Here is a 576,716-nt window from a genome sequence, read left to right as displayed (position 1 = left end):
TATCAATCTATGGGTAATTTTTGGCTATATTACATGAAAGAGAATGATCGTGAATCTTGTCTTTTTGTTTTGTTCAGTTTGCAATGCTGGGAATAGAACTAAGGCCATCCCTGACTCTATATTAATATGCAGATTAAGGGAATTATGAAATTATGCTTTTGTGAAACATTCTAAACTTTATATATTTTTTCTGTATATTTTTACCCAGTTTCGGATTTAAGTAATTATAAACATTCCTTCCCTTAATAAAAGCCTACGTTAACGCGTGACCTCATTTTGATAGGTGAACGCTCTCATGACAAAGATGGATATGAATCTCCTGCCTTAGATCAAAAACTAAAACTGGAACTGAAAACTAAGAAAAGCTCTCATATGATCAGATGGTCTAGAATCCATTCAAGATCACGTCCATCAGTTTCTTTAGAGACAAGAATTCCATCCTTCACTCTTGCCACCATCTATTATATATGATCATACAATTTATAGTCTTGTGGCTCAGACTGGCTTCAGTTGAAAGAGCATTAAGAGATTATAAAGTCTTAGAATAATAGAATATTCAAAGCTCTAGGTTCTTCAACATCAAATAAACATGTATGATCCATATGACTAACAGATCACTTTTCCTTATCACGAGTGTAATATGCTTAGAAAAACACATCGTCACCCTCTCTTCCCGTCTCAGTCTGTGGGTCGCTGTTCCATTTGTCCTCCCGGCTGGTTCCTGGACACGTGCTGAGCAGCCTTCCCCTGGCCTCTGATGAGGCCTTCTTGGGGAACTTTTCAGCACCCTTTGTTGATCATATTATGTTCACCTACGAGTACAAGCACCCCACTGCCTGGCTCATGCTCATGGGTTTACTCCCTGAGTATCCAGAGTTGGTCAACGGGGTCAGGTCCCCCTACCATTTTGTCCCCAAAATGTGGCTTCCTCAAAGCCACCCCATCCCCACCACGACTCTAGAGTCAGCCCTCACCGCCACATTCCAAGGAAGAGGAGGGAAAAGGAGCAAGAGCGCTTGTTCTTTTGGAAAGTCCCATACAGCCCTTTGCCTGCTAGTAACTGGCTGTGATTTGGTGGTGTGGACAGCAGCTGCAGTGGCTGGGGAGTGTGGTCCACTTCAGCAGGTGGTGTGCTTGGCTGAACACTGGCCTTCTGTAAAAGGGAGATGGGGAAGGGGATCCCTGTGTAGGTGGCTCGCAGGCCCTGAAAACTTCTGTCTCCCTACACTCTGCCCTGGTGATGGCAGCCACCCTGCAGGGTAATGAACGGCCTCTCAGATCTCATCCAGCGCCAATTTTTCTTCAACCCTCCATCCCCATTTGCAAATTCCTGGTAGACTTTTCTATCCAAATCTTTCTCTAGAAGAGAATATCAAATTCACCATATCTTGACTAAATTTCTGAACATCTTACTGAACCCCTGAACCAGTGGCCACATACAGAGTCCTCTGCAGCCTGAGGCCTAGACGTGTGCAGCCCCCAAGACCACACAGCAGTTTCTGATCCCTGTCAGTGACCCCAGTCTTAACCCTGAACAGCCTGCGCTACTCAAGTGCCCTGCTTCACATCTTGACTGGCTTCTGATCTTAGTGATCCTCACAACTATTTTAAAAACATTTCTTCAGTTACTTTTCTTGTAATTTTTCTGGATTTTGTAAAGTCTTCCCAAGATGCAGGATAAGTCTGTTTATGTGACTTGTCATTATAAAACTAAAATAAGCATTACTTTCTGGAAGGATATAAAACAGTGATTAGAAATACTGTTTTGTATTGGTTTTTACCAATTTGCAATCTGCCCGCCTGTCCACCTACTGCCTGCCCACCTGCTGCCTGCCTTCCTCCTCCTTTTCTGAGGCTGGAATCCAGGACCTTATAAATGCCAGGCAAATGCTCTACCCCTGAGCCACACACCCTGCCCCCAATTTGTCTTTTTACCACTTTAAAGTGAGATCACCTGGCATGTGCCCTGTGGCCTTGTGGACAGCAGTCCAGTGGGGTGCTCTCTGCAGAGTTCCTTAATACAAAGTAGAGGCTGTCCTCCATGCAGAGAGCTTAAGTCCATGTAGGAACAGCTTTCTTTTTACCAGAACTCTCTGCAAAGATGCCAAGAAGTAACAGCATGTTCTGTCCGGCAAACAGAAATATGGAGGAGAGAACAGTCCTACTCCACATAGCAGGAAGGTAAGCTCGAGAAATTTGGGGAAGAAAAGGGAAAAATGGCAAAATCTGTCTGGTTGTCAAAGGAGCTGGTAGGATAAATGGAGATTCTAGAAGCTGATGTGGGTGCCCTTTGACCGCTGCTAAGGAGATGGGGTAGAAGTGTGTCATGATGTAACCCTGTCCCTTGTCTACCCCTCTACCCAAATTGAGATGCCCGAAGCCGGTAATGCCCAGGTCTTTGTCTTTCTCCACCCCACTGACCTCCCGCGGCATCAGGACTTCTACGAGTTGACGGACTCTGCCTTGGGGTTCTTCTCCTCCCTCTCTGGGGTTCTCCTCAGTCTGGTGGCTGGCCCTGTTTCCTGACCCTCAGTCCTGCTGTTCCTTGGATTAACCTCCCTCACTTCTCTTCTGCTCTCTTGGCCTGCCGATCTGGTTTACCCCACAGCTTTAACTTCACGCACGGTGACTTCCAAATCTATGTCCCGGCCCTCGCTTCTCTCCTGATCTCTAGACCTGTGGTTCTGCCTCCTCAGTAGAAATCTCCATGGTAACGGGCTTTTTACATTCCACGTGTCTCCTTTCCCAGTTCACCATCGCCTGCCATTTTCCCTCTGGGCTAATGACATCCGTCTACCTTGTCACCCAGACAGGAAAGTGTGACTCTTGATTGTCCCCTCCTCCTGGCGTCCATCGCCAGGATCTGTGGATTCATACAGAACATACCTCATGGATCATCACGGATCTGACCCTCCCATGTCCCACCTGCCGGCAGAGCCACCGAAAGGAAAGCAGAGTGGACTGCCAGACGGGTCCTTGGAGCACGCAGCACCCCGTGCTTGGCCTGCCACTCTCTGCATAGGTTCCTGTGTTGTTGCCGACGCCCAGATGCACATTTACCACTGTCAGTGGACACAGGGCCGAAGGAGGGATTCTGGTGAAGGACAGTCTCTGCTACGCCTCTTCTTCTCCCAGGAAGACATGACACACTGCATTTGTGCAGGGAGTTACGGTCCCCACAGCTGGACTTGTCCACAGAGAAATCAAGCCCGATTTCCCTTCCAAAGCAAGTTCGTGAGGAGAATGACCCCTGGAAGAGTCCTCCTTCCAGGGAGGGTGGCCCGCCTTCTCCTGGGCTCCCCCCAAGCAATGCCTCAGATAAGAGTCTGGGTGCAGGTCCGTGTATTTGTGTGGTGAGCCTGGAAGTGGGAGTAGGAGAGAGAACTGAGCAGGAAGGTGGACGTGTCAGGCTGGCTTCCACCACGGGTAACTGGGGCCATCGCTGATGGGGCCCTCTAAGGAAGTGTGCAGAATGTCCCCCAGAGTGTTCCATCAGGAAGGGAAGATCGGGGCACAGTCTCCTGAGCCCTGCCCGCCTGCAGAAGGGTCCTTGCCAGGAGAACAGGCACGATGGCGCAGTCCTGCCTGCAACGCTTGCACTTCACCCCACACTGGCCTTGAGCCCTCCTCACGCCCTCTCCACCCATCCACGCGTCTCACTGCTCCCCAGACCTGCCTGGCTCGGGGCCTTCAGCTTTCCCGTGGTGGTCTCCCCGCCAGCCCTCAGCCCCTTACCGCGCCACCTGCTCTCGGCCCTGCTCTCTGGGCTCCTGCGGGACTTCCTGGGCCCCACTTGGATAGGACAGAGATGATGAGTGGGGAAGAGAAAGGACTCGGGCAGGAGAGCAGCCCTGCTCAACTTCTGGGGCTCCCTGAAGCCACCGCAGCACACAGGCAGGACCTGGGACCAAGGTTCTCTTCAGGTACAGGCTGCAGGGAAAGCAGATGTCCGTGCAGAGCCGGCAAACGTGTACGAGCACTTTCTCCTAAAACCGTCCCACCTCTCAATGCTCTGTCCCTACAAATAAAATCAACAATTAAATAAGGCTAATAGTAAAGGATTTTAGAAAAAAAATGCTTTTTTTTGTCTTCTGGGACAAACCCCAGAAGTCACAAGTCATGAGCCCCAAACTGGCTTGCCCACCTGCCCTTGAGCCACGTTTGAAGTAATCCTCCCTTCCCGAGTGTGGCGTGTCATCATGGAGCACCTCCAAAGTGACCTCACTGCCCGTTGAGAGGCAGTCTTCTTAGGTGGGTGGAAAATTCCTGCTCTCTTGTGCTCATGGACCAACCTGGACACGGGTGTTTCTGTTCGGGGACAGCAGGTGGACGACACTGCCTTTTCCAGTAATCAGCGCTCCGGGTGTTCTTGTTTGGGAGGCTGAGTGAGTCACGGAGGTCACAGGTCGCAGGTGGGGCAATTTTAAAACCACACGGGGAAAACGTTGTGCCCAAGAAAATGGAATCTGTAACTCTCCGTCACGGGGTCGTTCTCCATCTGTTCTTCATCCATTCGACACGTGACAGAGAACCTACTGGACGCCGGGTGGAGAGGTGAAGGAGTGGGTAGATGAGCTGCCCACTGGCCTACAGCTAGTAGCAACAAGATGAGCAAACAAGAAGCACACGGCCCGAACAGGTGATCATGCAGCTGGTCACCGAACAGCCTGGGAGTCCCTGTATTGTAGAAAAGGAGAGTGATGACATGCACGGAGGCCCTGCAGAGCAGTCAGAAGAGGCTCGGTAAGAAGCCCTGGGTCACCACAACAGCAGCAATGATTTTTCAAGCTCGACAAATCACACGACACACTCTAAACTGTGGAAACAAATATTCAACCGACACAGCCTTTCTGAAGGCCATTTTATTATGACCCTCCATGGAGGAGAGGACGCTAGCGAGGGAAGCTGGGGCCCTCGCAGGCTGCAGACCCAAGGACTCAGTGCCAGGCCTCCGACCTGTGTGAGCCGGCTCTGCCCCGAACGTGACTTGAGAGTCATTATCAATATGCTACATGAAGCCCCGTCTCCATCGATACTGTACACGAGGTTTCTCCTTCTACACGCAGGAACACCGTTTACCAAAGATAAAGCACCTTATGAGAAATGACTGTGGACTGTGACTAAAGAGTCCCAGAGCTACTTAGAAATTTCAAGTCTCACTTTCTTTTATCTGGGAATTCTTTTTAAGTTTCTCAACTTAAAAATGTTCCACTCGCTCTCACATGGGAAAAAAAGCAAAACCTGTCTTTCTATTTTAAGTTTGTGAAACAGGGTAGCTGATCTCCTATGTGTGGTCGGTTCTCAAGCCCCCAGCCGGCCAACCTGGCCCTGCCAGCCAGCATGCCACGCCCAGAGGGGACTGAGAAGACTGACCTGAGACCTGCCGTCCTCAGAGCGCCGCGTTTGGTCATCAGAGAGATCTCCAGTAACGCCTCCTCACGTGCGCTTCCCGTCCAAGCCCAGGACGTGGAAGGGTGAATTCTAACGAGGCCCACAGCCAACATCCATGCCTGCTGGTTAGGGTCTGAGTGCTTCATTGCTTCCCAAGACTCGAAACATTCAAAAATGAATTTGAAGTTGTTTTTCAAAACATTTAGCATGATCTATCCAGGACTGCCTTCGAATCTTTCCCCTTTTCCATCACTGCAGTGCAAACAACATTTTATAACAAGACTATCTTTTAAAATATGAAATTCTGTTACAAAACCAACTGTCACTGTGTCTGAGAAGCCGCATTTGACACAAGAAGGAGAGGGGCAGCTTATCTTAGGTGTCTCAGGATCCTGGGGGACTTACGTGGCTGTGCCCTGTTCCTTCAGGTCTGCAGCCAGCACAGCTTCTGAGGATGAGGGACAAGGATGACGTTGTGACATTGGCTGGTTTTCTGAAGGGGCAGCAGGTTGATTCTCTTACTTTTCATGCCACTGAAGACAAGTCGTGTCTCAGAGGAGGATTTACCATGAGGAAAAAGGAGGCTTGGGGCTGCTCACCTGGACAGGAGGTGTGCACACGGCCATGCGCGTGAGAAGGGATTCGGTCGAAGCCTCTTTCTCGGCGGGGGTGGGGTGATATTGCTCCCCACAGAAGCAAAAAGAAAAAAAGAAAGAAGAGACCTTGCTCTTCTTCCGCAGAAGCACAGCTATGCACGTTATGTAGACAAACAGCTGTGCTCCTAACACTTCCGGGAGGGCTGACTGGGGAAAGAGGCCTCAGGACCTCAGAGAAGGGCGATGATGAGAGGCCGGCTGAGAGGCCTGGGCCAAGGGGAAGGTGAGCTGGGGACCCACTTTGGTTGGGGCACATGTCTCTGTGGTCGCCATCCTTTCCGATGGCGAAGTATGGCAGGAAGGGCCTCCAGGAGTGCCCCGCCCTCTGACCCGAGCGTCTGCTCTAGTTTCCCATCTCTAACAAACAGCAGAGAAAACCAACCTGGGAGGAGAGAAGGTCTCCTCCTGGTGGGAGGCCCGTGACCTCAGGCCTCCGCCTGGCCCTCCCTCTTGAGGGCTCCGAGCTGGAGACGAAGCCTGTAACACAGGGACTCCGGGGGACTTGAAGTTCACCCTGTGGCTTCAGTGTCACCGCATGGAGAGACCAGGCTGGCATTTGTGGGGCCACGTGACGGTGTCCCGCCACCCCAGCCAGGAAGCCGCTCTCGTTCCATCTTCTACACTGACGGGCAAGTGGAGGCTCCGTTGTCACGGGCACCAAGCCCAAGGTGGAAGTGGGCTTTGGGCCGCAGCGCACCTGCAGTCACCCGCGGCCACATGTCTTCACTGGACCGCGCAGCAGAGGTCACCGAGGCCCGCTGGGGGCCGCAGCCTGTGTGCACACGGCGCCCGTCCAGTCAGCACAGGAAGTCGGGGGCTCTTCCTTTCTCAGGCAGTGCGGGCGGCGCAGGGCCTGCTTACTCGGAGCCTCTCCCAGCTGGCGGAGGCCGGTTGGGGTCTGCGAGCACCTCCGTCCATGCGGCCTGTGAAGAGCAGGAGGGCCTGTCCCCGCCCGCTCCACAGGCCAGCTGGGGGGTGGCGGCTCCTCCTTTCACAGGGGTCCCTTTCGCTCATGGTGAGCCACGGCCGTGGGTAGGAGCATGGACTCTGGACACGTCCTGGCTCTGCCGCTTCGTCTTCTCAGTCTCAGGCCTCAGTTTTCTCATCTGCACATGGGGATAGTAGAAGTACCTACCCCACGGCTGCGTCTTTATTGGGCTGTAGATGTCAACGTCCCTGAAACGGGGATTCTCCTCTCTGACTGGGTGTTCCTTTGAGTCCTCCGAAGAGGAGAGAAGCTACTTTTCACCATTGCCTCTCTGGACGCCACAGGTCAGGTCACAACCAGAACCTGTCTTCTCCCATCGAGACAAGACTCCTGCCACCTTTTCTTCTAGAGACAACTCGGGTCCCTGTCCCAGGGACCTCCTTCAGTGGCTGCCTCCATTACCACCCCTGTCCATGTCACTGGTGAGTTCTAGCATGAAGCCATGGCTGCAAAGCCAGACCTGCCAGAGTGGGACTTGTAAGGTGGACTAGGTGATGACCAGGTGACATCTAAGAGAAATAAGGTTTTGTAAAGCCCATTTAAATGGTCAGTAAAGGGGATCACAACAAAAGCAGTGACCTTCCCTTGGGAAGTGGCAGGCAGCCCCAGCTTGGGTCTGGGTGTCCTCGGGGGCCAGGCTCTTGGGGAGTTCCAGCTCTGTTGGTGGCAGTGATGCCATTTCTCCCCAGTGCCACCTCTGGTGGGAAGACAGTGAGACACTGAGGATCGGCTTCTTGGGGTGGGATGAACTCGAGGGGAGGGAGCAAAGGTGCCATGTGCCCCCACCCAGTTCCTGCTGTTGGTCTGAGTAGGGTCCCCTGAGGGCGCCTCCGCAGGGGGACAGGATCGTTGAGAGTACTCTGTATGGTGCACAGCCTCGTCGTTACACCCGGTCTCTACTCACTCTTCATCACCCAAGATCCGGGAGCGTTGGGGAAAGGGCAGGTAGGACGGGGAAGACCGAGAGTGACTTCCCGTAGAGGATGTGACTGCGTCGTCATTAGACACGAGGTCCTGGCCCCCCAGCCCTCCTGTGCACCTGGTCACCGGGGGCCTGCCCGTTTCCCCGCATCCGCCTGTCGGCCGTCCTCGGGAATCAGACTTAGACGTCGCTGTTCCTGTCGTAGAACCCCGGCTCCCCCAAAGCCTCCCACAGCTGTGTGAGGGCCAGGACGGGCTCCCAGAGGCGTGGGGGCGGGAGGGCTGCCGGGCTCTCCCGAGGAGGCCGAGGCCCACGCAGGCTGCTTCTCCAGCCCTCCCAAAGCTGGCAGTCCTCTCTAGAGTCCCTCGGCCTGCCCAAAGACAGCCTTGACCCCTGGCCGGTACTAGTCCACCCCATTACTAGGCTCAACCAGTTCAAGGAGCCGGACAGGGGACAGGTGCTGCACCCTCGCCCCAGGGCCCTGGACGTCCTTCTGCCATGACCCAGACCCTAGCATGCTCCTCCCTCCTCTCTCTGTTCTTGCTTTCAACTGACGCTGGAGCCCTGGCTGGGGCGGGGAAGGGGAAAGGATGCCTCCACATTTCAGCACCCAAGACCTAAATCGATCAATCAATCAATCTGAAGAAAGGAATTCGCCCCTCGGTCAGTAAACCGCGTCACAGGTCCTCTCAGGGTCTGTTCTGAGCCGGGAGTTTTGGGCCGCTCTCCCTGCGTCAGAAAGCCCGGGTCCTCACCAGTGCAGGCAGCACGAGCCCCTGCCTCCCCGCCCCTCGCACTCGCCTGTCGCACCCCTCCCCATGCAGACCTGGCTGGGGGCACCCCTCCCAGGGCCCGAGCCCTTTCCCAAGCAGATCTCCAAGGAGGAGCAGCTCTCGCAGGGGTCGTGGGGGCCCTGCTGAGCCGAGCAGCAGGCCTACCTAGGGACCTCCCAGCCAGCTCAGCGCCCGTGGCTGTAGAGGACAGCGGACAGGAATCCCTGACTCGCTCCGGCTCCTCGCCATCTGGCTACTTCAGCCAGAGGCGCCTTTCTCCTACTACCGCCTGCAACACCGTGGCGGGCGTTCTGGAAGGGTGAGGGAGAGGGGCGAGGGGACATGAGCAGGAAGTAGCTGAGGAAAGGCAGTGAGATCTGCAGCGTGAGCGTGAAAAGAAAGAGAAAGTGAGAAGAGGCCCGCTGCATCTTCACTTCCTGGGGGAACCTGCCAGAAGTGCTGATTCAAGCTGCAGCTCCTCTCAGGTGAGTGCCTCCGCCCAGGGCTGGGCCAGCGGGCGTCCCTCCTCTGTGGCTCAGGCAGCCGCTGGGGGACAGCTGGCAGCTGTCGGTCTCCTCCGAGTTCCTCTGCCACTGGACCTGACCTTGCGCCACACGGGCCTCTTTACACAGCCCTGACCTAGGGTGTGGCTGCCAACGCTCACCAGCGTCGACAGTTCACGTCTGGGAGGAAGGGCCCTGCTTGGTCCTCGCCTTCTTGGAAAGCAGTCAAGCGAGTGATGCTAAACAGAGCTGAGGCTGCCTGGCCGTGGCCCAGGCGGAGGTTGGCCGGCATTTCTCTGTGAGAGAAAGTCAGTAAGTCGTAGTGAACACCCACAGACCTCCGAGGCCAGAATGAATCAGAACTTAGAAACCTGATCGCTTCCTTTCCCATGTCATCTACTCAGGGGTGAAGAGGTTAATGCATTGCAGAGTTAAAAAAGGACAGAGCAAAGGGCTGGGGAGGTAGCTCAGTTGGTAGAGTGCTTGCCTGTCAAGCACAAGGCCCTGGGTTCAATCCCCAGCACCGCAAAAAAAAAAAAAAAAAAAAAAGGACAGAGCATAGAGCCCTCAGAAGCCAGACCACCTCGGACCTCACATTACCACCCCGACGAGGTCCTCGTAGGTCGGCAGGTGACCATCAGTGTTTCCGAGCTGCAGACCGTGTCAGGCTAAGGCCAGACTCTCCGCCCTCCTCTAACTGCTCAGCTTTGCTGGTCAGGTCCTGAAGATGATGCTACACAGGGCCTTGCTCTCTCCAGAGCGTGCTCACAGCCTGCTGTGGGGAATCTAGGATCGCATAAACCCATAGGAATTTTTAAAACTACACATGCAGTTGGAAGCCTACGACATGGTTCCACTACTCGCCAGGGCTTGAAAGCTGCAGGGCGCCTGACATTCCCAGGGTTAGTGCACAGCGCCACCTTCATGGCCCGGGCACAGCAGCCGGCTACCCTGAGCTCTGTGAGCCAGGCGTGGCATGCCAAGGCCGAGGACCGGCTCCTATCTGGTGGAAGCCACCCTTCTCCGGGCTTCCCTCCCAGAGCCAGGAGACGTCACTGAAAATCCAGTGCTTTCTGGAATCCAACAGCTATGATAAACATGAGTTTCTTTCTGGAAGGCAGAACTGGTGCAGGAAATAGCAGAGTGTGCTTAGTCCTGAAGAGAGGGACTTGTCTTGGAGTCACACTCTGCGCGTCAGTCTGGCAGGCTGCAGAATTGGCCAGAGGTTCCTTCTTTGGAACCAATTAGTGTGTGAAGTGTGATTTGACCACAGGTTCCTTGACCAGACGCCCAGAGAGCAGTCATGCCCCTGACCTGTCCTCCCAGGCCTCCCTCTTTTTCTCCCTTGATTTCCGTGGGAGACTGCAGTTCCATGGGCAGCACAGCCGCGGTGGCCAGCCTGAGGACCTGCTTCCCGCCAGAGCGCCCTGTGGCACAGGACAGCTCCGGGATGCTCAAGTCTGTTCTGCTTTGCTTGCCGTTGGGCAGGAAGCGAGGCCTCTGAAGTTGGAGGTGAACCAGGAGTTTTTTCACGTTTCTCTGCTGGAGACAATGCCCATTATGTGATTCTTCCCTCCGCTCTCAAGACAGGAAACCACAAATTGCATCATTTTGCACAATAATTTTGTGCTGTGACTCACTTAGGAGGTGTGACTAGAATCACAGACTCCAAGTCTTGAAGGGAACAGAGAGGTCATCTCACTGACTTATCATGGGAATCACCGAGGTTGTTTTTGGTTGTTTTCTCTCAATACAAGATTCCTTCTCTTCTCCCCACCCCCGGAGATGCTTTCTCTAGGTCTGACTGGGAGCTCCAGAACCTGTCCTTTCAGAAGGTTCCCTGGTGATTCAGAGAGTGAGCTCAGTCTGCGGTACGGTTCCCTTTCGCTTCAGATGGAGGGACACCTACTTCTCCACTTTCTTTTGGTGAATGCGGGACTGCAGATTGAGGCCGGGCCCTCCACCCTGAGCTCCATCCCGATCCCCTTCTGAAGATGCTCTATTTTGAGACAGGGCCTAGGTCGTTGAAGCTAGCCTTTAACTTGGGATCCTGCCTCAGCCTCCCTAGTTGCTGGGCTTGTGGGCATGCACCACTGGCCACTTCAACATTCTTGACTAGTGATCATCCAGCTTTTGTAGCAATGAGTAAGAAAGGAGCCTTCCCTGTGGAACATGCTCACGGCTTTGCAGGCCGAGCGTGTGCGCATGGGCTGTGTACTGCAGCAGGCACAGGCACGTGAGGGCCTGCCGTCGCTCGGTGGCTGTGCACCCAGTCACGGTGCTGGCCAGCGCCAGGCATCAGGGTGAGAACACACAAAGCCACACAAAGCCTCTCACTAACAAGGCCTTGAGCCTTCCCAGCAAGCAGACATGGCAGGTCTGGGTAACTGCCGTTTTAGGGAGGTGGGATGTCCACCCACACCTCCCCGGGCTCTATGGCCTGTGTCGTCAGTGGCACAGTAATTACATAGATTGGTAGTTAACAGTATGCTTTCCTTCTAATAAAAGAAGCTGATTTCTCAGTCTAAGGAAAGATGTATTTTCTTTCTGGCCATCCTAACTGCAGCAATAATTAACACAAATAATAACTGACTGTGCACACATAGGAATATGTAAGAGCAAAGTCCACTCTTATGAATAGTCATCATGCACCAATAGCAAACACCAAACGATTCATAAAAATGACCAGCTGCTGGCAAACATCCCAGACTCCACTTTGTGCTCTTTGCGAAGCCTCAGCACGGTGGTCCCTGCCATCGCCCTGCAGGCCCTCTCAGCCATTCGCCAGAATGCAAGGCATCATCCTTGTTATGAGGGTCCATATTCCCTCAGACCCCGTCCCCAGGAGGAGACGGACCATGTTTGTTTGCTTCAATTCTCAACCTTTTAGTTATATCAAAATAAATAAATTCAGAATCTATTGTAATTTTACTTGAAGAAACGGACTCATGTATTATGTAAAATACACTTAGCGCATCTCACTTTCAAATGAGAGTACTTAGAAATACGATGTTCTTCTATAACCAGATGATGATTTTTAGTCATTCGAAACACATTTCACCTTGCTGGGCCCAGGCTACTTCCCCCACTTTTCTTTTCTTTTTTTTTCTTTTTTAGGTGGACCATGTTATCTAAGCACTTGGACTTTGGGACAAATCCAGGCCAGAGGAAAGGAAATAGCGCTTTAAATTAGATTATTCTCAAAAAGGCGAAGTCCAGAATGGTGATCTGGTGTTGAGGAAGAGCTCACAAAGGTGGACAGAGATGGCCATGGGCAGGGGCTGGTGTGACCAGCACCAGAGCCCAGCTCCAGGTCAGAAGAGGGCTTTGGGAGCGAGCTCACAGCAAGACCGAGCGCGTCAAATCAGGCTCACCTGAATCTGAGCTCTTGCCCAATATCAAGCTTTTCCAGTTACTTCAAGGCTGTGGGCTTTCCAGAGACGAGTGAAGCAAGGAGAGATCCGAGGCCCTCTCTTCCACGCTCTGGCCCAGAGCAATGAAGGAGACCTCTCAGCGAGACGCGAAGGGCGTCTCTCGTAGGAGCAGCTGGGTGCCCGCGATCTCCACGTGACCCTCAGAGCAGGGTTCTCCAGGGACCCTGCCCCAGCCACAGATGCCCCAGGTGTTCACCAGCAGCCCCTCAGGCAGGGGTGTCCTGCTGAAGCTGTGCCGCAGACCAGCCTCCTCCTTGTCCAGCCTCCTCAGCCTGGCTCCTCGAGTCCAGTGAGAGGAGGCAGACCGGGCCACTTGCCCCCTCTCCTTCCTCCCTGGGTTGTCGCCTGGTACCAGAAGGGACTGGATGGCAGGCCAGCTGCAGTGCTGGCTTCCCCCAGGGGAGACGGGCTGAGCTGGCCCAGCGCGAGCCCTCAGCAGTGCGCACTCTGCCCTTCGCGGGGCCATGCTGTGCTTCAGCGGAGACCCGAGTCTGAGAGGTTCACCTGGGCCTGCTGACTCTTTGAGCAAAAGCAAGTCGTGACCTTGCTCGTGTCCTACACTAAGAAATGATTCCTACCTCAGAGGCCCGCACGATGAATCAATGGTGCCCACACCCGAATCTGCTGTTTGTCCAGTTCCTGGGCCAGCACGGCCATTCTCAAGCTGGGGTGAGGCCCCTGTCAGGAGTACCTGGAGCTGGTCGAGGGCATCATGGCGGTTGTCATAACACCCGGGGCTGGGGGTGGCATTTGTGAGCTGGAGTCAGGGATGCTGCGCAGTGAAGGGCACCCAACACGCCAGAGGCCTTCTGTTGAGAAACTCCGCTCACAAGAAAGCCACAGACAGGCCATTGCCGGATCCTACCTGGGGCACGTGTACCAAGTTCCACCCAAGACTCGTGGTCACTGGCCACACTCCTGTGGGAGGGGGATGGAGGATGTTGACGGACACACACACCTCTGACTTCCCGATTTCCCCATCTCCGAGTGTCAGATGAATTCCAGTGCGATGGTCCCTGTGGAGGCGCACTGTTGGCTTCTGGGTACTGCAGGCTTTGTGATTTAAAATCCCTACTGCTTTAAAACAGGGTCCTTTCCCACATGTTGATGATGGTTTAAACACTGTCACTACAAGACAGAGAGCTGATGGGTCCATCTCCCAATCCGTACTGGCCCTTCCACTCTCTGTCATTAGCTCTGAAAAATCCTCCACTACACAACTTTCTATTTCCTGTCAAATTCAAAAATGTTTCCAGTGCATTCATGGATTGAGCAGGCTTATCTGATCGTACTGGCTCACTTTCCCCATGTGTTCAATAGGTTATATTTTTAGCATTTTTCTGAAGCCAGAAAAAGAGTCACCCAAAAATCCCAACACCAGAGTGCTGATTTTCAAAAGGTGTTTTCTGGCCACAGGCACTGGACTACTTCTCAAGTGATTATTTAGAGTAAACTCAGGTCAAGTTAAATTTATTGTCTGTTGTTGTCCTCCATTCAGATTAAGAACATTTTAAAGTGTCAAGATAAACTAGAACTACTTCTCAACTCTAGGAGTATTGCCTTTTTAACTTGACTCTTTATAAGTAATTCTAAGAAAATGATAAAGTCAGTTGCTGCAGTGGCACATGCCTATAATCTCAGGGACTCAGGAGGCTGAGGCAGGAGGATGGCAAGTTTGAGGCCAATCTTAGCAACTTAGCAAGGCTCTAAGCAACTTAGCAAGACCCTCTCTCCAAATAAAAAATGAAAAGGGTTGGCGATGTGGCTCAGTGGTTAAGCAACCCTGGGTTCAATCCCCGGTGCCCAAATAATAAATAAATAAATTTTAAGATCACAAAATTATGTGCGTAACGTCAGAATGAAACATAAGATGGGGCACACGTCCAAGTTCTACCCAAGACTCGTGGTCACTGGCCACACTCCTGTGGCAGGGGGACGGAGGATGGTGACGGACACACACACCTCTGATCTTCCTGATTTCCCCATCTCCATGTGTCAATTCATGAAAATTCATGAAATCTCATAGGAAATCTTTAAAATCACAAGATGGCTGCGACGGCCAAGTCTATGTGTCAACTCGACCAGGCCACAGGCCGCGATGCTTTACCTAGTGAGAATCTCAGTGTGTCTGTGAGGGTATTTCTGGATGCGATTGACATTTTCATTGATAGGCTGAGCAGGCTGATTGGCCTCGTGTCTATTTTTCTGTAAATACGAACGTGTCCACGTGTGTATGTGTGTGCTTTCATCTTTTTTGGTTCTATTTCTCTAAAGACTCTGAAGAATCCTGACTAATAAATGACATTTGCCATTCAACTGGTGAAATCAATGAGCAATTAATTATATGCATTATATAATTTAAAAACAAGAAAGTCTGCAGTTTGGCGAAATGTATAGTTTACACAGCCTCTAGGAAAAAAAATGAACTACAGAAATGAACAATTGTGTGCATTTTAAAATAAAATGCAGTAAAATGGTTCCACAACAATACAAACTTTCACTGCCTTCAACTAAAAGACAGGGCGTTGTTCATCTTTTCCTTCGCCCTTGGAGGAGAGCTCAGAGGGTCCCCACCTCCACTCTGCTTCCAGTCAAAACGATAGTAGCAGAACCGCAGGAGAGCTTTTTGAAGGAAGGGTCTCCGGCTGAGTCTCACAGCCTTGCTGAGTTCTCCTGAAAGCCAACTGACCTGACTGAGAGTTTCAGGCCACCGTCTAGGTGGTTTACGGGAAGCTAGAAGGTTTCATGCCCCCAACGTGTTGGTTTATCCAGTGATCACCTTAGAGCAACCCCTGCCTCGGAACAGCAGTCCCCACCTGCTCTCACTGGGAAGGCACACAGGAGGGGACGTCAGTGACCACACAGGAAAGTATGATTGCTGGAATAGCTTTGAAGAAACGTACATGATACATACGATTTAAAAAGAGGAACGTTTTTCAACCTGATAAGGTCATGCATTTGATCTCAACCTTGATCTAGTACTGTACATTTTAAGACAAAGACCCTTCCTTCAAAACACTCTCCTGCGGTTCTGCTACTACCGTTTTGACTCTGGAAGCAGAGTGGAGGTGGGACCCTCTGAGCTCTCCTCCAAGGCGGAGGAAAAGATGAACAATGCCCTGCCCTGTCTTTTAGTTGAAGGCAGAGAAAGGTTTTAGTATTATTAAAGAACCATTTTATTTTATTTATTTTTGCCCAGACCTGTCAGTGGGGCTCAGAAGAAGGTAGCACTATTTATAGAGCAAAATCTTCTACTCCCACCTCCACCCAAGCTACGTATCCTTGAGCAAGTCATTAGCTGTCAGACCTCGGTTTCCTACAGACGGAATCAGAAGGTAGAGCTGTTGCTTGTGCTTCAGAGACTTACCACCTTCATCTTTTGCTTTTAGTCAGAGAATTCGGTGTCCAACCAAACCTTTATGTGGAAGCAAAAACATTCCATTATCATTTCCATTGATAAACTTGAAAATCTTCCTGTTACTGAACAACAAGAAATGATGGTAGAAATAAAACGGTATCTTTTCCATTGTGCAGCAGAGCTCATGCAAGGGTAAAGAAAATGCCCTGGGAATTAAGGATAAAAAGAACTTTGCTATTTTGGGTCAGCATGAGCGAATCCTCAGACCTCTCGCCACTGTTTCTTCAGGACTAGCAAGAGTTCTGTACTCATAGTCCAAGAGCTTCAATTTCAAGGAGGTTCACTCCCTTTTAAGGGCTAGGACGATTAGCTCAGGACCGCTGCCTCGACTCTCTTAGGAGTAACTTCAAATCTGACACCATGACGTCTTTCGGGATTGCCACGTTCTGCCTACTTGGGGAGCCCGCACAGGGTGCGCCTTACACACTGGGATCTTGGGGACATCTTATACATACTGTTTCCTGCTGCAGCCACTGGGTGGGGACTAAGGACTGTAACCTAGGGAGAACTAGAAGGGATCAGCTCATGCCCCAGAGCTAGGCATGAAGGCAGGAGGCCAGGAGGGAGGCCACTCTCTCGAGGAGCGCACGGCCTGCAGGCTGCCTGTGTGCTGGTTTTGTGTAAGAGCCCCAACTGAGAAAGCCTTCCAGGTCTAATCCCGTAATATGCCTGGGACCTGGCAGCCAGGAAAGCACCACCTGGCCACACAGGTGTCCTGAGGCCTTCGGATGCAGTCACCATGCAGGCTTTAACAACTTGTCACAAGGAGGCCGCCCTGTGAAGTCCCAGCAGACGTGACCGAGAGCAGTGTTGTAGCAGACCTTCCTTCTCAAGACTTCTAGCATCAAAATTGTCAGGCCAGTATTTGTAATAAACACACGCACACGATGTTTAAAATGATTAGAGGTGCCAAAGAAGGAGTCAGAAACGCAGCAATAAGACACTGATTTTAAAAAGAAGATGGGGGCAGTGAGGGAAGAAGGGGTCGGAAGAGAGAGGAGGGGAGGAGAAGCAGCGTACAGAACAGGTAGGTTTGAAAAAGAAACAAGTAAGGCTTTCAGAAAAAAATCTAAAAGCTAGAGACCTTCTTATAGACAGAACCAGTGGACAGGAAGCTAATTATAAAAGGGAGATGAAGGCAGGGAGGAGGGGAAAGCAGCGCCGAGAGGTAGGGGCAGATCTGGAAAAGAACCAAGCTGCACTTTTAGCAACACCTAGAAGCCAGAATACCTGTCGAAAGGCAGAACTAGTGGACAGGATAATAAATCTTGGGGAAATCACCCAAAAAGGAGCACAGAGGGCTAAAGGTGGAAAACAGAAGAAAGGAAGTTGTGGGGATAAGGCCAAGTCACTATCGCTATTGCGTTTCTCCTGATTTCCTCCCGCCTCCTCACGGGGTCCCCAGGAACCCCCACACGCATCTAGGTGGGAGGACTTCCTCAGCATATTCCAGATCCTGAGCTTTAGGATCTGAGCCCCTTCTTAGAGGTCAGAGCAAAGGTGAGCCTGGGGCTACTTCTGCCAGCTGCGGCAGGCGCCCGTGTGTTGGCGACCACGGGACATCACTGCTAGTTCTCACAAGGGAAGCCGCTCTCGAGGATGGTGTGACCAGCACTGCTTGCTGTCCTCCTCCAATCGTTTTATCTTGTAAGTAAAACACTCAAAGTAGCAATCGAAGGAGCAAACCCACAGGAAGAAGCAGTTCTTGGTCTTGTGCATTTGGCTCTCGGCAGGAAGGACGCTTCAGATGCATGACACAGGCGGGAGGGTCCCAAGGACACGGGTGTGAGCAGGGTACAGGAGCCACAGCAGACACAGCGCCCGCGTCTAGGAGGAGAGTCCACGACCACCCTCCGCCTGAACGGCTGAGGGAGGGGACAGTAACCAAGGCCTGGAGCCAGCGTCATGTGGAGAGGCCCAGGAGTGTGGTCTTCCAGCGAGGGGTCCTACCCACCTCCCCGTGCGGAGGAACCTGGGGAGGAAACACGCCCAGCCCCCAGCCGGTCTCCTGTTGATGCTCCATCGACAGAGCCCAGGACCCGGGGAGTCAGACACAGGAAGACAACAGGTGTAGCCCACAGAGGTCAGTCACCAGCACGCTGGCCAGAGTGCAGAGTGGATCTGGAAAGGTAAACTGAAAGTATTCTGACGTGGACAAACTACAGGATGGATAGGAAAGCCTTGAAAATCCAAAAGCAACTGCTGTAGTCCGTTCAGCTGCGTAAGGAAACACTTCAGACTGGGCGATTCACAGAAGACGGGAGTTCATTGCTCCCTTCCCAAGGCTGGGAAGTCTGAGGCGAAGCTGTCTGCAGATGTGGTGTGAGCGAGGGTCTCTGCCTGGGGATGTCACCTTGTCGCTGTGTCCCTAGGTGACAGAGGGGGAAGGAAGCTCCATCAGGCCTGCGTTATGGAACCCTGGTCCTCTTCCTGAAGGTGGAGCTCCCTCCACCTCCCACCTCCCAGACGCCCTACTTCTTAACCCCTCACCGTGGGGGTGAGGCTTTGAGTACAGATTCGGGGGCCACATTCAGACCACAGTACCTATCATTCAAATCGTTACTTGATTCAGCTTCAGGGAGGAGCTTAGTGTCACAAGTTGACACTGTGGTTAAAAACCAGAAGAGCATGCCAAAGGGACTGGAGTTCCCTGGGACACCAAAGGACCAGCTGGAGCTGAACACAGGAACCGTTTCTGTCTTCTGGACGATTCGCCCCGGAGAGGAGAACTCTCAGCTTCACGTCTTCAGAATGGACAGAGTTTGGAAATTAGGGTAGAAATTTGTTGCTATTGCTCCCAGTTTGCTGGCTTACTGGCTCCCTCCTAGTCATCAGGAGAAGCAGGAACAGCAGTAAAGCAACAGTGGCTGGATCTGGAGCACGGTGCTTCGTGAAGCCCTTCACGTACCTGAACCTGAGCTCGCCCGACAGGAGCTGCAGCTACGGCAGAGGCTGAAGCTCAGGCCAAACCGGCCCGTACCACTGGCTCCCCACTCCCGTGCCAGCCGTGTTTGCTGAATTCCACACAACAGACACTTGCCACCCCTCTTTGGCCTGATTGTCAGACATTTCTATTTCTCCTTTCTGGAAGGAATGAGTGTCCAGGAAGGGTGGAAGTGGAAGCAGCCATACGTTCCAAAGATGCTTCAGTTGAATGGGACCTAGCCAAGTTCCACCATTCTAAAACTGGGAACAGAGAGAGACCTAGGGCATGTCTTCGATGGCCACAGGGCTTTAGGGGAGGATGGTCTATGTCAAAGCTGAATCTTTCCTTAGGGACTTGAGAGTTCGTTTTGAGACTCAGCTCGTTGCCCAAGTCCCCTCCTGCCCACGGAGTTCTCATTTCCCCAAAGTGACCTTTCAACAGTCATCAGGAAGCAGCATTTATACAGCCCTTAAGTTTTACGGACTAGTTCCTCAAATAACCAGAAAGTAATCTCTCAGTTATTTTCAAAGAACAAGAGACGCCCTTGGAGGACGGGCCAGCATGGTGAGCCTCCTCCTGCGCACGGGCTCCCAGCGGCCCGTGCCGCTCACTGACCAGTCAGCAGAGGGAAGGGAGAGCTGAAAAAGAGCAAAAGCCAATCAAGTACAGAATGGGTAAACGACAGATGAGATCCACAAGACAGCACGGGGTCTCTGAAAAACAATAAAATTCATGAACCTTAAGCTACAACAATTGAGACCAAAAAAAGTTAGAAAATTCCAATTAACCAAGAGTGGGAATGAAAAAGGAGAGAAGACCACAGACCCTGTGGATGTTAAATGGCAGTCAGGAAGTGGCATGAACGATTTCATACCAAAAAAGTAAGATCGACAAGCAGATGAAATAGATGAATTACTTAAAAAACATAAACTGCTCAGACGCTTGCCAGAAGAAACCAAGCTGAATAGTCCTATACCTACTAAAAATTAAATTCATAGTTACAAGTTTTCTAACAAAAAATCCCATGCCTAATTTATTCACTGGGGAATTCTACTAAACATTTAATAAAATATCTCTCAGAATGCTGAGGCAAGGGGAATACTTCCAAACGCACTTTATAAGACCAAATATGACTCATATTTGAGAAAACACATTCCATGCTGCTTATTGATAATGCACAAAAAGTTTCTGGCCGAGCTTTCTCACATGCTATGTGAAGTAGAATTCATCTGAGCATCAATTCGTTCTCTGAGGTGGGGTCTGAGACCCCCCACTGAGATACACAGGGCAGAGGGTGGCCCCGGGCAGCATGGGCTCCCTCCTTAGGGGAGCAGGACCTCCCATGCTCCCAGGAGAACCTGCTCTTTCTCTCCCTCTCTCCCACTTCAGAGAAGGTTTGCTAAGAGTACTGCATAGAAAGAGCCGTCTTTAAAAAGTATCAGTACTCTATGTGCACGTACGATTCATGAGCGGTGGGAATCTACATCGCATACAGGCACAGAAATGAAAATTTGTACCCCATTTGTGTACAGTGAATCAAAATGCAGTCTTTAAAAACAATTTTTTTTTTTTAAGTATGTAAGTCACTCATAATGATGATTAGCATTGTTTGGGTGAAGAGTTTGGGCTCTGGAGTTTTTACACTATCAGCTATTGCCACTTTCTAATTATGTAACCTGGGACAAATACCTTCATGAATCATGTTTTATCTTTCTTGTCCCCTGCTGGGGATGTGGCTCAGTGGTAAGTGTTTGCCTACCTTGCTGAGACGCTGGGCTCTATCCCCAGCACCCAGCTCCCCCATACACACGGGAAATAATGATAACCACCAAATTTGGCTGTATGAAAATTAAATGAATTCATCTCTTACACCCTCAGTGGAGATCACCGATCCAAAATAGTGCCTTCTATGTGCTAAGCACTAGTAAATGTTAGCTAGGGTTGTGGCTCAGTGGCAGAGCGCTTGCCTGGAATGTGTGAGGCACTGGGTTGGATCCTTAGCACCACATGTAAATAAATAAAATAAAGGTCCATTGACAACTAAAAATATATATAAAAAATTACCTAGCATCTGTAGCAATTACTTGAGACTACTATTTGAAAACTAGTATTACTAACTAATGACTCCATTTACTAGTGTGTCACTAGCACTCAATTTAATTCATTAAATACTATAAATAAAAACTGTTTTTCTATTAGAAAAATAGAATCCATGTATTTTGAATTTGCTACAACTCTATTTTCCTTTTAAAAGCAGAAAATCTAAGTCATGAGTATGGTTCAAGCACCACCCTCGGCAAGGTGTATTCCAAGGAGACCTTATTTGTGAACAAACAAGGTAGCTACAGGTTAGGTGTTAATGCTAGTTCTTATCAGGAGCTGTGTGACTCTGGGTTCTGCCCTGGAGAGGTTCTCTGGATGCTTCAGCTGGTCTTGTTCTCATAGGCAGGTATGCTGAGCGTTGGCGGACGTCAGAGCTCGGGGCTTAACCCTCGGTGCCAGAGCCCAGCGTACAGGCTGGTGTGGAGCCCGAGTGAGCAGACGGCGGGTGCCACTCCAGCTCTCTGCGTGGGGTTTCGCCCTTGCACCCGCTTTCTTCCCTAGCACAAGTTCTTGGCTGTGCAGAAGCGGTGTGTTGACAGCCGCCCTGGACACCTGATCACACGCCTACCTCGTTTGACAGCCAGGACTTCCCTCTTTGGGTCTCCCAGGACGGATCTTCCAGCCTGGCCTCAGCTCCTTCTCCTCCCTTGGTATTCAATCTCTGGCTGCTTCTCTAGTTGCTTCGTCTAGCTCACCCACTATGCGCAAGATCGGATTTTTTTGGTTTGCAAAGCACTGTGGCGAGACCTGTCCCTGCGCCTCTCTCCCTGGAGACGGGCAGCCTCCCCAGGGCAGCACCATGCTCACCTCCTACCCAGCCCCGAGCACCATCCGCAGTCACTCTGTGAGGACAGAGGCCTCCCCACCCGCACCTGCAAATCAGCAGGACTGCCGGCAGCCCTCTGGAACAGGGGCTCTGGCCCTTCTGGGAGGGCACGGAGAGATGAGGGTGGTGGGAACACCAGATTAGAAGTGAATGTCTAAAAGGGGCCTCTGTGCTGGCCCCCACACGCTTGCTTTGCCAAAAAGCAATTTGCCCACAGCCCTGCCTGGTCGGAGTGGACAGGATACGTCACATTCCTCAGCAAACGACCTGTTATCTGCAAGGAAATGAAGACAGGAAGTAATCTCGCTAAGAACCCAAGTTACTTTGAAGGGAGAGACTTTTGGGACTCTTTTCACAGACCAGGTCCTGGAAGTTAAGGAGAATTCCTCTTAGCTACAAAATCTGTAAAAATGTATGGTTAAAAATCCAATTAGAACCAGTCAGCATAGGCCAAGGTGACCTAGAGTTATCATGGTAGCGGGGGCTTGAAAGTCTGATGTCACCCTGCTGTCAATCAAAAGTCAGGAGGCGGACCTGGGCAGGACTCTCTGGAAACCTCTCTGGGATCCCCAATAAAACTGGAGGGCAGGAGAGGCACATTATCCCTCTCCTCTCTGAGAGGACCCACTCTCTCCCTTGAGGGTGACCCTTTCCCTTTTCCTATCCCTTCAATAAACTCATGCCTGTTACTCTGAGTGACATGTCTGATCTTTCTGACTTAGTCACAAGAATCTGGGTTTGAAGAGGGGATCTTCATGCTGCCTCAGTTTCTTGGAAGACCCCACCTCTGTAACACTTCTGCACAAGTGTTACTTTTCTTGTTTTATCCAAGTTGTTTGATAAAAATTCATGTTTTCAATTACTTACACGCTAAATTAACTTCTCCAAAATCTTCAAGTAAGATTCACGCACGGTGGACATTTTGGTGTTGGAACGTGGGGAGGTGTTTTGTCCCCGGGCTGAGAGGCACAGCTCTTTGGGCTTCTGAGCCTCGGGTGGGAGAACGTTCTCGCCCACATTCTCATCGTGCCCTGTCTTTGCTCAATGATCTGCAGAACTGCCAGGCCTGGTGGTGCAGGCCTGTAATCCCAGCCGCTCGGGAGGCTGGGGCAGGAGGATTGAAAGTTCAAAGGCAGACTCAGCAACTTAGCAAGGCCCTAAGCCTCTCAGTGAGACCCTGGGATGTGGCTCAGGGGTTGAATAATCCTGGGTTCAACCCCGGTACCACCACTACCATCGTTGTCATCGTCATCGTCTGCAGAACTCTATGAGTCCCCTGCACAGAGCTAAGCGCCCAGCCTGCCCCTCTGGGCTTGTGGTCCCAGCTCTCTGGCCCCCGCAGGAGCAGCCAGCCAGCCAATGGTGCACACACTGTCTCTTGTGCCATACTCCATGTTATCTTTGGGACTTTGCATTAGTTCTTCAAATGCTACATCTTTATTCTGTTTCTCTTCATATTTTAAAGACCAACTCATACAACTCCTCCTTAATAAGAAAAGGTCTTGAAAGTTCCAGCTCCAAGTTTTTACCTTCTCAAAAAGGGTTGTGTTCCCTCCATATCTCCCACATAGGTACAGGAAAGACACTAGACAAAACAAAGGGTAGCAGAGCTCTTGTGGACTTTGTGGGCACTTGGTCTAGCCGTGTACAGGAATACACTAGGTCACTTGCCAAGCATAAGTTGTGGGTATAGGATGTACACGTAACTATGCACAAAATTCCTCACACTGATATTTTTGAAGCTATTATTGGTCTTGTCTGAACATGTGCCATGACAAAAACTTAGTTCCTTAAAAGGAGGCTTATTTTATTTGGGGACAACTGTGAAAGCTCTCTATGATGATATGAAGTATGTTTTTCTGAACTTAGTTCCACAGGAATAATTCATAACAAATTTAAATCTCTTCAATACAATAGTACTTTGATATTCACCTAATTTGATGTTTTGACAATTCTACCCCCAGCCAACATTTTAATGCTCTTGTTCTCCTCCTCCCCTGAACAGCCCCACGGAACACTGAGGTTTCCAGACCCTTCCCCATCTTTGCTGTCTTCGGAACACTCTTGAGTTGCTATCGTCACTTTGTAACTGAACACAGCAGTTATCGCTGAATCTGCCAGTGCAAGTGTCTTTGATTAATCAGGTCTCTTTGACATTTCAGCCTAGAGACGAGTGTCTTCAAAAGACTTATGGGCCTGGTTTAGTTTCCAACCCAGTCTCTGGTAACATCTCAAAGTTGAGCTTGCTGAGAACAAAATGATGTCGAACTGTTCCTTTATGACCAAAAAATGACTAGTAAAAAATGTAATGTGGCTCCTCTTCAGAACACCAGGACATCAGTATGGAATAGAGTTGCTGCTCCTATTGGTAGGGGGTGGCCATTCACAGTCCAGGTGTGGACATACAGCACTGTCTAATCTAAAGCAGAAATGAAAACAAGGGTGATCCAGAATGACCGCAGGGCCGGGCCCTGCTCCTCCTGGACTGGAACCCTGGGCCCCAGGCTCATTTTGGGCTCACGTAATGAAGCGCTAGATCTGATCGAGCACTAACTGGAGCACTAAAGGCAGAACTTTCCTGTAACTGCCATCTGATGAAGCAAGCTTCCCAGCGGGATGAAGGAGCTCACTCACCTCCTTTCCCACTTCCTAGCTGACACGCTCAACTGGCTCAAGGTGTCTGTGTGACTGATCTGCTTTCAGACCTTGAAAAGCTGAGTTTCTACCAGTTCTCAGGAAGAGAAGTAGTAGAATATTCTAGGAACTGATGCATAAAAATATGCTTGGATAATAAGTATCCAAAAAGGAATGTTCAGATGTTTTAATCCTCTTGCTACAAAGATTAACTTTGCCATCCTGCAACATTTTGGGTTACTCTGTGACTTGGTTTATCTAAATGTTAAATAGTTATAAAAATGAACGATTCTTTCTCCTGCTGTAGCTTGGTAGCAAATTAAAATCTCTTTAAAAAAAATCCCAAAATTGAGAAGGAAAAGTGAGAGAAAGTACCTAGTAGTCAAAAAAGGAAAGAGGGACTTACTGAGGCACCTGACGGTGTTAAGCGCTCATGACTCAACAAGCATAGAAAATTGATGAGTCAGAAACAGCACTTCCTCGCTCAGCGGACCTCTCTGCTCTGTGAGCCTGGCTGCTTCTCTAGGCCCTGCTCCTCCCAAGGTAACTGGACGTACCGCACAGCGAGGGGAAGAACCATGACTGTCTTAGTCAGCTTTCTTGCTGCTGTGACTAAGTGATCTGACCAGCACAATTACAGAGGAGGAAGGGTTTACTTGAGGGCTCATGGTTTCAGAGGTCTTAGTCCATAGAAGGCCGGCTCCATCCCTCAGGGCTGGAGGCAGAACCTCATGGCGGAAAAGGTGGCAGAGGGAAGCAGCTCATCATCAGGGAGCAGAGAGAAAGAGAGAGTCTCTGCTCTTCAGATACAAAACATATGCCCAAAGCCACGCCCCACATTCAGTCTCCTCCAGCCAACCCCACACTTCAATTAACCCCTTCAGGGACTGGTTCACTGACTGGATTCAGACCCTCATGACCCAATCGTTCCTCCTCTGAACCTTCCTGCATCGTCTCACATGTGAGCTTTTGGGAGACACCTCACATCCAGACCGTAAGAGTGGCCCTGCCCTCCTCTTGCCTCCTCAGGTCCATCCAGAAGAGGATGCGGGTTGGGCACCCATCCCTCGAAATACCATTAAGGGGTTGACTTTGTGAGAGTGGTTTTCTTCTAACCAGGGAAGACCCCAAAGTGGCAGTCTTCAGTGTGGCAGGGGACACCTCCCTCTCCCTGAGCAGATCTCCTCATGCCCTTAGTGTTTTCGTGATAGAGTGAGAATAATGACAGCTTAACTTGCTATAGTCATAATGCTTAAATAAGACAAAAAGCTCTGGAAGCCGTGGCTCCTGCTGGTGACATATCACTGGTGATGTTAGTGACAACAAATGCTGCCTGTTATCATCCCGATCCTCCTCCGGTCAGCACCTCGACCTCCCTGTGAATGCCCATCATGTCCCTTTTCTGGCCAGCCTTCTCCCCCACGTGGCACAGGCGTGGACACTTGAGCCTCCACCTCCAAGGTGCCAGGCCCAGGGCTGTCCCCTTTGTGTTGCTGCGTTCGGGGCATCGGCCTCAGCACAGGGCCCTGGTCCCGCCCAGCCCAGCCTACGGCCCTCTCAGCCCCTGGCTTTCCCTCGCCCTCTGCAGCGGAGCCCGGGACACAGGTGTCCCTACCCCCTTCTTGCTGTGTCCCAGCCTAGAAAACCCTTTCCTCGGCATGGATGCCGCTGGTCCTCCAAGGCCCCCGGTCCATCCCCATCCTTCTGCTTCTTGTGCTCAGATTCACCTTGTCTCCGTCAAGGTGGCACTTCCCGGCGCCATCCTTATTTGAGTTTTCTTTTGTTCTTTGAACGAAAATCTAGTTATTCCAACCAAATTGGAGATCTCCTGAGCGTAGGGACTGTCGTTAATGCTTCTTCCACGTCTCCCAGAGTCCACAGTGACCACCCAGTGCACCGTCTCCAAGTCAGTTCTGACCGCCGGCCCTCCCTGAAGACACCGGTGGGGTGGCCGGGCTCCTGTGTGGCTCCTACAACGCCCCACGCTGGTCCCCGCTCACCCACTCGTGCCCCGGGCCAGATCCACACAGGCCAAGCACAGCCAGGGGTTCCCAGGCTCCTGGTTCCCGCCCTGCGGATGGGGAAGCCGAGAGCAGCCGTGTGTTTCCGGGAGGCAGACCGGCACTTCCAGCAGGGGTTCGGTTTTCCTGCGCTCAGTGCAGCTCAGTGGCAGAGCACTTGCCCGGCATTGTAAGGCACTGGATTTGATCCTCAGCACCACATTAAAAAAATAACCAAAATAAAGGTGTGCTATCCATCTACAACTACAAATTTTTAAAAAATGGATTTTAACTTACTAACAAAGAAACAAATTTAATTCAAAATGACAAGTTTCCGTCCATCACCTTGCAGAGGTTTAGGGTCCACCTGCGCGGTGCTGGCACAGGTGTGGGGTGGGCCCGCTCCAAAGCAAGATGGCGCTCTGCCGAGGGCCTGACAGTGGCCGTCACAATGGCACATGTCTGTTTCCTCTGACCTGATGATTACACTTGTGGGGATTTATTTTACACACATTATGAATTATGTGCATCAAAATATTTGTCATAGAATATTTGTAATAATTAGCAATTGAAAAATGAGTAGAAATATCCAAATCAATGGAAACACTAAGTAAATTATGGTCTAGCCAGAGGATGAAATACTAAGTAGTCACAGGAAAGAATGGGGTGTAGACACGAAAAGATGATAGATAAAATATATGCGCATGTCTCATCCCATTTTAAACTGCATATTCTTAAACGAGAACAGTCTGGAATATATGTGAGCCATTCACAGCTCTCTTCTCTGGTGAGACTATTTTTTACGCCTATATGGTTCGAATTTTTAAGCAGGAAGTATTTCTATCCTTCCTCCAGGGGAATAATCCACCCAGCTCTCGAGAGACTATGAGGTTCCTTCCGCACTGCGCCCTCCTTTCTCTGCAGGTATCCATTTGCTCCACAGACAGGCGTTCTGGGCCCTTTGGGGACAGGTTCTGCTGTTCCTCCCTCTGTTCCCAAATCTAAGGAGCCCGAGCACTTATGTAACTAAAAGGTAGCAGACAGGCGGGGAGGAGGTGCCTCCAGCCACACACTCAGTCTACACTTGGTCTCCTCGGGGCAGGTCGCTTGTGCTTCTTGACCTTGGCTTCCTTCTCTGTAAAATGGCCCCAATAAGATCTAATTTTGAGAGTGGCTGTGGGAGTTGAACTTGCTAAGTAGGAGCTGTGATCAGCTCGTCCCTCTTAGAGTTCGGACAGGCCTGGGTATTTTGCTCAGATGGGCACCTGCCAAGCATTCCTTGACGGTCAAGGCCATGGAGCCCCCACAGAGCCCCGCTCCTATTAGTTCACATGCCTGAGAGTGGGACCGCTGAACCTTGCAGTTTGCAGGTTTGGCTGTCAAAGGTCTCCCCTGACAGCCCTGTCGCCCTGTCGAGGACTGCATTTAATGAAAAGCTGGAATTGCCAGGGCCGGGAAGGAAGAATGGAATGCAGATCAAAAAGGTGAATCTCTCTGCAGGAAGGACAGGGTGCAGGGGTAGAAAGGAAGAAGCTGTGTTTGCACAAACCCCCGCCCGATCTTCCTTTCAGTTTAGTCACTGTGATCTCACTAGAGATAAGAAGAACACCGTCTTTACAGACTAACAAAAAAAAAAAAAAAAAAATTAATCTTTTCAGGTTTGAAATCTTAGAAAGCTTTTCTAATGTGATATTTCTCATCAAAAGAACCTCTAGGCAAGATACAAACAGCCCTAACTTAAGCCTCTTCAAAAACTTTATTCAAAAAAATCTCTTCATCACTGTGTGTGTGAGACAACCCTTTGCATGACTAAAAATAATTGTTACAGGGAAAAGAGACTGTTTTTGAGTATGGGCAGGGGATTCCTGATATGATCACTCATGAGACTTTTCTCCGGTTTATGGTTTAAGAAGGAATTTCATTTCCTCGCCTTTGTTGAAGCTTTCGATCTTAATGCCATTAACACTGAGCTTTTCTTGTGATTTCTAAGTGTGGAAAAACAAATTGCTCGGCCACTCTCATTTTCAGTGTGGAAGGTGTGACTGCGTGGCCTGCGGCGCGCACCTGCCTGGCTTCAGATTTTCCCTTGTGAAGACGTGGGAAGTGATGAAGACGCTGATGTGAATGAAGGTGGGAGCCCGGGCCGGCCAGGCTCTCCAGGCTTCCTTGCCTTCTCTCACAGTGCCCGCTCGGTGTGAATGAGAACTCCAGGCTTTTAAGGGAAGCGAACTCCAGGACTTCAGCGTGCCTTTCATCTCCGGGCCTCTCCTGTCCACCCTCACCTGTCCCCCTTGGGAAGGGGACGTACATACTGACGTTTGGCACAATGCTGTGCAGCTCATTAAGATTTCCCATTCTTTTCAAGTGTTAAACTATTTAAAAAGGAAAGAAAAGAAAAGACAAGACTCCACATCTCCGAGACGTGGTCCTCTCCAAGACAGGCCTGTGAACGCGCTGTGAAGGCTCCAGGCCAGAAATTCACTCCTGGTTTGAAAGAAAGATTTTTTTGGTATGTGTGTTTCTAATTATTGCAAACACCACCAGCACCAAAAGTAATGTTTGTTTCTTAATCCATAACATAAGATGGACCGAATCGTTCCATCTCCACATTTCACAGGTGAAGAAGCGGTTTGAAATAACTCAAAAAAGCCTGGCCGGCAGGCACAGGGCCGCCAGGCTCTGCAGCGGAGGTGGTGGCCCGTCCGAGCTGGGGTGATGTCCACTGCTCACCAGCAGCTGCTCGGGAGCAGGAGCCCAGCAGGAGAAAAGTGGACGCTGGCCAGGGGCCTGGCTGGAAAGAGTGTGTTTGTGTGGTTAGAATTCCTGGCCCAGGGCGGGCGGTCAGGCAGTGGGGAGGGCGGTGGCCCAAAGCTGGACTCAGGCGAGGGCTGGAGAGCAGGACTGAGGGGCAGAGGCCGCCTTGGTTCTGAAGCCCGCTACGGGCACAGCTTGCTCGAGAGACCAGAGTCGGGAAAACAATCATTTGCACTCCTACCTTTAAAACTCAGAACCATGTCATATTTTATGAATTAAATGTGTAAATATGAATCTGCATCCTCATCTAAACCTTAAATCACGGTGGACAATGATCTGAAATCCAGCAGAAGGCAGGCGAGCCTTTCTCTCTGTTCATGTGGCCCGCATAATTGGCTTTGTCCTTTTGGGGCGCAGAGCAGCGGGGTGCCAGTTGCAGCGAGTCTGGTAGCTCAGTCTCCAGCCTCTACCTCACGAACTGCCAACAAAGCCAAGTCCGATTCAGTCTGCCAAGCAGCAGGTGGCAGAGCCTCTTGCTTTGGTCCTTGCCGTGAGTCCCTCATGGGCCAGGGTCTCCTGAGAGACCAACGAACGCTCTTGCCTCCCAGACCCACCCAGGCCAAGGTGCTGCCCCACTGGGCTTTACAGAGCACATGGTCTTAGTGTGACCCTCAGGAACAACGTGTGGGGCTCACACTGTGATACAAGTGTATCAACATACAACTGGATGGAGTGTGTCGGGTCCTTCCGGCTCTTCCACCTCTGCCCTTGAAGCCACAGTGTTCCTCCCAACTGGAGGACTTCTCGTTCACAGTTCCATCTTAGACCCAGAAACCGGGTGTTCCCCAGACCCTGAGCCTGCCAGCACCTTGACCTTGACTTAGGACTCCAGGGCAGTGAGAAGTAAATTCCGTTCCTTATATATCACCCCGTCTGTGGTGATCTGTTACAGCAGCACAGTCACACCTCAGCTGCCGGGCCAGCACACCCTGAGAGGCCTTGTGCTGGGCTCCCGTGTGGAGCGCCATCTTCCGTGGCCCTGTTGGAGCAGCTTCCTCCTGCATTGTGTGCTCTCATCAGGCCTCATCCCGTCCCACGGCAAGAAGGTCTGTCAGGACCACCACAACCCACCAGAAGGGCCCTCAGGTCACTGAACTTTACAAGTTTACCTCTCCTTTCTCTCAGAAGGTTGCTCGGTATCAGGGCAAACTTCCCACCTCTTCCCCAACGGCCAGCTAGACACAGAGGCAAAGGTTGTTGGGAGAGCTTTCACCATGGGGCCACATTAAGATGTGGCTCATGGTAGAGAACTGACGGGCATGTGAGGCCCTGGGTTCCACCCCAGCACTGGAGGAAAAGATTTCGCTCCAGCCTCTGCAGGGGCAGTGGGTGCCTGTGCACCTTCCGTCTGCATAGCTGGTTGGAGTTCACTCAAATCGTGTTTTGTAAAAGATGCTCTGTTGTGCACACCCACACCAAAGCCTGCTGGCCAGATCTGAAGACAACCCACAGCTCAAAACGGAAGGCTAAACCTGGTTTCCTCTCCACTCCCAAAATAGTCTTTGTTGTTTTTATAAAAGTAGTAATACTGCTTAAGTTAAAAAAAAGATTTTTGGGGAGTACTGGGGATTGAGCCCACAGGCACTTTACCACTGAGCCACAGTCCCAGCCTTTTCATTTTTTTTATTTTGAGATAGGGTCTTTCTAAATTGCTTAGGGTCTCACTGAGTTGCTGAGGCTGGCTTTGAACTTGTTATCCTCTTGCCTTAGCCTCCTGAGTCCCTGGGATTATAGGCATGTGGCATGTGCCACCATACCTGGCAAATTTTTTTTTTAAATCCAGAAAGATGTAAAAAAAAAAAAAAAAATCCCAAATCACACCAGTTAGAGGATAATAACTTTTAATGTTCTAGTAAGCGGTTTACTTGGGTCTCTCTATGTGGGATGTGTGTGTGTTTGTGTGAGTGTGTGAGACAGAGCAAGGCCATGCCTCTCTAGGTCTCTCAACACAGCTGGTACTGACCTTGATCCAAAGTCTAAACACTGTCACTTATGGCAGACAGAGAGTGAACCCCGGTTTCAGAATTACCCGTAACGTTGCAGCTCCACAGATCAAGCTGACCACACAGGGCAGCCCTCAAGATCACTCAGGAAAATTGCTAGAACCACATTGTTATCTTGTTTCCAGAACAATTGAGAGCATCTGTGAGGAAACTCGTAAGCTACAAAGCACTGTCTGACGTACACAGTCATCTGATAGGGCCGCATCTCCTGAGTGGCCCCAAATACCACACAAGTGGGTGGGGAGAATTTCTACCCAGGGAGAGTCCTCTAACTCATTTTCCTGCGTCTGATGCTGGAGAAAGCCAAAAAACTTGCAGTTGATGTTTCACATGGAGGTCGGCAGCTTGGAAAACTCAAAGGAAACCTCTGGAATCCATCGGCTGCTGACTCGAGGTTCTAACAGCTGCTCTCTGCCCCAGGCTTCCCACACGTGGGAAGGTCAAGCTTTGGGAATATTTACTTCTAAGTCAGGATGAATGACTTATTTTCCATCAAAGCAGGAATTTTAAAACAAAAGAATATAAAACCAAATAGTCAAATAAAACCTTTATTAAGAGGAGGGTTAGGGCTGGTATTATCCCCAGACTGTCAGGGTAGGGAAGGGGTCCTGCCCAGGGACAACAGAGAAGAGTTGAGCGGCGGGTCACACAATTCTGCACCAAATGCCACTCACTTAGGGCCACATAGTGTACCCAAAACAACGTTTAGGACTTGTTTATACCAAATCACATTTCAAGTGCACCTCCTGCACTGAGTCTGGCACCCTGGCTCACTCCTTTGTGACCCCACACTGCGTGCTTACTCCCCGGAAGCAAGCCCTAGGTGCATCCGTGTAGGGTGGTGAAGCTGGACACGGGTGGGGACGCTGGCCTAGGCCAGGGAAGCAGCACTGGTCCTCCTGAAGTCAAGCCACACAGCTGACCGCACCATTGGCCACTCTCCTCAAATTGTGACTGACACCACAGAATAGTTGACAGTACCACAGGGTGGGGACCTGCACCCATGGGCGGACAGGGTGGCTTTCTTGATGGACACTTTGACGATCCGGACGCCGGTGATCCTTTATTTCACAACGTGTAATTTATTAAGTCATTGCATTGTGCACCACAGATACATATGATTTTTGTTTGCCAATTATATTTCAATAAACCTGGAAATGAAAAGAAGCTTCCTGTGAGGAAATGACACGTGAACTTCAATGCACCTATCCAAATCTGTGTACTGGGGTATTAAACTCAGAATGCCCAAAGCTGGACACGGCGCCTTTCCTCCAGGCTGTCCTGGTCTACGCTCCAAAACCTCAGCTGGGGCACTGCCCATTGACTGCCCAAGCGGGACTCATTCCTGACGGTTGCTCTGCGTCAACTCTCCTGCCAAGAGCTGCAGTGCGCCTTCCAGACGTTCCCTGGATCCGCACCCTGTGTTCGGCCTCTGCGACGCGGCCCGCTCCGTCTTGGCAGTTTTGGTAGTTCCCTAACACCAGTGTGCTGTTTTTTACAACTGTACCTACAAGTGCTCTTCTCTCCTGGCTTAAAGCGTTGAGTGACTTCCTTCCAGCAAGGGCCCAGGCTCCCGCCACTGTTCCCAGCACCGCCCGCTCTGTCCCCCTGGCGGCTGCACTCCAGAGCACTCGGCGACTGGCAGCCTCCTGCACCTGTGGTGTTTCCTGGGGCTGTACCCTTGTTCCAGCTGTCACCTCTGCCTGCATGTTTCTTTCCTCCTCATCCACTCTCATCCTGTGTCAGCTCCTCCAGGAAGTCTCCTTGCATGCGGGGGAGGACGGTGCCAGACACCTGCTCTGTGCTCCCTCCCTGGGGAACACCTCTAAGCCCCTGCCCCTGTGCTGAGAGAGGCCTGAGTTGCTGTATTTACTCACATGTGTCCAGCACCATGGTCACAGTGGACTGCAGCCAGGCACAGCCACCAAATTCAAAAGCCACACTGATAGACTGATTCTTGCCACAGGCCTGTTGTATGAGCCCCACTTTACTTAGTACCATGCTCAACAGGGTGAGGGTGGCCCAATTCAAGCTGAGCCTCTCTCTTGGCGAGTTTGGATTCAGAACACCTGACATCAGTACCAGCATCCAACAGCAAGGACAGACACCAAGAGACACAGCGAAGAGGCAGAAAGCAGAAGCCGTGGCAGGCTAGAAGCCATAGAAAATGCAAGCAATATGAAATTAGGGTCAGCTGATTGAAAGCGATAGGAGAGACGACCCCACAAACAAGAAGCAGCTGAGTCCCCGCCATCAGAGGCAGCAGCTGATGACTGCTACTGAAGAGAAGTAAAATCCCCAGCCACAGAGGCTGCCCTGGTCCCTGAATGGGCTTACTGTCGCCTGACCGACCACAGCAGACTGCAGTGCCTTGGGCCCAGGTTCCCAGGTCTTTACAAGAATTTCTTATTTCCTTAAGCATCTGACACAGGTTCTGGGCAACTCATCAGGGCCAGCTTGATGCGACCTTTCTGCCAGCTCTTGCCACACCCTGGAGAGCCCTGCAAACTGTGTGCTTCCCCTCTGCTAGAATACTGCCAGCAGCCTTACTTGGGAGAAAGGGCGTCACCACGGGATTTCACTGGTAAGATATGACGGCTGTCAGCATATAGAGCCCAAAACAAGACTCCGCTCACACTCTGACAACCTTAGAAAGTAAAACTGACGGTGTCGTTCAGACCAGACCTTCCCGTGTTAGCTTCCCACTGCTCTTGAGGACCCCTAAGACAAACGCACGAGGAAAGGATCACCGGGCTCAGTTTCAGAGGCTTCTGTCCACGGCCCTCGTCTCTGGGGCTGTGGAGCCGGCGGCAGGGCAGCAAGTGGGGTGGGGATCGTTGGTGGAGCACGCCTGCTCGCTCCAAGGCAACTGCACCGCACTGTGACTGAGACTCCTCGCGCACGCTCAGGCGCGGAACCTCCATGTGGCATCGCATCACCACTCAAAGTCTCCGACTTGGGAACATTTTGGACTTTGGATCTTCAGAGTAGGAATGCTCAGCTGGTACCTCACCCCGTGAGCAGGTTTGTTTAGTGATGTCAGCCTCAGCCACAGCGCCGCTGGGTCGACAGAGGTGGGCACAGGCGGTTCTACTACAGTCCTCCCCGCAGGCTGCTGCCGTGCTCTGGGCCTCCGTGGCCTCACTGGTAAAACAGGGACACTCACAGTAGCCACCTCAGAAGGTGTTAAATTAGTGCAGAGTACATAGTACAGGTTTCTGGAGCTGGTGAAGGATCAGAGGTATACATACCCACTTTATTTTTACTGGAAAATATTTATCATTGTCACTAGAATAGTGGAATTCTCTTGGGATGGCGTTCGCCAGTGACCAATGACTTCCTATCTGGTCATTAGCCCAAGGTGGGGAATGCCCTGGGGGGCTGCAGAGCTGGACAGAACGCCAGCAAGTCCTACTGCACAGATCCGACTAGTGCACCCGCAGGAGCGTCCCTGAGGCAGATGATGGTGCGGTGCTGGATGGCTCTCATAGAAAGAGCTCACTGCAAATCCATCTGTTCCTGTTAGGAAGCCAGACAGTGGTGGTTCAGGCGAGCAAGGCCCGGCCAAGGCTGGCGGCAGGTCAGCAGCTGGGAGGGCTGTCTTCTTTCAAAAGACAGGGTGGCCTGCAAGAGGTGGGCCTCAGAAGGACTGCGTCTTTGTGCCCCATGTGATCCACAGTCATGAACTGAACCCCGAGCCACTGGGCCAGCACTGTCTGCTGTGATCAAACTGTGGGGAGTCCGTTCACAGCAGGAAGCACGGCATGGACCCTCCCAGACCCAGCGCTGCCGCAGGGGCAGGAAAGAGAAGGCCATCAGCCCAGCACTCTCTTACCAGAGAAGTCCGCCTTTCCAAGTGGGCAGATGCTGTTCCAAACCCCCCCTGGAGATTTCAAGACACATTTCCCAGCCTAAGGCTACCTGTACACAGGCAGCAAGCACAGAGGAGGGAACCACGGCTCCAGTGTATGGACCTTGGCCACCAAATAAAAAGAGGACGCTGGGTGAGCCCTGAAGGGACAGAGAGACTGGGATGGCACAGGGTCAAATGCCATAGGAGACACAACTCCTTACGTGGCTGCCGTGAGGTCTAACACGGGTAACTCGGGGTGAAAAATCATGGCGGGCAGGTGAGGCGGGGCAAAAGCAGGATACAAGGCTATGTATGTGTGGCCTCGGGTTTGCAGGGGGCCTGGGTGCAGGGTGGGCAGGGTTGCAAGGGGCTGCTCCCAGCGCTGGCCTGGGGGACTGGGCCTGGCTGCTGGCTCTTTACCATCTCTATGACCTTTCCATTTTCCAGACTGTCCAATGAATGTGCAGTCCTCTCCAGTCAGGAAGACACCCGCCACCTTCCACACAGCGTGACCACAGGGACCCTGAGGGCAGGCCCAGGCAGGCAGGGGTTTAGGGTGCCTGGGCAGCGAGGACCTGGTCAGGCTCAGGGACTTGAACAGCAAGCACACTGTACCTCTTCCCATGAGTACGTGGGGCAGTCGAGCTGCAGCTGTTGCTGAAAGATCTAGAACACACGGGGCTGGCCTGGGGGCAGCAAGCTGCACTCACGCCCTGCACTGGCATGAACCGGCTGGTAGGGATTCAGCCCTTCCAGGCCACCTGCCCCTCAGTGTGCCACCCAGGGCCTCCAGGGTGCTCTAAAGGACTGTCCCCACTGAGCGTCTCTGGACCTGGAAGTCCCACTGTACTGGAATCTCCGTGTGTCCTTAAGGGGAGCGTCTCTCTCGGAAGATACGCGGATGTGGGGTTGACTCTCTGCCTGCACTTCAAGAATCAGTCCAAAAGCACGGTAAGCCCATCTCCCTCAAGATCAGGTGTGACACACCATTGGCCGCCTCTCCAGACTTGCAACCCAGGGTGAGTTCCCATTTCTCTCCGCCTTACAACGCAGGCTCTGGTGTCTGAGGCGGGTCGTGGGGTGTCATAGCAACATTCTAGAAGCAAGCTCAGGAGAGCGCCTGGGGAGAGCAGCAGCACCATTCTGAGAGGAGAGAAACCGAGGGAGGGGCTAGAGACCCACCTCCAACGGCTGCCAGCCTAGCAGCTCTGGAACTCTGAGCTTGGCTCTGACACACCAGGAGGGCTTCAGTCTGCTCTCCACTGGGAGCTGGGCTGCCTGGGAGCCGGGAGGCCTGGGAAGAGTCCTCCAGGAATGGCTGTTCCGTGTCCAGATCCGGAACATTGCTGGGACAAACCAACTGCAAAAGTGGAGGGGGAGAGAGGGTGGGGGAGACCCAGAGGTCGGGAGGCGAGGCTCTGCAGGAGCACTGGACAGCCCCCAGTCCTGAGACAGCAAGGAGCACACTGTGAGCCTTACACTGGGCACTGCAAAGACATTCGAGAATAGAACAGGCAGGCATTTGTGGGCAACCATGGTGTCCTGCAGCCTCTGCTGTGACCCTTCTCCAAGCCACTGGGCCCTTTGGACAGGAGCCAAGGGGGGGGAGCTACAGGGCAGGGCAGAAGGGGGCGGTGGAGAGCACACTGCCTGAGGCCTGGCTGGGCTCAGGAGACCGCTGGAGCAGGCCTGCAGGCAGGGCAGCTGCGTGTCTGGGTGCGTTGGCATTCTTATTCCTACTGCCATTCATACGCTCATTTTCAGCTTCTGGAAGAAACCAAATAGCGCTGCACTGAACTGCCTATGCTTCATGGCTTATCCAGCTCCTGTTGTATGGCAGACGTTGTGTATAGCTTACGTTGACCCTGTCTCCTTGTCATCGACAGTGAGAGGTAGCCATGGGACAGTAATTCTGTTTGATTATATGTGAGCAGGATCATCCTTCCTTCTTCCTGCTTAAAATATAGACCTGACATTTGGAACCTCATGAGCCATTTTGCGACTAAGAAGTAAATATATATGTACATATGCCAAAGAATCATATCAATGGATAAAGAAAATACAGTACATATACAGGATGGAATATCACTCATCCTTAAACAGAAGAATGAAATTATGGCATTTGCATGTAAATGGATGGAACCAGAGAATATCATGCTAAGTGAATTAAGCCAATCCCCAAAAATCAAAAGCTGAATGTTTCGTCTGAGATGCTGATCCACAGTGGGGGGTGGGCAGGGAAGAATGAAGGATTGCACAGAGGGGAGCGAGGGGAGGGGTGGGGTGGGTGGGGATGGGAAGGACGGTACAGACAGTGAGACAGACATCACCCTATATACATGTATGAAAAAAATTCAAAAAATGTTTATCACTGTCAAAAAAAGTCAATGAAAAAAATAGAGTTAATAAAAAGTAAAGAAAGAATCATAGGCACTATAGCCTTGATGTCATCAAGCTGTTAAGCCAACATAAGCAAATACCTGTGGCCAGATTTCTCATATGACATAAATAAAACTTCTGTTTAAGCCACTATATTGAGGCCACGCTACTTCAGCCCTAGACATTTCCTAAATGATGCAGTCTATCAAGTTGCATTGCATTACTTAAGTGTTGGTTGTTTCACTTTCTGCTCTTGCAGTTACCCACAGTCAACTGTGGTCTGCAAATATTAAATGGAAAATTCTAGTAATAGGTGATTCAAAGCGAGGTTTCCATTACTTACAGATGGGGAGTATTCAATCTGACAGAATGTGGTGCTTGATCCTGACCTCAACCCTGATGTAGGATTTTGTTGAGTGGAGATGAGGCCGGTGGCAACAAGCGCTGTTCTTGGTTCAGAGATTCTAGAAACTTACCTGGGAAACAATTGGCAAAACGCTGCACCTCAGTGCATGGAGCTAGGCCCCGGAAGCTGCAGCACTCCGGGAAATAAATGGCAGGAAGATTTGGAGTGCTGGACAGGTCATCTTCTTGGAGCCCTCATGAGTCTCAAAGAAAGAGAGAAGCTGGGACTGGGCCCATCTGAAAGCAAAGCAAGGAGAAAAGAGCTCTTTCCCCAGAGAGGCACCTTCTGTCCATGCTCTAGCATCTGGTTTGTCAGCGGTCCAATGAGGCCGAGCTCTGCGGAGAGGAGGGCCACTGAGCAGGATAGAGAGCCCTGCCACCGGAACCCAGCCCTGAGCCTGTCTCTTCCCGGAAGCTCTCCTTGGCCATTCTCTTGCCCTAAGAAAAGATCCAGTCTGGCTTTAGGAAGTAGATTGTGAGTGGGGCCTCAATCCCAAGGCACCCCTTCAAAATGCTTCAGTCTTTAAAATGAAAGGTTATCTAGAACAGAGAAGCCTGCTGTTAGCACACAGGTTCAAAGCTGCCTGGGCAATATCCCTCTATTTAGCTGTCAGTTCAGGAAACTGACCAGAGGCAAGTACCCTACAAGTCTAAGGCTTAGAAAGCAGTATAGCGGGCACTCCACATCCATGGGTTCTGCACACATCAATCAAACCACCCTTGGATAGAAAACATCCAGAAAAAAATTGCATTTGTGTTGAACATGTGCAGACTTTTCTTGTCATTATTCCCTAAATACTACAGTATAACAACTGTTTACATGGCATTTACATTGTGTTGGGTAGTATAAGGAATCTAAAGATGGTGTAAAGTATTTGGGAGAACTGGGCACAGTAGCACATCTGTAATCCCAGTTACTCAGGAGGCTGGGGCAGGAGGATTGTAAGTTTGAGGCTAGCCTGAAGAACACGGTGAGATTCTGTCTATAAACCAATAAAGTACACAGGAAGATGTGATGCACATAGGTTGTATGCACATAGGTTCTATGTAAATTACACCATTTACATAGAGGACTTGAGTGGCTGCAGATTTGGGTGTCTGCAGCGGGCAGGAGAGTGGTCATGGAGTCCATTCCACATATGTACGAAGGTTGCGTATATGCCAGAAACAAAACAAAGGAACTCTCTATGCTAGCTCTGCAGCAGATCCGAGCAAGGAGGCATGTTGCCCCCTCGCAGCAAGGTTACACCTTAGCATGGCAGTAATTGTGTGGGAAACAGAGTTCAAAGAGGGAAGAATGACATTTAGCTCCTGGATTCACCAGCCCTGAGACCCGACCAACCTCCAGACAATAGATAGGAATAAGCTCCACCTTTTTGCAGCCTGGCCGCCCACCCAGCCGGGTCATGGCTGTGGAACTGGCAGGTGTGCCATAAGTCATGTCCACCACTGCAGGCTTCCACCAGGCCATCTGGACTTGCTGTGGTCTTTCTCAGGGTGCCCGCTTGTGCAAGCTGAGTTGCGTGGTGACATCCACAGCATCTCCCGCAGCAGGGCTGTTTGTTTGGGGTGTTCATTTCTCTTGGCTATTTTGATCTTTCTCACAACTCCTTTTACTTCTAGGATGGGCAGCTTGGTTTTGATACCACCTGAATCCACTGGGAAGTATACTAGCTCACTGGACAGCTTCTAGTTTTCGTCCAATGACTGAAAAGGAGTTAACACCCTGTCATAACATGGGACGGCCTGCTACGTGTGTGCAAGATTCTGGTGAAGATGGCCACCTGATGCATCTTTAAACAACCATACCATTTTACAATCGAAATTGCTTGTCAAAGGTCAGGTGAACAGAATGAAATTGCACATGTAGAATCCTCCTATTACACAATGAGGACTCTAAAAGAGAGGCCGCTAGGTGGGTGGTTCAGGGATGAGGGAATGGCTTTACTCCCCTCCTGGGCAGGCAGGGGAAGGTAGAGACCTGCCATTTTGAATGCTCTTGACCCACCCCCAGCCCCTAGGCCATGTCAACAAGGGGCCACTAGAGCCGTGCTCCTGCACCACAGAAAGTGAGGCAGGGACAGCCTCCCCCACGTAGGTGCCCCGTTGACCAGAGCATCCCACTTCAGGGCAGGACAATATCCTCAAAGACAGGTCCTCTCAGAGGTCTGAATCAGCATGGAGGACATCTGGAGGTCACTCCTCAGTGTGTGGCCCCTTCCCAGCTTCTGACTTGCTAAGCTGGAGATGTTCCGTCTGCCACGTAGACAGAGCCACAGAAAATGGGGATTGCTACTCACTGCCTTCCTCTGTGCATGACCATGCTCTTTTCGATATTCCAACTACGGATGACAAAGACTAGTGACAAACAAAGTCAGTTGGGGGGGGGGGGACCACACCTCCAAGAAACCCACAAGGGCCAGGATCCTGCGGGGCTGCTGCACTAATAGGCCCTGACTGGAACCCAAACACAGGTTTGCACAAAATGCAGAAATCAAACATGTGGCAAAGGAGGACCACTCAGGGTTTTAGAGAGAATTCACGAGGTGTGTGAGAAGTATGCAGATGCTGATCCGTAAGCCCAGAGAATAAGAGGTGGTTACCGCCATGTAGGGGGTGCCAGGGTAGCTCAGGTGCAGGTAAGAGCTGGCGGAGTCAGAACCCAGACCCCGGGAGTTGGGTAAAAGCAGGCTTGTAGTGAGCAACCTACAAACTCGTTTATTGCAGGAAAAACCATACATTTTGTCAATCACAATGTTCCACGGGGGATCAGACCACCAGGCCCCTATACAGGTTCCCTTGGTAACACTAGGTAAATTTGACGGTAGTTGTTCACTTTCCTAGGTGGTCAGAGTGGAATGCTCCTCTCTGCAAGTTTACACGCTTGAGACATTAACTGCTGCGAGCCAAGAACTAGGATTTCTCCCAACACTGCCACCTCCACAGCCCCTGGTGTCTGTAGGAAACTGCGAATGCTGGGAGGAGCGATAAGAAGGAACACACCCCAACAGGTCCAGGGCCACTGCCTTGAAAGTCCATAATCAAGAGAAACAGAAAAGATGAGGCCGGTTTCAGTTTTTATGGCTCCCATAGGACAGAACATGGGAGAGGAAGGAAAAATGGATCAGGCAAACATAAATACGAAAGTTCTTAGGAAAGCACCAATGTGCATGGGGACATGGGAAGTGTGACGGCCTGAAATTAAAGAGCAGGGATTGGAGAGACAGAAGGCAAGGCACACAGGAAGATGGAGCAGAACCGAGGTTCGGGCGGGAAATGGAGACGAGCTTCTTTCATCTTTTGGAGCCGATTATGATTTCCCTTAAAAGCCCTGGGTATGAGCTGTGTTAGGGGATCAGATGATAGACTTCCTCTTGGACATGGCTGCCACTTATTCTGTTCTCAATGCTAAGGTGACCCGAAATAGCAAAAAGATGGCGTGTGTGGCAGGAGAAATGGGGGAAGGTGCCAAGAGCCTTTCCTCCACCCCGGCCGCCTCAACCAGGAGGCTTAGGGTTGGCAGCTTCCTCTACATGCCGGAGGACCCGGTCCCTGTACTGGATGAGATTCACGATGCCAGCCCGCCATCTCATCAGACACCAGCCCAACTGCACAGCTGAGCAAGCTTCCAGTCACAAACGCTGCTCACTCAACCCGAGGAGGCGGCACGGGGCCTTGCCCCTGAGCTCCAGGAGGAAGTAAGTGTGACCATCCCCGGGTCAAGCACTAAATGCACAACTGGTAAAAACTGATTTAAAAGCGGAGCTTGTTGTGCCTTGGAAGAAACAGTATCCCCTCAAGAAAGAGGCAGTGGAAGGAATTCAGCCTGTGTCCGCAAAATTTCTTCAACGTGAGCCAAGTTGGCATTGTAAGTCAACACATTACAATGCTCCAGTTCTCTCAGTTAAAAAACCCTCAGGGGCTGGGGTTGTGGCTCCGTGGTAGAGCACTTGCCTGCCATGCGTGAGGCACGGGGTTCGATCTTCAGCACCACAGAAAAATAAATAAATAAAACAAAGGTAGTGTGTCCATCTACAACTAAAAAGAAAACAGGAAAAAAAAAGGAAACACTAACAGTTTAGATCACATAATTTGTAGCAAGACACATTAAAAAAAAAAAAAAAAAACTCATAGAAACAAGTACAGGGCTGGGTTGTGGCTCAGTGGTCCAGTGCTTGCCTAGCAGGTGTGAGGCACTGGGTTCGATTCTCAGCACCACATGTAAATAAATAAGTAAAAATCAAGGTCCATTGACAACTTAAAAAATATTTAGAAAAAAAAAAAACAGTATAAATTTGCTCTGGATTTGAGAGTTATTAATGACCTCGGGCAGGATGTCATCCTGCACCTTAGCCAAATCCTTACACTTTCTTGACTGTTATACGTGGGGTATTTGGTGGTTTTCAGTCTTGGGTCTCCAAGATGGTTTCCTTCGTATCCCACTCCACTACTCTTTGCATCTAAATGGCAAGATCCAGTACTGAAGGGCACTAATACTGCTAGACCGCTCTGCCTCAAGATTTCCAGTCTGGTGAGATTTTATCCAGACTTAAGAGCCCTGCAATTGGAAGAGGGCTGTCGTGTTGCGAGGTGTTGGGGATTGGCTGATAGCAAGACCGTATGAGGAAAAGTGTCTGTTGACACCATTGTGGTACAAAATCACAGGGCGCACTGTGGATATAGAGCATCACTCCACAGAGCTCAGGTTTGCAAGCAGAGAATAATACAACTTGGGTTTCAACTCAAACAGGGAAAGCAGAGCTTGGTGTCCAGTCCATGCCAGTACCAGAGTCCCTGTGAAAGGAGGCACTGGGGGGTCTCTGCAGGGCAGGCTCTGCTGAATGAGGCTCTTTAACTGGGCTCACAATCAGGCCTCTCTGTGAAGCCCTGGGAGGACTGGATCAGGAGCCCTGTGTCGAACTGCTGAGTGCCAATGAGCACTTGATCTGTTCGAGAAAAAGAAACAAGCACAAACCTTGGGGTTCCCCAGCTCTGGAAGCCCTTCAAGTTGCATGAACAAGAGAAGCAGGATGTAGGTCTAGGGGTTCTCGTTCAGACGCTTGGAAAGTCCCTCCACCTGCAGCTGATTCCATGAGACAGCTGGGGCAGACAGCCAAGGAAGGGCAGTACCTTTAGTGGCAACGGCCACCTGTGCCATCTCACATGGGACAGAGGAAGTTTGGACAGCCAAGGGAGGGCAAGCTGCCTTCCAGTGGTCAGAAAAAAAAGAGAATACTGCTTGACATTGTGGTAAGTGAAAAAACACGAGGCCATTGTGCTGATAGCCAGGCAGCTTACAAAATGCCGTGGCCCTCATCCAGCCAGCTCGCTCCCAGGAACAGGAACTGGCTCTGATCTGGAGCACAGCTGCTCAGAAGTTCTCCATGAAGTCTATTCCAGAAGACTGGAATTGTCTGCCCCACTGTTGGCAGCTCACGCGGGGAGCTATACCCTGGTGGGAGCAGCTTCACGGAGCAGGTGATGCTGGGATGCGCGTGCTCTGGTATGAGTGACGCCATGACAGAAACGCGTGGCCTCCTGGCTGGCACCTCTGCATCAAGACTGAATGGGTCACGCTCCCGTCAGCTGCTGGGAAACAAGTGGCCTCTACACTGATTCCAAAGATGACTTCGTGACAGAGCATGCACCTGGAGCTATCTGAAAAGGAGGAGGGTGTCACCTTCGGGATATAAGGACATCAGACACCCAGTGGAGAGCCTTGTCCTTCTCCAGGCAGTTGCCTTATAAGCCCAAGTGGCAATTAAGCCCTGCCCAGGGCACCACAGGACAGACTCCCACGTGGCTAAAGGAATTATAAAAGCTGATGGAGCCCTGGCACAGTTGCAAGGGATGAGCAGCTCCTCGGAGCTTCGGACTTGCCCAACTTCAAACCTCATTACACAGAGCAGGGAGAGAAGCCAGCCCGGGAATGGGGATCTGCTCACTCAGGTGATTTGTCACCAAGCCCTGTGTCACTCTGCCCAAACGCGCCCACACAAAGCCACCCATTATGGCTGGGCTGCACTAGCAGACTTAACGCGACTTCCTTGAGACTTGGTCCAGGCCTTCAAAAGACTGTTCATGGGATTATACAAGGATGCCATTTGTGTGCTAAAAACAATCCCCAAACAACTCATCCCAATGAGTTGCACAATGGTGCAACATAAAGGGAACCTCCCTTCGAAGGTTGGCAATGGATTTTACTCAGAGACCCAAAACAGAAAGGGACTGTGACTTTTGATAGTTCTTGTGGACACTTCTCAGGCATACTCCACTAGAACTGAGGAAACAGGGGTAGTCAAATTCTTGCTCAAGGAAGTTATTTCCAGGTTTGGGCTCCTGAGCTCACTCAAGGTGATGACGAGCTGTTGTTTGTTTCTGAAGTCACTCATAGAGTGAGTAAAATGTCACGGTGACCCAGGAATCACACTCATCGTGGAGCTCAGTCCTTGGGGAAATGGAAAGGCTGACCCGTACTCCAAGACCTGCTTAAAAATGGATGCAGTTATGCCTATCACTCTGCTCTGACCTGGGGCAGCTCTCTGAGGTGGACTGGCATCCCTTTGAAACATGTGGCAGGCCCTTTCTGGCCTCTGTGGTGGTGTTCCTCCATTTAAGGTGGAGCCCAGGCTCAGGGGAGACCGGATGCACAGCTGCTGAGTCAGAAAGCACACTTGGCACCAGTTTGCTCCCTCCAGGTCTGCCTGCCTGCCCATGGAGGAGCTCCGCCCCTTTCTCCTGAAGACAAGATGCTGCTGAAAACCTTCGAAGCCCCGGGGCCAGCAAGCAGCAGTGGAAAAGAGGAAAGGCCCGGGTACGCGTCATAGCAAGCCTCTCTGGAAGCTCAGGCGTGGAGCCTGGGATGTGTTCCTCTAGAAAAGCAGCTCCACCAGCAGAAGCTGCTTCAGGTCCTTTTTCCGATCCACCCTGCTCTTGCACACTGCAGAGGATCTAAGTGTCCCTTCAAAAGACAAGATCACTGAGACAAGTGACAACGGGGCTACAAAAGAGACTGGATTTGGGGGCGCTCTCCGAATTAAGAAAGAACTTTCTCATGCTGAGAAAGGACACTAACAGGTCACAACCCCTGCCCTGGCGGGGCCAAGGAAGCTGGGAGCGGGGGCCACCCCTGGCTGGCCTGGCCAGCCCAGGACACCTACATTTGCACACATGAATTTCTTCCTTTTGTCTCATGGCTCTGCCCTGCCTGCTCTTTAGAGTTCTGCTCACTTTTAGGGATTTTGAAGATGGAACCTTTCAAACGATTAAGTTTCTTCTCTCTTTCTTCCAAGGTGGCTCTGACTGGAAGCCAGAGTTCGATTGAGTGTCTCTGGCACAGCAAGTGGTGCAGCCAGACCCTTTGCTCCTGGGCAGCGTGGGTCTTGGGGATGGTGTGAGCGAGCCATCCTGCAAGCAGTCACGTCCAGCGGGGAGGCTCAGGGCTCCGTGCTCTTGCAGCACAGGCTGAAGGGAAGGCTGCGACTGCAGGTATTGAGATCCTGGACTGATCCCTTTCCTTCCTGCCCCACGTCCAAAACCCGATAAGGAAGAGAAGGCATTTGGATGTCCCTGGGTCACCTGGGTAGTTCCGCCAGGGTGCACACTGAGGGTTTCATCTCTGCTGAGAGAAGTTTTGAGCCTTGGGTGGGTAGTTTTTGGTACTGGCAACCTGTTGTCTGGGCTCGAGTGAGATGTTTTGGGCTTGAATTAGTCACTTAGAATCTAAGCAGTTTGGGGCTTGAATGAGCTGTTCTAGGGTATTTGTTTTTTTGGGTACTGGTAAGTAAGATAAAATTTAGAGGACATACATTTTTTCCAGTTATATTGGTTTGGTTAAGTACTTGTTTGGTTTTATTCTGTAAGATTCCATCATGGCCTATATATCTAAAATGCATGTTGATTTAGTGCAACTGTGTCATGTTTATTAACTTGGCAATTGACTTTGAAGCAAGAAAAAGCTAATAAAGTATAAAGATAGCACAAGAAAACTACTGATCAATATCCCTGACAAATATGGACATAAAAGTCCTCAAAAAATATTAGCAAACAGAATTCAGCAGTACACCAAAAGGCTCATACTCCATGAGAAAGTGGGATTTATCCCTGGTGTGAGAGGATGGTTCAACATGTGCTTTTCAATAAGTGTGGTACACCACATAACAAAAGGAAGGACAAAAGAATCACATGATCACCTAAATAGATGCAGAAAAATTCAACACCCTTTCACAATAAAAATTCTCAACAAATTAGGTATAAGAGGAACTTAACACAGTAAGGCTATATATTAAAAGCCCACAGCTAACATTGTAATCAATGGGGGAAAACTGAAAGCTCATTCTCTAAGATGTGGAGGAACAAGGGAGGAACCTCCACTCTGACCTCTTCAATTCAACCTAGAAGTCCTAGTCAGAGCAATTAGGTGAGAAAAAGAATCATAAGGCAACTAAATCAGAGGAAGAAGTGAAATCATCTCCATCATAGGTGATACGATCTAATACACAGGAAATTCTAAACACTGCACAAAACTATATTCTTAGAAGTAATAAATTCAGTAAAGTTGCACTGTCATGTACAAAGATGAGTTGTGTTTCTACACCAACAACAAACTATCCAAAAAAGCAAGTTAAGTAAACAATACCCTTTACAACAGCGGCAAAAATTGATAGGAGGGTGGTTGGGGGTTTAGCCTAACATGGGCAAGGCCCTGGGTTCAACTCCCAGCACTGAAGAAAAGAAAAGAAAAATAAATTTAACCAGTGGGTGAGTAGATTTAAACCCTAACAACTATAAAACACCGATGAAAGTAATTGAGGGCACACATAAATAGAAAGATATCCTGTGTTTATGAATTAGAAGAATTAATATTGTTAAAATGTCCATATTATGCAAGGCAATTTACAAATTCAACTCAATCCTTATCAAAATTTCAATGATACTCTTTACAGAAATAGAAAAAAGTCACCGAATTCACATAGAACCACAGAAAACCCTGAAAAATCCAAAGCAATCTAGAGCAAGAACGAAGAGGAAGGTGTCACATTTCCTGATTTCAAATGTATTTAAGCCTCAGTAATCAAAACAGTAAGGCACTGGTGTTAAAAAAAAAAAAAAAGGATGCGTAGACCAATGGAACAGAGTAGAGAGACTAGAAATAAATGCACATTTATGGGCAGTTGATCTTCAGCAAGCTTACCAAGAACTCACAATAGGAAAAGGATAGTTTCTTTAATAAATGGGGTGAGATATCCACATACAGAAGAAGGAAATTGTGCCATATACAAAAATTAAAAATTTAAATGTAGACCTAAATGTAAGACCTATGACCATACAACATTTTGGAAAAGGGGAAAAGCTTTTTATTATTGGTCTTGGCAATGATTTTTTTATATGACACCAAAAACACAGGCAACAAAGCAGAAACAGACAAGTGGGTTCCAGGCAATCCAAACGCTTCTACATAGCAAAGGAAACAAGTGGAAAGCAACCTGTGGAATGTGAGGAAGTTTCTGTAATCCACACACCTGCTAAGGAGCTACTACCCCAAATTCATAACTAACCCACATAATTCAACAGGAAAACCAAATATCCTAGTTAAAGACTAGGCAAAGGACCCAAGTAGGCATTTCTCTGAAGAAGACATACAGTCAACAGGTATATGAAAAGATGCTCAATGTCACTAATCATGATAGAAATGCAAATGAAAATCAGAACGAAGTACCACCTCACATTTGCTAGAATGGCAATTACCAAAAAGACGAAAGATAGCAAATACCGATGGAGACATAGAGCCACCGAAACCCTTGTCCACCATTTATAGGAACAACCATTGACAGGTTCTGCCATTGTGGAAAACAGTGCAGATTTTCCCCGAAAAATCAAAACTAGAATGACCATAAGATCCAGCAATCTCACTTGTGGGCATACAATCCAAAGGAAAGGACGTGAGGAGCTCAGGAGATACTTCACACGCATGACAGCATATCCACAAGAGCCAAGGTAAGGAAACAAGCTCAGCGACCCTCAGTGGATGAGGGTCAAAGGAAGCGAGATCCACGGGAGTGCACACGCACACTGAAGTAGTATTCAGCTTTAGAAAGAAATACTGCCACTGTGACAGGATGTCTGACCCTGGAGGACATTACGCTGAGTGAAATAAGCCCGAGACAGAAGACCAGCACTGCATGACCCTACCTCAGTGTGGCCCGGCACCACGTCCATTCACAGCAGCCCAGCAAGGAATGTGGGTGCCAGGAGCTGGAGGGCGCCAGAGATGTCAGTCACAGTAAGGCTTCAGTCATGTGCAGAGACCAACTGCCAGATCCAAGGCACAGCCGTGACCCTAGGCAACAGGACTTGACTGTGTCCTCAACTCTTGCTCAGGTCCTTGCCACACACACACACACACACACACACACACACACACACACACACACACACACACACACACAGAAAGCTAATGCCATGAGCTATTACGGACATGTGCCGTAACATGCTGCTGTGATCATTTCACAACGTCGGCACATACCAGATCACCAAGTTGTTTATCTTAAATATATACACACATATATAGTAATAACTATGATTATACTTCCATACAGTGGGGAGGAGGGCTCTTTGGTTAAATGGTCACATGGATGTCACTGATTTCAGAGAAGACTCGGACATTTTAGTTGTAAATGTGCTTCCAATATATCACTTTATTACATCTTCATAGCAGTACCCTGAGGGAGGGAGGCAGGGAGGCCGGGAGGGCAGGTATTCTGTGCCCATTTGACAGAAGAGACATCAGATTTGCAAACACAGAGCATCTTGCCAAGTTCCGAAAGCAGATCAGACTCCCTTCTGGGGTAGGACTGCAAACTCAAACACCTCCTGTCTTAGTCTACTTTCTGGATAATGTGTAAAGGAAAGAGGTTTGTTCATCTTACAGGGTTGGAGTCTGAAAGTCCGAGATCGGGAGTCCCCATCTGTTCAGCCTCTGGTGAGGACTCAGATGGCATTGCAATGGCAGAGTGCAGCAAGAGAGCTCACACAGGAAGACAGGAAGCAGCGCGGTTCAGGGCCAGATGTGTTCTCTCATATCTGAGAACCCACGGGCACGTTCCAAGGTGGCACCCCACCCAGTGGGCCCACCGCCTCAAGGCCCCCGCCTCCGCACTGCCACGCCAGGGAGCAAGGCCACTGCAGTAGACCATTGGGGACACTCAAGCCATCCAGACCAAGGCACCATAACCATAACATAAGGAGCAAAGTGGCCAGGCGTACGGGAGCCACTGCAGGAGGGCATTTCAGGGGCAGCGACCATTGGCTTCAAAGGCAGACCAGCTGCCACACCGTCAGAGTTTTCCAGAGAAGGTATGGTACAGCTTCCTAGGTTGAAGGCCACCATTTTAAATGTTGGTTTGATTGGCATACAGAACAAACACTATGAGGGCTGAGTGCACGCTCACCACCATCTGCTTCCGGTGGCCTGGTTTTCTTCTCCAGCTGCTGCTCAGGGCGACAGCGCAGGCACAGAGCCGAGCACTTCTGCGGAGCTTGGGCGGTGAGTCCGAAGGCATCGTGTGCCATAAAGTCCACATCCGTCTTTTCCTGAGCCGTGTCCGCGGCGCCACCATCCTGTCAGCACAGTTACTTACTGTAAGGTGTATTTTTCAAGCATTGGAACAAACTGACGTGATGAAGGACACAGCTTATATTTATTACAATTTTAGCTCTTAAATTCATAAGAGCAACGAGTAATTCATTTTGAATTACTGTTTTTATATGGTGTGGATAGGAGGTCCAACCTCCTTCATGTGTAGATATTTAATTTGCCTAGCACTTGTTGAAAAGACGACTCTCCCATTGAATTATTTGGCAACCTTGCAAAAACCAGTGACCGAAAATGGTTTATTTCTGATCTCTCGTTTCCCTTCCTTTACCTGCAGGTCCATCGCGGTGCCTGCGGGAGCTGCGCAGTCTTACCCTTGGGAGTTGACGGCATTCTTCTCCCATGTGGTCACTGTCTTACAGGGAAGCGCCCCTGCGTATGTCTATTTTCTTAATAAAATGCTACGTTCTGTGGGCCAGGGATGGCTGTTCAGTTCTGTATCCCTTAAACATGCTGCATTCACAAAGCAAACAGGATATTCTAGACTAACAAGGCCCAGTGTGCTCATGTGGTACTTTGAACTGTACCTGAGCACTCGGGTTTGCATGAGGGTCCGACCAAGGCCCGGGTGTGAGGAGCATTACTGAAATGGTAGAAGCTTTGGGAGCTGGGGTCTTGTGGGAGGTGTTGAGATAATTGGGGTCGTGTCCTCAAGGGAGACTGTGTGACCTCCATCTCTTCCTTTTTTCCATCTACTTCTAGATTCATGAGCTGAATTGTGCTGCCCTTACTAGAGGCCCAAAGGAATGGGGCCAGCAGATTTTGCACAGGACCCTAAAAGACCATGAGCCAAAATAAACCTTCTCTCTTTATAAATTAATCACCTCAAGTCTTTGGTTATAGTAACAGAAAGCTGACTAGTATTCATTGAGGAACCTCAAATAAAAGAAGCTTAAATAAGATATTCTTATTTCTTTTCTCACATTAAAAAAAAAAATCAGGAATTACGGCAGTCAGAGTTGATTTGGCAGCTCTACAAAGTTGTCTGTATCTGAGCTCTCAACTCTGCCATCCCTGGAGTGTGGTTCTCTGTCCTCAAGGACCAGAACGGTAGTTGGGGCTCCGGCCAGTAAAGCTACATGGCCATACTCCATTACAAAGGGAAAGTAGAGAATGTAGTCTTAATGGGGAGAAGCAAAATGTCCAGCTAAAAATAAGGATTTGTATTCTAAGTAAGAAAGAAGAATGAATACTAGGAGAAAGCTAGCACTCTCTACAGCAGAAATAAGGGAACAATTTTTTAAAATGCCGTTGGGTCTAAAGAAAATGAGGTTTTTAAGAAGTTCTAAGGTGATTCCGCATCTCATAGCTGCCCTAGTGTAGGTACTTAGAGTCTGTCCTCAGTGGAGGGGGGATGGATATGGAGTAGTTCTTGACTTGAGGTTCTGAAGCCCAAGCCATCCAGAACCCCCCGTTTCTTACCCTTCCCAGTAGGGTGTGGACCTTTAACTTATAGTACTGTAGAATCTCAAAATCTTCCCTAAATGCCCCATTCATCAGACTTAATTTCTGGCTGTTACATTTCCCTAAGAACTACTGCAGGATGCAGAACAGCCAACCAACCCTGCCATAAGCTGAAGGCCACTGGTTGGGTGTCTTAGAAAGAACAGGCAAGACAAGGCTTTAGACTTCAAAGCCTCTCCAGAGCCTCAAAGCTCCAAGATATCTTCTCATCAGAAACACAATTTCTTGATGCTTGACTGCTAGCCCAGGTCAGCATATGAGCAAGCAGGTGACACCCAGAGATGGATGCTGGCCCAAGACCATCTGAGTTAAGCACCCGGATGAGTAGACCGATGAGCAAAACCAGACTGGGATTCCTGGGAAGCTTGTACTGTTCATGTCGTCCTGTATTTGGACCATCTTATGTCATAAAGTCCTTTTCATTTCTTCTCTTTGTTTTATTCTAACTTTCCACTTGGCGAACAAACTTTAAGTAAATCATCGGGTTAATGATCTGTGATGTATTTACTGGCTCTCTTCACTACTGAAGTTGTCTGCACTGAGAATGAATGTAAAATCATCGACGTCCACGCTACAGAGCTGAAGATCCAACCCGTGAGGCAGAGAAGCTCCAGCAGGTTAATCTGTAAGCAGCCTGGCCGAGAGGTAAAATGGACTGTGCCGAACTCGGACATCATCTGGTGAGGAGTCCAGATGCCAGTCAAAGACAGAGAAGAGACTTGAGAATGACAGGCACATATATGAATTTAAAATCAATCATATATATGAGGAAAAATGATATATGTGACTCTAAAATTGGTCACCTGACTGCCTACTGCTGTGGCTCTGTGGTGTAAGAGGTGCAGCGCGGGAGGCTACGGGGGGCACTCCCCACCCCCTGCAGCTGGAGCTGCAGCACATCTTCCCCGCAGAACTGGCTCCATCTCTGCAGAGTTGGAGAGCGGGTCCTGAGAGATGTCGTTTGCTTGGCTTCTTCCTCTTCCAGCATTACCATAGTCTATGGTGAAACTGCCTGCCTTGACCTGTAGAGGCGTGGGGTGACCTGTTAACAAAGGATATCTCTAGCTGCTAGGATGAGCTCATTTACTTTGATTTTGAAGCTCCATATTTTTCTGATTTTCTATAATAAGCATGTTATTTTGTGCTTAGACAATAACGTTAACATTTCAAAGTAAATAATCAGGCTGGGATCTTTTTGAAATTGTGTCATGTAAGAATGATGCAACAGTAGACACTGTCAGTGGCACATCCAAAGGCACTGCAGCAGAGGAAGAGCAAACTGTTGTTCAAGGGAACTTAGAAACAAGGCTGTCGGGAGAAGCAGTGAGGTGCAAGGAGGTCGGCATGACTGTGGACAGCAGCTTCGTCCTCATGGGATTTCAGTGAGAACGTCCATGTGGCAGAGGAGAAGGCTAACCTTGATCTGCAGTCTTCCATCCATAAGAAAATGTTCTTTTGTCTGTGTTGGACACACACAATCAAAAAATTCTATACTACCTTGCACTGAAAGGAGATGACGCACGCAAAATGAGATAAATGGACGTGAAAGCACTTTACATACCTCGAGTGTTTTGCAACTCTTCCTACTACTGTTGGAAGACACTGACATCCTACAGTTAGAACTGTGGCAACTTCCAGGTGACTTGTCACAGGGGTCCTGTACTTACATAAAAAGTAGATTTCCAAAGGACTCGAAGAGCCTCCCATTCTCGTCACGTTTAAATAGTAAGAGGTCCCTTACTATTTAAGGGACCTATTTAACTCCTAGGACCATGCTTCTGCCTTGACCTTGGGCACTGCATGCCTTAAGGTCAACGCAGCTGAAGCCCACAGAGCAGAGAACATTGCCTTACGTCAGATGCAAGGGAAATGTGAGGAGCTATCCAGTGTGCTGGCATTTTCAGAAGACCCCAAAAGAGACTGAAAACCTGCATGAGCTGTTGCAGCTACAGTGTGAATGGCCCTAGGTCTCAGAAGTCCTGACGCTGGCCCCCAGGGTGCTCTCTGGGGAAGGGCAATGATGCCCCTGGTGGGCTGCCACTGGTAGAGGGCGGTGCAGCTGGAGGATTGGCAACATCCGAAGACACCGGTGTTTGCTGATTCCACCACTAATTAAGGTTTTGGCAAAGTCACTTAAACCTCTGCAGAGATCAGATTTCTTATCAGCAAAGTGTGACTTAATGAGGTAATGGATTTGAAAACACTCTGCAAAATTAAAAGCATGAAGAAAATAATAATCCTCCCATCCCCAAAAGATCGCGAACATCATTCCATTTTACCACACCAAAGAAGAGCACGTGCGAGGAAGCACCTGCCGTCCCAGGCAGGCTCGCATCATCGCACGGAGGACCAGAGGCCGCTAGAGGACTCGCACAGGACAGGACTCCAGCTGAACTCTGCGGTGGTCTGCAGGTCATCAAACGCCACGCCCTCGCTCAGAGGGAGAGAAGTAGATCTGAGCCCAACTGCCAAGAGGCCTTTAGAGAAACTGAGAAGGGAAGCAGTCACACAGGTGCTGCGCTCCAGACCCAAGTGAAGTTTTACAAAACAGAAAGGATGTCAGAAAGAAGTCCTTGGGAGAAGTGGAGTCCTTGACAGTCAGCTTTGCGGGGAGGACTGTGTGCCATAGACAACGTCTTCAGTAGGCAGCCTGGGAGATGGGGCTGGACTCAGAGGCTGTCAGAAGCAACACCAAGCCACTACAGCAGCTTCTTGTTGAGTAGTGAAACCTGCGTGGTGCAACACATGTGGCAGTGAGCAATTTACTACTGATCTTATCACTGCTGCAGCCAGAAAAGCCAGCGATGTGCCACAAGTGCTAGAAATGGAAAGCACACCCGGGTGAGAAGCTTTCTCTCCAGTATGCAAGAGAGAGCGTGTGAGGCCACTTCCACTATCAGCCACTCACATATCAGAGGGACCAGTCAAGGCCCAGGAACTCAACTTTCCACAGGGTCCCAGAGGTGCAGGCATGTGTCGCCATGCTCTAATGGAAATAGCTGGGAAATATAAGTATCGAGACTGTGTGAACATCAAGGCCTCATGGGAAAAGCCCACACAGGAAAATGTGTGGGCCTGAATTCTTCCATTCTGGAAGGCAGAGAGCTGAGCTGAGGGCGCTGGACCAGACACCAAAGGCCTTGAGGGAAGCCGAGGGGCATGGCTGTGCATATCACAATAGCCTCCTGACAAAGTCCTGTGCTGTTCTTAGGTACCGAGAGACATTTTGAATTCTTAGGTAACAACAAGGAAAGATCATGAGATTTGTCCCTAATGTGGCTTTCATTTCCTTCCACCTGAAGAACTGTGATGCTTATTTTAAAATCTATGAAAGTCTTTTATATTCTCAGAATATTGCCGAATGCATAGACGAGTGTCTGGAACCTTTTTCTGCTCGCTGTAAGAGACTGCATCTGTGTGTTCCTTAACACGCTTGACCCCTCTGCCCCCACCTGCCTCACTGCGAAGATTCAGTTTGAAGTAACTGTCATTCTTCAAAACTTGACATCCCTGTCTCCTGAGGCACCTCCCAGCTTCTGCTGGGGACAGCTTGTATGCAGGCACCCACCTCTCCTATTGTGCATCAGGTTAGAAAGAACAAGAAAGAACATGAATGGTTGGAACCAGAACATTCTGCCTTTCTTCCAGTCCTTGTTCTGCCCCTTACCGGCAGCAAGGGCTGAGCAACCTTGAAAAAAATGCTGAACTTAACTTCTTGGATCCTCAGTTTTCTAACCTACAAAATGGGAACCACCACTTCACGGGTTCGTCATAAGGTTTAAATTAGACCAGGGGCCTGCACACTTCTCCCTTCCCTTTCTGTACACTTGAGGGCATTGTCGATGCTAGGTAAAGGTCTGCCTAAACTCTAGACTAGATATGAATAAGGCAGCGAAAATGGAGGTGTTTCCAGCAAGCTCTCTGAAAAAGACAGCCCCAGTTCTCCACAGCCTGATCAGAAGCACAAGCTCTACCATCATTCAGCCAGTAAGCATGTTTCATGAGAACAAGGAACACAGGTCCTAATGTCCTACCCAGTCCATCAATCACAAAAATAATGCTCCACATGTTTCACAACTATTATTGCTATACTTCTAGTGTCTCAGATGCTTCAGAGGACAAAGACAATCTTTTAAAGAGGTGAAAACAGAACTAGAAATGTGATTCCATTTATACATGACGTTTTGGAGTCTGTTATAAAGCCAGCATCAGTGTCCTGAGATGCTAGTTTTTTTCTGAGTACGTGTTACACATCAGACTCTTAGAAAGAGCAATAGACATAAACATATTTGAACAGACACAGAAAGATGTTCAGTTTGAGGCAGCATGAGCAGTATCTCCATAATCTCAATATTACTCCAGCTCGGTAGGAAGCAATCTACCATGCACATGCAATTAGCTCGTTGTGTCGATAAGAGGCAAAGCCATCCTGAACAGGAAACCAGCATTCTTCCTGTCTAATCAACACATCTCGACTTCATCCTTCTCACTCTTTACTCCTGCCCCGTCCACCACAGCATGCTGCTTACATGTCAGCAGACTTTTATGACAAAGAGAAATTTTTCATGAGTTACTTTTGGCATCTCCACCCCCTTAAAGAAAAGAGGAAAAACTGTTTCATACAGAAGGCGGTAGTCGTATGAATGAAAACTACCACCTAATTGTGGGTTAAAGTAAGCAAGAGGGATTTCACCTACATCCATTCACTCAGCTCATGGGGGGTTTAAAGAAATTCCAGAGAGTCATCAGGAGAGGAAAAACAACGGTAATGCCATACAGGTAGAGTCTTTGAAAATATGTGTAATATGTAAAACACTTCAACACCCCCGTACTATTTTTCCAGAATTGGCAGTATAAATTGTTGTCCTGCTCAAGGGCTCCCTATCACGCTCTCCAATCGCAACCAGGTGACCTTGGCTCCCACTGCAAGGCACACCATGCAGCTCCTGCCTTGCCTCACACTGACTCTGGCACTGGTCGCACACAGTGCACCCATCTCAGGCTCTGCAAAGGAGACGATGCAACAGCTGGAGCAGTTGCTGCTGGACTTACAGATGCTTTTAAGAGGAGTTGATGTGAGTACGCTCCCTTTCTAACACAGCATTGAGCTCTTTTTTTCTTGGTGGAGTTCACTTTTTTAATTACAATGTTTTATGCTTTCTCAGAATCACAAGAATCCTAGACTTTCCAGGATGCTCACATTTAAATTTTATGTGCCCAAGAAGGTAAGTACACTTTTCTATGTTTGATTTATGTTTTAATAAAATTAAAAGTTCATAAAAATTTGGACACTGATTAGATTAACGGCACATAATCTGAGGAAAAAATTAGTAACTTCAGTATCTTTTATCAATGAAACTAAGTTTGATAGTGGGGCTTCTGTTAAGATGGTTTTGCCTATATTTCTCACATGCGTGTTGGATGCGAGGGAGTGAGAAGAAAATGTAAGAGCAATATTGTCACTTTGTTGCTGGGACAATTTAAAAAGAAGATATGTGGATTTACTCTTTTATTTAAAAATGTAAAACTCTAGAGATATTTGATCATATTATTTTTCATTATAAAATATTGAAATTGACTTTAGAGGCACTTTTAAAAGTGCTTCTTGCTGTAGGGAAGGTCCCCAGAACCTCTTTGAGAGCAACTAGCAGCACAGCGAGAGCAGCTGGTCTAAAGTGACCTCCCAGCTCTGCATGTCCTGGTGCTTGTGACCTTGGGTCAACTACCTACCATCTTTCCAAGTCAGTTTCGTTTCTACCTACATGAATGGTAACTGCGCATAGTAGAAGTTTCCTGAGGATCAGGAATGCTCTCTGTTGATGTAAACGCCAGCAAGCGTGAGATTTGATGAGTAGTGGTGAAGACGAAAGTCTTGCTGGGAGGCGAGAAGTAAAGTTTTGCAGTTACATACCTTTAGCCAGTAGAACTGGTGGTTCACGGTATGATGCCTCCCACTCGCCCCAGTAAGAGCCTCGTCAGGCTGTTTGGGGATTCAGATGGTCACGTGGTCAGCAACAGATCACCCAGGCTCCTAGGTGCCTCTAGGAGGGTGCAAGTTTCCCAGCAGCTGTGCCAGTCAAGAGAGAATGGGCACAACTTTGTGTCAGAAACCTTGTCCCAGGGTAATTCCAAGGCCAGAAAGAAACAGAACTTAAGAGGGCAAGGATGCAATCCTGTTGATCCATTTCTATGAAATCAAGGGAACTCTGCTACAAGCTGCTCTACTGAAAGACAGAAAGGAAAACACTTGCAGATGATCCTCTAATTAGGGCCACACAGCTTTTAACTTCAATAAAAAGACACTGGACTGTTTTCTGAAGGAAACTGCTCCAAATTGCTCATGCCAGTAAGTCAAGCCCTGAATATGTAGAATTGTAGTAGCAAGTTGAAAGGGCAGTCGATGGACATGTCAGGAGAGATGTGTTGCCCAGCCCTGCCTTCCCTCTGAAGATGGGCTCAGAGATAGCGCAAGATTATGTGGGCAATTTAGAGGGTGGTGGGATTCTTTGAAATCTAACTTTCTAAATGACAACTCAAACTGTTTAACACCTAAGATAATTTGATAAATTCCATTCCTTTGTTCCTTTAACCACCATTCACATATACAAAACTTTTAGAGAGTAATACAAATATTTTATTCAAAGGATGCTGTATCAATAGTATAATGAAAAATAATTAAAATTTACCCCTAATTCTACCTACTTGTGTAGCCTTGGGAAAGACAGATTCTGAGATTTGGTTTCCTTATTTATAAAATGGAGGCAATAGTACTGGCCTGCTTACCTCAGAATGTGGCCGTGAACTCAAAGAGACTTATTTAGGAGAAAACACTTCATGGAATCTTTATAGAAACTCTGTTTTACCACCGAAGTATGCAATACAATCTCTATCTACCTACCTATCTTTATCAGGAGACCTGTCCAAAAATTCTGTCCCAATATTGTGACTTTTTATTTGGTTGGGACAGAGAATTTTTAAAAATGCTTCCTAATGTAACAATTTGGGGAAATTAAAATTTAAGACATAAAATGTGTCTTGCACCACTGTATTGAGACTCATTATCACATGGTCACAATAACCTAACCTGCAAACTTTGGGGACTGTGATAGATGGCCTCCGAGAGCTCCTTCTGGCCCTTAGCATCCTGGCTTCTCATCTCTCAGGTTCTCAGGTGTTAGACTTCCAAACTCTGCCTGCTCTCGTTCCCATGGGTCCTACGCAGACTGGAAAGGTGGCCAACCCATCCATGATTTCCATTTGGATGCAGAAATACTGGCTTTTCACAAAACCTAGAGAAGCTGAAATGTGAGACTTGTTAGTTGTTAGCCAACAGTTCATCCTAATCATCGGTGTGTGAGGTCTCGTTTTCCATTGTATAACGTAAACCACAGGGTCCACCCTTATAGCAGCGGAGGGCAGGGAGAATGTTAGAAACTGTGTACACCAGGCTCAATAAAATAAATTACAGATTAACTTCTGATTCTGGCCTTCAGTGTTTGGTAAACTGAGCTAACACTTACTATTGTTATTATTTCAGGCTACTGAACTGAAACATCTTCAGTGTCTAGGAGAAGAACTCAAACCTCTGGAGGAAGTGCTAAATTTAGCTCAAAGCAAAAACTTTCACTTGAAAGATACCAGGGATTTCATCAGCAATATCAATGTGACTGTTCTGGAACTAAAGGTAAGTTTACTTACTTTATTTGCTTCCTGGAAACATAATGAACGGCAGGGGGAAAGGACTTGGTTTTAAAGTACAGTACTTGACTTCTGGCACTTGGGAGGTGTCCGCGCATGCTTTCAGCCAGTATTTGAGGACACTGGGACGATGGGTCCTCCTCAAGGTGGGGTGATGCCCTGACCCCTGGTGGAGCCAGGAGCACAGCTGGAGGCTTGCCTGCCATCCTCTCGTGCCACCAGCCCCTGCCACACCACCTCTCCATCGCCTCTCAGTAGTACAACATGGGAGGCAGCAGGATGTGTGGCACTGAATCTTCCAGAAAACAGACAGAGTTCACTATGTATTTTCGTTCCTTACATCACTTACCAGAATCACTTACTGATCACTTGAAAGCCTTTTCAAGTGGGATTTCTTGATCACTGGTGGAAGGACTAATCATAAGAGAGCTGTCCCCAAAGATGACACCATTAGAGTGGACAAAAGACTAGATAATTAACTCTTTACTAAGAGGCCCACTTTCAGGGCCTGGGGTATTTTTAAATGCATGGGAAGCATGAAGTAAACAGAGGACACACATGAAGAGAAAGGGATTCACTCACAGCTCCTTCCTCATCCCATCTGACAAGTACAAAATTCATGAGTTAATAAGTATCATCAATAAGCAGCGTGATTTTAATTTCAGCAATAGAAGCAAGTTCCTAAAAGTGTGTGACTCTAGATGTTTCCAAATAGGAGTCACTTTATTAGTGACTGTTTCAGTTTCAGGTTTTAAAAAAACACATTGAGATCAAAGTCACCTAGACCTTGACAGACTCAGTCCTTATCTATGCGGAGCGGTTTGCTCTAAACTCATTGACTAACATCAGAAAACTCACTCGAAACTCATGATACAAATTTAAGATAAAATTATGTGAAAATTGTGCAACACAAGCCACATATACTTCAAAAGAAAAAAACTGAAGAGATTACAATATTTAAATAATTATGTGTATGAATGTATATAGTTTTTAAAGGGAATACACTGTCTTGCTTGACTTACAAGGAATTGCTTCAAATTTGAAAAAGCCATTCCATATGTCTCATGATATGTCAAAATATTTTCTTCTTAACTTGTCAATCAGAAGCAGTGTTAAAATAACTACTCTCAACAGCAGAGGTTAATTTCCATAAAGTCAATTCACAGGAGGGAATTTCTAGAATGGTGGGAGTTGGGAAACTCACCTGCACTGACCCTGTGTCTACTCACAAAGCTTTCTTCCCAGGAATTTCCCCACACATGTTTGTGCACATGTTTGTGCATAACAATTCATCCATTAAGTGGGATGTTATGAAATTCTAAGGTTTAGAAAAGAAGAACATATATATACATATATATATATATATATAACCTATTCTATATAGACATAGATGCATACCCAGAGGAAAAGGGATCCAATAACCATTTCACATATGATACTTAATAAAATATTTATCAAGAATTGTTTTTATTCAAATATTGTTGAGGAATTCAGGGGAAAAAATCTTGTAGTCATTGAGAGGATAATTAACAAATAAGAAAAACAAGTGAGAATTGAAAACTAATAGCCTTGTATGTTGCTCATTTGATGTCATATTAAAATGCATAATTTTGGCACATCGCATTGATCATTCAAGAAAAATACAAATGATAACTATGTTTAACAAGCTTAAAGATAAAGGCCATAAGCCTATAAGATTTCAACTTAGAATAATTACATATAAGATAAACCACTCTAAACTTACATAATAAAAATGCTCTTTTACAGGGATCTGCAACAACATTCACTTGTGAATACGCTGATGAGGCAGCAACCATTGTAGAATTTCTGAACAGATGGATTACCTTTTGCCAAAGCATCATCTCAAAGCTGACTTGAGAATTATGTGCCTCCTGTTTAAAACATTTCAATCTATTTATTTAAATATTTAAAACTTATATTTATTTTTGAATGTATGGTTTGCTACCTTTTGTAATTATTATTCTTAGTTTTCAGATTTTAAATATGGATCTTTTAAGATTCTTTTGTAAGCCCTAAGGGCTCTAAAATACATTCAATTATTTATCCCAAAGTATTTATTATTGTATTGAATCTATGTAGATTTGTTAATAAAAGTATTTAATAAAGTGGTGAACATAAACAAGTCCAGATGTTTATTATTTGGGGAACAGCATGGAGTGAGAACTGAAATATTTCTGAATTACTCACATGAACTCTTTGATGGCTACAATGATGATAAAAATCACTCTTCCCAGGGAGAAATGTGCAGGATGGAGACACAGGCTTCCCAAAGCCCAGACGTTCCCCTTTCAAAAGCTGATTAGACTCCTGATTCTGATCTGGAAAACACCTTATCGACCTGTAGTATTTTCCTTCTTAAATTTAAACAAAGTGTTAAATACAAACATTTTTAAAACTCTTTGTCTAAGTCTGATTTTTGGTACGAGGGATTGAACCCCGGGTGCTGTACCACTATGCTACATTCCCAGTCCTCTTTTTATTTTTTATTTTGAGACAAGTTCTTGCTAAGTTGCTAAGCCTGGCCTTGAGCTTGCAATCCTCCTGTTTCAGTCTCCCAAGTTGTGGGGATTACAGGCAGGCACCACCACACCCAGCCTTAGTCTATTTTGTTACTTCAACAAAATTCCTCAGGTTGGATATCTTACATAGAAAGAAGGCTTATTTGGCTGGTGTGGACTAGCATCTGATCACTTCATGGTGGGTGGCATCGCAATGGTGGGAATGTGTTCAGAAAAGGGGTACAGAGGAAGGGCCAGGTTTACTTACAGCAACCCATTCTTGCAGGGTTGTTGTAAGTAAATCCAGACCCCCGAGATCTGACCCCTTCTCTTGAGAGCATTGATTCATTCGTGAGGGTGGAGCCCCTTGATCTAATTACCTTCTGCTAGGCCCCACTTCTTAAATGACCCTCACCTCAACATCACCACACTGGGGACCAAACTTGTAGCACAATCGTCGTGGGACAAACAAAATCCAAACCACAGACCTCTCCACAGAGTGGGCCTGCCCCCCTCTCTGTTCTCCAATACGTCACACTTAACTGTGCCCTCCAGGGCCCACTGAGTGGCCTCTGCCAAGAGCCTCCACTCCCCTCCAGTTTTCTGGTGGGATCCTGCCACTGGGGGGCCTGGTAGGAGGTCTCCGGGAAGAACAGGTCCCGTGACTCCCTCCGTGTGGAGCAGCCTCTGGGCGGCTGCGCCAGCTTCTCCCACAGTGGCAGTCTGGATACTTTTTCCTTCTGGGCTGATGAGCTTTCCTCCACTTTGCATTTCTGGCTCTGGGACGCTAACCCTTCTTATTACCAGTCCTAGGCTACTCGTACTATCCTGTACAGTTCCCTGTACCTTGGCCAGAGCCTTTCCCGTTACGGAAGCCTCCTGAGAGGCTGTCTGGTTCTTGCTAGGACCCGCGCACAGTACTTGTGCCATAAAGGAAGGCATACCCTCAAAACAGGATTCTGGAACTGGGTTGTTCATGTATTCAGAGAACACAGACTAGTAGGACATGGGAATCTACGGTGTCTAGATGACCCTGGCTGGCGACTTGTCTTATGGCCAGGGGGAGGGCAAGTGTTGTGAGATGAAGCGACTGAGATGTCAAGTTGCACGTAGCAGGAACTTAAGAATCGTGGTGGTCATCTAGATTCCTCTGGGCTCCAGGCCGAGCTCGGGGAGGGAAAGGAAAGCTCCGAATGCACAGCTCAGATCATCTGGGTGTTAGTGGTTGAGTGAAGGCTTGGGTTCCATGACGGGCTCATCAATGATCCTGAAATTCAGAGCTCCCCTAGGGAAGGAAAGTCCACAGGACCGGGGAAGCGAGCGCAGTGGACTGGGTCTGTGCGGTGTGCGGTCTCCTCTTGCCACCTGGGAAACAGCCACAGGACAAATGCATGGCTCGTGGGCCACCGGCCTCCACCAGAATGCTGTGGCAGATGCTGACGCCATGGCGCTATGGGACTGGTTTCCCTGACCTCGCTGAGGATGACGCAGCCCTGAAGTGAGGAGGGCCAGGAGGCAACATGTAGTCCTCAGAGACAAAGTGGTGGCAGTCAACGTCACCAGCGACAGGAAGAGTGCCAGTCACAGTGTTCCACCCAGAGATGCGCAGGGGACATCAGGCCACTGAAGACTGAAGGTTTGAATACTGTATGACTGATGTAGTGTATATTTTCTTCTTTCTCCTTATTGAAAATTTTTGTTTTTATTTCTTTACCTTTCTTGCTCTCTTTTCCTTTTGTTTACCTGTTCCTTCAGAGACTCTCCCTTTTCACATGCTAACAACCAACTTCTTTTGATTACACTCTCACTCTTTCTGTTATCTAGAACTTTTATATACTCTTTTCTTATCCCATTAACAGTTACATCCTACACCCTTCCCCATCCTCTTTTTCCTCCATTAGAAATTGCAGACCTTATTGCAAATCTATTTGTTATACTGTAGATAATAATTGAACTCATTCTGTTTATTTTGACAATATTGTTAATGTCCTCATGGGGCTATTTGGTCTAGGGTTGCATACTGTATGAATTGGGCACTGCTAATATTGATCTCCCCTTAAAGAAAAGGTTTTGGAAACCTGTAGGGTCACTATAAGCCTATAGAGGGGAAACTGAAATACTCCAGATCTGCACTGCTAGAGGGGAAGATACATAAACAACATGAAAAAACAAGGGAAGAAATTGATCGAAACAAATCTAGATTCTATATTAATAGAACCCAGTGACAGCATGGTAGAAGAAATGTCAGAAAAGGACTTCAGATTAAGATGATTCGTGAAGCAAAGGATGAGATAAGAGAGCACATGCAGGCAATGAATGATCATACCAATAAGCAGTTGAAAGAGCAACTGCAGGAAGCAAAAGATCACTTCAACAAAGAGATAGAGATTCTCAAAACAACAACAACAACAACAACAAAAAAGAACCAAACAGAGAAGCACAGGGGGCTTACTGCAAAGTTCCTGAAAATGAGAAGAAATGTCTGCTGGGCAGAAGTGGATGCAAGTCACCATGGCTGGCAATCGTGAACTCTTTCCAGAAATGACCTGCCTCATAGACCTCGTACCCCTGCTTTTGGGGGACGTAGCTGGATTCCTTCCAGGAAAGACCCTGCAATTCTGTCACATGTGTACACTGTGAAACTTTCCCCAAGACTTTTTGAAGGGACATTTACCAGTGAGATCATGCACTGGGGAGTGGGAAATTTTCATAAATTCTGGTGGGTCATTAGATAATGGCTGTGAACTGACCGAGCGATTCTGAACTCCACTGCGAGCCATCAGGAAGAGTGGGAGCTTATCTCGCCACACAGTCATCACCACGGCACCATCGCCACACCTTCTTCAGCCTGGAAATTGGGGTAGAATCCTTACTGCGTGGTGGTCTGCGGTTCAGTGGTTCTCCAGGCCACGTGGGGAGCAGCCCCAGGTCCTTGGTGCACTGTCTGTGCATTTCCAGAGCTACCTGCAGGTGGTCCAGCGGCTGAAGACTAAGGGGACACATCTCCTTGAGCATCCTGAGGACCAAGCAGCAGACAGAAACCACGGACAGCACCAGAATCTTCAGACACAGAAGGCTGGATTTTATTAAGTGGAGACTTTGCAGAATCTCAGTAAATTCTCTGCAGTGTCATATTTTGACTATAATGCACAAATCAGCAACAACTAATGTCTTTGTTTTACAGACCAGGAAAATATTATCTAAACTGTCATGAAGAAATGATGCGTGTTGATTGGACTATTCAATTTTAATCTGTATTTATGAGTATTCCAGGCATGCTAATTTTGCACCAAAGACAACTTAAAAACAAACGACTTTTAAGTAATACAGGCACAATTTTTTTTTTAAATAAAAGCTTCACATAATGAAGTTATTTTGCAAAAAAAAAAAAAAAAAAAAGGCATTCAATCTGCAATGGGTATGCAGTTAAATACAGTATGGAGTTCAAAGGAGAGGAAGAGTAGTAGCCCAAATCCGTCTCAAGAGGGTCCATGGGGAACACAGACCCTCCCATGGCACACTCCTCGAGTGCCACTGATTGCACTACTCAGTCTCTTTCAGAGCACACACTGCAGAGAGCATGGCAGAGTGACAGGCCACTGCTGGTGGAGTTTGCATTTGTGTGACAGAAGCCAGAGAGCAGCTGAACTGTCTTGCCCATGGCTCTATCGGTTCTACGGCTCTGTTGCCATCAGCCTGGAGAGTGCTCGACCACCCCACTGGGATGTTTCAGAGCATCGTGCTGGTCCACGGCATGGAGACGCTGCACACACTGGATCTGGCAAATCGAAGTGCTCAGTAAGACTAGTGCCTGAACAGGACATCGGGGCTAGGAGGAGGAGGGTAGTCCTGCCGAAGTTTAGGGAGCATCTCAAAAGTGAACTTTCTAGGGACCCAGAAGTTTCATGCTTGCGAGGAGAGTTCTCTAAAGTGGAGAATAAGGTGCTGTACCTTAAATGGCACACTACATAGAGGCACAAAGGCTTGTGGGTCTCCAGAATTTGAGTTACTACTCTGGTCTGGTTTTTTTGATTATCCATAATCTTTCAGTTGTCAATGAGGCCCAGAGGGAAAAAAAAGGGGGGGAGGCGCTATAACAGGTCCAGGCCTTTCTATAAGTTTTTCAGCAATTTGACCTTCATCACCCAGCAGAGCCCGTGGTATCTGGAGTGTTTGTGAAAGAGGTGCAGCAAGACTGTAGAAAGTCCCTGCAGGATTACTACACAGCCTGCAGTGGTTAGAAAAAGCCAGGCCTTTCTCTATTTAAAAAGCAGCTTCTGGCAGAACCCCAGTAGAGAAAAATACCTGACCATAGGACACCAAATGATTATGTAACCTGGACTAGCAATCCTGAACTAGTTATTAACTGATGCACCGAAACCACATTGGGTGAACTGAGCAGGTCTGCATCACAAAAAGGAAGTGAGAAGACTGGATGGGCCCCAGGACACTACAGGGAACTTGGACCCTCACACTGGTTTCCCTCCTCTCCCTCAGCCAACTTATTTGGCTTCCTGGGGAGTTTTCTCTTATAGGTTAAGAGGAAGAATAAGTAAGAGCCTGTTTACAAATGGATCTGCCAAATACCGGCCCCACCCAGGATGGATGATCCCAGAACTAGAGGCCATTGGAAAGGGCACATTGCAGCAGGGAGAGCCACTGTGCAGAGGAGGCACTGCCAGCACCTCCTCCCTGTCCCTGAGCCAGCACAGCTGCTTTATTCCCTGTGTCTCTTGAAGCCTCATTCTGTGACTGCGTTTCTTCTCTGGGGATGTGAGTGCAAGCCAGTTAGAGTCCACTCTGCTCGGCTCCACCCTCCCCAGGACCTCAGCCCTAGATAGGGCTTCTTCCTACAGGAAAACGAACCTTTCTTCCACCTAAGAAGAGCTCCCTCGTGGAGCTCTTGCCTGTCCCACCTGTGCCCTGCCCTGTTCTTCAGCTCGATCACAATCCCTGGCCTTCCCCTGGGGTGAACCCAGCTCCCAGGTCCCCATCCGGTGTCATGTTGGGCATTTTGCATGGGAAGGTGACCTGGGGAAAGACAGACAAGGACTGGGCGAGCTGAGGGTTTTTGTGAAACACAACAACTCAAAACACGACAATTGGCTGACGCGGGAAGTGAGAAATGAGTTTGTTAGTTGATCGAGGATTTGAAAAGAAATAGAAATTGGATAAAGCTCTAGGGACAAGGTATGTGAAGGAACCTCTCTGGGAGATATCAAGAAGATATCAAAGTCCCACTGTAAAGACAGCTTGCATTACCCACGGGGACAACGTGTCCTTCCCAGATGCCAGCGACCCTTTCTCCCCAGCCGCTCCAGGCTTACTCCATAGCCCAGGAAACAGTGGCCTGGGAATGAGGACGGAGGCTGGATGAGCCCAGACCACCTTCTCTGCTTCCCTGGCCACTGCCACTGTGGAGGGCCCAACATCTCCAAACCAAAGGTCAGCGATGAGTTTTCTATGTGCACCGTTCCCCAGAGGAGCCAGCCGGCCACCTTCTGTTGGGCTGCCTACACTGGACTCCTCTTGTAAGACCCCCAAAAAGGAAACCCCAACTCTGTCCCATGGATCGACGGCAACCCCAATCAACCGCAGGAGGCGTCACTTGATGCAAACCGCAAGAGGTGTTTATTCCAGCGCGCTGGGACCCGACTCATGACTCACGCAGGAGTCCAGGAGTCGAGTGCCTAGCAGAAAATCTTGTAGGTTTATAAAGGCAGAGACCACACATCGGGAGGGGTCATACATGAAAGGGAAAAGGGGAACAAAGCTGCCAGGAAATTTCAAAGGGGGTCTGGGTTTGCTGATAACATACAACATGTTTCACAATGTTTTACAACAGGGTGTAGATTCTGGTGTCTTAACTGCCTGAATACTATCTTGCTCCAATTACTCTTTTGCTCTCTGTTTGGGGCTGTTTTCTGGAACAGCTTTAAGGGCTTTGTTCCCATTACTGGGAGGGAAACCTTAGGGAGTTGAGATAAAACAGACAGCTTAAAAAAATGTCCATTCTTTCACTCTCAGGGAGTGAGAGGTGTTCAGGCTCCAGGGCAGGCCCAGCTCAGCCCGCACTCTAGCTACGGACCTCGGTACAGGTCTTCTTTCTCTGCTAAAGGGCCCTGCAGCACCAGCATTTGGAGGGCCATGGATGTCTCACTGATCACAGGGCTGCTCTCCACCAGAGGTGTTTTGTGGCAAAAGAGGCTGGTATAGCGATCATGCTGAAGGATCTCAGTGTGTGCCCTGTCATTCAGAAATAAATGACAATAATTTATTGAGCAGGGGGCTCAATAAAGCCACAGAGTGGCCTGCTGGAGGTTTAACGTCACCAGCTGGAAACAATACAGTGAGGATGAAGTGTGGCAAACCAGCGGCCAGCAGGTAGCGGTCTCCCCCACAGCCAGGGCGCACAGGCCTGGGGTCAAGGAGCAGGATCAGAGGGTCCTCTCGTCTCGTGCTAAGAGGATGTCTTTTGCTGACTAACCAGGCATGAGACTTTGGCTTGGTCAGTTTTAAGGCCCTAGAACTCAAGGAGGCATGTTTCTGCTGGTAACCTTGATTTCTACCAGAAAATTGGTTAAATGAAAGCTGAGGCTTTATTTTGGCCAATTGGGGGTTCTTCACGCAGTTAAACTGACAACATATTGTTCAAACTGGAGTGACTTTTTGATAAAAAGGGGGAATTGAGTTCCTGTTATAAAATAGACGTAAAAGCTACAAAAAGATACCTGGAAAATAGCTCTATTTTGTAGCAACAGGTACATAATAGAAACCCAGAATGTTCAGTGGGGCATCTGTTAGCTCTCTCTCAACAGTACTGGCGAATGGAAAACTGGAGCAATCTTCAAAATTCAAGAACACCAAAGACAGATTCTACAGAATAGAGATGTAAAGCATACCAGCAGGCAAAGAATTCACCTAAAGTAACAGCTGAGGATAAAGGGAACAAGCAAAGGGCAGTGCCAACTTTCATAACTAGTTACTGAGGCAGGGACCAGGGACTTCTGAGGCAGGAGTACAGGGTAAGTTTAAGTCGGTGACCTGGAAAGAAGAGGTGCACACTCTGTGCTCCAGATTAGTGGCAGGGGACCATCCCCAAACACATTCCTTGACAAACAACAGGACAACATCCAACCACAGCAAAGGGATCTGGCCACAGCTAATTACCAGAAAGTAACTGAGACTCTCATTTGTATTCATTAACATGTTAAAAGATTCACCCAGGGGGAATACCTAACACAATCTTAAGCACAGTTTTTTTTTTTTTTTTTAACCATGTGAAAATTGGCACAGGTACAATGAGAGATTGCAACACGGCTTTTGAATATGTTAATCTCTAGCCCCAAAATGTGTACCTGCTGTTCACCCCTGATTCCTTGCTACTCTGCCACCTTACTGTGTGAATCAATGCAATAAATACGTTTTCCTAGCCCCATCTCTGTCAGCCATGTTTTGATTTCTATCCTGCATGAGCTAAAGTACCCACAGATTGGTGACACTTTGATTTTACTTGTTTTCCTCCCTTTTTGTCCCATCCTATTGAAGCCAGAATTAAGGACAGGTAGTTAGTGTAGAAATCGGGAATCGGGTCAAATCGAGGAAATGAAACCATGAAGCCATCTGCCTCTGGAAGTTGGAGACTGCCCCTGGGAGAATGGAATGTCAAGGATCTCCTGAGCCCATTGATTACCAAATTTACCTGCCTTTATCAAGGACTGCAAGCATGGAGCTGCTAATTAATGCTCCCTGGGCCCTTGCCTGGCTGAATCACCTTGGCCCTCCCCCTGCCCATGGCTTCTCACTTAATGCAAAACCAGGCCTAGTCACTGTAGGCAGGAAGGAGAGATAAGGGGGAGAGAACTGGAGAACAAAAGAGACTTTAACCTATAAAAGATGTAGGGTGGCTCACTTCTTGGGACTTTAGAACATCAGCCATGGCCCCCTTCTTCCTGCCGGGAGAAGTCTGTATTGTTACCTTTAAATACAACCTGCTTAACATGCTTGCCTTGGCTGCTTCTCTAGTGTTCAGTCTTCAACATTAGAAGGAGCAGAACTCGTCACCAGTGAACGGCAGTGTCACTGTGTCAACTGGAACTTCATGTCGTCTCTGTGTGAAGAAGACTGGTGATGCCTAACAGTTTTGGTTTCAGATATTGCTGAATTGACTTACCCACAATGATGCCATAGTTGGTGAAATTTCATATGCCTCCTTTGCTAAGGGCAAAGACTCCTCTCCTGAAGGAAGGGAGACAGGACCTTCTGAAGAAGAAAGGAATGAACTGCACCAGGCGTTTTCTATTTTCCCCCAGAATAACTTCACATCCTTCTCCACCTGCTGAGCTGGGTGGGCAGACACACTGATGTGTTCTCTTGCCTTCTGACTTCTAACAGACCCTGGCCAGGAGAAGACCTCAGTGTAAGGTATAAAGCCGCCCACCTCTTCCATTACAGGAATTTCTGGCCTTCCCACCACCTGTCAATCTACCCTCTGCCTGCCTCTTACCTTACGGGAATTTCCGGCTTACGCTATCGCCATCTTCCTGCCTCCCACGTTACGTCCTAACATGCTGTTGGCTTCTCCCAGCCCGCAATATTCCAATATCTGGGAGAAGCCACGCACCATCTCTCTCTTTCGCCTCTTCTTTTCTCCCTGAGCAGACTGCATAAATAAAGTCCCTTGTGTGAGATCTCGTGTCTGTGGAGCGTTTTTCTGGGAGCTGTCGTCGAGCCACAACTGCCCCTAACATCTGGTGATGCATTTTGCATTTTTTATTTTTCCTAACACTCAGGATGGCTGACTGGCTTGGCCAAAGGTGCCACTGCTCTCAGGGCAGCCTCCTGATCCTTCCCCTCATGCTCGAGTAGCCTACCTCTCTTCTCCCTTCAGGCCTAAGTATGACAGCACTGCCCCACGTAGAGAGAAGCCAGTGCAGGAGGCCAGGCAAGGTTCACTTCACAGGAGAAGGAGTGTGCATGGCAGAGGCTGGAGTTCAGAGCTGTCACAGTGGGTGGGATTGACAGCAGGAGAAACTCACGTGCCTATGCAGAGACTCGCCAATCAATGACTGCTCCATCAGCAGCATTTATTCATATGACACGAGACACATCCTAACACTGAAAAAAACCACAGAGAGCTGCTGTGGGGGATGAACAGTACACTGCTGAGGACACTCAGCTGCAGTGTAGGCCCTGCTAATATCCAACAAGCATAGTAGGGTTTAACATGAGAGAAGACAAGACAAGACAGGGATAAGGGAGGAATCAGAGTACTGCATCGCCAGCACGGCCTGCAACTAGGCTTCGGCAGGACGGAAGGGTCTGCCAGATTCCACTTGTCTTCTGGAGAGAGGCCAGTCTGCTCTAGGTAAAGACAACATCACCCGGAGCTTCTGCAACCTTCCATCCACATGTCCACCAGGTGAAATGCAAGTCATGGTACACACACACACACACACACTAGGGAAACATCTTCAACATAGAATTTAGACAACCTTTAACTAACTGATATCTTCAAGAAAATAAGAGACTGAGATCTAAATAATAGGTGGAAAATGAAGTAGCAGAAGACTGAATCAATGATCTAAGCTATATATATATCTTCAAGCTCTCCAAGCTGAAGAGCAGAGAAAAAAGGCCAAGGAAAAGCAAAACAACAGTAATAACAAAATACAGGAAAAAAGGAGCCAAGTGAAGGATATGAAGAACAACAACCCCCAGGGAGAAAGGAGGACGATGGGTCCCTGGGAGAGAAGGCTCTGAACTTTCACCATTTCCCAGTGACAATGGGCTCTGAACTTCTCTACTGAAAATGTGCCACTCTGCTGCCTCACAGACAAAGTCTTGCTGATCCCTTGAGGTCCGTCCCTGATTCGTGTTTTTTTTTTTTTGCTCTCATTATGGTACCAAGACCTAGGTATGGGAGTAAGGTGTTTTCACCCCTCCGGGTCTTGATGAGCCCCTTCCCCAGCAGTCACGTCACACCTGGGAGACCTGGGAAATGACCTGATTGTCTGCACTCCTGTGGTTCTGAGGTCGCAGAAGTCTCCAGCCACAGCCACATAGTCTCCCGAGGCTATGGCTGAACTCACAGATGTCCCACCTTCCCTCCCACCTTATAGGAGACCCTTCACACCCTTCCCAGTCCACTTTGTCTAAACAGCAGCCAGTATGCGACCCAAAACTGAGCCCATCCTTGGGCTAGGTTTTTGCTGCCTTATTGGTATGTGGACAGAGCAAGGATTTGTACTGGGCCCTTTATTAGTGTTGGAGGACTCCTCCTTCTAACCTTTTCCTCCCCAATCCCCAACTTCCCTTACACCGTTGAGACCTCTGGGTCAGAGACGGCTTTTTGTTCCTGCATGCAACAACGGCATCCTCATTCCTTGGCGAGATAAGATCCTTCTGGTCTCTCCTGCAGGCACCTGCCTGAGACCTCTGCCTTTGGCTTGTCTAGAGCCCAGGGGTTCCCCGCCACCACAGAGATTGTAGCATTCTCTGGTGGAACTCTGGTGATGATTAGACATCAAAGAATGCTTCTATCTCAAATTGCCACCCTGTGAAACCTCTCCAACGCGGGAGCTCCCATCCCACAGGACTCCCCCTTAGGTCATCTCACAGATAACTTTAAGAACCTCTGCCTCATTAGGCTTAGTACTCAGATCTTGCCCCAATATAAATTAGACAACCTAAGTCAATAGTCTGAATTCAGAATTTGGGATCTGCGATCCAAAGATTCTAGAGGATTTAGACGATTTCCTCCAGCGAAGTGGCAAGTGGCCTGAGGTCTCCCTCCTCCAGGCTCGCTCACCTTCCTTCAAAACCCTCATCATGCCAGCCCCGCTCTGCTCAATGATGAATTCCTGCTGACTCCCCACTCCACAAGCCCTCTAATCAGGTCAATCAAAAGGCGGGTTGGATTCACCCACAGGGGTGGGGAGTGTCAGTCCTGCTTGCTGCAGTTTCTTTTCTGGGGGGAAATTTGGTGTGTGGGATAGAGGAAGGCTTGAGACAGTGTCCAGGCCACTCCCTGGTGCTGCCTGAAGGTCTCATGTCCCAAGTCTGACCCTGACGGCCTGCAGGGGTACCAAATACCGACCATTAGCTGCCTCTGTTTCTGATTGCTTCTAACCCAATTCTGTGCATACTCTCTGTCTCTTAAACAGGGACCCACTATGACAGATTCTCAGGATAAAGCTCCCCTTGCTTTAAAAGTAGACTCCTCTCATCTGGCAAAAAAAAGACCAGAAAACCTGCTCACCTAATTAGACTAAAACTATCCCTCATCTGTCCTAGTTCAAAAATCCAAATTATTCATGTTCTCTAGTGGAGATGTTACCCAGAGCACTAAATGCTCTGGGTGCCTCCCACTTCAGATTGAGGAACATAATGTGAAATCATGGTCCTGTGAGTATGAGGGCCCAAAGGACCAAGAGAACATGTAAGAAATTTTAAGGGCACAACTAGCTGGCAAATGTCCTCCCTTAAATTAAAATAGTTAACCATGGTTGAGAATAATTTTTTTGCATCCACATCTGGCCTGACTACCATCTGGGAAACCAGTTTGAGACCAAAAGGAAGAAAAGTGCCACTTTTAAATTCAAGCAGTTTATGGGACCTATGGCTGGCTCTCTTATCTCCTCTCAGCAATCGACTACACTGCTTTCTTAACAAGTTGCTCCCTAAATACTACAGCACATGGAGAAAAGATGGAGTGATCTCATATAAACAAGTCTTCTTTACCCTGAGAATCTTTCTTTACTTATATTTCTTTTTAAATAATTTCTCTCTTCTTTTTATTTTTACAGACTGCATTTTGATTCACTGTACATAAATGGGGTACAACTTTTCGTTTCTGTGGTTGTACACGATGTACATTCATATCATTCGTGTAATCATACACGTACATAGGGTAATGATGTCTATCTCAGTCCACCCTCTTTCATACTCCACTCCCTCATCCCTCTCATTTCTCTCTATGTAATCTAAAGTTCCTCCATTCTTCTCTTACCTCCCATCCCCAACCCCCACTATGTATCATCATCCACTTATCAGGGAAAACATTCAGTCTTCGATTTTTTGGGTTTGGCTTATTTCACTTAGCATGATATTCTCCAATTCCATCCATTTATCTGCAAATGCCATAATATTATTCTTCTTTATGGTTGAATAATATTCCATTGTGTATACATACCACAGTTTCTTTATTCATTCATCTGTTGAAGGGCATCTAATTGGTTCCACAATCTAGTGATTGTGAATTGAGCTGCTATAAACATTGACATGGCTGTGTTTCTGTAGTATGCTGATTTTAAGTCCTTTAAACTGAGGAGTGGGATAACTGGGTCAAAAGGTGGGTCTAGTTCAAGTTTTCTGAGGAATCTACCCTGAGAATCTTTATCTAAGAATTTCAGAGCTCTTTCATTTTTCCAATATCTGAACTGGCTCTGATTTGAGCCAAAAGTGCACTCTGATCTGATAAAGATGGTCTGCATGCTCCTTTACTAGAGTCATTACAGTTCACCTAGCATTTCCAAGTGCACAGGCCTCTATATTTAAGCCGTAATATGAAAATCTGATAAGCTCTATTTTCATTTCTAATAGTTTAAATATAATAAATGCTTTAATAAACATCTGTAGTGTTCCTTCCTACCTGTGGAGATCTGCAAGCTACAAAATCTCTGTTTCCTGTCTGTTTTATGTACATGGGTACACCTGTGTATTATGTTGTCATTTCTACACGTGAGCTTGTGTTCATATATCATGCACATGGTATCAAAATTGGCACATAGATAAAAGAGCATTCATATATTAAAATTTAAAAGAGAAATGAATCCAAATACCCTTTTCGTGTGATTTAAAAGTTCAATTTAAACTAGGTAATTAGATAAAGATGTCTTTAAAATTATTAACTCACAAGTTTTTCTGGCTGGTCAATTAACAGCATATTGGGTTCTATAAAATGTCTAGAATGTAATATTCATTGCTTCCAGAATTTTTCTTCAACAGGAAAGAGATAACTAGTACTGTTAAATACACTTGTCTGATATCTTGGTCTTTACAGTTAAAAATGAATAAATTAGATTTAACATCAACAATGGAATTAATCATAAATATGTTTGTTAGAGGAAACATCTGATTAATGAAAGTGCTAAAACACATCTACTGCTAAATAAAAAATTAAGTGTTTTCGACTTCTTAAATTCTGTAAGGTAATATATTTAAACATTATGTGTGTTTTCATAAGTGGATAAATGAAAGAGTCTAAGATTGCTTTGTTTCTGGGTCTTCACTAAAGGTTATTAATAGGTGCAATTCTATATGCAAAAAGTCCAAAAACTTTCAGCTGTATTTTCAATTAAAGTAGTATAGATAGCTTAAAGTATTTTATATTAGTAAGAGGAATCGTTGGAAAAATTCAGAAATTTCATAAGGAAGAGTTTTCCTAAGGTCAAAGATTAATGTACTGATACAAAACAAAGTTTAATTCTCTAGGATTTCTCAAAACATTAATCTGCTCTATCAAGATAATTTCTTGTGTCTGTTAAATTTTATTATTTAGAGAAACTAGTCTTAAATAAATTAGAGCTTGTACAACTCTGGTTAAACAACAACTGCTATTTTAGAGTATTACCCTATATTACAGGGCCTAAATCTTTCTTTAACAGTTATAGTTGATTAACATAAAAACATCAATGTAATTGTGGTGCTGTTACTGGCCTCTTTGTATACTAAATGTATTCATATGTTTCAGGTATACAAGTCTTTAAAGTATAAGGTTAAGAGCATTTTATCAAGCTGGTGTTCTTCAAACTAAAGTTGTCTTTAAAATGATAATTTTAGACTTATAAAAATAACAAATTTAATTGGGGATTTATTTGTCATTTAATGTTCTGTAACTGGACCTGTTATCAATAAGCTATATGTAAAATTTTATGATACTTTTTACACTAAGGTAGAAACTTAAATATATTTTTAAAAGATAATGAGAGCCTGATCTATTTAAAGATTAATATTATGAAACATAAAAGCATTTTGCCACTTTCCCACAAAAGGGGGTTAAAAGCTCTCTCAGCTTTGGTTTGATTAATATTTCAGATGTAATGTCATATTGTGTTAGCTAACATTTATATGGGCTTAGGAAACAATATATATAAACTTTATAAAATGTTATTTAAGAAAGAGGCAAAAATCAGCTTCAGAAAGAAAACACTTTATCTAAGATTGGCCAAGAGCCCTGCCTCATTCTGAGTTAAGACTCTGCCTCTCACCTTCTCCATGTTAAGATAATTTCAAAGTGGGCTAGACTTAAGCTCATCTAAAGTCATATTCAAAGGATAAATTTTTGTTATAAAAATTACTGTGATCTCAAAATAAACAGGAGATAAAAATATAACTAAGTAAGGTTTAAGATAATAAAAATTATGTTCTTTAGTTTATGGCTATTATACAAACTAAATATGGTTTTACTCAATTTCATTTTGCATTTTCCTTATAAACTTTAACTATTATCTGTTAGTGCATTACAAAGTACAACTTTCATCATAACAACCTGAGTTAATTTGAGGTAATAGACCATCATTTATAGACAGAGAGAATGTAAGGCTAATTTCCAGTACTAATAATTTCCAGTACTAATACTGACCACAATTAAATAAAAGAGGTGAATGACTATAAAGTAATAGACATTAAAGTTAAAACCCAGTCCTCTTACTCTATAATTGGTAAAACTGGTTTGCTGAATGTTTAAGACCAAGGCTTAGAGAGTAAAGTTAAGAAAGTAAAAGGGCCAAGGAAGAAAATAGACAATATTTGGCTCTTGCCCTCTGAGTCAGCTTGAACCCAGGGAAGAAGAGGACTTCTCTAAAGGCTTTGCCACTCTGGACCACATGACCTCCTGATCAGGGGAATCTATGAGGCTCTGGAGAACAGAAAGCCAACCACTGCACAGGCAGCAAAGAGGAGGGTCACTGGAGGAAGAGACATCCCTGATGCTTCCAAGGGAAGCCACATAATCAAGGAGACCCTGACCCATTCTAACAGACGGCCCTGAAGGAGCTAAGAGGCTGCTCAAAAGTTCCTAAGAATGACCCCTGAGGGAACTCAGCTGACTCTTAACAACAGATAAGAACAAGGTCAATTTGACCAGTTTGAACACCTAGCAAAAACAGTTATAACCAAAGTACAGCCATACCTGGGCATTAAAAGAAGAGACAATAGTTCTTTTAATGAAACTTAAGATGTATGCTTGTACCAACCCCACAGCCCTGGTGTCCCCCAAATTCTGAAGCATTTTTCCTCTGCAAGGCTCATATTTACCCCTACCAAAAACTGGACTGGCCTACTCCTCAAATTGACATTTTACCTAAAACCCAAAGCCTACCCATTTCAATACAGCACACACCAGACATAGGAGAGCCCTCTCTAAATTATTCCCTCACTCAGCACTAGAGACAACTGCTGGGATTGGCACAGGAGTAGCAGCATTGGAAACCTCAGTTCATTACTGTGAAAAGTTATCAGAACAGGCTATTGAAAACATTCAACAGGTTGCTGACTCAGTACTGACTTTACAAAACTGGACTCCCAGTCATCTGTCATCCTGCAAAACCAGTCGGGGAAGAATGCTGTTTCTATGTAAACAAATCAGGAGTGGTAAGAGACAAGGTTAAACAGCTTCAGGATCACCTGGAACAGGGAAGATGAGAATTTGCTGATCCCTAATCATCCTCAAGTAGTTTCTTTTACAGTGATCAGTATCCCAGCTCCTATAACTATGGGTCCGGATATGCATGTGTTGACCATGAAAATACTTGTGTTTGGATTCTAGGTCATAACATCAAACTTACCATGGAAGAGGGGATGTTGGGAAAAGTGAAACAGCTCCTACTGGATTCAATGGGAATCCCACCTCTGCAGATGAAAATGTCAATGCCTGGAACCTGGAAGGTACAACCCATGCCATGAGGGAGGTCAAGAAAATAACAAAAATGGCTGAGGGGCAGTTAAGGATTTGTTAAAATTAAAAATCTCAGGTCCTGGCTATGGCTAATGCAAAAACACCTACTTTTGATAATGAAGAGACTTGGGGAAGTTGGTTGAAGGGATTTCTTCCCTTAACCCTTTTAAATACTTTTCTACACATGTAGCTGGGTTATCAGGTATAACTGTACTGTTAATTTTATTTCTTTTCTTGTTTTGTATAGTCTGTCAAGCAGGATGGAGATGATTAAGCCATCAGGAAAAAGCAGTTCCAAAATTAATTATGCTTGTTATGCTTCAAAGGACCCAATCTCATGACATCATAGAGAGTGCATCCTGAATCTGAGTGGCGCATGATGACCCTTGATTAAAGAGGAAAAATAAGATCCAAACTCTACTATCTGCTATGTACTTTAGGTGTATGTTTCCTGGCATTTTAGAAGAATATATCCTGTTTTGTCACTAGGAAGAATGTCTTCCTAGCTCTTACAAACCAATTAATCTTCATTTTTTTCATAATAACTTTCTTTCTCTGCATTCTTAATTTTATATGGAAACAGCTTCTAAGTGAGGTAAACTGTTTAGCTCAAACTTTCTCCCAGGAACATGTCAAAGCCCCAGGGAGAAAGGATGACAATGGGTCCGGGTAGAAGGAAAACATGGGCTCTGGACTTTCACCGTCTCCCAGCAACAATGGGCTCTGAATTTGCACAACTTCCCATCCTACAACTATCTCCCTGACTGCCCAAGCAACACATTTGGCTATGATTAAGTGTACAGATTAAGTCTCACTACACTTTCTGATATGATGATTAAGTCTCACCTAAACCATGTAAAAATCAGAACCCTCTTGTAACCAGTTGCCATTTTCTCTACTGAAAATATGCCACTCTGCTGCTTAATAAAGAAAATCTGGCTGATCTGTTGAGGTCTGTCCCCATTTTCAGTTGTTTTTGCTTTCAGCAAGGAAAAGCAAAACAACAATAAAAAATATAGTAAGAGTGGAACACAGTAAGAAGATCTAACATACAAGTAATTTGAGTCAAAAAAGGAGAGAAAAGAAAGCATAATGGCTAATAATCTTTGTATCCATATAAAAAGACTTTTCTCTGCAGATTAAAGAAGCTCAGTAGCACGCAAGTGGGAAGATACAAAACAAGAAGAACACCCACATGAAACCTTCCAATGCACAGGCAATCAGTTAGACTATTTAAAACACAGACAAAAGGCAGGCAATGAAGAAAGGGCCTTCCTTTAGCAGAGTAACAATAAAACCTCAGCTAACTTTTAAATAGACTCTATGGAAGTTGGAAAATAATGGAATGGCATACAGAGCAATTTTTATTTTATTAATTTTTTGATTCTTTTTAGGATACATTTCGACAAAATCACCAAAAGCATGGAATATGATTTGTTCTTATTCAATCCCCAGCACTTCCCTTCCCCCTTCCTTCTCTGTTCCTTCCCTCTACTCCACTAATCTTTCTGCAATTTATTTATGGACTACTTTCTTAAAATCGGTGTCTTGTGGATAAACTTGATGTTGGGATTCACTGTGCTATATTCATTTATGTACTTATGAAAGTTCAGTCAGATTCATTCCAGTGTTCTTCCCTTTTTGTGTCCCTACTTCCTCCCTCTCAATCCCCTTCATTGAATCTACTGAACTTTCCTCTATTTTGATAAGATTCCCACTCCCTTTTTTTTCTCTCTTTCTTTTTATCCCCCACTCACTTATTTTGAATCAACTTCCATAACCCAAAGAGAAAATATTCCACCTTGGGGGACTGACCTACTTCACTTAGCAGGATAGTTTCTAGTTCCATCCATTTACTGGCAAGTGCTATGATTTCATTCTTCTTTATGGCTGATATATTTATCCATTCATCTGTGGAAGGGCATGTAGGTTGGCTCCATAGCTCGACTGTTGTGAATTCTGCTACTATAAACATTGATGTGGCTGTGTCACTGTAGTATGCTGATTTTAAACATTTTGTATATATACCAAGGAATGGGATAACTGGTCATATGGTTGTTCCATTCCTAGTTTTTTGAGGAATCTCCATACTGCTTTCAGAATGCATAGGTCATATGTCTCTCAGAATTTATCAATCTCTTCAACATTTTCTACCTTAATGGAGCATAAATTTTCAAAATAGTTTCTGATGATACTTTGGATTTCAGTTGTGTCTGTGGTGATGTCTCCTTTTTCATCTCTACTTTTGTTAATTTGAGTGTTTTCTCTCTTACTTTTGGTTAGTTTGGCTAAGGGTTTATTGATCTTGTTTATCCTTTCAAAAAAACAACTTTTTTATGTTTATCTTTTACATCCCTTTTTTTATTTTCAAGTTAATTGATTTCAGCTCTAATTTTCATTATTTCCTATCTCCAGTAGTTAGTTGGTTTTTCTTTTTTGATGGCCTTGAGATGCAGTGTTAGATTATTTACTTGGCATATTTCTATTCTTTTGAGTTATGAACTCAATGCTATAAACTTTCCTCTTAGAACTGCCTTCATACTGTCCCAGATATTTTGACATATTTTACCACTGTTCTCATTTACTTCTAAGAATTGAAGAATTTTTTTATTTCTCCCCTGATTTCCTTTACTATATATTAATCATTCAAAAGTATATTATGTAATCTCTAGATGTTAGAGTGTTTTATGTTTTAATCTTTCATTGCTTTCTAATTTCATTCCATTATGATCTGATAGAATGTAAGATATATATCTATTTTTTTTTCATCTACCCCACTAATTCTTAAGTATGGCCTCTTGATCTTACGGAGATTTCTTGAATATACTTGTCATGTTCTCTTAACAATTTTTCTTTATGGTTGGCTTTATTTTCAAGATTATGTACTTTATCTTTGAGGCCTGAAACTTTATGTTCAAAATGGTCTAATCTATTGGTGATACTTTCCACTGTATTTTTAAATTGGTTTGTTGAGTCTTTCATTTCTGTCTGGTTCTTTTTCAGAGTCTCTCTCTCTTTATTGAAGTGATCTCTCGTTTCCTGTATTTTTTTTCTAATTTTGTCCCTCACATCTTCTTTCAGCTCATAGAACATTTTAACTATAAACTTTCTGAATTCTTTCTCTGACAATTCCTCCACTGTGATGTTGATGAAATCAGTTGTTGAAGCATTATGGGCTTTTGGGGATGGTTTGTTGTTTTGCTTTTTCATATTGTTTGTATGTCTATCCATCTATTGGGGTGGATAAAACTTTTGTTTTAAGCAAGGGACTACTTTGTGAGCTTCTTTCTCTTAGGAAATGTCCAGTTTGGGTTGGGTGAATATCAAGATATTGATACTTAAACTTAATGTGTAACCTCTGCTAATCCCAATATCAGCATGATTTTAAGAGATGCCACTGAATCCTATTTACTACAATCATTTCAGAGCCAAGTCTCATACTATTCAACCTTATGAAAAATGAAAACTTGTTATTGTTCACCACAGTTTCTCAAATCCAGGTAAAAGCTTGTAGTAAAGTTCTGGAATAGGTTGAAAATTTATTATTAAATTTAGTAAAATTGTTATATCATTAAATGAGGACTAAAAGGGGGGAAGAATTGTGCAAAAAAGGGAGAAAGGAAAGATAGAAATGAATGATACACACAAAGGTAGAAAGGAGAAATAGAGGGATGGTGGGTACTTGAAGTAGGAGCAAATAATGTAAGAGGACAAATAGGGAGTGTCAACTAGAGCTAGGGAAACAAAGAGAGATTGATCCCAATTAATGCTTTAAACCATTAGAAGAAGTACATTCAAATGAGTTGAAGATACAATGAAAAGGTAACAACTATCAACTGAGTTAAAGAGTTGTTTATATGTTCAAAGTTGACATTAGAGTTATTTATTTCCACAATCCCAGAGTGCTGGGGACTCGAACCCAGGCCTCCAGCATGAGAGGCAGGCACTCGACGAGATGGGCTATATGGCCTGCGACATTAGAATTATTTATAGTAAACCATGTCAAGGTGAAGAGAATTCTTGTTGAATCTTTGTTTGGATTCCATTGAGGTTTCCACATTGAGCAGATGTCTGTCAGTCTCTGGCTGAGGATCTGTCTCAAGTTGCAGGGGCACGGGAGCCAACTCCCCAGTTGCTATGAGCCTCCCCCAGCCGGTTTGGCTTGTCAGTTCAGGGTCCTGCAGCTGACTTCTCTGAGGGTGCAGTGTTGTATCTTCGTTGTTTTGATTGTGGTCAGAGGTTCAGGATGCAGGCTCTGGAGTGTCCCTGTGATTGCTGTGGGTGACTGTGTACCTGCTCCCCTCTGCAGTTTCCTTTTCATGGTGGTGAAGGGCCTGTTGGCTGTCTGTAAGCACAGATTCTCTGGTTGTGCGTTTTCCACACATGTTCTGTGGTGCAGAAGCTTTTCCATGGTCATGGTCAACACCACTCCCTGGGGTACTGTAGTAATGGGACTTAGGTGTTCAACTGGGTTCTAGTTTCTACTGCCCCAGATTGTGATTGGTGGGAACTGATTTCCTCTGTCGACCATGTCTTGTACAAGGTCCAGCCAGTGTCCAAACAATGCCCGTTCACTCGCTAGTTTTGGCAATGGGTCAGGCTGGGAGCAGTTCCTCCCTGCTGCCTTGGATCATGCAACATTCCGCCTAACCAACCTCCCTCTAGCTATGTTGGCAGGTGCCTTCTGCTTAAGTTTCCTGGGGTACTCAGGCAACTTCTCCTAGTGGCTTTCTGCCAGTGGCTGGCCCCATCCAGGAACAGGGTCTCTATGTTACTGGATATTCAGGCAGCTTCTGTCCTGGGACAGTCCCTAGGCTTCCTGTGATGCCTCCTGCAATGTCAGTGGACAGGGCTGGTGTGGTCCTCATGGATCCACTTTCTTCTGCTTGGGGTCAAAACTGTCTTGCTGTTTTATTTTCGCCTGGGCCCCATGGAGGCCGAGCAGAGGCTCTGGCTCTGCCTGGATTGTGTGTGGACAGGCGAGTGGTGTGCTGTTAGGTGTACTTTCCAGAACAGTCCCCTCCACCCCACTCCCTGAGTCCCAGGTGAGGGAAGGGGAAGGGTTTAGTGATTTGGGGCTAGTAGCAATCCCTCCAGAAGTTCTTTCTAGCCAGATTCTTGAGAGGTCCCACTGCAGGGGACGTGCCTCTGGTCTATGTGCAGCTGACTGGGTGTGGGAAGATGCCGTGATGATGTGAGGGGTGGCTGGTTGACTGAGGGCTCCATAAGATGGCTGCAGGCCCCATGCTCAGGCTTCTTTTCACCATTTGGTTTAAGCTATGTGCTGTTTTAATGATGCTGCAGTTCCCATCACACTTTAAATTTTGACTGCCTTTCCAAATGCTCGTAAGGGAGTGAGCTTAAGAGTTTTCCACTTTCTCTGTTGCCCACAGGCTCACCACCTGGTGCTGGTTTGAGGTTGGGGAAGTTCTGCACCTGTTTTCTGCACTGGTAGCCAGTCTCCAGGCCGCTCAGGTCTAGAGTTTGTGAACACGGAGTTTTGAGCATTTATTTTGGCACTCACCTCTCAATTCTGCTCTTCACTCATGGCTCCTTTCTGTTTTGTGAGGAGATCAGGACTGCCTAGTTTGTGTCTGCTATCTTCTAGAAACTCCTAGAATGCAACAACAACAATAATAGTAATAACACCACAAACAGTTGGCAATTAGGAGACCTACACCCAGAATTCCCAGAAATTAAGATGAAATAGACATTTCAGGGCGGGGAAGCTAAGACGAGGCTGAGGCCTGCACTTGATCCCCAGCACCACAACAAGCAAACAAAATAGACAATAAGTGGTATTGAGTGTTGCAGGACCCTTATGTGGTTAGGAAGTGCTAACTAGATAAATTTAAGGTACTCTACGATAAGTCAAAGCTGAATATTATGATCTAGAATAAGTTCTAAAAGAATAAAATGAGCAAAAAGTAACAGAAGAGTATATGTAAGTGAAAAATGTTTAATTAACATAAAATAAGGCAAAAAGGAACAAAAAAATGAGACAAAAGGAAAACACATAGCCAAGAAGGGAGACATAAATGAAACTCCATCAGTCAGCTTATTAAATATGTGTACTAAATACTCCAACTTAAAAAAAAAAAAAAAACAGCATGAAATTAAAAGCCAAACTCAACTACCTATAAAAAACATTGTTTTTAAAAACCCATCTTTTAATTCAAAGGACAAAGATTTAAAAGAAAAAGGTAAAAGAATATGCTATGCGAACACCAATCAAAACACAAAACAAAACAAGAGTCAGTTAGATAAATAAACAAAAACAAAAATATGCTCAGTCATGTTCTTTTTTCATGTATGAATTCCTTCCAAGTCAACTTCTGGCTTTTTCTGCAGTGCAGGGGATGGAACCCAGGCCAGGCACAAAGTTAGGCAAGGCCCCACTACTGAGCTGCACCAAGTCAAAAGTCCGCATTTCTTTAACAGACACTGCTTTGCCTCCTATGGCCACCATATGATCAACAGTACAATATTTTCTGAAGTCATAAAATTTTCTTTTTTAAAATTGTAATTATTAACCCATAATAATCTTGAAAAATAGTGGCTTTCATTTTAACAACTTCGTGCACGTGAGACCCACTTTGATTCCTTCTGCCCTTCCTGTTGCCCTCTCTTCCTCCCTCCCCTCTCCCCTGTGCCCCTTCCCTTCTCTGCAGTCCTCCTTCTATCTTCACGGCATTTTTTCTCCCCCTGGAGAAAAAAACACATTTGAGAAAAGACATGTGATGCTTGTCTTTCTGAACTTGGCTTACTTTGCTTCACATGATGATCTGCGGTTCAATTCATTTTCCTGCAAGCAACATGGTTTCCTTGGTCTTTATGACTGATTAATACTCACCCATTCAGACGGGCACCTGGCTTCTCCACGATGTGGCTGTTGAGAGCAGGGCAGTGATGGGCATGGGTGTGCAGGTGCCTCTGCTCTGTGCCAGGCATGAGAGGGCTGGGTCATGTGGTGGTTCTATTTTTAGTTTTTTGGAGAAGCCTCCACGCTGTTTTTCAGTCAGTAAGTTAATATACATTTTTTGTTAAGTTTAGAGCAGTACTTTCAAACCTTTGTGACACCATGACACAGGTAAGAAAATGGTATTATTGCACAGTGGGGTGAATACTGGGCTTCTGGGGTTAAAGTTGACTGTCTCATGCTCCAGCTGCACCAGATGCCTCACAGTCCCTTAAAGGTTGAACCCATGAACACTGTCAATCTCCATTCATAATCCACCACTCAGGAGAAGTTTAACTACTACTTTATTTTCAGTTACTGAGTTAAACTGGGGATGAGAGGGAGGTGAGCATGACAAAAAACAGACCACAGTTAAATCTCTAAGGACTGGCACCTTGGAAACATCTGGTCACATCTGCTCCTATTCAAGAATCGCCTTTACCTCCACTTAACTCTTCTCTCACTCTTGGTTGATTTCTCTCCTTTCAGCTTCAACCATGTCAGTGAGGCATCCACGCAGCACAGATTCCCTAAGCACAGCTGACCCAATGACAGCAGGGCCAATTCTCAGACTACCATCTACTATGCCCCTAATGGGCCACAAAAGTCATGGGAGGTGACTCCACCATAAAGTCTGTGCCTACTTATGAAACCTCCCCAGTATTTTCAACAAACAAAAAATGTTTTCCCAGTCACACCCACATTGTTCTCATCACCAAGCTGCTGGAAGGAACAGAACGCTGTGGGCGTCGCCAGGTCCTCAGCCCACCCTCATCCATCTCCATTCTGCCACTGTGAACTGCTTACTCTTCTATAGGGTGGTGTTTCCAAAGTGTGGTCACTATGGTTTGAACCTTGACTATCCCTCAAGGCCCTTGTGTGAAACCTTGGTCCTCCTGCACAGGCACTACTGGGAAGTGGAGGAGCCTTAAGAGGTGAGACCTAGTGGAAGGAATTTGGGGTTCCACTTGGACCGGCTATTGGGACCCCGGCTCCTTCCTTCCTCTTCTTTGCTTCCAGGACACCATGAGGTGAGCAGCTTCCTCCCAAAATGATGTACCACCTTATCAGAGGCCCAAAGGCAATGGGGTCAAGTAATGCTGACTGAAATCTCCAAAACTGTGGGTCAAAATAAACATTTACTCTTTTTAAATTGCTTACCTTAGGTATTTTGTTACAGTAATCGAAAGCTAATTAACAAGTGATCCAAATATCTCTTGCATCAAATCACCTTTAATTTTGTTAAAATGCAGATTTGGGACCTTTTTGTAGGTACACTGAGGGTAATTTAGAGCAAATTCTCTTCTGAGTCACCAGTAGACTCTTGGTTAATAAATCGAATGAGATTTTTGTAGTCTTCATTCTTCCCGATTCCTTGGCAGCACTTGAGAATGTTTATTATATTCTTGAATTTTCTCTTTCTGCTATCCATACTTTCCACCTGTCAAAAAACTCCATATGCTTCCTCTTATGCAAAATATGTCTTCCTTTAGGTTTTAACTGTAGAACTCTTCTTTTTATATTCCCTGAAAATAGGAAAACTTACTTTCTCACAGCTTCAATAGTTACCTCTTTGCAAATGATTCCCAAATTTTTAGCATTACTTTAAAACTTTCTCAAAGTCTATATTATTGTATTTTAAATTGATAAATATTTTAATTGACAAACTTATTGCCACCTTAAAAATATGTGTAAAATTTTTCAATCTTTTCAGTCATCTCAGATTCCACTCTTGACTTCTCTAGTGCTGTTAAGGGCACCTCCAGCCCCCAGCTCAAAGCCAGAGAGTTGTCCCTGACTCATCCATCTTCTTTGTGTCAGCTGTTCTGTTTTCAGATCCTATCTCCCTACTGTTGCTTGACTTTATTTTCACCTTTATAGTCTGTCACAACCCTGGTCTGAGACAGTCATCATCTCTTCTTACTCAGTCCATTGTCCTAGCCTCCTGGATTTTTAATCTCCTCTTCTCTAATCAACCTTAAAAAACTGCTACCACACTACAAAAGCAAAAACTGAAAACCCAAACAAGTGTCCTTTCATATGTATTTTGTGTGAATATATACATATGTATTTATATTAAAAATAATGGAATAAAAATTTAAATAATTTATATAAGTACATGCATTACATATGTATATATATGTGAGTGTGTGTATGTGTGTGTGTGTGTGTATTTTTGTTTTTTCAACAATGAACTCAGGACACTACCACTGAGTCATATCCCCACCCCCTTTTATTTTTTGAGACAGGTTCTTGCTAAGTTGCTTAGGGCCTTGATAAATTACTAAGGCTGATTTTGAACTTGCAATCCTCCTATCTCAGCCTCCTGCTGAGCCACTGGGATTACAGGTGTGGGCCACTGCTTCCAGCTGTTTGTATATATTTTTATAAAAAGAGAAAGAATTAACATATACTCACTCTTGGGATGGAAGGAATAGAGATAAAAGCTCTATTTCTCTTCACATACCAAATATTACAAATTTGTTATATATACTTTTTGGTGTTTATTGTATTTTTATTTTCAACTGATAACATAGTAATTGTCTATATTTGGGGGGTAAAAGTTGACATTTTGACACATGCACACAATGTTTAATGGTCAGATGAGAGTGACTGGCATATCTATCATTCCAGGCTTTTATCATTACTTTGTATTGGGAACTTTCCAAATTCTCTCTACTAGATATTTTGAAATATCCATTGTTATCCTATATGTTATAAAACATGTAGAAGTTTCTCCTCCTATCTAATGGCACTCTGTACCTGTTAACCATGCTCTCTGCCCTTTGCCCACATACTTCCCAGACTCTAGCAACCACGATTCCATTGTCTATTTCTTTGAGGTCACCTTTTTAGCTTGCATCTATTAGTAAGAACATGTGGTATTTGTCCTTGTGCACCTGACATACTTTTTAGAATTTTTTTTTTTTTTTTTTTTGGCAGTGCTGGGGATCGAACCCAGGGCCTCATGCTTGCAAGGCAAGCACTCTACCGACTGAGCTACCTCCCCAGCCCCTGGCTTACTTTTTAAATGTCCTCCAGTCTCATTCAGATCACTGCTAATTATAAAATTTCATTTTCCACAAATGAATGATATTGCACTGTACACATATATACCATATTTTATTTATCCATTAATATGTTGATGGAAACTTAGATTGACTCCGTATCTTGGCTATTGTGAACAGTGCAATACATATGCAAGTGCAGCTGTCTCTTCAACATTTCATATCCTTAGGTTATATATCCAGACATGGGATTTCTAGATCTTAAGGTTGCTCTATTTCTAGTTTTTGAGGAACTTTCATATTGCTTTACATAACGGCTGTATGGGTCACTATTTTCATCGATGGCTTTTGACCATTCACTGTTCTCCACATACTTACTAGCATCTATTTTCTGTGTTTTTGATAATCACCATTCCAACTGGGATGAGATGACGTCTCACTAAGGTATGGATTTGCACTTTCCCTATGCTTAGTGATGCTGTGTAGGTAATGTATACCACTGGCATACTTGGCAGCAGTCACCGAGTCAATGGTGTGAGCAAAGGCCCACCACTCAGACTGGATTGGAACACCATCCAGTGGACTTGGGATGCTTGCCTGTAGCCTTGGGAATATCCGCGGTAAGTGGAGTTAAAGACCTTTTCATTGGTTGATGCAGAAGAGCCTCCCCTCACATAGCACCTGCATAGTCTGTGTAACCAAAAGCTTGGTAAGTGGATTCTGCTTCACCACCCCCTCGAGTGAGTCCCCAGTGTCAGTGTGACGGTGACACCATCGCCCTCGCCCTCCAAGGCAGAAACCCCGTTCCATGATGCTGAGCAAGCTTTCATATGCTTGATGACCATTTGCATATCCTTTTGAGAAATATACATGTAGATCATTTACCCACTTATAACTGGATGATGATGATGATGAACAATTGCTGTTAAGTTCCTTGAACATTACAGAAATTGATCCCTTGTTAAATGAAAATTTGCAAATATCTTTGCCCATACTGTAGGTGGCCTTGTTCTGCTGACTCTTTTGCTGCGCAGATGCTTTTTAAGTTTAATTCCCCTTGTTAATTTTTGCTTTTGTTGCCTGGATTTGGGAGTTATATCCAAAAAATCTTTGCCCTGACTAATGTCCTGAAGTGTTTTCCTTGTTTTCTTCTAGTAGTTTCAGAGTTTAAGATCTTACATATAAGTATTTGGTCTATTCTGAGTTAACAATATATTGAGAGAGAGCGATCTGGATTCTCTACATACAAATATCCAATTTGCCAGCACTATTCAGTGAGAGGCTTTACTTTCTCCAGGTTCTTACTATCTCTGTCAAAAATCAGATTAATATGTTTTTGTATGTGATTTGCCAGCATTTTATTAAGATTCTTGCATCTAAGTTCATCAGGGATATTGGTCTGAAGTTTGCTTCCCTTGATTTGTCTTTTTCTGGTTTTGGTATCGGGGTAATACTAGCTTTGTAGAATGAGTTTGGAAGGGTTCTCTCCTTTTCAACTTTATAGAATAATTTCAGTAAGACTGGTGTTACTTCTTTGGAGGTCTGGTAGAACTCATCTGAGAATTCATCTGGTTCTGGGCTTTTATTTTTTGGTAGAATTTTGACAGTGTCTTCAATTTCATTGCTTGAAATTGATCTGTTTAAATTTTCTTTATCCTCATAGAAATAGAAAAGCAGACGTGAATTCATTGGGAAAAATAAGAGGCCCAGAATAGCCAAAGCAATCTTTAGCAAGAAAAGTGAAGCAGGAGGCATTACGATATCAGAACTTAAATTATACTACAGAGTTATAGTAACAAAAACAGCACAGTATTGGCACCAAAAAGACATGAAGACTGATGGAACAGAATAGAAGACAGGGAGATAAAACCACATAAACACATTTATCTCATATTAGACAAAGGTGTCATAAACATATACTGGAGGAAAGATAGCCCCTTCAACAAGTGGTTGGAAAAACTGGAAATCCATATGTAGGAGAATAAAAATTTATCCCATATCTCTCACTCTGAACAAAATTCAACTCAAAGTGGATCAAGGACCTAGGCCTTAGACCAGAGACCCTGTACCTACTAGAAGAAAATGTAGGCCCAACTCCCCATCATGTCAGCTTAGGAACTGATGTCCTCAATAAGACTCCTAAAGTGTAAGAAGTAAAATTGAGAATCAATAAATGGGATGGTATCAAACTAAAAAGCTTCACTGCAAAGGAAACAATCAAGAGTGTGAAGAGAGAGCCTACAGAATGGGAGAAAATCTTTGCCAACTGCACCTCAGATAGAGAATTAATCTCCAGGATATATAAAGAACTCGAAAAGCTTAACACCAAAAAACAAATAATCCAATCAATAAATGGGCAAAGGAACTGAACAGGCACTTCACAGAAGAAGAAATACAAATGGCCAACAAATATATGAAAAAATGTTCAACACCTCCAGAAGTTAGGGAAATGAAAAATTAAAACCACATTGAAATTCCATCTCACTCCAGTCAGAATAGCAATTATTAAGAATACAAGTAATAATAAGTGTTGTCAAGGATGTGGGGAAAAAAGATACACTCATTTGCTGTTGGGAGTGCAAATTGGTACAACCACTCTGGAAAGCAGAATGGAGATTGCTTAGAAAACTTGGAATGGAACCACTATTTTACCTCATTATCCCACTCCTTGGTATATACCCAAAGGACTTAAACTCAGCATACCACAGTGAATGGGATCCCAATTAGAATAAGTTATACTCCATGTATGTACAATATGACAAATACTTTCTATCATCATGTATATGTAAATGGATCAAAAATTAAAACATAAAACACAAATTCAAAAAAATCATCAGGCTATAAATATGTGGGTTTATTTCTGAATTGTCTATTCTATTCTATAGTTCATGTGTCTGTTTTTATACTAGTAACATGCTGTTTGGGTTACTGTAACTTTATAGAATTCTTTAAAGTCAGTTTTGTTCTTTTCTTCTCAAGAGTTTTTTGGCAGTTCTGGGTCTTCTGAGATTCCATACACATTTTAGGAGCACTTCTCTTTCTGTGAAAAATGTTATTGGTATTATGATAGGAACTACACTGAAACTGTAGATTACTTTGGGTCATCTTTCCCTTTTTAGTGTCCTCTATTTATGTCATATATTTTACAATTTTAATTATAGAGAATATTAACTTCCTTGGTCAAATTTATTGTAGGTATTTTATTTTTGTAGCTATTGTGAATGGAACTGCTTTCTTGATTTGTTTCTCAGCAATATCATTACTGGTGTAAAAAACTACTTATTTTTATATGTTGATTTTATGTCCTGCAACCTTACCAAATTCACTTACCAGTAATAAGTTTCTTTTGGTGGAGTCTTAAGGTTTTTCACTGTAATACTGTCTGCAAACAAAAATAACTGACCTCCTTCTTTCCTCCTGGATACTCTTCTTTCTTTCTCTTGCCTTATTGCTCTGGTTATGACTTCCAATTCTATATTAAATAAGAGTGATGTAAGTGGACATCCTTGCCTGTTTGAGAATTTCAGCTTTCTCCATTCAGGATGATGCTGACTGTGGTTTGTCTTAGGTAGCCTTCATTGTGTTGAGGTATATTTCTTCCAAAGCAAACTTTCTGAGGGTTTTATTTTGAAGGGATGTTCGATTTTATCACATGCTTTGTTTGCATCTAGTAAGATGATGATGTGGAATTGTCCTTCATTTTGTTGATGGGCTATATTGAAGTTATTGATTTGTGTGTGTTGAACCATTCCTGCATCCCTGAGTTCCACTGGATCATAGTGAATGATCTTCTAAAATTTTCTATTGGGTTCAGTTAGCATTGTATTGAGTTTTGCAATCGAGGGTATTGGTCAGCTTTTTTTTTTTTTTTTTTTTCTCCTTGTCATTGTTCTTGTGTTCTTAACTGGTTTTGGTATCAGGGAAATTCTGACCTTGTAGAAAGACTGAGAGAATTTCTTTCTTTTAAGCTTTTTGGAATAATTTAAGAATAATTTGCATCAGATCTTCTTTAAATATGTGATAGAACCTGCAGTGAAGCCATCTATCTGGGATTTTCTCTGATGGGAGACTTTTTAATACTGATTCAAATTAATTACTTGTTATTAGTAAAATCTTTCTTGTATCGTATCTAAAGTTCCTTTTATTTTTGAATTCTAGTTTTATTACATTGTGGTCAGAAAAAATAAAAGATTTTCATTATTGTTTTAAAATTTCTGGGCACTTGTTTTGTGTTCTAACACAGTCTGTCCTAGAGTCTGCCCCATATGCTGATGTCTTCTATAGCTATTGCACAAAATAGGCTATAAATATCTATTAGGTCACTATATATATAGTATAGTTTAAATCTGATGATTTTGTTGATATTTTTGTCTGGTTTTGTCCATTGATCACAGAGAGGTGTTGAATCCACCATTATATTAGAATTTCTCTTTTTAGATCTAATAATGTTTGCTTTATATAATTGGGAACCCTGACAATATATACACATATATATTTACAATTATTATGTCATGTTGAATTGATTCCTTGCATGGTGGTCTTATCTCTTTTTACAATTTTGTCTTAGAGTCTATGTTATCTTATAGATGTTAACATGTTATCTTATGTGTAGCTGCTACTGCTTGCTTTTAGTTTTTACTTGCATGGAACCCTTCACTTTCAGTTTTTATATATTTTTACCAGCGAAGTGAGTTTTTTGTAGGTACTGTATCACTAGCTTAGTTTTTTTCTTTTCCTCTTCCCCCTTCTCCTTCCTCTTTCCCCCATTCCTTCCTCTTCCTTTTTCTAATACATCTATCTTAATCTATTTACATTCAAAGATGTTCATTCTTAAAGAATTTTTCATTTTGCTGAATTTTTGTCTTTTCACATTTTTGTTGGTGCATAATTGTAATGGTGGGATTCATTGTTACATACATGTACGTGCACATGATGTAACAATGCAATCTGGCCATTCCACAGTGTTTCCCCTCCTCCCTCTCCCATTCCTTTTCCTCTATTCTACTGATCTTTCTTCACTTTTTATGAGTTTTCTCTACCTTTCCTTTTTCCTTGTTTTAAATATACTTTGTTCTTTCCTTCCTCTCTTTTTTTCTCTGTGGTATGGTAGTTTTCTATAGTGATGTTTAGTTACCGTTTGTTTTGTACTGATAAAGTTTGATCTTTTCCTCATTCTCTTTATTGGGCTTTATACTTTTATGTACTTTCATGATATGGCAGTTATATTTCTTTTGCTTCTAGATGTAGCACTCTCAAGCAAAATCTTTGGTACAGCTGGTCTAGTGGTGATGAACTCCTTCAGTTTTTGCTTGTTTTGGAAAGTCTATTTCTGAACAATAGTTTTTCTGGGTATGCATTCTTGGTTGACAGCTTTATCTTCAGAAATTTAAATATATTCCCCCATTCTCTCTTGGTTTGTACTTAATTCTGCTAAGAAATTTGTTAAAGAGCCCTGTGATTTGAGGCTTTCTTTTTGCTGTTTCTAGAGTTGTTCTGAACTGTTGACACTTTACTGTATGACACAGTGAGAATATTTTCTGGTGAAATCTACTAGGGGCCTTTGGACCTCCTATGCTTGGATGTCCATATCTTGCCCAAGGTTAGGGAAAGTTTCAGTCATGCCACTAAATATGTCTATGCCTTTTACCTTCTCCTCACTTTCTGGAATCTCCATAATTTATTTGTTCATGTAAAGGTGCCCCATAAGTCCTGGAGTAGTGAAAATCTTTTTGTAGCCCTCTTGACATATGGTCCTGGTTGCCTGCCACTCACGCATTCCCGCTCCTCTATATTTGTGAGTTCAGACTACAGGAACACCAGTAAATACCTTTGCCACCCAGTGGGATACAGCTACCCCTTCTTCAATAAAGTCTGATCCTCAGCCCTGGAGGCAGATCTGCCCATCCATGTTTATCCTTCATTGGATATTCTCTGCCATATCTGAATGTTTGTGTCCTCCCAAAATATATACGTTGAATTCCTAAATCCCAATGTGCTTGCCTCTGGGAGGCATTAGGAAATTAGGTGATGAGGGCACAGCCCTCAGGAATGGGATTAGTGTCTTTATAAAAGAGGCCTGAGAGAGATTCCTTGCCTTTCCACCATACGAAGAAACAGCAAGACAGCCATCTATTAAATAAGATGGACAGTGTCAGCAGACACTGAATCTGCCAGTACCTTGGATCCTAGACTTCCCAAATTCCAAATCTATGAGAAATAAATTATTGTTAATAAGCCACCCAGTCTTATATTTTTATTATAGCAGCATGAACAGACTGAGGTACTCAGTCATACGGTTGACACATGAACTAACTTTTCTTAGATCTTACTCTTACAGTAGCTTAATAATTCTTCACATTAAACTTTATTTCATTATGTGACTGTGCAACTGTAAACTGGAAATACAGAAGACAGTATAAAATATTTTTAAAATGTTTTATAAGGATAAATGGAGCAGTAATAATGAAGATATCTGTTGTCAGTAAATTAATTTTCAGTGATAGACATAAGTTTAAAGTTTGATGTAAATATTAGGGAAGGAGAAAATCATAACGAAGGCATGCAGAAGTAACTATGGAGACAAGTCCATAAAAGGTAAAAGGAGGTAAGTTGTCGGATGAAAAAATTGGCTGTGATTCTATTGAAAAAAACGGAAAATAAAATTTGTGGAAATATGCAGATTTAGAACAGCATGTGACCTGATATATCCATTTTCTGAAAGAAATAGCAGGAAGAGCCATCGATTGAGAGTGATGGGAAGAGTAGAAATTATTTATAGGTTTGAGAACAGAGGGAATGGTAGAAAATATTCATCTTAGAAAATGGAAGGCAAATGAAATAGGAAAATATGGTAAGAGTGAAAGATGGTGTTAAGTACATTCTTAGGTTTGTAGGCATTTTTAAAAATAATCAGAAGTTATAGATCTTCATCTGCTCATGCCAAAGAAAGCAAAATTCATACATTCATGGAATTTTCAGTTTTCTTTCTCTTCCCTCCTCCCTACCTCCATTCTTCTTTCTCTACAGATCTTCCTTTTACTCATCTATCCATTCATTCATTGATATTGAGGATTAAATTATAATCCCACCCTTTGTTGTTATTTTGACAGGATCTAAATTGCTTAGGGCCTAAATTGGCATGACTGACCTTGAACCTGTGATCCTCCTGCCTCAGCTTCCCAGCCTCTGGGATTACAGGTGTCCACCACATTTTTGATCAGTTCTACTTATAAAGGTGAAATTCCCTGTGGTATATTTACACATGCACATAGCATGATTTTTTAAAATTCATATTTTCCCCTCTCCCATCCCTCCTCTCCCCCTCTAAATCTCCTCCTACTTTACTGATCTTCCCTATATCATTATGATATCTGATCCTCCCTTCTTTATTTTGCTCTAGGTCCCACATATTAAACATTTGATTCTTGGCTTTCTGAGAGTGGCTTATTTCACTTAGCACAATGTTCTCCATTTCCATCCACATTTTAGCGAATACCATAATTTCACTCTTTATTGTGAGTAAAAGTCCATTGTGTATATATATCACAATTTCTTAATCCACTCATCGACTGATAACCATTTGGGTTGTGAACTGTGCTGCTGGGTTGTGAACTGAGTTAGCTGTATTACTTGCTGTCTACTGCTGATTTTAGTTCTTTTGGATAACTATCAAGGGGTGGGAGAGCTGGGTCATACGGTGGTTCCTAATTTTTTATCAAAACCTCAACTTATAAATACTGAAGGCCAAATGAAATAAAAAGTCTGAACTGTATCTTGATTGCACACCACATAGAAGTCACTACTTTGAAACACACTGATCTAATCACATAATATGTGGTAGGATATATTCTAAAGAAAAAAACAACTTTACATTTTTTTCAATATTATTGATGTTACTGATGGAATTATTCTAAAACTTCTGCATGTATGTCATTTAAAAAAGTAAATATTATGCTCACATCAATAGGGTTTAAGATTTTGGTTTGAAAGAGCAAATGTGGAAGACTGAAGAAATTAAAAATCTATTGTAGCTGAATTTTAAGTGAAAACATCAATATAAACAAAATGTTCATTTATCTTAAATATGTGTTATTTCTAAGTTCTGTTCACTGAAAAGATATTAGGAAAAATTTTATTTTTCTCCCTGTGGTTTCCAAATGCCAATTTCCACTGAAATGAAGCAGGGCTTTTTGAAGAAATGGCTGAGTGCAAGTCTGGGGCAATAACTGCACAAGAAAAGGCAGGAAAATTCTGTTATAAAGAAAAGCCTCGAAAAAAATTCACAATAGCCTCGAAAAAAATAAAATACTTGGGAATCAATCTCACAAAAGAGGTGAAAGACCTCTACAATGAGAACTATACAACACTAAAGAAAGAAATTAAAGAACACCTTAGAAGATGGAAAGATCTTCCATGTTCTTGGATAGGAAGAATTAATATTGTCAAAATGGCCATACTACCTAAAGTGCTATACAAATTCAATGCAATTCCAATTAAAATCCCAATGACGTACCTTACAGAAATAGAGCAGGCAATTATGAAATTCATCTGGAAGAATAAGAAACCCAGAATAGCTAAAGCAATCCTTAGCAGGAAGAGTGAAACAGGGGGTATTGCAATACCAGATCTTCAACTCTACTACAAAGCTATAGTAACAAAAACGGCATGGTATTGGTACCAAAATAGAAAGGTAGATCAATGGTACAGAATAGAGGACACGGACACAAACCCAAATAAATACAATTTTCTCATACTAGACAAAGGGGCCAAAAATATGCAATGGAGAAAAGATAGCCTCTTCAACAAATGGTGCTGGGAGAATTGGAAATCCATATGCAACAGAATGAAACTAAACCCATATCTCTCACCATGCACGAAACTAAACTCAAAATGGATTAAGGACCTCGGAATCAGACCAGAGACCCTGCAGATTATAGAAGAAAAAGTAGGTCCAAATCTTCATCTTGTTGGTCTAGGACCAGACTTCCTTAACAGGACTCCCATAGCACAAGAAATAAAAGCTAGAATCAACCACTGGGATAGATTCAAACTAAAAAGCTTTCTCTCAGCAAAGGAAACTATCAGCAATGCGAAGAAAGAGCCTACAGAGTGGGAGAATATCTTTGCCAATCATACTTCAGATAGAGCACTAGTCTCCAGAATCTATAAAGAACTCAAAAAACTCTACTCCAAGAATTCAAACAGTCCAGTCAACAAATGGGCTAAGGAAATGAATAGACACTTCACAGAAGAAGATCTACAAGCAATCAACAAACATATGGAAAAATGTTCAACATCTCTAGTAATAAGAGAAATGCAAATCAAAACCACCCTAAGGTTCCATCTCACCCCAATTAGAATGGCGTTTATCAAGAATACGAGCAACAACAGGTGTTGGCGAGGATGTGGGGAGAAAGGTACACTCATACACTGCTGGTGGGGCTGCAAATTAGTGCAGCCGCTATGGAAAGCAGTGTGGAGATTCCTTAGAAAACTTGGAATGGAACCACCATTTGACCCAGCTATCCCACTCCTTGGCCTATACCCAAAGGACTTAAAATCTGCATACTACAGAAATACAGCCACATCAATGTTCATAGCTGCTCAATTCACAATAGCCAGACTGTGGAACCAACCTAGATGCCCTTCAATTGATGAGTGGATAAAGAAACTGTGGTATATATATACTATGGAATATTATTCAGCCATAAAGAATGATAAAATTATGACATTTGCAGGCAAATGGATGAAATTGGAGAATATCATGCTAAGTGAGATAAGCCAATCTCAAAAAGCCAAAGGACGAATGATATCGCTAATAAGTGGAGGTTGACACATAATGGGGGGGAGGGAAGGGTTAGAGTTAGGGTTAGGGAGGGGGGCAAGTATAGAGGAAGGAACTACTGTATAGAGGGTAAAGAGGGGTGGGAGGGGTGGGGGGAAGGGAAAAAAATAACAGAATGAATCAAACAACATTGCTCTATGTAAATTTATGATTACACAAAAAAAAAAAAAAAAAAAAAAAAAAAAAAAGAAAAGATAGTGATCTAAGACTATTTGAATCATGCTCAAAAGACAGAGGCATCAATTTGATAAGGTTGCCACGTAAGGCAAGGATACCACTCACCACTTCTAATTCACATGGTACTGAGAAGTCACAGTCAATACAAAAAAGTAGGAAAAAGAAATATGGGGACAAAGAAATAAAACTGTCATTATTCACAAGACTTTGAAGAAAAATCTGAAAGGCTCTATAATAAACTACTAGTACTGATTTAGAAATGTCCATGGCTAGAAGGTAAATATAAAAAATTACATGTCAGTATATTAGCAATGTATAGAAAGTATACAAAGTGGTATTACTCAAAATAGCATCAGAGATGTCAACTCTGAGAAAAATATTTCAGTATGTATACAACCAAAGGTAAGAATTTATCAGTATACATACTAATTATAATGGACTGAAATACAAGTATGTTTAAATTCATGGATACATACTGGAAAAAAGTTTCATGTGTCAGCATCAAAGAATGACAGGAAACAAACTATTCAAAAGTGTACACAGAGGAAAACAATCCAGCTTTTTCTGCATCAACTATAACCCCAATAAACAACCTCTAAACTACGTTTAACAGAAACAATGCAGGTAATGACAGAATCTCAGTATAATCTGCAACCCCTTAATAAGACAATGGCAAAGATCATCAATGGCATTTGCTAGTCTGAGAGAGACTACCCAGACAGGACGTTTTCTCCTGAGAGTTCATAATATCTCTCAGAAGTATACTCGCTAAAAACCTAAACTTGAAAGTTTTTAAATACTAGCTTCAGGAAACAGAAGAGGGGAAGTTGTTGAATGATATAAAATGCAAGATGTAAGAAGCAAATTTGAGATTGTGGAAAACTCTACAAAGGACTGAGGAATTGTCACAAATTTATAGAATGAATTTCACTATAAAAAGGTAATATTTATCCTGACACAATCTATCTATTGTTTATAATAGACTTACCACTAATTTTAAGGTGTGCTAACTGAATGTGGTTATATGCCTGTGTGTGTGCTTGTAGAGTCCTTATCTGTTAGATATAGCAAAGTGCTTTTCAGATGAAATAATATATGACACCTGCTCTTAATATAATCCAGCCTGGGGAAATATATACCATATTTTTAATAATGGCTGAAGCTTGGTGGTGGGTACATATGGACTCATTTACTTTTCTTTTTTGTATGCCCCAAAATTTCCCTCATAAGAAAATGTTGCAGAATGCTATTTTAACATGCCATTTCCTTATATAAAATCCTTAAAGGGCTCTCTTCTACTAAAGTGAGAAAATCTGCTAGATTTAACTCAATTTTTCTACACTCTAGCCTTGAACACTAACAATTTCCTCTATAATTTCTTAAATGTCAGCCTACCAAATTTTACTCATCCTTCAATGCTTGTCTCAGAACTTCAGTGCTAAGAGAGTCGATCCAACTATATTATGGTTTTTGAACACTTTTAGAAATTTTACTCTGAATTTAGACGTTGTTCTTCAAGCAAGCTACCTTGTAGAATTCAATATATAAGAAGTACAGCTGCTTTTGATGAAAGGCAGCCAGGAGATCTTCCTATCAAACCTCCATCTCTGACCAAAGAATGAAAACTAATAAAAAGTTCATCCTTGAAAGTTAAAGACAAGGATGATTAAATAATCTCAATGTTTGGATTCATGTCCATCCTCTGACCCTACTACTAGAAGCCAGTTCCTTTATCCTTTATAATCTCTCTTGATAACCCTACCTAGATATCTTTCTCTAAGCCAACTGAGTCCAAGCAATTGAGCACATACGGTACACAGACACACTAATAAATGTTGAATAAATAACTACTACGTCTCAGATTCTGTCTGTAAACAGTTGGGTATATTTGTTTGATCGTCTCAAAACTGTAAATTTCTTGAGAAAATAGTTTTCTGATTCTCATAGCAGTGCCTAACTGAGGGCCTTTAATTAGACAGAACCTTCAGAGGCAATTATTTACTATTTGGTGCTTTCCCATGTCTTCTATGAGCAAAATGCCCATGAAAGTGAAGAGTCAAGAGGAGGTCAGAGATCGTGTATTTTCAAAGGCGAATTTACTATCAAGGACAAGGAATAGAAATAAAGGCTGGAAATATGCCATGAAAGCAAAGAGCCTAATAAAGAGATTAAAAAATTAAACAAGGAAATACACTGGAGGAGGAATATGACAAATGACTGACATTAAATTTATTAACATATTTATGTTGATTCATGTGAAACTGTTCATATTTTATCCTTTTAATTCACAAAAAATGACAACTGCACATGGTCCAACCTACGAAGCATAAAGTCCAGCTCACTGAAAGAAATACCTTTCCAGAATGACCTCACTGCTCATCAACTAAACCCTATCATACTTTTAGAATAGACAACAAAAGAACCTACATTGTACGAGACTGCAATAGTTCATATAGGTTGGGTAGGGGACCAGAAATTTAGTAAAGATGGATGCCAAGAGGGGAAAACTGAGATTCAGTAAAGTTTAATGTATCTGATAGAAAAGTAAGGAATAAAGAAGCTAAGGTATTGGAAAACTCAATTTCACTAAAGGTACATATTCTAAACTTATGAATAAATTATCTTTTCATCTAAGTGCTGTACATCATATATGGATATAAAGCTAGTCTTTTTATTTACCTTTAAATTAGAAATCCCACTAATTATAAAGGATTGAATCATATTTGGTATAAGAAGATCCTATAGGATATTTGAAAATAAAGTGTTAATGTATGTAAGAAAATTCTCTATTAATCATAACTTATCAAACTACTTCCTAACGTGGTTAACATTCTCTGTATTTCTGCAGTCTGTATTCATGAACTCCTTTGATCTGAGAGATGTTTTAGTCACTGATTTTTTTTTAAATTATTTAGCATGGTGACTGGCAAATATTAGATACTCAAATGCCTGCTGAATTTATCAACAAATGACTAAGAACTATTTTTATTCTTGGTTTCCAGTTTTAATTTAAAAAAATACAAACTTGAGTGAGATATCAGGACAAAATGTTGATTACTATAGCTGTATGGAAAGAGTTAAAGCAAAATCTTAAAAAAATTCTCTTTTAAACTACAAAAAGGATAATGGCTTTATGTTTATAAAAACAAATGCAAAATTTCTATTATGTTCAATCAGGTAATTCTTAAAAAAAAAAAAAAGTGAAAAACCCCTAATGTTTCAATGTAAGTTGACAGGAATATTTACAAATTTTTAGCAATAGCTGGATGTTGCTGTTGCAAGATTCTGATTTTGGAAGTTGAAAACCTATTAAAAAAACAGTTTTACCAGTCAAAACACACCAAAAAATAAAAGGTTTTTAATATGCCAGTGGCCATGCAATCACACACTGAACTGCTCTACACAGGGGGGTTTCACAATCCAGGAGCCATAGCCATGCTGCTGCAAGTAGGACTTCAGTAAGGCCTTAGCCTCTTGGTACGAGCAAGACAAACGCTAGAGAGAGAGAGAAAACCAAGTTATTCCAAACTGGCAGATGTGATGTGGCCTATGAAAGAGTTAAGCAGCCCTAATATTATTTCTTTAACATCACATTTTAAAAAATAAAAAAATGTTTGAATTCCTATTTTTTCAATTTATTTTTGAAGCTACAAAGTTGCCTTCCCAACATCCCACCAGGGTAATTTTCCTTCTTATTTTAACATTTTTCAATTAAAAGAGTAAATATAAGCAAAGAAAATTTGAAAAAATAAAAAAATATAAAAAATGAAAATTACCTATAATCCTCAAACTATAGATAACTACCACCATTAACAATCTGGTGTGTTTTCACTTTCTATAAATGAACATAGAAATGAACTTTTAAAAATTTAACTACTGAAGCATAACTTACATACCATAAAATTCAAAGTGTACAGTTTACTCTTACTGGCACATTTATTAAGGTATGCAAACACCACAATCCAGCTGTAAACAAATCCATCACCTCTAAAGAGCACCACTATGCCAGCCTGCAGTACATCTGTGTCCCTGCACTTGGCCTAGCTGGCCCTAGGCAATCATAAACCTACTTTGTTTCCTGAGTTTTTCCCAAAACTTTGTCAGGCTTCTTCCAATTAAAATTAACTGTTTAGTGTCAATTAATATTCCATTGTATGGACATGTCACATTTTGTTCACGCCTCTACCATCTTACAAAAGTGTGCAGTGTTTCCAGTTTTTGACCACTGGAATGATGTTGCCATAAACACTCACATGAATCTGTGAATGTTTATGAATCAATACAAGTTGTTTTTCTCATGGACACCAAGCAGCACAGCGCCAAGACACAGTGAATCTATATTTATTTTTACAAGAAAACGCTGGACTGCTGTCCATAGTGGCAGTAACCTCTGACAATGTATGTGGGCTAAAGTTTCTTCACATCCTCAATAGCACCTGGTACTGAATTTTAGCAGGCACAGGACATTCTGGTGTGATTTCATGTGAACACTCTGATAAGGCGGCTAAGCATCTTTTATATTTTTATTACTTGCCTGTATATATTCTTTGCCTCTTTTAAAACTGGGTTGTTTGTTGTATTATTGATTTAAAAAGACTTGTTTACATATTCTGGATCCAATTCCTTTGTCAGATGCATGATTTAAAAGTATATTCTCTGTGGCTTGTATTTTAATTTAACCGTTGAAAAGCAAGCTTCAAATTTTGGAGCCAAATAATCAATTTTTTTCCCTTTATGACTAATGCTCTTAGTACCATATCTAAGAAATCTTTTCCTAAGAATGTATTTTCTCATATCTGAAAACTTTACAGTATTATCTTTTATAGTTAGATCTACTTGAATTAATTTTTGAGACTGATGCAGGATCTAAGTTTTTGTTGTTTTACCTATGAATATCCCACTACAATGGTTCTGGATCTAGTTTAAGTTTGTCCCTTCAAGGTCAAGTGTTGGAAGCCTCATCCTCAGTGTGGTGATGTTAAGTAGTGGGACCTTTAAGAAGTGAAGCCTAGTGGGAGGTCACTACTTTCAGAAGGAAATGGCCTCATCCATAAGGGACCCTGGTTAGTTCTTGGAAGAGGGGTATTACAAAATAAGAAGTCTGGCCCCTTTCAGGCTACTCTGGTCTCCTGCCTTGCCATATCATCTCTTCCTCCTGAATGCCCTCTTAACATACCATTTGCCACAATGCAACACAGCCAAAAGGGCCCAAGGGCATCAGAACCAGCATTATACTGTTTGTGCTCTTGGCCTCCAAATATGTGAGCTAAATAAACTACTTTTCTTCTCTACAAAGAACCCAGCTTAAGGTATTTTGCTATAGTAATGGGGAAAGGTCACACACACACCATTCTAGAACCATTTGTGAAAAAACTATTTCTCCCTCCCTCCTTTGTACATAATTAATTGACCATATTGTGCATGGATTTATTTTTGTTCTGTTAATCAATATATCCATTATTATATCAATACACTGCCTTAACCACTGTTGCTTTACTACTTTATGCAGTCACACTTATACTGTTTCATTTAATTGTGCTTCTCAGCAATTTGTGTGTGTGCATGCTTTATTGAAGATCTGTGGCAACCCTGTGCCAAGTAAGTTTACTGACATAATTCTTCCAATATCATGTGCTCATTTCATGTCTGTGTCACATTTTGGTAATTTTCACAATATTTCAAACTTTTTCAATATGATATTTGATTGTTTTGAGGCACCATAAACTGTGCCCCTATAAGGCAGTGAACTTAACTGATACCTGTGTACTCTACTGACAGCTGTCCCCAGTCTTTTTCCCTTCCCTCAGGCCTCTCTATTCTTTGAGACAGATGATACTGAAATTAGGTCAATCACCCTAAAACAGTTTCTAAGTCTTCAAGTGAAAGGAAGGCACACAACTGTGCCTTTAAATCAACAGCTGGAAGTATTTAAGCTTAGAGAGTTGAGCATGTGAAATGCTGAGATAGGCTGAAAGCTAGGTCTTCTGCACCCAACAGAGATCTGTTGGGAATGCAAAGGAAAAGTCCATGAAGGACTATTCTAGTTAACACCTGAATGAAAATAAAGCAAAACAACTCTACTGCTGATAATGGAGAAAGGGTTAGTGGTCTGGACAGATGACCAAATCATTCATGCCATTTCCTTAAGCCAAAGCTCAAACCAGACTATGAAGGCTGAGAAGTGAGGAAGCTGCAGCAGGAAAGTCTGAAGCCAATTCCATAACAAAAAAGTGCTAGGTGAAACCCTAGTGCTGATGTAGAATCTGCAACAAATTATCCAGAAGACTTAACCATGATAACTGATGAAGGTCACTAGACACATGTTTCCATGTAGATGAAACATCTTTACAGGAAGGAGATGGAACCCAGGCTTTAAGAAGTGCCTGGCTTCAAAGGACATGCTGACTCTTTTTAGGGGCTAACACAGCTACTGACTTCAAGATGAAGGCTCATTTACTCCTCTGAAAATTTGAGAGTAGTTAAGAATTATAATGACTCTAATCTGTGTCATTTATAATTCAAACAATAAAGCCTGGATGACAGTACACCTGTTTACAACATTGTTTGCTGAAGATTATAAGCTCACTCCTTAAGACCTACTCCTCAGGAGAAAAGATTACTATTAAACTTTACTGTTAATTGTCAGCGCACCTGGTCACCCGAGAGCTCTGCAACACTGACCATGTTTTCATTTTTGCTAACGTGAGGTCCCTTCTGCAGCCCATGGGTCAAGGAGTAATTCTGACTTTCAAGTCTTAATATTTAATAAACACATTTCATTAATGCTATATAGCTGCCATAGAAGTTTGATTCCTCTGATTGATCTGGGCCAAGTAAATTAAAACTTCTGGAAATGATTCACCATTCTAGATGCCACAGAGAACATTTGTGATTCATGTGATATTGTCACATTATCCACATTATGGGGTTAGAAGCAGCTGGTTGATTTCAACCCACATGGAGGATTTTGAGGGGTTTAAGACTTCAGTAGACAAAGTAACAGCAGAATGTAGTAGAGAGAGCAAAAAAACAGGCATTAGAAGTTTGAAGATGTGACTGATTTGCTGCACTCTCATGATAAAACTAATAAATGGGGAATTGCTGGAACAGATGAGCAGAAAAAGTGGTTCTTGAGATGGAATCTACTGCAGGCGAACAGGCAGTGAACATTTTTGAAACAGCAAAGGATTTAAAATTTCAAATTGACTTATTTGACAAAGCAGTAGCAGGTTTTGAGAGGACTTACTCTAATTTTAAAAGAAGTTCTACTGTGGGTAAAAAGCTATCCATTAGCATCATATGCTATAGAGAAATCTTTCATGAGAGGAAGAGTCAATTGACGTGGCAAACGTCATTGTTGTCTTATTTTAAGCTCCAGATACCCCAACCTTCAGCAACTATCACCCTTATTAGTTGGCCACCATCAATATGGAGGCAAGACCTTCCAACAGCAAAAACATTATGACTCATCAGACTCAGATGACTGTTGACACTTTAGCAATAAAGAATTTCTAAATAAGTGCATTTTTTAAGACAATGCTATTGCACTTTTAATAGACTACAGTATAGACTTAACTTTTGTATGGACTGAGAAGCAAAAAAATTTCTGAGACTTACTTTATTGTCATGGATTTAGAACGAAACCTGTGGTTTCTTCAAGGTGTGCCTGTCATTCGGTTTTGAAACTAGATAGGATGTTTTCCAACTTTGTTGCTTTTCAAAATTGTTGTGGTTTTTCTGTGTCCTTTTGACTTCCATATCAATTTTACCATTGGCTCATCAATTTCTACACAAAAGTTTGCTGGGATTTTAATTTTTGATTTTGATTTTGGAGCTACAGACTAATTTGAATAAAAGTGACATCCTAACAATATTGAGTTTTCCAATCCATGAATGTTGGCTACATCTCACCATTTATTTAGGTCTTCTGTAATTTCTCTCAGGAATGTTTTATCATTTCCAATTTATAGGTCTTATAGTTCTTTTGAATTTATTCCTCCCTCTGTCTATAGTTGAAGCTGTGTGGATGAAACTCTTCTCGATTTGTTTTTCTGGGATACAGATACACTATTTTTATATATTCTTATATTTGCTAAATTCATATATGATCTAGTTTTTTGTTTCTGGGTGATCACATATAATTACTTTTGTTTTTTGAGTCTGTGATGATTATCCTTCTTTCATGCCAAAGGATATTTTACCCACAAAAATTACATCATTTAGGAAGAAGGCAAATTCTCTCCTTCCTCTCTGGAATGGATATCTTTAACCTTTCTCTTGCCTTGCGGCACTTGACTAAGATGAACATAACTCTCAAGTGGTGAGAACCAATACTCTTGCCTTTTTTCCCAATCTTGAGCTGGGGAGGGAGTAATTCAGTCTTCTAATATTAAGCATAACATCAATGGTAGGGTCTTCATTGATGCCCTTTATGAAGCTGAGGAAGTTCATTTCTATGGCTTATTTGTTCAGCGTATTTTTTGTAAATGCATGTGGGCTCCATCAGATACATTTTATATATACTTTAAGATAATTATGTGAGTTTTGAACTTGAATTTATTACATGATAATACGTGACAGAAAATAATTTCCTAATATCAAAACAACTTTGCATTCTTGTTATAAAACTCCTTAGACATACTCATTTTTGTATTTGTATGTTCTTGATTTTATTTGTCATTATCTTGCTAAGCATTTTTACATTTGTGTTCATGACATACTGGTCTGTAGGTCTGCAGTTTTCATTTCTTGTGTTTTTGTCCAGTTTTGGTGTCAACAATACTGGTCTTGTAAAATGAGTGGAGGGGTGTTGTTTCCCTATTTTTTGAAATAGCTTTGGTAGGATTTGTATTATATTTTACATCTGATAGAATTTGCCAGTAAAGTCATATATGTGCCTGAGATTTTCATTGGGGAGAGAATTTTAATAATGCAATTTCTCAATTAGGTTCTATTTAATTGTGTCTGATTTTTAAAAATTTGTCTTTCTAGGAAGTGCGTCCACTTCATTTAGCTTGTCCAATTTGTTGGCAAAAGATTGTAATCACAATTATTTTAGTTTTGTGAGATCTATGGTAAGAATCCTTCCGTAATTCCAGATTTTGATAATTTGTGTTAGTCATTTTTTTTCTTGGTTAGTGTAGCTAAAAGTGCTATCACACTAACTTTAAAAAATAAACCAACTTTTGATTTCATCGATTTTTCTATTTATCTTTTTTTGCATAAAGAAACAGATGTTTATTACAGAACATTTTTTAAAATTAAAAGCCTTAAACAAAAACATAACATCATAAAGTGATAGGAACCTGGCAGCATGCAAATACTTCAGGCTGGAGAGGTGTGTTTGCTCTTGATGAATGTACACATAATAAATTCCTATGACATTTGACTCTAAAATGAATGTATGAATTGGCTTGACATAATTATATGATTAATAATTTAAAGTAAAATATAAACATAAGGACAATTTAAATACTGGCATTAATCTACAGGAGTCAGTTCAAGGTCAGTGATTGGAGAGCTATATTAAAAAACTGAGGTAAAATCTTTAGGAAGCAACCCTGTGCCTATGTACATCTGAAGATCCAGGCTTGACTTCCACTCTTGCCTAGTCTGATTTGGAAAAGGATGTATATCATCCATCACACATCTGTTTCAAGCAGCCTGTTCCTAAAATTAAACATCTCTTTACAAACATCAAGTATTAACAAATAAAAGATGTCATAGAGATGGGCTCCAAAGTCTGCTGTTTCCACAGACACTCAAGACATGTTTTAAGGCATCATTTTTAATCTGGGGGTTTTAAGAACATCTTCTTTGCTTTAACTGGTTTTATGTCTCCATTTTCATCTTCTTCGTAATTGGCACAGTCTCTGTTCTTGGCAAACTTTTTTCCAACTGTCCCCAAGAAAGTCTCATATCTTCTAGCCATTTCCTCATCTGCTGCATCAAGCTCTACTATGTCGTCTTCATCGTCTTCTGCTTTGTTCTTAGCATTCATCTGAAGCATCAATTCTCAACTTCAGGATTAAATCCTGTAAATGACATTCTCCCATAGAGAAGATCTTCACATAACAAGAAACTTTGCTCCTCTATTATGACACTCTCTTTCTCTTTAAGCTCTGGCAAATCCAAGTACCAGTGCTCTTCACTGATGATCTTCTTCCTCTTCTAGTTGTTTCTTGGTTTGAGTCCAGTCCCCTTTGCATGAACTTCATGCGCAGCAGGTTCTTGGACAACTTGGTCTTGTGTTTGGCTGCCATGCTGGCTTTGGCCACCTATTTATCTGTTTTTAATTTCATTGATTTCCCGTTCTAATCTGTATTATTGTCTACCTTTTATTTCTTTCATTTTGGTTTGCTCTTTGATTTTTCTAGCTTCTTAAGGTGGGAGTTCAAATAACTGATTTTAGGATTCTTTTCTCATAAGCATTTAAAGCTATACATTTTTCTGTAAGTATTTTAGTCATATTCCACAAATTTTAACATGAAGTATTTCATTTTCACTCAGTTCAAGATACTTAATTTCTGATTCAATAAATAATTCAGATGTTAATTTCCAAATATATGGTAATTTCCCAGATTTCATTTTAATTCCATCATAGAATATTCTTTGTATGATTTTACTTTTTTTGTTACTATTTTTAAGTTTCCTTGCTTTAACTGTGAGATCTGTCTTCAACACAATGCAACTGCTGTAGTCTCTTCCTAGATTTTTATTCTTATGTTTTAACCTAACCTCCTGGTGGTTACTTTGAATCTGTGTACCTTAGTAATAAATGATTTTAGCCAAGGCTTTAGTCAAATACATTAAGCCTGTAAGGTTTCTATCTTGTTCTGATCAATTTGTATGTGGCAGGGAGTATATCAAATGTTGCAGCCAGTTCTCAAGTTATCTCTTGATTTTCATTATTTGCTAGGCTCTCTTGAATTCCACATGTACATGAAGGCAGTTTTTCAGTTCAGTCAAAGAATGTGAAGAATGTTTCTCCCCTCTTCCAAAATCTTCTTGGTAAGTTGCTAGTTGGTCTACCACTTGCCTTCAACCAGGACTGCAACCTCTGGCCAGCAAAGTTAATCAGTTTTCCCTGTTGATTTCCTTCCAAGTTTGGCACATGAAGCTGACAAAAACCACAAGTTTTCATCCTCTACCCTAAATCAAGTCCACCCCTTTGGTGGTAAATCTACTGCTTTTAGAGGCAGCCTCATTCTGGTAAAACCACAATTCTTGCCATTCAAAGTAGAGACAGGAGAGAGAGAATAACAACCTCCCCAGACAAGAGGCAAGAAGTGTGTTATTCTTTCCCAAAGTCCTAGCAGATTTTTAATACACAATTTTCAGTGTTTATTTTTCTGTCAATTTTCCAGAGTTGTGAAAGGTTGCTTTTGACAATCTCGTTCTGTTTTATACTTGTTTTTATAGAAAATACTTCCAATCTCTTTGTGCCACTGAAATCAGAAATTATCTACATAAGCTTTTATACTTAGAAGTATGTAGCTACGTCTACACATACAACTGTAGTTAAATATAGTTAATTACATACTGAAATTAAGAGTTGGATCATTAAGGTGCCGGTGAAATTAAGTTTCATAAACACTGTATTAGTAAAATTATCAAAAGCATTTATATTTAATAGTGAAAATATGAAAGTAATTTAAAAAATCTAGTACAATCTGAATTATGTAAATACATACACAAACATCAATATATGTGAAGCAATATGCTTAAAGTTTAGATATTATCTATGAAAAGCAGGAGGGATTACAAGTAATATACATATGCACGCGCAATGCGTGTTTAACTCAGGGTCTCAGGCCTGTCCTCTGTGTTTAAGAAAAAACTTCCAAATTTTCTACTTTAAATAAAATTATGTTTGCATAGAAAAAACAATTTAAAGAGAAAAAATGCTATCTACATCACCTACTAAACCAGATTCAAATTAGATACTCAAAGTTTTTTCACAACTTTAAGAAAATAAATTGACATTGTTATCTTACATTATGTATTACTTTAAGATCCTTAACATGCTAATGTTAACAATGTGATACACAGGAAAGATTTTATCATTTTGTTTTTCTGGGTATGACATAAAAGGTTTTGGGCAATATTCTCAGGGTCAATATACACCACACTAAGGGAGCTTCTTCAAGTGGCAACACTTATGTACATATCCAATTTGCAACATACTCATTTAAAAATTAATCCTACCATTACATGATATTATCTTATGTTCCAGAACTATTCAATAAGCTTTTGTTACATATAATCATCATAAAATACCACAAAAGGGTCTTTATTTCTATGATCAATTTCATTCTTTTAAGGACCTTACCTTAGCTGCATGATATGTACTAGCTTCAAGTAAATCATCTTTTTTAGCTTCCTTGGCAAGCAGATTAAATCGACTTAACATTGCAGCCTTACAAAGCCGACTTGCCATTGACACACCACTTTTAAATGGAGAACTAGAGAGGAACAAAACATTCATTAATCATTATTTAATGATTTATTTTGGCAACTGTAGGGATTAAAATCAACAGTCTACATATATTTATTAATCACAATGATGTTATGTACAGTGCATGTAATGAACTATTTTCATATAAAATTCTGAATATTTACTTTCTGAAGCTAGTTTATCTTAAATTAGCTATAAGTTTTTATAGTATTATATCAAAAATAAGGCAAAAGATTGATAGTTGGGATATTTTTGGTTTTTGAAGTAAAATTAATGCTATTGTGATATAAAACAGTGGTTCTTCCTTGGATTGACTGAAAGGGAGCACAAATTATCTTCCGGGATGATGAAAATGGGCAATATTTTGACAGGGTGATGGTTACATAGGTAATATACATACATCAAATCTCTTGAAATTGTATAGTGCCAAAAAAATTTAACTTAATAACATGTATACATCCACTTCACAACCCTTGCACACATGTATGTGTACAGATGTTTATGTAATTTTAATTCTAATAAAGAGAGTCCACAGATTATGAACCTTTTTGACTTTGCTCCTTCATTATGTCTTCGCTAGTAGTTGTTGTGATAGAATATAAAAATTGCAAAATCCTTCATTTCTCCTTTTCTTTACAATGTAACTTTTCAGATCACCCATCAATAAGTGTAGATGATCTCTCTTCCACTTGAATTTATTCTAGTCTTGTAATTTGTTTTGACAAATGAGAGCGACAACATGCAGTTCTGAGCCTAGGCCTCAAGGAACTGTGTATTCTTATTCTTTAGGGTTTCCTTCATATGCCATATCAGTCTGCTGGGATTAGCTCAATGGACAGTAAGAAAACACAGAGCCAGAGACCAGTTGTCCCTCTGAGAACAGCCAAACTAATCTTTATTTGATCCATAGCCTATCACAGATGCAAGGGAGTATCCAACCAAACAGTAAAGAACCACTTGGATGACCCAAGAACTTGTAAGTAATAACAGTTGTTGCTTAAAGTCACTTAAGTTTTGAGGTAGCTTGTAAGTAGCACAAGTTAACATATACTTGTGTGTGAATCTACTGACTCTGTAATTTTCTACCATAATATTTTTTTGTTTAGGTAGTTTTTCAGATAAATTTTTTGAGCTTCTCAGACATTAATGATATCTTCACAGGTGCTGAGTGTGTAGGTCACTGGTAGATAGCACTTGCCCAGCATGTGAGGCTCTGGGTTCAATCCTCAGCGCAACCAAAAAATGACGACAAAAGAAGTGATAGTTTCATCACCTCTCTTTGGCAACATTTTATATCTCATTTCTTTCCCTTGTCCGAATGTATTTAGGCTATAAAACATCAATAACAATCACATCTTAACTCTGGCTGTTAGTAGCAATGCCTTTGACACTTTATCAGCAATCCTGATAATATTTTGGGGCTAATAAAGATATATTTTGTCCTGTAACCAAAGCAAGTAAATATTCCTTTCTGATTGAATACCTTTATCTAGAATAGCTGTAGAACTTCAGTAATGCCCTCTTAGAACACAGAGATGAACATATGCTGTATATCCCTGGATCAATAAACATGACAAACAATATATTAAGATATTCTAGCCTGGTATTATTTCTATCATGCTGCTATTCTTGCATTCCTAGAAAACAATGTGAATTGATATTACATAAAATATATTATTATATTATTTCCTAATATTTTACTAGCAATTTTTCTTGGATATTAGAGAGCTTGGTCTGTAACTACTGCATGTGTGTGTGTTATGGGGCAGCAATTTTTCAAGTTTAAATATCGATGATACATTTGCTTTGTAAGAATACTTTGTTATTTTCTCTTTTTAAATAGCATTGGAATATATGCTATATTAATATATATGCTATATTAATATATTACAATGCTACTTAAAAAGTTCATTAAATTTGTCTTCTGACTATCTAAAAATGGTGCTTTCTTTTAGGAAGAATTAGAGTACCTTCTTAATAATTTTCCCATAAAAATGTTTAGATTTTTCTAGTTTTGGAAATACCCTTATCTTAGAAATTTTATATATTCATTTAGGTTTTATATTTGTGTAGTCCAACAAAGTAGCTTCTTACAGTTCTTTTAATTATATATTTAATTTTTCCCTTAGTATTTTATAGATTAGCTAGTGATTTTTCATAAAATCATTTTTTGTAACTGTTTTTCAGTTATTTTCTTTACATTTCTAGTTCATTCTTTCACTTTGCTTAATCTATTTCCATTATTTATTTAGTTGTTTGTTTCTTTATTTATTTATTTTTTTGGTGCTTGGGATCGAACCCAGGGCCTTGTGCTTACAAGGCAAGCACTCTACCGACTGAGCTATCTCCCCAGCCCCTCCATTATTGATAAAGCATTTAAGACTTTGACTTTTCCATTTGCTTTAAATGTATGTCCTGTAAGTTTTGATAATACTTTCAACATTGTTTTCTAAATATTGTACAATTTCAGTTTATATTTTTCCTTTGAACCAGAAGTCAGAAAACTTTTTCCCCCAATGAAAGCAGCTTCTAGCATTTTGATTTTGTTGTTTATAATGCCATTTCATCATAATCAGAGAATATTGCTTACATTGCTTCTACTTTTTCATTTTTCTCTGTACCCCAAGAAATGGTCAATATTTGTCTACATTCTTGATAAGTATATTTTACATTTATACTTTTATGATGTATTTAAAATAATAATATTTATCTAACTGCTTCTTGTTTTGTTCACTTAAACTGCCATGAACTAATTCAATGAGGTGAATAACTGTCTCTACCAGCAGTGTTTCTATTTTCCCTCACCTGCAATTTCTGCTTTGTGGATGTTGACACTATGCTACTTGCTATAGATAGTCATAACTATTTGGTCTTCCTTACGAATTATACCATTTATATTACTAAAGTGTTCTTTGACTTATTGGAATAAATTCTGTTGGGGCTGAATTGTACTTTATTCAATATTTAAAATATATCTTCCACTTAATTATTTGCAATCACTTAGCAAGTATTTGGCTACAATACACGTATTAAGCTTATTTCCTATTTGTTAATTTTATTTTTGTTATGCCATTCTTTTAGGTTTGCAGTAAACAGTTTGTCTTTCATGGAAAATCTATTTTGTTTGTTTGTTTGTGTGTAGAGCCTACACACATATGATCCAAAGAACAAATGCCATATTCATCCTAGTTGAAGTAATCAGTATAATGCTTGACTAGGTTCATACCAAGAAACATCTGTATGTGGCCTTAATAAGATCCTTCACAGAGAAAGCAATTTTAACCCTTTAATCTTTTAACATTATTTATAACCTCAATATAAATGTATGTGCATACTAAAAGAAGGGCTTCCGTTTTACCCAATAATCAGGGGCAGGAATATTACAAAGAAAGCATAGAACACTATGATTAAGAACAAGGTCTTTGGAAATAAAATGTCCAGATGAGAATCCCAACTGCCTCCCTTACTACTTGGGTGACTTTAGGCAAACTATTTAACCTAGTTTAAATCTTAGTTTCTTTATTTGGAAAATAATAGCAATACTACCCAATCCACAGATTTATTACAAAGCAATTTAATATGGTATGGTATAGTTCTCACACCTAAAGTGACATGGGCAATGTTTGGGATAGCACATTTAAAATGCAGATTCCTTAGCCCCAGATCCAGAAATTCAGTTTCAATAGGTGAAACTGAATGTTTAGAACAAACATGATTGTAATGCTCATCACAAAATACCTGAAGAAACACACACTGTGGAGCCAGGCTCCCTGAGTCTGATGCTGGTCTCACCACTTACTATGTAATTTTAATAAGCTATATGATTTCTCCAGGCCCATTTTCTCACCACAAAAAAAGTGATTATAATTAGCATAATACTTATAATATAGTCATGCTTGATTAACAATTATTGTTTAGAATTCAATAAATCATATCTGAAAAAGTCAGAAATTGCAATCAAAATGTCTTCTTTTACTTAATACGTGATTTTTTAAAAAAAGAAATCAGTGATTCTAACCTTTCAGTGATCTTCCCACTTAGGCCATCCAAAATCTCCAAAGAAATGTCCCCTTGTGCCCAATTCATGCTCAGGGATTTATATTCCAGGTTCACTTGAGGTGGATATGCAGCAGGTACTAAGCTAATATGAGGTCTGTTGACCAAGTAGAACATTGGAAGCTTTGAAGTAAGCGCATCATCAACACGTTGCTTGACTGCAATTTCTAAGCCTCTAGTATCACTGCAGTTCCCATCACCTAGAAAGCAGAACACTCAAATTCAGTACCAAAAGACTATACTAGAAATGTGAAAGAAAAATAGTAAATCAAGAATTGAAATCAACCCAAAACCCATTTCTCTTTTATCTTTCAATCGCTTTCCTTTCTACTTAGCAGTTACTTCCAAATTTCTTTAATAACACCAGAAAAACTAGTAGAATTTATATTTTAAAATTATTCTTATGAGAAATTGAGCTACTCTAGTGAATAAAATCAAAGAGCCAGCATTGATCCAGAAAGAAAATAGTACTTTTTATAAGATTCTGCCTGCAAGTGGCTCATTCTGCTTTGATTTCCTATTACAGCATAAAATAAGCATGTAATTGTTTATAAATCTGAGAAACAGTTGGTGTGAGTTATCCCACATCCAACGGCCATAAATTACAGCTATTTCAGTATCATAATGCTTCAGTTTCACAAAGTAATTTTAAAAATGACAATTTCTAGTTGAAATTGGCCAATACCCAAAGCTCTGAATTCTCAGTTATAATAACTGCTAAAGTAGAAATCTCAGAAAGATACAGTATTCGCTAATATAAAATAGTGAGCTTGTCAACTTAAAAGTTAGGGAGCCCTCATTTCTATTTTAAAAAAATAAAAGATTATCTTTCCTCCTTAGAAGGTCTGAAGCTATCACAACAGAATCCATATACCATTAGACAAATTTTACAAATAAAAGTTTTGTTTCTGCATCGTTGGAATTGTTAAGGTGGTTATTAGGACTTATACTCATTGTGACTATCTAGGCATTAGAAAATGAACAAGAGCAGATGAGTCTGCCTTTGACATCCTTTCTCTTAGCATTTCTTTGAGTGTTCTAAATCAGAAGAAAATGACAAATGCTGGCTAGAGGGCTATACAAATTAAAGATACAGTTGGTCACAGAAAAATATGAAAATAAGATCAGAGAAACAGTTATTGGATCTATAATAATAGACATATATAATATATATAATATAGATTCAAAGGAAAATGAAATATTTAATTATATATTGTAATAATGACAGTGGTTATTGCAAAAAAAAAGGGGGGGGGCAAGAAATGGATGGAAAAAGAAAAAAAAATCCATCAAGTCAAACTCTGTAAGATTCCTTAAGCATCAAATTGCTTTACTTAAACTGTGTTAATGAGAAGCATAAAAGCTCATGGAGTAGAAAAATCAGGTCTATTAACAGTTTATTGAAAATTTATTTTCCTTTATATATGAATGGTTTTAATGATTTTACTGTATCTGAAGTATAATTTTATCTTGATGTTCACTCTTATCCCTGGAAAAATTGCCTCTAGAATTATGTAATTGGGAAATTTTGATTTGATTAACTTGAAATGATCTGAAATAACATGAAACTCAAAGGTTAAACTAATCAAAGACTAGAGGAGATGTGATAGAGGAAAATAATCTACCATGGGCACAGCATTGTAAGTCAAGGACTGGGTTTGTGTTTAGGCTCTGCAAATAAGCAAACTAAGTGACTCTGGGCACATGTTTTATTAATATTCTGAACCTCTTACTATTGATCTGAAAAAACTGAATAATAATCTCTAAGGTTGTAAACTGATTCCTAATAGCTCATGAACCTGTTTAAATAGATTTTTTTCCTCTAGGAGAAAAATCAGCATTTGGTATTCTTTATATTACAATCCTATAATAAGTATATGAAAAGGACCCCTGGGTGGAAATATCTCTGAATAAACATTTGTAAATATTTAGACAGATGAACTTATTGTGGATACCAAATTTCAAAAATGTATCTTAAACAGTTTGAGGCAGATTGCTCACTGTCAGGCATCTATCATCCGCCATTGCCTGCCACTTGCCTGTCCATCGCCTGCCTTACACCTATCCATCACCCAACCCATGAAGTTCACCTCCCGATGGTCCAACAACAGTCAGCAAACTGATTGCCGACCGCCAGTGGAGCACCAGCTGCCTGCTGCTGCCTGGAAGTTCACTGTGACAGTACCTGCAGGTTTGATTACACATGGCTGCCGCCATTTTGAGACAACAGCCAGGCCCCGTAGGACCCCTGGCCTCATTGACTGAGCCCCGTCTCCAGGATCCCTCAGCCTGACTGATCACTCCCTGCCTCTGGGGACCTCACATCAACTGACTGCTCCCTGCCACCAGGACCCCCAGACCAACTGACTGCGTCCTATCACTGGGAACCCAGACCAACTGATTGCACCCGGCCTCCAGGATCCCCCAACCACACCAAACACACTGGACCTCCAGGACCTCTGCCGGACCAACTTCATCCTGACTCCAGGACCTCCAGCTGACCACGTCCACCCCTGAGCTGCAGCTCCCCATTAGCCAACACATTTGGAAGCCAGAGCGGCCATCTTGGATAATCCTGGAAGCCGTAGCTCTGATCTCAGGCGTCCATCCTGAGACGCCTGCTGTAGGCTTGAAGCTCATTGTCAGGTACCTCTCATGCATCAGGCTACTGAACAATGGGAGGTTTCATTAGTATATGACTGTTATATAGTAGATTTTCTTTTTACTCCTTTTTAAAAAATTTAAGTTTTTATTTCTTTACTTTTCTTGCTTTCTTTTCCTTTGGTTTACCTGTTCCCTCAGAGTCTCTTTCTCCCTTTTTTGCATGCTAATATCCAATTACTTTTGATTACACTCTCACACTTTCTATTTTCTAGAACTTCTGTGTATTCCTTTCTTATCCCATTAACAGCCACATTCTACATCCCTCTGCATCTTCTTCGTCCTCCATTAGAAACTGCAGACCTTATTGCAAATCTGTTTGTTTTATCGAAGATAATATTTGAACTCATTCTGTTTACTATGACAATTTTGTTATTGTCCCCATAGGGACTATTTGGTCTAGGATTGCATAGTGGCTGATTTGGGCACTGCTAAAATTGATCTCCCCTTAAAGAAAGGGTTTTGGAAACCTATAGGGCCACTATAAGCCTATAGGGGGAAATCTGCAATATCCCAGATCTGCACTGCTAGAGGGGAAGATACATGAACAACATGAAAAAACAAGGGAAGAAAATGATCCAAACAAATCTAGATTCCATATTAATAGAATCCAATGACAGTATGTTAGAAGAAATGTCAGAAAAGGACTTCAGATTATACGTGATTAAGATGATTCGCAAAGCAAAGGATGGGATAAGAGAGCAAATGCAGGCCATGAATGATAATACCAATAAGCTGAAAGAGCACCTGCAGGAAGCAAAAGATCATTTCAACAAAGAGAGAGATTCTAAAAAAAAAAAAAAACAAAAAAAAAACAAACGGAAATCCTTGAAATGAAGGAGACAATAAACCAAATAAAAAACTCAATGGAAAGCATCACCAACAGACTAGACCACTTGGAAGACAGAACCTCAGACAATGAAGACAAAATATTTAATCTTGAAAATAAAGTTGCCCAAACAGAGAAGATGGTAAGAAATCATGAACAGAATCTCCAAGAACTATGGGACATCATGAAAAGACCAAATTTAAGAATATTGGGATTGAGGAAGGCACAGAGATACAAACCAAAGGAATGAACAACCTATTCAATGAAATAATATCAGAAAATTTCCCAAACCTGAAGAATGAAATGGAAAATCAAATACAAGAGGCTTACAGAACACCAAATGCACAGAATCACAACAGATCCACACCAAGGCACATTACAATGAAAATGCCTAACATTCAAAATAAAAATAGGATTTTGAAGGCCGCGAGAGAAAAGCATCAGATTACATATAGGGGGAAACCAATACGGATAGCAGCCGACTTCTCAACCCAGACTCTAAAAGCTAGAAGGGCCTGGAACAACATGTTTCAAGCTCTGAAAGAACATGGTTGCCAACCGAGAATCCTATACCCAGCAAAACTAACCTTCAGATTTGAAGATGAAATAAAATCCTTCCATGATAAACAAAAGTTAAAAGAATTTACAAATAGAAAGCCTGTGCTACAGAATGTTCTCAACAAAATATTCCATGAGGAGGAAATGAAAAACAACAATGGAGGTCAGCAAACGGAGGAACTACCTTAGAGAAAAAGCACTCAAAGGAGAAACCAAGCCAACTTAAAAACCAAAAATAAGCAAATGACTGGGAACACAAATCATATCTCAATAATAAACCTGAACGTTAATGGCCTAAACTCATCAATCAAAAGACATAGACTGGCAGAATGGATAAAAAAGAAAGACCCAACAATATGCTGCCTGCAAGAGACTCATCTCATAGAAAAAGACATCCACAGACTAAGGGTGAAAGGATGGGAAAAAACCTACCACACACATCGCTCATTAAAAAACGGGGGTTTCGATCCTTAAATCAGATAAAGTAGACTTCAAGCCAAAATTAGAAGGGATAAAGGACGACATTTCATACTGCTTAAGGGAACCATAAATCAGGAAGACATAACGATAGTAAATATTTATGCCCCAAACAACGGTGCATCCCTGTACATCAAACAAATCCTTCTCGATTTCAGGAATCACATAGACCACAACACAATAATTCTGGGTGACTTTAATGCACCGCTGTCACCACTAGAGAGATCTTCCAAACAAAATCCAACCAAAGAAACCATAGAACTCAAAACACAATCAATAACCTAGACTTAATAGATATATATAGAATATTCCATCCATCAATGAGCGGATTCACTTTCTTCTCAGCAGCACCTGGAACCTTCTCGAAAATAGACCATATGTTATGCCACAAAGCAGCCCTTAGGAAATGAAAAAAAATAGAGATACTGCCTTGTGTTCTATCAGATCATAATGGACTGAGAGTAGAAATCAATGACAAAATAAAAAAGGAAAATTACTCCAACACATGGAGACTAAATAATATGCTATTGAATGAAACATGGATAACAAAAAACATCAGGGAGGAGATTAAAAAATTCTTAGCGGTGAATGAGAACGATGATACAACATATCAAAATCTCTGGGACACCATGAATGCGGTACTAAGATGAAAATTCATTGCATGGAGTGCATTCCAGAAAAGAATGAAAAGTCAACAATTAAATGACCTAACATTACAGCTCAAAGCCCTAGAAAAAGAAGAACAGAATAACAGCAAAAGTAGTAGAAGACAAGAAATAATTAAAATCAGAGCTGAAATCAATGAAATTGAAACAAAAGAAACAATTCAAAAAATTAACAAAACAAAAAGTTTTAGCCACACTAACAAAGAGAAGGAGAGAGAAAACTCAAATTACTAAAATACATGATGCAAAAGGAAATATCACGACAGACATCACTGAGATACAGAACATAATGAGAAGCTACTTTGAAAATCTGTATTCCAACAAAATAGAAACTATCGAACACATTGACAAATTTCTAGAGATGTATGCTCCTCCCAAATTGAACCAGGAGGACATACACGATTTAAACAGATCAATATCAAGCAATGAAATAGAAGAAGCCATTAAAAATCTACCATCCAAGAAAAGCCCAGGACCAGACGGATTCTCAGCCAAGTTCTACAAGACCTTCAAAGAAGAACTCATTCCAATACTTCTCAAAGTATTCCAGGAAATAGAAAAGGAGGGTACCCTACTGAACTCATTTTATGAACCTAATATCATCCTCATAGCCAAACCAGGAAAAGACACATCAAGGAAAGAAAATTTTAGACCAATATCCTTGATGAATATAGATGCAAAAATCCTTAACAAAATATTGGCAAACCGTATCCAAAAACATATTAAGAAAACTGTGCACCACGATCAAGTGTGGGGTTCATCCCTGTAATGTAAGGATGGTTCAACATTCGTAAATCAATAAACATAATCCATCATGTCAATAGACTTAAGGATAAGAATCACATGGTTATTTCAATTGACGCAGAAAAAGGGTTCGACAAAATACAGCATCCCTTCATGCTCAAAACACTAGAAAAAACAGGGATAGTAGGAACATACCTGAACATTGTAAAGGCTATTTATGCTAAGCCCATGGCCAACATCATTCTTAATGGAGAAAAACTGAAACCATTCCCTTTAAAAACGGGAACAAGACAAGGATGTCCTCTTTCAGTACTTCTATTCAACATTGTCCTCAAAACTCTAGCCAGAACAATTAGGCAGACCAAAGAAATTAAAGGGATATGAATAGGAAAACAGGAACTTAAGCTGTCACTATTTTCGGATCACTTGATTCTATATTTAGAGGATCCAAAAACCTCCTCCAGAAAACTTCTAAACCTCATCAATGAATTCAGCAAAATAGCAGGCTATAAAGTCAACACGCATAAATCTAAAGCATTTTTATACACAGGTGACGAAACAGCTGAAAGGGAAATGAGGAAAATAACCCCATTTGCAACAGCCTCAAAAAAAATAAAAATACTTGGGGATCAATCTAACCAAAGAGGTAAAAGATCTCTACAATGAAAACTACAAAACACTGAAGAAAGAAATTGAGGAAGACCTTAGAAGATGGAAAGATCTCCCATGTTCTTGGATAGGCAGAATTAATATTGTCAAAATGGTCATACTACCAAAAGTGCTATACAGATTCAATGCAATTCCAATTAAAATCCCAATGATGTACCTCACAGAAATAGAGCAAGCAGTCATGAAATTCATCTGGAAGAATAAGAAACCCAGAATAGCTAAAGTAATCCTTAGCAGGAAGAATTAAACAGGGGGTATCGCAATACCAGAACTTCAACTATACTACAAAGCAATAGTAACAAAAACAGCATGGTATTGGCACCAAAATAGACAGGTAGATCAATGGTACAGAATAGAGGACATGGACACAAACCCAAATAAATACAATTTTCTCATACTAGACAAAGGGGCCAAAAATAGGCAATGGAGAAAAGATAGCCTTTTCAACAAATGGTGCTGGGAAAACTGGAAATCCATATGCAACAGAATGAAACTAAACCCCTATCTCTCACCCTGCACAAAACTCAACTCACAATGGATCAAGGACCTTGAAATCAGACCAGAGACCCTGTATCTTATAGAAGAAAAAGTAGGTCCAAATCTTCACCTTGTTGGCTTAGGATCAGACTTCCTTAACAGGACTCCCATAGCACAAGAAATAAAAACAAGAATCAATAACTGGGATAGATTCAAACTAAATAGCTTTCTCTCAGCAAAGGAAACTATCAGTAATGTGAAGAGAGAGCCTACAGAGTGGGAGAATATCTTTGCCACTCATACTTCAGATAGAGCACTAATTTCCAGAATACATAAGGAACTCAAAAAACTCTACACGAAGAATACAAATATCCCAATCAACAAATGGGCTAAGGATATGAGCAGACACTTCACAGAAGATCTACAAGCAATCAACAAACATATGGAAAAATGTTCAACATCTTTAGTAATAAGAGAAATGCAAATCAAAACTACACTAAGATTCCATCTCACCCCAATTAGAATGGCGATTAGCAAGAATACAAGCAACAATAGGTGTTGGAGAGGATGTGGGGAGAAAGGTACACTCATACATTGCTGGTGGGGCTGCAAATTAGTGCAGCCACTCTGGAAAGCAGTGTGGAGATTCCTTAGAAAACTTGGAATGGACCTACCATTTGGCCCGGCTATCCCACTCCTATACCCAAAGGACTTAAAATCAGCATACTACAGAGATACAGCCACATCAATGTTCACAGGTGCTCAATTCACAATAGCCAGATTGTGGAACCAACCTAGATGCCCTTCAATTGATGAATGGAGAAAGAAACTGTGGTATATATATATATACAATGGAATATTACTCAGCTATAAAGAATAATAAAATTATGGTATTTGCAGGCAAATGGATGAAATTGGAGAATATATTGTTAAGTGAGATAAGCCAATCTCAAAAATCCAAAAGACGAATGATCTGGCCGATAAGTGGATGATGACACATAGTGGGGGGTGGGAGGGGGGCAAGAATGGAGGAAGGAAGGACTGTATAGAGGGAAAAGAGAGGTGGGAGGGGTGGGGGGAACGGAAAAAATAACGGAATGAATCAAACGTCATTACCCTATGTAAATGTATGATTATGCAAATGGTATGCTGTTACTCCATGTACAAACAGAAACAACATGTATCTCATTTGTTTACAAAAATAAATTAAAAAAAAAAGAAATACATATTGGAAACCCGGCACACATATTTTAGAAAATATAAATAAGTAATTTTTAAAAATAAAAATTGTATTTAAATAATTCTTCAGGTTTAGGAAATTTCTAAAAGACATTTGCATAACTTATTTGCTGTTGTCATTAAAATAATTTCTCTGAAATTCAAAAAAATGTTTGAAAACAAATATAAATCTAATCATTTTTCAATAACCAACGTGAATTATTTTTGCAGATTATTCTGGATCATTGTCTATTCAAATAACAGTAAATGCTTCTTTAATTCAAGCCTAGATTCCATGTTTAATTTATTAATATTATGCAGTGTTAGGGACCAAACCAGGGCCTTGTGCAGGTTAAGTAAGTGCTCTACCACTGAGCTACATCCCCATCTCCCATGTTTTAAATTTAAAACGACAACCACTGCAAAATGACAAAGTGAGCATTTATACAATATTAACAGCATTCTACAAGCTTACTAAAAGTAAAATGGTTTTAAAATGTAATACATTATTATTCTACTACATTAACATAGGTTTTGAAGAATAAAGAAATTTAAAAGTCTTGATACAAAGTAAATAAGATCATTTTCTTCAAAGAATTATATTTAATCTATACAGAAAGAAAGGAAAACACACTTTGATTCTAAATAAGGAAATGTTTTGGAAGACTGGAGTCATTTCATTAATGGAATTGGGTATCTTTAAACCTGTGCACCACAGTATTGGATACTTTAAAACTAGAATTAGCTGATCCTCTATCTGGAATGGCATAAGAGGAGTCTAGATATTAGGAATGAAATTATACCATGTGACTAATACAGTTCAATTAACTCTGAAGATTCTTTAAGCCATTCAAATCACACACTTTCAGTGGACATGTAGGCACTAAGTGAGAAGGCTCAAAGGGTGAACCATTTAGATATCTGTATCCAAATCACCTGATTTAAAAAAAAGAAAAAAAAATAATATTCCTGGGCTTTGTAACTTCTGTCCCCAAATGAATCTTAAGAGTTCCAGAAATCTGTATTTTTTGCACGTAAATACCAAGATTTATTTAGGTATAACACACATTATCCATTAGCTTCAGATGTGTCCCACAGAGAGACCAAGACAGGAAGCAGAAGCCATTTTCCAAAGTCCTATTATTTTTATTGCTGCCTGGTACTCCCCATGTCTATGTGCAAAATGGCTATCACAATGACCAGATCTGATCACACTGCAAACTAAACATGTAAAAAAATAAATGCTCTTCCTTTTAAGAAACTATAGTATGGAGTTAATCATCCAAATGACCAATTTTAAAATGTCAAAGAACGCTTTGCTTACTAAAGCCATGATTCTAGTAAAATCATAGATATGTCTTACATACTTCAGATACTTAAGATTAAAAAAGAGTGTTTCCTAAGATTCAGAAAAGTTTGAAGTGCTTTGAGAGAAAACCTGAAGTGACCAAAAGAAAATAAAATGAACACGAGCCTTAGTAACCAAATTAAATCTTAAAACAAAACAACAACAACAAAAACCAAACTGGTTCCTCATCAACTATACACATTTGGAAAAGGCAGTCTGAGAAACAACCACTTTCAAGGATTCCGGTAAACAAGAACTCACATAAGTTCTTTTTAAAACAAAACAAAACAAAACAAAACCCCATACCTTTATTTGTTTTTATGTGGTGCTGAGGATGGGACCCAGTGACTTATATGTGCTAGGCAAGTGCTGTACCACTGAGCCCCAGCCCTCACATGTTTTTCATGGTAATATTAGGGTGTTATTTTGTATTATTTTTCAAAATTACAAATGCATAATTTTGACTAATAATTCCACTTCCAGGAATTCATCTTATATTTTCATGTGTGAACAATAAACATAAAAACATTTTGGTAACTGCAAAAGACTTAAAAACAATTTTAAAATTCAATATGCAGCTATTTCAACAATGATACATTTATGCACTATACAGCCATGAGGAATAAGAAAATTCTTTATATACTTAAACATAAAACTTTTTGAGGTGCACTATTAAATGAAAAAGCAGGATGCAGCGAAGTACTAATTGTTCCTACTGGCATAAACACAAAAGAAAAAAGAAAAATTGGTATAAAATACTTGAAGAAATATGTATAAAATATTACAAAAAATAAGAAAAAATCCAGAAAAAGCACTGCCTAAGAATAAAAATATTATCCACATAAGGGTCTAAAGCTTGCACATGCATTTGTTTTTACAAAACAATAAGCAAAGAAGAATCAAGTGACAGCAGGAAATTGCTTCACTAAGACCATGTGGAAACTATAGAAAGGAGACAAAAATTCTGTTAATGATGTCTGAAATGCCATTCTAGTAAAAATCTAGCATTCCAAACTACTCCCCCCAAGAAATAGGTCGATTAGTATTTGTTACTTGGTAATCCAGTTACTTTATACTCATCTGACAAGTTAAATGGATCTGCACCTATCATACTCAAATGTATAAAAAAGAAGGGTAAGAAAAAGCCAAAATGGGCATTTAACATTTTATGTCAGAAAGGAGTAAAATGCAATATAAGCTTTTAGATTAAGAAGTTCAAGGAAGCATCTTCTTCCAAAACAAAGGGGGAAGGACTAAATTCTGTGTGAACAAAAGCTAAGACCAAGACAGAATACATCTAATTGGCTATTTTAAAAAGTTAATTCTTGATCTTCTGATAAAATAAGTTATACAATTCAAGCAACTGGGTCTGAATTTTGACCTTAAATAAAGTTTCATGTATGCAAAAGCTGATTTTATATAGGTGAGAGCTTTAGTGAAAGAGGTCAGGAGTACTGAGACCCCACTCACCAACAAGTATGCTGTTGACATAAACTGGTTGTATAAAGTGACTCAACAATGCTCCCTGCACACCCAGCACTTCCCATCGTGTCAACTTGTCACTTGAGGACATACTATTTACTCTATTAACAACATCTGCAGGACAGTAAACAGTCAGGTAAATTTTGCCTTCAACAGCCACATGGAGACTCAGTTCTTCATTGGCTTCAAATGCAGATATAGAATGTGGATTCAGACGCCTGGAGAAAGAAAAGTTTCATCTTTAAAAAAGAAACACGGTTGAGAAAGTAAAATATAGATGTTCCTAAGCACTGTCCCCTACCAGGTTTAATTTGCCAGTATATACGGAATTCTAGTAACAGAAACAGACGTAAACACCAAACAAAGCAGGAATGGATTCACTAGTCCGCAAGATTAATACAAAACAGACATTAGCCATATTTAGAATTTCAGCACAATTTTTATATCATCAACATTTTATGTCTCGTAAAATCACATTAAAACTATTTTTTTGTCCTTATCATAGTTATTTCCTTCCTCTGTGTACAATTTTTTTTTTAAAACTACAGGATGGTAAAATAGAAACAAAACTGACAATTTTTATTCAAGATTCACCTCTAATAAATTGATAAAAGAATAAAATCTAAAATCACTTTTCTTGAAGTTTCTCTCTAGGGAAAGTTACCCTTATTTTCAAATGTGTTAGTGGAAAGATTTTTAATCAAAACATTACCCATATTTATCCCCAGATGGTAAGACTTGAGGAGAATTTTACTTTCTTCATGGTGCTTGCCTATACTTTTAAAATTTTATGCTACTTGATACTATTTATTCATCAAAACAATGGAGTTATGACCATAACTTCCATATTTATATATTAACAGTGCACAAATCCACACTTCACTAATGTTTGTCTTCAAAATAGAAAGGAGAAGATTTTCAATAGCATAGAAAGTAAAGTATATGGAATTTTTAAATACTAGTCATATTGTAGTAAGTTGAAAAGAGGGTGGGGAAAAGATTTGTGGCCCCCTGCAGGTCACAAACAACAATGTGGGTACATATGAATTTACTTGTTCTACAGTTTCAGAAAATATGCAGTAGTCACCCTATTGTCTTTTAAAAACAACTTCCCTAATACTTACAACTGTGACTTAATCTGGGCTGATCCTTTCGGCAACTGGTTCATATACAGATAAATGTTGATATCCTGTTTCAGAGTGAGTAGATTAGAAGCTGGATCTGTACAAAATATTGATTTTTCCATCATAGCAGGATTTTTGCTATAGAAGAGTAGAAGCTGTCTATAAAAGTACCTAAAATAAATGTTATAACTTTGTTAATAAAATTCATAAAAGATGTTTCTTAATGAACATATAATCAGTGTGCCAACAACAAAATCCCCATTATATCAAAGTTTTCATATGGATAAGAACTTGAAAAATCAAGAACCCTTAATTCAAAGAAAAATTAATTCCCTTAAGAAGTCCTCAGATGGAAGACAGTCTGCCCTGTAACCTGCAGTAAAACACCAATCCTTGACTGCGAGTCCACCTCCATTATATATCCTATAGAAGACCCATTGCTCTACTGATTCCTTCCCCAGTCCCTCAAGTGAACAGCCCCTTCTCTAACGCAACAAATTATTTCAACAACACTATCACTATCAATAATAGAAGTTCTGCTCCTTAGTGGTTTAAAAAAAAAAAAAAGCATAGAAAAAAGTGCTATGGGATAGACTCAAACAAAAAAGTTTTTTCTCAGCATAGGAAACAATCAATAACGTGAAAAGAGCCTACAGAGTGGGAGAAAATCTTTACCACACACACTGCAGACAGAGCACTGATCTCCAAAGTTTATAAAGAATTTAAAAAACTTTATACCCAAAATACAAAGAACTCAATCAATAAATGGGCTAAGGAAATGGGCAGACACTTCACAGAAGATATACAGGTGATCAACCAATACATGAAAAAGTGCTCATCATCCCTAGTAATTAGAGAAATGCAAATTAAAACCACCCTAATATTTCATCTAATTGTAATTAGAATGGCTATTATCAAAACACAACAATAATAAGTGTTGGCGTGGATGAGGGGGAAAAGGCACACTTGTACATTGCTGGTAGAGTTGCACATTGGTGCGGCCACTCTGGAAAGGAGTATGGAGATTCCTCAGAAAACTTGGAATGGACCCTCCATTTGACTCAGCTATCCCACTCCTCGGTTTATACCCAAAGGACTTAAAATCAGCATAGTACAGTAATGCAGCCACATCAATGTTCATAGCAGCTCAATTCACAATAGCTAGATTGTGGAACCAACCTAGATGCCCTTCAATTGATGAATGGATGAAGAAACTGTGGTATATATATATACAATGGAATATTACTCAGGCATAAAGAATAATAAAATTATGGCATTTGCTGGTAAATTTGCTGGTAAAAGCTGGAAAATATGCTAGAGAAATAGGCCAACTCCAAAAAACCGAAGGCCAAATGTTTTCTCTGATAAGTGCATGAAAAAAAAGTATAACTACCACAAGTTGTATTAAAAAATGAAGCAGGTACACACCTGTAATTTCATTGGCTTAGGAGGTTGAGACAAGAGGGTTGAAGTTCAAAAGCCAGCCTCATCAACCTAACGAGACTGTCTCAAAAAAAAAAGGGGGGGGGGGCTGATGATGTTGCTCAGAGGTTAAGCATCCCTGGATTCAATCCCCAGTACCAAAACAAAACAAAAAACTCATCACCACCACCACCACCAAAACAACAACAACAAAAAACAGACCTCCTGAAAGACTACAACTAATTAAACTAGGGAAAACTACTTTGCTTATTTAAAAACCACAATTCTAAAATGTACTCCATTCAATCACACCACTGGAAATACGTAATAAAGTAAGCACAAGTGTATAACAATGTCAAACATGGGCAGAAATAAATGTTAAAAGTGAGAGCTTTACAGAGGTCAAATAATTTCATCAGTACCAAAGGGGGATGGGAGGACAAGGAGTTGTAAGACCCTCATGGACTTCTCCAATTACTTTTAAGATTAAAGGATTCTTTTCATTAGAGATCCATGCTTACATTTTTCAGATAGGATATGCCTAAATTTATTTTTAAGTACTCCAGGGAAGAAAACAACAAGAAAAAGTGAGAAGTCAGTGATTAAACAAAAACAGAATAATGGAAATGGAATTTACTATTCTATTTTCATTTGTATTGGAAATTTCCATAAGAAGTAGTTTGATGAAAGTGAACTTTGGAGAACCAAAAGCTGGTGGATACTCTAGGAGGTAACACCCATTTCTCACTGTTTATGTTTTCATAAGAAGTTTTCAGAATGTAACATTTCTGGCTTCTCTATCATATGCTCTTCATTCCTCTTGCAAGCAGAGCAACAGATGATTCTAGAAAAAGAAGCTAGGCATATCCACCTCTGTCCCTTTCCTTCTCTTTGGTATCTGTCAGTCTGAAGGACATTTTACTCTGCAAGAGGATGCATTGACCTCATAAATTGGAAACTTGTCAGTTTTTGGTGCTGCCCTTGGATAAGTATGGCTAATTCAGAGGTGAAAAAAGATGGAGTGTACTTGATGCAAATCTAAAACTATACTTTCCAATAACTTTAGTCAGTTAAATGGCATTTTTTTCCTTACACTTTAAGACTCTTAAAACTTAGTTCACAAGTACTTAATGAAGTTATTAAAATTCACATAAGGCATTATAATAAGATTTACAAAGGTTATCATGATATAATTAGATGACCGAGATAGGGAAGAGACTATCATATTCTTGAAACAATGGTCACCAAAATGCCATTTTTTTTTTTTTTTTTTTTTTTTTGTTACCAGGGATTAAACTCAGGGGCTCTTGACTACTGAGCCACATTTCCAGCCCTATTTTGTATTTTACTTAGAGACAGGGTCTGAGTGGCTTAGTGCCTCACTGTTGCTGAGGCTGGCTTTGAACTCGAGATCCTCCTGCCTCAGCCTTCTGAGCTAGCTGCTGGGATCACAGGCGCAGGCACGGCACCTGGCGAGAGCACTGATATTTCATGGCACCACATATCTGTTACCTTACCTAAGGAGAGACCTTCTTGCTGTAACAACAGCGTGAGTGTCATGCAGCACTCTTCCATTTGGCTTGATGCACTGGCTGTAATTGTATTCACCTGTGCCCACAGCCACAACTTCATGATGCCCCACTGAAAGGAAAAGGTTAACAGTAGCAAGTTACTCTTTCTTATGTCCCATCCCACCTCTAGTCTACCATTTTAACTGGGTAAAACATATTAACCAACCCACAGTTTCAAATAGAGCCTTAAGAGTCTTTCAAGAAGCAAAATTCAGTATCTCAAAAAAGCAGCATGGTGCTTTAAATTTTTGCCACAATCAACAGTATCACCAAATATCCTTGGATTTCAAAGATGACCCTATTTCTTCCTCATCTAGATTCATGTGACCTTCTATGAGGCTTCATTTGCAGTTCTACTTAAAACCGTCTAAATAAAATGCCTCTCAAATCCATTCAGAGTCTCTAAGAACCAAACTTTTTCTCTGTTCTACTAAAACCATTTTGAAAAGAAACTGGAGACATTTTCCAGTAGCTTTGCTTCATTCACATTCTGCTGTGCCCACTTGAAATTCCTGTGAAATTCTAAGCTTCCAAAATACACAATTCAAATTGGCAGTCTTCCCCCCCTACCCCATATCCTATAGGGCCTTTCAACAGACTACTGACTAGTTCATTGCTTTTTCCACATAAATATTTCCTTTTAAATATTGTCCTCATTCTATCTTTTGCTTCTGGGATGATTTCAGAAAATCTCTAGTCTTAAGATTTTTGAACAAATTTCAATTTACAACTACCTGAAGAACTTTTTCTAATTTAACAAAAACTGCTGAGGTCCTAGCAACTATCAGGTTCTGAAGCAGATGCTAGGACTAACATGTGAAGCAAGACATGTCCTCATGAAGCTTCTAGTAGGAGAGACAAAACAAAAACACCAGACAAACCCCAAACTGTGGTAAGTGCTTTGAAGGAAACACAGAATTGATGTGAAGAACAATCATATGGTACTTCATGTTGACTAATTGCATAATCCTTTCTTAGTAAGCATGAACCTAAACTTTAGTGTGAGGAGTAAGCAGCATGAGGAGGGAAAGGTATTCCAGTCAAAAGAAAAAATGCAACACACCACCCTGAGCAGAGAGAGGGGACCGTACAGCTCCTCCACAAGTGGGATGAAGGAAGTGGTGTCAGCGAGGTAAGAGGCACCGCACACCATACTGAAGAGTCTGTGGACTCCAAGAGCTTTGGGGAAAACCACTGAAGGTAAGGAAGCAAAAAGCATTTGGGGTTTCATTCTAAGATCACTCCTTTCTTCACAGTCAAGGAAATAATCAACAAAATGAAAAGGCAACCCTCAGAATGGGAGAAAATATTACAAAACAAATCCAAGGAAGCGTTAATATCCTACAATTAATTAGTTAAAAATATCAAAAAATGGATAAAGTACCTGAATAGAGACATTTTCCATGGAGGACAAACAGGTTTATTTTTGAGAAGTATTCAACATCACTATTCAGAGGCAGGTAAATCAAAATTCAAGACATCCTTACACTTATCACTAGGATGTTATTGTCAAAAAAGTCAAAAGAAGTTTTAGCAAGGATATGAATAAATGTAAATGCTTCTAAACTGCTGGGAGAAATATAAATTGGTAGATTCATTATAGAAAAAAATGTGGAGATTCCTAAATAATAAAAATAAAAATGCTCTATGGTCCAGCAATCCCACTTCTGGGTATGCATACAAAGGAAACAAAATTAAGATCCTGAAGGGGTATCTGAACTCGCATGCTCACTGCTGCACAATTCACATAGGCAAGGTATTAGAAACATCCTGAAGTGTACGCCAACACATAAACTGATATGTGTATATACATTCTATCTACCTCACATTTTATACATGTATGTATACAACTATTCAACCTTAAAAAAAGAAAGTCTTGGGCTAGGCATATAGCTCAGTGATGGAATACTTGCCTAGCATGCATGAATCCTGAAGTTCAACACCCAGTACCACAAAATAAAGTGGAGGAAATCTTATTAGCAGTCACATGAATAAAACTGGTGCATATTATATTAAGTGAATTAAGTCAGACACAAATACTGTATGATTTTACTTCTATGAGGAATCTATAAAGATGGAATGGGAGTTACAAGTGGTAAGGAGGTGAGCCAGGTGGGGAGATACTGGTCAAAGGGTATAAATTTGCAGTTATAATGTACAGCTTGGTGAGACTACAGTTAATGACGCTGAATTCTTAAGGCTTGTGGCCAATTTGGGGAGGGAGAATGGAAAGCAGGTAAACCTGGAGAGTACTGGTATGATAGAAAAACTAAGTTATGATAAAACTGTGTTCAAAGTCTCTAAAAAGTCAAGCGAACAGTTAACAATATCCTGGATTTTGTGACACGCAGGTAAGGCAGCCTTGACAAGATTATAGTTTCCAGACTTGAGAGCAGGTGTTAGTTTCTATTATCAATCTTTAGAGGAGAAAAAAGCTATATTGGAGTAAAGAGACATGAGAGCTGTAAATAATTACTTGAAGTTTGGCTACAAAATCAGGTAAAGATGACTGTGGATTTTAGTAGGAGGGTGCCAAGAATTTAAAGGCGGCCTTCTGTTTATTTTCAAGACACAGTTTGGAAAGGCAGCTTTCCAGACTACTGGAAAGATGAAAGCAGTGTATATTATTCAGGAACACTGGGCACAGATTCTGCTTTCATCCCTAAAATAGGGATGTGAAACTGTAGTGCTGATTATGACTCCATAACCAGGTCTATAAACCTTTCTGTAAGTGGAATTATGCAGTGTCAGGGAAAGTTCTGGAATGAATGGTGATGTAAAAAGTTATAAGGAGAAGGAACTCAGCTAGGAATTCAAGTTTTATTTCTCTTGTTATTCGACCTGCAGTGCTTCTGAGACATACTGAAGACTGATAATGCAAGAAAGAGAACATAACCAAAGGAAATTTCATCTCGATATGAGAGGAAATGGAATCCAAATTACATGAAAGAATTAACCAGTAAAGGTAGATTCGTCCTCCATGGTTACAGGAGAAAAGACGGATATAAATACAGGAAAGTATTCAGGCAATGCACAGAAAAATGATTGGATTTGACAGTTTCCTAGGGACAAAATTAAAAATGAAGTAAAATTTAAAGATATTTTCAATATGTCCTGAATTACTCCAAGAATGTTGGCTTGATTTCACTCAGGCTTCCCCATCCCAAATTCATACTCATTTTCTAAAACTACATTAATTATTCTCTCATGATGTTCTCCACCCCATCTCACACCAGCTTCCAGATCCCTTTGTTTATGAAAACTATTTTCCTAGGTAAACTTGAAGTGACACTAGTTTTTATTCATCTCACTTCATCTATCATCCATCATCGCCTTCATTTTATCGATTTTGAAATATTTATTCTTATTTCTGTACTTGTCCATCTCAATTCTAATATAAGCATTTATCACTATCACCTACATTGTGATTCCTTAATTCAGGTTCAACTCCAATAATTAAAAAAATGGTTTGTTAACTATTATTGCTTAAGCATTAATTTACCTTAATCACCACAAATGAAATTTAATGAACTATTACTAAACACTAACTGCTGTGCATTAAATTTACATCATATCTAACAACCCATGAAGTAGGTGTTATTTTTATAAACATGAAGAGAATAGAAACTAAGAAAATTGAAGCAAAGGTGGTAAGAACATAACTTGCCTAATGTAACCGAAGTTGTAGAGCTGACACTAATGTTACCAACAATTATAGAACACTGCTATCCTTGTTTAAAATCTTTCATAATTATCAATAATATCTAACATGTGACAAGATTTTAAGCCACTTCATAATCTGGCACCATCTTATAAACTATAATGTGTATTGTTCCTGTACATATACTACTCTATACTAGCAATAAATTTATCTGTTCATTGTTTTATAGTTTTCCATTGCTCTTTCCTCATGTTTTTCTTTTCTCCAAATTTTTTTCCTTTCTGTTATTCAACCATCATGAATGCTTAACTGAGATTATCAATTCATGGATTAATATAGAGCTACTGTTTAATGATCAACCCAGAACATAAAAGAAAGATAACTGCAATATCACAATGTTCATATTTTATTATTTTAATTGAAAATGAAAAAAAGATGCTACCCTTTTTTAGTGTTGGTTACAATGAGGATTAGATTTTGGGATGGTACTGATTAAGGTTCAAAATGTTAAGCCTTTTATCATTTCTCAGTTCTCTATTGATTCTTGGTAAGGATATTTAATCTCTACCTTTCAGAAGGTTTGTGTTTAATGACTCACACCTACTAGCAAAGGTTACTTTAAATCAATGCATATCATCATCAATAGAGGCAAAGATAGGTAACTAAAATATTACTGAAGTATAGTTCAGATTAGTAAGATTAGTTTTTATACAAACTAACACATCCCAAGTATCTGGACTTACCTCTTTCAATTATAAAAGCAGCCAATGAATTGCTACATTTCAGATACTGTGAATGACTAGAAATTAGTTGATTAAATGTTTCTTTAACAATCTGTGAAATCTTTGCATACTGGATATGTCTCCCTTCTAGAAAAAATTTAAAAGCAATATGAATTTGAAGAACACTGTAATTTCCAGAGCTTATTTTTATAACTTTACAACCAAATTAATTAATTTACAGAGACATATAAGCAAATTTCTAACTTATGTCATGATTGGGATTTTAAAATATTCAACTATAAAATACAAGTTATTGGGTTTTTGAATATTTCTTATAAAGACTTGTCAGCATTTACTAGAGGACTGATTTGTACTTTTAAAATGCACTCTGAAAAGACTATCAAAACTCTTAACACAGGACAATTCTATGGTATAGGTCTGTCTCACACACTGCAAGATGACCAACATCTTGCCAAATGGCAATAATTCTTCCCAATCACTGTGGCAATCAAAATACACTCCCTTAGAATTTGTCCCACTGAGAACCACTGCAAACCACTAGGCAGTTAGACTTAACACTTCCACGTTCCCACTTAAAAAAACCCAACTTTGAAGGAGAGTTAAAATAGTTTTAAGTAACTAGGATTATACTAGAGCAGTTTATAACCAAGAATAAACATTAATGAATTGCTTTGAGATTTCAGGGTAGGGCCCTGATGTAATGTTACTTTGTGTATATGTAATTGTATACTCCTAGTAAAGAACCTTTGTTCTAAGAGAATGAGTTGCAGAAGCACTTGATACAATGTTTTTCCAAGTTTGGTTGTAAACTAATGATGGTACTTGGTATTTCATGATGTTTCATGGTGAATGCTGGAAGTCTATCAAGTGGCTCACATCCATTTACTAAAAAACAATGAAATAATTTTGCTCTCATGTACACGTATTTTTCAAGTGTATAATTATAATTTTTGCATAAATTATTATTTCCTTAATAACAACTATCATCTAAAAGGCACCAATGCTGAAGTAAGTTAGCAAGTCTCAACTAATATTCTGTTAACTGGATACAACATTTTTCAGTTACCTATTTACATGTTCTGGTTTACAGGAAACTTGATTTTCTTTGTTAATACTCTATTTGTGGCAAAACAGGCAAATGCATACTATCAAAAAAATGTTTAAAATAGTAGGACAGTTGAAAATCAATCACAGAAATGAAGCTCTGAGAAAGCAGAATGAACTATTACTCTTTATTACAAAACTTATGGTACAGGAGATGCAGTTTCCACTTAATGTTCTTTTTTAAAAAAAATTAATTTTTTTTATTCTTTTTATGAAACAAGGTATATACATTCATTCACAAGTTTCCCTTTCCAGATACAAAACCACTACTACCAGTTTCTTAAAGGTATTTTGAGAAACTACATGTAAATATAAACATGCATCATTAAAAAAAATATCTGGGGTATGCTAAACCCCACTCTTCACATTACTTTATCTTGGACATCAAAGAGACATTAGTGTTATTTCATTCTTTTTAGTGGTTCCACAAAATGAAATGTACTGTAAGTTATTTAACCATATCCTATGCAGTTAGTAATTAGTTTATGATATAGAAAAATACACTATGATTAGTACTAACAGACCGAGAATTATGCATGTGGCAAGAAAATGTTTAGAAATATCAAAGAATATTTGGGAATCAATATACTAACAGGGGATAGGGATGAGGATACAGCTCAATGGTAGAGTGCTTGCCTAGCATGTTTAAGGCCCAGGGTTTGACTCCAGCATTGCAAATAACACTACCCCCCCACAACACACAAACAATACACCAGTATACCTCTTGATGTTAATATTAAAAGAAATAACAAATGCCCCGAATATAATTACTCGATATCTCTCTTCTTAGCATACGTGTGAAGGAAGTACAATACTGTTTTCCCTATGCATGTGTGCTGACTGTTGAGGGAGTAAAATAGTCGCACAAATCATTGGGAATGAAGGAGGAGGTAACAAGATGACACATATGTCAGTTAACACTTTTTTTCCTACAAGTTGCTAATTTCAAGGGTCACTCATCATGGGTGACTTGAACCTCTTTTCAGAACCCAAAATCCATCTATTCTTAATAAAGCTACAGTCCGGTTAGATTTACACAGCAAGGTAGATAGGTTGTGGAAGTGCCTATTTCTATAACTGGACCAAAGAGTGTTAAGAATTTTTTCATTCTCAAATCCTTTTTATTCAAAACTAACACATCTCCCGTTTTACCCCTAAGTTTGAAGGGTGATGTTTTGCTCTCCCTTTCCTGACACTTGACTCCTGACACCTGAGCCTTTTAAACCATACTGTTTATTAAAACTACATATTCCTTCTTCATAGATTATGACTTCTTTTCCCATGGTAATGCAATCTGTTATTGCCAATCCTCGAGAATTGTCCCATTAGTCATTAAAAATGTCTAGTCTCAGAGGCTGAAAGGCAAGAGCCTCTTCCCATACTAAGAAATCACTGTTGTAGAACTGATCCTTCAAGACTCTTCTGCTCATCACTTCTTATGACTGTCAAGTGACCATACCTAACTACTAGTGAATTTTGCCCTTCGAATGTGTTTATTTTCCTTGGCCTGGTTTTTGTTTTACTCCATTGCAAGCATACAAATGTGTGAAGCCTTTTTCTTTGCCTCAGAGAAAGACAATGGAAGACAAAGGTTACATCAAAAATTTCAATCCTAACTTCCAGGCTTGGAAAATGAAAGCAAGAATGATTTTCTTTTTTCACATTACAAACTTTAAAATCTGTAGCATGAAATGTTGTCAATGGAGAAATTCAAGAATAATTTTCTGCTTTCAAGGAGATTAACAGTCTAACAGGAAAAGGATATAATAACTACAATATTGAATGTGATGAGGAATTTTAATAAAATAAAGGTTACTATTTAGTGAGCACCTATTGTGTCAGGCACTAATCTGAGTATTTAACATGTATGAGTTCATTTAATCTGCACAATAACTCTAAGGTAATTACTGTAATGGCCATTTTACAAATGATGAAATTAAAGTATGCAGAGAAGTAATTGGTAGTAGAACACACAACTAGTTATGTCAACTAAGTTCTAACTTTCCTGGGCTTCAGTGATTGGTAACTGGCATTAAAAGAAAGTGAATATATTACTTGAAATGAATATGCCAAATGACCATTGAGCACCAGAAAGTCACTGGTTTACATTAATAACAAGACCACCAAAACAAAGAATTCTCCAAAAAAGGAGTTATATAAAACTGATGAACTATCTTCCTTACAAGAGGAAACTCCTTCCTTTAATCTTTCTTCTCCTTATTTCTCTCATTTTTAGCACAGAAGAAAATTTTCCTTTTATTTTACAGAGGTGGCAATAGGTTTGAATGATACAATTTTAGTGTACATTTTCATACCTCTGCATATTAATTATAATTTTAACTGGGTTAATCTTCTAAGAAAAAACATCACAAAGGACTTTCCTACCATAATGTACTTTTGAAACATAAGCTGGTTCAGGTGTAACAACAGGTTCTGCAGGGATAGGAGGAGGACCTGTAAACAAAACAAAACATCAGGAAACATGAAACTTCAATATTTCAAAGAGATGGTATTCTACTATTCTATGATGACAGCAATCTGAAAATGATTATTTTCTGTATACTTCTGCCAACTCTAGGTCATCAAATGCTCATTAGCTCAGCCTTGATAAACTGTTTTCCATTTTGATTCCAGGTATGTAAACAAATCTTAGTTTTCTTAATCTTCCACTACTATATAGTTTTCTTTGTAAAAGTTGCAATATTGTGAAAAGCAAACAAAATAAAGTCAAAGACAAAGCAAAAAGTATTCAAACTCTAGACTAAATTTTGAGTAAGATGGGAAACTGATTAAGTATATAGAAATGAGCAAAGAACTAGTGACAATGTTACCTTAGTGCTCATATTAGAGAAATGCTAACTACAGTTAAATTTACACACCCAGACTTGAGAAAAGCGGAACTTTAAACACTCAGAGAAAGATGGATCCAATTCTATTTACTGAGTATGGCTAAAAAGATATTAAATCCTGTTTATCATGCACAAATAATCTTGAAAAAGAAATAAGACTGCACAAGATGGTATGCATTTTAAAATGCCATGTAAAAAAATGCCAAAATAATTTCAAAATAAAAAGAGCAAAGCTGGAGGATTCACACATCATAAACTTAAAAACCATTTTCTTACATCCTAATTCACACACTTATGCCAAAGTTACAGTAATCAAAATAGGATATTACTAGTACAGACATACTGATCAGACGTCCCAGAAAGAAACCTGTGCATATATGGCCAAGTGATTTTTAACAAGAGTGCCAAGGGCAATAATTTCAACAAATTATTCTGGGAGAACTGGGTATCCATATGCAATAGAATGAAACTGGATACTTGCCTTTCATCATATGCAAAAATTAACTTGAAATGGATTAAGACCTAAATGTAAGAGCTAAAACTATAAAATTCTTAGAAAACAGGAAAAGCTTCAAGACATTGGATTAGGCAATTATTTCTTGGATATGACAAAGACACATGGCAACACCAAAGAAAGTGAACTTTGTCAAAATTAAAAAAACTTTTATACAGAAAAGGACACTATTAACAGAAAAGGAAATCCAGAGAAAGGGGAAAATATTTGCAAATCTGATAAAGGTTTGATATCTAGACCAGAGAGGGGAAATTATTAAACTCAACAAAAGACAGCCTCATTGAAAAATAAGGACCTTAATAGTCACTTCTCTAAAGACAAATATTCAACAAGGCATGAAAAGATACATCACAAACCATTAGGTAAATGTAAGTCAAGTCAACAGAGATACCACTTTTCACATCCATTAGGATTAGCTCATAGCAAAACACAAAAAGTGAGAGCAAGGATGTGGAGAAATTGGAACTCTTGTGCACAGTTGATGTGAATAAACTGGTGCAGTCATCATGGAAAACTGATTTCTTAAAAAAATTAAATACTTATCAAATGATCTAGCAATTTCACTCAAAGAACTGAAAGCAGGGTGTAAGATATCTGCACAACAGTCAAAACAAAAATTCACAACAGAAAAAAAAAGGAAGCAACCGAAGTGTCCATCAACAGAAGAATGGATAAATTGTGTAATATGCATGAATGTAATATTGTTGAGCATTTAAAAGGATACAAAATTCTGACACACATTACAACCTGGATGAACTTGAGGACGTTATACTAGATGAAATAGGACAGTTGCAAAAGAAAAAAACAAAAACCAAATACTGTTATGATTCTACTTATAGAGATACAAAGTAGCATGGTGATTGTCAAGGGCTTAGGGGAGAGACAAATGGGGAGTTGTTATTTAACGAGTGTAGAACTTCAGTTTTGTAAGAAATTATTCTGGATATTGGTTGCATAACAAAGTGAATGGATTTAACATTGCTGAACTATACCTGTAAAATGGTTAAGATAGCAAATTTGAAGTATATTTTACAATTAAAATTATTTTCTTTGTTTCTGGGGATTAAACCCAGGGGCACTTTACCACTGAGCTACATCCCCATCCCTTGTTGAAACAGGGTCTCGCTAAATTGCTGAGGATCTTGCCAAGTTACTGAGACTGACCTTGAACCTTCTTCAGTCTCCCAAGTTGCTGGGCTTACAGGTATGCACCACCACAACTGGCCTAAAGTTTTTAAATTAAAAAAGAAGCCAAATAAACTAAACTTAAAAACCAGATTCTTACATCATGTCAATAAAAATTAAACATTTTCAAAACCTAGAAGAATCAATCACATCATCCTTGAAAAGAATTCATACAGTTAAAAGACTGTACTTAGAGGGCTGGGGTTGTGGCTCATGGTAGAGCACTCACTTAGCATGCATGAGGCCCTGGGTTTGATCCTTAGCACCACATAAAAATAAAGGTATTGTGTCCACCTACAAATAAATACACACACAACTATACTTCAAAATACAGAATGTGTACATAATGTGAAAAAAGGAACACAAAAGAATCTTTGAACAGTGCTGAGTTTAGAAGTTTGAAAAAAATAATCAGCTTAAAATTTCATGCACAAAGACAATAACGACTAAAAAAAACAGATTAGGTCAACACAGCAAAGAGAAAAAATACTTGATTTTTTCTTCTACATCCTTTCTCAAGAAAGAAATCTTAAAACTCAGTTGTTTATGACAAAGAAACTGTAGAACATTACAGGGGAAAAGATAACCTTATCATGTATTATTTCCAGGCTGTTAAATATGCTTTAACTTGATTTTAGTCAAGTATTTAGCTCTTAGAGGATAGAGGATGGGTCTAGATATCCGGTACCTATTACAGTTCCTGGAACATAGTATATTCTCAAAACAGATATCTACTGCACGCTATGGTTGGAAGGAAAGTGGAAAAATATTACTGGAGACAAAGTATACATAGGTATGTTGATAGCTGATAAAATAATTTTATATTAGGAATTCTTACTAAGAAATGAAAGTAATGTCTTAATATTCTTTATCATAGGTTCTGCATTTCACATTTACTTTTTAAGTATTCTGGACAAAGACATAACTATAAAAAAATCTAAATAAATCACTAGTCACTAAGTTACAAGTGGGTATTATTTATTCATCCACAGCATATTCAGTGCTAACAGTGAATACAGTAAAATTATTAGATGATAAAATCAGGATTCAAAATTGTCAAAATTGACTTTGTATTAGAAAGATGAATTTCTAGTTTAGTCATTACCTTCCAACTGTTTAGAAGAAAATATTATCCATATGACAAAATAAAGAGGCAAAGAAATCACATGACATGACACTGTTAGATAAATTGTGATAAAATGTTAAACTTCTAATAAAACATTCTTTGATCATGCCAAAAGCAATTATGTACCTAATAGAAAATTATTTAAAAAAAAAAAAAAGCCAGGATAATTAGATGTGTTCCACAAACACGAAAACAAGAAACATCAGATAAAGCAAAAAAATAGCCATCCTCTAAAAAGCAAACCAAAAACAACCCCATATATATAAAACAGGACAAAAGGAGTAATTTATGATTGAATTTTAAAGGTGTCGTCTACAAGGTGAAATCAGTGATCAATGTTCTTTGTAGGTAACATGTAAAAAAACAAATCGCACCAGAGTAGTAAGAACAAAATGGCATTTATATTGTCAACACTTATAAGACATTTACCAAAATTATATCTTGCCCTAAATATTAAATCAGAAAATTAATACTCTAAATACCTTTAAATCCAAAATATGACAAACTATTTAAAAAACAGTAAGAAAGACTACATACTAAAATTTATGAGGTGTGGCCAAATTTTTTTTATTATTAAATGCTTCAATTAAATAACCATTGAAATATAAAAAGAATTTAACTTAATCTTAAGTATTAAGAAATGACAAAAAGCTGACGTGAAACTAAAATCAAAAAGCTCAGTAGAATGAACAGTTTTTGAAAAGAATGAATTCATAGTCACTGCTTAAAATCAAATTCAAATGCTTTTAAATGTTGCCTCATTTACATGTAAATCAAAACAATCTAACATGAAACCAATACTGGCAAAAACAATTACACCATTTGTTAACATATTCTTAAAATTAATCGTTAATAAGATCTACTATCATTTGATTTTTGTATTATTCACCAGGCACTGGTTAAGGGTTTTTGCATGCATTTAATCATTATAGTCACAGAATATAGTTAACCTCATTGTTTTTCCCTGTGGAATGAAACTTACGTTTAGAAGGCAAATAATGTGTTGGCCCATAGGCAACCTTAGCAATCTAATTCTGGAATATACAGTCTTAATCTATTTGCTATGGTACTTTTGATCATCATTTTCTCAAGTAACAACTATTTACTGAAATCTAATACAGGTAAAATTTGAAAACAATGCATTATATCCTTTTAAATACAAATTGTACAGGGTTAAGTGCCTTGATAAGAATCTAACAAATTATAGAAAAACACATTTCAGGATTTGAAATGATAATCTGACAAGTTATCAGACAGCTTAGCCATGTTCATAATGATTTGTAATACTGAAACAAGAGAATTTCAACTCCTATTAAATATATCAGCAAATCCTGTAAGTTCATTTCTGTAGTTGCCAAGTAACTCTTCATTAACATCAATCTTTAGGTAATTCCTCCTGGAAAATAATACATTTTCCAAATACTTTGTAATCAAGAGTATTTACCTGATGGTTCTAACATTCTTGGTTCGGGTTCATCCAATTGTAGAAGCTCATCAAGAGCTAATTTTGCAGCATTGGATCTAGACTCCTTTTTGTTTTGTCCCAGTCCAGTCTTATATTGAATACCATCCACAACAGCACAAAAAGCAAAATATGGTCCCATAACATTACCTTGAAAAAGAATACAGAATAACTGCTACAATAATCCACAGTATATTCCTGCAAACAATGTTTGTATATAGGAAAACATTTCAGTAAAAAATCCTGTAAAATTTAATCTAAAACACCAACCCGTCTTTTTGTAGGACCAACAGGGGTTTACACTAAAGCTAGTTGAGCCTCTGAACTAGTTAGAGGATTCGAGAAGCTAGGTGGCTCCAGATTCAGTGTGAACAATTGAGCAACTTTAGAATACATGTCAAACATGGAGTGACAGTGAATGCCATGCTTGGCAATGGTAATCACTCAAAGATCTATTCAACAATCAACGAGAGGTAAACTGTACAGACTTCGGTTAACTTTTTTTTTTTTTTTTTTAAAGCTTCAATACAAGGGGAATTTCTTCTACCTTTGAATTGCTCCTATATTCTAGAATACAATGGATCCTTTGAAGAAAACTTATGAACATTTCAGGGCATCATGGTAAGCAGCTCAATCTACTATAGCTCAAGGAAGGCTGGGGGTGGGGACCCACGAGAAAAAACAAAACACAACAATAAGGAAGATATCCTGAAGAATTAAACTTGATGTCTGGTCCTCCCAATTCCTAGGATTATTTTTACACTGTTACTCAACTTTCATATTTGCCTAATGAAAAACAAAGTGGAATTATCTCCTAAAATCACAGATCAATGATTTTTGTTTCAAGTTTTACTTGCTGGTAGTAGGAACTTTAGGAGCCTAAATCTTTTTGTTTATGGATGGTTAGGTACAATGACTCTGCACCTAAATCTGGTATCTTATTTCCTCACATACAATCATACTACATTAACTATTTCTTGTTTATTTTTTTGGTACTGGGAATTGAACCCAGGGGCTCTTAACCACTGAGCCACATCCCCAGCCCATTTTATATTTTGAGAAAGGGTCTTGCTAAATTACTTATGGCCTCAATAAACTGCTGAAGCTGGCTTTGAACTCATGATCTTCCTGCCTCAGCCTCCTGTGCTGCTGAGATACAGGCTTGCGCCACCACACTTGGCACATTGTTATTTTAAAGGTATGCATTAAGGCTTTACCAGGAACTCCTGAGGGCATCTGGGTTAATTGCTTTCCCTAAGACATCAATTTCCCATATTTCTTCCTTCATAATCACCTGTGCTTCAATTCAAATTTACCAAACCACACAGCATTCTGTATATCTACAAGTGGCCCAGATGATTTTTAAATAGGAGATACTACACGTATTTGTTAATATGCATTGTGTCAGAAAGCTAAGCCTATCAGTGTCAGCCTGTTTATAACCAGGTTCTCAAATTTTAATAGGGATCTAAATTACACGTAGAGCTTGCTAAAAATACTGATACTCTTGTCTCAATGCCAAACCTACTGAATCATACTTCAAACATTAAATTAACCCATTAGCTATCAATGGGTCATGGTTTTGAGCAGTTTTTCCTGAGAAGAAAACTGATCCACCTTGTCTTTCTTACAATGACCATGAGGTTATTTTTTCCAGGGACAGTCTGAGAATAAAGCAGGAAAACTAATAAATTACACAAAGATTAAGCCTACTTTATATATATATATATATATATATATATATATATATATATATATATATATATATATATATCAAGAGAACACCACATTCTATGTTAAGACCCTATTTTTGTTACCCAAGTTTACTGGTATAGCCACACTTAAGTGTCCTTTCACTGGAAAGATATTTTCCAGCACCATAATAACCAAACTCAATTTTGCACTTGCCTGTTGTTACAGTCTCCTTAAGGTCAAGCTGAACCCGCTGCATTTGTGCAAATTGGTGCAAGGCTGACACAGGATTTATCTCTCCACGTTTGTATTTCATTATGAATTCCTTAGGTATTTTCTTTGGAGGCAGGACAGGATGTGAAAGAGATGAAAGACCTTTAGAAAGCAATGGTTCTGGAAAATTACCTAAAAATAAAATGTTTACATGGTCAATTTGGTTAAAATACAAAAGGAGCAAAAGCACAAAATCCCGCTCAAAAATGGAAGATACATTTAGTCACATGCATTTTTGTTTCTACTGTATAGTTTGGCACAGGAGCACAATCTATTACTGTGTATCTTTTGAGGTATGATTTTGAAAAAAGAAATATTACCATATTAATGATACTGGAAATTCATGGAATTTTAGTGATGTCAAGGTCTTCAGAGATGGCCTTTTAAAAAGATGATGTCACTAAGGCTTAGAATGGAGACAGATCTGGCTCTGTTGGGAGTACAGCCCAGTATCCAGCGCTATTTTATACTGCCTGTCATACTCGAACAATACAGCAAATCTGAATAAAATTCCACTTAATTTTCAAGTATAACCCCCTGCTTTATAGTTAATACTTGGTGAAGAAATTTTTGGAATACAAACCATTGTAAATCCAGTCCTTTACCCAAAGCCTCACCTCAAAATGTCCATACACCTGTGAAGTGATTAACAGTCAAGGAGGTAATGAGGAGCTAAGTGGAGGCAGGGGAAAGCTCCCAGGCTCCAGGTGGCGCTCAGCGAGGGAAGTGCCTGTGCGTGAGCGCTAGGACACATTCAGGTCGGAGGCTTCGCAGAACTTACTGGCCACCCCAGAGTCCTAAAGAACCGAGGCCCTACTACAGAGAAGTCCTACCGGTCACTTGTGTAACCTTGGAAGCCATGCTGGACAAGCTGCAGCTCTCCGAGGAGAATCCTGTGGGCGCGGTCACCGTCTGGGCTGATGGCTGAACCGGCAAATTCTTCTTCAGCATCTGAGCAAAACTGGGGACCCTGGAACTCTGAAACCAGTCATTACTGCCAGACGTCTTCTCGCCTGCAGAGCACCACGAATGGGCCGGGAGGACGTCCCGTGAGACCGCGGGCCCCGGGCGCCTCCCGCCCTTCCGCGGCCTCGCCACCCTCCTGGCCCACCGAGGCTGCTCCTGCCTCGCCAGGCGCTACTGCCCGCAGAAGGGACCCCGGCCTGGGCACCCCCGCCCCCAGGGACCCCCTGACACCGCCCGCTGAGGCCGCAAACCACAGGGCCGGGGACACGACACGGGGGACGCCGCCGGCAGAGGCCGCAAACCCACCGGGCTGCGGGGACACGGGGCACGCGGTCCGCAGAGGCCGCAAACCCACCGGGCGGCGGGGACACGGGGACGCGGCCGCGCAGGCCCCGGGACGCGCAAGGCCGGGGAGCAGAGCAGGCCCCTGCGGCCCTCCCGGCCGACGCCACCCACCGAGGCCGTCCTCCCCGCCGCTCTCTCGGCCGGACCCCGCGGGCAGGCGCGCGGCCAGGGGCAGGCCCAGCCGCAGGCCCGGAGCTCTCCGGCTACCGCCCGCTGCCGCCATGGCGTCCTCCCTGGCGTCGACGCTCGCCTCAGGCCGCTCTGCGCCCGCGCACGCGGCTGCCGAAGCCGCGTCTTTCAAAGGCCGCCTCACGCCCCTGCGGGCCCGGGTTGGCGCCCCCGCGCCCGGCTCGTCCAATCACCAACGGCCCCGCGGCCCGCCCCCGCCCGCGCCTGCGCTGTGGGGCCGCGTCCGCACCTGCGCCGGCCCCCGTGGGGCCGCGTCGACGCCTGGGCGAGGGCGCCTCTGCTGCCCAGGACGCGGCGGTGCGCGTGTTGGGCGTCTGGGCTCCGCCTGGACATTTCCGCACGGCCAGGCGCGGGCGCCCTGCGTTCTCCCCAGTTGCGCTGGAGCAGGCGCCTGGGCCTGTGCGGCCTTCCAGAACTCGCGCTGCCGACCCCACCTGGGCTTTGCTGGCGGCAGCGAAGGCAGGTGCACATGGCCTTAGCATCAGGTGACACGCGGGGACAGGTGCCCCACAGCGGCCGGCCTTAATATCAGGGTGAGAAACCCAGTGTGGATTTTTAATTCTTTGCTGTCATTAAAGTTGCAAGAGAATCTAAGGGACGCAGTACCTGAAAATTGTTGCAAATATTTTTAATAAACCACCGTCTTAAGTTTCTGCATGTAACTAAGAAAGAATTCAAATTGAGTGACATTGTTAAAACAAAATTTCAGTGACCATTGTCATGAATTACGCCATCAACATAGGCCAAATATTTGTCTTTCTATAATGTTAGAATTTGTTGATAACAAAATCACAAGCTATGCCACTTCACCAGTCATTATTCACCAAGTACTCATGAGTCACCTGATAAACTGGGCAGTTACGAGCACTTTTATTCTAATCTTAATTTAAAATATCTTTAACACTTAAGTCGAACATCATAGGTCACACAATGATATGCTGAGGTCACTGAAAGACTAAGAGTTAAACTGACCTCAGGGTTACAGGGTGCAGTGCCAAGAGCACAGGCAGAGAACAGGTATGGATGCAGAGTGTTGTGGTCAGATAAAGGTTTTAAAGAACCAGTTCCATAGTTGTCAAAATGAGAGTCCAGATGGTTCACAGTTCCAGGGTGTTGGCTCGAGGTGTCAGCTTGGAATAGGCTTTGCATTGTGTCTTAGGCAAGAGTAACAGCGCTGAGCTGAAACCTGGGGACAGGAATTCAGAGGTTTCTCTGTGGTGATTTTCTTGGGCAAGGCTCATGAGTGACCAGGTGACAGGGTCAGGCTACCATTGTGTCCATTTTTGGGGGTCTCCTTTTATGCTTGTTGGATGAGGATGCTTCATCTAGTGAGGTTGATAAGCTCCTATCTGATGTTCTTGACTTGATTTGGGAGGACCGTGTGTACAGGTGCTCCTGATTTAGTTTGATAAGTTGGCACAAATGAGCTGTAAGGTTATGCTGGGCAGATGATTTTTTACTTGTACAAACAAGGCAAAAGTCATTCTGCCTTGGCACTTAGCGTGCTAAGATATGTAGGGATGGCATATTTGGAGGACTGCTTTTTGAATGTGCTTGGATTGATTTATAGCAAACTACTGCTTTACAAAATGGAACTGGGGGTTAGGCGCAGCCTGAAAACTAGTTATACATACCATGGAGCAACAACTCCGAGTAGGCACAGCTTGCTCTGTGGCCAGACGGGCTTTCAGCGTGCCGCGGCACAAACATCTACTCTTTAAAAAAGATGGAGGTTTCTCAAGAGTTAAATTCTTTCTTAAAAAAGAAGAAAAGGGCAATAAAATTGAGGGTAGTTTACCTCATTGCAGCAAGAACTAACATCCATCCACAAAGATGTGCCGAAATTGGAAACAAAAAAAATCTCATACCTCCCATCCTGGAATGCATTTTCAATAAGTGTATTTTTCTTTAGTGATTATCAAGATGTGTTGATTATGTAGCTTTGATCAAGAGCCCACTAATAACTAACAATCCAGGTTTTTTCTTAACATTTAGAGACTGGGTGTATAGGAAATTAAAAAGTTCAAGTGTTTCCAAGAAGTATAAAGATGATGAATAAAACTTCTAAGTACAGAGATGTGATTACATTGGGATCAACTGTGAGAGGAGACATGAAATGGAAATAGAAGCACAAGGAATTAAAGTACTAAGGTCAAAATTATGTATATGTAAGTTTGAAAAACTTTAGGTTTATGGAACAGTTGTGAAGATGGCCAAGTTCATTTCCAGTTCCCCGTAGGGTATCTTTCATAATCATGGCACATTTATCAAAACTAAGGCATTAACATTGGTATACTGCTACTAACTATGTAACATGTTTAATTTGAATTTCACACATTTTCCAGCTACATCTGTTAGTTGACAGCACTTAGGTGACCACATTGCATTCCTTAGTTCCCTGTGGTCTGAGATATTTCAGTTTTCCCTTGTTTTTTATGACTGACACTTTGAAAGTACTCAGGTATTTTATAGACTAGTCCTCATTCATTCCACAATATTTAATATGTATCTTTATAGAGTCAGGAGGCTAGAAGCTGGGAGTACAGGGTTGTTAAAAGAGTCCAGATTTTAAAGCTTACAATGTAATTACTTTGGTTAGAAAATAGCCAGCTTTTTGATTGGGCCACAGTGCTCACCAGCTCATGCATGCCCATCCCCAGACCCCAGTACACCACATACCTAGTGGAGGGGCCTTTTTGCTGTTTTGCTTCAGACACAAATAGCATGTTAAGATATGCTAGAGATGGCATATTTGGAGGACTGTTTTTTGTGCTTAAAAATTTCACACAGCCAATCTTAGTTGAGACTTGCCCAGTTTATGCTCTGTGACAGATGATCCACAATTTGCTTGGCAATCCTCAGTGAGTTAAAGGGTAAAGAAAAAACTTAGTTTAAGGTGTGTGATTTAAATGGTTCACGCTTCAGGACTACACTGAATGTTGCTTATGTACTGGTTTCAGTAAAACACTCAGATTTGATACCATATAAATATCACTGGATATTTATATGTGATATCCTGGATATGTGAAGTCCACCAGATTCCGAACCCTTTCTTCCCCTTATTTCTGAATACTGATGTCCGTAACCTAACACTGAATGGCCCAAACTGCATGTGGCTTGCAGGACACGTTGGCAGCTGTTGCACTGTAGTGCTACCGTCTCTCATACTCAGTGGGACTCTCTCTTGTCCCTTAGCCAGGAAAACGCAGGAAATGGCACACGATGGCTGTTGGGGTCTTAAGCCCCCTTGCTCTTCTCGACCAGCGACAAGGGAAGGGAGCACTCCCCAACAAGGCCAGACCGGGATAGGTAGGGCCGACTAACCGCCCGCACGCAGCCCTCTGGGCAGAGGACAATCAAACGCCTCAGGGAGACCAGTCACAGCAGGAACTCGTTTATTGAGGAAGTCACACAGCTTTTTATGAAGGGTGGAGGTTAGGCGGGAACCAATCAGCTTAAAGGTCAGCAAGGGTGGGGGGGACGGGCCACACAGGCGAGAGCCCCATAGGACTATATGGCAAGCACGAGCTGATCACGTTTGCGGAACTGTTGTTAACCAATCCCTGACCGTGGTCAAATTTATCGTCATTAACTATTGAAACCGCCTTTGAGGCCTTGATCTTGCTCACTCGCCAGGGAGTAAGGAGTCAGCCTGTTAGTTAACGTGTCATTAGTCCCAACAGATGGCGAGTTCATCTCAGCACATGACACCGTCATTAACCCAGATGCACAAGCCAAGACTCCAGGGGCGTGGCTGTGGTGAGGTAGCTAAGGACACCGCGCCAGAGGGAAGGTGGGGTGCCATTCTGTGGGCCAAGTCCTGTCATGGGAGAGGCCTTCTTTGTCTGAGGAATGGGTGCTCTTCCTAATTTCCTGGCCACATCCATCCATCTTCCTTTCTTTCCCCAGCTTCCGTTCCCTCAGCTAGTTCTGTTGGCCATTTCCACATGCCCTGAACGTGTCCATTTCTTCCCACTTCCATGGTGACCACCCCGTCCAAGCAACTGTCACTTTTGCTGGAACTTGTACAATAGTCTGCTCACAGGTCTCCTGCTTCCCACTCGTTTCTCTTAGCCAACCATAAACCATTTTCAATTTTTCTTTCAGAAGAGTCTAATAAAAATTACATTACTTAGAGAAAGAAGTGGATGAAGATACAAATAAAGTGGGAGGCAGTGTTAGATCATGGTTTATTTGGGTTTTTGGAGTTAGCATAGTGTTAGGCTTGGCTGTTTATTCATTTATTTCCCATTTACTAATTTATCCAACCAATATACTGACTAGTATGGCCTCTGTTTATTCTTCTTGGTGCTTTTTTAACAGCACTTTGTTCCAAAAAAATGCCTTCCCAAATCTGTTAGGTGAGAGCTTTCCTAAGGATTTGCTACAAGTCATCAGCTGAACAAGATGTTGGAACATAAGTGCAAAGCCTTTCCTGGTCTTGATGCTTAACTCTGACCTAAATAGGTACTACAGACAAAATTCCCTAAAGTCAAACTTTTGAGTACTGATCCACTGAGGATGGTCCCTCAGGTTTAGCTCTAAGCCTGAAACCCCAAAAGAAAAAAATTAGAAATTTTCTCTAATGAATTCAGTGAGCTTGATGAGTATCTAGCTCTCATTGTGCAGAGAGCACAAGCAATCTGGGCATGCTACCATCATTCTGTCATACAAAATGCCCAGTCCACCCAAGTGGCCGGGTTTCCCCTTTTGAATGTTGGAAAACACCACTCCACAGAGAAGATGGAGAGGTGACTTAAAAGCAGTTCTATGGGGAAGGAAAAATAACAATGAGTCAAACATCATTTCCCTATGTAAATGTATGATTACACAAACGGTATGCCTCTACTTCATGTATGACCAGAGAAACAAATTGTACCCCATTTGTTTACAAAAAAAAAAAGCAGTTCTATGAAACTGGGTCATGGACCGAGGGCACTCCAGGACTTGTTCAGAGTTCTGACAAGTATAGAAATCGAGAGTGTGTCTTAGAAATTTTTATAGCAATTGACAGACTACTATTGAATCAAATAATAAAAATTTGAACTTGTATTATGTATGTTTTTTTCATTTTGAATAATTCTTAACTATATTTTACAAGATTATTGCTTTATGTCAGATTCTAAGTTTTAAAAATGGTTGTTCACTACAGATTACAAATCATAGCTCTCTAGTGACCCTAAAAGTATAATCTTTCCATATAGGAGCATTACATTATGGAAATTTTACAGATGACCTGGATGTATCATGTGATTTACTAGATAGAACAAGGTACATGATACTTAAAAATAATTTTAATGCACACCTGGAAACTATAATCTAGACAGCTGGATCTATGTTGCTTTTTGTATATAAATCTTAAGAGATCATCCTTGTTCTTTTTTAGAGTCACATACTATTCCACTGAATGGATGTGCCAGTATTTAACCTGTCTTCTTGATGGACATCTGAATAGTTTCCAACCATTTATTATAAAGAATACTGCCAAAAATATTCTTGTATAATTATTTCATACATATGCAAGTGTATCCAGTGAGACTGCTTTTATTAGGAGTTGATATGCCTTTGTGGTATTAACTGCTGTCCTTCATAGGGGTTGTACCAATTTACATTCCCAAAAGGACTGCACAAATGTGCTGGTTTTCTCAAAGCTCTACCAACAGTTGCAGGAATTTTGAATAGAGATTTCATATTTTTAATTTGGTGCTGGGGATTCAAACGTGCTAAGTATGTGCTATACAACTGAGCTACACCCTCAGCCCAACAGATTTATTTAGAATTGCTTTTCTCTTTTTATAGCACTTTAACAGTAAGTGCCAGAAATAGGATAAATTTATATTGTCATATTTTAGTGTCATACCAATAATATTAAAAGCCACAGGAAATTATCATTTAGAACTACTGGTATTCTGTTTCCCTGAAGCAAAGAATTAAAACCTAAAATGATACTCAGCACACTAATTTCTTTAACTGATCTCTAGTTTGTTTGATGAACTAACTTATTGGCAGTGTTTTCTTAGACCCTAGGTATAAGAGCCACTTCTCTGGTAAGTTTGATTAATGACGTCTTCTGGGACAAGCTGGGAGGATACAGACATCAGGAACAGGACAGTAAGATGATCTAGCATAAACAACAAAATTAGGGTGCTGACACTAGGGCTTTAGTTCTAGCTGAGTTACTAAATGGCTGTGTGATTCTAACCATCAAGTCTTCTTAATTCCCCTACTGAAACTTAACTACATTTGTGCTCTGGCCAAGTGCCTTGGCTCCTCTGGAGTTTGTATGAACCTGTCAGAGATGACGCTGTCTGCAAGGGTCTGCAAGGAGGCTTTCCTGAGGTGTCCCAGCTCTGGGGTCTGCAGTTCTAACATATACCTAATCTTAAAACTGACTTCACTGACTTAGCTAGAGTTCTAACCAACCTGAGTTACTGTCATTATACCTACCTTTAAGTGACTGGATATTGCCACTCTTTTAAATTCTTGTGTACTTTACATATAATATTCCTTCCACGTGCATGGAAGAATACATACAAACATACGTCAGGAACACAGTATGATAACAGTCATGAGCAGCTGGCTCTCACCACTGCATAGCACCTGCTGTCTCTGAAGCCTCTGCCAGGCCTTGATGACATCCTCCTTGAGCTAATTACTATAAGTATTAATCAGTCACCTATAAAAATATTTGATGACAATGACACAGGATAGACCTCTATTAATGATGAACTATCAAAGGTGAGAAAGATCCAAAATGGTTGTAGGCTGAAACCATTATTGTGACTTTATTACAATAATTACAAACAATATTTTAGTGGTAAACATCATAACACAATTATTCAAACTATATACATATAGATATTTATACAAGTCTACATTAAAAAAAGAAAAAAAGCAATTAATGCCCCCCCCATCACATTATCCACAAGATTTTTTTTCTAAAAGTAATGGCCAATAACAAGAAAATTCACAGTTATTCTGCAAATATTTTAAGGATGCAGGAAACATATTGCACATAATACAATTATAACTCCTAATGAGCAAATTTATATATTTTAATCTAGTTCCTCACAAAATTTACATTATCATGCAATACTTCACTGTACACAGAATAGTGGAACTAGAATAAACAGATTAACTTGCAAACTTTTAATACAATGGCCACAAAATTAGAATTATTTAAAATTATAATTTAAATTAAAAAAAATACACACTCCAGTGTAGTAAAACTTTGACACACTCAAATCTGTTCATGGATCAAGTGACTTTCCTAGTGTTCTTCTTTGTCTTTTCCTTTCTTTTCCTTTTCATCCTGTAGTGCAGTACCAAGCTTTTTGATAAGTACAGACAGAACCTTGTCCAGTGGGTCCATGACTCCTCTCTGAAGCCATTTAGGAATGGTGGTTCTGGCATGATGAAAGCCCAATTTTTGAAGAATGTAATCAACACCTACTGGATCAATCTTTCTTCCAGTCCAAGAAATTAATCTAAAATAATTATAAATGATCACTGTTAAGGAGTAAAATGCCCTAACATAGTCTTGATGGCAGGTCCAAGAGCATCACTGGGCCTCTGTAATATACTCGGCAAAATATTTGAGTAGGGGCATTTCAATAATCAAGCTTGCAATTCTGGATTTACTTTAATATTTGCATTTGAAAATGATTCATGTGTACAATCCTTGATTGCCTACTATAGCAAGTGTTCTCAGTCATCTTTAATGTTTAAAAGAGCAGTTGGTAAAAGATTTCACAAGCATGTGGCAAATTTAAAAACAGATTTTTTCCAATAGTTTTCTGCATTAGGACTTTTACCACATTTTAATAATGTTCCTGAGTGTTAAATAGTTTGGATCTGGAATATCCCCCAAAGGCTCACTGTATTAAAAGGGTTGGTCCCCAATGCAACAACGTCTGTCTCTGCTTCCTGACTGCGATGAGGTGGGCAGCTTTGCACTGCACAGCCTTGCTGCCATGAGGTTCTGCCTCAGCATCAGCCCATAAACAGCCAGCTAACTACGAACTAAAGAATCTGAAAACGTGAGCCAAAATTAAATCTTTCCTTTAAGTTGTTTTTCTTTGTTTTAGCCTTTTTGTTGCTGTGACAAAACAACTAAGGAAAAGTCAGTGACAAAAAGGTTAAAACACAAGTCATGCCAATGTTAAAGTTTCTCCTATCAGAGTGTTCTATTATTTGGTTACAACAGATTTTACTGAAAGGAAATTACTTATTCACAATAGTTTCTGCCTACACATAAAGATTCCATTATGTAACAGAAATTTTGTTACTTTGAATTGTTTTGTGGTATGAATATGCCTGAATAATAACTATATAAAATCTAAATCATTTTTTAGAATATTGTTCTGGGGTGGTATAGATGTTTTGGGGGGGATAGTTATAATTTGATTAACAAAACAGATGAGAGGAAAGGGAAAAATTTAGGAAAGATGTGAACCCATGAAGCAAGTGCCACTAGTGATATCAACTTACTATCATTTAAATTAGAAATTGCTTTCAAAATTTTGATATGAAAACAAGTTGATATAATTGGAACCATGACAACATGAGTCACTAAGGGAACCTATATCTGATAGCATTAAATTCAACATTCTGGGTCATGGTTTTGTACTGCTTAAATATGCAATTGGGACATCATGACATTGGGTTCTACTGCACTGTTACAACATATACCCAGTAAGAAACTGCAGTGATTCCTTAATGATGACCTATGCTTCGACTGCAGCTGTTCATGATAGCTACCTGAAACACCTGAAAACAATATCCTGATCTGAGGTGAGAAACAACAGCAACCATGGGAGGAGTTGTTCCCAAATGTCACACAGCACAATTAATAGCACCGAGCTTTCCTTAGTGTTTGCTGCCTGTGCTTTGCCCAGAAGCACTCAGGAAAGCAGGAATGAGGTGCTGGAGTCACCTTCAGAAGCTGAAGGTCACCGGTGACCAACTCCTCCATGTACGTTTGGTAACCATGTTTAACCTATGCTAGGTCAGCCTTTTTCCTCACAGTGCTGCCTTATGAAGGGTAAAGCACGTGCACCCGTTACTTGCCTGAGAGTGGGTTCCAGATGCCATGTGTTGCACATAAAATCTCTCCAGTCTACAGTGGTATAGGAGATGCTGTCCTCTCGGTCTTTGTCAGAACTGTCATCATGCATAATAATTGGGCTTTTCTGTCCTGGTCGAGTAGATAAAATCCGAGGTGGAAAGATGGCTGTAATGAAATGATAGGTTAATATTACAAATGTGCATCTCACAAATCATTGTAAATCCCCTAGGAACAGAAAAATTGGCTCCATCTCTGCGTTTATCTATGACCTTGACAAAGCCTCATTTAATCAAATTTCTTAAGAAGTAACATTTCAAGTGTATTGTAAACAAGGACCAGTTATAAATACTTCTTGGAGGAAAATGTCAGCAGCAATGGTGAAGCTGTTTATTTGACAGCAGGCACAGGCCACTGAGATGGTAGCTGCAGATTTCCTCAAGAGTGGTTGGTGATGGATGACTGTGTTTTACAGCTTGAGATATTCAAATACCACACAATAATTCCATAATTTCTGTATGTTAGTGTCTACATATAGATTTGAACAGTGGTACTATCCTAGGAGCTTTTCATGTAAGTAGTCTTTTCACTTTTTATGGTGAATGCTCAAGTTTTATAAAAGATTATAGATTTTAGATTGGCTGTCATAAATAAAATATGAATATAATCAAATCTGAGATAGGTAGCTTTTATATAATAAATACAGCATTTTCCTTGAGCACAAAATTCAAAACACAAATCACATTTAAAACAAAGCTGATTAGTTAGGTCATTTGATATGCATTATGCTGTTCCAGTTACACCTCTGTGAGGAATGAGCTGCAGGACCCTCTCCATCTGCCCACCCATGCAAGAACACAGGTGTCTTTAGTTACTGCCTATCTGTGCTTTTATTCTTTTTATTATTGGTGTTGGTTATAGGAATACTCTTGATGTTCTATAAACAGAGTGCTTCTGGTTTAGTCTTGGATGCTGTTCAGAGTTTTCTCAGGAACATTTATGCTTTTTTGGCCCAAACTAATTGCTTCTAGTTTGTAATAACAAAATATCCTCACAGGTATTAAAAGATATAATTGGAATTCCCATAGATAATAATACTGTTTTTGTAAATTTCCTTGATTCCCATTGAAATCATGTTTTACAACAGTTTAAATTAAAAGAAATTTTTGTTTTAGAAATACAGATAGTTCATGACAGACAAAGACCAACACAATATTTCATAAAAGGTCAAAAGGTTTCACATACCACCTGAAAGACTAAGTTTGTCAGGCTTTCAAATCTAGGTAGACTAGAAAGTAATTCTGAACTTCACAAGTTTAAAATAATCTGTTTTTTCTCTATGTAAAATTTAAGTACTAAGTCAGAGGAAACACAAAATGATTACCAGTGACTGGTGCATGTTCTGCTGCATGTGAAGACGGGAGCTGCATATGTACTGCTGCCTGTCATGTGATTTCAGTCATGTGACTTGAAGTTTTAACTAAGGTCTGACAGACTGCTTCCAAGAATCCTTGTTGATTTTACTCTTTTACTGAATTTTTGGCACATCATGACTGAATAGTAATGAAAGAGCAATTCAATCTATGCTATGTTAACTTTGCACTTTTAATGTGGTCTTTTTATTTCTGAAAAAGCTATAGGACAAATTTCATATAATTTCTTCATGAAAAAAAGCAACATTATAGTGTAACCTGAACAAATTACATTTATTCTGAGATATTTTTTAAAGAATCTGTTGTTTAACTATTGTATATATTCATATTTGAATTGTAACAATTGTACAATGAATATTGGATGAATAAATGACTATATATTTGAGAGAATTCTATATTACATTTCAAATTACCTCATTCTTTAAACACCTACAGGGTACTCTTAACATATCCAACCAACTCCACATAGATTTTAGGGTTACTATCCATAGTTTCTTCATGAGCAAATACTTAAGTTCCCAGTGAACAAGCCCATGTTAGCAAGTTCATGAAAACAAAACATCAGCACTGGAGTCCAAATAATTTGTTTATAAAGATATAATGTTCTCTGTTTTCCAAACAGATCTAATTCAATGCAGTTTTTCCAATTATATACATAACACATGCTGTTTTACTATGTAGTTGTTTCTTTTTAGTCATTTTACTTAAATCTGCATATTTCCTACTTTGCAAAAATCTCTTACAAGGCCTCACTTAAAATGTATATAAGATAATGTATAGGAAAACACTCTGCAAAGTAAAAAATATCATACAGTGTCAGATATGGTTAGAAAAAGAGTGCCTCATACTAGCAGATACTTAAGAGTCTGCCTGACAGTCTTGGTAATGCTGTTCACTGATATTTGGCAAGGAGATATATTCCACCCATTTAGCACTGGACCATGAAAATCCATATGAGTGGCATCAACAGCGGCCTTTCCTGCAGCTTGAAAGAAAAAAACAAAGAACATGCAGCTTACCTTTTTCTTTTTCTTTGAGATAGGCTGACACTAAATCATGGAGAAACATGATGAGCTCAGCATCCATGGTCACACAGATGTGGTCTGTGAACTCTGTCACCACGCTGCATTCCACTTTTGGCTTCAGGCTGGCATCTGCAGTGGTGAAGTTTCATTACAGTGAAAGACTCAGTGACATGAGTCCTCTTGCCTTTAATAATGAGGCAGCAAGTCCATGTGAATGTGCCCACTTGAAATGCAACTACAAATCACACACAGCCAGAAGGGTGGCCATCTACCAAGCACATTCCTGCTGTATGCCACCTGTTCCCCACAAGTCTTGTAATGAGGTCCAATTACTATTCCCCATTTCACTTGGGAGAAAAAGGCACACACAGGCTAAATAATTTATCAAGAAGACAGATTGCTGGTAAGAATATCAATCGATGTGACTTAAACAATCAATTTCATTAAAATTCTACTAATAATACCAAAATAACCTGTTAGAATACAGCAGTGGTTTGATATTCCTTCAGGGTTTTCTTACAACTTTAAAAACTAAAGATTGTTTCTCCACTCACCCTGTAATGAAGGTTCTTGTGGTTCTTGAACATGGATGGACTTAAAGTCAAGCTGCATCCTTGGTAATGCAAAGATAGTCTCTGTTTCATGGTTGTAGCTAGAACCTCCTCTAAATCCACTCAACAAACTAGAATTCTTCACAGTAGTGCTATTCTCCGTGTTATTAGCATCAACATTACGGAGCAAGTTTAGCTCTGTGCAGAACAGAAAGATAAAAGAGTCAAACTAACAGGTAATGATAAGCCTCTGACTTTCAGACACTAGAATGCCTGACTTTCAGACACTAGAAAATACAGAACTTTAATTATTTCAAAATTGAAAAGAACCAGGTTTAAAAATGCAGCTCTGTGTGTATGTGTGTGTATAAGAAATATATACGTATATATACAAGCAGGAAGCAGCTTGGAGATGTTGTCACCCATTTTTCCATAGAAATGGAATACAGAAATTGACAGTGGGGAAATGTCACAGGGGTCCACTTTATATTTTGAATACAGCCCTTGCTGCTTTGCCACTGCAACTTATTTTTAAAATGGACATGTTTCTCTCTCCTCTCTCCTTACTCCTCCCTAATCTCTCCCCATCCCTAATCTCAGGGGAAAGGTTACCTTTCTTCCTCATCTTAGGCAGATCTATCAGTCTGTGAGTACACATCCATCAAAGGAATGAAGTAATCCAGACTTTGGGGATGGCACCATAAGAGCTCAGAAATGACAAGCTCCCAAACTAACAAGTGAATTACAGCTCCAGACAGAGAACATGTGGAATGTAACCTTTGAATCACTCTTTAAAAGCCTCTTTAAAAAGTTCCCGCTAATAGGCAGACTCACAGCCTCTGGGAAGAAGTCCGTGTGTTTCTCCTTTGCTAGCAAAGCAATAAAACGTCTTTTTTCTTTTTCTCAACAAATAAATAAAATAAAACAACGTGAGCCCATGAAATGTTACACTACCAGGTTGGTGATTCATGCACCGAACAGTCACCATGTCAACAGGAATAAAAAGTGAGAACTGAGTAGAGAAATGAGAGCTCCATGTCCTCTTAGATTCTACACAGTCAACAAAGCCTCAACAGGAGAACCCAAGGGAACTCCCCAAGACAGCCCACTCACCTTCATTCCTGGTGGCTGTCACATAATGGAACCATTCTTTCACACTTGCTACTCCATGGGGTGGATTTTCATGGCGACGCCGTGTGATCTTGGTTATTGTTGCCATAGGACTTTCCAAAGCTCCACATGGTTTGGTAACCATGGTGTTATGGCCCAGATGAAAATCCAATGTTTGTACAATATATGTAGAATGATCACTAGAACCTAGAGCAAAAAAAAGGTAACTTTTTAAAAGTAACAAACTATATTTAGATTCAAGAAATAGTGGCCTTGCTATCTTGTGGCCTCAGAGCAACAGACTTAGTTATTAAATCATACATAGGAAAGGCCATAAAAATGAAGAATAAATGAGAAAAAACACAAATAATCATTTTAGTTGCAACTGGATTTATTCTCAGTGAGATGAAGAGCATCAACCATTTTTTTTTTCCTCCTTTCATCCTTCAAATGGTTCATCCAGAAACCAGAGTAGAAAATCAAAGCCCAAAAGAACTGGGTTTTATCTCTGTAATTAGAGGTTAAAGCACACACTTCCCTGCAAATTTTATAATATAGTCTTGAATGCCCAAGAATTTCCTCACTCTACCACAATCTTGTTTTAATAAGGAATACTTATAATACATATTATCATGACTAAGGCTGCATATAGCAACACCAACTTTAGGAAACAGTTAAGACCCCCAAGATCAGAAATAAGTCCTTGACATGTCCCAGACTCACTGGTACATTGGCAGTGAACTCTTTAACGTTCCAGGTAAATGATAACATACAAAGATGGACTTCAGAAGTATCATAAAAATAGACAAAAGATTTGAGAATAGAAAAGTGCTTTGTTGTTTATAATCATATCAGAAGACAAAGTCAAGTCTGGAAAAGTATATAGGTAATACAGATGCACAGAAAAATACCAAAGTATGTGTCAGTTTACCATCTTCCCAGATTTTCTGCGCTTCAGTCCAAAAAGCAATATTTGGTTCTTCTAAATGAAAAAGGGCCCAGGATTTTGACCGGAAATTTGGACCATGAAAACAAGCCAGTGTCATATGATTTCCATGTAAGCTCATTGATCCTCCAAACTGCATTCCATCTTCTGGTAATGGGATCTGAAATAAGGATATGTGGCATCCTGATACCACCTTCAATACTCCAGGCCAATGTCGATGATGAGCTGCATCAAGCACTGCAAGAAAACCGAAGAACATTGATCTTGAATTGCCTCATGAGCATCCTGAATGGAAAAGGCAGGCAGCAGGTGGCCCCTTTCTACACATGAAAGTGACTCAGGTAGTGAATGAAAATACAACACATAGCCAACATTAAGCAATAGTAACAATAGTATGGGAAATGATGCAGAACGAGGACAGACAGAACTAAAGAAAGAACTTGCTAACAACAATTACAACTGATACTTCTGTAATGACTAATGATATATACACAGTGTTTGTGTGAAATTTTACATAATTCTCGCACAACTAGAATCACTCTGTAAACTCGGTATTTCATCCTGATCCTTCCAATGAAGTAACAGGAGAGTGGAGGATCAAGTGATCGTCAGTACTGCTGTTTACTCTTCTATGCCCTCCCTACTCGAAGTTATGTCAAAGGAGCAGGAGATTAGAAATGCAGATTATCCAGTCTTCTTCATGCCTACTGCTTCAGATCTGCATTGTAAAAAAGTGTTTTAGATGCAAATTAAAATCTGAGGTGCACAAAGCAGACACCAAATTCATACTTTCCACTTATTCTAGTGATGTCCTTTTTGCTTGTTCTCCACACCCTTCATATAGGATTTAGCCAGGGATCTTGTTACTGTATTTAACTGGTAGGTTTTCCTTAATCTTTTAAAACAATTACCTATACCTGATGACTGTTTTTCATAACATGAACATTTTGCAGATCATTCCCCAACTGGTATGTGCCTGGTAGCAAAACTAGTTTATAGGAAATATAGGGATTAGAGGACAATGTAAATGCAACCACAAGGAAGACACTGAAAAAAATCTAGAAATAGGGCATTCTGCAGGACAAGTAGCCATGTCCCTTCAACAAACTGGGTCACACAAAAAGCAACCATGCCAAATAAGAGAGTAAAGGAAGGTAAAAACCAGATCTAAACTGAGATCTTGGACTGGATATACTCACTTGGATAAAACACTTGTAAAAGGATTTTTTTAGGTCAGTCACAGAAATTTGAATGTGCTTTGAAAGCCAGAGGAGATACATAATTAGCAAAATGGAAAGTTGGAGATTGTTGACTAGAAAAGGGTAATACAATATTAATGTATATAGATACACAGAAAAATATCAAAGTATGTGTCTAAATTGTTCACAGTGTTGATTTTTGGGTAGAATGTGATGTTTTTATTTTTTGCTTGTAGTTTTCAGTTTTATTTTTTCAATGCTCATGTATTCTGTGATTAAAAGTTATAAAGTCACCCTACTTTGATTACTATTTATCCCTTCTACCACTGTTAGCGTAGTTAGAGTCACCGTCATCTCTTGCTTGGACTCATGCAGTGGCCTTCTTCGGGTGGAAGCAGGAGTATGCACGTAACAGTAGAAGCTACTGTAACCTCTCCTTACTGCCCCCTCCACGGCCTATGCAGTCTGTGCTCCACACAGGGCCAGAATGATGCTTTTAAAAGGCATATTTTAAGAAATGATAATAAATCTGTTCAAAACTCCAACATCTTCCCATGACTGAAAATCGTGTCTGTGGTCTACACCTCTGAATTCATGTCCAGGATTCTCCTCATTGCTCACAGGCACCTACCATGGTGCCTGACTTAATGATTCTCAGATAAGCCAAATCTGTTCCCACTACAGGAGCTTCAGGCCCTCCATGGACCCTGTGCCCAGAACTTCCCTCCTCCAGATCGCAGCTTCATTCTTTCACTCATATGCATTTGTACCAAAATTTCATCTCAGTAACGGCTTCCCTGATTGCCCATTCTAAAGTATGATATATCTTAGTATTTTCTATATCCTTCCCTTTATTCTTTTCTCAGCACTTCTCTCTACCTGAAATTATTTCATATTAATTATGGTCTGTCTCTCCCATTAGGATGTAAGCTTCATGAGGGCAAGGACTGTATGTACTATTAGATCTCCTGTGACTCAAACAGTACCTAAGCACATGGTTTTTTGTTTAATAAATATTTGCCTATTACTGAATTACTGAGTGAAAAATATTAACCTGCCTAATATGGGTTAATAAATCCAAACTCAGCTATTCCCAATTCATAGCCCATGTTCCAAACCAGAACATGACACTGTCATAAACAGTACTCAGCCCTGCAGATGAGCTGTGTCAGGAAAAGGAGACAATAATGATGAATGACTTCTCAAGTGACCTCTGACTCCTGGCAGGTAGGAAGTTAGTCTCTTTCTGAGTGAATGGGATAAAGAGATACAGGATACATCCCAAGTATGGCTTATACATTATTACTATTTTAAATTAAGGATACAATACATTTAGTGAAAGATAAAGCATACACAAAGGATTAATTCTAATTCTTACATTGTTCTTGTGAACTTTTCTCTAGGTTGTTAGTCACTGTCTTTGGTGGAAGATAAGGAACTGGTCCCCAAGTAGACAGAGCTCGTTTGCTGGTGTCAAACTGTTGTGTGAAAAATTCCTGGAGCTTCATGCCTATTTTTATCAGGTCTGGTGTTGTTGATCTTGATATCATTACTTGGAAAATATCCCACTTCAAATCTCCATGGACAAAAATCTCACTAGAGCATAAAACAGAATCTTTATCATATATCCCAGAGAAGATACTTAAAAGCACAAGAAAAATTCTCTTTCCCATCCAACTTTTTCATTTGTATTGGTTGCATAATATAAAATTATTTTGCAGGAAAAATAAAGTGCTTGTGTTTTTTCTCACTGGGTGAAAAAATAATAACATTAAGAACTGTCACAAAAAGGTCCAGAGCTGGGTATGGTAGTGCACACCTATAATCCCAGGAGTTCAGGAGGCTGAGGCAGGAGGATTGTAAGTTCAAAGCCAGCTTCAACAACTGAGTGAGGCCCTAAGCAGCTTAGCAAGACCCTGTCTCAAAAAATAAAAAGGGGTGGGGATGTGGCTCAGTGGTTAAGTGCCACTGGATTCAATCCCCAGTACAAAAAAAAAAAAAAAAAAAAGTGTCCAGAGAGCAATGTCTTAGTACCTTTTATCAGTCATGCTTGAGTCCAGTGTGTTATACAGATTTACTTTCCATTCGTCCTGAAGCTTAAGGTCAGCATTGCTGAAGATGCCCATGAGGATACTTGAGCCCATGTAATCAACACGGGCTTCAGTGGAACCCATGGTAATCTGAATTTTGTGGCTGGGTTGCTGATTTGGATGTTCAGAAATATGAGCTAAAATAAAAACAGTAATTACTTTCCACAGAAACATCTATGGAAAAACAGCAAAATTAATTTTCAAAAAGCATTTTCAATGTAATTTTTGAAGATATGCTACATGAGTTGTCAAACTTCAACATACCAACCATCTCCAAAGCATTGACGTCGATGGTCCCTCCAACTACCCCTCCTTTAGAATCTAACTGTGATCTCCCCAGCCCAACAGACATGCTGATCTCTCGATCGCGATTGCTTCCCACTGACAGACGACCCTGGCTCTTCAAACCACTAGTTGTCCAACTGGAAAAAGGGAAAAGTGTTATTAGAGAGATGGCTGCCAATTTGGTGATTTAAAATAGGAGTTAGATTACTTAAATAAAAGGTAAATTTGACAATGAAACAATAGTTCTTAAACTTTGTGGAAACAGTGATGATGAAGCTTTCTTCCTAGGTAGGAATTGACTTTGATTTCCTTAAGAACAGGTTTCATGCTGTTTTACACTCTGATATCCTTACCATAAAGTCATTTCCAGTATGAAAACATTTGTATCTCTAGTTGCTATCTTTACTATCTCAAACACTTCAGCATTAGAAAGTGTGGAATGGTCTTAGTGTGAGAAAAAACACAAATGATGACTGCATTTTTCACTGGATTGCTTACGTTGTATTTCCCATTACATTACTCATGTTCATCTGCACGTTCAGTTGTTTCAGGTTGATGGCAAACACAACAAGTGTCTCCCATGGGGTCCCTTGCTGGCTTGCTGCTTTGTTTGATTTGTTAACAGGAGTTGATGTTTTTGAAAGTGAATCTGAAGACAGAAAAATGAAACACATGTTCACTCCCATACGTGCCAGGTCTATTACAAAGCAGAACCACTCTCATCTCCATAACCCAGAGGTAAAAATGTAACATTCCTGTGCTGAAACCTAATGGGTATTAGCTGTCACACTGCCTGTACAGTAACAGGCATTTATGGAGTGCTTACCAAGCATAGCAACCTTGCTTCTTGGAAGCTCACAGGACACTCTGGCCCGCTTCACAGCAGGAATGTGGCTGTGTGCAGAACAGAGAGCACAGACCCCTCATCACCCTAGGGGTTCTTCACGAAGGAGAAAGATCCTAAGATGCTGCTGTCAAACAAAGGACTCAACAGCAGGGACCATTCTGAAATGCAGAGGCTGGCTGGGTACCTGCCTTCTGTATTCAAAGAAACTCAGTATGTGAAATGAACCCTGCACTTGATCATTGTACCTTGATCTTACCTTGTGACAACTGTATATCACCCATTTTCATACATTCACGTACAAGTACAAGGCCAAGTACGTACAGTTCAAAAAGTACTGACTGAATAAAAGAATGGATAAATACAAGGGCTAACTTTCAACATCAAAGCATCTTTTGGCAATTTTATGACACTATAGGTTTATTTCTGAAAACAACTGTACCTATGGAGCATACAAATATGGTTCTCCTCTCTTCCTATCTCTTTAAGGAACTACAAGCCATCTAGCAATCTCTTCTGCAGGTAATACTTTCAAGTATCTGGTATTTGTTGTTGTTTCTGTATTTTTTTCCTCCCCAACCTATCACAAAAAATCTCCAGAATGCATCTCCTGTCAACTGAGGAAGAAGTCTGTGAGTAACTAAGATCTTTATTTGGGACCACTGGAGGGCTACTGTAGAGAGAGAGCAGTGTCACCTCTTCGAGGAACTGAAGAATCGGACACACTCCTTGACCTTATGGAAGCTGGGGATTTCAGGCTTTGTGCTGCTGTCCCTGGTGACATGCTGCTGTTCGTCAGATGCTCATTGAACACATTAGGTGACTGAGGCATGTGGGTGAAGGAGGCTGACTGGCTTGGCTGCTCCCATGTCCTGCAGTAAGCTTTCCTTGATGATTCCGGGGACAGGTGCTGGCTTACCCCTTCGATGGAGTCAGGTGTCCCAGGGCCAGATGCTAGTGCAAGAGTAGAAAATAAAAGCAGTGGGGCAAAGTTACTATGTCACCAGGTAAGAATCCACGCGCCAGCTCTAGTCACATCACACGTTCCTTCCAGTCCTCTACGTGGCAAGTGGAGGGCAATTAGTTTGTAAAGAACATTTCAGTACTTAATTCTCACAAAACTCCGGAAGAAGTGCAAAAGGAGGTCTTCTGGGCCCATTACACAGGTGAGGGAATAGACCCAGTCCTAGGATTTCTTGTATTTTTCACTATATCAGGCTGAATCTATTCTACACTTCCACAAATCTGTCTTAATCAAAAAAATACACTTAGAACAAGAGACTATTGAAGGCATAATGGCAGCATGTTCCCAACATTTTTTGTTTTCCATGCCTTAAATAACCATAATTAACTTGGAAAGTTAAAAAATGTATTTCTGCATTTCCAGATTTTATGACAATTACAGAGTAATCATTACAGAATATAAAATGTCAGCTACAATGTGATCTGAGAGGGCAAGATGTCTATCTGTTTGATTCTGTGGTACCCCTGGTACCACAACAAACAATTTTTGAATGCCTGAACTTACCAAGGAGGACAAAGTTTCTGTCGTGAAGGATGAGTCTTGCTACTATTATAACCAAAATTAAAAGCAACCTAATACAACCACACAACAAGCTTACTTGGCAAATTTATTGTTTGATCTCCAAGGAACAGACGTCTTGCAATACTTCTTCTATACCAGGCTCTTGGAAATGCCAGAATTTCACTGAGGCGGCGCATATCATATTTAAAGGAGGCAGACCCTATATCACAAACAGCTAATACAGAAATAAAAAATTGTTAGAACTTACAGTTTTCCAAGACTTTTAACATTTTTGCATGGTGGGTATCAGACATATTATACAGCTGAATTATACTTAATGTTACAATTCATGAAATATCAAAATAAATTATATATTATGCTTAACAAGTTATTATATGTCATTCCACCAATTACAGAAATAGTGCACTATACAACTCTTAGCTTCATTTCCTCTTTTAAGGTAATGACAAGCTGGATTATATCATTACTCTGTCATGAAATTCTCAGAAAACAGCCAGTTTTCCACTGTAACACAGGACTCCTCTCGAATATGGAAGATGAGCCAACAGGACAAGCTAGGACGTCACCTTCCTCAGAGGGACCTACAGCCTAAAGAGCTACGTGGCAGGGACCACTGGTTTTCTTCTGGAGGGTTCTGCTCCAAGCACTCCACTGCTGGTGTGTGTGCTCCTCTTCCCCTGTTGCAGCTTCCGCAGGACACACGTGCCTGCAAGGCCCTGAGCCAGCCTTGGCCCCAGCGACCTCCACCATGCCTCATAGGTGTCACATAGGAATCCCTTTTTTTCTGTTTTGTTTTATTTCAATTTAAGTTAGTGGCATCGATTCTCTTTTAATCACCTGAGCTGAAAGCCTGAGGTGCCTCATCCCCTCTACTGCTCCTGAGCAACCTGTCTTCAGGCTGTGGATCCTCCCACATCTCTCCTGAAGCCAATCCCTGCTCTCCTTTTTCACTGTCACAACTCAGGCTTCCATTCACTACTGCTTGGTGCACTTTCAGTAGCCTCCTCAAGCATCTTTTCCCTCCCATCTTGCTACCACTAAACTCTCTAAACACCAAACTGAAACACCACACCATTTCATAAAAGCCTCTAATGTCTTCTCACCATCATGATTAGAACCTGATTCCTGAGCTTGTGCTGAGTCTTTCTACAATCTTATCTTGATATACGTTATTTGCTCTCTCTCTAGCCAGTCCTTTCTCTCTGGCCCTACTGCTAAGTGTAACCAATTAAATGCTGAGTTTGCCCTGTGCTTCAGCCACAGTAAACAAAGTATGCTCCAAAGGCATCCTTTTCTGGTATTCTTGTGATGCTGGATACTGTGCTGCTTCCTTTGAGAACATTTCTTAACTTTCTAGGTCTGGCCCCAGCATCATTTCCTTAATAAAACCTCCCTTGATCACACATAAAAAGAAAAATTTATTGTTTCCTCCTCTTTGTACACACCTCTACTGTAGCATAAGTGTCCTGCACTATTGTCTGTTTTTCTGCATGAGACCTTGCTCTACTTATGCCTGCTCCCCAACCACTCAGCAGAGTGCCTGGTCAATATACACTGTGAGACACAGGCTTGGTGTTTGCTGAGTGAAGTTTGGGTTGCATGGAAACACTACAGCTTCCACTCAGTGTTCTGAATTTTTCAAAATGTTCCATATGCATTTAATTTAAACTCCTCAGGTCACAATGTAAAGAAAATGAGTGGTTTCCCATAGTTCTGTAGCTAGTGACTAAGCTGGCAACACCCATGCTCCCAAGTTGAGACACAAATGCCAAGTAAATGTTCTAAGCATTTACAATTAGAAAATCAAATGAACAAATCAAAAGCCTGAAATGTCACCAGTTCATGACAAGAGAAGAATTAAAGAAGCATTTCATCACCTAATCAGCATGTTCTGGCTTTGCCTGGTGTCTATTTCCTTAAACATGGCCATGCTAATAACAATGCAGCATTAATACCCTGAGACAGTACAGAGGACTGGACTGCTCCCTCAATGTGCCTGACACCAACCTTGGTATTAAGCATGCTTGGTATTTAAACAGTGAAAGCAGAGGGCATTATTAATACCTTAATTAAAATTTATAAAATTGAATACCAGATATATTTATTAGCGTAGTATCCATTTTGCTTGAAGACTTGCTTATAGATTGGCTTTCAAAAAATGAGGCACCTCCTGAACGCCTTATTCGAGACAAACTCACTTTTACAAATTCAAGGTTTATACTGAGGGAGTCTTTTCTACCAGTGACTGAAGTGGGTTCTTCATCCACGTTCCCTAAAAAACAAAAAAATAACAAAAAACCCCACAACTATATACACACACAACTACCTAGTTAGATGAAGCCTATCCCACTGCTGCAATATGCCATCAACCCGAATCATTCAGGTGAGGTAGAGGCTGTCGCAGAGGGTCTGATGAGCATTAGCGTCTTCACAGCAGGGGTACAGGCTGAAGCTACGAGGGACTTTTATAACCCCTTCTCCAACAACAAAAGCTGGAACTGACCTGGAGTGTGTGTCTTCATTATCTGTCTAAATTTAAGTGAAGAAATGCTAGCAAGATCTTATGCATTTTTAGTGTTTCATCTATACTTTAAAATGCCATTAAAGTTTAATTTCAGTAAATAATTGACTTAAATAATAATCCTCATTTTAAATTAATATGACCCAGGCACTTAAAATTTTTACTTTTTATAGAATATAGTTTCCCACACAAATATGGATTTGGTAAAATTTAAACATAACATGTAATCTCTAATACTTGAAGAGATTACTGTGTTGCACAGAAAATATTCTCAATTTAAAATTCCCATATAGTTAATTTACTCAAATTCCTTATTTTATATTTATTTCTACTTATCATATGTAGGGACAAACAGATAAAATATAAAAAACTTCTGATCCTAGTTTATATCTATTATTATGATTTATGAAAAAGAAAGATTGAAAAGCTTGAAAAAGCTTGAAAAGATGCTACAAATTTGAAAAAGACACAAACGTGCAGTGTACCTAATCCTCCTGATCCAGGCGTGAGGCCAGAAACAGCAGTTTTCTGTTTCCCTGCTCCATATGGATGGAACACGTACAGGGAGAAGTCAGACATGCACGCGGTGAAGCTCAAACCAGAAGAACTGCTGCTGGAGCTGGTCAGATCCGACTGACTACTACTGTGCCGACTTCGGCCAAGAGGGCTGCCCAAGCCTGATGAACCTAAGGTGAATAGAAAAATCCAAAATGTTTATAGGCCACAAAAATTTTAAAAAGCTACTTATTTGTTCTCAAAACACCAAAAATGACATGAAAATAAAATGGAAACATTCAAACAATAGATCAATAGACTTAAATCCCTAAAACAAAATGAGGACTTGGATATATTTTCCCATCACTTCACACTGTAAACCAAGGCTGGTTACTCTGTTCACCTGTAAAACCACTATCAGTATGTGTCTGGCTTACTACACAGTTTCCTATTTCTTTGCTCCACTGGAAAGAGGCAATGGGAGAGCCCCAGAGCTGAATTAAAGCACAGGGGGAGAACAAACTGGAAAAAAATCCATGTCATATAACTGGAGTCCACATTTCAGTAGCTAACAGTGGACACAGAATAAGACATGCAAAGGTAGAAAATAAAAGAACTCTTTTTCTTAGACATTTATCAAGTACGGACAGGATAGTTCCAAATATGCTTTATACATGAAAATATGAAATAATACAGCATATGATTTTGTTGATGACTCCAAAATCTACCACTAGACCAGACTTCCTCCTGACTTTCCAGACTTCCTTCTAATTTCCCAAAGTTGCCAAAGCTCTTTTCCTGCATTATGGACTTGTACTCTCCACCTGGCAAGCTCATTTCTCCAACCTTCAGCTTCATACCTGCCTCACATTTCCACCTAAAATGTGCCTGTGTGCTTGGCTCCCATCTGTCCCTTCAGCAGGACCATCTCAATAAACTATTCTCTGTGCACTACACTTAATCCTGAGCATTGACCTGAACACACAGATATCCAGTAACGAGCCTTTGAAAGAATGGATTTCATCACCGTTGCAATTTACCCTTACCATCACTCCTTCCTGAATGTTTTATATGATAAAATGAGGGGTGGCATTTCATTTTTGTTATTTTCTAAAGCATCATTAAATGCGGGCATAAGCAGAGTTGTCGCCTCACATTCCTTTCACTACATACTCCGGGCATTGTGTGTCTGTATAGTATCGCTATAATCATTTCAGAGCTAACGACACTGTCATTAAGAAAGGTAAACATTCTAAGAGAAATGACCTGGCGTATTTTACAAACCTTTCTTCCACAGCCAATAAAGTAATACAATGCAGATTAACACAATAAAATCCCATTTTACTCCATCACATTAACAATAATTAAAGATAAAAGCTTTGGGAACAGTACAGTAGGCTTGAATCCACACACATCTGTTTTATTGGACAGCAAAACCTATCAACACTTAAAAAATGTTCACACTGTCCAACCCAGAAATTCCACTTTTAAGAATTTATGTTTGTAAATATTCATATGCAAAAATGTTCATTTGAATATTATTTTAAAAACTAATAAAAAAGAGAAAAGAAACAAAACCCAGGGAATCTCAAATATATCATCAAAATTACGGGATATCAATTAGTCTCTAAAGTCTTTAGAGACAAATGTTTTGCCTCTGATATCTGAAATTTTAAAGAGTGATGTAGGAGAAGAAATCATATCTCAGTTTTGCCTGAGAGAAAAGACAGCATCTCTCCAACAGTGTGGGAGAGCAGATGAGACACTGGTTGCCTATGATCAAGGCTGGTACTTTCTGCTTTCATTTCATTTGTAACAATTCTGTTTTCTGCTTTTTTAAAATAATGAACAATTACATTTCTGATCTGAAAATGGGATTTCGAAAACCAACACCACCACTGTAACATCACACAATCCCAGCAGTATTTCAATCTTGGTGATCGATTAGCAATAGCCTTGCTTCTAAGAAATCAATCTTTGGTTTCCCCAATTTGTTGTGAAAACTTTCAAAGATTCACACAGCAAGACAAATGTTTGCTTTAACCATTTCCCCAGTATTATAGGTAAATATTAGAAATAAAGCTTTTTCTCTTGGTGTCTGATGAGATTATTTGGGTAAAGTTCAGAATCTAAGATAACTAACTGCTCGAAAAACAGGACTCCAAGTATGGGTTTTTTCCTTCTGAATTAGAAAACTGTCTTCCTCTCTGTGGAGAGTAGTGATCTAAATTATGGTCTGTCTGACTCCTGTGTCTGCGTTTGTGCTGGGAGCTGCCTGAATGAAGGCGCAGGTCAAGATGCTCCAGTTGCTATGGTAATGCCAGCCAGGGGTGGCTACGTGTGAAGGCACTCAGCTCTATGAGCAGAGAACTTGAGTTCAGCACCTTCTCCCAGGGATGGAGGATTCTTAAGAAAATAAGATGACCCTAATGTCTCGCCAGTTCTGCATCCTTCAGATTGCCTGCTTTGCTGAAACTTTCCCATAATTAACCTTTTGATGATGAAACCTATGTAATAAATGTGCTGAGCTAGCTCTGGGTCAGTCGAGCCTCATCAGGGCTTGGCTACCCACCTGGACCCAGCTTTTTCTACCCACATGTGTCTGTTTGTCTTTTCTTCATCCCCCATCGCCCCTCCAGTTTCTGAATTTATGGCCATGCTGGACGTGACACCTGTCCACTGCCTTCATGCTTCTCTCAAAACTTGAGTGTAGGTTTTTATATTTGTTTATTCTAATGTATACTTTCTCAACCTTGGCACTATTGCCATTTGAGACCAAATAATTCTCTGGGAGGAAAGAGTTGTGGTGAAATTATAGGGCATTTAAGTAACACCCCACTTCCCCACTAGCTTCAAGTCAAAGCCCACGGCTATAAAAATCCACACTGCCTCCCACACTGCCAAATATCCCCTGTGACCTCTCCTCCACTGTGTTATGAAACACTGTGTTAATGATATTTCAATTTTCCTATCAACTGTCATTCAATCTGGTCTTTTGCCTTAAAAGTGTTTAGTAAAGCCTTCATAATTTATACTGGTGACCACTACATTTTAGGTTAGAAATGGCACTGAGATTTTACTGAGGTGTACCCACCTCATCAGGAAATCATCAGCCATATTTAAAAAAATAAAACTTTTGATGCAACAGACAAGAGTTAACATAATTTGCCATTTAAAAAATATAAATGCTACTTGATACAATTTTGATACAGCATAAGAAATCTTTATAAATAGCAGTATATGTCTTATTTTCCATCTGTATCACTATTCTAAAATTAAAATCTAACTTGGCATCAAAGAAAACATTCAAAAGTACTTGAATGTGTGATGATATATACTAGTTATATCATAGGGCTTATAGTGTGCACATTTAAACCAAAACCATGATGCTATCTAACTGCTGTTCAGCTAAAAATACAAACTAAAGGGTACTCAAAGTTCTATTAACACATGTAGTATGCTTAAAACTTTGGTCTACTACAGTTTCTTTCTACAAATATTCTAATTCTCAAATATTCTCCTTTTAAAAATATTTAATATATGTATTAATTACTGTTACAACATTTATTTAAATGTTATTCGTGGCTTTATACCAGAGGAATAAAACAATGTTTTTTACCTGGTATTCCAGTTTTGCTAGCAGAGGTCTTTGTTCCACTCTGAGGAGTGGTACCCCCAGGGGACAAAGTCTCTGTGGGATATGCTGTCCCCAAAGTCTCCAGTTCCCCTCGGTTGGAGGAAAACACCAGGTCCAAGGATGGCAGCTTCAGCATGCACTCTACCCGTGACACTGGCAGGCAGCTGAACTTGATCTGTGAGGGCTAACAACAGCAAAAAGCCAGAACAGGTTTCCAGGAACCATATGGTTAAAAAGTTTCCTGTTGGGCTCCAGAAGTCATATTCAAGTTCCATTCTCATCCACATACACCAAGCTTATCATGTCGACTCATTTGACACTTAAAAGGATTATGTTTAATGTCATCACTTTTACAAAACACAGACATGATACATGAGCCAAAGTGTATTCACAAAATGGTATTGTTTCTGAAAAGCGAAATATCTGAAAAGTTATCTCTGAGCAATATTTAGACATCTGGACAATTCAGAACTCTTTAAAATATTTATCTTTATATTATACTTGTTCATGATCAAGTCTTTTAAGAGAAGTAATCTCATGTATATTAAAGTTTGAAAACAATACTGTTGTATTAGTAACAAAGATTTTATAAACTCTGAACTCTACTCGTGTTTTCTTCAGACCTTCAAAAAAGTGAGTGTAAACCTCCAGCGGTACACGCTGAAGATCTTTTGGCCAGCTGCTATTGTAAGAAACAGGTGGAACAGATGACCATCAGCACTGCTTTTATTCATTAGCTTGACTATAAAATTTTAGTTGAGGTAAACTAAACCCAGAGGCTGGGAGGGTTTCTACTCCTCCTTAACAAATTTACTACCAAAGGCCTAATTGATAGGATGTGTTTTTTATTTTAAAAAATAAATAAAATTTCTTAGCAGAAATTCAAACAAAGGTACTGTTGTGACCTTATGTCTTAATTATACTTTATACCTGCACAGAAAAAAAATCACATGGTAAGAACTAAATATGTTACAATAAAAAAGGCATAAAATGCTTTAATGGGATTTTAATGTGTAATTTTTTTTTTTTTACCACAAACATATGAGATCTAAATTTGAAGACTCAATGATCTATAAAACTTTTCAGAAGCAAAGTAGATTTACACCTAAAATTGTACATATGCTTCTCAAAGTTCAGGTAACCTCTAAGCCATCATAAATTTATTAAAGCTCTAAGAAGCCTCTGGCTAAGACAACTTCAAAGGGGAATAACATTGAAATGAACCTAAGGAAAACATCTTCCTTTAAAAAGAAATAAATGAAGCTTATCACCTGAACTCTGACATACACCACAACATCCACAGGAAAGGAAGAGTATGCAGATGTTGAAGATGACACTAGTGATGTTGTCGACTCCTCCATAGGATCCGGTATTTCAAAATGCCCCATGTCTTCGTCTTGTGAGCTAACAGCTGTTAAAATATTTTAAGTTTTATTATTTGGTCAAGAGCAAACTATCTATCACAAGATCCTTATCTCTTATACCAGTGCTGAGCTTGGAGGCAGGAACACCCAGAAACGTTGGTTTCTATAGTTTGTCATTCTATACATCTTCCCCTCCTCAAACCTCTGGCTTAGTTTCTCAAACTCAAATTCCCCTGTCACTCAAAGTATACAAAGTAAAGAGTGATTATGCCCTTGCCCTCAAGGAGATTCCAGTTCAAGGGACACATTAATGCAGAAGCTGAGGTTGTGGACCTTGTTATGCACTAGCTGTGGCCATGGGGAAATCATATAACCTCACAGGACTTAGCTTCTTCATAAGGAAATGAGGATCAGATCATCTCTCAGGGACTTTTTCAGTTCTGTAATTCTTTCATCTAATTATAAATATTTAGTAATACATAATAGCATTAACAAATGCTGCTAAGCAACAGGGTCCCAAAATACATGTGATGATGAAATAAGGACATAAGGAGGGTACTCACCAGTATAATTCCTTTCAATGGGTGTAATTGGGATTGTTTCCAGAGCCTTCTCCAGGAAGTCCAACAGGCAGGGACTAATAACCATTTCTTCTGGCAATGACTGAAGTGCTACCCAGGCATAGAGCTTGGCTGTTTTCACTCCTCCACTTCCTTTTCCTTTGGCTAGAACATTTGTAAATGTTAGGTATACAAGTTCCAATAAAACATATGAACTTTGTGAGAAAGTAAAATTATATGACAGTTTAATCATTTTATTTAAAATCATTTTATGCTTTTATTTAAAAGCATAGAAGAAAACAATAAAAATAGGATGATGGAAATGACACATTAATGTTAATGATCATTAATGATGCATAACACAAAGGTTATTTTATTCTTACTTGCTGTAGGTCACAAATTCTGGTTCAACTTTTCAATTTTATACTTTGCTATGTCTCTTATTAGTATTAGTTCTTTTGTCTATGAAGATACAGAGAACCTTGACTTACAATATTTAGTGGCAAGTGAGGAAAAATGTCACTATTTTCAGGCTTTCCTATGCAATTATAGTGCTTCTTGGCATACAATGCCATCTTCCTTTCATTCTTCCTTAACTAAATATTTCTGCTTCAGTACAATGAGTATAAATATCTAATAGACTTAGCTTAGGTTTCCACTACAAACATTTACTAGCTGTGTAAACCTAGGACAGATGTCCACAACCTGAGCCTTAACTTTCCTCATTTATAAAATGGAATTCTAATATCTGCTATGTACCTAATAGACACAGATGAGACTTCTCAACTGAAAAGTGATATAAAAATTATCAGGCATTATCATCATGATTCTTTACTGACTCTTAAAAGGTTTATATATCAAGTTATCTTCCAAACGACGAATGTTTGGTAGTCCCTTTAGTGGAAATTCTACCTTGGAGCTTAGGTATCATGCATGCGCTATGTGGCAGGCAAACTCCAAGATGATACGTGATGATCCTTGCTCCTGGTATTCATGACCTTGTTCCCTAATGACTTGTCTCATCAATGAGACTGCAAAAGTGATGGTGTGTGGCTTTTGAGGCCACAACATAAAAGATACTTCAGGCTAAGCCACACTCTCTTCTGGATCATTTCTTTTGAAGGACATTAACTGTTATGTCTTATAGACACTCGGAAGCCAGTGGAGAGGCCTCAGGGGGTGGAACTGAGGAGTCTACTACCTGCCACATGACTGGAACATAATGGGAGCAGATTAGACCAACCTTAGACCACGTTGAGATGACTTGCAGGCCTAGACAAAATCTTGACTACAATGTCATGAAAGACCATGTCAGATCCCTCAAGCCAAATTGCTTGGCATTGCTCATCAACAGAAACTGTGTTTGAGATTATAGGTTACTAAATTTGGGGTAATCTGTTATAACAGATGATTGATAAATGCAATTAAATCCAATCAGTGTACTCTGTCTTAAATTTTTTTGTTTGATAACTTCTTATCAAAGTACCCAAATCTGAACTACCCAGAAATACCCTTTTCTAAATAATACTGAGCTAAAACTTTAGCTATTGAACTATCTCAAGATTAAAACTGATACTATAAAGTAACACGGATTTGAGAAACCACCACAGATAGATGGCCCACACTTCCATCTGTGAAGTTTGTATGGTCAGTATTTACAAGTCTATGTTCTTTTCCTTAACATGTAAATTTGAAAGTCTCAATAGAGCAAGCAGGATGACTTAAAATTAAGAAAACAATGATAAAAAAAATATAGTATATTCTAAATACCTGAGGGGAGAGGTGGGGGTTGGGGAGGAAGTAAGGTGTTAGTCTTGCTCTGGACAGTGCAAGGTAAAGGAGGAGAAGGAGGAGATGTCGCACTATCTTTCATACCATACAGCTTGGACTCTTTGGAGAGTGTTCTTGGCAAGGAAGATCCTCTGGAGGCATTAGGTGATTCAGTTTTTAGCGTCTTAGAATTGTAGTGCAACTATATTGAAAAAAAAAAAAAAAAAAAAAAAAACCTCTTAAAATTAAAACAGTATCAGATAAGGAAAAAACATGAAATATAGAAATGCAGTAGAAAGAATACTGGCTCAGGAGTCCAAAAATGCAGTTCTAGCTTTTACATGTGAGATATGTAATCCTGGCAAGACTATGCCTTTTTTATTTTTAAATTTGGAAAGGTCATTCGAGATAACCTTTAAAATTCTTTTCAGTTTAGTAGACTACAATTACATAAATCTAAAATCTAAAAAAAAGTTACTCAGCCAGGTGTGGTGGCACACGCCTCTAATACCAACAGCTCAGGAGGCTGAGGCAAAGGATCATGAGTTCAAAGACAGCCTCAACAGCGAGTGCTAAGCAACTCAGTGAGACCCTGTCTCAAAATAAAATACAAAATAGGGTTGGGGATGTGGCTTAGTGGTTGAGTATCCCTGAGTTCAATCCCCAGTCTACCTCCAAAAAAAAAAAAAGTTGCTCAATGAAGTTGCACTAGGCAAGGTTTAGCAAGTATGCTGTGAATATCGATATGTTAAAAAAAGATAACTACTCTGCCAAATGTTCATGGAAAAAGCTATAGAGATAAAGTAGCAGCCTATAATTTAAATGTTCTTATGTTCAGAATATGACTATATTAAGCAAAAAACCCAGAAAGTCTCATTAATATCCAGAGAAAAAGAAGAATATAAATAATAGGAAAAAAAAAAAGTCCTACTATAACCCACTATGATTTCCTGTCCGAGACAACTGAATTTTACCTTCACATCAACTCCAGGAATATAGAATACTGTTGTTTCCAAGTCACTGGACTTGGTCTGCAGAGAGGATGGCACTTTCTTGCCAGTCATTAGATGGGTGGTAGAAGCATAATTAGTTTGAAATTTCTTCTTTTTTGAAGGAGAATCTTGATCTAAGCTCCTGGAACTTCTATCATAACTCCTACATGGAGAAAAAATGTTTTATCTTTTTTAAAAAAGGACACACTTATCTCTTCCTCTTTTTTTTAAATCAACAATATAGAAAATGAAGTGCAATACTTCATTTAAGAAGCAGAAGTATGCTCCATGGGGGTATGCAACTTTTGTTCTTTCCTGGGGACACAGCTGTTTCATTTGAACACATTAAGCTGAATCAAAAGAAACTGCCCTTTATGCAGACTCAAAGTCAGCTACATATCAGCAATTTATTATGGATTACCTTGTTCCAATAAAAAATCATTCTTTATATCATTATTACGTCTCTAATAGAATTTAACTGTTTAAAGTGTTTTTCTATTTTTTCTCATTTCTATAAAAGTTTCATTAAACAAGCAAAACATTAAAAAAAACCCTTTTATTATGAAAAATTTAAAACAGTAAACAGGAGGGCTTACAAAAGTGAACAACAGGCAGTAACGAAAACCATCTGCCAGCTGTCGGCATTCTGCCATTCTTGTTCTTGTTTTCCACCCATTCACTCAATTGTAACCACCGTCTTTTTTTTTTCAATACTTCATTTTAAAGTAATCTAAAGTTAAATCTGTTTATATCATCATTCAGTTAATGACTGAAAAAAATACAGTATATTCTAAATACCAAAATACAGTATATTCTAAATACCAAATGGTGAAACTACAGTTACATCCTGAACTCAGTGCAGTCTAATGAGGCCTTTTTGTGCAACCGTTTTCCAGTCTTTCTCATTTCTTTATGAACTAACTCATCAAAACTCCCCAAAATCCAGAGTGTTGCATTGTTCTTTAAGACAGAAATGTGCACAGTTCAAGGGTAGACACTGAAAAATTCATGCTTGTTTAAAGAATTGTAAAGGTACAACTATTTTAATTAACACATTTTTCAGACTCTAAATCAGACATTTATTTCCAGTTGCCAGAAAATAGTACGCATTTATTTTTTTTTAAAATTCTATGTTATACAAATAATCACTTGGCTATTACAACTATGACCACCTACTTTTTAAATGTGCATTTAGGGATTAGGGGGAAAGGTGTCTATAATATGTGATATGTGAGTAGTATTTCTAATACGTGAAGTTATAGGTACCTCTCTTCAACCAGCTTCTTACCTTCTCAGACCTATGTCATCATGTTCTGGTAGAAGGGTGGTTGGGTGGAGTACACATTTTCCACTATCGATTTCAACCCGTATATCAAGTTCAAAATCAATATTTCTTTCAGTAGCTGTGCCACTAAGACTTCGATTGACTGGTGTTGTTGGCCAGCGTTCTGTAAATAACTGATGAACAGCAGCAAAGCCTGTTGCCTTTTTACGTGAAGTGTGTCTACAGAAAAAGAAAGCTGATCATTACAATGTAGCAAAATGGGAATTATTTATTTATTTATTTATTTATTTACTTACTTATTTATTTTTGCCCTGCTGGGGATCGAACCCAGGGCCTTGTGCTTGCAAGGCAAGCACTCTACCAACTGAGCTATCTCCCCAGCCCTGGGAATTCTTTTTAATAAACCACTTTCCAGTATGTTATGTTGGCTTATAGTCTATAAATAATTTCACTATTTTATATATTCACACAAATCACTCACCAGCACATTCTAATTGGACCCCTCCTAGTTTGAAGAAGACATATTTTGACATGCCAGGCAATGTGCTAGGTGACAAGGACACAGGCACAGTCCCTGCTGTTAATGAATTCAATTGCAATGACCAAACTATATTCAGGAGTCTTCATTTACTCAGTGATAAAATCTAAATGCTATTTTCCTGCTTTTATTAAAAGACAGAAGGTTCCACAAAAAAATACAAATAGGCTGGGCATGGTGGCAAATACTTGTAAAACCAGTGACTCAGGAGGCTGAGGCAGGAGGATTGCAAGTTCAAAGCCAGCCTCACAACTTAAGCCAGATCTGCCTCAAAATTTAAAAAATATGAAGGGTTAGGGATATAGGGATGTGGCTAAGGGTTACATGTCCCTGGGTTTAATCCCCAGTATTGAAAAAAAACTACAACTAGAACTATCTTATGATCCAGTAACCCCAGGTCTGGGTATTTATCCAAAAGAACTGAAATCAGAATCTTTAAGAGAGAGCACTTCCATATTCATCACAGCATTTTCCACAATAGACAAGGCAAGGAAAAAAAATCTAAACGTCTAACAACAGGTGAACAGACGAAAAAAGAAAAAATAGCACATACAATGAACTTCAAAATAGAAGGAAATGCTGCAATATTCGATCACATAATGAACTTGAGTTCATTTCACTAAGTAAAAAAAGTCAGCCAGCTCAAGAAGGCCTAACACTACAGAAGCCCACCTGTACAGCCCACCTGAAACAGTGCACCACACAGAGGCAAGGACAGTGCTGGCTATGTGGGAAGCTGCCAATGAGCAGGGATGAGGCTTCATTTATGCAGAGGAGCAAGCTCTCAAGATCGGCCATGCTACTCAGTGCCCGCAGATAACACTGCACAGTACACTTAAAACTGTACAAGTTGTGTTCTTACCAATAAAATAGTTTTTAAATTGTCTAACTATACACCTAGAAAGATGGCCACGTTAATGTGAAATGTATCTATTAATAAACAAGACTGAAAATTGTGCACCACCATCAAGTGGGGTTCATCCCAGGAATGCAAGGTTGGTTTAACACCCATAAATCAATAAACGTAATCCGTCGTGTCAACAGAGTTAAGGATAAGAACCATATGGTTATTTCAGTTGACGCAGAAAAAATGTTCGACAAAATACAGCACCCCTTCATGTTCAAAACACTAGAAAAAATCGGGATAGTAGGAACATACCTGAATGTTGTAGAGGCTATTTATGCTAAGTCCATGGCCAACATCATTCTTAATGGAGAAACACTGAAAGCATTCTCTTTAAAAATGGGAACAAGACAGGGATGCCCTCTTTCACCACTTCTATTCAACATCGTATTGAAATACTGGCCAGAGCAATTAGACAGACTAAAGAAATTAAAGGGAAATGAATAGAAAAAGAGGAACTTAAGCTGTCACTATTTGCTGATGATATAGAGGATCCAAAAACTCCTCCAGAAAACTTCTAGGCCTCATAAATGAATTCAGCAAAATAGCAAGTTATAAAATCAACATGCATAAATCTAAAGCATTTTTATGCATAAGCAATGAAACATCTGAAAGGGAAATGAGGAAAACAACTCCATTTGCAATAGCCTCAAAAAAAAAAATAAAATACTTGGGAATCAAACTAACCAAAGAGGCAAAAGCTCTCTACAATGAAAACTACAAAACATTGAAGAAAGAAATTGAGGAAGACCTTAGAAGATAGAAAGATCTCCCATGTTTTTGGATAGGCAAAATTAATATTATCAAAATGGCCATACTACCAAAAGTGCTATACAGATTTAACACAATTCCAATTAAAATCCCTATGACATTTCTCATAGAAACAGAAAAAGCAATCATGAAATTCATCTGGAAGAACAAAAGACCCAGAATTGACAAAAAAATTCCTGGACAGAAAAAGTGATGTAGGAGGTATTGCTATACCAGATCTTAAACTCTATTATAGGGCAATAGTAACAAAAACAGCATGGTACTGGCACCAAAACAGACAGGTAGATCAATGGTACAGGATAGAAGACATGGAGACCTACCCACATGAGTACAGTAACTTCATACTAGACAAGGGTGCCAAAAACATACAATGAAGAAAAGATAGCCTCTTCAACAAATGGTGCTGGGAAAACTGGCAATCCATATGTAGTAAACTGAAATTAAACCCCTATCTCTCACCCCTGCACAAAACTCAACTCAATCAAGATGGATCAAGGATCTAAGAATTAGACCTGAGACCCTTCACCAAACAGAAGAAAAAGTAGGCCCGAATCTCCATCATGTTGGCTTAGGAGCAGACTTCCTTAGCAAGACCCCCATAGCACAAAAAATAAAAGCAAGAATCAATAAATGGGAAACAATCAACAATGTGAAAAGAGAGCCTACAGAGTGGGAGAAAACCTGTTCCACACACACTTCAGACAGAGCACTCATCTCCAAAGTTTATAAAGAACTTAAAAAACTTTACACCCAAAATTCAAAGAACCCAATCAATAAGTGCGCTAAGGAAATGAGCAGACACTTCACAAAAGAAGATATACTGATGATCAACAAATACATGAAAAAGTACTCATCTTCCCTAGTAATCAGAGAAACAGAGAAATGCAAATTAAAACCACCCTCAGATTTCACCTAACTATAATCAGAATGGCTGTTATCAAGAACACAAGCAATAATAAGTGTTGGCGTGGATGTGGGGAAAAAGGCACACTCAAATATTGCTAGTGGAGTTGCAAATTGGTACAGCCACTCTGGAAAGCAGTATGGAGATTCCTCAGAAAGCTTGGAATGGACCCACCATTTGACCCAGCTATCCCACTCCTCGGTTTATACCCAAAGGACTTAAAATCAGCATACTACAGTGATGCAGCCACATCAATGTTCATAGCAGCTCAATTCACAATAGCTAGATTGTGGAACCAACCTAGATGCCCTTCAATTGACAAATGAATAAAGAAGCTGTGATATATATACACAATGGAATATTACTCAGGCATAAAGAAGAATAAAATTATGGCATTTGCTGGTAAATGAATGAAGTTGGAAAATATCGTGCTAAGTGAAATAGGTCAAGCCCAAAAAAATCAAAGGCCAAATGTTTTCTCTGATAAGTGCATGACGTTATATAACAATGGGGGGCAGTGTGGGGAAGAGAAGAAGGAACTTTGGATGGTGTAGAGGAAAAAGGGGTGGGAGCAGGTGGGAATGGAAAAACAGTAGAATGAAAAAAAAGACTTTTTTTAAAAAGGGAACATAAAACAGAAAAGTAAAGTAGAGAGATATAGATCATGTGTCTAGGAAGACAAATGTCTGACCTTTAGGATTACCATTTAAGATATTTGAATAATTTATCTAAAAACTATTAAACATTATTTCTTTTAGCCAATTTAAAAATTTATGTTTTCAGAAATACCAAAATACCTAGAGAAATTATTTAGAAAAGACCCAAGCCTTGACACATCCCTGTAAAACTACAGAACATAAAAATAATTTTTAAAATGTATAGGTAAACAAACATTAAAATATCAAAAAAAGAAAAAGTGCAAGTTCCATTTACAGAACTGAAAGTGGTATCAACCAGCATATGCTAAATATTGATGCTATAGGTTAATGGAAGAGTTTTCCTTAAAAAAAAAATTATTAAACTAGAATTATGTAGTGAACCCAATAAACAATCAAATATGAGAATCAGCAGTTATTTTAGATATAAAAAATGAAGTAAGTAGATCTGTATTACAACTCTTCTCAGCAATTTGAGGGTGCAATACAGAAAAATGAGGGAATAAACAAAACTATGTTGATAAAAGAGATTTAAGAGTTGGTGGTTTCAGTCAAGGAAAAGGAGGAAAGAATCCTATGGCTCAGAATTGACAAGACTGAAGAATGGGGGCAGCCCGTAAGAGACTGACCAACTTTCAACTAGTCCTCTTGTGCCTAGTCAATTTCCTGTTATTCCCGCCACTACAAACTTTTATTGTCACAACCTCATTTGAGTGGCGGTCATACACTTTCTTTATTAATATCACCTGAACTCATTTCTCATCTTCTTTCTTTCTTCCAAGAATTGGTTGAATCTTTCATCCACTGCTAAACATTTCCCCTTTCTTATGCTTCAATTCTATACTATACTATAATTATACTATGTCTCCCTGCAATTTGTTACTTTCTAAGGTCAGGAGAAATATAGCCTTCTCCTTTAACTCATAACCACATCTTTACTACCATTTTCCTGATAGGGTTTATCTTGGAAAAATTAAAGGGATCTGAATAAACCCATTTAAATAAAAAATTAGTTCTGAATTCTGGAACACCACCCTAAGGATCTTCAACAGGCTACTCACGAGGGTTTTCGGTAAATATAAAATCTTTCCCGTTCACGGTCTTCATCCTTTTCATCCTTCTCCGAGTCTTCACTGGTAGAAGATAAGCTGTCATCCCGTCGACCCTCCTCAGGTTGGAAAGGTACACTTGGTGAAAAGCCTCCTGGAGTTTTGGGAGAACTGAACACGGAGCACGACCCTTCACTGTTTGATGAGTAGTGAGATGGACCTTCAATAGTTACTGACAAGAGGTCCAGTTCTGTCTCCTCTGGAAACTAATCATTAAAAAAAAAAAAAAAAAAAAAATCAAAGCATATTCGTATTTCAAGCCCATTCTCAATCATAACAAGAAAAAGAAAAAATATATATAAATTTAAACATTATATTTCCTCACTCAACTGAAAGAAAGGTCAGACTTATAAACAGAAGAAATAGCAAGGCAAAGAAGAAAGTGGGTCAAATGACAGAAAGTCATGCCACCAGCACTTCAAAACTTAAAGTTTCGATTTATAGAAACATATGCTGTATTAATCAGTAAACACTGTAATTCTCTAAAAGTAGTAGTGTAACGTGTGGAAACAAAAGAAACATGATCAACTAAAAATCAGAATGATAAGACCAATTAGTAAGAAAAACATGCTGATCCCTCATGCTTGTGAGCTCTCTGAGGGTCTCTAAATAATGAGCCCCTCACGGATCCCTCGCAGGTCGCATACATAGTTGAGTAATTAACACATATTTATTAACTCAACTTCAGAATGCTATATTTTAAGGTAAATAGTCTGTATAAACACATTTAAGAATGACCAGCCTTTGCAAAGTGTAATGTGCTTCCTAAAAATTAGCTTCTGTAGTTTTTAGGAACAAACTACCTAACAAAGATTCATAATGAAATCTTACAAAATGTAATTTATCTGCAGAGACTAGGTGTTCTTCATTTTATAAAATAAACATGTTATCAAATAAACAAGCCAGGTTTGTGTTTGTGGGAATTATCTTTCAACTTTTAAAACTATGGTAAGTGTATGTTGAAAACAATCTCTTCTTTGTGTTTATATGTAAATATACCTTAATTATTACTTTCCAATTTATAATTAGCAAATCTAATACTTATTACATTTATTATCTGACTTATGATTTTCCATATTTTTTTACAAGCAGGGTATACACTATTATTTAAAAATAAGATGACTAGGATGAATCATTTCAAATATTAAGGCCTTTAAGAAGCACCTAATTAGGGCTGGTATGCAACTCAGTGATACAATACTTGCTTAGCAAACATGAAGTCTTAGGTTTGATCCCCAGCATGACAAAATAATAATTTGTTTTTCAAAAAACTGTTAGTTGAATTCATTTAATTTACATACATGATTTGTTTTCAAGTTTTTAGTTTTTTAGAATACAGAAAATATTCATCAAGCTTACTAGCTAGGACACTAATAGTTCTAAAATGAAATCCAATTTGACTAAATTCAGTATAACTATGGGAAATATGTTGAAATCTTGAGCTTGAGAAAGTAAGGAAATGAAAACAAACTATATTTGGAGTAAGTGCCAAATTTTTAAAGTGATTTTAAAGAAAAATTTTAGATAAGGATTTATATACACCTGGTATATCATATCTTTCAAGTTCTTTTTTACTTTTGTGACATATTTTAGGAAAATATTGCATTATAAAAATGTTGCATTTTTAAATGATTGTGTAGCACATTTTCATACTGTATTGAACATGAGAATACATTTTTAAATGTATCGTTTTATAAATACTTGTATATCAGTGATTCAAAAGATAATATTTGATGAATAATTTGTTCTGAGAGTTGATTTTATTTAGTTTGAATTACTTAACAAAGTTTATTTTTTAATTTTCTTTAAGAGATTCACTTTGTAGTTGAAAATATGGGAAAAAGGTTTTCTTCAGGATTAGCAAATAACTAATAAACTGCAGTTCTGGGTTTATGATTTGACTGAATTGATTTGATAAATTTTGAAGATCAAAACAATATTAAACTATATATGACTAAAACTAAAATATATATGCATGCAAGAGCTTATATATATATACATGATAAAAAATTAAACCAACTTTATGTAAAATAGAAAATTTCTGAGGTCTGAGTTTAGTGTGAAATGAAAGGAAGATATTTTGAGAGCAGATTTTCAGAGTGGTTAATTAATAAAAAGCAAAATTTATGTTGTTTTGAATAAGTACCTGAAAATACCCTTCCCCAGGAGAGCTGGACTGTGGTGTACTTCCCCACACTGTATTTTTCAACTTAATTAAAATAATAAGAAAATAAAGTAAAAAAACTTGTGAACAATAAACAAAGGTTTAAAAGTAAACAAGTACACAAAAACCAAAAAATATTTTAACATAAAATTTAACATGCTCTGAAATTAGAACAGCACTCTGAAGCTGACCTCCCCTCTGGTTTCTGCAACTCCCTGTATACACATTTTGAACAAGAATACATAAATAAGTACTTCACACAAATACATCACAATCATGTAAAAGACACAGTGCAGTGTGAATTCTTACTTGCAAGAAAAAATAGTCACCAAAACCTTTCAAAGAGCAAGCAGTTAGGACTCTTCATTGGGCAGGTAAAACACTAAGGCCTGCAGTATGACTGGGATGGAATCAGGAAATGTCCCCAGCTGATCAAGCCACACACTTCACCCAATACCATCTTCACTTTCATGTCAGCAGGAACCAGTATTTTGAAACTGCATTAATACTGCAATTTTATACCTTGTAGAAACTATTCAGCAATGTGTATTTCTAACAAATATAATCTCTTACTGTATCCTGGATGTTAAAAGTTACTCTGGGTCCCGGAGATGCTGCATCCACACGAATTTCTGGGAGCTCTTCAGTTTCTCCTACTCGAGAACTGTAAGTAAAATATAGTTATAAAACACTAATATTCTCATCTTGAAAAAATTCTTGGACTTTCATAAGTCTGATTAATGACATTAACATTCTATCTCTAAATATTTGCTTTATGAAAAGACTGAACTGTTGGCATTCCATTTCTTAACCTTTATCATCCTGTGAAAACAACTCAATGTACTGATTAACTCAAGATTATCTAAAACCAAACCATATAAAAATGAATGTAGTGTTTTTATAGTAATTTGGTATTGAAGCAGTACTTAATTCAAGAGGTACAATTTCCATCTCTTCACATGCTAAACAGATGTGCAACTGTCCATTTCTTGTACTGATATGTAGAGCAGCAGCTGCTGGTGTGTGCACGTCCCCAATCTCTGGACAGTCCAAGTTTGCACAGAAAACTTGTCTTAACGGTAGAGTACTTCATTACTGAAAAGCATCACTGCATTGTGGTACGTGACAAAGGAATTCCTCAAATAAATGCAATGTGACGATAATCAGGATGACTGCTATTTTACCAAAAGGTCCATTTATCTTACCTTATTTTATAATTTATTCAATTAGAATACAGGGGAGAAAAAGCAGTGAATCTTTGTAATAGAGAGAGTGGTTTTATTATTTGTTTCACTGGTTGAAATACATAATACCTTGTTCTTTCCATTCGCTTGAGAGGTGGTCTTCCAGAGGCAGAAATGCTTTTTGATCGGCTATAACTTGGTTTATAACCCAAACCCCACTTATCCTTCAAAGAAGCAGCCTAATGAAAAGGGAAAGAAAAAACAGTGACAATAGACAAGTATCTACTGTTAACATTTTACTCCAGATAAGCAAGACAGTGAGTCGAAGTAGAGCAGTGATCAGCTACCCTTAGATTCTAATGCCATGCGGAGGACTGCACAACGAAAACAGGAGCCACTGTCCTCCACTCTTCTTAGCAAGATCTGATTCCAGGGAAAACCAGTCAGCTGGAGTCCAGCCTGCCCTGGGGGTATTACCACAGCCTAACTGACCAGGGAGAAGGAAAATACCAAGCCCCAATCAGCTCTAGCCACATTGTTCCACCTAAATTGGAAGAAAAAAATTGACGAAGTTGGTGACAGTTCAGAGTCTTGGACTCACTAGAACACTGAGGCCTAATCAGAGGACGAAAAAACACTCGGCCTCCTCAGACACCCCATCACTGCATCACCAGTTTATCATCAGTTTATATATCAGTTTATATAAGTTCCTTTTACTTGGTGCAGTATGTCTGGGAAAAAAATCACAGGATTCCTCTAAAGACTAGGCATGGGACCAACATATATGATCCAGCAATACCACTCCTCAGTAATTATCCTAAAGTCACCATACTACAGTGACACCTGCACACTCATGTTTATGGCAGCATAATTCACAATACCAAACTATGGAACCAGCCTAGGTGTCCATTAACGGATGAATGGATAAAGAAAATGTGATGTATATATATACACAATGGAGTTTTATTCAGCCATAAAGAAAAAATAAAATTATGTCATTTGCAGGAAAATGGTTGGAACGTCATATTAAGTGAAATAAGCCAAACTGAGAAGGTCAAGGGTTCTGTTTTCTCTCATTTGTGAAAGCTAGAGAGGAAAAAGGAAAAGAAAGGTGGGGATTGAGAATCTCATGAAAACATCAAAAGGAGATCAGTAGAGCAGAGGAAAGGAGAGGGTGGGGGGAGGGGAGGAAGGGTGAAGTGTCAGGGAGTGATATTGGTCAAATTATGTTGTTATATTCCATGCATGAACGTGTGACAACAAATATCACCATTATGTACAACTATAATGCACCAATAAAAATGTGGGGGGTGGGGCATCACAAGGCATACTAAAACACAAAAAGAAAGAACACTGAAGAACAGAATACACACCAGAACCAGATATGACCAGTTTTTGGAACCATCAGACCAGAAACTTTTAACGGCTATAATTAAAATACCTAGGGATCTGATGGATGAAGCAGACAGCAAGAACAGATGGGTAATGTAACCAGAGAAACGTGAGTCATAAGAAAGAATCAAAAAGAAATGATAGGTTTCAAAAACACTGACTGAAATTTACACCTTTGATGAGCTTGGGTAGGCTGGACACAGCTGTGGAAGGAATCACCAACCCTGAGGATATAGCAACAGAATCCTGAAAAAAACGAAAAGCAAAAAGAATGGAAGGAAGGAAGATGAATGGATGGAAGGAAGGTAGGTGTTCAAAAACCATGGGACAACTGCAAAAGGTACAAATACGTATTATGATTTGGATCTCGCATGTATTCCAAAGGCCGTGAGCTAAAGGCCTGGCCCCCAATGCAGCCACGTTCAGAGGTGGGTTTTGGGGAATGGCTGGGTCATCAATGGAGCAATGCAAATGATGAAGTGACAGCTAAACTGACCATCTGGAGGTGGAGAAACCGAACAAGGCAGAACCGAGCTGAAGAGAGCAAACCCTTGTGAGCATGACTTTGGGGACGATGTTCTGTCCTTGGCCCTCTCTTTCCCTCCCCCTTCTCTCTCCCACTCCCACGCCTCAGGATTCCTGGCTTTGCTTACCTCTGAAAACATGAACCAAGATGTCTTTTCTCCTTTTAAGTTAATTTTCTCAGCAATGAAAAGATGACTAACACAGTATGTGTAATAGGAATACCAGAAGGAGAAGAAAATAAGAAACATTAGACCAATAATGACTGCAAATTTCCTCAAATTCGCATCAGATACCAAAGCCGACACAGGAAGCTCAGAGAACACCAAGGGCGTGGGGACAACAAATCCCCAAAGAAGCCAGAATTTAAAAATATGTTACCCATATAGGAAGAAAGCACACAATTATATCACTTTTCTTCTATCATCCATGCCAGCAAGAAGAAAGTGAGGAGAAATATTTAAAGTGTTGAGAGGAAAAATTCCAGAAACCTAGAATTCTATACCCTGTGAGATCATTATTCTTCAACAGTGAAGGAGAAACAAAGAACTCCTCAGAAAGACAGAATTTGAGGGGATCTGTAGCCTGCAGATTAGTACTACAAGAAATATTAGGTATTCTACAGAAAATAAAGTTAGAAATTTAAATACCTATAAGGAACAGAAGAATGTTGAAGAGAGGAAGTGAAGGTAAATAAAACCATTTATTTCTCTTGCTCACCACTGTTTTTTTGGTGCTTGGAATCCAAACCCAGGCACTCTATCACTAAGGCATATCCTTAGCCCAAAATTTTTATTTTTCTTATTCTTAATTGCTCTAACAATAACAGTTTGTTCAAAATACTAATACTAATAATTATTCAATTATATATGCTTACATAGTAGAGAAACAAGTGGCAGTCACAAGATGAAGGATAGAAGGCAAGAAGTATTATTATTTTATTACCATGATGTGTTCACCCTGCCTATGAAGTGCTATAGTGTCATTTGAAAGCTCATTTGGATCACTTGTATAGGTATACTGCAAACTGCATGACAACCACTAAAATAAGGTTAAAAAAAGGTACAACTGATATACTAAGAAAGGAGAAAAGAAAGTAATGTGGTTCAACTAACTACAAAAAAGAAGACAAAACAGGAGCAAAGAATAAGGACAATGAATAGAAAACAGTAACAAATATAGATGTTAATCCAATGATATCGGCAATAACTTTAAACATCAATGGTCTAAAATGGTCTTAACATAAAGACTGTTAGACTAGATCAGAAGACAAAACCCAGACACAGGTTACTATAAGAAACTCACTTATATAAACATTTTAAAACAGTCATGCACTGCATAATGACATTTCAGTCAATGTGCACACAATGTTTCCATAACATTATAATGAAGCAGAAATATTCCTATCACCTAGTGATATCATAGCCATCATAACACAAAACAATCTTTTGTGGTAATGTTTTTGTGAACAAAACTACTGAGCTGCCAGTAGTATAAAAGCAGAGCATATACAAGTATATGCAGTATGTAAGACTTGGTAAAAATAAACAACTACGTTACTGGTTTACGTATTCACTGTACTTTGTGAACATTATTTCAGAGTGCTCCTTCTACTGTTAACAGAAAGTCTGTTGTCAAACAGTATGCTGTGCCACAGTGGCAGCAGCCTCCACACATCTTGTGTTTGCTGCATTTCTTCACTGCATCAAGAGTCATATCAAGTGATCAACCCATACCACCTGATCTACAGAAGTACATTCCACCATGTTTGTACGATGACTAAACTGCTCAGCAATGCATTTCCCAAAATGCATCCCTGCCATTATGCAATGCACAAATGTATACATATATAAAGATACATACATATTTAAACCAAATGGATGGAGAAAAAAATATCATGCTAATCAAAAGGGGAGTAGCTATATTTCAGACAGAGCAGACTTCAGAGCAAGGAAAGTCATTACAGATAAAGAAGAATTCACATGCTGTTAAGAGGGCCAATGCTCCAAGCAGACATAATAATCCTTAGTGTACATGTGCCTAACAACACAGCATAAAACTATGTGAGGCAGAAGCTAATAGAAATATGAGCAGAAAACAGACTCCAGTGCTCCTTTATCAGCAGTGTTCAGATATGGAACACAAAACAATCAGAATGGACATGGTTAAATTCAACACTATCATCAATCAACTAGATATAATCAACATCTACTTCGTCCAATGGCATCAGAATACACATTATTCTCCAGTACAGATGGAATATCGCCAAGACAGACCACAACATTGTAAGGTCACAATACACACGTAAATTTAAAGAACAGAAACCACAGTGTGTCTGCTCTCAGACCACCAGGTAAAATAGAGTGATACGTGGAAAGGTACATGGAAACACACACACACACACGTGCCATGCACACATATGCTACCTGTAAAATCCCAAAAATACATTGAACTCAAACAACATACATCAAAACAACATGGGGTCAAAGAAGAAATTGCAAGAAACATTTAAATTTAAAATATTTCTAAATTAAAATGAGAACACAACTTATGAAAATCTGTGAGATGCATGGAAGGCAGTTCTTAGAAGGAAATTTATAGCACAGAATGCGTATGCTAGTAAACAAGGAAGATTTAAAATCAATTGTATGAGCTTCCTCCTCAGGAAACTACACAAATTATGAGAAATTCAATCCTAATTAAGAAAAAAAAAAAAAAAAAAAAAACTGGAAGAGGAAATCAATAGATCAGTAAAACCAAAAGCTTTCTCTTCAAAAAGACAACAGGACAGGCTAAGGAAAGAGAAGAGAGGGGAAGGGAGGGAAGGCGGGAGAGAGAGAGAGGGAAGAGAAACTACTTAGGAGGAGAGGACGTAATTAGAGACAGTATGAACATTAGGAGTGAAGACATACTGTGAACCACTCTATGCCTCAAAATCTGATAAGCAAGATGGACTGATTTTTTTTAAAGATACAATTTGCCAAAATTCACACAAGAAATAGACAATCTGAATAGGCTTATATTTTTTACAAACTAAATTAATAACTAATCACTTTCTGAAACAGAAAGTACCCAGTGCAAATGAGTTCGCTGGTGCACTCTATCAACATTTAAAGAAGAAATAGTACCAATTACCTACAATCTATTTCAGAAGTTAGAAGCAGAGGAACATTACCTCACATTACCTCACTTACCTACAAGGCCACATTGCCTAATTCCAAAACTACTCAAAGGAATTACAAGAAAGAAAACTATAAACCAGTATCTTTTCTGCATACAGTTATAAAAATCTTCCACAAAGTATTAGCAAGTCAAATCCAACAAAAAGAATGCACAAAGAGAACAATATACCACAACCAATTAGGAATTATCTGAAGTATGCAATGGTGGTTCAACATTCAAACATCAATCTGTGTAATCCATCAGATAAGGTTAAAGAAGAAAAGTCTCTCAACCATAGTAATGAATGCTGAAAAATATTTGCCAAAATCCAATACCCATTCATGATTAAAAACTCTCACCAAGCCAGGAATAAAGGGAAACTTCCTTAATTTGATATAACCAAAAGGTGCAAAAATCCCTACAATTAACATCATTCTAATGGCAAGAAATTCAAGGTTCTCCCACTAAGATCAGGAACAAGGCAGTAAATTTCCCTACTGTAGACTGGATCTGGATTTCCAGTATCCCCCAAAGGTCCTTGTGCTGGCCTAAAGGGAGGTGGTGTGACCTTTAGAAGCTGAGGTCTAGTTGAAGTTAGAAGAAGTCAGGTCACAGGGGGAGACCCCTGATGAGGATGTCAAGAACTCAGCCTCCTGCCCCCATTTCCTCTGACACGAGCTTCTGCCATGATTTACTATGACTCCACAAACCCCAAGCAATAGGGCCCAGAGACCATTTACTGAAATCTCTGAAACTTTGAGACAAAATGCATATCTCCTTCTTTTAAGGTGATTACTTTAGGTATTTGCCCCAGTAAAGGAAAGCTGACTAGTAACACTCCCTATTTTTGACACTATATTGGAAGGACTAGCTAGTACACTAAAATGTATGCAGATTAGGAAGGAAGAAATAAAACTGTCTTTGTTCACAGGTGACATGATTGTCTATGTAAAAAATCCACAAGAATTGACAAAAATGTCCTTGCAATTATAGCAAGGTTGCAGGACACAAGGTTAATATACAGAAGTCAATTGCTTTCCTACATACCAGCAATAGACAAGTGGATTCTGCAACTAGAAACATAATTTACTCTTGCATCCACAAAAAGAAAATACTTAGTTATAAATCTAACAAAATATGAACAAGATCTGTATGAAGAAAACTATAAAACTCTGATGAAAGAAATAAAAAAACTGCATAAATGGGGAGATAAATATTCTATGTTCATGTTGGAGGACTCAATATTGTTGGGAGGTCAGTTCCTTGCAACTTGATTAGATTCAGTTCCACCCCAATCAAAAGCCTAGCAAGTTGTTTTGTGGATGTACACAAAAAGATCCTAAAGCTCACAGGGAGAGACAGAAGATTCAAGAAAAGCCAACACAATACTGAAGAACAAGATTGTAATATTGATATTACCCTAATCAAGGTAGCATGGTTTTAGCAAAAGATAAACCAACAGATCAATGGAACAAACTAGCCCAGAATTAGAACCACCTAAGTGTAGTTCTTTTGATCTATTTGCAAAGAGCAAATAGTCCTTTCAACACCTGGTGCAACAAGTGAGCCTCAACATGTAAAAGCAGGACCCTGGACACAGGCAGACCCAGTGTTCTTCACAATATTAACTCAGAAGGGATTGCAGACCTGCACGTAAAATGCAAAACTACCGACTTCCTAGAGGATCATAAGACTCAAGATTTTTGGATGTTTGAGCATTTTGGATTTCAGATTTTCCAACTAGGGATGTTACAAGGAAAACCTTTAAATTTATTTTTCTGTGAACTTAAAACTGCTCAATAAAACTATCTTTAATTTAAAAGGTAAATGAACTCAAAAAGGAGAAAGTGATGGCTGAGGTAAATTCTGGTAAAAAAGGACGGGGAAAGAAGAGACATTTCAGAAGATTTCATGTTTTTCACAGAGTTCACATCAGAAACTACAAAGCAAGTGTAGTTTCATGAAAGGCAGGGAAAATGCAGTGGCAAGGGCCTGACCGTAGACGGAGTTCCACCACCTGGGTTTCACCCTTGCTCTGGTTAGTAGTTACACAGCCAGGCTATATACATTCTAACATACATTAAATAAGACTTTATAATCTTGGTCAAATTACCTGACCTGTGTCTCAGTTTCCTTCTCTTTAAAATGGGAAAATAACAACAGCTATCTCATAGGACTACAGTGGATTAGGTTGTTAAATGTAAAGTGCTTTTAAACAGTGCCTGGTGCAAACAGATCTGATTTGTGCAAACCAGGTGGCATGGTCCAAGCAATGCAAGAAAAGTGAACACAAGCTTCAGCAGAGGTAAGTTAAAAAAAAGTTGAATAAATTTCTTTCTAAACATTTACTCACTCGCATACTGGATCTCCGCAATTTTTTACGAACATCTCTTCGAATATCATTCACAGCCACAGATTCTAACTGTTGGTACCGTTGAATTTCCTGGTTTATGGTTCCTTCACTTGCACCTAATTTTCTAAATGCAAAACAAATAAGGCCATTATTGTAAAGAAGCAGTGAAGTAAAACTGACACTTACTTGCTCGTCTCTCTCACTTGTCAGAATACCAATGATTATGTACGGACAGGCTAAGACCCTAAAACAAAACAACCCATTTAACAGCTGAGGAAATGCTTCCCTGTCCCTCCGCACCAACACTGGGGATTGAACTCAGGCATACTAACCACCAAGTTACATCTACAACGCTTTCTTTTCTTTCTTTTTTTGAGATTTTGCCAGTTGGCTGAAGCAGGACTTGAACTTACAACCCTGCTGCTCAGTCTCCCAAGTCACTGAGACTACAGTCATGTGCCACATGTCCCGCTGAGGAAATGCTTCTTACCCATTGCTGTATCAAAAGTCTCTAGCAAGCTAATGAAAACCACAGACCCACTGTGTAAAGTGTCTCTGTGTCAAATTCTACATAAAATATGAGCCTTGGGTAAGATTTTGGAAGAAGAATATATTTTGCTTCAAGTCATTCTTTCCCCCTGAGAACAAACAAACTGTAATGTAAGTCAATAGGAAAATGTGAATTGGTTCATGGTAATTTCCAGACCAGTTTTGAGGCATTAACTTTTACTGTATAAAATGTATCTGTGGATAAGTCATTGAATGCAAAACAAACAAACAACTTCTCACAAGGGAGAGGTATCTGAAAATTAGAAAAGATGAGGTATGACCGACCATTAACTCTTAGGAAAATAAAGTTCCAAAGTTTAGCAAGGAGAACATTTATTCTTCTAAAGGGGGTGTTACTTAGTATCATCCAGTAAGCAACAGAGAAAAAAGATTACCACTACCTACTCATTCCTACTCCTACTTCAGTTCTAGAGAACTGGTAATTCAGGCGGGCAAGGAGTGTGTGTGTGTGAGGTGGTGCGAGAATAAACCTTCAAGTCAGATACACCCAAGGTCAAGTTTCAATTCTTCAACTCCTCTGAGTCAATTTTTCCATCAATAAACTTGGATGCCATCTAACCTCAAAGAAATGTTGTGAGAATTAAATTGAGATGACATATCAAACTCACAATAGGGAGTTAAAAATGGTAACTTTTTCTCCTCTAAAAAATTTCATTCCAATAATAGTGCTAGCAATATGTAACACATACATTTGTATATGCATATAAAGACAAAGGAGAGTTCATGTGCCTATGCGGCAACATGTACATGTGATACAAAGTCAGTCTAAACTGGTCAGAAATGAGTGTGAACAGTAGGAGACTAGGATTTCAGGCCTCACTTTATCACTAATGAACCTGTGATCTCAGGCAAATTATTAAACTTCTCTGGACCCCAGAGATACAGATCTCGTTAATGATCTAAAGGGTTTGGATTAGCCTAAATCAAGTTTCCTCCATATTTAGTAACCCGTGGTTCTATTATTTGAGAATACTGCATTAAGCTAAAAGTCAAAACACATACTTAAGGTCATCTATTACTTTGGCCTGTTCATTCAGTTCTCTGATATCCACTAGACGCTTCATAATCTTTCTTCCTCTGAGCTCTCCGAGCTGGCTAGAGGATGTTCCTTGTCTTCGATAATCTACAGCTTCCTGAAAAACCAAAAGCATATGTATCAACGTCCCCTTTCAGTTCACAGAGCAAATCTATACTATAAAATTAACAACCTAAATCAAAGAATGCATGCAAGAATCAAAGTCATCTACATTAAGATGATTGGCACTCTCCATTGATTCAAATCCCTTTATTTTCATAAGAAATCTAGTTGCTACCTACATTTCCCCATGAATGTGCTCTGCATGCTTTCAAATGAGACTGGCTAAACTGAGGGGAGCCCCACATCTCTGGGTCACATAGAAACTCTGCAGGAACAGAATAGCGCTGATTTGGGGGCATCAGGCCTAGTAGGTGATTTACAAGTCGCTGCCCAAAGGTGAGCTTGTGGCCATCTCCACTTACTGAACTTCCATCTGAACTCTAAATAATAAACAATAATATTAATTTTTAAAAAATTTTTTTCCAAGAACAGAAAGAACTACTTGTGGTACAATAATTTAAAAATGCTTAAAATAACTTCTGAAAATCAATACCAGATTGAAAAGCAGATAGCTTTATGCCAACCAAATAATTTGCTACTGTAAATTGTATAATATTTTTAAAATGTATACTTTTATTTTGTGTGTGCACTTTGCTTTTTCTGAGATTCTTATTAAAAATCTTTGTTAAGATATAATTCACATACCATAAAATTCACCCATTTAGACTGTACAGTTCAATGCATTTTAGCATATTTACAAAATTGAGCAATCATTATCACACCAGGAACATTTTTATCACCAAAATAACCCCACGATGCCTATTAGCATCACTTCACATCCCCCCACTACCACCCCCCACTGCCCCAACCTAGGCACCTGCTCGTCACCAGGCTATCTCTACACATCTGCCTTCACTCCACTTTCAGAGTCATTACATACCTGCAGGGTAAGGCACAGCCGGATGACAAGTCATTATGAAACACAGAACTCAAAGGGCACCACAACGAAATGCAGACCCAGGGCACCACCACTAAGTTCTCTTCCTCCACAAACAGCAATGATAACATAAATAACTTTGGATTAATTATATCCTGGTCTCAGGTAAAAGCCAGTCCTGAAATTCCCAACAAGGAGTTCACTTACAGTGTGGATAGTGGGAGACATGGTATCAACTTCATCCTCATCGGACAGGTCAGCTATGTTCACGGAATTCAGATCAGCAATGTCATCGATGTCCTCCTCGCCAGTCAGTGTGGTAAGGGTGTTGCCCAGAGCATTGAGCCTCTTGCCAATGTTAGGATCCATATGAACATCAATCCCACACATCTTCCACAGCACATTGAGGGTCCAGGTTCCAGCACTACTGCTTTCTGTTTAAGTAAAGAAGTGACCTTCATGGAAATCCTGAGTATAGGAATTTAAATAATCCTACACATAAGTAACAAAGTACATGATGTCCATATACAGTAACTAGTATTTTTCACCTAGATCTGTCAGAAAAATTAGGCTATTTATACTTGATTTCTGTACCCACACAGTGTTAAGTGCACACCTACTGTTTCATCTGTATAGCACCCTCCTTTATCCTGAGAGGTACAGATTTCCTCTCCTGCCCCTAAACTGCCTTTCCATGGCGATATCAGGGATTGCAAAGACCCTATTCATTAGATAGAATTAGTTAGGTAATTAGTTCAGGTGAATGTCAAAGTTGGAAAAATAAAAATCTTTTCTGAGCTTGAGCAAAGGCTGATTCCTCTCTAATAACTGAGAGCGGAGAGATGAGGCTCACGAACTCTGAGTAGTCATGTGTGGTTCTGCCTCGTAAAGAGGAGGTCACCAGTTTAAAAAAAAAAAAAAAAAACTGACAAAGAAGAAATGAGGCAGACAGAGGGGAGCAAAAGCACGAGCAGGAGCAAGCTACCTGAAAGCTGGGACCGTGTTCATTCTCTTTCCTGAGATAGTAATTCCTAAACTTAATTCTAATCTGCAAACATCCTTTTAATAAGCTCCCCCTTTTGGTTCAGCTAGCTTGAGTGGACTGTGGTCTCTTGCAGACAGAGTTCTGACAAGTACATGTGACCTCTCTACGAGTGAGTATGTGTGCTTCCGTGACCACTCTTTCCTCCTACAAGTGCTGCTGGAAAGTCCCTGACCCTCAGTTCTGTCACTGGGGACTGCAGGTCTCCATGCCTTCTCAGGATCAGCACTGAAGCTAAGGCTGGGGAGGACAACAGAAATAGTACCCAGAGAAGGCAGAGCTACTCACCAATAGGCTTCCACCTCCTCAACATTTTAAGGGCTTTAAATAAACATCTACCTTTAGCTCACCCTGCCCAACTTTACAAAAAGATAAATAAAAACGTACACACTTTATATGACATACGTAGCAAAAGTAATCCTGATTAAGAACCTACCAGCTGCTGCTTGTCCTGTGGTCCTTGAGCACACTTCATAGGTGCCATCTGGAACTACGCCTGCAAAAAGACCCCAAAATAGTTTTCAATAAAAACGGGCCTGTGATTAAATATTATACTCCAGTGACCAAACACAAACACGAGTGCGAGCCCTTGTGGGCTTCAGTCCCTAATCTGTGGGATGGAAGGGCTCCTGTAATGACCCAGTAGATCCATTCCACATCTTACAATGTTCTGTTCTAAGACTTTAATACCTGACCTGCAGTGTTAGCCCTTCTCTCTGCACATGATTTCCTCCTCAGAGTCAAAACACCCAGTGGGCTCTGAGACTCTAGATGGCTTTCCATCAACATCCAGGATGCCAAGGCAATTTGTGTCAGCATAAATCAATCGTACTTTCAGAACGCAAATGATTTAAACATGACTTCTTAACAGCAGAACTCCCACATTAGGTCAAAGACATAATCCATTAGCTTGTCTTCTTTTTATGAGAGAAAATGACTGACTGTCCTGATGCCAATCTCAAGGTCATAGCTACTCCTAGAGGATAACTGATTCACTAGGAAATGTTTAATGCCACCTAGCTTTAACCTGTTAACTTAAAGTTTCAGAACAGAGGTCAGATAGATTCAACAGCTTTAAACCATAAGGGATATACCTTGCTTGAGAAACTCTTGAACAAAATAAACTCTAAAGAAGGAATTAAGGCCTTTCTTAGTAATTCTTTAAACATCAGTCTGAACTTGACAGTACATAGTCTCAAATGAAACATCCTCTAATGACTCCCTTTGGATCCTAAATTGGTATTCAAGTGTTAAAGTAAGATATATATTTGTTTTCTAGGAACTCTGGTATTCAATTTGACTTTCCTTAAATTTTTTCAAAATAGAAAAATCCTGACTTAGATGTGCTACAATTTAGTTTGTAAGAGAAGATTTATTTGTTATCAAATGACGATTTCTATTATATGTTTTTAAAAAGATATTGCAAATAACTTTACAATCTATATTTTTAAATAATACAGTACCTGTGTCTTGCACACAAATTCTAAATTAAGAAAATCCTAGATTTGGCCTTCAGGTGAAGATCTGTTTAATTTACCTTTATACTCTACAATGTACAAATCAGAATTTGTATTAACCTTTCAAATCCAAGAACGCTAGAATGAAACGAAAATCCTTTGAAATGTGAACAACATAACTGAGGCCACAGGAAAGGAAGATCAGGAAAATAAAAAGGAAGCAGAAAACTTTTAGGATGTCCAATCCCAAGAAGTGATATATTATTTTAAAACATCAAGTTTAAAAAATCATATAAATTCACAGAACACAGAACCATGATGAATTAATATGGAGTTTTAATTAAATAGGAGTTTTAGTGAAACTATATCCTGAAGAGGAGGGCTAGAAAATGTATGAGGTTCTTCCCTTCATGCTCAGGGTCTCTGTGCCAGAGACACAAAGCCGACAAGGACCAGCAACTGTACCTGGGATGGCAAGTCCTGATGGTTCCCACAATTTGCCCACATACATGCTAATAAAATGGGTCTAATCTATCTACATGGTCCTTGGAATTCTTACAAATTGTCCTAATTTTTGTTGTGATTCGCAAAAAAAACATCACCGGGAAGGCAAATTTCACTGTGTCATCTTTTTTTGCTAAGGCGTGTTTTTACAACAACCTGTAAAAACACAATTCTAAGGCATAATGTGATCATTCCTTATTTCTCTGCCCTAAACTCATCTTTCTTCAAAAACATTAAATGAAAGTTATATCCAAGTATACTTACTACTAATAAAAGCTAAACATTGTAAACTAATTTGTTCACTATCATTTATAATTGTTATATGTCAATAAAACTCCTCTGATCCATCCCCTATAAATCCCTCCCAAGAAAACTCATCAACAGCAGACTACAAAAGCCTCTGAAACCTGAGTCGAGAATGACATCTCAATGCCCACCTAACATGTTAGTGTTCTACAGTGTTGGCAGAAATGTATATGGAAGCACTGAAATAGTATTTATTTGTTTCTTAAATACATGTTTTTGATTCTGAGGAATACTTCTTTTTTATTTATTTGTTTTTTTAGTTATAGATGGACACAATACTTTTATTTTATTTATTTTTATGTGGTGTTGAGGATCAAACCCAGCAACTCACACATGTGAGGCAAGCAGGCTACCACTGAGCTACAGCCATAGCCCCTGAGGAATACTACTTATTTCACATTTCTTTTTTTTTTTAAATTTTAATTAAAAATCATAAATTTACATAGGGCAATGTTGTTGTGATTCATTGTTATTTTTTTCCCCTTCCCCCTCACCCCTCCCACCCCTCTTTTCCCTCTATACAGTCCTTCCTTCCTCCATTCTTACCACCCTCCTTCCCTAACCCTAAACCTAACCCTAACCCTAACACTAACCCCTCCTACACCCCCTTATATGTCCTCATCCTCTTATCAGCAAGATCATTCGTCCTTTAGTTGAGATTGGCTTATCTCACTTAGCATGATATCCTCCAATTTCATCCGTTTGCCTGCAAATGCCATAATTTTATCATCCTTCATGGCTGAGTAATATTCCATTGTATATATATACCACAGTTTCTTTATCCATTCATCAACTGAAGTACATCTAGGTTGGTTCCACAATCTGGCTATAGTGAATTGAGCAGCTATGAACATTGACGTGGCCGTATCTCTGTAGTATGCTGATTTTAAGTCCTTTGGGTATAGGCCAAGGAGTGGGATAGCTGGGTCAAATGGTGGTTCCATTCCAAGCTTTCTGAGGAATCTCCATACTGCTTTCCAGAGTGGCTGCACTAATTTGCAGCCCCACCAGCAATGTATGAGTGTGCCTTTTTCCCCACATCCTCGCCAACACCTATTGTTGCTTGTGTTCTTGATAATCGCCATTCTAATTGAGGTGGGATGAAATCTTAGGGTAGTTTTGATTTGCATTTCTCTTATTACTAGAGATGTTGAACATTTTTTCATATATCTGTTGACTGCTTGTACATCTTCTTCTGTGAAGTGTCTGTTCATTTCCTTAGCCCATTTGTTGATTGGATTATTTGTATTCTTGGTGTAGAGTTTTTTGGGTTCTTTATATATTCTGGAAATTAGCGCTCTATCTGAAGTATGAGTGGCAAAGATATTCTCCCACTCTGTAGGCTCTCTCTTCACATTAATGACAGTTTCCTTTGCTGAGAGAAAGCTTTTTAGTTTGAAACTATCCCAGTTGTTGATTCTAGCTTTTATTTCTTGTGCTATGGGAGTCCTGTTAAGGAAGTCTGATCCTAAGCCAACAAGTTAAAGGTTTGGACCTACTTTTTCTTCTATAAGATGCGGGGTCTCTGGTCTGATTCCGAGGTCCTTGATCCATTTTGAGTTGAGTTTTGTGCAGGGTGAGAGATAGGGATTTAGTTTCTTATTTCACATTTCTTATGTACTTTACGATGAACTATTAAACAAATGACACCTTTCCTTTTCCCCCAAATATATTCTATTAATTTTAATTAATTCAAGAATGGAAAGATAGTACCTCAATAAAAAGTTGACAGGTTAATTTTTTGCCTTTTTGCCTTTAATAAGAAAAATCCCAAAACCAAAAGAATAAATATGCCATAATGATTTTTTAAACCCACAACTACTATATAAAATGATAATCTGTAAAGATTACTGATGAAGGCTATTTTTGGTCTTTTGAATAACAGGCATGATGAGTATTTGATATCAAGTCTAGGAAACCTGAAGTATTTCAAAGAAAACCCATAGTTAACCTATGAATTATCCGAATGCAAAGTATCTAAAATAGTTCAGGACATATGGCACTGTCACACACCAACAACTCAAAGCTGAAGGAATCTGAGCAGGAGCAAATGCAGGAAGCACTCTGCTTTTCCTCTGAAGTAGGTCAACAGTCATGGAGAGGTCCCTCCCTATCCCTGCAGAAGACCCTTATCTTGGAAGGCAAAGGAAGGGACACAGAGAGGACTCTGCACACAGGGGCCTTGCGAGTTCCCTGGTTACCAGGCCGAGCTCACGCCTTCTTCGTGTGTACTTTGCTGTAATGCAGGATTCTTCATCCAACCTATCACAAGAACACCCAGGGTTAGCCATGTCCTTGAGTCTTCATTTCCTTGTGACGGCTCCCATGTTGCATAGAACTTACATTAATACATTGGTTTGCTTTTCTGTCACTAGGCTGTCTTTTGTTACAGGGGCCTAGCAGAAAGTCTGAAAGGGCAAAAGGAAAAGATAACTTTCTTTCCCTACACATCAAAACCAAGACTTTCACCTGTATTTCATTGAAGTCTTAGTTAATATTGAATGAGGCAACTACAATTTTCAGTGTAAAAATGAGAAGTTTCCCCATTCCTCAAAGAAAATCCAGAACTGGAAAGATTTTCCTCCAGTTAAAGACAGGGAAGTAGCTGTGTAAAGGACGATGATACACCCCTTTATAAAAAGTTTAAGTACTGCCTGACTTCAAGATTGGCTGGGGATTTTAGTTCACACTCCTCTAACTCCTCAAGTGTATTTTTTCTTCACTATTAAGACTAATGATGCTTTACTAATTGCTACAATATAACTTGAAGTATTAAAATAGACACAAATAAATGCTCTACCTCAAAACTAGCATATAAACACAGAATGTTATACACAAACTGGAATATGATGGAACTGGAGAAATTCATACATCACATTGTACTCCTACAAACTTGAATGTATGGATGTATTTGTACCAATATGAATCAAGGCCTCAATTCCTAGTCCTGGAAATGCACAACCTGCTCTGTGTTTTAGGAGTTGGGTCTTACACAGTTACTCCTTTATTTCAAGATCCCTAAGGAACAAAGATGCTTCATCTGGCTGAATTTCATGGATGGATTACCAGCAAACTCAGGGAGTGAGCAAAGCTTCAAATGTCACACCACAAAAGGAATGCTGGGGTGATTTACCCAGCTACTGAAACCTGTAGCTTGTCACACATACATTTGGTCACCTTTAACTAGGAATGGCCCTTATTTCACAAAGTCAAAAACCATTTCTATACTTGAACATTCTTTATTTAAAAAAATAAAGACTCTGCTTTATTTATTCAAATTCTGAACCGCATACAGAAAATAAAAGACACTCACAGGCATTCATTACCAGATCCCCACGTATTTCTGGTTTCCAGTCATCCCACGATGTCTCAAAGCCATCAGCAAAACGAATACAGAAGTTTTTGAAATGCCCTTTGCTAACCAGAGACTCTGAAGAGCAAGCAGTGATGAGAGTGCTCTCAATGGTCAATACTAAGGCTGAACCGGTGTCAAGGTCCCCAGTGTGATTAGACTGCAAAAGACATTCAAGAAAAAGTAAGACAAGGAATTTTTAAAGCCAGAAATCTTCAGATTAGTAGGAATGAAAATCTAGAAAGGGCCAAGTCTAGAAATCCTTATTATAATGACTTTGAAAAATTAAATCACTCCTGCTGAACATGGTGGTCCAGGCCAGTAATCCCAGTGACCTAGGAAGGCTGAGGCAGGAGGATCACAAGTTTGAGCCTAGACTCTGCAAGTCAGACACTCGGCAACTTAGCAAGAACTTAACTCAAAATAAAAAATCAAAGGGTTGGGGATATAGTGAAGTGGTAAAATGCCACTGAGTTCAGTTTCCAGTATCGAAATTAAATAAATAATAACTGCTCAAGGGAAATGCATTTGCCATGTCCATTTTTTCTTTTAATTTGCAAAGGTTTAGTCATCTGTTTTTATATACAGGGTCTCTGTTTCATCTGTTGAGAGCGCTCTATCATACCCACTCCTCGTGTGTACAGCCTAAGCTTTTCTGTCCCATCATGCCATGAAAAAACTTATTTACTAAGTCAGACCCAGAAAGACAAGGGTTCAGTGTTTTCTCTCATATGTGAATGCTGTACCAAAGTTAAGAAAAAACAAGGGGTGAGGACCCAGTGACAACAGAAGATCAGAGGAGTAGAGGAGAGCACTGGGCAGGAGGAAGGAGGGGCAGGAAAAAGGAACAATGGTGGCAAGAAATAGCAAAGTATCCTATGCACATACACGAATATACCACAGCGAACTGCACCTTTATGTATGTCTGCAATGCACTAATTTTTAAAAAAAGCTATAAATAAAAAGAAGAAATATCAGTAGCAGAGGAAGGGGTAAAGGGGAGGGAGGAGGGAAGGGAAACAGGAAGCACTGGGGACTGAATTAGAGCAAATTATGTTCCATGCTTCTCATGTCAAAATGAACCCCAATATTACGTGTAACTATAAAGCACTAATAAAACAATTTTAAAAAACTATCACATTTCAATTCCTAAAACACAACATGTAACATTATCATCTTTAGTCCAAAGTTTTTCTTAACACTATTTGCCAAACAGAAATTTTAAAAGAATTCATTCAACACTGGTTGCAGGTTATTTAATGTAAATTAAATTATCATAGTAAAATATATATTTGATGGCTGTAACCGTTACTTCCTGCCTGACAGGTGCTCAGAGCCTTTTCTGATTCATACACATGGATATATTCCTAGACTTGGTCCTAAAATTATGAAAAGAATATCCCTGCTTTATCCATATGTATATATAACTTGAAAGTTTCATTACCATTAAACATCACAGCTTAAAAGCATTTTGGAATTTTCTGCTCTATTATAGATAAGATTATTAAACAATATTTTAAAATTTCCTTTGTTTCCATTTTATAAACAAATCTAAAACAAAGATTTCTTTGCTAAAAAAACAAAACAAAGATTCTGAAAACTGTTTATAAAAGAAAAAATTTAGGGTTATCAGATGGGTGTCAATTTATCACTATTCTGAAGCATATCAGAGTGCTTAAGGGAAGTACTATGCAATCAGATGACAAATGAATAATGGCTGATGGAGTTCAATCTTACTTGCTGGCCACAAAACTCAGGTTGCGAATTTTTCTCCATAAAAAGACATTGCTTTCCTCTGTGCTCTTAGAAATGGCTAGTAGAAATGCCTGGAGTTTAGTCCTGAATAAAAGGAACACGACCTGTCTCCCTGTACCTGAGCAGTGTTGGTGATAGGCAGGCAAATTCCCAGATCATTCACAGTCAGCTGGAGAAAGAGAGTGCCGAAGGCCTGGGCAGATGTCTGCTGAATTCCAGGCAGCATATCCACCACCTCCTTTGTAGCCATATGAATGTCCTTGTGCAAGGCCATTCGCTGTTCATTCCAGTTGTCATAGGCAGCCTTATAATTCAGCCAGAACAGCACAGCTTTTGAGAATTGAGAGAAGACAGAAAGAAAATTTAGATCAGTACTGGAAAAGGTTTACTGTGGTAAGTAAACCTCAATGGTTGCAAAATCCTATTGAACAATAAAAATTACTCCCAGAAAACTACAGCTTTAAAATTAGAAAGGACCTAAGAGGATATATCAACAAATTTTCATCAACCAAAGAAAAGCCAAAGTAGAAAGCAGGCAACTGCATTTTAATGACATTAGAAAGAAGAAAATTCAGGTCCATTCATTTGCTCTAGACTAGAATAGTGTCCCTTGTATCCTACCCAGGAACCGGCTGTAGGGCTTATTGTTACCACTTTTAAATACTCACTAAAAACAGAGGTACATGATGCTGAGAATACATATTAAAAGAATTTAATTCAGAGAAAAAGGTCAAAGACAATTTAAGTGTGTTAACAAGAGATCTTAAGGAAATTCTTCACTTCACGGCACAATATGGAACTAGAAGTCTAAAAAGGTGATAACGGAGGGCCAGAGGAGGAAAAGGAAAAGGAAGAACTGTGCCACAGGCACCAAGAGTAGAAAAGACTTTAAGTGGCTGGTGAAAGCTGGTGAAATGAAAAATGAAAAACACACGATTTATCAAAAGAGAATGTTATCCATAACACTATCAAAAGGGCAATTTCCCTACAAACATCTTGTCACCAGCCTAAGAAGGATACTACTGAATGAAATCTTACTTGGCTTCAAAAATAGCTCATTACCTGTAAAACACATTAAACGTATTTACCCAATCCACCCTACTGAGATTGGGTAAATTTAGCCTTCTTTCCCATTATTTGCTTTAAAGAAAATCAATACACTATTTCCTTAGATCCTGGTGCTCACATACATTTATTCATATTCTCTTTTGGCAAATGTATGCTAGTTCTTACAATATGCCAGGGATTTGCTAAGCCCTGGGATACAAAGGCACCTAAGAGCAGCTTTTCTTCCTTGGTTGCCCTGGTAGACTCCTGCCGAAGAACTTGTTTCTGCTCTAAGCACCACAGGGAAGACTCCCTCACACCCTAGGACACGCCATCTCTAGCTACACTTGTGTCCACTTTGGTCTCCTTCCATTGGACTGGTTCCTGAGGGCAGGGATCCTGTTGTCCATTTTGTATTCTCCAAGACCATACACAATAAATGTGTACAGAATAAATACAGTGCCAAAACATAAATGAGTGGATGAGTTATCTATAATAAAAATTTAGTAATAAATTTCAGAATCATTTACTTCTATTTATCCATATAGAAAACAAAAATAACTTTAAAATAACTTAAAACACTAAAGTAAATAGGCAAGAAGTTATTTGTATGTTCACCTTTCAGATTTATGAGTCGTTTAGCTGTTGAGCACTCACATTGGTAAATCACAGATCATTTTTATTGGGCATTATCAAATTATTTCTATGATAGCAATCACTGGCTCAATCTCACCTCTATCAAAGGCCACAGGTTGGGCATACACAATTGGTCTATTTAAGGTAATAAGCACAGCTTCTCTATCTGAAGAACCACTGATTTCTTCTCGAAGGGCATTCCTTAATCCAATTCTAGTTTTAAAATAGGCAACTTGATGAAAATCAGAACCAGCTTCCTCATAAACCTAAAACAAATTTTAAAGCTCAATAAAATCAAATAATTGAAAATGCTTTAATAAAACTAAACATCATTAATGATATTATGCCCCAAAAGAACTATAGTATAATTTTCCTTGATTTTATCAATGATATATTCCCTATATTTGGTACCATGAATGTTTTGAAATTAATACACAGCATGAATAGCCATAGAGGAGGTAATTAGGCTGGGAGTGTGGCTCAGTGGTAGAGCACTTGACCAGCATGCTGAGGCCTGAGTTGGCACTGGGAGGAAAAAGGAAAAGTAAAGATAAAGTCATGAAGTTCCTACAAAAACTAGGATGAGGTTCATACTCAGAATGGCATATACTAAATGTTTCAAAATAGTTAAAACACACTCTCTTCCCAAAACATGTTTCGATTTGAAAAATTAATGTTTTTCTAGAGACAAAATTTTTGATCATTTTTTCCCCCATATAATCTTTAATGTAGTCATTTGATTTTCAAACTGTGACTAGCATTTTTTAAATTGGTTCTTCGAATCAAAGAGGGGGAAAATGGTTAAAATGGACATAATTTTCAGCAAAAGGAAAACAAAAAAAAAATTCCCAATAAGCAGCAAAACTTAATTCCTATCAAATACAAAATCTGAGCAACTGACACCTTTTTAAAATAATTTACATATCCAACATTACTATATGTAAAAATATCCTCTGGGTAAATTATAAGCTTGCAAACATTGTAGGTACTGACTAATGTTAGAACATTGAAATAAAAAATAATGTTTAACAAACTTAAAAAAAAAGAAATATTTATGAAGATACTAGAATTCAGTTTCATGTGACTACACAGCAATATGCTTTCCACAATACTTGATGAAATGCAAGGGTAAAATTGTAAAAGCCTTTAAAATAAGTTTTTAAAGTTTTAAAAAATAAAAAAGTCATTAGAATTTACAATCAAAAATTGTAGGGAATTATTTAAATATCTTTGTAAATACAATCCTACACAAATTAAAGTAGTCCCAATTGATATGCAAAATTCAAAGGTCACAGTTTTTTAATACCAATAATATATTCCATACATACCTGATGTTTAACAATTTGTCCTAATGCCAGATTTAAATCCACTTGGCATTTACCAAATAATTTCAGATAGCTACTACTTCCTGGTGAAGCTTTGGTTTGAAGTCGGTTAGATAGTTCCAGTTCAATCAATCCAGTTTCAAACCTCACAGCTCTCATTGATGGAGTTGTGGCTGTTACTTGAATACCCTAGCAGATTACATGTAATGGGGGAAAAGGGGAGAAGAATCTTAAATCAACAATATAGGCTCACTCAAATGCAGTCTTTCAATATCCGATAAATAAAACAGTGACGTTCTAAAAAATGTACAGGACATGTCTAAGGAGCTGATAAACCCAGCAACATTCTTTCATTTCTAAAGTCAGTGGAATTTTTTGGGTTATTAAATTTCATTTGAGCATTTTCTATTTAAAATTGAGTGTTCACTAACAAATGAATAAATTAAAATTAAATAACTACTTGGTAAGGATAATTTTTAAAAATACAAATATTTTAACTGTTGAAAATATTAACGTTTCAACTCAAGTCATGATTTTTTGGTTTTTTTTTTTTTTCTTTTCCATGTGGGGGACTGAACCCTCGATCTCATACATGGTAGGAGTGCACTCTACCATTCTACCCTGTCCCTAAAATATTAATTGAATAGGTACACAGAACATTTCATGCAGAATAAATCATAACCTCAGTATCTAGAAAAATCAAATATTTATCAGAAGAGGGTAATTAAATTTGTTACAACTGTATAACATATAATACAGGTGTTCAAGAAGATATAAGTTGATCTAAAAATTCTGTTATGGATAGATACCCAAAGTTTTAAAAAAAATACATAAATATGTACATATATAGAAATACTAATAAATGGACTGAGGATGTAGTCCAGTGTAGAATGCTTGCTTGCCATGTGTAAGGCCCTGAATTCAATCCCTAGCACTGCAAAAAACAAAACAAAAAAAAAGTAGGAAAAAAAGAAGAAATTCTAAAGAATATTCAAACAATTATTAAACCTTCTTTCTGAGTTAATATGGTTATTATTATTAGAATATGGTTTATTTTCAGTTTGGTAATTTAAGTATTGAATAAATTTTTTGTGTAAAGCACATATTGAGTAATAAAACATTTCTACAAGTACCATTATAATTTAAATGTTACCTTAAACTGCAAGTTCAGAGAATAGAGGAGAATTTTAGGCTTATCTCCATCTGCTGTTCCATCATGTTCATTCCAGAGAGGAATAGGCTGCTCCCCACCTAAGAAATGTTAAACAACTGAAGGTCTGGAGTAATTTTATTTACAAGGAGAAAATCCACTTGTATCCTGGAAGGACACGTAGACAGGACAAGTTGTCTGCATGCCCAGTGCTGCCTATGGGTTGCCCCTGCCTCCTTTGAAATATTCCATTACATTTACAACTCCCTGGATATCTTGTCTTCTTTTTTTCTCTTCTACCTATAAGCAGGTATTCTCTCTACCTCCTACCTGGGCTTCATCCATGACCACCTCCTCCTCCAGCTGGCTACCGAATACCCCTCCCCTTCTCATCGCCGCCTTCCTCCAAAACCAAAGGAGCTCTGAAGTCCGGGGTTGGGGTCACCACGTCTCATTCCCCACCTTCATTCGCACATGGCTTCTCCTGCTGCCACATGGTTGGGAAGTTCTGCACGCCCTCCCTTCAGGGGATGGTGTTTACCTTGTACTGCTTTTTGAAACATTAAGTCACTAGGCTCAGCTTCCCAATGAATCCTAAACTATGGACCAGCTTGCTCACTGTCCCCTGAGCTCCCTTTCTACAAGGGTCTTGGCAATGCACTGCTGTCAGGTTTTATCATTGCCTGCCTTCTCGACCTCGCAGACATCTGCATCAACCTGACACCTGAGGGAGGGAGGGAGTCGGAGTGTGCCACGTGCCGGGTGCTCTTCTCAGTGCCTTGCCACATACCAGCTCATTCAAAGCCTCCCTGGTGCATTCTTTCTCACATGGCATGTATCAGAACACACTTCTGCTAGGGAGGTGTCCCTGCTCCAGCTGGACTGAGTTCCTGAGGACAGTGACTGAGTGGCCTCATCTTCCTGAATGCAGTCAGACGCCAGGGCTGTGTGGTGGCCTGCCCCCACCTTCCATCCTCTCTGCACACCCTCACACAGTGGACGTCTTCAAAATCCCTTCACACTCCCACGATTCTTTTCTCAAGTCAGCAAACAAACACACCTTTCTCTCCCAATTCCTTGCAATTTTTTCCTCACATTCTCCATTTGTTTTAAAATGCACTCAACTATCAAAAGTAAAACAGACTCAAGCCTCAGTTCAAAGCATTCCCACACCAGTAGGCCTGGATAATAAGGACCTCTTCCACGAACTGTTCTCTCCCCTGACGCCTGTTTGCACTTGACTCTCTCGTTCACTCGCACTTTATATAGTATATGTAAGAATATCTGATCTCCCCAACGAAAGCACAAGCTCCCCAAGCCTGCTAAACGTATTGTCCACATATGATCGTAATTTCCTCATCACCTTGAGTGGGCCATAAGTGTTTCAAGTTCTGAGTAGATGACTACTGAGTGATTGATTTATTTCTTTATCTCTCTTATATGTGATTTGTAAAGATAATTTATACAGGGACAATTTCTACTTGGACTTATAGAAGGGATTATGTCATAGAAAAATATTACACAGAGTGTATCTACATTTTGAGAATTTTTAAGAAGACTGCTACTAAACATTGTTTAATAAGACAGGCAGTACCAGGCAGGAAAGTCCTCAGCTTCTCCATGGCCCTGCAGGCAGCGCCTGCTCAGGTGATGTAATCATGAGGTGCAGCAAACACACCACATGTGATCAAACAACCATGGGGCTTACTTTGAAAACAGGTTGTCTTTTCTGTTGGCTCAATGAAATAAAGAATAATTGGTACTTTTCGGGAGTAGTAAGAATAAAAATCCAAAGAAAATCTGTTTTCACAATCAACTGATGGATCGAATTTTGCTCCTGTTCTGTCAATTAAGTTTTATTTCAAACCTGCACCTACACTATAGGATACTAGATCATCTTACCAGAAACTTTTTGTATTACTTCATTGACTTCCTTCATGAACACTTTCTGTACAAACACCAAGTGGTTCAGAAGATCAGTTGTGAGATTATGTTCAAAGGAACCAACCTGCCAAATAGAACCAGGGCATCAGACTAACAGTAGATCAACACCACCATCTTAGTCTACACCTTTCCTTAAAACATCATCCAAATCTCAGAAGAAAAGAGATGACTGGAATACATACTATTTGAGATCAATATACTGAAGACAGGTTTAAAATAGAAACCCTAATCTTTATTGGCCTGACAGATATGGGTCATTCCCAAATGTTTGTTTTAAAACCAGTAATTAAGTTGTGAGAAATATTTTGAAAACAAATAATAATATCTTAAATATATAACCTGTTAATTTCAAAATTAAAATTTTACCTAGAGTAAAATTTATTTTTAATGATCACCTTTGTGATTTCAGAACCAGAGACAAGCATCATTGTAAGTAAATTTACTTATTCTATACAATTATGTATTGACCACTTATTTTATGTACCACATTAAATGATAAGGATACAACAATGAAAATTCTGTGTCTCAGGATCATGCTTACTGAATTAACAAACTGGAGATACCTAATTAAGTTGTGTCCTACTTAGTACAAGGCATTATACTTCAGGCAGGAATTAACTAATTAACAGATTAAATAGAAAGTAGCCCCTAATTGAAGTTGAGTATTATAGGAAAGATAGTTTTAAACATGATGAAGAAAAATGCTTCATTTGCCATTTTGCTAGGCTTCCTATTTTGATCAAAAATTAAAAAAGAAAAATAGACTTGGCAGTTTTAAGTAAGGAATTATAGAAAGCTTAATCCTAACGTTTATTTTTCCTTTTTATTTTGTATAGAATAGGACAAACAGGGTAGAGGTGATTTTCTGGTTTATTTTAGGCCGTAACAAAATTTGGTTTTAAAAGGGATGCAACTTTAGATTCTTTGAAATATTTGAAAATGAACTGTATTTTTACTAAATTTCGGATGCTTTTCTGCCTAAATTACAAATTTTATTCCTTTCTAATATCTAATATTAATAAGGAATCATGCGACACATTGCATTAGATTTGCTTTATTTTCCTTCAAATGCAGCATTAATAATGGTATTGCTAAATAGAGTGTGGGGCACTTTTTTTCAGAGTAGAAAACGCAAATGAAATATACTTTAAAATTGTTGGGGGCCGCTGCCCTGTAGGGCCCGCAGTGGTGGCTGGCCTCGCCCTCAGATGGCGCTGAGAAGCCCAACTGCAAAGAAAAACAACTTTAAGGAAGTGCTTTCTATTGGCTGACTGATCTCCTCCACATCCGTGCTCAGCTCGTGATCAGCACATGTCCTCATTACCCACCATTAAGTCTCCACGAGCCAAACGCCTGACCCGTTAAGGTGATTGGCTGTTATATCCCATAAAGCTGCGTACTTTGCGCGGCGGCGAGAGCAAGCAAGGCAAGGAGGGCAGGCAGCAGCTGCAGGACGAGAGAAGAGGAGAGGCGGCCGCGGCGTGACGAGAGAGGAAGAAGAGAGAAGTGGCAGCTGCACGAGAGAAAAGAAGGAGAGAGAAAGCTGCGCGACAAGAGAAGGAGGAGAGAGAGAGCTGCACGACAAGAGAAGAAGAAGAAGAAGACGGCGGCGGTGGAGGAGGAGGAAGAACCGACACTCGGCTCTCCCATAAAAATAAAGACCTTAAAACTTCATTTGAGAGCCGAGTCTTCATTGTACTTGCTGGACGAGACATAAAATCTTTCAAGTAAAACTTTTAACTTGTTAGAAACTTGGGCACTTTTTTGTATACTCATTTTTCACAAACAGAAATCCCAGCTTACGAGCTAATAAGGTAAGTAGGATCTGAAGAAGGCTAAGTCGAACTTAAGTATGCCCCCTGCAACTTATTATTTCTATTAAAGAACTCAAAAGAGCGTTCATAGAGATGCTTCAGATCCCAGAGATAAGAGTTTATAAGATGTATAGTAAACTGCACTTTGTTAAGGTTGTCACTGCTTCTGCCAAAGTGACATGGTAAGGTGAGACACAGAGTGCTGGGGGACCAGCCAGGTTTGGCTCCTGCCTTCTCACTTGATAGCTGGGAGACTTAAGGAAAGGTGTTTATCCTCTTGGCTTCAATCTTCTACTCTATAAGTTAGAATATCAATGAAATCTCAACTCTCAGGGGCTAAGACAAGTAGACTCTAAAGAAGGTACATCAGACTTAACTGTGTCCCTATCACTAATATTTCTTTCAAAGAACCCAAAGAGCTTTCTTAACAGAATTTCAAATCAGATGAAAGACATGTCCAAGTGCTTCTTAAATTTTTGACTGTACAAATAAAAAGCAAAAATGATAATGATGATGATGATGATGATGATGAAGAAGAAATCAGGTACCCATCTTTCATATGAGTTTAGTAAACCTTTCATTCTCTAGGACTCTATCACTAATAATTACGTATATTTATATGAAACATGTAACCTCATTAAGGTTCAGTTTCCTCATTTCAAAATTAGAACAAATGTATCCACCTTAGAGGGTTGAGTTTAGGTCTACAGATGTCAATACATAAAACCTCTGGAATCTAGCTGCTATTTGCCTTCAGGAAGCAAATACACTGTGACTACAATGCCAAGATTGACATTAAACTCAATGTAAGAAATGTAAAATTCAAAGATGACTAGTACATTTTAAAAAGCATGTTTCAATTAAACTATAGGGGAAGAGAAAGAGACACGAGTCAGGCAGCCACACCCCTACCCTTGATTCCACAGAGAAGGCTGCTATAGGAACAAATGATTTCATGCTTAAACTTAAAAGTTTGTAACAAAGGTTTGGATAAATATATATTTTGGCACACCTCAATCTGGAAGACTTGTAAATTAAAAGGATAAGAAAATCTAAAAATAAACGTACTTCTGCCACACAACGTAGGTAATTTCCCTGCAGGTAGTACCCCTGCTTGGAAGGCAGCTCGTCGATACTCCACACCTGATCAGAGCAGCTGTCATGCTCTTCCATGATGTACTTCCCTGACATAGTAACAGGAGGAAGGTTAAGACTGGCAGAAGGAGGAATGGTTGACATATCTGTGGCCGAAACTTTTGAAGTGAAACGCAATCTGTGATTTGGCAGCTCAAATGTAAACCTTGTCTGTGCACCTGCAAGAAATAAAAGAAGTTCTTGTTTGTGTAGGTGCTCACTGGTGCACCAATTCCTCACTTCTGCAAGAGCAATGTCCAAGAAAAATAATGAACCTTTCACAATATGCCCTGAAATACATGAAAGGATATTTTAAGTTTGCTCATAAAATACTCCCTTTTCTTTAAACATACATATGGTTTCTACAAAGAGTCAGTCAGCAAGTAGTATTAAACCATGAAGATTAGACCTTCTAGTTGTCCAATATGGTATCGGTGCCAGAAAAACAGTTACAGATGTTCTTTATATCAGAGAAGGCAGAACAGAAAAAATGTGCCCTTATCATGGAGAAGTTATAATGAGAGAAACTAGTCCAAGTTAAAAACCAAAAAAAAAAAATTCCACACCAACACAGTGCTTCATTCATAGAGAACAGTTAGCAGCTGACAGTTTGTCACCTAATCCTAAGTAAGTGTGGAAAGTAGTGAAAACTGTCAAAATCAAATCAGTTAAACAGAACTCAGTGAAAACATTCATAAGTACAAACACATTTATTTTTTACCTTAAGAAATAAGGATATGTTATGAGTTTTCATTTATGATTGCCTTAAGCCTTAAATCAACTGTCTGGCACGAGGTTGGTAAGTAAACACAGAAATATTACTTCTACTATTATTCAGCCTGTATGTCCCCAACTGTCCTGGAGGCCTATAAGGGCAGCCGAAGCCTATCACAATTGAGAACTGCTACTGCCCACTCCATGTATGACATGTTTACACAGTGCATTCCTGTAGACCAGCACAACCTAAGGGTATGCTTTCCACTGTCCCAGTAGAACATCACCATGTGACCCATTTTATCCACACAGACACCTTGTTATCTATTCCTAGTGCTCTGAACACACCCACTACATCCACAGGCCAGATCCACTATATCCGCTGCCCACCCAACCATATTTTTTTTTTTTTTTTTTTTTTTTTATACCAGGGATTGAACTCAGGGGCACATCCCCAGCCCTTTTTATTTTTTTATTTAGAGACAGGGTCTCACTGAGTTGCTTAGGGCCTCACTAAATTGCTGAAGCTTGAAACTCGTGATCCTCCTGTCTCAGCCTCCTAAGCCACTGGGATTATATGCATGTGCCTCTGCACCCAGCCCACATAATAATTTTTACATGTAGAAAGAGCCATAAGTAGGAAAGTGCTCACATAACCAGGGTAGCACCTGAGAAGGCCCTGACCTCCTCCTGCTCACCCCTGCAGCCAGGTGGACTCCTGACTCTCACCTGCCAGCTGCAAGAGGGGGACTATCCACACCATCTCTATGTGAGCACCCTTAGATGAAGACCTGGAACCTGAAGTAGCCCAGGCTGCAGCCACTGCTCACCCACCACCAGTGCAAGTGCTCTGCCTCTGCTTTTGTCCTCTGGCTTCATCTCAAAAGAATCTGGTGGAGTTCTTACCCGTATGGATATTTGACAATATGTCACTATGCTTTCAAAATATTTCCATTTTCCTAGTTGCAAACTGCCTGTCTGGTTTCTGACTTGCTGCTTTTATTTCATGGGTGATTTGAATAAATGATGAAAACAGTCTGACTTCAGGTACCAACGGCCTTCACTATTTGAAACCTAAGACTTCTGACTCTGCCAAATCTGGATACTCACTTTTCAGTCTTCTGTTTCTGAAAATATGAAGTTCTTTTGGTTTCAGAAAAATCATTCTTAATAACCAGAACTTGAAATGCCAGGGGTAGGAATGCACATACTTATCTCAATATGTGTGCTCACATGTGTATGTATCAGTGCTTTAAAAAATAATCTATTATGTTAACAGAATAAAGAAAACATTTTCACTTCAATAGATAAGTATCTGATTAAATTCACCAATTATTCTTCAGAGACACTCAGTTCACTAGAAAAAGAAGCACATTTTCTTAACCTGACAGAGCATACCTAGCAAACATGACAGCAAATATTAACTCATTGGTGAAATGCTGATTCCTCAAACAACAAGAGTAAGACAAGGCAAACACAGTAAGGCAAGAAAAGGAAATAAAAGGCATAAAGACACAGGAGAGTAATGCAGTATATCACCTGCAAATAGTACCTCTGCTTAACAGAAAGCTCTTATCATTTTTTTCCTGACTAAAAAACATCATTAATAAAATCCAAATGCTGTGGCCCAATATTTTGATATTTTCACATAACATTTATAACACCAAACTTCCCTTTCTGTCAAGATATTATTACCAATTTCTCAAAACTTCATAAATTTTCAGAGGCTAAACTGAGAATTCAGCGTTACCTGTCATTCCGTGACTTCTCATTCTTCCCATCTTGTATTCTGCTTTCAGAGACGGTAACAGTGCTGCTCCAATAGCAATGCCATCTAACATGGCACTGAATTTAAGAACAATAGGCTTCTTCTCTAAGCCTTCTGGGAGCTGAGGAAATTCATTTGTCTCAACAGGAGTTTGATTAACACTTGTTGGGGTTTTTTCAGAGGGCAGCGGAGTTGCAATATCTTCTTTCATAGGTTGTGGGCTACAAACCAAGAAGAAAATAATTTTTCAAAAACCACAACAGCTATTTTATTGTATGAAATAATTGGAATTCTTAGTGAAAAACAGCTCTTGAACAACAATGATCTAGAAAAGCAGAAAAAAGGAAATAACATTAGTGACTCTTGCAATACTATACTTCTGAGGTGATTCATATCATTAACACAAAACTAGAATTTAAACACAAGATTTCTGAGTCTAAATTCTATGACTTACCCACTTGCACTCTACTATCAAATGCAATACTATTCACACGCTGCCACTACTGTTGCTACCATCTGATAACACCACCAACAATAACCAATTATTTGAGTGCCAGATGTTGCTCTTAAGAGTTTTGTGAGTTTTATCTTATAAAATCCTTTGAGCAGATACTATTATCTCTACCTTGCAAATAAGAAAGCAGAACTAGAAGTGGTGAAGCTAGGATTTGAACCCAATCAGTGTAACTCCAGACACTGACGTTTTAACTACTATGCCCTACTGACGATACATCATAATAAGGAAAAATCACTTTGAGTATTTTAAAACTAAAATACATGAACACATTCTGGATTCCATGTTCCATTCACAGAAATGTATTTAAATTCTTACTATATGGTGAACTTCAGCTGTAATTTACTACTACATTGAGAATTAAAGATCGAGAGAAAACTGGGGAAAAAAAAATCATTGCTTAAGGACACCATGAAAAGATACACTAATGTCTTCCCTCTTCACAGGATGGAGAAGCAACGTCATAAAACATGTTCTCTTTGTTTTACAAATATTTCTATTAGTTACAACTTTTGGAGACCAAGAATAAGGTTTGGCAATGCAGGTACCATGAACACAAGGTACAGGCATAGGGAATGAAGTTAATGCATAAAGGTCTGATTTGCTGTCCTTTAAAATATTCTTGTGGCATTAAATGCAGTCTTGAATAATTCATGTAAAGGACAATAATATCATGTATGATAATATAAAGGACAATTTCATGTCATGAACAGTATAAAATCATGCATGGGACATAAATGACCAGTGCAATTTGTTAAATTTTAGTGAATCCAAAGCAAACAAGGATTGGTGGTCCTAGGATCCAACAGTTTGCATTGTGTTAGTACCTTCTGGTGCTCTTTCCAGCTGCATTATGCAACATGGAACATCAGCACCTGCATTTCTGACACAGATGACATCCAATATAGATTCTCCCATGATCACATCTTACTGCTCTCCACCTGCGCCACTGTTCAGATGTCAACACTTACAAGTACCTTCTTCTTCTCAAAATTCTGTTAACAGGCAAAGAAACCCTAAGGTATCACACAGAATCACTGAATGGGAACGGTGGGATCACTCACACTGTAGAAGGCTGTCTGATGAGGTCTGAGATTTGTTTGGAGAGCTGGTGAGAACTTCGGACCATCATGCTGTGCAAGGTCGCAGGGTGCTGAGGAATGTTGATGCTGATGGCACCTACTTTGAACACAGCTGCATTGTTTGTTTTCAGCCCCCTCTGGGCACTGTAGAGGGCCTGGGACTTGGCAATACTACATTTCACTACAGTTCTACCAACAGAGGAGGAGGACCATTAAATACAGCCATACAAAGAGACATTCTGAAGATAAATTGAGAGTATTCAATGAGCTAAATAAGACTTTTCATATAGTAAATTGTATACAGATGAAATGTTTTCCAAAAATATTAAAAACATTCCACATTGCATTGAACAGCATATAACTTCTCTAATAGAAATTTCTAGAAAAAACAGTATGTGCTCACATGTACGTAAAAGCACAGACACATCATTACATACATGTGCACATAAAATTCCATTTGACTTCTGTTCCCATTCAGAACTTCCCTTTCCTCTCCAACTTAAAAGATTTGTACAACCACTAACAAGAGACATGCTAAAAATATAAAGAAAAGGAATATTATGCTTCTTAAAATCTAATCAGAGCCAAAGATATCACTCTTAACCATCACTTACTATGTTAAAAGAAACTAAAGGTAGACTAGGCACTTTAAAAGTCCTACTGCCTGAACTCATGCAGTAAAAGCAAAATGGAAAAACCTCCCTGTCCTTGTGGTTGTTGCAGGTGAGGCTCACTGTGGACCTGGTGGAGCATGGGAAGTGGACTAGTGCTGTTGAGGTATCCTTTAACCAGTCTTCCTGGACACTTGAGTGAATTCTCAAGCATGTATCAGGAACACCCATCATGCCACATGCTTTGATGGTCTCCATGTTAGATTCTAACCACTTCTTTCTTGCATAAAAGTCCCAATTACACTGTGTTATGTGGCCTTGTTAGGTAACAACTCTCTTCAAGAATCATAATTATCAAATTGATAACTCACAGTGGCAACCTATAAACTATCTAATTCCTCAGTCCAGGTCTCCCACATTCTTTCCAGGAACACTTTGACAAGAGTATACTCTCTGTGTCTGGTTCAGTTTGGTGGGTGTAGACCATCGTGTTGTTCAACCCTAAGAAATGCTGATCTATACCAATAAAGCATCCTAATTCTTAACTGGGAATAGCAGCCTTGCTCAGCACAAATTAGATTTTCCATCAGCTCTTTGCCACTCAGTGAAAATATAAATTGAAAACAAACAGAAAATGCAAGCTACATTTCTTCCTTACTTTCCACATGTATCTATCTCACTGTTTCTCTTTATAACCTGTGGAAGGTTCCCAAAATATCACTTTTAATTATACAAGAGCATATGCAATACTGCACTTTCAATTATTCACCAAAAGTCAGAATGGAAGCAAATGGGGCTGAGCTCTCCTATTGGAGACCCTATGGAAGTATTTCCAGGGGAGATTTTTATGTTAAGGATTAAGAACTTCAGGGCTCTGCCTTGCCCAATACTAGAGGAGCCCATTCATTGTGCAGTTTATATTAATGATGTCCACTACTCCAAGAGGCATTCCACGGAGCTGGACAACATGATGGTACCACATCATCATAACCACTCTCTAGCTCCGCCCCCTACCTACCTGGTGGGTACCAAACTTCAGAGACAGGGAGAGGGAGGAGACTTGTTTGTGCAACTTGACCTACATTGCCTCCCCTGGGTCAAGGTTGCCTGAAAAATCTCTGTAATGGGGATGGGGAGTGTAGTGATCACATACTATTGATTCAACTACTAAAAATCATTGGAATTTCTTTCCCATTGGGCAATTGCACCTTATATGTTTCTCTCTCTAAAAGGAAAGGGGGGTGGCTTATGAGAGATATCAAGACAAAGATCCCAACTTTATTCTCTTAACTGTGGCATCTCTGGAGCCTACACTGTTTCTAGCACACAGTATATACAGTAATAAATAATTGATGAGTAGATGTGGCCTTGATCCAGTGAAAGCATTTTCTCTAAAATCAATATTCATGTATTTTATTATATATTCAGAGAACTCAGTGAATAAAAGGAAATAAAAAATAAATCTCTAGCTACTATGACTTTGGAATTAAATGTGACAAATGTTTAAATATTTAAACACATTTAAATGCTATTTAAATATTTAAAGTAGCTCACTACCACAAAGTACCAGATATATAATGGGTCAAACTGAGTCACTCAAAATATAAAAGCACATACAATAAAGCCATAGATAAAATCTGTAAATAGGGCAATAAACTACATATCTTAAAAACAAATTAAAAATTTGAAATGTACAGATTTTTTCTTATTAGTGTTTTAATAACAATTTTTAATTACTGAAAACTCTTTTGCAAAGTGAAATTTTTTATCTTATAATATCAAACATTAAGAAATATTTGCAATAATATAAATTTTAACAGTAACATGCCTAAAAAAACCATAAGCAACACACAATTACAATGTTACAAACTACTGGCAACAATAAAACAAGGTAGGAATTACCCAACAGGTAGCCCTTACCTGTGTTTTCCTTAAACATTAGTAAGCTTTACTGTATTCAAGTGTCTACATTAAAGTTGTGGAACAAGAACTATATATATTCACAGCCATGAAGGTAATTTAGACACTTATCTTTAAAACTATGATTCTATATCAATAACAAAGCCATGAAAAAGAATATGACGTACAGAAACTCTTGTTTGGCTGTGCTTGTAGGAGATGTAGGAAAATCCTCCAGTCTATAGATGAAGATTCAAGAGAAAGCAGGAAAACAAAAGGGAAGCAAATAAACATTCATATGAATTAGTTACAACATGTCAATCACCTGGAAAATGTTTGACTTCCCATTCATAAAATTTTCCTTCAAAGTATTTTTTAAACTACTTTTTCAATTCATTTCTTTCATTACAACTGGAAATGAAATATTCACAACTCAACCACAAGAATGGCAATGACGAATGAATAATTTTATTTTTCAAATAAAACAGTTCAGTGAGCTTTACTTAGGGGCAGGGTAAGAAATATTGACTTTGTTTTAACATTTTTTTTAAAATTTGTTTTGTAAATACAAACTTTGCAAGCTGAGAGATCATTCGAAGCCCTTCCCTTAAGCGATACCACAGAGAAAAAATCCAAGAGGATAGTGCACACATGACACATGGGACATCTAAAGAAACTCAGTTTACTTTCTGAGCAAGTTAAAGCAACCAGGGTCCTTCAAATTTAGAGTCTATCAGGAGATCAGGGACTCTAACCTCTGTGACTTTCTACACAAGCATCAGGATTTGGGAGAAGAGTAGCTATAGGCATCTCTTCAGACTAAATATATGATTTTAAATATTTTGATCTTTCTGATCTTCAACTTTTTGTTCTTTAAGATAGGGATAAAACCAGTCAGTTCACAGCATTGCAGGGAAGACTAAATAACTGATGTGAGGTTTCTGGTCCACTTCTTGATATTTTAGCTGTTAGATAATAACACCTCCCCCCATGCTGAGTAAACAGAAAAAGATCTCATCTCCCACAACCCTAGAATTCCCTAGTCCTTCTTTTAGAAGACTGCTTAGGAAAGGTGATCTGGACCCTAATGTGGCTATAATGATTCTGTTTACAGGTTCAAACTAGTCCAGCAAGACTTAAACTTGAGATGGTCTCCTAAAAGAAAACGGGCTCAAATCAAAACTCAAGGCAGAAAGCCACGACCCACTTATAAACATCCACTTCAGGAAACATTCCCAAGATGGTTACCACATATGTAGATTTTTAAGTGTCATGACTAGCTCTGTAACCCATCATTCTTCTTAGTTCATCTATGACTAATTTTTATAGTACAGAACCAAAGCTTCCATTTAGTCATCAACTAGGATGATGATGAAACTACAGGACAACAGTCAGCAGATGTGACAGCAAAGAAAGAGCGAATGCTCAAAATCTGACCTCAGTTATCAAAACACTTTGTAGTCACCACATAAAATTGCTCCCCTGAAAGTAAATTATGAATGAAGGTACATACTACCAAGGATACGAAAAAGTCAAATGGCTAAATGTACTGATCACAGATCGGCAGTCTGAATATCCTGTATAAAGGTAATCATCAACAGGGCAATTCTGAACAGATCCAAGAAGAGAACTTAAAGGCAAATGGTTAAGAACAGAGTAAAAAAATAAAAGCACATGAAGCCAGGCACAATGGCTCACACCTGTGATCCCAGCTGCTCAGGAGGAGACTGAGGCAGGAGGATCTCAAGTTCAAAGCCAGCTTCAGAAACTTAGCAAGGCCCTAAGCAACTTAGTGAGAGCCTGTCTCAAACTAAAAAAGAAAAAGACCTGGGGATGTGACTCAGTTGTTAAGTACCCCTGGGTTCATGATGCAGTACCCTCCCTGCCCAAGCACATTATATAGTCTTATCTGTAAATGGCTACCTGTACTATTACAAGGATTTCATAAGCTTTTTGGTTAAATTCATTAAATGCAAAAATGACAAGAAAAGGCTTTAAAATCCAGTGTGAATGAGTAATGACTACTTAATATAAAATTAAGATAACCTATATTCTTTGCCTATAATTTTGTTTTAATTAACTATTTAAATTACATGAACCTTTATTTACATCTTGTAATGTGAACTGAAATTTGTTTTGTGATTATTTTTCCTATTAGACAAACTCACAAAGTATTGAGAGTTAGTTTTTGGGGGTGGGGGTGGGGGGAGAGGGATTAGAGTACATAGCAAAAACAGTTTTAGAAAGAACAATTAATTTCCTAAAAGCATTTTGATTGGTGATAGTCTTAATGATATTCATAATCTTAGTACCTGAGAACATTACATATAAGCCTCAAAATCTAGCAAGTATAAGCTCATCCAAATAATTTCAAGTTTTCTGCAAGACTCTAATGACAAGCAAAAGAAAATAATAACAATTAACACACTTACTGTATATTTGGGGTAATCCCTTCAAGAAGCACAATATTAACCCCACCAATATGAGCAGTGGCACATGTCTCAGTCATCTTTTGATGTAAAACATCTTAAATATGAGAAAAACAATTATTAAAATTCTGGAAATAAGATAACTATACTTCAGATTAAAATTGCATTTTACTCATACTTAGTGACAAAAGATAACTATAAAGTTATGATAAAATCTATTCAAGTATTTTGAAATACTCTTTAAAATTTCCTTATAGGTTTTTATTTCTCTTAATCATACACAGTACCTATCAAAATCAGAACAATGCAAAGTACACACCTTAGTGCGCCATTTGTGCATTAACTAGCCTTTGATACTAAAAGCCTAATAAGTGTTTTTAATCTTGGAAATACTACTTGGCCTTTTCTAAGCTTATTTCTACACTTCCTTAGCAAGAAAACTTGCAAAATTTTTTAAAAAAATTTAAAAATAAAGGAAAAAGAAACCAAATCATATACATAGTTCTCTTGGCCTATGAATCCCTATGATTTTAACAGAAAGTGTAAATATTTTTATTACTTCCAAAACCAAATGAAATCATACATATCACTTTGCTCCCTTTTTTCACTTGACATTTTTTCATATTAATAAATTCTACAATATAATAAATAAAAACAATGGACAATTCTTCAATTCCAAACATCTGGCTGATTTTTTGTACAGACATCTTTTCACACAATCCTGACTTTTTATTCATGTCTAAGGAGGACTGATGTGTTTGTATTCACCTTAGTAATTTATAATCCATAGTTTCTTTGGAGAATTTTACCATTATAATTTTAGTTTTTTAATAATAAATATTCAAAGTACAAAACAAAATAGTTAAAGAAGACTATATAAGAAAAAGCAGACTCAGAATAACTTTTATTTAAACCTTACATATCTGAAAATCATAAAGTTAATAAAAACATAGTGACTTGTAAATTCCTTTATTCACATAAAATAAGCTGTCAGATTATTTTCACAACTATAAAGAAAAAATGTTGACACTTCATAATCATTGCTGTAAAGGAATCCCTTCAAGTTTAGTTTCAAATTGCTGTATCTGTTAGCACTTATTTTTATTTTAGCATCTCTGAAACTAGGATGCATGTTATAATCAATGGCAACTGACTATCTTGAGCAACATTATTTATGGCACATAAAATCATGGTGCATCTTCAAACTGATGGTTTGTTAGATTTAATGAAAAATCATACCTGTATGATCACTCTTGAGATGAACAGTATGTTTTCTATCAACTAATGGAACTTTTGAGGGAGGAATACTGGTGATTGAACCCAAGGATGCTTTATCCTTGAGCTACATCCCTAATCCTTTTTATTTTGACACAGGGTCTAAGTTGTCTAGGCTTGCCTTAAACCTATGATCCTCCTACCTCAGCCTCATAATAGCTGGGATTACAGGCGTGCACCACCTCTGCAGGCTTTCGCAATGACTTCTTACAGAGATACCAAAATGAGTCTGGGTTATAAAATTTCTATAGTGGTAACAAAGAAAAGCAAATAATTCACAAACTTCATTATTTCTTGAAATTTTCAGTCATCAGAGAAATCTTACTAGTGGACATTAAAAGATATTCAAAGATAAAGTGCCACTGGCATTAGATACATTAGCTAGATATTTATATTCTCAAATATGATGTTCACTGACATCAAAGCTGCCTCAATTTGCTGATCTTCAATTACACTCAAAGCCCTTAGGACTCCATATCAGAATCTGGAAGTCACCTCTGGAAGGAAAATGGCTGAGTAGTGCTTTTGGAAACACACCACTGGCTTTCTACAGCAAAGCAGCACTATGGTATGAGGACACCATCATACCTTTCATTTTTTCCTTCAGGGTGAAACTGCCATGGATCCTTTTTAGTTCTGATTCCATTGTCAGCCCACCAATATCTGCCTCCAGGTGTGTGCGGTTTACCATTCCAATGCCAAACACTATTAGAGTAACATGCTGAGGCTCAGAAGTTACCAAGCTACGTTTCCTCTGTGTCTTGGTCAAACTGTTGGTGTCTTGCTCATTCTCAAACACAACTTTACATGTTGGCTCTGTAGGGCTCCGCACTCCTTTATAAGTAAATGGAAATACAGTGTTAGACATGAAAACTGAAAAATATTAGCACATCCCATACACCATCTCATCTTTCTTTCCTTCATATTTGCAACAAGTCCTCTTCCTCACCAAAATGATCTAGTCTTTTTCAACACTTTCCAAGTTCCTATTGAAAGTAAATAGCAGAGCCAGATATTTGAAGTCAGGTTTGTCTGAATCCCTAAGAGCAGCCTGTGTGAGGAAGGAAGGATAGGAAACAGGGCAGTATGACACTGGAAGGTCATTACTATTTTCTCTCCTTGGTGGTGTCCAATTTCTCTGCATTTCAACTACCCACTCAAAACATTTTTCAGGATGAACAACTTAATATGTTTTTTAGTACTGCTATTCTATAAGGAGAAATTTTTAAGTCACTAAAATTTCTGTTACCTGCAGGTCCAAATGTTTCTGAAGATTTTTCCAATATTCCTGTTGGATCAGAGATGAGTGAATAAAAGTTAAGCAGCTTATACATGTTCTGCCAGCACTCAGCTGAAGGCTCACTTTGTTCTGACACTGTAATTGAATCAGAGTCATCCATATGAATAGTCATGTGGTCTACCACATCTTTTGAACCTTTCCTAGACACTTTTGAAGTTCTTCTTTCAGATCTTCCTAGCGAATTTTTGTTCCGGGATTCTTTTTTGTTATTCTCATTGTTGGTCCGTTTGTTCTTTGCATTATTTACTCTATTGCCACCATTAAGGCTTCCTCTAGAACTGCGGCTGAAGTCAGAAGAACGAAAATCTCGATGCTTTCTGGTTTTGAAGGTGGGTGTTGGAGAAGCTGAACCTGCTGTATATCTGCTAAGTTTAATGTCAGTCTGAGTTGCTTTGATATCATCTATCATTGTACTAAACTGGTGAATGAGTCGAACCAAAGCCATATCTACATGCTGGCTTATTGACTGGCAGGAAATAGTAAAGTTGCAATGGAAAGTATTGTAATAGCGCTTGTTAAGATCATGGAAAGAAAGGGCACTGGTAGAGTTCTGAGGTGTGCATACAGACTTCTCCATTACCACAGCACTGATGCTAAACGTTTCCAACATTAATGCTGGCTTGAACTCCAGGGGAGGAAGATTCACGTGCCCTTGCCTAAGAATTCAAAAAGAAAAGGACAAGGTTTTACTTCTTTTTTCTAGAACTATACATCTTCTAAATTTGCAAGCAAACTAATCACCACGGTGCAATATGGAATAAACCATATAAATAATTTTAAGCAAGACAGTCAACAAGATTATGTTTTTTCACTAGACAGTCTTTTGGTCAGCTAGAAGTGAGGCCTTCAGTCTTCCCTATAGATTTTACTCTAAAATGACTATTAAGTCAAAGTCAGTCTTCCTGTACTAAGAAATGATTTCAATAAAGTGATAAAACAATTCCCTCCTGCCATCCTATGGTAGGAAGGATGGTTCTACAATTTAGTCAACTTCAGATCAATCAGGACACATCCCTTAACCTCTCCACCCTCTCTATACTAAGCTACATATTTAAATTCTTCATAGTTACTGGAATTTTATTTGCCATTAGAAAGGAAACCCCCTTCGTATGCTTTAACAAGTTTTAGGTGAAGAGGAAAAGCAATTGAAACAAAAACAAGAAATAAACATGCAAAATACTTAAATCTTGTGCAAAAATTATTTTGGAAAATATTAATTATCTAAAGATTTTTGTGTAAGAATATGATATTCGATTTTAAAACGCCAGAAGTGTCTCAAATCTCCAAAAAACATCTATGGAAAACAACAGTGAATCTCAAACACTGAAACTGTAAAAAAGGTTACTTTCCCCCTCTTTTTCCGTGTGTACTCTGAATGTACAGTCACATAGGTCAAATTAAACAGGACCCCCCCCCCAACAAAAAAAACAATAAAAAACAGAAGGTGCTTTGAAAATGTTCTCAAAGGACTTACAATTAGAAAAGGGTATTTCCTTAATGAATACTAACATTGCTTATTTAATAAGAAAAATGCTGCATCCTAGTATAACTCACGAAAATGCACAACCTTAGAGGAGACCCACACTAAATGCTGAGTATGTGGTAAGAGAAGGAAAAATCTGATAATGAGAATTAGAACAGACAGAGGAGAGAAAAAGACTCAAAAAATTTGAAAATAATCCATAAGTGCAAAGTAAGAATCTAAAACAAATAACAGTGGCAAGAAAATCTTAAAGACAGGAAACTCAAATAAAAGGAGAAAAAAGTCAAACAACTGAGAGTATGACTAAGCATTTAGAGATAAAAAGCTGGCACAGGCATTGCAGAACCAAAATTACAATTAAAATGCCAAAATATGTATGAATTCTCAGTATGTGTAACTATATTTTTGGAGACAACAGAGATAAGAAGGCTTTTATGAGGACCCATTACATTCCAGACTCTATGGTAAATGTTTAGTAACTGCTTTGACTGTACAACCTAGTGGGAGAGTTACATGTGCTTACACAAAAAATTATGACCCCAAAAGTAATGTGCAAAAATTAACAGAACGAACAATGTGCTACTAAAAACAAACACCAGGTAAGGCTGAAATTAATGACCAGGAAAAGGACAGTGCCCTTAAGGTCTCCAAATAAGTAAGAGTTTCAGATGGAATTAGAGGAGATCTGAGAAATAAAAGCCAATCATGAATTTGTTGTGAGAGTATGCAACACTCAGAACTCAGAAAAATTAAAAGAAATGTTAAGTTCAGCTAGATCAAATGCAATTCAGTTCAGAGACCACAGAATCTCTCTGGGAACATAAAAAGAGAAGTGTAGTTGGAGGAAGGTCTAGTCTTCATCAGTATTACATGTGTTTTATAGAAAGGATGGGGGATTTCAATGTTCCTGTGACATTAGAAAATCCTCAGATATTCTGACCTGAAAAGAAGTAGGCCATAACTATAATTGAATTATGTGTATATGTAATCTATGTCTACCTACTTATGTATAAGCACATAGCACCTACATATCACCTACATGTATGAATATATATAATGTATTGCATGTGTGCAGATATATGCACATACAAATATACTTGATTTTGTGAAAGTCATCTATTACAAATAGAAATAAATAGTTTAGCTCGAATCTTTCAACCCTAAACAGGGAGTATATGTAGGTATTAATGTTTTGCTGTCTAAGTTCAAATCTGAACAAACTTCAATCGCTATGGTGTAATTTAACATCAATCCCTATCGTCATTTAAATGGTAGCTAGTATTTACTCTGAGGACAGGCTTGCTACTAGGTCTTCACTACACAAAAACAGATGTCCATCACAATCACACCCTCAGTCTGTCAGTGACTGGCCAATACATATTTGCTCTTCGGTTTACAGAGATGGCATATAGCTCTGGTGCCCCTTGTTTCCCCGTTATAATCCTCACAGTTTTACAAAGATAAATAATTAAATGAAGAAGTTGGACAACAAAGATGAAGGTCAAACAAAGAAACAAAAAAATGATAATATTGGTAGAGAAATTCAACTCAACATAAGTGGGGTGGTACAAGAAACTGGACCATGGGACCATGGAAATGCTGATTCGTTCACCTTTCAGGAAGCTAGATGTGCAGCCAGAGGAAGTGGTGAAGGTGAACTTACTGACCTACAGGGAAAGCAGGAAGTACGAAGACATTCAGAGGAAGCCCTGCTGGCACTACTCAAGACACTTCATGACATTGAAAAGGCTGGAACCAACCAACGCTTACTTATAAAGGAGTATGACATTTCACCAAAGCACAGAGGAGATGCTCACTCAGTATTCTAAGTTATACAGTGAGAAGGAAAGAACTGTGTAAAATACCCTTTGAGAAGTTTTACAAAGAAATAAAAGTTTAATTCTCAACATTTCTAATGTTTTATATTACAAAGAACTAAGTGTTAATCTTTTCATTTTTCTATACATGCCTAGTAAACAGAACAATTTTAATGTTTTAACAAACATATTTCAAGGTCTTAAAAGCAATTTTTTTTTCTCATTGATCAAAATCAGTTTCAGCTTATAAGTTCACTGTCATGGTATCACACTACTGTGAAAGGCAAGGAGTCCTATATTTAATAGAAAAGAAGGCAATTTGGTGTTCCTGTACTTTAGAAAACCCTTAGACATTCTGACTTGAAATAAAATTTAAGAATGCCAAAATTTCCTACACCTCACTCTGTGAAATTTTATAAAAACTAATTTTGTTAAGTTATAACAAGTATTAAAAAGAATATTTCAAGTGAAAAGTACACCTGGCTATATATTGAATAAAAGTACTCTTCTATTTTACCACCTTGCAAATGCATGAATAGGATTAACTGAATGTTGCATAAACCTTTAGTCATAAACGTCGCCTGTGACCATACCCCGTCCCACTTCCTATTCACAAAAGACCCGACATCAGTCAGGTCCTATTAGTGGATGTATTTCTGACTGTGAAGCAGTTAAGAGACTGCAGATGTCCGTAAGAATACGGATGGCAGCAGAAGATGGCTTTCGTCTCCCACCAGGTTACTAAGCCTCTGGGGTCTGTTTCTGATGGTTGCACTCTCACTGTGACTTCCATGCTGTTCCTAATACACAACACTACCTGCTGCAAGTTAACTCAGAGAACAAGTGAAGAATCCTAAACAGATGTGAAACCACAATCCAAAAGGCCATAAATAGTCCATTACTGCCGGTCAAGTACGTAACACTGAGTGCCTGTACCAAGAAATGCACTTCAGACAACCCTTGTATACGTGCTAGCATGGTATAAAAATGCCTTAAAATAGACCTGTCAATAAGTTAACAAAATGAACACGTTATTCATTTAAAATGTAGCTACTACTCTATTAGATTATCTTCTCATTAAGATATTAAAATTATTTTCTCATTAGGATTAGAAGAAAGCAAATTTAAAAAACAAACAGGAGGCATGATTCTTGCACAAAATTGTACAACAAAATGCAAAAAGACACCTTCTTGCTCTTTTGCCTTTTCTCTCTTTGGCTGTGTCTGAATCCACAATATCTGCTCTGAGGCAGTCCAAAGTCCCGGAAAATGAAAGGTGTTCTCCAAAGTACATTCGGTAGCAGAGTGGCACTGTGTCCTGTGACTGGATGCCTGTATGACTCAGAAGAGGTTTAAAAACAACCTGAAAGACAATGAACATTTGCTTGGTTGTAATAGTCATCTAACACTTGTTTTCTAATGGTCCTTCCTTTATGCGGTTGACTCTGGTTAAATCTCTAGTTCACTAAGAGCTAACCCAACAGAAGCAATTGTATGTGTCCAGCAGTACGGTTCAATGTTCTCTAAGTACTGACCCTGCTGCGAGGTTCCTTTCCTCCCCCCACACCTCCAGTTGGGTGCTGTCCACTGCTGTGCTCAGCCATAGTATCTTCTCCCACAGTGGTCTTTCCCTGAGGCTTTTTAAAAAATCTCTATTTAAATTGACAAGTGTAATTATTCAACAAGACCAAAAGCTACATTTTTAATTGTCCTACATCAAACTTAATAGAAATTCTTCCCTCTTAAAAGTTGAAACCATCCTCCATACCTAATATTAATCATTAATTCATACCCCTGGCTAATCTCCTGCACTCACTAGGGGCTTAGTTCCTGACTGAATTCTTTTTCTTTGCCATCTCAAGTTATCATTCTGAGTGACTTCATCAGTTGTACAGATGAACTGACCAACAGTTAATTTCCATTGTTATGTGACTCCTTGGTCCCCACAAGCTTGCTTTAAACTTCATCCCAGCAACCTCCTTCACTATACATCTCTTCACTCATTTTTCGTGCTGCCTCTGGGGTCCATCATGTTGATCCTGACAGCTGTGCACATTGAGAGAAAAGGACACCATTCCACTCAGAGGTGCTTTACCTTAACCCAAACCTGCAATCAGGTGCTCCGCACTATTTGACAACCTGCCAGGGGTCACTGGTGAGCTCATTTCCCCATTCAGTACTGACGTCACACATGTCTGAATCATCTTACTCAATTTTTAAACTTTTAAACTGATACATAAAAACTATACAAACTTATGGGGTACTATATGATATTTCAAAACATGTATATTATGCAATGTTCAAATCAGGGTAAACATATCTATCTCTACCTCCAACCTTATTTTTTTTTAGTGAAAATATTCAAAATCCTATCTCCTGGAGACTAAAAATACACACGTGCTTTATCATGATCTATAGTCGGTCTACTGCGCAGCTGAACACCAGAACTACTTTTTCCTGTCTAAATGGAACTTAGTATCAGTTAAATGACCATTCCTCATCCACTGGTCTCCTCCTTCCTCCCCAGCCTCAGGTAGCCAACAGTCTACTCTCAATTGCTATGAGAACAATGTTTTAGATCCCACGTAGGAGTGAAATCATGTGGCATTTGTCTTTCTGTGCATGGCTTATTTCACTTAACATAATGATCTCTGGTTCCATCCATATTGCTAAAAATGACAGGATCTCATCCTTTTTTCTAGCCGAATAGCATTCCACTATGTGTACCACATTTTCTTTATCCATTCCTCTGTGGATGGACACACAGGTTGCTTTCATTTCTAGAAAAATAGCACTGCAAAGAACGTGGGAGTACAGACGTCTCTTTGACATACTAATTTCATTTCCTTTGCGTATAAGCCCAGTAATGGATACTGCTAGACCATTTGGTACTTCTAATTTTTCTGAGGAACCTCCATCTGTCTTTCACAGAGAATGAACTACTTCATTTTACACAATTTGTTATTGAACTATTTAATATTCATGTTCTTGGTGGATTTTAGAATCCTATATGTAACAGTATCTCTAAAACTGCATACTGGACTCTAATAAATAAAATGAACTTACCATACACACCAAAACAAACAAAAGAATTCTTTTTCTACTCTCTTTTCTTAAAAAAAAAAAAAAAAAAAAAAGAGGGAGTCCCTAAAAACTACTCTATTATAGAGAAGTAAACTTCACAATAAATTTAAAAATGGCTGACATAAACAAAACATAAGTGACCTCCTTTTATGAGGGAAAAACTGATGCTAATAATCTGCAAACTAAATTCAGTCAGAAACCAAAGCCCCTACTGAGTACACAGGACTCAGCTGAGGGAATAGATTGATGATAAAGATGGCTGGAAGGATGGTTTGCACTTTGAAGAGGAAATAATTTCTTCACTGGGATGGAAAGAAAAAGTGAACATGTGGACTTGGTTCTCAATGAATAAATGGCACCTGTACCTTTTACATAGGGTTTTTGAGCTTCAGAAAAAAACCACTGATGAAGAATGAGTCAGGAGGCAGCTGAGTAAAGCAGTGGGCGGCACCTCCTGGGGTGTGTACCACCCTTGCTGCCTTCCCAAAACTCTTGGCGGAGAAAGTATTTTCTGTGCTTCCATGGTTGGCTCTAGGTCCCAGTACTTCCCAGGGTCATTTGGCTTCCTCCCTAGCTCTTCCACGCTCTTCAGAGGTTTAGGAATGGGAGTGTGTTCCAGCCTCCTTCCCTCCTTCGTGCCCAAAATGACGCTTCTCCATACTCAGAGGTGCTCCTGCCCCACTCTCCCATTTGCCTTCTGGTCAAACCAAAAAACACGTTTCAAAGGATTTTCCTCTTCGTGCTCCACATTTAATCTATCAACCCATTTTGTCTCATTATCCCATTTATGGCACACCTATAAAAATGTCAACTGAGCAACAAATATACTACTTAAGGGTAACTTTAAAATAAATACTTATGTCTTTAGAGTTATATTCTTTTGAGGGAAGTAATAGCTAAATGATTAGTGATAATATTCATTAATGATGTCATTAATATTAATAATATGTAAGCTCTAGGTTATGATTTCCAACCCATTTTAATGCACCTGTGTCAATTTCACTGAAAAATTCAAGAAACTGAAAAATTGGGACTTCAATAGGTCTTGACCTCCATAATATTTCTCCTTTACCTTTCCAAAGCCAGAACCACTGAAGCTCAGGGTCTTATTACCATTAGTGTGAACTACTTCAATAACTCACCTTTCAATTCTAATACTCTAATTGATCCACTTAACACAGGGTTACTTGTGTTATTTCCACATGTATTGTTTTGGTTACTTTCTTTCTTTGTTCTAAAATCAATACCTCCCAACTGTTCACTCTATACAGTAAGTTTGTTCTTAACACTGTACTAAAGACTATGGGAATCACTGAACTTTCTAGTGATGTTACTCACTTTGTTACCAATAACAAAAATGTTACCATATGAGACTCTTTTCACTAATGATCAACTATAGAGGCTTAAATTGCATTTATAATTAATCCATGTATTTTTTTAAAGCTCCTCCTATTTGCATGAAGGCTTTTAGCAAATAGGCACAGAATACAAATCTTAACTAGAACTCCAATGTGCACAATGCTTTCTGGGTTTCAGTTGCTAAGCATTGCCAAAAGAGGCAGTATTATAATTACAGACAACAGACTGGCTCACCTGTGCATCAGCAAGCTGAACAGCAGGAAACCCCTGGTTAGCCTCTTCTACACCTGCCACGTCATCCTGACTGGTGCTATGCTGAGAGTGCGTCCCATCCAACGTATTCTGGTCACTAGACAGGACAGTGTTGAAATCTGAGGCTGAGGGTATCGTGGGAAGATTGGGCGCAACACCTAACAGAATAAAATTCAGTAATGAAATGTAAATTATTGTTAATAAAAACAACATAAAAGGGCACAACAAGGTAGATTCTTTGAAACCTATATTGTAGTGACATTACCAAACCATTTAAAATGAAAAACATTAGTACTTCCAGATTATTTTATACACATGATTTATTAATGAAAAATTAAATTTTCAGAAAACAACAGTCATCCTTATACAACAGTAGAGCCTATCAGTCCAAAATGCACAATTTTAAAGCAGCAGTAGGCTACCACAGCGGGTACAGCGGGGCAACAGCTAGGGTCCCGGAGGCAGAACACAGATGACCTACCACCCTTTCTGTACTCTATATCCTTTTATCATCTAACCCTCAGGCAAAGGACCATGACAGAGGGGAGGCACTCCTTCCTGGCTCTCTGGAACTTTAAGCTACATTCTCTCTGGGTGGGAGTGCAACTTGCACCAGACAGAAGCACAAAGTTTTCACCTTATTCAGTCAAGGGCCAGCGCTATGAACTAGAATTCAGTCAGAACTGAGCTCAGGTCCAGACTGAAGGTGGTTCATGCCAGCCGAAGAAAGGGCTGAGTAAGTCGTTCACATCAACCAGTGTTCATTCTTTCATCTGCTTTGTTTGAAAATCTTCTTGAAATTCAAATATTTGTCACATGGACTTTTAGCTGCCTTCGGTAATCAGCATCAAAGGTTACTTCACCATTCACGTGTGCAAGCACACATACAAGTACACATGTGCATTATATACAAGAAAATAATACATTAAGTAAACTTGGAAAAACAGAAAAGGAAAAGTAGGTCTATGTATTTCTGGATATAGCTACCATTAATTCCTTGGGTAATTGCCTGCCAGACTTCTTCCCACATATACATATTCCTTAAAATAAAGGGCCCTCATTTCTCTCTCCTTGAGGAAAGCAAACTTACTTTACTCTTTTAGTACTCCTTTAGATTTTGCTAAACATTTGTTAAATATAAAGATGGTAGGAATAATAGTTATTGTGTCTCAGAGGGATCTGGGTAATCTAAAAATATTTTCCATACTGTAGGTACGAAATGCTAGACTTTACATTCTTTTCATTTGCTTCCTTTTGGTGTTTTGAAAAATCAACACAATCACACTAAATGGAAATATTAAACTCTTCAAATTCTACACAACTCACATCAAATGTAGTTGCCTTTCTGCAAGCACATGGGGCAACTGTGACTGCTCACCATACTCAGCTGCAATGTTATCAGTGCATATATTTATAAAAGGGGTAATTTCAACCAAACAGTACTTAAATGTCTGACACTTTAATTATCCTTTGAAAAACAGGATCTTGTTATAACTAGATATGCCACTTAGACAGTTAGTTAGTATGACTCAGTACCTGTTGGAAGACTGTTGTGTCCTGCTTTGGTAACAGGAGATTCTTGCACTGCACCACCTCGGTTACCGACAGCATTTGACATCCAGTTATAAAAACTCACAGATGATGGCTCAGACAGCAAGGGATGCTCAGATAACATGTCGGTGGCCACTGTATTTCCTAAAATTAAGGTCTTACTGAGCACAGAATTACACACGTACAGACAGAAAGTATGATTCATGTAATTATTTTCAAAAAGGTTAAAATGTCTTTCTTAGCAGATGTTTTTAAACTCTCACTGCATGATGCTGGCATTTTGATAGTGAGGCATTAATAAACACCTTATCTTTACTGTAACAGGGTAGACACTCTACATTGGTTGGTCAGGCCAAAACCCACACCAAACACCTAGGTTGACTTCAGTTGGTACTACAATTTAAAAATATAAACCAAAGGCATAAAACTACCCAAAAGTTACAAACAATACAATTGTCTTCTAAAATATTTTCCCAAAACATAAGTGCAATAGTTACATGAAAGGTTATGTAACTAAAGTATATATTTAAATAAAGGTGTTTTCAAAATTCCCCCATAAAAGTAAAGTTATAATGGCCACATCCAGGGGACAGACCTGTTCTCGTCAGGGAACTACTTTTCACGGCTGCACTGCTTCTCTGAGGGGTGCCTTCCAGCAAGTTGTGCAAGCTTGGGAAGCTGCCAGTCAGGTAGCTGAGCAGGCTCTCCTTCCTCGGACTCTCCTTTACTGGCATCCCTGCACGTCCAACATGCACTGGGGAATCCGTGGCAGTGTCTCCGCTGGTGTAGCTCAGAGAATGATAGGGATGAATGCCCTAGAAGGAGCAACAAAGCCTTCTTTTCCATGTATATAAAAATGACTGCAGAGAACTACAGCTACCATGACTGCTGCTGTTACTAGCTATTCTTCTCACTGATGCCAGAAGTGATCTTATCTGCTAGGATGGGGTAAATGTGAAATACCTGTGAGCAGGTTCTATAATAATGATGTTTTCTAATAATAAAAATGTACATTACACAGGGCCACTTTTATTGTTATTATAGTGAAGCATCATTCCCTTATTGTAACCGCACATCATTAATTCCCTCCTAAAGGAAGTCTAGTGCAAGTCTCACAGTCCACTACACAGCCTGTGAAACAGATGGTGGAAAATCAAACACTAGTCAAGTTCTGGGGAGCAGGAGCAGGGTAACGGAGCTTCATAAAATTAGGGGTAGGGTTTTTGTGGAGAATATCCCTATGGCCAGTAAAGAAAAAGAAAAGTGGCCTAATATAATTCTTTCCATCATTGCTTATTTATTGAACCAGCAAAGTAACACCCAGGTACAGTCCGTCTTACATAAAAACTAACTGAAAAGTAAATTCACTGAGAATGATCTGTAACAAGATGGATACCATCAAAAGCGAGGTCTAGGAACTCACAGAAACTAGAGAATGGAAAGCCATCTACTTTCACCACCTTCCCGCAGCTTATTTGAGGTCAGCACAGACTTCTACCCAGAAGAAAACAGAGGACTTCTCATAGGAGCAGGGGAGGTGGAGGCAAAGGCTCACAGTGCTGTGAAGCCCCCCGAAGTCCTAGCCCTCTGGGGAAAGCAGAAAGGGCTACACCTTTCACATGGAGAAAAGGGGAGGAAGGATGTCCATGCAGAAGGCAGATGAGCACTTGCAACATATGAAACACTTTGCTAGTAAGCCTATTTCATGCATTATTTTATTCAATCCCCATGTTCTCTAAAGCTAGAAATAATTTCTGGCTCGCAAAATAAAATATAATCTACAAGGGAAAAGTCAGTTGTAATCCCTCTTCTTTCCCAAAATTCTTTACACTACACCTACAATCAGACACTCTGATACCATATGAGTCTGTTTTCTTACTTCTTCATCTACAATGTACACTATCAGAAGTTTGAGTCTTCCGATCAACAGGAAAAAATGGAAAATTCATTTTAATTTACTTATTTATAAGACAATATATTTTCACATGTGCATATATATTTTTCTGTGACCTGCCTATGTATGTGTGTCCTTCAACAATTTTTTTTTTCTTTTTGGTGTTTGGTCCTTTACTTAGTGATTAGAACAAATTCTTTATATTTTAGGAAAGAAGCACTTTGTCATGTGTCTATTTTGTTTACACTTTTTTTTCTGCATAGAAATTTTATAATTTAATGTTGACTATCAATTATTTATCTTACAGATTCTGTGTAGGGATGCAGGTAGACTTTGTTTTAAAACCTTTATTTATAATTTATTTATTTTTATGTGGTGCTGAGGATTGAAGCCAGTGCTCCCCATGTTCACCACTGAGCTACTACTCCAGCCCCCAGCATGTAGGTAGACTTTCAAGTAAAGAAAGAAAAACCACTAATCACTGTTTTCAGAGTTCAGAAAAGCAAACAAGCAGAAAAAAATGATCCACTACAACACAAACTTAGTGGCAGATTCTTTTCTCAGCACTTTGAAAATCTTAACTCACTTACTTCTCATTGAGGAGTTAGCATTGAACCCATTGTACAGAAGAGGAACTGACACAGGATGCAGCAAATAACTTTTCAGGCACAGAACAGGATTTAAGCCAAGACACCCTGGCTACCAAGGCAAGTCTAGCCACTTGGCTAAATGCTATCTCTTATTAAGCATCCTCAGAACTTCTCAGAGCAATGCCACATAACTAAAGTTAGAAACTAACACTAATCCAAACCATATATTGACCATTCACTGACTAAAGGCTTCTTATTAAAACTGACCTTACAAGACTAATGACATTTTCAACAATGATCTTTAGTGAACACTGTATTTAATTAAGCCAAAGAACAGCATTAAGAATTGACGTTAAAGCAGTCCTTACTCAATAGTAATTATTGACAATAAAGTTTCCAAAGAAACACATACACTGGCAGGCATGCTGGTACACACCTGTAATCCCAATGATTCAGGAGGCTGAGGCAGGAGGAATTGCAAGTTCAAAGTCAGCATGAGCAACTTAGAAGGGCTCTAAACAACTTAGCAAGACCCCGTTTCAAAATAAAAAGGGCTGGGGATGTACCTTAGTGATTAAGTGCTCCTGGGACCAATCCCCAGTACCAAAAAAACAAAAAAAGAAAAAGAAAGAAAGAAATGAGATGGATATCATTACCCTATGTACATGTATGATTGCATGAATGGTATGACTCTACATTGTGTACAACCAGAGAAATGAAAAGTTGTACTCCATTTGTGTACAATGAGTTGAAATGCATTCTTCTGTCATGTAAAACTAAATAGAAAAAATAAAAGTTACAAAAATAAATATATATACTAAAAACTACTAATCATTTCAATCATTCATTTCAACATAATGAACGATTTCAATATTTAGGGGGGGACAGCTAATATTAAATTTGGAATTACAAAAATTTAAGTCTAAAAAACTCTAGCCAACAGCAGAATAAGATACCTTTATTTTTAATGCAGAGTCACTGTGAGTATGAGTTTTGGAAAGTTTTCTCATTATTTCAGCTCCAGTTACAGGTCCAGAGCTACCTGGTGGTGGCCGCTGAGCTGTTCCTTCCAGTAGCATTGTGTGTTCACTGACTGTGGCTGAAATGGGTAAAGGAAGAAGCAAGCCAGGTATTACCATACACAGTGTTCTGGTTATATTACCACATTCAATTTTCATTATGTGACAAATTAATGTAGAATCTGGTAATATTTAATCCTTTCTCTTCTTTAGTCCTCAATCCCAATCCTCTCACTCAGTCTCAAAAAGAGAAATAACTTCAGTCTTTCACATGTGACATGCAATGATACAGACAGCAAATACCAGTTCTATCCAGCTCAAAAAGATACAGAATATCATAGACTAACAGACAACTGCCAGTAATGAGAAAGCATATTTACTGTACTACTCTTTCAACCTTTGGGCATACATGAAATATTGGAAAACAAATAAAATCCAGTCTATTCCTTATAACACATTCACTTACTAAACATAATTTTTTTAATGCAGTTAGATAAAATAGTGTATCAGTGTTCTGAAAGCTCTAATTTTAGGATTACTCTTCCCATGACTTCTAATATTTTTTCAAAACATTTGTGATAAATATTCATTGACATCGTGTTATAATAAAAATAAAAATTAACTTTTGGCAAAGAATTAAAGTGTGTATATTCATTTCAGAAATGCACATCCACTGTCTGACACACCACTGTGTTAACAGATCTATAGACTTGGTGTAGGCCCCCAAACTTACTTATGGGTTGAGCATGCACCAGGGAATAAGACAAAGGCTCCTTCAAAACCAGATAAACAAATACTATTTAGAAAGTAAATTTACAGGTTTCACTCAAAACATTCTTGTTATACAAAAGATGTCTCTGTACTGGATAGATCAGAAGAAGGCTATTATATTTCACAAAACTGAACTTTTAAATATCAGGTCAACAAAAAGATTCCCCAAAAAACCATCATGTATTTGGATTAATAAAAGCCATAACTCTATAATTAGGCCATGATATTTTCAAATCTGGGACACAAATCATTTAAATCATTACAAGTACTATGCTATCAAGTTTGTACCATTCAGCTAAAATATCTGCTTGTACTAATAATTCACTGATAACTAAAATAACCAAAAGGGTTTTGATACCCCTTAAAGCAGCATATTAGCTTTATCAGATAGAAGATGCACATATCTAAGCATAAAAACATACAATGATGATGTAAGAAATACCCTGTTAGGGGTAAGAAAATAGGCAGCAGAGGCTTAAGAAATTACCTGCATCAAACTCGAACTCTGCTCCATCAGCACTGGTATCACTCTGAAGACCACCCCCATTATCCAGCCCAAGTCCATCTTCATGTTCATGGTCCACAGCTGCATGAGTTTTCAGGGGCTGAGCTGGTCTGTGTAAACTGACTCCTTTAAAAGCTGGTGTCACCACAATAAACTTCATCCACTGCCTTGCCAGTGCAACCAAGCCTTTCTTTAAAGTTACCAAAGCAGGAAGTCCATCACTCTGTAATAGTGATGTGGGCATATGTCAACTAAAGTAGGAAGATGGCCTTCAAGTGCTTTGCATATATTGTTTATTTAAATATCAAAAACCTCATTTACAGAGGAAAAAAACTAAAACTTAGATGTTAAGCAACTTGTCCAAAGTTACCCAAGATTTCAAGATGACCATAGAACCTGCCATGGCTTGGATACGGTTTGAATGTGTCCCTCAAGGGTTCCTGTATTGGAAGTGTGGTTCCCAGGGTGGCAATGTGGAGGGGTGACGGGATCTTTCAGAGGAGGAGCCTGGTGGAGATCTCTGAGGCGCTGCTCTTTGAATACATTAATATATTTCTGGAGAGACTCTGATTAGTTCTCACAAAGAGGATCGTTACAAAAAAACCAAGTCTGGTCCCTTCCATCTCTGGCTTCTTGCCATGTGATCTTTCCCTCTCACTTACACTCCCACTATCTTGCAATCCACCAAGGGGTCCTCACCAGATAGAAGCTTGGGATGTCCTTGAACCTCCAGAACCATAAGCTAAATAAACCTCTTTGCTTCAGGTACCCAGCCTTAGGTACTTTATGATACAGAAAATAAGCTAATAGAACCTAGTCTTTAAATACAGTGTTGCATATTTCTGCATTAAAACAACACAGCAGTACCAGGTGAAACGGGATACTACACATGACGTGCAAAATCCACTTTACCCCACAGGGCGAGGCCGATGAATGAAATTTTTAGCTATTTTCCTACTAACTCCTTAGCCTAAAGAGAAAACATCTAACTCTTCACTCCTCCTTCCTTCTACCAATTCTTCTTGGTAGAAGAAATGGTCAATTTGAAAAGAGCCATTTACTAAAGGACAGGCTTCAGCCCACTTACTTCAAAGGAATACCGGGTCAATAAGCCCACCTCTTCATTTCTAGAATCAAGTACCGAGGGCCATCCTATGCTTCTCCCTCACACAGGAAGCATACCTGGTGAAGCCTCATCCACGGGAAATGCTGCCATCCTCTCTCTGATCCAGCTCCTCTACCTATACCTAGATGGGTAAGTGTTCTGGAACTTTAAAGTCTTTCATCCACAGTCAGGAAGTACAAGAGCTATGCCAGTCTAAATATCTTTTTAAAAATCCATCACTCTGTAGAGGTTCTTGACCTACACGGCCAGTGGCTTGCCTGGCCACTGATAATACTAAAACTCTGGTTTCTAGTTTGGCTGAATATGTTCGGGCATGCTCCATCGCCAGGAGCCTGGAGAAGAGAAGGGGTATCCACGAAGCTCTAAAACCCTACTTGTGATATGCTATCTGCTTTTCTATAGGCAGAGAGGAATGATATAAATTTTGCACAATTGTATGTTCTTAAATCTTGGTCATTAACTGGCTCTTATTTCATCACACCCTGCTGTGAAATCTGACTCTGGTGATCACTCTCTTGCTTGACTATTTCTTTAGCTTCCAAGACAAAGATTTTCTCCTTCTCCTGCCTCTCTCTCCCTCCTCAGCATTTTGTGTAGCTCTATCCAACCCTCCTATTCCTTTGAACTTCAGCATTTTTTAGGATTCTATCCTTCACCAGTTCCCACTCAGTTTATCGCATGGAGCAATCCCATCCATGTCCACAGCTTCTACTAACATTTTTACATTGTTAACTCCCCAAAACCATCCATCTGAGCACAATGTTAACCACTAATCTATTTCTCTCCAGATTTCTCCTCTGGACTTTCCACATGCATCTCAAATTCACTCATCTCACTGTTGTAGGTCAGTGGTCCTCTTTAAAGCTAACATTTGGTTTCAGTAACTCACCATGGTAGCGTCATCAATGATGGAGTAATTTGCTTGGTGCAGGTAGTGATGCAGGATATTACAGAGCAAACAGGAAGGGTTTTCTTGGAGAAAGCGGGCAACTTTTGTAAGCCTGTTATATTTGCTTCTTAGAGGAAAATGCACACTTTTATTCTGAAACCAAGAAATCACAGACTTAGAATGATATGTTTGGAAGATCCTACAATAAGGATCTCTAGTAACTAAGAACCTTCAGATCTGGTATTTTCCAACAAGGATTAACAATAAGACTATTTTCAGTAACATTTGTACTGAAAGACATACCTCTAATGCTTCTGTCATTATGCATCCCATAACTGCACAAATTCTCAAGGTTCCCTCAGTTTCTAATTTGTTTAAGGATGACTTGAGTTGATCGATGGGAACAAGCCATGCACCAACAGCTGGAGTCGCAGTGCTTAAGAGGTTCAACTGCCTTTTAAAAGCAATACAAAATTACAGGTAACTGTTAAAATTTGTATTTCAAACAACCTCCCATACCTACTAACTGGTATTTTATTCCAGCAAAATTACTTTTTTTTCCTTCTAACCGCTGATGAATTATGAAAAATGGGTAATAGAAAGGAAAAGAAAAATACTTTCACTTGTCAGAGGTGAAAAGAAGAACAAAAGTCTAAGGTAGGATGACAAGCAACAAAAAAATTAAACTGCTGGAAAAAAAAAAAACTGGGTTGCAAAAAGTGAGAACAAAGTCTACACAAAGGATGAAGAAAGGAAGAAAAAGGGTCAACCCTAATACTTTCTGAATTAGCCACACCAGGAAAGCAATTCAAAAGATGGGTGAAGTAGAGCTGTATGCTAACCGAAAAACAGAAGAAATGTCAACAGACCCACACTCTTGAAACTCATACCTAGAAAACGCATGTGTGGGAGACCGCACATTGGTAGGAGCTGCGAAACTAAACCAGATCTCTTTAATGGTCAGTTTCATGCTGCATGAGTCTGGAGGTGGGGGCATCAGGGGCAGATCTTTTTTCAAATCATCAGATTCGACGCCTTCATCCTGTATCAAACAGAATGCAAAAACTTGTTAATGTATAATTCATACCTTAAAAATAGTAATGTAGAAGTTTACTGGTGTTTTAGCGTGAAACCTTCTCGTCCACTTAGGTTTTCACAGCATTCTTACACAAAGCAGGCAATGTGAATCGTGCTCAACCTCAGCTTGAGAGGGATCTATGGAAACCTGAAAGCTCCAAAGAGCACAGCTGTGAAAAAGACTCACATGACAAACTGTCCATCAGGGAAACGAGAACGCAAGGGCTTTGACAGATCAGTCCCTTTGCTTACGGATGCTCAGTGCTACTCTTGCTAGCTAAAGAAAGGGGTCTTAAGACTTGCCAGAGAGCACTTAGCTATTAAACTGAAGAATACCTCAGAGAGTTAAGGTCTTCTGCAATCAATCCACTCCCAACCCCACTTTAACACAATATTTCAAACTGGCAAATAAAGGGTTACAAAAAAATACTACTGCAGCATGTACTTAAATACCACTTTTTACCAAAAAATTCTTAGTTATTTTATAGCTAATAATCTGAATCTATATTGAGAAGTATGGCTGCTACTTTTGAAATATATAATCATCACACTCTTTAATGGAGGGAGGTGAGAAGTATAAAATTAAAGAAGTAATGTCTCCTACCAATTATATCTACTTACAAATCTCTAATTTGCTTTTAAATACTATTAGTTGAGATAAGAAAAAAAAATTTTTTTTTGTTTTGTTTTGGTGGTATGATTAGAAAATGAAGCATATGATGGGCACAGTGGTACACATCTGTAATTCCAGAGGCTTGGGAGGCTAAAGCAGGAGGATCTCAAGTTCAAAGTCAGCCTCAGTAACTTAGCAAGGCTCTTAGTAACTTAATGAGACCCTGTCTCCAAGTAAAATATAAAATAAAAGTCTGGGGATGTAGCTCAGTGATAAGTGCCCCTGGTACCATTTTTAAAAAGAAAAAGAAAGAAAAGGAAGTATGTGTACAAAAAGAACTTAGAATCCCAAGGGTCACAAGTAATTATAACATCAGCAGTCAACAATCCTAAGTGTTCAATCTCTTATTAGCAATTCTGAAATCTATAAAGTTTTGAAAACCTGAGTTAGAAAAAAAGTGGCAATAAAATCTGAACTGATAAGACACTATACTTACCCAATTTGATATTTTTTATTAATGTTGTGCAGAAATATTTAAAGATGAAGCACTGTCTCACATCCCATTAGGAGTTCAGGTAACATGTAGTACATACACCATGTTACTTTTCTTTCAGAAACAAAATCTAAGGTGTAGTGTGGAACAGGCCTGTATTCCTAGTTGCTGGGGGCACTGGGATAGGAGAATTGCTTGAGCATAGGAGGCTGGGATCAGTTTGCACAACACAACAAGACCCCATCTCTTAAAAAATCTATGGCTAGGAGGTAGCTCAGTGATACAACTCCTGCCTCACAGATGCAAGACCCTGGATTCAATCCTCAGCACCACAAAAAAAATATGCAAATAAAGATAAAAAGTCTAATTTCTCAAATATATCTCATCCCATTGGTTTTAGACCAGAAGCAAAGAGTCAGATACTGGGTATATAAAGATACAGAACTTGAAATTTTAAAAAGAGGGAGTTTTATAGGAATAAACAATTAATTATAATAATATGCAGGTCCAGGCAAAGTAGCAACAAATTTGGTTTTAGGTTGACTGCACTTATGGTACCTATGGAACATCTAAACACAGGAGTATAAAAGGCCACTGGACACAGGTCTGTAAAGAGCTAGTGCCAAAAGCATAGCTGGTGGGAAAGAGTGTCATTAAACTGTGGAACTGGCCTATGAAAGGAGTCAGGGAATAGATCAACAGCAAGAAGAAAAGAGGAGCCAACAACAGAACCCTGGGGGACCTCTCACATGCAAGGATGAACTCCATGAGGAAAGAAACCAAGACAAGAGAGAGGACTCAATGAAGGTAAAGCTAGAGAGTCCAAGGGCTTTCAGCATGGAGAGCAGGAGCTCAGAGACAAAGCCCTGAACTGCTGTCATTTCAGTATGCGAGAAGAGAGAAAGAACAGCTAGGTTCTTCCCAACTGTCTTCTTCAGTGAGCGGCCATTATATTTTTAATGTCCTTCATTAAAATGCTAACCACTCCAAAACATAAAAATAAAAAATGACATCTGCTAAAGTTCATTAAAACATACAAGGTCTATCTTTTAAAAATTCCATTAATTCAACAAATATTTATGAAGTATGTAACATAAGCAGAATATTATATAAATACTATGATGGATATACTAAAGTTCAGGCCACACACTGTTTACTTGGTACAGAACATGTACAAGATGGACATAAATGCACCACAGTCCTGGTATACTTGCCAAAAAGCTATCACTTACACTTAGCAGATAGCATGAGTCCAAAACGGAGATGACAAGCAAATACATTCTAGCAATTCTGAATTCAGAGTATAGCTTTCTATGTTATTTTTCCAAAGCATTATTATATTAGAAATTCACCAACTTGTTCATCTGAGACAGAGTTTCCATTTAAGTCTGAGGAAGGGCTTGTCCGGTCACATGGAAGATTATCATCAGAGACATCAGTATTATAGCCACTGCCAGTTGGAGAATCAGAAGAATTATTGGATGTCAGCACTCCACCCCTTTCTGTGGCATGAGCTTTACCCATAATTCCAAAACTATTGTATAAAACAGCACCAGACTGTCTTCCTCCTGTAAAAAGGGATTTATTTGCTAAGAATAGCAGGTATCCATATTTCAATGCTGAACTTAGTCTGTGTAAAATTTCATAAAGATCATGCTTCATCACCAAGATTTTACCCTTACCTATAAATGTGATATATGATTAAAATTTCAGGTAAATAACTGTAGGCATATAACTGCTTATAGCAGTTACTACACTGGAACTAATATTAACTAAAATAATCAATGACTACACCTAAAAATCTTCTATTCAATGCACCTACTTTAAAATATTATTCAATAACATTTAAGAAGCAATATACATTTGTAACTCGGTATTTTTTGCTGAATAAAGAATTAATAATATTTATATCCCAAACGACAAAGCTCTACTAAATCAAAGTCCAACTTTTCAATGATGCCAACTTGCAAAGAACTAGGTGGCTTTATATTTCACATGGGAGGTTTTTCTGAATCACAGATTTTTTTGTTCTGTTTTGTTTTGTTTTTGTTCAAACACTGGGGTTTGGTACAACTGAACACTCTGCCTAGCTATGAATCATGCAACGGAGGGAAAACTTCACTTGAGCAATTGGTATGGGGTATCCATCCCCTGGTAAATAATCTCAGGTACCACACTACTTTCTGCTTTATTATGTGGGTTCAGGTTACTCAAAGTCACAACTCTTTAAAACATTTCAGAAATGGAGGGCCCAACTGTCCCCCACTTAAACAGCTCAATTAAAAAAAAAAAAAACAATAATAAGAAAAACTTGCCTTTTATGGTTAAATTTTCAAGTCCACATTCGAACATTATCCAACCCCATTTTTCTTGGCTGGGACCTATTCGAGTTACATCTGGAACAGCTTGCTGATCTGTTTCATCTACAAAAGTAAATTCATCCAATTCTTCAAGAGTAAATAAAACCTTGGACTTCTCAAAAGGAATAGCAGTGATGGCACAGGTCCCAATATCTATTATCAAGAGAGCAAAATGAATATTTTTAAAGACAGCTGGTTTATACTTATATTTACACATTTGCCACAGTCGCTGTCCTAAAAGGGTATCTTAATATTCTGTCAAAAAAGACAGAAAAGTAAACAAATGAGCCAACTTTTAAAAGAAGGAATCTAAAAGGAAGATTCCATAATTAACAATTGCTCAAAAGTAGTATCAGTCTGAAAGATTATAGGGTATTCTAGAAATGTAGTCAATAAGCTCCTAAAAAATTCAGCTTTATGGTGAAGTAATTTAAACCACTTTTTATCATGTTCCAAAAGAAATTAATTACCCAGCCTTAGGGAAAAACTATTTTCTAGGAAAATTACAGCTTTTCCTAAACAACTTCTATTTAATCACTGCAATTCATCAAAAATGTTGTCCTGACTCCACTGCAAACAGATACAAAATGGAAACCACTGTCCTGAGTGCATGGGAGTTTTTATTATATCTTCTCATTTCTCCAATTACAGATAATGAATACAGAAAAGCAAAATGAAGAATATAAAAATATACATATAAATTTACCACCCAAAGGTAACTTGTTTATATTTGAAGTAAACACCTTCCAGCCCTTCAAAGATCATTTTGCAAATCCAGCTTTGGTTCCTACTTTTCATGCACCAGGAAACCATGATATAATTTTAATAGCTATGTATTATTCCATCATATGGAAATACCTACTTTGCACTCATGATTTGAAAACCTTTCTAGTTTAGAAAGCAAATATTCGCTTACATTTTCCTATATTTTTCTCATTAATTACTTATGCTTGTCTTTAATCCCATGAATTTACTCTAATCCTTACCCTTTAAGGTACCCTTTAAGGTAAGGATTTAACCTTATTTTAACTTTGACTTGTTGATTAGGAAATACAATCAAATATATTGAAGCTCCAAAATTTATGAAAAAATGAATAGCCCCTAACACTGCATTCAGATACCTATTTACTTCACCTCCCTATGGCTAGCAAATGTCATGAGATTACTGAGTATCTTTTGACAGATCTCTAATACACATATAAGTAAAGACATTTACATTTTTCCTACATTTTTATACAACTGTCCACATCCCAGTTTAATTATGAGTTTTTTCTTTGATGAGAGGTACTTCTGGATGATGGATTTCAAAATGATTTAAGGTACTGCTTACAGTCTGAATACCACCAAGTGCAAACAGGTTATTACCAGTGCAAACTATAGAGCTCTTGACATTCATGACACTGTGTTTTATACCAGTTTTAGGACTATAGATTTCAAGTAGAAAATGAGAAGTTTCTTGTAAGCCTCAGGTCAAACATTTTCGCCTCATACATAAGGAGAGTGAAATGAGCCCTCAGAAAGCCCGAGCAGTCACACAGGCCAGAATGCACAGAGGCCATGAAATCTTCAGAACCTACAGAACGCAGGGTGCAAATTCCAGGAACCCATCTGTTCATTCAGGACTGGTCATCCATCCCACACAGCTATCATCTTAAAACCCATTTTCTTTTTCTGGATCAAATCTGACAAACTGAGGTCATTTAAGCTCTAAATGAGAAAATGCATTAGAGCCCAAAATATTAAAATGCTATAAATACTTCTCTCTTTTACTTCACCAGGGACTTTAAGAGGAATGTTGTATCACTCTTATTGCTACCAATCAAAAGTGTAGGCTACCTGGACTTTACTAACATTGCAATTAATTAATTTTCATAAAGTTCTACTAACAGTTTAAACAATTGGCCACTCTCTCTCTTTGGTAATGAGCAAGCAATCAATATGAAGAAAACACAGGCAATTCCTAATTTGAGGCCACATCACTTTTCTTACCAAAGTTTACTTTCCATTCTACACAGAATGTGAATAATGGGATGTTAGATACTATGCCTTCCCTATATGGAGAAATGCATTCCTTTTCCTTATATAATGCTTGAATTGTAGCAATATTCAAAGAGAAAATTCATACGTTTTCTGTTGCAAAATCTTACATTTCCATGAAAACTCTATTTGCTTGTAGAGCCTACCTGCTGTGTCAAGACCCCTGAGTTGACCATGAACTCGATGAACGTGTAACTTGGCAGCAATTTCTTTCCCTTTTTCTGCTCCAGCATTTGATCTGAGGGATCCAGATGACTGAGGTTGCATCTTAGTGGCATGAACGTATCTATCGAAATTTGATGTTTTACTAGGGTCTGCATTATTTGAAGTCTCCTCAACGACACCTCTTCAAGAAAAAAGAAAAAGCATATTTAAATGATATAGTTCTATGAAAACATTTAACTATAAATTTACTTATAAAACCACTCCACTATTTTAACTAACTCAATAACAAATTACTCAATGTTCACTGAATAATACTAAGAATAAACAGAATACTTTTAAAAACATAATTTACTAATCTGTAATATGAGTCCAAAACCACTTTTAACATTAAAAAGATAATCGAGTCTTATGTTTATATCCAGAAAAATTATCATGGCTCAAATTAATAAAATCCATCTTACCTGTTCATACGAACCTGTGTAGCAATCCTGTCAAAACACAAGGCCACTAGGGACACATGAGTCACACTTCTACCAGGAGCTGTAGCTGGAGACTCTTCCACTGAGGCTTGTAACAAACACAAGTTCACCTAACATACAAACATCACCAACTTGAGTTGGAAAGTAAAAAGTTATTACTTAAGAATAAAACACGTGAAAATGAGTAGCTACTATGATGAAGGGCAGGCACATCTCTGTATTGGAAGATAAGGAGGTCATAAATTCCCAGAGAGGAATTGTAATTAATGGTTTACAGGGAGGATGTGGAACATTTTACTAAATACTACTCAATATTCTGCTTAACTAAGCCATTTAAAATATATTAAATCTACATTAGACATCAAAGGAATAAAATGTTCTTGATTTTATCAACTCTTCCACACCACTCGTCGCTCTGGTAAATGCAAAGCATAAAAAGTACCAAAATGCGCTCTTCTTTCAGCAACATTTTTAAAAAAACATTCAACTATTACCTTTGGTATGCTAACATTAGCCTGCAGACCCTTAATTGTTACATTATCTTGCTTCATTATAAGATTTGTCTGTGCTTGTCCTGGATTAGTTGTTCCTATTGAAGAGTGTTCAGTTTTTGTTCCTCGAACATCTTGTTTGGATGATAACTGAAATGATTGAAAACAGAATTATTTCCCAGGCCTTTCACAATTTCTACATCATCCATGACAACTTCTTATTCACTGAGCACCCAGGCCTATAACATGCCAGCTACTTGTTCAACAACCCATCTTCAAATCCACACCTTTACAAGAGCTAGGAAATAGCCAGGCACAGCAGTGTGCATCTGTAATCTCAGCAGCTTGGGAGGCTGAGGCAGGAGGACTGCAAGTTCAAAACCAGTCTCAGCAAGTTGTGAGACTCTAAGTAACTTGGAGAGACCCTGTCTCAAAAATAAAACATAAAAAGGGCTGGGGTTGTGGTTCGGTGGTTAAGCAACCCTAGGTTCAATCCCTGGTGCCAAAAAAAAAAGAGGAAGAGGAGGAGGAGGAGGAAGGGTTGGAAACAGACCAGCAGCTACAAGGTCCAGAAAAGTCGTCAATATTCAAGGGAAATAAGTCTACAGAGAGACAGAAATAACTGGTAAGGGGCTGTTTTTCTTAGGATCACTACATTCTACTGGCTTGAAGACAGACCTGTTCTGATGACTGACTACTTGTTGGTTGGAAACTGTTCCAAATCTATTTTTTTCCATATTCCTCTACCCTACCTATCACATAAATGCCATTATGTAATTAATAACTGGTTCCCTAAAAATAATCAGCCACACTTTCACCTCTCCTCTGTTTCCTAATCCACATATGATACAAATAAGCTGAATGTCAAATGGAGTCACCAAAAGATCACGGGATTATGACTACTCAGCAACGGCTTCATGGTTAGAGCCATGGCGTGTACAGGCCGTCAACACCAGGGGGCAGCAACTCCACCCGGGACAACGTGAGTCAGCGGATGCAGAGGAAAGTAACACAAGCGCATCTGTGCTTCTTAAAAGAGTAAGGTACCGGTCCTCAAGGATGTCCATTTGCTGAGGACCAAGGGCCTTTAGAAAAGCCTCAGATCTAAGCTTCTTAAAAGATAAAAACTTCATTTCTTAAATAGGTTATTTTTACTACTACTTCATCATAATACAATACAATGATATCAAGGCTTTTGAACATGTCTGTGTTTCAAATTAACTTGCTAACAACCTCTTTGTACATTCACATATCCCAAGTTTGAATATTCCACACAAATGAGGAGGACCCGATTTTCTATGCCCTTTAAATTAAAAGGTTCTTACATTTTCTGAGAAGGTAGTCTTGCTATTTTGGACAGCTTCCCTAAGGACTTTGGCATGGAGATCATCCACAATTGCAGCTGGGTGTCGGGTACTAGCACAATGAACCATTGCTTCAATATATCTGAGGGAAGAAAAAAAGGTAAATTAAAAATTTAAGTATTATTTAATATTATGACCTAATTTATCTAAATGTATCGAAGAAATCAGGCATTTGTATATTTACAACAACCCTTCAATACTGAAATAAAAATGCCTAAATCACATTTTAGAAATTACACAAAATGACACATTTATGAAATCTTTACCCATTTCCCCACCAGGTAAACAAAGCGCTACAATTTTTAGTCTTCCATCTTAGCATTTCTCTTCAATCATTCCTTTCCCTTTTTTTTTTTTAACCAATATACAAAAACATCAAGATTATACCTATTACAAATGCAATACTGTGCAATGTTTCAATACACATGTACCCTGAGTAATGTCCAGGTTACACACTTATCTTCTTAAAAAAAAACTTCAGAAAATCCTTGGAGCATCTGAAACGCGCAGCACCGTACTGCACCTGCAGCCACCCTGCCGTACGACACATACCAGCATCATGGTCCTGTCCAGCTGTGACTCAGGGGCCCTGATCGGCCTCTGCCCTCTCCCCCATCTCCCTGGCCTCTGCTGACCAGCTTTCTTCTCCTCCTCCCAGATCCGCTTGCTGGATTCACATAGGAATGAGACCAGGTGGAACTTGTCTGTGTCTGGCTCACTGCCCTTGGCGTGACGTTCTCCAGTTCCATCTGCGGGGTCTCAGGTGACAGGACCTCTCTTTCTTACAGGAGACAGTGCTCCTCTGTGTACATGGACCACACTGTCTTTGTCCACTTGGGTTATTTCTGTCCTGGGCTGCTCTGTGTACTGCAGTGCACCTGGGGGTGCAGACGTCTCCTGGACATACCGAGGCGTCACCTTTGAGACCCACCCGGTGCTGGGGTTTCAGTCACACTGCTTTCTATGCCTCGGGTGCTGCTGCACATTCCCACTCATCCTTCCTGGGGCCAGGTGAGATCGCAGGGGCTTCATCCGCAGCTCCCTGGGAGTTAGTGAGGCTGACCTTTTCTTCATATACCTGTTGGCCAGGGGTATGGCCAACATTTTTCTGACAAATACCTATTTAGATACACTGCTAATTTTTAAATTGGTTTATTTGGGTTTTTTTTTTTTTTTTTTTTTTTTTTTGCTGTTTAGTTGGCATATATATTCTGGATTTCAATCTCTTGTCATATGTATAGTTTACAAATATTTTCTCCCATTCTGTAGGCTGTGTCTTCAGACATTCTGTTGAATGTTTCCCTGGCTGTGCAAAGACTCTATAATTTAATATAATCCCATATGTTTATATTTTCTGTGCTTAGTCTTGTCCAAAACCTCCTTGCCCATTCCAATGTCCTCAAAAGAGTTTCCCGCTTTTCTTCTAGCAGTTTCAAAGTTTCGGGTATTATGGGGAAGTGTCCAATCCATTTTTAGTTGATGTTTGTAACTGGTGGGTTTTTTCCTTTTATAACCTCCTAAATATTTCCTATGCTCCTCATTTGTCTGAGCTCTCCTGAGAATCTTAACAACATAATGAATCATCACAGAAAACCATGTGCCTCTGCATAGAAGGACTTTCATGAAAACTGGTCCCAGCTAAACGCTGTCTCTCCTCCATGCTTCAGCCCTCAGTGTCTCCACACGACTCTACATTCCACTGCGGCTTTGTTCACATTAGTTTATGACCCTGGAAAAAATACATGCTGCTTGCAAGAAGAGCATCTATTATTTCATCTTATTCTTTCATTAACTAGATAGGAATATGAGATAATGAGTTCCTAAGTATTTGGCCATGTTTATACTTAATAGCCCAATGAAGAAAGAAACAGAAAATATATTGCAATAAAATGATCACTGCGATAAAATTATTTGGTTGAGAAGGTAACAAATGATTACTAAAACACAGACCTTTTTAAACAACCATCCATTTTTCAACCAATTCAAAAAGCTACCAGTGTTCACAGCTGTGGCTCTCTAATACCAGTGCTGCCTCTAGCTCACTGAGCTCCAGCAGAAGAAGTGGGGTAAGTAAGGAGGTCTTTCTACCATGGCTGGTACAAAGCAGACTGCAGGCAAATCAACTGGTGATAAAGCACCCAGGATACAATTGGCTACAAAAGCCACTCCAAAGAGTGCGCCCTCTTCTGGAGGGGTGAAGAAACCTCATGGTTACAGGCCTGGTACTGTGGCACTCTGTGAAATTAGACTATCAGAGGTCCAGTGAACTTCTGATTCACAAATTCCCTTCCAGTGCCTGGTGTGAGAAACTGCTCAGGACTTCAAAACAGACCTGTGCTTCCAAAGCACAGCTATGTGCTCTGCAGGAGAGAGGTGAGGCCCATCTGGTTGGCCACTTTGAAGACAACAACCTGTGTGTTATCCATGCCAAATGTATACTGATTATGCCAAAAGACATCCAACTAGCATGCTGCATACGAGCAGAATGTGCTTAAGAATTCACTATGATAACGGGCTAGGGATATAGCTCAGTTGGTAGCATTGCTTGCCTTGTATGCACAAGGCCTCAGCACCAAAACCAAAAAAAAAAAATCACTATAATGAGAAACATTTCACTCTCAAAAAATTTTTCTTTCTTCTTCCTGTTATTGGTAGTTCTGAATGTTAGATTGTTTTCCCACCAGGTCAAAAGGAACCTAAGTATATAATTGCAAGTGGAAAAACAGGACAAATCAAGTATTGGCCATTTTTCCATTTTCACTTGTGTATGAATTTTTAATATAAGTGCAGGGACAGAAAGTATTAGTGCAAGTTAAAATGTCTCCGTGAACAAGTTTTAGCAGTTAAGCTTTATAACAATTATAAATAAAACGGTTAAATTTTTCTGCACAATGCCAGCATTTGGATTTTTTTAAATTAATTTCTTATTGACGGAAACTAAATGGTGTTTGCAGCACTTTTATGGTACAGTAGATTCCATCCATTCACTGTATTTTCTGAGTTGTCCTACATCCAAGTACGTTTTTAATGTTGGCTGTCTTCTGTGCTGTTCCTGTAAGTTTGCTACTAAAATACATCAATTAAAAAAACAAAGCTACCAGCAACAATCTCCTACGAGAACAAACCACATGGGTCATTTTATAAAGTAATAGTTGAATTTTTAGACAAAATACCTGTCCACAGCTTCAGCCACCAGTGGAGTCAAAACAACATCGATGTTTCCTTTAACTTCTACTATAGCTGTCGTTCTGGTCTGAGAGATGGGCTGATCCAATGTCCACTCCTCTGTTAACGTTTCATCATCTGTGTTATCAACGGTTTTCTTTTCCAGTGGAGTATATGGTGTACTATGCCATTTAACAAGCAAAGCATATATTTAATAAAGAACAAGAATAGAAGTACAAGCTTCCATAAGATGAGGAAACCTTTAAACTGCATTTATTTCAATAAAAAGTCAAGGACTTGATAGTTCATGTTCCAGATACTTTTCAAAGACTGACCAATGAATACTAAAAATGCAAAGTGTTTAAAGATAGCTAATACATCAAATGATAAAATAATTTTAAAATCTACTTACTTGATGAAGCCATTCTAAAATAAGAAAAATAAAGTACTGAATTCTTATTAATTCCCAGTTTTTATTTGTCACACTTTGGTTTTCATGTTTCATAGATATACTACTTATGCTTATAAATACAGCCAAAGCCATGACAGACAAGAGCTTAATTATTTGGGGTAATTTGTTTAAAAATAAGGCCTGACCTCTTCAAGAATGGTTATTACTCAGAATCAAGTCTACCTCTCTCATAATCAAGAAATACTGATTTTAAACTTACATGCAATTTTTACTTACTTTGAAGTTGATCCTGAAAGTTGCATGCCTCTGTCTAGCAAAGAATTAGCTGTGAGCCCCTGTTTGATAACCTATAATAACATAAGGTATTAGTGTATTATTTTATTTCTCTAATTTTATGGCATTGAGTACTGTGAACATCCATATTACTTTGTTAATATGATTTTGATATATTCAACCTGAATGTTTTTCCAATTGAGACAATCACAGAAACTATTCAAATTCATTTTCTGTTTACGTAACTATATAGCAGAGTATGGCTGTGAGGGTTGAGCATCAGAGAGGAGGACAATACCATTAGAACAGTATTTCAAATGCTTTTCCTCTACAGCTTTTTTACATTGAGATTTTCTGAAGCTCATTTTGGTCTTATCCCAGCATAACCAATTTTTAAAATGTTTTTATTCATGTAGTATAGTTATTCATAATATTTTAAGGTTCATTATAATGTAGTCACACATGCATGGAATATAATTTACTCCACTTCAATTAGTACACCCAATTTCAAAGCAGCAAAGAGACCCAGAGAAACATTAAAATTGTAGGAAAAGCTAGACTTGTATTTTATATTCATAAAAGATAAAATGAACAAATGAATCTAACCAAACTGAACTCTAAGAAATGCCAATTGGATATTTGGATTAAATGGAGAAAATGTTATGTTCTATTTTTGAAGTTACCTAAAGAATGAATTCCTGACTGATCTTCTTCACAGATTTGCCTGCCTAGCCAAACATGAATTATGTTTTTAAAATACTGAACTAATCCTACCCTGTCAGGTTCTTCTGCACACCAGCACAATTCAGTTTTATACAGAAAAAAAGTTATATACTGACATATTTCTACATGGAACAAAAGGAACATTTTGAAATCTCAGTAAGAGAAATTTATTTTGGGCAAGATAATTAACAGGCAGAATATAGAACCAAAACTTCACAACTATCACTTAATGCTTCTTACTTCCACATACCACTAAAATGCCTGTCTCTCTGGCAGGGCCTCTGTCATTACTAGTGTGCCTTGAGCCCAAGTCTTCATCATCTCCTGCACAAACCACTTTAACAGCCTCCTAGATCATCCCCGAGTCCTCTCTCAAGGGCAATTTAATTCTATTTCATAGCCAAAGTACATGAGATTACATTTATTTCCTCAAAAATGCAATTAAAATGACATCAGAATTCCTGGTGTCACAGTCTGTGAGGACTGGACAGCGTGGCCCTTGATAAGGTCTCTGCATTCACTGCTTCTCAGGCACACTGACTCTACTCCATCACAGGGCCTCTGCCTAGAAGGCAGTGTCCCCAGTCCTCTCATCCACAAGTGCTTCTCATCTACCCTCCATGCCATGCCACCAGGGAACTCCACTCCATTATTCTCTAATCCAGCAGTCTTCAATTATCTTCATAACAACCTTCTCAATTTGAAACTGAATTTTAACGTGTCTATCTACTAGCTGTAGGTATCCCACTCAACTAGAAGCTCCATGTCTGTTTCCCTCATCCCTGTACAAAATACCCAGCATGAAGTAAAATATAATTAATATCTGAATCAAGGAGGACTGAATAAACTAAAAGTTAGACATGAGATATGTATCTACACAAACATGTGCATGCATATGTATATACTATGTAAGAGTTCTGAACATCACTCATCAGTTCCATGTTTTATGCTTAATTTTGGTCTTTAATATCCTAAAACTTTCCCTTATAATTCATCATTCTAAAACTAGTTTTCATATTGGCTATTATAACTAAAGTTATTTTGAGATGTTCTTAGTTTTACTAAAAAGGGCATTTATAGACTACGGTACAATAGGCAATAATCACATTGATAGGAAAATAAAGGAACTGGAACATCAAGTGAGTGGAACTAGATTTGAATAAAAGCAAGGATTAGTAGAAAGAATGGCAACTATTATAAATAACTCCAAAATCTTGTTTTTAAGATGCAGAACTTATGGATTCACAGAGAAAGACAGACTTGATCCTATCTTTAGGAGTACTATATAATTGGACAGACCATATGTTAATTTATTAGATTAATACAATAAAATTGTAAATCATTCCTCAATTTGCTTAAGTTTACAATATCATCAATAATCCTGAGCTCTAATTGTTATACATGAAGCTATGATTTCAGAAAGTCTATCTGAAATACTCAGAAATGCCTGAGTAGTTCTGAAAACAACTTCTCAAAATCTACTTTTCTAAATGAACACACTGCTGGAAACTAATGATTTGGTGTATACCTTAAATGTTGGAACAGAAAGCTGTTCAAATGATGAGGAACTTTCTTCACTGGTTGGTGTATCCAGATCAAGGGGGCGATGCAATGAGGACTTAGAGGTCCTTTTGTTGGTTGGGTGTTTAACTGACCAATTAATTACCTGGAACTGAGTAAGGTAAGTCTGATAACAATTCATCACAGGTTGCTGAGAAGTGATCTGTTCACTCTCCACTGGTTTCTCTCCTTCCACAATATATAGATGTTCTACAACATCATCTTCTCCACCTAATGCAGAAACAAAAGAAGCCTGGGAAGGATGAGTTTTGAATGGCAGAGTTCGAGGGTCTGGAATGCTTTCTCCATGGCCAGTCAGTGGTCCTTCTACACTGTGATATATGGAACTCCTACTGTAGTCTATCTGCTGTGCTTGCTTTTTCTTCTTTTTTCTACCAGGGTAAGTACCAGGGCCTTCGTCACTGCTGATGGGCTCAAATTCCTCAGCTGCAGAAAAGTAGGCTTCGCTATCAGCCATTGACATGCTAGAATCCATTGATCGATACTGATGAAATGAATTAGAGTCTGCTGATGGTGTGTATGGGAATGAACCAAAACTTCTCCTCTGCTTTGGCGAGTCGAGTACGTTCTCATCACTCCGAGAGACATCACTACTAAACTGAACTCCGACTGTAACAGGCTGTTTGTCTCCATAAAAAGCAGCAGTAAGACTCTTGGTACTTCCAAGTCGGGTAGAACACACCGAGGCTTGACGCTTCAAAGGAGATCTAAGAGGAGACTGACCTACTGATTTATCCTGAGTGTTAGGAGACACGGGGCTGTTTCCTGAAATTTCTACAGGAATGCTAAAACAGAAAGCAAAACTATCAATATTCAGTACAACATACAATAAAAGCACAAACAGAGATTACCTATATAATCTTTTTAGTGATTTTGCATTTACAAATAAAAATCTGAAATTTTATAACATTCAAAGTAGCAAAATCACACAATATATGTTCAAATCTCCCATGTTTCCAAAAAACAACTGAGTAGCTTAAACACAATAAAAATGTAAAGGCTTGAAGGGACAAAGGTTTTGGCTGAAGTTTTACAGTTAAACGATGTTAGCTATAGATCATAACGAAAGCCAGATACCTATGAGATTATCTAGGGAAACAGTGTAGAATCTACAGAGAAAAAAGTATAGAGGGCTAAGGTTGTGGCTTGGTGGGTAAAGTACTTGCCTAGCTCGGTGAGGCGCTGGTTCAATCCTCAGCACCATGTAAAAATAAATGAATAAAACAAAGGTATTGTGTTCATCTACAACTAAAACAAACCAAAAAAACTGAAAGGGAGTTCAGGGGGACAACAACACTTAACAATTGGCAGGCTGTAAACATAGAAGGAGGAAGGAAAAATGCAGGACCTGGCAATGGAGCCCAAGGAGGAGGAAAATGTGAAAGACTATACGGCCAGGAGGCAAGCGTGCCTCATAGGAAGGGAATGGCCAACTCCTAAGGCGCTCAGAGGAGGACCAGAAAATATTCACTAGAGAGGACAGCATGTGAATGTTAGCAATGAGTCACTCTGGGCAGTAGGGTGCTAAGAAATTATGATTTTTTGTATTTTTGTAATATCTTCAATGTGTGTGTGTATATATGTGTGTGTGTGTGTGTTTATACATTCATAAATAAAAAATTAACTCTGAAATACAGATTAACACTTTAAAATATGAAATTATGTTCAGGTACAAAAAATGTTTCTAAAGTGAGGGAGTAGAAACGGAAGAAGTTTTTCTATCAGTATTTTAAGTAACTACAATCCTAGTATGATCAAGTTTCTAAGTCCAGTTGAATACTGACCTCCCTTGGCCATCGTCTCTCTTCGTACCATGCAAGAACTCTTTCTGAACCAAGTGGTCATCAGCCACAGAAGAAGGGCTTTCCTTTTCACCTGCCAGTAAAGGCTGAGCAGCACTGGAACTGCTATTCTCTTCTGAGGAGGAGGATGAACTGTGAGACCTCAGTGGCACCTGAAGACTCAAATGCTGAGTTTTTCTCTCTACTTCTATTCCCACTGATTTATTTTCCCAGTCTTTCCTTTTCGTACCATTCACATTACCTAAACAAATAAAAGGTGGGTTAAGTGAACATAAAAATTTCAATAGTGATAAAGGAAAAATATGACATTGTGATTCCATTTTTTAAATATAATCGTTTTTTAAAAAGCAAGTATCTAATTTCATAAATTATCTATGTAAATATGGATCTACAGTCCATATATGGTGACCTTTTCCTTTTTAAATCTTTAAAAGTTTTCAGGGCTGGGAGATAGCTCAGGGGTAGAGCTGAGCACACGCTTAGCATGTGGCTCTAGGCACAATCCCCAGCGTGGGAAAAAGAAACATTCACACTTATAGAAAACTTTCAAGAATAATACTAAGGGGCTGCGTTGCAGCTCAGTGGTAGAGCTCCTGCCTAGCATGTGTGAAGCACTGGGTTCGAGCCTCAGCAACACATAAAAATAAATAAAAATAAAATAAAGATGTTGAGTCCATGTACAACTAAAAAAAATTAAGAAGAAAAAAGAATAATACCAAGAAGAGAAAATACCTTTCACTCAGATTTACTTATTTTTAAACATTTTACCCTATTTACGATAAAAATTCAATTGAGACCAGGAGAGCAGGATTCTGCCATTTCTCACGCACCAATGTGCTCCCAGAGCCTGCAGCAATGCTCAGACACAGAGCACCTGTCACTGGCTCTGTGAAGGAAAAAGTAATACCCCACAGCAGAGTGGAGCACAGCTGCTCCAAAGCTTCACCACAGCCCCATGGGTGTCACATAAGGAGAGGCGGCAAAGGATAAAAGAGCTCTGAAGCTGCCCAGAGTCAGAAAAACTACCTCTTACTCAACTTTCTCCCTCCTCCAGTCATTCCAGCATCACCCAAGAAAAGGAACCTGCTGGTAGGAGAAAACAGACCTCCTGAATGGAATTCAGGGGGCACAAGACTTACGCACTTAGCACAGAAGCAACATTCACTTCTACTATCACAAAAGTGAAACAGAAAGAAAGTAAAAAGAAAAATGAGTGTGATCCAGTTGTACATGAGAGAAAGTAAGTGGGCCCTCAACTCTACTAGTGTGGCCTTCTTTGTTCTAGCCCAACACTAGACAGTTATACTCAGCTCCCAGGAGACTCAACAATTGAAAACCTCTCTTATCCTTTAAATGCCAAGAAGTTTTGGTTATCTGCTGATTTTATAAGACAATCTGTTCTTCCTTTAGCAAAACTGCTGAAGTAAAACTATCTTAAAATAGCATGTACATGGCTATGTATTACTATCCAGTGAACAATCATTTAAACAGGTACTGAGCATATGTGGTTCAGTTCTTTGCTCTAATACCTATACCTAGGGAAATCAATCTGATAAAACTCTTAAAATTAAAACTATAGGGGCTGGGGAGATAGCTCAGTTGGTATAGTGTTTGCCTTGTAAGCACAAGGCCCTAGGTTCGATCTCCAGTACCCCCAAAAAAAAAAAAAAAAAAACTATAGCTCCCCCCCGCCCCAATCTTTCTTTGGTACACTGTCAAAAGGCAGAACTAAATACTCTTACACTTTCGAATAGATTCAGGAAAAAGGGCTAAATGTTAGTGAAACATCTAAACTTGTCTACATTTCACTTTGCAACACAACTTGAACAATAAACATTATGCTTAACATATGATTGCACAACTAAAAAATCCAAAGGAAAATTTGTTTGCAAAGTCGTTCAAAGAAAAGACACTAGTTCAATCTAAATCTAAGACACTTAAAGCCACCATGGTTGTTAAAACCAAACTAATGGATTTGCAAAGTTATCCTAAGGACTCTAATGAAAGACCAATTTCTCCTTCTCACTTACTTAATTTTAGTGATTTAAAAAAAAAGTAAAAAGTATTGCAAAAGTAGTTGGTACACGGGGGCCAATAACCCAAATGATCTTATGGATACATTTTTCTATTAAAAAAAACAGGCTGGTAAAACAAAGTTGACAGGCAGTTACAATTCAGTATATACCTGGAAACTGGGGTATAGAAAAATAATAATATATAAGGAAATAATATTTAGCTTATGCTTTGTGAGGAAACCTACCCATGTCAACAGTGGGAGATCTGAATAGACCTACTTTGATCCAGTGTAACTCTAAAAAAAATTACTAGTCTTTTCTGGCTTTTGTTACAATATATGCAAAAGAAATGTAGATTATATTAAACCCTACCCTTAACACTCCTCGAAAAATTAATTAAACTGAACAAAGTAACATAGAAGTTCTCTCAGGATGGTGTAGGGGTAAAGATAATAAAAGCATGAGACAGATTTTATTACCATCTATAATTTTGGGAATTTCTTTAGTAACTATCCATTCTCCAGGCTGGAGCAGAGACTGTCCATAATACATATCAGACTCTGCACTTGTGCTAGAAAATGCAGAGCTACTGGATGGTGTCAACTCCTCAAGTCTGAAGAAATCCAGGCCAGTGACTGTGCCACCAAAGAACCTGCAGCCCCCGAGACAGCCACACTTGTTTCTGCACCTCCTGTTCTTCAGGGTATCATCTGGCCACAGAAACCATAACCTACACAAGCAAGCAACAACAGAAAAGCACTCATTAAGAAACAAAATATTTGGGCAGATAGTTAAATACAAGCTCCTATTCATATTTTTTAAACTAACATAAACACAAACAAAAAGGTTTATTGTTCTGTGGCATATCTTTTTAATCATTTGCCTTTCAAAAAAAAAAAAAAAGCAGTCTTACCACAGTGAGATGGAAATAAGTAGAATAATAAATATAGCATACATTAAAAAAGCAAAGCATTAAAAAAAAAGCAAAGCATTAAAAAAGAAGCAAATGCAAAAATGAGACATTTAAATCCAATTTGAAAGCAGTAAACATTCTCAAAAGGACCATGTTTTCTATTTTAAAAAAAAATTTAATTCACTTTTTTTAACCCATACCATAAAAACATAAAAACTACATACTGACAGGATAAGTCTGTAAGTAACACAAGGTTCGTGTGTTCATAATTCTTGACAAGCAGAGCACTGAAGCCAGCTAAGGAGCTGTGCGGAGCACCCAAGGACCCCAGGAGCCAGCTCCCTAGCTCTATCAGCATCCGGCTCTGCCACTCAGCCTAACTGAAAACAGGCACTGCACCATGCTGGCTTCCTGAGCAATAATCAACAAAAAAATACAAGTTCTTTAGTTTTTGACCCCAGAGCCTTGCAGACACCAAAGTTCTTTTACACAACACTACCCACACATTATCTTTCATACTTCTTAAATTAATTTGAAAACTTAATCTTCATAAAAATCTCAACAGGCTTTTTATTTTTAACTAAAGATAAAAAAAAAAAAGGCCAAGTTTTTGTGGGAAAATTAACAGATGTAAATAACAAAACCCTCTGTAAAATGCAGAAATGAATATAGGTATTGAGTATTTTTCTTTGTATTTGAATAGGAATTTGCAGAAAAACCTGTCTACTTCCATATCTAGATTAATACACACATCCCTCATAAAATCAAGATGGTCTCAAGTATAAATAACTCTTAATAAGCTGACTGTGGTGGCACATGCCTCTAACCCCAGAGGCTTGGGAGACTGAGGCAGGAGGATTTTGAGTTCAAAGCCAGCCTCAGCAACTTAGTGAGGCTCTAGGCAACTGAGCAAGACCCTGTCTCAAAATAAAATATAAAACAGGCTTGGGATGTGGTTCAGTGGTTTAAAAAAATTGGTAAGAGAAACATCAATACTCAAATAAATGTACACAGACTATAAATAAGAAACTGACAGCTAATTAGTATGTGAAAAAAACTGTCTCCCAAGCAAAGAAATGCATAACAAGGAGATACTTAACCTTCCAGTTATCATAAACCCTCAAAAGGTAGCAGAGGCAGTGAGATAAGCACTATCCTAAAATACAGGGGATACAGGCTGAAATAATTTTTCATGAAAGCAAACTGGGAATGCATATATCAAAAGTCTGGTTTTTTAACCCATACATAACTGCCTTCTAGCAAACTATTTAAAGGAAATTGCCAGAAAGCGTGGGAAAAGGTTTTATATGCAAGTGTGCCTCTCACTATCATTTTTAGCAGGAATTTTAGAAATAGTCTAAACACTTTATACAATGTCAAAGGCTAAGTAAAACATGCTGTATCTTTCTGATGGTGCTTAAAAGGGACTTTATAAAAAATGTTCAAGCACATTGGCAGGTGCTTAGTATGTAAGTTTAGTATACACAGTTTAAAGAAGAAAATACAGGGTGATATGATGTAAGAAAACTACACCTAAAATACTGGAAAGATATACCACTAAATTCTTTGAGGTAGGGTTATGATCACATTTTACTTTGTTTCTTAAGAGTCTTCCACATTTTAAAATAAGCATGTATCAACTACATAATGGGAGAGATGGGGATGGAGGAGTCATACTGTTTTAAAAGGAGGAGACTAAATAGGAGGCTCTGCCAACGTTTTGAAAAGGCAGATAAGAGTTTTCTTGAGAACTGATGGACACGAGTCTAGGTGCTCGCACTCTCCAGTGCTGTTTGGGAGGCCCACAGAGGAGTTTTGTATAGTTCATGATGACGGCATGACGGTTTCCGGGAACAATGAAGTTGGAAGTACAGCATCAGGGTGAGGGCGAGGGCAGTGCTGTACAGAATGTTATTTGAGTCTGAACTTGAGTCAGTGCTGACATAAACAGTAAGGACTGTAAAAACATCAGCAGGTAATGCTATTTCCAGGAACCACACCATCACCAGAGATGAGACATTATGACACATTTACTCAACATCAAGTCCTTATAAATTCACTAAGGCACAGCAGTGTGCTCACACTGAGTCTTTATTCCAAATGCCCTTATTCCATTCCTAACAAAATTTTCTCTATAATTTTCTAGTACTCTTTATCTGAACGCAACACTGCTACCATTCTTAAAATTTTCACTCACCTCTTAGTTCTGGCATCATGAACTTCTAGAAAATGTCTCTGTGCCTCGTGTTTAGAATGATGATCAGCGGCCAATGCAATATCAACAGTAATAAGTCCTAAATTGGCTGACCCAGCTTCAAGCCAGTAGGCCCTCCGCAGCACTGCAGGCTGAAGTCCAACTCTGCAGCTGTTTACTTGTTCAATGTACTGTCTCACTTGAACATCCTGAATTGCAGCACTTATCCCTTCCCCGACGGATGGATTGTGGAGATTACAGTTTGCAACCCGAATTGCACCCATCTAAAGTCGAATGAAGCAAATGAAACAAAACTAGAACCTCTGTATTTTTAAGTAAGTTAGCATCATCTACAGACAGGTAATCATTCAAGCGGAGTGAAAGATATTTATTTAGAAGAACAAAAGAAAGGAAAAAGAAAAGGATAAGAAAAAGGAAAAAAACTAGAAAGGAAAAAGAAAGGAGGGAAACAGAAAATGCAAATTCATGAACAGAAGAGAAGCAGAGCTGCAGTGGCAGAGAGAGGAGAAAGGCAGAGGGGCACAAGCACCAGGGAAACCAGCGTCAAGTCTCTGGGCGGTGAGGGTGGGGACCACAAGCCACTCAGCATGGCCCGGGCGCAACAGCCACCCAAAGTGCAGAGGTGCAAACATCCCTGGAGCAGGGCAGGAAACAGGAACATCCAAAACCTACATATACTCAGCAAAATCTTACGGCACTACCTGTTTACAACACTGGCATACACACTTTCTCAAGCAATGTCACAATAATTTAGTGAGAATTAAAAAGTGGTAAAAGTACTTTAAACTGTAATAGTAGAAGACAAAATGAATGAGCAAAATTAGGAAGATAATCTTCTAAAATTATGTGGTCGTCTCTGAGATGATAAGCTATAAAGTGTGTTGTATTTCAAGACATAAAGGTTTGGTCTAGTAAAAGAAAAAATAATTACACAGGCCAAGAAAAAGACAAACATTTACCTTTATATTTGTAGCACAACCATGCTCTACAATATAAATGTCAGCCCCATCTACTGCTAGACGAGTCATAGTGTATTTCAAATCATCTGAAGTTGGGCAAGGCCCAGGAATACAGCTCAACTAAAATGAAAAAGGATTGCATAATTAATCCATCACAATCAACACATGATTTTGATACTTCACTAAATCTCCTTATTTAAACAAACGAAATTCTAGTTATATGTATTTTTTTAAATCAGGTTAGCTGGGCAAGGTGTTGCATGCCTCCTCCTGCCTCAGCAGGAGGATCCCAAGTTTAAGACCAGTCTCAGTAACCTCAGCAAGACCCTAAGCAACTTAGGAAAATCCTGTCTCAAAGTTAAAAAGAATTTTAAAGGGGGGGAGGGGAAGGGGATATAATTCAGTTGTAAAGTGTCCCTGAGTTAATTCCCCAGTATCTCAAGGGGGGGAAAATCACTCAGTTAAATTTCTTTCTTTTATAATGACAAATAAAATCACAGGCAATCAAAATGTCCCCAATTAGAATGCTAGTCATATGTAACTAACATTTTCATCGCAAGTGCCAAGTAGTAAATCTACTTGACTTAATATACACAAATTGTCACCAAAACTCAAAAAGAATGGTCAAAGAAAGCTGATAAAGTCACAAGTTTATAAGAATCGTTTGAGAATTTAGAGGTATGAGATTTCCTTATGAGGACACCCCCACGCTGTACACATGTCTGTTTTCACACAGATCTACAGACATATCAACTGTAAATATTCTGATGATACTCCGGACAATCCACACAATTTAACTGTTTTTGTTCCTAAAATGCATATTTGGTAATGTCTAGGCTGGAAGAAAGTCTGCACATCACCTACTTCAATGAACCTGAGGAAATGGCAGCCTGAGGGAATCTGGCCCACCAACATGTCAACATTCTCACTAAGGGTACGGCCCAGGATGCAGTCGGGCCTTCAGGACAGCTGAGACTCTAACCTGATCTATCTGCACCAGGCAAAGGCAAAGCCAATGAACAAATCTGAAGTGACAGCACGTGAGTAGCTGTGTGGGGAAGGGGCTGGTTGCAGAAAGACACAAATGAATTTTTGAAGGCGACAGAAATGACCGTTATTCACATGTAGAGCATTTGTCCAAAAACCCAAACCATACAACCTCAAAAGGGTGATTTTACTGTAAAATTATACCTAAAAATACCTGACTTTAAAAAAAAACTTAATGCTACATAAAAGTTTTGAGTTAAAGGCACATGCACGGAGGGGAGGCGGGGGTGTACTAAAGGTAGGTGTGAGTTACACATTAAGAACTAACTGCCTGACGTGTGAGTAAGGGATCAGTTCCTGAGGGCCTGGCAATGTGTTCATACGAGGAAAAACACTTCATCAAAACTTAAAGAGCTGTTTCCTTTACTATCAGCATGTAAAAAGTACTGGTTTCAGACTTTTTTGGACACAAAAGCACAATGAATTACTTTAATTCACAGTAATATAATGGCATATATCTTCTATGTCAAAAGAAAAAAAAAAAAAAAAGACCCAAATAAGAAAGAAAAACTAAACTGTTAATAATGGTTTTCTTTTACATTTTTCAAACTTTCATAATTTCTAGAATTTTGGAAACAAGCCCCTATTCCAAATTCAGAGAGTATTTACTGCACAAAACTTTACACATTTCAGTGCCACTGTGCATGTTCTAGGGATCACTGTCTGCTTTTTACACCCCTGAGAAGGCACCGTAATGATATGTACATCAAGGCAGCTCCATGTCTTGAAAAGAGCATAAGATCTGGAGTCAGGATATGGCAAATGCCCAACATTTCAAACTGCATTATAAGAGAGTAGGCATGTTCCAGAATGGTCTGCAAATCAAGTCACATAAGGAATTCATCCTGCTGCTTCAATTTCTAAATCTTCAACGTTTACAGCCATATTTCAAAAAGAGTATAATACACTTTGATAAAAATTTTTAATAATAAAAATATGTATGTGCAAATATATGTTTTAATAATTACCTCATATTTTAGATACAATAACTAAGAACTTATAACTGAAAAAAAGCTGAACTATACCATTTACTTCACAGTTATACACATTTGAGTTAAAGCTGAATCCTAATCTTCCATTTTAAACAAGTCATACATGTTTATAATACTGCTAACATTCATTGACATACCTTGGACTCACAGAACCGACGGTCAATCCCATGCTGACACACGATTACTGATTTTGGTCTTTCCAGTTCATATTCCCGGCACACCACATGAAAAACAAACGTCTGTCCCCACTCCAAGAGACACGCCAGCTAATACAACCAGGGACACGGAGACAACACTGTTAGGCCTAAACAAGGCTCGGCACTTGGCAGGCTATGAAGAACATCAATCAGCTGGCTTCAAAGAGCCCAAAGGCTGCCTTACAGCTGCTACGCGATAACCTCCCTGTTAACCTGAGGTTTCTCTACCTCACATCACTCAGAAGCCTGTGTTCCTCTTCATTTGTGAATGGCAAAATACATCACCAAAATGAACTTCATTTCAATTGAAAAGTACCTCTTCAGTAACTTCTAAAACAAACAATTTTCTTCAAAGTCACACCTTCTACCTTATGTACCTAACTGGAATCCCTTGCATATGAAAGTACCTAAAATTCTGTTTCATAATAACTAAACTTTGATGTAAATTTTTTGAATTTACAATTTATAGGAAAGTATCTAAAATTCTGTTTCATAGTAACTAAACTTTGATGTAAATTTTTTGACAATTTAGTTATCATACTGAGCTACAATTCTGGAAAGCTCGGTATTTTCAAAGACTAAAGCACATTTGTATAAGTAAGTAAAAGCTTAAGTAAGCAAATATCAATTCTTCAAATCTAGAGTTTAAATTAAAAAGTACTTTGGTTTTATAGCCAATCCAAGCTGTTAAAATAAACATACTGAGGAAATGGTATATATTACATCATCCCCTCAAAGCAGTACATAATTTCAACTATTAGAAAATATGATTTTCAGTTTTAAAATGTACAAAGATGATAGGACATTAAAGTGTCTACGGGTTCATGAGGCGTGCAATAAACAGTGATACCAAGACAGCAGTGCAGAAAAGAAGGGCTATCTTATAATGATAATTTATAAACAGGAACTCTAGCAGTCCTCAGAATAAAACCGTCCAGTGCTGTGGGGTCAACATGGCTTTATCCTCTACTTAGGAACAAGTTCCTTTGTTATGCACAAGTCTGTACTTGAATACTTAGGGACAAGAAATGGGGAGTAGTAAGAAGACAGTTACAAAGCCAGTGAAGTTCCCTGCCATTCATTTCTGTACATTATGCATTTCTTTTCACCCATTTGTTTACATCTCATTGTGTATCCTAACATTATGCTGAAATGTTATCCAACTCCAAAATACCCCTTTTGACTGTATTCATTCTCATACTATTTCTGGAAGATCAATGTTTCTGCCCTCTTGCAGCTTCTTGGAGGCATCCAAGGTACCTGGATTCTTAAGTTTACTTCCCTGCTGCTACCACCTAACTCGACGTTTCACACCTATTCTGTAACTTTTTACCAAAGTAGAATATAAACATTTATACCACATTTCAGTCTTAAAATGCCAAGCATTCATATTATCATGAATATATGTCTCAATAGGTAAAATCAGGGCAGTACATGGCTCTTCAACTAAATTTTGATTGTCTATTTCTAGAACTAAATAATCCTTAAGGCCTCTGAACCTCCTAAGTGTCAATCAGATTGTGTTGGGGATGGACTTATCCAAAGAGATCACACTTATTACTAACATCCAAATTTATTTGTGAATCCATTTTTTAAAAAACTAATATCCATTATCACTAGTCATATGCATAGATTATACGATCTTGCTTTGGGACATGACAAGAATCCTCAGCAACACAAGGGTGAGTTTCAAATCTTACTTCAGAAATACACTAGAAAGCATAGGCCTTAGAATATTATTCAATATACTAGGGAAAACAAAAGATTATTCTAATTGTGGAGGGTCAACTAATATAATTTGAAGAATATATTAACCTGGTTTCTAGAACCATTCTCATCCTGAGTTTTTCCCAAAGAAAGTCTCAAGTTCTTGTATCTTCTGGAACTACATAATACGTATCAATTATACATAGCTCAGAAAGTAAACTTTGCCTCTGACTCATCTACTGCTAAGAAAATTCTGAATGGCAAGAAGGACATTCCACCAAACATTCCAACAGAGTGTCCTCAGTGGAAATGCAATGATCATCTAAACTGGCACAAAGCCATTCCTGGTGCGCTGGGAAGGAGGAAGAAGAAAGTGTGTTAGCACAGTGCTGTGAGGACATGCATACCTGTGGTGCCGTGACCTTAGCTGTAAGGCTTCCAGCCTGCACATCAATCAGCCACGCATATTCCAGGGAATCGCTTCCTAAAGGAAGCCCTTCTGCCGAGAACATGGCATGAGCTCTCAGCTGCAGACCTGACAAATTGAGGTGACCTTCCCGGAGCACTTCATCCACTGGGGGTCGCTGCTGAAAACAGTAAGAAAATGGTAAGAAGTACAACAAAATCACATCATAGGTTACAGCTGCTTTATCCCCCTGGAGAGTTCTTAACACGACCTTGGACTCGTAAAGATTGTCAGAGGTAAGCTTCTTCAGTGACGGTACCTCTGAAAGCCCAATTACAAAAATATGACAGCTATGTCCTAAAAAGAATACAGATGTCTGACTGGCAACCACCTGCAGGAAAACAAACTAGGGCACTAACAAGGAATGTCAGAGGCCAATGTTTTGCAGGAAGGCCAGGAATCATGGAATTAAAATACTAAGAGGGTAACAGGACAGAATAAAGACCAACTGACCATAACATGAAGAACAGAGGGGTAGAAGACCAAGGTCCACGAAGATTGTGAGGACTATGTAAATAAAAGGATAACTTTATCTTGCAGAGAATAACTGTACACTCGCTCTTTATTTGAGAGAAAATTTCTTAAGACATAGTCAGAGAAAGAATATGTGCAACAACAAGCCATTCCATGGAATATGAGTTCCACAGAACACGCTTAAGAACACTGAATCAAGTGAGTTAGGAAATGCCCTCCTCACTGATGAGCAATTTCTATTGAATCTACCTCACAGTTTGTACGTCCCAAGAAACACACTGACATTATTCCACGTGCACTGCTATGATCACGGTCCAAATATCACCACCTCTTGCCAGGGCTTCTGCAAGCCTCCCAGCATTCACTTTTGAGTCTCGATGCTCTGCCAACAACCACAGAGGCCTTTCAAAAATGCAAGTTTGACCACATTCTTGCCTCCAAACGATTACATGCTTCCAAAGCAGAGTCTGTATCTCCTTTCAGCTCTTTTACACTAGAAATTATTTATTTTAATTTCCTCCATATTTATAGTCTCTACCAGGACCATTAGGTGAGGACCATTTCTGTCTTATTCACCAAGTATCTCACCTAATGATACCAAAAAGAGATGCTCTGACTGAGGAGTCAGATTTCTTCACAACAAGCACTCTCAGGTTCTTCAGATACCACTCTACACTGAGACAGTTCACAGGTGTTTCTCAACCTAATTTAACCATGGTTCGCCTCTTCTGTGTGTGGAGGTCATCGCACAGGGTTAGGGTTAGGGTTAGGGTTAGGGTTATAGTGTTCCTTGCTTCCAACACATTTGTGGAAATGCATTCTTTGAAACCAATTTCTTAAAGGAGAAGGGCTGAATCTAATTAGTAGGAGGGTTTTAAAAGGAAATTTCAAATTGTGACCACATTAAAGTTCTAGAAGCTCTTTTGACACATTTTTTAATGTTGTATTCACCCCAAACTGTGTGACCTTATATAAAACCACCTAACTTCTCTAGGCATCAGTTCCCTAACTTTATATCTGAAATAGATGAGCAAGATGGTCAATAAGCTTCTCTACTAATTAAAGTTATTCATGGATTTTTTTTTTTGAAGGGGGATCAAAAATTGCACATGCAGACATTGGCTTGTACTAAGGTATAGCCTATCTAACCCAATATACCAATAAGGATTATATTCTAAATTTTATTAAGCTTTGCATTATTTTGTGGGTTGAACTGTGACCCTGCAAAAGGTTCACCACTGAATGTGATAATATGTGGAAACACAGTTTTATAGATACAAATCAAGTTAAAATGAAGGAGAATGTGCCCTAATATGACCACTGTCCATATCAGAAGAGAGAAACTGGGATACACCGACACATGGAGAGAATGCCATAAAAGACAGAGGCAGCAGTGAGGCATCTGCAAACCAAGGATGCTCAAGTTTGCCTATCACCACCAGAAGCAAGAGAGCCTCTTCCCTACATCTTCAGAGAGAGCATGGACTCTCACCACTTCAGGACCAGGAGCCTCCAGGACTGTGACAAACAAAAATGTCTGCTGTTTTAAGCTACCCAATGTATGGCAGCCCCAGGAAACTGACATACATTGTAAGATGACCATGAAGTAAACAGTGTGCTGTTTCCTAAGATCTAAGTTCCTTAGATCTTTCACTTTGAAGCCTTAAGTAAAGACTAACGCTACCAGGAATAAGCAGCATCAGGTGAATGGCCCAGGACTGAACCTTGGGGTGGCCACAGTGTGAAGCCTCTACCATGAAAGATTATTACAGACAAATAAAGAAAATTTTCTTAGGAGACTCATGTCAACTGCACCATAAAATGTGAGCAAGGTATGCAGACAAGCAAATTCTAAAGGGACATACATGGTACCTTGTTCTGGGGATGAATTATGACTTGCTAACCATCTAGGAGACAAAACGTCACCAGTACTTCCTATCTGCATCCCATGAACAGGACCCTCTCCTCTAGTCCCCACAGAAATGACACTTTATAGCTAGCTCCATCTCTCTGTAAGTTCAATATATCTCCACAGCCAAGTCCATGCTGCCCTTCATAATGAACTCCAAAAGTGTTTTTTAATATCCAGGAAGGCCTTTTTTGAAAGTACAGTGGTTAAAATAAAAGTGAAGCATGACTGGGTACTAACAATCAAACTGACACTCGAGGAAGATGCTCAGAACTTGCCCATAGAGATTCCGTTTCCCTTTAATAACTTCCTCAACAGACTGAGAAAAGGAGGTGTGCATGCTCTCCATACACGTGTCTCCTTGAATAAAACTCAACTCTTACGAATCACTAATTGCAGAGGAGGACAAGAGGTGCTTTTATGGCTAAAACAAAGGGTTTTGCAAGTTTGGTATTGTAAAGATAGAGCAGTTCACATCAGTGGTGGCTGCACAATTCTCCGCATGTGGTGCAACAACCCAGAACCTCGGACACAGGCTGAAAGGCTGAATCAGTGCCAACGCCCTTGTTTGGTGCTGCGCTGTGATCGCATAAGCCTCTCACTCCATGAGGAGCACAGGGCAAAGGCTCTATGTGAAGTGTCGCTGTGCTCTCTTCCCAACTTTCTCTGAATTTGTAAGTACTCAAAAATCAAAGAAGGAAATGCCCATTCCATGACACAACAAAAAACAACAATTTCCAACACATATCATGTGTTGATTTTTTTAGATTACAATCTCAGCTGTGTACCACATGTAAATATGGAAAGGTAAATTAAAATTATATAAAGAAAAACACAGCTATGGCAAAGAGTAAAAAGAAATATGCTGTTTCAAATAAAATGCTCATTACCATGTATAATCCACAATTAACAATCACCTATTGATGATTTCTGGGTGACAGATTCACCTTCCCATTTATAATTTTACTTTGGCTTGTATTAAAATCCCATCATCTATTCTGTAACATTGGTCTTCAAGTCTGTTTCGGTGCAGATACCATGTTGTTTTTGGTACTATAGCTCTGTAGTATAATTTAAGGTCTGGTACTGTGATGCCTCCTGCTTCACTTCTCTTGCTAAGGATTGCTTTGGCTATTCTGGGCCTCTTATTTTTCCAAATGAATTTTATGACTGCTTTCCTATTTCTATGAAGAAAGTCACTGGAACCTTAAGAGGAATTGCATTAAATCTGTATAATGTTTTTGATAGTATGGCCATTTTTATGATATTAATTCTGCCTATCCAAAAACATGGGAGATCTTTCTACCTTCTAAGGTCTTCCTCAATTTCTTTCTTCTGTAGTTTTTTATTGTAGACTCTTTCATCTCTTTCGTTAGACTGATTTACAAATATTTTATCTTCTTTGAGGCTGTTACAAATGGAATAGTTTTCTTAATTTCTCTTTCAGTTGATTTATCACTGATATATAAGAATGCAAATGCTTTATAGGTGTTAATTTTATATCCTGCTACTTTGCTGAATTCATTTATGAGTTCTAGAAGTTTTCTGGTGGAGTTTTTTTGGGGCTTCTGAATATAGAATCATGTTGCCAGAAAATAGGGAAAGTCTGAGTTCTTCTTTTCCTATTTGTATTCCATCTCACTCCAGTCAGAATGGCAATTATCAAAAATACAAGTAATAATAACAGTTGGTGAGGATGTGGGGGGAAAGGTTCACTCACACATTACTCGTAGAACTGCAAACTGGAAAAACCACTCTGGAAAACAGTATACAGATTCCTCAGAAAACTTGTAATGGAAACACCATTTGACCCAGTTATCCCATTCCTCAGCATATACCTAAAGGACTTAAAATCAGCATACCAGCGTAACACAGTCACATCAATCTTCATAGCAGCTCAATTCACAATAGCTAAGCTATGGAACCAAACCAAGGAGATGAAAGGATGAAGAAAATGTGGTACATATAAACAACGGAACATTATTCAGTCATAAATAATAATAAAATTATGGCATTTGCTGATAGATGGAATTTGGTTCCTTAGCAATGTTGCTAAGTGAAATCAGCCAATTCCAAAATACTGAAGGCCTAATGTTCTCTGTGATGTGCAGATACTGAATCACAACTGAGGATGGGGTGGATGTTTACTGCATAGGTCAGGGAGTAGGTGGGGGAATGGGAGAAGGGATGGGAATGGGAAACACACATAATTTTCCTATGTTCATATATGAATACATGACCAGTTGACTCCACATAATGTACAATCACAAGAATGCAAAGCTATACTTCATGTATATATGATATGTCAAAATACATCTTACTGTCATGTATAACTAAAAAGAACAAATTTTTCAAAAGAGAGACAGAAAAAAACCATTTTCTAAATCACGCAATATGAACAAAGGTAGGGAAGATCTGTAAAATCAGTAGTAGGTACCAAGAGAAGCCATTTGGCATTTAAAAAATAATAAAAAAAAGCAATAATCTATCCAGAAATATAATAAATTCTCCATTTGATTAATATCACTGGTTCTCTCCCAAAAGAGGTTCTTAAGTATGATGAAGGAATATAAAAAATGTCTTATATTAGATGAATAAGAATAAATTATTGACCACATAGCTACATATGCTGTAAATGTTTATGGTACTGGTTAGTACAGATATTTTTCCCTTCTATAATAGAGAGTTAGAAAATATTTTTTCCATTTCTAAAAACGAGATAAAATATGATTGGGGTCACATACATGGAAGCAATGAAAAAGAAGAAAAAGAAAATTGATACTCTTGAAACAACTCATATATATATATGTATATTATTTATATACGTATATGTATACACACACACATATACCCACATACATGAAAACTCCTTCTTGCAGTTATAAATCTTTAACTAAAAGAGCCACAAATTCTATGCATAGAAGCTAACACACTGTTTTAACCCCCTAAATGCTAAAAGTACATCTCTAAGTCTGCCACGTTTCACTTCCACATTACCTGATAGTTGTCACTGACAAACACATTCAGGGGTGATAAAACAAGCTGCAGCATGGTCTCCCGAAATCCTTTTTTCATTTCAAAACACAGTCTTTCCAAGAAAGCAGTAGGGCACTCAGGACCGTCAGTAGTTCCATGCTAACAAAATACCACAATCAAGGATAGAAGTTAAGAGTAAGAAATTATTAGGAAAACAAAAATCACTTTTCATGATTAAGAGAATTAGCTTTTTCAAAAGTAAAAACAGTATATGTCACCAAAAATAACTACTTTGCACTAGCAAGGACATTTGCTGTCCTGGGCACCCGAGGTGACTTCTCTGCTAAACAGTGCTGGCACGTAACACGGAGCAAATTATTCCAGGGCATTTTCCTCCCTATGCCGCCTGCTCTCAAAGCTCCTGGTTCTTGGGGCCATATCATCTCAGACCAGTTAGGTTCCAAGCCCCGTATGTGCCAAGGGCATTCTCAGGGTGAGCCTGGATGCTTTGCTGGGTCTAAACCTCTGCACAATGCATCCTCTGGGGTCAAGCCCGAACTTGATTTTGTAATAGGTTCACCAAGAGGACCCAAACCGATGTGGGGTCTAGAGACAAGAGCTAAGAAAACGTAAAGTCCTAGACCATCCCATCTGGCTAACTATAAATACAGCAACTCAATGTCATGGGAAAATGTCATAAAGTTACACAGAACAGCAAACGAGCAGTTGGAAGAAAAAGAAAACCCAAAGTAAAACTACCCACCATCAAGTAATCATATGATGAAGAAAATAAGCTTTCTAACAGTGAAAGGATAAAGTTTAAACTCCTTTAACCTAAACTTCATCCTTTTAAAAATGTGTACATGCACCCAGGCAGGCACAGAGTCGCCTATTCTAAATAGACGTCCCAACACATTTGGGCTGTTCTGATATGCCAGTACTTACAACAGGCAGGCGCCCGTGAACTTTGTGCAGATTAACCAGCACGGTGATGTCCCAGGGACGCAGGGCGAGCGGGTGGACTGGCTTAGCTGGGCCTTCGCTCTCCTTCTTGTCATTCTCCATTGCAACGGCAGTCCACCCCGAGCTGGAAGAGGCCGACAGCGACAGCACAGGACTGGAGACCGCCTCCTCGAAGTCCACGTACATGTCGTCCTCCCCAAAGTAATTTTCCTGTGACCGTCAAGGGAGACGAGCTGGCGTTAAGAGCAAGTGACGGCTTCCGCGGGGCCTGAATCTGTGAACTACAGACCACCTGCGCCTACTGTGTTCAGTTAGAAATCGAAGTGTCAGGTCTATTTTCGTAATTTGAAAAAACACATTGGAAAACAATTATTCAGAAGCACAAAAAGCAAAAGACTACAGGGTTCACGGTAAGCTGCATGAATTGCCCCCAATGATAGCAGAAAGTATGATTCAGTTCCTCAAAGAGACCCCTGAAGATCCGTGGTGGGAGGAGGTGCAGCTCAAAGGCAAAGCTCTTGCCTAGTGCATACGAGGCCCTGAGTTCGATTCCCAACCCCACAGAAAAGAAAAAAGAAAGAAGAAAGAAAAAGATTTATGCTTCAATGACTTTCAGTGTTTGCTTCACAGAGCCCAAGGCAACACTCAGGGATATCCTTTGAAGAAAGTGAATCAAGTTCACGAAAATCAATTTGGATGACTCTTCATTAATATTATAACATATATTACAGTCATAAATAATAATAAAATTATGGCATTTGCTGATAAATGGAATTCGGTTCCTTAGCAATGTTGCTAAGTGAAATCAGCCAATTCCAAAATACTGAAGGCCTAATGTTCTCTGTGATGTGCAGATACTGAATCACAACTGAGGATGGGGTGGATGTTTACTGCATAGGTCAGGGAGTAGGTGGGGGAATGGGAGGAGGGATGGGAATGGGAAACACACATAATTTTCCTATGTTCATATCTTTAACAGTCTTTAATGTCTTAACAGTTTTAATAAGAATGTCTAATTTTAGTTCCTGATTAAATAAATACATGTGTTATTAACAGGTATCAAATTTCCTCTCACAGTTTGCTTTTTTTTTAATTTTATATATTTTTATTCATTGTACACAAATGGGATACAACTTTTCGTTTCTCTGTTTGTACACGATGTAGAGTTTGTGTGATCATACATGTACACAGGGTAATGATGTCTGTCTCATTCCATTATCTTTCTTTCCCCCTATCCCCCATTTCCCTCTACACAATCCATCCTTCCTCCATTCCTCCCTCCCCGCTCCCGCCCCCAGTTTGTATCATCATTCACTTGTCAAAGAAAACATTCAGCTTTTGGTTTTTTGGGATTGGCTTATTTCACTCAGCATGATATTCTCCAACTCCATTCATTTACCTACAAATGTCATAAAAAAAATTTTATTCTTCTTTATGGTTGTGTAATATGCCATTGTGCATATATACCAGCTTTATTCTATTAAGCTACTGAAGGGCATCTAGGTTGGTGTTCCAACTATTTTGTGATTTCTTTTGCATCATAAATTAAAATTTGACTTTTGTTTTTAAGAAACAAATTTAGTCTCGATTAAAATTATCTTTTTCCCACTGACTGTGAATTTATATTTTGCCTATTTGAACCATCAGTAATAAAGTTGTTAAATATCCTTGCTAACACTGTTAATTTTATCTGTTAAACATGAGAACCTAATTAGTATTTTGGTAAATTCTGCAGTTGGGTTACTGACAAATTTGTTTTCTAACTATGGTATGGACACAAGGCCATAACATCTTTTCTTAGGAAAGGATGTTGAAGATCTTAAAAAGTTATTCAACTAATTAATGAGAATACTAATATTCAAATCCCAAATCCACTGCTTCACAAAACCAGGAGTTTCCCCTGTATTCTCTTTTGTCCACTGCTAAAAAACACAGCTACAACTTGAAACCAGCTTGAAATCTTAACCCTTCCTAAATCCGAAGCATGCAGAAATTCAAGCACAAATATAAAGGAAAATAAACACTGAGCTGTATCTTAAAACACCAACATAAAATTTTTACAACTAAACATGAATGTCTAAGCCTTTACTGTTTATTAAACTCAAAAGAATTCAGAACAGGAGTTATCATGAAAATCATTTAGATCACATTTTTAAAGAGTTACAAGTGCTAAGGGTCTTTTATGAGTTACTACATTTGCAACTACTGAATATTAAGAAAAAAATGTACTTTTAAAATTAAAGCTCCTTTTAAAAGTTAGCTTAATGTTATATGTTTAATGCTGTGTGCCCAAGTTTTTGTTTTGTTTTTTAAAATGTTAATTACAAATATAAGGGGTTAATTTCTTAAAGATACACACAAAAAATTTACCACAAAGATAGCCAAAGTATAAGGCAAGTGGTAGTACATCATGGCAAACTATTATGATATTTTAAGTTAATGTGCAAACTATTATGGTATTTTAAGATTAATATAGACAAATATTTACAAGCACAAGTAAGACTTTTATTTACATTTTATAGTAGGTGACGTGAAATTAAACTATCTTCAAAATAAACTAAAATAACACTGGAAAAAAATCAATGATCTTTAGAACTGGGAAAATGTGTTTTCTGTCAAGTTTGGCATGTTTGAATTTAAGAATGATAAACTACATTTTCTATTTACTTCGGAGTTCTCTGAAATATTATTTCCCAAGGATATTTTATTGAGTATCAAGTAGTCTACTTCAAGTAACAGAAGACAGCCATGTTTTGCCAATTTAAAAGTTCATACCCAGTCATACTCATTTCTCAAAAAAGAATTATCGACAACAGGTTAAAAGGTCACAGTTAATAAAATCAGAGAAGCAGGCGGAAAGGCCTTACAAGTACCCTCTTCTCTAAGGTCACTTTTCTTTTAAAAAAAAGGGAAACTTGGAGCCAGGCTTCTGTTCGAGACTACTGACTATTTTTAAAACAGAAAGGACGAGTGCCACATACGCCCTTAACCCCCAGTTACCAGGTGCAACTCAGGGACCTTTCCCGTCCTCCACTAACGAGAACCATCACGAGCACGAGTCCAGCCAGGACAGCAGTCTGAGTGTGCTGCTGTTCAACCCTGCCTGCGACAGGAGAAAAGACGCCAAGTCTAACAACATCTGCCACACTGTCCACGTCTGCAGAAGGCCTCCCAGCTCCATAAACTCCTCTCGGATTTTAAAGCATGTTTAGTACACATTCTTTTTCCAGAGCTCTTTGCAACGGTAACAGTGGGGTGACCTTTTGCAGCCTTCATCAGTTTCTTTCGTGGATTTTAGAAATCATTTTTTCAAATATAATCTAACAAATAAAGTGATTTTATAATTTCTTCATGTTTAATTTTGAGAACAAAGTAAATCTCAACAAATTTTCACTCTTCTAATTTCATTTTTTTATCTATATATGCATTTCATCATAGAAACATGAAACAATACACTACAAAAATGACACACATAGATACAAAATGCCTAAATTCCAAAACGTTTTGAAATCCTAACACTGATACCGACTAAAACCTAAGTTACAGATTAAAACAAATGCCCTTCAGCATGCTTCGTCTCTAGGTCTGGGAGCCACCCTTCCCGCTTTCATGAGTTCTAATGGAAAACCGCAGAATCTCAGAGCAGTGATTCTGATGAATGTCACCACCATGGAAGTCAGGATGAACCTCCTGAGACTGCTCTGGCACACAGCAGAGAAGATGCCAGAAGATGCCCAAGATGACAGCAAGGGAAGAAAAGGAAGAAATGAAGGGAGTGCCAGAAGCAGCTGGCTTGGATCAGGCTCAGAGACGACTGTACCACAGGGAAAGCAAGTACTTCTGGGAAGCAAAGTGAGAAGGTGTCAGGACCCAGGAAGAAGAGTGTGAGTGTCCGGAGCCACAGACCACAGGAAAGGAAGTGTCTCATGGCCTATGAAGAGATCAGCGACCCTGAGGAAGGAGACGGACTCTCCTCGGGGATGTGACCTGCCAGTGATGAAAAGCAAAGTGGGGTGACCTTTTGCAGTCACAGGCATGGCTGTGAACTCCTGAACTCCTGATCATCGGGTATATCAGCAAGTGAATGGAAGGACTGGCAACATTAAACATGTAAGTATCATTTGTTCTAACTATATGTTATGTATTCCATCAGCATCGTTCTTGCTAGGTGTCCAGCAGTCTGTTCGATATTAGAGTTTTATTGAGCAAAACACATAACTATAACGCATATATTTGTTTCTGTAACCATGTGCCAGTCTTCAAAAACAAGTATTGTCAGATATTCCCTGCACTGAACGGCACTACCTTTCCTTTGCTCGAGGTGGGACTACCAAAGATGCAGGTGTTTAATTTCAGACATTTTCCTCTACATTTACACACACAGAGGGTACCACTATGGGCACCTCTCATCTGCTTTTTCCCACTACTACCTTATCTGTCTGGACAAGTCCCCCTCAATCTGTTTCCAGCTCAGCACATACTCCATGTTGCAAACTCCCATCTTTGGTTCACCTGCATCAGTCTCCAACAATTAATAAATATTTGCAAATGTTTCCCTTAAAAAAATAAAAAAGTAAGAAAGGGAATTTAAGGTAGAATAACATCACTGTATCAGCATGATGCTAAACTTTAAGGTAGGCAAAGTCAGAAACAAAAAAAAATTTACACATATTCCTTATGAAAAGCACAGAGTTCTTTGGGCTAGACAAATTTTCTGCCTATTGTTTTAGATATATATTTAATATGTATGTCAAATTTTAAATTTTAAAATTTGCTTTGATAGTTTATACAAGTTCTACATTAATTGGATGAATGCAAATACTAACACATTCTTAAGCATAACCAACTTTTGATACTACTAAAAAAATATATATCCAAACGTAATGAACTATCGACAGAGGCCTCATTTGTAGAGAAGAATATATAAAGAAATCTAAATGGAGACATATATGTTGTTCTCTGTCTTTTTATTATAATCCTCTTATTTTTGGTAACTATGTATCACTATAAAATTTTTTAAATAAAAAACTGACAGTATGCACGTGGCTATGCAAAAACAAAGCTAATACCTAACGAAATTCAAATCCTGACACCATACTGCAGCTACCACTCTCAGCCTGCTGATTCAACCATTACTTACATTAATGAAAATATAAATCAGCCTCTTCAGTGAGATTCGAGCTAAATTTGCATTTTAATCCCTTAAGTTATTCATGGGCAATCCCAAGAAAGTCAGACACTGGGAGAAATACGTGAAGAATATTTTAGGTGAAACAGTGGTCATAAGAAAGAAAACACTGTAATGTATGCATTTCTCCCTTTGAGCCCACAAGATGTACTCCTTCAGGAATCTCCTTTTTAAATGCTAGGGGAAGAAAAGGTAACCACCAAAAGCTCCAGGTTTCTACAAATATTATCCACATTTTCCCTGCATCTTAGAACTTATGTTATCTGATGCTTTCTAACAGTTTTTAGGAATATAGTTACTCAAATGATGACATTCTGCACCTCAAATCCAAGTCAGCTAGTGTTTTGTCCAAAGAGCCCTTACTGACTGACACACTGTTTCTTCTCCCTATTATTGTACACTGTGGAATTCCTTATTAACTAAGTATTCAATATCCAAATCTCTGCAGCTGTGAAACTGCAACAGGATACAAATAAATAACCACTATAAAATTAGGCCCACACAGACATCCCTCCCATAAGTAACTCTACTGTTTGTGGTGTTTTTAATCTGTCCTTGATCACAGATATAAACATCCAATAGTTCAATGAAAATAAAAGCAAAGAGAATGTGCAAAATTCTGGAGAAAAGTAAAATTTTGTGAAATTGGTGTTAAATGATGTTGGAAAACCACTCTCCTCAAAGCTTCCAGTGATAAACAAGGGCCTAGAAGAGTTACCAGAAAGAAGTGCAAACCAACAAGAACTGCTGAGACCCAGGGGAGACTTCTTTAAAGTGTGGTCTGAATAATGAAAGAATTAAAGTGATCTCTAGAAAACAGGTGAAGTCCTCAAATATTTTTCTAAAAATAGCCTCTCTTAATAATCATGCTACACACATCAACCTTAAAGTGCTATCACACTGTGCAACCACACAGTTTCAGTGGAAAAATTAGGCCAAAATGAATCGACAGTGGATTTAGTCTTTGCTCTAAGAAGTGGTGTATATTTATTCAGAAACCAAATTTAGCATGCTCTTGCAATAAACTTATTTTCATGGATTTGCTTTCATTTTTAAAATAAAGATCCAAACAAATCTTGGCTTATTATTTATCATGAAATGTTATCTTCTGTTTCTAATGGATTCACTTAAAACAGACTTTTCATAGTGAAGTCAATCTTTCTCAATTATTCTCAGGTAACAAGCATTACTTCTGCTGTGTTAGTTACAAAGTGTTAAATCTGTCCATGTAGATGTCAGACATACTGTCCAGATATCTGTTACCCCTCTACCTGTTTCCTTGAAAAAATAAATGTCATCTTCATCTGTAGCAACCAGCACCACTGCTGGCACAACAAATGCTCAAACTAAAATCCACCCGACTGAGGAGAACTGATTTTAATAACGGCAACAGATTCCAGCACCCAGCCAGTCAAATACATCGTTTATCCTCGACAATTCAAATCACCCATCAGGCTACTGTGAATTCACCCTAATTTTCATTTAGAATGAAACTATTTTGCCTATTTAAAAATATAGAAGTTCTCTAAAATCATACCTTTATACATAAAAAGGAATTGAGCAGAGGCCCATAGAGAGTTATCTGAGAATCTGGGGAAAGTTCCATTTCTACATGAAGTTTATCAGGTGGAAGTTCTGAGGGGTCAACAGGGGGGCGTGAAGAAGTAGACGGAGAGGAGACAACTCTCTCTGTAGTCTTCTGGGCTGGTCTTAATACTGATAGCATTGTTTCTTCCATTTCTGACACTGGCATAAATTGAGAAAGAAAAAGAGAGTAATGTTTGAGGAAGGAGAAAAATAACCTCTTAGAAGTCCTTTAAGGCAATATTCAGTAAGACATAATACTTAGCAAATGTAAAATCAAATAACCTTGATAATATCTATAGTATATACTACAAACAGACCTGAAAGATCAAAAATTAAGAAAGAAAATAAAGAATAGACTTGGAGGATATCATGCTAAGTGAGATAAACCAATCTCAAAAAACTAAAGGACGAATGATCTCGATGATAAGCGGATTAGGACATATGGGGGTTAGGAGGGGTTAGCGTTAGGGTTAGGGTTAGGTTTAGGGTTAGGGAGAAGGAGGGTGGTAAGAATGGAGGAAGGAAGGACTGTATAGAGGGAAAAGAGGGGTGGGTGGGGTGGGGGAAGGGAAAAAATAACAGAATGAATCAAACAACATTGCCCTATGTAAATTTATGATTTTTAATAAAAAAAAATACTAAATCATCTAAAAAAAAAAAATACAGGGTGACATTATCAAGCCACCACAAATATGAACAACTATTAACACTATTCTTTGAAACTTAACATGATGGAAAAATAACAAAGAAAATATCACTTGATTCTTGTTCTTATTTGCACCTCAGGTAATAAGGCAAATTACCTTCAAGAAAAGATAAATTATGTTAAAGTTGTCAAAATGCATTGAAGAAATTAACATTTTACAAAATCAACTGAGGCATTTCAATTTAGGCTTCCTAAATACACAGATTCTCACACACTTTGCTTCCTATTCCAGCTCTGCTGCTTCTGATGTAGCAGATCTTGAGAAAACGACTTGTCTTTTCTGAGCATATTTCTTCAACTTCAAGTTCAGAATAATATCTACCTCACAGAGCTGTGATAAGGATTAAATGAGATAATTTAAGCCAGAAGACTACTTGGCCCAGTATTTGATTATACAGTAAATACTTGATAAAAGTTAGCTATATTCAAAATTATTTCACAGATTATAAATTTATATAATTATTTTAGAATAATAAATACACTTCCTGTTTTTTATTTTTTTTGTATTTTTAATGATTATCAATCACAATAACAGCTATTTCAAAGTATAAATTACATAAAAGCACTTACATGATTGTTTCAATTGTTCGTCTGCCTTTTGGGGATAAATTGGATGCCATGTATAGTCAATTGTAAGTAGGACACTTGGGACAGTCCAGCACTCAACCCAACCAGCCCTATAAAGAATAAGAAAGTTTCGGGTCAGATATTTGTTATACAGACACTAGTTACAGGTAATGAAACTTTATAATTATTATTTAAAAGAAGAAATGGCTCCACTTGTAGATACAAAAGACTTGGGTCGCTAACTGTATGTACTCACTTTTCCTGAGTAATATTGCGCCATTTTGGTTTAACTGTTTTTTGGCCACTCTGACACTCAGCAGGAATACCAGCATCATGACTCATCTTACTTGGGTGACAATTCTTTACCAGCATAAATAATGAATATTTACTAGGGTGGCAATCTGGTAGAAACAAATGAAGATCAACATCTTCTCCCTAAAAAACAATACATAACATCCCAAAGTAATAAATTCAGTACATACATATGTTAGGTCCCTATCTAAAGCCAAAACTATAACAATCTTAAAAACAAAAGGGAAACAAAATTTAAATGATAAATGCATGGAATAAGGTTTTACATGGTCTACAACCTAAATTTTTATTGAAAAATAAAGAAAAGAATAGAGAAAGAAACAGTATAGTTTCCACATAACAGTAAGTAGACTTGTCTTTCATGGTGACCCGTGGATATTTTATCTGAAACTCACTTTCAGGGAGGAGAGCTCACTAATAGAGGCTCAAGTGGAATATGTTCTGTATTCTTCATAATTTGAAAAGCAGTACTGAAGCATCATTCAAAAGCTCCTGTGTTAACATAGGAATGTACGGAGGTGAAAAGGTTGGACTTAGAGAGCTGTAACATAATCTTTTCTTTCCAGTTTGAAAGAAATGACTGGTTGATAAACTAGGGCAAGGTTGAAGGAGGTGGCATGCCCTGGAAGAGGGCATCTGCCCTGAGTGTCTGTCTGTCTGTCTGTCTCTGTCTCTCTCTCTCTATCTCTCTTTCCTCTGCCAAGCCCTTGGGCAACAATGCTCTGCCTTGCTCAGGCCCAGAGCAATGGACTCAGGTGACCATGAACTAACCCTCTGGAACATGAGTCAAAATAAACTTTTCCTCCCTTAAATTGTTCTTCTCAGGTACTTCGGCCACAACAACACAAAGCTGATTAATACAAATACCATCTCCTTTAATTTTTAATAAGTCTTATTTCCTCAACTGACTTTTAATAAGTCTTAATTGCATACTAAAAGGATCATCATTAGGTTTCACTTTTTCCCCTATATTGCCAGAGTTCGATATCCAACTTGGCAACTCACTAGCTACATGACAATTTATATAAACTCTTTTCTCTTTTTATAAACAATTTATAGATTGTTTTCCAATCTATAAATGTAGGTAATAGCAACAATTATCTCATAAGTGTTGTTCTGAGAAGTAGATGAGTTACTACAGGGAAAGAATTCAAAACAGTACCTGGCACTTGGAAAATGTGTATTAGGCATTAACTGCTCCTATTATTATTGCTGGTACTTTTTTTCACCATAACCAACATTAATACAACTTATCCCTGATTGTCCATACTCTAAAATTAGGTCCTCCACAAAACTGAGCTGAGAAGTACATTAAGGCTGCCTTTGAGATACAGGGAAGAAAGGAGCTTGTGGTTATTCTTCCTGAATTCAGGGTTAAAATTAGGAATCAAATACAGGGAAGCATCTGGAGATTTTTTTTAAAAAATTGGTCAATTTTTTGGAGCTGTTAACTACAAAAAGAAAACAGCAGGAACTCTATGACACTCAAGTTAGTGGACTCTGGAAGAACACGGAACACCTTAGGGTGGCAAGGAGACAGGCAGGGGAAGGTGAAGGCAAGCTCTGGGGAGTTACACTAATAAACCTGTGGAACAGACAACACATACAGTGATACATACTCTTAAAGAGAACTTGGTGTTACATGTTGCTGGAACAAAGTCCGTAAAAGGCAAAGAAAAATCAATGTTCAGGGTTTCCCCACAGGCTGCCAGATACACTAAAAAAAAAAAAAAAAAAAGTAAATTTACTTTTAATGTCAATAAAATTTAAATGTAAATATTGCTTTAAATGCATACCTTAACAAAACTACACATAAGACACTTAGTCCAAAGCATATTCTGAAATGGTCCTGAAAGTTTCACAAGATAATGGGGGGAGGGGGTGACAAACAACTCTAGTACCTATTAAAACTACAAAATCAATACTAATTTTCTTTGTTGTTATATGTCAAAATAAAAATATTTATCCTAATTTAAATCTCTTACCATTTTCCTGTTGTTTAGTGGAACAGTCAATCCAATTGTGCTGATTAGCAGCCCAAATCATTTCAAATTGATGAAACATGATTTTAAAATTCCATGTATATGGAACAAATGAAAAAATGTCTGGAGCACTATCACTCGACCAGTCTTGAATTAAATCTGAAAGAATTGGGGTACAAAATAGAAAGTTAAGTGAAATTTAGAAAATAAACATATACAATATAATACCAGTCAAATGAATTTCTCCTTTGTAGCTAAAAAGAACTTTTATATTAAAATATTTTCATAAAATTCACTAAATGAGTTACTAGTCAATTTCAAATTAAAAATTGTATTTATCTTTTTCTCAAAAAAATTTAGAAAATAGAAAAAAATACTGTTGCCTGATATTTCATTACCCAAACAATCCAACACTGTAAATACATTTCCTTCTAATCATTTTACTATATGGCTTTTTATACTATACTATGTTTTGTGCTGCTCTTTGACTGAAAAATACCTTCTCATGTTAATTTACTCACATTTACATAAATTTCATATTAATGGTTCATTAAAGAGATTAATCTTGTAAGATCTGTTTTCCTCACTCTTGGACACTTAGACTCTAACTTTTTGTGTTACATATACGGTCAGTGTATATTTTTGTGCAAAGTGCTATACATTAGGAATGTTCTCAGTACAGATTTCAGAAAGGGCAAGGCTGTTACAGATCACAGAGCTGCTTCCCAAAAGAAGTGAATCAATCCACTTATGCTGCTACCTGAAATGCATGCCTGCTTATTTCTTCATAGCCTGTGTTGCATCATATTTATTCCTACCTGTGTCTTCCCCACCCCCCCGCAGGGGGTAGGGGAGGTAGGTAGGAGGTCTTGCTATTTCATAACTGAAAAATAAACTTTTAATTAAATTTCCTCATTACAAGTATAGTTGAACATTTTTAATGTTTATTCACAAAACAAGTATCTACTCAGTATTGAACTGTGTGCATGGTTCTATACGCACTGTGACTAAAATGGTGAATACAACAGGCTAGGTCTTCTTAGAATTTATAATCAATCATCATTAGTTGCTGATAGTTGTGTTTTAATTTTGCTTGTAAAATTGTGTTCATACACTTTGTCTATTAATCCTCTGGTACCTTAATGTTTTTCTTTTTTTTAACTGAAGAAGCAAAAGCTCTCTCTATGAAGATACTAGCTCTGATCGACACAGTGGTTTCCACAACTTGTTCTTTTGGCCTCCGCATCATTTATATGTACTGTACACTCCCAGCAATAGTATCTCCTTCCAGAGGTGTCAGACTCATCTTTTTTTTTTTTTTTTTTTTTTTTTGTTGTAATTATAAGGGCATGGAAAAAAAATATAGTTTTGCTCTAATTCAGTCTAATCCTTACTTCTCAGTGCCACCATGCCAGGCTAGCCTGGCTCTAGCCCACTTTCTAACCTTATTCTTGAGCATGGTACTGAGGTGCTATGGCAATATAAAATCATCTCTGGAATTAACCAACTCCATGGTACAAGTTATCATTCATCTGTCTGGTTTCCTCACTTTTCTCCCTGGCAAAGATTTACAGTGTAGTACTGTTACTCAAATCACTTATCCTGTCTAAAGTAAGTATAGTAAGCCCTCCATATCCATGAGTTCTGCTTCAATGGATTCAATCAAGCACAAGTCAAAAAAAATTTTTAAACACTTCATCTGTACTGGACAGGCACTGAAGTTGTTTTGTCATTATTCCTAAATAATACAGTGTAACATTTATATGGCATTTACATGGTTGCTAGGTATTCTTAGTAGCAGCGATTTAAGAAAGATATGTGTAGTTTACATAAAATGTTTTTATGTAAGCTATTTGAGCATCCACAGATTACAGTACCCACATGGGATCCTAGAACCCACCCCCTCTGGATGCCCAGTGATGACTTGCACTGCTTTCATATCCTCTCTGAAGGAAAAGAACCACCTTTAACATGAGCATGAAACTGCACAGGGTCTGCAGTCCAAAAATGGTTCTTAAATGCCTCTTCCACTTACTAGCTTCATGAAGTTGGCTCAAGTCATTCAACGTTTCTATGTTTGAATTCCTCATTGTTCGCTTAGGGATAACAACAACATCTATTCACTTTTAGAGTCACGTGAAGAGATATAAATGAACATGCTATGTAAATGACAAGATACTATGCAAATCTTTGTTAATTATTGAGTTCATTTACAAACACCATTTTGGACCTGAATCCTCATCTTTATTTTCTTCAACCACCTGCAGATGATAGTGATTTCCTCTGTGCTTAGGTCTCACATGCATTTATTAGCTTCACCATTCACACCTGCCCATGTCATACATACTGTCTCACATTGTTTCATTTGTCTATGTCTAGTGCACATGCCAATGAACTTGAGAGTAATAATATAAAATAAGAGATGTCCTAAATAATAGACCCATAATTCTCTGTGGGCGGAGTTGTTTTGAACCAGTAGAATATATACTGATTACATTTATCTGCTTTATGCTATTAGTTAAGAGAATGAGATGTAATTGCTAGTACACAGAAATTCAAATAACCTACTATCTCAGGAAACCAATGTAATTTTGTAAAGTTACTTGCCAATTTCTATTTTAACAAATCTTACTAGTATTTTTTTCCTTTAATAACAACTGAAATTTTATAATGGTATTAGCAAATTTCTGTGTTAATAAATCTTAATTTAATAACCTGTTTAAAAAGTCAACACATCATTCCATAACATAGTTTTCATATCATACGATTTTTACAATATCCTTATTGGTAAATTTTAAAACTATGGTGACAAAATATTTTTATCAGGAACCTCAATAAGCACTTCAATATGCATTTCTCTTTCACCAAAAGCTTCTTTCATTACTAGGTGGACTTACAAGATAATCTAAGGAGAAAAAGGAAACACATTGTTGGTGACTACCCTCCTCAATTGCACAAGAAGTTCAGAAGCTATTAAGGTGGCCAGCTAAAGGTTCACCTGAAAAACCCACCAACACTGACATTGTAGTAAATTGTTAGGTCAATACCACATCCCATGAAATGTCAATCACCTGGTACAAGAGCTTTGCTCATAGTAAATCAGTCAATTTCAGTATTCCTGGAAGAGCCTTTACTGTATGCATGACAGCTATCACTTCTGATCCACACTATTATAGTTCCTATTTTTTGCTCATCCAATACTCTGAGGAGAAAAGTCTACCTCACTGATAAGTGAAGTGGCATGGGAATGCTGTCAAGAAACAGGCATTCCCTCATACTAGATGGTTTCTTAGAGATGGATCAACAGAAACAGCAATTCCAACACTATGACCAAGTATGCTCACTCTAAGACTAAAGCAATATTACTCCATAAGAGTCATCCTATCTCAGAGAATAAAATCATATCATACCTTTAAGAACAATATAATATGACCAAATATTAGAGCTATTAAGTCTGGAAGATGAGAATCTAAATGGTGATGATGTTTATTTTTGTATCTTTCAATATATTTTTAAATTTCTTCAAGTGAATTTTAGAAAAAGATAACCAAAAGAGTGAATTTCAATAAGTGAAGAATAAAAACTGGAGTCACAGAAAGAAGATAATTTATGGAAAATCTCTTATAATTTAGGAAATGCATACTTAGCTATTTAAAAGTAAGTAATACTCAGTTTACATGAAAGTGCTACTACAAAAGAAAATTTTAAAATCATGAACGATTTATACTTCTACTTTTAGCACTGCTAAAATCTGAATATGTAAAGTGTCTAAAGGAAAAATAAAGTGAAGAATTAGTATGTGAAAATAGAACCTATTTTAAAAGATCCCAAAATTAAAAACTACAAAACAAGAGGGGAAAGGCTATAGTCAAAGCTGGCTCACATAACAGACTGAATCAGACGACTGAGCTGGACGCACGCAGCTCAAACAGCCTTACCAGCTGCGTGGCCCTGAACAAACTGCTTCACCTCTCTAATTCATTTTCTCCGTCTGTAAATAAAGATAACAATAAAATTCATCTCAGAGTTTTTATGAGGACTTGCTTATGTAATAGGTTCAAATGCCTTAAGACATTTTTTCATAAATGTGAACTGAAGTATTCACTCAGTGCTCAGGGTCACTTGCAAAAGTTTAACTTGCCAGGCCCTCGCAAAATTTCTACCTGAGTAGAACACTCAACACTGCCTCAAGCCTTTGGAAACAGTAAAAAATCTAGCAAAAGCAAATTAAGAGTGTCAAGTTTTATTCCTATTTCACAAATAAGGAAACTAAAACACAAGGGTGAAGTAATGTAGCCAACATCACTCTGGTAAGTAATGTCAGGACAGGACCACCCACACACAACGCCTTAATGGCCACCACACCCCAACACCTAGTGGCCCTGGGCACAGACCAGACATTTGTAATTGACTGATGGGATAGGTGGGTGGATGAATGGAACAAACAGTTAAGCAAATATCATGTTTCCATGGGGTCACCATCAACCCTGGCAAATGAGATCAACCCTGTGGAGTTACTTCTAGAAAGATCAATAAATGCTACTTAGTTTTATGGAGTAATAACTATCACTCACAGACCAAGACTACATACTTTGTCATTTAAACTCACGAAATATGTATAGGTAGCAAGAGGCAAAGAATTTTTTCAACTACAGATAGTATCCATTTAAATGCCAATGGAAAAGGTGAACAGGGACTCTAAGAATAAAAATAACATATTTGTCTATTTGAGGTTACTATAGTACACTGCAATAATTAAAATGAAACAATGAAGTTATACCAATGTCTAACTGAGAAAGACAAAGAAACTGATTCAACAACCTCACCTTAAAACCTCACTGGCTGATACAAAGCACCAGACTAAACTGAGGTTTCATTTCTTTCAAAACTCAATTTTGGGTTTTTTGGTTTTTGTTTTTTTTTTTTTCTTATTTGTGTTAGAACACAAAATGCCTACTATACTTAAATTTTCCCTTTTATATTCTCAGCCTAAAGTTACCTGCAAAATAAAGATTATGTCATTGAAGTATGTATATTGAATTTAAAAGTAAAATGAATACAAATAAGTTGTGATATATTTACTAGAAAATACCTGTAAAGAAGTTCTTCTGTGCAAAGATGAAGTGGTAGGTGGCTTTATAAACTTCCAGTTCACACTGCCATGTCTGTGGCATGTTCCATACTCGCGGGTAGCTGGCGTTGATGTGGAACTGCAGAACCAATGTTAAGCAGCAGCGTTAAAGCTTGACATGTGGCACTGTGGCACAGTCGTGGAAATGGAGGCTCACACCTGGTGAGTAATTAAGCTTTATCTTCCTACTGAGCTGAACAGAAGGTCCCTTGGAGATTTTAATATTGCTGTGGCTGAAGGTCAGTATCTCTAGCAATATCCAACTCCTATGAAGCCATGATGTGGTCAAAAAATTTGGACAATAGCGACACTGAACTCCAGCTAAACCAATGGGGTAGCAACCCATGTCCCCAATTCCTCCTTCCTTTCCCTCCCACATGGAAGTAAAAGGCTCAGAGGGAGGGAGGATGGAGTGCAATGCACACTGTCACACCAAGCAGCATTAGTATTTCTACTAACCTAGCATTTCTGTAAAGGAAAAAGCTGCCCACCTAGGAACAGCACTGTCCTACAGCAACAGCTCAAGAATTCATGAAAATGCTGAATATGTAAGTTTAATATATATTTATGGTGTGTGAAATCATTTGGTAACTGGAAAATCTCCTTGGTTTACACATGTGATGTGTAAGATGCTTGCTTAAGACAAGTAATTAAGGACCTCTGGCATTCTCTTCTGTGGACACCAACTGTTCTGTTGCACAGCAGCTTTTGTTGTTGGGCTTGTCATCCCCTAATTTTTAAAAAACCTGCCTGACCAGCAAGTCCCCACTCTGTAATTTTCATCATGGCCATTTCCACAAGGCTTTTGTTCCTAACACGAAGCAATCCAGGGCATAAGTAAGATTTTTCCTCCTTTTACCTTATTCATCAAGTGAAAAGCACCATTAACATTATATTACATAAGCCCTGAGAAAGAATCCAAGGGGGCCCAAAACATGGTGAAAACAACCTTATTTAGAATTTGGAGAAATGAGGCCAACTACAAAGTCAAGTTTGAAAACAATATTCTAACAGCTCTTCTCTTTTTTGTTGCCTTCTTTTCACCTCCCACACGCTAGAAGCAAAGCAACAGAGAGATGCCAAAAGAAGTCCACAGCACTGGGAATCTACTTCTCTTTCAAGGATGGGGTTAAGAGCACCTGGTGGTCCTTGACATGAGGATGGATCATTCAATTTTGTATCAGAAAATTGAAACCAAGTTTGCATTTCATACAGTATGCATATAATCGTATACTTCAGACTTACCGCTAACATTTCTGCTTCTAAAAGGGTCCGGTACTGCATGCTGGTAGTGGCATCAACATGTAACAGTTGTCCTTTAATTGCAGGGGTATAACCTAATAAATAAAAGCAAAAAAATCAATAACAATAAAAAAATTATGCAATTAAGAATTCTGAACTACAACCAACTCCTACAACCACCTAAAGGAGAAATTCTTGAAAAATGGTGCTCAGTCACTACTTAAATATACCCAATGACCGGGACTTGCTAACATAATAGGGGATTCTTCTCATTTCAGACAGCTCAGAAGGAAGAACATTCAATCTCCACATAATCTCTATCCTGGCTTTCCTTTCCAGTGCAAAACCACAGTTGACTCTTGGTATCCATAGGGAACAGGTTCCAGGAATTCCTGTGGGTACCAAAGTCTGCACATGCCCAAGACCCTTATATAAAATGGTGTAGAATCTGCTTGTCACCTACACTCACCCTCCCACACATTTTATCGCTAGATTACTTTTAATATCTAATACAATGGAAGTGCTATGTAAACTGTTGTTATACTGTATTGTTTAGGGAATGATAACAAAAGGTCTGTATGTGTTCGGTACAGACAGATTTTTTTTTCTAAAATTTCAACTCAGTCGATTAAATCCATGGAAGCAGAACCCATGAACACAAAGGACTGACTATGCATGTCTATTTTCTAAACAACAGTTTCCAACTATGTAGTACAATTCCAACTCCAATCATTTTTCTTTTTCCACTGACTATAAAAGGTACACATTTTTATCATTTTCAACCATTTCATATATGATTGTTTCTAAACAATATTTAATCCTTAAGTATTAACAATTTCTCAACAATACAGCCCATTTTCAACAAGAAAGTTTAGAGTATTACATCTCCTTCTTTGATGAAGTCCTCAAGGAGGTACACACATTTATAGTCATTACTATATGGCTACTCCACAGGCATCCTGTTCTGGGCCTAGTTTTCTCCTCCAAACACACAAAACTGATAAACATTTTAAGACTTACTTTTTACATTGTTCTTCCTTTTCCCTTCAGGCCGTCATCATCTTAAAAGCCAACGAACCTTTATACTCTAAAACCTAACTGGGCTTTCCTTAGATACTAAACTTGAAGAGTGCAGAACCTGCCACAACCCTGTGCACACAACACGGAGCCCCTCCAGCCTGGGTGGTCCCCCTTCAACCTAGCCTGCCAATATTTGTACAGTTATTTATATACTGTACTAAAATGTACAAATACTACTTTCTATGCACATCATCAGTTTAAAAAAGACAGATGCATTGTCTTAACTAAACTGGTATCAATTCTATGCAACCTCAAGCTGCCTTCATCCCTATCACACAGCCTAAACAAGGATCTTCTAAAAGATGCTTCTTGCCAACTGCCTACTCTGAATCAGTCCTACGGCAATTCAAGCATCCCCTTAAAGACTTAGCATGATGGTTCTTTTGAAACTTGCACAGAATGTAAGATCTAACATGATTAGAAAATTGTCCCCTTTTCCCTAGGCACTCAAATAATTTAATTATGTATAACTTAATAACCACAGGCACATCAAAATATTTTCACATCTGCTAATGGGAATATAAATTAGTATTGCTATTATGGAAAACAATATGGAGATTCCTCAACAAATTAAAAAGAACTAACATATTGCCCAGCAATTTCACTGCTCGATACATATCAAAAGGAAATGGATCACTATGTCAAAGACGCCTGCATACTCATGTTTACTGTAGCACAAGAGCTAAGAAATGGAAGTCACCTAAATGTCCATCACCTGATGGATGAATTAAGAAAATGTGGTACAAACAAATAATGGAATACTATTCAGCCATAAAAAGAGAAGAAATTCTGTCATTTACAACAACATGGATGGAACTGGAGGCATGAGTGAAGTGAGTCAGGCACAGAAACATAATTATCACATAAACTCACTCCTATGGGGAACCCAAAAAAGTTGATGTCATCAAAGTTGAGAGTAAAGTGGTAGTTATCAGAGGTTATGGAGAGAAAGGGGAGAGAAAAAAGGGGAGAGAAGGATGGGAAAAGATTTATTGATGAGATCTTAATTATAGACAGGACTAAGAAGTTCTGATATGCTGTTACACAGTAGGGTGACTATAGGTAATGATAATGTACTTTGTATTTTGAAAAGTTAGATTAAAGGATTTTGAATGTTTTTACCATATAGAAATGATAAATGTTTGAGAAGATGGATAGTTTATCATAATGTGAATATTACACAATGTGTAAATGCATCAAAACATGACAGTATCCCTCATAAATACATACAATCTTATATTTTTAAATATTAGCTAAAAAGTAAACTTAGTTAAAAGAAACATTAAAACACTTAAAATTAAAACCTATCAATACCAATCTAAAAGGATTAAAAAAACTATTATTTACATATTAATCATTTTTCTAATCATTTAAAACTAAAAATAATCACAGCTTACCATTTTCTTCAACTGTCATTGGAATATTAATTTCTAAATATGAGCCAGCTCCTACATTCACATGTACAGCATTTGTTTCCTGCCAAAAGAAATTTTAACTCATATCAGAGATTTTAATTATATTTCCATCATCTTTACTTTTTAGTTATTATCATGGAAATATAATTGTCAATTGATATGCAATAAAAGAACAAAAGTTCAAATTTATACCAAAAATACACTAAAACAATTCAGCCAGATTTTTTATTCAGATAATGAATAAAAATTCAGATGGTTCACTCAGATAATGAACCAGAATATAACATGAAGATAGATCTATCATCATCATCACCATCATCAATGTTTCCAGATTTGGCACGTAATAAAATTATGATCAAAGTAGTACACAAATAATTATTTGGGGGAAAAAGAAGAAACTCATATAAATGAATCTAAGTATAAAAAAAGTTAATGGGAAAATATTCTGAAAAATAATTTTCAAATTCTGAACAATTTTCTCTTCATTATTATAATTATTACCCTGTTTTTAGTAAACAGCAAGTCAATTGTAGCATCTGCAATAATATTCATTCGTAGTTCAAAAGCAAGGATCTGTCTTGGTCTTCCAGGCTGTGCAATTTCAGAAACTTTCAAAATTTGATAATCAGGTGGAAAGAAAAACTTCCACAAACAATCCCTGTATGAGAATGTAGAAGGAACAATGTCATGTTACTCAAACAACACAGCCTCCGAGAAGGGACCAAAATCAACATTCTATTTTACATTATCACTGTTACTCTATTTTAAAATGACACTATTTTCTTCAGTGTTTTACACTTCCAGAGATCAATGGACTTTGAGCACTTAATAAATACTGGAAACACAGGCAAGACCAACTCTGACTATTGAAGTTTGCAATGAGCAATTAAAAACATTTTATAAGTTTTTCAATTGTTCAAATGGTTACAAAAAAAGGACTGACAAAGGACAGCTTGATTAGAATCATCACTTCACCCTGGATGCATTACTTAAGTTTTCTGAGAAGACCCAACCTGCTTCCTTGTCCTTAACATAGGAAAACACAGCAAGCCTCAGAGGGGTCTGAAGACTCAACAACATATACGAAAGACGGAGCAGGGTGTGGGCACATGAAGAATTTTTGTTATTTCCATAATCAATGTTTTTAATATATACTACAAAGAGGTTAAAGGGCAACAAATTTCTTTAAAAAAAAAAAAAAAGATGAAACCAAGGCTCTAGTTATATGCCTCCCCCTTATTATCTGACAAAAAATTAGTCTTTTGTGTCAGCCAGCACTAGCTTAATGTTGTTCATTACTCAAAGAAGGTGCCACTCAGTGGCTTTTAAATAAGAGGGTTGGGGAGGGAGTCAGCAGGGACAGGAAATGCTACCTGGAATAAAAGACTGGGGGAAAAAATAGATGAACAGGACAAATTTTAAAAATTCCATCACTAGATGAAAATAAAAACAAAATTAAGTTCTGCAAATGTTTTCACTAAGACTTACAAACAAACATACAAAACCAATACCCTTGAGGACAGAAAGTCCAATACAACCACCAGGTGAGTACACACTCCAGGCAGTAACAGACAGCAGGACAGGAGCAATGGGCAGTGGGCTGACAGCTGATCTGGACCTACTTTTCTGATGCTGCAGCTTCCTTCACTACCTTCCCCAAATCACCGAACCTCTCTGCATCTCCACTTTCTCACAAGTTTGATGAGTGCCTACACCTATCCTATGCATCTCAATAGGTGACAAGGACCTTGTGGGAAAATATTTAAAGGAAAGCGCTTTGAGCAAAAGCACTAAATGGCCAATGTCAAGAAGGTTTACATTGTTAAAATCATCATCTAAAACTCAAAGTTTCATTCTAACAGACGCTATTTCAAACTGTCATGAAAAATCGTAAGATGAAAGTATCATAAAGCTGAATAATACCTTGAAAATTCAGAAACTCATATAGGTATAGTAGAATTAACATCAAAATCTATAAGCTAAAATCATGCTCTATCAGAGATCAAAACCTCCTCACAATGCTGAGTAAATGGATTCAACCGCAAGACTGCTGAAATTTCTTCCTATATTTATCATATACTTAAATGCTAAGAAAATGACAGTACCAGTCACTGGTGACTGCTGATCATATTCAAGTGGAAACTCAATATGGGGAAGAAGAAAAGCAGAGGGCACCCTAAGAACACTGTACACGGAAATGAGGAACTAAACAATGTGAAAAACAGATCTTCTTCTTCAATAAACGTGAATGTTTTTGTTAAGTTTAGATTAACAAGTATATTGCTGTTCTCTCTTGGCAGAGAAAGAATACACTGAAGGGAGCTGTGAGAGAAAATTTGTACTCACATTAATTTTCATTTTATTTCTCCATATAATACATGTAGCCAACTTGAATATAATTATGTATTATAAGAATTTTTTAAAAAGAATTTTAGTTTGGGTTTTTATGTAAATATGCACTACTAATTTTTAAGCATGTAAAATAAATATACTTTAAGAAGAATCACACCTTATTCTATTGCCAAAAATAGAAAAATGTTTCATGTGTCTGTGTTAAGTCATTATTCTAAGTTTTTCCTTTCCAACAATATAAAACTATTAGGCCAAAGAAAATGAATTTCCCTTAAGATTTCTGAATACGGTTGAAATAGGTGTAGCTTTTATACTTAATGTAATCCAAACTCTTTCATTTTCAACTGGATACACAGTAAATACAGCATGACTTATTGTAGGAAAAATTTTGCCATTAAAGGAAAATTAAAACCCAACCATGTAAAAAGTAACTAACCTGAATTTTAAGCTCCATTTACTTTCAAGTTTAAAACATTAACCTAAGCCAGAACCTAGTAAAGTCACCATAAGCACATCCCAAGCATTTTCAAATAACAACTACTCGTTCATCATACGACTGTGGATCACTACTTGGTGAGTTACGTGCTGGAGAACAATGAGAACGAGGGAGCATGCATGGAGTATCTGCCTTGTCCGTGCCCAGCACTGAAAAAAACTGGTGAACAAAGGGCATATTCCTCAACAAGTCACATCCTTCTAAGTCCGTCTGAAACTTAAAAGTATAAAAAAGGAGAGCACATCACAAATCAACACCAGTGCTCTTTCACCTCTCTCATCAACAATCAACAGCCCAGTCAAAATTGTCCCAGTATGCCTCAGCTCTACTTCTCCAGAAAGGCAATTCATGAAGAGGAAAATGTTAAGCAATGTATATTTGAATTAATTCCTATTTAGTGATAAATGTCCCTTTGTTTAAAATTCTTCAATAAGCAGGAAAACATTAATAATATAGTAAAAATAAAATTTGTTTTAAAGTAATGGCATGATTAATAAAAATCTTTCAGACAGATTGGCACAGTGGCACAGGCCTAGAGAATCAGCTACTCAGGAAGCTGAGGAAGGAAAATCAGTTGAGCCCAGGACATCAAGGGTAGCCTCAGCATTGTAGCAAAACTTGTCTCAAAAAGTAAAAAGAAAAACAAAATGAAACACTGTGAGAGACTCTACTTTACTCCCAGCATAAAAACCCTACTTCTTCTTACTGTAGAACACAGGGCAATCTCCACTGTCCACATTTGCCTCAATTACTCAGTTCCTCTTTTACTTATCCTTCAAACTAATCTGCTACCTCTACAAAAGCCTTCCCTGAGTCTCCTTTCTCCCCAATCTTTAATACGAATTATGTACATATTATAAGCTGAACTGTGTCCTAAATCCTGTGTTTAAATTCTAACCTGGAGGCTAAGAACAGGGCTGTATTTGGAGACAGGGTCTTTAGAGAGTCAGAGCATTAAAATGAGGTCGCTGTGGTACATCCTGATGCAGCATGACTGGTGTCCCTAAAAGAGGAGGAAATCAGGACACAGACATAGCCAGGGGAGACCACATGAAGACACCAGGAGACAAGAGCCAACTAAAGGCCAAGGGGAGAGGCCTGGGGCACATCCTTCCCTCACAGTCCCCAGAAGGAACCAACCTCACCAACACACTGATGGAGAACCACAGGCCTCCAGAACTGAGGGGCAAAACTTCCTGATAAGCTGTGTGTCTGCCATGACTGTGTCGGCCTCCCTGGGAAACAGTGCAGTGCCTTCCTAGGCACACCGTCAAGACCCTTCACGTGCCTTCCTGCAGCACTTCACACAACTTGCTTTTCTCCTCCCCGCGGAAACTGAACTATGCATGTGTGTCTTGTTTTTACACCCCCATCTCCTTAGCAATCCCTGCTACACAGTAGAGTCAATAAATAAATTGTTCACTAAATACATAAGAAAAATCAAAGGAACCAATAAATATGCTGTTAATTCACCATCTTTCTAAGAAACAAGCTCCTCCTTTAGGAGCCAACTTGCTTAAGGTTTCTCCATAAACAGGTTGCTATTTAGACTGAAATTCTTAGTGACACTTTATTCTGCCATCATAAAATAGCATGTAAAAAACTGAGCTAGTTTTTAATAAAAAACAAGAGTACTATCTCAATGCATTTGAAAGATTTTAATAGAGATAATAATGTACTTAAGTACCTCTGTCTATCAGCCCAAGGTCCATAATTAAAATCTGTTCCTTTACCACAGACTATATCCAGCCCCCAACATGGAGGCAAGTCTTGTAATTTGCAATCTTCACTGCTTACTTCTCCTTCAATGCTTTCTTCTGTTTCTTCTGGAACAAGTCCTATATCCCAGAACAAACAATATAAAAGCAGTTACTTAAAAAGAACATTAGGCAGTTTGCTTAAGTCAGCAGTTCTAGAACTTGTTGGCATCAGGAACGCTTCTTTACATTCTGAAGAACCCCAAAAAGGACCCTGAAGGAGACTAAAGTCAAGCCCACTTAAGGGTCTATTCAAAAGCATGACTTCTGTTGTGAACATCACTGTGACCCCAAAATAATGCAATACTACGTAAAGGTCTGGGTGAATTATAAAAGGCCTTTAAAAATTGAAGAGTTTTAAAAGAAAGTAGGACTCTAAAAGGATTTCATGTGTGACTGGGTTGACAGATTATATGGGTTTCATGTGTGGGTTGACAGACTATGAGGCTAAACAGATTTCAAAGGCACATTAGTGCTATAAAAAATATTTCTTGGTTCAGAGCTACTATACAAGTTGAATGTGTTTAAAAAAAAAAAACAAAAAAAGGAATCCCAAAGTTTTTTGTATAATAACAAAACTTAATGTGCTCAAAATTAAAATTCATCAATTTTTAAAATAATATTATTATAAAAATCAACTCACTATATAGCAACATAATACTAAGTAAAAACAGTATAAAATGAAAAATAACTATTTTAATGAAAATTAAAAGGAGTTTTCAATTTTTAAAGTGTATATTTTTATATTTTTTAAGATGTTGATAGACTTTTAGTTTATTTATTTATTTATATGTGGTGCTGAGAATCAAACACATTGCCTCACACAGGCTAGGCAAGCGCTCTTCCAGAGCCACAACCCCAGCCCCTTCATTAAATGAAGAAAAACTATTTTTAAAAACAAAGTAAATGGGCTGGGGATATAGCTCAGTTGGTAGAGTGCTTGCCTTGCAAGCACAAGGCCCTAAGTTCAATCTCCAGCACTGAAAAAAATAATAATAATTTAGTGAGAATTGTTGGTATTGTTCTTTATTTTGGGAAATCTCTCTAGGGTCTATCTGAATAGAAACCAGGTGGATTTTCAAAGCTGCCTCTGCATTCAACCTGTTGTTGAAGGACCTGAAGAAAACCCAGCCTCAGCAGACACGTACACAGAAGAGGAGAAGCATTTCGGTAGCCTTTCCATCTGGATTTTCATTCCAGCTGGATGAAATTTGTCATTGACGCTACGGCAAAATTCAACAACTGGGGCCTTCTCAAAGGTGAGTGGCAATGCGCAGTCTGATACGAGACCACTGCACTCCTCACACACTTGTGGCTGGTGCTGCACTCTGAATGCATTTCTTACCCACACACGAACTTGCAAGCACACACCAGTCATGTGGAAAACAGCAAGTCCGCTGAGCTATGCTGATCTTTCACAAATGTTGACAAACTCACTATTAAACATTTTTATAAATCAGATTTGTTAATGTCACTGGTAGTGTTATCAGAAAGCTGTTATTGTGTTATTGCCAAATAGTCCTGAATTTTCCAAAATTCTAATTTCACATGTCAGCTCAAAAACAAAGTCTGCAATTGAAAGATGAATCAGTGTTCCCAGAAACAAGGCAATGGCGGGGTGTGCAACTTGACCACCTATGTGCTCTCACCAGAAGACCAGAATATCTGTGTGTGGCAGACATACTGGATGTTTAACCCATGCTGACATACCCAATACTAAGAACATTCCAGTCAAGGGTCAATATTTGATAAAATTAATACTTTTTACTGCTTACTCAAGGAAGTTCCAACAGATACTGTCAGTTTTCTGCCTGTGAAAGTGTGGCAACAAAAGCTACAATGTCTGCTACTATGGCTGGGAGCTGCAGCTTCCCTGCAGGTACCCACCACTGCTTCCGCATGGCCAGAGCCAACGTCAGCAAGAAGAGGCCAGAAATCCTAGAACCTCACAAATCCCCTGAAAGAGCTTTAAAAGATATGGCACTTAACTTTTATCAAAAGGAAGCTGTGGAAGTCACCTATAAAGCACAGTAACCACAAGATTTTGATCTTTAAGTCTCAAGTCTAACACACAGTCATTTTTCCCCTGAACTAAGACAAATTACCTTAATTATCACAGCCCTCCCTAAAGGTCTTCACTAGAGGTCGTCTAAATTCTAAATTGCTGAAGTCTACCTATGAAAAACACTTGAAGCAAAGTACTATATTGTTCTCTTTAGTCTAAAACACTAATACTCCACTTTTGAGAAATGACACATATTTTTTAGAAACGACATTTACCATTATATTGATCCCTATTTATATACTAAGGAAGGAGATTTGAAAGATTGTCAGATATCAGCATTACACAGAAGAGAATTGTCACTATGAAACACAGTTGCAAAAACACAGTACCTGGCTCATCCATGTAGTAGTAGATGTCAACATCGTTGGACTGCATCACCACGAAGCCTTCTCCCATCAATCTTGGTGGTCTGTAAGAAGCAAGGGTGAGCAATCTGAATACACCTCTGAAATGCAAAGTGTTCAGCACCCTACTTAAGGTGGTAGAAGGTGAAAATGGAAAGAAAAGGCTACAAAGTATATCACAGGAAGCATCTTAAAAAGGGAAAAATATCCTCTATACAATTATCCTAACCCAGGTATATTCTATATTAGAGTAAATAATAAAATGACATTGAAAATTTATCAGTAAATTACTGGTAGTTCAAGGGGGAAAAAATTTTGGTTTTACGGTTTTCATTTTAAGTTTGAGATAAAAAAATTAAAATCATTGATATTGATAACACTAAAATAAAATATATTATTTATCAGTATAATAAGCTGCAATTACTCAGATACATTAAATAAGAAAGAAGCTGTCATTTTTATCTATAATAACTTTAATATTACTTACTTCTAAGAATATTTAGTTGACCAGCTTGAAATAAATTTAAAACAAACACCTTGAACTTAACTCTGGAATGAATGCTTCTCTCTCATCAGTTTCCCACAAACTATAATCTTTACTTTAACAACTTCTGTCATATACTACTATATCTATCTTCTTCATCAAAATTAACTTCCCAATCATTAGATGATGTACATACTCAATTTTCTTCTAAACATGTCAATCAAAAGGTTAATGAAAATCAAAAAGGTTAATTAATTTCCACACTTTTAAACAATGAAAAATATAATTTTAAACCTCTTCACATAAGTTACTAGTGGCAGAAAACTTTATGGTCTCACTCTCCAGTAATTTGCAAAATCAAAAAAAAAAAAATACAGATTTGTCAGTATTTATACCTTTATCCCAAAACACAGATTTGAGTGAATCCAGAAAAGGTTTAATTAAGTCCATGATCTTAAAGAGCAAGGCCAAGCAGACCTACAGCAACCTGGGACTAAAAAAGGGAAAACCCTATCATTCTAGACAGTCCTTGGGAAATCCAACAGCAAGCAAGTCAACAGTGAGAACTAAAAGGAATAATCGTGTTTCACATAACCTTATTAGATTTCAGATGCCTGTGCAGAGGGATAAAAGCTGAGGCACTACAGTGGAATTCTACACATAAACACTTAACTACACAAGTTCATCCAGAGGCTCCTTCACAAACAAACAAGGAGAGGGCTGAGGAAAAAACAGGTCATAAAAGCCCACCATCACATCCAGGGATATGTGGCCTGGCATCAGGTAGGAGTCATGAATCTGCTGTTCCTCAGGGTCCCAGTCCACTCTAGAGTAAGCATCTCACCATTGTGTGGTGTACAACATCTATACAACATGTCTCCTAAATGCACACTGGTACTTCACTGAACAAAACACAACAAAAACACACCTCAAAAGCTAAATAGAGAACAACTTGGGACGTAAATGTCAAATGGGTCTCAAAATTGTACTACCCTAATTTCACCAATTTTTCAAGAGTAATTTTGATTCATTTTTCAACATTCACTAACTCAAAAATGGTACTCTATTGTAACGAATCTCTTTAATTTACTTTATCCATGCCTTTATTATTATTTACTTTATCCATGAAAGGGAAATGCACCTGTAATGTACATTTCTTGGCATATAAACATCAGGGCTTACCTGCCCAAAATAAATTTCCAGTATACAGAGAGGAGAAAAGGAGAAAAAAGCTACAGCTATAGTATACAGAAACATATCTGAAAGCATACTTTATCGCTAGACAGCATAACCACTAATCCTACAAGGCAGGCCTGTTAACTGTTTGGAGACTGAGAAATACAGTTATTCTCACACAAAGAGAAGCAGGGAAATTAAAAGGACATTGAAGATTCCAGGTAGTGCCCATATTAGCTCAAAAGAAATTACTATTTTTATCAGGCTTTCTTACTCATCATTTTGAAGACCAACATATCTTGGACTAGGAACAAGCATTACTCGAACATTTTCAAGCTTTCCTTTCACAATATGCATGAATTGGTCAAGATGACTTGAAGGTGGTTTTGTGGTATAAGTTAAGAAAGCATCATCAAAATTGATGCACAGAGTCTGAGGTTGGTAATGATTTCCAAAGGCCAAACGTCCCTGAAAAAGTACATAAAAAGACAAATATTATACCTTTTTTCCCCATTAAGCTGACCTAATAGCAAATGCTTTCAAGGAACAACTAAATGATTCCAGCTTAGCACTATATGCTATTTAAATCATTCCGCATGTCAATATATACCAGTATTTAAAGAAATTTAAAGTGAAGTTTAAAGTAGTTTAAACACTTAAGCTTTATGATACAATAAACTTATCTTAAGACAGTATTAGTGCCAAAATTCTTTCATAACTTAGAGAAATGAAAATTATATTTGCAAAATTAAAATGTTCTATGTTTTGAATCCACCAAACATTTAACTATAACACAATTTACTTACTGTGCTCACATTGACCTTTATGACTGGAATAAGTGATCGCCATGAAGATGTGGGGTCTTGAGATTCTGTTTTTACTTTAACTCTGAGGAGAAGGAAAAAAATTGGTAAGACCAAGAAAAGCTTAAATACCTGAAGGATACTTCCCCACAACATACATTATTAACATCAGTTGTGCATTTCCCAGTACACAATGAGTGCCCAGCAAGCAAAACAATGGTGGACTTACATATACAGATACATGAAGTTAAAGATACACTTCTCCATAACAAACACTCTTACATGGGCCACATATGATTTTCAGAAACACAAAAAACAAAGTCATATATTTGCATATGTACCTTAAACATTCATAAAAAAGAACTCAAAAGCATAAAAAACAAACTAATACCAGTAGTTTTTAATATGGAGTGAAGTTGGACCAATTTGTAGGGAAGCAGAACTTCTTTGACATTAAATAATTCTGTATTATTTTAAGTGATTATATAATTATTTTAAAAATAAAAGTTTTAAATTAGAAAGAAAGATTAGACTGTGTCTAGGTGAACAGTGTCAATGACATTCTAATAAAGGCAAAGGTTTAAACGCTAGAAATCAGTTTTGAACCTTTCAATTTTGGACTGGGTTCTTGCTCTTCCATTTTCCCGGGTTTTATCATCATCTTTCTTAGGTGGAATTATCGTTGGCTCCAAACCAAACAATTCTTGAAGGTGTCCATAAAGATCCGAACGGTTGTAGACATGAAATTCAAAGTCATTAACTGTGATGTATAATCTAGTTTCTGCCTTTGGATCTAAAGATACCAATACCAAAAAAGATTTTAAATTTTTAAGAATTTTAGTCAAAGCTTTTAGTCTAATTTTGTTCACAGTTGAAGTAACTTAACTGATCTGTTTTAAAATATAATTCTATGATACAGAGATGCATATTAAAACCCAAAACAATGGCAACAGAAAGAAAAACTGCTGATGTTACTGTTATAATTTAGTACTGTATGAACAATCTATTTCTAGATTCTGGTTATAGAGCGACAAAATATAAAGACTTTATCCTAAGAACAATAAAATGCCATTTACAGAGTAAAACTTTGCCCTTAAATAGCCATTTTATATTAAAATATACATAGTAAATTTTTCTAAATACATTTAAATATCACATTAGTATTTGAATTTTTGCATAAGAACTAGAATTTTCATAAACATTTTTTTAAAAAAACCACAACATTAGAACATTTTATGAACAATAGACTTGGAGCAATAACCTCAAATAAAAAACATAATGACATTAAGTATAAACAACAACAGACTGAGTATCCCTTAATCGGTGTGTTTTAGATTTTGGATTTTTTCAGATTTGGAGATATTTGTGACCACATGAGAAATAAATGTGAGCTGGGATCCACATAAAAAAAAAATTAATTTTGTTTCATTTTCACCTTATAAACTCAGCCTAGGCAATTTAGACAATATTTTGTGCATCTGCACTTTGACTGGAACCCACTACTTAAGGTTAGGCCTGGAACTTTCAACTTCTACGCCTTCACGTCAGAGCTCAAAACTGCTCAGAATCTGGAGCATTTCCAGTTCTAGACTTTTGGATCAGGGGTGCTCAACCTGTTTAATTAATGAGTCTGCCTATAAAGTGATGGATGGGCACTTTTTTCTGCTGAAAGCAGTGTATCGCAAACCAAATGAAGAATGTCAGAAGAAAAGTAGCACAGCCAATGTTTCTTTTGTTCTGAAAGAGAATCATCCACATTTTCTGAGACATGATTTTTAATCTTGATCCATTTTGCCTCTACCAAATTCAATTGAAAACTGACTGAAATCGGATGACCGGTCAGAAAAGTTCATTTTAAAACTGAGTGAGCAGTGTAACAGCTAAAGTGGTGACTTAAACAAGAAGGACACATCCTTCAGGAAGATGACGAGTTTCACCAAGTTTAATAATTTCTAGAAGCTATTTGCAAAAAGATATCTGACATGCCAAATACTGAAATAAATATAAATTTCAAATAAATTAAAAATGCAATGCCACTCGTTTTTAACATAAACTAAGGAAAACAAACCAGCAACACTTACTTTCCACACGTAATTCTTGCACTCCAATCCCAGGTTATTTCACACTTCGTAGAACCACCAAGGAAAACATCACAAACCCAATCCTTCAAGAAACCAGTGGTCAGGGGCTAGAATTTCCCTACTATTTCTGAGGTAGTTCTTTGACCTCTGTTCCTCTATTTCTTCAGATCCACCACATGATAGAATAGCCAAGACAACCCCTAAACCATCACATCAAGCATTTCATCCCTTTATTCTTTGAAATAAAAAGACCAATAAATACACTGCTTGAGAGTAATAAATATGATCACCCATTTTTAAACAAATAAATCAAACTCCATCCCCCACTAAGTTCAAACTTTTCCTCAGCTGCCCCCGACTGCCAGGTCCTGGCCCAGCAGCACACTCAGCATCTCTGATTCTGTAACAGGTTCCCCCACGGACACACACCTGACCTTCCAGCAAACCTTTCTCATGGAGCCCCTCTATCAGCAGCAAGTCTGCTCTCCTGCTGGGGCCCAAACACCTCTCCCGTTCTCTTTCACTGCTCAGAGACCATCAGCCACTCCTGCCTGCCAGCTTTCCTTTCAGCCTATATCCAGAATCTGGCCACTCTGTGCCACTGTCTCTTCTCGGCCTAGTTCATCACCATGGCCTCCTACCTAGTCACCTTGCTCTGCCCGTGCTCCCCTCGCACCTAAGCCTATCACACTAGCCAGAGTTTTAAACACCTGAGATTATTTCATCCTCTCTGCCCCCAAACTTTCCAGTGGCATTCCCACCTTACGACAGTCCCACATCTTCTACGTGACCATAGAACCCTCAGGACCCACAGCCCTGACTCCCATGCCTCTGTCTTCTGCTCTAATGGCTCTTCCCTGCCATCCTGCTTCTCCTCAACTGTGCTTCACCAGGAAGCCTCTCCTGACATCCCTATCCAACAGCACCTTCCTGACAGCCAGCACTTCTACCTGTGGACTCTGCTTTGTATTTTCTTCTCTGCTATATTCTCCTCTTGCACTCCTCGATGCTATATATGCATTTAGTTGTTATCAGAATCCTCCCAACTTTAATGAAGACAGCTTTGACAAGGAAGGACTTATTCTACCCACTGCTGAATTCTTGTTGCCTAGAACGATGCTTAGTACACAAAAGCACCCATGTGTATTAAAGAAAAATAGAGCATACTCTTATGATTCATACTCCTAAGCAAAACAAAATTATCAACAAACAGATCTAAGAATGTATAAAAACCCAACACACAGAATATTCTCATCTATTCCCAAACATATCCATATAAGTAGGAATTACAAAATTCTTCAAGTTCATAAACAACTGAACTTTACCTCAAAACTCATTTAAGTCATTTGTTTTAAAATTTACTCACCGGATGGTTTACTAATGATCCCAGAACACAAAAGCTCTGATCATTAAGAATGTGCTCTAAAGGCCAATGGACACACTGCAGAAGCAGCAATGGGGAAAATTAAGAGCCTGGATTTGCCCTAATTGGGCCAGCAGTGATGAATAAGCAAATAGAGACTATAAAACAGAAACAGGATTACTCTCCATTTCATCTCTAATTTGCCATACATGCACAATACTCCCTCCTTTCAATATAACAGGTATAAGAATTGTGTTCCATTAATTTACTAAACAAGGTACAGAGATAAATGCATCCATTTCTGAATGTGCTGACACACTGATGAACTTCAGTACCTGATATCAAAACACTGCAAGATTCCATCAACATTCCCTACCATGTTGTCCTTACTTCTTTTTAACATTGTTTGTTATTTATTGTCACCTCTCCTCCTGGAATATAAATTCTACTAGAGAAGGGTTTTTTCCCATTAAATTCACTATAATATCCCTGGTGCCTAAAATAGTGTCTGGTACATAGGAGATAATATTTGTTAAATCACTGAATTAAAAATGGGCTTGGAACTTTTAAATAAGATTGAGCAAAATGTAGATAGTTACTTCAAATGGTCTAGAGATCACTCTTTTCCTTCAAAAATTCACTTTGGAAAAGTATCAAACAGCAAGTTTCTCAATATTTATAAAATACCCTTTGGTCTTATATTTTAAATAAGAACATTTACCTGAGATGACATCCCACCTTTATTGTTTGTTCTACTGCTTCTATTTATCTCACCTGCATTAATAATGTTCCAGCCATAGAACTGTACAATAAAACAACAAATCAGATCTCCAGACCTGATTGATCTCCAAGTTTACGTAGCTGTTATTTTCTGCAGTGACTTTTCCCAGGACCTTTTCTGTCAATGTACCAGGTTTTCTGTCATCCCAGGAGTATTCTATTTGGAAATGCTCTCTCCATCCCCCCGATACTATACCAATATACACACAGGTGTAGAGACAGGGTGCCTGAAGCATACCCACAGAGACAGAAACACAGGGAAAAGAGCACATGTTCAGAGGCTGCTTGCACACAGAGATGGGCAAGTATACTCAGGTGCAGACTCAGAAACCAACAAAGAGAAGCAAGCACACACACACATGCACATACTTTACAGAGCCGTACATGCATGTATGCAACTACCAGCACACTCAGCTCCACTCTCACAGATAACGCATAGAGCCCCACCACAGACAGGGCACCATCTCAGAACAGGAGCAGGGCCCCAGCAGGGTGCATGGACCCTCACAGGCAGACCGGCACTTCCTCCAAAGAAAACTACCTCCCATCTACGAACATGCATGCACGCCTCAGAACTGCACATGCCTCAGTATACATACACACAAACACAGAACTCCTTTAAAAATAATAAGGTGGGGGTGTTTGCATTGGATTCTCCAAAAACTAAAGGGGTAGATAAACAGTAAAAGGAACACAGAATTGTATCCCTGAAACATCATTTACTGATGCTGTGACCTAAGTCTAAGTTTCTAAACACTGGCCCTTAACCACAAAATAAAAGTACCTACAAATTATATCAATGTATATAATAACTACCTCAAAGCAAAAATTAACATGCTTAATTCCTAAAAACAAATTTATCAAAAGATTCCATTTGTTTTTTTATATGCTATGCCAAACTGATGGTTCTTCAAAGATGAAATGTGCTCTTTAAATCATTAAATTCTTGTGACACTAGATTTCCATCGATATAACCCTCTCCAGGGAATTTGGAGAACAATTTTTAGGTTTCATTCATTCTCATGATATTGGGAGTCAAAGTGAAAACTTTATAAGAAAGATACAATTACCTCTTTGAAATCTCATCCCTACATTATGATCATTCCAGCCTTGAAAACAAAAATCTTCCCATATTTCTTGCCATGAAACATGGTGGCATTCACATAAAGGGCCCCCAAAAAACATCTGGTAATAAAATTCCCAAGTAATAAAGGCTATACACATAAAGTCTTGACTCATACAGTTCCACTTAGGAAGAAAACATACCAATGTTACAGAATCACACAACTCTCCTGTGCAAGTAACTCAATGAAGTGTCTTGTTTTCCAAAGAAAAAAGAGAGTTATTTAATCATGTCACAGGGACACATGCTGCCTGTAGTAAGAAAGCAAAAGCCAAGGTGCAGAAGTGCTGCCAAAGCCTTGTAGTGCTGAGCACTGACTCGGCCTGAGGACAACAGTCCACTGACCTTTGAAAAACTCTTGGGTCTTTACTTATTTAATTTATTTAACAAATACGATTTAGATGCAACAAATTTATTATTAGATCACATTAGTCAAAACTCTAAACAATAAAATAAGAGAAAGAAGCATCCTTTCACCCTTTTGTTTTTGCCACTGTTTATTTTTGTTTGTTTTTCGCACACGGGCTTGAGCACGGGCACTCTACCACTGAGCTACCCCTCAGATCTTTCATTTTATTTGAGATAGGGCCTTGCTAAGTTGCTGAAGCTGGCCTCAAACTTGTGATCCTCCTGCATCAGCCTCCCAAGTGGGATCACAGATACACACCATTGTACCCAGCCAGCTACTCTTTCACGTCTTAATGTAAGAATTCCTTCTTATTAAGAAAGATACAGGTGCTGGGTATGTGGCTCAGTTGGTAGAGTGCTTGCCTAGCATGTGAAAGGTTCAGGGTTCAATCCCCAGTACCACCAAAAAAAAAAAGAAAGAAAGATGCACAACTATTTATTCAGATCCACAGTCATTCAAACACTGTAACGTATCATCACATGTTAAAAGGCAACTGGTGCTGATACTGAATTATTTTCCAAAATAATGGTTTAAAATCAACTACCGTGAAAATAAAGATTTTTGACAGATACTGGACTAACTGACCATTAGCTAACAACCATCTATAGCAAAACATTAATTTCATAACCTAGGGAATACTGTATAACAAATTTTATGATAAAGAAATTAGATATATTGTTTTTTGTTTGTTTATTTTTAGAGCTATTCAGAACAACCTACAAATCTAAATGACTCCCTAAAATTTTTCCAAACAAACTCTATGGCATAGAATTGGGGCAGTTGGATATTACACTTTTCTTCTAATGGAGCAATTCTGAAACTTCATAATGAAAACCCTGCCCCCACCCATCTCGTAAAAAGGCTGGGTGGTCATCAGTTCCAACAACTATACTAGATTTTCCACTAAGAAATGATCTCTAAGTACTGCTTGGTGAATCACCAAAGCACATGGATCTGCCCTTAAACAGTAAGAAATAATATCTAGACTATAATAAGTACAGTCCACCATTATGTTAATATAATTATATACACTCTAACATTGTCCAGCTATAATTAAAAGTTTAGTTTGCAGCCTGTTCATTCCTCTATGTATTTTATTCTAAATTCTGTTCCTGAATTATGCAAGATTAATAATGTACTTAGATTGAACTGCTCATTCCTGCATTACTATTTGGCATTATGTCTTTACTTCTGACAGCTTGTTGATAAGAATATTGTCCTTCATAACAGAATTTTCTCAAGAACCAAATGAAATATATAATAAGCCCAGAGCTAACATTAACTCAACAGTGAAAAACAAACCCCTTCCTCTAAATTACACAAGACAAGGATACCACTCCCACCATTGCTATTCAACAAGTACTGGAAGTCCTTGCCATAGAAATAAGGAAAGAGAAAGAAAATGATGTTTGCTGATGAAATGGACTTAGAAGTTAAATTCAAAAAACAAACAAAAAAAAAAATCAAGGTTCCACCAAAATAATGTTAGAACTGATAAATACAGTAAAGTTCCAAGATATAAAATCAATATACAAAAATCAGAAGCATTTCTGCTAATAAGAAACATTCAAAAGAACAATCTCATTTACAATAGCTTAAAACTGAACACTTAAGACTAAATTTAACCAGAGATGAGCCACTTGTACAATGATAACTGTGAAACACCAATGAAAAAAGTCAAAGACAACAAATAAGTGGGAAGATACTCCATGTTTATAAATTAGAAGAATACTGTTAAAATCTCCTTATTGTCCAAAAAGATCTACAGAGTCAACGAATTCCTATCAAAATTCTAAACATTAGTTTTCACAGACACAGGAAAAATGATCCTAAAGTTCACATGGAACCATAAAAAAACCAAATTGCCAAGGAAATCATGAACAAAAAGAACAAGTCGGGAGACATTAAACTATGCGGTTTCAAACTACGCTAGAAGTAATAATAGTATTTGCAATGGCCTGGTACTGGCAACAAGAGACCGACAGAACAGAGAGACGGTCCAGAAACAAACTCATCCACCTATGGTGAAGTGATTTTTACTGCTCTGCATTAAGAAAACAATCTCATAAAGCAATGAGTAAGGAACCTAAGCAGACAATTCTCAAAGGATATGACTGGCTCATAGATACAAGACAAAATGCTCAACATCAGGAGCCATCAGGGACGCACAAAAGAACACTACAAGAGATGTCGCCTCCTACCAGTTAGAACAGCTATTGTCAAAAGAAAAAGAAGACGACTGCTGGCAAGGATGTGGCGCAAGGGAAATCTTGTACCCCGCTGGGCGGATAAAAATGAGCGCAGCCACTTGAGAAGATGTACAGAGGATTCCTCAAAAAGTAAAAACAGAATTACCACATGGACCAGCAATTCCAAAATATCTGAAATTAGTACATTGGAGAGATGTCTGTACTCCAACACTCACTGCACCACTACTCACAGAGCGCTGACCTGATGACCTACCAAGCGGTGAATGGGGTGAAGAAAGTGTGGAACACACGCACACACACACAATGGAATACTAGCAGGTCTTAAAAAAGGGAGATTTTCTGTCCTTTGTGACAGAAAGGGTGGAGGTGGAGACTGTGCCAAGTGAATAAGCCAAGAGAGGAGCAAACACTGTTTCTATGTAATACCTAAAACAAAGAACTCAAAAGAACTCAAATTAAGTAGAAAGCAGAATGGTGGTTACCAGAGACTGGGCACTGGAGGCAGGTGCAAGATGACCAAGAGTACCGAGCCTCAGTTACACAGAAGGAATAAGCTCGTCTTTTAAAAGATAAATTGCATGCTGTGGTGAGGACGGTCACACACTGAGTAATGGACATTTCAGTATTGCTATGTATAAATTTCAAATATTCTCACCACAGAATATTAAATGTTTAAGGTGATAAGTTAATCGACTAATTTTTCATTCCACAGTATATTCAAAGATCATAAGATCGTTTTGTACCCTATAAATATATACAACTATAACTTGTCAATGTACACTAAAGACAAACTAAAAGGAGAAACTTCTTTGGCTATCTTCCTCACGGTTCTGCTGCCCTGCATGTATACACAGCTCAATGTCACAACGTGGGGAAGACTATGACAAGCAGTCAGCAACCACTCGAGGGACAACCCATGGAGACATGAACCACTAACATCACTGCAGAACAGAGGTATGGAGTCTTTTTCTACTGAAAACCGTCAGTATACAAAAAAATAACAATCAAATAAAAACAATTTAAATATCCTTAAAACACATACAAAAGTTCAAAACTTACAACATTTCTGCTCGGAATTATGGACAAAAACAGAGGGAACAGAAAGATTCAAAACTGTGCTAACATTAAAAGAGTAACAAAAAGAATTCAAGACACTGAAAGAAAGGCCAACAGCCAGGCAAGAAGGGCGATATTTCAGCTCTTTGAACTAACCTGAAGTGTGTGAATTGGAAGCAGTGACTACATTTTACTGTGACTTTCAAAAGGAGCTAAGTTCCGTGGCATTCGCCTTCCCCAAAACTCTCCTCCCAAACACACCCTCCAAATCATCCTCTATTACTCCATCAGCACCAAAGTGAATTGCGTGTCGATTCCTAAGCCACAGGTCAAACCAGCCACTGCACCTGCACGGCCCTACTGTGCATGTCTGTCTGGTGCGGACCTTCCCACGGTCAGCACCGTTATGCTGCTGGGCATGGGGGTCACTACAGCGCTCTACCTCCCACCCTGCCCCCTGGCGAATGGGCAGAATCAGCACATCATCAAGCCACGACCTTGTGTGAAGACTCGAAGTGGTTTACACCAAGGGTGGAAAACTCTGAAGACCATGTTCACTAATGTTCCTCACCCCACACTCACACTCCACCCTCCTTTAATTAGGGTTGTTCATAGGCATCTACTCCAAACAGATCTGAGCAGCACCCACATCCTCATTCCTGTTTTTTTTTTTTTTTTTTTGATTCTTCCCTCAGCATAAGAGAATCATCACTAAAATGAATGAAAAAAAAATCTATTATTTTTGTCAAAAAATACCTCTTTCATAAAGGACTTCAATTACTCTTGACTTCATCTGCATATTTTGGTAAAGAACAATCCCCCTTAAGAAGATGTTAACACTTCATAATGAAATAAAGTTAACTACATTTTTTAAAAATATTTATAAATTATTTAGGAGTGTAGTTCTCAGGGCTGGGATATGAAAAAGAACCCCTTTCCAGCAGAATGGCCCGGGATTCAATGCCTAGCACCACCAAAAAACATAAAAAAGAAACAGATTGTAGTCCTCCTATCTAGGAAAACCCTGTAGCAATCACATTAAGCTTAACGTTAAAATTTTCACAGCCGAGTTCTACAAAACCTTTAAAGAAGAGCTCATTCCAATACTTCTTAAACTATTCCATAAAATAGAAGAGGAGGGAACCCTTCCAAACTCATTCTATGAAGCCATTATCACCCTGATACCTAAACCAGACAGAGACACATCGAGGAAAGAAAATTTCAGACCAATATCCTTAATGAACATCGACGCAAAAATTCTCAACAACATTTTAGCAAATCGCATTCAAAAATATATTAAAAAGATAGTGCACCACGATCAAGTGGGTTTTATCCCAGGGATGCAAGGTTGGTTCAACATCAGGAAATCAATAAATGTCATTCACCATATCAACAGACTAAAAGTTAAGAATCACATGATTATTTCAATAGATGCAGAAAAAGCATTTGATAAAATACAGCACCCCTTCATGCTCAAAACACTGGAAAAAATTGGGGTAGTGGGATCATTCCTTAACATTGTGAAGGCCATCTATGCTAAGCCCATGGCTAATATCATTCTAAACGGTGAAAAACTGAAAGCATTCCCCCTAAAAACTGGAACAAGGCAGGGATGCCCTCTTTCACCACTTCTATTCAACATCGTTCTTGAGACTCTGGCCAGAGCAATTAGACAAACCAAAGAGATTAAAGGGATACGAACTGGAAAAGAGGAACTCAAACTATCCCTGTTCGCTGATGACATGATTATATATTTAGAGGAATCTGGAAATTCCACTAGAAAACTCTTAGAACTCATAAATGAATTCAGTAAAGTAGCAGGTTACAAGATCAATGCTCATAAATCCAACACATTTTTATACATAAGTGATGAATCTTCAGAAAGAGAAATTAGGAAAACTACCCCATTCACAATAGCATAAAAAAAAAATAAAATACTTGGGAATCAATCTCACAAAAGAGGTGAAAGACCTCTACAATGAGAACTACAGAATACTAAAGAAAGAAATTAAAGAAAACCTTAGAAGATGGAAAGATATCCCATGTTCATGGATAGGAAGAATTAATATTGTCAAAATGGCCATACTACCAAAAGTGCTATATAGATTCAATGCAATTCCAATTAAAATCCCAATGATGTATCCTACAGAAATAGAGCAAGCAATTATGAAATTCATCTGGAAGAATAAGAAGCCCAGAATAGCTAAAGCAATCCTCAGTAGAAAGAGCGAAGCAGGGGGTATCGCAATACCAGATCTTCAACTCTATTACAAAGCAATAGTAACAAAAACGGCATGGTATTGGCACCAAAATAGACAGATAGATCAATCGTACAGAATAGAGGACACGGACACAAACCCAAATAAATACAATTTTTCTCATACTAGACAAAGGTGCCAAAAATATACAATGGAGAAAAGATAGCCTCTTCAACAAATGGTGCTGGGAAAACTAGAAAACCATATGCAACAGAATGAAATTAAATCCCTATCTCTCATCCTGCACAAAACTCAACTCACAATGGATCAAGGACCTCGGAATCAGACCAGACACCCTGCATCTTATAGAAGAAAAGTAGGTCCAAACCTTCAACTTGTTGGCTTAGGAGCAGACTTCCTTAACAGGACTCCCATAGCACAAGAAATAAAAGCAAGAATCAACAACTGGGATAGATTCAAACTAAAAAGCTTTCTCTCAGCAAAGGAAACTATCAGCAATGTGAAGAGAGAGCCTACAGAGTGGGAGAATATCTTTGCCACTCATACTTCAGATAGAGCACTAATATCCCGAATCTATAAAGAACTCAAAAAACTCTACACCAAGAATACAAATAATCCAATCAACAAATGGGCTAAGGAAATGAACAGACGCTTCACAGAAGAAGATGTACAAGCAATCAACAGATATATGAAAAAATGTTCAACATCTCTAGTAATAAGAGAAATGCAAATCAAAACTACCCTAAGATTTCATCTCACCTCAATTAGAATGGTGATTATCAGGAATACAAGCAACAACAGGTGTTGGCGAGGATGTGGGGAGAAAGGTACACTCATACGTTGATGGTGGGGCTGCAAATTAGTGCAGCCACTCTGGAAAGCTGTATGGAGATTCCTCAGAAAGCTTGGAATGGAACCACCATTTGACCCAGCTATCCCACTCCTTGGCCTATACTCAAAGGACTTAAAATCAGCATACTACAGAGATACAGCCACATCAATGTTCATAGCTGCTCAATTCACCATAGCCAGAGTGTGGAACCAACCTAGATGCCCTTCAGTTGATGAATGGATAAAGAAACTGTGGCATATATATACAATGGAATATTACTCCGCCATGAAGAATGATAAAATATGGCATTTGCAGGGAAATGGATGAAATTGGAGGATATCATGCTAAGTGAGATAAGCCAATCTCAACAAACTAAAGGACGAATGATTTCGCTGATAAGCGGATGAGGACATATAATGGGGGGGTAGGAGGGGTTAGCGTTAGGGCTAGGGTTAGGTTTAGGGTTAGGGATAAGGAGGGTGGTAAGAATGGAGGAAGGAAGGACTGTATAGAGGGAAAGAGGGGTGGGAGGGGTGGGGGGAAGGGAAAAAATAACAGAATGAATCAAACAACATTGCCCTATGTAAATTTATGATTTTTAATAAAAAAAAAAAAAGGAAAAAAAATTTTTTTCAGTGGCCTCTGGATAATACGAATGCCTTCATTCCTCTCATACACTATAATCAGTGTTTATGATGAGAATTTCCAAACCTATTTAGACCTTATTAGCAAGAAGGTTTTATGGTTGGTGTGTAACAGGATCTACAGCACCACAACACGCACACACACACACACACACACACACACACAAACACACACACACACATTTAGTAATATAAGAAGAACTGGAATCAAAGTGAGCAAAACAAGGTTTTTAGTCTAGTGCTACAATTTACAATCACAGAAATTTTAGTTTCTTAATCTGCAAAACAAGGAGTTTTGCAAGCATTGGCTAATTTCCAAATTAACAAGGGACTTTAAAATCAACTGTTTCAAAACTGTGTTATTTGGAATCCTGGGATAAACAGCACAGGATAAGAGACAGGCCTCTTCCTCTACTTCCCAACCTACCCATCCCTCTACAGCCATATCTGTTCACATGAACACTGAAAATAATTTAACATGAAATTTCTAATATACGAGAAGTTACATTTTTCTTTTAAAATCATAAAGCAGCTACATAAAAAAAGAGGATTGTTCAGCTCCACTGTAATCTTAACAATATAACTTATGTTAACTAAACATAAAAACAAGTTTACTTCAGTTGATGAATGGATAAAGAAACTGTGGCATATATATACTGTGGAATATTACTCTGCCATGAAGAATGATAAAATTATGGCAATTGCAGGTAAATGGATGAAACTGGAGGATATCATGCTAAGTGAGATAAGCCAATCTCAACAAACTAAAGGACGAATGATCTCGCTGATAAGCGGATGGGGACATAATGGGGGGTAGGAGGGTTAGCGTTAGGGTTAGGGTTAGGTTTAGGGTTAGGGATAAGGAAGGTGGTAAGAATGGAGGAAGGAAGGACTGTATAGAGGGAAAAGAGGGGTGGGAGGGGTGGGGGGGAAGGGAAAAAGTAACAGAATGAATCAAACAACATTGCCCTATGTAAATTTATGATTTTTAATTAAAAAAAAAGTAAAAGCATTAAAAAAAAAACAAGTTTAAGTCAAAGTAGCAAATTATATAATAAATAGACTGCAAGATTAACGGAAGCGTGATATGAATGGAAAAATACATTCCTAGAGTAAACCCATCTCTAAGGAACAAACTAGATAGACTTCACAAACTGAACCAGAGGCAGACATACAGGGTCAGTTCACAATCAAGTGAATGTCAACAGCTGGAACTGAATTAAAAGGACATGGCTCCCAGGAAAGACTTCTAATCATCTATCCATTATAAGCAAGCCTGTGGCACACCTTTACTTAAATGCTACCTTTATGGCTTATAGCCAAATAAAATACAAAAACAATCAAGAATATTTACTCCACAAAATTTACGTGTATAATGTAGAAAAATGAGTCAAAATTCAGAATGCATTTGTATTTAGAAAAAGGCAAAACTTAAGACTCCTAGTATACTAACATATTGACAAAAAAAAAAAAAAAAATTTTTTTCTCTGAGAATGTCATTTGTGAAGACGTGATTAAAATGCTGCATTAACAACGGATATTCTCAAATCAGTCTAAAGACTACTAATTACACAGTCATTCTAAATGACAGATGAAAAACTGCAAAAGGCCACTTCAAATGCCCTCCAATATTTTTCCATAGGATAAAACTTAAGTCAAACTTAACTAATGAACAACTTCAGCTGTTAAAATACTTTCCCACTGAAGTCTGCCCATTATTCTAATTTCTAATCACTGTGATTTCATTAATTCTTCAGACCCCTTCATGCCAGCCTCATCAAGAAAGAGCGTATGATATACAATATGAAGGAGTGCCAGAGTCACATGGGGAAGGGAGTAATGACAAAGGAAGTACAAACAGTGACATGATGGTGACATCTAAAGGAATTCAGCCTGGCTCAAACCTGTGATAAGTTCATAAACTTTCACAATTTTAAACCTACTTTATTGTAGAAGGAAAGTTATATACAATGGTAAAATGCCTAGGTGACCCTGCCAAAAAACAAAAACAAACAAATATTTAATTGGAAAGATCCAAAATTACATGGAGAATCTAACATGGAGGCAGAGCTTCATGGTAAAGCACCTGCCTCGTATGCATGAGGCCCTGGATTTGAACCTTAGAACCACAGGGAGGAAAAAACATACTCAGAATCTCAATATGAGTAGGTGCCAGAACACAGATGATCCTGTAACTAATAAAGGCAGGGGATCCATCCTTTTCAGACCCTATGCTACTAGGCCCACCTACAATTTTCAAGAATGGTAGTTCTCAAAAGTATGAGACCTTTGGTGGAATCCTGAGACCTCTTCCAGGGGTCCAAAATGTCTAAACTATATCCATAACATTATTGAGATATTTGACTATTTCACAAGTCTCCCACGAGTGGAGTGTAGAGTTTTTCAAAGGGTATAGGACAGATGGCACTTCAACAGAATGAATACAGAAGCAGAGGTGAGATTCCAGCCATCTTCTATTCAATCGAACATCAGAGAGACATGTGCCAGGCTATAATCCCAGCTACTTGGGAGGTTGAGGCAGGAGAATCGGAGTTCATTGCCAGCCTCAGCAACTTAGTAAGATCCTGTTTCAACATTTAAACATTTAAAAAATGGCTGAGGATGTAGCTCAGTGGTAGAGTGCTTGCCTAGCATACATTAGAACCCTGAGTTCAAGCTAGCAGAAAGATTTGAAAAATGTAAAACAATGCTATTATTTTCATTATTTTTTTTTGCTTTGGAAATTATTTTTCATACATAATGGATTATCGGTATTGTTAATGAATTGAAAAATATTTCTAAAATTATCAGCTTGATTTCTAATGCAATAAATATAAACAGAACTCAAATAAGGGCTTTAGAATCCTCAGTAATTTATATAAATAAAAAGGTTTCTGAGTTCAAAAGCCTGAAAAGCACAATTCTAGAAAATAAAGATAGGGCCTACTCTCCTTGAAGCCACTCAAACAGTTAATGTACAGAAGAGGCTTGGGGCAAAGACAGAAGCTCTTCCAGAAACATGAAAGATGATTTGGAAGCAAACTCTGAGACAGCAAAGGCAAGGCTCTGATGGCAAGAGCAAACCCAGAAGGCAGCCTGGGGCCTCTCTCTTCACCCTACCCTCACTGAGGAGGCAGAGCCAGTGGCGGGGGAAAGGTGGGGTAGAGTGAGCCACAGGAGCTGAGAAGATGCAGCGTGCTGGAAAGAACAGAGTGCAGAGAAGCAGTGCCAATTACCAGGCACATTAGGTCCACAAAGAGAAACATGGGCGGAGGGTAACACTGCATGAACAAGTGACTGGACTTAAGCAGGCAGCAAGAAAGCTACAGATTTTCAACCAAGAGGTAAAACTGAGTTCTAAGAACACTGCAGCTCCTAAAAACATTCACATCAAGAAGTGGAACATTAAAATATCTGTAAATGAAATTTTGCTATGATTAAAGATTTTAAACAGGAAAGAAATGAACACTTACCATGTTGTTTCTGCTTTGGGTTATACATTTTCCACCACCGAAAAATGATAAATCCATCTTGAATTCTAAGAAAGGCGCATGACAAAAATAAGAACAATTTACTTAACTCATTTCTTAATTAGGTAGGCAACTGAAAACAAACAAAAAACAAAATTCTCAAAAGGGCACTAATATACATAAATATACATCTTTTTTCAGAACTAAGAGCTACAAAGTATTTTATAGCTTTCCATTTAAAAAAGGAAGGAATTCTTTTGAAAATTCTTAATTGGCAAAACATATATATTTATTATGTATGTGTTTTGTAATATTAGATTGTTCTAATTGGGTAATGCTGTGCTGTATGTTATGTGTAACAGAAAAATGTGCTAACAAATAATTTTGTTTTAAATAATATTTTTTAAATATAAAAATTAAATAGATAAGTCAAACTTTAAAAGGGGATATTAGATTAGCACACTAAGGGGAAACTTTTAAAAAGATACTTCTTCATTTCTAAAAGTGATCTGTCATCTTGTATGTACTCATATTCTTTTTTACTTCTGATTTGGAAATATTTTAGAATAGCACAGAAGTTGCTTCCTACAGCTTTACGTAAGTGTTGCCAAATCCTAGCACCTCTCAACTAACGCCAAATTTTGAATTTCTAAGTAACAAATATTAAGAGAAACAAAAAGGATACAAGCTTTTCTTCAAGGCTTATAGAAGAGGAGACTGCAAACATCATGATTTCCTCTTACATTCTGATTTGTATTTCTTCAGAGTTGCTAACAAATGCTAAATAATTCTATAAGCTTATCTCTAAAAAGGAGCTAAAAGTGGATGAGACGTTGATGATGAACGTTGATAATGGATGATCAATGCCCTGGACTTTATATTACAAATAACCACCAAGAATCTACACCAGAAACGGTGAGGTAGCTGGGTGTGGTGGTGCAAGCCTATAATCCCAGCAGCTCCAGAGGTTGAGGCAGGACAGTGAGTTCAAAGCCAGCCTCTGCAACTTAGTAAGGCCCTAACCAACTCAGGGAGAGCCTGTCTCTAAATAAAATATAGCTAAATTAATCTACTGACAAAAACATTTTAAAAGATCAATTTACCAAGTATGAATTTTTTGAGATGGAGGTCTTTAGTTGCCTAGGCTGCTCTCAATCTCCTGGGCTCAAATGAGCCTCCTGCCTCAGCCTTCTGAGCAGCTGGGACTACAGGCACACACCAGTACACCCAACTCAAGAAAATGACTTTATGGCTGACTTGAACAAGTCATAGTAAATAAAACACCTTAATCAGAATATTTTTACAATATTTCATGGTTGAGTACTTTTTAAATTGTTACCTAATAGACATGTCTTCTGTAATATAATAGATTTCACGAACCATGACTTTTCCAGAAAGAACAGAGAAAGAGAAGGAACCTGTTGTAGGAGAAAATAACAGTCATTAATATAACTGTCTTGTATTGTAACTCATATATGATGAAGCACCTGAAGCTTACTTCAGCATTCTTCACACTCCGCTCTCACCCTGAGAGAACTGCAGACTGTCTATTATCATCAGTCATATACCACGCAGGGACACCCTGACACATCGCAAAGGCAGGGAGCCCTCCTACTCCAGGTCCGTCCCCAGCACGACCCTCCATCCGCCAATCCCAAGTCAATCAGTTCAGCCTATTTACAGTTTCCTTTTCTTCCTTTTCAGTCACTGTGCCGTGGAATCACGCGACGACGGGACCTGCCCTGCCACATCCGTGTATGCGTACTAGAAATCTCCATCAGGTGCACTGCGCCGCTCTTTCATTTCCCTTCTTTCTTCTCCTCAATCCCCTTCATCTACTCTACTGGTCCTTCCTCTATTTTTGATGAAATTCCCTCTTCCCCTTTGTTTTTGTTTTCTTTTCTTAATTCCCTCCTCCCCTTATTTTGAATTAGCTTCCACATATCAGAGAAAACATTCAACCCTTGACTTTTGGGAGCTGGCTTGTTTCACTTGGCATGTTAGTCTCCAGTTCCATTCATTTACCAGCAAATGCCATAATGCCATTCTTCTTTATGGCTGAATAGTACTCCACAGTGTGTGTGTGTGTGTGTGTGTGTGTGTGTGTGTACACACCACATTTTCTTTATCCATTCATCTGTTGAAGAGTACCTAGATTGACTACATAGCATGGCTATTATCAATTGTGCTGCTATAAACATTGATGTGGCTGCATCACTGTAATACACTGATTTTAAATCTTTTGGATATACACTGAGGAGTGGGATAGCTGGATCATATGGTGGTTCCATTCCTAGTTTTTTGAGGAATCTCCATACTGCTTTCCAGAGTGGTTAAACTAATTTGCAGGCCCACCAGCAAAGTACAAGTGTACCTTTCCCCCACAAACTCACCAGTATTTATTGTTATTCATAGTCTTGATAATTGTCATTCTGACCAGAGTAAAATGAAATCTTACTGTAAATTTGATTTGCATTTCCGACTGCTCTCTAGCAAGAGATGTTGAACATTTTTTCATATATTTGTTGGCCAATTGTATTTCTTCTTTTGAGAAATGTCTGTTTAATTCTTTTGCCCATTTATTGACTGGGTTATGTTTTTGTTTTTCTGCTCTGTTTTGCTTTTGGTGCTAAGTTTTTTCAGTTCTTTGTATATTCTGAATATTAACTGCCCTGAGGAGCAAGTGGCAAAGATCTTCTCCATTCTGTAGCTCTCTCTTCACACTCATTCCCTTCGCTGTGCAAAAGCTTTTCAATTTTATGACATTCCACTTGCTGATTTTTTAATTTTTTTCTTACACTTTAGGAGTTTTGTTAAGGCAGTCACTTTCTATGCCAACACTGGAGTATTAGGCCTACATTTTCTTCCAGCAGTTGCAGGGTTTCTGGTCTAATTCCTAAGTCTGTTTTATTTTTTTAATATTTTTGTTGTAGATGGACACGATATCTTTATTTTATTTATTTTTATGTGGTGCTGAGGATCGAATCCAGTGCTTCACACATGCTAGGCATTCTACCACTGAGCTACCCAGCCTCAGCCCTAATTCCTAGGTTTTGACTTCCATTATTCTTTGACCATTTTAACAAAAAATGTCACACATATCATTACGATGAACTGAGCAACTAACCACCACATGAGGAAATTGGTTTAAGTGGGTACTTTATGTGGCTAATTCCCTTAAATATATGTACTCAGTCATTAAAACCAAAGCAGTAAATAATTCACCATCCATCAATTTCCATCATTGCAGGAACCAAATTAATGAAAGATGACTTACGTCTGAAAGGAGTTTTACTTATTTCTACTGAGAAGTATTCAAATATAAGTAAGGTAAGAATGGCCCGATCCAGTCAGCCCTCCTCCCATTTTCCCACTGTTCCTAATATATTCTCCTATCTACCCGCAAACTTTCTATCACTAAGTGGTCAGAAATTAAGCTAATAAAGCAGGGCACAAAATGAAATACACAGGATGATCTCAACTTATAAGTATTTTTAAAGTATGAGTTGCTTTTTAAAAAAATAACAACATTGAACATCCAAAATTTTCTCTGGAAGGTAGACTTCTCTAAGAAATTCTATGGTACTAGGGATAGAACCCAGGGCCCTTGAGCATGCTAGGCAAGTACCCTCAGCCCTATTTGTATTTTATTTTGAGATAGGATCTTGTTAAATTGCCCAGGCTGACCTCAAACTACCAATCCTACTGCCTCAGCCTCTGGCATTGCTGGGATTGGGGTAAGTACCACACACCTGGCTCTGTGTTTTATATATATCTAAACTTTTATTTTTTTCAGTTGTAGATGGAACATAATACTTTTATTTATTCATTTTTATGTGGTGCTAAGGATTGAACCCAGTGCCTCACATGTGCTTGCCTCACATGTGCTAGGCAAGCACTTCACCACTGAGCCCCAGTCCCTACACTTTTAAAATACTTTTAATGAGCATCTTTTATAAGTTAAAGAAAAGTCAAAAAGTTACTATTCAAGCACTATAAAAAATAAGACTGGGATAAAAGACAATAACCAAATGGTAGTTCAACTCTAGGAATGCTGCATGAGAGAGAAGTCCAGTTAGATTATTTTAGCCTTCATGAGAAAAGGTTAAGCTGGTATATGTTTATGAAATAAAAAAATTTATAATATACATCTTCTGTGGAAGAAAAAAATTGTGTTAGACAAACTTACCAATATGGATATAGCCATGCTTGTACAATCTGTTAAGAACCAGTGTTAAAATAAGACCAACATTCCGAGAATTATAATATGTGAGATAAATAATCCATCCACAGGACAAAATAGTGGCTGTTGGGAGGAAAAGAACAAAAACAAAAACAACAGAAGTGATAAGACTTACTTCCATATAGTAATCTATCCTCTTAAAATTTAGCACCTGGAATTTTAAAACTAGAGGTTGATTCTACCTTATTCAACTTTCCTCTAGAGATCTTTTCAGCCATTAACTAAAAAAACAGTTCCCAATCAGATAAGTTAAACCAGGTTCAAGTATATCTTTCTTTTTTTTCTTTTTTTTTTCCTCCCTGTTTACTTTTTCATGGCTGTGCTCTGTTTTAGTTGCTAAACATGTAATGATGTTCTGGGAAGAGAAAGTCCATATTTGTTAACATCTGGAAAAATAGCCACCTCTATTAGGCAAAATGCTCACACATAATTTTATTCCTAAGTTATTTCCCCGAACAGGCTACAATCACTTGAAAAAGAAAGAAAACTGAAGATTTATTTTTTTTAGGTCAGGGACCTAAATCAGCACTCTCTGCTTTAAAAAACAGAAAAGTTGGAATTTTCATCTAAAGGCACATATATCAACAGATCACCTTATACTAGATATTTTGCTGTAATTTTTGCTGTAACAGTAACCTACTTCTGATGGATACCATCTAATAAGTTACAGTAAATGATATTCAAATTTGACTAGTTTTTTTATGAAAAGTTTAGTCACCTATAAAATGTGTATTTCCAAAAAGAGTGCATGAATATACAAAAATATATGTGATATATAAAAATATACATTAATATACAAAAAGCAAAGCACATGAAAAGAATTTTGTTTTGATAATCAATATTCCTTTACTTGTCCTTTATAAAAGTATGTAACTATTTTCTGTAACTGGAAAAAATAATTTAAGGCTATCATGTGTAACCTTTTAGCAATATCACATGAAGTTCTTAACTTTTTAAAAATTATGTGAAAAGGCATTCACAGGAGTCATAAAAAAGTGTAACAATTCTCAGGGTAACAATTTTTTTGTAGCAGGCTACTATAATCTGCCCAAAAAATTATTCCTAAAAACTCTTATAGTTATTTTAATGCTATGCTATTGGGTTTTAAGTTTAAAGTTATTTTGTACAAATTTTTACTGTAAATCACTGTTTCCGTGGCAGGTTGTTATAGGCCCTTTATAAATACAGAAGGCATCTGCTGAGAAATATGCTTTTCATACTGCACATCCTGGGCACTGTGGCCTGTTTGCTCTAGCATGCCGTCAACAGCACAAGGCCCCTAGTAGATCACAAGGAATTAAAAATAATAACTCAATGCTACTGTTTATTGCAATCATTGTTTTTTCCTTAAAGAAAGGTGGTATCGAATAGAAAAAGTCAGAGATCCTCAGTGATACAAAGGGGAAGGATAAGAAATATGGAAGAATTCTGTCCTTACTTAAACCAGAAGCTAACCTCCAACACTGCTTTTATGAAGTTCTGTTCCATACTAATATTTGGTATTTTACTTTACGCTTTTAATTTCCTTTAATAATTTACAAGAATTCAAATGCGTCAAATAGAAAATGGTAGCAGTCACCATGAAGTGTTATATATCCTCTACAAATACTGCAGCTTGGCCCACAGCCCCACCCCACCCCTTCTGCTGTCCTCAGAGAAAGACAGCTGGGCGGTTTAAGGTCGGCAGGCCTTAACTGCCCAACACGTCGAAGGAAAAGAAAACCTACCTTGTACTACTGCAGCATGTCTGTGCCTTCCGGCACACGAGGTCACCACCCTCACTTGCCTACCTCACCCTTCCCATTTTCCTCTCTACATTCCAATTCCTAAGCCAAAGTTAAAATCAAATATCCCTCTTTAATGAAAACTTCCTGGGCAATAACAGCCTATGGTAATCACTCCCTTTCCTGCTGTTATTTCTGTATATCTTCCTCTCATTCATTCATATTCATTCACTCATATTCCCCTTCCTCTCCTCTCCTGCCATTTAATTATATGCTGTTTTGAACTATCTGCATACACCTAGAAAACTTCTAGGATATCAAACAAAAAGTGTAAACAGCAGAGCCTACTGCAAAATACATAGGAGTGAGAATACATATTAAAAGATGAACCAGGCTACTCTACAGTAAAACCACACTGGCCATGAGGATTTATTACTTCTACAATTAAACAAATGGAAGTGTGTGTGTGTGTGTGTGTGTGTATACAGGTGATCTGAAACAGGAAAAGGAAACTACGTGCAATGTCTCTTTCCTCCTCCTATCACCCCTAAGAAAAGGAGGAACCTGAGAAAGCCTTTCCAAAGAGGTTTCCAGAGCAAATATTCAAGAAACACAGACAGATCAAAATCTTTTACTAAAAATAAATAAACAGTGTTGTAGTATCCCAACTTCAGTTAATCACTGCTTAAAATATAGCCGTTCTTAAACCATATGTAAAACAATAAAGCACAAGAAAATACCTTCTACTTACCAACAAGGAGCCAAACAACATTGGAATTGTGTTCTGTAAGAAAATCTTCTAACTGAGTGATACTAGGGACAATACTGTCATTTTTCCTTTGGTCCATCACTGAAGCTTTTCCAGAATAACATCTAAAGGCCTAAAAGAGGTCAAAGGTTAAATTTAGAATCAAATTTTTTTAATTCCCAGAGAATCATATCAAGGGGAGGTGAATTTAATATTGAATCAATTTGTTTCTTTAAATAATGAGAATGTGAAAATACAATAAACAAAATGTCTACATTTTAATCTAAAATATAAGACAACCGATCAAATTTGTAACATCCTCATTTTATCATTCTAAATATGAGTGCAGACTAAGAGGGACATGATTATTCTTAAATCTAATAGGAAATATCTATCTTAACAATAAGAGAGGAGTAAATGTTAATCGTGTGCAGTATATACAAGTACAGTCTTGTCCCAAAAGCTGCTAATTACTAATTATATTTGTATAATAAGTTAGATAAATTCCTCTTAATTTCCATCATTTCTGTGTAATTCACTATTCCATGGGGAAATCATCTTCCCAGTTCAGATTCACTCTGGGTAGAATATGAACAGTGAGCAGATCTCCTGCTATCAGATGCTTAGGATAAACTACAATATGCTATCAAACTGTGACCAGATATGACAAATGTGTAAATATACACACATGTGTATATTATACACATACACACACGCAAGCAGGATGAGAATATTTGGATGTACCAGGAAAGAACTAAAAGGAGTAAAGCTCTTATGATCCAAACAGCTGCTCATACTGTAGTAACATGACTAAACCAACCTACCTGGAACAAAATTATCTTATAATAAATCAGAAAAGAGGGAAAAACTAGATTTAATCATAAAGAGAGCTACACAGTTAATAATCTTTTAAGACTAAGTGAAATAGGTGGTTTTTATAGAAAAATAGATTTTTTTTTGGATGCAGAAGAATGTGTGAGGACAATGTTCTCATTGACACTCAGCACAGTTGACAAGTGTCAACTTTTATTTTCTGTTTATTCACAACTCAGTTTGGGGAGATTAGAGAATAAGTTAAAAACTGGATGAGACAACACTGCCAAATACCACATGCAACAAATAGCAATGTTCCATATTTACGCATTGCCAAAATCTTGTATGACTTATAGAGGCAAATTAAACACCTTTTCAAAACATAAGAACTCAACAACAAAAAGCTTACTAGTAATAGTGGTATGAAAAATTAAGAGGCAAAAAAGCTACAGAAGGGGTGGGGATATAGCTCAGTCGGTAGGGTGCCTGCCTAGCACAAGGCCCTGGGGCTTCAATCCCCAGCAACACAAAAAGAAAAAAAAGCTACAGAAAATTAAGAATGTTTTCATTTTTTAATAATCCTTTTTATCCTACAGTGTAAAGCTCAGTAAAATATGTTTTCATATTTTTCAAAGCTTTGAAAAGTCTGTCAACCAGTTCCCTTAAAATTTGGGGACTCTCCTTACAACATGAGCTGCTTCTTTCATTCTTTTTAAACAAAAATAAAAAATTTTAAAGGGAGAAGATACTTTAAAGACAAGCTACCAACAAATATTCACATACTTTATGATGGTTTGGACATTATAAAATAAGTCCTCTCACACCTACTTTGAACGCCCTAAGGACTGCGTGGTCAGCACAGCATGGGAGTGAAAAGCCATGGACCACAGGGGTGCTGAGTGAGGGAGGTGGGAGTCCCGGCAGTTGGGTCTCCACATAAAAAGGGCATCTGCTTCAAACCCAGAAAGGGGGTGATCTCCCCGCCAAAGGGGTTCGGAGTCCTCATCCAAACTCAACCAAACACCAGTACACCATCTCACAGCCAAAAGGAACATGTTCAGGCTGCAAGGACAGAACCCTGTAGTATCACAATTTTAACCAACATTTTTCCAACTATTTGATTCATGCAAAGTCTTTAAGAGAAATCAACCCATAAAAGGCTTAATATTTAAAAGAACATACTTTAAGAATTGGCTCATATTCCTGAAGGCCCTCAAGCAAGAGGAGCATATTCTGGTATAAGGAGTACCCAGAGAGCTCTGCTTCCTAGTGGCCACATCCTTCTGTCATGATGTGCTGCCTCACCTCCTAAGTGCTCAGCCACATTTAATGGTGCCTGAACAGTTGTCTAGGAAAAGCAACTGAAGACGGATACAAGAAACCACTGCACAATCTTCCAGGAGCAAATGGTGAACAGAGAAGAAATGCTTACTTCTTCTTCCTTCCTGAACAGTTCAGTCTAAAAGCTGTAAGTGGAATGGAGCAAAGCACACATCTGTTCATGGGGAAGAGGGAGACTTAGTGGCCCAGTATGGGATGTCCCAACTTTGAAGGGTAGATTAAGTATCCACTTCTGTGGATGGGCTTGTGGCAGAGGCAGCAACTCAGGGTGTCAAGTCTAGAGCAGGAAGAGAAGGGCACACCTGCAGGAGAGAGGCCAGGTGCAGGGTGCTGGAGCCTGAGTGGAAGGAAGGCATACCCAGCAGGAGACAGAGGCAAGGAGAAGCAGTCCAGCTCAAGCTCATGGAAGCCAAGAAGAGGGAGTCTCAGCAGTGTTCTCCATAAGAGCATGCACACACAGAGGGTGCCTGGTGCCACGTGTCAGCATCCAGGAGGAAGGCATCAAACCTGAAAGGCACACAGAGGGCTTCCAGAGAGGAAAGCAATCTGAGCAGGGTGTGTAGGAGCAGGAGCACAAGTAGGAGGAAGGTCTCCACCTGGAAGATGGCCCAGAAAGTGGGGAGGAGGGTTACTGGACAGGTATATGAAGGACAATGGGGTCAAGTTTCTCCTTTTGCAAGATACGTAAAGGAAGAGAATCTGAAGGAAGCTTGGAGGCTGGGTAAGAAGTGGAGTGATGGTTTTCAATATAAACAAACATAGAAATAAACAACAGAGTTGGGAATCTATGTGTATATGGGTGTGTTCACTAACCAGTGTAGGTAACAGCGACACCCCAGTAAAAATGACAACAAACTTGGCTTCTACAACCTACACTACTGAGAGGTATCATGGCCGCCTGAAGAATGGCTGACAACTAAGGCAGGGAAGTGAAGAGGAGCCTTGTTTTCAAAAAGCTAAGAACTGTTTCAAGAATGAGAGGAACATGCGAAAGGGACACAGCCAGTTTTGAGAGACTCCCAAGCACAAAATCCGGGACAACTTAAACATAAATCAAAGAAATGGATTACAATCCCTTTAATACAGCAGAAATCACAAATCCATACTAACATTCAAAATAAGTCAATACTGAATGGCAACAGGACAGTCATCACCTCAAGAGAATTCTCCCCAAAATACTTAGTAATGCAAAGGGGAAGAGCTCTGAGAAAGCCAGAGTTAATTAAGCAATCAAAGTAAGAATCATCAATAACAGGACACATCAAAACTGGGCATTGTGACAGAAAGGCTCCACTTCTGTGGTATTTATGCAGAGGCTGCCTGTGACCTGGATTTCACCTATCTCCTGAGAGATTACGATCAATAGGTTTTACTCATCTTTGTATTCATAATGCTAATGGCTTTTTTAACACAGCCACTGTATTCAAGTATATCATTTTAAATGCTACTTTAGCTATTATTTAAGAAAATAACTAATATATGTTATGAAACGTGCTATGGATATTTTTTATTCAACTGTCTTCTTTATTCTTCCTTAGATCAATGTTCATTTCAAAACTGCTCTCTAGCATTAGAAAAGGAATTTGGCAAGTGTTATTTTTAGCATGCAAATGTTAAGCAATTGAATCAAACATGGTAAAAACTACAGGTTTATCAAACTTCCTAATTTACTACCACTGCTACTGCCACCATTTTATGAAATATCTTTCCAGGTGGTCAAGGGGTACTGCTATAGTCAAGACAGGAGAAATAAATTCTGTTGTTCTACTAAACCATAGGATGACTATAGATAATAACATGCTATATTCCAAAAAACCTAGAAGAAAGGATTTTGAATGATTTCACTCAAAGAATGGCAAATGTTTAAGGAGATAAATGTGTTTAAATGTGATTTGAATATTGTACAACATATACATGTAAGGAAACTTCACATGGTACCCCACAATATGTACAATTTTTATGTACTGAAACATTCATTACATTTCATGTACTGAAACATGTAAAGAAACATTCTTTTTCCAAATGAATTACCCACAAAGTTCTAGAAAACATTATAATCTTATTTCTCTCCCACTGGATAAAAGAAATAAAAATATCTAACATCTACTACTTGCAATCAACAAACTTTTAGAGAACTTTGAATATTTATTTGGCCCTTCAAAAAAGGCAGACCAAGCTAATATAAAAATCAATAAGAAAAATACACATAATCTAATAGAAAAATGAGTAAAATGTATAAACAAGTAATTCTCAAAGAAAGACACTAACATCATTAGTGATTTAGAGATAAATGCCATTTGTCATCCATCAAGGAACGAAGCAAAAGACTGCAAACAACTATGCTGTCAGCTGTTTAGGAAAACAGGCACGCATACAGCGCTGATGAGAAGAAAGTGGTCTTGGTGAGGCCTGCGAGGGTGTGAGGATCAAACCCAGGGCCTTGCAATGCTAGGCAAATGCTCTTCCACTGAGCTACACCCCACCACTCAAGTGGTAAGTCTCTCAGAAGATACTATAAAAACTACAAATGTGCAAACATGTTTTGTCTGGGACATTTTAATTCTGCAACTCCATTCCTCAAAAATATTTCCTCAGGCACAAAGACGTTTTCTCAAGGACCATCACAGCAGCATTATACATAATGAACTGAGAAACTGGGGAAGAAATATCAATAAGAAAATAGTTAAAACTTCCAACTTAACTGGGACACGTCTGGGATGAAAGCAACCTGAGCAAGCGGAGAAGTGAGATACAGTGTCCCACTTCTGTTTCTAAAAAACCCAACTCAGCTGTGCATTATGTAGAGTATGTTTTACATATAATATGTTATTTTTTGGTACTGGTGATTGAACTCAGGGGTACTCGACCACTGAACCACATCTCCAGCCCTATTTTATATTTTATTTAGAGACAGGGTCTCACTGAGTTGCTTAGCGCCTTGCTTTTGCTAAGGCTGGCTTTGAACTTGAGATTCTCCTGCCTCAGCCTCCAGAGCTGCTGGGATTACACGTATAAGCCACCACGCCCAACTATATGTCTCTTTTAATCTACCAAGACATTAGCAAAGTCAAGCAAGAAGTCACCTCTGGGAGGAACAGTGGGAGGGGGTTTGGGGAAAGAAGTAGTCATGAAGCAGGACTTTCTATTGTTGACATAGGTTCTGTTCAACTGTTTTACAACTGGCATGTAATAGTTCTACAATTCAAAAAGAAAAAGGGAGCATGGGGGCTGGAGGATAAAACAAGACAGATGGAAAAAGGGCTTTTTTTTTTTCTTTAAACCCAAGCATACATCTCTTGGCCTCTCCTTACAACCATGCCAAGGAATAGGTGTCTCTCAATCCAAAAATTGCACCCTGGTTATCTGTCACTCTACCATCATACCCTTCTTAGGTTCTTAAATTTTAACTGTCTTTAAAAAAAAAAAAAAAAAAAAATGAAGGGCTGGGGATGTGGCTCAGTGGTAGTGGCAGAGCACTCGCATGCATAAGGCCCTAGATTTGATCCCCAGCACTGCATGAGGGGAAAAAAGAAACAGAAAATACTCACTGAGCAATATCAAGCCCAGTCTTTGTCACATAACCTGGAAAAAAAAAAAATCAATCAAACTTTAGCAAGAATTACTCTCTATGACAGCAACACAGGAAGCTGAGGCCGGAGAATAACAGTGTAAGGCCAGCCTGGACAATTTAGCCTCAAGATTTTGCAAAAGGCTGGGATGTAGCTCAGTGGTGAAACACCTGTTTATCATGCCTGAGGCTCTGGTTCAATACTCAGGACTGAAAAAAAAATCATTTACATGCTGGCCTTGAGTGTACGAATGGACAGAAGCATGCCTGTTACAGAATGAGGAGAACACTGAAGAAGGCAAAGAACGCTAGGAGGGAAGTCTGGAGGAAGGGAGAGAGAAGACCTGCTTCATGCTGCTCTATTCCAGAGGAGCCCACTGTCTGGATTAAAAGCATGGACTATATACTGAACAACCTGGATTCAATAAGCTGACATTATAGCTGTGTGACTGTGAGCAAAAAGCCTAACATCTCTGTGCTGTTTCCTCGTGTATAAAATGAGGACATGAATAGCACCTACTTCACAAAGCTCATTTGGGGACTTGATGAGCTCACATACACAAGTCATTTAGAACTCTGTCTGGCACATCACAGTGTAAATGTTTGCCCAGGGCAGCCAATGCTATTGTGCCTTGTTGGGATAGCACTGGAGGCGGGCATCCCCAACACAGGGAGACTGCACTATCAACACTGTGCTGAGGGCTGCTTTTTGACCCCTGAGACATGGTAGGCTCGCATGCCAACAAGCCAGAAATGCCAGAGTCACTGTCAACGAGAACTAGAAAGCTGGTGCACGAACACTCGGTCTCCCTTGCTCTGTAGGGATAACTCAGACATCTGATCCCCAAGGAGGGAGCTGCAGATGCCCACAGTGGGTAACTGGCAGTGCTGTGCCCTCTGTTGACTTCCACCTGGCCTTCCTTCCCTATCCTGCCCCCCCCCCAACCCCCCGGGCTTTCTAGTCATGTCCCAAGTAAAACACCTGCACTTCAATTCTTTCTCAGGGTTTGCTTCTGGGGAAATATAAACCAAGGCATTATTTTTTCATTACCAGTCCTAACAAATCAGAGGACAGTTGCTTTTCATAGGAAAGACACCCTTATGCTTTAGAAGAGACCATGAATCTATACAATTTAAAGCACATAATATTTAATAAAAATATCTAAGATTTTTAAAGTTTCGCTTCAGTGGTCAGGCGTGGTGGCACACACCTGTAATCCCAGCAACTTGGGAGTTGAGCCAATCCTTAACAAGTTAGTGAAACCCTGTCTCAAATTTTAAAAAGGTCTTGGGATGAAGCTCAGTGGTAGAGTATCCTTGGGTTCAATCCCCAGTACCACACACACAAAAAGTCTTGCTTCAGTCCAGAGCACACAGTGCAGGAAGCAGCTTCTGGAAGAGGAAGATCAGAGGGAGGATGGACCCAGGTGCTGGGAGAATATGGAAAGGTGAGGGCCCTGGGGCTTCTACAAATGTCTGCAGTAAGTTTTAAAACCTATTTCATCCCTTTTTTCTTTCTTCTTATTACTCCCTTCTTTTGGGGGTGGGTTCTAACCCATTACCTTTTACCATCCCTTTTCTTTGTCTGTTTTCTCTCTTTTTTTTAGTCTTTTTAGATGTTGATAGACCTTTACTTTATTCATTTATTTACATGTGGTGCTGAGAATCAAACCCAGTGCCTCACGCATACTGGGCAATTGCTCTACCACTGCGCCACAACACCAGCCCTGTCTTTTCTTAATGCATTTTTTTAATTTGCATTTATAACAGGTGGAAGGATGAGAAAAATGGCCCTGGGGTGGTGGCTGAAAGCAAATATGGATGAGAGGGCTTCAGCACCACTGCTCACCCTGACTCTGCTCCTCCTGAGCAGGAGTCTTTCCATTAACTTAGAGAGGAAGTGGAAGGCTCTCGTGGCAACGATCCCTCAGAGCCCACCAGAGGCCTGCCCACACTCCTCAAGGAAGCTCACGCACTGGTCGGTCCTCGCTAGGGCTACAGCACCCCATAATTTGACACAAAACTGTGGGAGATAAGGCTCTCCTCCGTCAGGATCAAATGGAATGTCTACATAACACTACTAGACAACCACACCCTGACCTGACATCTTCATCTCAGTGCATCAAGGTGATCTGATCACTTGGCACAGCACAGTAAGACTACACAGTTAACACAGGGCTATTTTTGTTTGTTTGTTTTTATTCAAGAAATATTTATTAAGCTTAAAAACCCTATTAAAAGAAATGCTGAGTATCAAGTGTAAGGTTTGGAATATTTACTATGATCTTTAGCAGAATGTCTAACAACACAGAAAATGCCAAATAAATGTTTTAATGAAGACTATAGCTTAGCATTCTTGGACACCATAACTCTCTGCTTAGAAGTTTCCCCACTTTACAGCTGTGCCCTAAGGATGGGCTTGCACTACCCATCTGAGTGAGCAATACCGAACAAAGTTCCTGGTATAAGCAGCCTTCCAATAAATATGTTTCATGAATAAATAAAACAAATGCATCATATAAAGTACATAATTATGAGCTACTACCAAAGATAAGCCATTATTTCTGGTATATCCAAGATCAAAAAGACCCCAAAGTGATCTTTTCTCACCCTCAGGAGAATCTGATTTTCAATTGCTTGAGTTTAGAAAGAGTGGCTGGGGCTATGGCTCAATAGCAGAGGACTCATGGGTGAGGCCCTGGGTTCCATTCCTAGCACCACAAAAAAAATAAATAAAAATAAAAATAAAAAAGAAGTAAAGAGAATTGCTAACATTTACATAACCTGATTCCAAATATAACAAAAATGAAAGAAAAAAAATCAATCATACTCAATTCCCTCACGCAATGAAGTCACAATTCTTCACATCATTAGATTAAAGTTTTCTGGATTTCATCACAGTTCCTTTCAAGACATTCTGCCAGTGGTGTGCCTGGCACCGTCATGCTTCCATGCCACTTACAGGCCTGACTGAGCCTCGCCACCTGACAAAACATTCACTCAGCGGAACACTTGCCAACTGTTCCACTTCTGCATCTAAACAACAAACTGTCTGGAGGTAATTTCACAGAGTGACCAATTTCAAAGCCATTATCTCCTCCCTGCCAATAAGTAAACACCCAACTGACCCAAAGATCTCAGTAATACCAATGCAGGAAACTGAGCAGACTGCTTCTCTTTCCTACAGCACAAGGACATGCCAAAACAAAAGTCAAGCAGAGAAGAACAGAACAGAATATTTTTATCCAAAGTGAAGTTTCAAGGAGTGTTTAACTGGTCTGACCTGTTTCCAACGTGACACAAGTAGTCTGAGCGCTCACCAACGGCTCACATGACATGATGGCTGATGACTTTGGGATGCTCCTCCCAATTCCACACAAAGAAGTACACAGAACACAGAAGGATCTATTGCAACTGGACATCTCATAGAAAATAAATATGTAAGCCTACACATTTCAGATGGTACTGAATGTTTTAAAAAAAGGCTGGAATTACTGATTAGGTGCATAGTGATTTGAAGTGTCCTCTCTGCCTAAAATATTTTACTCATCAGGATACAGGGCCTCAAGTTCCACCATTCATTCCTTTAAAGAGAATACTAATCAAGTCTCTACTTTAAAATGCAAATACATCTTTATGATAAATCATGCCTCATTTAACAATGGGGAGATGTTCTGAGAAATGTGTGGTCAGGTAATTTTGGTTTTGTGCAAATATCAGAGTGTACTTACACAAACCTTTATGAGATCACCTTCTAAACACCTAGGCAATACGGTACAGCCTGCTGCTCCTAGGCTACAAACCTGTACAGCATGCTACTGAATACTGTAGGCAATTCCAACACTATGGTTAATTATTTATGTATCTAAACACAGAAAGGGGACAGTACAAACATATAAAAGCTTTTTTAAAAAACAGTACCCCTGTATAGGGCACTTCCCACGAATGGAGCTTGGTTGAGGCACAAGCGGGTGGTGAGCCAACGTGAAAGCCCGACACTTCACGCACACTGCAGCAGACTGCACTAACTGTAGCTTAGGCTACACTACACATGAAAAAGCACTTTTCTTTCTTCAAAAGTAAATTATCCTTAGCTTACTGCAATTTTTGACTTTATAAACTTTTTCTAACTTTTGACATTAATGCTTTGCTTAAAATACAAGCACATTGGCATATATACACAATGGAGTTCTTTCAACTCAGCCATAAAGAAGAATGAAATAATGGCATTTACAGGTAAATGGACAGAACTAGAAAATCAAGTGAAATAAGCCAGACTCAGAAAAATCAAGGGTCAAATGTTTTCTCTCATGTGTTGAAGCTAAAACAAAACAAAGAAAAGAAGGCAGTTGGGGAAGGAAACAAATTTCCTTAAAAGATGCAGGGAAGATGAGAGGAGTAGGAGGAGAACCAGAAAGAAGGAGGAGGGACTGGGCTGTGGCTCAGGGAGAGAGTGCTTGCCTGGCGTGTGTGACGCACTGGGTTCAATTCTCAGCACCACGTACAAATAAATTTTTAAAAAGAAAGAAAAAAAGGAGTAAAGGAGGAAGAAGGGAAAGGGGAAGATAAATGGAATGAATTTAACAAAATCATGTTATATTCATATATAAAGGTACCAAAGGTAATTTCATCTACATGTAGAAGAAAGGAAGTTTAAGAGTAGAGGAGGGAGAATAGGAGAAGGGAAGAGGGGAGGAAAGGGTGTAGGAGGATGGGCACTGGATTCAAATTCAAATTGTACACATGATTTTATCAAAATGAATTCAATTACTATGTAAAATTATGATGCTCTAATTAAAAACACTGAAAAAGTACAATCACATTACACAACTATACAAAATTGTTTTCTTTATATTCTTATCCTATAAGCTTTTTTCTATTTTATTTTTTAATATTTTTTGTTAAAAACTAAGACACAAGACATACACACCTCGGCTGAGGCCTGCACAAGGTCAGAGTCACCGGGACCAGGCCTTTTACCTCCCCATCTTGCCCCACTGGAGGGGCTTCAGGGCAGTTACACACATGAAGCTGTTGTCTCCTATGGAGACAACCACTTCTGGATCCCTTCTAGGGAGCAGCCTGAACCCTTCCTGTGGTCTCTCTTCGCAGAAATATGTCCACTGTGGTTTGCTTGTTTGTTTTGCTTTTCTCTCATCAGAGATCTGCTTGTAAGCAGATTATGCACCATAAACATTCTTCTAAGAAAAACTTTTCATAATGGAGTCCACATTTTTAAACCTTTTTAAAAAGGGTGTTTATTGAGGTCTATAAAAGCTTCTACTAAACCCTCCATTGTGAACTTTCTTGGGGGCTCTTTTTCTTATGCAGTTTCCTTTAATCTTGCTTCTTCAGCTATATGTTCCTGTTGTGGGTCTAATAATTCTTTATTAATCAATTTCTCATGAATAACCTCTAGGAACTCCTCAATCCACACCTGAGTAAAAATCATCTGACATCTGACAAAAGTTCATGTGCTGAAGGCTTCATCCGCAACGCAGCAACGTTCAAAGGTGAGGCTTTTAGAAGAAACTGAATCATGAGGGCCCTGACCTTATCAGTGCATTGATCCATTGAGGGATTCATAATTTGATGGCATTACTGGAGTTATGATCTAGCTTAAGGGTGGAGATACTTGGGAGAAAACAACTCATGTCCCTGAATACGTATAAGTATATAAATATGTATATTAATAAATATGTTTGTTTTCCAATCACCATGAGGTGAGCAGCTCATGCTGCTTCACACCTTCTCTCTGCCATGCTGCTTTGCCTCACTACAGGGCCACAGCAATGAAGCCCATCAATCATGGACTGAAACCTCTGAAACCAGCAACCTACACAAATCTTTCCACCAAGTTAATTTTCTCAGGTATTTTGCCACAGCAACAGAAAGTTGACTAATACAACATCTCAACCACACTCATGTTGATTTTTACAACATCCTCACCCTTAGCAAATCCTTTGAAGCCATGGACAAACCTTTAGAGTGTCTTATTCCAAGTGTTGATGCCATTCACTCGTGGGGACATCACCCTAAGATCAAGCAAGGTTCTTGATATGGTCAGAGATGTAACCCTTCTGGAATTACATAAGTGTCTCTCTCAGTTGCAATAACCTGGGTAAAGATCCTTTTCCTCAGGTAATATACCTTAAAAATCGCTCCAATTTCTAGATGTACTGATTGGAGCAAAGAGGTGGTTTCAAGAGAGACCATTTCCATATTATGAAATTCATCAATAAAAAGAGCATTATCAAGAATAAGCAAAATCTTGAACAGTACATTATTCTCCACACAGTACTTCTCTATTTCACTGCCACAATATTTCAAGAGGGCACCTTGGAAGAGGAAGTGGGTTATCCATGACTGACTACTGCTCTTGTAGCACCCTGGCAGTGTGTACTTAACAATATGCTTGAAAGCCCTGGGCTTATCTCACCATGCCAGGTCAAAAGGCCTTCAATTCGTAGCCCGCAACACTGTTATCTTGTTCTTAAAAGTCTTAAACCTGGCACTGACTCAACTTCCTCAAGGATCAAAGTCCTCTCAGGCATCTATTTCCAGGGAGGTTTCATTCATACTAAAGATTTGTTCTGGCAAATAATTTTTCTCCACAACCAGTTCATCTAGCGTTCCCAAAAGTTCTTCAGCTGCCTCACATCAGATCTCACAGATTCGCCACTCTGTCACATTATGTAATGGAGACTGATTCTTGAATCATGCAAACCACCCAGACCGAGCAGTAAATCAACAATATCGCTGGGTCCAGCCTTTTCTTTCAGCATAGCAAACAAACTTGCTCTGGCCAGGACTGTCATGGTGCTGAGGGACATGATTCTGTGCCAAATCATTAGAAGTGTCTCCGTATCTGACGTAGGTATCTCTCGAATCTTGGTTAGTCTCATCGCCTTCAATGAAGTAGATCCTGTAGCAGCTTTTGTCACGTTCTTTTCTTCAGGATCATAGCTGTGGTGGAATGGGCACGGCTGACTGGTGAGCAAAAATCACCAATAATTTTCCACCTTTCAGTCCTTAATCACCTTTAATTTTGCTTCTAAGTTAATCACTCAAAGTGACCTCTGACTGGAAATATTAGCAGTGATTTTGATGATCAGCACAAGATTAAATTAAACACAAGAGAAAGTGAAACAATCAACAGAACTATAAACCCAAGATGAATGAGGCTGCTGCGGGCATGACATCACATACTGTTTTATAGCCAACCTTTTTGTATATATAAATTGAAAGAACACACTTTAAGGTAATGATTACAGTACAGTAAATGTGTAAATTGGTAATAATCATTATCATTATCTAGTATTATGTGCAGTTCACAAGTGTACAGGCTATACTTTAATAGGACAAACAGTGCAAATAGGCTTTTTTACAACAGCATCACCACAAATGTGTAACACATTGCTCTAAGACCTGATAAGTGCTACGATGTCTTTAGGCAATAGCAATTTTTCAGTTCCACTATAATCTTATGGAACTACAGTAGTATATATGTCCATGATTAATCAAAATGTCATTATGCAGCATTTAACTATATGTCAATCCTATCTACCACTGACCATTATCATGTGTTATTAGTGTAAATTAATTCATTACAGTACTTTTCTCATTAATAAGCAGGACTGACAAATATGACAAAACCCCTGAGATTCCTGAAATATTAAAAAGGAGATGTTAGGCAACAAATTTAACAATTTTAAGCCAGGCACACATGTTTGGTATATAAATCAAAGTCATATAATGCCCTATTCTATTCATTTAAGCAAACTAAACAGAAAATTAACCTCTTAAGTGAAACAGATTAAGTATAATCCTTGCTGCAGATTCCTTTCATCAAATAATGGAAATCCTCTGGTATCTTAAAAATACAGTAGGCTTTACAGTTGGTTTAAAATGCAATGTTTGTTCCATCCCCTCTATCTTTTCCTCAGCTGTGAGAGCTTGGGCAAAGTGGTCAACTCATCCTTCAAGAAATGCTGACTGCATTAAAAATATAAAGCAAACATAAAACCCAAAACATACATCTCACACACATACAATGAAATGCATGACAGTGAATAGTGATTAAAATTGTTTTGTTCCTTACAATAGGTAAAATAAAAACACATTTAACTGGTAATAGAAATTTATAACCAAAAGAAGTCAGTTAGCATAAGTAATGATCAAGAAAGTACTAAGTTAATATGAATATTGTTCCAAGAATACCAGTGCATAAGATTCTTAGAAGCAATTCAAACACAAAATAGATGGAATATTCAGATATGACAACTGACAATTCAAACACCACACATCAAAAAATTAAAGCTAGTTTTTAATATATAATCTATGCTACAAAAATTATTCTTAGGGCAAGGTATACAGCTAAGTGGTAGAGCTCAATCTTAGCATGTGCAAGGCCCTGGGTTCAATCCCCAGCACTATATATATATATTCATGAACTTTTGACATTTAAGAAATCATAGTATCCAAAAATGTTGCTCTTTAGCAAGGTTCACCTTTGTAGCCAGAAATTTACACTTGGCTCACCTAAATACTTGAAATAAACTTTTTTAAAACTTTTAAAATGTTACAGAAAAATGTAACTCTAAAATTTACATTTCAAGTTGGGTCATCTTCTCAACTCAGATTCACATATACAACTACTTAATGACATTTCATAGAAGGTACAAATGCCTCAAACCTAACAGCCCAAATTGAACTCATCTCCTCCAATCATGTTTCTCAATCTATGGCTCTTTCTATACGCCCTACTCCAATAAATGGTCCCAGAATCCACTCAGGTTCCCAAACCAGATATTAGAGAATTCATTTCACAAATGCTTATTAAACATTAATTATGTGCATGAACATGATAGGCCTAGAAATCACATGTTCCTTGCTTTCCCTCAAGTCCACTAGAAATTCATTCTACCTCCTCTGTGTCCACTGAACCCACTTCCACCCTTCCTCACTAGCTGCATGCTATACTTGTGGTTCTCCTTTCTCAGTTGATTACTACAGTAGCCTCTAGCTAATCCACCAGGCTTTCAAGTACACTACTCTCCAACTCATTATCCAGACTTATCTATTTCACCATTTCACTTCTATCTTCCATAAAATTTTCTCAAATTAAAGAGTTAATTTTCTACCCTTCCTTGAAATTTTAAAATTCTATCACTATCTTTAACATGAAACAGTATGCAAAAATCTGTAAAAAATCTAAGTTTCCCACTAAAACATGATGAAAGATTAAATAAGCAATTACCACATAGGTAGTGCTCATTTCCTAGTCTTCTACATAGACCAAAAATAACCTTGCATATAAAATCAAGAAAATACTGAGTTTACAAAAATGTTAACCTTCTAGAAAAAATATTCACTATCCTAGTATTCCCCAGTACCATAACAACTACCACTGCATTACCAGAAACCTAGAATAATGTCTGCTACATAGAACAGATTATTTATTAAGTGAATTAAACTGCTTCTTAATCATCTTTAACCATGTCTTCTACTATTCCCCCCAGATCTCATAAGAAAAAATAGACGTGTTTAGCCACATATAATATTCTACAAATAAACCAAAAATTTTCACTATTTTGAAAAATGCTTTATTATCATGGGCATATTATAGAGTAAGCAAAAGAGCAGAAAGAATACTCACACTTGATAATCAAACCAAGGATTTCCTTGAATTTTCCTGCCAAGGTACAGGCCAAGCACTTGATTTAGTTGTCAATCAGAAGTCAATAGTCCAAAAGTCAGAATATATTACAGACCCCCCACTACTCCACCTCCACTCCCTAACCACACAGATTAAACCACAAAGGAAATAGAAAGTTTCTTTGTCATCAGAGCTTTAATTAGAAATGAGATTTTTAGGGACTAGGGTTGTGGCTAGTGGTGGAGCGCTTGCCTAGCACGTGTGAGGCACTGGGTTTGATCCTAAGCACCACATAAAAATAAATAAAGATATTATGTCCATCTACAACTAAAAATATTTTTTTAAATGAGATTTTTAAAAACCTTACCCAAAAATATTTAGCAAAGTTTTTTTTTTCAGTCTCTAATGTTCCATTTTTCCTTCCTCTTATCTTCAGAAGGCTCTTCTGCAGTGCTCCATCTTAACAAGTCTGAAAAGGACATTTTAACTAATTAACAAGGTATTTGGGCTTTATTAGCAGTGCGACCATTTCAAATTAAATAATTAACACACACAAGGAAATAAATTTTAGTCTAATATTACACTTGCTTGTCTCAAGTTTCTAAAGAAGAACTATTCCTAAATCTTGAATAAGCACACAATTTTCAAACAAAGATCTTCCAAAAGTTTCAAAACCACTGTACTATAAGGGCAGGACGTGTGAGTCAGAAGGCTCTGGAGGTCAAACTGCACGTTTAAAACATACTCAAAGTGTTGCACTGAAAAACTTATTCTGCCAAACTGTGGGGTTCCTGCTGGCAAGAACCGTGCCTTGGTTTCCTTTGCATTACAGTAGCACCTGGCACACTTATCAAATGAAAATCACCCTGCAAGCCCTTAGAAGAGCTTGGGAGAGTTTATCACACGCTGTAAACTAAACCCTGTGCGGTGGCGCAATCCTATAATCCCAGCGACCCAGGAGGCTAGGCAGGAGGATGGCAAGACCAAGGCCAGCCTGGGCAATTCGGGAGGCTGCGTTTCGAAAGGGAAACTAAAAAGGGCTGGGTGAGAAGCAGCCCAGTGGTGGAGCCCCGGCGGGTCCAACGCCCAGGACCACAGGAGAAGCGCTAAGGGGGCTAAGAAAACGGGTACCTCAGCCTCCGACGCCAGCCGGACACGTCCACGCTCGGCCGCAGGCCCCGACTCCTCACCGAGGAAATTTACCAGCACCCTTCTCGGCAGATCCTTCCCGGTCGCCCCGGCGCAGGGACGGCGGCCAGCACCGCCCTCCGGGAGCAGGAGCGGGCCGCACCCCGGCCTCACTGCCCCACCGGCCTCCGACTGCCCGCGAGCCCCGCGGCGGGCGAGAGCGCAGGGAGCGCGGGCCTGCTCACCTGAGCGCCGGGGCCGAACCGCTCCGCCCCGGTCCCGGCGCGCTGAGGGCCGTGGGCGGCGGCGGCGGCACGCGCCAGACGCGCCCCCGGAGTCCCGCGCCCACGCCCCAGCCCGGTCGCTCCGCCGGCTGACAGCCCAGGTCCAGCGCCCACCGCGGCCTCCGACACCGGAGACAGGGGGGCGGGGCCCGCGCGCCGGCCGGGCGCACTGCGGCTGCGTGAGCGGACGTCAACGTCAGCGCGCCGGCGCCTCGAGCCCAGGCCACGGGGCGCGGGCTCCGCCCCCAAGCCGGTGATCCCGCCCCCATCCCCGGCCTGGGCCGGAGCCTGGAAGCATAGGCAGGGTTGCCAACTGCTGGGAAGTGCGGGCTGTCCACCCCAGGGGAAGGCAGTGGCCCTCCTGGTGGTTAGGGACGGAAGCGCCCACGTGGGAAAAGAAGGCTAACAAAAAAGCAGCAGCAGGTGTATGACGTAAAATGGATCCGCACAAAATAGAGGGCAATGCTCCCATGACTCCATCAATGAAGGGAGCTTGGTTGTGTGGAATGCTGCCATTCTGAATCTCTCTCTCTCTCTCGTCTATTATTATTATTGCTACTACTACTGCTACCATTATTGTTATGTTAATGAAAGTGATTTGATACTCATTTTTTTAAAAGAGTGAGGCTTTTACTATGACTTCACCAAGGAACCAAGGCAAACAGCTTTCTCCCCCAGACAGACTACATTAGGAAGAGAAAAGAGGAAAACAGCCTTAACTCTGTGGAAGCTTTTGATTGCTTGGGGCAGATGTGGAATGTGTATATAAGACAACCAGGAATGCAAACAGTAGTTTATTAGCAATGGCAAAGTGTTAGCTGACTCATCAGTCCTCCCAAAGCCCTGTGAAGAGTATTCTGATACCCATTTTTCTAAATTTTACAAACTGAACATCCAAGGCTGAAACAAAATAATTTGCCAAACTGGAGACCCAGGATTTGAATGCATGCAGTGTTGATCCAAAGTTTGTTCCATGAAGCATTATGGTACACTGCCTCTCAACAGCTACACCTCAGGTTCTGACTTCCTTCCAGAAGAAGGATTTACACATAGAAGTTCCAATCTCAAAAGGAACAGATATGAAACCAAATTTCAGCTACACAAAGCAAACATACAAGGTACAATATGGAAATGGAGACTAGGTAGGAATGGTTTTAAAAGACTAGAGGAAAATCAAAAAGAGAAACATGCACCTATCTTCCTTACTCTCAACTGCCACCTGGACAGTTTTACTGCCCTCATTTAAACTGATGCTTCAGAATTTGTTTCTGCACCTTTACAAAGAATAATTTCAATAGTCTTTTTCTAGTTACTCTTAACCTTTATTCCCAGGTAAGACCCAGAACCCCCACAAAGATTCAGGTTTGCTGCATCCAAACTACCAACTTTGTCCAAAAGGGAAATTGTCCCAGTACAAGTTCTCTGGACAAGAAATTACCTAGGTAGGGTTCAGGTTCCCCAAACTAAACTGAAACTAAATTGCCCTGGAGCTGAGGAGAAAGAGTGATGTTAAAACAGCATATTTTCTGTAGTTTTAATGCATAAAAAGAATTTATTGCTACCAAATTTAAGAAAAATTGTTCCAAATGTTTAATTCAGGTTTTTATTCCACTATAATAATTTCTGAAAATCACAGTTTTTTTTGTATAGTTAAGATTGTCCTTCAAATTGTTATACACTTCTGTAACATCGGGATACCAAGTCCAAAGTCAATTCTCTCTCTCCAATCCACAATGAATGTATGCTTCAGCACGCATATTATGCGTGATGAGTACATTCCATCTTATCTGCCATGGACAAGAGCACTTTCAACAACAACAAGAAGGTATCGGTACACGCTGTTTTAATTGTGGAAAATCTGGTTGCGTTGCTGCCCCATGAAGCCAAATATTTGAGAAACGGGATTTCAGTGGGAAGTAAGGGTTTTAGTGGCAACAAGCCAGCAAGTTGGAAGACGGGGAATATTGTTCCAAAAAAGCCATCTTTCATTAGAGAACAGGGATATCATGCAAGGTAACTGTCCCCAGGAGAATGGGGAAGATAGTAGACAAGCAACCAGCCAGGAGAGTTAAGTGCAACTTTTCACAGGAACAGTCTCACCAGTTATGTGGCTCTGCTCAGAGCTGTCAGGTATGGCAAAGCCAAAGGGGGATTCAGCTGCATGACCTCCAAAATTAGTGGATTTTTAAAATCGACTGAAAGAGGGGCTGGGACTGGGGCTCAGTGGTAGTGTTCACCTCGCATGTGCGAGGCACTGGGTTCGATCCTCATCACCACATAAAAAAATAAGTAAATAAAAGAAAGGTATTGTGTCCATTTACAACTAAAAACAAAACCAAAAAAAAAAAAAGGGTAAAGAAGAAATTTAATTTTTTTAAAAGATAAACTGAAAGAAAGTGGAGCTAAGGAGTCTATTCAAGTTTTCCCTTGGCAACACTATTAGACCATTTAAAATTAAAAACAGTGATAATACCAAACACTGGCAAGGAAGTAGAGAAACTAGAGCGGTTCTGTCACTAGTGGGAATGGGGACAACCCCACTGGAAAACTGGCTGACAATTTCTTACGAATGTGAAATATCACACACTTTATTTGAATTTCCATTTAATGAAGAATACTTAATTTTTAAAGTTATCATTGTCTAGTGACTTTGGATACTGCCTAAACTTCTCACTTTGAAATATGATGCATTAACCCAATACTCAACTTAAAGCACCTTACACTTCTTAGTAACACTACATATCCAGGTATTTTTTTTTCTTAGCACTTTATACATATTAATTTATTTGTTCCACACAAAAAGATCTGGCCAGCAAAAATTGTGATAGCATAAAGATGAAAGCAAATGTCATCCTAACACACATGAGTAGGAGACAGTATTTTCTTTTAATTATTTACTTGGAAAAAAATGACTTTGCCAGGCAGGAACCATGGTGATACCTGTAATCCCAGCCACATGGAAGGCTGAGGCAGGAGGATCACAATCGGAGAGGCCAGCCTGGGCAACTTAGACTGTCTCAGAACAAAATTTTCTCAAAAGGGCTGGGGAAGTAGCTCAGTGGTAGAGTGCTTGCATGCATCCTGGGTTTAATCCCCAAATCTCTGAAAAGAAAAAGAAAAAAATTTATCTTACAAAAGTAACTTTTAATTAAGTTATATGCTATCCTCATGTACCTTTTGTACATATTTAATCAAATAGACCAACAAAGGATAAAGCTATCAATTTGAGAAAGGAGTTTTCAAAATCCAAATTACTATGTATATTTTCTGCATGCCTTCTTCTGACAGCAAAATTGTGAAGAAACAGCACACAGAGACACCAAGTGTTCTGAGGCTGAATCTCAATCTTTATTATTCACAGAATCCTTTTGTATGTTTTTTTATTTGGTATTGATTACATCATTTCATGGTTAATACAATGAAAAGTTAAGTAAAAAAAAATCTTTAAGAGTATAATTAATGATCTTTTTCAAGAAACATGTTCTTACTGCATGATAGCTTAAATCAAAAACAACCCAGTTCCCAGCAAGGTACAGGGCACCATGCTCTGTTTAGTGTTAATTTCCCTGAAAGAATATGTCATTAAGTTTCTATAGAAGTTACCCTTTCCAGGGGTGGGAGGGAAGGGAAAAAAAATAACAGAATGAATCAAACAACATTACCCTGTGTAGATTTATGATGACACAAATGGTATGCCTTGACTCCATGTACAAACAGAGAAACAACATGTATCCCATTTGTTTAGAATAAAAAAAAAAGAAGTTACCCTTTCCAAGAACTCTAATGTTAGTTATTAACAGTGGCAAGTTTTTGTTATTACTAACAGAGAACAGAGGAATCAGCTTATAGTTCATATTTATTCTATTTCATGTACTCGATGGCAGACTAAAACTCTATTTTGATTTTTGAAGAACTAGATATAGGAAGAATACAAATTGTACTTATGGTTAACTTATTTATTTGTTTATTAAGTGGAAAAAATATTCTTAAACTTAATCATAAAAACTAAGAAAGCAATGAAGACCAAACACTACATCAAAGCTCAGAAGAATACATTCTCATATACCTATATATAACTTTTAGAGAATTTGTATATTAAAGAAATTACAGGATCCTTACAAATTTGAGCAAATCATAATTGCTTATTTATGATTTCATCTAAGTATTAATATTAAACTTTATTGTATGTTATTTTGTGTCCCAACACCATGAAATCTCCCCAGTATTCTCTATAATCTGAATCTAAGGATATATTGATTATTAGTATTAAAAGCAACTGCACATGGAGACATGCCTCACCTATGGCCCCCAAGAGGGAGGATGATCTTTCAACAGAACCCTGTCAAGTGTTGAATCCTCTGCTCCAACAGAACTGTGTCAAGTGTTGGAGTGGTAGGAAATAGATGTGGAATCCAGGAATCAAATTAACCAAAGGCTAATTAATAAAAGTACACAAATTTTATTAGATTTCCATGTACATGAGAACCTTTACAACAGTAAATTCTAAAGGAATGACCAAAGATTGGAATGTTCACACTTTTTAGACAAAGAACAACAAATCTGTGGAGGAAGGAGAAGTCAAATCAACCTCTGGCCTAGGATAAATTCCAGTGATGTCACTAAGAGATGAGGGTGTAAAAACCAGTGAAAATGGGATGGAATTAGGAAAGACAGTAAAATGAATCATACATCACTTTCCTATGTTCATATATGAATCCACAACCGGTGAAATTCCACATCATGTACAACCATAAGAATGGGATCCTAAAATAAAGTTATATCCCATTCATGTATAATAAGTAAAAATACACTCTACTGCCATGTATATCTAAAAGGAACAAATAGAAAATTAGAAAATTTTTTTAATAAATAGTGAAAGACTAGGGTTCCTTTCACCAGCTTGCTTACTTGGGTTTGTTACAGCCTAATGGCCTGTCTCTGGTAACCAAAGCTGTTTTCCATGTTAGTAAGGCAGAGATACCCACCCAAAGGGATCTTTATGGTGTGCTATACGTGAAAAAAGACAGGCCAAATGGCCCTTTGCAATCATAGTTTTTCAGATGACTTCAGCTTAAAATTATCAATATGCCAATTTGGCACATTTTAAGATGATACATCTTTAACTCCTTCAACACATTAAGTCTTCAGTTTTTCATCATAACTTTAAATTGTTACAAAGATTGCAATTATATTGACTATAATCTTGAAATTTTAAAATAAAACTATAACATCACTTTTAAAAAAATTTTTAGTTGTAGACGGACACAATATCTTTATTTTATTTATTAATTTATATGCAGTGCTGAGAATGGAACCCAGTGCCTCACACATGCTAGGCCAGCGATCTACCACTGAGCCATAACCCCAGCCCCAACATCGCTCTTAAATATATTCAATGGGATCTAAATACTATCATTTATAACAGCTATAATTCACTTAAAGATAAATAATGGACAAGCGTTCTTATTTTATTTTTAGTTCCTGATATTCAAGCAAATCTCTATCAGCACACTAACACAAAAGCTGAAAAACAAAGATTTCAGTGATCACAAATGATAAGGAATAGTGTCTTTGTAAAAACAGTTCTGAGAAGTCACAAGCCAATGGACTATTACAGCTTTCAACAGCAACAGAAAGAAAAAAAGACAAAAAGGAATGAAGAAGGAAGGAAGGAAGAAGAACAAATGAACACACTGGGGAAGGTGAAAAATCTGATTTCAGGAGTTATCACTTTATAATATTTGTTTATTTATTTATTTGAAAAATATAAGACAGTCTTCACTGCAAAACCTTTCAAACATACAAAACTGGTATCACAATCCTTTTTTTTTTTTTTTTTTTTTTGTCAACATTACTACATCACTATCTGCTATGTTTTTTTTCATAACTTTATTGAGATAAAATTGAGGTACAATAAAATGTACATATTTGAAGAATGCAAGTTGATCAGTTTTGACATCTATGTAACCAATATTATCAATATAAAAAGGATTTTCATTACTATTTTTGAATTGCAGTCTTTAAAATTCTGTCCTTATTCTGTATGTTGAGCATTTTCATTCTAATGAGCCTTGGTGTGGGTCTGTTGTAATTTTGTACATCTGGGATCTTGTGAGCCTCTTGTTTGTTATTTTCCATTTCATTCTTTAGGTTTGGGAAATTGTCTGATGTTATTTCATTGAAAAGATAGTGTATTCCTTTGGTTTGTATCTCTGAGCTTTCATTTATCCTAATAAATCTTAAATTTGGTCTTTTCATGTTATCACATGGTTCTTGGAAGTTCTGTTCATGGTTTCTTAACATCTTCTCTTCATGGTCAACTCTATTTTCAAGATAATATATTTTGTCTTCATTGCCTGAGGGTCTGTCTTCCAAGTGATCTAGCTTGTTGGTGATGCTTTCCATTAAATTTTCAATTTGATTTGTTGTTTCCTTCGTTTTGAAGATTTCTGCCTGTTTTTTCCCTCAGAATCTCTGCCTCTTCATTGATGTGATCCTTTACTGCCTGTATTTTCTCTCTGATTTCATTCTTTATACCATCCCTTACTTCACAGATCAGTGTAACTATGTACATTATAAACTCCTTCTCTGACATTTTTTCCACTGTGATGTTGATGAATTGTTATTGGGATATCTTGGGGTTTTTTAGAACAATTTGTTTCCTTGCTTTTTTGTGCTGTTTGTGTGTCTACTCATCTAAAAGTATGGACCTGAGGCAGTACAGTTTCTACCCTGTGGATTTAGAAGTTTTCCAGTACTTCACTTTTAAAGGGATATAAATAATAACAACAGTCAATGCAAACAATATACAGCATTAAACCAAATAGATCCTACTATGATGTCTAGAATGTTAAATATCACAATAATCAGAAATGATATGTTATTGCCTACAATAAAAACAGCAAGTTTGAAAAAGGATTTATAATTTCAAGTGATGGACATAAAAAGAATAGAAGTGATACAGGATGTGATGGTGATGAGGGAGGAGGAGAGAAAAAGAAGTAAAAAATTAAAGGAAGAGTGAAAGGGAGAACAATAGAGATTGGCTGTTAGCAGAAGAAAAGAGAAAACCAAGGGAACATGGTAGGAGAAATAATATACATATAAAGTAAAAGTTTTTTAAAATTAAAAATAAAAATAAAAGAATATAAAACAAAATGAAAATATATAATCAAACATCCTAGTTCACAAAAAACTAATTCATGAAAAATAATTGGCTTCAAAAATGCTCGCAATGAGAAAAAACAAATGTGAATATGTATAAATGTCTGTTTTAGTCAGCTTTTTCACTACAGTGACTAAAGGATCTGACCAGAATGATTTTAAAGGAGGAAAAGTTTATTTGAGGACTCATGATTTCCGTCTTAGTCCATAGAAGGCTGGTTCCATTCCTTTGGGCTTGAGGTGAGGCTGAACATCATGGTGGAAGAGTGCGGCAGAGGAACACAGCTGAATTCATCAGAAAGCAGACAGAGAGAGACTCCACTCTCCAGAAAAAAAAAAAAAATTCCATAGCCACCTCCTCCAGTCACACCCTAACACTTCAATTAATCCAAAATTCACTGATTGGGTTAATACTCCTACAACCCAAAGTTAGTGAGAAGGGCTAAAGAAGTACATTTCATACTGCTTAAGGGAACCATTAGTAAGCAAGATATAGCAATCATAAATATTTATGGCCCCAACAACACTACATCAAACAAATCCTTCCCAATTCCAGGAGCCAAATAGACTACAACAAAATAGTTCTGGGTGACTTAAACACACCTCTTTCACCAGTGCATACATTTTCCAAAGGAAAGCTGAACAAAGAAACCACAGAACTCAATAACACAATCAATTACTTAGACTTAACAGACATATATAGAATATTCTATCCATCAATGAGCAAATACACTTTCTTCTCAGCAGCACATGATCCTTCTCTAAAATAGACCATATGTTATGCCACAAAGCAGCCCTTAGTAAATACAAAAGAATAGAGATAGTACCTTATATTCTATCATATCATAAAGGAATGAAATTAGAAATTAATGACAAAATAAAAAAGAAACTACTCCAACACCTGAAGACTAAATAATGCACTATTGAATGATGCATGGATAACAGAGGACATCAGGGAGGAGATAAAATATTCTTAGAGGTAAACAAGAACAATGATACAACATATCAAAATCTCAGACACTATGAAAGCATTACTAATAGGAAAATTCATCACATGGAGTGCATTCAATAAAAAAATAAAAAGTCAACAACTAAATTACCTAACATTACATCTCAAAGTCCTAGAAAAAGAAGAACAGATCAAAATCAAAGGTAGTAGGAGACAGGAAATAATTAAAATCAGAAATGAAATTGAAACAAAAAAATTCAAAAAATTGGCAAAATAAAAAGTTGTTTCTTTGAAAAAATAAACAAAATTGATAAACCTTTAGCCACACTAACAAAGAGAGGGAAAGAGAAAACTCAAATTACTAAAATTCATGATAAAAAAGGAAATATCAGGACAGACACCATTGAAATACAAAACGTAATTAGAAGCCATTTTGAAAGCCTGTACTCCAACAAAACAGAAAATCTCAAAGACTTTGACAAATTTTTAGAGACATATGATCCTCCCAAATTGAATCAGGAGGACATACACAATTTAAACAGAACAATTTCAAGCAATGAAATAGAAGAAGCCATCAAAAGCCTACCAACCAAGAAAAACCTGGGACCAGATGGATTCTCAGATGAGTTCTGCAAAACCTTCAAAGAAGAACTAATACCAATACTCCTCAAAGTATTCCATGAAATAGAAAAGGAGGGAACCCTTCCAAACTCATTCTACGAAACTAGTATCACCCTGATACCAAAACCAGCCAAATATGCATCAAGGAAAGAGACCTTTGACCAGTATCCCTGATGAATGTAGACATAAAAATTCTTAGTAAAATTCTGGCAAGTCACATACAAAAGCATATTAAAAAGATAGAGGGCCATGATCAAGTGGGGTTCATCCCAGGGATGCAAGGTTGGTTCAACATCCAGAAATCAATAAATGTAATTCATCATTAACTTTTAGTTAAGAATCATATGATTATTTCAATAGATGCAGGAAAAACATTTGATAAAATACAGCACCCCTTCATGTTCAAAACACTAGAAAAATAGGGAAAGTAGGAACACACCTCAACATTGTTAAGGCTTTCTATTCTAAGCCCACAGCCAACATCATTCTAAATGGAGAAAAGCTGAAAGCATTTCCTCTAAAATCGGAAAGAAGACAGGGATGCCCTCTTTCACCTCTTCTATTCAGCATCATCCTTGAAACACTAGCCAGAGCAATTAGACAAACTAAAGAAATTAAAGGGATACAAATAGGAAAGAAAGAACTCAAACTGTCACTGTTTGCCAATGACATGATTCTGTATTTAGAGAATCCAAAAAACTCCACCTAAAAACTTCCAGAACTAATAAATGAATTTAGCAAAGTAGCAAGATATAAAATCAACACACATAAATCTAATGCATTTCTATTCATGAGTGATGAATCCTCTAAAAGGGAAATTAGGAAACCTACTCCATTCACAATATCCTCAACAACAACAACAAAAAAATAATGAAAACTGCAGAATACTAAAGAAAACCTTAGAAGATGGAAAGATCTCCCATGTTCTTGGATAGGCAGAATTAATATTGTCAAAATGGCCATACTACCAAAGGTGCTATACAAATTCAATGGAATTCCAATTAAAATCCCTATGACATTCCTCATAGAAATAGAGAAAGCAATCATGAAATTCATCTGGAAGAATAAGAGACCCAGAATAGTCAAAGCAATCCTGAGCAGGAAGAGTGATGCAAGAGGTATCACAATACCAGAACTTAAACTATACTATAGAGCAATAGTAACAAAAACAGCATGGTATTGGCACCAAAATAGACAGGTAGACCACTGGTACAGAATAGAAGACACAGAGACAAGCCCACATAAATACAGTTACCTCATACTAGAAAAAGGCACCAAAAACATGCAATGGAGAAAAGAAAACCTCTTCAACAAATGGTGCTGGGAAAACTGGAAATCCATATGCAGTAAAAAAAAAAAAAAAAAAATTAAACCCCTATCTCTCACCTGCACAAAACTCAACTCAAAATGGATCAAGGACCTAGGAATTAGACCAGAGAGACCCTGCACCAAATAGAAGAAAAAGTAGGCCCAAATCTTCATCATGTTGGCTTAGGAGCAGACTTCCTTAACAAGACTCCCAGAACACAAGAAATGATAGCAAGAATCAATAAATGGGATGGATTCAAACTAAAAAGTTTTTCTCAGCAAAGGAAACAATCAACAATGTGAAGAGAGCCTACAGAGTGGTAGAAAATCTTTACCATGTGCACTTCAGATAGAGTACTAGCCTCTGAAATTTATAAAGAACTTAAAAAATTTTATACCCAAAATACAAAGAACCCAATCAATAAATGGGCTAAAGAATTGGGCAGACACTTTACAGAAGAAGATATACAGGTGATCAACAGATATACGAAAAACTGTTCATCTTCTCTCGTAATTAGAGAAACGCAAATCACAACCACCCTAAGATTTCACCTCATTCCAATTAGAATGGCTATTATCAAGAATGCAAACAATATTAGGTGTTAGCATGGATGTTGGGAAAAAGGCACACTCATACATTGCTGGTAGAGTTGCAAATTGGTGCAGCCACTCTGGAAAGCAATGTGGAGATTCTTCAGGAAACTTAGAATGGTCCCACTTTTTGACCCAGTTAACCTACTCCTCAGTTTATACCCAAAGAACTTAAAATCAGCATACTACAGTAACACAGTCACATCAATGTTTATAGCAGCTTAATTCACAATAGCTAGATTATGAACCAACCTAGATGTCCTTCAGTAGATGAATGGTTAAAGAAACTGTGGCATATATACACAATGTTACATTATTCAGCCATAAAGAAGAATAAAATTATGGCATTTGCAGGTAAATGGATGGAGTTGGAGAATATCATGTTAAGTGAAATAAGCCAATCCCATAAAACCAAAGGTCAAATGTTTTCCCTGATAAGTGGATGATGATACATAATGGGGGGAGTGGGGAGGTAAGAGAAGAATGGAGGAATTTTGGATTGTGTAGAGGGAAATGAGGGGGGGAGGGGGGAAGGGTATAAAAGATGGTGGAATGAGACAAACATCATTACCCTATGTACATGTATGATTACATGAATGGTGTGACTCTACATCATGTACAACCAGAGAAATGAAAAGTTGCACCCCATTTGTGTACAATGACTCAAAATGCAGTCTGTAAAAATAATAATTAAAAAAAATTTTTAAAAGTCTTTTATTGATTGATTTTTATTTTATTTTAATTTTTTTGGTGCTAGGTACTGAACCCAGGGCCTTGCACATGCTAGGCACATGCTCCACCACTGAGCTACACCTTTGGCATATAAATAAATGTAAATTTTATTTTAGAATTTCTTATGACCATAAAGCTCTTATAGTTAAATTTTTTCTTGTGGACTAAATTATGATTCAGATTATTAGTGGAAGTCAATTAACTGAAATAATTATTTTATAAACTGATAAAAATTATTTTGGGAGTCCATGTGCTAGAAATATAGATCTTATTTAGGGAAAAAAACTGGTTTTCTTCAAATTAGTTGATATATCTGCAACTGAATCATCAGATTGCTTAAAGGAGAAATGATTATTTCTAGAGATCATGTGAATTTATGAAGACTGAGAAACCTTGTTCATATAAAAAGAAATGGGGATGAAAGAAGTTTTACTGCATCAATATTTCTCATTTGAATTCCTTCAGACTTATTTACCAAAAATTGCAATATGAGCTATTATTGAAATTACTATTATTGCTGCTATTATTTTGAGGCTGGGTCTCACTATTCGCCCAGGCTGGTCATGAACTCCTGGCCTCATGCAATTCTCCTGCCTCAACCTCCCAAGTAGCTGGGACCACAGGTATGAACCATCACATCCACCTAAATATTATTTTTAAATTATGTCCTTGTAATATTAAGTATTAGAAACCAGTCAAAAACCTTCTGCTGCAAAAAGATTTATTACCTAGTCATCAGTCATTTATTCTAAAAGGAATTTACGAAAACTTTGCTGGTGATGATAATTATTTTTGTTATTTTTCTCACGGAGGCACCTTGTTGAATCCATTGCACTCAGAAGAGTTGGGGGACAATTGTAAATTTCTTCATAGCTTTCCATATGATATCTTTGATTGAAATGTTTTGTCATCTCATATGCTGTAAATATATTTTTGTCAAACCCTAAAGCTGTAGATTAGGCTTATTTGTAAAAAATATCTACATTAAACCTAAATAGTAAATTCAGTCTTCATTTTTACATCAGTTAGGGAAACAGATTTACTTTTTGTTTAAAAAAAAGTTTGACATTGCTGGGTTCAGTGGCTCATGCCTGTAATTCCAGCAGCTTGGGAGGCTGAGGCAGGAGGATCATGAGTTCAAAGATAGCTTTAGCAAAATCAAGGCGCTAAGCAACTTGTGACACCCTGTCTCTAAAATAAATAAAAAAGTAAATAAATAAATAAATAATAAAAATAAATGGCTGGGATATGGCTCAGTGGTTGAGTGCCCCTGAGTTCAATCCCTGGTACAAAAAAAAATTGACATTAATTTTCATGTCAAATGAATATGCTGATATGCACTTTGGAGGATACCACTGAAAAGTAAAGTGTAAATTAATACCAGAAGTAAAGTCATCAAGGAAATGACTTAGGACATAAACTTGGATTCACATTAAAAAGGCATAGGAGGAAGAATAAATTCATAAGGTAAAAGAAATTATATTTTTCTTGTTCTTTTTAATTTCTTTTTTATTTTATGTTCTAATTAGTTGCACATGACAGTAGAATGCATTTATACATTTTGATAGATCATACATACATAGAGTGTAATCTCTCATTTTTCTGATTGTACATATTGCGGGATCACAATCCATCAAGCAGTCATACATGTACCTGAGGTAATAATGTCTGTTTCACTCTGCTATCATTCCTTCTCCCATACCCCCTCCCTCCCTTCACTCCCCTCTCCCTAATGTAATGTAACTCTGTTCTTTCCAAACTCCTCCCCTTATTGTGAATTAGCTTCTGAGAAAATATCAGAGAAAACATTCAGCCTTTGGTTTTTTGGGTTTGGCTTATTTCACTTAGCATGATATTCTCTAATTCTATCCATTTACCAGCAAATGCCAGAATTTCATTCCTCTTTAAAACTGAGTAATATTCCATTGTATAAATATATATACCACATTTTATTTATTCATGTGTTGAGGGCATCTAAGTTGGTTCCATAGTTCAACTACTGTGATTTGAGCTGCTATAAACATTGATGTGGCTATGTCACTGTGGTATGCTGATTTTAAGTCCTTTGGGTATATGCTGAGGAGTGGGATAACTGGATCAAATGGTGGTTCCATTCCAAGTTTTCTGAGGAATCGCCATGCTGCTTTCCATAATGGTTGCACCAATTTGCATTCCTGCCATAATGTATGAGAGTACCTTTTGCCCTACGTCCTTGCCAACATTTATTGTTGCTTGTATTCTTGATAATTGTCATTCTGATTGGAGTGAGATGAAATCTTAGAGTAGTTTTGATTTGCATTTCTCTAATTACAGTTGATCAATAAATATATTTTTCTTGTTCTTAATTGCTTTAAAGAATAACTTTGTGCAAAGTGACAAGAGTAACAATATATTGGATGATTATGATTATGGCATATGGATAAGTGGAAAGAATTCAGTGTCATAGAGGATGGAGTGGAGTAATTGGAAACACTGTTCCAGGTCCCTGCACCATGTCTGCCCCAGGAGGGTATGATTAAGAGTCAGATCTGGAATAGTTCAAAACACAGGAAAGCTGGGTGCAGCTCAGTGGTAGGGCACCTCTGTATGAAGACCTGGGTTTTATCCTGAGCACTGAAAACCAAGCAAGGAAGGAGAATGTATGTATTTTATATATACTAGAGACTCTACGGTAACCAGTAGAATATTTTTCTTTCTTTTCCTGTACTGGGGATTAAACCCAGGAGCACTCTACCACTGAGCTACATCCTCAGCCCTTTAAGAAACTTTCCATTTTAAAATTTTGAGACAATGTCTCTCTACATTGCCCACACAGGCCTGTAATTTGCAATCTTCCTGCCTCAGTCTCCCAAATTACTAGGACTACAGGCCTGCACACCTGGCTACCTCTGGAACATTTTAAAAATACATCGGTATCATAAGAGTGTAGACAAAATGGAATTATTTAAAATTCTCAATCATAATCAGAGAAGGCAGAAAAAGATGGAGAAATGAAACAAAGAAAAAGACGGAATTAAGAATTTAAAAAATCACTAACATAGTGAGTATTAGTCTAACGATACCAATAATCATTCTAAATGTGAATGGTCTTGTGATCCAGGAGAAGGGAAGAGCTTTCCAGAGAGGATAAAATAAAAAGGGGTGTGGCTCAGTGGTAGAGCACCCTGGGCTCACTCCCCAGTACCACCATGCATAACAAAGCAAGGTACATTCTGATTGGCAAGCAGCATGGATGGTCGCCCAGTTCCAGCAATTACAGATCTCTCCCTGTCCCAGCAAAGTTTGGCTTCTAGTGCAGCTGCTCCTCCACCACGTGGCAAACCGCTCTGGGGACAGAAGAAGCCTCGAGTTTCTGCTCATGCATGCATCTGTCCTTCTCTGAATTTAGTTCATTCATACTCCTTTGTGTCTCTAAAGAAAAACTATACACTGTTTAGTTCACATCATTTCATTTTAGTAATTGTATGCACATAGTGGATAACGGAAGAGGAAAGTGTGTGTGACTGAGCCTGTGGGACCTGGAACATGGCACTGAAGAGCCAGCCCCTGGGACCAGGCTGCGTCGCCCCCAGCCTCCGTCAGGTCAGGTAGGCAGAGAAAGGGGAGTCCGCAAAGGGGGCAGAGTGGCAGGCGGTGGGAGGAACACCAGGGAAGAAGGATGGCCAGGAAGCCAAGAGGTGAATGTTTCAAAGGCAGCTGTCACGGTTCCACAGTCAGAGAGAAACTGAGAGAGCTGCAAACAGAGAGCTGCAAACCCCCATTTTCATCCACAGCAGGCCCCGGGGGGAAGCACGAGTCTGGTCTTTTGTGGAAGAGTTAAGTCTTTGGGAAGAGGATATTGTCGAGACAGAGACTCTAGGAGACAGCTATCTAGACAGACCTACAGCGCTGATTCTCCTTTTACAAGTTATAAATATGCAAGCTCAAATCACAAATTCCTGAACTTCACTCAGTTTTCCCATCCTTTCTGCTGATTGGAATCAAACTATCTTGAGGAACAGCCAAGGTGCCCTCCCTTCTTCACTCCACAAAAGGCACAAGAAGAATAGATTTCGGTGAGTACACATATGCCTGATTGTATGATTCTGGAACTAAATTTTTCCTGTTTCAATCTGGTTCAAATGTTGGACAACTTACCATTGAATTATTACTAAAATTATCCAGCAACTAATACAATTCTCAACAGCAATTTTTCTGGTACACAGTAAATAAAGTCACAAATCAAAGTGTTAACATCTTCATTGAAATATAATTTATCTGTTTGTTACTACACACAAGGATACAACCCTGTCACGTACACTTTTCTTGCACTCTAATTACATCTTCACTTCCATAAAGTCCTCCTGCAATAACGTGTAATTGAATTACTGCCTCATTCATATGCTATCATAAGCACATCATTGTCACTTTTTCCCTAAACTATAATAGTAATTCTTACAAAATCCATAAATTTACAACATGATTCATTGCAGCTTATATAAACTAATTTTCTCTCTGGAAGCTAACATGAACATTGGCAAGATTCTTTTGGGTCTGAAAATACCTTGAAAGCCCCTCTCTTTTGAGTTCAGAAAGATGAGACTTGAGAAGAATTTGAATGAAAGGAAAACCTTAAATACATGTAAATATGGAAGTTACTCAGGACTCCATAACATTTTGGTCTCATTAAAGGGCGTGTATAGGTTTTCAAGATGGTGGACTAGAGGGTGGCTGCATTTCATGTTGCTCCAGGACTCAGGATTCAAGAAGAGGAGATATTGAAAGACTTGGGACCAACTCAAAGCCGCCGGGTGAGTCTCTCCCATTGGGGAGGCGTCCCAGATGGGCCGGTAGTCCCAGAACGCAGGGAACTTTGTGAAATAGAGCTGCCCGGCAAGACACCCCTCCCCCTGCTGGAGCAGTTAACTTCGACAACTGGGAGCATCGTAGAGGAGGCCACTCAGCACAGCGCTTGGACTCGGAGCAACCAACCAGGGCTCCAAGTGGCTGCCCAGAGGAGGAGCTGCGCAGCGAGCTGTTTGGACTCAGAGCAACCGCTCCTGAACACCGGGGGCGGCCTGGAGGAGGAGGAGGAGTGCAACGGGTCACTTGGACTCGGAGTGACTGCACCAGGGCTACGGGGGGCTGCCCAGAGAAGGAGGTGCGCAGTAAGTTGTTTGGACTCAGAGCGACCGCTCCTGAACACCGGGGGCTGCCTGGAGGAGAAGGAGGAGCGCGGCGGGTCGCTTGGACTCGGGGTGACTGCACCAGGGCTACAGGCAGTTGTCGGGAGGAGGAGGTGCACAGTGAGTTGCTTGGACTCCTAGCGACCGCACCGGAACACCGGGTGGCTGCCCGGAGGAAGAGGTGTGCAGCGGGTCGCTGAGACTTAGAGCGACTGTATGGGGCTCCAGGTGGCGGCTCAGAGGAGGGGCCACATAGCCAGGCGATTAGGTGCCTAGCAGGGTCCCAGGACCTAGGAGGCTTCTTGGTGGAAGAGCCGCACAGTGACAAACTGAGGGGCAGAGCAAAGGTTCCAGGACAGCAGGCAACTTCTCTAAGGAGAGGCATCCTAAGGAGACTTGTCTGCAAAGGGTGAGGCTCCCAGGCCCAGGAGGTAGGTCCAGGCCCCTGGGAACATTGCAGAGGAAGGCAACCCAGCCCAGGCGGTAGTTGTGGATTAAGGGGAACCTCTAGGAGGGGAACTGACCAGCGAGACCTCCCCACAGTGTGAGTCTTCCCTGCCAGGTGAGGTTTTCCCATAAGGACAGTAAAACCAGAGACACAGGCCCAAACAGGCCTTGCCTCAGCCCACAGCCTAGTTCCCCTTTGGAGACCATTGGTCAACAAGTGGAGGCACCTCTGCCCACTAGCAGGGAATATATAACCCACCTGAAGGCCACCACCCCTAGAGAGGCAGCTTCCTTGTGGAGCACCGCATTATCAACTTCCTCCAAGACTTCAGCCTACTGAAGGCTAAGAAGGGATATACTAGAAATCTTCAGGGATATTATAAGTCAATAGAGGAAATCTGCAATATCTCAGCAGTCCACTGATTCGTGACCACTCGTATTGTTCACTGATATGTGAACAATATGAAAAACAAGGGAAGAAAAATGCCCCAAACAAATCTAGATGTTACATCAATCAAATCCAATGACAGCATGGCAGAAGAAATGACAGAAAGGGAGTTCAGAATGTACATAATTAAGATGATCAGGGAAGCAAACGATGAGATGAAAGAGCAAATGCAGGCATTGAATGATGAGATGAAAGAGCAAATGCAGGCATTAAATGATCGCACCAATCAACAGTTAAAAGAGTAAATACAGGAAGCAAAAGATTATTTCAATAAAGAGTTATTGAAAAAAAAAACAAACAAATCCTTGAAATGAAGGACACAATAAACCAAATTAAGAACTCCATAGAAAACATTACCAATAGGATAGAACACCTGGAAGACAGAACCTCAGACATTGAAGACAAAATGTTTAACTTTGAAAACAAAGTTGACCAAACAGAGAAGATGGTAAGAAATCATGAACAGAATCTACAAGAACTATGGGATATCATGAAAAGGCCAAATTTAAGAATTATTGGGATTGAGGAAGGCTTAGAGATACAAACCAAAGGAATGAACAACCTATTCAATGAAACAATATCAGAAAATTTCCCAAATCTGCAGAATGAAATGGAAAATCAAGTTCAAGAGGCTTATAGGACTCCAAATACACAAAATTACAACAGACACACACCAAGGAACATTATAATGAAAATACCTAACATACAAAATAAAGACAGAATTTTAAAGGCTGCAAGAGAAAAGAACCAAATTACATTCAGGGGGAAACCAATATGGATATCAGCAGATTTTTCAATCCAGACCCTAAAAGCTAGAAGGGCCTGGAACAACATTTTTCAAGCCATGAAAGAAAATGGATGGCAACCAAGAATCTTATACCCAGCAAAACTTACCTTCAATTTTGACTATGAAATAAAATCCTTCCATGATAAACAAAAGCTAAAAGAATTTACAAAAAGAAAGCCAGCAGCATTACAGAACATTCTCAGCAAAATATTCCATGAGGAAGAGATGAAAAACAAAGAAACAAATCAGCAAAGGGAGGAATTATCCTAAAGGAATTGTCAAATGAAGGAGGAACCAAGTTGTGTCAAAATAAATAAATAAATAAAATTTTTAAAAAATGAACCAAATGACCGGGAAACCAAATCATATCTCAATAATAACCCTGAATGTTAATGGCCTGAACTCATCAATCAAAAGACATAGACTGGCAGATTGGATTAAAAAGAAAGATCCAAAAATATGTTGCCTGCAAGAGACTCATCTCATAGAAAGAGATACCCATAGACTAAAGGTGAAAGGATGGGGAAAAACATACCATGCACATGGACTCAGCAAAAAAGCTGGGGTATCCATCCTCATTTCAGATAATGTGGACTTCAAGCCAAAGTTAGTCAGAAGGGATAAAGAAGGACATTTCATACTGCTTAAGGGAAGCATAAATCAGCAAGACATAACAATCATAACCATCTATGCCCCAAACAGTGGCTCATCCATGTATGTCAAACAAATCCTTCTCAATTTCAGAAACCAAATAGACTATAACACAATAATACTAGGTGATTTTAACACGCCTCTCTCACCACTGGACAGATCTTCCAGACAAAAATTGAACAAAGAAACCATAGATCTCAATAACACAATCAATAATTTAGACTTAACGGACATTTATAGAATATACCATCCAACCAAGAGCGAATACACTTTCTTCTCAGCAGCACATGGATCCTTCTCTAGAATAGATCATATATTATGCCACAAAGCTAATGTTAGCAAATACAAGAAGATAGAGACACTAGCATGTATTCTATCAGATCATAATGGATTGAAGTTAGAAATAAATGAAAGAGTAAAACACAGAAACTATTCCAACATCTGGAGATTAAACAATATGCTATTATATGATGAATGGATAACAGATGATATTAGGAAGGAAATTAAAAAATTCTTAGAGGTAAATGAGAACAAAGAAACATCATATCAAAATCTCTGGGACACTATGAAAGCAGTACTTAGAGGGAAATTTATTTCATGGAGCACATTTAATAAAAGAAGTAAAACTCAACAAATAAATGACCTAACACTACAGCTCAAAGCCCTAGAAAAAGAAGAACAGACCAACACCAAAAGTAGTAGAAGACAGGAAATAGTTAAACTCAGAGCTGAAATCAATGAAATTCAAACAAAAGAAACAATACAAAAAATTGACAAAATAAATAGTTGGTTCTTAGAAAAAATAAACAAAATTGATAAACCTTTAGTCACACTAACAAAGAGAAGACGAGAGAAAACCCAAATCACTAAAATTCGGAATGAACAAGGAAATATCACAACGGACACGATTGAAATACAAAACATAATTAGAAGCTATTTTGAAAATCTATACTCCAACAAAATAGAAAATTTCGAAGACATCAACAGGTTTCTAGAGACATATGAATTGCCTAAACTTAACGAGGAGGACATACACAATTTAAATAGACCAATTCCAAGTACTGAAATAGAAGAAGTCATCAAAGGCCTACCAACAAAGAAAAGTCCGGGACCAGATGGGTTCTCAGCCGAGTTCTACAAAACCTTTAAAGAAGAGCTCATTCCAATACTTCTCAAAGTATTCCATAAAATAGAAGAGGAGGGAACCCTCCCAAACTCATTCTATGAAGCCAATATTACCCTGATACCTAAACCAGACAGAGACACATTGAGGAAAGAAAATTTCAGACCAATATCCTTAATGAACAACAAAATTTTAGCAGATCGCATACAGAAACATATTAAAAAGATAGTGCACCATGATCAAGTGGGTTTCATCCCAGGGATGAAAGGTTGGTTCAACATCAGGAAATCAATAAATGTAATTCACCATATCAATAGACTTAAAGTCAAGAATCACATGATTATTTCAATAGATGAAAAAAAAGCATTTGATAAAATACAGCACCCCTTCATGCTCAAAACACTAGAAAAAATAGGGATAGTGGGAACATTCCTTAACATTGTAAAGGCCATCTATGCTAAGCCCATGGCTAATATCATTCTAAATGGTGAAAAACTGAAAGCATTCCCCCTAAAAACTGGAACAAGGCAGGGATGCCCTCTTTCACCACTTCTATTGAATATCATCCTTGAAACTCTAGCCAGAGCAATTAGACAGACCAAAGAAATTAAAGGGATACGAATTGGAAAAGAAGAACTCAAACTATCCCTATTTGCTGATGATATGATTATATACTTAGAGGAACCTGGAAATTCCACCAGAAAACTTCTAGAACTCATAAGTGAATTCAGTAAAGTAGCGGGATATAAGATCAATGCACATAAATCTAATGCATTTTTATACATAAGTGATGAATCTGGAAAGAATAATTAGGAAAACTACCCCATTCACAATAGCATCGAAAAAAATAAAATACATGGGATTCAATCTCAAAAAAGAGGTGAAAGACCTCTACAATGAGAACTATAGAACACTAAAGAAAGAAATTAAAGAAAACCTTAGAAGATGGAAAGATCTCCCATGTTCTTGGATAGGAAGAATTAATATTGTCAAAATGGCCATACTACCAAAGGTGCTATACAGATTCAATGCAATTCCAATTAAAATCCCAATGACGGACCTCACAGAAATAGAGCAAGCAATTATGAAATTCATCTGGAAGAATAAGAAACCCAGAATAGCTAAAGCAATCCTTAGCAGAAAGAGCGAAGCAGGGTGTATCGCAATACCAGATCTTCAACTCTACTATAAAGCAATAGTAACAAAAACGGCATGGTATTGGTACCAAAATACAAAGGTAGATCAATGGTACAGAATAGAGGACATGGACACAAACCCAAATAAATAAAATTTTCTCTTACTAGACAAAGGTGCCAAAAATATGCAGTGGAGAAAAGATAGCCTCTTCAACAAATGGTGCTGGGAGACTTATGCAACAGAATGAAACTAAACCCATATCTCTCACCGTGCACGAAACTAAACTCAAAATGGATCAAGGACCTCAGAATCCAGACCAGAGACCATGCAGATTATAGAAGAAAAAGTAGATCCAGATCTTCAACATGTCAGCTTAGGACCAGACTTCCTCAACAGGACTCCCATAGCACAAGAAATAAAAGCAAGAATCAATAACTGGGATAGATTCAAACGAAAAAGCTTTCTTTCAGCAAAGGAAACTATCAGCAATGCAAAGAAAGAGCCTACAGAGTGGGAGAAAATCTTTGCCAATCATACTTCAAGAAACAACATGTATCCCATTTGTTTACAATAAAAAAAAAAAATCATACTTCAGATAGAGCACTAATCTCCAGAATCTATAAAGAACTCAAAAACTACACCAAGAATACAAATAATCCAATCGACAAATGGGCTAAGGAAATGAATAGACACTTCACAGAAGAAGATCTACAAGCAATCAACAAACATATGGAAAAATGTTCAACATCTCTAGTAATAGGAGAAATGCAAATCAAAACCACCCTAAGATTCCATCTCACCCCAATTAGAATGGCGATTATCAGGAATACAAGCAACAACAGGTGTTGGCGAGGATGTGGGGAGAAAGGTACACTGATACGTTGATGGTGGGGCTGCAAATTAGTGCAGCCACTCTGGAAAGCTGTATGGAGATTCCTCAGAAAGCTTGGAATGGAACCACCATTTGACCCAGCTATCCCACTCCTTGGCCTATACCCAAAGGACTTAAAATCAGCATACTACAGAGATGCAGCCACATCAATGTTCATAGCTGCTCAATTCACAATAGCCAGATTGTGGAACCAACCTAGATGCCCTTCAATTGATGAATAGATAAAGAAACTGTGATATATATATATATATATATATATATATATATATATATATATCACTCTTTATGGCTGAGTAATATTCCATTGTTCATATGAACAATGGAATATTACTCAGCCATAAAGAGTGATAAAATTATGGCATTTGCAGGTAAATGGATGAAATTGGAGAATATCATGCTAAGTGAGATAAGCCAATCTCAAAAAACCAAAGGACCAATGGTCTCGCTGATAAGTGGATGATGACACATAATGGGGGGGTGGGAGGTGTTAGTGTTAGGGTTAGAGTTAGGGTTAGGGAGGGGGGCAAGAATGGAGGAAGGAAGGACTGTATAGAGGGCAAAGAGGGGTGGGAGGGGTGGGAGAAAGGGAAAAAATAACAGAATGAATCAAACAACATTACCCTATGTTAATTTATGATTACACAAATGGTATGCCTTTACACCATGTACAAACAGAGAAACAACATGTATCCCATTTGTTTACAATAAAAAAAAAGGGCGTGTATAGTTTTGTTTCTTTTTTTATGGGGGATGTTGGTGGGGATTAAGCCCAGGGCCTTGTGCATGAGAAGCACACACTATACCATTGAGCTAGCCACACAGTCCAAATGACATGTTTCCAATTCTGGGGGAAAGAAAGATCCCGTGTGGCCCTGAATGGGCAATTGGGCATGAGGTTCCTCAGGAAAGGAGGCAGACACACACAGGGATTTTCACAAGGCTTCGTTTTGCAAACATGAACCTACTACAAAGATGAGTTTTCTTCCAAAAAAACAGTGATGTTTTTACAGGGTATCAATAGTATCATATACCTCCACAACTCCAACTTGAACCATAACAGAAAATAGGACGCCATTAACAAGAGCAGCAAGAGCAAGTTATGAACAGGAATGCGAAACTTTCAATATAAAATGTTAAAGGCTATACAAAATCTGAGCATGGGGAGAGAGAGCCATGCTGCTAGACTTCTAGAGTAGTATGAACTCTATTTGCCATAAAAGTTCAACGCAATCCCGGATCCATTGAGCAGATGTGTTAAGGAACTCAGTGGGTTCATATTGATTTTATGTTGATGAATAGAAGCTCACAATACCTAAGTCAATTTGAGTGAACAAGAGGAAAGAGCAAGGCATGCCTTACTAATTATTTAGGAACAATTAAACATCATTAGTAAAAAAAAAAAAAAAAAAAAAAAGTAACAACACCACACGGGAGCAGGAACAAACCATCGGGCCAGTGAAATAGAATGTGCAACATGAGAGTGTTATGTTGAAAACCAATATGTGAAATTCACACCCCAGGGCTGCTGGGATAATCTGTTCATTAGAAGCACGCAATTGGGGCCCTGCCTTATGCCACACAGATAGAAAGATGAAGTTAAATAATAGACTAATGGAGGAAAACAAAGCAGGATGCATTGTGACATATGGCTGGCTGGACAAAGGCAGAATGAAAAACGAATATTGGCCACATCAAAATGAAAGTGAACAATCTTTGTTCACAGTAAGACATCACAGGTGACAGTGATGGACAGGTGACTTAGTATTTAAAATCAACAAGCCATCAATATCAAAACAAGATGAAGGCGTATAAAAGGGAGTGAGGTATAAATGAAATGGGAGAATAATTAGGAAACAGGCAGAGGACACAGAATGAGGATCCTAGCAAGCTTCTCAAACTCGCTAGCAACCAGAGAACCAGAAATTCTGATGAGATGCCATCTGAGAGAATCCAAGATGGCGGTGTAGAGGGAGGCTGCATTCCTTGTCGTTCTGCAATGCCAGATTCAAGCAGAGGATATCTGTTTCTCGGTGAGGCAGTTTTTGCTGCTTATCGATTCCCTGCTCTTTACCCCATTTGTCTGCTGTGATCGCCTGCAATCTGCCAGCATATCAACGCCTTTTTTGAGAGCAGATTGCTCACTGTCAGGCGTCTATCATCCACCATTTGCCTGCCTCTCGCCTGTCCATCGCCTACCTTACCCCTGTCCATCACCCGACGCTGGAGGTTCACCTCCCGATCGTCCGACAGCTGCCAGCAGATTGACCGCAGACCGCCAGTGGAGCACCAGCTGCCTGCTGCTGCCTGGAAGTTCACTGTCACAGTACCTGCAGGTTTGATTACACGTGGCTGCCGCCATTTTGAGACAATAGCCGGGCCCTGTAGGACCCCTGGCCAGACTGACTCAGCCCCGTCTCCAGGATCCCTCAGCCCAACCAATCACTCCCTGCCTCTGGGGCCCTCACATCAACTGACTGCTCCCTGCCGCCAGGACCCCCAGACCAACTGACTGTGCCCTATCACCGGAAACCCAGACCAACTGATTGTACCTGGCCTCCTGGATCCCACAACCACACCAAACACACCCGACCTCCAGGACCACTGCCGGAGATGCCATCTGAATACACATGTAACAAAAGTCACAAGCTGACTGATTCCACACAGCAGAGTGTGACGGTGCAGCGGGCAGAGTTCCATTCTAGAAATGGTCTGATCTTGCTCAAAATCAATACGAATGTGCTCGTCCCCATGATCCACGGATTCCATTTTGGTGCCTCCTAGCAAAATATTCCACAGGTCCTCAATGGACTATTTTTGAATATTTTTAAGTGCATTGCTATCGAGCCAGAGGCAAGAGGCATGGAATCACAAAATGCAATAGATGCACACTGTGAACTAATATGCCTCAGATACACACACATGGACAGATTTATGGGCAATGGTGGAACATATAAGTTCTGTTACCGGTGAATTTAAATTTTTATTTGTGTATAGGTACATACAATAATATACAGCAACTTAGTTGTCAACAATTATAGAGTTAAGGGAAGAATGAGATTTGCAATACAAAACTACACATCAAACTAGCATGACAGGCTGGTGTGGTTAGAGCACACAGCAATCCCAGTGACTTGGGAGGCCGAGGTAGGAGGATCACAAGTTCACAGCCAGCCTCAGCAACTCACTGAGGCCCTAAGCAGTTTAGCAAGGCTGTTTCTTTTTCTTTTTTTTAATAACTATAAAGCTCTATTTTTTTTTTTTTGTAAACAAATGGGATACATGTTGTTTCTGTTTGTACATGGAGTAACAGCATACCATTTGCATATTCATACATTTACATAGAGTAATGATGTTTGATTCATTCCGTTATTTTTTTCCTTCCCCCCCACCCCTTCCACCTCTCTTTTCCCTCTATACAGTCCCTCATTCCTCCATTCTTGCCCCCCTCCCACCCACCATTACGTGTCATCATCCGCTTATCAGTGAGATCATTTGTCTTTTGGATTTTTGAGATTGGCTTATCTCACTTAGCATGATATTCTCCAATTTCATCCATTTGCCTGCAAATGCCATAATTTTATTATTCTTTATAGCTGAGTAATATTCCATTGTATATATATACCACAGTTTCTTTATCCATTCATCAATTGAAGGACATCTAGGTTGGTTCCATAGTCTGGCTATTGTGAATTGAGCAGCTATGAACATTGATGTGGCTGTATCTCTGTAGTATGCTGATTTTAGATCCTTTGGGTATAGGCCAAGGAGTGGGATGGCTGGGTCAAATGGTGGTTCCATTCCAAGTTTTCTAAGGAATCTCCACACTGCTTTCCAGAGTGGCTGCACTAATTTGCAGCCCCACCAGCAATATATGAGTGTACCTTTTGCCCCACATGCAAGGCTGTTTCTTAAAAACAAAAATAAACTAAAACAAAAAACTGAAATAAAAATGGATGTGGCTCAGTGGTAAAGTGTCCCTGGTTAAGTTAAATCCTGGGTACTCAAAAAAAAAAAAAAAATCATAGGACTACATGTAGTATAACGTATTTTACAGGAATAAGCATCAGCTAAGGGCATTTATCTTTGCGATTATTTTCCAGCATAACAGAGGCCTAAAGTCAGAGAAGCACAGGAGAGAGGGTGTGATCGGATATTGGCAAAGGGCTGAGGACTCACAATGAAGCTCAGCCTCACCTCACAGACATCGAGAAGAAGATGGAAGTAAATAAACACTAGGAACGCTAAGTGGGAACAGGAGTAGCTGATTCCTGTGCCCAAGAGCTTCACTGGTCATCTTCTAGAAACAGCTAAGGCCCGGCTGTGAGGTCTCCCAGGCCTATCACGCTACAGGCAAGAAAACTATTCTGTTTTCAAAGGACACTTGGCTTCCTGCTACTGTTTTTGTAAATACTATTGTAATTCTTCTCACAGATTTTCATGTATTTCAAAGGAGCCATCAAATTCCTTCCTCAAGACCTCTGAGCAGCATGCAGCCTTGACTGCCTTCCTTGGGTGTTTGAAATTCAGATCTTGGCCTAGTTGAGGACGCATATGAGTTTCATAAACCAGAGAGGGACTGCATGGAGGGCCCCCACAGCTCCTGGTAACCCTCCTTTCAATTCCTTTTCCTCCTCTGAGCTTCAGTTGACAGTAGGCTCTATGTTCCTATGAGAAAAATACTAAAGTAAAATAATTCGATTAATTTTTTTGAGTGAAATGATATGTCTTTAAAAAGTGAAACACTCTACCGGGCGTGGTAAATTTTCTTTCTGCTCCCGAGAACGACTTGAGGAAACCTGAGTTTCAAAGCCGACTCCTGCCCTCTTGCTGGGACGGGCTGTGAGTCGTCACTCCTGTCCCACTTCACCGCGTTCCAAGCTTCCAGACAGATGGCCAGGTCTACGTGGGAGCAGTTGCTCACGGGACTCTGACTCGTCTCTCACCAGCAAGGAGGGAGTGGAGAAGCTATAGAGGCAGTGGAAAGGAACACTGAATGGCAGAAAGAAGGGGAAAGGATGTTGCGGCCTGCAGACTGTGGCGGAAAACCTGTGCTGACCTGTCTTCTCTTCTTGATGGTCAGTTCTCACTGGTCCTCCAGGTGTAGCAGCTATGTCCCGGAACAGTCGCACAAAGACTTGAGATAAGATTCATTCAGACAAGGAGCCCTGTGCTATCAGCACTTGCTACATGAATCACAAAGACTTGCCCAGTAATTTTTTTTTATTGTAAAGTGGAGAAAACTGTTGTCCAGACCGACATTAAAGGAGTCTGATTAGAATGGCCAGTGCTAAAGTGTAATGCGTAAAAATATTTCACCCAAAGGTCCAGCACAGGGAACAAACGAGGTCACCAATGAGCTGTAGAGAATGTTTCTTTTTCCTGAAAACGGAGTCCCCTCTCCTCAGGACGACCAGTACAGTGAGGTGCAGGACGCCCGGGAGCAGGAGAGCAGGTTTCTGGGTTGCCTTCGCCCTGACGTGCGAGGTGAGGAAATGCTAACAGAGCAGGAGAAAGGTGAGTCAGAGGCTGGTAGCAGATCTCCCTTCCTGTTGGAGAGACCACCGAGTGCCTCTGAAGCTGAGTTCCGTGGTCACGACTGCCTAGGAGATTCTGCGTTGGCAGTAACTGGGCTCCAGATCTCATCCCAGTTTACCACGGGCCAGCTTCCCCTCGGGGCTTGCACAGGAAGGGCCCTGCCACAGGAATTTCAGAAAAAGCGAGGATCCTGGATTTCCAGGTGGCTCTGTGATTGGAACCATGGATCAGGCAGGACAGGAGCCATGGCCTGCTTCCCAGGGGTGACCACAGACCCCTTTGTGTGGCAGGTCCTGAGTGTCACTTCCCCGCGGTCGCACGAGCCGGTGCAAGCCGAGAACACGGACAGCAACGCAGCTTCCTCGTTCTGCACCTCCCTTCCGCTGCCCTGTTCCCCTCGCCCTCTTGCATCAGCTTCCCCCGTGCCTGCAAGGTGGCTTGCTTGGGGGTAGCCCTACGAAAGCCACTTTCCCACGCTCACCGCGGCCTTCCTGCTGCGGGAACCAGCTGCTTGCTCGGCTTCCCGGTCTGTCTCGTGGCTGCAACTTCCCTGCGGTGGTGGTAGCCAGCCTCCCTTACCAGCCATTAGTCTTTCAGCCCTGAGCACTGCTATTGTAATAAATCAATCTCATTTTAAAACTTCTATTTTGTGTAATAACAGAATAAAATCATTTTTGCAATGAGCCTGAATGTCACGTTAGTTTTGAAAATTGTATGCCCCATCCCTCTATTTTGAAAAACTTCTAAATCATAGAAAGTTGAACAAATAAGAAAATTAACTCATATATCCTTGGACCTGATGTATTCATTTTGCCGTATTTTCTATCTCATGGCACTTCATCCCTACACACTTCAATCAGAACCTCCTGACAAAAAGGAGACACTACATAATTACAAAACCATTATTATACACTTTAACACTAACACAATAGTTCTATCTGATACAGTGTCCGATACTCAATTTTCTCCAACTGTTCCCAAGGTATACCTTCTAGATGTTTTGTTCTGTGTTTACTTTTGCTTTTGTCCTTTCTAGGATCATGTGTTACATTTGGTAATCATAATTCTTTAGTCTTCTTTAATCTAGAAGCGTTTCCCCACCTTCCATTCCGCCTTTGATTGACATTTTAGAAAGCTTGTTTTATTGTACGTTGTCCAAGCATCTGGATTTATCTTATTATTTTCTCACAGCAGATACGGGTTCAACATCCTGGCAAGAGCATAGCATAGGTAATAAATCCTCAGTATTCCAACAAAAGCAAAGCAAAGCAAAACAAAACAAAACAAAACCCTGAAAAACACAACTCTATCATTAGCCTGGCCAGGCAGCTCAGGCCTGTGATCCCAGATAACTCAGAGGGCAGAGGCAGGAAGATTACAAGTTGAAGGCCAGACTCAGCAACTTTGTGAGGCCCTGCTTTAAAATAAAAAATAGAAAGGGCTGGGGATGTAACTCAGTGTCACAGCACCCTGGATTCAATCCCTAGTACCATTCCCCCCCAAAACCAAAAATCTCTATTTAGGAAAAGTCAGGGGGCTTGGTTATGACTGTGCCCAGTATAACGCTGCATGCTTTTCCACGTCTTTGTAACGAGCGAGTCACCACATGGTGATACTCAGAACCGGTGACTATCCTGTTCCCAACGCCTTCTCCCCCATTGACTTTGGCATCCACTAGTGAATCTCCCTGGATTAATCAGTGTTCTCAGGTGCTGGTTTTCCCGTCATTTCTACTGTATTCACTAGCTGGTATTGTTTTATAGGTAAAGGTTTTCTCTTTCTCTGTCCTTGTTTTTTAAAAAATGACACTTTAGACTTCAGATTGCCTTTTTATTCACTGTGTTATGATTTATTTTCATCATTACTCATTTTGATGCTCAAACTGTCTCAAGTTTGGAACTTTTTTTAATAGTCTATTACAGTCTATTTTTACAGACTGCATTTTGATTCATTGTACACAAATGGGGTACAACTTTTTGTTTTGATGGTGTATATATACCACAGTTTCTTTATCCATTCATCGGCTGAAGGGCATCTCAGTTGGTTCCACAATCTAGTTATTGTGAATTGAGCAGCTATGAACATCGATGTGACTGCATCACTGTAGTATGCTGATTTTAAGTCCTTTGGGTATAAACCAAGGAGTGGGATAGCTGGGTCAAATGGTAGGTCCATTCCAAACTTTCTGAGGAATCTCCATGCTGTTTTACAGAATGGCTGCACCAATTTGCAACTCCACCAGCAACATCTATTATTGTTTGTGTTCTTGATAATAGCCATTCTAATTGAAGTAAGATGAAATCTTAGAGTTGTTTTAATTTGCATTTCTCTAATTACTAGAGATGTGGAACACTTTTTCATATATTTACTAGTTGCCTATATGTGAAAAGAGAGCCTACAGAGTGGGAGAAAATCTTTTCCACACTCACTTCAGAGAACTAATCTCCAAAATTTATAAAAAACGTACAAAACTTTACACCCAAAATACAAAGAACCCAATCAATAAATGGGCCAAGGAACTGGACAGACTCTTTACAGAAGAAGATATTCAGGCAATTAGTAGGAACACTTTTGTACTGCCTTCTGTGAACTTCTGTGTACTTTCTTACTTGGTGCTATAAAAAGTCTGTTCCAGGCTCATCTTGTAGTTTTCCTGTCCCATGCTTAGAGTAAATCACTTGTCCAAGGAGCCCTGTTTCCTTTCAGTGGGAATTGGTATATGAAAAATCAAGACCTAGAAATTAGATGTGTGTCGCTGGCTCTTTGCGGTTCCAAAATCTGTGGATATTTGTCACCGCTTGCAGCAACAACTTGCACGGGTCTTATGGGTGGTGACTGGAAACTGAGCTATCTTTCTCTTTAGTGCACTGCTTTCTTGCTTGTTTGTTAATAGAGGATAGAGGAAATGAGATTTACTTGCTTTGAGAGGAGAGAGAGAGAGACTTTGCTTATCAGAGAGAAAGAGACTTTGCTTAAAAGAGACTTTGAGAGAAGGACAGGCTTTGCTTAGAGCTTAGAGGAAGAGAGACTTGGAGACTTGCTACACCTCACTTAAGGTCTACTGCTTCTTACTGGTGCGTCCTGCATCCTGTGAACTAAGGGTGTGTCTACCTAAGGCGCTTTACTGACGCGTCTCAGTTCTCTGCTCTGTGATCTGCCTTCCTCTGCTGCCCCTACTCGCTGGTGCCGCTCGTATGTCTAGCTGCTTTCGTGTGTCCCGCTGTCTCCCTCTGCCTACGCTTATATCACCTCCAGGAGGCGGAGAGCAGGGCCACGCCTCTTATGCAAAGATTAGGCCAGACGCTCCGAGCAGGCACAATTAGGAGTGCTCCAGAACACATGCGCATACATTGTGTATGTGGACGATAAACCACCTGAGTGTGCTTATGTCAATTAACTTCCTAGCTGCCGATGTGATCAGGCACCGCGCCGTCAACATGGCACAGCCCCCAACAGATGTGGTCATTGCTGCTGAAATAGAATTTCTTCCAGGACATTTCTGTGGCTATAGATACTAAGTAAACATTATTTTATTTTTATTTATTGTGCTGCATACCCTCCATATTTGTGCTGGCACTTCCTGTTTCCTTGGCCTAGACAGCTCTGCTCTCTGATCCTAGAGTAAATGACTTCTTATTATTAATCAGGTAGTTTTAAAATACTTGCAAAAAAGAACAGTTTCAGTGGCACATGCCTATAATCCAAGCATCTTGGGAAGCTGAGGCAGGAGAATTGAATTGCAATTTGAGGTCAGCTCAGCAACTTAGCAAGACACTGTCTCAAGATTGAAGGGCTGGGATATAGCTCAGTGGTAGAGCGCTCCTGGATTCAATTCCCAATACCTAAATAAATAAAATGTAGATTCATTATTAATACTAATGTTAATATTTTAAAACTCATTTCACATCCGAAATTAAACCTGGGAGGCCGCTCGGCACAGCGCTGGGACTCGGAGCAACCACTGGGGCTCCGGCGGCTGCCCAGGGGAGGAGCAGCAAGGAGAGCTGTGTGGACTCAGGACACCGGGGCCTGCCCTGAGGAGGAGGAGGAGGAACGTGGCCGCGTGGATTTGGAGTGACTGCACCAGAGCTACAGGCGGTTGCCAGAGGAGAAGCTGCGCGGCGAGCTGTTTGGACTCAGAACGACGCTTCTGAACCCCGGGGTCTGCCCTGAGGACGAGGAGGAGGAAGAGGAGCGCGGCCGCCTGGATTCGGGGTGACTACACCAGAGCTACAGGTGGTTGCCAGAGGAGGGGCTGCGTGGCGAACTGTTTGGGCTCAGACCACTTCTAAACCCCGGGGCCTGCCCGGAGGAGTAGGAGGAGGAGGAGGAGGAGCGCGGCGGGTCGTTTGGACTCGCAGTGACTGCATTAGCGCTCCAGGCGGCTGCTCAGAGGAGAAGGCGAGTGGTGAGTTGTTTGGATTTAAAGTGACAGCGCCTGAACACAGGGGGGCTGCCTGGAGGAGAAGCATGGTGGCTCTCTTGGTCTTGAGTGGCTGCACCAGAGCTCCAGGTGGTTGTTCAGAGGACCCGTGCTGCGGGTCACATGGATTCAGAGCCACTCAGAGCGACCGCTCCTGAACACTCGGGGGGTTATCTGGAGAAGGAGGAGGAACGGGGAGGGTCACTTCGACTCGGAGTGATTGATTGCCCAGGGCTACGGGTGTTGGTGGGAGGTGGAGGCACACAGTGAGTTTCTTGGACTCCCAGTGACGGCACCGGAATACTGGGCGGCTGTCTGGAGGAAGAGGCGTGTGGCGGGTCTCTGGGTCTCAGAGCGATTGTACGGGGCCCCAGGTGGCTGCTCAGAGGAGGGGCCGCATAGCCAGGCAATTAGGTGCAGAGCAGGGTCCCAGGATCTAGGAGGCTTCTGGGTGGAAGAGCCGCACAGAGACAGGCTTAGGGCGGAGCGAAGGTTCCAGGCCTGCGGGCAGATTCTCTGAGGAGGGGCAGCCTAAGGAGATTCATCTGCGAAGGGTGAGGCTCCCAGGCCCAGGAGGTAGGGCCGGGCCCCTGGGAACTTTGCAGAGGAAGGCAGCCCAGCCCAGGCGGTAGCTGTAAATTGAGGGGAACCTCTAGGAGGGTACTGACCAGCGAGACCTCCCCACCGGGTGAGTATGCTCTGCCGGGTGAGGTTTCCCCACAAGGACGGTAAAACTAGAGACTCAGGCCGAAACAGGCCTTGCCTCAGCCCGCAGCCTAGGTCCCCTTTGGATGACCATTGGTCAACAAGTGGAGGCACCTCTGCCCACTAGCAGGGATTATACCCCACCTGAAGGCCACCACTCCTAGAGAGGCAGCTTCCTTGTGGAGCACCGCATTATCAACTTCCTCCAAGACTTCAGGCTACTGAAGGCAAAGGGGGGATATATATAGAAATCTTCAGGGACATTGTAAGTCAATAGAGGAAATCTGCAATATCTCAGCGGTCCCCTGATACCTGAACAATATGAGAAAACAAGGAAAGAAAATGCTGCAAACAAATCTAGATGTTACATCAATAAAACCCAATGACAGCATGGCAGAAGAAATGACAGAAAAGGAGTTCAGAATGTACATAATTAAAATGATCAGAGAAGCAAACGATGAGATGAAAGAGCAAATGCAAGCATTGAATGATCGCACCAATCAACAGTTAAAAGAGCAAATACAGGAAGCAAAAGATCATTTCAATAAAGAGTTAGAGATATTGAAAAAAAACCAAACAGAAATCCTTGACATGAAGGAAACAATAAACCAAATTAAGAACTCCATAGAAAGCATATCCAATAGGATAGAACACCTGGAAGACAGAACCTCAAACATTGAAGACAAAATATTTAACCTTGAAAACAAAGTTGAACAAACAGAGAAGATGGTAAGAAATCATGAACAGAATCTACAAGAACTATGGGATATCATGAAAAGGCCAAATTTAAGAATTATTGGGATTGAGGAAGGCCTAGAGAAACAAGCCAAAGGAATGAACAATTTATTCAATGAAATAATATCAGAAAATTTCCCAAATCTGAAGAATGAAATGGAAAATCAAGTTCAAGAGGCTTATAGGACTCCAAATACACAAAATTACAACAGACCCACACCAAGACACATTATAATGAAAATACCTAACATACAAAATAAAGACAGAATTTTAAAGGCTGTGAGAGAAAAGAACCAAATTACATTCAGGGGGAAACCAATACGGATATCAGCAGATTTTTCAATCCAGACCCTAAAAGCTAGAAGGGCCTGGAACAACATTTTTCAAGCCATGAAAGAAAATGGATGCCAACCAAGAATCTTATACCCAGCAAAACTTACCTTCAAATTTGACGATGAAATAAAATCCTTCCATGATAAACAAAAGCTAAAAGAATTTACAAAAAGAAAGCCAGCATTACAGAACATTCTCAGCAAAATATTCCATGAGGAAGAGATGAAAAACAAAGAAACAAATCAGCAAAGGGAGGAATTATCCTAAAGGAATTGTCAAATAAAGGAGGAAACAAGTTGTGTCAAACAAATAAATAAATAAAATTTAAAAAATGAACCAAATGACCGGGAAACCAAATCATATCTCTATAATAACCCTGAATGTTAATGGCCTGAACTCATCAATCAAAAGACATAGACTGGCAGATTGGATTAAAAAGAAAGATCCAACAATATGTTGCCTGCAAGAGACTCACCTCATAGAAAAAGATACCCATAGACTAAAGGTGAAAGGATGGGGAAAAACATACCATGCACATGGACTCAGCAAAAAAGCTGGAGTATCCATCCTCATTTCAGATAATGTGGACTTCAAGCCAAAGTTAGTCAGAAGGGATAAAGAAGGTCATTTCATACTGCTTAAGGGAAGCATAAATCAGCAAGATATAACAATCATAAACATCTATGCCCCAAACAGTGGCTCATCCATGTATGTCAAACAAATCCTTCTCAATTTCAGAAACCAAATAGACTATAACACAATAATACTAGGTGATTTTAACACGCCTCTCTCACCACTGGACAGATCTTCCAGACAAAAATTGAACAAAGAAACCATAGATCTCAATAACACAATCAACAATTTAGACTTAACGGACATTTATAGAATATACCATCCAACCAAGAGCGAATACACTTTCTTCTCAGCAGCACATGGATCCTCCTCTAAAATAGACCATATATTATGCCACAAAGCTAATGTTAGCAAATACAAGAAGATAGAGACACTACCATGTATTCTATCAGATCATAATGGATTGAAGTTAGAAATAAATGAAAGAGTAAAACACAGAAACTATTCCAACATCTGGAGATTAAACAATATGCTATTATATGATGAATGGATAACAGATGATATTAGGAAGGAAATTAAAAAATTCTTAGAGGTAAATGAGAACAAAGAAACATCATATCAAAATCTCTGGGACACTATGAAAGCAGTACTTAGAGGGAAATTTATTTCATGGAGCACATTTAATAAAAGAAGTAAAACTCAACAAATAAATGACCTAACACTACAGCTCAAAGCCCTAGAAAAAGAAGAACAGAACAGCACCAAAAGTAGTAGAAGACAGGAAATAGTTAAACTCAGAGCTGAAATCAATGAAATTCAAACAAAAGAAACAATACAAAAAATTGACAAAATAAATAGTTGGTTCTTAGAAAAAATAAACAAAATTGATAAACCTTTAGTCACACTAACAAAGAGAAGACGAGAGAAAACCCAAATCACTAAAATTCGGAATGAACAAGGAAATATCACAACGGACACGATTGAAATACAAAACATAATTAGAAGCTATTTTGAAAATCTATACTCCAACAAAATAGAAAATTTCGAAGACATCAACAGGTTTCTAGAGACATATGAATTGCCTAAACTGAACGAGGAGGACATAAACAATTTAAATAGACCAATTTCAAGTACTGAAATAGAAGAAGTCATCAAAAGCCTACCAACAAAGAAAAGTCCGGGACCAGATGGGTTCTCAGCCGAGTTCTACAAAACCTTTAAAGAAGAGCTCATTCCAATACTTCTCAAAGTATTCCATAAAATAGAAGAGGAGGGAACCCTCCCAAACTCATTCTATGAAGCCAATATCACCCTGATACCTAAACCAGACAGAGACTCATCAAGGAAAGAAAATTTCAGACCAATATGCTTAATGAACATCGACGCAAAAATTCTCAACAAAATTTTAGCAAATCGCATACAAAAACATATTAAAAAGATAGTGCACCATGATCAAGTGGGCTTCATCCCAGGTATGCAAGGTTGGTTCAACATCAGGAAATCAATGAACGTAATTCACCATATCAATAGACTTAAAGTCAAGAATCACATGACTATTTCAATAGATGCAGAAAAAGCATTTGATAAAATACAGCACCCCTTCATGCTCAAAACACTAGAAAAAATAGGGATAGTGGGAACATTCCTTAACATTGTAAAGGCCATTTATGCTAAGCCCATGGCTAATATCATTCTAAATGGTGAAAAACTGAAAGCATTCCCCCTAAAAACTGGAACAAGGCAGGGATGCCCTCTTTCACCACTTCTATTCAACATCGTTCTTGAGACTCTGGCCAGAGCAATTAGACAAACCAAAGAAATTAAAGGGATACGAATTGGAAAAGAAGAACTCAAACTATCCCTGTTCGCTGATGACATGATTATATATTTAGAGGAACCTGGAAATTCCACCAGAAAACTCTTAGAACTCATAAGTGAATTCAGTAAAGTAGCAGGTTACAAGATCAATGCCCATAAATCCAACGCATTTTTATACATAAGTGATGAATCTTCAGAAAGAGAAATTAGGAAAACTACCCCATTCACCATAGCCTTGAAAAAAATAAAATACTTGGGAATCAATCTCACAAAAGAGGTGAAAGAGCTCTACAATGAGAATTACAGAACATTAAAGAAAGAAATTAAAGAACACCTTAGAAGATGGAAAGATCTTCCATGTTCTTGGATAGGAAGAATTAATATTGTCAAAATGGCCATACTACCTAAAGTGCTATACAAATTCAATGCAATTCCAATTAAAATCCCAATGACGTACCTTACAGAAATAGAGCAAGCAATTATGAAATTCATCTGGAAGAATAACAAACCCAGAATAGCTAAAGCAATCCTTAGCAGGAAGAGTGAAACAGGGGGTATTGCAATACCAGATCTTCAACTCTACTACAAAGCAATAGTAACCAAAATGGCATGGTATTGGTACCAAAATAGAAAGGTAGATCAATGGTACAGAATAGAGGACACGGCCACAAACCCAAATAAATACAATTTTCTCACACTAGACAAAGGTGCCAAAAATATGCAATGGAGAAAAGATAGCCTCTTCAACAAATGGTGCTGGGAGAATTGGAAATCCATATGCAACAGAATGAAACTAAACCCATATCTCTCACCATGCACGAAACTAAACTCAAAATGGATTAAGGACCTCGGAATCAGACCAGAGACCCTGCAGATTATAGAAGAAAAAGTAGGTCCAAATCTTCACCTTGTTGTTCTAGGAGCAGACTTCCTTAACAGGACTCCCATAGCACAAGAAATAAAAGCTAGAATCAACCACTGGGATAGATTCAAACTAAAAAGCTTTCTCTCAGCAAAGGAAACTATCAGCAATGCGAAGAAAGAGCCTACAGAGTGGGAGAATATCTTTGCCAATCATACTTCAGATAGAGCACTAATCTCCAGAATTTATAAAGAACTCAAAAAACTCTACTCCAAGAATTCAAATAATCCAGTCGACAAATGGGCTAAGGAAATGAATAGACACTTCACAGAAGAAGATCTACAAGCAATCAACAAACATATGGAAAAATGTTCAACATCTCTAGTAATAAGAGAAATGCAAATCAAAACCGCCATAAAGAATGATAAAATTATGGCATTTGCAGGCAAATGGATGAAATTGGAGAATATCATGCTAAGTGAGATAAGCCAATCTCAAAAAGCCAAAGGACGAATGATATCGCTAATAAGTGGAGGATGACACATAATGGGGGGGAGGGAAGGGTTAGTGTTAGGGTTAGAGTTAGGGTTAGGGAGGGGGGCAAGTATGGAGGAAGGAAGTACTGTATAGAGGGTAAAGAGGGGTCGGAGGGGTGGGGGGAAGGGAAAAAATAACAGAATGAATCAAACAACATTACTCTATGTAAATTTATGATTACACAAATGGTATGCCTTTGTTCCATGTACAAACAGAGAAACAACATGTATCCAATTTGTTTACAATAAAAAAAATGTTAAAAAAAAAAAAGAGATTAAACCTATCATAGTGCATAAAATAATAATTTGCACACAATTCTCAGAATCCTCAGAAGATGTGCTGTCGTGTGGCTAAAGCACAGGCTTTGGAGTCAGACTAACTAATTCTAAGTTTGTAACCTCTCTGTTGCATGATTTTGGGCAAGGTATTAATCTCTTAAGGCTTGTGATCTTGTTCTGTAAGTGTGAAAAATAACACCTATCATGAATGGGTGTCCAATTTTATTGAACCTTTTCTCTGCATCTATTGAGATGACTAAATGATTTTTTGTCCTTAATTCTACTTAAGCAATTAATTATATTTATTTATTTGCATGTTAAAACATCCTTACATTCCTGGAATAAAACCAACTTGGTCATGATGTACAATATCTTAATATGTTGTTGACTATGACTTGCTAACATTTTATTAAGGATTTTTGCATGTAAGTTCTTTGGTCCATTTTCTTTCCTTGATGCGCCCATATCTCATTTTAGTATAAGGGCAATATTGGCCTGGCAGAATGAATTTGGAAGTGTTCCATCTTTTTCTATTTCATGGCAGATTTGGGGAGCATTGGCATTATTTCTTTAAAGGTCTGATAGTATTCAACTGAGAATTCATTTGGCCCTGGACTTTTCTTTAATGGAAGGCTTTTTATTACTGCTTCTGTCTCATTGCTGCCTGTTGGTTGATTTAGCTTTTCTACATCCTCTTGATTAATGTTGGCAGGTTGTATGTGTCTAGAAATGTATCCAGTTCTTCTAGGTTTTCTAATTTATTGGAGTGTAAGTTTCAAAATAGTACCTAATGATCCTCTGGATTTCTACGATGTCTGTGGTGATTTCTCCTTTTTCTTCTCTAAGTTTGTTAATTTTGGGTTTTCTCTTTTTTCTTTTGGTTAGTTTGGCTAAAGTTTTATCAATCCTGTTATCTTTCAAAGGATTAGCACTTCATTTCATTGACCTTTTGTATTTTTTCTTAATTTTTTAAGTTTTGACTCATTTTATTTCCTTCCTTCTACTAGCTTTGGAAATGGTTTGTTCTTCTTTTTCAAGCACCTTAATATTCATCATTAGTTTGTTTATGGGGGATCCTTCTGATTTTCTTATGTAGGCACTCATAGCTATAAACTCTCCTTAGAACTGTCTTCATAGTGTCCCAGAGTTTCTGGTATGTTGTATCACTATTCTCATTTGAGTCTAAGAATTTTTAAATTTCTCCATTAATTTCTTCTACCACCCATTCATAATTCAAAGTGTATTGTTCAGTCTCCATGTATTTTGTAGGGGGTTTGGCATAGATATCTAATTTCATTCCACTATGTCTGATAAGATACAAGGATTAGTTATGTGATTAATTATATTTATTGATTTGCATATGTTAAAACATCTGGATTATATCAATTATTTTTTTTGTATTTGCAAAGAGTTATTTTGTGGCCTAAAATATGTTCTCCTTAGTAAAGTTTCCATGAGTCACTGAAAAGAAGATGTTGTTAGCTGTTGTTGGATTAAATGTTCTGTAGATGTTTGTTAAGTTCATTTGATTTATATTTTTCAGGTCCAAAGAATCTTTAGTGAGTTTATGTCTGGATAGCCTATCTAATGGTGAAATAGTTGTGTTGAAATCACACAGTTTTACTGTACTGGGGTCTATCTGAGGTTTTAATTTCACTGGTATCTTTTATGTAATTAGGTGCACCATGATTTGGACAGAAATATATGCTATTGTTATATCTTGTCAGATTGTTCCCTTTAACAGTTTCAAGTGACCTTCTTTTTCTCTTCTGATTAATTTTGGCTTGAAGTTTGCTTTTTACAAATATGAGAGTAGCTACTCACAGTTGTTCTGGGGCTTCATTTGCATGTGTATAAATGTTCATCCTTTCACCTTCAGCGCATGGTTCTTTTACTGTAAGGCAAGTCTCTTGCAAACAACATACAATTGGGTCTTGTTTTTAATTCACTGTCAGTCTATGTAATGGTTAATTTGAATTGTCAACTTGATTGGATTAAGAGATGCCAATGATTAAGAGGCTTCTGGGTATGTCCATGAGGACATGTCTAGGAGTGACTGGAATGTGGGATAGGAACTGGTGTGGAGCCCCTCCCTAAGCATGGGCAGCACTGCCCAAGAGGATGGAATAAAAGCTGGAAGAACAAGGAAGCATATGCAGATGCAAGTTTGGCTTTTCTTGAGTAGGTTCTTGATTGCTGCTTCGATTATCTGAGGATATCAGACTCTAGCTTTTTCACTCTTCCAAAGTGGACTCTGCCAGTGATTCTCAGGTAGTTTCCTAGAGAACCCTGACTAATACAGTCTATGTCTTTTAATTGGAGAGTTGAGATCATTTATATTCAATGTTATATTGAGAGATGTTTATTAATTCTTGCCACTTAGATTTCTTTCTAATGGACAAATTAATTTGGTCTGGTTTCTTATTTGCTTAGCAACTCTTCAAATGAGATTTGTGCATTTATGAGCTCCGGGGTTTTTTTTTTAACTCTTCTGTGTTGAATATTTCTTTAAGTTCTGTAGTGTAGGCTTAGTAGTAGGAGATTCTTTTAGTTTTGGCTTATCCTTAAAGGTTTTTATTTCTTTCATGATTTTTAAGGATAGATTTGGTGGATATAGTAATCTTGGTTGACAATTATTTTCTTTCAGGACTTAGAACACATTATTTCAAGGCTTTTAGAGTTTGTGCTGAGAAATCAGAAGTAATTCTGATTGGCTTTACTCCAAATGTGACTTGACATTTTTCTCTTGAGGCTTTGAAAATTCTGTTCTACATGTTAGGAATTTCAATTATAATGTGTCATGAAGAGATTCCTTTTTGATCTTGTTTATTTGGGGGTTCTGAATATTCCTGTATCTAAATGTCCATCTAATTCTCAAAGTTTTGAAATTTTTATTTTACTTTTTTCCCTGAAGAGGTATCCATGCAATTACGCTTCATCTCACAACCGTCCTCAATTCCAGTGATTCTTATAGTTTTTCTTTATGTTGTCTCAGAGTTTCTTGAATATTCTGGTCATGGTTACTTATTTTCTTTTATTTAGTACTCTCTGAATGTTCAAGGCTGACCACTTTGGTTTTCAACTCTGAGATTCTGTCTTGAGCATGGTCTACTCTATTAAAGAGACTTTCAATGATGATCGCTTTGTTTGATATTCTGTGTCTTTCATTTCCAAGATTTCTGTCTGGTTCTTTTTCAATATCTCTATCTTCTTATCAAATTTCTCATTCATATCCTGTACTGTCAGTTATTTTTCTTGGAATTAATTAACCATTTTTATAACCATACTTTTAGATTCTTTATCTGATATTTCATTTGTTTCAATATCTTTGGAGTCAGTTGATGGTGAATTGTGAACTTTAGAAGTCAGTTGATGGTGAATTGTGAACTTTGGAAGTTTTTGTGTTACATTGTTTTTCATTTTTCTTGTATTACTGTATTGAGTTTTACGCAACCATTGGGATGGATTTATCTTCCACTCACGTGTGTGTCTTTTTAGAGCATGACTCTCTCTTGCCAAAGGGTCCTAGAGTGATCTAGACTGAGCCTCCCCACCTCTAGTATGTGTGGTTTACAGACTTTGTGTAAATTCCATTTTTGCTGTTGCAACAAGTCCATGAATGGGACTCATGGGCCCACCTCTAGCCATTCCTACATGGGGTTTATTGTTAGTTTGGGTTTTTGTCTCTTCTATTCTCTGTAATAAAGTATAGCTGAAGTTTGAGTGCCCTTAATTTAGGTGGGAGCAAGGTGTACTATCTTTTGACTGAGTTTAGCTCAGCAACAGAGTCTCTATTCTGAACTTGTACAAACACATAGATTCCTACCACCTCACAGAAAGTGGGGAAGAAAACAATAGCAATAGCCAATGAAAACAATAAACAGCTTCAGAATAAAGACACACTTCCTAATATGACATCTATAATCCCAATTTTTACCACATAAACAGGAATAGTGGGGTCAACAATTCCAATGTCAAAAACAATAAGTAACCATGAAATAAATCTGGCATTAAAGCAAACATCTGGTGTCAACTATGTCATCCACAGCAGTGATAATAGCAATAGAATGAATGTGGGGACAGGAGTTATATAAACCAATTAGTTCTAAAAATGATAAAAATACAGCTCATTAAGAGAAAAGAGAATATAATAGGAAGGCAGAAGAGAATTTACAATGTCCAAAATGAGAACACAGAGAATGCAGAAGAGTTGTAGTGGGTGATGGCTATAAAAAGGAGAAAATAGGAAAATCAAAGTAAAGGGAGAGAAAAAGGGCACAAGAGAATTTGCCTATTAGTAGGAGAAGAGGAGAGAGAAAGAAAAGCAAAAGAACACACAACAACAGCAAAACAAAAGAAAATCAAAATAAACAATCCTAACTCTTAAAAGAAAAGGCAGGAGAAAACATCTACAATGAAAATGAGAAAAAAATAAACAAATACGTATATGTATGTATGTCCACAAATCAGTGAACACAGCGAGAACACATACGTACACACACACACACACACACATACACACACACACTCACATACGTTCACACACTGAAAAAAAGTTGGGGGAAAGATTCTTAATGAAAAATGAAAAATGAGGTAGTTATGTTTAAAAGCGTTGATGAGAATGGATGATCACTGACTGGACCCAACTGTTCTTCTTTCTTTCTTCTTGGACTAGGTATGGAGAGAGAGAAAGAGAGAGAGAGAGAGAGAGAGAGAGAGAGAGAGGCAGAAGAGAGAGAGGGAGATGCAGGGAGGGAAAGGGTTGGGGGTTGTTGATCCCTTCCTCTTTTTGTGTTACCACGTGCTACCAGATAGAGTGGCCTAAGCCTGAATCTAGCTGAAGTAGCTCTCAGTTTTCCTTCTCACCAGTCTGAGGTAGGATGGACTAGAAGTACTGTCAGTGGGAGCTTTGTCTGCACAGACCAGGCCACTGTGCTTCCAGAGTGGGGCTGCTACAGAGTTCTTCGAGACGTGTTTCAGAGTCTGGGACTCAGGTCTGGTGAGGCCCGGGGCTTTGTTGAATGGCTTCTGCTCTGGAGAGATGAGATCAACATACTGCTAGGGCCTGGGAGTCAGTCTCTGTCAGGGATCTGGATTCAGGAACCTCTCAGAGGTAGGGGAACGAATCCTCCACACACTCTGCTGCCCATGAACACAGCCTTCTCAGGCTTGGTCACTGAGTGTCTTCACACTTGCCTTCTCAGATTCCCAAACAGCTTCAGCTGGTCATGTGAGCCAGCCAACTCACAGGAAAAGTGAGCTGGACTCTCCTTTGCTTTTTCATTTTGAAATCCCCTGGGCACATACTTCTCTGTGCCTGCTTCACATTCTGCTTGGTATACCCTGGGCCACTCGGTAGGTGCAGGCTGGGACAGTGTGGCAATATTTGCTATGATCTCCTGGCTCTGCATCAGCTGCAGCATGGCCATTTCAAGATGGCTCCCACCTCAGCTCTCTGTGGCTAGTCAAGAGACACAGAGTACTTTTCAAGCACCAGTGCACAGTGCAGCCTCTGGATTGGCTAAGCTCATGCAGTTTTTCTGATCTCAGCTTTTTCTGTACCAAATCTATCATTCTGTTTCTCTCTGTGTTCTCCCTCTTTCTGTGGTAGACCAAAACTACTGTGAGAAGTAGAAAGTCTTGTGGTCCATTTTCAAAATACAGAATATAGCTTTAAATGTAAAATTACTTGGGATGTAAGAAACGCAGCTGGAGAGACAGCAGAATAAAAAGTTACAAGCAGTGAACTCTGGAGGGTAAAAATTCACAGCCCCTTGACAGATGAGGTGAGAAGGAAGAGGCTGACCTGGCCAACATAAACTGTGTACCTGTGTATGTGACAAAGGGTACTTAATCCAAGGGGACTTTCCTGCCACAATAGAACAGGTGGAGGTGGAGACAACTAAAAACGTCTCTCTTTAAATAATCCAACAGGAGACAATAAGATGTAGGCAACCTTCGGGAAGATGGTGCACCATCCTACTCAGCCGATGAGGACCCTGAGCAGGGATTTTGCACACTAGGGGATAAGACGCTGGCCATATCCAGTCTGGGTGGGCCTGCCCGACACCTGACCCTGCACGACGCCACTGAAGCAGAGCCGGCTTCCCAGTGCCTGTCCCCTCAGTCCGTTCTGCTTTGGACAGGTGGGCATGCTCCTCACAGGGACCCCACTGCCACTGTGGCCCCCAGGACTCTGCCCTCTGTGTTCAGTACCCTAGAGTCCGAGCCTCTGAGGCACTCTCTCTCTGTTGAACTTTGGTGAGATCCCTCTTTCACCCACCTCGATGGGGAGCATTCCAGCATTCCGAGCCGCAGGGCAGCTGGGAATGAAGCCCTTCTCCAGCCCTCCATCTGGATTCTCCTCCCTTCTCAGAACATGTTTGGAAAACAAAATAAGATACACAGAAGTTCAAAAGAAATACATTATGTTAAACATGGTTCTCGAAATAGATTTTAAAAGGCAAATTTATAGTATTTGTTTTTCTTTATTAACACATCAAATAGCAAGATTTAGCAGCAAGTCTAATAATGACTGTAACTCTTTTATTGTAAAACATATATTCTCCTGTGACTTTGAAGCAGTGATGAATATGGATATCATTTTTACCATCTATAGCAACTATAACGGGAGATGAAAATACCTATGATTCTTACTGATAACAAAAATCTCTTATTCTATGACTTGTTCCCTGCCTTAAGCATCCAAAAAATTACCAAAATTTCAGGCACAAGTTGTAAAACTGTGTTCTTTTTCCCACCCGCCTTTATGAATTCCAGATAAAGAATCCTAATTTGTACACCATGACTATGTACAATTATGTGACCATTAAAAATTCTTTAAACATTTAAACACTAATCAACAAAAGCATCTGTTCCTGTTTAGATATCAGGTGTCTCCCCAGAGCTCCCATGTGAGGCAACGCAAGGACGCCGGGGGGTAAAGGGACTGGATCACGAGAGCCCGAACCTCATCAGTGGAGTGTCCCCAACAGGCTTAGCCGGGTGGTGACTGCAGGCAGGTAGGTGTGGCAGGAGGAGGTGGGTCCCGGGTCTGCCTTTGGGTATGTGTTTTGTCCCTGGAGAGTGGAGCCTGGGGGCCCCTCCTTCCTGGTGGCCATGCCCTGAGCTGATTTCCTCGGCCACACCCCTCCTCCAGGAGGTTCTGCCTCACTTGGGCCCTAAGGAATGGAGTCAGCCATGGATGGACTGGGGCCTCTGAAACCGCGAGCCCCTGAAATAAGCTTTTCTCCTCTAATCGTTCTTGCCAGTTCTTTTGATCATAGTAGCGAAAAACTGACTAAAAGAGCATCCACTGAGTTTTGTTTGGACTTTATGCTCAGATTTCAGGGACCCTCATGACTATTTTTAAAAATCTGTGAAAGGCTGGCAGTGGTGGGCACACCTGTAATCCCAGAAACTCTGGAGGCTGAGGCAGAAGGATCACAAGTTTGAAGCCAGCCTCAGAAACTTAGGGAGATCCTGTCTCAAAATAAAACACAAAAAGTGTTGGGGATGTGGCACCCCAGGTCCCGATCGGGAGGCACACGCACATCTGTGAAGTGTGCGACTGTTGAATGTGACAGTCATGGAGACCTGCTCCTGGCTTTCCCGGATGTTAGAACCTGAGACAGCTGAATTTGGGTGGCGGGTGGGCATGAGACGGCTGTGCTTATTTAACAACAGAGTCGTTTCCTTCCTGTCAGAACTCACTGTGCGGCTGGCAGCCAGGAAGAGGAGGAGGCAGAGCACTAGCTACCCGCGCGCTTCCCCTGACACCTGCTGTCCAGGACCCTCTTCGACTCGCCACCTGGTCTTTTGTGGGGAGCAGGACCCTGGGTCCCTCGGGTGGCATGGGGTTCCAGACATCGCCTTTGGACCCCACTCTCAGGTTTTCTCTGCATAAGATTCTTTTCACCTTTTCCTGAAATCGCTGATCTCTTCGTTGCCTGCTTCCTACACCCTGGCACTGTTCTGGGCAACAGAGACTCAGCAATGAACAAGGACAACTGGACAGTGGCCAGGAGGTGACAGGCAGGCATCAAAGAGATAGTAGGATGCAGAACAGTGGCAACCTAGTGAAAACCGAGAAGATACTCTACCCCTCAGCCGCCTGGTAAGCACGGGTGATCTGCTGTGAGGCAGAGGGGGGTCACCATGCCTTTCTCCAGGGAAATGTCCTGCTTCTAGGCTCAAGTCCCTGGTGCTGTTCCCAAGCAGTTCTGATCTCCTGGTGGTCCAGAACGTCACCGAACGTGGCTGTTCCCAGCTCGGGCCTGCCAAGTACTGAGAACCTGAGATAGAGCTGTGATTCTGCTGCTTGGCAAGCCCAGGCCACCTCATTAGGAATATTGGAATAAGTTAGTAAGCGGCTGATTCCATGGCCTTCCGCATGCTCCCTCCCCTTGCTGAGGCCTCCCTGGGAACCTCAGGATTTCCCAGGAATGAAAGGATTAATGCCAGCCTCCAGACCGCACCCCTCCCGCTGGCTCTGATCGACCAAGGCCTATGCCATATTAGCTATGAAGTATATTTAATAACACCTCAGGCAAGACCACAAGAAGAACAGGCTCAAGTCCAAAGGTAGTTTGAAGGAGCGGCAGCATCAGTGTGAGCTTCCTTCTTCCAGGCAGGAGAAGAGCTGAGAAGGCTTCAGGAGCGTGCAGCAGCCCCATCTTCTGACTGGCATGTTAGTCAAGGGTGTTCCAGGGTACATTTTTAATCACCTAACTGCCTTATCGTCGTTAACTTTATTTTATTGGTTAACTCTATCTATTGGTCTCACTAATTTGCAGGGCTGCCTTTGACTTGCGTCTGCCCGCCAATGACTCCCGGCTTCTGGAGTCACAGTGTGCTCTCAGTACCGGCTTTGATACTAACTGCCACCGGTGCTTTGGGTCCTGCTTGGGAAGCTCCCCTGGGGCCTGACCAACTGACGGTTTCAATCCTGCCCTCTCCCCCTCCGGGTGTTCTGGCCTTTCTGAGCAGAAGCAGTCCATCAATGGGCTCAGCAAGGCATCTTTTCCAGACTAGACTCTCTGCTTTCCTTTAAAAACTTATTATTTGAATGCTAACAGTTTAATGTAATTTTTCCTTTAAAGACACACAGAGGGCTTTGAAAATCAGGTCGTGCCAGGAGGCCGACAATGTGCAAGAGCAGCCCTCTCCTCCCGGGCACCTGACTGCCTCTTCTTTGGCCATCTGGCCTGCTGAGCCTCGTTTCTACGTGACGATGCTATGCAGTTGCTTCCTGAGTTCGGTATCAGACATTATCTCTGGCTTCCCACCAGGGATGCTGGGGGCTAGCTCTCTGGCACCCCTGCCTGCACCCCTCTCTCTCCCTATGTTCTTCCAATACAGCTACATTTTTGTTTAAAAGCATTTAAGGGCTGGGAGTATAACTCAAGGGTGTCGCATGGTCCACACCCTGGGTTTTCTCCCCAACACTGCAAAAAATAATAAATAAAATAATAGTAAAACAAAACCAAACCATTTTATTTGGGGGAAATTTTGTATGTGCTTACATAAAAGATATTAAATAATGCAACCCAATGTAGCCACCACCTGCCCCTACAACAACTAACGTGGAACAAATGCCACCCTATCCACAACCCACCCACAACCCACCCACTTCCCCCACCATGCTATTTTGAAGCAAATCCCAGACATCTGGTTTCCATGGCAATTTATTCCTAGGTCAACATTTGGGGTCTGTTTTATTTTAACTGTGCATTGTTAGCTGTCACTGTGACAAAATACCTGAGAAAATCAACTTAAGGGAAGAAAGGTTTATTTGGCTCATGGTCTCAGATATTTCAGTACAAGGTCACTTGGCCCCTCACTTTTGGCCTGTGGTAAGGAGAATGTCATGATGGAAACAAAGGGACTCACTGGTGGCCAGGCTGTGTAAGAAGCCCCACCCTGGAACCTGTTAGGCTATGAGTCTGTCAGTGGGCTAGTCCATTCATGAGGTCGCAGCCCTCATGATCCATCACCACCTGAAGGTCCCCCCTGAACACTCTGCATCAGGACTGAGCCTTCCACACGTGAGGTCAGGGGACGTTGCTTGCAGCAGAACTGTGGATGGGCTGTGGCCACCTGCCTTCCTCCTCCTGTTCTCTGCTCTCTGGAGGTGACGCTTGGCTCGTTTCCTCTTGCTGTCTTGCACCACCTCACTAACCTGCCTCCTGAACTGTTTCCACACGCGCCTCTGTAAGTATTTGCTTCCTTCTCCCTGCGGGTCCTCAGTCCTGCAGTCCCCTCCTCCCGCTGGCTGTGTGCTGGTGGCCCTGGGGTCTCACCCAGCAGGGCCTGCGTCTTCTTCCCCTCCTCCTGGGGCTCCCCAGTCTCCTCCACAGCAGACGCAGTTTCCTGGTTTCGAGGCTTTTCTCTCTTGCTTTATTGCATGGCGGGGCATATTACATGCCATGGAGCGTCTGGAAAAGGTCAAAGGGAACATTCTTTGAGCTCTCACGTGTCTGAAAGTTTCTATTTTAATCTCAACTCAATTTTCCTATTGGTGAGTGGTCCTCACTTTAAAACATCTCCCACCCACCTGATCATACACAGAATGCTCAGGGGTCCAGCGGCCGTATCCCACAGGAACACACGCTATGGTGTTTGCATTGTGCATTGAACTGGGTGGTTGTTTCCAGTATTGAAAGATAAAATATTTAAATTACCTGAGCTGACTCACCCATGCCCCCTCCATGGGATTTTGGTCATTAGCATATTTTTGAAAACAGAATGAATTTCACCCTCCACCGCCATTTTAGCTCACTCTTCTCACTCCCTGGTCCCACGTCCTGGGTTCTGCTGCTGGGTCCCTGTGGTGAGTGTTGTTCAGGCTCCCTGGCCTCCTCCTCCTCCTCCTCCTTCCCCCTTTCCCCCTCCTCCTCCTCCTCCTTGCCATTATGATGCTGGGGGTTGAGCCCAGGACCTCATACACCTTAGGGAAGTGCCTCCCCAGAGCTGCACTCCAGCCCTCTAACATTATCCGTTTGTACTGGTGCCTTATAATCAGACATAATCGTGGGCTTCTTTGTTTAATGTTTTTCTTATTTGGATCGAAGGCAGGCTGGAAACAGCCTAACTGCTTTTTACAAAAGCTGAGAAAGGTGGCTATTTCTCTCTCCATTACCCTGGCAACCCTCAGAACTGGGCAGCTGACCTAAAAGTGACCAATCAGATGCTCCTGCCTAGAACTTGGGTTCTTGAGGAACTGGCTGGAAGGCCTGGAGGCAGCTGGAGGGACTGAGTGGCTGCGTGCCTTCCAGAAGCCAGCACAAGGGGAAAGTGCTGCAGCATCAGAGCCTGAGGTCAGAGGCCAGCAGCCGTGGCAGAAGCTGGTCCCACTGTTGGTTTTACACCTCGGGGTCTTGACCGGCCCTTGTTCTCTAGCCTTCTCACCTGTGAGGAACTCTGAGCCTTTTCAGTGAATCTTTTCACTGTTTCAATTAACTAGATTTATGAGAAGCTGTGCCAAGTACATCCTCTAAATACAGAGCTTTTTCTCTGTTCTCCAAAGACACTGTGGTTCTATACCTAGAAAGAAAAAGAACACAAGGAGAAATTCTGGTATACGACTCTTGACAGGAGTTTTGTAATACTTGTTTAACAACACGACAGGATCCTTCTCCAAGAGGGCTGCAGTGACATCTGGGGCAGTCTGCAGTCTACGCAGGGCAGGCCAAACTGGGAGCTCGTGGATTCTTTACTGCTCCTGGTTAGAGCAAGGCGGCTCCCACCCGTGCTGGGAAAAGACTGGATGTCATGAAATTACTGTGCATTTCTTGTCCTTTGTTTTCGAGCCCTTTTATTCAAGGACTTTTTGTAAATTAAAAATACGCCTGGGAGACTGTCAGATACGGCTGGTGGGGCCACATGCCTCTGCCTGTCCCTCTTTCCTCCCCGATCTGTGCTGGGGTTGGGGCAGACTGACCGTTGTCCCACAAGCACACCCTCTTCCACCTGAGTAGATGTCCTTCAGCATTCTTGTCACCCAGGTTAGAGACTGCATGTCCCAGGGTCTGGGTGGCTGTGTGACAAGGTTCTAGCCTCCTGTGCGTGTAAGAAGGAGAAATTAGAGGCTTCAGGGTGTTCCTTGAGAGAGTGCTGGCATGCCGTTTGCCATCCTCTTCATTCTTCTCTCCATCTGCAGCCCGGAATGCTGTGAGGTGGCTGCTGTCTGGACCCGGAGGCAGAGGGTCACCCTCTCACAGCAGAGCGTGAGCTGACGGGAGCAGAGCCGTACCTGCCGTAAACTGGTGAGTGAAAACAGCCCCAGCTGTCCCCCTTCCTGAATCCATGACCCTTGCACTTGACTTTGCAGCTACACTTATTTTAAAAATGGAGCCCACTTCTTATAGCTTGTATTCTGACTGTCCTCGTGACTTGCTCAGGCTGGCCATGCAGCAGAGGTGGCCTGTGCCAGTTTCAGTCGTGGTCTCTAGCTCCCTTGTGTACTTTCCTTTCTCTTTTGGATCCCTGCTTCACACAAGCACTGGTGAGCCTATGGGTAGATGCGAGGCCTGCAGAGGAGAGCTGAGGCTCCAGCTGAGAGCCAGCCAACCACAGAAGCAGGTGCCTTGCCACCGCTTAGCTGCTGTGAACAGACCAAGGAGCCACAGAGACCAGCATGAATTACTGACTTGCAAGCTGATGGGCTGAGTCAATGGTTGCTTTTCAGACCAGCAAGTTTGGGCATTTGGGGAGGTCTGCTATGAGTAACAGGAAGCTTCGTCTGGTTCTGCATGTTTTCCTGGACCCTTGCCTTTGCCGTGGGACCAACCACAGCCTAGTCGACAGGTCAGGGACAATATGGAACACAGCCCAGTTCGCCTGCTCGCCCATTCGAGGGTCCAGACTGTGAGGGCCCCACTCACTTAACCTGTGGCTCACCTGACTACTGACTACGTGGCACAGAGACAGTCCAGCCAGGTCAGAAGACCCTGTCCATGAACTTCAGATTCAAGGGTTAAAAAAGCTTCATCCTCTTAAGACACCAGGTGGCAACAGATGACTTACATGCTCATGTGGATAATTTCTTTCTTCTTTAAACCTCAATTATTTCGTCTTTCCATCACACACAACCAAACCTATTCTTCACTGATAGAGTTGTCCATATCTCCCTCATAAGCCTCAGAGTTAAATCTGGATTGTTCTATATGAGCCTTTGGGTTACATGGGCTTTGTAGCAATCTGACCGTAGTCATGTGACCCAGTTCTTAAAGCAGTGCAGGGGCTCCTGGTAAGTGTTTCCTTCAGGAAGAGAGGCATGGAAGAGAGGCCCACATTACTCATCAGAGTCCAACACAGGCCCCTGCGGCGCCTGGGAATTGTCAGCCATCTTTCAATCACTAGGGGAGTTAGCCTCTTAGGAAAAGTTGACATTCTTGGGGTAGTAGCATGGAAAGATGAAAAGAATTTGGGTTTTTCATAATGTGATTGAGCCACTTGGTTATTACCCCTAACTCTGGACTTCTTATTATACAAAAGAGGTCATATCTAGAGTTGCTTCAGGAGGTTGAGGTGAACTTTCTGCTAATTCTAACTGAAAGCATACTAAATGATACAAATATTCCCTGATTATTTAATACTGTTCAAGCTGGGGAAAGTCTTTAAATCACTGAAAAAAAATATGTACAGTCATTGCCCTCTAGGACTTTACACTCCAAAGATAATGACTCTAAAACAGTTGAGTGTAATAAACTTCTCATTAGTTACCCAATAAGGAAAAGTTATTCCTTCAAAATCAAAGAGGAGCTCTGGGTCACTGTGGGATAGATCTGCTAAATATGATTTTCTAAAAGTTATTTTTTCTGAGAGGTTTGTGATCTGAAAGGTAGGATGGTGACAATTTAATATGTTATTAATTACACAAATGTGATAGCAAGTCACAATTTCCTCTGAGCTGTGTTAAAATATTAGAAATGCACTGTTTATTTTAGATAGGGGCCGGAATCTGACTCACCATCCTCATCCAGTTTCAAGTAATCAAGTGGTTTTGCAGTGGACCTGACAACCTGGCTCAGCCTCCTTGGCCATGTGGTCCTCGGGTCTGACGGATGCAGGAGGATCTCTGCTGCCCCGTGAGGAAAGTGAGCTTGCTGAGGCTTTCCTCAGTTGCTTTTCATGGACACACCCCGCTCCAGCATTTTCATAGCTACCCACAAGCTGGGCCATGGTGTCCAGCACAACAGGAAGTGCTGCTTCTGGGCCTCTCAGTTTGAAGTGTTTTTATGTCATTAGTTCCCTGCAGTGACTTGTTTCTAATTCTCACGAATATCCCTTTTGGGTCTCATCTTTTGAAGTTCTTCTTGTGTTCCACCCAATATGGAGTGAGACATGTTCACACAGGGCAAGTGAGGATGTGGACATGTGCGTGTCACCCAGGAATGGCCCTGCCCGGTGGCTCTCAGCAAGACTCCTGGACTGTCAGCCCTCGAAGGGTCTACCAGGCTGGGACCATCCTGTGCATGCCACAGGCTAGGTGGGATCCCACATCCAGGGAGAGCACAGGAAAAGATCCATAGCACTTCCATATCAGGACTTAATGTGGGGCACAAGTTAATGGCCAGGCCCTAAGAAGGCAGTAGGACAAGATTTTCTTTTCCCTTCTCTTGAGTCCTTATTCCCTAACACCCACTCCTATGGAGAAGAGTATTTAGAGTAAGGCAGAATAGAGACAAGCTCTTTAATCAAAATAACTCATCAAAGTTATGTTCCGAGGAGATACCAATACTGGGAAGAAGGGTTGTATATCACTCTGAAGGATCTGATGGGCAGTGATCCACAGTGGGATGTGATCCACAGAGAACCCCAAGATGAAGCTGAATCCCTCGGTGAAAGTGAAAGGGGGCGGGGCTATTCTGCTGCTTAATATGGAGATTTGGCTCTGGCACTCCATTTTGACTGTGCGCTGGTTATGTCAGATCTGGTACCCCGAGGAACGGGTGGGTTGAGGGGTGGTAAGTGCTTGTTTTCAGTGTATGAAAAATTCAGCTTGTGTGTTTGAAAAGTAGCTTTATAGAGTGTGTCATCAAGTTTTTAACTAAACTAGTCTTCATAAAACAGACAAAGGACCTCAAAATTACTCCTGCAAAAAACTCTCAGATTAAATACAAAAATAATATGGAAAGCACACAGAAATGAAGAGAATATGGCAGACATGATCCTTCTTTTCTCCCAGAACAAGATTTTGGGGCCATTTAAAGAGGTTAAATGATTACATCTAATTATACCTGAAGTGGCATTCATCTGAGCTTTCTTTTTTCAGTACCAGGAATCAAACAGTGTCTTGTGCATATAGGCAGGTGCTCTTCGCTGAGCCACATCCCCGGCCCTCTTTATTTTATTTTGAGACAGGATCTTTCTAAGTTGCCCAGGCCACAAACTTGGGGTCCTCCTTCCTCACCTTCCTGAGTAACTGCTATTATAATGTGTACCACTACTTGTTCTGAAAACATTTTTAAAACATGAATCTATGCTCTCTAAACAAAGGTGGTATTTGAAGAAAACAGGAGAGAGAAAAGAAAACACCCTGTTTAAAAGAGAGCATTTTGAAAACAGATATCTTCATATTACCATTGTTACACTATTTTTATGACCCCAAATGATATAACTGTCTTCTCTTAAATTTTTATGTCTACTTTAAAAAACTTGAAAACTGAATTTTCTAAATGAAGATTAGACGTTTTCCAAATGAAGGGCTTCAAATCCAGTTGCTAAAAACATTAAGAATCCAACGCCCGGGATGGAGGACGGTGCAGCTTTGGACAGCGCCCCGGGGCGGTTCTGTGGCTCCTGCTTGTTGGTTGCTCGAGGTTGTTGAGCACAGGGAACTTGCCACAGCAGGACACCTCCATTGAGAGCAGTGCTTTTAAAGCCAGGACTGAGGTGGACAGCTGTCCCACTGACATAAAGCCTAAGGCCATCCAAGCTTTGATTGGGAAAGTGTTAAAGGCTGGATGAATTTTTTTAAAACAAGGCAGAGAATTTCCAGGGCAGCGAGACCACCCTGGATGAAAATACCAAGGTGGATAGGCGTCTGCACATTCACCTCAATCCCCAGGTCTCGCTGCACCGGCAGCGAATGCTGATGAAAGTGAGGAGGTCTGGGTCACCATGTGCCCATCCCGTCTTAACAACGAACCTCTCTACTGGGGATGTGGTGGGGTGGGGAGTGGCCCAGGATGCGGCGGGAGGCACAGCGGAATCTCCGCGCCCTTCCACCGTTCACCCAGGCCTGCTCAAGGCACGCGGAAGGCAGCCTTGCTCCTGGTCCAGCATGCCCAGCCTGTGGGTGTTTCCTGCCTTTACTGCCTTTGGCCATCACATGAGATGGTCTTGCATCAAAAACATCAGGAAATGATCATGACATTGAAACTGGACTAGCACTAGGGTGAGGAACCAGGCCCCGGCCTCAGGAGCAGTATTGGAGAGGTGCCCAAACCTGGGTGATCAAGACGAGATCTTAATGCAGTAGCATTTTAATGCAATATTCTAACAGTATTTAATAATATTTAAACAATTATTTGTTTAATGCAAAAAAACCCATGATAAACAGTATCGAAATTTTCAAGAGCTGGGTGCAGTGGTCATGCCTTGATCCCAGCTACTCAGGGCTGAGGCAGGAGTGTCTCAAGTTTAAGGCCAACCTGGACAACTCAGTAAGACCCTGCCTCAGAAGAAAGTAAAAAGGACTGCGGGCAGGGGTTGCAATTGTGGCTCAGTGGTGGAGCGCTTGCCTAGCATGCATGAGGCACTGGGTTCCATCCTCATAAAAAGAAGTAAAATAAAGGCATTGTGTCCATCTACAACTAAAAAATTGAAGAAAAAAAGAAGGACTGGGGATGTAGCTTAGTGGTAGAGAGTGCTTGTCAAGCATGCCCCAGGCCCTGGCTCAGTTCTTGGCATCAAAAAGTAAGACAGGGAAGAAGAACCTGAGCTTGTGCTCCACAACCCTGCCTCAGTCTCCTCCCCTAATTCCAGCCCTGTTGGAAATCTAGAAATGACTTTGCAAAGCCCAGATTTTTTAAAATATTCAACCTTTCCGGGAAGCAGCAAAGACCTTTACTAATCCCCAGTGGTCACTCTTACTCCTATCAAGTTGGCATGACGGCTGGCTGGGTGCACGGCTCAGTGGTAGACTATGTGTGACACCTGCCTACCGTGTGTGACGCCTGGTTGTGATCACCAGCACTTTAAAGACAAATGACCAGACAGAAGAGAGCATCGGCTGAGAGCCCTGTGCACGGCGGGCTTCCCGCCCGACTGCCGCCTGCTGCCATGCTTGCAGACGCGAGGTCCAGAGCTGCTGTCCGTGGATGTACAGAGGTGTGGTCCTCCCTCAGCTTGACTCAGCAGTCCCAACCTGCCATAGCCTGAGTCCATCCACTCAGGGCCAGGGTCCAGCTCTGTGTCACGACAGACCAGTTTGAGAGTCTTCCAGACCGAGGTCTTCATCTTGGCCCATTTTTTGGAGGCTGGCTGGGGACTCTTGCAGGTGATTTTCCTTCCCCCAGGGAACTAGTCTTACACAGGATGCGCAGCACTCAACACGCATGCTGCCAAGCGAAATTCTGCTGCTCGACCTTTGGGTCAGCTCCACACCCTGCTTCCTGCAGGCTGCTCCTGGCCAGCAGTCGGCCACGTCTTTCTCGCAAGATGCTTCTCCTAACAGCTGATGTTGCCAGATGACTCCCTGTCATCTGCTCTCGCAGGCACCTGCTTTGTGAAGGAGCCTCACACACTTTCCGCCCACCTTCTTCTTCAGTTTCTCTACTCCCATCTATGAAGATGCTCACCCGTCGTTAGCAGGGTGCATGCGCAATCAGGCCTCCACAAGGAAAGGGTGCTGCCCTGCTGCTCCGAGTCGTACTTCTCTCCTGTCACTACTCAGGACGCTCTCTGCTCCTCACACACCCCTGAACTCAGTCTTTCCCCCTCACTCGACTGCACGGGAAGTCAGGACTGTTCAGCCACAGCCCAAGCTTCTCCCCCCAGCTCCCCTCTGCCCGAAGCTCTGGGGGCTCCCTGCCCTTCCCTCCTGGGTCCCGACGTCTGCTTGGCCAGTGCAGTCCTGTGTTCTTGACCCTGGCCCCGTTGGTGCCCTGCAGGCTAGAGCACCGAGGAGCCCCTCCGTTTTAAGATGGGGCTTCATCCAAAGGCACTGTCCATCTGCCGTCACTGCCACACCTTCCGAACCTCACCTATCTCACCTGCGGGCTGGTTTGGGGCTCACTGTCCTGTGGGGATTGCCCTCCTACAGGTGGCCTGGCCTCAACCGTACTCCTCCTGTCCGGTCTCTGGATTGGCCGCGCTTGCTAGTCCTTTCTGTTTGGAATGGTCTTTTATCTCGGTTCTGATCCCACACCACAGAGCTCTTCTGGGTGTCATTCCCTGCAGTGTCTTTCTCTGACATGTCAGGCGCAGGCACTCCCTGGATTGGCCCTCTTTGCTCCTGTTCTGGCTTTGCATGCCTGATAAATGAGCTCATGTACTTCCAGAGCCTTCGTCTTTGATAGTTCCCACATCCAGATCTTCAGCGTCATTTCTTTCTGGAGCTCCAAATCTCTGCGTTCGAGTGCTGGGCATTTTCCACGTGGGCGTATACCTGGCGACTGGCGCTGCAGGAGCCTAGAGCTGAGCCCTTGCTTTATCTGTGACCTCCTTCTGCTTCCAGATGCTACTCCTGCCGGTGGCACCCCCCCCCCTTCCGGGTTGCTCTGGCCAGGGCCTCTCTCCCTTGGCCTCCGTGCACAATCTCCAGGTCCTCTTTTCTCTTCCTCCCAGAAGAAACTGTCCCGTCCTCCCTGAACAGCGCCCTCCTCACCTCCACGGGCTCTCTCCACTCTCCTCACCTGGGTCAGAGCACCCTAACGTGGACCGCCGCTCGGGTGACCATCAGAAACACACTTCAGACACCTGGCTGCTGGCTGCGGACGTCTGCAGTGAGCCTGGAACCATCTGCACTTCAAAGTGCACTACGACGTGCTGATTCACAGCTCACTGAATAAAATAAGGGTTCAGGATCCACTCGGCACACATAGAAACACAAACAACTGAGCAAGAAGGAGAGAGCGCCTCCGTAAAGTGACGAAAGAACTGATGGGTTAGAAAGCCACCTGCTGGTTTCCTCCATAGCCATGGCTGTTGCGACCACCCCCCGACCGTCTGACTACGGACCGCAAGTTTGACTAGAAAGAGGATATTCCGTAGTCTCAGTATGGTCTCGTATGATTTTTTTTCTTTTGACTGAAATAGGAAAAACATAAAAATGTCCAGTGGACACACCCTTCCAACACCACCTTACCCAATGTGGAAGGTCAACATCACCCATAATTGTACAAATGGGTATCATGACCCTTTTGCGCGATGCACCAAGCAAGGGTCAGACATCACTGTGTGGTGTTCCTCCCAAACACCACGAGAAAGTACGAGAATCCACACAGACATGCTGTGAGCTCGATCTGGACTCTTCAAAATGTCAAAATCATCAAACTGGAGATTCTAGACTGAAAGAGAAAAAAGAAATCTCAGTACAACTTGTGCTCCTGGGCCATATGTTTTTGGTCTTGTCCTATAAAACATTGTGAGACAACTGCCAAACATTTTATTTTATTTTTTTATTTTTGCAGTGCCAGAAATCTAATCTAGGTCCTTTTGCATGCTAGTCAAGGGCTCTACTGCTGAGCGTTATATCCCCGGCCCACTGGCAAAGTGTGAAGGATATGTGTAGTTAGTGTCCTGATTTAACTGTATCAAAGTTAATCTCTTAATTTTGATACCTGCACTGTGGTTATATAAGAGAATGTTCTTGGTTTGAGGAATACACACTGAAATGTTGAGCAATAAAGGAGCACACATCTTTAACTTACTCTCAAGTGATGCAAAGACATGATTACATCTCTCCATCCATCTATCTCCACATCTATGTCACTGGTAAAGCAAATGTGAAATAATCCAGCAAATGTCAAATGTTAATTTTTGTCAAATCTGAGTAAAGTTATATGGAAATTTTTGCAATTTTTCAATAAATCTTAAATAATTTCAAAATAAAAACTGTTGAAAAACAGGTCCTGCAGTGGCAGGGTAAATTTCAAACTGCTTTTATAGCCCTTGGTGGGCTCCATGACATGTTGCCAATTTTAATCAAGACAAGTAAGCAACCCTTTCCTCTTTCTCTTCTCTCTACTCCGATCAGTTACCACCTGGTCAGAGGGTTCCTGGACAGCTTAGAAGAGAATCAAGTCCAAGATATTTGCAATGGACTTTTCTTAGTAACACTGATGAAATGAACTGTCTTGTCTCTGTATTGCTTAGAGATATTCTCTCTGTAGTCTGTGTGTTTTGCCTTTTCCTTGACGAATGCATTAGTAGCTGTAATATATGAGGTATCACAGCACTCAAAGGTCAGTAGATAATGGATGATTGGCCTTAGCACTCTGTGAAATATTGGGGAAATCATCACATATCATATTTTCTGAAATGGAAGTAGTTCCTTTAATTCTCAGCTACCGGCACTAACACAGGGAAGGGGGACTGGGCCGTCTTCCAAAGTTTAGGGTGTTCCAGAAATTGACTGGGTTTTGGCATGTGTATGTTTACTTATAGTTGGATAGGAATGTGTTTAATTTTCTGAGAATTCATACCGAAAAATATAACAGATACATGGGCCAACACAGTAATGTTTGGGAGACGTCCCAAATTGGCCATCTTGCTCCTGCCTAATCCTCCAGCAGCTTGCTTCCTGTGAAGAACAGCTGGCCGTCTTCCAGGTATCATGCTCACCACCAAACAAAGCTGCATGGAGGCGGAAGAGGCAGGTGTTCGAGTTTGCAAGGTGCTCCGTGCGCAGGGGGAGCCCAGAGTGAGCACTGTCAGCAGGAGCTGAAAAGGCCTGAAGCAGCAGCCACTCTCTGGGTGTGGTGCGAGCACGCTATTTCTTGTCTCCATCTGACAGGGTATTGCTGTGACTGTCCTTGGTCACAAGAGCAGGAAGGCTGTGACACTCTCGATGGCTAAGAGGCTGAGAGCATCTCCTCCCCTCACGGGGCTGTGCTGACGGCGTGCTGCCCGCAGGGGACCCACTCCAGCCTCTGGCTGTCCACGGGAGGGGAGCTGCCGAGTGGCCTTGAGAGGCCTACGTGTCAGCTGCACTCAGAAGGCTGCCTCCGCAGGCCTGGCCCTGGCCACACTTCCGTGATGGAAGCTTCTAAACTTGAAATCGAAGCCAAGAAATGTGGCAGAGCCAAAAGTGACTCAAAAGCATGAAAATATTGCTTTTTTTTCTTTATCTGCAAAGCAAAGAGACATCTAGTCAAGTCATTGACCTGTTTTTTGAGATGTTTAGCATCTCATTCATGTTGCAAGACCTTGCCCTCCACGCTGTGCACCTGGGGCAAGTCCTTCGACCTCTCGGCAGGGCCCAGCACACTTCTGTAAAGGGTCAGTTAGTGAATACTTTGGGCTTCACAGGACGTGGAGTCCGTGGCCACCACTCGGCTCTGTTAGAGCTCTACAGCCTGGGTGATATTAATCGAGCCAACTCAGTGGTCCTCCAATAAGACTTTATAATGCCAACTTCAACTTGATTTTCACAGAGTCGGCACATCACAAAGCATTCTTCTTCTTTTTATTGTTTCTTCTTGACTATTTAAAAATGTGAAAACCGTTCTTAGATTGCAGGCTGCATAAAAACAGGAAGTGGGTCTGAGGTACTGACCCCTTTCACAGAGCTCAGGGTCTTTGTCCACAAAGAACCTTTCATGCCTCCTCACCTTCTGTGGTTCCTTTAACTCCAGTACTGCACATGAGGCCACAGGAGGCTGCAGAATCCAGGAGGCCTCGCTCCACGTAATACACAAAACCTTATAGAATTGAGGCTGCAGATTCAATAGCATTGCTTTCAGAAGTTATGCCATATATAGCTTATGAGAAAATAGTTGAAAAATGGCTAGTTGAAGTGATGAAGAATGTGCACTCTGTGAGAGAAAATGTCCACTTTCACACTGTTAGATTTTACGCACCCTTGATGAGAGGGCAGATGACAATTAAAGCTTTATCAAATACTTCAGGAACATCTTCCAAAAAATAATACATCAAATGTGTGGAATGGAACCATCATTTGACCCAGTTATCCCACTCCTCATATACCCAAAGGACTTAAAATCAGCATACTACAGTCATGCAGCCACGTCAATGTTTGTATCAGCTCAATTCACAATAGCTAAACTATGGAACCAACCTAGGTGCCCTTCAACAGATGAATGGATAAAGAAAATATGGCACATAAACACAACGGAATATTACTCGACCCTAAAGAAGAATGAAATGATGGCAACTGATGGTAAATAAATGGAGGTGGAGAATATCATACTAAGTAAAATAAGCCAATCCCTCCAAACCAAAGGCCTGATGCTTTCTCTGATATGTGGATGCTAATTCAGAATGGGGGTGGCTAGAGAAGAATAGAGTCACTTTGGACTAGGCAGAGGGGAGTGAAGGGAGGGGAGGGAACCAGGAGTAGGAAGGATAGTAGAATGAATCAGACATTCCGGCCCTATGTGCATATATGTCTACATGACCAGTGTGATTCTGCATCATGTAAACCAGAAGAATGAGAAGTTATACTCCATCCATGTATGATGTGCCAAAATGCATCCTACTGTCATGTAGAACAAATTAAAAATAAATAAAACTAAGGATCAGAGATTTTAAACTGCTTGCTTAAGTCACGTGACAAATACAGCCAGAGCTGTTAGTGCTGCTGCTGGGACAGTTTCTACCACTGAAGAGTGTTTCCTTGGATCTAATTTCACAAGCCACGTATCAATAAACAAGTTGTCAATAAAGTAGCATCTTTATTCCTCTCAGCAGACTTGCCATCAGACAGTGCTGGGATGAAGATGGTGGAGATGGTGACGAGCACCGTGCCTGGTTACACACCAGCCTGCATCCCTGAAGGGCTGCTGGTTCAGACTCATGACAACCCAGGGAAGAAGGTACTACCATCAACTCCACTTTCAGACGACAAGACTGAGGTTCATAGAGGCACTTGGGAGAGCCCCGCTGTGTGACGGCCCCGGAGTGGTCAGGGGACGCGTGACTGGCTGGGGCTGTCACAGGTGACTGGGCAAGGGGACTCTGCACTGCCACTGGGAGCCTTTCCCAACAGGCCGCACTCGCTGGGCTCCCTTCCACCTTCCGCCAGGTAAGACGCCAGAAGGCCCTCGCGGGACTCCGGCACCTTGACCTTGGACTTTCTGTTTTCCACAAGTTCCCTGGTCTGTGTTATTTTGTCCGAGCAGCAGGAGTCAGACCAACCTAATCCAGGCCGGCAGGACCGGCACAGAGACCAGCCCGCCCACCGCACACCTGTGCTCAGTCACATCAGCATTGCACAGGTGCCAGGTGCTCCACTCTGCCGTGGTGTCACCGGTGCATTGGAGACGGGTCACCAGGACATGGGCCTGCCCAGCTGCAAACAATAGGCCCCGTGGGCGCTCCAGGGCATGCTTGTGGCCACGAAGCAGTGAGATGCCAGGCAGGGGCTAGCTGAGGAGCAGGTGGAAGTCTGCACGGGGAAGGGTGTCAAGTCAAGGCGGGACATTCTGCAGAAGGTACAAACACATGCTGCAGTTGGGTGTGTTGGCGCACACCTGTCATCCCAGCAGACTGGGAGACTGCGGCAGGAGGACTGAGTTCAAAGCCAGCTTTGCAACCTAGTGAGTCCCTAAGCAACTCAGCAAGACCCTGTCTCTAAATAAAATATTAAAAAGGGCTGGGGATGTGGTTCAGTGCTTGAGCACCCCTGGGTTCAATCCCTGGTACCCAAGAAAAGAGGGACAACTCTATACATTTTGCAGCGATAGCCATCTATGTACCCTTTTGGAAGAAATCTGGTGGACAGATAGCACTTGTTAGGTGGGTAAGTTGTGGAGACTTTGTGCCTTACTGTCCTTACTGACACACTGTTTGGAGAGAGGAGGCTACCCTAATAAGTACCGAGGTCACGAGGCCTGACCTGGGCTGTGCCTGGCAAACTGGGAGGTAGGTCACCTCAGCAACTAAAGACATGACCCGGACTCCTGGCGACTCCTGATTCATGGCTGTTAGGTCGGGACTTGAGCGGCTTATGTGGGAGAGAGCAAAACGACAAGGCAGCGGGCAGCACGCCAGAGTGACCAATCAAACATGGACAGCTGAGCCTCACTGACCCTTACCTCCACCTATCACTCAGCAGGACCCCAGCCTATTCGGGCCTATAAAGACCCTGAGCAGCGGGGGCCAGGTGCGATTTTCTCCGGCTCTCCACCCTGACCTGTACCCTGGAGGGTTGGGAATTTTGCCCAAGAGCCAAATTCCAATAAAGCTTGGTTCCCACTTTCTGTGGCTTTTGTGTGGCCTCTGGCCCCCGCCCTCCAGCTAACAAAGGCCATCCCCCCAAGCTGCTCTGAGGTCTGTGCTAGAGGCCTCTATTTCTTCTCTATTCAAGCAAGTTAGCAGATTCAATGGAGATGAGTTTCCTTGTGGAGTCCTGGTAACTCTAAGTACCAAGCTCTCTGGAAAAGCCGGATTGGAGAATTCCTTGGATCTGAAGTCATGATGGAGCCCTCCCTGAGCTGTAGATCATCAGCTCCCAGGAAAGAGTGGATCTGGCTGACTGGGAGGCCGGCAGAACACGAAACCAAAGCATGGAGACCTGGCGAGGTGCATTGATTTGTCTCCCTCGGGGTTGGAGGTGCAGAGGCCAGGCCCTAGGAGAAGGAGGCTGCGGGGGAGGGGGAGGGGGAGGGGAGGCGGCCGCAGACAGTCGGGGAGCTCGTGGCCCCACGAGGTGCTGTGGGAAGTGAGGGTCCCCAGGAGGCGAGTCCCTGGGCCTTCTGCAAGGAGGGTGGCGGGACAGGGGAGCTGCACATGTTCACCCCAGTGTCCTCCCCCTCGGGGCGAGCGCACCCTGTCCTAAGACACCCAAGAAGGTGGAAATACAGGTTTCCTCCCCAAAGCTGGGTGAGAAACGGTGAGGGGCTCAGTCGGCTTGTACTCGGGAGAGTTTCCAAGGTGACCAAGGCTGTTCCAGGTGGGGGACCGGAACCTGGGAGTCACGTGGTTCTGGCTGTTGGGAGGAGAGGAACCCGTGGCCCTGTCTGGAGAGGAGGGAGAAGCCAGGGGGGAGGACAGGGGAGGAGAAGGACCGTGAGACCCCTCCCCCAGAGAGGCCTGGACTCCGGTGGGCTCTGCTGGCTTGGCCTTTCCTGGATTCCCACGCCCGCTGCCTTCTGGGCTTTATTAGCTGATGTCAAGGAGTACCTTCTAGAACATTATTTTGCAGAGAAGCAACTGAAGTTTTACAGCGGAGAGGCACAAAGAATCTCTTTTGGAAAATGATTCCAGGGCTGACTGGCTGAGCTGCATCACAGAGAAAGACAGATTGGAAGCAGAGAGAAAATGTACAGGGTCAGTCTGGATGTGAGTAGCAGGACCTGAACTAGGTCTTTGTTTATTACAATTTAAAGAAAGGAAACGATTTGTGATCCACTAAAAAGAAGTTCTAGTTCACCAGCAATGGGATTTGGGATAAGAAGAAAAGAAAGGTGTCAAAATAGCCTAAAGATATGCACGTATATTAATAATGGGACCAGAAGCACCGAGGGACAACTCCTGGGGAGGTGTGGGGTGCAGGGTGCAGGGTGCAGTTCCACCCGACCCTGAAGAGCTGGAGCCCCCTCCACTCTCTGGCATCTGGTCTCTGGAGAGAAATGGAACCTGACACTGCGGTCTCATTTATTCCCGAGCTGAGACTCCGGGCAGAGGTCTCCAGCCAGCAGCCTGCACAGTACGCCCAGTTTCAAATTCATAGGCTGATAGTTTTATTTGGCAAAAACAGTTTTTGAATTTGAACTGGGAAGCCTGTGGGAGGGCATGAGCTCCTGAGCACAGGCCACGCGATTCCTTACACCTGGCAGGATTCGAACTGGCTCTGAAGGCCAGAGAGGAAGTAGGACCGGCGGCCGGATGCCTGTCCTGGAATCTCCGCCCGGCCACCTGGGCAGCGTGGCTTCTGGAAAGTCCTTCAGCCTCTGATGGAAGGTAGTGACTGAAGTGCCCCAGGAGGTCGGTGTTAGTGTTCTGGGGCTAGCGATGTAGCTCAGAGGTGGAGCACTGGCCACAAGTGGACCAGACCCTGGTTCAAGCCCCAGCACAGCAGAAACAGAACAAATGAGCTGTTCTCACTCAGTGTTTCTGCTAGAGTTTGCTAAAAGAAAGAATCCAAGGCTAAACCTTAAATATTTCCTAAGTAGAAATGGACCAGCAGACAGGGCGGCCCCTCCGCAGTGGCAAGGAGGAGGGTGAGGAGTCCCGCAGGTGAGAGGGCGGGCAGTGCACAGGTAGCTTGAGGGCTCGCGGTGGTGGGCATGCAGGAAGCTCCCACCCAGGCCCTGTGCTGGGGACGAGAGACCTCCCTCTGCCCTCCAAGGCTTAGTGTGCGAGGCCTGCAGATTAAACTGACAGGTTAGCAAGCGAAGAGACAAAGTTTAATTACAGTATGGACCGGATTTCACAGAAAATGCCATTCAAGGAGGTGGTTAGGATTGGGGGGTGTATATTCCTTCTAAAGAATATTTTTAGGTGCTGATGGACACGATGTCTTTGTTTATTCATTTACTTATTTCCATGTGGTGCTGAGGATGGAACCCAGTCCCTCTACCCCTGAGCGGCAGCCCCAGCCCTTCTATACCTTTCTAATAGGGACAGGAAAGGCAGGTAAAGAGCCCATGTGGGAGAAAATGACTTCAGGAAAGAACAGATGGGAGGTAAGGAAGTCCTGTGAAGAGGTTTGTTTAGGCCGCTGGTGAGAATTCATGTTCTCTGGCTAAAGTCCCTGGGGATGTGATCTGTGGTGAGTGAGCTCTTTCAGAGGGTTTACTTCTAGGCAGATAAGGGAGTTCAGAAAAAAGCCTGTTCTTATCCAACATCCCTGGCAATCAGGGAAATGCAAATCCAAACTGCATGGAGATTTCATCTCACTCCAGTCAGAAGGACAATGATCAAGAGCACAAATAATAACAAAGGCTGGCAAGGTTGTGGGGGAAAGGTACACTCGTACATTGTTAGTGGGACTGCAAATTAGTACAACCAGGGGTTGGGTTGTGGCTCAGTGGTAGAGCACTCACGCAGCATGTGTAAGGCACTGGGGTTGGATCCTCAGCACTGCATCTAAGTAAATAAAAATAAACGTCCATCAACAACTAAAAATATATATTTATGAAAAAAAATTAGTACAACCACTCTGGAAGGCATTTGAAAATTCCCTAAAAGAGTAGGAATGTAGCCACCATATGACCCAGCTGTCCCACTCTTCAGTATTTATCCAGAAGAACTACAATCAGCAGATCATAGTAATCCAGCTACATCAATGTTCATAGCAGCACAATTCACAATAGCCAAGTTGTGGAACCACCCCAGATGTCTGTCAATAGACAAATAGATAAAGAAAATATGGTCTATGTACACGAAGGAGTTGTACTCAGCCCTGAAGAATGAAGTTAGGGTATTTGCTGGTAAATGGATGGAGCTGGAAAACATCACGCTAAGTGAAACAAGCCAGGCTTAGAAAGTCAAGGGTGGAACGTTTCCTCTCATATGTGAAAGTCAGAGTGAAATAAGGAGGAAAGAAGTTGGGGTGAAATCCCAAGAAAATAGAAGGGAGATCATGGAGGAGAGGAAGGGGTGGGCAGGTGGGGGGACACGACAGTGGAGGGACAGACGAGGTTGGCTGCGGTATGTCGTGTGTGGTGTGACTGCACTGTGAACCCACCTTCTGCACCCCTACACAGCACAGTTTATAGAACCATGAACAGAGGAGGGGTAACCAGGGCAGGAGAGCGCGGACCAAATCGAGCAGATCATATTCTACGCATACGGAACTTCACCAAGATGCACTCCACGCTTACGTATCCCTAAAATGGGCCAATAGAAAACATCACAGCCTACGACACAGAGTCACAAGCACATCAGTGTGCGATGGCCAGTGCTAGCACAATGTAGGAGGAAGACTGTGATAGCGGTGGCCTCTGGGGACAGGCCCTCAAAGGAGATTTTTAGTCTACACGTTTTGCTGTTTTACGTTGAAAGGTCTCATTTTTACTATAGGTAGGTCTCTCTTACAGAATTTCTAGATCAAAAAATTTTTTAATCTAGAATTAAATGATTTGTTTGTGTGCCACGTGCCACGTTCCAGACCCCTTCGCTTGCGTATTATCAGCACTCATGGCGGAACTCTGAAGGTGTGAGACTGAGGGCTGGCATCCCCAGCAGACCCCCTCAGGGGAACTCCAGAACTATCTGGAATCACCAGAAGCCAAGGGGCGTGGCTCCACCCTTAGCCCTTGACATCCTCCACAGGAGAAAGCCAGAAACGGCAAAGTTCCCGGATAGAGAGGCCCAGGAAATGGGAGGAGAAGATGCCAGCAGAAAGGGCAGGAGCCCAGCAGCCTCCAAAGCCTCAGCTGCAGCTGGAAGGCTGCTGGAGAGCAAAGCCAGGGGCAGCTGAGGTGTCCGGGGAGCAGGACCCCAGGAGGAAGGGACTCGCAGGACTTTCCCAAGAGGAGGAAGAAGTTTCTAGTTTTCTATCATGAAAAACATTTGAGGTGTCTTTTTAATTTCGAGGTTTACAGCATCTAAACTGGACTCTAATGGGAAGGCCTGCAGGTTCTTCCTGTGCAGCAGCAAACCTCTTGGCACCGGGGATGTTTTCATACCACTGTCACTCCATGCCTGGGCTCTTCCCCACTGCTGTGGGCTGTGGTCTCCCTGGCACACCACGTGCTGACTCTGTTCCCAGGTCCCCTGGTGACTGCTGCGCAGCCCCTTCTCCTCATCCCTGGGGTGCCCTCGGTTCTGGCTTCCCTTCTGCGGGCTGTCAGCATCCCCGCCCGGTTCTCATCGTAGCGCTTGTGCAGAAGGATGCTTTGTGGCCTGCCACCCCTGTGTTTATACATTTGAGGACAAGAAAGCTAAACAAGGAATTAACTCCGTAAGAGCTGAGGCCATTGCTATAAATAAAAGCAGCTTGGGATGGGAAAGAAGTTTAATGTGGATGTTCAAGGAAATCGTTAGTAAGTTACTTTTAAGGAGCACATTCATGCCCTGCCATGGAGCCAGGGAAGGAGGAGGGAGTTCCAACGCCGTGGACAGACATCCCCGAGATCTGTTGGGCTCAGTCCTCTGCCACCCTGTTGACCTTGGACGGGAGGCTGTTTCTCCGAGGGCCGCGGCTTCCTAACCCAGTGAGAAGTGGACTCTTGAGAACATAACGAGGCACGTCCACCACGTCACTGGTCTCAGCAGGAGCCTTTTCCCTTGGGTGAAGGTTTCAAGCAGTTCACATTTTTCTCATGGTTTTAGGAAACAAACAGGCGCATGGTGTTTATTTCCTGGGTAGCACTCCAGCATCATGGGAAATGGAGAGTGGGACATGCACACTGCCGCTGGGCCAGGCCAAGACCGGGAGGTGGGGAAGACCAATCCCCTGGGGCGGGGGTCCACCTTGCTAAGACAGCCGAGGGGTCCTGGCTGTCAAGAGGCAGGATTTCTCAGGCCGTTAGGCACTTACCTTCTGCAATGTCGGAGGTCGAACCCAGGTGTCGCCCGCGTTCTCCCCCCCCCCCCCCCCCCGAGATTCGGCCTTAGCCCTCTGACGTCCTCTCTAAGACGTGTTCACCTGAGATTTGTTTAAAATCCCTCAGTCCTTGGGGGAAATAAAAGACACATCCTAGCATTTAATTTCTGCTTTCTTCTCTCATATTATTTCTGACATTCCATCACGATCGACCTCTGACGTGACATGAGTTCCAAGGTGGAAAAAATAAGACAAAAAGGGATTCGTGAGCTCATTCTTGCTTCGAAGTGTCTAGGAGCCAAGTTTGATTCATTCAGACGAAACCTCACTTAGAAACCCATGACACAGGCGATGTCCAGAGTGTGGACAACTGTGGAGAGTCAGGAGGGGAGTGGAGGGTGGAGGCTGGAGGCTGGAGGGTAGAGGCTGTTGGGCTGGAGGGTGGAGGGTGGAGGGTGGAGGTTGGAGGACTGTGGAGACCAGCACACCTCCCCAGGTCTCAGCGAGGTCCTTCCCCTGCCGTTCCATCCATATTCAACACCTGGCAGACCAGGCGCCTTCCCTGCACTGTGGTCTCCAATACTTTAATATGAAAAAGCTCATGAGCCCCTACTCCCTCCACTGGATTCCCTTCAGTTGTAATTCAGCCCCAACTCTGAGGACCTATGAGTGGAACTCTGAGGTGTTTTCTAGTATAGAAAATAGGGGCCTTTCCAACAGTGAAATGTGGGCCATACCAGAGCCTCGCCCTTCAGAACCAAGTGGCCCGCGGGGCTCAGGCTCAGTCTGTCTGACACCTGGCGCGATGTTCGTGCCTGAGAGCCATTGGCCACCTGTGCCAATCCCCCAGGCTGCCTGCTCTGCGTGGCTGCGTCCTCAGAGCTGGCGAGTCCCCAGCCCGTCCCGGGGCTGCCCTCTCTCCCTGCGCAGATCACTCTGTCCCTGCAGACAGCTCCCGTGATTGCACTGGGCAGCATGGATGACCTACGACAATTTCCCACTTTTTGTTCTGTTTTTTACTGGGCTTTGAACCAGGGGCGCTGTACTGCTGAGCTGCAGACCCCGAGACCTTCCTATTTAATTTTGAGATGGGGTCTCTCTGTTTCCCACGCTGGCCTCAAACGTGCCATCTTCCTGCACAGTCCCCAGAGTAGCTGGGATTATGGGCTTTCTTGGTTTTAAAGCCCATTTATAACAGCCTTCATTCCTCTTTCCCTGTGAGCGAGCACACTGGCGACTGCTAGAGGTTTCCGCGGCCATCTTTTCAGGGGCATTATGCTGCCACCACTCACCAACGTGGAGTCTGTGCTCAGGATGGTATTTATTACTGTAACACTGACATTTTTGTTCTGGAAAGTTCTCACTTCCTCTGAGTCCTCTTTATGGAACGTGCACTTTATGGAACGTGCTTTCTGGGATTTTTTTTTTTTTTTTTTTTTTTTTTTACTGCTGCATGTAAGGGAAAATACAGAAATGAGTACCTTGGTTATAATTCAAACAATATAATGGCAGTAGTTTGCCTTTTAGTAGATCTTAGAGATTTTAGACACCCCTGTGAGGAAATATGATTTTATTTCTACACAACTGCAATGCAAAAAATTTCTGGGGCATGCTACCTGAATCTCTACCAGGGACTAGCCCGCAATTCAACCTGTTTGCAGCCCGTTGATGCTGAAATGTGTCTGTGGTGAGCCACCTACTCTGCGTTCGTAGGTCCTGTGATAGAGCTGGAGTTCAGCACCTGCACTTCCCCTTCCCAGCATCCGCTGTCTGAGGCAGAGCAAGGGACATAGAGCCAGGGAATCGTGACCCCAGCATGAAGCACAGACATCAGCTGGGACCATTAGTAGTAACGCCTTGGCAGGGAGCTTTGGGCCAGCACATTTAAACTCCAGGAGTTTTGGGAACTTCCTTGAAGAAAGTGGGGACACAGAGGGGAAGAACAACAGAAGCTCCAAAGAAGAGAAAAGCATCTGGGTTGTTTCTGGCTAAATCTGAAGACTTGGAGGCTTTGCATAAACTTGACTTGGTGGTGATTATTGGAAAACTCGTTTTCTATGAATTTAAAATACTTTCATACAACTCTTTCATACACCTGAAATTACATTTTAGAACTTTAGAAAGTAGCCTTGCTCATTTTGCTCACAGGAGGAGGGAGAAGAGCATCGTTACAGGGTCTTGTCCAGAGGCTCACGGCCTCCCTCCCGGTCAGACCAGCCTTCCAATTGCTGTGAATCCCTGGCCACTTGCACTTCAGTGATTGGCACCTGTCCCAGTCACCCGGCTGTGCTTGTGTGCCGCGCTGATGTGGGCCTCCCTTGTCCTCAGCAAGCGGGGTCCCTCCCTTACTAACCTGCTCCGGCGCTGCCGCCCATTCCCTCCCAGCACCTCCCTTGGGGCCAGCCTTGCCTCTCGCTCCTGCTCTGTGCCAGCCCTCCCCCACTCCGCAGCACGCCACGCTTTCATTCCTGAGCCCTGTCTGTGGCCACGCCAGTCCCACCTCTCCTGGTAGCTGCCCTCCACCAGCACCACTGTGACATCTCAAACAGCATATGGCACCGAGACTGTTTTACTACAGTGGTTTTCAAGCTTCAGTGCGCAACGAATCACCCAAGGGCGTGTCAAGCGCAGGTGACCGGATCCCGTCTCCGGGCGCGGACTCAGGGTTGGGCTGAGTCCTAGGAACCTGCACTCACAACCAGTGCCATGGTGCCGCTGCTGGGGAGCCACACCTCGAGGACCGCTGGCTTACTGCACGCCAAGCTCCCATCCCGCTGAGCAGGAGTCTCATTTTGCTGTATTTGCATCCGGTCTTTTTCCTTTGATAAAGAATGAAATGTTGGTGGATGCGGTTGACCGCCTCCTTTCTGGCTTCTTCTTTTTCCTGATAATCACCAATGCCTGCCAGAACCACCCCATCTGGATACAGGACACCACCCTCACTTGGCTGCATTTCCTGTCATCTGAAGCTGGATCTGCCTCCCTGTTTGCAGTTTGACTTCTTAATTCCCAGCGGGCAGTGTTTTCCACTCTATCCCATTCGCTGCTCTTGATTTTTCTGTTCCTGCTGCATCACCGGATATTACGGAATCTACATTAAATTTTCATTAGGAGAAACAGGAGGATTTTGCTAGGAGCAAGCCTTCTCTTACCTGGCAAAAGATGTTCACTTTATTAATTAAAGTGTAGGTGGAGAGAGTAAACCTCAGGAGCAGGGCACCTGTAGGAATCTCCCTCAGTACGCTAGGTCGATAGAGCCCGGGCATAGTAATTAGGCAGCCGAAAGCTCTGATGTTTAGGCAGACCCGCCCCAGGTTCTGGCTTGTGATCTTCAAAGCCAGGATCGATAGGTAAACGGGACACATTGCACTGAAGAGGCAGCTGGCTGCTCGGGATTACTAATGAGGGACTCTCTACTGGACTAAACCAGCACCATGACACCAGACTCTCCGTGGGTGGAGCACAGGCGCTTCCTGCTCTGTGTCTCCAAAGCTATCCATGTTGTCCAAGCTGGCAATTTCAAATCATATGCAATTAAAATCATCTAAATGGACAAAAGTACTCATAACTGCCCGGGATATTTTTCTTTCATTGGGTAATCACTCTGCCTTATTTATAGAGTCAATATGAATTAGAACATATAAAATCAGCCTAGTTAATGCATCCCCTGTAACGTGCAGAGAAAGGCCCTCTCTCTCCTGTTCTCCCGGCTGCCCGCTCCCCACGCCTCTGCTGAAGGCCTCTGAGCATTCCCTCTCTCCTGCCGTCCTCCTGCCCTTAGGTAAACCGTTTTGCTGGTCATTCTGGGTTGCATGGCCCCTGCCAGCTGCTGTGGCTGGGTGAGAATTTCTAGCCTTCATTTCTTCTTTTCTCGATTATGAAAACATCTCCTAACCCAGTTCTTACTCCGCTGCGTCCCATCGTGGCTTCTCTGCTGTGCGGCCATTGAGGTGGCTCACTCACCAGCCAGCTCCCCACCCTCCCAACGGTTTTAGTCAGATTTTTTGGTTACTGTGACCAGACGACCTGACACGAACAACACAGAGGAAGTATATTTGGCTCTGGTCTCACAGATGGCCCACTCCATGGCTCTGGGCCCCGGGTGAAGCAGCACATCAGCGCAGAACGGCTGGCAGAAAGCAGCTCAGGATGGCAACAGGAGCTGAGAGACCTTTGCTCCCCAGGGACAAAACATAGCCAAAGGCACGGCCCCAGCGAGCCCCCTTCTCCAGCCACACCCTCCCTGCCCACAGCTACCACCCAGTTAGTCCACATTAATCAGTGTATGAACCCACTGATTAGGGTACACCTCCAATAACTTAAGCATTCTGAAAATTCTTGCATTGTCTCACACATGAGCTTTTGGGGGACACCTCATACCTAAACCATGCTTCTGCAGATTGCTGGGAAGTGAGGCAGCTTATAATTCATGCTGCTGGACACCCACGTGCCAAGGGAATTGACTTGAGGAAAGATTCATTTCGGTGGGGAACTCTAGCACTAAATTATTTTAATCAGTGTAAAATCCAATACAAGTCTGTGTCTGAATATTTTTACATGTTAGTATTTATATGAAATTAACATGATATTTATGGCCCAGTATTGAGAGTGTAGTCATCAAACAGTTCTATCACTATTCCATCAGTTAACAAGGGAAAGCAGTTAGATTGCAGATTAAATAACATCAAAAACTCAAAATCAGCCAGGCATGGTGGTGCACACCTGTAATCCCAGTGGCACAGGAGGCTGAGGCAGGAGGATCATATGTTCAAAGCCAGCCTCAGCAACTCAGCAAGGCTCTAAACAACTAGCACCCCTGGGTTCAATCCCCAGTACAAAAACAAAACAAAGCAACTCTCAAGATCGATCTAAGTACATACAGGCATGCACACCTGGGCTGTCTCTTTTAATCACAAAGCAAAACAAAACAAAAAAACTCAAAAGCTGCAGAGAAGGTAGATCTGGGTATTTGAAATCAGATGCCTTAGGCTCTTTCCTCATTCCACCAAGGATGCATCCATCACTGTTTTCCCATAAAACAAAGCATCTGTCAATCATTTAATTAAAGGAATTGAACTTTGGGGAAGAAAACTTAGAAAGTAAAGAATGGAACTTAGTACTGAAGTAGGGATTTAGTCCTTCCTAAAAATAAGAGTATTTTGAAATAACTTCAGTAGAGAAATGCTGCAAACGTCTTTTTTTCTTCTTTAAATCTAGGGTGCGAGCCACCCAATGAGGAACCCAAGCTCTGGTGAGAAGAAAGGAGGCAGCGTGTGTGGCAGGCCTGCTTTCTTCTGCATTAGATCAGGTTATCAGCGCTATAGCGCTTTTTCCAACGAGATGACTTTGCCAAGTGCCATCCATCCTGAGTGAATTATTACAGACGACACATGAAAGTAAATGGCCTCAGAGATCTGTCAAGCAGCCAGCGCCAGGAGCACCAGGTGTTCAAGTGGTAGAGCAACTCACCTTTGCGTGGAGACCTCAGGTCGTAGGTGAGGCACTGAACTCGGTGCACAGCACTGCCTGGCAGGCTGCGTCAGGTAGGCCATCCACAACCCGTCACGTGGCTGCAGCGCAGATTCGAAGTTGGCTCCATGTTTTCTTACTCTCCACAGATGACAAACAGCTTTGCGCCATCCCTGCCTGGGTTTCCCTCTCTCCTGGCCTTTTTACTTCCAGAGTGAAATAAGAGCGCTCTTTCACACGGTAGTCAAGTTCTATTCCTGTTTTGACTCATGGCCTTAAGGTAGTAGCTTTGTTGTCTGGTGTGAACCCCTGTCCCTCTCCCTGTGTGAGCCCAGGGGCCCCTATTCCCCCAGGGAGCTCCCGGTGCCCTTCTCGGGCCCTCCCTCTCTTACTGCCTGGTTCCGGCAGACCTGCCAACACCCACCGCCTGCCCTGCTGGGGGCGGCCATGGTGCTGGGGGACTAGTGCCCTCCTGTGTCCTGTGGGGTCTGTCGGTTCCTCTACTACAAACAGAGACACACTCCATCAAAGTCCACGTGAGCTGGCCTGTGCCTGTCACCGTGTTAAGGAGTGGGGGCAGCAGGGTTGAGCCCGGGCAGCCACCACAATCCTTGGGTGCCGGTTCTTGTGACCCTGCAGAAAGAATCGGAGCAAAACACAGAGTAGTAAGCAGAAGTTCAGGAGAGAAGCCAGGCCCCGTGCAGCACAGGGCTGCACCGAGGCCTGGAGCCCAGGGTGGCCTCGGTCACCAGGAGTTTCTAAGGAAACTTGATCCTTTGTTCTTGCCTCCTTTTCCTTGCCCCCCACTGGGTTCATTACCCTTTGGAAAGCTGGCCCTCAGCCATGTCCTCTCTGGGGGCCTGGATACTGTGGTTGGCAGGGTGGTTGTCACACAGCTGGTTGCGAATGACGAGGGCACTTACCTGGAAACCACGGTGCCTGTGAGGTCAGGGTAGCTATAGCTGGGGTCTCGAGGTACAGACCCCAACTCTCCAATACTTAACCTGCTTTAGTTAGGGTCCCCAGATTTTAAGTGATGATTCCCTCAAGGGACTGTTCTCTGCAGCCTGGGGAAGGCAGGGCGTTCCAGACTCATCTCCCAGGGCTGGCCTGTTTCCATAAGCTTCCCCGCAGCTCAGGCCCATGGTTCCTGGATTCTCTCGGTGCATAGGCCTGATGTGTGTCCTTCATTGTCCTTTCCCTCTACCCACCCATTCATGGCTGACTAACCTACCTATCGACACCATGAATCCAGCCCTCGCAGGCCCACTAAGAAGAGTGAGTGGGCCTGACAGGCTGGCCAGTACATGCGGCAGGGCGAGGAAGCCCCAGCAGGATGCATGCGCTGGAGAGCTGTGGGCTGCACTGGTCACTGCCTGGGGTCATCTGCGAGGCCTTCCCAGGTCTCCAAAGGAAGCGGGCAGGGCAGTTGGATGGAGACGCCCCAGGGGCCATGGTGCCCCGTGAGCACTGTGTGATTGAAGCCCGATGGGCAGCAGGCTGACTGAACCTTTAGGCACATGGGCAGGAGGGCAGTTAGCCCAGACAACATGGGGCCAGACCACAGGGGTGAGCGGGTGAGACTGGAGGTGGTAGCAACAAAAAGCCACGGGGGTTTGGCAAAGGCCAGTGGCACCATCAAAGTGGTGCTTACGAGGATTAATCTGGTGGCAGATTGTCCCAGGACCTCACTCTGGGATCTGACAACAAATAATGAATTTTGTTAGGATTAACCCACCCGTTTTCATCACATCCGGTCCTTTTGGAGGTGAGGAGCAGTTGGCTAAGACCTTCTGGATAATGACCCCTTCCCAGGCTTGAAGAGCAGGTCTCATTTTAAATTATGGAATTTTAACTGGGGCGTAAAGGTGCCTTTGACACAATTTGGTCTCCTCTTCTCTCGGGAGAGGGAACAGACACCTGCCCATCAGGCTGGTAGGGCCTCAGAACTTCGCCACCGATTTTTTTCTTCCTTTGTGACTCCACAGTTCAACCTCCCTCCCTCTCTCAGAGACTCTCACAAGAGGAACAATTCAATGCTAATTTCTTGAATTGTCAGTGGCTAGTCACCCAAGCTATTTTTTAGAGGTAAATTTTCTGTACTGATCACCTCTTCGTTCTGCCTTTTATGACCAAATGTATTTAATATAATCTGTTCTTGATGCCAAGGCAACTTCATTGAAAAGCATCAATCTTTCCATCCAAACTGCCCCTCCCATGATCTTTCCAACTGTGGCTGCCCAGCTAAAGTGCCACCCGACTCGCGTCTGTTCCAACAGTAAGCCCTACGGCTGGGCTTCACACCGAGCCTGACCATTCTCATGGACTCGCCCCTTCCCTGTGGTCCAGGCCTCCAGCGTCTCGTGCCTGGTTGGCGGCCAGCCTCTAGCTGGTCTCCCTGATTTGGTCCGGCCCCGACCCATGGCCTTTTCTCAAGGAAGCTCGGCCACCCTTTCAAGGCAAGCTCCTGCCACAGAGGCCCTGGCCATGCCTTCTTTCCTCTCTCGAGAGTCAAAGCCGGAGTCTCTGAACTGGACGAAGCAGGGCGCTCTGGAAAGGTCAGAGGTTTCCTATCTTGCACGTTCATTGTTCAGAAGCTGTTTGGCATACTCCGGATTTAGGGATGTGTCCGAGGCTGAGATGGAGATGGGCCATGGCCTGATAAGGCCTGGCTGGGGATGAATCTGCTCTCGACGCCTTGCTTCAGCAGGAATGCTGGTCATTCTGCTTTCCACTCTCTGCCTCTGTGGCTGGACTGGACTTAAGTAAGTTAACCCCTTACTGCCCAAGATGTGGCTCTTCCCACCATGAAAGCCGCTCACCGCCTCTGCTGACAAACACATTTCAGGCTTTAGAAGACTAAGAACAAGCAGCAGAATCAATGGTTCTTGGCCTGTAAGGTGCCGGTACTGACTAGTTTTTATCCATTTGAAAAGCAGGTCGCTCTTCAGCTTTCCACTGACATGAAGATTGCCAAAGCGACACTCAAAGTCTCTCTGCCTCTTGCATGCCCACATGTGCCTTCCTTCTGGGAAAAGGCCCTTTGTTGGTAAGGGGTCCTGCTGTACCCATATGGAAGCCTGCAGATGTCGTTTCCCACACCTGAAATGCCACAAGGCAATCCCCAGTCTAATCCATGTTCTGGACAGAATTTTCAGATGTAAAATTCATGTACTCTATTAGGATGGAATTTTCCTCCAGAAAAAGAGTGCTACACTGTGTTACTAAAAAATAGTGTGGACAAGATTGTGTGTGAGAGAGAGACAGGGACGGAGACGGGAAGACACAGAGGCAGTGTGTAGGCTGTGGCCCAGGGGTAAAGCCATGACCCTGGAGCTCAGAACTGGAGTGCTTCATCTTGACTTTGGTGTGGACTTGCTGTTCCATCTGTGGGATGCTCCACCTCTTGTCCCCAGTGCCTCAACTCTAACATCAACATCAACACACTGAAGAGTCTGTGACAGGAAATATGTGCCCTCCACAGACTCACGCCCAGCGTAGGCATTACCTGTCAATCAAGGATTCTTACTCGTTGAACAAGATATGTCAGTCTTGACACAACACTCCAAAAGTCACCATAAGAACATAAAGGTGGAATACAAAATGAAAATAATTTGTCTTTAATGATCTTTAAGGCTTATATTGTTCTCTGCAGTTCTAGGGATGGTAGTTTTCTATGCTAGCTGTTAGCAAGACTTATTTATTAAAATAACTAAAGTTACTTAGAGATTTCTTGCTGACTAAATACACAATAATATTAATAAACATTACTTTTGAGTATTTATTATGTGAAAGTCATAGATCTTTATATATCCATAAACACAAGTTATAGATTCAATCATCAGTGCAAAAAGATGGGCATTTTAATATTAATTAGGGAACTAAGACTCAGTAACCTTCCCTAATTGTACTTCTAAATTCAAAATATTTTAAATGTGTCATTTCTTACTTACAGGTTTGGCAACTTGACAACACACTTTGGTGGCCAGATGGAAAAAACCTTCGTTGATGACTGCTGGGAATGCAAGAGGTCACAACCCCCTGAAGGAGAAGTTAGTAACATCTAACAAAACTATATAGGGATTTTTTTCCAATCCAAAAATTCTACTTCTAGTAATTCATCCTTAGTATCTGCTCCACAGATTTGAAATACCATGTGCCAGTTTATTCATTGTGGTATTAATTGTGGTATTATTTGTAACAGCAACGTATTATAACAATCTAAATACCCATCTATAAAAAACTGGTTGAATAAACAAGAGTGATCCATAGCTGAAGAACAAATTAAAGATCTCTAGGAATTGACATGGAATCATCTCTAATGTATATATAGATAGGTTAAAAAAGGAAACAAAATAATGAATATAGTGTGCTACCTTTTGGCAAGGAAGAAAGGGAAAAAAGACAACACATTAGCAAGTGCTATTTATCTACCTTTTTATCTATTCACAGTGGTAGAAATAAGCTGGAGAGGACTCAGAGCAAGACTTCATTGGCTATACCTTTTATATAGTTTTGACTTGTGAAGTGACCAATTTTAAATATATTCAAAAGCAAAACTAAGAAAAAGAATGAAAAGTCAAGCACTGAAAATAGACTACAGAAACAAATTACTTTAGCAGTATATGAAACTTATAAACCATCAACACAGAAAATAATTAATTCAAGTGACTTTCAAGCACACTCTAAACTTATCTTGTGGGATATATGATATTACAGGTAATTTTATGATGTACTTCCCAGGTTTGGAACTGGCGGTGTGTTGATGTTGTAATTCTGAGCTATCTTGCATGTTTCTTAGGATAGAACTAGTGAGCAAACATTTGATGTTATTGGAAAGCTTAGCTCATTCCACTGAGGGAGGAGGCACGCAGGTGGATTTGGTGAGAAAGAATCCCACAGTGCTAGATGTCAGTTGCATACATTGATAGGAACTCAGGACTTTAAGACCTACCCCAGTAGTAACTGTGTCCAGAATCCAGATCTTGATTTCTAAAAATTATTTCCCATTTAAAGGAAACATCTCCTTGGAGGAATGGAAGATTCACGATCTCAGGCAAGCAAAGTAAGAGTACAAGATGAGCTTGGACTTGTGACAGAAAGCAACAGAGCGCTTAAAGATGGATGGGCCATGTCAGAAGGACCAGGAGCCAGCATGAAGTGCTACCTGCTCACTAAATTTGGGGAATCTGCAGCATCAAGAAGAAAAATGGTGGGCGAGTGGTGGCTCCGTGGCGGAGCACTCACCTAGCATGTGTGAGGCAGTGGGTTCAATTCTCAGCACCACATAAAAACAAGTAAGTAAAATAAAGGTATTGCGTCCCTCTACAACTGAAAAAAATTTTAATTAAAAAAAAAAAAGGTGGGGAGATAGCTCAGTTGGTAGAGTGCTTGCCTTGCAAGCACAAAGCCCTGGGTTTGATCCCCAGCAGGGCAAAAAAAAAAAAAAAAAAAAAAAAAAAAAAAGAAGAAGAAGAAGAAGAAAAATGGTGGTAATGGATCCTGACACAATTTTAAAAGTGATCAGGAATTTATGGCGATATGAAAAGAGGGAGGGAGAAAGAAAGGGAAAGTTCTTCTTTACGGTAGAATGACAGCTAATAACTAGAAGGAATAAGATTAGAAAAGTCATTGTTTTGTAACATGCAATATGATACCTGATTCAGGCACCAATTATTAATGGGTAGGGAAGCCATGGGGGTACAGATTTGTTAAAGTGCAGACCATTTACCTAACCTTAAATGATGACACTCCCCCCCACACACATTGCTTACTCATTACTAAAGGGAAATCACCTTTATTTTGGACAGGAGTGAATGGAACAGCCTGGGGCCCTGGCACCCTGCGTCTCCTGAGACCATTGGGTAGGACATCCCTCACCACAGAGGTGTTCATGCAGGAGAATGTGTGTAAAAAGAATCCAGAGTCCAGAATGTGCTACAGCCTCACAGGATAATTGGCCTGGACCCTAAGAAGAATTCAATATTGTAGAAAGAAATCAAATAAACCAAGGGAGTTGGAAAAGCATTCTGGGTTGAGAGTACATGATGAGATGAAAGGAAGGAAAGAAGGAAGGAAGGAAGGAAGGAAGGAAGGAAGGAAGGAAGGAAGGAAAGAAAGGAAGGAAGTTTGGGGTGGGGTGGGAAGAAGGGAGAGGAAAAAAAAAGACCAAATTTCATGCATGGATGGTGATTGATACTGGATGTGGCTAGGGTGGGGAGCTATAATGGACACTTTTTTAGATAATTAGGGTAGTTTGAATATGAGCTGCATGTTAAATTATGTCAATGAATCCAGGTTGGTTTTCTTAGGAGCAATGGTGTGTGGTTTCTAAAATGTTCTTGTTCTTTGGCGGTGCACACTGAGGTGTCTGGAAATGAAGTGTCATGATGTCCGTGATATGTAATCCAATGACCTGGTGAAAGAGAAGAGGGATGAGAAGATGTTGCACTCAGAAAACCTAGATGAGGAGGTTCTGAATTCTTCTGTTGAGTTCTTTCCATTTTTCTGTAGGTTTAAACATTTTCAAAATTATATGCACACACATGCACATGAAGAATCATATGGGTAAGCTGTGACCTTGGGTTTGAATTCAGGCCTAATGCAATGAAAACTTGTCCCCTTTCCCTTAAATCTCATGGGTATATTTCAGACGTAGTTTATGTATGCTGAAGACTTTTTTTTCAAATGAATGATTATTGAAATTTTGGAATATGAGCCATGAGAAGCTCCAGCCATTAAAACTTGATGATTAAGACAAAAACATTTTGTGCCACCTGAGGACACACTTCCTAATTTTACACTCAGTAGCTATTTGGAGAAGGAGCCCTGTTGTTCTTTGGGGCTATTACTGGTATAAACACTACAAATGCTTCTGAAGCAATCCTCTTTTGTTAATGAATGCTTCTAGAAAACACCCACTTGTCTACTTGTCCTGACTAAACACATAGTTTTGTCTATTAATTGGTTGATGGAAAAGAATCAAGTAAAATTTAATTATACCCCTAAGTTTAAGAACTTACATGTAAGTGCTAAAAACCAGATCTTTTAAATTCTCTTATGTAAACAGACTTTATAGCTGAACTTTGCATAAGACGGAAAAAACTACAGTGAAAATAATTTAGTCTCAAGACTAGTCATGGTTTCAGAGAGGCCAAAATTTTCCAGACCAAAATTAAAAACCTGGCATCAGCCTTTAGGTCTGTCAGATAAAATACGGGATGTCCAGTTAAACTGGAATTCCTGAAAACATAACTCATTGTTTGGGACACACTCACATTAAAAAATCATTCGCTGGGTATCTGAAATATAAATTTAGGGAAGTGGGAAAATGTCGGCTAAAAACTAGAAAGTTCAGTTCAGGGGAGTTAGTTTTAGAGATCTAATGTACAAGGCAGGGCCTGTGGCTAGCAGTTCTGTGTGCTTGCAATCTGCTAAGAGAGCTAAGGTGTCCCCCCGACACACACACGTGCTTACACCACATACACACACGCTCACACAGGTGCACATGCACACACGTGCGCATGCACTCACGCGCACACACGGTGGCTGTGCACTAGCGGGCTGCAGGCGTGCGTTCACCGAGCGTCAGCGTGCCACTCTGGGTGCCTTACGTGTGCACAGTTTCCATCACCGTGGTTTAAGGAGAGCGCCAGCAGGGGCGCCCAGCTCCGCGGCCGCCTCCCTGGTCGGCAACCTCCCCGGAGCGGCCCCTGGAGCCCCGCATCCTCCTGGCTTCGCCGCGGGGCGGGGAGAGCGCCCCGTGAGGCGGGCGTGACGCTCGGGCTCCCCGGCCCAGCCCCGGGGCTGGGCAGGCGCAGCCTCGGGATCGCGCCGCAGGAAGTGTGGCCTTGCCGCGCACCCGCAGGGCGCCCGCGCTGGGTGCGGCTGCCCGCTGCCCGCTGCCCCGCGAGCCCGCCCTGCTGCCAGGCTCCAGCAGAGAGAGGACTTGAGTGTGGTTTCCGCGTGGCCCTGCCATGACTAGCTGTGATCTTTAGCGAATGATTCAACCTCTGAGCGTCCTTGTTTTCCTCGTATTAAACGGGGAAGTAATAATGACAATAGTACGTGGTAATTCGCATCGAATTCCAACAACATGGAACCGTGCACAGGGCGCGCTTAGCGAATTCGTGGTCCCTGAAAAGGCCTGGAAAATGGAAACTGCCACTGTTATTTTAAAAAGTTTAATTGGGCACCTATGCTATAATTTCATTTGCTAAATCTGGAAGCCCCATCAGCCCAGCAGTCATTGCTGGCTGGACTAGGAGCTGGGGCTGAGGAGGTGGGAGCAGATGTGGATTGGCTGGGACAGGAAATGAGGCATGAAGATTAATTTGGAAGGTTGCCTTTCTATTGCTGCTTCCTTTATCTCAGTAGAGAGAAGTCCTAAGAAATATCAGAAATATCCCAAAAGAAGTAACAGCTAAATCATCTTCTAAACTGTAGCCCCACACAATAGAGAGATGAATAATTCTGGGTTCTCACTGTTTACTTTCAAACCCAGGCTGAGAGTATGTGTGAAATGATTACAAATACAAATATTCCTTGTATATAAACATAAAGTTCTTTTTGCCCCTTGATAAATGTGTAGCTTGCCATTTTATACATTTAAAACACTTATTAGCATTTAGAGTTGTTACTTCTGCTTTATGATGCATTTCCTAATGTAGTGAGAAGGTTTTCTTTTCTAATGCACCATGTTTTTTGTTAATTAGAAACTTTGAATTCTGTCACATACCTTTCCAGCCTTTAGGAATACGACAATATAGTTTTCCCCTTCATTTTATTAATACAATCAATAGAATTAGTAGGTTTCCTAATGTTGAACCAAGTTGCATGCCTGGGGCACAATCTAGCTTTGCCATCGATTATCTGCTGTTGATTTGGGGCAAGGCAGTTAACTTTTTTAATGTTTCTTTTATCATAAAAGAGACTTGGTAGGCTTGTGAAAATTAGGTGAGTCCTTGTGTGCAAGTTGCTCAGAACAGCCCAGCACACAGGGGGTGTCCTGCGTTTCTTAGCTGTTGCTTCCACTTCCAGTTAAGAGTGAGCGACAACTTGTGTCTGTGCGTGTATGCAGTCACTGCCTCCCTTGGGTCTTGTGTTACAGTTGTGTTAGCTTCAGAAAATGAACCCAGAAGCTTTAGTGTCAAGCTAGTAAAATCCAGACTCTTAAATATTTAAAATAGCATAAGAATTACTTATAAAGCCCGATGAATCCAGGGCCTCACCAGGCAAGCCTCTGACCAGCTTCGCAGTCTCTCCCACGCTTGCTGGTCTGTTTGGATGGTCTGTTCTTCAGTGGACGCCAGCACTTTGTGTATTTCTGAGAAGTCTGCATCTTCCTGTTTGTTGGCAGAGGGCTTCTGCTGTGCATACGAGAGCCACAGACCCTGGAGGTTAGGAACGTGAGTGCAGGGGGCGGCTGGGTTGGACAGGGCCTCCTTCTGCTGAGGCAGGTGATCCAGAATGAGGACTTGACCTCCCCTGCACATTGCTTTATCTGTAACATTGGGCAATAAATATGTACCTCCTATGGTGGGTGTGAGATTTAAATGAGTTAATATACATAATCACTAGTGCCAAGCATTTGGTAACTTATTTGTGTATTTGTTATTTGCTTATTATTATAGAAATCTTTTCATTTGTGATTATGTCCCTTCTAAATTTCTGATATGGCACATCTCTCTCTTTCCCTGGAGACTACCAAATCCTTGTCTGTTTTATTGATCTTTCTTCCAAAGGACCAGTTCTTGAATTTGAACTCTTCGGCTTTTCATTAATTAATTTCTGAATTTATTCTTAGTAACGCTTTGCTTCTTTCCTTTGGTTTGTTTTTGTGTTCAGTACTTAAATTATTATTTTTTGTTTAGTAATAACACTATTTAAGCTCTAAACAATTTTCTTTTGAGTTCTGCTTTATCCTAATCCCACAGACCCTATTGCAATCCCATTACACTACCTTCAAGCTGCTGCGTGGGTTTCCATCCTATCTGCACGTCCATCTCCTTGTGCACACGCTGCAGTTTCCTTATCTTAAAAAGAGCAGGTGAGTGCTCGCAGGGACCTTGCTGTTCTCCTGTTCCTGTTTGTGGCAACCTTCCAGGGCGGGGACTGCTGTTCCCAGTCCCTTACCTTCCGCCCTCTCCGTCTCAGGCAGGTGCATTCACCCCACTGAAGTCACCCAGTCCAGAGCCATCAGTGACTCCCATCCTGCTCGAACCCCGGTGGCTTTGTGTTCTGGTCCTCGCCCAGGGCCCTGCAGCAGGCTCAACTCCAGAGATCACTCCTGTCTTTTCGGGACCTTCCCTCCGTTGGCTGCCAAGATCCCTTTGCTGTTGATGTCCCTCCCTCCTTTGGCAGCGTCTTGACTCTGTTTATCTTCCTGCCTTCTAACAGTTGAAGAGACTCAGGGTTCAGCCTTTGCTTTCCAGGTAAATGATTTATTTTTCTCACTTGTTTTTCAAACCCTGTCAGAAACGGTCAGTTCTTTCTTCTTGGGTAATGTCCAAGGCACATCCCGTGACTTTTTATGGATGTTCACAAAGCCTGAGTGAAGAGTCACATTCTTAGGTATCAAAAATTCTGAAGTGATCTAAATAAAAACATCACCCTTTTTTCATTTATTGCTTCTCTCTCTCTCTCCCCGACATTCTAGTTCAGATTCATTTTCTCCTTCCCTTCTCTCCCTCCCTCCCTCCCTCCCCCTCCCTTTCTCTCCCCCTCCCTCCCTCTTTCTCTCCTTCCTTCCTTCCTTCCTTCCTTCCTCCCTCCCTCCCTCCCTCCCTTCCTCCCTCCCTTGCCTGGCACAGGCTAGTCAAGCCTCTACCACTGAGCTACACCAGCCCACCTGCTGGCTCCTGACCACCCCCCTTGCTGTTTTGCTTCCATGTCAATAGAGGGTATTACTGTTTATCCTCTTACTCAGACTATAAGCCTGGGGCTCTTCCTTCATTCTTTTTCCTATCTCACCCAGTCACCCAATCCCTGTCACCTCTGCCTTCCAAGTACATCCTGAACCTAACCTCTTTTCACGACCTCCACTGTCTGTACAGCTGACCACACCATGGTCAACCCAGCCCAGCTGGCCTTCATGCCTCTCCTTCTGCTTAGCCCCAGGTGCCTCTCCATCCTTCAGTATCCCCTCACTGGACAGGCCTCACAATTCACCAGTAGCCGTCGAGAACACACCCTAGCTCCTACAAGGCTCATCAACTGCCCTCTCTCCCCAACCACCCTCCACGCTTGCTATTCCAGGCACCCTGGCCCAACCGGCTCCCCACTGCCTGCTTCCTTCTTGTCTGAGTCCGTTTTCTGTTGCTATGACTGAATACCACAGACAAGGTGATTTATAAAGAATAGAGGTTTGCTTGGCTCCTGGTTCTGGAGGCTGGCGTCTGGAAAGGGTCTTCCTGCTACATCGTAACAGATGGCATCATGTGGTGGGACAGAGCAAGCACATTGGCTCTGGTCTCTCTCTGCCACTAATGCCATTGTGGAGGCCGATCCTCATGGCCACCTAATTCTAATCAGCTCCCAAAGGCCTGCGCACACAGAAGCATTTGAATTTGGAGGCTAGGTTTCCAACACAGGAACCTTTGGGGGACCTAGTCCTCTGCACCGCAGGCTTGGCTGGCTCCTCTTGGGATCCCTGCAGTGTGAGCTCAGCCCTGGGAGAGGCCTTCCCCTCCAGCCCGCTCTCTGCTCCTCCTTCCTGGCTTCTCTTCACAGACTTCCTAGTGCCCTTCAGGAGCATGCACGGGTTTCCCGGCACATCACTTGTCTCCCCGTGGAAACGCGGAGTCCCCCAAGACACAGCCGCTCGTTCATTGCCAACTTCTGAGGATGCGGGGCACATGGGACCCAACCTGTGACAGTTTGTGACGTTAGTTTCACCTTGTTTTCTCTGCTCCAAGAGTCATTGAGAAGGGCGCAGTCTGGGTGAACTTCAAGTCTTGTTGTGGTTGAATTTTTCACATTCATTTCTAGTTTTATTAAATTGTGATATGAACATACAGCTTGTTTGGTTTGAGAATTTATTAAGCTTTTCTTTGTAACTATAGTATGTGTTCTGTGGGCATTTGAGCAGAATATTCGCTGTAGAGTTTAAACATATGAATCAAATTAAACTTTTTAGCATATTATTTAATACTTCTACACTTTAAAAAACTCTGTTCATTTGATCCATCAAATTCTAGAAGCATGTTAAAGTTTCACACCAGCCGGGCACAGTGGTGCACACCTGTAATCCCAGCTACTCAGGAGGCTGAGGCAGGAGGGTTTTGAGTTCAAGGCCAGATTCAGAAATTTAGCTAGACCTTATCTCAAAATAAATAATAAAAGGGGCTGAGGATGCGGTTCACTGGCACAGAGCCCCTGGCTTCCACCCAGGTCCCGGGGACAACGGGCCTCACCTACAGCTATGGTGCCTGTCAAATTCTGCTTTGCTCTTTTTAAAAAAGCCTCTTTTCCGTTTAGATTTGATGTCTTTGTCCCATTTAATGCTTTTTCCTTTGAAGGCTGCTTTTTCTAATTTTAGCATTGCCTCCTGCTCCCTTTCTTGTTTACATTTATCTGATTTTCTTTGTCAACCCAAGGACGATGTTCTGGGGTCGTTTAGTTCCAACGTGTCCTTGCAATGGTCCACACTGGTATCTTTTTGTTACTCAGTTAATCCTTGCTAATGAAGAAATGAACCACCTCGGTTATTCTGTGTCCCTGCGTTTGATCTGATTCTTGTCATCTAACTTGATGTCTTTTGAAGTATTCTCTTTTTTTCTCTCTTCTTTTCTTCACTGTAATGATTCAGTTTTTCCTTGGACATTGTTCCTTCTATTGATGTAGAAATGCTTTACCTTATTTTCCTCCCTAACTGTGATTGTTTTGCATTGTCTACTGGGTGAAGAGGAGCAGTCTCACGTGGCTGTGGCCTCAGTTGAAAACCAGAGTCCGGAATTGCTTAAACATGACTGTGCATCTGCGTCCATGCCAACTCGGGAAGTAACGTTGCAATAAGCTCAGCTTTGAGTGCAGATGAAACATTCAGACTTAAAATGAGAGTAAAACAGCACCTATTCATTCACTCGAGATATCTTCTGCTATTTTAATGGTCTGGGGAAAACATGAACCATTGAAAGACACCCGCCCAAGCACATAACTCTCCTCCCGCACCGGCTTCCAAGTGTTCTGCAAGGCATCCGCCTTGCTTACAACTTCGATATTTAAAGCCACCCTGGATTTTATGTATTAACATTGATTGTTAAGAATGTCTCATTAAAATGGTATTATTCTTGGTCACCCAGGCAATTCTGTGTCTGAGGCTAGTATCTCACTTCAGTTTCTCCCTGTTTTCAGAATTAAGTGTGGTGTTTACCATTGGGTTTGGGCAACTCATCTTTACCAAGTGAGGGCTGTTTGCTGGTGTCATGAGAGTGTATTTCACCAGTGGCTGTGGAATTCAACCAGAACTCTTCTGGTTCCTGAGCAGTCTGTAGGACTCCTACTGAATCTCTGTGGAGCCCAGTGGCTTGTCTTCTCTGATGCTGGTCGCGACCTGTGTTCTAGGACACACTCTATACCCTATTTTTAAGGGCTCTAATGCTTTATAAAATTTAATTCATTAATATCTCACATATTTTTACATCTGCACACATGGATGACATTTGCTTATAGTTTCTTTGAGGGCAACTCCTATCAGGATTCAGTCCCATATAGTGAGTTACCCAGTGCCCACGTCCATCTCTGCTCTGGACAATAGTCTGTGAACAGCCCTCTGGTCCTTAGAGGTTTGGTAAAAATGGCCCACGGAATTGTGTAGGCCTGGTGCCTTCAGGAGAGGGAGGAGAGGGACCTGCACTTCAACTTCTGCTACTTGGATTTCCTGTATCTCCTTGAGCCATTTAGAAATGTGTGTTCTATGAAATCGCCACTTCACTTAGGCTTTCAGATTTATCGGTATAAAGATGAACTGTTCTCTCTCAGCTTAAGTTCCCCGGTACTTGTGGTCACTTCTCATTTTATGCTCTTAGTGCTTTCTCTTTGAGTTTATTTACTTTTGGTTTTGTTTTCTCACTTTCCTTCTATTTTTTGCATTTGGAGTCAAAAGCTTTCCTTTCGATGGCGAGAGCTTTTGATTTGGTTGTGTTCTAAATCATTTGAGCATCTGATTGCTTCTTTCAACTAATACTTATCTAGAAGTGTTTTCACTGTTTTAATTTATGGATGTGTATGCTCTGGTTTTCTGCATTATTTTTAATTTTTAAAATTTTTTTTAGATGTTGGTGGTCCTTTATTTTCATCCATTTATTTACATGCAGTGCTGAGGATGGAACCCAGTGCCTCACATGTGCTAGGTAAGCGCTCACAACTGAGCCCCAGCCCAGCCCCTGCATTTATTTTTATTGTCAATCCCTAGGTGCATCTCACCAGGGTCAGTAGGTGCAGCCGACGGCACACAGCTGCCCAATCTGTACAGATGCCTTTGTTCGCACACGGTCAGTGGGCCGCTCCAAGTGTGTTTGAGAAGCGTGTGTGTTCTTGGCTGGCATGTGTTCTCTGTGTGAAGCTGCCACAGGGAGCCTGTGATGTGGATCACCCAACCCTCCACGTTCCTGCTCACATTTAGTTCACTGTTCTTTTCTGAGACGGGCTTATTAAAGTTTCATATTAGGATTGTGGGTTTGTCTTCTGCTCCTTGTAGCTTTGTCGATTTTTACTGAACATACTTTGAAGCTACGTTGTTAGGCATAAAAGCCCATGGCTACTTTTATTTTGTTGGCGAATTTTTCATTTTACTATTGAGAAGCACCTTTTCCGTCCTTCTGTGGCTTTTCACATTGAATTCTGTGTCCGATGGGAATATTCTACAGCTACTTTCTTTTAGTCAGTATTTTATTTGATCATAGAAAATTAAAATTATGGATTGTAATTTGAAGTCAGTAAACTAAAGTGCAGAACAGTGTTTATATTATCCTTCATGTTAGAAAGAGAAAAAAAAAATAAGAATGTATCCTGCAGGTTGTATTTGCATGAAGAAATCCTAGAAGAATACCCAAGAAAATAGGGATGCACTTGGTTACACAATGGGGACTGCCAGAAATCAGCAGGAGGCTCAGCTGGAGGCTGAAGTCGAATATGGCCATCACCACACCACCTTCTGGGTACAAGAATGTATGTGAACGGGTGTATCCATTTCAACCATAAGTACAATTTCATCACTAAAGTGTATCACGTCACATTTTAAAAGTTCAATACTGTGGCTCAGAGGTGACAGTTCTTCCTTGGCTCCGTCAGCTGTGATGGGGTCCAGGTAGGAGGTGGGCCTCTCGGCCACATGGGTCTGAGAGGACCTGTCGACAGTGCTGGAGAGTCAGCCACCAGACTCTCAACCTGCCTTCATCCCTCACAGTAACTAATGGAACAACCTACCTCCTCAAGGCCCGACTGGAAGGTCCAGCATTAGCGATGTTGTATCTTCCATGAGTCTCTTTGCAGACTCCGGATGGGGCCCTGTCTGTTCGAACTTTATTCTTGATACATCCCATGTAGGGAAATTTGTCACTGGACATTGTATCTGGAAGTGTGCAAACAACACAACTGGCTTTCAAGATAATACGGTCGCCTCTGTGTGCCCATCTCTTTTCAGCTGCCTCTTCAGGCACACCCATTTCAGAAGCCTCTCTGGGGGAGAGGGGTAAATAACACTGAAGTAGGCTTCTCAGCCTCCTCAACGCTGAGGCCCACACACAAGTCAAACGCACACGCTGAGGCCCAAGACGAACGTTGGCACATCATCAGATGAAACCAACCAAAGCAGAACCTGTGTATTCACTGCCTATCAGTCATTTTTAAACTAAAAAATTTTAGAAGTTAATGTTTTTAAAATGGGCTTTTACTTGTTTACTTACTTGTTTAAGAAAGGACTGCCTTAATCTATATTCTAAATCCCAAAACAATCTGTGCTGTCTTTATCTCAACGTCGAGTTAGCACTGGCTGCATGACACCAAAGGTGGACATTTCTCACATGGCCAGTGCTGACCTTTATTCCCAAACCAGAGTCTACAGTACTGGGTGAACACACAGGGTTTTCATCTGCTCCTCCAGCAAAACCACCTGAGGTCGCATGTCTCAGCCACCGGCCAGCCATCCCGGGAGGCTGAAACCAGCAGCTTCACAGGGTCAGAAGCTCCGGCCCTGTGCTGTGTGCAGACCTTGGGGGACACACCTGGGCTGACCTGAGTTCTCCAGTACCCTTACGGTAAAGGCTTTGCAAATCTTTTCAGTTTTCACGTTATTCCTATTGCTGGAGGTGATGGCCAGCTTTGTACTTGGCCTTTATTTCCATTGCATCTACATCAATAGCCTCCTTCGCGCTCAAAGTTCTTCATTAAATTGCCATTTGAGACTTGTGGCCTCTGGTGTCAGACTTATTTTAACCAAGAAGGAAGTCGCAATAGACGGCCATTATAATTTTCTAGTTCCAAAGCTTGATATATTTATTTCCAAATTATTTTTTAAAAATATGCATCTTGTAAATAGCTTGTGGCCAGGTTTACTTCATGTGGTGTTAGAGTCTCTAAACAAGACGGCTCTGTTTATGTTGTGATTCACTGACCACGTGGAGATTACTCCAAGAACTTTAGGATTTTATTTACTACAATTTCTAGTTGGTGCTTCCTCTCCCGGACACGTTGTCTTGCTTCTCATTGCTTTTAGTTTTATTTAATCCAACTTTTTATTTTATGAGTTTAAAACTGTCATAAACATCTGAGACTCTATCACTTAGAAGAAAGAACCAGAGGTTGAATATGTTTCAACTGATGACTTGAACAGCAAAAGAGACACGACTGAAGAATGAATCCATGGGCTTCAGACCAAGACCAGAAGTTCAACCAGGAACAAAGCGAAGGGATAAAATGACGTTCGATGTGACATGAAGGAAGAGCGGAGACGCCCTCCCTGCGAGGGTGCTGTGCATGCGTGCACAGGAGGTGCCACCTCTGGGCAGTCACGCTCCCGCTGGGACACGGGATGCACTCGCAGGAGGGAGGATTCCTGTTCTCGGTGAAACAACACGCGGAGTGCCAGCAGGATTTTTTAAAAAATTTCCACAAATAACACAAACAGCACCACCAAGAAGGAGATACGCACATCTAGACACACCACAATGACATTTTAGAGCATCGAGAAATAAGAGGAGACCCTAACAACTTCCAGAGAGAAACTCTTAAGGGGGGATGAGAAGATGGAGGCCAGTGCACGCTGACCACAGACACGCAGGAAACTGCTGAAATACCAGCACGAAGGCCAGACAAGGAAGCCCAGAGAGCAGAACAGAGGCCCCTTACGCATGCGCACACAGACGCAAAAAACTGCCGTGAACCCACCAGCCCCAGGGAGAACGCACCACGGGACGTACGTGGCGCGTCCCGTACCGGGGACCTTGCGGCCTGATGGCCCAGCGTTGGAGAAGACACGGAAGAATGGAGCTGTCGTTCTTGCAGAGTTCAAATTGGTACGACCTTCAGGAAAAGCAGCGGGTGTCGTCTAACGAGCCTGCAGATGTGCACACTCATCAGCCAGAAATGCCAGTCGCAGGTCCTCCCTTGGGGCTCAGGCACCTCCCGCCCAGGCGCCTTCAGCACCGCTCAGCACCACTGTCACTCACAGAAGAAAAGCCAACAGCGACCAACAAAGGGACGACACGGACATTCAGTGGCAGAGGACTGGAGAACGCATGAACAAAATGAGGCCTGTCCTTACGACCCCGTGTATTGTAGAGTGAAAAAGTGAATGAGTCGCGGCTACTGCGAGGACATGGCGGTAAGAAGCAGTGACGGGAATGTTCTGCGGCGGCGGCACATCCGTATGCATTCCGAAACCAGAAATCGCGCACGCTGCTGGGAGAGACCCACCTCCACGGTGCGACCGTGGCCGAAGCAAGGGAATGTCAGCCACCGTCTCCAGCTGTCTGCGGGGTGTGGCAACGGGAGGGCAGTGCGGCTGGTGGGCTGGTGTGATCCGTGTGCATCCCAGTGCCGTGTGTGTGTGTGTGTGTGTGTGTGTGTGTGTGTACGCGTGGTGCTGGGAAGCCACAGGTCCTGCCACTGAGCTGCACCCCGGCCCCATGTCCCAGGTGTTCAGTTGTGTTTATGAATATTCATTTCATTAATCATTTAGTACTCAACTTATTATTCATACTTTTCATTATTTCACATTTTACTACAAATTAAATATTACACATTATTGTTTAGGCATCTGTCTACAAAGGAACCTTACAAAAGAACTAAAGTGGCACATAAGATAGTTTAAAAATTGGTTTGAGGGAAAATCACATTGACCATAGAATTCATGGGGACTGGAGCTAGGCTCATCCTGAGCCCCTTTAAACCCTTTTATCAGACCCTGCCAGCCGGTCTTGGTCGGAGGGAAGTTAGTTACTTACTTGGGGTCAGTTGCACGTGTCTCCAACTTGGGGCAACGTCAGTCCTATCTTGGGGCAACACCACACCATTACCTCATTACAGCACAAGCAGGTTGTTTTTTGCAAGCTGCACAGCACACAGAGTGCCACACATTTAGTTCTGCTCCTTACCACCCCGCTGCCTCCGCTGTGGTTGCTTGGAGGCTTTGGCCGCCCCCACTTCCCCTTCGGGCAAGGGGTCCGGGTGACCCCAGTGAAGAGCCAGCAGGCCCGCATCCCTCGTGTCTCCACGCTCCTCCTCTCGCCTAGGATGGAGTTTTAATTCTGCTGATGCTCTGCGAGGGGCATGAGATCCAGTCTCTGGAAGCCATCGGACTTCCTGCGGGACTCTGTGCACGTCGGATGGTGGTGGTCCCTCTGCGTGGCCTCCAGGCCCCAGGCCTCTGCCCCTTGTGACCTCCAGACCTGGCTCCCGAGCATGCCTTCTGCAGCAGCGCCACCCACCACCCTGCATGCTCCTGCCGGTGGCTCTTCACTGTGCCTGGTGCTGCCGACGGGTTTCAACTGACCTACTTCCTTGATGTCTGCAGTACAGTGACAGCCAGTGCGGCTGGGCTGTTTCATTCACTGTCCCTCAAGAGAGCTGGGAACGTAGTAGGGCACTCAACAAACACTCAACGGACAAAAAGTAAATAACGAGGGCATCCTAAATCATGTGAACTTTAAATTTCCCGTTAAAAAGCAGTGAACAGCCACGTTCGGTTTCTTAAAATCCACTGAGGTTACAATTAATACCTGTGCATTTCACTCTGTAGTTTATTCCTCGATTAAAAAATCTGAAAGGGCAAAAGAAATAAAGACACTTTTCAAAATAAGAAATACAATTGGCCAACAGATATATGAAAAAGTGTTCCACATCTCTAGCAATTAGGAAAATGCAAATCAAAGTTACTTTGAGATTTCATCTCACTCCAGTCAGAATGGCAATGATGAAGAATAGGAACTACAATAAATGTTGGTGAGGATGTCAGGGAAAAGGTACCCTCATACATTGCTGATGGAACGGCAAACTGGTGCGACCACTCAGGAAAACAGTATGGAGATTCCTCAAAAAACTGGGAATGGAACCACCATATGACTCAGCTCTTCCACTTCTCAGTATGTATCCAAAATGTTTAAAATCAGCATGCTATAGGGATAAATCCACTTCAATGTTTACAGGAGATCAACTCACAATAGCTAAGCTATGGAACCAACCAGGTCCCCTTCAACAGATGAATGGATAAAGAAAATGTGGCATATATACACTTTGGAGTATTACTCAGCCATGAAGAAGAATGAAGTTATGATATTTGCTGGTAAATAGATGGAACTGGAGACGATCGTTCTAGATGAAACAAGCGAGACTCAAAAGTCAAAGGTTGAGTGTTTTTTTCTAATTTGCAGAAGCTAATCCAAAATAAGGGGGAAGAAAGAGAGAAAGGAAAAAGTGGGGATTCTATCAAAGTAGAAGAAAGATGGATGAATTAGCTGAAGAGGACTGAGGGGAGAAAGAGGGGCAGCACAGGGAAGAACAGAGGAAGGAGTCTGACCTCACTTTCCTGTGTACGTATGTGAAATGCCACCATGAATCTCACCGTAATGCACATCCACAGCCACTAACTAAAAATAAATGAATGAATAAAAAAATAACAAATATTAGTAAATAGCAGAAAGGTCAGTGGAGTAGAGGGAAGAGAGAGAGAAAGGGAAGGAAAGGGAAAGGAGAAGTATGGAGACTGGATTAGTGCAAATGACACTCCATGCTTTTATAATCATGTTGAAATGAAGCCTAATGTTATGTATAAATAAAAAGAACCAATAAAAAATCTTAAAAAATTAAAAAGTACTATCAGCCTCAAAGAATGATGAATGGCCGTTTCCTGGACTATAATTGGAGCCCCTGGGTCAGCTGTTTGAAAGGCACGTTGCTCGGCGTTCTTGGACTCAGTCCTTTCTGCCCTGTGGGCAGGGGACTGACGCCCACCCCGGCTCTCTACCCGCGTCCAGCGAGGTGTCTCCCAGAGCTCAGGAACCGCTAGCGGGTGACCTTAAAACAACAGAGGAGAAAATGGAGGGGGTCAGGAACGTGCTGGATCCCAGGCCCCAGGCCGCCTGCCCCTCAGCTCCTCCAGCGAGGGCGACCTGGAGGAGGCCAGGGGCATGTCTGGCTCAAGCCCAACAACCCCTGGCTGCCCACCACTCACCTGCCGTACGATGACCTTGGGAGACCTTGGGAGCACTACTGAACCTTTGCAGGGAGCCTCATTTTCCTTTGTGAAACGGGACGTCCACGGTCCTGCTCGGCCTAGAGGGACGGACGCTGAGGAGCACAGCAGCCAGGTCCGTGCAGAAGCCTGCGCGCTGAGTGGTCCGTGTGCACACAGCCCCAGACGAGGGCACAGAGCACCTAAAGTTCCCAAGGATGGCGAGTCTCGGGCTCCTTGTCAGTGGGGACAGGAGAGATGCATTCCAGCACAAGCCAGGTCAGGCAGGCGGGCAGAGTGCTGCCCACAGCCTCTCGGCCTGGTCCTCGACCCAAGCACTTCACCACAGCAGGGCTTGGCCAGGAGGGAAAGTGTCCCCTGACTCTCCACAGCCTCTCCTAGTGTGGGCCAGAGCCCGGGAGCCTGCCATGGGTGTCGGGCCCCGGGCTGGGGCTCCCTCTGGGGAATGTAGAAGGCAGGGCCCAGGACCAGCATCGGCAGGACTGAGCCCACTCCTCCTGAAACCAAGGGGTCCCGAAATACACAATAGACTCCAGGGGATAGGAGGGAATGTCAGGTCACTCTAGAAAAGCCACTTTGTCCTGCTTCTGTTTACCAAGAGTTGATTTGCAAGGCACAGACCTTTAAGATCACTAAGGGCATCTGAAGGATTACTAAACAGGCATCTACCTATCATGCCTGATCCTTCATCTCACTGGGTAAAGAGCTCACGTGCCCGGTGTGAAGACAGGCACCATGGTGGCCCAGGAGGCCACAGGTGTGCCCCCCACATTGCCACTGCATGGGGTCAACCCCTCCCCCACACTGTTCAGCAGCTCTCAGTGGCCCTTGGCAGCCCTCAGTGGCCTTTAGCAGCTCTTAGTGTCCTCAGCAGCTCTCTGTGGCCCTCAGCAGCCCTCAGTGGCCTTCAGCAGCTCTCAGTGGCCCTCAGCAGCTCTCAGCGGGCTTAGCAGTTCTGCCCATGTGGCTCTGTGTGGCATAGGCAGCTGGCTGTGCTTTGTGGGTGGGAGGAGATTGGTGGCCACAGGGTGACCTTCCGGACTTGACAGGCAGCACCTGAGGCCTGGACTCCATGATGGAGCAGACCCGGTGCTGGCTTTATGAACAGCTCAGTGCCCGCCAGGGGCGGTCCTTGGCCTTGGAGTCTGGTCCCATAGTCCTCGGCCCGGGCACTGGCCAGGACCACAGTCTATTATAGCAATGGGGAGAGAGCTTGGAAAGGCGGCTGTACCTTTTTCTGGGGTTGAAACCGTTTTTAGAAAGGTCGAGCCCTGAGTGTGGAATATATTTAGAACCACATGAAGGCTCACGTAGGCCCTTTGGGGCAGCCCTGGGAGAGGTGGCCTTGGCCACTCGCCCCGGGCAGGGGCATCTGGAAGCAGCTTTGTCCTCTGGGTGGCTGTCTGATTTTTGTCTTTTGTTTTTAATCTTCACATCTTTGAACTTTGGGTTCTGTGATTTATTTCGGACTCGTTTGAGGAGGAGTTTCATTTCGTCGGATCTGCTCTGTGGGATGTGCTTCCTCCTCCTTCCTTGTGGAACTCTGTGGGCCTTCTGGTGGCCACAGCTTTATGATGTCAAAGTCCAGGGGCGGGGAGGCCTTTGGAGATGTTTATTTATCACACGGCTCCTTTTATGTCTCGGCACACGGCTCGCTCTTTTGAAGTCACACGAATGTCTTACTTGACAGTTTCATCACAAGCTCTTGGTGTGGGAGACGTGCCTACGGGAGGACCATTGACCCACACGGCCCACTCTGCCCTGGCGCGTCCGTCAGGGGCTGAGGCAGCCCAGAGGCAGCCAGGAGGCGCCTGCGGAGCCCAGAGGCCTGAGCCTGCCTCCCTCCAAAGGGGAGAAGAGGACGTTCTCCTCACTTCTCTTCATTACAGGGAGAGTCTACTTTCACTGCCAGGTGTGTGTGTGTGAGTGAGTGCCAGAGTGTGCTAATGTGTGTATAAGAGTGGGAGACTCTGAGTTTGTGAGTGCAAGTGAGTGTGTGACTGTGTGTGAGTGGGTGTTCGAGTATGGATGTGTGTGTGTGAAAGCATGTGAGTATGTGAGAGTGTAAGTGGAGCATGTAAGTGTGAGTATGTGAGAGTGTGGATGAGTGAGTGTTCATGAGTGAGAGAGTGCTCGAATTAGTGTGTGAGTGTGCAAGTAGGTATGTGATAGTTCGTGAGTGTGGGTGATTGTGAGAGTTGGTGTGTGTGAGTGGGTGTGTGAGTGTGACAGTGCATGTGTGAGAGGGAGCATGTATCTTAGTGTGTGGATCTGCAAGTGGATATGTAAGAGTGAGTGTGTGAGTCTCTGTGTGTGTGAGTGTGCAAAAGCATGTGTTCAAGTATGTGAATGTGTGTGAGTGTGATGGTAGGTGTGTGAGTGTGTGAATGGGGTGTGTGTTCAAGTGTGAGTGTGTAAGTGGGTGTGTGTGGGGAGGGGGGATAGGACTGCCACACAACTGAAGGCTGGCAACGGGAAGACCTCTTGGCTTCTGGGCAGAGTCCAGGGAGGCTGAGGGACTGGTGGGCTCAGGAAGGAGCAGCCCGGACACCCCCTGCCTGGCTGCGGGGCAGCAGTGTCTGCACCGTCCGTCTGTGGTCCAGCTAAGCCAGCTTCTGGCAGCCCTGCACAGGAGGAGCTCTCTGGTGGTGGTGGGTGTCCAGACCACCCTCCTCCTGGGCCTGGGCACTGGGAAGGCCCCAGCCTGAGACCTGGGCGTGGGGAAGCAAGGCCTTGAGAAGTGGCAGGTGCTGTCTCCAGTGCACCCAGAGGTTCAAAGGGGAGTTCGCTGGATGATCAAAACGACACGCAGCTTAAATTCCTGCACAATCAAATTCATGGCCTAAGGTTTACACCTACTATTGTGCCTTGCTTGTTTTTTTAACACATGCATTTTTGAAATAATTTCCCTGTGAGACCGCTTTCAAATGCACCTAAGGTTGAGATAGTATGCTCTTAATTAAAAAAAAAAAAAAAAAAAAAAAAAAAAAACCTGCAGAAATGCTTTTTCTCATTCTCCACTTTTCCCAGCACAAGAAAGGTGTCTGAGACATAATAAACGTTCAATTCATGAAGCTAGATATGTAAAGAACCTGGTTTCATTAAAGCTAGTGTGTTTTGGAGAGAACGTAATCGTGCTCAGATGTGTTGAACTTGGATTTCCTGCATTGAGGTGCATGCCTGAATAAAGGGTTTTGTCGTTCTGTGCAGCAAGGAGTAGACAGTGGCAACGTAACCAACTGGGGAGAGGGTAAGGACCAGAGGAGTGTGGCAGGTACACAGCAATGCTACTGTGACAACCAGGAGTAGCGTGGAAACTTCCAAGAAGTGTGTGCATGGAATTTCACAAATTTTGATGTGTTTACAAATTTTGATTGTGTTGGAAAAAGGTTCAGAGTTGGGGAGGGGGGGGGGGAGGCTGGGGACATTTTCAGGAAAGGATCCCAGAATAGAGAAAGAAGCTTAGAGATGCAGAACCTAGAGCTGTCGACATTGCCAAATCCGAATCACCGGGTGCTGGTTCTCCATTACCACCACCCGTGTCCCTGGGCTCTCTGCTCTGCCTGCCTCCTTCAGGAGAGTGAGGAGCTCACTGGAGTCTAAGGGTGGGAGTGTTGCCAGCACGCGAGGCCACAGCACGACAGAGCCCGGGCCTCACGTTGGTTCTGCACGTGGCTTGGATGTTCAAACATGGTGCCCCCGCGAGGAAGTCTCGTTTGAACTTAAGAGGAGAGTTTGAAAGTATGCATCGCTTTCAGCTGGTGGCTCACCAGGACCAACTGGACCCTCTCTTCCCAGCGCTGGGTCCAGCGACGGCATGGTGCTGACCAGAAATGGGCCACGCAGGGAGTGCTTGCCACAGAGCTCAGCGAAGTCCAGACACCAGTGCCTCCCCAGAGAGAACTCTGCCGCAAGCTGCTTCTGGTCACCTGCACACCTCGGGACCTGTGTCTGCACATCCCAGTTTCACAAATAGTCTTCTTTTATAAAAATGTACCTTACCTTCCAAGCGGGAAAGCCAATGATCGGCACGGACAAAGTCCGGGTGCTGGAGTATGGCCTGTTCTTTGGTTGCCTGTGGGTGTGTTTGTTTACTGGTTCAGGATTATGTTTGACTCACAAAGATCCAAAGAAACTAAGGAAATGACACGGGTCTGCTTAGCTTAGCATGTGCAGGACCCCCACCCCCACCTTCTCTCTATCTTGTGCCAACTGCCAACAGGGCTTCACACTTTGGGTGGCCAGGGTTTTAACAGCTTCATGATTCAGCATCTCCTACTCATCCTGTCCTTGTGGGGCGTCCGCTAACAAGGCCCGCAGGAAGTGTCAAAGATGTCACCTCGTCAGGAGAGATGACAGAGCTGCAGCAGTATCTGTGCTTCCATGCCTTGGAACACAGGAGGTCGATGCTGTGGGGTACGTGTAGCTTTTGAATAGTACTGATCTAGTGGAATAATGGAGTAGAATAATTCATAAGAAAATATACACCTTCAGAGGGAAGAGCCGACCAATCAGAAGAAGGCTCAGTGAGTAGGCGGAGTCGGCCGGATCCCTGAAAGTTAAGGTGCACTTGGACTGGCTCTGGCAGGAACTGGTGTGCGGTTGCTGAACAGAGGAGAGATCTGTAACTACTTGCAAGTCGGTTGCTGTTTTAGGATCTGTCCTTGCAGTCGGCTAACGGAGGGAGGAGGGCTTTGTCACCGCCGGCAGCCGCACACAGTTACAGCCACGTTTGAAAGAGTCTCTAAATCCGCACATCCAAGGGTCACGTGTCCTAACACACTATGTGGATCCCTGCCCAGCATTCCTGAGATGTGGCCATCTAAGAAAACATACATGACATTAAGCAGTTCTCCTATGCCCCAGGGGTCTGGCTGCCGAGAAGGCAGCCGATCTGTGTCTTGCTCTTTGGACAAGAAAACATTGCGGACATGTTTCACAGTTTGGTTCAGAGGAAACTGGACTCCACTGAAGCATCTGCCCTGCGGGGGAAACAGATGACATTGGAGTTGAGTTCCTGACGTCAGCCTGAAACTGACTCAAGACGCCCCCTATGGCAGCAGCTGAACCAGGTCTGCCGGTGTGGCACTAGGTGCCAGGCATTGCTATGCTTTATGTTTACCAACTACATCAATCTGCAGACCGTTCATGAGATGCCTACTTGTATTCCCATTTTGCTGAAGAGGAAACTGAAGTTCAGAGAGGTGCAGTGATGTTGCCCAAGGCCATCCAGTTATTAAGTGGGGCGTGGCTGGTGATGTCGAGTCCACATAATCTGGTTCCAGAGCCTGTGCTCACCTCTGCGATTGCTAGCTAAGTCAAGCGGTCCCAATTACAGATGAGTCAATAATAACTGCATTTCTTAAGGTGGGAATGGATTTAGGAGTTTCCTGTTGATTATTCCTTTGTGATTAAACAGTCTGCCTTTTATATACTAGTAATAGGGAATTTCCACTCCAGGAACTAGTCAATGATATAGTTGGGATTTTTTTTTTAACTTTTTTAGTTGTAGATGGACATAATATCCTTATTTACTATTTTTATGTGGTGCTGAGGCTCGAACTCAGTGCCTCGCATGTGCGAGAAAAGCGCTCTATCTCTGAGCTACAGCCCCAGTCCTGGGAAGTTTTAATCGATAGGAAACTCTTCACTTAGGACAAAAGCCTTCAGCCTCCTACAATCTCTCGTGAGCAGGTTCTTCTCTCTGAAGCAAAACCAAACTGCTCCTTTCCAAGTGTCAGTCTGGGGGGTCTGTTCAAGGGCACGCTGTCCCTGCTCCCTGTGACCACCCACTCTGCAGGATGGACTCCCTGTAACCATGCAGTGCTTTTTGTGTTATATTTAGACCTTTGCTCTTTTCCAGTCATCCCTCTTGAACAGGATGTGAATTTGACCAGGACAACTGTGATCTCCATGCATCCGGGTGCTGATTTTGCATGTGTATATCCTAACGCACGGATTTGAGTCAGTCTTGTTTTAATGTTTGATCATCAAGTTCACTAATACTTTGAGGACTTTGTTGTATGCGTTGCCATGAAATTGGATTTCTGTCCCATGTGTGGTCAGGCAGGTTTTCATTTCAGTCCCACATGTGGGATGTTACATTTATCCCCATTAAGATGAATTCTAATGGTTTTGGCCGGCTTTATGCTCTGTCAAAATTTTCTGGACTCTTATAGGTCTGACAGCTCAGACAGCTGAGCATCTGTCTGGGGACTTCTGAGACCAGGGTGAGTGGGGGGCTGCAGCACAGGGGGTGCCTTGGGCTGGTTACCCGGCAGGGCTCTTCTCTCGTGCACGGGGGCACTGCTGGGACCCTTCAGGGAAATGAAGCCAGGAGTAACACGGCAGCCTCCATCATTCCCAGGAACGTAACGGGAATGGTGGCGTGGAGGACAGGAGAGCAGAGCAGGGCAGTCGCTTTCTCAGACACTTGGTACACACCGTGTGAGGAATCTGGGGGTGGAGCGCAGCCCCCGTGCCGTGCACCGAGACTCTTACCTCTTCCTTGCATCGCGCTCATTCACACCTCAGACAGGCCACTTCCGTGTCTTCTGCCTTCTAGAGCCCACCAAGAACAACGTAAGCACACCCTCCTTGGCAATCTGGTTCATCTCTCGGGTTTTGTGATAGAAGGAAACCGTCTCTGCCTCTGTTGCTGTGCAGGCACGAAGGCCGAATGGCACTTCCTGGGATGGGTTTTCTTTTTCCCTTTGAGAGACGTACATTTTGAGAAATGTATGTTATAGAAATGTTGAAGTAGAAGGAAGTTACCTGGTAGGGGTTTCCAGGTTCCCCACAGAATAAACACGGTGCATCACGCGGACACCCAGGACACCGGCCCAGACACCCAGAGCAGTGTCCTCCTCCCTAGCCTGCTCCATGATGGCACCCCCTGACCTGCCTGGGGCCACTCACAGGACCCTCTGGCATTTATAGCTGCAGGGTGAAGAGCTTGGGAAAGGAAAAATTGTCCCTTACTCATCTTAAATGTGCTGTGACTTAAATCTTTTACATCTATTAAAATTCATCATACGGTAGGGTTAAATCAGAAATATTGCTCTCTCAACAGCTCCTCAATAATCAATTTTCTACTGCTGAAAATAAATGTTAAAGAATCAATTCTTATTTACATCCATCTTTTCTAACAACAGACTGATCTAACAGTGGCAAGAACTCAAGGAGGAATAATGTGGCAATGGAAGGAACAGAGTCATAGGGTCAGGGTTGGAAGTGACATGAGATGACCCAGGACCCTGTCCTCCCCAACAGAGAATGGAAGCCAGGAAAGGAAGTGACTTGCTCGAGTCCACAGATGATGTTTGTGTTCCTCTTCCAACAGTCAACAGCAGTAAAACCTTGGTGTTCTCGACTGGGGTTTCTCAGCATTGGCAATATTGGCATTTTGAACCCGATGATATTTTTTTTATTGAAGGAGGGGTCCTGCACTTTGTGGGATGCTTAGTGGCATCCATGTCCTCTATGAACTAGATGCCAGTATCCTCCCTACAGCGTCATGACAATCAAAATGTCTCCAGACATTGTCAAATGTCCCTGGGAAAGGGGACAAAATTGTCCTCGGTTGAGACCCACTGGACCTGACGTTGCCTAAAACGCACCGTGCTGGGTCTTTTCCAAGACGACAGAAGAGTCTAAGGATGGTGTTAATTAAATCTTAGGAGGTTCACAAAGGTATTTGCCACTGGAAATTGTTCACATTCACTGGTCTGCAGCTAGAGCCCACACAGTGGAGGATGTGACATCATTAAACAGTAACACCTGCACCAGGTCTTACTAGGGCTTTGTTCTGGTGCGTCCCAGGAAGGAAGATCCATTCACAGTTTGGACCCCCACAAGAAGGTGAATCTTCTTGCCTACAGGGCCTTACCCTGCCAGTATGCCACGCTCTCCAGAGAATGAAGTACGCTCAGTTCAGCAGAACAAACACAGCCAGCATGCTCCTGTGGACCTCACAGCAGAGACTAGACATGAAGTCTTGCACATTGCTTAGCCACTGCTGAGGGAGGAACCTAGCATCTCACAGAGCACCTAAAAGAAGCCAGAGACTCCTGCTGACGTCCGTAAACAGTCAGAATTGCCCAGAGACCTCACTCTGAGCAAGGTTCTGGGCAGGATCAGAGAGCCAGTTCCAAAGCAGGGGTGCATGTCCCAGGGCAGGGATGGCAGGACTTCCAGAGAAAAGGAGCTCACACCAGACAGGAAGTGGGGCTCCAGTTTCAGCCTGGTGTCTACTGGCTGCCACCCGTTGCTCAGCAAGGAGCCTTGGGTGTTGGCAGAACCCTGTGCCCGGCTTGTGTCTTGTCCTGGACTGTCTCTGAGGCCAAGTGGCAACTCTGGAGGACGTTCACTGACCTGGTCACGTTCTGCCTGGCTTGTCTACAGGAGGTGGCTTCCTCTGCCCTCATGCAGGCACGAGCATGGTCACCCTGGAGGCCACCTGGGAGCGGTAGGGGACACAGCTGGGGGAGGAAAGCTGCAGCCTCCTACCTCAAGTGGACGACTCTGGAGGACTTCCTGCAGATGTCCCAGTGGACCCCGCTCGTTGCTGGCAGCAGGGACTCTGCAACACCTCACCCATGTTTGGCTTTCCTTCTTCCCTGTGCCAAGCTCTGCTTTCAGGGGAACTCCGACGATGAGCCTGTTCCCAGCGCTCATGTCCACAGTGGATTCTTGGGTCCAAGTTAGCCGTGGAAGGCGCGCTCCTCAGCGCTGGCCGGGGTCACCATTCTCCACAGCCGATCCGTCACCCTCACCTGGGGCTGAATTAAAGAACTCTCTGGTATGGCCATGACTCAGTGCTCTGGACGAAGCCTCCTGTATTTTATTTAAGATTATGGCTAACAAAATTTATTTCTGTCTGGCTGTGCTACACATTAAAAACAACATCTTGATATCCAATAAGTCTTAAAACTGCAGACTAACTGTATCCCTAAATCCTTTAGCCCAGAGAAGCCAATATTTCTTGTACTTTTATGTCAAGGCATATGACTGGGAATTGTTCCTCAAATCATTAACCCCAGGCAGTCTGGGAAACCTGAGCCCATCTTGGTGAGGACAGTGACTCCAGCTGTACCTGGAGAATTAAAGAGAGTCAGGCTGTCTTTGGGGCACTGTCTAACAAATCCAACTTTTATTTCCTCATTATATTTACAGTATTCAAATATTGTACCAAAAGCTAAATGCTATTCAAAAGAAGAACATGTTCATATTCCCAGTCTTGTGATTGACCACAGTGTGGAGGGCTGTATGGGGGTGGGGTGGGGCAGGGTGGCTGCACATGCTGTTGAGGATCAGTGGGGACGGGTAACTGTCCCAGTTGTCCCTGCGAGGACACCCTCGGCGCTCCACCATAATGGACACATGTCAAGTTCAACGCTTGAGCAGAGTATCACCAGCATTAATAGAACTGTCTCCCCTGGGGTCCACAGACTCCCGTCTCCCAGAGCTCAGGCCCGTCTCTGTCCTCCGTTGACAGCCCACAGCGTCTGCCCGCTGATTTGCTGCCAAGACTGAGCCCAACTCACCTGAGTCCCTGTTCTAAGAGCTTTCCTTTCTTAACTTTTCCAAGAGGTGCTCAATAAGCTTTCTTATACACTGAGTATAAACACATAGTACGTATTTACCCACAATGTTTAGGTAAAATTTGAAACAAGTTAGAAAACAGTTCAGTGGATTTTTAAAGCTTGTCAGGCAACAAACAGTAGGTCCCGTTCTCATTTCTTTCTATCAGTTTGCTTTTTCATTGATGAAGGCTCCCATTTCTACAGCCTCTGCTCTTCTCTGGCAGGTTCCAAGGTACCTAGACAGGTAAAGTGGTCTAAGGGTCAAGGTATTTTGGGTGCATTAAACCCAAACACAATCACAGTGTCACCAGGAGGCTGAGCTTCTCCACTTTTCTGCTGGTGTTCGTTCTGGTCAGGGATGCCAAGAGTTAGAAGAGAGAAAAGGTGTGCAGCTGTACCCTCCATCAGCTATCTACGCTGGCCACCAGCCGCAGGGACAAAGATAGGAGTATGCTTTCTCCAACTCTCCTCGGAGTTCATTTGTGTATGACTGTCCTGTAGGTAACCTGGGTTTCTTCTCTACTGATGCAGCAGTTTGAATATGTCTGCCCATGTTTCCCATGTGGAGAGTCAGTCCTTGTGTTCCTGGGTGGGTGGTATTTGTTCGGGTGGGACTTGGGGAGGGAGTTAGACTGAGCTGGGACCAAGGGGACAGACCCAGGTCTGGAGATGCTGCTTTCTGAGGGGGAGAGGCCTGCTCTGCTGTCCTGCCACGTGAGCCCTCTGCCATGTCATAGTATAGCCTCCACAGTAATGAGCCAGAGAAGCCTCTGTCTTTAAGCTCCTGGCCTGCGGAATGCTGTCACAGGAGCAGAAAACCTGCCCAGACAGCCGACCGAGTCCTGCTCTCTCAGCCCTCCAGACCCTCCCGGATGCTCCCTGAGGCAGACTCCATCCTCCACCCACCACGGTTCACTTCAGCTGCATTCTTCTCATTACAACACCTTTGCAGGGTGCCCAGGAGTGATGTGTGCCCAGCTGAATTTCCAGAGCCCTCTTCTGCTTTGTCAGATCCCAGCTGGGGACCTGGGCACCTCCAGGATACCAAGAACACAGTCTCTTGGGTCAGCTGCTTTCCACTTCTTGCCAGTGACCTGCGAACCCCTGTGAGTGCCTTGCTTTGGTGTTCTTTTCTGCACATGTGGGAGACATTTTAGCATCACGCTGAGGATTTCTTCTAGAGCAAATGGAAGAACTGAAAGGAATTTAAAAGGGTACGACCCAGCATCATTTGGTGTGGTTAACCACCGTCTGTGTTAAGGAAACGGCTCCTGCCTTGGAATGAGCTCCCTTGTGATTGTTCCTATTTCTTGTTATTGTAGAATCAGCCTCGTTCTGGAGACTTGGTGTTTGTTTCTTCTGGTTTCTAGTTGTTCTTTTTGCAAATGTTGACTTAGGCAACAGAACAGAGACCATCAGTCGAGATGGCGTTGGCTGTGTGTGAAAGGACAAAACGCCAAAGTGAACTAAAGACCAAAAGACCCAATTCTGACTGCGCAGGTCACAGAGCGAAGAGTTCCTACTGCAGATAATGGGTCCACAGATAGGTGGCTCGGGCAGCGCATCACGTCCACCGTGTGCTGCCAGGCCCTGTGCTGGCTTCGTCCCCGTCCCCATCGGGCTCTCATGATGACAATGTCAGCACCCCTGCAGACACGGCAGGGTCAACCTCCAGTGGAACACAGAGACGGTCCCCTGAGCCTGGTAGGAGGAATGAACACTCCTTTCAGGATGGGGTGGGCTTCCTGTCTTACTGTCCCCGTCTGTCCCAGGGCCACACAGCCATCTGGTGGAGGCCTGGCAGTCCCACATACCTGCTGAGACCCCAGTTGACAGCTCACTGGCCAGAGTCCTGGGAGGGGGTCCTGCAGGCTGGCAGCCACCAACTGTCCTGGGGAGCAGAGCCACCCAGCCCCACCCCAGATGCAAAGTCAGGAACAAATTAATGATTATTGTTCAAGGGCTGTAACTCTGGGGTGGTCTTCTATACAGCAACAGTTCATCAAAACACAAACGTGTGCTTTTTCAATATGAAAATCACCTAGAGTTGCGTCATTTTTTTAATGTGAAATTTTGCCAATGTCATCAGAAGGCCTTTATTAACTATCATCATTATTTTGAGAAAGGAGGAAAATGTTGCGTCTGGAAAAGAGCTCACATCCCCATAAAAACAAAACAACAGTCTCTGAAGGTGAGTGCTTTAAATTTAACAAAGTTAATGTCATAAAAATATTGCCATTATTCTTCTCATTTCTTCAGGACTCAGAAAACATGGTGAGGAATTCGCGCTCGGAGATCATCCTTTACCTCTCGCAGGATGACACCAAGGCAGGACTTGCTTATTTAAGAACACTTTAAAACTCAAACAACTTTTCTGGGGAAGTGTTTATGTTGCACAAATTAACAGCAAATCCTTCCTTTTCTGAATTATGATCAGTGTCATCGTCACATGATCCTAAGTGGATAACAGAGCTCACCGGCTAAAACCACAATCTGGGTGTTCCTGTTGGTTCATGGAACAACCTCGCCAGTTACGTGTGTACTGAGAGGTCACAGAAACATGGACACACCTGTGAATAAGCGAGGGAGTTGGCACTGGGGTGAGGACCTGCCCCTTGACAGCACGTCCCTCGGCCTGCCTTGCTGAGACGCTCCTGGCCACCAACTGCAGGCTGCCACAAAGCCGGGGGGAGAACATTCTGCGTTCCTCCCCCAAGTGAGCTATCCTCAGCCTCGTGCTGGAGGCCCTAAGGAGGGCCTATTTGCCAACCACAGTGCTGGCGAGACCCGTGTGCTCGCAGCCCATGGCACCAGCCGTGGCTGGGCATCCTCAGAGGAACGCAGAGGCCGTCAGGTCAGCTGGTAGAAGCTCCCTTGCCTGCCTGCCGGGAGATCAGTGGGCCTGCTCAAGACTCACCCACTGACCATGCGATCGTCACCATCAGCCTTTCAGACTAAGGGATCCTCAGAGGATGCGGCTGACGGCCACCTTTCCGCTGCCATACACATGCTCTCCACACCCGTTTCATGGCTTGGGTCCCAACGTGGCGACGGGCTTCCCGCTTGTTAAGCAGTGGAAAGCATTTCTGCCTGTCCGTGGCTCCTCGTAGGAGCCTCACAGCAGCGTGAAGGAAGAAGGCAGACTCTCTCTGAATTCGAGGCTGGGAGTGAGAGGCTGGCCGCAGCCAGTCTCGGGTGTGGCGGTGCTGGAGGGGACTCCTTTCCTGGCCTGGCTAGCCCACCTGTCATCACTGTGACAGGTACCTGAGAAAGGTGACTTCGAGGAGCAAAGGTGAGTGTCGTTTCGCGTCCCAGAGGTCCCTGTCCATGCGACTGTCTCTGCTGTTTCCAGGCCTGAGTGAGGAGCCCGTCATGGTGGAAGGGTGTGGCAGGGCAGAGCTGTCCGCTCCTGGCAGCCTGGAGCAGGAGAGAGTGAGGAGGGGTCAGGCACACAGGGCCCCCCACTAGCCTCCCACTCAGTCCCTAGCACCTCCCAGTTGTCCCCTCTCTCCTGGGTCCATGGATGCACTAACCCACAGACAGGTCAGGCCACTTCCCCACAGCCCACACCATCACAGCGACGACACTTTAAGTTCAATCGGAAGTTACAGAGGTCTCCTCAGAATCGATGCAGATGCCCACAGACACATTTCAGTGAAGCTGGACTTCCAGTGCGTAAGAACAAGGGCACTTCCTGGTTGAATAAACCAGCTGTGAGGGCTTCTTTAGGACCATTGAGGGGAGGTGAATTTTATCTGCAAATTAAATGCTGACAAGGAATAGTCATTCCTTTCATACGGCATGGTGACTAAACAGTGGATTTCAGGAGATATCCTGGTTTCTCTGTAAGTGTGTGCTGGAGTATGTAGGGGTAAAATGTCATGGGTCCAAAGTTAGTTTTAAAAAACTTTTAATTTATAAAATAAACAAACCACCATGGTGGCAATTATTTTCAAAGGAGGTGGGCATGGATGTGCTATGCTAGACCCTCTGTTTTTCCATATGTTCGACATGTTCATGATAAAAGTGAAAACCAAAAACAGATCCAGTTTTCCTTTGCGGAGCCCGAAGCAGAGCAGGAACATGCCTGGAATGGTACTGTAAAGAACAGGCGTCAGCCCTTAAAAACCGCCCTCCTCCGCGCCCCGGCCCTCCCCTGAGGGGCCCTTCTGGCTCTGACTCGATCCCACTTCTGGGCCACCGTCCACGGACAACAGGCTTCTGGCAGTCAGAGTCATGTGGATACGCCTGTGATCCGAACCCCAGCGAGCCTAAGACTGAAGTTTCATCCCTCACGTGTTGAGCCTGGGATGGTGCGGTCTTGTCAAGCAGGCCACGCGGGAGGTAAGGGGACTGCCAGCCCTTGAAGGAGCCGCAGCCCCTGCAGGGCGCCACCTCCCTGCGCGGTGACGGATTTCCTTTGATGTCTGTGTCAGGAAGAAGAGCAGCAGCGTCCCAAACAGCACTTCATGAAACCGCAGGCCTGCAGTGCCTGAGGTCCTCTGTCCCAACGCTGTGCGCATCGGCTTCTCTCAGGCGCCCCAGCTCCGAGTGCGGGGAAGCCGGGCAGAAAGGGGCACGCGCCAGCCTCAGATTCTGAGTGTCCCTTCTCTTCCCAGGTCTCTGTGCTCCCCCTGCCTGGACCTAGGCGGGAGCTGGGGAGGAAGCCGACGGCTGGCAGGACCGGGCCCCTAGGACTCCCGACTTGGGCAGTCCTGAGGGGGCTGGGCCTTCGTGCACCTGGGCGCACAGGGGTGGTGCACGTTCACACAGCCAGAGATGCTTCCGTGCTTTAGTCTTCAAACGTGCCATCCGAGGAACCAAGGACCCAATCACAACCTACCATTTTATTAACAGCGAGTCGGTAAAGAAATATCGAACTGTGTCTTTAAGAAGCTTTTTAATGAATAATTAACACCCAGAGAGAGAGAGCGCGAGAGCCATCATCCCGACTTCACTGCCATATAAATTTGGAATCTGAAAATTCGCCTCTCCCCAGAAATGTTTGAAAGGCGGGTGGAGAGGTCCTCGCCCTCAGTCACCAGCGCCGACGGTGACCGCTGATCCACGGAGGTGAACACGTGAGTACCAGGGCGAAGTCCCGGGCTGGGACCTTCCAGGCCGGGAGAGTGGCTCCTTTCTCTGTGTCATTGGAGGAGAGTCTTTGCTACTCGGGTCAGATCTCCAAACGGGGAGGGAGGCCCTGGATGCTGATTGGCGAGCTACGTTTATGCTCTAACTAAATTTACATGAAGCAAGTAATTATCAGATGAGATGTTGGTGAAGGCCGGCCATCAGGGACCACTGTGGGGACACAGGACAAGCTCTTGGTCAACGTGGGCTAACTCATGCCCCCTGAAGTTCTACGTTCCGATTTGGCAGTCACCCACCGTTGTCTTAAAAGTACTTCAAACGACTCACTGAGTACAAATCAGGACAGTGCTGCTGATCTAATGCCCCTGACTGTCTCTGAGGTTCAGAAGTAGGACTCAGCCCTCCAGGTGTGACCCAGTCCCTATTCAAGGCCACAGGTCGTTTTAGGGCCCTGAACCTAGTCAATGGCAGAAAGCAGCTAATTTTAAATTCAAAGTTTCTGAAAATCAATTTTGTTTGCCTTCTGTTGAAGTCAATTACATTCTCATTTTTTAAAAATCCAGTTTCCACCTGGACTTGTTAGCTAAATCGGAAGGTGTGAATGTAATACAGATGATGAGTTATTTGGGATCCAAAGAGGAGACACTGGAGAATCACAGCAGGGTTTTCTTAAATGCACTTTCACTTGACTTGACTGACACTGTGGGGCTGACCTCTAGTCGGGGGTGTGCAGGGGTAACTTTGCATAGGTGCTAGGGAGGTGGTGCTGGCCCCCAGGTGTCTCAAGAGGTCTGCCCAGGGAAACCTTGCAAATATTCAACAGTACGCAACTTAGCTACTTAGTGATTTTGCTAAGTCAATGCTAACTGATTCTTTTGCAGAAATTCATTGTGTCTACTTAGAATTAAGGAACAGATTTTAAACCTTGGGTATGAAATAAGAAAAGGAAAGTGATCCATAAAAAGAAATGCCCCTGGGTACCCGGGAAGAGCAGAGGCCTCAGGACTTGGGTTTGTCTTTAGTTCTCTGGTAGCTGAGATGAAAGAAAAAGTGGAAGCAGAGTTGTCCTTGTGGGTTTTGCTGTTGTTTTTCCTGAGGAAAAGGGAGCATTTCTAGACTTCTGCAGTACCAACATATTTTTCTGGGTAATTAAACCTATCATCAGTGCAAGATGAATGCGTTTTTGCCATATTGAGAGCTTTGGTAAGAGGTGATGGTCAGTCACCCAAGAGCATGGCCCAGGTGAGGATTTTCACTCTGCTTTGCAGAATAAGCATCAGGACGATTTCCATGTGCAACATGTTTGAGATAGACTCCTTTTGTTATTCAGATGCCTTACCTATCATTAGTCTGCTAATTCACAGATCTGTAAAGAAAAACAGCATACTTTCCTGAGAATGGCTAGGGTAAGACATACAGAAAGATTCACAGGAAATGTTTTTAGCATTAATTGTCATGAGCTCAAGACATTCCCCGGGCTTGCCTGTTAAAAGCCTCATTAAATGATTTCTGGAGGGGCACCAGGAGTTTCTGATTCACTATTTCCTCTTTGTGAAGAGTGTGTTGTGGACTTTGAAGAACAGTTTCTGTTAGATAAGCTTCACCTGAGATAATACCGGCACAGACAAACTTAAGTGTTTAAAATTATAGAAACAGACGTTCCACTTAACAATCCAAGTTCTAAAAATGATTAACAATATAATAATAACATGAATTCTATTCTAAGGCTGATTTTTTTTAATTTTCAATTTTCTATCAACCTGTAGAAAAGCTGGATAGTCAAATTATTTGTTTGACTTTGGAAAAAAAATCATGATGAGGCTTGCATAGGTGTAGAAGTGTCTGGAAATTGAATTCTTCACTACTGGATTTGAATCAAGTGTGAGGCTGTGCAGATCTTTGGCTGGGATGCGTCCTCGGGGATGGGGAGTGAGGTTCCCTCTGGCAGCTGAGGGCTGGCTCTCTTAGCAGAGTGTGACGTGATGGGGACCATGGAGGCCCTGACCTCGCTGGAATCTGATGGGAAGGTGGTCACCTCAGTGTCCCACGAGATGTGGCAGCAGATTGCTATGTGGCCACAAAGGCCCTGCTGTCCCCTGAGAGAAGCAGTGAGAGCATTGTGCACCTACTGGGTGCCAGAGCCGGTCTTTCTGAGCAAGCAGTAGACTCCCTTCTCCTTGAAGGGTCAGTGGGTGTTTGCCAACTGTGAAGACCCCAGGGGGCACATTCCAAGCAGAAGCAGAGTGTCCGATGGCCCCGATGCTGGAGGTGCCCAGAGGGGCCACAGGAGGCCTGTGGAGTGGGATGACGCTGGGGAGTGGCCAGCGTGGGGTGGGCGGCGGCAGGGCCTGCTGCTCGGACGCGGTGGTCGCTGACGGCAAGGGCAGCATCTGCGTGTTTTGAACGGGAGGCGGGCAGGACAGCTCGTGGGTCCTTGTTTTCACACACCAGAAAACATAGCCACCTTAAGCCCACAGCTTGACGGGCTGTGACAAAACAACGAGAGCACCATGGAACGAGGCACAAATGTTTCAGTCGCCCCTCGGGGTTCTCAGCCCGTTTCCAGTCCCGGGGACACCCTGGCGGGCTCGGGACGCTTCCACGGGTATGCATGTTTGCGGTTGCCGCTGGTTCTTACGCACAGCGCGGCTCTTTGCCTCTGGCTTCTTTCCCGGCCACAGTTCGAGGCCCCCCACGTGCTGCACGGGCAGCACGCTCGTCCTGCTGAGTCGCGCTCGGATCTCCGCGAGGCAGGCGATCGCACTGCCTGGGGCGATCACAGCACAGGCTTACGAAAACCCAGGTGCTGTTGACCGACCCCGGCACATGGCCTCCTTCAGCGTGCTGCTGAACACGGCCTCACACGGCGACCCACCTCTGCGCCCCTGAGCCACACCCCCACCTGCTCTGCCCCTTCAATGTCAGCAAGGTAAAACCCAGATGCATGTGGCCGCTGCGGGTAGGAAGGTCACTTGTCTTACAGTAAGCTTTGTTTTGTTGTCCTTGTTCGTCTGCTTTTACTTATTTGCTTTTAGATGTACATGGCAGCAGAGTGTATTTAGACATATTACACATCCGTGGGGTAAACCTCCTCTCCTGTGGTTGTGCATGGTGTGGAGTTCCACTGGTCACCTATTCACCTAGGAACATAGGAAAGTTCTGCCCAATTCATTCCACTGTCTTTCCTGTCCCCTTCCCTTCATTCCCCTTTGTCTGAACCAGTGAACTTCTCCCTGCCCCCAACCCTTCCTGTGAGTTAGCATCCTCACATCAGAGAGAACATTCAGCCTTTGTTTTTTGGGGATGGGCTAATTTCACTTAGCAGGATAGTCTCCAGTTCCACCCATTTACCAGCAAATGCCATAATTTGCATTATGTAGCACATTTTCTTTTTCCATTTGTCCATTGAAGAGCATAGTGGGAGGACCTCTGACACAATGATCAAAGGTGCTTACTCACTGCCAGTCTGTTATTAGGTGCCCCGCGTAATTGTGTGTGACAGGCAGTGTGTTAGGTCTGTTCACACTAGCACTGCCTCAAACATGCACAAAGCTTCTGAGGGCTGGGGGCCCGTGAGGCCACAGCAGGCTGCAGCTCCTTCCTGCTGTCTCGGGGTCCCTGCCACACTGGGTCTGTTGCCTGCGGCTCCATGTGCTGACCCGTTCCCCTGTTGATGGCACTGTGTGTTTCCACCACCGGCTACCCGAAGCAGGGCTGCTATGAACATGGTTTGTGGCTAAGTATGCCCTGGATAACCATAAAAGTGGATCACAAGGTGTGGTCAACTTCGAGAGAACCTGCCCACCAGTTCTCCACAGTGGTTTTATATCCCAATGTGTGTTTTTCTTAATTCCAAAGAACATTTTATGTCCTGCTATGGTTTGGATCTGGACTGTCCCCAGAGGCATTCGTATTAATGGCTTGGTCCCCAGCTTAGGAGGTGGAGAAACCTCTAAGAGGTGGGGCCTAATGGAAGGTCTTAGGTTGCTGGGAGGATGCCCTTGAAAGGGACTGTGGAATGCCAGTCTCTTTCTTTTCTTTTCACACCCCAGCAGTGAGGTAAACAGTTTGCCCTATCACGTTCTCCCTGCTACAAAGTGCCACCTTGCTGCAGGCTCAAAGCGATGGAGCCGATTAGTAATGGACGGAAATCCAAAACTGTGAGTTCATAAACTCTTCCTCTTTATGAGTTGCTTGTGTCAGGTATTTTGTTACAGTAATGGAGAGCTGACTAATGCACATTCCATCATCGGTAAGTGACCGTTCTGGTTTTCCTGTATCCTCACCAACACCTACTGTAGTCAGTCTTTTTAGAAATTCTAACAGGTATGATCTCTCATGTTTTTAATATTCATTTTAAATAAATCTCAGCATGGAGAAGGACTAGAGAGAGGCAAAGTGGAAGCTGGGAGAGAGCCACATCTTGGAGACCCTGTTAGTCCTGGGCAAATCTGTACAGCTAGCTGCTTAGCAATGCAAAGACATGATGGTGGTTTTGACTTGCATGGACACCTGAAGTGACATGGAGAGAGCTGGACCTGCCTGAAAGTCAGTTGGGACGCAAAGACCGCAGAACTGGACGACACATTAGATGGGCTGGAAGAGGCAGGCCGATGCCAGCAGCAGCTCCCAGGCGTGCAGCTTGACAGGACCACACGCTGGTGCTCTGCTGACCCGGGAACGTGGAAGGCCGGATCTGGGGCAGTGAACTCGCGTCTAGCTTTGTGCGTGTAGAATGGGAGGTTTCTTTGTGGCGTCCACGTGGTGCTGTCAGATAAACACAGAGCCTGGGGTGAGAGCACAGGTCGGGCTGGACATGCAGACCATGTTTAGGAAGGTGGGTGAAGGCCCGCCTGAGTGAGCCCACGGGGACATTATTACTGAACTTCTGCAGAAGTCTCCTTCACTGACTTTTCCAAGTGTCTTTCTCTGTAGCTTTTGAAAAATATGTCATCCTACACTAGAAGAAAAACAAGAATAAAATCTTATTAAAATGATAAAATTTTAATTCGAAATATAAATTCATTAATATAAAAAAGTTATCTCAAACTCATTCTTAAACTAAATTTCCAGTTCATCATATTAACTCTAATAATTAGATGAATTAATGAATGATTACTATCTACTGTATGTAAAAATATATTTATTGCATATCTAAAACATATCTAAAGAGTAGAAGCTGAAGATGTCAGATTTCTGAGCATCCTGACTTTAAGGGTCTTCTAGATGACTGGAAGATATTGCTTGACTATCTCACATCCCCAAATCTCAAAACACAAACATCATCCTTTTGCTTAAAAATGGATATTTCAAGTAACAAAGACATAAAAGTATGGAAAACATGGCCCATCATGAAATCCCAAATTCTACGTCTTGATTTAGGTATAATCACTTAAATATATGTGATTCCTAGGTCACGCCCAGGTCCCAGAGAATGCACCAACCCCTGAATCTCAGTAGCGCCAGTTGGCAAGATATTGCCCAAGTCTTATCTTAACAAGTGGTAGAGGGGGCGGGGCAGTTAGAGACCTGATGAGAGGTGAGGAGAGAAGATGCATTAAGGATGCACAGCCCCAAGCAGCTGGAGAGGGCTGGGTGAAGAGGAGAGGGGCTGGGAAGCCTTGGGGCCCAGCAGACCAGATCTGCAACTCTGCACTTGAATCTGTGTTTCAGGGAAGCCACGTAGAAACACACAGTCCAAGTCCTTGAAAACGTGTCCTATTTTGCTACTACAGCACTGAAAGCAGGTGTTGAAAGATTAAAGAGAAAGAAAAACGTTGAGGGAAGAACTCAGGAAGTTTAAAAGATGTGGGATTTAAGGAACGTGGGAAAATGAAAGTTCCTATTTGTCTCCGAGGCCGCAAATACAAGCAAGAAGGAAAGCTGGTGTGGCCGGGATGTGCCAGAGCCAGAGGTGAGGTAGGCCAGAGAGAGACCAAAGCCGCTGCATTTCCTAAGTTCTTCTTGCAGGACTTAATTTTTGGTCAGGGAAACCCCACCTACCTGGGGATTATTCAGGACAGACCCTGCTGCATCAATAGCCTGCTCTGTGCCCTTGATTTAACTCACAATAACGCACGTTCTCATTTAACCTGTCATTTCCCTATGAAATAAGATGAAATGTTTCTCTCCTCCTACCTAATTCTCATTTTTGACTGAGTTTAATTATTCTCCACAAATACAGAAATTCCAAGTTTAACAAATGAGTGGTAACTCCAAGGAGAACGAAGGTATCCAGTTCTGACACCCTCTCGGCAGGGGAACAGCAGCAGTGATTTGGTGACCTTCCCGTTCAGCCACGTTCTTGCGCCCACCTTGATTTTGGTCAACCCTTGCCCTCTCTCTTTGATGGGGTCAAATCCAGTGGAAGGTGCCACATTGCATTCATTCTGACTTCTGTTCTTCACACAATTCCTTTTCTTCATTTAAAAAAAATTATAGTTTCACTATGACATATTTCCAACAAAGAGAGGAGAGTAGTAAGTGAAACAAACACCCCATAACAACACGTGAGCACCCACCACCCTCTCCATACACGTAATATTTGACCACGTTTACTTTGGTCTCCTACCTTTGTTGTTTAAGAAAACGTTTGCTTGGAAAACCCTTATTATTCCTTTCAGTCTAACAATTTGTTTGTCGTTTTGTGAAGCTGGGGCCAGAACCTAGGGCCTCGCACAGGCTAAGCAAGCACTCCACCATTGAACTACACCCCAGCTCTTTGTATTTCTGTTTTGAAAGTCAGCTTTGCTAAGTTGCTGAGGCTGGCTTTGAACTTGCCAGCCTCCTGCCTCATCCTCCTGAGTCTCTGGGATTGCAGGTGTGTACCACCTGTGTCTGGCTCTAACCAATTACTTTTGTTATTCAACAAACCTTTCTTTATTGGATGTGGATGACATCTACAGGCTGTGCTAAGATGTAAAGAGGTGGGGAGAAAACAGTAGCCTCATCTTCCAAATTGACCTGCAGTGGACTGTTACTATATCCCATCGTTCCCCTTTAACTCCTTCCTAGCACTCTGGGGCTGCGAGGTCTCAGGGCTGGCCCCTCTTTTCCAGCATCTAGGACAATGTGACCCCTGTGCTACAGCGACTCTTCCTGATTGGTTAGTGACAGTTCTGTGCATGTCTTTTCAACTCTGATTCAGCGACGGGCATGGTGGGGGTCAGGGATGCAGCTCAGCAGCATAGCACTTGCCTAGCGTGTGCACGGCCCTGCGTTCAGGCCCTAGCCCTGGGGACGAGGTGACAGTGATGCCCGTGGTGGGCATGTCAGGGCTGGTTCATCAGTGCAGCTGGTCCCAGAGGCTCTGCACGTGGGCACGCCGCAGCGCACACATGCCTGATGTACGTGCTCAGCATGCTTTCCTGATCAAGCTAAGTCCTGTGTTCTGCTTTGGGGACACAATCGTGTGCCACGAGGCTTTCTTACTCTCCAGGTGTTGGACACACCGCAGGCATTTCATGAGCACCTTCTGACCACTTTACAAGAGCGTGTCCATTTCTCCTCCCACCATCACGTTCAATTCAGTACTAAAGGTCGTGTGCTGGGTTTTTGGTATTCTGAGCTTTAAAGTGCTGTTATCTGAAATGATTCGGTAGGGACAGTTGCTCTCCCTCTCCCTCAGGGCCACTCTCACGCCACACTTGCTGGCCAGAGGGAGACACCACAAGCCAGGCCAGTGCCTTTCCCAGCTGCGCTCTTTATGCCCTGCGCCGCCCCTCGGGTTCCTCGCAGAGGTTCGGCAGAGGGACTTGGGGAAGGGCGTGTGTTGGGAGTGTGCTTTTGGCCAGCAGGTGCTATCAGAGCGGCGTGGATCAGGAGCCCTCAGTGCGACCTTCCCAGTGGCCTGGCTCCCGCCCTGTCACTTGCTGACCACCGTCAGCATTCGTTCCGATTCTTAGGCAAGGGTGGGGTTCTCACAACTCTGCGGCAGGTCTGCAGGCTGTTCTGCTGTGGGGGTCCTTGAAGACAACAAAGATAACGGGTTTTTCCCTCCCATTTGGCTCCTTTCTTCAGTAAACCACTCTAATGTCCAGTCACCCATCCATTTTTAAATGTTTAAGCATGTTCTTGATTCCTCTGCCCTAGCAAAGTGAAACTGGAGTAGACAGTGATCAGACCCTGTGGCAGGGATTTTTAAAGGCGATTACTCCGCTCTTTTCCGTCAGCCACGTGGGGTGGGGAGTGGGGGTGCTTCACTTTGCGATACAGCTGTTCGCTTGGGTCAGATGCATTAGTGAGTGGGATGAGTCCACTTCCTGTTCCTATCTTGCCAGCATTCTCAGCATTCCACCATTGGCTCCCTGTCAGTTGAAGATGCTCCCTCTGCTCTCTGCCCTTTCCAGTGACTTTCAGTGAACTCAGAACCCCAGGGGAGGAAACAAGGGCGATCAACTCGTTCTCCCATTTGCCTGTCAAATGGTTTTGAAATTCTCATAAAGAAAAGGATTTGCAGAAAGGACTTTTTTCTCACTGTGCTAATGACAGGTAAGGAAAATGTGCCCGTCAAGCCACCAGCCTTGTGTGGCCCTGGTGCCCGGTAGCTTTAGCAGTTAGATCCAGCCTCTGTTAAGATAGCTCATGCCCCGCTTTGCCTGAACCCAGTTCCATGCTGGTTTCCCGACTCCACAAATCACTGTCCTTCTGTGCAGGATGTATGTTTTTCTTCAGCTAGAGAGTAACTGGATTGATTTTATCACCACCCCAACTGATCCATCTGTGACAAGTTTTCTTGGTTGGGCTGAAACACAGAAAGTAAGCAATATCCATTTTTTTTTTTTTTTTAACCATTGATTTACAGAAGGGCTGCAGAGACTAAGGGAAAAAACCTGAACCCCCTACAGCCTGAGTTCAGACCAGCATATCCAATGAAGGGCGAGGAGACCAAGGAACAGTTCTGAGGAAGTCGGGCTCCTGGGAGAGGGGAGGGCCCCCCAATAAGGAGAGGAGGGACTTGCAGATAGGGTGGGACCTCAGCGCCCAGCGACTTTCGTTTCAACACTTGATCTGATGTGTTTATTGCATACCTACTACATGCCGGCGCTCCACTAAAGCATCATGGTAACTTTTTGTGGCTTCTCTGTGAATACAGAAAACGGACGCCGACCCAGTTGGAAGCAGAACAGTCTGGCAGGTGTGGCTTTAATAGCTCTTGCATCTTTGGAGAAGTGATCAATTTTAGTAACTGATGATGTTCCCTTCGGGTTTCTTTTACATGCTAGCTAGTGATCCCCGGAACACTGGAATGAGACTCCTAAAAATGTTAAGAATTTTCAGAGGAGGAATTGTCAGCATACTATAATAATTTTCATATGAAATGTTATTTCAACAAAAACCGTGGCATTCCATTTGATGCAGCTTCTTGACAGAGGTAACTTCCCACTGCTGGTAGGGTTTTGCTGAGGTGTGGCTGAGTCCTGGCATGCGTTCACCAGACTGTGATGTCCTGTAACCCACATTGTGTGTTGTGTGGAACCAGTCAGCTCTTCTGTCTTGTCTCCCATACCTGACAAAGGCCCTGACCACCCAGGACACGTAACACAGTCACTGGTGGGACGGACTTAAAGGGAAAGTCCCTGACCTTGAGGTCTGACTCTGCCCCAGATGTGATCATCCTGATTGATTTGATTCTCTGGATAAACTCAAAAGGATGTGAAGCTGTTAGCTGGTGGGATTGTACTACAGTGTCACTGGAATGTGTCTGTTGAACTCCTGACCATGGGGCAGTGTGTCTGAAAAAGAAGGACACGAGAGCTTCCATACGCCCCTGGCTTCACCAGGCACATGTGGTCCCAGAGGGCACAACAGCTGTGAGCACAAACCATCAGGCCACACTGCTTGTGTGAAATGAGAAATTCAGTGGAAGCCCTTGAGAATCCAGGGACCCTCTTCTCCTCGGCCACCTCTTGTGGCATGGGAAGCAGTTCCATCTGCTGCTGGGGATTCTTGGGCAAGGCACACACAGAGAGCTGCATGGCAAATCAGATATAAAAGCCTGCACGTGAGGGGCCTTGTCATTGCCGCAAAGCCATCCCTCCTGAGGGAACAGGCAGACAGCAGCAGAGAGGAATCTCTCTGTGGAGGACACAGGACATAAAGAAGAGTGTGCCTCCAGAGCCTGCTTCAGCTGTCAGAGGGGCTCACATCCTGACGTGCAGGCCGACACGGCGCTTCAAAGCTGCTTCCCGCAGCCTGCATCTGAGAATACTTAACCCGAGGCCTGAGCAGGCCTGGCCGCCTCCAGCCTGGGAGTTTGTCCCCGGTGCTGGCGTGGCACCAACCCCCACCACTCTGCAACAGTGGCTTCAGGCTGGAGGCGGCCAGGTGGCCCTGCACGGTTTCTAGGTGCTGCGGGTTTCCAGGCTGCTCTGGGCTCACTTTTCTCCTTGTTTGCTGACCTGAGGGACCGCTGCCAGCAGCATTGGTGACAGTACAGATGCTCCTGACGATAGCTAAGGGAAGTCACTGGCACCTCTGGTGGCTGCTGTCCAGCCATCAGGCCTGTGGGGATGTATTAACAACCACGAAGCTGGAACCTAAGGACTGCCGCTCAGGGCAGCCACGCTGAAGAGAAGCGGCCACGCTGGATGCCAGCAGCAACCCCACCCTCCGCGGAGTACAGCAGCCCATGAAGTCGCCACCACGGGCAAAATTTTCTTGTGACTGTTGAACTAACTCTGCAGCAAGGTGCAGGACAACAAAACCAGCTATGTGGCTTCCAACACAGGGAAACCCTCCTGTCTGGGGAATCAGCGAGACAGCCAGGAATCTCGCTTACCGCCGTGGACCTTCCGGCGTGCGGCCTTCTCAGGACTTCTTGCCAGTGTCTCAGGTGGCCTGTCCCCCTTCAGCTCTTTCCAAGTAACCGGCAGCCAGGGTTGAGGAGAGGTGGTTGCTGCTCTCACTGTCCCTCGCCGGTTTCTCTGCCAACCAATCACGTGGGCTATTGCAGTGTTTCCTCCTGGCTCTTGGGCTGCTCTGTGAGCTTTCCATACTGAGTCACCCAGAGTTGCCACCAGGCCTGCATATTCTGATTCCCCCTTCTTCACAGCCGGACCATTTGCGTTCTCTATGTGCTAGGACTGTTTCAATTGCTTCTTAGATGTCGTTTTCTATTTATTCAAACTTTAACTATTTTGAGATTTTTTTTGTAGCCAATCCTTCAAATGAGATGTCAACGTTAATTTTGTATGTTTATCATCAGTCACTAAAATTGGACATTCCTCCTCAATATTAAAACTGTTTTAACAAAATCAGGAAATTTTGGCAAGTTGGTGGTTCAGTGAATTGAATTTTGTCTTTCAAGTCATCGTTTTTGGTGCATCTGGATCTACAGAAGATGGAAGCTCTAGAGATTCATGCTGTGTTGAACAACTTTTACAGAATCCAAATTTGGAGGTACTATCAGCACCTCCAACCCAAGGAAAGCACATATAACAGAACACACCATCTCTGATATTCACCTAATTTATTAAAGGGATAAATTCTAGAGGAGTTTGGGCTAAAGCTGCGAAAAAGTGTCCTCATCCCCGTCCCAGCCAGGGTCATGAGTACTGAGAAGGTTCAAGATGCTGTTGAAGACATGGGGCTCCGTCGGCCTTCTGGGGAGGTCCGCGTGTGCTGCTGGGCCTTTCTGCTTATCTACCTGTGATACCTTGTAGGCACTCTCCTCTCCCTCTCAGCCATCAGCTGTCCAGTCTGTCAGAGCTATAATAGCAATGCGTATGATAATATATTGCTTCTGAAACCACTGCATACCGTCATCTATGATAATGGACAATGAACCAGTCACCACAGGGTTTTTTATTAAGACATGAGAATTCTATAGAATGGTATAGAAGAATTTCTCAATTCTTCAGCTGAAATTTCAACTAATTACACATTAACATGTAGAAATTTTGGTTGAGTCAACAATCTGTGAAGAATCAAGCTCATGCTCGGAAAGCCCAGCTCACGTTCCCCAAAGCAGGCTCCACAGGCACTCCAACCCCACCACGTCACGAGGCTTTCCAAAGGTAGAGGACAGGAGGTTCAGGATGAAGTTGCTCAGCTGAGACTAAAACCAGGATGGGTCATTAGAATGACATCTTTTTTTTTTTGCATTAGGATGATGTTAGGAATTAATTGATACCAGAATTGATAATGGCAGCATCCTCGTCGTCATCAATAAGACAAGAAACCCAAAGCAGTGTTGGGCAGCAACTGTGACAGCAAAGTCTTCTTCCAGTCCTCGTGAAATAAACTGGGCAGCAAAGTCTTCTTCCAGTCCTCGTGAAATAAAGCCACTGTCTCCGAGATGCCCAGGCCGGCCCTGCCCCTCCTGGCTCTTCTCTAATCTGTTCCTGGAAACCACGAAGTCACTGACGGATCTTGAGCTGTGCTCACGCTGGTGACTGGCAGAGCTTAATGTCCTTTCTGTATTACAGTAACTTCTCTGAATCAAGCCATACACAAAAGCTTCACTCTGATTACAGCACATAACTATGATACGCAGAGAAGGAGTAAAATCTCTGGACACTGAAAACCAAAATAGCCTCTTAACTGTTTTTCCAAAAATAGGTTACATAAAACCTCTTTTTCAAAGAGATAATTGCTTCCAGAAATAGTGTAACAAAAGTAGTCTCTTATTTGTGCTGTAAAAATTAAAATGAATTCATGACAGAAGACTCTGAGCTCTAAGCTTTGATGCTTAATGATGGAGTCATTTTGCAAAAATACAAATGACTTATTTCACCTCGTTGTTTAGTTAGTTGTGAGTTTACCAGGAAATGATTATCTGCTTGGACACTGTTAAATTACTTAGTCTCCAATACAGTTCTTCACGTAATAATAAAGGCTGGGTTTTTTTGTTTGTTTGGTTGGTTTTTTTGACTAAGGATTGAACCCAGGATTGCTTAACCATTGAGCCACATCCTTTTGTATTTCATTTAGACACAGGGTCTCACCGAGTTGCTAAGGCCTCACTAAGTTGCTGAGGCTGGCTTGAACTCGGGATCCTCCTGTCTCAGCCTCCTGAGCCGCTGGGATTACATGTGCCACCTCACCCAGCCTAGTAGTCACATTTTAGCCCATATAATTCATAAATGTTTGGTGTGATGAAAAGTCAGCTCATACTCTAACTGAAGGACCATGTCTACGTGTGAAGCAGAGGTCGCAGTGTTAGGGTTCACTTGTAGGGTTGCAAAATACCAGCATGGCCAGTTGAGTCCTGTTTTAGGAGTTTCGTCCATTCAGACTGATGATGTATAGAAACAGTAAGTGCTGTCAAAATACCCTTCCTTGTCAAAATGCCTCTACCTCCTCACTGGAAAGCCATTCAGCACCCAGCTCTGTTGCGTGCGGGACACCCAGAGCTGTTGCTGAAGGGGAAGTGATCACTGATGTGATAACAGCTGGAAAGACCTGGGAGTGGGTTGTGGGGAGGATGTGAGGCGAAGAAAGGAGAAACCCCACCAGAAAGAACGGAGCTGAGCCGATGGTAGTTGGAAGACTCTGCATCTCAAGAGCAGGTGGTATGACCATTCTGCACATGAAGGATAACCTGGAATTGGGGAGGGGCAGAGACAAGACCAGCCACGGGGCATTGTGAGCATCGATGTGGGGTGAGCAGCACATTGACCAGCATGGTGACTGTGGAGTTGGGAGAAAGGCATTGAAGGGAAGTGCCGAGGCACCGGAGGCCGCTGCAGAGCAGGGAGAGCTGAGCGTAGGAGCAGAGGCAGTCAGCAAGGTGAGCTCCAAGGCTGGGCACCTGGAGGCCCAGGAGCCTGTGGAGGCCTTGGCATGGGTGGGGAATTCTGAAAGAACTGAAGATCTGGAGAGAAGAGGAAACGGGAACAGAAGGTGTAAATCCTTGATTCAGGAAGTAAGACTATTTCATGGTAAAGACAACTTGAGCCATATCTAAGTATCAGAGGGAAACTGGAAAAAAAAGAGATTTGAAATATTAGACAATAGGGAAGGATTCCCAAGATGCACAAGGACCTGTCAGGAGAATCCATGTCGCCAGGACACTATGAACAGGAAAAATGAGGTCTGCAGAGACACAGGATTCAGAGTGACTGGGCTGGGGGCTGGGTGGGGCTCCCAGGGCAGCAGGTAGAGGCCAGAAGGGGCAACACAGGCGCAGGCTTCGGAAGATGAGGCAGTCCTCACACCACCCTCCATCCTGTGCTCCTGATTCAGGTCTCCCCCTCCCAGGCGATCATGCACCCGCCTCTCACTCAGCAGTCAGGTACCTAACCTGCAGCAGGCGCTGCCAGGACGTGAACATGCAGAGAGCAGACTGTCCACGGAAGCTCCCAGACTCACAGAGGCACCGTGGAGTGTGGTGAGAGGCCAGGGGGTAGCTCACACTGCACGAGGTGGACAGCACTCACTCTGAGAACACCACAGGCAGAAACTCCTGAGACTTTCCCAAACACAAGCGTTCACCGTCACTTACCACCACGATGTCTTGCTGGTGTGACCGCAGCAGCACCGTTCATCAGACCGGCCAGCCTCCAGCCGCATGGGCAGGAAGTTGTGGCCCACTCACAAGTCATGTGGAAAGAGGTGAACCTCAGCTTCACCACACAAATGGCTTTAAGGGGAAAAGCCAGGCAGGAGGTGGCACACACCCTTGATTTCATTGACCGAAGGTGAGGACTGGGCAGCCTGGAGCCGAGCGTGGCGCAGAAGCCACAGAGATGGGGAGGTGACTGTGGGAGTCCCTTGTACTGTCTGCATGCAGGAGCCGTCCGTGGGGAAGGCCCGCCTGCCGGGCCTGGGGTGTGCACTTCCCGGTCACTGCTGTCCAGTGGCATCCGGAACGACGGCAGCAACGCGGCAAAGCTGAAGACCTGCAACTAGCACGTGATGGGGAGGGCAGAGGGTGGCGCAGTGACCTCGAGGCCCAGGGAGCAGGGTGCCCTGCCGCCCACCTGCCCTCGCACCAGCCCCTCGCCCTTCCGCACTGGCACGTGCTCCAGCTGGGGACCGTGTCCCCAGGACGTTGGCCTTGTCTGGACACAGGGTTGTTATTATAGATGCAGCCAGTGGACAAGGTCATGCTGCGGCACGGATGGTCCAGATTGGCGTCACCGTGTCCTTCCAAGAAGCTGGCCGTGTGCAGACAGAGCGGGAGAATGAGGGGGTGTGAAGACGGAGGGAGGGCACACAGCCCGTGTCGGGGAGACGGGGAGGGTCCGTAGCGCCCGGCAACGCCCGCTGCTGGGGACAGCCCGCTGCGCGTTTTCGCTGCGATAGCCGCCCTGGTGTGGCTCTGTGCCAGCAGCCCCTGAAGACAACGCCAGCCTCCACAGCTGGCACCGCAGCAGAGGGAGCAGCAGGGCACCAGGGGGGCCGCAGGTGGCGCTGCTCTCTCTGCCGCGCCGGGAGCCCGCCAGGACCCACTCGCAGCAGAGGGGTGGTGACAGCCTGGGGTTGGCAGCTCGGGGCTCCCCGGTCCCCACAGCCTCCCTCCTCAGCTGTGTCTTCGTTGACCGCCCTTCCTCGCTACCCCGTGGAGGACCCTGAACTCCCCGAGGGAGCGTGCTGCACCGCCATCAGAACCAGCTCCGGAGAATTGGAGGAGAGGGACATCCCCCAAGGGGCCCTGGACCCGCGGCACTGGCAGGCAAAGCTGGGAGGAGAAGAGACTGACCCAGCACTGCCCGCTGGAGTTGGGCAGGGTCCACGGCCGGGCCGTGTGTCTGCAGTGTGAGAACTGCAGCTTCCATAGCGCCCTCCTTGGAGCCCTGATTTAGAAATCGTTCTTGCTTGCTTTGGTTTACACAGAAAGCAGAAAGAAGGGGCATTTGTCACTCTCGGTAGGCCAGCGCGAGGCGAGAGCATTGTGTGGCTGACCGCAGCCTGCCGTCATTTCAGTTCTGAGAAAAGCCACACACTGTCTGGGCCACAAGCTACAAGCCATAATAAAAAGCCACCCAGCTTCAGAGATCAGAATCAGCCACGCACTGAGATGTCCCGTCTTCACCCTCAAAAACTGCTTCAAACCACATGGGCTATAGCCAGATAAAACTAAGCATGGACTTTAATAAAGAAGTCAGTGATGGAAATCGTCATAATTTATGTCTTATTGTGATTTTAAAAATCGGTTATGTCCTGATCTAAGCAGGCATGGAAGAGGCAGCATGAAGCTTGATAATGGGCAGTAACGAGAGCTGTTGTGATGGCACTTTGATAACAGTCCACACAGCGCTGCGTGTTGGCGAAGGATCACACAGGTTCACCTCCTCGCCCCATGGGTCACCGTCATTACCCCCTTTTTATAGGCAAGGGAACGAATCTCAAAGGCAGCTGCGCTAACTGCCCCCAGTAAGGTCTGGTCAAGTTTAGGTTCCCACCCAAGCGGTAATGTGCTGTCCAAAGGCCGTCACGTCTCCCCAGAGGCCTATAAACTGGGGGTGGGTGAGAAACGAGATGCCATAAGAACAAATAGGATTTTCCTGCAGAGCCTTATTTCTGATCCTGAGTCCCATAGGAGGAGTAGTGCCCCTATTTTTTAGAAGCGGAAACCCAGGTTCTTGAAGGTAAGCAATTTACCCAAAGTCACACGCCCATTCAGAATTACAGCCCCTGCGGCGGCTGTCCTGTGGAGTAAAGGCCAGACCTCCACGTCTGGGAAGGCTGTGAGCATTCACCTTGGAAATTAAAGTGATGATCTAAACAGGAAATGCCCTCTCCTGAAAAGTACCCTGCAACTAACTGAATTAACAAACCAGATCCGGAGCTGAGTCGCTTACAAAATGACACGGCATGGGACTGGTGTGAAGAAGCGTGGGCAGAGCAGACACTGCCGGCTCAGGTCCTTGGGATCGGGGACACAGCTGGACTGACTCTGTAGTGATAGCCTAGCGGGAGCATCACGGAAAGAGACCAGCCCCAGTGGAACTGAGCTAAGGCCCAAACCTTGTTTGTTAGCAACAAGTCCCTTAAAATTGAAGTCTATCAATTTTAGATTATGTGTTGGTGTTAATTAATAGGCAAAGATTTAATATTTCTTTAAACTCTGCAGAGGACATGATTGGCAGATGTCCAAGGTCACAGCAGGATCACTGAAAGGTGATGGAGTGTCACGGCTAGCTAATGGCTACTCCTAGTTAAGCTGCGCCTGACTGGCTCTGTGCGGAGTTTCTTCCATTCAAATAACAGGCATTTTCAGTGGCTTAGCTCCCCAGGGCCACACTAGGAAGCCCAGGAGCGAGAATGTCCTGGCAGGACGATCCCGCCCCGCAGCTCTCCAGCACGAGCGTGCAGCAGAACCGCCCGCAGGGAGGGCCCACCTGCAGTCCTGGGGCAGCAGGTCTTGGGCCCGGCCTGGGCGGCATCTCCAGCCCGTTCCCACGTTTTCAGCATGAGCCACTTTCACCCGCACAAGGTTTTAAAGTGAAAAGATCTTGAGACGAGCATAGAAGCAGCAAAATGCTGTAAGAAGAATGTAAAATCAAAGTGAAAGAATGTCCATCCCGCTTGTGCAGAGGAGGTCATGATTCTTTGAGACCTGATGAAGACGCTGAAGTCTCAGCAAAACGAGAAAGAGCAGTCATTTTGTTCACTTAACTGCTGACAAAAATGAGGACTCAGAGCAGTACATGATCCCCAGGAATCGGGCTAAGAGAGTGGGGAAGAGAAGCAAGAGAAGAAGGAAAGGAGGACGGACTTCAGGCCTTCCATTCCCGTGTGAAATGCACTGGGAGCACAGCACCCTGACAGCTCTGTTCCCTTCTCAGTGGGACCTCATTCTACCAGAAAGGAAACAGGTTCTGAGACACGAGCCCACCAGGGCAGGTTCCTCTGACTGACCAGCAGCAACTTAGGGGAAGTCCACGCTGCCCCAATCCAGTGCCTGGCCCAACAGCTGTAAAGACAAAAGGCACCCAGGCTAAAATGGAAGGAGCCTGAGACTGGAGGTAGGGTCCTGCATCTCCCCTGAGGACCATCCCCTGATGGGATAGCCATTCCTGCCCACTAGGCTGCTGCAGGAATCGCTGACGGAAAGGACAGAATGCCACCTTCTGTGACCTGGGGGGCCCTGCAGCCATCAAGACTGCTGCAGGGTAGATCTGACGTGACTGACAGGCTGTTGGCTCTGTAGAGCTAAAGAGAAGGTTTAGACAGGAAGGGACAGGGTCTTAGTTTATCCAAAATAAAGAGCCAATGAGGAGTAGCTTCAAAAACTTCTATTTCATATTTCTGGTGCTCAGTAGTATATACTGGCATTGAAATTGTATGTGAGACCAAATTCATGTTGGAGGTTGAAAAAAGTTAAAATAAATAAATAAAAAACGGCAGAAGGCAAGAGACGTTTCAACCAATTCAAGTCCCCAAATCCCCAGGTCCCATCCCATGGAGCTCTCGGGCTACCTCTAGCAGCTCATGCCAAGTTGTCTGTCTTTCTGCCTCGTTTGAGGATAATCTGCATCACTAATACCAATCTTAAATCTCAGATCACGTAGGGCGCTTGCAATTGGCGGTGGTGATTCCATTGGTGGTTCCCGATCCCATGACTGCAGACAGTGCTGGCCTAGGCATTCAGAAGCAATATGACGACCTTTGTGGAAAGACCCAAAATAGCCAAGGCCAAGAGGAGATGGGATAAGGAACACTCAGCCTGAATTAGCACCCATGAAATACAGCAAGAAAAACAGGGGTGACTTGCCTCCACAGTCTATGTTTAGCAGAATGTGCTCCTTTGAAAGCTGGAATGTGTGGCTGCTATTTATAGAAAGCATCGAATGCACGTCCAGGACCTTTCTGTGGTGCAAAACAGCAAACTGGTGAACCACAGAGAGGAATTTATTGTCGATGTTGATAAACGGAAGCCCCAGTGGTAAGGACATGATTGTGTGACTCACTGGGCTACTTCCTCATGGGTCTCGGGTGCCATGAGGTAGCTGAGGGCAGTTATACGGGTAGAGGGGGAGGAGGGAAGCACTGGCCATAAATAAGAAAGAAGTGCTTCGTTTCTATTGGGAAAGTGTCACTCATTATTTTTCTATTTTGGATTTTAGAAGGAAAAAAAAGCCTTCTTCTTTCAAGAATTTTTGGTCCCAGACAGGTCTGCTTGGTTCACAGCAGGGCCCCACTCGTCCTGAGGATGCCTTCGTGTGGGCAGGTGGCTCAGGGTGTGACTCGAGGGCTGGAGTCGAGCTGTGTGCACACTGAGCACGTGGGGCGCGCTGGGCCTTGGTTTTCCACAGAAGTCTGTGACCATGAGACTCACCTGAGACCCAGTGCCCGGGGTTCCTCGGCTCACTGGTAGCGAGGCTTAGCTCATCTCATGATCCACCTCATCTGCACATCGGTAGCTTATAGCAATAGTGCAGTAATCACTGGAGCATAATCATGGTGACTCAAATCGAGCTCTGTTTACGTCTTCATGTCCAGGGTGACAAAGGACGTCTATTTTCTTCAGAATTCATTGGAATTAAAACTTTATCATCTAAATGGATAAAGAAACTGTGGCATATATATACAATGGAATATTACTCCGCCATGAAGAATGATAAAATTATGGCATTTGCAGGCAAATGGATGAAATTGGAGGATATCATGCTAAGTGAGATAAGCCAATCTCAAAAAACTAAAGGACGAATGATCTTGCTGATAAGCGGATGAGGACGTATAATGGGGGGTAGGAGGGGTTAGTGTTAGGGCTAGGGTTAGGTTTAGGGTTAGGGATAAGGAGGGTGGTAAGAATGGAGGAAAGAAGGACTGTATAGAGGGAAAAGAGGGGTGGGAGGGGTGGGGGGAAGGGAAAAAATAACAGAATGAATCAAACAACATCACCCTATGTAAATTTATGATTTTTAATAAAAAAATGGAAAAAAAAAAACTTTATCATCTTTTCTGTAAAAATATGTGGCACTGTAATAAATAATTTCCTGCTACCTAATGGTCAGGAAAGTCTCCTTGAAACATGTACAGGACTGCCGTCCTAGGGAATCATCCCTGAAGCGTTGCTCTGTTCTGCCTCCTCGGCCCTGTCCTTCCCGCGAGGGCTGACGTCAGCAGGTGGAGAAGCATGTGCCGGTGCAGCTGGGGCACGTGGTATTTCCTCCTAGGATAAACAGGGCTTCAGGCGGTAGACTTGGGAGCCCAGCAGTCAGCTGCAGGCAGGGGTGCCAGCCAGCCAGCCTGGGCAGGGGTGGTGGCAGCCGCTCCTCCTTGTGCAGGTGAGATGGGGCAGCAGAGGAGCCTTTCCCTGAGGAGCGTGGCGTTGCAGAGCCGTGGTGAACGAGGCCAGGATGCCAGGTGGGCTGGGCTCCTGGGTTCCTTCCCGCTTCTGCGTTCATCGCTGTTCCTTGAGCTTTTCCTTAGGCCAGGAGGGAAGGCTGGCATGGAAGAGTTGCCTGGGTATCCCAGAGCACCGCCCAGCAAGGCATCTAGGAGTCGGGTGCTGAGTGAGTGAGAACCCTGGCCTGAGTTCGAATCTCAGCTTTACCACTCACCTCACCGAGTGAGTGATCTTGGGCAAGGTGCTTACCCTCCCTCGGACTCAGTTCTCCTTGGACTCAGAGCACTGTACCAGGAGCCTGGAGCACAGTAGGCCCTCCATAAATGAGGCTGCTACTATTATCCAAAAGCACAGCCAGCAGGTCTGGTCTCTGTGTGCTCCTTGGAGGATGAGCTGGGTGGAAACCCTGTGGCTTTGTCTTGGTGGGCTGCAGGCCTCTGGGGTAGACCCTGCTCTGCAGAGAGCGCCCGGGAAGCCCTCGGCAAGCCCGGCCCCTCCCAGGCGGCCTCCCAAGTTTCCCTGTGGTGAGCTCTGACGCTGCCTCCTGCCGTCCTGAGTGCTTCTCGCCTTTTCTAGCTTCCTTTTCTGGCAGGTGATCCTGGCTCTCCTGACCCTGGAGACCCAGGTGCTTTCATGCTGTGGCTGGTGTCCCTCACCAGAGTCAAGAGCACACGGGGTGTCAGTGCCACGAGAAGAGCAAAGCCGAAATGGGCCTGGTGGATTTCAGAGTGGAGAGGGAAGGCAGGCGGGGGCACGCAGGGCTTCAAGAGGAGGGCCAGGAACACACTTCAGCCAGCCGCTGTGAGGCCCTCCCTGGTGCGGCCCAGCAGGAGCAGGAAGAGCCAGAGAGAGAGAGAGAGAGAGAGAGAGAGAGAGAGAGAGAGAGGGAGAGAGAGAGAGGGAGAGAGAGAGAGGGGGAGGGAGAGAGAGAAACGACACACACAGCCGAAGACGCCGAAGACCATGAGGGGCTCCCTGCCCTGCCGAGGGCCTGCATGTCGGCCTGGAGTGGGCCGGCAGAGGAAGGTCTCCTGGCAGGTCCTGGCCCTCTGACAAAATTTGTAAGGCCCTCTCGTTCCCCAGCTGTGTCACCCACGCCAATTCAAAGCCCTAGGAAGGACAACCGACAGGCGAAGAGCAAGTTGATGGTCCAGTCCTTGTCCTGGGGCTTGGGGAGGAAGGGTCATATCACCGTGGCTCCTGGGCTCCTGCACAGGAAAGTCCCTGCATACCCACCACCACCAGCATCATGCTCAGTGGAAGGGACATCGTCCCCAAAGGGAGACAGGTGCTGCCGGGAGGCCAGGGGACACCAGATGCCAGCAGAATGGCAGGTGTCCACCACACACTGCCACTCTGTTCCATGTGGTCATTTCAGTTGAGGAAAATGAGCACCCCATAGGATGGTTTGGGAAATAACATCTCCTAGACTCCACCTCTCTAGGACTTTGGTTTAGAAGTCTTGTTTGTTTTGTTTTGTTTTCACAGAATCCACTTTTTTTAATTGTAAATTTGATGTAGAAACTCGATTTCCAAACAGAAAAAAAAAAAGGCAGCCCTGGGGGGTTGGCAGTGGGGGGAGGGAAGAGGAGCCCCACACTCCCCCTCCCTCGGCAGCCTTGAGGGACACCAGGGACCCCTGGCTTTGAGAAAGATTAGCAAACCTCAGTGGTGGCCATCTTTTATGAACTTCAACCATGTATTAAAAGGCATTCTTCATAATAGAGTTTGTAGGGTGAAATATATGAGCTGGGGTTATTTATATCCAGTTCTGAGCCTGCCCTCTCATCAGCCAGAGGTTGAATTATGGTTGCTAAGAAATAAAAATGCAGGAATAATAGGCCTTCCACAGAAGGGCTTCCTTGCTTTTCAGATGTTTATCCCATGTTGCTATGTCATTTCAAGTTATTCAAGAAAGGCTAGAAAATTGACTCTTCGTCATTAAGGTGTTGTACCCGGGACTTGAAAAGGACAGGGCTGAATGCCCTGTGATTGTTAGAGCCAGCATCACAACCGGCAGAGACTGGTGTCGACACAGGCAGCTTCTGAGGGAGCTGCAGCCTGGAGTGCGTGAACTCCACAATCACAGAGGCATTCTTCCATCTCAGAAGGAGGCTGCCGACTGGGCAGGACAGCAAATTGCCAGCACTAGCTCCCTCCATGAGCAGGAGTTCAGAGATACCTGCCCTGGTAAAGCTGGCACATTCCAGCAGCATCCAAATCGACAGGGAACATTGCTTTTTTCAGCTTCAAAGGATTTCCAGCATCCTCTAACGGTTATACGTATAAAATATTAGAAAATTTGCTTATTTTGAGATCTCATAGCTCTTAACCTTGACATTTAAAACAGCTCTTTCCAAACCCCTCTGCTTAATTGCACAATAAATCGCGGCTACCTTGAGGTTCCCAGAATGATAAAAATTGACGACTTGATTCTCCGTCGCAATGAGAGGAAGCAGAAGAGAGATGGATTAACATATAGGGTCAGAAAAAGGGAGATTCAGGGGTATCATGAAGTATTTATTATTGCTGCTATTTTCAAAGTAGACTCAGAAAATTCAGCAAAGACTGTACTGAACCTGCAGACTTTCATTTCAAAAGTGGAGCTAAATGTGGGTGAGAGAAAATCAGTAGCGTGGGGAATTTCAAAGAGATCTCACATTCTAATCCTCCCTCTCACAGCTGGAGACATTGCTCAATATGCATTTAGGGGAGAGGCCGAGGAAATGTAACATTAATTAGCCCTTGAGGAAAAACGCCTATTGAATGTATTTCTGAACCGCTCGTTTATATATAGGAATTAATTCCATCCTCAGAGAATTTCGTGTTGTACCTGTGAGCCAGAATTACTGGGGATGAATTCTCATATTTAGTCCACAGCAGAATCGGACCGTGGTATTTTTAGGACATTTATAAGCCTTTCCTGTCCTGGTGTGCCACCTACACATGGTGATACTTGCTTTGAGGGCTTAATAATGATAGTCTTTTCTGGTTGGGAATTTATCATCTAGTGGGGCAAGTAGGCACATGCAAGTTTGAAGTCAGTAAAACGCGAAGTAGGGCATGTGTGAGGTCTGAACCAGACCTGCAACCAGGGCCTGCCCAGATGGGAGCGGAGGCCCAGCACCAGTGCAGGGTCAGCGAGGAGCTTGTGGGCCAGGGAGCAGGTAGCTAGCTGGGTCTTTCAACCTTGGTAGGGTTTCGAGCCCAAAAAAGCTGAAGAGAAGAGAGCGCTGTGTCAGGCAGATGACTTAATGGCACAGCGTGGAGGATGTCTCGGGCCCTGCCCAACCAGCTCCAGACCCCTGCTGGGCAGGGAGCCTGCAGGTTCACTCACCTCCCATGCACCGCTGGGGGCGTGGGAGCCGAGAGCCCAGTGACTCAGCTCTGCCCAGGGGTCCTGTGGCCCTGGCTCCCCGCCTCAGCGGGTGTGGACCTCTTCCATGGAAGGAACGGTGTGAACGGGGGTGTGCATGGGAGGCCCCAGAGGCCCAGCCTCACACTGGTGGAAAGCTTCTGCTCACATTCCACTGTCCAGACTCAACCTGGGCAAGTTACATTTCCCAGGTTCCTCGGGGTGTAACTTGCCTGTGCCTGGGAGCAAACTCACGTGGTTGAACCAAGCGTCACTGATGTTGCCAGGCGCCATCCAAGGGACGCGAGGAGAGGCTCTCAGTGGGGACTTCCCTGTCCCCAGCATCACCTCCACTGTCCTACCCCAGGGGCCGCTTCACAGCAAGGGACATCTGTATTGCCTTTGCCTGCCTCTGAAGGATAAGCTAAGTCCAGGCTGGTTCCCAGAGGCAATAAGTTGGAGCCTCATGGTTCCTTGGTAGCTGACCGACTTGGAAAGAATGGTGCTAGTTAAAGACAGCAGGAAGGTTGCAAAGAGCGAGACCCAAGGTGGAGCGTCTGATATTTGTAGGCATACGTGGCTTATGGTCACTTTTCTCCTTATGAACCTCCTACGACCACCAGACCATGAGATTCTGGATTCTGGGCTAGGGACAGAGGTGTGACCTAGAGGGAGAAAGATGCCAGGATGCTATCTCGGGGTCTGAGCACGCGGACAGCCTCCAGGAGAAGTGCCGAGAAGGGGAAGGGGCGGAACCCCAACCGCCACGCCGAAATCGTCAAGCAACAGCACTGTTGAGATCCAGAGGGGCGCTTTTCAACTAAGAAAAAGAAAGAAAAAAGAGTGGCGTTGCCTTGAATGGACTAAATGGATGCTTCCCAGCACCCCAGTTGCAAAGTAGGAGTGGAAACGTGAGCTCACAGTTGCAAATGCAAAAATACGCCTATTTCCACCCACTGCGCGTAGCCATGCGGAAGCGTGTCTGTTTCAGACCAGTTAGGAGCCCCTTAGCGTGGAGCAGAGAACTGAGACAAGTCAGCACCCGGTTGTCACTGCGAGGTGATGCCCACCCCCAGGAGCAGGGCCTGGGACGCCCACAAAACACGGTGTCCTCTCCTTGGTCCCCACGCTGGAGTGGGGGCTCCGTGCCCAGGGCACCCTCCGGGTCTGTCCCCCAAGGGACAGGCAAGGGCATCTTATTGCCCTGCCTGATGTGTGCACACAAAGGCTGCCAGCGAAGGGCTGCCAGTCCCACAGCATCCCACCCGAGGCACACTTTCACCCGGGGCTGAGCGCTGGGTGAAAGGCGGGCTGAGACGCCAGGGGTGGCTGAGGCAACTGCAGTGACTGATCTGGGTGCCAAGGGGGTCAGGGCACTAAGCCCTGGCGAGGAGAGAGCTCAGGCCCGACCGTCCTCCACAGGTCCTTCTGAACCCAGCCACATCCAGCCTCCACGGAAGGAAGACCCCCGAAGACTCTGATGGAGAGATGCGGCTGCAGGAAGCTCTGGGGTCGGGGATAGGAGAGGAGGAAAGAGGCTGCCAATCTCCCTTTTAAAACTCTTGCAGGTAAAGAAAGCCGTGTGTGTCCCTGCCCCGCCTGCGTTATGCTTAGTCTAGAGCTGCCTGCAGCCTCCGCAGGGCGGGCCTCTGTGAAGGCGCTTCTTCCTCCTTTCTGTGGAACTCTGTGGTGTTTATTTGCCTTTGCGTGGAAGTTACACCCACACGGCTGCCCCCACCTGCCCTCCTTATCCCCACAGGCGTCTCCCTGGTAGGCCTCTGGGAGACTTCTCCTGCAGGAACACTCCATTTCCCTTGCTCTCCACGTCCTGCAGCTTTTCACAGCTGTGTTTTTCTGACGTTGTCCTAATGCAGCCGGCAGCAGCCACTGAAGTCATAATTTATAGAGTCGCGACTTCACGGCAAGCTCCAAGAGAAGGGGATCTGACACCAAAAGGAGGATGAAGAGAGGTCTGGTGGAGCTTTCTGTTAATCACGGCACTCTTCCGTTTCCCAGCACAAGAATCCACTTAGCTCGTCACACCTCTTAAATGATTAGGACTTCAGCTATCCTGATTGAAAAAATTTCCATGCTGAGTACATAAGACAGAAAATTACAAGCAAGCTGTGCCTCGTGATGCGTTGCTAATGCAGTCATTCAAAACGGCACCGGCATCAGGGACTTTCAGGTCGGCGCTAATGCATCCATTATTTTGATGACTGTTAAGGTGCCAGGGATGCCAATGTGGGAAGTCCCTGTCCTCAGGGAGTCTGCCTTCTGGTAGGGAGCCAGGAGCGGAAGGACTGTGCTCTCTGTGAGGGCGCTGCAGGGGGAGCACGCAGACGTGTGGAGGGTCAGAGGGGACCCCTGCTCTGCTCTGGGGTGGGGTGGAGCTGATGGGGAAGGCTGGGAGGAGGAGGCTGCAGGGCTGACGGCTGGGTGACAGTCATCAGAAGAGTCAGGAAGAAGGGAAGAGCAGGGCGAGGGGGAGCCTGTTGGGCTGCCTGGCTGTGGAGGAGCTGCATGGTGGGGTCAAGCAGAGACCCGCAGGGCGGCCAAGCCATGGTGAAGTTCCCGGCCCCCGAAACTGGGCTCTCTGTCCTGGCACTGGGGAGACAGGGGGCTGAGCCTGGAGGGCGGCACACGCCCCCTCCAGAGGCGAGGAGCGCAGGTTGGGCCTGGCCAGGGGCCGGGAAGAGGAGAACCTGAGAAAGGGCTGCGTAACCAGCAGAGCGCCTGCTGGTGGCCAGAGGGCTGGCTTGCTGAGTTGCCTTGCCCCGTCCTGGGGCACCCTGCTCCTCACGGCCGCCCACTCTTCTGCCAGCAGTCCCCACAGCAGGAGCAGACAGTGGCAGCTTCCAGGGCTTTCCGCGGTGGAGGCCTTGATGGAACTCACTCCCGAGGGCCTCACCTTCCCCGTGCAACCTCAGAGGCAGGTCGGCCGTTTTAAATATCTGGAGGACGGTCGTGCTTGCAGTAGAATTCTTAAACAAATAACTGGCACCTACAGTAACTCTTTGCAGTTTACCAGCGATTTTCCATTTGTCATCTCGCCTAAGACTCACGCAGTCCATCACGGGTAAGGCAAGCGCTCTCACCAAGCCTCCTGCCAGGGGACAGCTGGGCCATGCAGTCCCGAGCGAGGCCTGACCCAGGAACCCTGCCACCTCCTTCTCCTTCTGTACCGCTCGGTGCCCAGCCTTTGGCGTTCCGCTTTGGATTTCATACGTTGCTTTATATTTCTTTTTCAAAGCTTACCCTTTCTCTTTTTTTTTTTTTTTGGGGGGGGGGTTGAACCATTTTATCGAGGGGATTGGAGATTAAGTAGTACTGAAGCACTGAAATGAAGGATAAAATCCGACGTCCTCCCCAGGCTCAGATCTTGCTGTAGCCCGAAAGCTCAAAGCTTACTCTTTCTACCCGACTTGATAATGATTCCCAGGAGGTCAGGAATTGGGTATTGTACCTCTTTAACCTCTGACACGTACTGACTAGGTAACCAATAACTGTTATTGAAAATAGTGGCCTTTTCAAATTAAACATATCCAGGAATTTGAGGCATTACTTAAAGCCAGCACTTGATTGTTCATCCTGAAGGAAAGGACTGTGTGCCAGAATGTCCACCTGTGCTGTGGGGCTGCTGGGGTCCTGGGCAGGTGTACAGCTGGCCCTCCTTAGCGGTGGGCTCCCATCCGTGCAGTGAAACGTTTTCAAAACATTTTACCTGTACTGGACGTGTACAGATTTTCCTCTTGCCACTATTCCATAAATAATATAGTAGGACAGTTTACATAGCCTTAGCCCCAACTCTGGTGGTGCACGCCTATAACTGACACTTTGTGAGGCTAAGGTAGAAGGATTGCAAGTTCAAGGCCAAGACTGGGCTATATAGAAAGACCCCGTTATATGTTGGATGTGAGGCAACTTCCAAAACTCCTGTGTTAATATAGGAGGTGAAAAGATTAGATTATGCAAGCTGTAATTTAATCAGTGGATTAATCCACGTGGTGGATTAATAATCTGAATATACTAACTGGTGGTAACTGTAGGCAGGTGGTATGTGGCTGGTGGTGGTAGGTCACTGGGGGCATGCCCTGGAAGGTTTTGTCTTTCCTATGGCCCCTTCTGCCCCCCAACTGAGCAGCTTCCCTCTGCCATGCCTTTCTGCTACGATGTTCTGCCTTATCTGGGGACCACAGCAATGGAGTCGATGGACCATGGACTGAACCTCTGAAATGGTGAACCCTAAATGAAACTTTTCCTCCTCTAAGTTGTTCATGTCAGGTCACAGTGACAAAAAGCTGACTAACTCACTGTCTCAATGAAGCACAGTGTTTACATTGTATTAGGTACTGTAAGTCATCTAGAGATGATTTAAAGTATTAAATGCAGATATCGTGACATTAGATATAGATGACTTGAACATTCATGGGTTTTGGTGTCTTCAGAGGTCCTGAAACCAACCCCAGGAATAAACCCAGGAATAAGATACTGGAGAACAATACAAGCTCATAAAAGAAATGGGCCTTTGTTTTGTACAGATTTCTGTTCACCATTTAGTTCATCATTTATGACCTTAGGTGAGTTGCTTAATGTCTCTGTACTCCAACTTATTCATCTCAAAGAGGATAACCAATAAAACCATATAAGATTATTGTGATGAATGAGTAAGAGTCCAGGGCCTTGCCTGGTGATGTAACTCAGGGGTAGAGCATTTGCTCTGCACGTGTGAGGCACTAGGTTAGATCCTCAGCACCATGTAAAAATAAATAAGTAAATAAAGATATTGTGTCCATCTACAACAAAAAATCCTTAAAAAAAAAAAGAGTCCAGGGCTTGGTAGTAAATCTTTCAATATGTCAGTTATTATGATGATGTTAGTGACTGGATATTGAGGTAAGCCCCGCTGCCCACTTCCTACCCAGAATTTCTGCGTTGACCTTGGGCTATACTTTTGACTCCGAGTTCCTGCTCTACAGAGCTTTCATCTCACTGATGTCTTAGCTCCATTTCTCTGATTCACACTTCCTCATACGTGGAGCTCAACCTGTTTTCCTCGAATTCCACCCACTCTCTGAACCTCAAGGAAATTATACAATGATTTCAATGTATAGCAATGTTTCCAAAGAAGCAGAGGAAAGCAAGAGGATGACATCACAGATCTCTAGGACAGACAACTTAAGATACAGTAGTCACTTCTTACCTGTGGTTCCATGTTCTATAGTTTCAGTTACCCAGGGTCAACTCTACCCTAAAAATATGAAGTGGAAATTTCCAGTTATACACTTGGTAAGTTTTTAGTTGTGCACCATTCTGAGCAGCATGATGAAAGCCTAGCTAGCCTACTCCATCCAGCCTGAGACCTAACTCGGCCCTCATCAGGTGTGTCCCAGCTGTATATGCTACCCTCCTGTTAGTCACTTACCAGCCATCTGGCTTATCAGATCAATGGCTGCCTCTCAGAACTTGTATTTAGTGTTTGGTACTACACACCTTTCAGACATGCATGGGGGCATCTTGGGACATTTCCCCCTTTGAGAAGGGGAACTACTCTATGATGCTAAACTTTCTTCTGAAGACCCTTGGCTATTTCACCATCTCTGGCTTCCAACCAAGTGGCTTGGTGCTTCCTCTGCCTCCTCCTTTTGCTGCTACAACAACTAAAATGGCATCAACAGTTCTTCCTCCTGTCCATGGGGTTGGGGAGAACACTCCCCAACCAACTGCTCTCTAGCCCCGTCTCCCAATTTTGAATCAAGCCCCCTCTTGCATGGCCAAACACTGTGAATGTTGGGTTCTTGCCCTGGCCTCATGTCCCGCCCCTCCTCCACAGTGTCTGTGGGGAGAAAGGATCAGTGCAGAGGTTTACTTCTCACCGAAATGAATTATGCCACTTCTTCCTTACAAGGGAAGGCCAACTTTACACGGCCAACGCCAACGTTAGTTTTGATACATTTTTCTTCTCTTAGCAACATAGTACTATTGTACGTTGATGATGGATGCCGCCTATTTAATAAGAGGTAAGATGTTGGGTTTATTTAGATATGTCTTCATTTGGTCAAGACCTCCACTCCATCCCGGAGTTGCTGTCTGCACTGACTGTAACAGTGCACAGTTCGTCAGGTGATAACTTAAAAAGGAGTTGGTTTGCATGAGATACAAGAAAACTCCCTGCAAAGCTGTGCCATAATTTTGATTCAGATAAACCACCTCTTAAATAGCTAATTTTTCTTCAGCCTTTGGAATAACATAGTGTCTTCCAATTACATAGTATCCATAAATTACCTCAACATTTTCAAGTTACCGCTATTGAAATAAAGAATGTCTTGTTATTTTGGAACAAGAAGCTAATGTCTTTGCCTTCATGCCAACAAAAGTGAGGCAATCTTGAACTCACGCAGACCTGGAAAGCTGGGTCTTCAAGAGGTGAATCCCTGAACTTACATTACATACAAAGTACAGGGGGAGTTCGGAGTGTGTCTTCCATTTTATATGCCTCGAGTGACGGGAGGAGCTGAATACACGTGGTTCTGGAGAGAGGATGAAAACCATGGTTGCTTTCTAACAGACACGCTCAATCCCTACCTCGGTTGTCTTTCTGACGAGCACTCAAAAGTGTTGGCATGAACCCAGTCAGAGCTGTGTGGCTTCCACTGGGCCCTTTAACTGCCACTCTGAGGGTGTAATAGATGGTGTCACTGAGGACTCTTGCTCTGTTATCTCTAAGGTCTAAGCTGTCATCATTTGGATTGGGCGATACACATAATAACGCCAGTTTCAATTTCATTCCTTTTTCAATTTACATTTGAGGTTTAGACATAAGTAAATTCACAAATTTTCTTCAATTTAGAAATAGAATTTATTTTGGGAATGATGAGGCAAAAGACTAAAATCCTAACCCAATTCTGAAAATTCAAATATTTATCAAGGAAAAAAAAACTTAACTTCAAAATAAATTAGCATTGGATTCAAAATTCTTTGACTGCTAAATAACATCAGGCTTTCCCTGAAGCACTTGCTATTAATACACTAAATTAAAACTTGAATTCGCTGCATACAAATTGTGATGTTGCAGTCATTTCTGTTCATGTCTGCTTGGAATCCTTTCCCCTTCCTGAGACAGAACCCACGTTCTCCTTGAAAAGCTGTCCCAGCTTGCTCTGGGGCTGGGTGGCTGGGCTAGCTGAGCTCCTGCTGGCACCTGGGCCCAGCCCACGAGGAGACCTGTCCAATCAGAGTGCTGTATCTCAGGGATGCACGGAGCCAGGAGAGGGACAAGGAAAGAACCTGAAATGTTTTGAGCCTGGATCCAGCTGGCCCAGAATCCTGTCCACCTTGAGGTTCCTGATAATTTAAGCTTAAGTCAGCTTGAGTTGGTTTTCCTATTACTTACAATAGACAGAGTCCTGACATAACAAATAGCTTCAGAATATATTTATTTGGCAGTATCTCAAGAAAGATTTCCCTTTAGCTTTTTTCTATTTTGCTACCAAATTCTTGAAGCTGGAGATAAGTCACTTAAAGCAGTCATTTTAAAGGTGACCCAAAAAATACATTCAAGGGCTGACTGGTCCTACTTCTGGGTTGGTCGTGTTGCTAACACATTACTATCAAAACCCTTGTTCACAAGCTAAAGTTTCTTCTACTAGAATTGTTTATGAAATCTGGGTTTGCATATCATTTAATGTTTTTTTACATTGCCCCTGCTTCTAAAATTCCCATGTTTGTGCCTCGACTTCTCCCAAGGTGGGAAGGGCAAGCAAGTAGGATGTCCTGGGGTCCTTGTGGGGAACCTTCCAGAGTCTGGTCCTCCAGGTGCTTCACACTTGTCTTCTTCCCGTGCCCCATCCTGTTCTTGTTTTTACTTAAGAATTTCTTTGTCGACTAAGACCTATTCACTTGATCTGCTTTGGGCTATAAGTAAAGACAAAACAAAACAAAACAAACAAACACACAAAAACACCAACTCAGTTGATTTTAGTCATAAGAAAAATCACTATTTCACATGCCAGACGCCTAACAGGCTTCGAGGCGGGTCAGTTCAGCGTGGGATCGGGGTTCTTCCTCCTTCCCTCGCGTGGCAAGATAGGCTGCAGCACGGCTGCCACCTCTGTGCACTATGTGGAGGGGATCGAGCTCTTCCTCCCCAGGTGTCCCTTTTCACCAAAGACAAGATCAGGTCCCATCTACCAGAACCATAGCACATGCTGGCCAGCTGCTCACAAAGGGAACAGGGACACAGGGCTGGCTGGAGCCCAGCTTCTGAAGGAGTGAGACCAGCCGGCCCTGGAAGGTGGCAAGGAGAGCAGTCAGGAAGGCAGCCGCGCCTGCAGGGCCAGCTTCGTGGTGCTTGCCTACCGCAGGTGCACACAGCAGCACAGCCGAGCTCTTCCCGGCTCAGTGCGCCACTGACATGAGATTCTTGGTTCATTTTGAACAAGGGATCCTGGAGTTACGTAGCCTATTGTAGCGACGGCACATTAAATAGCTCTACCAGGGGCTGCAAGGAGGTTCTTCTTCATCTCTTCTTTTCCAACTCTCCTTGGAAGAATGTGAATAAAATATTACTGTGCAGCTCAGTGGTGGAGTGCTTACCTAGCATGTGTGACACTGGTTTGATTCTCAGTGCCACAGAAAATTAAAAATAAAAATAAAGGTTTCATCATCTACAATTTAAAAATATTTTAAAAAGAAGACAAGAGAAGGTGAAAGCCAGATGGAAGAGAGGTGGAAGAGAAAGCTGTCAGTGCAGATGTACACAGTTAAAAAGAAGGCAAAGGAATAAGCAGATACTGCTCAAAAGAAGAAACACAAATGGCCAATGGATATAAGAAAGAATGTTCAACATCCTTGGCACTCAGGGAAATGCAAATCCAAACTACAATGAGATTTCATCTCACTCCAGTCAGAATGGCAATCATCAAGAACACAAATAATAATAAATGCTGGTGAAGATGTGAAGAATAAGGCACACTCAATCGTTGTGGGTGGGACTGCAAATTAGTGCAACTGCTTTGGAAAGCAGTATGGAGATTCCTTGAAGGACCAGGTATGGAAAACGACAGGACCCAGCTGTCCCACATCTTGGTATTTATACAAAGGAACCGAAACCAGCATACTAGAGGGATATAGCCTCAGCAATATTTTTGGCAGCACAATTCGTAATAACCAAATTATGGAACCAGCCCAGGTGCCTGTCAACAGATGAAATGTGGTGTATATATATATATATATATATATATATATATATATATATATATATATATATATATATATATATATGATGGAGTTTTACTCAGCCATAAATAATAAAATCACAGCATATGCTGGTAAGTGGATGGAACTGAAGAACATCATGCTAAGTGAAGTAAGCCAGACCCAGACAGACAAGAGTTGGATATTGTCTCTCTAATCTAGAAGTTAGAGCAAAATAAGGGGAAATAGGAGATGGGGTCCCATGAAAACAGAAGGGAGATCAGTGGGGCAGAGGAGGGGACTTGATGGGGAGGGACGAGGGATAGGAAAAGGGAGACACTGTGGAAGGAAATAGACCAAATTATGCTATGGCAGGGTGTGTGCTGAGAGGGGGAGGCATGCCCCTAACCCTGTGCACCCAGGTGGGACCTCGCAGGAGAGGGAAGCATTCTGCAGGATGCAGCCTGCTTCTGCTGTGCTGTCCCTGTGCTGTACCCCACAGCCCCCGGCTCTCCCAGCCAAGCGCACCGGCTGAGCCTGGTCCACAGCGTGGTCCAGCCTCTTGGTCTCAGATGTCATTTGGAATAACACCTGCCTTGGTCATCATTTCAATCCAACTGTGCCCCAGGATATCTGCCTGAACAATTGGAAAGAGGTGCTAGTGTTTCCTGCAGTTGAAAAACTGATCTGGTATAAACCGGGAGCTGGGCTGACATCAGCACCCAAGGGTGTAGGTGGTTGAGGGGAGCAGAGCAGAGCCCGGAGAAGGACCAGAGTCAGGACAGCGCTGGAGCCCTGACACAGGGAGCAGGAGCTGTGGCCCAGACTGCAGCCGCAGGACCAAGAAGCTCCTCGGACAAGCCAGTTCCATCCAGGTTCCCTAACTTAGGGAAACCCGACAGGCTGTATGTCGCCACCAGTAGATAATGTAAATGTATATTTTTAGCTATTTTTTAGGAAGTTTTCAAGAAAATTTGATTGGTTATTTCCCAACTCTTTGGGTCTTGGAACAATAACAGCCACATCCCTGTGGAGGCGCTGTCTGCACCTGCCAGACCTTCAGTATTCAGCTGATCAAATTGAGCCAGTCTGGGTGGCCAGCTGCCAGGTTGGCAAAACCTGGGGATGTTTGTAGATGCAAATATGCACAAAGCTGATTTACTTCCAAAATTTAGGACTCAAACATTTGGAATGATGAAATCTGGGATTTTGGTGATGCGAACATGATGGGCATAATTCGCAACCATATTTAAGTATAAACATAAACACAGAGCACTGGAAAAGGTGGCTGACTGGTGAGTGTGTGCACGGCAGAAGTGACTTCAGGCAGTGGAGATGGAAAAGCCAGAGGGCTTCAGTCAGGTTACGAAACAGGATCCAGGGAGAGCAACTACTGCCAAAGAATCACAGGTTCATTGTGTGCACGAACAAGTATGTTATCTAGTGGGAATAAGGACCGGGAGAAGGATATTCAACCGAGGAAATAAACTTCTTCAACTTCTTGGGGCTTGAGCACGTGTGTGTCCTCTATCACTGGGACACTGAGGCGCCTTGAGCATGTGTGTGTCCTCCTCTATCACTGGAACACTGGAGCCTTGAGCATGTGTGTGTCCTCCTCTGTCACTGGAACACTGGAGCCTTGAGCATGTGTGTGTCCTCCTCTATCACTGGGACACTGGAGCCTTGAGCATGTGTGCGTCCTCCTCTGTCACTGGGACACTGAGGCGCCTTGAGCATGTGTGTGTCCTCCTCTGTCACTGGGACACTGAGGCGCCTTGAGCATGTGTGTGTCCTCCTCTGTCACTGGAACACTGGAGCCTTGAGCATGTGTGTGTCCTCCTCTATCACTGGGACACTGGAGCCTTGAGCATGTGTGCGTCCTCCTCTATCACTGGGACACTGAGGCGCCTTGAGCATGTGTGTGTCCTCCTCTATCACTGGAACACTGGAGCCTTGAGCATGTGTGTGTCCTCCTCTGTCACTGGGACACTCAGGCGCCTTGAGCATGTGTGCGTCCTCCTCTGTCACTGGGACACTGGAGCCTTGAGCATGTGTGCGTCTTCCTCTGTCACTGGGACACTGGAGCCTTGAGCATGTGTGCGTCCTCCTCTGTCACTGAGACACTGGAGCCTTGAGCATGTGTGCGCCCTCCTCTATCACTGGGACACTCAGGCGCCTTGAGCATGTGTGCGTCCTCCTCTATCACTGGAACACTGGAGCCTTGAGCATGTGTGCGTCCTCCTCTGTCACTGGGACACTGGAGCCTTGAGCATGTGTGCGTCCTCCTCTGTCACTGGGACACTGGAGCCTTGAGCATGTGTGTGTCCTCCTCTGTCACTGGAACACTGGAGCCTTGAGCATGTGTGCGTCCTCCTCTGTCACTGGGACACTGGAGCCTTGAGCATGTGTGTATCCTCCTCTGTCACTGGGACACTGAGGAGCCTTGAGCATGTGTGCGTCCTCTTCTGTCACTGGGACACTGGAGCCTTGAGCATGTGTGTGTCCTCCTCTATCACTGGGACACTCAGGCGCCTTGAGCATGTGTGGGTCCTCCTCTGTCACTGGGACGCTGAGCACATTTCCGTTAGAACATAAGGTTGACCTTCCATACTTTCTGCGTTCCATTCACCCAGGGACTCTGTTCTTCGGTGTGTTATTTAGTGTCTGTTCCTGGCTGACAGATCATCAGTCTTAGCAGCCTGGAGCAATGCACACATGTTAGCTGCAGTCCTGTAGCTCATCTGTCCAGTGGTGGCTTAGCTGGTCCTCTGCTTCCCTCCAGATGGACCAGGGCTGGAGTCAGTGGGAGGCTGGGGGAAGATGGGTCTGTTTGACTCTGGAATCTCAGTTCTCCGAGGGCTGAGACTGGACAGGCAGCCTGGGTTGGCAGTGACTGACTGTTGGCCCTCAGCCTCTCCCCTTTCTAAGCTGTGTTGAAAGAACCTGGAACTTACTTAATCCATGCCTGCAAGGAAGGAGGCTGCCGACCAGAGAAGCCACTGCCATGTCTGAGTTAAGGGTGGAAGTCACTGCCCACTGTCCCTGCCATGTCCTACAGTCAGTCACAGTCTTCCCACATGCAAGGCAAGGGGATTACATGGGCATACATAGCAGGAAGCAGGGGTCACTGGGGGTTAAGGTTAGAAGCTGCTTGCCCAAGTACGAATAGTAGGAAAAGACTGGAGTTTGAAGAGGTTGGCAAACTGGGGGAACAAGAGTGAATCATCTAGTAAATAATAAATGAACTATGGAATAGAATTCAAAATCCCGCCAGATTTTAGCAATTTGCAGTATAACATTCTTCGGGACAAAATCTATTATATTGGAAATTTTTCTCTGACAGAGTTATAACTCTAATTCCAAGATCTAACAGATAAAGCACAAAAGAAAAAAATCACTGACTATTCATAAAGAGATAAAATCTTAAAAGTAGCAAAGACATTAATCAGCATACAAGAAGAGCAATAACCGCAAACAGGTGAAGTTCTTTCCAGTCACAGAAGAAAGTTTTATTATTAGAAAATATATTAAGATAATCCACCAAGTGATTCAATAGAAAACCCACCCACCCGTGATCTTCCACCCTGAGTTAAGGGTGGAAGTCACTGCCCACTGTCCCTGCCATGTCCTACAGTCAGTCACAGTCTTCCCACATGCAAGGCAAGGGGATTACATGGGCATACATAGGCCAATAAGAAGGTGTTCAGTAAAATTCAGTATTCATTCCTGGATAAAGGGTCTTGGTAAAACAGGAGCAGAACCGCTGGGATAAATGCTTTGAAGTGTAAAAGACTTGGTAGATGATCATGGATGGCTCCGGGTAACAGCCTCACGCCTCCACCTTCGCAACACGCCCTCGAGCTCCTGCCGTTGGAGGAGTCTGCTTCCCACACCTGGACTCTGAGCTGGCCTCATTGCTTGCTTTGGCCAAGAGAATGCAGCAGATGTGACCTTGGGCCCGTTTTAAGCCTGGTCTCAAGGGCCCTCGTGTGCGTCCACTTCCTCTGCCTGCACCACGAGCTCTGCTAATGGGGAGACACCACCTGAGGGAGAGCGGGAGGTCCCAGCAGCAGCCAGTCAGGTGTGGGGGTCACATCACACGGCTGTGTTCAGACGGGAGCCCAGTCGGATCAGCCTAATCGCAGGCTGACTGCTCTGACACGCGTGGATATGTGTCGTGAACCTAAAGCTTTGAGGTGGCACGTTATGCAGCGACAGGAGATGGGTACCGCTAGAAGCCCAGAGAACGCCTCGGTTCATTCCTCGGTTCTAGAAGTGAAAGCTTTAGGTTGAGATCACTTCTAATTCACATGAAATTCTGACTGGTAACGAACAGGTGAGGGAGGAAATGAGTCTACACAGAAAGAGCTTCACTGGTGGTTTTTAGATCAGGCCTGGGTACAGTGAGACTCTGCTCTTCTTCTCAGGATGGTTTTTCTAAGGGTGCCTCAGTGCATTTAAAAGGCACCATCGCCGTGTGCCTGGAGTCTGAGGAAGGAGGTCCAGGTCTGCCGGGTGAGACCTCGTCTTTCAAGAAATGAGTGACTACCCTAAACTGAACGACTGTTCTCTTGAATGGGGATTTTTGATGGCTGATGTCTTTTTTCCTTCCTCACATCTTGAAATAAAGATTCATGATAATTACTCAGTTGTCTTCATTTTCTTGCTTTTCCAACACACTTGCTTTAGGCTCTGGTACTTTAAGCCACAGTGGGGACCTTGAATTTCCAGAGGCATAATATTACCTTCATTTTTTGTTTCAAAACCCATCTGTCTCCAACATGTTCTTGCAGCATTCGATCACTTCTTTCCCCTTGTTACGCAATAAAAATAGGATTCTTGTATTTCCATTTCCTTTTGGAAAATTCGCATCATTCCCCATACGACTGAGTGGTGGGTTGGGAAGGATGATTTAGACCACACACCCTCCCTCATTATTACTTAATGGTTTTCATTTTTATTATGTGTTACTAATTGCTCTACATCAAATGGCCCTCCTCCTGTGTAGGATCTGGAGTAAAAGGCAGCTCAGATATTCCTGATTATCCTTTGAGGATTAACTAATTGTTCTAATTACTGTCTACCATAAAAGCCAGACTTCTGATTTAGTTTACACATAGCAATATAAATCTGGAAAATAAGCAGTCTGTTATACAGCCAGAGTCACAATTAAGAAATCATTGTGCACCCCAGACCTTCCAGAGCAGGAATTCATGGTCTTGGGGATGCTACATAAATCTTCAGGGTTGTCCTTGAACTCACCGTCACTGAAGCTGGTGAAGAAGTCAAAATTTGCTTAGCAAACCTGAGACCGTCCTCTGGTTATGCCCAGCCGTTAGCCAGATCTTACTGAGTGAACCAAAGAGCTCTAGGAGTGGATGTCCTTCCCTCTGAAGACCTATTTGTTTTTGAGTTAACGGAGAGCAAGCTGCAACCTCCCAGCGTGATCACGGCTTTAGTTTCCCCGTCCCCAGACCCTTTCTTTTTGCTGGGTCTTTCCTGTGGTTTATCTTGTAGACATTTGTGGAGTAATTGACGTGACAGTGACACCAAGATGCCACGTCCTCTGACGGAGAGTCCACGGTTTCCCCTTAGAAGAGGATTTTAGGTTATTTTTTAAAAACACTACTTTAACAGGTACCATAAAACCACTACCCTACTTTAGAAGGTGCAATAAGTTTTTGGCATCTTTCAGAAGCTTCACAATTCCCTCTCTTGAATAATAAAGAAGATTAAGTTTTGGAGTCCAGTTCCAAGTTCAGTTTTCTTATTTAGAAAATGAATGCAGCCAAGCCAATCAAACAATTCCTGAAAAACTGCGAAAATGAGATCCTCTGTCACTCGGCTCTGACTCGGTGCGGTTCCCATGGTGAGCTGGGAGGACAGGAGGGAGCAAAGAACCCCAAACCCACCTGCCCCTAGCACCCCGACGCAGTTTGCCTGGGCTAGAGCTGCTGTGAGCCAGTGAGAGAGGAGTCTGTTTCAGCAAATCTTTTCACATGTGACATTTAGGGTTTTGTTTGCTTCATTTTGCTGCAGACCTTCTCCCACACAGCCTGAGCATGGGGAGCATGTGGAAAACGGAGCGTGATGTGAAGACTCAGCCTCTGGGACCAGACTGAGGGTGATGCTTCCTCTGTGCTCCCTCCCATCAGACGCCATTCCCCTGGAGCTCAGCTCCGGAAACCTCTGCCTCCCCTTCGGGCTGACGCCACCCTAACTCAGTTCCTGGCTTCCTCTCCGGGTGCACAGCCCGCTGGGGCGCTCCCTGGCCTGCCCTTCCCGTCTCCCCCAGGCCTGTCCTCCCTGGTTAGAATCGCGTCCAGGCCCCTTCAGTCTTATGGAGGGGTCAAGTCCTTCAGTTGCTCCCGGGTTTCCCACAGGGTAAGACCTCCTGGGACCAGCACAGCTCCTCTGTGTAGACGCTGCGTCAACCCCACTCTGCCAGCCCCGGCCCCGCCTGTGGCCAGGTGGCCAGATGGCCAGATCCTCCCCTGCCTGCTCCGCAGCCCCGCCTGCGGCAGGGTACCCGGATCCCTGTGGCGGACCTCTCCCCCAGGCCCAGCAGACCCTGCCTTGTTCACGACGCCCATGTACCCAGGGCACCTAGCTGCTCCCCCAGCCTGCGTGGCTGAGGGACTATCTTCCCTGTGAATCAGCTGAAGCCACCTCGGCTCTGTCTCACATGACTCAGAATGTCCTTCCTGCTGGAGGGTCCCTCTGCCTGGTCACTGCAGCGCCCTGGGCATGCTTTCTAGGTCCTAGTGGGCAGCATGCTGACCACATCACCAGGAAAAAAAGAGCAGGAGAAGCTGCTCCAAGGCCACTTCTGGGCCACCATCACGCTGCGGTTTGGGGAAACGCGTGAGTCTGGTTTTCAGCGCTTCTCAGTCACTGCTCGGTACTACCGCCAACACCTGCCAGACCGCTGAGGAGGTGGCTGGGCACCTGGGTGGCTGCACTGCTGTCTCCCCGCCACCCCTCCTCTGTAGGAGGAGCTGCCGAGCCTCCCCACCCACTGGCAGACGCAGCCGCCTGCACCATGATCAGCTCTTGGGTGACTCGGTTCCTCCACACCCAGTGCCCGCAGAGCCTGGGCAGCCCAAGGGACCACGGGCAGTGCCAAGAGGGCTCACCTTTGAGGGATTTCCACCCCAGCCCCGCCTTGCACATGGAGCCCTGCATCCCATGCCACTCGGTCCCTGTCCCCTGCTAAAGGACTGGCTTCCCGTCCCCAAGACCAAGGGAGACTTCACATTCTGCATTCAGGTGACCGGGTCTTCCAGAGTCACAGGGGCTACACGGGAGGGGTGTGGCCACCTGAGCAAAAGCGTGTTGACAAGGTTGACAGGAAGAAGCCGATCGGGCATCCCACACCCGTTGGGCCTCTCGCTCCTGTCTCCCAACAGCTGCTTTCTTTCTGAACTGGTGAAAGGGAAGGCATCTCGGGCATGTTGATCGGAATCTTAGGCACTGCAATATTACTCGTGTTTTTTTTTTTTTTTTAACAAAAGCTTTTGAATCTTACAAACATAATATTGAGCAAAAGAAGACAGGCACAATAGAGATATGGATTGTATAAGTCCATTTATATGCAGTTCAGAAACACTATTGTATTGGAATGAGGGATGGCGGCTGGAGAGGGTCAGGAAGCGAGATCCGGGCGTGCGTTCTGTCCCTGGCTGGTTGAGGCTACAGCAGGGTCTCGTTCGTGAGAGTCCACGGAGATGGTCATGTGTGATTAATGCACTTTTTGGAATGCATATCCTACTTCAATTCAAAAGTTAAAAATGACATTATAGTGCAGCATTATGCCAGTTATTGAAAATGCCAAGATAAATACACAGTCTCTTCAAGATTCAAGGACTTCCCCGCTGAGTGGAGGAGTCACCTAAGTCAATAGTCCAGGACTGCACAGTGTTAGGACATGTTCTGTTGTGAGGAGCATGGGGACCACGATGCACTGAGTCTTCCTGGGGACGGTGACGAGTGAGTTGGATCCCATCACAGGTCTGGTTTGCTTGGTGAGGCACAGAGGGGTGGCTCAGGGGCTTAGAGACAACAGAGCTCCTGAGAAGGCTCAGTGTACTGGGCCAGAGTATTGATGGCATGGCAGTGGGAGGAGGGAGGCCAGCAGGGGCCTTTCAGGCCATGTTGAGGAGGTGGACTCTATCCTGAGCAGAGCACTCGTAGAAGGGACTGTCACAGTTTGTCCTCAGCAAGAACACAGGCCGCAGCCTCCAAAGGGCTGCCGTGTCGAGAGATTGGAAACCGCATCCTGACGAGGTTGGCAGGCCTCCGGCCTGGCTGGAGGACTGGTGAGAAGGGAACAGACCTGCCAGGAGACCAAGGTTCTCGGGCACACAACCCCATGCGGGAGGGTCTCTTAACCCAGTTGAGGGGAGACCCGAGAACAGCAGCGCTGAAGCTTGAACCCAGGACTTTCGGGCCTGGCGCAGGCTCCTCCTGCAGTGCTCCAGGGAGGATCAAAGCCCATCTCTTGGTAGCCTGATTGTCCTCACCTGTAAGCTGAGGGTTTGTCCTGGTGACACCCAAGGTCCTTCCTAGTCCCTTCCAAGAGTCTATATTTAGAATGCAAATCCTTCACTCAGAGATTAAATGGGAAAGTGTGTTTCTACCACAGTCCATTTACAAAAGCTTGTTCCACTTTTATTATATTTTGCAAATAAAAGGAGGATAGGTTTTCAGAGATTCATTTTTAAATTTTACAAGAAACTAAAAATTAATTGAATAGTATTCAGTGGCCTAACTCTTAAAAGACAGGCCTCCATAACTAATTTCCATAAAACAGCAGTTAAAATATCACACACCTGACCGAATGACTTTATGTAGACTTGAGCACCACGTGTTGCTCTCTGTGGTTGTTTTGGTCGTTGGCATCACTATTAATTTCTCATCCTCTCCTAGTCCTGTGAACCTAACAAACGCACTCCACAATCTGTCTCAATGCAAAACAGGCAGGTCATTGCAGTGTACTGGCGTCCACTGTGCTGGGGAGAGGGCTGGGCGTGTCTGTCCTGCTGCGGATGATATCGATGCTCAGCGACAGAAAAACCAAGGGGCTGCAAGTGATCTGCCCTTTCTCTCTCTGGCAGGGGAAGTGACCTAATGGCCATGGCTATATCAACATCTGCATCCACGTTTGAATGATATGCACTAAATTCTTAGTAGTGGTTCCCACGAGGAGGAGGTGACACTGTGGGAAAGGGACTTTCACTGTCTCGTGAAACACTTCGGTCATGTTCAGATGATTTTTCAGTTTAAATGTTTCTGTGTAGTGCATGTGTGATTTTTAAACATGAAGAACGCCGCTTTCCTCACAAGATCATTCTGGGAAGTCTTGCAACTCACTTAATGGGCATATCTAATGGCTCTCGTGATTAAAGACGACCGTGCTGTTTGACCACCACTCTATGTTGGTAGCATCGTAGGCTGAGCACCCTAGCTCTTGAGAGTCTGAGTGTCGTTGACAGAGGAGCATGACGCAGGACATGCGTCAGCCTGGTGGCCTGTGCCCCGCAGTGCGAAAGCCCTGGTCCACACGGAGCTCCCGTCTCTACCAGGCATCTTCTCGGCCTGGTAAGAGCACAGCCCAGGAGCACTGGGCGCCCCAGAGGAGCCTGTGAGCTGGGAGCCACAGCTGCAGCCATAACCCCAGGTCAGACTAGATTCTCCAAAGACATTATGACCTGAAGGAAAGAGGTGTCCAGTCCTGTGACATGTAGGCTGGTCTCTTCCCGTGCCACCAGGGCGATGTCTCAGAGCGTGAAGGACAGGGCTTAATTCCCCCTGCAGAGGTGAGGCATGGTGGTTAGGGGAGCTTTTCAGAGAGGAGGCTTTAAGCTGGGCTCAAAGAACAGGCAGGGCTTCTCCAGGCAGGAAGGAAGAGCGCTCATTTCCGGGGAGCAGGGAGCTGCAGAGGGCCACAGCACAGGCTGCAGCACCCTGCGAGGCGGGACCAGCCGAGTTGGGCGCCCAGGGAGGAGGGAGGCAGAGAAGCAGCAGGACTGGAGCTGGGGGGAGCTGAGGCCAGGTGCAGTCCTAGCTCAGGTGCACAAGGCAACGACTGCTCCTGGCAGTACCCATGCCCCATCGATGGAAAAACAAGCCTCTTAAAGAGCATGCGCTCAAGGAAATCAAGAGGAATGGGCTGGGGCTGATCTCTTGCCCCTGGAAACCAAAACAAAAATGATGAGTTGAAACAGAAATGGCAGGAAGTAAGTCCTCACCAAACTGAAGTCACTGCAGGAGCAAATGCCTGGACCAGCACTGGCACCCGAACACTGAGCCTGAAGCCAGTCACAGTGGTGCACAGCTGTAGTCCCAGCTACTGGGGAGGCCGAGGCTGGAGGATCGCATGCTCAAGGCCGGCCTGGGCAACTTAGTGACAGTTCTCCCCAAGAAGAGGCTGAGGAAGTAGCTCAGTGATAGAGCGCTTGCCTAGCACTCAGGAGACCCCCAGCATGGCACATGCTCGCAACAGAAAACCAAACCTCCCTCTCACTCCAACCCCAGTCCTGGTAAGAGCTGACCTGAGATTTCAGAATTTAAAACTGGATTCACAGAAGGGCTGACACCCTCTGGATCAGCCTCCTGCATCCAAAAGTATCCAAATCTGACCTGGAGAAAATAATCTCCTTTGAGGTCTTTAGAATTTTCACAAACTATATTCAATACAATACAAGCTCACAATGAAAACAAATAAAAAATTTGTCAAATGCACAAGGAATATGTGTGAGCAAACAGAAATAGCAAAGCAACAAATATAGGAAACTTTCAATACTGTAATCACTCATTACAGGATACAAAAGAGCTATGCATAAGATAATTTTAGCAGAAAAAGGTAGACTATTTGAAGTGAGCAAAAACCACAGAATTTTAAAAATGACTATACAGGTTTGAAAAATAAGTAGGACACTGAGAAATTTTTTAAAAATTTGTTTATAGCAGAAAACCTAATTGATAGGTTAAAAGGCCAATAACATCAGAGAAGGAATTACCTTACTCTGCCTTTTATCTTTTTGTTTTTTGCCATTTATCCCCTTCCACATTGTACATAATTTATTCCCTTAATTTTATGTATATGAGTGCATGCATGTGTAATTTATGTCTGTTTCCCCATTTTGTCTTTTTAAATGCACGCTCCTCCAAGGCAGGGATGTATTGCTTCGATTGCTGAGATACCCAAAGGCCTGAAACAGCACCTGCCACCTGCTGAATAAATACTTGTTGAATAAAGGTGAAACTGTTCAGAATGTAGCAAAGAGATAGGAGGAGGTGTTGGGGTCGTGAAGGGCAGAATCAGAGGTGTAACGAACACCTCGTTAGGATTCCCAGAAGAGTGACGGAAGAGCAGGGATGTCCACCAAAGCCTGCGCTGCAGCCTCCCTTCCCTGGTGCCCCAGAGGCAGTTTGGGCAGTTTGAAGGCTGCTTACTTAGACCTGCTCATGAAGGCTGCCTTAGCACAAAAATTACTGAAACAGCAATATTAATACAGGAGAAAGGAAGGAGGGAGGAGGGAAGGAAGAAGGGAAGGAAGGAGGGAGGAAAGAGGAAGGAAGGAAGGAAGGAAGGAAGGAAGGAAGGAAGGAAGGAAGGAAGGATGAAAGGAAGGATGGAACAAAGGAAGGAAGGGAGGAAGGAAGGAAGGAGGGAGGAAGGGAGGGAAGAGCCAGATTCTATAGGTAAGAATACAGAAAATAAAAATAGCATCGTCACAAAATCAAGCAGCAATGAAGACAAGTGTCCTTCTGCTATATGCAAACACACAAATGGATCTTGGAAGCATAAGACTGAGAGAAAAAAGCAAGAAGTCTTGACACCATTTTTATAGAGCTCGTGACAGTAAAACTCAGTACGTCATTTAAGGGGACTTGCTGTGCTGCCAAGCCCTTCCCAGACAGCAAGGAAATGACACAGGGACAGTGGCTCCCTCGGGGTTAGGGGAGAAAGCTGGGTCCCAGTGAGGAGGGGCACTGCACAGGCCTTGTCGGTGCTGGGAGCAGGCTAACCTAGTGACGCGGGGACGTCCCTGTGACAGCTTGACCGTCCCGGAGCCCAGGTTAGACATTATTTTGGGGCGTATCTGTGGTTATGGTTTGGACGCAAGGTGTCTCCTAAAAGTTCACATGTGAAACAGTGCAAGGGGTTCAGAGGAGACGTGATTGCGTTGTCGTAGGAGGAACTGAGGGGTGACGGAAGTGGTGGGCGTGGCTGGGAGGTGGGCGGTGGGCGTGGCTTTGGGGTGCGTCTTTGTCCCTGGGAGGGGAGTCTCTGCTTCCTGATCACCTGTGAGCTGCTTCCCTCTGCCCGCTCTCCCGCCACCATGTTCTGCCTCACCTCGAGCCCCGGGGAATGGAGCTGTGTGTGGATGGCCACCTCGGAAACCGTGAGCCCTCAAATAAACCCTTCCTCCTCTGCAGTTGTGCTGCTCAGGTCACTTAGTCACAGCAGCGAAAAGGCTGCCTAAACATCTGTGAAGGCGTCTCTGGCTGAAATCCACATTCTAATTGGTGAACTTGGTCGGTCCTCCCAGTGTGGGTGGGCATCTAACCCCTTGGCCTGAATGGAGCAAAAGCGACAGGGGATCCACCCTGTGCTTCCTGCAGGTCAGCTGCAGCTGGGACACCATCTCTCTTTTATACTGGGGTTGACGTCACCAGCAGCCCTCACTCTCAGACCTGTGAACTGAGCTCTTCCCCAGGTCGCCTCGCCTCCAGCTTGCAGACAGCAGATGATAGGGCCTCAGCCTCCCTAAGTGTCTGAGCCCGTTTCCAAAATAGGTCTCTTCACGTGTGTGCACGTGTGTCTGTATGTACCAGAGCTCCTCCTGGTTCTGCTTCTCTGGAGACCTTGACCAATACAAGTGGGGACATGAAGAAGGTTCAGTGTTCTCCACGGTCATTGCATCTCTCCCCTTTTTTATATAGAATATTATTTAAAAGACAAAAATCCCTGGCCTTAATTTTTGCCAGTATTGGCTATACAGAAGCACATACAAAGCTCAGAGGAGATGATAAATGTGAACCCATTTCAAATGCCATCAGGATTTTTATTCTCTTTTTAATATATGCATATTTTTCTTAATAAAGCCGTAAGCGCCTTGAGAAAAGAGACTGTTTATATTGCCTGGGATATATATCGAATCACATCCTTCCCGGATCTGAAATGTTAAAGATGAAAGGGAGAAGAAAAATAACTTGGACCGTATCCAGGGGGCAACAGAAATTCATTACGGGCTTGCCAGAGAGTGATAACATCTGGTCTGGATGTCGAAGACGACTCCGGCCCCTGCGGGCCATGCAGAGGGCGCTGGGAGGGGCAGAGAGGCCACAGGACAGTTGAGAAACTATGGCAACGGTGTGGCCTGGAGGTGTCTGAGGAAAGGAGACTGCAGGACTGGAGGCCGGAGCCCGAGGCTGCGCCCGAGTGGGGGCTGGAGTGTCCTGCCTCCCGGGGCAGCTCGTGGGTAGTGGGGGAGGAGGAAGGGCCGGCAGGGGTGAGGGAGCTGCCCACCAGGGTCCACCGGGAGCCTGGGAAGCACCTTGGCTCTCTGGATCTGCTCTTCGCAGGGGAGAGAGGAGGTGCCGCGCCAGGAGGCCCCCACTCCTGCCTGCAGGGCAGCAGGGACCCTCCAACACGTCTGTGCCGTGCAGGGAGGACCCAGGCGAAGATCGTAGAGCCTCCTTTTCTGATCCTTGGAAGTCCAGAAATTTTCAGCCCTTTAAATTTTTCAGGTAGAATATAACATCAAGAATACTTGGTGGCCTGGGGACACAGCTCAGGGAAAGGACGGTGTGCCTGGGCCCTGGGCTGACCCCACCAGGAAGAAGAAAGAACATTCAGTTGGCCAAAGGTGGAAGAAAGAGAGAGTGATGGCCAGTTCGCTCCTTCAAAATCCTAAAGGGACTTCACATCGCTGAGTGTAGACGGAGTTTGGTGACCCTGTGGAGATAGAAGTCACTTAGCAGGTGGTGACCGCTAGCCCATCCACCACTTCATTAACAGAATTTCTGGTCAGGCATCATGACGCTCTTCTATGTGGATGCTGGCTACCCATTTGTACAAGGGGTGTGTCTTTGGGTGGGTCTATGATTATGAGAGAGCTGTGATGTTATAAAGTTACCCTTCATTAAAGACCGTTTTCACAGAGGTACGTTTCCAACATCATGGAAGTCCACAATCTGAAAGCTTTTACCCAAAATATGGTACCTGAATAAAGCAGTCATTGGTTAGAATATACCAAATTTTATTTCAAGTAGATTACTTTTAGTTTTTAAAGAAACTGCTGAAAAATTCTGCTTCAATGAAGGGACTGTTATTTTTCTCTGAACAACCACAATTGTTTTGTCCTCAGAGAACATGATAAACTTTTAAATTTGTTAAATCAGTGATAAAAGATGCAGTCTGTAGAAATCTAATTTCAAATATGCACATGCAATTTACTGGAAGAGAGAAGGAAGGTGGGAGGGAGGAAGAAGAGATCAAAGGAAGGGAGCACTTCATGACCACAAGGAAAAATGGCAATTTTCATTAAAACTGGCATTTCCCACGGCGCTGTGCACTGGCTACTTCACGTCACGGTGCGGTGTGGTGCTGAGCCCGCTCCACGCTTGCTCCTCAGGCCTGAGGAGGTGCGTTGCCACCCTGCTGCCACTCCATGCCAGGTTTTAAATGTATCTAGTGCTTCTGAGATTCCATCTCACTCCAGTCAGAATGGCAATGACCAAGAATAGATGTAACAATAAACATTGGTGAGGATGTGGGGAGAAAGGTCCTCTCATACATGGCTGGTGGAACTGCAAATTGGTGCAACCATTATGGAAAGTGGTATGGAGATTCCTCAGAAAACTTCAAATGGAACCACCATTTGACCCAGCTATCTCACTCCTTGTCATATAACCAAAGGACTTAAAACCAGCATACTACAGTGACACAGCCACATCATTGTTTATAGTAGCTCAACTCACAATAGCCAAGCTATGGAACCAACCAGGTACCCTTTAACAGATGAATGGATAAAGAAACTGTGGTACATATACACAATGGAATATTACTCAGCCATAAAGAAGAATGAAATTATGGCATTTGCAGGTAAATGGATGGAGCTAGAGACTATCACACTAAGTGAAATAAGCCAATCCCCAAAAACCAAAAGCCAAATGTTCTCTCTGATATGTGGATGCTAACACACAACAAGGGAGGGTAGAAAGGGAAGAATATAAATGCATTGGATTAGGTAAAGGGAAATGAAGGGAGGAGGATGGGAATGGGAAAGACAGTAGAATGAATCAGACATCACTTCCCTATGTTCATCATGGATGCACAACCAGTGACTCACATCATGTACAACCACAAGAATGGGATCCTAATTAGATTAGGTTATACTCCTTGTATGTTTACTATGTCAAAATGCACTCTACTGTCATGTGGATCTAAAAAGAACAAATAAAATATTTTATCCAGTGCTGAAATTCCTGCGGGGAGTACCTAAACTTATACACAGCTTTGAACGGCACTCTGGGGAAATCCAGAATCTGCATAGTTAACAGGAGAATATGACTCAGGATTATCTGTGCTTTGTAAACCACCGGTTTCTGTTATTATGGGTAAAAATACTACTTTTCTTATTAGGCTAAGTACTGTGTGGCTTTCCAGTGGCGCTGGCTTTGCTGGCCGACGTTGCCATTCTTCCCTGTGGGAAGGATCAACAGGCGTGGCTAAGCACTGAGGAGGTTGGGAGGTGACCCAAGTTAGGGTCCTGTGGGAAACTCAGGTGCCCTCCTTTCAGCATCTTTGTTCCTCAGTCAGTTCCACTGACCAGCCTAAGGCATTCTGCTCTGGTTCTAGAAGGAATCTGTAGGCTGTCAGGAAACGCCCATCAAGAGCCTCCTTACCTTACTGTATTATTGCTGTGATGTCGTTGTCATTGCTATTGTTATTCTCTTCAGTAGTTGAGAAAAATAAGTCAAGAGACCAGAGTAGAAGGGATGACTTTGCCTCCTGCATCTTTAGCCCAGTCAGGAACTCGGGGAAGAAGGAGCTTTACAGCTGTAGCTCAGGGAAAGCCTCGCTTTTGTGTGTGCCTGAAGCTCTTGTGCGCTGCTGAAGCCACTGAGACTCAAGGAGCCAGGAGGTGCCGGAAACGGCGCTTGCCGAAAGCCACTGGGACTGAACTCAAGAGTGAGACTGTCGCAGATGACAAGGGAGTCAGTGGCACACGGCAGGCTCAGTACAGACGGGAGAGCAGAGCAGGGCGCGTGTCCACAGCACAGCTGCAGAGTGCCCGCAGGCCTGCCCGGCAGCACATCTGCACACCGCTCAGCAGCCTGCCCAGCTTCTGGTCTCAGACATGCCGATTTTTAGCACTTCGTATTTATATTTCATATTTTACGTCCACTTCTTCCAAAAATACGCCTGGAAGCTCCTTGAACCCAGGAAAAACCCTCTTCAAGGTGTCTTTCTCTGCTGTCCTGCGCTGGGCCTGCATTCAGGAAGTATTGGATGACTTGGATGGAGGAATTGAATCAAAGCTAATTTTAGTTTGAACAATTGCATTTAAAAAGGCATTCTGCTTACAGAGGTAACAGGCAGTCACTGCAGAAACTTTGGAAACCACAGAAAAGCTGAAGGAAAATGTGCAAGTTGTCAGAAACCGGAAGTCATTCTCTCTGCTCCTGCTCCCAGGACGGCTGGAAGGTCCCAGGCCTTTCTGCTGTGCTGGCCTCTGGGGACCGTGGCATAAACTGTCCATAAAGCTCAGCAGCCCACAGTTTTCGCTTGATGGATGTCATGAACTTTTTTCCACATCAGTAAATACTCTTTTGAGACGTGACATTTTGCCAGTTCCATGTTCCCTGTATGGGAACACCATGAATCTTACAGGACACCCAGCTCATAGTGATCCTGTTTTTTTTTTTTTTTGTTTTTTGTTTTTTTTCTTATTGTTAGCTATCCTACTGTGAATATACATGCTCATATCATAGCAAATACACATGGCAATTAAGTCATCAAATACTTGATCTCTAATAAAGAACATGTGATTAATGAGCATGGGACCATACAATCAGGTACTGCATATTTTACATTCCACGTGGAAAAAATTAGTAATCTCTTGAGCTCTTCAGAGTGGTTAAGAAATAAGATCTTGAGGGTTTTGTTGTTGTTGTTGTTTTTGCAGTACTGGGGATTGAACTCAGGGCCTTGTGCTTGCAAGGCAAGCACTCTACCAGCTGAGCTATCTCCCCAGCCCAGATCTTGAGGTTTTATAGGGAAAATGTTTGCTTCAATAAACTAATTACTAAAATATAAAAATGTTATAAAAAAATCAGTCACTCAACAGTGAAGTAAGCAAAAAAAAATTTCTACACAATTTACTGTTTGAGTGATTAAAACAATAAGGGAAGTTTCTGCTAACTCAGGAAAGTTTGAAGGCGAGTGCATTCTAGATAAACTTCATAAGAGTTCAGTACCTTGATTATGATCATTGGCCAATTTATCCCAACTGAGTCACATGCAGAAGGCTCTGTGGCTTTTAAAAACTCTCTGAAAGCCTGGGAAATGGTTATACATTTAGTTATAAAGCACGGGACCCTCGACATCTGTCACATTCCAGCACAGATTTTCACTGATTCCATCACCAATGCAAACGATGAAAAATCTCAGTAAAATCTCAGACTCTCCCATTCAAAGGAATCTGTCCAGGACTAATTATTTCTACTCCTTTTCTATGTCTAGGTTTCTTGGTAGTGAGTGACATTTTCTTTCTTTATTCAAAAATGTTACAGGAGACAACACATCAGATTATCAATGGGCTCAGGTTGGAGGAGGACATGACTAAGGCCATCGGCCTCATGTCCAAGCTGGTCCTCACTGCCAACATAGTTTTTTACCTGAAATGTAGGTCAGCAAATATGTTGCTGAAAGAAAACAGCAAGAAAAAGAGGAGCCAAAGAGACTTTGGCCATGGGACAGAGAGATTCACAAAGAATCGAAGACTTCTGCTCTGGGGAAGTCACAGAATGCTCAGAATCACACCTGTGGCCCCTTAAATGCATCCAGCTGTTGCTTAGCAATGACACAGCCTCTCAAGGTCCGGAGGTGCTGATTAGGTAAATGTACTCGAGGAACACCCGGTCCCTGTCCTCATGTCACCCCACCCCACTGCCCTTTCCAGCTTACTTGGTACCTACATAGCAAACCCTGTTCTGAAGGAAGTTAAATTCTTTGAGGGTTTATTATGAAATGAAGTGGGTATACAGCTAAGCAAAAGCAAAAGCAAGTTGCAGAACAGTTCGTATAGCATGATTCCATTCGTGGGTTTAGAAGCAGCATGAAACCCTATCCTTGGGTAACATCGCTAACGAACAGTTCTAAGCAATGTACTAGACCCTAGGCACTGCTAGTGTTTCATGGGTAATTCATTTAATCACAAGTACTAATGCCACTACCAGCTCAGGAATAAGGAAGTTAAGACCCAGCAATGACAAGTAATTTGCTCCAAAACTAACAAATGTTAAGGGTTAGGACTTGAATTCTGACCCAAGTGGCCTAGTCCAGGATCTGTGCTCTTAAACATCATCTCCCTCCCTCCCTCCCTCTCCCTCTCCCTCTCCCTCTCCCTCTCCCTCTCCCTCTCCCTCTCCCTCTCCCTCTCCCTCTCCCTCTCCCTCTCTCTCTCTCTCTCTATATATATATATTATATATATATATATATATATATATATTATATATATATATATATATATATATATATATATGAGTTTTGGGGGACACCACATAGCTAAACCATAGCAGTCTGTACTTAAGATCATTACATTCATGACCCCATCACTATCTTGGGCTTTAAATTTGCTTAGGTACTAGTGAATTTTTTTCCTGCTTTCGACACAATTTTAGCACAAGTATGTACCCAGGTTCTGAGAGCAGATCTAATGCCACAGATAGGATCTTCTTACATGTCCTCTCTCCCTCAAGCAGTTCTAACTAAACTATTCCATTTTTCCCCCTCCCAGTCTTCACACCCAGATCCTCAGGGCACTCTTGCTGCTTATGATGAGCTCATGTTCTTCCTCCGGAAGTCAATTGTTTCTGGATATTGGGCTCCTGCTGAGTTTTCTCCAGAGGCGTCTTTGTTGATATTCTAATGCGTTTGGCTACAGCCCACGTAATATTTCCAGCCAAGGATGAGCTGATTATTTTTAAATACTTTATTGTTGGTGGCATAGGCCCCTCAGTGCATTTTTGGTAGAAGTCCACCTGCGATTCACTCAGCTGACTGCACAGGACAACTGAAGGTGGTTATGGTCTGGGAGCCTGCCATCCCTCCATGGTGTGTGTGAAGCCAGGCTCTCCTCGGGGACTTCAGGACCGTACGCTGCCGCTGAGCAGCCGAGTGGGCGAGAAGTCTCCTAAAACAAACGAAAGCCCTGAAGAATGAATCCTTTTTGTTGTTCAGTGGCCAAGACTAACTCGTAACTGCTCTGGGAGATGCTTCCATGTGCAAGAGCTGTTTGTTTCATACAGATACCGACTCTTTGATTATTGTTCCTGACTCTGCAGAAAGCATCGCCTTCCCGAGATGCCAGCAAAGCCCACTGGACACAGCTCCTTTTCCAGGATAAATCACCTCCAGGCCAGGAGTCAAAGCTTTCCAATTACTATTTAGACAGTTCTTCTGTTTTGTAGTCAAAGCTAAATCTATTGCATGCAAAAACACATAACCTGTTTCTTTTTGGTTTACAATGACATAGATCCTCACAAAGGGCCCTCTACCCCATCTCCAATGGGCATTCTGGCTAAGTTATGTCCAAGACCTGAATGTACACAGCAGATTTTCCACAGGGCTCAATTAACTGTGGACTGAATCTGCTTCTCACGTGTACGAGTGGACTTTCCCAGTCCTCTTAGGCCCAGGCGGTACTGAACGCCCCTGCTCTCCAGGAGTCCTCCCAGGCATCATTTCAAGTCCCTCTGAGTGCTGACACCGTCACCAAGAGATGCAGTAGCCTTCTCTAGGACAGTCACTCACAGACTGGACTCATGGTTGAGGTGTAAGCCACACAAGGAAAATCTCTCCCAAGAGAGGACTGAATGCATTAAAAGATCTATGGAAGCAAGTGCACGATGTTTTCAAAGCTGTTTACAGAATGACAATATCAATGTGTGTATATGAAAATTTAACTGGGACAGTGCAGAGGAATTCAAGCACTGTAAGGTGACGAGACTTTGTGTCCTTTAAATTATGTTGCAACCCCGCAGAGCTTATGATTTAGTGAGCCCTGTAACCCTTTCCTTTATCCCTGAAATTCTTAAAGACTTTACAATTGTAATGTCATATCAAAAATACAATTGAATTGCATATTTCTATGTTGTCATATGACTATCTTTTTGATTAAAGATCGAAATGTGCATTAAAAGGAAACCATCGAACATCCCAAATATTTCACACATTTTTAAGGTAACTTATTCCAAGCAAATTTAGGGAGAAGCAGAGACATGTTTTAGCATTTTTGTTCTATTTTTCTTTTTGCTCTGTCTTAACGCTTTTGTTCAAAATTGAGCTGCAGGTGCAGGGAGTCACATTTGAAGATGAGCAACAGTTACTGGGACAGGAGAGCAAGACTCGGAGCCCCAGGAAGCTCAGTGTCGAGAGGAGCCACGCTCTTCCCTGCATTCACCTGGGGAGGCAGCACCAGCACAGGCGGCTCCCATCTGTGGGCAGGGAGGAGATGCCTGTGCTTTCAAGCAAAGCAAGGAAGATGAAGTGGTCATCACTTACCTGGTAATAGAGGCCAACGATCTTAGCCTAACGCTATTGTGGCGCGGCTCAGACCTTGAAATGAAGCTTCATTTGAAACAGAATCAATTTGATGCAAATGGGTTGTGTGAGCAGGAAAAGAATGGAGAATTATGACTGATACTTTTAGTGTCTTTCTTTTTTGGAGGGTGTCCGCACTAACTTGCCCAGGGTGGGTTTGAACTGGGATCCTCCTGCCTCAGTCTCCCAGTGGTTGGGATTACAGACAGCACCACCATGCCCAGCTTAAGTATTTGAGCAGCATTTTTAACATGCCCTATGATCTCAGCCGGGGTAGGATTAAAGCTTACGACATCAGCCAAGGTGGAAGCAGGCTGGAAGGCTGACCTGCTTTGGACAGGTGACTCATTGGACCATCTCTGCCAGCTTCCCATCTGCAAGTGACTGGAGTTTTTTTCTCCCTCAAGGAAGGACAAATATAACTTTGAGGAATATGCCTTTAAATAGTTTTTAGAAGGTCTGCGGGGTCACAGGGATTAGGATGAAGGAGAGTTGTTCTTAACTTTGCCAAAAATAAAGGCTGGGCAGATCTGAGTTCCGAAGGTTCACACAGAATGCCCTGGAGAGATGAACGTCAAGGCCGCAGCCCATGCGTCCCGCTCCTGGATGGCGGCGGTGACCTGGAGTACGGTGCTGGAGTCCACCCTTCAGGCGGCACTAAGAAGCAGGAAGCTCTGGTGGAGTCCAGGCCTTGCTGTGTGTGGGCAGAGCCGAGACTCAGTGTGCTGGTCATTTCACAATCAAACAAACGCATCAGCAGGCGTGCAGAACAGGACACAGGAAAATTGGTGAGTGATGCACCAACCTCCATGGGAAAGCTATTACAACCCCTTGAAGAACCAAATTTGCTCTCGAAGCCTTCAGTCCCGGAGAGCTGTTAACACTTTCATCTGTAAAATTTAATGATCATCAAGAATGATGAAGGGCCAGGGGTTACCATACTGTATGCTAAGGACATCCCCAGCCACAGGTTAACAGAGGCTGGTTCAAGGCACAGAACTCCTGGACCAGAGATAGAGGACATGTGTTGCTCATCTCAGCATCTGTGCCACTTCCTTAGGTCCCAATCCCCACTGAGCAACATGAAGAAGGCCAGATGATACCCACACAGGCAGTGGTGGCATTAGTGGAGAAGAATTCCGGGCTCAGGCAACCAGCAAGCCAGCCTGACCTGGCCCCAGGAGAGCACTCTCTCTGTTACATGGGCAGTGAGCACATTAGCTCCTTGCTCCAGAGAAGGCCACTCTCTCTGGCTCCCGAGGGTTGCCACACAAACACCCTTGAAAAGATGCTCTGGAACAGGGGCAGCCCTTGGCTGTGCTTGCAAGATGCATAGAAATGTGAGGTGCAGCTTGAAGAATTATCTTCTAACAGTGACAAATTTATCTCTGCTCAATAATGAGACCATACAGAAAGCCCCTTGCTCTGCCTCTTAGTCCACGTGCTGCTCCCTCCTTGAATTGGGAGCCTTTCTAGATAATTTCATTGGCAGATGTTGATGGGGTAAGGATTAGGGCAAATTCGCATGGGTCAGGAAGTAAAATTTAGTAGCAGGGAGAAGCCAAGTAAGAACCCCTACGGGGGAGCCACCCAGGTGGGGCTTGCTGCTTGGCCACTCCCACCTCCCCACCCCAAAGCTCCTTGCTTTTAATTCATTTAAACACACAGCTAGTCATCATATCAAAGGGAGATTTATTGCAATTTTTGAAAAATGTAAATTCCTTGGAGCATGAAGAATTCCCAGCTTGTCACACACATGTGGCTTTGGGTAAGATAGTTTTCCTCTAACAGTCAGCTGGACTGCGGCCCTGGAGGAACGCAATCTTGACTGACAGGACAGAAAGGCAGCTATGAGGGATGCAGCACTGGGAGAAGCTCTGGGAGCCTTCATAAGGTGATGCCCCTGAGCCCACCTGCCAGGGAGATGGGGAGGGGACTACAAGAAGGGAGGAGAGGAGCGCTGTCCCTTCTTGGGTTCACCTAGTTGGCGCTGCATGTCCATGGCAGGGGAAGGACGCCTCTCCTCCTCACTTCTGGGTGCTGCATTTCTCCAAAGTCTGCTCTTGCACCAGCCTTTGCTGTTATCTCTTGTCACCGCTCCCTGAACACTAGCTGCACAGCCAGCTGGATGGTGACACGGGTGTGACAAGGTCATATAAGACTTCTGGGAGTTGCCTGGGACCTCCTGGGCTAGGAACTGTAAGAGCTTACAGCCAGTGGGGAGACAGAGGGGAGGGAAGGCACACAGCTTGGCAGGCGCTACTAAGAGTGGCATTGAACGGCCCAGGGCGGAGCCCCGCCTCAGGACCCAGGCTTCAGGCTTCCACAGGTCGGAAGGTTCGCAGGATTGAGCTAATGGCGCCTACTGTGTACGAAGCACAGTTTTAGGTGCTGTTAACACAGAATCTTATAGCAGCCAGAGAAAATACCTAGTATGGCTATATCCTCTTGTGACAGAGGCTCAGAGGGGTTAAGTAGCTTCTCTAAGGTCACCGAGTCTGTGAGCTGCAGAGAAGGGATTCAATTTCAGGCCTCTGGCCTAGAGTATGTGTTCTTAGATATTGTCACTGAAACAAGTTTAAGCTAACTGTCCTGGAAATAGAACCACCATTTATTAAGTTATTTCTATGATGAAGTAAATTTAGAGTTCCAAGCTTCTGACTCATGGGGAAATTTTCAAAACACATATTTCAAGTTTGAAAGCTGCCTGGGACCTCCTTGACCTGTAAGAACTGTAAGGACAAGTGATTGACAGTTTAAAGGACAATGTGAATTCTGTGTAAAAGGCACTAGGGTATTCATCACCACATGATAACTTCGGGGGTTCTGCTGTTGGGGGTTCAATTGTTCTAATAATATGTAGCATTTCCTATTCTATGAGTTTATACTGCTAACTGCTAACACAATTAGCAATGTGAAGTTACTTTAACAAAGCAAAGTGAAATCCATTTATAAGAGAACCTCTATTCCAAAGGAGGAAAAAAATGTGTACTGTTGGAAACATCCCACCTGTTCCCAAGCTCTTGCTCCCTTGAGACACTCTGCAAACCTACAGGCTGCCGTTCAAGAATTAACTGCCCGGCAGGGTCTCCTCATTGGTGTGTTACAGAGGCCCTGGGGAGAGCCGGGAAGAAGGAAGAGAGGGGCTGAAGGAGCTTTCCACGGTGTGCAAAATGGAGTTTAAGGAAGGTACAGAGTCTTCCTTAAATTTGAAGAGGACTTTTGGAGATCATCTCCTAGGTTTAAAAAAATCACTGATTTTATTTGGATTTCTCATAAAAGTCATGCTTCATTTATGCCTCAGTGACTGCCTCTAGTTGAAAATAACCTGCTTAAATGGCTGGATCTTTTTAATACTGAATATTGATTATTTTGGTCCCCCAAAAAGGAATGGATCTGGACTGTATCTCAGGCAAACACTCCATGAGCACAGGCAGCTATAGGCCTTTTGCAAAAGGAGAAAACAAAACAGAAAACTCTCCTTTCTCTTTTCTAAGAGTTACTTTCTTTTACATTCCTTTTCCTTCCTTGAGTGTGTTCCAGGACCACACTTAAGATATAAAATAGACTCTGGGGCTGGAGATGTGGCTCAGTGGTAGAGCACTTGCCTGGGATGCACAAAGCCCTGGGTTCAGTCTCTAGCACTACAAAAAAAAAAAAAAAAAAGAGGGAGAGAGAGACTCTGAAGGGGAGCCACTGCCTCTGCCCAGGTGTGGCAGTGTTATAGGCTGCAGCTTGTCAACACAAAACACATCCTGAAAACCTCATCCCCAGTACCCCTAAATGTGACAGACAGTAGTTGCAGGCAGGATCTTACAAAGGTAATAAACCTTATAAAGTTTAAACGGGGGGTTAGCTGGGCCTAATCCAACATGAGGGGTGTCCCCATAAGAAGAGAAGACAGGACCGAGGTTATAGCTCAGTGGTACAGCACTTGCCTAGCACATGTGAGGCACTGGGTTCGATCCTCAGCACCACATAAAAAATAAAGGTATTGTGTTGATCTATAACTAAAAAAGAGAAGAAGAAGGAGGAGGAGGAGGAGGAGGAGGAGGAGGAGGAAGAGGAGAGAAGGAGGAGGAGGAAGAGGAGACAGGCACAGGTGCAGAGGGAAGATAACACAGGATTCAGGATTCAGGGTCAAGCAGCCATCTCCAAACCAAGGAGAGAGACCAGAAGAAGCCAACCTCACTGACCCTTTGAGGGAATATAAATTCCCCGGAATTGAGGGAAAATAAATTTCTGTTGATGAAGCCACGAAGTCTCAGGGTAGCTCCAGGACACCAATATGGCATGTGTAAGAGTAAACTCTGGTAACTTCAGCAGCCCACAGAGCTATCTGTGGGAGCCATGAGCTTGTTCATGCAATTAAAAGGAACCTGCAGATTTCTTTAATTTCCTCAACAACTTTTATTGAGCTTTCCTGGACATTAAGCACTCAGCTAAACAGCAAGAACAAAAAAATGATCCCAGAAGTAGCTCAAAATAAATAAAAACCAAATCACCAGCAAGGAATTAGCACTTCAGGGAAAAGACAGGCAGGTATGCTGTGACCAAGGCCACGATGTGGTGTGCAGATGGGCAAGGAACTTCCCTGGGATCAAGGGTAGTGTCAGCCTGGAAGCCACTTCTAAGCTAGGGTTTGAAGGGACAAGAGCAGCTTGCCAGGTAGAAGGAGAAGGAAGAGACAGTGCAGTGTTGGGAAAGTGGCGGGTGTCGGTTGGTGAATGAGGGTCCTGGGCTGCTGGAGTTGGAATGTGTCCGCGGGAGGCAGGGGCAGACGCTGCAGAATCAGGGGCAGACCACAGAGGGCTGGGTGTGCCAAATTCGGATTTTAACCGAATCCAGTTAAATTTCCAGTGGGAAATCTCCAGAGATTTTCATAGAGGAAAGTCATGACCAGACCTGCTGTGAGCACAGTCTCTGGAGCCGGGAGAGGTGTGTCACAGGAGAGGGAAGGCAGGGGGGACCCAGGGGCCTGCACTGAGGCCTAGGGCTGGACTGCTGTGCATTCCCGCTTAGACAATAATTCAAAGGTGCATGGAGTGGGTCTGGCAACCCTGTGAGAGGGCCTGCCATCCAGGAGCACAAACAAGGTTTGCTGGCTCCTTTTCCCCTGTATCAGTTGTCTTAAGAAATATCATCACTTCTTTAAACATAGACACTTGATGTCAATTCAATAAAATGCCTGGTATTTGTTTATTTTTTAAGAATTACATTCAGAGTAGCTACATGGCTTCACTGGTGTTTGAAGTGGGAAGATCTGCTCCTCCCAGAAGCACAACACTACTGGATGCAGTTAAAAAGGAACAGATGTTATTTTGTCTCTTCACAGCACATCCAGTATTTTGGTGAGTCTTGCAAGTTGGGTTTGTGGAAAGTTGCCTGTTGAGGCAACAGAAAGTCTTGGACAGCACACGTCCAGGCCTGGTCTGTTCAATCACTACTGGCCTCCCTTTAGAGTCCACCTAGGACCTCCGCTTCTCTATTTCTAAAAGGAGCAGAGCCTGGTTGCTTATAGCCCAGTGGCAGAGCGGGTGGTGGCAGATTCTATTGCCAGCACCCCTGAGTAAATAGAAAAAAAAAAGGTAAATAGGAGAGGACCAGAGGATGGAGGTGATTCCTGTTGACCAAAATTCTGTAACTCTTTCCTCCCAGAATGCGTACTCTTGAATTTTGCAGCAATTTTTTTTCAAGTTTTAAAAAGACTTCAAATTTTTCCTGAAAAATATTTCTTGGAAAGTACTTAAGTCTTGTTAGATGAACTAAAGCATCTCGCGCGTTTGAAACAGTGCCGCGCTGCGGCACGAGGCTCTCGGGGAACGCGCTGGAACCTCTCTAGGTTCAACCTACAGAAGGCCCGACGAGCAAGGAATGCTTCTGCTATCTGCGGCTTGAGCTCCAAATGCGACTGCAGGGAACCGAGGAGCCCTGCGCCCCCCTCCCTTCCTAGCCAACTTGCTCTGTGGGTGCAGGGGCTCTGCTGGGGAGAGGAAGTTCTCCAGTTCCTTCGCTCCCCACCTGCTGGTCTGTCTGGTTTCCTCTCAGCGCTGTCTGAGGAGCTGATCTTCCCCTCCTCCCTCCCCTCCCTCCTCTCCCTGAGTAGCGCTGCTGTCCTAGCAAGTGATGCTGTCGGAGGCGGGAGACGGGCGCGCAGGCGGCACCGCCGCGGCCTCGGGGCCGCAGCTCCTCTCCCGGCACCGGCGCGCGCTCGGCCCGGGCTTCCTCCTCGCGGCCACTGCGCGGCGGCTCCCGCGCTTGGATGGTAGGCGGCGGCGCGGCTCCCGCTCCCGCCTCTAGCTGCCAGGTCGCGGGCAGCGCCGCGCTCTCCCACCGCCTTCCTGCCCCGGGCCGCGCGGGCCGCGGGAGCCGCCACCGGCCGGGAGCGGCGCCGCCCGGAGGGCTCGCGGCGGAGGAGGCCCGCGGCCGGCGCGATGTCCACCAAGGTCAGGAAGTGCAAGGAGCAGGCGAGGGTGACCTTCCCCGCGCCGGAGGAGGAGGAGGGCGAGGACGAGGCAGCCGAGCCGCAGCGCCGCCGCCGGGGCTGGAAGGGCGTCAACGGGGGGCTGGAGCCGCGCAGCCACCGCGCGCCGCCCCGCTCCCCGGGGCCCGACCCGTGAGTACCGGCCGCCGCGCCCGCGCGGGAAGGCGGCGCCACGACGTGCGCGGCGGGGCGGGTGGATCCGGGGCGCCTGGGCACCCGCAGACTCGGCCGGGCGCTCCCGCTCCGTCCCGCTCCGCCGAGGGACGAGGGGTGCGGGGCGCCCAGGGCGCGACAGGGACTGTCAGGGCTCCAGTGCGCGGAGCCGCCCCGCAGACGGACGCTGATGGCAGACACGCGTCCCAGCCGGCAGCGCCCGACACGCGCGTGACTGCCACGGGACGGGGACCCTCGGAGGCAGACCCGGGATCCCCAGGCTTACCTGGAGAGGCCGAGGAGGGGGACGCTGCTCGGGGACGCTGCTCAGAGACCCTGCAGCCCGGAGCTCCCCGCGGCGTCCCCGGAGAGCCACCCTGGGAACTCGGGTCCCCTCCACCTCCCGGCCGTCGGGGTGGGGGCGCTCGAGTGGCGCTGGGCGACGGCCTTCCCAGACTCCTTTCTAGCTGGGTTAAACCAGAACCGACGCCGCAGCGGGTGCCGACGAGGGAGTGGGCGCGGCGCGAGCCGCGCTGTGCTAACTTCGGCGAGGTTCCCAGGGAGCTCAGAGTCCCCGACTGGTTTTCCTTTTCTTTTTTCTTAACTTTCTCCCCCCGCACCCCCGACCTTTTTTCTTTTTAACGAAGGAGGGATTGGCGCTCAAATTTGAGAAAGAGCAACTTTTCTGAATCCCCAGTCTCAGTCTGCTGCGAGATCGAAAAGATAAGAAGGGCTGTTCCGATTTCAGAGTGAGATGCCCCTGCTTCTCTTCCCACTATCTGAGCGGTGCTGAAGGGCTCCTTGTCTTTTTTAGGATGCAGCACAGACCGAGGTAGAGCCCCGGGGTCAGAGGAGGCGCTGGCCACCGACAGGCAGAACCGGGGAGGTGGTTCTTGGGTGGGGACCGAGGCTCTGCAGCGCCCCCTGCCGCCCCAAGCTATCCCCGCCGAGCAGAGACCTTGGGGCCCCGGGACTCACCCCTCAGCTTGGCAGGCCCAGAGCTGCTGCCTGGCGGGACTGGACTTGCCTGTAGGAAAAAAGAAATCAGTGGCTGGGAGTAGATCCCAAGGGGAAGGGTCCGACTGGAAATGAGTGGTGCATCCTGATGTGGTTCGTTACTGCTGAGGATTAGCGTGGAGTGGAAACAGCCCAGGAGATGCAAGGACGGGCCTTAATCCTGTGGGACTGAAGAGCCTCCAGTGCGCCTCCTCGCTCCCCTGGGAGTTCAAACACTGTCCATTTTTCTTTTGCCAAATTGTTTTGATAAACTTGCTCAGTTTCTTGATTCGTTAAAAATTCTTTCACAATAAATCCAGACAAATTGGGACACCTGAACACTATTATCGTAGAAAGTAGGGCGGAGCAGATTACTGTACCTGCTTTTGAAGTTTGAGGTCAATTGCACAAAGCCCTGGAAAGAGGCCAGTTGTGGGCTGGCCATCTGAGGGCTAGTAGAACACCCTTCTGATTTACCTACTACAAAATGGGCAAGTGAGTGCCTGGTACCTGTTTCCCACAGGTCAAGGAGACCGGTCACTTTGAGGAGACACACATTGATGGCCTTTCCTTCATGTTTATTTGAAGCCTACCACACAGTGAATCAGAGACCAGCTTTATAGCAGTGTCTGTAGCAGCTTCACGCCTCATCCTGTTGAGTAGAACAAGGCCACGGCTAATAAATGCTGTTTATGTGCTGCTGTTTAAAAGTGAGCAGACAGCCCTAGCATGGACCAGAGAAGTATGTCCAGCCTAGCAACGCCCGGGTCATTTTCCGCAGGCAGAAGAGCACAGCTAGGTTTAAAATTCAGCAGGATCCTGAGGATAGAGTGCCCCTGTTACCAGGGAAAGTCCTCAGGGTAATCCTGGGGCTCATTTCGTCCCAGTATTCCACTTGGGAATAAACAGACTTAGGGACAAGAGTGTCATCTGTTATGTCACTATTTTTAATCTTTGATAGAACTTCTTGATTAGCCATTAGTTCCAGCCAAGGCTTCCTTCGTCCCAGCTATTTGTAAACCAGGATTTGTCATCCGAGATTACTTCCTTCTTGAAGTTGTGGGATTGTTAAGTATCTGATGAACTCCAAGCAGGCGTTTGCAGACCATCCTCCTGGGTTTCAATCCAAACATGTTTCTTACGCCTGTCTGTGCAGAATGCAGGCTGTGCAGGCGATGCAGGAGACACGTGCCCACTTTCCAGCACTCGGGGATTCAGAGTCTCTTGGGAGAGTGGTGGGAATGAGGTGGGCTTGAGGAACCAAGCTGCAAGTAGAGAAGAACCGCTGTCGAAACTACAGAGATGGGCTATAGAGACTCCAGCGCAGAGCAGAGTAGCCCGTGGAGAAACTGGGCTGAACATTTTGGTTTGGGACATGCTATGGGGGGTCTCATATGCCAGGAAGTGGCAGTGGGGTGCCATGGATGGTTTTAAGTCAGCAGCTGTTTAATCAAAGCCACTCTGGGTGCAGCAAAGATTGATGTGGCAGGTGACAGAATGTGAAGGAACGCACGGCAGGTGAAGTAGCTGACCAGGCCGAGGTCAGGGTCTGCTATGGGGCGGTGTAGAGGGGATGAGAAGCAGGGAGGCTGGTGAGAGGACAGACCAGTGGCGTCTCTGGGCTCTTCACTCTGCTCCCCGTGAACGGTGTAAAGAGAAGCAGAGTCTGAGAGGATCCGACGATTTTGACCTAGATAACTAAGACTGTTGAGGTCACTTTTGAACAGAAAGGAGAAATGGGAAGGATCTGATTTTTCAGATAATACGAATGGAAGTGTGAAGAAGAAGGCAGAAATGCAGGTTAGTGGACGGGGGCGATGGCCGGAGCCAGTGCTTCTGGGATTTCTCAGAGAGGAGCATGAGGAGAGCAGCAGAGAGTCCAAGCAGTGTGTGTGTGTGTGTGCGCGCGCGTGTGTAGGGGGACTTTTGTTTAGAGGCAGAGACAAAGTTAACAGGCAAAGCACAGAGGAGGAGGAGCAGGTGCTGTTGGCGGGGGTGCCTGGGGAAAGCGCCCCAGGAGAAGCGGGGAAGAGCCGACCCCTGGCGGCTTGGACACTCGTGCACAAAGCCAGTGGCGCCCTGGCAGTGTTGTCCTGGACAGAGGGAGACTTCCAGGAAACGAAATTCTGCCTCTCTCTTCAGAGGAAGCACTGCCCAGTTAGCCAGGATAAGGAAAGCCGCCATCTGCGTCTGTCATGCTGCTGCTGCTGCGTGCGCGCACTAACTCAAAGCGCAGTCGCCTGGCCGTCATTCCACACGTGTGGAAATTGGTACCAAGAAGTCATCTTCTAGAGTGTACTTGGCAAATCAGCAATGGCGTCTGCGGCTCCGTTCTGTGTGAAGGGGAGCAGTGGTGACATGCCGCGCCCTGTAACCCCAGGCGGCTGATTGCGTTGCTGGCCCTGGACTTGTGGAATATTCCAGCCTGGCTTGCTCTGGCTGTGGGTTTAGGAATGGTGCCGTGTGGGTTGGTTTGGGCATCAGACTGGAAGCAGCAGCGCCTCCTTCCCACCCCTGGACTGGGAGTCCAGGCTCTCTGAGGGGCTGCCGAGTGTCCAGGGACAGGAATCTATGCTTGGGGGACTGAAGTCTGACTGAAAGCAGCCTCAAGGAGAAGGCTTGATTTTCGAGACCAGCAGCGTGGCCTTAGGCTTCCACAATCTGAAACCTCCCGTTACCTCATGAGGCTTGTATCCTGGAGTAGCAAGTCTACTAAGTAAGATGTGGAGATGTCATTTGTGTTGGTCTGTTTAATTTTGTATGATATCAAAGTGATCCACGAATATAGTTTTAGGCATCCGTTTGTGCTAAAATGCCTACAAGAGTCACAGGAACCCCAGCAGCCCCCTGGATCTGTCCCCTCTCCTTGAGTTCACACCATTTTCAGCTCCTCCCTGGGCTGTTTGCTTGTTATTCGTAGATTCTAGCTGCCATCCATAACCGCAGGAGAGAGTTTTTGCTCACTATTCCTGTTATTCTCCCCTTATCCTCCACAACGTAGTTTGCCATAGTCTTGCTGGTTAATATCTTATTTAGGGTCCTCATCATTAGGACCATGCAGCCATGATCGCTGCTGAACAATGTTGTAGAACTGCCTTTCTTTTATAATTACTTGTGTCCCTTGGGGGAGGGGGCAGGCACATCTTGTCTCTGTAGCTGAATTTTCTACAGTCTCCCACAGTTGCTTTCCTGAGAAGATATCTCTCTGACTGACTTTGTATATGTTTAAATGTGTTCTCCTGCAGGAAGCTTTTAGAATTGTCTCTTCATTAGTGCTATTCTGAAGATGTGCTTTGATAAGAGTCTTTTCTCATTACTAAAACTGGACACTGGGTGAATCCTTTCAATTTGGAGATTATGTCCTTTTGTTCGGATTTGATTATGTTTTGGGGGGTATTATTTCTTGTATTATTTGCTGACCACTATTTTTATTCTTCTCTCTAGAATACTTATTATGTGGATGTTGTATTTCCTAAATAGTTCCCTGGTTTTTGTATTTCCTCTCTCCAGTTTTCCAGTACTTGTCTTTTGCATTCTTCTTTTTGAGCTGTTTCTTTGTATCTCCCAACTATTTCACTGTTTTTTTCCACTTTAGTGCATGCGCGCTCGCTCGCGTGCGCGCGCGCGCGCACACACACACACACACACACACACACATTTGCAGTGAGAGCTGGGTACTGAAACTAGGGCCTCATGTGAGCTATACACATGCTGTAGCTCTGAGCTACATCCTCAGCCCCTAGCCAATAAAATTTTAACCTCTAAGCACTCTTTGTCAGAAATCAGTATTTTCAAGACACACATTTCTTAGGGGAGGAGGGACTAGGAAACAATAAAGCTGGCTGTTGGTGTCGTGGAAGTGGGCGGGGTTCCCGGCTGTTCTTAGCTTCTGCCCCCCGAGGCCTGGTCTCCCCACATCTAGACCGTCTCTGTTTCTATGTCTCCAGAGATTCCGTGACCTATCTCTCCTGCAGGACTGCAGGAAGGTTGTCATGTGACCAGTGGGGACCTAGGGACAGAGAGAAGGGTCTCTCCTACTCCTGCAGGCTTCCAGCAGCTCCCTTGTGCCAGGTCCCAGCCCAGCTCCACTTGCTGGACTCTGCGTTGAGCAGGGTGGATCAGCCCACCCCCCATTCCAGGCAGTCCTGGAACCTCCTGTCCGCACTGAATGGTGGGCAGGATCTCTCTCCATCTTCATGTTGCAGCTACTTGGCTTCATGGAATTTGCATTGATGTTCCTTACTGTCTTGTCATTGAGGGGGTTTCTGGAGAAGACGGATGAGAAAGGCCTTTATTCTATCATCCTGACACCAAGCCCCTCCACGGTTGTGTTTTGTTTATTCAAGCCCTGACGATGACAGTATTTTTGACAGAACTAAGATTGCAGGTGGAGGAATAGTCTCACAATGAGCTCACCAGGCAAAGGGAGTAGACAGCAGTCTCCATGACCACAGAAGGGCGGCCGCAGTCCCCACTGCAGTCATCTCAGCTCTGTACCTCTCTGTCTAACTAGGAGACAGCACTTTGAAGAATAATAGAGTGAGTTGAAAATAGTTCATCAAGTTCAAGTCCAGTGCCTTATGTTATGAATTAAGCCACTGGATCTGAAGGTTGACATGGAATTCCCAGTAGCCTCAGGTCATAGGAAACATCCAGGTCCGGGGGCCGTCCTTGTGCACTGTGGCCTCCACTGGGTTAAGCATTTCTTCCTCAAAACATTTAATGTAACTACTCCTAGGAGAAACAACACAGGAAATTATTAATTAGTATTAATTCATTTACGAGATCCAATTAAGTCATCACAGCAATTTGGCTGCTGATAGCAGAGCAGCTTGGCAAAGCTTGTAAGAGAAGTCAGAGAACGAAGGCGGGAAAGAGAAAAGGCGTCTCAGGGACCATTGCCTTGCTCCCTTTTCCTCATCTCACAGAGGTGAAGGGACCCCCGTCCACGTCTGGCCCATCCTCCACGGGCTGAGTTAGAATTTTAGGAACTTTTCCATTTCTGTGCTGAAGTTGGGATAGCAGATCTCTCTGAAGTTGTTCTTAACCATCAAGCCTCTCCTGCCTAACATGTCCACAAGCCCATCTGCACAGTTTACAACAGGCAGTAAGACACCACAGGGAAGGCAAAGATGTCTGCTGAGCTCCTGTGCCCTGTGCCAAGGAGCACTTGGGACTTCCCAGCTCCGACTGGATCACGGTGGCCTCTTCAGCAGCATGCTCAAGTAACCATGAATGTCCACCCGGCAGCCCACAGAGGGGATCCTCTGTGCTTGGCCAGCAACCCACATCTCCAAACTGCCCGCGACCTGTGACAATCTTGCTCTGGACAGGGAGCCAGATTAGTGGACTCGGCAGGGAGAAGGCAGCAGGCCTAGTTGTAGACGTCACAGTTGTGACTTTATGAGGATAATCAGGACTGTTACAGTACTCTCTTAATTCAGCATCTGGGTCAGGGACATTCATATACAATTATCCAGTCAGAAACTCTCTTATTTTAAAAAAAAAACTCCTATTTTCAAATAATAGGTGATAATATATGTTTGGTCCTGGACCTTTGTAAAAAATGAGATTTAATTGTCCACCAGTGTGTGACCTGTTAAGGAAAGAGCTTGACCTGCTGATATTCTGCATCAGCTCTGCACTTCTGAATACATTTTGGCCACTAAAATCAATGCCTGTGGATTCTGGTGAGATGGAGGTTGCAGAGAGATGAGGGGGGAGTGATCACTAAAGCCCCAGACTGACTTCACATGTGGATGACAGTGACAGAAAGCCAGGTCTCTTTGCTTCTAATAGCTGCAGAGGTTAAAATATAGACATATTTAATAGTAACGAGTACATTTAAATGGCCAAATAAAATTTATCTTCAGTAAGCAGAAGATTTTTGTTTTATTGAGCTCATTTTTTCTCTGTTCTTATTTAATTATAGACTGAATTCGTATAACTTCTAATTTGTCTCTAACCATTCTGAAATAATAAAAATTAGTTTTAAAAAGCATTGTGAAAATGAATTTATTTTAGAAGATAGGCTTAATTATTAATTAATTTTTAGTGGTTATTAATTTTAAGGTTTAATACATATTTTCCCTCTAGGTTTATCCTGACAAAACTTAATTTTACCTGAGATCAAAATCAAGAGATAGAGAAGTCATCGAACACTTCAGTGATATAACTAGGAATTGATCTGATTAACAGACATCTGTGCTTTAACATTTGGTTGACAGAAGACTGGTTATTTGTATTCTTTAACTTTCATGAATATATTCATGACGTTCTTGTTCATAGAAGATGTCCTCCAATTCCCTTACCCCTTCCCCAGGTGACAGGGGAATGGCTGGCTCCTGTGGGTGTGAGCAGGTGCGCCCGGTCCTGCAGCAGACATCCCCTGACACATGCTGGAGGCGGGGCGTGCAGGGCAGAAGGGGCAGCCTCTGATCCTCAAGACACACTGAACCGTGGAGGAGACGGGCATGGAAGGACACCCACAGCCGTGCAGCCGTTGGTTGATGGGGTCGGAGTGAAATGCAGACCCCGTAAGCAGGAATGCCCAAGTTCCAGATCACTGGCCTCCATACTTCCTGGGCTCACCCTGAGGCAGCATCGCCCGGGAGCCAGGCGGGCTTGGCGAGGGCCTCGCTTCTCCTCCTGGGGACTCAGCAGCGACATACCTTTCACGTCTGCCTTTCTGGCATTACTTGCTGAGGAGTCTGGCAGAGCTGCTGCATGCTCCTGAGAAGGCTGCGGGGCCAGTGAAGGAGACGGGCGACCTGAGGTCCGCTCCTTGTCCCTGGCAGCCTACTGTGGGGACCCAGATCTCTCCCTGGCTGGCAGCATTTTATTTTCTGTGGAATGGGGCTCTTTGGAAAGGAAGGCTGCGCCTGCCTCCTTCCTAGATGCAGTGCTTCTCCCCGGGGTGGTGTGCAGTGGGTGGGCTGTGGCCCTGGGCCTGCGACCTGAGCAGCTGAGCTGTGGTTTGCGCCCCCCCTTCCACGCTGGGCACCCGGCGCTGCTGACGTCCAGAGGGGCCCTCCACCCCTCCTCCCACAAACACATATGAAGAGGTTTTCCAGGTGGGCTTCTGAGGGCCTCAGCCTCCTTCTCCTCCTTCCAGCCACACACGTGGCACTCTGGGCCAATGTCAGACGTCTTTAGAGGCAGCGGCATTGACTGGCAGGTGGTGCGTGCGGGGGACCCTGAGGGTCTCCTCTTTCGGCACTTCTCTGCTGGCTTCTGGTTCTCTCTCAGGCCCGCTCTCCCCAACCCCCTCACCACTTCTGCTCAGCACCATCTCAGTGCCGTAACCACCGTGTCCGCCGCTCCCTGGCCAGCACCCTCGACTTGCTGTTCACCAGACCACCGACTGGCTCCTGGCCACTTGGCACAGTCTCCTGGTGTGGCGAGCTGACTGGTCACAGCCCTTCGGGTGTCCCTCTCATGGCTTTGGCCACATGGATGGTGTGGTTACTTCGTGGGCTTGCCTCCCACATGGCTTGAGGGGTGATTCATTCTTGATCTCATTTCAATAATGAATTTGAGGCCATTTCTTTAATAATGCTCACTTGTTGCTGAGTGCCAAGGAGCTTGGGATTCCAGCCAGAGGGCCATTTTAGAAGCTGTTCTCTTTGGACTCTCGCTATCCCAACACTGACGCTGCGCATACAATTTGACGATAATAAGATCTTGATTCAACGTGGTGTTGTTTTTCACAGTCCCTGGGAAGAGCGCGGTAAAGGAGGAGAGCTGGGCAGGACCTCCGAGCTGAGGCAGGCCTCCCTCAGACCTGCGGGGAGTTACTCAGCATTCCGAGGAGGCCTGTTTGTCTCCAGGATTAGTATCAATCAGCAAGTACTTTTTAAGCTCCTGGGCTGCATTAGGCACTGTCGAGATGACACGGAGGTGAAAACACAGGCTGAGATGCAGGAAGCCCTATCCTCAATCAACCTTGAGGAACGAATGTCACAGGAGACCATAATCAAGGGAACGCAAACCAAGGAGACGAAATGAAGTATCCAGATTTATGAGCAGACTAGCAGCGTCACCCAGCAACTCAGGCTGTGGTCCGCAATGGCTCCGGAGAAGACCCAAGGACTCCCTTTCTAAGTCGGGCCTCTGTCCTTTGGGCAGCCTCCACCCAGGGAGCTCCGTTTCCACAGGCATCACGTGAGCTGGACCATGAACGGTGACGGGCTTGAGCTGACAAGGGCAGGGAGCAGAGTGTTCAGGGATGAGCCACGAGGAGCAGGGCGGTCAGGAGAGCCCTCACACAGCCCGGACGGGCAGCCACACACAGCGCCCATCGTTGTCCACGCCAGCCTCTCTCCCCAGCCTCCCATGACTGACCAGGAGAGAGAAAACTAACCCAAGCTCCAATGTATGGCTTTAATTGGTTTTTAAGTGTTTGTTTTGTTTTATTTGCTTACTACACAGACACTCACTCAACAAGTGAACTAGCAATCAATAATTAAGCAATTAAGCTAATTAAGCAATCAAGCAATTCCGTGAGCTGACAGGAAGGGAGGCCTGGCTACCAGATTAGAGGACTGGTCAGCGAGGGCCGCCTCCCTGCATCCTGAGCCTGTGCCTAAGGGGCATGGCCTGCTGGTCCCCTCCCGTCTCCAAAGGCAGTGGGCGTCTCTGTGGTCTGACCGTACCTGACATTGAGTGCAGCCCAGAAAGACGCTGGGAGGCTGACCTCACTCATCCTAACCTGATGCCATAAAGTAAATGTCGTTTTTAAGAAATACTCTCTCAACGGGATCAAATCACCGAGGCTCCTGGGAATCCATGCTTCCCCTGCTCTCCCATGGTGGCAGGGCTTGGGGATGGCGTGTCCTGAGCTCTGGCCTCCTTTCTTGGGTGCTTCTTGTCAGCAGAAGGAACTTGCTGTTGGTGGACTTGCCTCTGCTGGAAACCCAGGAGTGCTCGCTGGGTACTCTCTTCAGGAAGGTGCTGGGCTTGAGCCAGTGCCCGCACAGTGTCCCTCACCTGCTCCACAGCACCGAGGCCACCCCAGCCCTGGCAGGCGCCCAGCTCTCCACAGGCTCAAACCACGAGGCGTGAGGGGCTCCAGGGGGCTTTAGCCCACACCGTGCCCTGTCCAACCAGGCTGAACTGTCCCCAGCCTCCAGATAAGACAGGCCTGGCAAGAGCCCTGCCCTCAGACCTTCCTCGCCTCACTCTGCCCCCTTCTGTTCTCCATTTCCCCTCCTGGGACCGCAGCACCGAGGCTTTGCTGTTGAGGTGGGACAGCCGTCCTGGCCGCATGGGAGGCCCAGATCGAGCTCCTTCGGGATGAACTAGGGAAATAAAGGAATCGAGTAACTTATCTGCACGACAGTCTCCCTTTTCTCAAATTCTGCTTGCAAAACTTAGTTCTTGCAAAAATCAGAACACGCCTGTGCTCTTTCTCTTTGTGCTCCTCCTCTAACATTGCTCTTCTCCACTTTCCCTTAAGCACACCGCCCGAGGCTACCCGGTAGCCCACCCCAGGCGAAGGTGTCCCTAGTCAACAAAGGTGAAGTCCTTATGTGTGGAATGCAAAAGAGTGACAATCTTAACATACTTAAAAAACATCCTTGAGGGTAGAGGAACTCCTCTGATCGTACAGGAGCAAGCAGGGTCTTGGGTCTTAGGACAGTGAAGGAGGAGTCTGAGGAACAGAAAGGAGGCTGGCCAGGAGGGTGGGAGACGTGCAGAGGCCACTGGGCTGCTGGTGGCTTCTGAAGGGAAGTGGGGTAGGGAAAGCAGCTGGGAAGGGCAGGATGCCAGGGGTGGCTGTGGTGTATGAGGAGGAGACTTGGGAACCGCCGGGAGTCAGCGAGGCCAGGTGACTCCGGGCTGCAGGTACCGTCTGTGTGTTGACCTTGGGCAGTTTCCCCTGAGCTCGGCTTGCTGGTCTGTGAGGCAGAGGAAATGACACCTGCCTCACAGCTTTGCTGTGGGACTCAACTGTGACAGGGCCTTGCCTGAGGACGCCTCACGTGCACCGGGTCCTGGTGAGGTCCATTCCTGCTGCTGGGAAGCTGTGGTGATAGTGCAGCAGCGATCTGGGAGCTGGTGACCGTGATGGGAATGGTCAGGAAGGGCCCAGCGAGCAGGAGAGTAGACGACCTTGAACTTGCGAACCTGAGTGGTCGCGATGCAATGCTGGGATGGGGAGCTGGGCTGAGGCAGAAGCCTTGGGTGTGTCAGAGGGATCAGGCCGGGAATTCCGGCGGACACAGGTGTGGAGTGCCTGCTCTCTAAGGGCACTGGGATAATGAGAAGTAGAATCCGCTTGGCTCTCCAGGAATGTGTGGAATTGGGGCACAACAGGGGGACTGGTGCTATCTTAACAAGTTAAATAATGTAATTAGGTTTAAAATACATGGCATATAAAAATAATTGGTTTAAAATTTACATAAGAAATTGGGAAGGAGGAGAAAGACTATCAGGAATCTGGGATGAGAGTGATGATATTTGAGGAATTTTAGATCTAAAAGGAATTCCTGGGCATCCTGGAGAGGGAGAGTTATATAGTTTATATCATCAGATTAAAGGACCAAACCCACCTGGAGAGAAGCCAGTGACACCGTTCCTGGTTGATGGTGGCCCTTGCGTCCTCATGACAGCACAGGGACAGCTAGAGTGGAAAAGGCTTCTTCTCGCTGCCATTGCACTTTCTGAGAAGAGGCAGTAAGCTGTTTTTTTTCTTTGCCTTGCAGTCCTGGGTTCTGAACGCAGGGGTGCTTTACCACTGAGCCACCTCCCCAGCCCTTTCTATATTTTATGTTGAATCAGGTTCTCACTGAGTTGCAGAATCTGGCCTCAATCTTGCAATCCTCCTGCCTCAGCCTCCTCCTGAGTCACTGGGATTACAGATGTGTGCCACCACACCTGGTGGCAGTCAATAAACTTTTTAAAATACTGTTCTTTGATAACTGTGAGGCATGACATAAGTTGGTCACCGGTGAAGGCTTTTCTGCAGGCTGCTTATTTGCTACCGTAGGTAACCTCCTGGGGATCACATTTTAAACAGTAACAAGGCACGGAGGAAGTACACTCATGGAGGGTTATTTGTCCCTGGGCCTGTGCTGCTCAGATGCATTGATTTTGCTTTGGCCAGGGGCAGGGTGGCCAGTGCTTGATGGCCCCATAACACCATCATTAGGTTTATACAGGCAGTTCCCCAGTTTCAGCACGCATAGAAATTGCAAAGGATGCTCATTTAAAATACATATTCCAGGGCCTCACCTGGGAGATTCTGATTTAGTTAATCTGGAATGAGACCTAGAAATCTGCATTTCAGCAGGCACTCCGAGTAATCCTCAGGACACTCTGAAAAACACTCCTAGAGGGCAGTCGACTCGATGGCAAAGCACTGAGAACTGAGGTGTGTTGCCTGTACTTCCTCCTCTGATAGCATGGGGCAGGCCCCAGTGAAACGCCAAAACACTTCTCAGGAAGAACTTCTCATCTGCCTAAGTGTTTGGCAAAAAGCATAAAAAAGAAAACCTTTTTGTGCCTTAAAATCTATGACCAGTATTAGTCATCTCTGCTGCCAAAATAAAATACCACAGGTTGCTTACAAATAGATTTATTGGCCGGCACCTGTAATCCCAGAGGCTCAGGAGGTTGAGGCAGGAGGATTGAAAGTTCAAAACCAGCCTCATCAACTTAGCAAGGCCCTAAGCAACTCAGTGAGATCCTGTCTAAATAAAATCCAAAACTGGGCTGGGGGTGTGTCTCAGTGGTTAAGCACCCCTGAGTTTAATACCCAGTACCAAACAAAACAAACAAAAAACTAGATTCACGTTCTTCACAGCTCCGGAGCCTGGAAGTCTGGGAGCAGGGTGCTGGCGTGGTCCCGTCTGATGAGGGCTCTTTTTCTGACGTGCCCCTGCAGGTGGGGCCTGCTGAGAGCGCCAGGTGGGGCCTGCTGAGAGCGCCCTCCACATCCTTCAGGGTGCCAGCCCCACAGCAGGAGCCTCATCCACGACTCGGCCAGGCCTGATAACCCCCAGAGGCCCGGTTTCCAAGTGCTGTCTCATCAGGGCGTCAGCGCTTGCCTTCTGGAGGGACACAGCTCAGTGCCTCGCAGTCAGAGTGCCAGTCATCCACGCCCGCCCTGGCCAAGGGGCTTGCACGGGGCTCTGTGCCCCCTGACTCCAGGCCAGGGGACTCCAGTGCTTTTACCAGGAAGAAGTCCCTGCAGAAGGTCCTCTCTCCGTGCTGAATGAGTCGACCGCTGCAGGGGGCCTGCGGGTAGGGAGGTTCCGGGATCAGCCCTTGGAATGCTAACACCCCTGGAGCCAAGCGTCCTCCCCATTTCCCGTTCCTGTCTCATTCTCCCGCAAGAAGAGCCGTGTGGTCCAGAGGAGCCCCAGCAGCCTTGGTTACGCCCTGTGGATGGCCTGCGTGTCCATTTGGTCCAGATGAACTAAGCTTCCCTTGGTTCTGGAGGGAAAGGGGGTGCGGGGGGAGATGGACTTCCTATCGCGGATTCGACAGGAGGATAAGCAGCATCGAGGCCTTTCTCTCATTGTGAAATCGCCGTAGGATTTGCTGACTGAGAATTCTGACTTCACACTTAACTCAGCGTTAGAATCTTCTAAAGACAGAATAAAAATGACCCGTGTGACTCGGATTGTGTAGTATTAAGATGACACATTTCCGTTCAAATATACAGTGTGGAGGTATAGACGCTAAAAGAAGAATAATGGCAGGAAAAAATGTCAAAATACTAAGAAATTTAATACACAATGTGAGGTCCACAGGTAATGGAGCGACTGTACCTGGGATTCCTGAGAAGCAAGTCGATTTTAGCTGCTCTCAGACACGTAGGTCGACAGTGAGACGACAGATGGGCTTGCTTGCTTCCTCTGGTACCCGTATACTGTGGGTATCCCGTGCGGTGTCTTCTAGACCTTAAATATACACAAGGAAAGTGTTATTTCAAATAGTTTTAAGAAGTAAGAAATGCAAAGAAAAAAATTCATGAGTCATTTCCTAGTGTCTCTTAGAGAAATTGTGGGTTTTATAGGTGGCTTTCTTTGTGGATAACAGTCATTAAACTAAAAAGCCCTTCCATTAGGATGTGACGCTTTAATATGAGTTTTTCCCCCCAAAATAACCCATCTGAGTGTAGACTGGAATTCTGCAGTTACATACCCTCTATATACATATTCTCCCCTACTGGCTTCTTCTGTTACTCATAGTTCATGCTAATGTATTAACACTGGCAAGTACTAAATTAATCTTTCATACAACATGAAAATCCTAGCCATTTGAAGAGTACCAGTCATAGCTGAATAGTAAAAATATTAACCCAATGAAGTCAATATGATTAATGGTAATAAAACATACTTATTATAATAATGTTTACAAGTTTCGTTTAAAATCCTTCTCATAGAGTTTGATCTTGAAACAAAATTTGCCATAAGGTTCAGCATAAGGAACATCATGCCCCAGTTCTCGTCCACCTGAAAATCATCACTGTGTCAACACACCAGCCTGGACCCCACCAGTCCCCCGTTCCACTCACCACGCACTCTGAGCCCACACGTCCACACTCGGTCATAATAGCCAAACTCACACTAGGCTGCAGAAAGACTGTAGTGTAATGCCTGCCTATAAGTGCCCGGATTTAAAACATTTTTGTCCATTAAAGGATTTAAAGAAAAGTGTTAGAACAATTTTATTTTTAATACAAATATTCAAACTACAATTAAAACTATTCAAAACACCAAGAGGGTTTAAGTGAAAGACAGAAGTTCCCCGTCCACTCCAGCTCCTCAGTTTCACTGCCCGTGGCCTCAGAGCTAACTTGGGTGCAAAGCTTCTTGTGTTACTTTCTAGAGATTGCTATAAATACAGGTATATATATGTGTGTGTGTGTGTGTGCACATATATAAATGTGAACATATAAATGAGTATACTTATTTAATTTCAAGAGCTGTGAACAGTTAGGGCAGTGTGCTAGTCACAGAGCTCTCTGTCCTGGATAAGATAAAAGCTTCTCTGGGGTCCTCTCTGGTGTCCTCTGGATCCCCAGGTCGGCCTGGCACATCTGCCTTGGTGTCTACCTGGAAGCCTTCTGCAGAATGGAGAACTGCATGAGGATCAGTGACTGCTTCTGGTCCTGCCGCGGGAGGGGCTCCTCAGCTGAGATGTCCTCCCCCAGCTCCCAAGGAAACCAGTGTCCTCTCCAGGGACTTTTCAGCCCTGACTCTGTGAATATGATTTTCTCAATGGTTAGAGTTATTTCTGGAATGTATTATCAAAATAAAACATTTTCCTTTCCAGCCACTTTTAACTTTGATTTGTTTGCTTCAAAAGGCAGCAATGTGGGGGTGGGGGGGGGGAATGCTTTATCTGGTACCTTTTGGTGCAACTCATCCCAAAAATACCCCTAGACTTTTAAAGGAAAGTTATCTTGAGTGTTTCAATCAGCAGGAATGCTGGAAACTGGGTAAAGGTAAAGACATGGGTTTGTATAATAATTGTGCAATATTTCAATAGCCACTGAAACATTGGACCAATCATTGAGATACTACAGACAATCACAATGTAAAATTATATTATTTAGCATTATTTTTCAGAGACTCAGAAGTTCTAAAAAAAGCTTCTCATTCATGATATTTTGAGCAAAATACAGAGAACTTGATAAATTTTCATTTTACAAGTATAGTAAGGAAGCACAGAGAATGAATTTATTTACCCAACCTCATAAAAATGAAGATGTAAACTCAAATCCCTGCACACATCAATTAATGATATGACTTTTATAATGCAGTCAAATCTTACCTAGTGAGGTTGGAATTCAGATTTCAGTGCACATTATTCTCGATGTTCAGTTAGTACCTAGATGCTTTATTCTCAAAGTAAGACTAGGGATTTTTAAACACAAATCAAACCACATCCTTTTAGTTCAAAAATGCAAATATTTTGCACTAAATAATTCTCATTACAGGACAATTATTTTCAGTAAAGTAAGCAGGAATCCATACTTGAATTTTGTATTTGCTAAATCTTGTCTGGGTCATTGAAAAAGATGAACCCTGTGATTTATTTGGAGGGAGGGGGGAGGTCCCCTTAAGAGAAAAAGTTAGAACCATTATCTTGCAAGATGAATGCTTGGCCTAAGTACCAATCTGCGTGTGTGCGTGCGTGTGTGTGTGTGTGTGTGTGTGTGTGTGAGAGAGAGAGAGAGAGAGAGAGAGAGAGAGAGAGAGATTCCATTAAAGGTAAAAGCTGTGACTTGAGAGGGTCGCTGCGTCCGGATGCCTGAGTACACGAGCTTCTTCAGTGTTCAGGCCTAGCGCTTCCGTGCCAGGGACTTGCAGCTTCTATTTCCACGACTCTTAAGAGCAGGAGACAGGGTAGGATGGATGGGGAACACTAGCGTTGCCAGAGTCACCGTGGAGCGGTGGGTGGGTGGAAATTGCTTTTACTCTTATTTCATCTGAACGGCGTTTTCTAGGGAGCTTTCCCCCTGCCCCAGGTCCAGTGCCCACGTTAGACACAGCTGTACCTTGCGGCTGCGTCCTGCGCAACTGGCCTGGCGGTCGGCGGGCCACTCTGGTGCGTGGGCGACCGCAGCGAGCCGGGGTTCCACAGCTGTTCTGTCCTTGCCACCTAGGTCCATGGAGGGGAGCCCGTCCCTGAGGCGCATGACGGTGATACGCGAGAAGGGCCGGCGCCAGGCGGTCCGCGGCCCGGCCTTCATGTTCAACGACCGGGGCACCAGCCTCACGGCTGAGGAAGAGCGCTTCCTGGACGCGGCCGAGTACGGCAACATCCCGGTGGTGCGCAAGATGCTGGAGGAGTCCAAGACGCTGAACGTCAACTGCGTGGACTACATGGGCCAGAACGCGCTGCAGTTGGCCGTGGGCAACGAGCACCTGGAGGTGACCGAGCTGCTGCTCAAGAAGGAGAACCTGGCGCGCATCGGCGACGCGCTGCTGCTGGCCATCAGCAAGGGCTACGTGCGCATCGTGGAGGCCATCCTCAACCACCCAGGCTTCGCGGCCAGCAAGCGCCTGACCCTGAGCCCCTGCGAGCAGGAGCTGCAGGACGACGACTTCTACGCCTACGACGAGGACGGCACGCGCTTCTCGCCCGACATCACGCCCATCATCCTGGCGGCACACTGCCAGAAGTACGAGGTGGTGCACATGCTGCTGCTGAAGGGCGCGCGAATCGAGCGGCCGCACGACTACTTCTGCAAGTGCGGGGACTGCACCGAGAAGCAGCGGCACGACTCCTTCAGCCACTCGCGCTCGCGCATCAACGCCTACAAGGGGCTGGCCAGCCCGGCGTACCTGTCCTTGTCCAGCGAGGACCCGGTGCTCACGGCCCTGGAGCTCAGCAACGAGCTGGCCAAGCTGGCCAACATCGAGAAGGAGTTCAAGGTGAGCCCTGCACACCTGCCCGCGCCCGGCTGCTCCCTGGGCTTTCTGCACGCGGCTCCAGAAGCTCTAGAATCCGTTTCACCTAGCGGATTTTAAGTCACCAGGGATCGGGAGCCTCCTTCAGAGCTGATGTGATTGTTTTCCCCTTGTCGATGGTAGTGCTGTGGTATTCGCTTTGGGGATGTTTATATTCTGGATCCCAGCTGCAATGCGGTGTCCCCCTGTGTTCTGGGTAAGCGTTAAATAAAACTCAAGGCCTCTGCACCCTCTTTTGCTAAATAAGATTTGGCGTGACCTTCTCCTTCCCAGACTCTTGCTCCTATTTTGCAGTTAGTTGCATGGTGACACCCTACACGGAAGTAGTATTAGTTTTTAGCTTTTTTTTTTTTTATTCCGGGGGTGCGGGTGGGGGAGCCTGGTCCCTGGAGGAGCTGTAATACCAGGTCCGTGACTGGAGTGGATGCTTCTATTCCTTCCCTCTGCAGTAGTATTAGTTTTGAAAGCCCTGTTAATGGGCCCAGTTTTGATAGCCCTTTACAATCAAAGATCAAGAGAATGATATAAAACACGATTAAAATCATTTCCTTAATGTGACTAATGCCTCTCCCTGAATTCTGCAAATGTATATCCAGAGGGTGAGGCATAGTGTCAGGTCAACACAGAAATACAAGGACAACCAAGTGGGTGGCCTTAATGGATTGTTGTTGTTGTTAATGAGTGAACATTTTTATTTTGCTTTAATGGACTTTTTAAGTGAGTGAACTTTTTTTCTGGACCTAATTTCCAGTCAAGCAGTATTATTTTTATAAAAATTATATATTAATGATAGACTTTCTCATTGCTGCATCCTCCTATGCATTTTGAATGGTTGTAGCTATTAAGCCTAGGGCAAAAGTATATTTCATACTTCTGAAAAAAATTAATCAAACTCTTCAGCAGGTTCTTGTCTACCATTTTTCACCTAAGAAGATGTAGGCACCAAATTCTTGAATTATTTTCTGGGCGCTGAGTTAATCTTTTTGGTTTAGTGTTATGGTATCAGATCGCAGAAAGAGTGGTTCTTCTGTCTTTCACATCTTAATATTATTTTTCACATTTAATTGAGATTTATTCATCTGTAACTAGCAATGTAATTCAGGCCAAGGAATATCTCTTTTCCTCTGGGGTTGCAAGAAAATGGTGGGAAAGTGGTTTTCTCCCCTGCTTTCCAAACATACCAGATTTCCTACCTATTCATGAAACTTCGCTGGATCTTGCTAGAGATCTGGCCTTAGGGTAATCTTGTTAATTCATTTTTTTTTTTTTTGATGCAAAAGCTAGACATATTTATTGTAAAATATTTTCAGAAAACATGGGACAATATGAAGAAGAAAATGAGTATCAGTTTATATCTATTCCCTTTGAAGACATTTATTATGTGGTAATTGAAAAGATTTGTTTCCTTGGACCCAAGATGAAAGTCTTTAGACAGAACAAGTTGAAAACTTCGAGCCAGCTAGAGAGAAAGTAGAAAAACATTTGGGTAAAATGCTTCTAAAAATCATTTTTGTTTGTTTGTTTGTTTTGGGACAGTAATCAAAGCATAATTCTGAATTTGTTTATTTGCCACTATTTCAAACATCACCCAGAACTCGTTTTTGTGATGTATACTGCTTGATGTGTATTGAAAGTCTACAGAAGAAATTCTATAAAAGGGAGTATTTTCCTAGATTCTGCTTCACCCATTTACTCAAGATGGCGATGTTTGCAGTTTTCCCAGGGAAGTCATGCAGCCAAGTGATGGCAGGGCATTTGTCATTCACAGTTTCCCCCAGCCAGCTGAGTCCATATTAGTAATGCCATGACTCCACTTTGCAGGGAGAGTGGCTTCTGCTAACCTTTCAAAGGTGGGAATGTCGCTGGTGAAGCAGCCAGCCCCCGGGGACCAGCACAGGGAGTCCCCAAGGACAGCCATCAGGGGCTGCACACCAGAATGGGCAAGCATCTGAATCTCCAGTTCTTTTTCTCCTTCTGTGGCCAGTGGGACGTAGCTGAGCCCCTCTGAGCCCACTCAGACAGTCTTTCTGTAGTCACAGTCTCTTGAGGCCGGAGCCTCCTGGCCCTAACTGGAGGCTGTTTCTACCCCAGGCTCCCCTGTCCTTGCTGTCCCTTCTTGTCTGCTCTCTGGCTGCCCCTTGGCCTCCCATCCCTGGTGCGTGGCATCTGTCAGGGCTTTAGACAGACACAGCTCTGAAGACCAGTGCCGGCGCAACCCTTCTCGGAGGAAAGCAGGTAACCTAATTTGCCCTGTGCTGCGGTGTTCGCAGTTCTCTCTCCGCAGGGACTCTGAGTACCAGCCTTGGAATGAAAAAATAGATATCGTGTTCCCTGGTGAAAGAGTGGTGATTTTCCCCTTCTCAGACGCCTGTGCCTCTTTCGTCTTATTAATGGGCTGTAATCGCTCACGCCTCGCCTCTCAGAGTGCCTCAGAGCAGGTGCTTGGAGGCTAGTCTCAGCCCCAGTGCAGTTTCCAAAGTTCCTTGAGGGCTGTCCTCGGCAAGGTGTCGAAAACACATGAAGGTCATTACCTGCAGAGGTCATGCATTCTAGGACATAGATTTAGATAGATTAACGGAGGACAGCCCAGTGACAGGTTATTAAAGAAGTATTTTAGATGTGCATATGCTGTCTGAAGCTATTCTAAGAAACAGAGTATTGGACAGGATGGACTCTGGGTCTAATTGGTCACATGTCAGTGACAAGGAAGTCAGCCATCTATTAAACAGTGAGAAAGCAAATCGAAATTTCCTAACTCTGAGTGGGTGATGTACCTTCTTAATAAATGACAACAACAAAACAAAGCCACCAGCCTTTCCTGTGCCTCAGTTTACCTCTGCCTAAAGCAGAAAGGCAGTTTGAATTTATATCATAGTGGCACTGCAAGGAGAAGGAGAATAAATACAATCCACAAGCAAGGCAATGTGTGGTAGCAGGAGGGCCACGAGGAGTCATCTGCATACAGACCTCTCATTTTACAAATGAGGACATCAGGGCTGGATCCCAGGTCCCATTTGCTAAGCCTAGATTTGAGTGTCTTGGGTCCCTGCCCTAGGCATTATATCCACATAACATACCTGATTATACTGAAGCACTTCTGTAGTAATGTGTACCAAGCATTTAATCCCTGCAGTACCTGTAGAAGGTAGGATTATTCTCATCAGAGGGAGAGTAAATCGCACAAGATTACACAGCAAGTAAGTGGTAGAAGCAGTATTTGAGCCCAGGAAGTCTGACTTCAGGGTCTATGTGAATCCAGACTGAAGCACTACATCTCCTTGCTGTTCTGCTGCTAGAGAAAGGACCCCAGAGAGCGAATCCTTCTTAGAGTTGAATTTCAGTTTCCTCTTAAGGACAGAAGGGGACTAGAATGGAGAACAGACCATATAAGTTAAAAGAAGTATAGCCGAGTTTTGATGAGGACTGAGCTGTGCGGTTGCTGCTTTGTCTTGAGCAGGTCCTGGGGGTTCACAGTGCCTGTCCTGGACTGTGCCGGAGTCCATCTGCCAACTCGTGGAGGGCCATGGTAATGGAAAAGCAGCACAGTGAAGACCATTAAGCAAAACTCAAGAGAGGAATGTCTTAGAAATTGTAGATCCAACAAGTGAAGGCACACAAGGCAGGGCCTCCTGTGGAGCAACGAGCCGTCCGCTTTGGCTTCACGGTGCCATCCTTGCAACCGAGGGCAGGCGTTGAGAGTAGAGTGTAGAGTGTCCGCCTTCCCTGAGAGCTCCCAATAGCTCTTTAAAAGGGTGACCCTGGAGGAAGTAAAGGATTTCCCCTTGGCTGGTCCTGGTGGTGCACCCCTGGCCCCATCTACTCGGGACTGACAGAGCGTCCTTCAGCCCAGCAGCCAGGAGTTCAGGTCAACTGGGCAACACAAGGAGACCTCAGAAAGGGAAAAAGAGAGAGAAGAAGGGAAGGAGAAGGAAAGGGAGGGAGGGAGGGAGGAAGGAGGAAGAAGAGAAGGAAGGAAGGAAGGAGGGAGGAAGGAAGGAAGGAAGGAAGGAAGGAGGGAGGGAGGGAGGGAGGGAGGGAGGAGGGAGGGAGGGAGGGAGGGAGGGAGGGAGGAGGGAGGGAGGGAGGGAGGAAGGAAGGAAGGAAGGAAGGAAGGAAGGAAGAGAAGGAAGGAGGGAGGGAGGGAGGAAGGAAGGAAGGAAGGAAGGAAGGAAGGAAGGAAGAGAAGGAAGGAGGGAGGGAGGGAGGAAGGAAGGAAGGAAGGAGGGAGGGAGGGAGGGAGGAGAGGGAGAGAGAGAGAGAGAGGGAGGGGGGAGGGAGGGAGGGAGGGAGGAAGGAAGGAAGGAAGGAAGGAAGGAAGAGAAGGAAGGAGGGAGGGAGGGAGGAAGGAAGGAAGGAAGGAGGGAGGGAGGGAGGGAGGAAGGGAGGAAGGAAGGAAGGAAGGAAGGAAGGAAGGAAGGGATCAATCACCACTGTCTCTAGCTCTGATTGTTTTCTGCACTTAGGCAACAGAGTTCTTCCAGCAAGAAATGTTTAAATTGTTATGAACAAAACATTGCCCTTGTAATTTGCATAAGTACCAATTTTTTGACTGACCTTTCAGTGGACATGAAAAAAAAATTACTCAACTTTCCTTAAAACTGGATGCTTCTCAGGTTATAATTTTCAAGGTGATGAGTCAGCATTTAGTATTAGGGCGAAAGTGGGGCGCTAAGTGCCCTTCCGAGCAGGGGAAGCAACCTCTTTCATTTCTGATCAGGGGAGAAACGGCTATCCTGTGTTTTGCCAAATCTTACAGAACGGTCTGAACTAAAGAATAACATGAGGAAATTTCATCTAAAACACTGTATTAAAAGGGGAGCTTTCTATGGAAACGGGCATGGATTTAATACTTCTGTATGCTGTAATAAAATATTTCATTAGTCCTCAGGAATGGAGGGCAGATGGATATTTAACTGACCCTCTGCTTAGAAACCAAAGACTGGACATTTTATTAATTTTATCAGTTGCCTGGTACCAACTTGAATGGAAACCAAAGATTGAAGTTTTTTTCATTGTATCTGTTCCCTTATGAGGGAAAAAGGATTAACTGTAACTGTTCTGTATCTAATCTCTGATATCCAAAATGGAAACTGTTCTAGTCTGTGTAACCTTTGAACAATCTGTCTTTCCGCTACGCGTTTCTTTTAGTTAGTGAGGTTTTGCCCGTAAGATCAAATTAAGCATTTATTTAAGGGAAGGGAACTGGAATTCTTCATGTCTTCTTTTGAAGAATGGTTTCCAGAAGCCCAGAAGTTCTGCAGTACTAAGTACTGCTTGGTTATGTAGACACGAGGAGTCTGGAAATGTCGAAATGAGGAATACTATTTCCCTCAAGTGCACCAAGTTAGATTCTTACCTGGAAGACTTTCTTAAGGGGCTAGAAGTTTAGTGAAAGTCAGAGTAGAGCTGAGGTTTCTGAAAGTGAGACACCTTGACTGGAACCCATGGCTAGAAATAGAGCTGCCTTCTGAAGGCGGCAGGGGGTGCTGCTGACAGCCCCTGGCACCATGTAAATATGCAAATGAAATTTTAAAAAATCACAGATTATTTTTAGCAAGGTGTTAGTTTCAGTGGCCTGGAAATTTTTCTCACAGGTATTGACATTCTGTAACCTTCGAGATTTCGATTATGTATAATCAGACCTTTCTCTCCTAGTTCTGCTGGGAATGATAATATGCCTTGCACACAAACCGGGGAGAAAACCCTCCTCCTGTGGATGGGAACCCCTTGGCCTCTTTGCGTTTATCAGAAAACATTGTTGAGCATAAGCTTGGGTCAGACCACACACAGGTTCTCCCTCCACTTCTGCATCAGGACCTCGGGGGCAGGGCTGAGAACTGTGCTTCCAGAAGCAACACCTCCAACAAGGCAAGGCATGGAAAACTGGACAGGCTATGTCCACATATAGTCCATCTTCTAGGTCAGATTGCCATTCAGAATACTTTCCAAAATAGAAATGGTCTCGTTCTGGCTTTAGAATAACTGTTGTTTGCATGAAAGAGATTAAACTCGTTGATCCTTTGTTCTTTCAGCATTGGCATTTCGCCAAAATCACTTAATAAGAACCAGTGAATTATGAGGATATCACTTTTTTTAAAGCAAATTTAAGTGGTTTGTTTGTTTGTTTGTCTTTTGTACTTCTGGGAATCAAACTCAAGGCCTCATACATCCTACGCAAGTGCTCTGCTACCCTGAGCTATATCGCCAGCTAGAATTTTTAACTGACAAATAATAATTTTATATATTTATGGAGTACCATGTCATATCTTGATATATGTGTACAATGTGGAATGATTAAATGGAGAAATTAACATATTCATCACCTCACTTATCATTTTTTGTGGTATGATCTTGAAATCTACTGTCAGCAATTTTGAAATATGAAATACTTTGTTGCAACTATAACCACTGGGCTATGCAACAGATTTCGAAAATTCAGTCCTCCTGTCCAGCTGAAACTTTGAGCCTTTTGATCAACATCTCTCGTTCCCTCCCCACCCCAGTTACCCACCATCTATTCTTCACTTCCAGGAGTTGGGGTTAGATTCCACATAGAAGTGAGATCACGTGCATGCTCTTTCCAGAGCTGTCCTATGTCTTGAGAGGTCGTAGAAGGGAGCCTGGCTAAGGGTAGAGGCAGCAACTCCAGCCCTGCCTAACTCCACAAGCCATCCTGTGCAGGGGAAGGGACACTTTTCCTGATCCACACACACCCCACTCACTTTCCACTGGGTAAAAGGAAATGTGTTGTTTTAAGCACAAACCTCTTGTTTTTAGAATGACTATAGGAAGCTCTCCATGCAGTGCAAAGACTTCGTGGTGGGAGTGCTGGATCTCTGCCGGGACTCGGAGGAGGTGGAAGCCATTCTGAACGGAGACCTGGAGTCCACGGAGCCCCTGGGGGTGCACAGGCACAGAGCTCTGAGTCGGGTCAAGCTTGCAATTAAGTACGAAGTCAAAAAGGTGAGTGGGCGCTTCACAGAGATGTGGCACACAGGTGCTAGCATCTAGGACACTTGGCAATGATCAGAGCAGGTGCTATGGATGAGAGGAATTCTCTTCAGGAAAGACATTAAGTGGAGAATGTATAGATTCAGACCCATTATGGGTCCTTGGATAAGTCACACATCTTTAAATTTCAGTTTCCTCATATAAAAGGAGATACTCTCCCTTATCTATCTTAGGGTTTTGGTAGGATTTAAATGGATGAAGATATGCAAAGCAGTCTGCAACTGTTGATTTCCATGCAATGAATACTAATATCTGGTGTTTGTGTACATTTTATTAAGGCACTATTCCATTCCTTCTCATGCTGATCTTTGCAGCAAATCTACGTTATTGTTTATTTTACCTACAAAGTAGCTAAGATAGATGATGAGGTTTCTGTTGTACAGGAAAACTGAAGGTCACTGCCTTAAATGACATGTCTAAGGTCACAGAACTGTGAAGTTGGTCATACAAGTTCAAGAAATGAAAAGTATGATTTTTTAAATTCTGATTACTGCAGAAAAACTGATAGGCATATTTATTTGCTCACTTGTATGGAATGATTAGATAACTCATTAAAATAGTAGTTATAGTACTTTTCATGATAATAAAATCCCAGTTATGCAGAATCTGACAGTTTATTCCTGCTGTAACTGAGGGGGGGTGAGGTTGGCCTCTTTGTGCTGTGTTTGTTTTTGGTGTGTGTGCTTTAAATGGAGCTGACAAGTCATGAAGAGGAAAGCTATTATTAGAACAGAAATAGATCTGGTTTCATGATCTGGTCAATGACCAGCACATCTCTGTCCTTTCTGCAGAGTGGCATGGTGCTTAAGAGGACATGCAGGGAGCTACCCTGAAGGGTTCAAGGCCTGAGGTTGCCACAGGTTCCCTGAGTGGCCAAGGGCAAGTCACCTGGCCATCTAGCCTTGGTCTGCTGGTCAGGAAGTGGGGACCATAACAGTGCTACTCTTCAGGTGTTTGATGTTTACAGGAGATAATGCTTGTGAAGTAATCAGCACAGGGTACTACACGGTGTTGGCTCAATAAGCATTAACTAATAACATTTCTCCTTTATAAAAACTGTTCAGACTGAGGGACAACCTTTAGGGACGATCAGTCACTAGAGACACATTTCCTATTCTTTGTGCTGGTTCCAGTCCTTGGTACCAGACATAGCCAATTTTAGCAGGAAACCATGGAGTAAAGGGTGTTAGGAAGCTCACAGAATCACACGGAAAGGTGGAGGAACAAGCTTAGTTAAGCCGGGTTTCCAGAAACCTCACCGGAACTGACCAGGGCAAGAAGTTCCTGTGGCTCAAACAGAACAATTCTGCTGCCGTGCAGATGGACACTGGGCTCCTGCACCAGCAGAGAGGGTGCTCTGAGGCCTGTCCCCACAGGCCCTTCCAAGTTAGGCCAGCCAGGAGCTCTTGGCAGTCCCCCCTTGCACCCTCTGTGGACACACAGGTGTTACACACACATGACCACAGTGGGGAGAACTTCAGCAAGTGGTACTAACTAGATTTTGTTCAGACATTAAATTCAAATCTCCCCTTTCCTTAACAAGACAGTCAGATGTGAAGGTTCTCAGTAAAGATGAAAGCAAAATAACTTCTTGAGGAGATGCTCAGTTGCAGGGTGACTAAATGGGCTAGCCGTCCTCCTCTCAGAATGCCTTGCTAGTTGAGGTTTCACTAAGTTGAGGGAAAAGATAAGTGAACAAGATTGATAGCAGGCCGTTTTTAGAAAGCTGTCTGGACACAGATTCACAGACCTGGCAATACGTGGCTCTTCTGTTTTGGCACCTGAGAGAAGAGAATTGATTTCGGTTGTCTCTGGTTTTTCATCATTGCTTTGGAATGTCGTGTTGGCAGAGACAGCTCATCCATAGATGCGCTCCTGTTAACCAAGCTGTCCTGCAGAGTGAGTGTCCTCCTGCATGTAAATTTTAAGCAAATTGGTGCATAGGTCACAATGCGTGTGAGGTGTCATTAATAATAAATTGGCTATCATTCAACCAGCAGGAAAAATAAATGGATTTAGAACCGAAAGGAGACTTGGCATTTTGTAAGCATTTCTGGTTTATTTGTTTTATGCCATAAAGGAGTATTGCAATCTTTGATTTGGAATCTTTACTCAATAACAGTATAAGAACTTTATTCTAGGTAGGTATAGTGACACGCCTATAATCCCAGCTATTCTGGAGGCTGAGGCAGGAGGGTTGTAAGTTCAAGGCTGGCCTCAGCAACTTAAGGAGACCCCGTCTCAAAATTAAAAACAAAAACAAAACAACAAAACACCTGGAGGTATAGAACCGGGGTAGAGCCCCCCTGGGTTCAACCACCAATACTGGGGGGAGGTGGACTCTATGCTGGAATTCCCAATAAAGCCCCAGTTGTTCCTTTCTTTGTCTTCTCGAAGGCTGGCTCCATTGTCGCCAGCACCTGCCCTCTCCATCTCCACTCTAGCCTGGAGGAAACACCACCTCCCCCACCCCTGCCTCTGCCTCTTCCCACCACCTCATTTCTCATCCTCAAGCACAGCCACTTCCAGGTTATAGGGACAAGCCTGCCCACTGCAGCACCGAGCTGGCCCACGGAATTCCCACAGAGCTTCACACGGGACGGACCCCTTCCCTGCAGTAGCATGAGTTCATGCTTATGCGAGTCCACCCATATTCCACCAAGGAAATGAGTTTTACCCAAGGGCAAGCCGTTGAGGCCATACAAGTTAGGAATTCTTTCCTGTACCACCTGCCCAAGCTTCTCCCTGCCTTGGTCCCAAAGCAGGACCTGAGCTCGGACCTGAGCTGAGCCCCAGAGCCCAGGTCTTCCCCAGGGTCGTGCAGGAGTTCCATGCAGGCCTTACAGAGCATCAACAGGTAACCAACAGGATGAAAATACAGGAGACCAGAACAGGCACTCTGCCACCATGCATTTGATGTTTACCTGGGAAGTAACTTTCTGATATGAAATATCAATAAGAGTCTCAAAGCAAAAACAAATGATATGACCATGTACAACTTACGGTGCATCAGAAATGTCATTAAAAAAGTGAAGGACAAACTGGAAACATATTTTTCTGGATCGTAACTTACAGAGGATCAATGTTCTTAATATCCCGGGGGCTCAGGCAAATGCGTACAGAAAACCTCCAGTGCCCTGTGGGAAGTGAGCAAAGGCTTGAACAGGTGATCCCAGGAGAGGGAAATTCGGGTTCAAAGTTCAACACCTCTAGCAACAAGTGTTTACTGATATACAAATGCCATGCCCCCTCCCCAATTATCACAGCACACAAACTATGATCCCAGTAAAGTGGGCAAGCTTGCTTGCCTCGTTCCTGTCAGGGAGCAGATTTTGAAGGTTATTAATCCTAGAACTATTTCTGTGGGGTCTCTAAAGTAAACCATGAAGCTGGAAGAAGAATAAACATTACTATTTATATAGATGCACACTTTATTCCACAAGGAGCATGGAATTTTGATTTTCTGAAAATTAACTTTTGGACAAAAACATTCATTTTGTCCAATTAGAATAGTGGACTCTGCCCCTAAAAAGTCTTGCGTTCCAATCCTGGTGGTCCCTCGGTCCCGCTCTGTGACTGAGCATCAGGCCCGCCCTCCACAGGTGTGGTAAGTGCCGCCTGCTTCCCGGGAGCTGTCTGCTCTGGCCGAAGGTCCTAGACGGTGTACACCACCAAATCTGCAGATCCATGTTCTTGAGAGAAGGCTTCCTGAAGGTCCCTGGGTGCCTGCTTCTTGCACAGTGGGATCAGTTTAATTGCATGAAGTTCACCTAAGAAAGGGACAGACAGGCGGCAATGCAGACGCGAAGGCTCACAGCCCACCTGCTGTGAGGACTTGAGGGAGCAGTGGAGGCACCTGGCTGCCCGCCAGGCCCGGGTCCTTCACAAGCACCTCTCGCCCACTTGTGTTCAGGCACCCAGCTACAGCATGCCCACTCAGCCGTTCCAAAACCTGGGAAACCTGTACAATGCAAGCTTTACATTTATAGTTCCCCATTCGATGAACTTATTTTTAATAAAAATAAGTTGATTTGTATGGTTTTCATTCACAATATTTTCTTTTAAACTATATGAATTGTGGCTATTACAATGTCATTAAAAACAAAAACAGAGTGTTCCTACCACGTTTTTACATAATAATATGATGTGAATATTGTGAAATCCAATTCGATGAAAAGACAGTATAAAATGAACCTGTTTAAGTTAAAACCTATTTAATTGTTCTGTGTAACTTGCCCTGATTGGTGGTTCGGTTTACATCCTCTTAGTCATTTGGCAGGAAAAAGACATGTCTGTTCTATACTGTGATGGTCGTTTTGCTCCATGGAAAGATGGACGTTTTCTTGGGTCAAGCATTCTTCCTTCAAATCGGAAAAACCTCAAGTAAGGGTATTATTTTTGTAATGACTTCAATTTGCTGGCCCACTGAAGTTAGGAAGCCACATACAAATTTTATCCAGCTAGCTGTGGCTGGGAGCACAAGGACATTTTTTAGAAAGTAAAATAGTTTTAAGAGATAAAGGTCAGTGCCCTATTTTGAAGTCATTGAAAAGTGAAAAACTCATCTCCTAGAGGGATTGGTTTTGTTGGTTTCTCCCCCCTTATTTGCTAATACTGTACTGGTTTTATCTTCTTTTTTGAAATGCCCTTTATGTGCTTGTAGTAGGATTTTAAATTGAGGAAAATCTATTTGCATGGACTGAAAGGAATACAGACACCGCAGAGGGCTGCGTTATCACAAGGAAGAAGAGAGTGGAAGTAGTTGGGTAGGAATTGCACCTGCCTGACCGAGTTTTAAAGTGTCGCAGATGAAACGCAGAGACTGTGATCTGGGCTGGTCTCTACCTGCTGGGAGAGTCTGTGCTGTGTTGTCCGGGTCACTGCAAGTCCGATGTTGAGCCTCACGTTTGCCCTGTGGAAGGGCCGGATTCCTATCAGGTGTCTGAGGCTGTAGAACCTTTTTACAGGTGAAACACATGCCTTAAAACACACCTTCAGTCCTGAAGACTCGCAGGGAGGAAGAGGGAGAGTCACACCACAGCTTCAATATTTCTGGCCTCAAGAGTTGAAAACCTCAGAGTATCTTAGTCCCTTGTGCTGCTGTAATGGAAAACCTGAAGCTGGGTAATTCAGTGGAACAGAAATATATTTTCCTCACAGCTCTGGAGAGGGGTTAGTCCTGGATCAAGGACAGCATGAGGAGATTCAGTGCCTGGTAAGGACTATGTCCCCCAGATGGGCAAACGCTGCATGGAAACTCTCTACACGAAAGCCTACGTCCCTGCAAGGAGAGAGCAGTCCTCAGGCCTCATACCTCTTAGTAGAGTGCTTTCTGGTTTTAAGAGATAGGATCTTGCAATGTTGCCCAGCTGGCCTTGAACTCCTGAGCTGAAGGGATCCTCCTGCCTTAGCCTCCTCCTCAGTATCTGGGGCTACAGGTGTGCACCCTACACCTGGCCACCTCTTACGGGTCTCACCTCTTAAGAATATCACACCGGCAACATCCCAGTTTTGGAGGAGACACATTCAAACCATGGTAAGCAGACACACCCAAAAGGAAATTATCAGCAATCCCAGTAGACACAAGTCCACCTGTCTCTAAACTTCATGGATATCTTGTGCCCCACAGAAACCCGTCACTTACTGAAAAAAACAAACGTGCAAGGTTGGCCTTCCTCGTAGAGGCAATCTGCTGGCGTATGTGCCCAGCCTGTAGCTGTCCCTCCTGAGCCAGCCTGGCCAGAGTCACTGGGGCTGCCTTGTGTTTGCACCTGTCCAACCTCCCTCAACGCAACCCCCAGATTCCAAGACATTTGGCCCAACATCCAAATCAAACTGCTTTATATGATGTCCTTGCCACCCTGACATGGAGGCCCACCTCTGTGGTGGCTCCTGTCCGTCCCTCCTGTGAGGACACTGTGTGCCCCAGCAGTGACCCGGCCCTGCCTGCCCAGCTGATCCCCATTTTTATCTTCTTGCCCTGGCACAGTGTGTGGGGCCTCAGGCATTGAGTGAATGAATGAATGAGATGGCATCCAGGAGGCGGAGAGAGGGGCGAAGCAAGGAGAAAATGATGCAGATATAGGACAAGGCAGGGCGGAAAGCTGGAGTTCTCACCCAGGTTCCTGAGACGACTCTTGTCACATAGACCGGGGATTATATCCACAGATGTCTTTCTTCTTCTTTCCCCTCCTCCTCCTCCTCCTCCTCCTCCTCCTCCTCCTCCTCTTCTCCTTTCCTCCCCCCCCCCTCCTCTTCCTCCTCCTCCTCCTCCTCCTCCTCCTCCTCCTCTTCTTCTCCTTCTTCTCCTTTCCTCCCCTCCCCTCCCCCTCCTCTTCCTCCTCCTCTTCCTCCTCCTTCTTCTTCCTCTTCTTTTTCCCGTCATTGCTGAGGATGGAACCCAGAACCCTGTGCATTGCGAACCAGCTCTCCACCACTAAGTTACACCACACTCTTTTTATTTTCAAGGCTGGCCTTCAACTTGTGATCCTCCTGTCCCTGCCTCCCTAATAGCTGGAATTACAGGCCCCTGCTACCACACCCAGCACTATAACCACAGATTTTATCATTTTCAAGTAATAGCTGCACTGTTACATGAAATAGTGTTTTCAAAAGACAGAAACTTGAAAGTATAACAGAATCTTGGTCTGGGAAAGATTTAATGGGTACTTAGCAGCTGGCAAGGATTAGAAAACACAGGGACCTGGGATTTTTATAACTGAGTGAAAGGAATTTATAATAAAATGTGTCTTCACTTGTGCCACTATAAAAAATACCTTAGGCTGGGTGATTTATAAACAAAAGAAATGCATTTCTCGCCGTTCTGGAGGCTGGAAGGTGCAGCTCTGGGTGGCAGACTGCTGTCTTCTCATGGGGCCCACATGTGGCAGGAAGGGGACTCTTGCAAGGGCACTGATCCTGCCAGAGCTCTACCCTCCCTGAAAGCAAACGAAAGAAAGAAACAGACAGACCTCAGGGGATCCGTGCTGCTTCATCAAGCAGGGGAAGTCTGCATTTTATAGGGTTCAGTGAGACTGGGTCACAGTGGAAGGTGGGCTGGGCACTCGGGGACAGCTGTGGCAGTCCAGAGCCCACTGTTTCCTCCCGTCCTGCGGACCTAGTTTCCATATCCTTCACTCACCACCCAATCGCTTCCCCAAATACCCTCCTCCTGGTACCCCACACCAGGGGTTGGTACTACAGATAATTCAGATGTACTCTTTGTGACCATGCTCCAGCTCCTCAGCTGGCCCTCAAGTCCTCCTGCGTGCGGCACAGTGGCAGCTCTCAGAGCCGTCATGGGCGGACGCCGAGTGGGGTAGCACAGGCTGGGGCAGGTGGGGAGGCCGCGTCCCGCCCCAGGGCGTGCTTTAACAGGAGCCGCTGGCTTGGGGAGGTGCCCGGGGTACAGGCACCACCGGGATCACCGGCTGGAACCTGGCGAGGGCGGAGCCGTGGCCGGTGGAACTGCGGCTCTCTGCTTCCCCAGGTTCCCGGAACCTTTCCTGGGTGCTCCTAACAGGCTGTCTTGTTGTGTACTCTGGCCTTTTAGAAGACAGCAGGACTTATTTCATCGTAGTAAAGACTCCTTTTAAAACGTCTGTTGGCGCTCAGTCCTTTGGAGTGGCCCCCCACCACCCCCAAGCCTGGGCAGGGGAGGAGGACGTGTCTAGCCCCGAGGGCAGCTGGGGCCTGGAACTTTGCCTCGGCCTGACCTGCTGCAGCCTGGAAGAGGGGGTCCCGTCTCCGGATGTGCAGGCAGGCGGCTCGCGAGCTCGGGCGCGGCTGAACACGAGCCGCGCGCTCGTTTCCCGGGACCGAGCTGCGGTGAGGGGGACCCGCTGGGGCGGCTGCTGGCCTCGCCTGCGGCGGCGGACGGCCGTGAGAGGGAGCTTCCTGAAGGCACCCCCTGCAGTGGCCGAGCGCGTGGCAGACCTTTGGGATTTTCAGCAGCGACGCTCGGGGGCGAGGCGTTTTAGGGTTGCGCGGGGCAGTTAAGAGCACGGGTCTCTCAGCAGCAGTTGCGACAAGCCCGACCCCCTTTGCGTTTCCCTTCTGCGCTGACTGCAGGTGGCCCGCAGACAGCGCGACGGGCACGTTTTCACAGAAGCCAGGTGTCCCTCCCCCTCCGCAGGGAAACCCGTGAGTTTGGGAGGTTTTCTGTCAGAACTATGATGAAGGGCAGCGTCAGTCCCACCCCGCTTCCACTTTGGCTCTCCGCACAGTTACGGAGTAGCTTCGGAAACCGGGACGCAAAGGCGGGTTCTCCAGGGACCTGTGCTCCAGCGTGGTCGGTCGGGGCGCGCATGCGTGCGCAGCTCAGCTGTGGCGCTGTGGTGACTCCTCTCTTCTCTCCCCAGTTTGTGGCGCACCCCAACTGCCAGCAGCAGCTTTTGACCATCTGGTACGAGAACCTCTCCGGCCTGCGGGAACAGACCGTGGCGGTCAAGTGCCTGGTCGTGCTGGTCGTGGCCTTGGGCCTCCCGCTCCTCGCCATCGGCTACTGGATCGCCCCCTGCAGCAGGGTACTGGCCATCTACACCGTTTCTCTGTGTTGGCCTGCGTGTCCCTTCAGGAGAAGAGAAAGGAGCTTCACCCTCAAGGCCCCACCCTGAACGTCAATTCACTCTTGAGCACAGACAGTGCTTTTCAGTGACTGGATCCATTCAAATAAAGGCTGGGGACAGGCTTGGTCCTAGCAGGAGAGCTCACACTTGCAGGCATAAGATACTTAGGCTTTTAAGTTAAAGCCCCCATGGCAGGCGGAAAGGAGGAAAAGTGGCCTGTACATTTGTGTCAATTCTGTTGACAGCCCAATACACAGAAGGCTGACTGTGCTGGAACAGGAGCAGGTAGTCCTACTGTGAGACCCAAGAAGTGGTTAGCCCCGGAGCTGGTTGGAGCCTGCAGGAGCAGTCTGAGGCTGTGTGTCAGTCGCACTGAGAACAGGGCTGTCATTCAACCTGGGATCTGAGCACATCAGGTTCCCTAGCCCTCTGTTCTTTCAGAAGGCCCTAAAATATGTAGCCTGTGGATTTTGGATCTTTGACATCATTTGGTTTTGCTTACATCATCTGTCCACCACCCTTACCCTCCTCTCTGCTTGCTCAGGAAGAGCCAGTTTAGTCACGCCTGAGAGATCCCCTGAACAAGGTGTGGAGAGGGACCCAGCTTGGCTGGCAGGATCTGTGTCAGGCTAATAAAGGGCACAGTTGGAGAGAAGGAGCTGTTCTGAGGTCGCTTAGTCCAGTTTCCTCTTCCAGAACCTGGTTTTGTTCATAACTGAGATAGTTTCAGGCAAAACGAGTCAAGCCCACTTACCACTGGCCCTGGAAATCCGTGGGCTCTTCAGCAGTCTCCCAGGCAGTCCTGCTCCGAGGTGCCCGTGCGTGTGTATGTGTGTGTGTGTCTGTGTGTGTGTGTATGCACTGCTGGGTTGCCCAGGGCAGTTGAAGGCAGAAAGTTTGTCATTTTGATCAAGTTTGATGGCTCAGCTAAGTTCTTTTGTTATGAATCATGGAAAACTAGTTCATGATTCTTCAGCTAGGTAGACACTAAACCCCAAGGCATGCAACTGATACAAGAGGCAGCTCCACAGCAGGCCTGTAGTCCTCCCTCCAGGGTCCCTCTGCGGGCAGTGAGTTGGAGCGTTCGCCTGTCCACATGTGTGCCTCCTAAGACACCTTACCCAGCTAGGACAGGACGTCAGGTTCAAAGTGGGCATCTTGGGGCCCACTCCTCACAGGAGGTGAACTCCCCTGGGCAGAGAGGGCAAGGTGGGAGTTGAGTCGTCCCGGGCACCCCCATCTGTGGCTTCTGTGAACGATCCATCCCACCACAAAAAGCATCTTCCTCGCCTTGCCCCATTGTTGAGGAAGCGTACTGCTTTCTCTTCTGCTTGTGTGGGGTGTTGAGAGATCAGCCTTCAGGAGAAACAGATGCCATGGACAAGCTGCCCTGAGGCACCCTCTCCACCGCAGAGTGACATGGCAGTTTACTTCTGTGTCCAGCGTGGAAAACATTAATTCAGCTGTGTGCACTTCTGTGTCTTCAGTCCCAGAACAAATCGAGGTTCTGGACATTTGTTCAAAGTTCAGTCTTTTAAATGCAAACCTTGGTGCTTTTGAAGGTCACAGACTGAGTTACAGGCAGGATCTGAGAGTGCAGACTAGAGAACTCACTTGATAAATCTACCACATGTCCAGGAGTGAGGACTATGGAAGCCCTGGGGACAGAAGGAATTGTTTTTCATTTCCACTAGAACATGGGACTTTTAAGGACATTGTGTCATAGGGGATTTTTTCAGGAGTCACCTTAAAATAATTACAAACTGAACTTTAGAACAGCTTTTGCACTATAGCATAATTTTCCAAACTCAGAGATGACTTTTAATTAAGCTAACCTACTTGGAGATTTCAATTATTGAGGTGGTAACAGATAAAATACTCATTTTGATTCTAATATTTTCTGTCTTTTTATATGATACAAAGTAAAATGATTTTTGAATATTTAGAAATAACTCAAATTTACTTCTGTTGTAGTAATTTTTTTTTTTACCCCTCAAGGAGTTTTTAATGCCCTGAGTCTGCAAACTCATAGCATTTCAGTTACATAGCATTAAAGAACTACACAGTGCACAAAGTCTCTTCTCCCAGCTGCAAGAACTTTGGTTTTGCATAGTCTTCCATGTGAAGAAGGAACAAGAACCAGTGCACGTCCTGTGAGTTCCAGAAGAACATCTGCCAGTGCAGTATATCCAAGACAAATTGGATATTGAGAAACGATGAATTCTGAGGCCTTACTAAATAATTTTTGAACAAAGACTCTCCCTACAAAGAGTAGTTTCTCCATACATAGCTCTTCAGAAACAGAAGCAGGTTTTTAAAAGTGTTCCCATTCCTTTATTTGTGTATCGGTTTGTGGAGTGTTTAAAGTGGAAGGCAGGTTTTCTAAAGTGCACTTTCTCTCTCCCCCGCTGCCCCGTGCTGCTCCAGCTGGGGAGGGTTCTGCGGAGCCCTTTCATGAAGTTCGTGGCGCATGCCGCCTCCTTCATCATCTTCCTGGGCCTGCTGGTGTTCAACGCCTCTGACCGGTTTGAGGGCATCGCCACACTGCCCAACATCACGGTCACCGACTACCCCAAACAGATCTTCAGGGTGAAGACCACCCAGTTCACATGGACCGAGATGCTGATTATGGTCTGGGTTCTCGGTAAGGCTTTGATTTTAAGTACCCTAATTCCTATCAAAAACTAGTTGTCTAAATCATTGTCATTTTCTACTGAAGCTACTATGCCTTCCCTGGTAAGGACATTGCCAGTGTCAGATGAGCTTAGTAGCAAAATGATTGAATAATTTGGTACATACTTGTAAATGTTACACCTTAACTCAAGTTTTTATGATTAACTTGAGCCTGATTGCAAATATACCATGTTTCAGAAATCTAACTTTAATGATTGAACACAATTAAGTTTTTAAACGTGATTCACTGTGTGATCAATTATTCAATTGAAATACTTGTGAAGTAACCCAGCAGCTATTGACTGAGGACTAAAGAACCTATAAATTGCGTTAGTTTAGGGATTTTTTAGGAGACTGCATTTTGGGGATATTTGTTACTCTGCCCTGCAGTAACCCATTTTGAGTACTGTATTAAAGTAAAAATTTTAAGTGATATGAAAAACTTGTTTTTGTTGCATTCTAATCAGTGCAAGTCAAAGCAGGTTTGTCCGCTACATTTCTGACCCAGAGTCATTTCTGTATGTTTTCTTTCGTCCGGTGTGTTTCGTGGTATCTTCTCATTTCCTGGATTGACAGATGGGTTCTCCCCTTCATTCACCTCCGGCCTCGACCTGGCCCAGTAGTTGTCTGTGAATTGTATTTTGAGCCCTCACGTTTCCTCTGTAAGCCCTACAGACACCCCTGCCTCCAGTCAGGGCCGTCTGCCCTCTTCTCACGGGGCACCTTCTGATCTCAGTTTCTCCTGAGGGGGTTCCTCTCCTCCCAGCGGTGCTCCTGGCCTCCTCTGCCGAGGGCAGAAGCAAGGAGCGGGAGGGGAAGTGCAAGCTTCCTGGGTGGTGGGAAGCCTCTTGTTAGGATCCCTGTGAGTTTCTCCTATGGGTTTCATTTTCCCAGTCACCACGGCTAGACAACCAGCCACTTCGATTTCTGTAGGGACGCCTTTTCCTCTGTCCTCCACACGTCTCACCGGGAAGCTCCTTTGATTTGCTTGCTTCCTTCCTCCTCACTGCATCTGCCACACTGTCGCTGTGTGAGTGGCCACACGTGGAGCCCTGTCTCCAGGTCTGGCTGTCGGGTGCACCCCTCCTGAGGGAAGCCCTTCCTCCACCGGGTGGGCCTGGGTCAGCAGGTGCCTGTAGTGGTCTCCCACCTGAGCTGTCATCTCACCTGCACCCTCTGCGCTTGCCGCCACAGGAATGATGTGGTCAGAGTGTAAGGAGCTCTGGCTGGAAGGACCTAGGGAATACATCTTGCAGCTGTGGAATGTGCTCGACTTTGGGATGCTCTCCATCTTCATCGCTGCGTTCACGGCCAGATTCCTGGCTTTCCTTCAGGCAACAAAAGCACAACAGTACGTGGACAGCTACGTCCAAGAGAGTGACCTCAGTGAAGTGACACTGCCGCCAGAGATACAGTACTTCACCTACGGTGAGTGGTTAGCTGCAGGTCTCTTGTGCTGCAGGAGGAAATGCCAATCAGGAGTATGGTAGCCCCCTTATCTAAGGCAGGTACCTCCCAGGACCCCCAGTGGGTACCTGAAACTGCTGATAGTACCCAAATCTCTACATGTTGTTTCTTTCCATATATAAATACATACTTATGGTAAAATTTAATAAGTAAATTGGGCACAGTATGAGGTTAATGACATCAATAATAAAATACGACAGTTATAACAATATACTGTAATAAAGTTGCTAGCATGGCTTCTCTTGTGCTTTGGGGACATTATTAAATAAAAGGAGGGTTTCTTGAACATAAACACTGCAATACAATGACAGTTTCTCTGACAACCTAGTTGACTCCTAAGTCACCAATGGGCAGGTAGCTTATACAGCATGAATACACTGGCTGAAGGGGTGATTCATGACCTATGAGAGATAGAACTCGTTTACCCAAGATTGATCATGCTGTTCAGAATGCTGTGCATTTAAAATTCAAAAATGGTTTATTTGTGGAGCCTTCCACTTAAAATTTTCAGATCACAGTTGACCATGAGGAACTGGAAGTGCAGAAAGCCCAACCTCAGATAACGGACAACTACTGCATGTCAGTGTGAGAGGTGGACAGGGCATGAGCCTCAGAGCTCCGTGAAGCCAGTCCCCGAGGCCGAGGGTTCAAGGAGATGAGATGAGGCGAGTTCCTAAGCTGCTCTGAGAGCAGCGTGAACACGTCAACAGAGGCACCGAGGGGCGGCGAGGCCACCACAGAACTGCAGCTGCTGGGACAGCAGACACAGTGGGGAGGGTGCTGTGCCTGTCACCTGGCACAGAATGGGGCTCCTGCCTGACCTCTCTGTCACGAAGAGCAGGGAGACCCCTGTGGACGTCCAGGTGAAAGGAGGCTGATGCACTCTTGCCCAGCACAAACCTGTCCACGTGCTGAGGAGCTGCGGTGGCAGCGTCTTGTCACTGTATACATTGTCGTCTGGGCTCCCGCAGCGAGATGGCTCAGCCTGCAGTACCTGGTCTGGTGGTGAAGGATGACCACAGGTGCCGTCGGGGCTCGAGTCGGGCGGGTCCAGGTCGGAAGGCTGGCCTCCCTCACCCACATGCAAGGTCTTCAGTTTACAAAATTGAAGCCCAGTGACTCTTACTGTCAGTAAGCAAGGGTTTAATACACCAAGGCATTGGGTCTAATGGCACCATTTTGCCATTAGAGAATTAGTCTGTATTTGTGTGTCATCTATATCCTGAGTATTTCCGTAAGCTCTGTGTGTGATGTGTATTTAATGGCTGTTGTCTTGAGGGGACTTTGTGACTGCTGCGTCCCTACCCACTGGACGTGTGACTCTGATCATGGTTTTGACTTCCCAGTCTTGGTTTCTGCATCTCTAAGAGGTCAGCATTGGCTCCGCTTGCTCACCAGGTAGCCTGTGACACTGGCATGCCTGGAACACTCAGTAAATGTTGATGTTTCTTGTCCCAAATGTCCACAGAGTGTCCATGCTTTTGGAAATGACCCAGTTCACACAGAATTAACCACACAGTTTTTGCTGACCTGCCGGGGCGGGCCTACTGCAGGCTTAGTAACCTCGAAAGGGTCAGTAGGGCCCTTGTTCTGAATCTGCATCCCGATCTTTACCCTTCCTGGCATTTTACATTCTCCAGGAACAAGTCAGGTTGCTGTGCTCTCATGGGGCAGCACTGCTGTGACCCAGTGACACTCTCCCTCGACGCTCTCTGAGATTTCACTTGCATAAACTGCTAGACGAGCTAACCTCCCATAAAACGTGAGAAAGAAGTTTCACTCCAGCTATGCCCAGAGGACACCAGAATAGCTGGTTGATAAATCTGACCGTGAGGGGCAGGTCAGTGGGTTGCTGCACCATCCTGGACGCGTCAGTGTCTGTGACGCATTTTAATCTGACTTTTGTTCTTTTCTGATCCATGTGTTGTCAGTTCAGCATCTCTACACTGGTGTTTCCTCCACTGAAAGTGGTATAGAATTTTGTTTCTCATTTAATATTTAAAAAAAAAAAAAACAGTGGGCAGTTAATTAAATGTTCAGTGGTATCAGCTAAGAGAAGAGCCACCTACACAAGACAGATCCTGTTTACTGCATTCACTCTGCAAGGTAGCCATGCATAGCATGCTCCATTGTTAATCTCTTTCTCTTTTCCAGCTAGAGACAAATGGCTGCCCTCTGACCCGCAGATCATATCGGAAGGTCTTTATGCCATAGCAGTGGTGCTCAGCTTCTCACGCATCGCCTACATCCTCCCTGCAAACGAGAGCTTTGGCCCCTTGCAGATCTCTCTTGGAAGGACTGTGAAGGACATATTCAAGTTCATGGTCCTCTTCATCATGGTGTTTCTGGCCTTCATGATTGGCATGTTCATACTTTACTCTTACTACCTTGGGGCCAAAGTAAATGCTGCTTTTACCACGTAAGTAGAGCATCTTATTAAAAAGATTTGATGAAGAGGAATCCTAACAGGTCCAGACAAAGCAAAAGAAAATTTTCAATTACCGTAGTGAAGGTGTTTTTTAAGAGCAGGAAAATATTCATAAAAAACAGTCGGTTCTTGAACGTGATTATGTTGCTCCAAAGATTCATCTCTTTTACCTTGGTGAGCATTTGACCACAGAATCAATCAGGATTTGGAAAAAATCCTGGACAAAACCTGCTATTTTAAGAGAATGGGATAACAGATTTCTAATACTGGACGTGTCTTTCATTATGTATAGTGTTAAATTTAGAGCTGTCATTTTGTAGCTAGTACTACTCTGTTGAAACAGAGGCACTGGTTTATTTTAATGAATCACTGAGCCCTGCAGGGAGGAGAGTGAGTGGAAAGCAGAGCTGAGTGTCCTGAGCCCCCTGCAGAGGTGACACCACTTCCTGCCCAGGGTCACACTGGTTTCTGCACCGTGACTCGCCTCCTCCAGGAAGCCTTCCCGAGCTGGGTCTTCACTACCCTGCAGCCCCTCAGTGTGGAGGTACCCAGACTATGGTTGTCATGGCGATCATACCTCCCCTGTATCTTGGTCTTGCTATGGGGAAATCCTACCCTGACCACGCCCTTGGTTCCCCCCGTAAAGCTCCAGCTGGAGACCAGCTTCACTCTCGGCAAGATCCCTGTAGACTAAAATAGAATACCAACCTTGCAGACATCTGAATGGTTCTGAACTAGTTTCTAAATAGTTAATATGGAGCAGGTCATAAAGGTGAAAGAGACCTGAAACCACTTCATTGTAATGAAGGAAAACAATTCATTTGAACCTGCTGGGGCAAATGACAGGGGTCCTGCACAGGGCCACCCTGCCCTCCTCCCAGCTTGCTTTATACCTGGTGCTTTCTCCACTTGTGGGGGGCGGGGGCAGCAACACGGCAAAGTGGAAAGAACGAGCTGGAGAATCGGGCAGAGCTGGACTTTCTGCCGCCTCTGCTACTCTCTAGCCCAGGCCTTTGGGTACTCGCTGGTGGCTTCCCAGGGTCATTTTCCTTATTTTTAAAATAACACAATACGGTTTAAACAAGGCTGTCGTGAGGACCACGCGGCGCAGTGAGGGAAGACCTCGGCGGCGGGCGCTCGCGTGCCAGCGTCTTCGGGGAACCGCCCTGGCTCTGCAGCTCGCACCCCACCCAGACCCGAGAGGTTCAGGGAGCAGAAGCGCCAGGGCAAGGAGCAGAATGTCTTCGTGCGCTCAGGTCAGCGCAGAAACCCACAGGCGGTCGCTGTCTCGCCTCCATGAGCGTCTGCGCCCAGACATCACCCCGCAAACGTCCCCAGAGGAAGGGACACCTTGCTGGTCAACCCTCTGTCCCCAGGCCCCGCCCTCCGTTCCCTTTCTCCATCCGTATTTGTCAAATGAATGAATGCATGAACAATCAATAGACAAGTCAGCACCGGCCCTGCAATCTACAGAATTCATTGTTACTTAGGATCTGTTGTAAAAACACAAAGAAAAAAATTTAAATACGGTTCCCATAGAACCGTATAAGAGAACTTGCTTCTGACCTTCCTTGTAATGGAATTTTACTGGTAACTGTTTAAGGACTATTTTATTCGGTTCCCAGCTCAGGGATCACAAGTCAGCACATGACAGAAGCATCCACGTGTGTTGCCAAAGTCAGTTGAGGAACAAAAGCAGGTGATTGGTGTGGGGAGTGCGGGTGCTGATAGTCCTGATGGAGGAACCGGAAGTCCTGTAACCAAGGGAAACGCATCCCTCATTCCGCTGCCCTGCTTCATGTCCCGCTAAGGATCCTTTCCAGGGAGGTGATGCGTTTGGCCCTCGGGATCTGTGGGCCCCTTGTACGTCCGGCCAGCCGTGGGTCATGAGTGGTCTGGAAGCACTGTCCTTGCTGAACAGGTGCCGCCGTTTCTCCTTGCTGGTCCCTACGCAGCACATGGACATCTGTTTCAGCAACTGCCACACAGTCGCATCATGTGGAGCACCGAAAGCCACCTGGAGACGGTTTCAAGCACGTGGGAGATGTGCATAGGCTAGTTGTAAGTGCTAAGCCATTTCTTTAAGGGACTTGGCACCCACAGACATCCTATCCCCAGGGCATCCTAGAGCCCAGCCCCACAGATACCCCGTGGTGACTGACTGTTCATTCTAGTGACAAAAGATTCAGAAAGGCTTCTACAGTGACAGGCTGATCCCTCCCCACCCCTGGCCATCAGTCTGCCAGTTCTCCCCAGTTCCCAGGAGCACTGGAGTCTTTGGGATACTTTGAGATGTTTTTTCATGAAGTGGAATGTTGAGTATTTATGTCCCCTTTGTCATTCGACTGACAGGAGTTTTTGCAGTTGCTGAGTTTTGTTTCTTCATAACGCTTCTCTGACATCACTGCACGTGCCTGCCAGGAGACAAGCCTGTCTCATTCCCCACGGTTGCATGGCCTTCTGTTGTCTGGATGCACCAGAATTATTCAGCCTATGCCTTGCCTTTGTAGGCTGTTTTTATTCTAAAATTAAATTATTTCATAGCAAATGATGTGGCAAGGAACATGTTTAAACATTTTTTTAAATAAGTACATAATTTTAATTTCTGTTCTACTCCAGGAAAACTGACTTAAATATCTAAACCATCTACCACATCAAACTTCAAAATCTCATCCTCCTAGGAGAAAGGAGTGGACATTGTGATATGGTCTCAGCTTTCTCCTGCCGAGTGGAGAACTTTCCTTTGATGGTCCCTCAGAAAAGCTCAGCTGGCCATTTAATCACCAGTTCCTGAAAGCCTGAGAGGAGAATTTCTATTAACTATCATTAAATTGTTAAAAGTAGTTACTAGATGTTTATTCTGATTGCGTTTTACATCTGTATAGTGTTCAGCCCTAACTGGTTTTTACTTCTGAATTTGTAATACTTAGAACCTTTAATCAATTACTCTGTGTCTTGTTTTCTCAACAGTGTGGAAGAAAGTTTCAAGACTTTGTTTTGGTCAATATTTGGGTTGTCTGAAGTGACTTCCGTTGTACTCAAATACGACCACAAGTTCATAGAGAACATCGGATACGTCCTTTATGGGATATACAATGTAACTATGGTGGTCGTGCTACTCAACATGCTCATTGCTATGATCAATAGCTCATACCAAGAAATCGAGGTACGCCCACTCTGTCCCCAGCGTCTCCCCTTGCCATCCACTCTGATGGCATGTGACATCTGCTTCGGTGCCCTGTGGTCACAAAGAGGCTCATTCCCGAGCAGGAAGCTGGGCACAGCTGTGTTCCCCTGCACAGGCAGTCACCCCGGCTGGTTCTTCTGGGAGCACAGGTCCCTTGACTTCCCTCCCACTCCACCCTTGCGCTCCAGAACTCCTGAAATCATGGCCTGCATGTACTGGCTGTAGGGAAATTATTGGCTCCCAGGTCAGCCAGCCCACCATTCTTCCTGGTGGAAGAATTGCTAGATGCCTGGAAACATGGATAGCATTCTTTATCCAGTCAGAATTTCCAGGATTCCAGAAACTGTTTTTGGTCTTGGGCTGGGCTTGGATTGGTAGCATCTTCATCGCCGTATATATCTTCTTACATCCTCCAGTTTTGTGTTCGGTGTCTTTCCAGTGCCTAGCTGTTGGTGGCTCTGAAAGATCCCATGTGTGTTTTAGAGCCTCATGGTAGAGGGTCCCCAAGGCAGACGTTTGCTCCTCCAGAAGTGGAAACCCCAGTGCTCTGAACACCCGTGTGGGTGCATTCATGCCCATCTGGGCTGGGTGACCCGAGAGAGCCAGGGTCCTCCACCCTGGGCCCCTCTTCCTTTCTTCCACCAGAATGGCCATGCCCGTCACCACAGAGTGGCTACTGGGGAACTACTGTGACATTGGAGAACATGTGACAGAAACATGAACACCACAAAGCAGTTGATCTAAATCCACTTTTTGCTTTGCCCTTGGAGCATAATATACCATATGCATAACCCAGCTTGGGTGGTCTGGGGAGGGGAGAGCGTGGGTAAAGAACTAACACTGATCATGCAGAACTGGTGGGTGGTCTTTTCATCTTGTCTTTGGATGAGGAATAGGAAATTCTGGTTAAATTTTACTGACTGTAGACAAAGGCATCTAGAAAAGAAAAAATTTAAATGGGTTTCATAGAACTGATACTCAGTTTATCCCATAGGCATAAAGAGAGCATATGCAGATAATTATGTATAAGTTCCTTACCTATTTCAAAAGTTATTTATATTCGTTGCTAGAATTTACATTGTGAATGAAATATTTAGTTTTAAAAATTAATAGCTAATTTAAAATCAGTAATTTCTATTTTGCAACACAGGATGACAGTGACGTAGAGTGGAAATTTGCTCGTTCAAAACTTTGGTTGTCCTATTTTGATGATGGAAAAACATTGCCTCCACCCTTCAGTCTGGTTCCAAGTCCAAAATCGTTTGTTTATCTCATCATGCGGATCATTAACTTCTCCAAATGTAGAAGGAGAAGGCTACAGAAGGATCTGGAAATGGGAATGGGTAATTCAAAGTCCAGGGTAGGTATTGACAACTTACCATGACCTTAAAATCCATGTTTTGTCTCTTTCTCCTTGTCTTTTGATGTGTGTGCAGTGATTTTTATGTGTGAACTTAGAAGACATTGAAAGTAGCCGCGCACCCCACGGGCTGCCATAGACAAAGGCTTGATGTCTGCCTAATGTTTCAAGAGCCACTTGTCTATGCCCCAGGTGGTCAGAACTTCATGTGAACCACCTGATTAAAAGCAGACAGACAAGACTCCTTTAACTTGTCAAAAGTAAACAGAAGCCTCATTTTAGGGAGAGCTTTGTTTCTGTGCATTCCATGTTTCTCAGCTGTGATTCTGAAGTTAAATAATTTTAACCTCAGATTCTCCTCTTCCTGTTCATAGACTTGGCATGGCTACCCTGGGCTGAGTAATCTTTTGTCCATTATATTGTAAAATAGTCGGCCTGAGAGCTCCTCAAATAACCCTGAGCACCCCTCTTATAAACAGCAAGAATGGTCTTCCCCCAGGTGTCCCAGTTGAGTCAGACCTTAACAGCTGATGGCACCTTATTAGCATGAATTTGATTTTCAGAGATGAGATTGGTACAGGAGGCATAATGTTATGGGCAGACTTCAAATAAGAGTGAAGGAGGAAGACTGGAGAAAATGCACGGGCTTAATATACAATTTTTGTCTAAAATTGTGAAAATGGCCACAGGATTTTAGGTGAATTCCCTGACATACAGGCTTTCCTGAGCAAAGGTGGGTATTTTTTCTCAGTTGAAGCTGGGGAAAGAGGATTAAGGCAATTTAATTTCTTGCTTTTTAAGATAGAGGTGAGTTTGCAAGATTTGTTACAACCTGGAATCTCACTCTTTAAGAAAGCCAGATTTTAAACCCTTCTGACAGACCTGGATGTGGCAGGGCAATAATGGATCATTCCTCGCCAAGATTCGAGCAGAACCCTGGAGGCACGCAGCCAGAAGCAGTACCCCGCCAGGGAGACAGCCTTGCTATTGGCCTGGGCTTGGACTCCCGCTCTGGGGACTTAGAGCAAGTAGCAGGGACAAACCACTTCACCCTCTGAGCTATAATCCCTTCCCCTGAAGGAGGAAGCTCTGGGGGTTATTGTGAACACTGTATGAAATGTGGAAAGTTCCAGCCGCCACAAATACCAGGGTCCTTCCTTATCCACAGTTTGCACAGTGCTGTGCAGCACACTTGAGCCTTGTGCAGCTCTGTGAGGTAGGCGTCACCCTTATTCCATGGATAGATTAGACAACCAAACCATGCAGATTCCTCCCCTGGCAGGCCACCTGGGCCGGGTCAAGCTCTGTGGCACTGGGCTGCCTCTGTGCTCAGCAGCAAGCGCAGGCGTGCGCCTCCCTCTCCCTCCCCTGAGCTGTAGTTTCAGCTGTGGGGCAGCTGGTGTCTTACAGGGGCCTGGAGTTGTCATCCTGGGTAGCTCCTGCGGCTGCTGAAGCTGACTTTACTGGGAAAGGTTTTAGTATAAAAAGGAAGTTTCTCAGGTGTGGGAGTTTGCAGCTCTAGCACCCCCTAGGGCGTACTTTGGAGTTTTCTTCTTTCTTTCTGTAGGCCCTGAGCCCACTGGCCTCTTTCCTGCCCCTATCATAAAGTAGAAAGGGGAAATCAGGTAGAGGAGAGCACATCCAGAGACCTGGCCGCTGGACCCCTCTAAAGGAATGGCTTCTCATGGGAATGAGGGCAGCGCTCCACGTAGGGTGTCCACTGAGGGTGTCCCCTTGGGAGCCGGCTCCTGCCTGTATTGTGCCTCTGGCAGGAAAGGGCCCTTTATCTCAGGGAGGGTCTGAAGCAGAAAACAGGTTGAGCATTGATCTCTGGAGAGGCAAGAGCCTCAGCTTCCCGGGCTCCTCACATCTGGCTTCAATGGCCATTGTGGTTTTTTGTTTTAAGTTGCACATAGACCTGTTCAGAGCTCTTTAATCTTATGCACAGTTATAGACACTCTTGTAGGCTGCATTTAGTAACAATTTGGAGAAATCCTATTTTCCTGCTTTTCTTTTGGTAAGAGGGAGGCCCCTGGAGGAGCCTTTTCTGCTCACCCAGACAGCTAACCTGGGTTGGTAGGCAAACACTGACCTCCAGTGGCCAACAGGAAAATTAACTCCGCTGGGTGAGGTTTTCCCTGGAGCTGCACACCTGTGGGAGGGTCAGCACCTAATGCCAGTCAGAGCCATGCCCCCTCCCCGGCATCCGGCACCTCCCACAGTGTGGTGGTGGGGTCTCAGGAGCTGGGGTCAATCCGCCTTTTAGGATGGGGGTCCAGCTTTTGAGCCACATCTTCTAGGTGGCCACATGACCATGAGTAAGAGGTCACTCAGGAGTGGACATCCCTCTTGCTCTCATTCCTACCCAAAGTCTAGACTTTGAGAAGAAAAGGAGAAAAAGGGAAAGAAACTCGAAATTCTTTAGCCCAATTCTCTCCCAAGCGTGACCCTGGCTCCTGTAAGGCCAAGAAGCTTGAGATGTGTTCTGTGTGCTCAGGTGCTGAGGCTCTGAAATTCCACGTGCTATCCAGGCCTGCAGTGCACTCTGTTCCCATCTGGGAGCCACCGAACTGCTTCCCTGGACCTGGGCTTCTAGGTGCCTTGCGTCCTTGATCAAGACCAGGTCCCGGGAAAAACTGTTTAGTAGGAGCCAACTTTTAAAAACGTGTTCTCGGTCGGCAGCCCTGTTACGGCCCACCTTGCCAAGGCTCTGACCATGTGAGCCCGTGTCCCACTTAGATTTTGCCTTGGGAATTGTATGAAATCACGTGTAAACCTCAACCTCCACAAGGCGATCCTCAGAAATGTCACCAAGGAGAATGCAGTAGACTGTGCTTCTGATTCCCAAATAAATGTATTCTAATTTACTAGGTTAATTGTATTTTTTCCTAGTTAAACCTCTTCACTCAGTCTAACTCAAGAGTTTTTGAATCACACAGTTTTAACAGCATTCTCAACCAGCCAACACGGTATCAGGTAAGAATTCCTGAGACATCTCTATCTGTGTGTGTGTCGTATGTGTGTGTCTGTGTGTGTCCGTGTGTGCAGAGTGAGTGGAACTGAGAAAATGAGAACAGAACAGGCTTGTTGGAGGGGACTTTAGAAATCAGTCCAAGTACTCCTCCCCTCCCCCTCCCCTCCCTCTCCCTCTCCTTCTCCTTCTCTTTCCCCCCTCTCTTTCTCCTCTTCCTCCTCTTCCTCCTCCTCCCTCTTTTGGGTGAGAAAGAAGAGTTATTTTTCCAATATCGAAAAAAAAGTGTTACTCTAATTTCCAAAGAATGTTTGCATAAACCTTGAGCTGGACAAAGAAGTGGGAGTCAGAGTATATTAGATAAATCAAGCTCTCACAGTGTGAAAGCCAGACACTTTCCACCAGTTTCCCTAGGGCAATCCATCTTCCAAGTGACTGTTAGGTTGTACTATTTCAACGCCACTGTTTTAAAATACCTTTTGTGCATGACTGTAATCCTAGCAGCTCAGGAGGCTGAGGCAGGAGGAATGTGAATTCAAGGCCAGTCTCAGCCACTTAGCAAGGCCCTAAGCAACTTAGTGAGATCCTGTCTCAAAATAAAAATTAAAAGGGCTGGAGATGTGGTTCAGTGGTTGAGCACCCCTGAGTTCAATCCCCAGTATCTAAATAAATACATACAGTACAATACCCTTTGCATTTGCTGCTGGCTGTGACACTTGGATTCCATCCCTCAGCTTGCCCATTTTGAGTCTCTGCATTCTGGTGTGTGCAAGGTGTCATGAGGACCAAAAGGGTGACAGTGTCTAGTGATGCTCAAGGAGCGGGCACACCCTCACGCTGCTCTCGTGGAAGCTGGGATTGGCTCACTGATTGCCAAAGCCATACTCTTAGTGGTTACATCATGTTCCTTTATGTGGTGTGCTTGGTTTATTTTATCCGTCTCCTACTGACAGAAAGAGTATATAACAATGATAAATAATACTGCCATAAATAACCTTGCACACTTGACATTTCAAATGTGCAAATGTGTAGCATTTTCTGCTTAAGCATCTGTGTGTTCAATTTTTTAGTCATTATCAAGCTGTTTTGATGGAGCTTGTAACGTTCACACCTGCAGGACACCTATTAAGTCTCCGCTTCCTTCTTCATTCACACATGTGTTGCCAGAGGCTTGGGTCTCAGCCAAACAGACACGAGAATGGGCTTTCTGCGCGTCTTCACCGTGAATGAGATCGACCTTAATTTTATGTTTAGGGGTCTGTATTCTTAGGACCCCGTGTCTATCTGCTTTTCTTGATGGCTTTTGGTATAAACTAAAAGGAATTCTTAATATTTTAAAACATGAGCTGTTGAGCTTCAGGTTGGCAAGGTTCTCGCCAGTTGCTGTGGGTCTGGGTGTGTCGTTGCCTCCTGCCTCCCCACGTCTTCGGACACCTCGCAGGCCCATTAGGGCTGGAGGGGTGTGTTCTCTGACAGGACCTCCCATCTGAGATTATTTAATAAGCCTTTTACCCATATTTCTTAAATTCTTTTATCTTTTACATGAAAATATAACCCATGTAGAATATATTTTAGCATAATATGTGGGATAGGGAAATTAATTTTTTCTTCCAGATGATTACATAACTCCATGTGTTTGAATAATCTTTTCTATTGATTTGAAATCCTGTCTTTATTATTTACTAAATTCCAGTATCTATTTGTATTTATTTCTAGTTTTACCATTCTGTTCTGTTGGACTTTCTATTCATGTTATAAGAACATATTATTTTAATTATTGTAGTTTAAAACAAAATCAAACAAATGAACCCCCAGGCACAGGCATTCTTAACCCCGAACTCTTATTTTACAGACTTCCTTACTTTCTTTGCTATTCTTTCTCTCTCTCTCTCTCTCTCTCCCCCTCTCTGCCCCCCCTTTCTTTCTCCCCTGTCCTGTTTGAATTTTACAGTTGACTTGTCTAGTTCACAAAACAGCCTGTTGGTATTTTACTGGGATTATGTTTACTTAAGGAGAATTAACATCTTTGTGGGGGGAGGTCCTGGAGTGCTCCACCACTGAGCCCCTTGATCCCTAGAGTGCTCCACCACTGAGCCCCTGCCCCAGTCATTTGTTTTATTTGGAGACAGGATCTTGCAGGCTGCTGGTACTGGCCTTGAACTTCCAATCCTACTGCCTCAGCCTCCTGAATGGCTAGGATCACAGATGTGTGCACAGCAAGTGATATGATGTAAGATCTGACATCTCATGATGTTCTGATTTCCTTTTAAAAACATCGTGCCTTTCTACTGCTTCAGATCTTTGGTATCTTTGATGTCCTGTGACTAGTCTTCATTTTGTTCATATTAATCAGGATTAATTTGGTACAATTCACATAGAACCCCAAATACCAACCAACCACTAAAGGACTAAAAGAAAAATGGATATTTACTTTTCTTTCCTGTTCAAGAATTCAAGAGGAGAGCTGGGGAGATAGCTCAGTGGTAAAGCACTTGCCTAGCATGCATGAGGCCCTGGGTCCAGTCGCCATCACCACATTAAAAAAATAATGCCAACAACAACAAAAAGAATTCAGGAAGTGGTCATTCTTTCCCTTTCCCTTCCTAGGTTCAGTACCAGAGGTCTGCAAATTGAACTGTGAAAAGACAGGCTAACAATAGGGAAAAATAAAATAAAATCACCCAGCTAGAATTTAGAGCTTACATGTATCTTGCCAAAAGGCAATAAATTTGTTGAGAAGTGACAAGATGAAGAAAATAGAGTTTTGGCTCCTAGGGGTAGCAATGGTGGAAAGATAAATATTTGGGGAATCGAATGGAGGGCTATCTTCATAAGGCTGGCTTGTGCAGACCCGTCCTGGTGGTGACCTTCTGTCCCCAGTGGGGATGGCAGGGCCTGGCCTGGGAGAGGGGAGGGGGATGTTTCTCAGAAGGAGATTTAAGTCCCGCTTTCGGGCAGGTGGGGAGAGGGGAGAGGAAGTACCTGCGGGAGTGCTTAGCAACTGCAGGTTGAATTTGAATCCCTGAACAACAAGCAAGAGAAAAGAAAGGCTCTGGCTCCTGGGGGAGAAGGCATCCCACCACCCAGACCTCACGCCTCCCCCCAGTCCCCGGGGAGGGTTGAAAAAGGAGCCTAGTTTTGTTTGCAAGAAGGACCAGCTGGGTCTGCACTAGCCCCACTCAGTTCCAGCTCTTGGAACCTTTTCCGAGGCCTTTCGTGGACAGAGAAAATCCGCAGTCTACACCATGAAGTCGCAGTGTCCTGAAATGGTGATTCACGAGCTGCTGTCCAAAAGCTCCTGGAGATCTCTGGAGTGTGGAAGATGATCTACAGCCTTGACCGAAAGAGGAAAACCCAAAAAATCTGTTATTGTTCAATCTGATTTTGGGCATTGAAGGTAGATTTCTAAATGCACTTTCACTTGTTGCCTGTGAGTTTCCCGGTGGCTGCCTATAGCACTATGATCTTAAGACAGATCAAGCAGGATGTGCTGCTGCACAGAAGCATAGGTGGCCATGAGGGACCCGGAGTCAGCAACTGAGAAATCTGCCTGGATCCGTTCTGCAAGGTATATCGTGACATTCCCATCGCGCCATCAAGATAGCGGCTCCACAGCCAAGTCCCAACTCAAGTCCCCGCCACTCACCTTCTTGACTGTGTTGAAGACCAGAGCCAGGCAGCAGCTCAAGAGGCGGAGAGGGGTCTCCTTCAGGAGCTGTTGCAACAGGGGAGAGACCCGGAGGAGGGACTCTGCTTCTGCCCCAGGGCGCTGCCTGGGCCCACCAGGCAGGCCACCTTCCAGAGGATTCTCATGAACTCCCTGCAACACGAACCAAGGAGACTTCTTGCCTTAGAGGGGCTGGGGCTTGGTGCAGGGGTGTGTTGAAGCTGGAAACATTACGGTGGAGTTTCTGTGGGATGTGGGACCGGCTAAAACCACACCAGACGTTGAAGGGGAACCCGTAAGCCGGGAGCCCAGGCTGAAGGTGGCAGGTGATGCACGTGCCTTCCTTTCTTCCCCTCAGAGAGGGAAGTTGATGAGCAGCTCTGTTCAGGCTGTTTCTGGGGAACTTGAACCCCACATGAATTTCTTAAGCTTTCTGCTTTCCTACCACCTTTCCTTCTGGCACGCATGGAAGATCACATAGACTTCCCACGCATAGTTTCAGAAAACTTAGGGAAAGTTTTTGCAACAGCGTTGCGTTGCATTGGGGAACTTGAGCGGCAGCGTCCTGGCTTCAGGCTGTAGTAAAGCCCACGAGCTCTAGCCAACCTTCTCCAAGCAGGACCAGGCTTTTACCTGCGTTGGGCTGTCTAATCTGCACAACTCTTCCTGTGCTGAGTTGTATTGCCCCCGTTACTGAGATGAGAAAAGGAAGCTTAGGCATTCAGTGCCTTAAGCTCTGGGTTTGTAAATAAAGGCCTGTATTCAAATTCAGATTCCTTGCTCCACACATTCTGCCTCCCCTTCATTTTCAAGAGGTTTTCTTTTTTGCAGTCCTTGGTGGTCACGTAGACCACCTAAAACCATGCTCTCCCAGCTCCGCCTAGCCTTGCGTGTCTCCGTGACAACTGTTCACCAGGTCTGAAGGGCTCCTGCTGCTGGAGAGGCAGCAACTCGAAGGCCCATGATGGAGAGGCTGCATTAGAAGACCACTGGTTGTAATAGCCAAAGAGCTTTTATCTTATTACATTTAAAATAACTAATTATGGGCTTTGCAAACACAGAAAAGTGCCATAAGTATTCTCTTTGCGTCTGTGCCGCTGCCACCTTGATATGACAAGTGCTAGTACTTCGCCATATTCTAAGTCAGCAGTGGAGACAGGGCCTGTGGTCCCAGTCACCCTGGAGGCTGAGGTGAGAGGCCCACTTGAGTACTTGGTGGAGGCCAGCCTGTGGCAGGAACAAAATGAGAGCACTCTGCCAGGGTCTTTTGGATAGTTTTGTAGGAAATTTTTGACATGACTGAAATACCCCTACTCTATGACATTAGCTTTCTGGTCTCCCCAGAGGTCTTTCTTACCTGAAAGTCCATGTGTGCTCTTCCCATGCACACTTATAGATATTTATTAGTACACAAATACATTCATAACATTATGTACTAGCTTTTTGAGTCTTTTTTAATTTGTGTAAACATTATATTGCTTTTTCTTCATTTATCTTCATACTGTTATCTATATTGTTACACGTATATCACATTTATTCTAATTGCTCTGTAACGTTCCACTGTATGGAAGAAACCATTTTTTGCCTTTTCCTTCCTCTATTGAAGGAGATGTAGCTTATCTTTCCATTTTTGACTATTGTAAGCTGTGCTGCAGTGAACATCCTGGAAAATGGATCCTTTTTTCACATTTTGTAAGTTTTTCTGGAGGCTGCAGGGGGAGGCCAGGCTGCAGGAGGCTGGGCTCCTTATGCAACGCCCCCACCCCGCTTTCCAGGGTCCGTGGCCCTGAGCAGGAGGCAGAGGTGGACAAGCAGCACTTCGCTTGACCTAACTACAGGTTGCAGTCTCTCCCCAGCTGTCACCTCTGCTCTGTCAGTGGCCAGGTTGTGGTGTCCTCTGTCCCTTGTCCTCTGGGTAGCCCACACCAGAGTGCTGCCTCTTCAGACGGGCAGGGCCTGGTGTGGCAGCCAGAAGGCTATGGGCTACTTCCCTGTGCACAGCTCCTGCACGAGCTCACGTCCCCGCTCTATCCGGTAAGTAGGCGATACCACTGCCTTCTCTTTGCCTCCCACCCGGCCCCATGGAACCTCATCTGGGTGACGAGATCTGGGAGTGCAGGCTGAGCCTGGCTGCTCCTCCTCTGCCTTAATTATCAGGAACAGGCAGGAAGTCAACTGGGACCAGGACGCCAGACTCCTTTTGTTTGCCAGTGGCTGCCTGGGAGTCCTGCTCCGGTTGCTCTGGTGGGGAAGGAGACTCCCCTGCCTTTCACACAGGGATGGAGTGAATGTGAACAGGCTCCCTCTTGCGGGCCCAGGACCCCACCCAGGTCCTTCCCTGATGGTGGGTGGGCAGGAGGAAACGGGTGGCAGCTTCGGGCCTTGTGACTCTGGGTGGGCCCTGAGGGGAGGCGGCTGCCCCAACTGCCCAAGGCAACTGGCGCCTGGGGTTAAGCTTATCATCAACTCCAGGACAACAGAAAAAGTCCCTGTGGACATTGGTTACATTGCGTCCAGTGTCCTTTATTATGTGAAATTCAAAAATCCTCTGAACAGAGTCGGATTCTCCAGTCTTCTCCTTAGGACTTGCCCTTTTATCTTTTCAAAAGTGTTTCTCATCTTCTTTTTAAAAATCTTCATTTAATGGAATTAGATACTCAGTCCTTCTTTTATTTTCAAGTGTGTGTGTGAGGGGACATGCCCCTCAGTGTCCCCGCCAGCAGCGCCACCGTCTGGCTCTGCTTGTCTGTCGGTCTTTTCCACTGATCACATCTTGGCTGTCCAGGCTGCTCTGGACTGGTGTGCACTGCATCGCTTCCCTCTGCAAGAATCCCCCTCACTGTTCTCTGACTTGGTTAGATCCCCATACCCTCACCTCTTGGGAGTTGTTCTGGGTAGATGAGAAGTCTCCCCAGAGTGGGGACTGCGTCCGCTGCGGCAGCCCTGGCTCTGCCACAGAGCCTGGTACTCTGCCACAGAACTGGCTCTCAGTAAACACTCGCTGAACCGCAGGAAGCGTGTAAGTTCCCCAGCACCTCGAGACCACCTGGCTCTGCATCCCACACACTCAGCGGGTTTTCTGTTTTGCTGTGACTGGTGAAGGGGGCGTTTCCAACTGCGTGGGCTCTGCATGTTGCTCTTCCCCCAAGCAGGTGTCTGGAGGAACCAGAGTGCCCGGTGGGTTGCGTGGTATTTGTCACATGTGCAGCAATGCTGCGCTGCAGAGCACCACTGTATGCACACTTGGAAAGCTGCCTGGGATGTTGGCTGTCCACCCAGGGCTCTGGCACTTCTCTGCCCCGCCCCAAAATCCACCCAGGGGCGACCACTATCCCAAAGTTTGGGTTTCTGATCCTCTTGCTTCGGTTTTCTTTTCAAAACGTAGGTTTATGAAATGAGTAGGCAGCCCTGAAACACACAGATGCATTTGCTACTGAGCGTCCTGAGGACGTCCTCACGCTGCCCAGGTGGCAGCAAGTCTCCCTTCACTTGGGCTTCTGAGGTTCTTTGTCCCACTGTCGTGTGTGGCCAGTTCTCGCTCGCTTCTCCGCAGGGCAGCGGAACCCCTACCTGACCACCTGTCTGTCTCCGTTGCTCTTTGCTGTTTGGGCCGGGTTGCTGTGGTTGTTGTCCTGTCTCTGGGTCCACCTGTGCCGTTCCCTAGGCCCTACACCGGGCCTGCGCTCTCCACGGCAAGGGTGTGCCCACGTGCGGCTTCAGGAGATGACACCAGACTGCGTTCAGAGTGGTTTGTCTGTTTATGCGCAAGCCAGGAAAGTGAGGGTTCTCGTTGATCCCTGTCTTTTCCAACCCGGCTTGGCATTATCCAATTTAATTAATAAACTGTATCTCCCAAGAACAGAGTGCGCCCTGCTCCCTGGGCTTGTTGGTGATCTGTCTCCATTTCTGTGAAATGCCTGTTTGCCTTTGGCTCATTTAAGTTTTTCCTATGGAGTTAAAGCTTGTATAAAAATTTTTACATTTTGGATACTGTAAGGAATCCCACGGAAAGCACGCCGGACACAGAAAATCACATAAGGGAGTTTATTAAGCAAACAGAGTGTCTCCCTGCAGGGTAAGAGAGAAAATGAGAGAAAAAGAAAGAGAATGAGAAAGGATGCACGCTAGAGAGAGTGGAAAGCCAGGAGGACAGAGAAAGTGAGGAGGACAGACAGAAGAATGAGAAAAGATGGTGGGGTAGCTACAGTAAAGCAATTGAATTCCTCCGGGCTAACAGGGGACCAATATCCGAGAAGGACACTTGCCAGCTGACTGATGAACCAATAGCTAGCCAGGATGTTCACAGATTGACAAGTGGTTGGGAGGCGGGGAAAATGGCTGCACCAGAAAGGGCGGGGGAGCAGCTTTCTACATTACAGATACAAACTATTTGTCAGTCGTAAGTCCTGCCAGGACTTTCTGCCGGTCTGCGGCTTGCCCCACCCTTTCCTCAGCATCTTTATAATCAGAGGTTTGGGTTCTAATGACACTTAACAATCTTCTCCATTACAGTGGGGAATTTTTATCTGATTTTGAAAGTCCAGTTCTACTTTGAAATAAATATTTGTCCTATACTTTTTTAAAGGATTTGAAAGCTTTGTCTTTCACACTTAAGATGCACTGGCATTGATTTTTGTGTTCATGGTATGAACTAAGGCTCCAGTTTTTTTTCCATATGGACATATAATTACCCTATAAGAGCACTTATTTAGAGTGGAAAATAACAATAATATATAACGTTATGAGGGGAAAGCATGTGATATAACATGATAAATTTTCATACATGTAATAATTATGTATATACAAAATTTGAATAAAAGCTGTTAGAAGGACATACGCCAAAATCACAACAACAAATATCTTTGGATTGTGGTGTTATCAATGGTTTTGTTTCTTTTGTTGTTCTCTGTATTTTCCAAATTCTCTGTATTGAGCCTACAGTCATATATTTTTTTAAATAGTGAGACAAAGGTAGTGTCTGTAGGTGATAATGTAGTGTCAATGCACCTGACAGAGAAAGCATTTCCTTTGTTGGAAGAGGAACCATAATTTGAAATCTTCCAACTTAGCTTTTTATAAAGCTGCTTTCATTTCCGAGGCATAAGAGAAGTTCGCAGATGGTGCAGCGAAGTCTCAGGATGCATGCAAGGGGGACACTCTGAGCCTGGTGGCTGTGTGCCTAGTTCTGAGAACGTCTTCCAGGCGTGGGAGGCCCCGCGGGCGCAGGGTGCTGGGAAGTGTGGCCCCTGACCACGTCTTCTTGCCCAACAGCAGATAATGAAGAGACTGATCAAGCGGTATGTCCTGAAAGCCCAAGTGGACAAGGAAAACGACGAGGTGAACGAAGGTAAGCCTCCCCCATGACTGAGCCCTGGGCAGGGAAGCCGCCCAGACAGGCTGCAAATCCCACCGGGGTGCAGTCTGGCTCCTCACTCCTCCTCCAAAACCCCACCATTCAAGTAGCCAGTGTTTCAAAGGTGGCTCGGAGGCAGTTTCCCCTCTTCAGACTGCCCAGCCTGATTCTTGGCACTGGAGGTGGCCGTCCGCGAAGGAGCCTGTGGGTCTCCTGACCCGGGTGCTCTGTGGCACCTGCTTCATATCCAACAAGTTCGCAGGAGACACGACATTTTCCAGTGATGCAGGCAGAGGAGCAGGCGGCTCAGACAGACCCCCACCCTCTCCCAGAGACCTCCAGACAACCCCGGCTCCATTGCCTCGTCTGAAGTTTCTGTCATGAATGTCCCTTCCCCGCTGGCTTCCTGCCTATGTGTGTCTCCTCCTCAGTAGGGCATGTGTCTGGAATACAGACATTTTTCCTTAAGGGCTGGAGAAGGGACTCAAAGCACAGGCCTAGAGTTGGGAAAACAAGCCTGGAGAAATAAGTTGTCCTAAAAACGGAAAGGGCACCTTCCACGCCAGCGACATGCCTTTAGACCTGTTGACACCGCTAGGAGGGGAGAGGGCTGAGCGTGGTGGGATCCCTGGCGGGCTGTGGAGGCATTACCCGGCTCCTCTGAGAACCCCTTGCAAATCTGAGCCAAACCAGTGGCGCGTGTATGTAGACAAGAAATCTATGAATGTGTGAGTGAGAACCAGCAACCCAGTGGTTTACCGAGACGCGGTCTCAGGGACACGGGTTTGGGATGGGCGGATGGTCTGGAAAGCGGGAATCTGCCCAGGGAAGACAAATGAACTACAGTGGGAGGAGCTGTACGGGCTTCAAAACAAGCAGCGCTTTGCAAGCCCTGGCCCACAGAAGGGAAATTAATGAGGATCGAGTTTTGGACAGAATTCTTATAAGAAAGTTGATCGTGTTGCTCATGTAGTATATTACATGAGGTACTTTTCCCATCTAATAAATGAGGAAACAAATGTGCTGACAGGTTGAATAGTTTGTTTCCTATACTGGCAGATTAAATGCAGCACTGGTGTGTGGTCTCTGCATTCAAGGAAGGGCCGAGTAGGAGCGAGAAGGAAGGGCAGCTCACAGTGGTACCTGGTGACGTGAGAAAATTAACTGGGCTGCAGATGTAGTTCAGGGGTAGAGCACATGCTCAGCACATGCCAGGCCCTGGGTCTGGCTCCCAGTACTGCAAAAAATTACTTTTTAGTGGAGGTCAGTTTTGCTAGAAATGGGAGAGATCACCAAGGTCTGGGGGACAGAGGGAGGAGGGCAAATGATGGGAGAGGCTCAGACCAGTTAACAGAGAAAACCCTGCATTAAAAGCTGGGGTGGGGCTCAGTGGAAGGCACTTGCTCAGCATGCAGAGGCCCTGAGTTGGATCCCGCACTACAAAGGAAAAAAAAAAAAGTTGGTTTAGCCAAAGGACAATACTTTGAGTTTTAATGCTAAAAACGTAGCTGGACTATATTTATAGCTTTGTGCAAAGGTCAGTGTATTTTTAAAGACAGCTATTTCTTAAACAAATAGCTACCTTGGGAGACTTTAGAAAGCAAATACATTCAAATCACATGAATTTTATTTTGTTCTTTTCTAAATTCAAAGAGCAAATCACCAATTATATATTTTTAATACAAATACAGGTGAATTGAAAGAAATCAAGCAAGACATCTCCAGCCTTCGGTATGAACTGCTGGAGGACAAGAGCCAAGCAACCGAAGAACTGGCCATCCTGATCCACAAACTCAGCGAGAAGCTGAGTCCCAGCGTGCTGAGATGTGAATGAGGCACGGCTGGCGCCTCAGCATAGACTGCAGCACACATGTGGGCAATAACGTTTCTAAGTGCAAAATACTTGAAAAACTGGTGTGAGTTCTTAGCATTAACTACCTTTATCATGTGACTCTTCAAAGGTTTAGGGCTTGATGATTTTGCTGTTTTATCACAAGAAAATGCATTTCATTGTCTGCCTCAACATTACAAACAATGACATACCATTGTATTTAAAGGCCCAATATCACAGCGTTACTGACAGTTTTGCCCATTTTAGAGTATACGCTGTTTTTGCACTACCTGTTTGCCTCCAAGAGAGCGTAAACTCCTTGGGGACAGGGACTGTGTCTTATTCATCTTTGTGTCTCCAGCACCTAGTACAGTGCCTGGTACATAGTAGGTGCTCAATAAATGTTGAAGCCAAGTGAACTGAACTGCCAATAAAATACAAATAAAAGCTCATCACTATGTAGCATACCTTCCCATGTCCACCTGCTGAAGAGTTTGAGTTTTTTTAAAAATAGAACTGAAGAAATTTTACAACCAGCTATGACCTAGTAAGATTTTCTTAGAATTTTAGGCATTGCTGATAATCCTAGGACCAGTGAGCCCTAAGTGAGAATTTAACAATGAGATGGGTTAATAGAAGATACAATTACATTACATATTTAAGTTTCATAGGATTGTCCCGAACAACACATTAAAGATTTTCTAAAATAGATGCCTGTTTGCTTTCTGTTTTAGACTCTTGTTCATAGTTTGTGAGTAATGTGAATTTGGTCGATGGGTAATAAGTCTTTTCTCAAGTTGGGGGACACACAGGGTTGTTACTTGATGATAACCTCCTCATTTCTACTACGTGTGATGCTTTAATGATAAATAAGATACCAACAGCTGGCTCTGTATTCTGCCCACTTGTTCCACTCTGAGTTTCCTTTCTGCGAAAGGAAAGAAATGGGAATAGCCGTGCCTGCCTGAAAGGACAGTGTCAGGCGCCACCTGGGGCCACCCGCTTTGGGGCAGCTCTTGCTGTCCCTGGTGTCTTTCCATGATTAAATCTGTGTCAGCCAGCTTTTTCACTGCTGTGACTAAAAGATCCGACCGGCACAGTTGTAGAGGAAGAAGGGTTCATTCGGGTGCTCAGGGGTTCAGAGGTGTTCGTCCACACAGCCACTCCATTCCTCAGGCTGCAGGTGAGACGGGAACATCAAGGTGGAAGAGTGGGCAGAGGGAAGCCCCTTCCACGGTGACCAGCAAGCAGAGACTCCACTCCCCACGCAGATGACCCAGAGCCACGCCCTAATCCCAGCTCCGCCGGCCACGCCCACCACCCCGCCGCCACCGGGTTCATCCCTACCAGGGGTTCGATTCACAGGGGGTTAAGAGGCTCAGAGCCCGATCATTTCTCCTCTGAACCTTCCTGCACTGGGGGACACCTCACACCGCACATCCAAACCGCAACACCGTCGTTTTCTTATAGAGGAGTTCAGTTCTTTCCGCCTGACCTCGAGTGTGCTGGATCTGGGCTGCGCTCCCCACGTGGCGGAGCTGAACAGTGGTCAAGTCCACAGCGCGGCCTGACTCCGATAGGAAAGGGGTGTGGCCTCCCAGAGACCCCGGAGCGCTCAGAGCTGGTCACAGGCCAGGGCTAAGTCCGCCCTGGGGACTGCGGCCTCGAGTCTCTCCACTCTGCGGCTGGAGCTTCTCAGAGCCACCGCCTGTGACCACAGCTGGGAGAGTGACTCCTGACGGTCACTACCGCACCGGAGGCTCCCAGCCACGGAGGTGGAGTAAGCCTCGGCGCTGGGATGAGGCTCAGGGGTGGGTGCTGCCCGGCAGGCAGAGGCCCCCCAGTCAAATGAAACTACACAGAGCTCTTGGAAGACCCTTCTCTGCTTCTTCATTTCTACTTTTTGGGAGTTAAGAAAAGGACCTTGTATATTTTTGCTACCATTATAGAATATTTCATTAAGTTTTGTTTTATGCTAACAGTATTTGTCTTAAACACTTTTCCATTTTAGAATAATTCTAAAAGCAAAATAATTCTTAAGACATTTTTCAAATTTTATGTATTTTACGTCATTCCTCGGAACTGAATGAAATAGTGAATTTTTCCAATGTTATATGTTACTGTGAATTAAAACTGTAAGGAAATGGAGTTTCTATAAGTGACACTTCCAGCTTTTTAGTATTGTCTGGGATGCCAAGAGTGGAAGTTTTGCTGATAATTAGGAAACATATTCTTAGTCATTTTCCCAACTGAACTTTGAAAAAAGCTGAATGAGAAGGGGTCAGATTCGACTGGGCTTTACCCTCGGGATCTGGAGCAGAGGCCATGGACTCGCGTCACTGTCACGTGGTCCCTCGCTTTTTCTTTCCCTTTCTTTTGCTCCACTCCTCCTATTCCTGTAGGCTCTTCACATAGGGTGTTTTCCCTTTGTTTTCCATTCTTGTATAAATGGTACAGCATCATGTTAAGATTCCATTTCTTCCCTTCCTCAGAGTTTTGAGGCGTTAGTCAAGAAAGGAGAAGTGACACCAGATGTAGTGGGCACTGTCACCGGTACTGATATCCCATCCTGGAGCCTGTGCTGGGTCAGGGCACCTCCCCACCTTCCCAATCTCTCCTCTACAGATTGTGGGACTACTCGACGGTCCTGGGGACTCCTCCACAGTTCCTAGGACTCCTGGGACTCCTTGACAGTCCTCGGGACCCCAGGACTCCTCAGCCACTCCTGGGACTCCGCGTATTTCAGGACTCCTCCACAGTTCCCAGCCCTCAGCCATTGGAAGCAGCCCTGCCCAGGGTCTTATCCCTTCCTCCTCACAGCCAGGGGCTGACTGGGGTGCAGACAGAGGCTGGCCCTTCCCTCAAGGTGGGGCACAGTTTTGGTGGAATTCTCACTCTAGAAAAGCGCCTGGAGGGATCAGGCCGGAGCAGCCTCCATCCACGGTGGTCTTCTCTCTCCGCCTTTCCTGGTCCCTCCCATTCCCCCCGAGAGCTTCCCTGAGTCCTGCATCCAGTCTTGGACCTGCTAAGACACAGGTGTCCACGCAGGAGCAGAAGGCCGAGGTGGGATTAGCTCTGCGAATGGTCGGATGGCCCCATCCTGCTGGCCATGGCAGGCACACTTGGGAGGGCAGAGTTGGAAGGAGGAGGTGGGAAAACTCAGAGGGAGCCGTTCAGCAGGACCCAAACCAGCCTGTCCAGAAAGTACCACCAGGGCCCTGGCCATTGACCACATGTGGTCTTCTCCACATGGCTTTTCCTTCATCTCTGACTTTTGATCCCTTTGCTCTTCTTAGTTCTTTCCTCAGAGAGAGTTAAAGGAAAGAAGATCACACCCAGTTTTCTTCTTGGGCATACTGTTCTAAAAGTCTAAGATTTCCTAACGAGCGCCCTTGATTTTATGGAATTTTGTTGAAAAACTTGGATTCATAGAATTAAAATAGGAACTATAAAAATGGTTCCCAGAGTCTTTGAAGAACTCTGTGTACTATAAAGACTTAAAGGTGGCATATTTTATGATTATTAAAAGCAAACATAGTACAATGTTGGATGACTATCTTCCTCAAATCAAATCCAATATATCCATATTTTAAATACATAAGACAAATGAAAGCAACTTTCATAAATTGGAAGGTAAACTGTCTTAGGGACAGTGCCTAAAAAGAATTAATTCTAGCCAGATGTGGTGACACACACCTGTAATCCCAGTGATTTGGGAGGTAGAGGCAAGAAGATTTCAAGTTTGAGGCTAGTCTCAGCAACTTAGAGAGACCCTGTCTCAAAATAAAATATAAAAAGGACCTGGGATGTAGCTCAGTGGTAAAGTACCCTGGGTAAAGATCTCCAGTATCATATCTATCTATGGTTTATTTGGGTTCACAGTTTTGGGGTTCCAGTCCACAGTGGGCCGGCCTGTGTTTGGGCCCTGCAGTGAACAAGCACATGAGGGTGAGAAGTCCGTGGCAGAGCAGAGCTGCTGGCCTCCCAGCCAGGAAGTGAGAGAGAAGAGGCCGGGTCCCACACTCCCGCAGGCTCCACCTCCGGAAGCTCCACCACCTCCAACAGCACCAAACTGGGGACCAAGCTTTCAGCACATGCATCTGTGGAGAACATTCCAGATGCAAACTGTAGCACTGTTCTCAAGGGCAGGCCTGACAGCCACAGCAATGTGCACTGTGGTCATGTCATACTGCAGCCCTTCTGCAGTCTGAGGAGCAGGGCCATGAAGGGGCCTGGGGAGACACCGCAGCACAACAGGGGAGGGGCCCTTGCAGGACTCCTGGCCCCTTCACCCAGTTGTTCATGAGTTCTGCTGTGTGCGTGTCAAAGCAACTCTTCTCTGGGTCTCCTTTGGGATCTTTCCTGCCCTGGCTAATGTTCATAAAGTTATCTTTTGGATTTTCCTTTTCACTTTTCAACCAGTGTTTTGAGTGTGTGTGATTATAGTCTGGCACTTTTTCAGTTACCTACACTAATGACTTAGTTTTAATTTTTTAAAAAATTTTATTTTTACAGACTGCATTTTGATTCATTGTACACAAATGGGGTACTGTGGGGGTCCTCTGCCACTTCCCGTGTGGAGGAGAAAGGGGTTAACTGTGGGAGGAGGATGTTGGCAGTTTTTCTATCTATTACCCAAAGAACTTATCTACTCAATGGACACACAAGAGCCAACACTCTTTTTAAATGAGAGGGGGCTTGAGGGGTCTGGCCACACCAGCTCTGGCCTCTTACAACAACTCACCCAACTCTCTTTTATTTATAACACACAGGTAAAGGGGTAGGACTGGGAGGAGCTTCTTCTGTGATGGACAGGATAGAGTGGAGTTAGGGGAGCCATTCTCTTAAGGGGGAATAAGAAAATAATTTGAAACAACTCAATTATTTGCCTAGTTCCTTAGATCTTTCTTAGAATTAAAGATTTAGATTAAACATGGTTGCTTTTAAATTCTTTTCAAGAAGTAAAAGTGAAACATTTAGTGGCAATGTTGCCACATTAGGCCTTGCTGACTTTGAATCTTCTAGAGGAAAATATTTTGATATAACTGTCTTTCATCACTTTTTTGAAGGTCAATCCAAAAACATATCCACCATCTTTAGAGATAGTATGTAGCATTGGCAAGACACTTGCATATTTTATCCATTTAGGGAAAGTGTCAGATTCTACTGCAGAACAATTAAGGCAGTAAGATATTGGTGGATATTTCATATAAATGACTGCCTTTATATGAGAAAGACCCATTCCAATAACCATTTGAACATACAATCCTAAGTTCCAAGGGCAGTAAAATTGGCTGGCCTAGGTATTCCTTATGCTTTCTTTTTCTTAAAGGTAACCTCCAGGCAGCCAGAGTCTATCATGGGACCAGCATATAGATAAGTTTCCATTGCACACAGTAGAGTCGATCCAGTCACATGGATGGGTGTAATGTGAGTATCTGCAAAACCTCCCATCATACGAATATCACCAGTAAATATTGGGATTGATTCTCCAGTCCACATGGTTGGATATATTAAAGGTGGATCTGGGAAATGGGCCCAACAGATTTCCCATTTATTTCACTTACCTGAGAGCTCAAAGAGCTGCACATAGTGCTCGCTTCGGCAGCACATATACTAAAATTGGAACGATACAGAGAAGATTAGCATGGCCCCTGCGCAAGGATGACACACAAATTCGTGAAGCATTCCATATTTTTGAATCACAACAGATCCACACCAAGGCACATTATAATGAAAATGCCTAACATTCAAAATAAAGATAGGATTTTGAAGGCGGCGAGAGAAAAGCATCAGATTACATATAGGGGGACACCAATACAGATAGCAGCTGACTTCTCAACCCAGACTGTAAAAGCTAGAAGGGCCTGGAACAACATATTTCAAGCTCTGAAAGAACATGGTTGCCACCCAAGAATCCTATACCCAGCAAAACTAACCTTCAGATTTGAAGATGAAATAAAATCCTTCCATGATAAACAAAAATTAAAAGAATTGACAAATAGAAAGCATGCACTACAGAATGTTCTCAACAAAATATTCCATGAGGAGGAAATGAAAAACAACAATGGAGGTCAGCAAAGGGAGGAACTACCTTAGAGAAAAACCACTCAAAGGAGAAACCAAGCCAACTTAAAAACCAAAAATAAGCCAAATGACTGGGAATTCAAATCATATCTCAATAATAACCCTGAATGTTAATGGCCTAAACTCATCAATCAAAAGACATAGACTGGCAGAATGGATTAAAAAGAAAGACCCAACAATATGCTGCCTGCAAGCCACTCATCTCATAGAAAAAGACATCCACAGACTAAAGGTGAAAGGATGGGAAAAAACCTACCACACACATGGACTCAGTCAGAAAACAGGGGTTTCCATCCTTATATAAGATAAAGTGGACTTCAAGCCAAAGTTAGTCAGAAGGGATAAAGAAGGACATTTCATA

The 576,716-nt window shown here is 42.5% G+C and overlaps 3 protein-coding genes and 1 pseudogene across 20 annotated transcripts; 1 reads left to right on the top strand and 3 right to left on the bottom strand.

Annotated features, from left to right (window-relative positions):
- Positions 1–100,604: 100,604 nt before the first annotated feature.
- On the bottom strand, positions 100,605–145,304 carry ADAD1 (adenosine deaminase domain containing 1). Its single transcript, XM_079154510.1, has 12 exons — positions 145,097–145,304; positions 144,508–144,687; positions 143,618–143,806; positions 141,692–141,859; positions 136,959–137,027; positions 133,470–133,595; positions 129,012–129,135; positions 126,073–126,243; positions 124,937–125,166; positions 113,783–114,020; positions 109,639–109,771; positions 100,605–100,802 (listed from the first exon to the last, which is right to left on the bottom strand). The coding sequence occupies exons 1-12, from the start codon at positions 145,206–145,208 to the stop codon at positions 100,689–100,691; spliced, it is 1,854 nt and encodes a 617-aa protein (XP_079010636.1). The 5' UTR covers positions 145,209–145,304; the 3' UTR covers positions 100,605–100,688.
- Positions 107,055–107,569, bottom strand: LOC306669488 (M-phase phosphoprotein 6-like; annotated as a pseudogene). Its single transcript has one exon. The product of its transcript is annotated as an M-phase phosphoprotein 6-like (transcript).
- Positions 145,305–152,205: 6,901 nt separating the features above from the next.
- BLTP1 (bridge-like lipid transfer protein family member 1) lies at positions 152,206–343,913 on the bottom strand. Of its 12 annotated transcripts, none has more exons than XM_079153382.1 (88): positions 343,744–343,913; positions 342,738–342,839; positions 326,994–327,123; positions 324,465–324,581; positions 321,615–321,693; positions 320,279–320,343; positions 304,695–304,881; positions 304,092–304,173; positions 303,560–303,753; positions 301,611–301,690; positions 299,147–299,297; positions 295,113–295,269; positions 294,594–294,672; positions 292,120–292,211; positions 290,836–290,953; positions 285,747–285,902; positions 285,381–285,478; positions 283,706–283,884; positions 283,453–283,559; positions 282,127–282,335; positions 275,384–275,611; positions 274,460–274,597; positions 269,021–269,200; positions 266,847–266,975; positions 264,671–264,790; positions 263,694–263,974; positions 261,063–261,313; positions 258,551–258,809; positions 256,714–257,551; positions 254,466–254,536; positions 253,786–253,959; positions 250,574–250,694; positions 249,252–249,398; positions 248,740–248,867; positions 248,260–248,459; positions 246,032–246,229; positions 245,073–245,284; positions 242,424–242,575; positions 241,837–241,987; positions 241,534–241,686; positions 239,501–239,741; positions 238,180–238,322; positions 235,335–235,554; positions 234,725–234,883; positions 233,171–233,346; positions 229,681–229,856; positions 225,143–225,849; positions 224,482–224,727; positions 222,622–222,715; positions 220,378–220,428; positions 217,662–217,868; positions 216,066–216,304; positions 213,536–213,780; positions 210,612–210,717; positions 208,713–208,810; positions 207,563–207,748; positions 206,332–206,500; positions 204,670–204,881; positions 202,758–202,956; positions 197,614–197,673; positions 196,343–196,569; positions 195,438–195,638; positions 195,123–195,253; positions 193,551–193,674; positions 186,248–186,360; positions 185,511–185,601; positions 184,920–184,982; positions 182,726–182,979; positions 177,895–178,110; positions 176,589–176,769; positions 175,615–175,816; positions 173,848–174,009; positions 173,192–173,331; positions 171,903–172,104; positions 168,274–168,474; positions 167,360–167,539; positions 165,344–165,481; positions 164,418–164,675; positions 163,376–163,526; positions 162,857–163,014; positions 162,537–162,729; positions 161,881–162,098; positions 159,289–159,540; positions 158,361–158,564; positions 157,251–157,445; positions 156,691–156,825; positions 154,244–154,406; positions 152,206–152,661 (listed from the first exon to the last, which is right to left on the bottom strand). In XM_079153382.1, exons 3-88 carry the CDS (start codon positions 327,088–327,090, stop codon positions 152,445–152,447), a joined length of 15,282 nt encoding a protein of 5,093 aa, XP_079009508.1. In that variant the 5' UTR covers positions 327,091–327,123; positions 342,738–342,839; positions 343,744–343,913; the 3' UTR covers positions 152,206–152,444. The 12 variants fall into 12 exon arrangements, with proteins under 12 accessions (XP_079009508.1, XP_079009513.1, XP_079009514.1 ...); XM_079153387.1 differs by having other exon boundaries at positions 186,251–186,360; XM_079153388.1 differs by having other exon boundaries at positions 269,021–269,197.
- Positions 343,914–511,530: 167,617 nt separating this feature from the next.
- On the top strand, positions 511,531–570,778 carry TRPC3 (transient receptor potential cation channel subfamily C member 3). 6 transcript variants are annotated; one of them, XM_079154011.1, is made up of 12 exons: positions 511,532–512,306; positions 528,946–529,717; positions 536,531–536,716; positions 545,125–545,289; positions 547,759–547,975; positions 549,199–549,432; positions 551,626–551,890; positions 554,870–555,065; positions 556,237–556,446; positions 559,339–559,422; positions 568,359–568,431; positions 570,129–570,778. In XM_079154011.1, the coding sequence occupies exons 1-12, from the start codon at positions 512,125–512,127 to the stop codon at positions 570,269–570,271; spliced, it is 2,727 nt and encodes a 908-aa protein (XP_079010137.1). In that variant the 5' UTR covers positions 511,532–512,124; the 3' UTR covers positions 570,272–570,778. The 6 variants fall into 6 exon arrangements, with proteins under 6 accessions (XP_079010139.1, XP_079010137.1, XP_079010136.1 ...); XM_079154010.1 differs by having other exon boundaries at positions 568,356–568,431; XM_079154014.1 differs by lacking the exon at positions 511,532–512,306 and adding an exon at positions 520,180–523,400 and having other exon boundaries at positions 568,356–568,431.
- Positions 570,779–576,716: the final 5,938 nt, after the last annotated feature.

The sequence above is a fragment of the Sciurus vulgaris genome, assembly GCF_902686455.1.
Source record: "Sciurus vulgaris genome assembly, chromosome: 9".
In the NCBI taxonomy this organism is placed as follows: domain Eukaryota; kingdom Metazoa; phylum Chordata; class Mammalia; order Rodentia; family Sciuridae; genus Sciurus; species Sciurus vulgaris.
This window is presented reverse-complemented; position numbering and strand designations above follow the sequence as displayed.

What these genes read in the sequence shown, in the direction of transcription:
- ADAD1 (XM_079154510.1), bottom strand. Translation starts at nt 145,208, where the DNA reads ATGGCGGCAGCGGGCGGTAGCCGGAGAGCTCCGGGCCTGCGGCTGGGC. An exon ending in TGTCAACAGCATACTTGTTG is followed by an intron (nt 114,021 to 124,936) that starts GTGAGTGGGGTC and finishes TCTGCTTTCTAG; the next exon opens with GTGATGGGAACTGCAGTGAT. An exon ending in GTACATATCATGCAGCTAAG is followed by an intron (nt 100,803 to 109,638) that starts GTAAGGTCCTTA and finishes CTCTCTCTCTAG; the next exon opens with CGTTTGTCTTGCTCGTACCA.
- BLTP1 (XM_079153382.1), bottom strand. Translation starts at nt 327,090, where the DNA reads ATGGACCAAAGGAAAAATGACAGTATTGTCCCTAGTATCACTCAGTTA. An exon ending in AGAAACATTTGGACCTGCAG is followed by an intron (nt 224,728 to 225,142) that starts GTAACAGAAATT and finishes TTACTTATAAAG; the next exon opens with GAGTGCGGAGCCCTACAGAG. An exon ending in GCCTGGATCAGGAGGATTAG is followed by an intron (nt 167,540 to 168,273) that starts GTACACTGCACG and finishes TTTGTTTTTTAG; the next exon opens with GGAACGTGGATGAAGAACCC.
- TRPC3 (XM_079154010.1), top strand. Translation starts at nt 512,125, where the DNA reads ATGTCCACCAAGGTCAGGAAGTGCAAGGAGCAGGCGAGGGTGACCTTC. An exon ending in CGCTCCCCGGGGCCCGACCC is followed by an intron (nt 512,307 to 528,945) that starts GTGAGTACCGGC and finishes CTTGCCACCTAG; the next exon opens with GTCCATGGAGGGGAGCCCGT. An exon ending in GTAAATGCTGCTTTTACCAC is followed by an intron (nt 551,891 to 554,869) that starts GTAAGTAGAGCA and finishes TTTTCTCAACAG; the next exon opens with TGTGGAAGAAAGTTTCAAGA.